This window comes from Equus przewalskii, chromosome 5, assembly GCF_037783145.1.
Source record: "Equus przewalskii isolate Varuska chromosome 5, EquPr2, whole genome shotgun sequence".
Taxonomy (NCBI): Eukaryota; Metazoa; Chordata; class Mammalia; order Perissodactyla; family Equidae; genus Equus; species Equus przewalskii.
Genome location: NC_091835.1, coordinates 79,146,144 through 79,604,908, shown reverse-complemented (window position 1 = coordinate 79,604,908; position 458,765 = coordinate 79,146,144). Strand labels below are relative to the sequence as shown.

At 38.7% G+C, this 458,765-nt stretch overlaps 1 protein-coding gene and 1 pseudogene across 3 annotated transcripts; both read left to right on the top strand.

Annotated features, from left to right (window-relative positions):
* Positions 1-30,592: 30,592 nt before the first annotated feature.
* On the top strand, positions 30,593-448,186 carry TAFA2 (TAFA chemokine like family member 2). Of its 3 annotated transcripts, XM_070621919.1 has the most exons (6): positions 30,654-32,168; positions 147,019-147,120; positions 321,151-321,257; positions 412,224-412,376; positions 413,478-413,602; positions 446,079-448,186. In XM_070621919.1, the coding sequence occupies exons 3-6, from the start codon at positions 321,152-321,154 to the stop codon at positions 446,088-446,090; spliced, it is 396 nt and encodes a 131-aa protein (XP_070478020.1). In that variant the 5' UTR covers positions 30,654-32,168; positions 147,019-147,120; position 321,151; the 3' UTR covers positions 446,091-448,186. The 3 variants fall into 3 exon arrangements, with proteins under 3 accessions (XP_008526367.1, XP_070478020.1, XP_070478019.1); XM_008528145.2 differs by lacking the exon at positions 147,019-147,120 and having other exon boundaries at positions 30,593-32,168; XM_070621918.1 differs by lacking the exons at positions 30,654-32,168; positions 147,019-147,120 and adding an exon at positions 114,301-114,322.
* LOC139083445 (tigger transposable element-derived protein 1-like) lies at positions 107,331-109,100 on the top strand (annotated as a pseudogene).
* Positions 448,187-458,765: the final 10,579 nt, after the last annotated feature.

Sequence of the window (458,765 nt, the reverse complement as noted above, 5' to 3'; positions counted from 1 at the left end):
GGCCTCTGTCCCCAGAGCTGGAACAATGGGCGCAAGAATGGCATAGCCACAGTGGCAGAGACGGTGGCTCTATAAGGGCCCTTCAGCATGGGCTCCTATTTGCCAAGGCTGATCTAGCTGTTACTGCTGCCAAATGTCCAACCTGCCAGGGACAGAGACCAGCTCTGAGCCTGTGATATGGAAGTGTCCCTAGAGGAGAAACAAATGGTGGCAAGTTAAATACATTGGACCTTATACTGGAAGAGGCAATGATTCATCTTGATTGGCATTGACATTACAGGCATGGATTTTCCTTCCCTGCCAAGTGTTCCAGCCATCTCCACCTTCAATGGGCTTACAGAGAATTTGATCTCATGACATAGGATCTTTCATAATATATCAAACAGAGGGCCACCATGCCTAGGTCATGCTCCCTCCCAGGGGACAGCCAGTATGTCATGACTGGTTGATGTGGGTTATAAACGCCTGGCCCTGTTGCCTAAATTTGGAACAACTCTCAGGAGCCATGTAGTTTCAGTGGTTGGTTGAAGTCTTGTTGTGAATGCATTACAGCGCACCTTCTTTCTCTGCCCAATCTTGCTTGCTTCCTTTCTTCCACAGGTGTTGATCCTGAGAGCACTTTGCAGGTGAATCTCCATGTCAGAGGCTGCTTTCCAGGCACTCTGACCTGCAATAGGACCTTTATCTTTCCTGAGGTTTTAACCAGGGGGGTTGCATTACACCCTTGATTTGATCTTTACCCTGAGGTCATGTGTTACTGACAGTAGCCTAGATTTGTTTTTGCTCTGAAGTTGGAATTTGGTGATAAACAGTTTGATTTTTTAGCCCTGCAAATTTCAGAATTTCTGGACTCTATCTTCCTCTTCAACTTTGTCTCAGGCAGTTCTTTCTGAGTTCGCCTCCTTCTTATGCATTTTCAAAGGCATCTAGCGGTAGCCAGGTTGTTAATATTCTGCTTTGAAATCACCTTGCCCAATTTGACAAGTTTATTAAGTACTCGTCTGCCTTATATGTCATTGTAGGTGACAGTTTTCCCAAATGTTTTGCCACTACATAGCATTGCCGCCATTTTCCCACTCTCTTATGACAATTACATCACTTCCTCCTGCCCGTTCCCAAGGCAAATGCCCTTATTTTAGGTTTTTGTTATGGCAGCACTCTACCTTAAATACCAAATTCTGTATCAGTCAAATTTTTCTGCCTTTCAAAACATCCCAAATCCTACTGGCACACAATAATACATATATATTTCTTTACTCATGCATTTAAGGGTTTCCTGGAGTTTGGTTAATCTTAGCAGGACTCAGCTGGTCTCCAAGCTGCAGGTTGGGTCCAAGTCAGCTTCACATATATCTCATTCTCCTCAAGCCAGAAGCTAGTGGAGTCACATCTCATACAAAAAGCAGAAGCTCAAGAGACAAGCCCAACAATGTTGGGCCCAAAATCAGTAACAGAGAAATATATTCTGCTTGTGGGGAGAGGGGAAGGACGTGATCATTTGCTGAAAAATCTGCTAATCTACTATATTATCAGAATGCAGAATAGAGAGATAAAGTAGGGAAAATTGCCATTGTTAGTGCCTTCCAGTTGATTCTGACTCTTGGTGACCCTGTGTATGCCAGAGCAGGACCCTGCCTGGTCTTTTTGTGCCATTCTCTCACCTTCTGGTTTCTGTATTAGACAATGCTCCACTACTATTCATAGGGTTTTCATGGCCAATTTTTTCGGAAGTGTGTGGCCAGATCCTTCTTCTTAGTCTGTCTTAGTCTGGAAACTCTTCTGAAACTTGTCCACTGTGGGTGACCCTGCTGGTATTTGAAATCCCGCTGGCATAGCTTCCAGCATCACAGCAACATAGAGCCACCACAGTGACTGACAGCCAACAGACAGGTGGTGTGGTTTCCTGACTGGGACATGAACCTGGGCTGCAGTGGTGAGAGTGTGGAATCCTAACCACTAGACCACCAGGGATGGCCATGGAAAATGTGAAAGAACAATTAAGACACATGGAGAACGGACAAAACCCAACATATGTCTAATAGGATTTCCAGAATGAAAAATAAGCAATATTTAAAGAGATAATGCCTATGGGTTTTTTCAGAATAAAAAAAAAGTCTTCAGATTTAGAAATTAAAAGGAATTTAATGAAAACAAAACAAAACAACTCTCTCTCTGTATATGTATACACACATACATACCTATGTGTACAGAAATTACGGGTTTGGTCAGAACAATAAAAATAAAAACAGGGCACAGTGGTTAAGTGCACACATTCTGCTTCGACAGCCCAGGGTTTGCCCAGTTGGATCCCGGGTGCAGACAAGGCACCGTTTGGCAAGCCATGCTGTGGGAGGCGTCCCACATAGAAAGTAGAGGAAGATGGGCACGGATGTGAGCTCAGGGCCAGTCTTCCTCAGCAAAAAGAGGAGGATTGGTAGCAGATGTTAGCTCCGGGCTGATCTTCCTAAAATAAATAAATAAATAAATAAAATAAAAAAATAAAAACAAATCCATACATATACATGCATACCTATAAATACTTAGACTCATTTTCATGAACATAAAAATATGACTCTCAGGGAAAATATTAAATACAAAGAGAAAAGCTCCGTTAAAGAAACGCCATTTAGATAGTAAATTTCTCATCGTTTACAGTATATGCAAGAAGACATTGGAATAACATCTTTCAAGTGCCGAGGGGAAAATTACTGTCGACTTAAAATTCTGTACTCAGTTAAATTATTCAAGATGAAGGAGAATAAAGAGATATTTAGGAAAAAATTGAGTTTACAATACACTGACCTTCTGACAGGTTCTCACACAATGTCCTTCAGGAAGATGAAAACTGAACTTAGGGGTGAGTGGAATGTAAGAAGCAATTGTGAGCAAGGAAATAAATACACACAGCCATCGATTAGACTGATTTTGAGGGAGTGGCACTTTAAAAAGAAGTTGTATGAATGAACTTTGAGGACATTATGCCAAGTGAAATAGCCCGTCACAAAAAGACAAATACTGTAGGATTCCGCTTACACAAGGTACGTGGAGTAGTTAAATTCACAGAGACAGAAAATATACTGGCGGTTGCAAAGAGTAGGGGAAAGGAGGGGATGGGGAGCTGTTTAAAGGGTGTAGAGTTTCAGTTTTGCCAGATGAGTTCTGAATATTGGGTGCACAACAAGATGAATGTACTTAACACTGCTGAACTGTGCACTTAAAGATGGTTAAGACATACGTTTTGTTTTATATGGTTTTCTACGGTTAAAAATGAAAAAAAGATTTAAAAGAAATAATTTTAACAAATACACTAAATGTTGGAAATATAGATGTATCAATTAACTTTAGACCTTCTTAAGACAAGTATGCTAAAAATTTAACGGTAATTAATAAAAAAAAAAGAAAAAGAAAAAGAACAACTTCCAAAAGAATAGAAAGGAGAAAAATAATATAGTAAATTAAGCCAATCCAATAGAAGGTAGACAAGGGGAACAGCAATGACAGTAACAGCAATGGAAAACGGCAAAAAAAAAAAAAAAAAGAAAAAGCAATGGAAAGCATAGCAGGCAGAAAGCATAACATACCTACGATGGTAGAAATAAGGCCAAATATGATCACAATAGATATTTGCAGACTAATTTGATTTGTTAAAAACCAGAGGTTCTTATACCTAATTAAACCCACCCCCCCAAGCCTTAAGCTATTTATAAGGTACCTAAAACATAAGGACAAAGAAATGTTGAGTGTAAAAAGATAGAAAATAACATGCCAGGAAAATTCCAAAGAAAGTTAGTTTCACTAGTATATAAAAATCTATTTTGTGTTGTCCTACCATCTATTATCAATCAAAAACGATCAATATAGACTTTGAGGCAAAAAAAAAAAAAAAAACCTTATTAGGAAAAGAGTCACTATTTAATGATAAAAAGGATAGTTTATAAGGAAAATGTAACATCTTGAATCTTTTTGTATCTAAATGCATGACCTTAAAATATAGAAAGCAGAAAGACTAAAGAATTATAAGTAGAATTTGGGAAACTCTTTTGAAAGCTGAGAGATCAAGCAAAAATCAGTAAAGATACAGAAGATTAAGACAACATAATCAACAAGCTTGAGCTAATGATTATACATAGAGTCTTCTGCCCAAGGATTAGAGTACAGATTATTACAATCAAGGATAAAATATTTAAAAAATTGAACAGTACAACACCATAAAGAAAATTTCAAAAAATATCAAGCAATTCATGTCATAAAGATCTCCTATTTTAGACAAAATTAGAAATCTATTAAAAAAGACGGCCCCAAACCACTATGTGTTTGAAAACTAAACTAAATAGTTCATGGCTAAAATTGGAAATTGTATATATAGTACTTATAAAAGAATAACAATGAAAATAGTTTGGTCCTAAAACAGAACCAAGAGTGACATTTAAGGTCTGAACTAAAGTTTCCTGTAAGGATGTTCAAAAAGCATCTTTCAGAATAAGCCACAGAAATTAATAAAATAGAAAACAGAAATAAAAAGAAGGATTAAATAAAGCCCCAAAATCTATCTGGTCCTTTAAAAGGCAGGGATATTTTATTTTACTATTTTATTTTATTTTTTGAGGAAGATCAGCCCTGAGCAAACATCTGCCACCAATCCTCCTCTTTTTGCTGAGGAAGACTGGCCCTGAGCTCACATCCGTGCCCATCTTCCTCTACTTTATATGTGAGATGCCTCCCACAGCATGGCTTGCCAAACGGTGCCTTGTCCGCACCTGGGATCCGAACTGGCGAACCCCAGGCCGCGGAAGCAGAACTTGTGCACTTAACCGCTGCGACACCAGGCCAGCCCCAAGGCAGGGATTTTTTTTTTTTTTTGCTTCAGTTTTTTATTTAAAGAAATGAAACATTACAGACACAACTCCTATGATAAAGAATTTGTAAAAATGGAATCACATTTATATGTATCTTTTTTCCAAGGCAGGGGTATTTTATAAAATGAATAGAATGCCGTCAATGTGCAATGGATGTTAAATAATAGCTGTAATGATTAAGAGAAGGTTGATAGTGAGCCATCATCCCAGTTTTCTGGATTTACACAGAGTAGTTAGCCTTTGCTGGTGCAAGTCTCTGGCATTTAACCACACAATAAAACAGAAAATCACTCCATAAGTGGTAGCCTTGACAAATAATCATAAGTATCTATTGTTGCTTGGTTTAATCAACTGCATAATGTTTTTTAAAAATTACCCCATTTACTGGATAAACTGAAATAGCTATAAGGCTTCATTCCAGCCTAAAGGTACATGATATGCATTTATAAGTATGTAGGTAGGTGGCTCCTAAAGCCGAATGTGCTAGCGCTCCAGTGCAGGTCCAGCATCCTAAAGCATTTGCTGCCATGCTGCCTTTATCAGGGACATTGCTAAGCGGAGCAGCTTGACATTCAATTGTAGTCTCTACGTGAAAATACGTCATGGAAAACTGATATCCTGATAGTCTTTCTTGTTATGTGACTCTTTCATTACTAAGATGTTTTCATTTTCCTAATATCTTAATATTTAAAAATCTTAATAACTTAGCTTAAAATCTTAATAATTTAGCCTATAGTTTTCAACACAATTTTATGTAAAACACATATTTGTTATCTACTTTTCAGGTCACCGACTCATTTAAAAGGACTTTTAAATGAATCTGGCTCTTGGGAAAAAATGTGCTTAATTTTAAACAAAAGATTTTTACAAGTTAGTTAGTTCTTACAGGTTATGTTTATATAGGGTATGTAAATTTCAACCTGTGAACTTTAGTCCAGTCAAAGCACCGTATCTTCTCTGGTGAAGACTGCTTTGTGGATGGAGTCACAAACTAAGTGTGTGTGAAATGAATTTTATAATTTGTGCAATTAAATTTTAAATTGAAATATTTTAAAATTGTAGGAAATTACATACAGCAATAAAACATACACCTGTGAAATGACCACAAAGAATCCTCAATGAGTAACATTTTGTCATATTTGCCTGATCCTTTTAAATATAATGACTAAAACACGAAGGAAAAGTTGGAGTTTTTATCCCTTAGTCGAGTACTATTTCCTTCTTTTCTCGTAAATTTTCTGTGTTCTTACATTCAAATATTATGCTTTTACACACATAAAAACATATTCAGACAAAATATATAGTGTTGTTTCATATTTTAAACTTTGCTTAAATGAATTCATCCTGAAGAATATATTCTCAACTGCTTTTTTCTGACCAGCATTTTCTTTGTGACATATCCATGTGCATATGTAAGTATAAGTATATATTTATAGTTAGTGGCTTGCTTTTGCTTCCTATATGATATTCTGTCATTTAAACATACACATTTTTTTTTTATTCTCTCTCTGATGGACATTTCAGTTTTGGCCAATAGTTTGCTTTCATAAATAATACTGGAATATGCTTATACATATCCCCTTGTAAACATGTGAGAGAGTCTCTCTAGTGTGTGCAACTAGAAGTAGAAATACTGAGTTATCCAGTTTGTTCCTGTTAACCTGCATGTCCTTTATTTACTTTTTGCCAAAGTACTATATCCAAATAGTTAAAAATTGAGTAGGCACTAGAGTCTATCATAAAAAACATAGTCTCTTTTTCTGCCTTCTCTCAGGCTTCCCCCCTGGAAGCCACCACACTCAACTGTTTTAAAAGTTTATTCTGATATTTACCTCCATTAAATATCATATGCATACTGCCATTGCTTGATTATTAACTGTAGATATCTATTGTTTTCCTGTTTGGGGACATAAAGGGATTTCGCTCCTTCATAGGGCCTCATTTTTTTCCTTCTCTTCTATGCAATTTTGTATTTCAATTTTTGCTCATTAAATCTCTATCTGTGTCTGCATCTTTTGACTTTGTACATATGGATCCTTGCTGAGCCAAGTGTTAAACGATGACTTTATTTCCTATCTTGTTCTTTTTTTTCTTTTTCTGAAGTTGATAACTGCTTGACTTTTCATCTTTGCTCATTATTTTTCTTTGAAAATTTGGCTAAAGTTACAAACCTCCATAAAATATATCTCAATATAATTTTCATCAGGCCTAAACTTTAAGACAACTCACCTGTTCCATTTTCCCCTTGGAAACATCCACACTGGACACATTTGACGTCCTGCCAACCTGAATCGATTGCATTCTCTGCTTCCATGTTCGCTGTTTTCTTGGAACATCCCTTTGTCACTATTTGTGGAATTCTCTTTGCTTTCCTTCTCTCTTCTTTCTGGGCTAGACAGAAGAAAGAGGAGGAGAAGGGTCCCACTGCCCAGTGTGAACTTTCCACCACCTTCACCTCTGCCTGGTAACCTTCAAACTGTGCTTCTCTGTATTTCTGGAGAACAAGCACTTGTTTCCCGCAGGGAAGGGGTAGGGCAGTTGCCAGGCTTCTTTGAGGATGAGGACTCGGAGGTCCAGTTACAAGTTGTACAGTCTTACCAACAAGCCCTGTGTTTTTGGCCCCATCTCTGCATCACTGCCTCCGCTTCCTGAGCCATAGGAGGGTTCTGAGGGCTGAGGCAGCTAGCTTCTCTTTCCTCCTCCCAGTAAAGGCAAAGATGTACTTTATGTTTCTGTTTCACATTCTTGTTGTTTGAGGTGATTTTCAAATGGGGAAGCAGTCAGAAATATCTTCCCCTCTTTCTGCCATGATATGTTGCTTCTCCAGAGGACCCAGAAGTTAGACTTCCACATTCTCAATAAGTACTGTGGCAGCAGTTGCTGGAACCAAATTAGGAACTCGACTGAGCCATCACTAAATTGGACTAAAAATACCTGGAAAAAAAAAACTAGTAAAGTTTCCACATCAGGCAGGATAAGGACTTATTGTTGGGAAATTAAATTGAGTATAAAATATAAAGTACCTTTTCCAGATGGCAAAGTTATGTCTGAGTCCTCCTTTTGAAAATCACCTCAAAACAGAGAAGAAAAAGAGAAGAAAAAAATGAAACTCAAACTTTATCATCCATGAGACGGGGAGACACTTGTACCTCCGAACCACAGTAAGTGAAGACAGAAAGGAAGTCGGTCAGATTCAAGTGCTTATGGTGGAAGCGCCCACGTGAGGCAAGTTTGCTGCACAATATGACCCCATTCTAACGTTACGAGATTATCTTTCGTTGTTTTCTTACATGTACCTCATCTTTAAATGAAAATGGATCTTTCAGTTTTCCAGAATCTATCTATATTTCGTATCTTCTTGTTATGGAAAACATATGCTATTCTCTCCATTTAAAATAATAGTTCTCAACCTCGGCTTGTGTGTGTCAGGTGGGAGTGTTGAGAATTAAATATTCTCCTAGTGATCTAGCGTGGACTCATCTGGAATGTTCTCACTACCCCTTTTCTCTCCTGTCTTCAGGCTTCTCTGTAAGAAAATTCTACTCCTTGTTTCTGGTCATCTCAAGGCCAACCTCAAACTCTTCCTGCCCCTTCCCATACTCCATCGGCCTGTCCAGATATTATTTCTTGCTCCACCGATCCTCCATATCTCTTTTTTTAATTTAAAATAAAAAAAAATTTAGATTCATAATAGTTTACATCATTGTGAAATTTCAATTGTACGTTATTTGTTGTCTGTCACCACATAAGTGCTCCCCTTCACCCCCTGTACCCACCCCTCATCCACTTCCCCTGGTAACCACTGAACTATTTTCTTTGTCCATGTGTTTGTTTATATTCTGCATAATTGAAATCGTATGGTGGTTGTCTTTCTCAGTCTGGCTTATTTCGCTTAGCATAATACCCTCCAGGTCCATCCATGTTGTTGCAAATGGGATGATTTTGTCTTTTTTTATGGCTGAGTAGTATTCCATTGTAAATATATGCCACATCTTCTTTATCCAATCATCAGTCAATGGGCACTTGGATAGTTTCCATGTCTTGGCTATTGTGAATAGTGCTGCAATGAACATACGGGTGCATATGTTACTTTCCATTGTTGATTTCAAGTTGTTTGGGTAGGTACCCGGTAGTAGGATAGCTGGGTCATACGGTATTTCTATTTTCAGTTTTTTGAGGAATCTCCCTATTGTTTTCCATAGTGGTTGCACAAGTTTGCATTCCCACCAGCAGTGTATGAGCATTTCCTTTTCTCCACATCCTCTCCAACATTTGTTGTTTTGGGTCTTGGTAATTACAGCCATTCTGACTGGTGTAAGGTGATATCTCATTGTAGTTTTGATTTGCATTTCCCTAATGATTAGTGATGTTGAGCATCTTTTCATATGCCTGTTGGCCATCTGTATATCTTCCTTTGAAAAATGTCTGTTCATGTCCTCTGCCCATTTTTTGATCAGATTGTTTGTTTTTTTGTTGTTGTTCAGTTGTGTGAGTTCTTTACATACTTTGGATATCAATGCCTTGTCTGATAAATGATTTGCAAATATTTTCTCCCTGTTGGGGTTCCATAGCTCTTTATTCGTATGCTTCTTATGGCACGTATTATATTCTTCCACATGGAGGAGTTACACTTATTATTTGTTTTTTGTCATCCTTAGACCGTAAACCCCTGGAAGGATTGAGCCTCTATTTATTCATTTTTACATCTCTCAAAGCATCTAGCACCGGGACTTGCATAGAAGTGGGTACTCAATAGACATTTGTGACAGTGAATAATTCAAAACCCTCTGATGAGGTGCTTGTTTTTAACGGAGAAAACTAAGATTAGAAGTCTATGGGATGTGATAATAAGGGCATATTCAGTGGTAGGTCAGGATTAGTGATTTTTTTCTTCCGTGTTTAAGCATACAGTTGAAAATATAAAAAGTCTGGTTAGCTGTAACATTTCTGACACAAAGATAGGTAGTAAACAAATCTTCAAGGGTTTATGCAAGTCTACAATTTCTAATTCCCTGTTATAAGCAACTCTGAAATGAGAGCCACCTTTAATTATTATAGATCTCCATGCCCAATAATTAGAGAGCCAATTAAGTAGTATTTACTGACTAAAAAATTAAACAACATAGGAAGCAGGAAATTACAGTGCAATATATCAAAGCAGCGGTATTTATAAATTCAAATTGCTTGAGTCAGTCAGCCTTTGCCTGGTGAGTCCACTCAGGCTGAGGGCAAGCTAAAAACTTCCTGAATCTGACAATTACATTTGGCCTCCATGGGGAAATGCCTGGCTGCTATCATAGTCATGCTTTTCTTTGATCAGCAATCAGGAAAAATCAGTTTTACGGCATCCAAAGAAAAACAGGGACAGTTCCAGTCCAAATAACAATGACCAGTATCCGCCATCTCTAGTGCTTCTTTAACTTCTTTTCTTTCTGAGCCCTCAGCTCTCCATCATCATGTGCTACAGACAGAGCACTTGAGTCCAGGGATGAATCCATTCTGCTTTACTGTTTGGTGCTGATGGAGTCCAAAACCGAAATCAGACATACTTCCTCCAGGAGTTTATATAACATGTGGCATAGGTAGACAGAATAAATCTTTATAGGACACGTTCTGTTATGGATGTTGCTTCTCTGGTCCACCCACGCCAGATGCCAAAATTTGAATAAAATGGTCAAATGGGATCTATCTAATTCACTTATCTATTTATCATAACTCCTAAGGGCTTTATTGAATCTCAGGATTCAATGGTTATAAAAATACTACTACTGCTCCTTCTAATAAATTCTAATAATTTAAAAGCTTATGTGAGCATTATCATTCTAACCTGTGGAATAAGCTACATTAAGTTTACTACACAGTAAACTTATACATATATGACTGGAACCTTCTTAATAATCCTTCTCTGTCTTCCATGGAGAGTAGATCTTTAGTGTTGTTGAGACAAGCATTAGATGACTGATTCAGTTATCTTTCCATGTGTAACAAATCACCCCAAATTTAATGGCTTAAAACAACAGCAACCATTTATTTTACTCCTGAATCTGCAGTTTGGGTAGCGCACAGTGGGGACAGCTCATTCTGCTTCATGCGGTATCATCTTGGGTGACTTGGGTAATGCAGTGGCAGGGGACGGGAATTATCTGAAGGTGCACTCAGTCCCATAGGTGACAGTTGATACTGGCTGTCGTCTGGGACCTCAGTTGGGGCTGATGGTCACGTGGATCATTTGCACTTGGCTTCTCCATGTGGCTGTTCGGCTTCTTCACAGTGTGGTGGCTGGGTTTACAGATAGAGTATTCCAAGAGGGCAAGGTGGGAGGGCATACCGAAAGTCACCTAACATCACTCCCTCCATACTCTCTTGGTTGAAGCAGTCACAGTTGTCCACTCAGATTCAAGAGGCTATTATTTGATGAGAGGAGTGTCAGAGTCATTCTGTAGTAAGATTTTTATTACCATGGTTTGCGTAAAAGTCTGAAGATGAAGGTCAGTGCTGGAGATTTGGGGGCCATTGGCATACTGAAGACAGTTAAGTCCCGGAGAGTAGATGGGGTTGCTTGAGAAGAGCATATCAAGAAAAAGATGTGGACCAAGAATGGAATCCTAAACACAGCAGTATTTAAAGGGTGGGCTTGTGGGATGGGCTATATTGTGGTGGCTGTCTTTGGAAAATATAGTCTACCACAGTGAGGATGGAAATTGACGATGTCTAACAAGCTAAATGGCTCTTCACTATAGATTTGATAGACAGGGAGAAGACTCCGGAGGGAGATACGACTGAAATTGGCACAGAGGGAGAAAAAGGAAAGACAGGGCAGCTGCTTTGGAAAGAGAAACTCTGAGAAAAGTTCTGAGGTTTTCAAAGGGAACTTGGAAGAAGTTTTGCTTTTCTCTTTCATAAAAATGTACTTATTTACCAATGCCCCTGGAATTGTACTTTTGTTTGGGAAAGCAAAGAAGTATTCTAATTCACTTAAAGGAAATTAGGGATGGGGCAAGAGAGGCCCAAGGTTATATGTCAATTATATGTCAAAAAAAGAAAAAAAAAAAAAGAGTGGTCTAATGGTACCCAGTCGTATTTAGAATACACATATATATACACCAAAAATACATCTACATGTACAAATACTATGTACTATGGTTCTCCTGATAACTTCCAAATACAGCTCATTATAGATTATATTCAGTGCAAAAAACATTTAACAGTTACTAAGAATGTTCAGAGAATGCTAGTTGCCAAGACTGTAAAGATGAATGAAACATAATTCCTGCTCCAAATCTAGTGGGATGGCTAGATTTATAAATTGGAAGTTTAAATTAAAATCTGTGGGGATTAGGGGTTTTATTGGATTCTAGAGTCAAATGCCTAACTCTGGCTAAGTTACTTCTCTCTCTAAGCCTTGGATTCATCATCTATAAAATGGGAAAGTAATAGTTCCTACCTCAGGGAGCTGTTGGGAGGGTTAAATGAAATAACGCATGTAAAATACTTAGCACAGTACCCAGCACATGGAAAGCGCTCCCAAAAATGAATGATTATTATATAACATAATAAAAATGATAAGCGTTGAGATGTGTACAAGACTCCATGAGGACACAGAGGATGAGGCACTTAAAATGCTGAGCGTGTCCATAAGCAGGACCAGTTCAAGATGAAAATTTTGGGCCATGTTAAAAACTTGTTATGAATTAAAGAAGGTGACATCAGAGCATTGAAGCAAGCATGGGACCCTTCTAAACCCGGGGCCTGTGTGACTGCATAAGCCACATGCCCACAAAGCTGGTTCTGCCCCCATGGTAACTTTGTGGAAATTTGAAAAAGGCACCCCTCTGCCAGGTGGTCATCTGCCCCAACTTGTCCCCTCAGCCAGGCACGTTAGTGAAGTACATAAACTTCACAACTGTACACAGTAGGGCTAGACACATCCCAACCAGGGCCTTCGGAACAGGTTTCTTGGAAGATATGATGAATGACTCCTGTCTTGAAAGATGAATAGGGCTTAGCCAAAAAGAAGAAAAATGGGGAGGATAAGCAGAGAGGACAGAGGTAAGAAACAGTGTGATATGGGGGAGAAACTACCAGAAGTTCTGCACTACCGGAGCACAAATTGCAAGGTAGGGAATAATGCAAAGTGAGGTGAGGGGATGGGTTGTGAGAGCCTTGTGTCATGCCAAGTAGTCCCGGCTTTACCCTGAAGACAGTGGGGATCCATGGGTGGATTTTAAGCAGGGAGTTGACACGTTCAGATCTGGATTTTGGATAGATCATCAAGGCTTTAAAGATCTTAATGGGGGCAAGGCTGGACACAGGAGAACTTCTTTAGCTGGTGCAACATTCCAGGCCACAAAAGATGAGTGAAAAATGAAGAGGAAATTACTGAAGATGATTCCTGTATTTTTTGCCTTAGGTAGCTTAGTGAATAGTGGAGTCACTAATTGATTTTGGAAATATCAGAGGAGGAATGTGTTTGGGGGTAGAGAGTGGGATAAACGTAGTCTTAGATATTCATTGTTTGAAGGGCTTAGTTAACACACAGGTGAATTGATGTAAAGGTCTGAAGATGGGGATCACTATGAAAGATCTGGGGATTTATTAACATACTGATTATTATTATATATATGTTATTAATATATTATTCTTATATGCTACTTATCTGTTCCCCTCATCTGTTGATGGACACTTGGATTGCTTTTATCTTTTGGCTATTGTGAATAATGCTGCTGTGAACATAGGTGTACAGATAACTGTTTGAGTCCCTGCTTTCATCTCTTTTAGGTATATACCCAGGAGCAGACTTGCTGGATCATATGGTAACCATGCTTCATGTTTTGAGGAACCACCCTACTGTTGCCACAGTGGCTGCATCCTTTTACATTTCCTTTCACTCTATTGATAGTGTCCTTTGATACACAAATTTTTAATTTTGATGAAGTCCAATTTATCTATTTCTTCTTTTGTTGTCTGTGCTTTTGGTTGTCATATCCAAGTAATCATTGCCAAATCCAATGTCATGAAGCTTTTCCCCTATGTTTTCTGCCTGTTAACCCCTCCCCCTTCAACCCTTGGCGACCACTGATCATTTTACTGTCTCCATAATTTTGCCTTTTCCAGAATGTCATATAGTTGGAATCATACAGTATTTGGCCATTTCAGATTGGCTTCTTTCACTTGGTAATATGCATTTAAGTTTCCTCCATGTCTTTCCATGGCTTGGTAACTCATTTCTGTTCAGCGCTGACTAATGTTCCATTGTCTAAATGTCCCACAGTTTATTTATCCCTTCCCCTACTGAAGGATCTCTTCGTTCCTTCCAAGTTTTGGCAATTCTGAATAAAGCGGCTATAAACATCTGTGTGCAGGTGTTTGTGTGGACCTAAGTTTTCAATTCATTTGGGTAAATACCGAGGAGCATGATTGCTGGACTGTATGTTAAAAGTATATTTAGGTTTATGAGAAACCACCAAACTGTCTTCCAAAGTGGCTGGACCATTTTGCGTTCTCAGCAGCAATGAGCAAGAGCTGCTCCTGCTTCGCATTCTCACCAGCGTCTGGTGTTGTCAGCGTTCTGTATCGGCCCTTCTAATAGATGTGGAGTGGTACCTCATTTGTTGTTTTAATCAGATATTTTTCAAAAACCTTTTGTCTTGGTTCTTATACTTCCTTTCTCACCTTCTTAATTTGTATTTTCTTCTTTGCATTAAGTGGGCTTAATGTTGCAATTTCTTTTCAGAATAACTGTCAGTGTTTTTCTTTATTGTATTTACTTTTCCTCCTGGTTTATTTCCACTTCTTACTTTCGTATGACTTATACTTTGTTCTAGTTCTAACTTCTGTTTTTTTGTTTTCGGTGGTTTGTTTCTGCCTCTCATTAGATTTTGCCTTTAGTAAAGGCATTCTGAACAGTTTCCTTTTTGGTGACATTTTAATAATTTATCTGTTAAAAAATACTTCATAATTTTATTCTAGAATTTTTACACTTTCCAAAACTTAACAAGTATTTTTAGTTTTCATCTCACACTCTCTCTCATCGCTAGGTTTAAAAAAGTTCCAAATTTGTAGGTTAGCTTGTTGAGTAATTCCTGTAAAAGAATGAGATTTTGTGTTGTGTTTTAAAGTTAATATATTAGAATCATTTGTTTATTTTAATAACTCATTCAAGGAGAAAGAATCGCACATACAGTTCTAATTTAATGGAAGGAGGCACAGTTTTATGTACTGGGTAGGTCATTTATAATAAGAGCGGAGAGGTTGTAGTTAGTGATTTAATTATTACAAGTTCAGTGAGCAACTCCAACCCCTTATGACAAATATTACTTACCACTTTAAGTGAACAAAAGTTTTTGTTAGCAAATAAATGCCTCTTGTAAAAAACATAATCTCAAAGTTTCAAGTCAAAAGTGCTTGGAATTTTACTATCAGAATTAACTTCTGAATATTTTAGAACAAATCTTTTCCTTGGTATATAGAAATTCAGGTTTATATTTGTTTAGACTAGCTTTAATTTATCTTGTGGTTACTGTTTGTAAATATCCTCTTTCTCTTGTATCTACCTCCATTCTCCAAAGCACTTGTGTTAGCAACTACTTCATTTCAAGTTTTTTATTAAATACAAATAAAATTGTGACCTATGGTTTCCCTTCTAGTTTTAACTAAAGCTAATTTTTCATTTTCACACTTCAAATAACCAAATTAATTTCTTTTAGTTCAGTATTTGAATTCTTATAAATCAATCTAGGTTTTTATTTTCAGAGCTGGAGCACATTTTCGTCAATTTACAGAGATATATTATTAATATGAGAGACTTTTAAATTGTGTTTTTTCAAAAATATTTTTCCATTAAATTCTTTTCTTTTGCTATACTCACCTTGACATATTCATTGTCATTAATTAAGTATTATTTTGTCCTCATCTTTTCTCATTTAGTCCACATCATAGTTTTCATATACTGCCATTTTAATCTCATCATCTCAAATCCAAAATGCCAAAATGTTTAGCTACTTTGCAAGTATGATATTATTGAATGTCCTACGTAAATGTGTAACTGCTTGAAAATATGTCCTTCAAAATATCTTTGGTAACTAGAAAACAATTCCAATTTAAATGTCCTTTTGATATCTACTCTGATTATCATTGCTTTATTGACTTTGTGACTTGCAATGAGGAATTAACAAAATGTGAAAGAGAAGGAAAACAAGTGGCTAGGAATAACATTCTATCCAAGAATATTTGAAACATCTATTTGACTCATAGATTTAAGAGTGTTCATAAAAATAGTGTACTATATTATACAATATAGAGCAATTCTTCACATATTACAGTGCTCAATAAATAATTGTTAAGTGAATGAATGAAATTCAGAATTTTCACAGGAAGTAAAAACAAGTGTAGTTTGGGTTGAAATGTTTAGTTTCTTTGTTGAATAGCAAATGGTAGTATTTCTCTGGGTTAATATTATCCTCCATGTGAGTAATTTGGGAAGTGAAAGGCTATGTAACTGAAGACACAGCATTTTGAGCAATGGGGGAGCCATGTCAATCAAGCATGGGGAGGGGAGTCTCTTTTACCTTTCCTTTACTTCCCTCTCTTTCACTCTTTTTCTTTATAAATTCGAAATCAATGCAATTCAAATTTATTATAAAAATCCAGAAGTAAAGCTTCTTTTTTCCCCTCCCTCCATTTTGTCTAGCTCAATAGAATTTTGGTATATATCTCTTAGGTAGGTTTGCTTGAGAAAAAGATTCTCAGATGCAGATTTGTTTGCGAGAGGTTTACTGAAGGATGTCTTTGGGATTACTATCCATGGAGAAGCAAAGGAAGTAAGATTGGCAACAGCGAGGAACTGAACTGTGAGGCAGTTGTGACAATGGCCTCAGCTATCTCAAAGGGAGCTCTGGAACTGGTGTGGCCCTTCAGAGCTGCTCCACTTCGAAGGAAGTTCTGGGTCTTTATACCCTTTGCATCTGGATTAGACACTGGAGGTGGGCTGTCTCCAGGAGAGACACTTGACCTTGGCCAGATGGCTCTCTTGAGCCAACTTGGGGGAGGTCTGGCAGAACCCACCAGTCACTTGATCTTCTATGGTCAAGCTCTCTGTCTCTACCAGGGTCCAATAGCACTCCAGAGAACTTCCCTCCCCCATCCCCCACCCCTCCCCCCACAAATGGTATACAGCTTGCTGCTGCAGATCGCATAGTTTGATCCAGAACCCTAAGGATGTATATTGTGATTTCACTTTGAGAGTTTGCCATAAACTCCGCATGGCATCTTTTCCTATCAATGATACCTTTAATACTGAAGGGGCTGCCAGATAATATGGTCCAAGCACTGCAACCTGGACCTGCTACAAGTCTCTTTCCTGCTTGAGTCCCACTCAAACTTTCATGCCACCTGGTAAGTGCGTCAGAGCAATATTTGCTAGTGTGTAATACATTTCTTCTAGAATCAAAAGAGGAATACAACGTGTTGTGCTTCCTTCTTTGTGTAGGGAGGCGCAAGATGCAATAATTTGTTCTTTAGTTGATAAAGAATGTCATGGCTGTCCCAGACCATTGAACTCCTACTTATTACTTATGTGACATTTCCCTGCATCTTCTTCTGATTTGACCCCCACTCTCTAGAATGCATGTGTTAAACAAAGGCCTGTTATATATACTCTGCTTCCTGGTCATTCAGTCCAATCAGCATGGTACCATCAATAAAGTGAGCCAACACAATGTTTTGCCAAATGATCAACTCAAGTCTCTTTGGACAATATTATGTCAGAGAGCAAAAGAATTAACCTAGCCAGGGTTAAGACTGTACATATATACACATATCTGCTTCAAGTGAATTCAAACACCTTCTGATCTTTCCAGTAGGGATGGAAAAGGACATGTTCATCAGATCAGCGATGGTGTACCCTGTGCTCGAGGCCATGATAATCTGATTTAGCAAAGAGGCCACATCTGGCACCATGGCTGCAATTAGGATCATTTTCTAATTGAGGTTACCTTACTCTGCTGTCATTCTCCACGATATACCGGTTTTTGTAGGGTCCAGACTGGTTAATTAAATGGGCATATGATGAGAACTAGCAACCATGCATCCGTAAGGTCTTTAAGAGTGGTGCTAATCTCTGCCACTCCCCACACTCCCTGTCAAGGGATGAAATACTTTCTTTAAAATTTATAATCTTGGGGGAGGGGAAGTTTCAAAGGCTTTTAATTGGCTTTCTTTACTACCTAGGTCTTATTCCACTGTCCAAGGAACCAATATGTGGATTCTGTTAATTACCAAGTACGTCCACTATAATTATGCATTTAGGGACAGGAGAGGTGAGCACAGGATGGCTCTGTGGACCCACAGTTGGCAGGAACTTGGCCAGGACTCTATTTATTACTTCACCTCCACTTGCTGGTGCTCTAGGAGGGGAAATATGCTGATGCTTCAGTGTCAACTCAAACCCTGTGTCCAAAAGCCCTTGCAATGTTTGGATATTTTCTTAGCTGAGTAAGTGGCTTTAGCTCAGGTCTCTTTGGGAAAGGATTGAGGAAATTGTTAACATTTACTTGCTGTCGTCATACAGGTCCCTGGACTCCCTCTTTCAATAGGTAAGTCTCATTGGTCTTTACAAAGACAGCTCATATCATTTTATTTGATGCTCACCACAATCCTTGTAATTAGAATAGCTGCTAGCGTATAAGTGCCCTCTCTCTACAGATAAGAAACCAAGATGTGGGGAGTTATGTGGCACAAATAGTAAGTTGCAAAACTTATATTTGTACCTGCATCTTTTTTGTTTGTGGAACAACATTCTTTCTTTTAAGCCAAATACTATGCTGGAAAGGCTGTAGCTGCAGTAAAATTGCCCGGGGTAAGGTTGTATTCAGATAATTCTTTGTGTCTGAAAAGCAAAGCTGAAAGGCAAAAGAACAGGTGAAAATGTTAGTGCTTCCCTAGGCTATGGGATGCGCTGGACAATTTTTTATTCTTCTATCCTATGGCCTTTTTCCATTTCAGGGTATTCCCACTGTTAGGGCAACTATTGACAAAGGAAGCTCGAACGATCGAGGTACAGACACACTGGGATTCTTTCGGTGACTGGATATCTGCATGTAACTAATAAAGACTATATGAAAAACTGACTTATCAATAACTCAAAATGTGAACATGTGGATACTGCTTTTTGTTCTCAATTTCAGAAACCCCAGGGTCTGAGTATCTTGGAAACTTTCAGTCTCCTATGTATCCACAAAGACATCTTACGCAAAAATAATGATTCAGCTTGATAGTAATCTCTCTTAGGTGAGAGTTCCATGACTTCCTTCCTTTTCTAGATAAGTCCCTTTTTTTGCTTTGAATCAGGAGAGTGGGTCTCAGTGCAGGTGAAAGGGCATGAGTGGGCATCCTTGTCTTGTTCCCAATCTTAGAGTAAAGGCTTTTAAGTTTTTGCCTTTGAGTATGCTGTTAGTTGTTCGCTTGTCATATACGGCCTGTGTTACACTGAGGTGCATTCCTTCTACACCTAATTTGCTGAGAGTTTTTATCATGAAAGGATGTTAAATTTTGTCGAATGCAGTTTTTTTGCTTCTATTGAGATGAGCATATGATTTTTTTTTTTTTGAGGAAGGTCAGCCCTGAGCTAACATCTGCTGCCAATCCTCCTCTTTTTGCTGAGGAAGACTGGTCCTGAGCTAACATCTGTGCCCATCTACCTCTACTTTATATATGAGATGCCTGCCACAGCATGGCCTGCCAAGTAGTGCCATGTCCGCACGTGGGATCCGAACTGGCAAACCCCGGGCCCCCAAAGTGGATGTGCGAACTTAACCGCTGCGCTACCGGGCCAGCCCCTGAGATGATCACATGACTTTAATCCTCCATTCCGTTATTGTGGTGTATCACATTTATTGATATACTTATATTGTACCATCTTTGCATCCTAAGGATAAATCCACCTTGATTATGGTGTATGATACTTTTAAGGTGCTGTTGAATTCAGTTTGCTTGTACTTGTTGAGGATTGTTTCATCTAAATTCATCAGGGATTTTGGCCTGTACTTTTCTTTTCTTGTAGTGTTCTTGTCTGGCTTTGGTATCAAGGTATCACTGGCCTTGTAAAATGAGTTTAAAGTGTTCTTTTTCTTCAATTTTTAGGAAGAGTTTGGTAAGGATTGGTATTAATTCTTCCTCAGTGTTTGGTAGAATTCACTAGTGAAGCATGTTTTCTTTGCTCTTAACTGCCCCCAGGTGTTTTAACCATGCTGGTTGCCTCAGCGCTCTGAATGAGCTGAGATAAAAGCAGGTCTCTTGGGCAGCACCCTGAAAGGCTGGGGACGCCAGATATGCAGACTTCACTCATTCTTTCCCCTGCGGGAGAAATTGTAGGCTGAGTGGATCTGTCAGCCCTGAGCTAGGTGGCTGGAGGGAAAGGCTGACATGGATAAAGTGAAACTGTATTCTTATTCATTTCAAAGCAAATCTTCTCTGTTTTGTGCTCCTCTGGGGTGTTGCAAATTCTTAACTGGATTCTGGAGGTCTCAAGATGGTATTTTGCCTAAGTATTATTGTTTTATCAATGTCTCTGTTGGGGGACAAGAGCTGGCACCTCTTATTCCACCCTCTTGCTGATGTCACTCAAATGTCTACACCAGCCCTTCTTTACCTGGGACACCTGGATGGCTCAGAGGATTGCTGGACTCCTTGAAGTAGCTCATGAAATTTTAGAAGTATGTGCTTTCGTCAGGTTCTCAATTGTTCCCCCAAAGGTTAAGAGTCCAAATGGTGTTTACATACTGGTAGTGCTGTCAACCGGGAACTTGATTCAGCATCTCTGTGTTTAATAGTTTTTTTCTGATTTGTTTAGCTTGGAACACAGGTCTGGGAACCTAATCACTATTTTAATCATTGTTTTCATGGGTTGGAGACATTCTGAGTTCCAAATAAGATATAAAATCTTGAAAGACAACTCATTTGTAAGTTGAAGCTACCTACAGTTGAGACAAACAATAACTGAGTTTAAAGGATTTCAGTGACTGATAAACATTTTTATTCTTTAGCTTGGATCATAAATTCTAAAAGTCCAGACTATATATATTTACAAAGTACAGTACCACATACAGGAGTACCTAATAGCAACTTGTACTTTTCATAATTATTACACAACTTGAGCTTACTTAAATTGTTCCAGTAATCATCCTGAAAACTAGATTGATTGTCTATAAACAGAGTCTGACCAGGGATTTCTCGTCTGAATTCTAAAGCTTGGCTTTCAGACTATTCTATTCCTCCATCCTACCATTTCTCAGGTGTGCCCCCTACCCAAGTGAGGAGGGATTGAAGGATCTATGGTGTACTAGCAGCTGCCTGGTCTTTATCGGGAGAAGACAGATATTTATAGTGGCTCCTGGATATGAATTAATTCAGAGACAGGGGCCAAAATTTGTGGCCTCAAAACTTTGAGGATTGCTGGTATAAGTTCTACTAACATAGCTATTTCACAACCTTTAATATAATCACCTCCACCAAAGAGAACAGAATACATTACTTGTAGCCTCTGTTTTATGTAATTTCATAGTTGCATGTTTTTAGAACTAGAATACGAGGCAAAGACTTCCAGCAGCAATCATTTGTTTTGGCTCATTTTCAGGCATCTTCGGGCTCTCTAATATTAGGAGTTTTAATCTCCTGTAAATAATTTTACCTTGGAATTTACATCTCTTGGACTCAAGTGGTCAGGTGTACTTTTTATTCTCCTGAAAATAATGCAATAGTTAAGAAACCTATTGTATCAGCACAGTTGCAATTTATTATTTTCCCTCTGGAGCTGAATTACATCTTTGATAGTTTAGAATGCCAAATGAATAAAAAAGAAAGAATTTTCAAATATTTTGTTTTTATAAGTACTTTTTTTGAGGGTAGTGCATATTACAATCTCAACTATCCTAACGGGCTTTTAAAGGAAAGCAATTCTGTCTGCCAAGGAGAGAAAAACAGATGTTTAGAGAATAGTTATTAAGCAGACAGGAGAGAGTGACTTGTCCTCCGTGGACGTCAGAGGACTGTGGTAGGCTCAGCTTTAATGCCTTGTCAACCTGCAAAAGCATCTCGTGGTGACAGAGAGGAGTTTTCCTAGAGAACATCCTTGGAGAATACAAAACCTGATCACAAAGAGATGGAGGTGATCTTATTCAAAACCCACAAAAGAGAAAATCAGAAGAAATAGGCTTACTGTGAAATAGAGCGCTCATCGAAGCACCTCCTTACAAGTGGCTTCTTGGAGAGATGGCTGAATTTCCCTCCCTGAATATTATTAAAATGAGAGAGAGGTTTTGGGTCTGGATAGTTTGAAAGCAAACTTTTAGAATTAAAGGAAAACTTAGTACTTTTGGAAACTTCCTTTCTCGTTCTATGAATTAATGGTAAGTATATACCAAATCTCCTACCTACTTCTTGATTGGCTATATGCCTCTGCACCACAAGGGATGATTAAATCATGATCATGAACACTATTATTGCTTGACTACTGGCTTCACACAATTTGGTAATTATTGTAAAGTTAGTCATTAATAATAAAGCACTGAACTTGGGAAGTATTTACTTGGTAATGTAAACTGGAAAAGTTATCCCTATAATTATGCTTTTCTACTCACTTCTCTTAGCTATGCTGTCATCAGCGGGGGAGAAAGAATTTATAGGAAGGAAGCCAAAAATTTTGAGTAACCCCAGTATGTTTATGAGAATGCTTTCTACCCCATACATGCAAGCTAATCAAATGTTGAGAGCCACTGGTCTAATCTACAGCCTTGTATGCTTGTGCACTGTGTTGGGGCCGACATCCTAATAGAGATAGGATTTCAGGATAGAAGTTGACCAGAGAGCCCAAACACAAACTCTGTGTAATTATAAAAGATGATATATTACCTTTAAAAATCCTTTCCTTATCATACTCAGAGTTCTGTAGCTATTTTTATACTTTTTAAATTTAAAATAAACATAGACTCTATACCCCATCTCTAAAATTTACTTCTCTTTGCCATTCATGTAACTGGATTAATGAGCTAATAGCTTCATTTTGTGGTGATGTCACCATTTTTGCTTTATTAGATTGTGCTTTCCAAAGGGCAGGTGCTATCTACACACGATTAAGTGCGTAGTAAATCCACTTAGATGAGGATGTTCTAACGTTAGTACTAATAGATCTCTTGCTGCACGTTGTTCTCTTGTGTTTGTCATTACAACTTGGTGGGACATGATTTCTCTAGGTTTCCCATCAGTTGTCTATCTGGAGATCTCACTGAATATGTCCAATATTGGCAATTCCACTAATTCTTTCTGTGGCTCATTACACTGTCTAATTAAGCTCTACATTAAAAAATGTGTGAAAAAACTGAATATAATTCCTCTTATTTTGACTGCTCCCTTACATATGATTAAGTTTTATTATCTCATTTCTTTTTGCTCCTTTGTTTTTTTCTAGCGTTTTGGAACAGCTTCTTTACTTAAGCTATTTACATTTTTCATTTTTAAAAATCGGACTCCTCATTTTCACGTGCTTCTTTCTGTCTTGGGAGTATCTTCTATACGTCAATCTTCGCCATTCAAAGACTCCAGAACCTCTGTCATGATTTAGATCACTTGCTGTAGGGGAGACAGTGTATACTATGATGCTTGTCTGTAGAAATGTTAGCGTCTGCCTGCAGTTGCTCTGTGTTGACACTGGATGGCCAAAATGCATACAGAAGTTGAAACTGTCAAACTTCTGCAGGCAATATTTCGATCATGTTGGATGACAGAAATCATCCTCTATCTTACTAAAAACGGGAGGAAATCTTGTGCAGGACTCCAAAGAGAGTTTGAATGGATGAATTTTGGGGTTTGAGCTTGAGCTTTCTGGAAATAATTAAATCAGAACAACATGTGGAGTGAAAAGAGCAATGGACTGGCAACTAGGAGACGTGAGTTCTTGTTTACGCTCTTGAGTGAAAAAAATTTAATTATAATTATGACTGCTTTCACGTTTTAGCTGAATCACGTGCGCCAGGTGCTTAATCTCTGCGCCCTCAGTTTATAAGTCATAAATGAGATCATACCTATCTTATAGAACTATTATAAGATGAAAGAGATGTTAGTTTTCTTTCTTATTTTTCTTTCTCATTTCTTATTAAAAGCTTGTAAACATTGTCCTCTACTTAGTGTCAGTTAAAAATAATCTTTGATTTGTGGTCAATTAGTTCAGTGGGTCTCGCTCTTCTCCCCATTCCAGCTCCATTCAGCAGATGAACAAAACTATGGACTATTAATGTCTATTTAGTTAGCAAATAATACAGGGAAATGGGACTTTGAGCTAAAGGCTAGGAGGATCTGGCCTCTTAAGAATAGTATCGAAAATTCACTTTCATTTCGGTCTGTACCTTCAGAAGTTACCTTGCCGTGTAAAATCTTTGGTTCCCTGCTAAAGTGAGAGTCTGCCTGCTTCCAGGGCCTTGCTTGGGGAAGCAGGGAGAGGAAAAAGGGCAAAAAGGGAGTGAGAGGCCAGAAGTAATCTAATTAATCCAATCAACCAAGCAAGAAGAATGGGGACTAGAAGAAACATTAATTGTCCATGACTACTACAAGCACGAGAAAGTCAAGGGACAGCTAATCCAGAGCTGGGAGTATTGGTAGGAGGCTGTGTATCCCACTTCCAGTGGAGACTGAAGAGGGACCAACTCTGGGGAACTGTTCTGAAAATCTTACGAACAAAGACAGCCTATGAATTAAATGAGGCAAAGTTGTTAAAGGCCCTGGACTTCCTACCACAAGCCAATGGAAATTTTAATTTCTGATGGAGGAAGGGAGTGGTTAGTAAGACAACATCCTCAATCCTGATGACTCTGCCCTCTAATCTATACTGCTGAGGCTGGTATATTCATTATATGGACATTAATTTCTCGTAGATCTGGAGTTTGTCAGTCTCTGCCCAGTCCTAGCCCCATGCTAGCTGTTTATAATGATTCTATAGCTACTTACTTGCTGCCTACCTAGTTCTAGAAATCATGAGATCTCAGCCTACCATGATGTGAGTAGCTTCTTTCTACTAGAAAGTGGTGTTCTGTGAATAGTTTTTTGCTGCCTTATACTGCAGAACTGAAATGTCCAAAAGGCCAATATTCATAGAACTTAATGTTCATCCCATTAATAAATGGGTACAAACTGTTAAATGCAATCAAGAAATAGTTCTATTTTTCTCCCATTACCTTGATGTCTGTGGCCACTATCTTGTGTGATGCCTGCTTGGTTCATGGAACTAACATGTCTTTGGCACGTGGAATGATAGATTTGCCTCTGGGCTATCAGATGATCCATCTTTTTTGGACTCATGTTCTTGGTCCTTTCAGCCAGCCTCCCATCTTTAGAATTTTTCAGACAAAAAGCAGGTACTTCTCTCTAATTTGCCGTTTGCCCCAAAACTACCGGGAAACAAATGTTAGATTCTCTCAAGGACTCTTTTTCTTTTTCTCTCTGGTCTCTGCAAGCATACAGCCAAGGAGTGAGACCAAGATTGCCTGTCTCCCCCCATCCCTACCTGTGGCCAACCTCCATGTTCACAAGGATGAAGATGTCTAGACACTAGAGACTTGGGCTCAACACCAGAATCTAAGTTGTCTCAAAAAGGGGCTCACACTGGTTTCAGCATGAAGCTGATGCTGGGTCTTTTCCTTACCTGGCTTCTCTGGCCACGTGGGCACACCTTGGGGAAAAAGGCTATGTGCTCGTAACTTAAATCATGAGTCGATCATGAAAAGCTGCAGTTTCTGGAGTCCTGGGCTATTTTTCGTTGGATCTTTGACTGAGTATAACATTGTGGAGAAGTGTAACTTCCCCTGTACCCTAGGAACCACTGTGGTTCAGCTGTTGGATCAAACCGGATTTCAGTTACTATTCTAAAATGGGGCTTAGTGCTGAAATGTGCCTGGAAGCAGCTGAAGGTAGGAAATAGAAACAAGCAGGTGGGACTCTGGAGGTCAGCAGGACAAGATAGACCTTAAGGAGTGCATTTGAGCTCCTTTTTTCGTGTGTGTGTGTGTGTGTGTGTGTCGCACAGCAATGAAGAAGGCGAATTTTATAGCCCATGTCAGCATTCTTCAAAATTGCCAGAAGCCACTTGGGAATCTAATATCTAGATGAATGTAATTCCTGTGATTAGCAGGATAGAAGCATCAAGTCATTATTATTAGATATTAAAATAAACATGACCAGACATTGTTCCACAATCTTGTGAACAGAGATACATTGGTTACTCATCCACCCATCCATGTCCACAGCTTTACTAGGCAAAAGAGAGATGTACACTTTCGAAAGGTATACAGTCTAATGTGGTATAATCTATAAAAATGGGTCAATTACAACACACTGTGATAAGTATTAAGATGGAGGGAAGTATCAGGTGTTTGGCAGCACACGGGAGGAAGAGTTAATTCAGTAGATTAAGGGAATTGTGGATGATGTCATAGAGGTCATGACCCTTGTCCTGAGCCTTAATGAACGAGTTGGCGTTAACTAGGTAGAGATTGTTTACAGATGCGGTGTGGTGCGGCCAAGGGTTTCAACCCAGTCCATTTGTGATGCCGTTAAAACAGGTATTATTCATCTCGACAATTTGGAATACGGTAAAAAAATCAGGAAGTAAACAACTAACGTCTCTGAGTAACCAAAATAGATGATGTCAGGTCCATACACCAAAGGTGACATAATCACTGCCATGTAAAAGTTGCTAGTGATTTCTACCTTAACAAGTCAGATTTTTTAAATGCTGTTGATAGATCTGAATTGTAAATTAAAGCCTTGGGATTAATCCAATGGCTAAAGTGGAAAATATAATAAATCTTGGAAAATTTGCACTTTCTAGTGAGACAAAGAATTATAGAGACATGTTCCATTACATTAGTGAAAGCTACTGGACAGACTATATCTTTTAAACTGATAACAGGAGCAAATCCAGAGACTTCATAATCTGGAAAAACTTCTTGTTCTTACCCAAGATAGGTGTCCTTTACTCTATAATGGAAATACTCTGCTTTCCACAGGTCAGGCCACAAGACACCTGGTGGATTAAGCTACTACATAAAATGTTAGCCTTCTGGGAGAGCTATTTTACTAGATTGCAAAAATGAAAACAAATTCTTCCTTTCTATCAAGTTCTGTTTTTTTTTTTTTTTAGGAAGATTGTCCTTGAGCTAACATCTATGCCAGTCTCCCTCTATTTTGTATGTAGGATGCTGCCACAGCATGGCTTAATGAGGTCTGCTCCCAGGATCTGAACTGCAAACCGTGGGCTGCTGAAATGAGGAGAACAAACTTAACGAGTACACCACCGGGCCAACCCTGTACCAAGTTCTTGAATGTGTTTTCGTAGCTGTAAGCATTAAGAGATGGAGTCGTTCTTCATCCTTTGAGTGTGCGCTGGCCTGATGAACGGCTTAGCCAAGGATGCTGTGGCAAGCATGATGCAAGCAGGGACTGGAAAGAGCTTGGGTATTGAGGCTTCTGCTACTGCTACTCTTGGAAGATGTGATTGCCACTATGTTAAACAGTTGGGCTAGTCTGTTAGATAACAAGAGACATGTGGCCTAGTGACTCCCAACACTCCAGCCTACAGACAGCCAATTGTCAGGTTTTGAGTGAGGCCCTGCATTGCCAGCTGACCACAGATACATGAGTAGGCTCAGCTGAGTCCAGAGGAACTGGCCAGCGAGCCTACGTGGGTTCAACCCAAACCGCCAATCCACAGAAATGTGAACTAAATGAATGTCTTTTAAGCCACTAAGTTCTGGCGTGGTTTGTTCCATTTGCCTACCTACTACCTATCGGATAGTTTTCCTGCCTCAGTTCTTTCTCACACCACTCTGGGGAGTAGTTCTCTTGATTTATTCCCATGGCATCTGTCTGCTCACTTAAACTGTTTGGTTTCCTGATTACTGACCACAAAGTATTTATAGAGTATTTGTTGTGCGTTAGGTACTATGCTAGGCGAAGAGGATTCTAGAAGTTAATAACATACACGTGCCAGTTGGGTTATCTGGAATGGATTCCGTGCTTCCTTCTGTTCACCTAATTAAATGAAAACACTGAAAAGGTGAGTGGGAGAGGCATTCTTGAAAAAGATAGAAATAAGGTGGTTAGCCTTAAAGAAACAAAACAAGAGGAGACAAGCGGAATGAGTGGCTTCTGTGCGGCGCTCCTCTTCATATGCCCCAGGAATCAGAATTTTTTGTTCATTTGCATTAATATCCTAGACCCTGGCAGAGTGCTGAGGGGAGCTCATGCTAATTTTTCTTCTCCATCTTTCCCACTCAGAACTTCTTTCTATTCTTATTAATGGACCCAAGTTCCCTGGCTAAGGCTTTTCTACATCCAGGTCCAAATGATTTTTATTTCCCTGGAATATAGGAGATGGCATGTTTTAGTGGTGGTGCTGGAGAGGATAGAAAAAAAAAAAAGCCAAAACCAAACCAAACAAAAAACAATTTAGGATTCAGATAGATCTGGTTTGAATCCCAGCTCTGCCCCTTAATGACAGTGACATTCAATCTCAATGTTTTTCATATGTAAAATGAGGTTATATTATCTGCTTCATGGGATGTTGTGAGGACCTGAGACAAGGATTTGAGAGAACATATAAAGCCTCTAGCAGAAAGCTTCAAGTGTCACTAAGTTACATTTTAGTAAGCCCTCAGAACACTGAGAGCTACACATGGAGTTACAATCAGTGGAGTTCAGCATGCCAAGCAATTATTTTTTACTATCTACGACAGAGGAGGCGGGCAGTTTAAACAAACAGACAACAAGAAGTATCACATCAAGAGTTCTATTAAACAAGGGAGACATTTACGGTTTTGTTTTGGAGGGAAAACAAAAGATTTGGTTTTAAAGTCTAGGAGGTGCTGGAAATAGAAATATCTTGGTCTGAAAATCATTAGAAATTATTTGGATATTTACAAAAAATACAAAGGTTATTACAGAATTTCAGTATCCTATGACGTTAGGTAAGAAATTCTATTGTACTTTGTAATTAATTTTTACACTTGTTCTCTTCACCTTTTTTCACATTTTTGTAGAAGCATAGTGGTTTTAACTAGGAAAATAAGGATGAAAATGTCACACACATTTTAACAATAAAAATAAAGTTTTAACAATATGATAAAATTATAGAGTTTCCTACAACCGCAGAGAGCTAATGAGTCAGAAACTAGAAAGATTATAATGCACGCCTTGTATTTCTTGTGGGAAAGGAAGGCCAACGCTCTAAAGTGATTTTGTAAATGGCTCTTCCTCCCATCAGAGAGCCCAGGTGTCCAGTGTCATTCCTGCTTGGATTCCATCCCACTCCTTAATGTAGCAGACAGACAATTACTGTAAGGTTTGCAAGGAAACAGTGCCAGGTATTTTAAAATGTAAACTTTGCTCCCTGGGGGAATAGGTTGCTAGGTAGGTGAAGGGAAATAAAAATCTTTGATCACACGACATGAATCTTTTGAAAGCGAATCTTGGAGTGTACCTCAAATGATTGCCAAGTGCTAGACTGATTCAAATCTGCTGCAATACAATTCGCTAAAATAGGAAAATCTACACACTCTAGTTTGGGCTCCTTTTTAAAATGGCTTCAATTAGTCTAAATTATTTTCTTGTAAATTCTTTTCTTTAAGCCTATTCTAAGTTAGATTATCAAATTAAAATAGAACTGCTCCAAAAATTCAGAGTAAATGGCGAATGGAAAGGAGTTTAATCTTAACTTTAAGACATATTTTATAATTTTTAAACATACAGAAACATTTTGAAAACAAACCTTCAAATAGTAAGTTCACAAAATCTAAATATTAAAGTTACAGATGGGACCCAGCTTGAACTTGACTGGAGTAACAAAACATTATAAAATCTGTGGCATTATCTTTTGTTAAAACAACCACCCCAACCTAGTTCAATTACTTGATGCCTTTTAGATACAAAATATGGTTGAGTTACAAAGCACGTTAAGATAAAATCACTAACAAGCGAAACATGCATTCAGTATTTCTTTGTGATTACGGTAACTAGTACTACTTTTATTTTATAGCTGGTGGAGAGAACATCGATACCTAGTTTGTCAATGGTTTCTGTGAAACAGAGCTATAAAAGCACAAAACTTTAGGGCTGGAAGGAATTTAGTCACCTTGACAATTATTAGTCTAGTTGAATAAAAGATGTGAATATTGGCTCCAAAATAAGATCTTAGCGATATCCCTGGTTGTAAGGGACTTGTAAGATTTCCTGGATCAGGATCCTATTTCTTTGTTTCAGATTTTCTTTGCTTTTTCTAAATCCATTATTACTACTTATTCATTTTATCATAATCATCTAATTACTAGATTAAAGTTTTGCTTATCCCCAAACTTGATCAAAGTGAGCCTCAGAAGACCTTTCATTTGGGCTCATATACATACAGCTGAAACCAACACCCAATTTGACCAAACCTGTAAGGACACGACCTTCTAGGGTCTTGCTATTAAATTTCTGTAAATATCATGAGGTGCTTTTAGCAAGGACTCTGCTTACATAGGGCTGCAGTGCCAACCCTCTCTCTAAATCCATTAGAGGTTGGAATTTGTAAAAATGTAAAATTCTCTGAAACCAGATATTGTTTTCCTTTTCTTTGTGGAGAAATTGAAGACCTAGTTACATCCAGGAAAGCTTTCTAACCCAGTTCTCCCTCTAGAGGGAGACACAGTCCAGCTTTTAGACCAATTGCCGCCCTCTCATCTTCCGTCGTCTCTTTCTGTATCCGCAGGACCGCAGTTTGCTCTCAGCGGCAGCCGCGGCTGCTAACAGAACTGGCTGTTGCGAGAGAGACGGAGGGAGGCAACGCCGCCTGGCTCTGCTGTCCCATTTTACTGCTTAACTCAACCTGGAGTGTCGGGACGTATTCCCTCTCTGCGTTCTCCTTGCACTCTGCTGGGGGCCAGTCACTCCGTACTCCCTGGACAGGCAGGCCGAGTGGAATGGAATAAGGGGTCTGGGTGGAACAGGGGGCTCTGCCCTTTAAGGTGTAAGGTGACTTTCTGAAAGACACCATCAGCGTCTCTTTGACAGGACAGCGCCTGGAGCGGGAGGCGGAGAGGAGGCTTTGATTACTAAACCGCTTACTTCTTTTTCTTCTGGTGATCTGGGTTTGTTTCCTCGGCCCCCTCCTCCGCCCCTTCCCTCTCCCTCCCGCCTTCAGCGAAGTGACACAGGCAACACCTGCTCGCTCGTGTTTGATGTTGGAACTCGCACCTTCTCGGTGGTGACGGTGCCAGAGTACTAGGGACAGGGGGACGGAGGCCGATTTCCCTTCTTTCCAGCCCACGATGCCTAGAGGGGCAGCGGTGGGGCTGCGTGGGGCTGCGCCCGCAGCACTTGGAGGCGGGATTTCGGGGCTGCAGCTGGACAGGAGTTGCTGCTAAGTGGACTCGGCGCGAAGTCTCCGAGAGGCCATCGGCTGGGACCTGTCTGCGTACAGCGGGAGCAGGGGCACCTGGACCCAGGAACCCGGGCGTCTCGCGGGTGGAGGACGCCGAGCTCAGCGCCTCGTCCTTCCCGCCCCGAACCTCTCCAGCAGCTCCCCGACGTTGGAGACCCGGGACCTGCCAGAACCGGGGACTGGAGAAGTACACGGCTGAGGCTGCTCTCCTGAAGGTGAACCGTTCGGTGCGATTGCCTTTCCCCGGAGAGCAAAAGGGAGCGCGGAGAAGGGGACGGAGGATGTGTGTGTGTGCGTGAGAGGGAGAGCCAACGCGAGGCCAGAGGAAAAGTCTTCACTCGGCGTTAAAAGCCAACAAATCAGAGCCGGAATCCGAGCGGTGATTGCTGCAGGACCGCTTTGAGCCTCGCAGTCGGGGGAGCCGAGCGCCCCGCGCGGATCCGGCGAGGACCGCGGGCGCTGGCGGGGCTGCGGGACCTGGGCTTTTCCTCAGTAAACAAGTCTTTTGATTACTTTGACACCGTGGAATCAAGAGGGGGAACCAGACGAGGCTCGCTCACTCCACCTGCCGCCCGCTTTAACGGGATTCCAGGTCGGATGTCAAGAGATTCCTGAACGCTCTTTGCCATCGGAGGAGGAAACACGCGCGCGCGCACACACACACACACGCACGCTCAGGGCCACACTCACACGCCCTCCACGAGCGCACACCACACTTGGGTTCCCTATGCCCCTGAACGGTGACGGCGGATTGGCATCCGGGAAGCGATGCAAGAGCGATAAGCCTGGCGTAGGCCCGCGGAAGCTGCAGGAGCATCGCTAGGTGTTGCCGCCACCAGGAAGCCGGGCTGCAGGTAGGTAGGCGCGAGCCGCGCCCCCGGCCGCCCGCCGGCGCCGGGCACTCGGGCGGCAGCTGGACGACCGGGGCCCGGAAGCCCTCCCCTCCCCGAGGGTCGGGGGCTGTAGGAGCTCGCCCTGGGGAGGTGAGAGGTGAGAGCAGATGCTAGCTGGGCGGCCAGGGTAGGGGTGGAGGTAGAGGATGCCGAGAGGGGACCCAAGCACACAGAGGTGCCTCCGAGAGCGGCTCCTTCCCTCTCCTCTCTGCCCCGTTTCTCCTGACACAGCGAGCGATCCCGCCGAGGATCGCAGTGGGTTTTAATTCGATCCCTTAACCAAACCAATCCCGGTTGGCAACCATGTTGGACTCCTAATAAGGAGTTGGGGGTCGAGTTCAAGGCAGGATCAATGGGATGTGTCAAGTCGCCTTTCTGAAATCCCTACTTTCTGTCCACTTCTGATTAGTTAGTTCTCGGGCCTGTCTGCAGAGGGTGGGCGTTTCAGTGAGGCTGCTGATTTCTCCACCTCTGTTTTCCTAAAGAATCGTCTTGATAAGTTTGGAGCCTCATCTGTTTAAAGGTTTATTTAGATTTGGGAATGGACGCTTTGTTACTGAACGAAATAAAGCTTTAGCACAGGATACTACAGGAGAGCTTTAGGAAAAGGATCATTTTATGAACAGCGTTCAGAAAAAAGAACAGCTTCGAGAAACTAATGATTTGATTTCCTTCCGGATAGATGTCTCCCAAATGTTGCTAATAGTACACGGTTTATCTGCCCCACTCCTTTGCTCTCCCTTCCCCCTTCTGTTCCAAAAGGCCAGGTTCCCACCAAGAGATGTTTTCTTAAGGCTGCTGATCTTCACTTGTCAGTGGTGAACATGTTATTTCCAGAAACTGCCTTTGCAAAGGAAAGTTTGAGATCCGTCGCCCTATTTCTCCTAGAACTATGTAGTTTCCACTTGAAAAGGACGGACTGCAGGCGCTTGCAGCGTCCGCGGTAGACGCGACGCGTTCCTATTCTGTATTCCACTTCCTGACCGAGTGTTAACAATTGCCTGAAGCTTTCGAATCAAATGTGTAGTTACTACAATGGCTAGCTGGCCTCTCTTCACTCTGTGCTGGCTGAGTTTGTCTCGTGGCAGTAAGACAGAAAAGAAAATATCTTCCTTTTCCGAGTGTTAAATCCTCTGTTGAATTTTTCAAAAATCGTTCTTGAAACACCAAAAGCGAACAAACGTTTATGCCACCTTTACTCTGAAAAGTAGCCCCAAAGCAGTCAATGTATAAGGGGCCTTCACCCAGGACAGGAGGAATTTCAGTGACTCTTGACTGGATAAATATCTGGTTCCCGTCTTCCCAACTAAATTGTTTTAGACGCCAACATTCAGGCTGTTATCAATTACCACTTTGAAACTGCTCTCTTAGGCAATATAAGTTAAGATAAATGAGTAATTAATTTAAGATTTCTGTGTAAAGTGCTAAATGGCAATAACCAGCAAAGCAGGTTAAAAGCACTTCTAAGCCTTTAAAAACGAGAGCATTGAGAATATTTGTATTTCCTCCAGCCTTCCCAGGTTTGTACATGTATCTCAGGCTGGTGAATCTTTTATGGTTTCAAAATTGGCACCTAATATCCTTAAAAATGTTCAGGCACATTTAACTTTTCTCTTTTCCTACTTTATTCTGTTCTGGAGCTCCTCTTGAGCCAATTGTTTGCACAATGACCTCTTTTTAGAGTCCTAATTTTTAAATCCGTAAGTAGCCATTGAAAGGCCATCAGTAACCATACTGGGGCTTCTTTTATTTTCATTTCCTTAATTTTCAATGAAAAAAATTCGGTTGTATTATGTATAGATATACTATGAGAGCAGTGTCACCACTAACTGAGTGCTTAGGCTTAGTGACTCAGGCAGAACACAGTTTTAGTGTGTTGCTTTATTCAATGAGGCATTTTTTGAGACTAAAATCTTGATTCTTTTCTTTTAACAAAGTTTAGTAGTTTATGATGCTTGAGCTTACATATTTATATATAGTGCTATGATGTATGTCTCTTAAAGAAGAACACAAAAATGTTGACATTAAAGCACACACCTATAATGCTACAAGTTGTTCTAGAGGGGAATCTAAGCTTTCTGACCATGTGTGATTTTGAATCTGAAAAATATTAGCTATTTTAACAGAGAAGAGTTGGAGAATGAAGATTCATTGAGATGCCCATGGATCTATGTCAAAAAAGATACATATTGCTTAGAGACTGTGTTATTTACTAACCACCAAGTTATAAAGCATGATGACACAGCTGTAAAAAGATCTGCTTTTAGACATGGCCACTTTTCCTTTTTAAAAATTTATCAAGTGATGAAACTTAGGGGGTGAGAGGAGATTTTATAAAAATTGTTTTGTGTATTATCAGAAAATTTTAGTGGTCCTGGATCCAGTATCTTCAATATAGTATTTTAATGATGATCCTTTTACAATGTGGTTTTGAATATTGAAATGTTGAAAGTGCATTTTAGGGTTGATTTATCACTCACTGCAGGTCATGGATTACCCTGTGCAGGTGGGGTAAGATGTGCCGCTCCAGCGTTTTTCCAGGTGTTTCTCATCATGGCCCCTAATAAGAGACACTGTCAGATTCTGCCCAAGTTCAGCTGTGGCTGCAGGCTGATGAACATTTGTCTCTCTAATGCATGTCCCAAACTAGGAATGTTCCAAAGTGTCATCAGTTATTTCTAATATCTTTGAAAAGATGAAACAAGCAGAGTGCAAACAGTCCAGTGCCCCTGCTTTCACTTCTGCAGCATTTTATTAGGGATGCCTCATTAGGTCGCATTATTCTGCAGCTGTTTTGTTCATTGAAGATTCAAGTAAAAATAAGGAACTTTACTGTGCAGTACAGTTTTGTTTTCTTGGTGAAAAACCATAAGTTGAAGTAAAATAAGCATCCAGCCTAGTCCCCTTTGATCTATGCCTGACATTTACAAATGCAATTCATCAACCTGTTATTAGTAGGGCTCCATCAACACAGAAAGGAACCGCATTAACACAGGCTGCTGCTAGAGATGACGGCAAACCAGCTGAATCAGCCTCATATCTGGTGCACACACTTGCACAGGATTTCACATGATATGTCTTGTTTATGAACCATTGATTTTTTAATACCGTGTCGTATGGTGCATTTGCCATTTTGTTTGAAAATTCCTTGGTTAACTTTATTTTGAATTACGGGGAGCATATTGACCCATACCATTGGAAGAGGAGGAATAATTTCACAGTGAGTTACCATGAGTCTTTTTAGAGAACGGTTTTAGTTTACGTCTGGAGCATAGTCTGAAAGAGGGGAGCTGGAAAGGTGGGCCTAGCAAACAGAGACCTAGAAGTTAGTTTTTGTTTTTTGATTGTCATTGACCACTGATTTATTGGGTCATTTTTAGAACATCTGACTCCATTCAGCACAGTGCTTCAGTGTCCTTGTCAATGAAATAAAACTAACAGTTCTTGTCTTCTGTTTATTCTTAGCAGAAATTTTAAGAGGAATGGTTAAACTTATTGGAACATGAAGAAAAGTAGTATTTAAGTACATTTCTCTGCAATATCTATTTAATCTCAATATCTATGCATATATATGCACATACATACATATGTATATATGCTTTTAATGACTCCCATGTAAAATACTGGTTTGGTGTTAAATGGGGGTAAGAACAACTTTAAAAAATGTCTATATTTTCAAGTACACAGTTTTTCACTATTTTACTTGATTTGACCTACACTGTAGCTGTATCCATGGTTTAACAAGGTCGTTTATAATTGAGTTTTACTGTTTGAGCCTCTGTTACATGCAGTATATTTTTCCCTTTGGTTTTTCTTTTGGAGATGTTTTTATTTGTTAGGCTACAAATGCAAAAAAAAAATAAATTTTGTCCTCTATGTAGGGGCGCTTTGGCATGTGTTTATTGACACTATGATGGGGAATTTCAACACGTTTTTCACATTGACTATTCTGTATGCTGTCTTTATTAAATATGCACATCCGCAGTCAAAACACAAACCATGCGTTACATGAGACCGTACTATTCTGGTTTACAAATGGTCTCTACAGATTTTTCAGAAACATATTGATGTTATACTCCAAATTTATATTGGATTTCCCAAACCCGCCCACTTCCAATGTGTATAGCACGTGTACATGTTGGATTTGATCCTGTGTTGCAATGATAGGCAACTAGTCACTGGAATTAGTGAAAATCTGGCCTATTTAGACAGCTGATCATTATTATTACCGTTGGAAAATAAAAGACTTTCAAGTTACTTAGGACTCAGATGAAAAGTGAATGTATAAGCTGTAAGGAGACTATTCCATTCTGTTCACAGTGATCCATGTGGGGTAATGAGATATAACTAAGGAATCAGAGCTTATATGCTTATATTAGATAAAGTCCTTTTAATCACTTCCTTCAATCTCCTAAATTACTCCATAGTAGCCGTAATTGTTTTATGATTTCCCCTGAATGGCCAGTTAGGGAAGGTACAGCTCCCTTTCCCCTAGCAATAGCGCAAATGTAGTTATTCAATTAAATTTATATTTATATTGCTTCTTTTTATACAGTAGATTTTGGAAATCCTTTACAGAGAGGTTGGATAATGTGATAATGTTGCGTTCTTAGCAATTATGGTGATAGGTTGAATTTAGTGCTTTTTGACAAAATGGGGACAAGTAGCCAGAGAAGTCTCCTTTGCTCTTTTATCTCCTGTGCTATGTAAAGCTAACTGGAAACAGAAAGCCTGGGGAGTGCAAAGTAACTTTTGAGGATGCAAGGTTTGTTTTACTAAATATTTTTGTGGGTTTTTTTTCCTGCTATGAACTAGTCACTGTATAATTGCATGCATGCAAATGGGCAACTGTGTTGACCTTTAAAGGTCATGCAAAGATTCTAGACCTTACAATTTGTGGTGTTAATTGCCTATGGCCTCCTGTCGCCACATATGGGGTTTTCTGTTGAGCTTGATAACACAGAACAACACTTTGGCTTTGTTTGGCAGATTATGCAGCTCTGTAGAAGCAAATTTATGAAGGTATGCATAGTAGGCACTATGAGTGAAGAGTTTTGGAAAAGCGTATTTTTGCTTTGGAATTAAAGTTTTCAGGCCAGAATGGCCTGGGCTATGAGGAGATAGACAAATTCTTTCTGGTACTAAAAACCTGATCATTCAAAATTATTATCTGTATGTAAAAACTGTGCCATGATTTTATTTGATTCTGGCTGAGTTTTTCCTCTTTCTTTTTTAACATCCTTGGAGATTCCAATGAGAATTGTACTTAAATATTGGAGGAAGTAAATGTGCTTGCTGTCTCCTGCTCTATTATGAAAAAGACCACCTGTATGAGAAAAGCAAGATGTGTTATTCATCGCAGTTTGCTTTTCCTGGCTTCCTATTCTTTGTCTTTATGGGTTGGAGTAAGCAAAGGCAGACAACTCAATAAGGGTTAGGCGGTCATAGAACCTTAATCACAAAACTCAACCTAGTAATAGAACATTGAGACTTTGTTAGAATGTATTGTTCTAGAAGGCAGACCCTCTCCAGCCCTGAAACTTAGTCTCTTCAAACAATAGAGCTTTATGTACCGACACGGTGAATCTGTGACTGCTCAGATTAGTCAAGAATTCAGAAATGGACAATTCAGATCACTTGAAGAAAACAACATACTCACTTATATTTTTTTATTTGTATTAGTTTGTGGACAGTTCCAAATTCATGTAAGGTGGGGAAACTTGATCGTGGTGACATTTGCTTTCTTCGTTTAGTTTCACCTTGTTACAGGTGTGAGGTGAAGGGCATACTCAGATTTGTTGGTGCTGGAGAGTTCAGTCACTTCCTCCTTAGAATGGCCATCAGACATATCAGTAGGAGTGACCTGGTCCTGCTTTTGTTTGTACTTTCTTCAGAAAGTTGAGTTGAATTGAGTGAAACAGCTCTGACTTTGGTTTGTCTCTTTCATGGTATGTGAGGTGAAGGGAGGTGGGTGGCTCGCCTTTCAGTCATGCAACACAGAGGCCAAGTGGAGAGCGAAAGGGCATTGAAATCTCATACTCCATAGATCAGAGGCCCCGTTTGGGACAGCTTTAATTTAAGGAAAATTTCTAACCTAATTTTTTTCAGCTTTAACATTTTTTCAGATATAACATTTTGAAATGTTATATCACAGTAGTTTCCTGCTAAGATACATATTTCCCATTATTGCAAACTCCTTTTAGATTGATTGTTGGTGTGTTTATAAATATACCAGAATTGGGTCAAAATTTAGACTTTGCTATTTGAAGATATATTTGCTCATGACATCATTTGTTGAGTGCTTGAAATTCATTGGCTTGCATTTTGGTCAGCAGATATATTTTGAACATGACTGTTATGAAACCAATGTGGTGCAGTGGAGAGAGCTCTAGAGATGCCTTTGTAGCTCTACTGATAAATAACCATGTAACCACGAGAAAATCACTTTATTTCTCTGTGCCTCAGTTTCTCAGCAATGTATTTTTTCAGTCAAGTTTTCAAGACAATTAAAAATGTAATTTTTCCTGTGTCCAGGCCTACTAAGCATCGTAGCATGGGAAGCATAATAATCCTGCAGGACACATCTTTTAGTTAGGAGGGCAAGGGGCATCTAGCACGTACTTCCTGGCACAGCAGTAAGTGTTCCAAAAGTTGTCCAGCTTTATAGGATGATAATGAGGATGATATTAATGATGGTTATGATGATAACTAAAGACTATAGATGTAGGGACATAAAATTGAATCAGACTAAATCTTCTCATTCATTTTAGCCATTTTGCATAGTTTGCATGATACTGTTTGTTGTAAAACAAGTTGTGATAGGCCATGGATCTTAGGTTTGTTAGGGTTACATGTCTTTACTCTACTGCTGGTTTTCATAGTCGCTGAAATAAAAGAGTTTGGCTGATCAACCCAAATAGTACTAGGCTGTGAAGTGAATGACCTTCATATACCTGTTGATAATTAAATACATTCACTCAAAATCTGTGTATGAATTTTTGAGAATATGTAATCCTTGGGAAAGCTCAATCATTTATTCAACAGGTATTTATTGAGCTCTCTCTAGGTGCTTGGGGTATCTCAGTAAACAAAAAAGACCAAGACACCTTCCGTCATAGAATTTACCATTTTAGTATATGACTTGAAGTTTTGAAATGAATCTGGAGAAATTGTTCAACAATGTTTGTTCTGTGTCTGCTCCTGCTATTAATTCTTGTTTATAACTGTGACGTACAGTTGTGAAAAGAAATAGTTAAAATGTCTCAGTTGAAATGAGTTGTGAAGAAAAATATTATAGTATATATTTAAGGTGAGGTAGTATGTATTTCAGTGGATTGATTCCAGCTCACAAGATCTATGATCACACTGAGAGTGACAGGAACAGTAGCTCCTTTTCCTGAATTACATATGTGAAAGAATAAAGTCAGATGGGCTGAGTGACTTGAGATCAATGACATGATGCTTCCTAGAGCCTCTTAAAGGGGCTGCAAATTCACACACCTATAGGGATCAGGGTGGGAATGTGAATGAAGGAAACAGACCAAATGGAAGATGACAAATGGCAGCTGACAGACAGCCTTAGCTTCCATGTTGGGGAAACCATAGGGAGTGGTGGAGATTCTGGCCAACATCTAAGTGGACAGCTGAGCCTTGGCTCCACTTGTTGCCATGCCAGAATGTGGGTCTGGTGTTGCCAGATTTTCTGATTTGTAGAAGTGAACTTAGATATGCAGATTTTTTAATGTGAGAGTTCCAGATTTATAAATGATAGTAATGAATTCAAATTTGAAATACTACGTGGGCCAACAGACATATCTGCAGGCCATATGCAGGCTAAGGGCCATGAGTGTGTCCCTGTTGACAGAGGGATAAGTGAGGACAGCTAGTTAGGGAGATATGTGTTTGCCTGCCCTTCTGCCATCTCTGGCCACAATCCTCCAATCCTGCCTGCATCTGGAGCCAGGGCGGTTACCAGTAAAGGGCTCATCTAGAGGAGCTGACTGATACTGATGAGTGGTTCAATCTCACCCCAGTATTTAGTTTTCTTTCTTCTTAATGACTCGTACAGTTGATGCTGAACTTACCTTGAAGTTGGCGATATTTTGGAGGGTTTAGGAGGTGTGCTTGGAATGTAGAAATTTAAATTTATGCCAAATATTTGGAATGGCTTTATAGTTCCATAATGCCTTATTCTTTTACACCAGTGTTTCTTAAACTTCTGTATGCACACAAATCATCTGGGGGAATTTTGCTAAAAGGCGGGTTCTAGAGTGGGGCCTGAGATTTGGCATTTCTAACAAGCTACCAGGTGAAGCTAACGCTGTTGGCCCATGGTGTACAGTTTGAGTTGCAAGGCTTTAGATAGCTTTTTCTAAAAATGCACTGAATTTCGTTCCATGCATGCAGAAACGTCCCAACCTTCCCTCTCTCACAGGTTTCTCCCTGTAGTAAGCTGACTAAACCTAGCCACGGACTCTAAACTCCTTTCTCAAAGGCTCTGTAATCTGAGCACAGAATTCATAAGTGTTTTGGTTAGTTTTCTGGTCTGCTATTTAGAGAACATATGTTTCCCTGAAAGCATAAATCAGAGATTGTCTTTTCTTCACATATTAATGCAAGTTTGGCTTACTTCCTACAGTTTGAAGAAATGTTTATTTCATACCTAAGGCATTATATTATACATGAATGTTTTCTAGCATACGAGGTCAATTTCAGCTCTGCAAATCATTTTGTAATTTCAACAGTAATTGCTTCCTTTTAGGGCTTAAGTGTCAAAATTTTGGCCACGATGTCTAAATTTTTGTTCTACTTAAGTGGTTATTATGAATAAGTGGGAGGATGGACTTGGAAAAAGATGCTTTTCCTCATTTATTTATTGGGCTTGCAACCTTAAAGTGAATATCTCTTATTTTATTTTTTTGCTCTAATCCTAAATAGCTTCCCAAAGTGGTCTCTTTAGGTTTGAAGACATAATAACTTACTATTTAGGGAGTTTGACTTCTTAATATTATTAATATATATATATATTTTCTAAACCAGTTTTACTAATGCCAGAAGGTGTCATAGCTCAGGTATGTGACTCTATTCTACTGAGGTGTGACCTGAGTCTTATGTCACAAGCTCAGTTTATTGGGTAAAATATTTTGTTGTCAGTTTTATTAATGCATTAGAAATTCTTATGTTTTCTTATTCTAATATATTAATTATAAATTGAGATTAGATTTAAACATATCAGTCTGAGAGTGAAGCAATTTGTTTCCTTGCAAGTTGTATGATTAATATAGTTTGCAATAGTAATGCTATTAAATCCTACTCAATTTCTTTTAAGTGCTTTGAAGTTTCTATTATATAGAATAGCTTTGCTTATAGCTGAGTAATGATGTGAATTCATTTTACTGAGTCTGTTAGACTGTAAGCTTGGTGAGGGAGAACCATGAGTATCTGATTTCTATTGATTCCCAGTGCTTAGCTGGCACATAATAGGTGCTTCATAAATTTAACGGGAAGGCAATCAATGGTCCATTCATGTTGGTGGAATGTCTTTTTGTATGTTTCTTCAATGTGTGAGGAAGTATTCTGTGAAGAATTGTCATTTCTTTGGTCTAATTGAGTGTGTGTTTGTGTAAGTGTGTAGGAGAGAAAAAGGCCATTTATCTTGACCTGCACTTTCCATCTCTAACCTGAAAGGTATTTTAGCATTAAAACATACACATGTTCTAGGCAAAACATCAAGGACAAAAATCAAATCAGCGTACTGACTGATATTCCCATTCTTTCCGCAATTTATTGTAACCTGCAGGTTTAGAGACTACATATGCTTGTGATTCTCCTGTTTTATAAATTAAATAATATTTGTCAATGTCAAATTTAAGTGTTGTTAATCACATATGGAATATATTTTGATTGCTCTTGTCAGTGACTTGACTCATCATTCATTAGGGAATTTAAAGCCATTTATTCTTATCTACATAATTACCATTCTCATAATTTATCATGAACCACATTGGCTTTTTTCACCTTCAGGAATGCTATTGACTGTGATACCATTGTTCTTGGTTTCAATGATATTGAAAATTATTGGTATTCTAATTTTAAATGCTGTTTAGTATGGATGTATGCATTCACATATTTATCGATTTTATTTTGGTCCTTCTGGGTTAAGTAAAGCTTTTAAATGCTTGGTGTCATAGAAGATTTCACAAAATTAAAACTCTTCGTGTATATTTGATTGTTAAGGAAACCCATGTGTATTATAAAACCAAAAAAGTCGACTCACTAGGTCATTAAAAACTTAAAGTTGAATTTTTTGTGTTGCCTTTAAGAGATTGCATTAGACTGTGTATGTTAGCATCCCTATGTACTTAAAAAGTTTCTCAAAACCCTTAAAAATGATATCTTCACTCTTTGAAGTATAAAACATATGTTTGGAAATCTTTAATGAGTCCAAAGACAGGCTTTAAATTGAATGGACCTGTTTTTTCCTATATTGTCCCAAAACACTCAGACTTGTATCATTAAGATCTAAGGCTCTTGAGCCAGGGCTACTGTGGAACTTACTGAAAAAGATCTATTCTTTCCGAACTCAACCTCAAATTTGAGATTAATGAAAAATTTAGGTATTGTGTGGTACTGAAAGATTTTCAAAATCAGTAAGTAGAATTAAAATCAAACTTATTGTACATTGGTCAATTTTACCTTGGAGCAAAGTCTATGTTATACTTCTAAGACTGGGCGAGCTATGGTTTTCCTTACCTGGTATGTTTTCCTAGTGGCTGATTACATCCAGTCTTAAATGTGGACTTCTAATAAGAAGTTAGACAAAGAACAAATTTGTCAAAATCCTTGGAAAACAAAGTAAGTCTTACTTCCTCTCAAGTAAGACTACAGAGGAGAGAAAAATGCATGGTGCCAAACCACATTTTCCGCCTCAGTCTTGTAAAAGCTCTATCTAGAATAAGAAATTTCTGTCGGGGTTTTTTTTTTTTTACCAAACTAAAAGTCAGAAAGAATGGGTCCTAATTCTGACTCTGCTCAGTGGTAAGTGAAATGATTGTATTTAATGATCGCTTAGATCCCTCCAAAGCTCTGTAAGTCAGTCATGACCACAGGCCATGCTTCTGTGCTTCTATTCTGTCATTTGAACGTATCTTAGACACCATTCTGTGTGTCAGTTTCCTCCCTAGACTGTGAGATTCTTGAGATCGTGGAATGTGTCTCCTTCTTCCTCTTCACCTTGTGCCACCTAAGCCTAACCGAGAACATACTCAGGTATTTCATAATTGTTTTATTAATTGATCTTTAATTTTTTAATTCTAAAATTCTAAATTATTTTCCTCTTTCATTTCCATAATGAACAACAAACTGTGTTCCAGAGGCATAAATAGTAACCACGTTTATATCTGCTGTATTGTTTACAAAACACTTTCACGCTTGTGATTCTATCTGATGTTGTAAAATGGCTGTGAGTTAGACATGAGTTCCTCAAGTTCAGGTGAGGAAATCCTGAGAGAGGGGTAAAAAGTCACACAAATAGCAAGTGCCAAGAGGCTGGTTTGAATTCAAAGCCTATCTGTTGGGAAACAATTCTCCATGGGTTTCTCAAGATGCTAACTACTCTTTGTTCCAAATGTCTTTTTAAGGGTGTTTAAAAAGTGGACAGTCTTGGAAGATGATGTTTTCCTCTGAATCACAGGGCAGATTTGCTTACTGTCCAGCGTAATAAAAATAGTGTCTCCCTTCAGGGCTAAGGGCAGATTTTCTTGTAGCCTGTTACAGAAATATTTGGGTTCCCTGAGCTGAAGGTCCAAAAGCTAATAAATGTGAAACATCCACGTGGGCTGTTTTGTATTGCACCCGTGGGACTTGGGGACAAAGGGAATTGACTCAAACGTGATGCTCATGCTGTGTGCTGAGTCCTCTGTCTCTGACCAGGAGTCTTGTGTCATTTGCCAGCATCCATAAAACATGGTAGGCTAACTGTAAGCTTGTGAGTAGGGTAAAAATCTCAGACTCTTCACAGTTCCTGACAGTATATCTTTTTGTCACATCAAAGGACATCTCTTTTTCTTTGTCTCATTTATGTCCACTTTTGTAGCCACTCTAAATAAAGATGTAACAAAAAGGAAAAGCCTATTATAGTGCTTCCGGGATTTTTATACTGTAATCCCTCTTGAGGCTCATCCTCCTCTGATATTTAGAAAGATCCTTTGGTGGCAGTACAGAGAATGGGCTCCACGGGGGGCAGGATAGGAAGCCAGGGACACCAGCTAGAGAGTTATTTCAGTGATTCTGGTGAGAACTGGCAAGAGTTGGAAGAAGAGTTGGAAGAAAGGAGGAAAAGAAGGCACACTTTAGAAGTAGGAGATGGAAGCGTCTGGTCTTGGAGACAGCGTGGGAGAGGGAGAGAGAAGATTGAGAGCAGGTCCTGGCTTAGGTGACTGGTGCTGTTTATACAGTGTGATCCCAAAAGCTGCTAGAGTCTATCTAGATGAAGATAATTGGTTTAATTTTAAGCCTTTTGAGTTTGGGGTGCCCATGGGATCCCCAAGAAGAAATCTAAATAAGTCGTGGCAAATTTGAGTCTGGAGTTGCGGACAGAGTCATGGTTTAGAGACAGAGGTTTAGGAGTCAGCAGTGTACATGTAGCAGTTGAAACCTAACTGATGAGAGCTCCAGGAAGAGTGTTTAAAAAAAACCTAGGAGAGAGCCCTGGGGAACAATAATGTATATAAAAGAATCACAGCTCTTTTTACCGTCGGCAGGCAGAGTCACCTTTCTCTCCGTTGTTCTTTCTCTGGGTTTTTGCGTAGCTTGCAGCAACTTGGCCTCATAGACTGTGGAGTCCACCTTTTCTGGAGTGATCTTCTGCCTAGAGAAGCTGATGAGAGCAGGAAAGGGAGCAATGGCGGGAGGTGGGGAGTGTGCCCAGAGCTCTCTGTTTCCATTTTTCCCTCTACAACCCCCTGAATATCCTCGTGTGTGAAGGCTGTGCCTCCGCATAGCTGTCATGGACAAGAACGCTGTGAGGGGACGAAGACTGCCCCTGTGGTCTTTACTCTCTATGGAGGTCTATAGACATTAAAAAAATTTTAAATGTCAAGCATTTACAGTGTGCCAGCCACTATGCTAAACACTTTATATGAATTATTTCTTTTAATCCACACAGTAATCCCAGAGGAAGGTACTACCGTTATCCCTATTTTATAAACAAGCAGCTTGATCAAGGCCACACAGCTTGTAAGAAACAGAGTTGAGTCCACCTTCAGAGCCGAGTTTTTAACCACACAGTACTGCATCTCAGTCATACTTTCGGAAAATCAGACTCATTCTGCTTAACAGAAGGCTGCTTAGAGAATTGTCTTGGTTCAAATTATTTATATCTAGACATCCTAAGTAGGTCCTATTTCCTCAAGTTTGGAATTGTATCATTAAAATTACACTATAACATCCATAGCATTTTTTTTAATATCTCTCAGATTTCCCATTAGTGACTTTCTATGATTCTCCAATTTCATTTGATGAGAAACTTTAAGTAATGAGATAAAGAACTAACACTTAAGAAAATTTGAAAAGTTCATTTATACACTCAAATGTTTATCCCTTCGAATTGCAAAATCAAAAGTCTAACTCCACACAAATGTGAACTAAAGTATGTCTTTTTCTGGAATTTAAATTCAGGCTGCAATATTCTATTACGTTTATCTTACAAAACTCTCTCCTGAGTCCTTTGCTGTGTGAAAAATGGGTCTCTTGGGGGTCGGGTGGGAACAGCCTATGTAACAGCCCGGCTTGCAGAACTTGGTTGCATCTGTAGAACATCAATATAAGACTAATTAGATGCTAAATGCTCGGCGAGTATTGAACAATGTGATCTGCTAATTTTCTGATTAATGACAAAGCCTCATGGAAACATTAATTATATTGGAAGAATTCAGACAATCCCTTTTTGAGGGAAACAGAACCTATATCTGTAAATGGACTTTTCCCCTAACAATATGATAAGATAGGCAGCAGACATTCTGTGGTAATGTGAGTAGTAGCTTCCTATTCTTGAAGGTTATGAATGTTTTTAATATAATGACAACATCAAAGGAGGAGTACTGTGTTACAAGTTTGTTGAATTTTCTGTTGACTCTGTCTTTAGAGCTTAATGTCGAAAAAGAGTAGGAACATATTGAATTTCTTTTTTTTTTAAATCTTTTTTAAAGATGCTAGTATCATGCAATACTAGCACATATATATTATATATGTATTTTCAGGATATGTATGTTATATACTCTTTGTGTACTTGATTCACTTTCTTGGTCTGAGTTAGGTGCTTACAGAATGGAATAGTAATTGGTGATAATTTCTCTTAATTATCAATAAGTTAAGTATCACTGTAGATTGTGCTCTAAAATTATAAATAGCAATAAAAGTTTCTAGCTGGGGTGAAGAGAAAGTCTCTTGGTGAAAGATAAGATTTAAAATAATAACAAACAGCAATGTAATTCCATTGAAGAAGACAGGGCAGTTTCATTTCAAATGACTGGGGATATGGCAAAGTGAAAATGTGGTATAAAAGGAGCTTATTGTAGGTACACAATAACTTTAAAAAAGAAGAAAAATGTGAAGTTTGAAGAAATGATATAATCAGAGCAATGAACAGGCATTTCAAGTTTTTTTTTTTTTTTTTACAGATTTTATTATAACATTTACACATGATTTTTCTTCCCCTAATCGTATAATTTCAAACCAGGAAAAAACCTTGGAGCATATAGAATCTAAAGACCTCACTTTATAAATGAAGTCCCGAGGCCCGGACAAGTAGCCAGATTTGCTGAGGGGCACGGAAAGGTGGCAGACTCGGGTCTGGAACCCGGTTTTCCCAATTTCCCAATGGGATGTTTCCACTACAAATAATCTTTGTCAGCTCCTCATAGAATCAAATTTTGGAAGGGAGTTTCAGAGCTCACCTAATCTATCTTGCTTTCTTACACTGACTTAGAAAGTTATGTGAACATTGATCCAATTAAGGAAAAAAATCCACAGAGAAAAGAGTGCTAACATTTTATTTAATAATTTATTCTAGAGTTTAAAACCTGCTTGTCAATACATTGTCTTTTAATCGTTGTTTATAGAGCCCTACTATGTGTCAGGCACTGTGCTACATGCTGCAGACACTTGGTGAGTAGAGCAGAGAGTGTCCCTTACTTCTTGGAGTTTATAATCTAGGTGGGGAGATGGCTGATAAACAGGTATTCATACACACATACACAAATATATGTGCAAATTAGGGTGAGTGTTATATTGGAAAATTTATCTTTAAATATTTAGAAAACAGTGTTGTCTCAGTGGACATACAGGAGGAGAGATTTTGATTCAAAAGTAGAAAAAATTGTCATATGTAGAGCTGCGCAAAGATTAAGAGTTTTAGAAAGTGGTAAATTTCTAACTCTGGGAATGTTCATGAAAGTGCCACTGGGCAGCTCCCAGGAGAACATATTTTGGGGGCATTCAAACCTTAGGTGGACCCTTTATTCGGTTTCTTTCTTTGAACTTATTTATGGGTAAATTCAATTCTCTATCCAGAGGATTTTATTTAGGCTTCATTTTGATTTCTCTGATGTTTGATTCAAATGACCAATCCCTTCTTTTTGTCCTCAACTCCCCTCCCCCATAAGCTTGTTAAACCGTATTTGTGATTCTCTTCCTACTTCTGTGATCATTCTTTAGAACCTCTCTTGCTGACTCCTCTTCCTCAGCCTTTCCTTGAAATATTGATGTTCCCAGTGCTCTGTCCTTGGCATGTTTCTCTTATCAACATATTCATATTTCCTTATTGATCCTGTTTACTCTTGTCCCTTAACTAGTGGCAGTGTGTTGATGATTTCCAAATCTGAAGTTCCTGGCAAGAACTTTTCATTCTGAATATCCAGCTGTGTACTAGGCTTCTCCATCTGGATGTCTCAGAGGAATCTCAAACTCAACACATCTTAGATTGAATTCATTCCCTACTCTCTCAAAACTCTTCTCCTTCTGTTTTCCTTTGTCAGCAAATAATATTTAAATCTGTCTGAAGACTAAACGTTGTTTCAGAAAGCGTGAATTTCGGACACTGGAGGTTGTTGTGGCTACTTATCAATCAGGTTGTCTAGATCAGAAACTTGGACACAAGCTTAAAAGACACTGGGTGTGGGACACGATCCATGGCACATGGCAGATACTGAGTAACTGTCAAATGAATGGATGAAGTTGATGCTTGATATAACATTACATAAATTTCGAGTGTACATTATATTTCGACTTCTGTGTAGATTACATCATGTTCACCATGCGAAGGCTAATTACAACCCATCACCATACACGTGTGCCTAGTCACCCGTTTCGCCCTCCTTCCTCCCCTCTTCCCTTCTGGTAACCACCAATCCAATCTCTGTCTCTATGTGTTTATTTGTTGTTGTTTTTATCTTTTATTTATGAATGAGATCATACAGTATTTGACTTTCTCCCTCTGACTTATTTCATTTAACATAATACCCTGAAGGTCCATGCATGTTGTCACAGATGGCCAGATTTCATCGTTTTTTTATGGCTGAGTAGTTTTCCATTGTGTATATACACCAGATCTTCTTCATCCATTCGTCCCTTGATGAGCACTTAGGCTATTGTAAATAATGCTGCAGTGAACATAGGGATGCATATATATTCACACATTCATGTTTTCATGTTCTTTGGATAAATACCCAACAGTGGAATAGCTGGATCGTATGGTAGTTCTATTCTTAATTTTTTGAGGAATCTCCATAGTGTTTTCTATAGTGGCTGCTCCAGTTTGCACTCCACCAGCAGTGGTGTATGAGAGTCTCCTTTCTGCACATCCTCTCCAACACTTGTTATTTCCTGTTTTGTTAATTACAGCCATTCTGATGGGGGTGAGGTGGTATCTCGTAGTTTCGATTTGTATTTCTCTGATAGTTAATAGCGTTGAACATCTTTTCATGTGCCTCTTGGCAATCTGGATATCTTCTTTGGTGAAATGTCTATTCAGATCTTTTCCCCATTTTTTAATTGGGTTGTTAGGTACTTTTTTGTTGAGATGTATGAGTTCTTTATATATTTTGGTATTAACACCTTATCAGATATATGGTTCACAAATATCTCTTCCCCATTGGTAGGTTGTCTTGTCGTTTCCTTGATGGTTTCCTTTGTTGTGCAGAAGCTTTTTAGCTTGATGTAGTCCCATTTGTTTATTTTTTCTATTGTTTCCTTTGCCTGGTCAGACATAGTACTTGATAATATGCTGCTAAGACCAATGTAGATGAGTGTACTGGCTATGTTTTCTTCTAGAAGTTTCATGGTCTTACATTCAAGTCTTTAATCTATTTTGAGTTAATTTTTGTGTATGGTGTAAGATAATTGTCTACTTTCATTCTTTTGCATGTGGCTGTCCAGTTTTCCCAACACCATTTATTGAAGAGACTTTCCTTTTTCCATCGTATGTTCTTGGCTGCCTTGTCACAAATTAGCTGTCCAGAGATGTATGGATTTATTTCTGGGCACTTGATTCTGTTCCATTGATCTGTGTGTCTGTTTTTGTGCCAGTACCATGCTGTTTTGATTACTATAGCTTTGTAACATATTTTGAAGTCAGGGAGTGTGATACCTCCAGCTTTGTTCCTTTTTCTCAGGATTCCTTTGGCTATTCAGGGTCTTTTGTTATTCCCTATAAATTTTAGGATTCTTTGTTCCATTTCTGTGAAAAATATTGTTGGAACTTTGATAGGGATTGCATTGAATCTGTAGATTGCTTTAGGAAGTATGGACATTTTAACTATGTTAATTCTTCCAATCCAAGAGCATGGAATATCTTTCCATTTCTCTGTGTCTTCAATTTCTTTCAACAATGTTTTACAGTTTTCAGTGTACCTATTTTTCACCTCTTTGGTTAAGTTTATTCCTAGGTATTTTATTCTTTTTGTTGCAATTATAAATGGGATTGATTTTTGTATGTTGATTTTGTATCCTGCAACTTGACTGTATTTATTTATTATTTCTAAAAGTTGTTTTGTGGATTCTTTAGGGTTTTCTGTATATAAAAGTCATGTCATCTACAAATAGTGACAGTTTCACTTCTTCCTTTCCAATTTGGATCCCTTTTACTCTTTTTCTTGCCTGATTGCTCTGGCTAAGACTTCCAATACTATGTTAAATAAGAGTGGTGAAAGTGGGCATCCTTGTCTGCTTCCTGTTCTTAGGGGGATAGCTTTCAGTTTTTCTCCATTGAGAATGATATTAGCGGTGGGTTTGTCATATATGGCCTTGATTATATTGAGGTACTTTCCTTCTATACCCATTTTATTCAGAGTTTTGATCATAAATGGATGCTGTATCTTGTCAAATGCTTCCTCTGCATCTATTGAGATGATTATGTGTAAATATTGCTACCCCAGCTTTCTTTTCATTGCCATTTGCATGGAGTATGTTTTTTTCATCCCTTTGCCTTTGGTTTGCAAGTCTCTTGAGTCTGAAGTGTGTCTCTTGTTTGCAGCATATATATGGGTCTTGTTTTTTTATCCAGTGAGTCACCCTACGCCTTTTGATTGGAGCATTTACTCCATTGACATTTAAAGTAGCTATTGTTAAGAATGTACTTATTGCAATTATGTTACTTTTTTCTGGGTGTTTTAGTAGTTCTTCTCTGTTCCTTTCTTCTTCCCTTGCTCTCTTCCCTTGTGGTTTGATGGCTTCTTTGGTATTATGTTTGAGTTCCTTTCTCTTAAGTATTTGTGTATTTATTATAGTTTTCTGGTTTGTGATTACCATGAAGTTCATATATAATAACTTACATATACAGCAATCTTTATTAAGTTGATGATCTCTTTAGTTTGACCTCTTGCTGAAAGCTCTACTCTTTTACTCCCCTCCTCTCACATTTTGTTTTTTATATCATATCTAACCTCTTTTTTTGTGTGTATGTGTATCTGCTACCCTCTTATCATGGAAATATATAATTTTAGTACTTTTGCCTTTTAACCTTCATATTAGCTTCATAGGTGGTTGATTTGCTACCTTTACTGTATATTTGCCTTTACCAGTGATTTTATTGCTTTTTAAAAATAATTTTCTTATTCCTATTTGTGGTCTTCTATTTTCCACTTAAATAAGTCCCTTTTGCATTTCTTGTAAGTTTGGTTTCTTGGTGATAAACTCCTTTAGTTTTTGCTTGTCTGGGAAACTCTTTATCTCTTCTCTGTTCTTAATGATAACCTTGCTGAGTAGAGTATTCTTGGCTGTAGGCTTTTCCTTTCAGCACTTTAAATATATCATGCCACTCCCTTCTAGCTTGTAAGGTTTCTGCTGAGAAGTCAGCTGATAGCCTTATGGGGTTTACTTTGTATGTAACTTGCTGCCTTTCTGTTGTGGCTTTTAGGATTCTCTCTTGTTTAGTTCTTGACATTTTAATTATAATGTGTCCTGGTGTGGGCCTCTTTGGGTTCATCTTATTTGGTGCTCTCTGTGCTTCCTGTATGTGGATGTCTGTTTTCTTCCTTAGGTTAGGAAAATTTTCAGCTATTATTTCTCCAAATAGATTCGTTGCCTCTTTGTCTCTCTCTCACCCTTCTGGGACGTCTATGATGTGGTTGTTCCAGAGGTCCCTTGGACTGTCTTCCTTCTCTTTCATTCTTTTTTCTTCTATCCGTTCAGTTTGGGTGATTTCCTCTAGTCTTTCATCCAGCTCACTGATCCTTTCTTCTGTATCATCTATTCTGCTATCAAGTCCCTTTAGTGAAATTTTCATTTCCAGTATTGTATTCTTCACTTCTGATTGCTTCTCCTTTATATTTTCCAATTCTTTGATGAAGTTCTTGCTGAGTTCATCCATTCTTCTCCCAAGGTCAGTGAGCATTCTTATGACTATTAGTTTGTACTCTTTGTCAGGTAGATTGTTTATCTCTGTTTCATTTAGTTTTTCTTCTGGGGTTTTGCCCTGCTCCCTTACTTGGAACGTATTTCTTTGTCTCCTCATTTTGCCCCTTTCTCTGTGCTTATATCTATGTATGTGGGTCATCTATATCTCCTGATCTTGGAGAGGTGGCCTTATGTAAGAGATGCCTTATGAGGCCCATCAATGTGCTTCCCTCTCATCAAGAGTGTCCGCTGTGTGTCCTTCTGTTGTGGCAGGGCTGCTTTTATGCAGGTGCCTGGGGAGATTAGGTTGTCCCCCTGGCTTGCTAGTTGTAATGCTCAGCTGTGTGGAGCTGCTATGGTCCCTTCAGTCACTTTATCTGGCATGGGGTGCCCCAGCACAGTTGACTGCAAGGTCTAATAGCACATTCCTATTGCAGTTTTTCTTTTAAGTGAGTAGGCCCCCAGCATGGCTGGGTAGTAAGATCAGGGCTTACAATTGCTGTAGGCTTCCAGCCTTCAAGGCTGTTGTTAGCTGTCTAAGGATTGCAGCTGAGCGGGGCCAGCCCCAGGCATGGGAGCACCCAACTGTTTCAGGCTTTGGAAGATGGGGTTGATCTTCTATGTGACTGTTTGAGAAGCATAAGTCTGCTGCAGCTGACAAGCCTTACCACTCACAGGTCCACACACCCCATCAACACAGTCCTGCCCCTTGTACACACCCTGTCCCACAGAGGCAGACCCACTTGCCTGGCTACAGAGGTTCAAGGTACTCTGCCTACTTGGGCCTACCAGTTGTCTGAGGACTTGCTGTTGGGTGGGGCCAGTCCCTAGGGTGGGCTGCCTGCCCTGTCTGAGCTGGATTAAATTGGTGCTCTAGTGGGTGGGACAGACCCCTGTGCTAATAAGCCTGGGGAAGAACTCCAATGGTGTCTTCCAGCGTCTGTGTCAGCATGCCTATACTAGGTCACAAGAATGGCTGCTGCCAATGTCTCAGTTCCTGGGGAGGTCTCACCTCTCACCCAGATGCACCCAGAGTCTATCAAGTGAGTCTCTTTTCACCAAAGGACTGTGCACATTTCTTTCTGGTGATTTTATGTTGCTTTTCAAAAGAGATGAATTTGTGCATGGGCCCTTTAAGAACAGGCTTTTTCCCCCTGACATTTGATAGCTTTTCTGGGAGTATTCCTTGTTGTTGTCAATAGCTGTCAAAGCCAGATATTATGACACTTGTCTTGGTTGTGCTGAGTCAAAAAGCTGCTTATTCTGGTAATGCTGCCCCGCTCAGTTCCCCAACTCCTCCAGGGAAGGCTTCGTACCTTAAGATTCTTCCTGGCTGGCCGTGAAGCACTGCAGGTCAAGGGTGGCTTTTTTTCTCTCTTCTGAAAGGAATTTCTGCCTCTCCCACCTCAGTCAGCCCTGGTCTTTTTTGTGAGGGTTCTTTTTATCCAGTTTTTAGTTCTCTCTCAGGGGTAATCATTCCAAGAGTAGTTATAAATTTGTTGTGTCCGTGGGAGGAGGTGAGTTCAGAGTCTGCCTATACTGCCATCTTGACACCATCCTGCATGTTCTTTTAGCTTTGAGTGTGCAGTTATTATGTGGAAAACCTACTTTGTGTTTATACTGAGCTTTATAGGCAGTAAAAAGAGTGAGGAGTCAGCCTTTGCCTTGAAAGAGCTTTTGACATAGTTGCCCACAGTGTCACTGTGTGTGCTGTCTGGTCCATCGTGATGCTTATAGAAAAACATTTTAAACCTCCCTAGATCCAAGATTAATGCCTGTAACACTTTGTTTTTCCTGCTGAATTTCTGTAGTTTCATGATCTTGGAAACTCTTTTTGGTGTTTTGATGAATATATCATTCAAGTAATGTCAAGAGTCTTCTATTTAGTTGGAGCCACTGGGGCCCTATTTTTGGGTACTTGTACATCTTTGATTTACATCTGTTAATGCATCCACGTATTGTAATGAAATTACTTATTTGTTTGCCTTAGTCACTAGATTCTATGATTCTTGACGGCAGGGAGTGTTCTTTGCCTATTTCCTGGCACATTGTTGTCCCTTAGTAAATGTTCATTGGGGGATGAAGGAAGAAAGAAAGGGAGGAAGACAGGAAGAAAAGCTTCCTTGTCTTCCATCTCCTGAACTTACAATTTTTTCAAATAAGAGACTAATTAGTCTGAAATATCTTTTAAAAGAATGGTTTTACTATATTATCCATAGTGTGTTTCTTTTTGACAGGGAGATTTTGTGGTGATTTGCTTCAGCAGATTCCCAGTTACATTTAAAAAATAGATATGTATAGCGAGATGACATAGTTACACTGTGACCATCTTCCTAATCCTCCATGAATTTTTAAAAATGATAGATGTGGGCCTGTGGCCAATTTCTTTGTATTATAATAGATTTATATCTTTATTCTTACTTGATCTCGGTATTGTCAGTATGCACTGCATGAAAAGGAAAGAAAAGATGTCCTTTAAAGTATCTTGTGAGGGGCCAGCCCTGTGGCCAAGTGGTTAAGTTCATGTGCTCCTCTTAGGCGGCCCAGGGTTTTGCCAGTTCAGATCCTCGGCATGGACCCAGCATCACTCATCAAGCCATGCTGAGATGGCGTCCCATATAGCAGAACTAGAAGGACCTACAACTAGAATATATAACTATGTACTGGGGGGCTTTGGAGGGAAGAAGAAGAAAACAAAAATGTTGGCAACAGATGTTAGCTCAGGGCCAAGCTTAACAACAAAAAAAAGAAAAAAAAGTATCTTGTGAAATTTTTGTCTTTTTCGAGGGTGCCTTTCTCAACTTTTCATTGCAAAGGGAATGTCATGCAGCAGAAGTTTCGTGTTATTGCTCCAACTTTGTTCTAGTCACAGCCGTAGTTTTCCTTCAATACCATCAAAGTACAGGGGCTATGTTTCAGAATTTGGAATTGTTCTGTCCTATAAAATCTTAGCAGAGTGGAGCTCAAAAATTGTGCATGGAAGGTTTGCTTACTTATATTGTCTTAATTCTCTTGTCAAATACTATAGATCATCTGCATGAGTCAGCTATCAGTAGAGAGATAATGATTAATAAAACAATAATAGCAGTGATTAATAGTAAAAAAATAACAAAAATAATACAATATATAATTAGAGAGACCATGTGACACCTTAAATGTTGTGAGTCATAGCAAAGTGAATAATATCATGTTCTTAGGTTGTAAACCACTTATCAGTTCTAAAATATGGATCAATCCAAAAAAATGCTACATCAGCCTAAGTATAAAACTAAGAATAAACATAGTTTTAAAAATCGTTGGTACAAAATGTTCTCGGGTAGAGCCATAATAAAGGGCCAATAGCCAAGGTAGTCTGCTGCCTGATAAAGCCCATATTGCAGTTGGGGTTTATAGCTCTCGGTGGTCCCTATTTAGTAAATGCTACAGAGAAGTAATAAACAAATACATAACTCTGGTGGAGTAAAGGGGGAAATGGAAGAACATAAAAGCAGAGTGATCTATCTTAGGAACCTGGCTGACTTGATGGATAAGTTGGACAAGTTTCAAAACTAGTATTTCTTTCATGTTTTGGCAACGTTTCAGAAGAAGGTGCATCTTTACACTAGCTGCATCACTGGGAGATTTCTTTCCTCAAAGAGATTGTCTGAAGTACTCACCCAGTGTGATGCTAATGACTTAATATCTGATTCTCTTGACTTTAAAAATACTTTTGCTTATAATTATGGTGATGATAACACTGGTCTCTGACATATGGTTTCCTTTGTTCAGCATTTAAAAAAGGGCTAGCAATTATTTTAAGCCTCAAGGGTACTATTAAGTCTTACCCTAGGGTCGTTGGAACAGCAATTTTCTCTGGCTTCCAGAAATCACCATCACAACAAGACAAACAGGAAGACAGTGATGGTGCTTGTAAAGAACTCGGAAAGCTGAACAATATATGCATTGTCTTAGAGTCTTAATTTACTTTGTAGATGTGTGCTTATATTGCAAACTTATTTTTATTATACACCTCAGGCTCATATCTATTATACAGGTGCTATCAGTTATGAATAGAATATATTAACAAAAACACTTATTAGAAAAGACCTGTTATTTATTTAAAAACATCTATTTCTTGTGCTGTTTTACAGGTCTAATTTACCACTCTTCTATTTGGCCCGATTTTTTATTATAATCCCTATAGTCTTACAAAACTCTTACTAAATGCATATTTAAGGCACAGAAACCCTGCAGAGCAAGGTGAAACAGGTGGTCATTATTTTACCAATGGTGTGTGCAGGTGTCTGTGTGGTGCACTTGAGAGGCATCTCAGTGGATCACTTAGATCATAGACTTTGGAATCAGACAGCTAAGATCAGAGTTCTAACTCTATTGCTCACTAGCTGTGTGATATTGGCCAAATCACCCAGCTTCCACAAAAACCAAGTTATGGCCAGTTTTGTTTAATCTATGCCGCGACACACTCGTCTATGCCTAGATTAGAAGGTCCAAGATTAAGACATTATATACTGTGTATAAGACATTATATGCTATATATAAATGTATATATATGTGCATATAAATGTATATATGTATAAATATGTTTATATGCATATATAGGTGTATATGTATATAAAATAAATGTGTATATATGCGTGTGTATATACGCATACATACGCATATGTATATAAAGAACTCCTACAACTCAATAGCAAAAAACCACACCATCCAATTGAAAAATGGGCAAAGGAATTGAGTAGACATTTTTCCAAAGAAGACATACAAATGGCCAACAAAGACACGAAAGGTACTGGATGTCGCTAATTATCGGGGAAATGCGAATGAAAACCACAATGAGATACCACTTCATATTTTAGAATAGTTATCATCAAAAAAGACAAGAAATAACAAGTGTTATCAAGGATGTGGAGAAAAGGGAACTCTTGTGCACTGTTGGTGGGAATGTAAATTTGTGCAGCCCCTGTGGAAAACAGTATGAAGGTTCCTCAACAAAATAAAAATAGAAATAGCATATGATCCAGCAATCCTACTTCTGGGTGTATATCTGAAGGAATCGAAATCACTATCTTGCAGAGATATCTGCACCCCCATGTTCATCGCAACATTATTTACAATGGCCAAGACATGGAAACACTCTAAGTGTCCATCGAGGGATGAATGAATAAAGAAAAGGTGCTATGTATGTATACAATGAAATATTCTTCAACCATAAAAACAAGGAAATCCTGCCATTTGTGACAACATGGATGGACCTTGAGGATATTATGCTAAGTAAAATAAGTCAGACAGAGAAAGCAAGTACTGCATGATTTCACTTATATTTGGAATTGAAAAAAAACGAACTCATAGAAACAGAGAACAGGTTAGTGCTTGCCCGAGGCAGAGGTTTGGGGTGAGGGAAATGGGTGAAGGTGGTCAAAGGTACGAACTTCTAGTTATAAGATAAATAAATTCTGGGGATCTGATATACAGTGTTAACAACACTGTATTGTGAATTTGAAAGTTGGTAAGAGGACAGATCTTAAAAGTTCTCATCACAAGAAAAAAGAATTTGCAACTCTGTGAGGCGATGGATATTAACTAAACTTATTGTGGTAATCATTTCACAATATATACATATATCAAATCATTCTGTTGTATACCTTAAACTAATACAGTGTTATATGTCAAAAATTTATTACAATAATATCGTCACATCTGAAAAATTAATGTTTAATTCCTAAATGTTATCCTAGAGTATTTAGGAAACGATTCCTAAATATTATCAAATACCCAGCAGTCAGTGTTCAAATTTCTTGTGATGAGAACTTTTAAGATCAGGATCTTAAAACAATATATATAGATATTTTGGATCAGGATATATATATATATAGAGTTTATTTGAATCAGGATCCAAAAGAAGTCCATGCATTCATTGGTTGATCTCTCTCTCAAATATTTTTTAACCTGTATTTCTTCTCCATCTTGTTTTTCCTTCTTCCTTGTAGTTTATCAGTGGAAGAAATCAAATCATTTGTCCAGTAGATTTTCTATAGTCTGGATTTTGCTGATTGAATCCTTCCTATGTTTTTAACCCATTTATCTGTTCCCTGTATTTTTGGTAAATTGGTAGTTCAAACTAGAAGCATGGTCATATTCAATTTAGGTTTTTTTTGGCAAGACTACTACATAGATGGTGTCCTATGCTTGCATAACATCTAATTGTCACTCTTTCTTGTTGTTAATAACCATTGATGCTCAGTGCCTAGATCTATTAATTCATGAGGGGTTACAAAATAGTGATATAACATGTTCCTTTTTTTATTTATTGGCTATACTACTCCCATAAAAAGAAATTTCTCCTTGTCAACTATTTGCTTGCACAGAGGTACAGTGTAGGAAAGGCAGGATAAAAGTATAATTTTGTAAAAACTTTACAAATTTTCAAATAATATTAGTTGCATTTTTAGCACCTTTCAAAGGTGACTAATGAGTTTTTTAAAAAGTATGATTATGAACTCTTGGTTCACGTATTTCATATATTTCAATCCGTTGCAGATATTATTCTTATTGATGACTGTCTCTGGTCAGTAAGAACCTTTTCAGGTTGTCTCATGAGTGTTTTTGAACAACGCTATTTTGAGTGTGACAAGATGTCTCAACCTTATCTTATGCTTTTCCTGCCCCAAACCTGGAAGAAACTATTTTCTCAAGAAGCCTTGGTTCCTTTTAGTAGGAGATGGCATTTGGAACTACAATCCGGGAACCAGCGATGGCCATTGCTATCAGGTTGGATGTTGTTTCAAAGCTTTCCAGTGTCCAGTACTAGGAAATATGAACTTTTCAGATAAGTTTTTTATTATAAATTCACAATAATACCTCCAATTAAAGTTTAGGACTATAGAGTTTTTACTTAATTCCTTTGATTTTTATGTCTGTATCTTCTCCCATGCTGGAAGGCCTGGTTACCAATGACACAATATAATTATTCATTTGTTTCATTAGACAATGCACACACAAGTTTCAGGATGACAATACCAAGACTACCACCAACAAATGAGTACTGAAAACATCTAATATTAGTTAATAGTTACTCACTGTGGTCATGCTACATAGAATCATTGGTTTCATATTGCTTTTAGCTTTTAGAGTTTTTTAAAATTAAATTTTTCATTACATAAAATATTTGTATCTAAAAAAACAAGGCATATGCAGAGAAGTCTAGTTTCTATCCCTGTCCCCTTCACCCTCTACCCTCCCTGCCCCTATAGGGAACAGTTAAAAATTTTGGCTTATTTAATTTTTTTTTGGTGAGGAAGATTGGCCCTGAGCTAATGTCTGTGCCAGTCTTCCTCTGTTTTGTATGTGGGACGTCATGACTGCATGGCTTGATGAGCAGTGTGTAGGTGTGTGCCCTGGACCTGAACCCACAAACCCTGGGCCACTGATGTGGGGCATGCAGACTTAACCACTGAGCCACTGGGCCGTCCCTTGGTTTATTTCTTTTCTTAAAAAAAATAAGTAAATACATGTGTATATTTATATCCCCACCTCTTAGATAAATGGTAGCAGGTAGGATATTCTGCATATTTTCTCTCCATTGGTTTTTTTTCACTTACTATTTCTGGAGATCACTCCATTGTAGCAAATAGAGATTCCTAAGCCCTTTTTATAGCTGTGTAGTACTTCATTTGGTGGATGTAACATAGTCTATTTAGTCAGTTCCTATTGATTGCCATTTGGGTTTCTCAAAGAAAAATAATAGTTAACATGATTAAGTAGAGATTAAAGGCTGTATTCAGCTGATGTGCATTGGGAAGCACTGAAGACCAAATAATCCCCTGTGCTGTGTCAGGTCTGGAATTTTACTGTGTGAGGAGAAGCGAGGAGCACGCGTCCTTGAGGAGTGGCCATGATGCTTCACCTCTTACTGTAGTGGAACTTGTGGTTGGAATAGGTGGAAGTGGTTCCGGTTCTTCCTGCCTCTCTTTTTGGACCACAGCTGTGATCTCCTCTGGCCATTGCCAGAGCAGTTCTGGAAAGAGCTATGTTTCCATCCTTGCAGTTTGTTAAGGTCCAGGGGAGCGGGGCAGGAGAAGATAGTAAACGAGGGGGAAAGAGAAAGAGAAGAGAAAAAAGGGGAAGGAAACAAAAGGTGAGTGAGGGAAACCGACCTCATTTTAGTCCATTGATAAGTATTTCCATTCCAATGCTACAAAAATGGCCTTTTGTCTTTTTTGCCAGTATTACTTTCGGATAGATTCCTAGATATGAAATTGCTGAATTATAGGCTAAAAGCACATGTAATTTTGCCAAATTTCCCTACCAAATTTTACCAAATTTCCCATTTTCTGTTAACACCAGCAATATACAAAGTGCATGTTGTTTTACCAAATACCAAAAGAATATGTTGTCAAATTTTTGCATTTATGCCAGGCTGATAGGTTGGAACTGGTGTTTCAGTGTAGCTTTAATTTGCATTAGAGAGACAAATTTTTTTTTTAAATGAAAGATGCATAAAAGAAGATGAAACAAAAGATGAGAAAATCAAAGGATTGCTATTGTAGACATGTTTCTTTGCAGAGGGATTTAGCCAGTATCCTTCCTAGAGGGCATGCGTGATACCAGTCCCTAAACATCCTGCGAAGTCAGAATCCAGATAATTTTTGTTAATAATATGGAAGAAAGAGAAAGAGTGACTTTAGTAAGCTTAAGCAACCACCAATTTAAAAAACCTTAGCCCACTAGGCAAAATGTTAAATTCTGGGTCCCAAAGCGATAATTTTGGGACAGACTTCCTTAATTTTCTGTTAGAGAAAGACAAAACTGACTTCCCGCTTTTCTTTAGTACTATTATCAAGACTGTATTTTAGCCTGAATTATCTGTGGAAGAAAATGACCTTTCTAGAAAGTGAGTATCTTAGTTTGGGAAGTGTTAATAGTGAGCACCATTAACTCTAAAAAAGTATTAGGCTGCTTAGATTTAATTTTTGTTCTCATAGGAAAGAAAAACAATTCCCTTATTTCTGAGCACTGTATGTCTTTTCCCTTTGCCTCAGTAATCTCAAAGAGAAAAATTAAGGAAACATACAAACTTGATCTGTAATGTCCATATTTTGCTGAGAGATTGCATGAGCATAGTGGATAACAGGTCAAGATGGTGGAGAGTTTTGATTACAAAGCCAAAGCATTTAGATGCTTCCTCGTAGGCACAGTGAAGTGGTTGGACAGGTTTGATCTGAGGAAGAATGTGATAGGATGTCACTCAGGAAGATAAATGACCTCAGAGAGTCTGTAAGATGGTGAGCACAAAAGGCAGACCCATTGGTTAAGACACTCTTGGAGTAGTTCTGGCCTTGCTGGTGAGGAACTAAATTAATGTGATGTCAGTGGGAAAGGGAAGGAAGGAGAAAAGAAAAGAAATAATAGAATTTGCAATAGATTACTTATGGAGGGTGAGGAGACTTAAAGATGTCTTCATGGTTTCAAGGCTGGAAGAACGATGGAACCATGAGTATGCTTCAAAAATGAAGAGTGTGAGCTACTCTGGAGGGGGAAGATGATGATTATGATTTCAGACATAATAATTTTGAGATAATATTGGGACCTCCAGGTGGTAACATCCGATAGGAAACTGGAAATTGGCAGCTAGCTTTCAAGAGAGACATCAGGGCTGAAGATAACTGTTTGGAGTTTTCTACACAGAGCAAGTACGTGGGAATATGAGCGATATCTGAAGGAGAGTGCAGAGAGTCAAGGCTCAGCTTTGGGAAGTCTCATGCTTTGGGTACATGAGGAAGGAGGAAGAAAGTAAACACAGAAGGAGCAAATCGTCAGACAGGAGTTGGCTTAGTGTGGTGTCGCTCAGGCTAAAGGACGTGTAGGTGAAGCTCTCAAATGTAGCAGAGAGGTTAAAAGCAGGTGAAGACTGAGAAAAAAGCCATCATATTCTGAAATTACAAATTAATCAGGATAGAAACTGAGAAGGCTTGTCACCTGAAGATAGAAATGAAGCTTAGCCCTTCTCCATAAGGACACTTTATATGACAAAATACCTCGTTATAATTGAAAAAATTATTTCCCCCAAGATATCGGGGAAACAGTATTAGACTCTTGGGGCCCTGCATTCCAATTTCAGCCTTGCCGTTAGCCAGCTTTGTAACCTTGGGCAAATTATTTAATTTCTCTGGGCCTCATCTGGAAAATGAGCTGTTGGAGGAGCACGGGCTTTATGACTAGTACTCTTCCTACCAGCAGTACACTGTGAAATCACCAGCACTTGTTTAGAGAGCCCTTTGTACCAGGCCTTGTACTAATTACTTTATACCTATTCTTTCATTATGTGTTACTTAATATAAAATTTCATGATTTCATCTGAAATGCATCAGAAGCATTAACACTTGGAAACTACTTTGAATTAACCAAGATTATGTCTGAAAATTTTCCCAGTTGATTAACTTTTCCAATTGATTAATTGCTGGGTGGATTTAAAAATGAATAATAATTATCTTAAATTTTGAGTGAATCATGTGTGTATTAATATCTAAGACCTGAACCCCGGCTAGATTTAAAACAGAAATTCCCATGGGAAGGAGACTTGCATTTTTAGGCATATTTCTTCCACTAAAGACAGACGTGCTCATTAAGAAACTAAATGAAAGATTTTTTATAAAAAAACTCAATGCCTCAATCAGGCTGCCTGGCTTTTGTTTGCAAGTTCCAGCGCAATAATGTCCTGAGTTATAAAAATGTATCTTCAGTTCTCTGGGAACAAAATAGATGTTCTCAGGTTTGAGAGCTGGTGAGAAATTAAGTGAAACTTTGGCTGCCCTTCAAATACCTCGTTTACCAAATCGCTGATCAATGGACTCAGCTCTTACTAAAACTTCCAAGGGAGAGCCCTAGACAGAAGGATCCGTGGCATAAACACAGATGTTTTTTGAACCGTACTTGTGAAAAACAAATCAAATACTAGATTTCTTACTCCTCTCTCTTTGATTGCCCGAAATAAGACTATTCATAACATTTTCATTTGCTCTGTTTTCCAAAAATAAATTAGATCTCAGCTCTGATTATAGAAGCATCTGTTGAAGCGAAACTTCTTTTAATGAAGTCATGGGAAAGAGTTAAAACACAACTTTTCCCTGCTTCTCCTTGCCCCCAATCCTTGTGTTTTTAATATACCCCTTGAAAGAAATATGACATGTTAATACAAGTGGTGATTCCTGATGTCCATTTCTCACTTTGCCCAGCTTTTTGAAGATCCATTGCAATGATGATAGGCCAGCAAGAGATTTCCGTTCCTTGGAAAACAAACAGGTCTATTTGCCATACTTAAATAACAGCTTCTCTCTAAAAGCATCTGTCTTTGAATGCAGATTTTACAAATGAAAGAGGACATTCTGTGGGTTCTCACATTTCCGTGACTGCTCATTTGGTTTCAACAAATCGTCTTTAAATAGGTAAGACACCTCCCTGAAAATGAGAAGGAAGGTCAAAGAAAAACTCGAACCACTGTGAGTGATACCATGAGAAAAGTGAGAGCGATGCTTGTGTCTGACCCTGAAGATAAGGAGTTGAGAACAAAGAAATGGTTCTTTTAAACAGCCATGGCATCTTAATAACAGCTCCCCAAACTGCCGTTAGCTGTTCTGGAGATAAACAGATCATTGCGGCCAGATAAAAGACCAGCTCCCAAGAGCAATGGAAAGTTGTGATTCGTGTTTTCTTCTAGTGTTGGGAGGTTTTGTCTGGAATTGTGGCTCTTTTTGACAGAATTTAAATGTAGCCCTGAACATACATCTTCATATTTCTTGTGAAAGATCCTTGCTTCCTCATATGTTGCTCCGTTTGGAGACAAGCTGGGTTACGTTTTGATAGTCAAGTAGAAACTCTTTTCCTGGCATTGAGATCTTTGCATTGTTATCCTAACTTTCACTGGTTCTGTGTTCCAAGCTCCTACGCGCACTCAGCCTGTTAATGTGCTTAGACTTCTCCGCGTTCTCCAAACACTCTATTTGTCTCCTGGATTCTTCGTTCACACTGCATCTTTTACTGCAATGCCTCCTTCCTTCATTTCTGCCTTTGGAGAAATCTCCCCCTTCCTTAGACCTTAAATAAAAGCTGAACTTTTTTTCTTTTCTTTTGGTAGAATGCCATATAGAGACATGCATATAGTAGAAGCAAAATTCTCTTAGTTGACATCTAAATCTTTTCACATCATAAGATGTCGTTACTTTAAGACTTCAAAAGCCAAGGAGGAATCCCAGTGAAGTGGACAAGGCATGTTTGTTGGGACTGGAGAAAGGCTGCGATGGATTGGGCATTTCAGTGCCCGGAGTTCATATAGGATATTGTTGGGGAAATATAACTCAAAACAGCATCTCCTCCCAACTTAGAAACCCTCTCCACAATAACAGAGAGAAAGAAAACGGTTTTGTTATTGAATAAGGATTAAACCAGAATGTGATGTGCATCCCAGGCAATCTAAGAGATTGTAAAGACAGAATGAAATCTCACTCTTTTGTATGGCGAAGCAGATACAAATCATCCTATACGTCTTCTCCAGATAAACAATAACCAGTCCTCAAGGATGGGGGGTTGGCAGTACCGCTTGTCAAGCACAGTTCATCCTGTATTCACTTGGTAATTGGGTGACCTTCTGTGTTAGCTCATTGACTTTGTCCCACCAGAGTTTGGCTCCTCCCCTCCCATAGACACGGGGAAAGAGGGACGCTGTCTCCCTTGAGGTTTACATTTCAGAGGTGGCTCCCAGGTCCTTGAGAAAGACATTCCTGGGTCTGAAAGCCAGCAAGAGGCTTATTTAGCTTTTAAAAAGATTTACGTATATTTCAAAGAGACAGAGAAAGACCTTACAATGACAAGTTTTCTAAGATAAATTCTCTAAGAAGAGGGATGGGCAGGGGAGGGAAGCTGTCTCTTCCCTTATTTTCTTCTTCTTTTTTTTTTTTTACTAGTTCCAATATTTTTAACTTTTCTTAATATGCAGAAGAGTGAGCCTCTCATTCATTGTGCTGTTGTTGTAGATACACGTTTAGACCTTCTCACTCTAAAGCTCTTTTCTTTTCTGGCAGCATTTTATACAACAGATTGTTAATTTTTTTATTCTGTTAAAATACACGTGACATAAAACTTACTATCTTAACCATTTTTAAGTGTACATTTCAGTGGTATTAGGTACATTCTTATTGCTGTGCAGCCATCACCACTATCCATCTCCAGAATGCTTTTTATTCTGCCAAACGGAAACTCTGTCCCCATTAAACAATAACTCCCCTGGCCCTCTCCCCCGGGCCCCTGGCAACCACTAGTCTACGTTCCTTTCCTTTTTTTTAAAAAAAAATCTCTCCTTTTCCCCCTTGCCCCAGGCTCTGGTAACTACTATTCTGCTCTCTGTTACTATAAGTTTGACTTAAAAAAAAAAATTATATCTACACTCACACACACATATTCCACATATAAGTGACATCATGCAATATTTGTCTTTCTGTGTCTGGCTCATTTCATTTAGCATAATGTCCTCAAGTTTCTTCCATGTTGTCACAAATGGCAGGATCTTCTTCCTTTCTAAGCCTGAATAACATTTATACACACACACACACACACCCACCCACCCACCCACCACATTTTCTTTGTTCATCTATTGATGGACATTTAGGTTGTTTCCATATCTTGGCTACTATGAATGATGCCGCAATGACCATGGGAGTCTAGATGTCTCTTTGAGATAGAGATTAACCCTTTCCTTTTGATTTGTATTTGCCTTTACAATACCATCCTGAGAGCAACAAGACTCATTTCAGACCTCTCTCACAGATAAGTAAGAGACACAGAAGTGGTCAGGGCCACACCTGCAGGAGATGGAGCTCCTCGCCGCTCATGAGCACATGCAGCTGATTGTATTGAAGGAGTCAGAAACTGCAGTAAGAGTTTGTACCTTTCTCCTCTGGCACATTCTTTTCTGTCATATATTAGAGTTACTTATGTGCATGCTTCATCTCCTTTGCATGACTTGGAGCCCCTGGATGGCAGGCAAAAAACAATTTCTTATTATTTTCTAGCTCGTTCATGTTTAGCAACGTGTGTTTGGTATTTGCTGTGATGGGTACCGTGCTAAGGCTGGGGAAACAACAATGAGTATGGAGTGATCACAGTTTATTTGGAGATACCAAGTACTTGCAATGCAACTGGATGAGGCCTTTAAGAGAAATATGAACCAAATGCTCTGAGAGCTCAAAGAAGTGAGTAACTACCTGAAAGATTCTGGAAAGATTCTCTTAGAAGGTGTGATGGTTAATTATATATGTCAATTTGAGTGGGCCAGGGGGTGCCCAGATTAAGCATTGTTGCTGGGTGTGTCTGTGAGGGTGTTTCCGGGTGACATTAGCATGTGGGTCAGAGGATTCAGCACACTGCCCTCCCCATTGTGAGTGGACATCGTTGGGGAGCCTCAGTAGAACCAAAGGCCGAGGAAGGAGGAATTCGCCCCTTCTTCTCTGCCTCATCGTCTGAGCTGGAACATCTCTATCATCTTCCGCTGCCCTGGGACTGGGATTTCTGCATCAGCTCCCTGGTTCTCAGGCCTTTGGACTTGGCCTGAGTTACATCACTGGCTTTCCTGATCTCCACCTTGCAGACAACAGATTGTGGGACTTCTCAGCTTCCGTAATCATAAGAGCCAGTTCCTCACAATAAATCTCCTTTTATATCCTATTGGCTCTGTTTGTCTGGAGAACCCAGGCTAATACAGGAGGTGACATTGAGCCCTGGTGGAAATCTCTTCTGTCAACTGCCTACCTGCATACTCATAGACATATCGACTTTTTTTGGGTACCTAATCATCTTCTGGGATCATAGAGCTGTTGGGAAGAGAAGAAAGACCAAGAGAGACATCCTTGGTGGGGGAAAGAGCAGCTGCAAGGCTAGGTTCCCAGGAGGTTTTCGAAAAGGACTTCAGATATAGCCTCAACACCAACCACTTTGCCTCTCTGAGCTCTAAAAACACGGGACTTGTTCCAGACCTGGAACACAGAGGATGTTCAGTACTTATTTCTTGAGCGGAATGACTAGGGTAAGGCTAGAGAGGTGAGAAGAGAAGCTTGAGGACCTGGGGCTCTAGGGGCAGGGCGTCCAAGGACTGCAGGAGCAGGCATATATGGGGAAGCCAAGAGCATCAGCAGTGTCTCCCTCTCCTGCTTTACTTTGCTTGCATGGAGCTTAGTTCAAAAGCTGGGACTTGATAGAAAATGCAAGCGTATTACTCAGATTCTGCCATAAAAAATATTTATTGTGGCTTTCTGTTAAGACAACTTGGAGTTCTGACACTCAAAGGAGCAGACTGTTCCTTTTAGAATATTTCTTTCTGAGTTATAATTCCTAAATGGGGAAAATGCATCCTACAAGACACTTAAGAATTTTATAATGCTCAGTAATTCACCATAGTCTTCTCAGTTTATGGTGGCAGTGCTGCTGGTAATGATAGCATGAATATTTTTATTAATGGCCATTACATTGAATGTTAAGTTTCTTCAGGATTATTAAAATCCTTTGTTTATTTATTTGTTTCTGTTTTATTCTCCCCTGAACCTACCTTTTGGCAAGTGATTGACTATAGAACCACATGAGCCAATTCTTTAAGGAAACAACTTGAGCATTTATAAAATGTCTTTTAGCCACATCTAATGCATTTGCAGAAACAGAAGAGTTCTTCAGGGCTATGTGAGGTTACACTGGGACAGGAAGAAATTATGTTTCTTCTATAATGCGTCTTTTGACAGCCGGAACTCTCATATAATTTTTTTAGAACTCCTTATGGAATTAAGATTTTGGTTGTCATACCTGTATAATACGTAAAGTTATTACCTTTTACTTCTAAACCGACATATTTCAATTAAAGATGAACATTTCCTTTTTCTTGCTGTAAATGAGTTGAAGAAGGAATCGAACGCTTTCTGTCTTCCAGAGTCTTTTCCTTTCCATCTGCACTGGGTCTTTAGATTGGGATTGGATGTACACGAACCTTAAGTGGTGGAAATAATTAAGAGATTAACATTCTGTTCTGATTTAACTAGATATCTTATCTTTACCATCCTGCCTCGGAAACAAAAGTTGAGAGAATAGCCATTTGCTATTAAAAAAAATCCAAAATAAGCCCAGTTACATTTTCACAACTATGTCTTAATAACTGAACTGAGTAGGAAGGAACTGAATCTGAAGAACAGAGACCCGGGTCTAAGATGCACTATGCAGATTTAAGGGGACATAGCAATTTAAGAGTCCTTTGTCTAAGGAGTTTAGCTTATAGATTTGAGACTTACTTCACTCTGTAAATAGGTTCTTGTATGCTAATAAGTTGTGAGGAGCTCACCAGGAGAATGACTGGCTCAGCTCTCTAGTTGTTTTCTTTAGGTACTGGGCATCCTTCCCTCAGTAGACTAATTCTAATAGAATATGTTCTTATGGAATATTATATGAAGAATTACATTTATGGTTTGAGATACTACCTACTATGTACACCTATATACAGCAGCTTGGTCTTTACCAGATATTTTTTGTTACTTTGTCATATTTACAGATGAAATATAAACAAAATTTGAATTAATGCAATTCAACCAATAATTATTGAGACCTACTATGTGTCAGGCTCTGTCTGTTTGGATTATACTAAGTATAGAATGTTGCTAATGGTTTAAAGAACTTATTTGGGGTAAACCATAAACGTATTGATTTTTTTTCAGAAAAGTTTATTGGGAACATGATTTAACCTCCTGGACCATCAGAGCCACTGTACATATATATATATCTTTTTTTCACTCAAGTATTTATGGAGCACTTACTCTGCGACAAATCCTGTTCTAGATGCTGGAGATAGAGCTGTGAACAAGAGAGACAATGCCCATGCTTTTGTGGTGCTTATATTTAGTCTAGTGTGGAGACACAGGATAAACAAATAAACCAAATAAAATATGTCAGATGATTGCAAATGCTTGGAAGAGACAAAAGCAGGGTGCTGGTGAGTGACCCTTTCAGGGCAGGAATGGCTGGAGGGGGTCAGCTATTGGGTCAGCACGTTCAGAGAAGGCATCTCTATGGAGGTGACGTTTGAATCAGCAGCAGAATGATGAGAAGGGGACAACCATGTGGAAACCTGGGGAGGTGACAGCAGGTGCAAGAGCCCTGAGGTGGGAGTGAACTGGTGTGATTGAGGGAGGCAGAGGTGGAATGAGAGAGAGCGGGCTTGACTGTGAAGGTCCTTGGCCATGGGAAGGTGTAGGTTTGAGAGCAGGTGTAGGTAGAGTGTTTTCTGAGGCGTTCCCAACAATCTGCTCCCTAATATCACTAACTGCGTTAACATCATGTGTGTTCAAATTGCATTTTAATGTCTGTCTAGGCTCTGATATTCAATAACAATCAAGGTCCTGTGCCAACTGCTTCTTCACGAGCACTGTAATTATGTTGTCACTGAGACAGAATATTTTCCTAGTTTCTTCTTTCCTGTGTTGACATTTTTTGTTAAAAAAAAAAAATCACCTTTTTCCCAAACCATTTTCTAGGATATGAAAAAATTCATAGACTTCTTGAAAGAAAAAAATGCAATGTCTATTATATGTTCTTGGATACTGAAGATCACTATTTTAAATTTTGTCTTAAAATTTTTTATAATTGTCCTTCCTTTTATTTATTTATTCTTTTGAAGGAGAGCATAGTGCTTCAAGGCATTTTAATTCACAAACTGTGTAATTGCAGTTTAATTTTATCACATGCTAGTGAGGTAAAGGCATATATACCCCATTTTTAGACAAAAAGTGGACTCATCAAAGATAAATAATGTACTTAAGTAAAGAAATATTTTCATATTTCATATTTTACCTTAATATTATAGACCATAACTGAGTCACGTATGTTTTTATATTGTCTCAAATACAGAAGGAGAAGAAATTCATCCTTCCTATTTGCTTTGGCGGGGGTGTGTGTGTGAGACCTAATATACATTAGGTAATATGCCTACATATTAGTTAAAATATAATATATGTTTATATGTATATATGTTAAAATATATATTTATATATAAAATATATTTATAATCTATATTTTGTCTAAAAGCCTTTTTTCATGATAGTGTATATACGTGAAAATAGTATAAAACATTTATTGTGCTTAAGAAACCAACTTTATTTAGCTGTATGGTTAACAAAACACGTTCAAATATGTTATCTCGTATAATCCTTAACACCGCCCTGTAAAGAATACTGTGGCAGGCTTTGCCAGTCACCTATTCCTTCCATTCTCTCCTTCTTTACTATGCAACCCACTCATGACTAGACTGGAAGTGTGTCCAGCTTAAGGAACCTACGCTGCCTAACCTCCCTTGCCGCCAGTGGCATGTGACACAATTCTAGCCAGTGAACTATAGATGGAAGTCTTACTTGGATCTGGAGAGCCTTGTCTCTTCCGATAAAGCGTCTGCCCCATTCCCAGCTTCCCACGGGTCTCCCCTCCTCCTTTTGTCACAGATGCAATTGTTAGAGCTGTCACAGACTTCTTGGGACCAGAGGGAAAGGCCAAGAAACTCTAATGACCTGGCATCCTTGAATCACCAAACTGACTTCAGCAACTCCATACTCCTGGACTGCTTGTTGTGGGAAACCAATAACCCCCACAGTTGTTTATCCACATGCAATCCATCACTAATAAAAATATAGTCTTTGTGTTCTCATGATAGGGTCTCAGAGATTTGACTGAGAGCACACAGCACATGAGTGGCGGTCTTTGGGACTTGAATGTAAGTCTTTTACTCTGTCTCCTCTATTCTTTTTCACAATGCTATGTTGCTTTATTTGCATCACACAGTTGATTTAGTATTTTGTTTGTATATTCCTGTTATTGTTCTCAGAAATCTTTTCTAATTAGATTGGAATATTTTCCAGAGCAGGGACTAACATTCTTCTTTACCAGATACAATAATGAGATGTGATCCGTCAGGGGTCAGGATGCTAAATATATGCCAGAAGTAGTAGATAAAACACTTTCGGTTGTAGCCATCGCTCTGCCTTGGACAGCCACCACAGCCACCTCTCAGAAGAACCATAGCTGCTCCTTCTACCCTCAAACCTCCAATTTCTAAATTCAACTGTAGAAATTAGAAGTTGTATTCGTTCATTAAAAACAAAATTATTGAAGGCCAAGCACTGGGCAAGATTGTGGGACTAGAATTGGTAATAGATTGGTGCTATCGTTATGCAGTTAGTGTCCTTCCTCTGTTTGTCATGCTAGACATCAACAGTTCACAACACTTCGGTATTCTTTGCCCTGTAGCAAGGGTTCAACGCATTCTTGGAGCTTGATTAAAATGAAAACATGAATATTTTCTGGAGAACTGGCTCTATTGTTGTAATATAATTTGACACTTCAATGGCTTTTAAATCAATGTCTTTAGAGCCACAATTATGCTGGTGATTTGGGCAAAAGCAATTACCCATGCAAGTAGCTACAGCTGTGTACAAATAGCCTGAAATTATTCACTGCCCCCTTCAGAGCTCTGTGCCTCCCTTCTAGGGGAGAGTGACCCTGAATTTCAGAATAGCATAACACAAATCTTTAAACAGGAGATGCATTATCATGCAAAGGAGAACCTTGTCAGGATGTCCATATCTATCCTTCAGATCTGGATGAGACAATTTTGAGTTCCAAGTTTCCAGAGAACTTGGGACCTCTTTATGCCACAGGAAATCAACAAATAAATCAGTAAAATCTCTAAGCAGTGAATGAGTAGCCACATTTTAGTGCTATCATTTGGGTCAAGAGTGAATTCCTGTTTGAGGAGTGTCAGGTACCTCGTCTTCTTATGGGTTTTCTTACTCCTAAGCTGCTTTATCTGTATAAGGAACTGACACAAGTTCACATTTTTCCTAGTAGTTTGCAGCAAATCACATTCAGTTTAAGTTTTTTCTCTACATTGTTCACTGTGCATACAAATCAGTAATCTGAGAATGTAAATATAATTAAAAAATGCTCTCTAATGAGTGTGGCAGGAAGAACCTTCCAGACATCATCTTTTTTCCCCTCTAGATACAGTTGACTGCAGTGTAAGGTGTTTGTACATTTTCCAAAGCAATATCATTCTGCTGTGTATTTTACAGATAAGCCTGCTGGTCCAAAAGAATATACTAAATCAGCAATGTCTGCTTTGTTGAAAATATTTTTCATGGCACCCTTGCAGTGTGCTTCCTATTCCTCCTTAGAACCATAAACATCTAAAGGCTAATAGCACTTTGTTTCACTAGTTCACTGGGTAACTCTATCTGATAACTAAATGAAACATAACCAAATTTATTTCTTGAGTCTTGTTAGTATTCCTATCCCCATAAATATACTTCTCTAAATAATAGAGTCTATTCTAATGTATGGCATAGAAGCCCCGTTGGGCTCAAGGGCATGTAAAAATAGAGATTTCTGTTCTATGTACAAGATACACAAATCTGGAGGAGAAAGAAATTAGCTTACTAATGCTTTTCTGGCTAGAAAAGTAGAAAAATTACAGTTGAAATCACAGTAAGCTGGCTTAAAGGATCTTCCTCTCTATGACAATATATAATTGTGTTACAAAATTGCTGCTAAGGTCTTATCATAAGATATCAGATCTTTTCTATATGACACTAAATAACTATACGCACATCAGATATTGCAAATGGGCCCTATATGTTGTCATTCTGGGTAATCTGCATTTAAAGTAGGGAAGACCATCCTTTTTACAGAGAACACGTCTTAGGTTTCTCTAACAAAATCTAGGAACACTGTCTTTCTCTATGGTGACTTTTAACTAAGGACCAAACTGCGAGAGGTTGGTGAGAGGAGTGCGCTGATGGACAGTGGGCAGTCACTGTGGGCTGCTTTCAGCACTGGCTCAGGGGTCTGTGTTCTGCTTCACAGAGGCACCATGGGAAGAGGCTGATACCAGCAGGATAGGTGCAGATTGGCTGGGTGACCTTGGACCTTGGTTTGCTAAAGTTGTTGAACTTGTAAAGGATAAAAAGAATGCCTTTATTGTTAGAAAAATGCAAATCAAAACTGCAATGAGATATCACCTTACACATTAGAATGGCTATAATTACCAAGGCAAAAAGTAACAAATGTTGGAGAGGATGTGGAGAAATGGGAACCCTCATACACTGCTGGTAGGAAGGCAAACTGGTACAGCCACTATGGAAAACAGTATGGAGATTTCTCAAAAAGTTAAAAATAGAAATACCATATGATCCAGCTATCCCACTACTGGGTGTTTATCCAAAGAACTTGAAATCACCAATTCAAAGAGACTTATGTACCCCTATGTTCATTGCAGCATTATTCACAATAGCCAAGACATGGAAGCAACCTAAGGGCCCATCAACTGATGACTGGATAAAGAAGATGTGGTGTATATATATACAATGGAATACTACTCAGCCATAAAAAAGACAAAATGGTTCCATTGGCAACATGCCCTTTGTGTCTACCACAGTGCTTGGCACCTAGGTACTGAATTAATGTTGGCTGAATTAATGGAGAGCTGGGTGATAATTGATAATTGGGTCAGAAAACACAGCATCTTGAGTATGGGTCCTCCCCCAGACCCTGTGCCTTTAAACACTATGTTTAACTTTCAGCTTACTAGCAGCTAAAGGCAAACCTAAATTAAAAGTTCCTCAATATCTTAAAAAAAAGGAAACATAGAAGATTTTCCCACCCTGAGCTCTAAGGGGAGTTCATTTCATGTGTCTTGATATAAGGGACACAGGCAATATCTTCAACAGTAATTTCACAAACAAGGCAGAAATGTTTGTCATATTGCAGGTCCTAATATCGACCCCTAATAAAGGCCAGGGCATAATATTAAATTATAGTTCTGTGAAGGCATTTTCTGGGGCCACGTGTGAGTTGAAGGGGGTTATTTTGGGTAGCTGGATACTGAACAGAGAATCTCAAAAATGATGATTGCATGTTGACACGGTTCTTAACACACCATTTTTTATGATAGTGATTGGTAAACAAATTCGGTTGCTCCTTCAGGCAACTTTTTTTCTTATTTGATAAGGCAAGAGGCTATGTATGTAGTTCATCTAAAGAAATGCATATGGAAAATGTTAGTTTTTTGGCAGCAAAACCATTTTTTCCCATACAAAATCTTAAGCCTAATGTACAAAGCAGATGAAATCTGATCTACTTTGGCAGACAGTGAGCGAGTGAGGGAGAGTGGGAGAGCCTGAAGCCTGAATTTTCCGCCACCGTGAGGGCTGCTGCGATGCCTGTGTGGAATCCCAGGGCATGGTAAACCGGGTTTTAAACCCTCTTTCTAAAAGCTTTTGAAAGTTGCCTAGATCTTTGTCTTATCCCTTGTTCTTCACCATTTATAGAGCTTGAATTTTATCTCTCGAGAGCCAATTCCTATTCATGCTGATTCTTAAGAAATTACAATAAAGAACCTGAAGGAACATTGGTATCAAGAACACATAACAGGTTCATGAATGTTTTTGTCTTGGAGTCAAACGCAGATGATACATTAACAGATGCTGTGAGTCTATGCTCAGGCTTAGCTCAGAATCAGGCTGAGGGTGTGTCCACTCCAGCTGAAGTCCATCAAGTAGACACAGTCCAAAAAGAATTCTAAGCGATCCTAAGATTATAATGTCAGATAATGGGATCACAGAAAACAAGTTTTGGAAGACTATCAGGTTGAGATATCTGAAATATCCATGAACGCCTTAACGAGGAGAGCCCAGCGTGTACACTAAGACATACTTGATCTTCTGTCATAGGGGAGGGGGTCGTATTGGCATTGGAAGGAATGATTTCTAAGTGGTTATATCAGGTCGCTGAGAAAAGTCCTTCTTGCTGTTAATCAAGATCAGTGAGGCAAAGCCCCCTTGTCTCTACATTGCCTAGTGGTCACACCCTCATAAAGGACCCAAACTCCAGCAAGAGGGAGTCACTCTCTAGATCTCAGGATTTGTATGAACAAATAGTTTTAAAACCCCCAAAGGAAGATTATCAGGTCAGAGTCTGTATTTGATTTTTTTATCTTGTCACATCTTAAAAATCTTTAGTCCTTATCAGATACATTCCAGAGAACTCTCAGGATCATGGAAAAGGCAGCCTTTTACCTCCTAAAGCCTTGGACCACATTCCTACATGTAACTGGATGTTGAGTGGCACTTTTCCTGTTGCCTGGTATATAGGGACTAGATCTCAAAGCTAGAGACAGAGAGTCGAACCTCTCATTCTTTTTCTTCTTTTTTTTAGTGACGAAGATTGGCCCTGAGCTAACATCTGTTGCCAGTCTTCCTCTTTTTGCTTGAGGAAGATTGTTGCTGAGCTAACATCTGTGGTAATCTTCCTCTATTTTGTATGTGGGATGCTGCCTCAGCATGGCTTGATGAGTGGTGTGTAGGTCCCCACCTGGGATCTGAACCCACGAGCCCTGGGCCATCGAAGTGAAGCACATGAACATAACCACTATGCCACCGGGCTGGTCCCCTGAACCTCCCGTTCTTAAGAGAACCACCATAATCGGGATCCACACACTTCACTCAGGGCTAAGAGGCAGAAGCCTCTTATCGTTACTCCAATTGTTACTCCAACCTACCGGCCCCTACTTCAAGTGGATGAGAGAAGATGGGATGATGGGAGGGGGAGCTTTGATGCACACGGCGCAGCAGCCTTTGGAGGGCAGTACTGTCGTGGTGGGTGGGAAAATGATGCCAGCAGTAGGAAGATGCTTCAGCTTCTCAAGATGGAACAAGAGGGGCTCTAAGGAAACTCCTCTTAGAGACTGAGGGTGCCTGCAAGAAGGGGAAACTGTCCCTCCAGGATGAATGTTAGATTTGGCAAAGGACAAAGGAGGCAGAGGGGGCATAGCCTATATTCCCACTATTTGGCACGGCGAGGAAGGAAGCATGAATTTCTCATTGGTCACATAGATACCAAAAAGTAGCTGGGTGTAAGCTGTTTCCTCCACCCCGCCAGAGTATGAAGGGCATCCCCACAGCAGAGGGCTTTGGGGTCTACCACTCGTGGTAGGACTTGAGAGTGGGCCAGCAATGAGGTCAGGCTGCAATGAGGTTTCACACACTGAGGACACCTTGCAGAGTCAGCTAAAGAATCGCATATGTGCCTCACGAGAGAGTGAGCAGTTGAACATTTTCTCGAGGCAACCAGTGGTAGCTAGTAATGCCATCTAAGAAAGAGACCCTTGTCCCTCTTATCTGAAGGGGAAGAGTCTCCGTCGGGGAGGGGGGCTCCCAGAGGGACACCACTGATGTTCACCCTCACGTAAAGGAAGACGGTGAGTTAAAGCATTTATTTTCCTCCACTCCCTTTAGGTCCCTTCTGCAACTGCAAACTGAGCAGTGATGGGGGCGGGAAAAGCTCTGAATTTGATATGAGATTGGAAATCAGACTAGACAAACCATTAAAAACAGAAGGAGATTAGGAAGTTATGGAGCCTGCCCAGGATACTGTTAGGTGATCTGCTACATTGGGGGAGGGAGGGGCCGTTTAGGAGGCTTTGGAGAGAGAGGAAAAATCCTTTTATGCTTATACCCACGGAGAAGAGGCTTTTAAATAGATTGGTATGAGTAGTTGATTTACTGACGCTTCCAGGTTGGACATCAAGACCAAGTCCACCTGGCTGAGGCATAGCTATCTGACCAATTTCTTCTGAAACGAGAATGCAGCTTCCTTGACCAGTCCCCCGTGAGAGGGCAGTGACTAATGAAAAAACTGCCCGCCACGGGATGATGATGTCCTGTGGCCTTGGATGTAGGTGGGGTTCCACTTAGGGGTCTAGAATATTGCTTTAAGTTATGCCAAATATTAGAGGCATCTCCTTTTGGGCTACTTTAAAGTAAGAAAAAGAAACAAATCCAGAACACCGAGAGAGAGAAATCAGTAAAGGGCCGTTTTCGGCTTCTTTGTTCTATATCTAAAACAATATCACACAGCATTTATATATGACCACATTGTCATCAGTTCTCTCTGTGGGTTCTTTTTCTTAATTTTCTCTACAAATGTCCAACCAGATCTGTACCTTTTCTTGTTTTGGTGGGGAACGGATAGGGCCATCCTTCCTCTGGCCTCGGCGATCTTACTGCCTCTTTGATGAGCTCTCCTGAACAGAAGTGATTGGCAGGAATGACTGCACGCCTCCAGAGAGGAGGTTCCAGAGAAGGCCTCTTCCTGCCTTTTAGTAGCAAAAATTAAACACGAAGCTGGTGTGATCTTGGACAGAGATGTTTCTTACAGGAATTTGGTGAACATCTCATTCTCTCTGTGTTGAAATGTGTCTTCTAGAGAAGGACACACACGTTACATAAGAACAATAGACAGCAGTCACAATTTGCCAGTTCCATTTGTTTCCCGCAGGGAAGAAAAAACTATCAATTCTGTGATAAACATAAGGGAGCGTTAGAACTTTAAAGGATGATTTGACTAAGGGTCTCCAAGAAGCAGATACCATCAAGAGGAGAGTAGGTGAATAAGACTGTGGGGGAAGGCGGAGAAAACTTATTAGACTGCCATTAGATGTGTCAGGGTTTCTGTTCACAGCTGCTCAGGTTGTGCACTGCACGATCCAGCCAGTTCCCTTCCTGTGGATCACATGAGTGGCATGTGCCAGAGTTGTGCAGTTGTGGTGGCTCTGGGGATGCTACCCTGCACAGATGAAAAGAGTTCCTCGTCAGGTAGTCTTTGGGCAGGTCAGATTCTTTGTGAAGTTCAGCAGATGAAAAAATTCCCTTATGTGGTTAGTTCGGAGCTCTAAACTCTGTTTACTGCTCACTTGGCTTTTAGAGGTCCAGTATACCTGTTACAAAACCTGGTCCTTTCCTAAGTAAGTTTGCAAATGCAATTAGGTGACTTTCTTCAGATGACTAGTCACGTATGGGAGATTCTTCTGCAAAGGGGCTCAGTGTTTTCAGGGAGGCAAAGAAGGGGATTATGGGATTATGCCAGGGGAGGGTGTAACCTAATGTTGTAGCCATCTCTCTGTTGAAAAGCCTTGTTAGGCACAATTTTAAACTTAGCCACTACTTAGGTTTCTTTAAGAGCAAAGGCATCTGGAAAGGCAGGTGTAGAAGGATTGTATAGCATAGTGGTCTCTGGCGCTGGATTGCCTGGGGTTAAATCTCGGCGAAGCCCTCATTCAAGGAATAACTTTGAGCATGTCCCTCGACGTCTGTGAGCTTCACTTTTCTCCACTGGAAAATGGGGCTCCTAGTAGTTCTTACATAATGGGGTTGTCGTAAGGATTAAAGATGCTAATCCACACGACATGTTTGAAACACTGCCTGGAAAATAGTTGCAATTCAATAAATATTAACCATTTAAAAAGTGATTTCAGACACTCTGCCTTGACAAAAGGTGGATCTGTCTAATTGGATTTCTTGGAGAATCCACCTAAATTTAAAGGGGATTCTGATAATTTAATTATAGATTGTTATGCCTTCTTCCAGCAAATGTCCTGGGGAACTGTGCTTGAGGTAGAGCTGAGGAATCTTATTGAAAGGTCTGATTTGGGTCGAACTTTTCTCCTGCTTTCTTCTCGGCTGCTGCTCTGGAATATTGATCAACATTGTGTAGTCACGCATGGGAGACGCTACGAATTTTTGTTGTGGTGTGTCTTTGGTTAAGATTCAAATTGTTCTGGAAACATAAAAGTGGCGTGATCTGAGATGACACTGTGTAGTGAAAGGAACTTAGGCATTTGCAGACTGAGAGACGAAGTTGGAATTCCTGGCCTGCTACTCACCAACATGTAACTCTGGATAACAATGAAAGAGCCACCATTCACCACAAAGGTCCTAGTCAGTCTTCCTATAGAATTTCTAATTCTCATCCCATTTAGCCCTTGTGACTTTCGTTTACTCAACAAACGCTCATGGAGGGGGCCCTGGCAGAGCAATGGAGGAGTAGGCATGGTAGCAGGCGCTGGTGGTTCTTATTTTTCTCCTTTTGTATGTGCCAGGACTGGCTTGGAGGGGGTAAATAGCTTTTCTAAAGTTACAAGCTCATAAAGTGGCAAGTTACTTAACCCTGATGAGCCCTAGTTTCTTCTTTATAAAACAGAGGAAGGAGTACCTACCAATGGCTAGCACATGCGGAGATGAAAACACCTCCCTTGCTGGGTGGTGAGGATAATGTGCACAGCCTGGCATTCCCGGGCAGTCAGTAAGTGGTCGATCATAACACAGGAAACAACGATAATCTCATGTGCAGGCCAGTTTTGATGCATTTCTATAGGAAAATTTAGTTTGCGCGTCTCCCAAATTACCCGGATCAGTGATGAGCGTGGCTCTGTCAGTCTTTCTTAGTCGACTGAGTTTACTGTTCACTGAGGCTTGGTAAGGAGTCCCCCTAGGGATACAGGAAAGGCCTGTGCAGAACTAACGACAGAAAATAAGCATCCAGCTTCCTGGATCTGGGGCATGGCTCTCCTCATAATTTTTTGTTTGCATTGTCTCTTAATATTTACAGTTTAAAAATTTTTTCAAAAAAGCAGATAACAATTATAAAACCAAATCAAAAGATTACTCACTGCAAACTACAAGCCATTCAACTGCAACAGACATTAAAATGTAAGTGTTGAAACAGCAGTGAAAGGCCAGGCAAGCTCTTTGTTTGCATGCTGCGAGCAGCGAGTCTGTGGTTTCTCCTCAAAACAGGGAGCAGAGCTGTGGAAAACTTCAGGAAAGCTTCTGAAGGTTGAGGCTACAGGGGAGCCCATCCCACAGTGCCCGGACCTGGACCCTCTTTGGAGAAGAGCATACCTCCTAGCTAAGGGGAGCGCCGTGCCTGCGATCTTCCTGGTCGGGCTACACAGATGCGCAGGCCCCAGACCCAGTCATCATTCTCTCCGAACGTTCCATCTCCAGAGATGCTTAGGGGCTTTACATCCGCCCTCTGGGCATGGAATGAAGACCTTTGTTCATTGTTAAAGGAATGTCAGACATCTTGATCAGGTTGGTGACCTTGAACCATTTATTTAGCCTCTCTGAGACTATTTCCAAAACTGTAAACTGGGGATAATAAAATTTACCCCAGAGCAGAGGATGATTGTGAGAATTTAAAGGAACAACGTATGTAAGGCACCCAGCACAGTGCCTGGCCCGGAGAAGCTGATGATGATAAAACATTGAGCAGAGGGGCCTTCCCTGGTACCCTGCCCACCAGGGGCCCTCTGTTCTCTCTACAGTCAAGGCTGATTTCGCTCAGCCCCATGGGCTGACTTTTTGATCTGATGTGAGCAGTGCCTGGAGTCTTTGATCAGCTAGTCTCTCACATTTCCCTGCTCCCACAGGAAATAACCTATTTCTGATAGCATCAATACATAATCAGCACTGGGGAAGTCGGTTACAGGATGAACTGGGCACCACCCTAGGCTGGCTGAAAGCCTGTGGTTAGGGCATCTGTCTGAGAAACAGCGTTAACATATGTTGTAGGTTGGATTGAGTGGAAGCAGACATGGGGACAGATCTGGGGATGCAAGATATTTACTTGGGATCAACACCAGTGAAGGGAAAGGGGAGGAAGCAGGGTTGGGTGGACAGAGAAGCAGAACTGTGATATAGGGTTCACAAAGACTTATTTCCCCTGCCTGTGAGCTCCGGAGTAAGTATTGTCCCTCAGAGTTGTCCTGCATTGGCCAGACTGTCTAGGGTTATTCTCTCACCTGGGACACCAGACTTGGGCGGTCCCTGAGGGCTTCAGCTCCGCGGAGGCAGTTTTCTGCAGCTGATGGGAAGTGGAAGGAGCTGATAGCTGGGGCTGCTCTGTCTTGCTGGGCAGGAGGAAGTTCTTCCTTGAATGTCTACCACAACATTCTTTAATGAAGCAAGCCATCATTCCTGTGACAGGCACTCCCTTAAAAAACCGCTTATAATCTGCAGACATCGGTCTGGGGAGGCTGGGATAAAAATTTAATCCCGCAACTAAATAATAGGAAACTGCTAAAATATTTACAGTAAAATCTGCCAAGTTCCCAGGACAAATCTCTTCATAAAACACATTTACCCAAGAGCACATCATGCTCTGGGGAAATAAAATACACATTGCTGCCCTGACATTGCCTTTCTAAAGTCTGTATGTTTAAAAATACAAATAAACAATAATAAATGACAATGTCCTTTCTTTCTCTGTCTTCCCTCCCGCTGCTTAAAAGAAAGGAAAACCAGTATTTATCGAGTGCCCACAATGTAGTAAAAACATGATTGGATTGGGGGGTAGGAGACTTTATTTCAGTCCTGGCTTAGTCACTGTGTGACCTTGGGCAAGTCACTTCTCAAATCCAAACCTCAATGATCTTGTCTGTATAATGAGGAAATTGGGAGAGATCCCTTCCAGCTCTGATGTGTTATGTCTTTGGAATAATAAGGAAGTCTCTCCCCAGAGTGTAGGCTCCTTCGTCTCTTTATCACATGCTATGGTTTCAAGCAAAGCATGTTACTGAGATATATGTCACTGGTCACACAGCCTACTAACTGGAGAAAATGTTTCTCTTGAATAGACATTGGGTAACAAACATATCCTTCTTCCCATTCCCAACCAGGAGAAGACATATTAACAAATTCTTTGAATTGCTATGTTTAATTTTGTCTTAAATCAATGTGCATACTATAAAATAGTAGGTGTAATTTTCATATTCTATCATAAAATTTTGTATTTTGCTTTTCAGTAAGAACACTTGTAATGCTGATACTCCATGGTAGAATGTTTGAGTTTACCATACTTCGTTGTAAATTACAATCCCTAAATAGGGGGAATGAATCCTACAAAATATTTAAGAATGTAGGACACTCAGTCGTTCGGTAGAGAGCCCTCCTTTTCCAGTGTTGGGTGCACTGGTTGTGCCAGCATCACGTAATTATAATAATGACTATCTTGCTGGCTATTAGTTTCTTCAGGAGTATTAAAATGCATTGTCTTACTTGTATTTATTTTATTTTCCCCAAACTCAGCTTTTAGCAAGTGATGGACAGGACCTCTGCCTAGGTTGATGTTCAAAATAACCAGCTTTGGGAGAGTTTCCCCTTCCATACTCCCCACCATTTAACCACGTCTAATCATTTCATAAAATCGCATGATTTCTTCATTTATATATCTAGTTACTCCACAAGAAAGGGCAGATTTTTTTTTTTTTTTTTTTTTTTTTTTTTTACCCTATTGGCTGGTCTTTGGGTGGCATGAAGTCTATTAATTCTTGTGACACTCATTATTGAATTAAGGATTCAGTTGGCAAGCCTGTTTAAAATGGAGAGCTCATACTTCTTTTGAAAAAGGTTATTTTAAATTAAAATGAACGTTTCTGTTTCCATTGTTTTAGATGTCTTAAATGGTGCACTGAACTGGAAAGAGGACGTGAAGCAGACATTTGGTTGTACCAGGGGAAGCCAAACTTTGCTGAGCGCTTCATACGTGCTCTTAGGCTGCATTTAATTGGCCTGCAGTGGCGCATAGCAAGGCAGCCCTCCTGTTAGAACAACCATCATCCAAGTAGGTGCTAGAAGACTGCACAGTTCAATGCCTTCTGTTGATCTGTCAGCTGAGACTTGACGTGCCAGCGACCATTTATTTACTTATTCATCCATCCGATGTTGATCGTGTACCTGCTGTGTGCCTGGCATTGTTCTAGAAACTGGAGCTACAGCAGTAGCTCCAGGCAAAAAATTGCTGATCAGGCAAAAATTGCTGCTCCTGGGAAACTTATATTCTCCAGGGGGCAGAAAACAGAACATAGTGGACAAGTAGTATAAATGATACGTCAAATGATAATAAGTGCTGTGGGGGAAAACGAAGGGTAGGGGGATAAGGCAGTCGAGGTAGGAGCTGGTATGCAATTTTAAGTAGTGTGGGCAAGAAAGACCACACAGTGGAGGCGGCATTTGAGACAAAGTCTTAAAAGATGCGTGGGAGTTTGTAATGGGGAATCTGGGGGAGGAACATTCCAGGCACAGGGAACAAGCGGTACAAACGTCAAGAGGTACATCAAGGAGGCCCGTGTGGCTGGATTGCAGAGATCTGTAGGGAGAGATTTCAAAGATCCGAGGTGAGGTCAGAGAGGTAGGGATGGGGCCTGATGGAGTTGGACTCTGTAGGCTTGTGTAAGGCCTGCGCTTTTTATTCTGGTTATGTTGGGGCGCCACTGTAGGATCTGAGCAGAGGAGTGATGCTACAATATAACTTATTCTGTAAAAGGATCACTTTGGCTGCTGTGCTGAGAATTGAATGTATGGAGTCGAGAATGGGAGCCGGGAGACTGGTGAGGAGGCTATTACAGTAATCCGTATGGAGGTGATGATGGCTTATACCAGGATGGTTGCAGGAGAGGTGGTGAGAAAGAGGTGGGATTCTTTTGACTGGATTAGGTATGTGCTCCAAGAAAGAGGACCTGGCCTCTGACTGTATTCCAAGCACTGTGAGTAACCATGTCATAAGTTTAGCTGGGGGGAAGTAGAATATAATAGAGAGAATGTAGGCCTTAGAATTAGAGAAATCTGGGTTAGAATCCAATTTCCATCATCTACGAGCAGTGTGACCTTGGGCAGAGCCACTGCTTTTGAATGGGAATGCTGTGGTCTCAATGTTTGTATTCTCCTAAAATTCATCTGTTGAAGTTTAACCTCCAAGGTGATGGGATTAGGAGGTGGGGCCTTTGGGAGTTGATTAGGTCATGAAGGTGGAGCCCTCATGGGTGGTGGGATTAGTGCCCTTGTAAAAGAGGCTCCAGAGAGATCCCTCACCTCTTCCAGCACAGTGAGAAGGTGCTGGCTGAGAACCAGGAAGAGAGTCCTCACCACAGCACGTCCATCCTTGCTGTCTTGACTTGACATCTGAAGACTTGACATGTCTTGACTTGAATGTCTCATAGTTCTGATGCCTTGATCTTGGACTTGCAGCCTCCGGAACTGTGAGAAATAAACTTTTGTTGTTTATAAACTATCCAGTCAGTGGTATTTTGTTAGAGCAGCTCGAGCAGACTAAGACAAGGCATAATAACTAACTCCCAGCGTTCTTATGAAGGTTTAATGTGATAATATGCTGACAACAACTTGTAGAGGGTTCAGCACACCTATGTGCTTCATGAGTTTTGGTTTTCTTCGATTCTCCATCAGCTTAGATGTGGTTATTTACAACGTAAACTCAATAGATCATGGCTTATTTGCCCATAAGCTGTAAATATGTTTCTTTGGCTCTTTGAGCAGAATCTGTGCAGGGTGTCTCCCTGTACATCTGTCCTTGAGGTGGTAGGGGTGAGAAATGGGAGCTTTTCTGGCTGAATAGCTGCAAGTGTATTGGAGACAAATTCCTAATACATACAACCCTTTTTTCTTTAGGTTTCAGTCCCGTGTTTAAGGTGAGGTTCCTTTCCAAAGCAGAGGCTTCTCCTGGGGGATGGAGGAAAGTTTTCAAGGTTAGACTTAAGGGGCTGAAAATTTTTTCTAGGAATAAGAAATTGAAAATTATAATATTCTCAAAGAGGCCCATGAACCCCCGGACATTACCAACCACTGTTCTAGAAAGTTTTACTTAGCCAATAGCTGTGTTCTAAATGTGACCCTCCCCCTACCCAAGAGAAATTGTTGCCTACTCTTGCTAATTCTCTTAACAAATATTTCACCACAAAACACTTTGTGGTTAGAAGATGTTTTCCTGGCTTCTTATATTTCCTAGTCTGTCAATATCTTCTGTCTTACACTCCCCAACCACTGCTAATTATAAACTTCTCTGCCTGTATACTGTTTATAGAAAAAGCTTAGGAAGACTTTATACCTTATACTTATTGTCGTGAATTACGAAGATAGCTTATTTTTTCTGTGCAGTGTTCGCTCAAAACCTGAGCTAGGGGAATCATATTCTGAAAAGATTTGTTGAATATTGGAATGATATAGTTTCATAGAGAGGAAAAGCAGATATCTTCTTTGAAAATTATCAGAGTTGACAGAAGAATCACAAAGGAGACGAAAGCTGCCACATTCTGTCTGATTCTGGATTTATATCTATCTAACCCATCCGTATCCATATTTCCATGAAATGATTCATTACAATTGTGGATCACTGTATTAAATAAAATAACTGTTAAGATTCTTGGATCTTCTAAATTGATGAATGGAAATATACTTTTTCTCCCAATAAAAATCTCTATAATTTAAAAACAAAAACCTGTCCATTTGTTTACTAGGAATCATACCCCAAACATTGCTGTGTGTGCAAGCCCATGAATTTACAATGTTGAAAAATTACATGCAAAAGGAGTGTCTAGGCGGTGATGAGTCAAATACTGTCTCATCAGCATTCATCATGACGCCTCTGGCATGAAAAAGAGCTTTCTTCTCCTGAGACACATGGACAGCAGAGAAAAGTCAATCCGGGTGAAGAAGCTATGTATTTCTTCTATACGTATATGATGTCTCCTGAGAGTTACATTGTTTATCAGTTCACAACACAGAATAAGTAAATCCTCATTCTTTAACTAGCTACTGACCAGTCAAAAGATAAGCTTTTCTAATAGCACTTTATATGATTTTCCACTTTATTGCATAGTGCAAGCTTTGTTACTAACTTAATTGAGCTGATGGTATCCACTCGTGGAATAACTCAGAGGCGGTAAATCAACCTCTAAATTTGCTCTCTAAAAGGAAAGCTGATTTTCTTGATTAATTTGGTTGTTTTAACGTGATATATAAAATCTATTTTTCATTACATGTTTTTTTTCTTTCTAATGTTTATTTTCACTTCAAATAACCCTTTGCTTTGTATCTGTAATGAATTTCCTAAATCTTCTCCCCTCATAGTAGGAGCAGTCTGCTGGCTCTATAACCTTGTGATGAAGGGATTTTTACTTTTGTTGAGTAGTTGAGTTTCAAAATCATAAATCTGATGGCAATCTTGTGATGCCTGTCACTGGAATGCTGAGAAATTTATGGAACTATTCAGTCCTTCAGAACTGGCATTTTGCTTGATATCAAGTTGGAGGAGTCAGATTTTGCTAAGAATGTGGCTTTGCTTGGGTCATTTGGAAAAAACCTGAAACAATTGGCTCTTTTTTTGCAATATGCTCTTGCTCACAACCTCAGATCTGGGTACTAGTCTTACTGGAAGAGGGAAGGGAACAGGTTCTGTTGAGGACCTACTATGTGGCTGCAGCTGTGACCAAGATACAGTCCTTACCTCCACAGAGCTTACAGTTTACTAGGGAAAAGAGATAAAGAAATAGTTATTATAGTAATGGGATTAGTATTATAATATGGTATTATTGCAGTGGACAATAAGGGGTCTTAACTTAATATTTGGGGCCAGAGAAGGCCTTCTGGAAAGGAGTGATGTTAATATAAGACCTAAAGAACAGTAGAAATAGACAGGGGAAGGGTGATGGGATCAGGAGGGGGGTAGGTCGTATTGCAATGCTGGGATGGAAGAAGAAGACTCATAGCAGGAGAAATAGCGTGTGCAAAAGCGTGTGGAAGGGATTAAAAAAAGCCAAGCTAGCTATACACTATGGAGTTTGAGTGGTATGAGGTGAGCTGGAGAAGTAGGGGCCATTCATTTGACAATCTTATATTGACAATATGTGCTAGCTGCTAGTGATAGAGTAACTAGACAGACATACTTCCTGTCCTCATCAAGTTTACTTTCTAGTGAAAGAGACACTAGATAAATAAGCAAACAAATCAAAACCAAAATTAGTGTAGATTGTAATAGGTGAAAGGAAAGCAATTAACGGTATGTGATAGCACTGTGGGCGCAGCTGCAGGGTTGTCAAGGATGACCTGGTGGAGGAAGTGACACCTTGAATCATGAAGGACCAGGAAAAGCCAGCTCTAAGAAGGGGAAGAGAAAGAGCGTTCCAAGAGAGGAAATAACCTTTGTATAGGCTGTGACTCAGGAAAGAGAATGGGATGTTTCAGGGTTTGCAAGTAGGCTAGTGTGGCTAAAGCATGATAATCTAAGAGTAAAGTGTGGTGAAATGAAGACGGAGAGGGGAGCACGTAGAGCTCTGTCCCAGTTTTACAGGGAAGGAATCTGAGAGGCTGCTTGTTTACCCAGGTTTATCCCAGGTAGTACATGACAAAGCTATGAAGATGTTACAAGCCTACAGACTCCATGTTTGTTTGTTTTATTCATTCAATTAATATTTATTGGCAGTCAGGCACCATGCTATGCTCCAGGGACACAATATTATATCAGATATTCAAGATCCTTGTCTTCCTGGAGCTATGTCTTTCTCTTTTCCCTGAGTCATGTTGCATCCTTGGAGGTCAAGGGGAAGACAAGAGAACTTCCATCTGTAAATAATGGAAAAACAAAGATTAATATGGCTTATGTATTGAAGGGGAATTGTTTGCTTATGTAATTGAAATAAGGCTTCCAGGATGACTGAGTCCATCTCTCTCTCTATTTTTTTTTCTCCCCTTGCCTTAGTTCTTTCCTCTTCTATGATTCGGTTTTGCCCAATTCCAGATGTCATATCCACATACCACACTGTTCAAAAGGAGAAAGGGTTCCAGAATTTCCATTATAAGTCCTGAGCTTTGTACAGATTGAATGGACCTTGATAGAACCAGAAGAATATTCCTACTGACTGGCTTAGTCGTGAGTTCCACATTCATTCCTGAACTAATTGTTGTAGGAAGGATGTTCCCAGTGATCCTAGTGAGGAGTGATATTGATTCTCGTGTGTGTGTGTGCATGGAAACTTAGGAAAAGGTATACCTAGAAACTTAGGAGGAGTGTTGCATTGTCACAATGAAGGGACGGGCGTCAAAGCTGACATTTAGCGGGCGAGGGGCAGGCATGTTTAATGCATAGGACAGGCCTGCACCCCAAAGAATTGTTCCACATTCTGCATATCTTGTGGATGTACTTCTGGACGATATATGGCTGAAAAATTCTACGTAATCATCTGAACTTAGAACTTAGTTGTTTCACATTTAAACACAAAGTGGGGTGTGTGAGGAGGAACTACTTTAATATATACTGAATTGTCCAGAAATGTAGTTATTGGGTGTATTGTAAGAATATTGTACTTTGTTTTGTTCAGAATGTTTCCAAGATTTGTTCACCCATCTGAGAAAATCACATCACATTGGGATGACGCTCTGGCATCTGAGTAGTCTGTGCAATATACCTTATCACTTGTGTTTGTAGGTGTCTCATTTCACAGTGATTCCACGGAAAGGTGTAGGCATTTGACTACATTATCATGCCTGAATATTTACATATTGAGACAGTTTTTTTAATAAACTACTTTTATTTCTATTTTATGTTTCATTTTGAGCATTATATTGATTTTTGAAATGATGTATGGAGATAATTATATTTGTTCATGAATTTCAATGTAGTATAGAAAGGAGGCATCACACAATATTTATTATATAATGGAGCTGTTGGGTCTGATGGGGTTGAAATCACTGGTTTAGACCCATCAGAGCCCAGCCCTGGAGTTGGGGGTGGGGTCAACACCTGCACAGCCTGGTTACTGTACACTGGGGCAAACATGGAACGGATGCGGGGAGACTCCCAAAATGTCCCCTGGATGCACATTTTATTGTTAAACGTGGGCCTTAATCAAGAAAAAGTGATCAGAATGTAGTATTTTTAATGTCAAATGTTCTCTGAGGGAAAGTCCAGATTAAGGTAACCTCTTGTGAATATGGGCTCAAATCGTTTATTTTAAAAACCAAGTAAATCCGGGATGAAATGTGATACAAATTTTATTTCATGTTGAAAATTTTATCAATGTAGATTTCAGTTTCTCTTTTTTTGTACAATTCAGTTTTGTGTAGGGATCTCTCCTTCAGTCATTGCTTTAAACACCATTTCCTGTTTTAGTCTTGTGAACTAAACACGTACTTCCAGCATCTACAAGAGTTCTTCAATGAAAAACCTCACCTGGGCATGAAGCTGGGAAGGGCACTGACTAAAACACTAATTCCCAGCAGACAACCATCATCATCGAAACCATGAAAGGATGGAAACGGAACATAGCAAGTACAAAAACTGGAGCTTAGTGGCTTGGTTTGTTTAATAGGCTAAACCGTTGAGATAATAACTCAGACTGGAGTTATGCAAACATATCTGGTTCCTTTAAAGCAGGATTTAAAAAAGATAGGACATTGGAAAATGGCCATTTTAGATAGTGGAAATAGATTTTTTTTCCTACTGCTACAAAATTCACACCCAAGTGAACGCCTTATCTGTTGCCTTGAATTAAATTTAAAACCAAAAGGTGTTCCTATTGCTCTGGTCATAATGTATCTGGTGCAGCACACGTTTGGCCTTTGGGTGCTCCAGGAGCTCAATTGAGAGTCATCTGAGTTTTGCAGAGTTTTGTGGAGTGCCACTAAGTAACACTCCCAAAGCGCTTCACTTCTAGGACTTACTAAGCTTGTATAAAATAATTGATTTACAGACCAAACTTCCTCTAAATATGTAGGAGCTAAATACTTACTGTTGGAAAAGCTTAAGCGCTTAGAGAAAATCCGTACGGTACTTCTTTTTTCTTTCTCCCTGTGTAGATGTCACCCAAAGAGTCTTTACAATGTAAGGGGTGATAGGTGATCTATTTATTATTAGCAGGAACTGACTCTGACATTTTGCTTTGGTGCTCTCAATTCCTCACTCCTCTGGTGAACTGCGGTACATATTTTTGCATGGCTTCTTATGTGACATTCTTTCCACAAAAGCCAATGAGTTGCACAGTGTTGTCCCTTTTCATTAGGTTTTCGGTTTTAACATGGTGTTTTATGTCAGCTGGCTTTTTTTGGGTTTGCATCAACATTGTAATCAGTAGCTAACGTTTTGTTAGGCAATTTGTTGATGCTCATCACTTGTCAGGTTTTCAGTTTGCTAACCGCTGACATTTTCCCTTTCTTGTTCAGGAAAGGATTTTTATAGTTTAATAATATAATGTTCCCAAAGATACCATTTTCTCTGCCCTCTCTTTTCCCTTACTTGACCCTTGCTTATAAATAGGTACATCCCTCTCAAAGGAAACATAAGTGTTGGAAATTCTGAACAATGAAAACATAGCAAATATAGGTCAGTGTATTTCAAGTGCCACCTAGAGAAGATCATGGTGTGGAGCATGTCATGCTTCTATGTGGGGAAATGCTCTCGCCTCTGTCAACGTCTCTAGCTCAGGGCCTGTCACTTGGTGGGTGCTTGGGAAATTTCAGATGAGACAAAATGAGGAACACAGGCAAATAATCACTTCCTAAGTTTGTACAATAAGGAACCCTAATTTTCATTCATTTTCCTATCACCATATATCCTGGGGAGTGAATTAGCCAGGAAAAACATCACGGACTGGTCTAACTTTATTTGCAATATTAGTTTATATATTCACTTATTCCTTCCCCTGTTGAATTGTGTATTTCATTTTCATCACTTTAATTTTGAACGGAAATGTAAGGTTATTTCTCCTTCACTTGTTTGAGCAACAGCAAGAGAAACTCTGAAGGCTTCCTGATAGCAGTTGAAAGGACATGAATTACCTTGTTTACGGAGAGTAAAAGAAAAAGCGAAGGGGGACGTTATGTATCAGGTACAGCTATGGCTGTAACGTCCCTCAGGCCCCCGAGTCACTTGGGACAATGAAGACAATTTACCAGAAGAACTCCCCCTAGTCTTGTAATTTACTGTTAAAAATACCTGCTAAAATGTAAGAGAGTTGAATTCATGAATAGAATGAATACTTTGGATTTATGTTATCGTCTGTTACAAGAAGGAAATGGGATTTATGGGTTAATCTAACATGCTGGTTAATGGAGTGTTACCAGAGCACAAGATAGAGACTTCTCGTTTATCAGGAATGGTGGGGAAAGGGAATATTATAGTATTTTGGAGCTTCAAGAATCTCCACACACTATACCTTCTATAGCAGTGGTTCTCAGCAGGAGCAGTTTTGCCACCTAGGGGACGTTTGGCAATGCCTGAAGACCTTTTTGAGTGTCGGGGTGGTGGGAGGAAAGGGTGCTACTAGCATTCCATGAGTACAGTCTAAGGATGTTGCTAAGAATCCTACAAGGCACAGGACAGTTCTCACAACAAAGAATTATCTGGTCCAAAAATGTCTATCGTTCTGAGTTTGAGAAACTCTGCTCTGCAGGTTAGCACTTTTTATCAAATTAGAATTCAGCAAAATTCAGTTAACAACAAGATGACAAGCGAACATTTTTGGTGATTTGGATGATAATTTAGCAACTTACAGAGGTGCTTCAGTGTCTTTACCAACATCAATTACCGCTGTATTGGTGAAGTGTAGAAAGATAGATAAAGATGTTATGCTGTGACACAGTTATCCAAAGAGGCTCAATTAATTCTTATGTCATAACAGTTATTTGAGTTAGAATCGCTACTTACTTTTTCTTATAGAGAAGATTATTTACTTTTCATGTTACAACAGAATTGAAATATAACTTGATCTTTGAGTTTTAAATGTACTTTAAACATACTAAGTGACATGGTCTTGGAAGAATACTTTGGTTAACGCAGCTGTTGTTACAAATACCCTATGCTTTTATTTTAAACCTACTGAGGGAATGAAAGAAAGAAGAAAATTTTTCCTCTACCATTTGGACAAAGTTTATTTGTGTGCACAATCCAAGAAAATGGAAAAGAAAAATATGTGCTTCTGTGTAGAAAAAACAAAGGAATCTGTTAGTCAATGAATTAAATATTTATTGAGGACTGTCTCATTCACATTCTGGGGCTAGTGCAGTAAAAAAGTAGAGCTTTTTATGATGTCATTTATTGAATTATTTGGAAAATAATAAAAGTATAAAGCATGAGACTGAAATTAATTTTATGTGTCTGTAGTAACTTCCTGCACACATGGATTCAGATACAACGTATGGTATTTACAACTATGGAAACTTAAATAATAGACCACCCATTGCGTGACCCTAATCTTATCCCCCTGAACTGCTCTTTGAGTTACGGGTGAGTCAGTGGCTTAGCATTAGGAAGTGGGTTTATGCATCAACGATTCTTTTTTTACTAAGCACATATTAGACGCCTAATATATGCTATGCTATTCTGGGAAGAAGGGACATAAACATCAGTTGGGAATAGTCCCTGCCCTTCTGTGCAGCTGCAGGCGGAGGTGGTGGGCAGGGAAGAGAGAGCTGGAGAGGGGAGTGTTGAGAATGGTGAGTGGGACAGGAACAGTGGGGAGATAGTTCTGTGAATGGTGATGTGTTATAAGTGGTAAAAGAGGATAAAGAAAGCATGAAAGGAAGAAATGTGTCACTTAGACCTGTGTTGACCTCCTGTTCTTTACCGGGATATGTTTGTCTTTAACCCTTTCTGTTAGACACTTGTAACTCTCGTGTGTGTTGAATAATTGGCCTTGCGGAGGGCAGGGTAGACACCAGCTAATTTGTTTGCTTCAGAAACTCCCAGTTTCCCAGGAAATGAATTATCTGAGCTCAAAGCAGTGCATTGATTTTGTCACACTTAACAATAACCAGCGTGTGACTTTTAGGGCCATTTCTCTGAATAGATTAACACTGAATAAACAATAAAAATTCCTGAGCCTATAAATTCTGCAGTTTCTATTTCAAAGTGTAATCCTATTTTAACTTTTAAATATTTTTTGTTTTGTCCTAGAAGAGAGTGAGAAAATTGATCTGAACAAACTGCTGAGATAGAAGAAAAAAGAATGTAACTCCAGCATCTTCATCTCAACAGGTCCAAGATGGAATGTGTTATTGTCCATCACACACTTGCTTCTTACTCTCTGCTTAGTTTTTCTTGCCTAGATTGAGCCTCCAATGGGTTTCTCTCTTGCCCATCTTGATACCAAAATCTGTTCTCCATGTTGCTGTCAGAGTGATCTGCAGAAGCCACAAATGTGAAGGGAATAATAATAATAGCAGATAACATTGAATTGAATACTTACTAGGTAGTAGGTGTTCTAAGTGCGCAATATAGAGTATCTTTCAATCTTCACAACAGTATGATATCAGAACTATTATTCCCTTCATTGTACAGAGAAGAAAGCTAAAGCGCAAGAAACTACGTGCTCTAGGTGACGGATCTGGTAAGTGGCAGAGCCAGGGTTTAACCCCAGTCTCCCGACTTGAGAGCACTGGGTCATAACTGCTGTCCTATGCTCTTTTGCTGAAGATGGTCCTTGTCTCCTCAGAGCATACCAGAAAATGCAAAGGACACTTATCTCTCGTTTAAGTGACTTGTTCATTTTTGAAAAACCTGTTGCTGAAAGAAAAACTGAAAGTTAAAGAAATCTTTTAATTTTCATGAGAAAATTATGAGTTCCATCTCAACTTAAGACACCTAAACAATTGTCACACGTAGAAAAAGCAATGCAACAATGAAAACAGATTTATGTAAATAATAAACAACAATTTGAAAGTAAGTAATCCCAATTACTACATAAAATGAAGGTTTATTATACTTAGCAAAGGAGGGAGAAAAGACTTGGGAGTGGGTCGTGAATGTTAAAGGAAGAATGCATTGGAATCATTCTTTGGAAGGTGCGATCTTCTTTCTGCCCCATTTTCTTCACCAATTCTTCAACTTTTTTGGATTCATCGTTATCTTGTACTCAAGCTTCACTTTAGAAGTGACTGTGTAGGAAAACATCTTTAGGGCAAAACAAACCCAAGAACACGTATGTGTGACACCATGATGATGTAGCACGTGTGTGAACACAACAGACTGATGCTTTCTCTTTCCCCATCTCAAAGAAAATTTTTGAGTTCATTCAAATATGGTACTTAATTCAAATGTATTCTGTAAGATACTCTCTGACTGAAAACTGGTAAGTCAAGTAAATTGGGGATTGTGTCTCCGTAAGACAGTAATATCAGTATATCATCTCTTATACTTATGTAGTAGATTTTGGGGGAAAAAAGTTGCTCTAGTGAAAAAGGATTATCTCAAAAAATAGTGTACTTTTTCAGGAGCCATAATGGTGAAAAATCATTAGCAAAACAATCATTATGAAATAAGTTTATACTTGGCTCATAACCCCCCCCAAGTTTCTGCTCTTGTGTTGTTCTCCAGCCTCATCTGTCCCCACGTCCTATCTCATACTTTCCTTGTTGGTATTACTGCGTTGTTCATACTTATGCATCCATTTGATGCTGTTTCATGCCTCCGTTCCCTCTGCATGGAATATCCACCTTTTCCTTCCATATGCACACAGTAGGTTTGTGGCACAATTGAGGAATTCCAAACTTTAGAAACCTCAGTCTTTTAAAGGGAGCTGCTAGCAAACCTGCCTAAACTTTGCCCTGGAAGGACACGTTATCTTTATTATTCTGGCGGAAAACAAATCTGGCCACTGTATCTTTCAAGGATGTTTGGTATACAAATATTCCTGAAGAGCCAGTCTGGAACAAAATATCTGTTAATGCCTTTGCTCAGAAAGTGCAGAAACAGGAGAGATCCTTGGAGAATTGTCTCCCAATAGTCGTTGCACTCGACACGCTGTATTAAAATTATCCATTTAAGTGTCTGGTTGGTGAGCTCATTTAGAGCAGAAATTTAATCTTGTCAGTCTTTACATCCCTAATATCCAGCCTAGTGCTTATTACAGAGTAAAGAATTGATATATGTTTATAAAATAAATGAGGAAATGAAGACCTTTAAGAATCTGGAGAACACGGGGGCTATACCAAAAGTTATTTTATATAAGACAATCCATTAAACCACACTAAGCACAACCGAATTTTAAATACCAGGCAGCTCATAGACGGCCAGCTGGTTTTCCGTGATCCAGATTCTAATACATTCGAAAAATTTTTTTATTATATAATGATGATACCAAATCCATTGTTTATTATGTGCTAAGCCCTGAGTTAAACTCTTTATAAATAATGCCTCATATATCCTGGTAAGCAACCCTATGAAGCAGTACTATTATGATTTGTTTTTGGAAACAGAGATTCAGAGAAGTTATACAACTTGTTCAAAGACACACAGATGGTCAGTGGTGGAGATGGACTTTGAATGGTGGAGGTGGGATTCCAGGCGGTTTGACTCTGGACGATGTGTTTTTAACCACGTAAATTATACAGCCCCTCACTGGAAGGGAAAGAAGAAACTCTGCATGACTTATCTTAGGTTCTCTCAACAGAGGCTCTGTCTCCAAAACCAAACTTAGGTAGACAGAACAAAAAATGCACTATTAACAGGTGCTGGTGTGCATTTGGGGACCTAAACCGAGCCACGTTTGGTTTAGTAAAGATGCCTCTCTTGCAGAGGACATTCTTTGAGGATGGTAAGACGAGGTTAGCGTCTTTGGCTATGAGAGTTTGGGGTGATGGGCCCATGAAGACATTATTATTGTTGCTAACCTCCAACTAACCTAGGGCTAGAGCAGGGCCAGCTTCGTGGGTGCGCACCTACGGAGTCACGGAGGGCCCTCCTGCGCCTAGAAGGGCTTCGTGGGTGTGCACCTACAGAGTCACGTAGGGCCCTCCTGCACCTAGAAGGGCTGTGCTTAGAAAGGTTTCTGTGGTTGGTTCTCTGCTCTGCTGTCATCGTCTTGAAATTCTTCATTCTTTTTGAATAAGGGGCTCTGCTTTTTCGTGTTGCACTGGGCACTGCAAATTTTGTAGCTAGTCATGGCTGGAGTCTTGGTTAACACTTTATGGCAGCTAAGTATTTGACAGTGGAGAAGGGAGATGGACTGGCAAGACCAGAGAGCTGCCAGCACAGTCTTTAGTAACCTAAGCTTCTGCCTTATCCCTGCTGGACTCTGGAGAGAAAAGCTCAGGGCCTGGATTTCGAGGCCCTGAAATATCCAATTCCTTGAGTATTTGATGATTCTACAAAATCACTCTGGGACTGATTTAAGATATTTATTGCAGAATACTAGTTTATTTTAAGGAAAAAGAATTATATTATGGCCAGTGTTTCCCAGATTTTTAGAGGTCTTAGATCTATTTTCATTCTTTTTGCTGGTCTGATAGTTTGTTTTAGGTCAATTTAACCGTTCTCATTTATAATAAGCACGAAATCAATTAGATGAGAAATAATATTTCCTTTTAACAGGAATCAATATCTACCATTTCCATTTTGATGTATGTTATATTTCCATTATCTTTAGTAAACGGGAATGCACCTTGTGATTTTCTTGGTTTGCGTTTGACTGTGTAGGCTCAATACACTTGATATCATCAGGTTTGCTAGGATATTTCAGTGATGTTATCAACAGCTTTGATTTGTAAAACCTCAGTAATACTACCTAAGCTGCTGCTTTTTCTTCTCTTCCTCACAAACCTTACTTAGAGTCTTTGCATGGCCTTCGGTCATATTCATCTGCATTTGCTTCTAACAAACACATATGTAATCCAGATCTGATTTCACGTGATATTTTCTTCTCTACAGTTTTATGTCATTATCTCTGCAGTCTCTGAGATCCCTTGCTGAGTTCCACCATTCTTCTACAAATGAAAATAAGCAGGGGCAAAAAACACTGAGGTGTAGCAGTTTCTTAAAAACCCCTTGTCTTGATTTATTGTTACTAATTTACCCAAGTCCTAAATCTTTTCTGCTTTCGTATGGTTACATTTTGTTGGATAGTAAGTTTCATTTTGGCTAAAACAGGAGAAATTCTGCCGGGAATGAGTTCTATAACCTCCAATTCTACAGAGTTGTATGTTTTACTGCTGCAGACCCAGCAGAGGGAGCCCAAGTTAATGAACGAATCTTTCTCTGGCTCTGTTTCGATGACTCAGAGCTAGTATTCCATAGTCAAAAGGTGATTTTCTTTTGGAGGGGGTGAGAAGTCAGGAAATATGGTGTGTGTGTGGGTGTGTGTGTGAGAGAGAGAGCAGAAGGAAGAAGTAAAATGGAAGGAGCAAGCCGTGCGAATTTGAAGATGCACTTGAAATGTGGGAGGTGTATTACATCTTCTGAAGGAAAATGACAGAATTGATGGAGAGAAGCTTTTGATTTTTCAGATCCTGAAAAGGTGCTTTAATGCTAAATACATAAAACTACTTCTTTTCCTTACTTTTCCAGTTAGCCAGTTCTCCCTTTAAACTTTTCAGATTGAATCCTTATCCATTTCCATTTCGTGTGATTTTTATATTTAGAGTAATCTCCCAGTGAAAGCGTTTTTTTATCCCCTTCTTCAGTCCATTATCTCACTGGGTCACACGTGGTTTGTGCATCTACGTCTGAGTGTGGAAAATCTTGGAGGCTATTTAAGTTTAGGCGAATATTTATTCAATAGATTAATCAATCAGTCCACCAACTGTCCAAACAGTATTTATTGAGCTTTTAGTACTATATGAGGTGCGGATTGTGTGTGTGTCTGTGTGTATTGGGGGCGAGTGGTGCAGCCAGGAGGGAGAATCGAAACTATTGTCTCTTCTCAATGAACTTCCATGGAGCTGAGGAAATAAATGTGTTTGGTAAAACACAAAATGTTATGTAAGCAAATGCTAAGCAGTAGTTCAAAGTGCCCACAATGTAAACTGAACATAAAGTAGGTGTTCAAAGAAGAGACAGAAGATGCTTGAGGTAGTTGGAAGAACCCAGAAAGGCTTCAAAGAGGATATGGCTGGGCCTGAATGATGAGTGGTTTTGTGCATGGTGACAGGAGAAGAGGGGAGGGACAGGGCCTTCCTTGGTGGAGAAGCAACACCAGAAAGGCTGTAAGAAGCAGTGTGGTTAATGATGGTGATACGGGTCACTGTGAGGGATTATGCTGTTTGTGTACAGCGTACTCCTGGGGTGGGGTAGGGGAGCCTTTCTCATCAAGCCTATGTAGATGGTACTCCTTGAAGTACCCAGTGCTTCCAATGAGTTCAAGGGTGGCTGTGATTATGTTGAACAGTGGTTTCTCATCCTTTGTGTGTTATAACCATCAATCAATCTATTGAGAGGAATCTATAAAGAGGCAGTGGAGCACAGTGGATACAGATTGGACTGTACAATCAGACAGCCTAGATCGCATCAAAAAATACATGTGATAAGGATAAGTTTCTTAACCTCTCTTTGCCTTATTTCCCTCATCTATAAAATGGCAGGATAATAGTACCTACTACATGGAGTTGTAATGGTTAAATGAGACAGGATATCATCTGCTTAAAACAGCGTCGAGAGCCTAGTGAGCCCAAGTGTCAGCTGTTATTATCAGGGAGCTGATGTGTCACTCGAACAGAAAGCAGATACTCTACTTTTTCAAGTGTAGAAATATTCCAGAGGCTTTCCGTTATGAAAATCTCAAGTCTCATCTAGACTCCTTTGTCTTTTACTGGTTGAGAATGATGAAACAGATCATATGGTTTAAGATTATGCTGGTTTCACAGACTGGTTTATGAAGTAAATCAGATAGCATGACCTCCCTTGTTTAAGCAAAAAACAAAGATGACACCCATCTCACTAAGTGTGATCTCACCTGGGAATTTGGTGGTCCTGCTTGTGCTTGCACTGTCTCCACATTTTCTAGCTATTTCGACCATGGAAAGAATATAAGCCCATGAGGGCAGGAACCATCTCTACCTTGGTCACCATTGTATCTCCTGTGCCTCTTGTTCACTCTTTTTTTCTGAATGAATGAGTCAATGATTGAACAAAGGCATGAGTTTGAAAATTGTCCCTGCCCTCTCCCACAAATTTGTCAGCAGTCCTCTTCCTAGCATGGGTGAAGTAGGCGTTACTACAGAATGTCTTGATGGATGTCTAATGAAATACCTTCCCTGGTGGTTTCTCATTGCCATGAAATGAAAATCACTTATATTTTAGATCACTTTATCATTTGCAAATACTATCTTATACTTCACATAATTTTCTGTGGCATTCATGTGAATTCATTATTATTTCTTCTATTTAGTAGATTAAATAACTGAGTCTCGATAGACTTGAATGACTGGCTCAATCTCACACACAGATGATTGTGGACTTTAGACTTGATCTGAGGTCCCTTGACTATAAGTGCAGCGGATTTTTTTAGATTTTTGTGACACCATACTTTTTTTCCTACCCGAATTGAAAGCCTCATGATTATATTCACCACCCCCGCTCCCCTGGGGAGGATGGGGCCTCTCTGAATTTCTCATATTGGTGTACATTGTTTGTGAGATTAAGTTGGCATTACCTTGGAAGACATCCTGAAGCTCACAGGGGATGTGATACTGAGTAGAACCTTGAGGTGGGAGGAGTAGTGGGCAGAGTTAGAATTTACCTTGGGTAGTTCATAGAAATCATGATGCCTCCATTGGAACTGGAAGAGCTGGATGGGCTGCTCCCCTAGATGTTCTGAATAACGGCCATGGGAATGTGGGAAACAGATAAGGCAGGAAAATAGAAGACCTAAGGAAGGCATTACAGATATTCATAGTTTTATGTAGAGCTGGTCCTGCTGTTGCTTCAGATGGAAACCTAAAGCCTAGTAACTGAGGAGTTACCACGAAGACCTGGATAGAACTGCCTGACTATATATACTTCAGGAGGGGAGAGTTTGGAAAGACCCTGTTCTTGAGTTCTTCCTCTTCTCTCTCAGGTTTGGAGAAAAGCCTTCATCCAGTATGTTGGCGACATTCATCATCTTTTATGCTAGCATATACATTATGGTCTGAGGCACACATGGAAATGGATTTTGCCTAACAAGTTTTACTGCTGTTGACTGTTCTGTTCTAAGTCAATGTTCTAATTTCAACATCATGAAATTATTAAATGGACTCTTTAAAAAGAAAGACAAAAATGCCTGCTTAATGAGACCATTGGAATGTACAAGACCATATCCTCTTAGGTGCTTAGTAATTATGAATATAATTGAACTCAATCAACATTTGTGGATACTTCTATTATATAACTTATCATAGTTGGTCCCATTTTAAATTTATTTATGGCCCCCTGATTATATTATGGAGCAAATTTGTGTTCTTTGTATTATCTTTGCCTATAGTAGATGCTTAATAGATGTTTGTTAAATGGATTGGAAGTTAAACACTTTTACAGAGTAAGATGGTGGAGAAACAAGAGCTCTTCTGAGTTAGTGGATATTTGGCAATTAATTTACTTTTTGGTTTGCCATTTCTTTATTTGTGACCTAGTTATATATAAGGTAGAGGTTAACTCAATTTCATTTAGAGCAGAATTCAAAATAACTAATATTTATGACTATAAAACAAATTAAATCATAGTAGGCATGCAAAAATGGACATGGAAGTTGATAAGTGGAACAATGATTGTACTCTGCCTTTTCTGCATTGCCGTTCTTTTCTGTATCTGGTGTGAGTATGCGTGAGTTAGTGTGTTTCAGTCAAAATAGTCAAAATAGATTTTTAAATATGCCTTGGTGAGGGGCTTGGGCATGCTTAGTTGTCAGAAAAATTACCTTCATGTTTCTCTCCTTTTTATGATCATTCTCATTGTGTATGATGGAATTAGCAACTTCAGTTCCTACTGTGCAAGATTTTCTTTCATTTAGGAAAGCATTATGTGAGTAATCAATATCAGAACTTAGGGATAATTTATTTTAGAATCATGTAATAATTTCTTATAACTAGAGATTGATGCCTAAAGAGTAAATGGTTCATTAAGTGTCAAAAAAAAAAATGAAATTAGATCCTTACCTCACACTATATAAAAAAACCAACTCCAGATGGATTAAGAATTTAAATGTTAAAAGCAAATCTTTAAACAGTTAGTAGAAAATCTAGATGAATATATTTTAGACCTAGAAGTAGGAAAATATTCCTTAAATAAGGCATAAAACATGTTGACTACGAAAGAAAAGACGTAAGTTTGACTACATTAAAATTAAGAATTTTAGTTCACCCATAGGCCACCTAGAGAAAATGAAAGGTCTTATCACAAACTAGGGGAAGATATTCACAACAGACACAGCTGACAGACGATTGGTGTCAAGAGCCCAAAAGCATCTATGAATCAGTAAGAAAAATGAGCAAAAGTCCTTAATAGACATTTCACAGAAGAGAAACTCATATGACCAACAAACATGTGAAGAGATGTTTATTCCATCACATCACATCCATTAGTGACCATGGAAATGCAAATAAAGACCATAGTACAGTATCGTTTTATACTCTTCTTTTGGCAAAAGAGTTAGAAGTCTGATAATATCCATTGTTGGAGAGGATGCAGATCCACTGGATGTTCATTGCTGGTCAGCATGCAAATTGGTGCGATCATTTTAAAACATTGAAAATTTTGGAAAAAATTGCACATTCATATATCCTATGACCTAGAAATTCCACTGCTAGGTATCCAATAAACTCAGTTACATGAACAAAAGAAAACACATACAAGATGTTCATATTAGTGCTATTTCAGGAATAATCTGGAAACCATCCAAATGCATATCAGCAGGAGAGTGGATGAGCAAACTGTGATATATTCACAATAAAATATGGCACAGTGGTTGAGTGAAGTACGGCATTTACAAATATCGTTGAATCTTACCAATATAATAATAAGTATAAAAAAGCAAGTTCTAAAAAATTATATACAATATACCATTTTATAAAGTTAAAAACTCAAGTATCTCTTTAAATACAGATAAATGTAATATTTCTATATAACAAGGAAATGAAGGGAATCATGGATATGGGATGCAGTATGGTGGTTGCCTCGGGTCCGGGAATCAAAGGGGTGTCGTGTGAAGTGACCACATGGATTGCAATCAGAGTCCTCTTATTCCTTTCGGATGGGGAAATTCATCGTTCCTTATTACATTATTAAAAATTGCTGATAAATGAATGAATAAAAGTGAGTGAAAGAGTTACCAATGATAAGAGTATGCTCTGAGCCAGGGATTATGATTAATCCAACTTTGTGTACCTGAGGTACAAAGAGAAAAAATAAAGATGAAATAGTTCCCCAAATATATGAATATTAAGGAAATTCAGTATTTAACCGTATTTTAAGAGTTGACATGGCAGGCTATACCGTGTTACTGTTTTTATATTATCAATACACTTTTAGATTATATGTTACATGAAAAACATTTTTTAAGCTCATTCCCAGATTATCTGTGCCTATCATATAAAAAAGGAAATGTGAGAATCATTCTACTCCATTTTCATGCCATCATTTTAATTATATTTCATCTATTTTTGTTTTCATGAGGAAGATTGGCCCTGAGCTAACATCCGTTGCCAATCCTCCTCTTTTTGCCTGAGGAAGATTGTTGCTTAGCTAACATTCAGGCCAATCTTTCTCTATTTTGTATGTGGGATGCCACCACAGTGTGGCTTGATGAGTGGTGCTAGGTCCACGCCTGGGATCCGAACCTATGAACTCTGAGCCCCCAAAGTGGAGTGCATGGACTTAACCACTATGCCACCAGGCTGGCCCCTCATCTATTTTTCAAAGAAAAAAAAAAGACAACATCTGAAACCAATTTTTTCTGTAAAAGTATTTAAACCTTATAAAGATTAGATATTTGAAACATTTGAATTGCTAAGCATTTTGATAATCAGCCTAAAATCTGTTAGAAATATGTGGGTTCTTGGGGTCAGTATGTGGAATTTCAGATCTAAATATCTTATTTCCTTAAACACATTTCCCAAAATACAGTTTGTTATATTTAGAAGACAAAATTGGAATGTTAGGATAGCAAAATTAAAGCTATTGTGAATTGTTGTAAACATCGTACAATACCAATATAATGTGGCATGTATAAGATGCAAACAAACCAAGAACTAATCAATAAAAGGGATCGGATTTTCAGCTTACAAAAATAACTGGCAGTTTTTAGAATTTGGAAATACTATTTTGTAATGAAACACAGATATTTATTCGCATCTGCATTGGTTTGCTAGGGCTACTGTAACAAAATATCACGGACCGGGGTCTTAAACAACAGAAATTTCTTTTTTCACTGTTCTGGGGGCTAGAAGTCCAAGATCAAGGTGTCAGCAGGTTTGGTTTCTTTTGAGACCTTTCTTCTTGGCTTGCAGAGGTCACCTTCTTGCTGTGTCCTTGTGTGGTCTTTCCTCTGTGCATACACATTCCTGGTGTCTCTTTTTCTTCTTCTTCTTTTTTTTTTTGTGTGTGAGGAAGATTGGCCCTGAGCTAACATCTGTGCCAGTCTTCCTCTATTTTGTATGTGGGATGCTGCCACAGCATGGATTGATGAGCCATGTATAGCTCCCCGCCCGGGATCTGAACCTGCAAACCCTGGGCCTGAAGCAAAGCTCGTGAACTTAACTATGCCACCGGGCCAGCCCCTCTTCTTATGAGGTCACCAATCACACTGGATTAGAACCCCACCCCATCGACCACTTTTTAACTTAATCAACACTTCAAAAAACTTATCTCCATATGGTTATTTTCTGAGGGACTGGAGGTTGGGATTTCAACAGATGAATTTTGGGGGAAAACAATTCAGTCCATAACAACGTCCTTTTCTGTGACTGATTCTCCTAGAGAGTGCCTGCTGTTTTCCAGACTCTGCTCTAGGTGTTGGGGTACAGCAGCAAAGCTTACAGTCTGTGTCTCACCATGGACCAAAGAAAGGGGCAAGGACTCAAAATTAGAGGAAAAGTTTTATGACATTAAATTTGCAAATGCCATTATTCCCAAATCCCTGTCATTTTCACAGATAAATGTTTGGAAGAATTAACCACTGTTAAAGAAAGAAAGAAATCCCTGGTCCTACTCACCCCAGAGTCTAGAGCATATTGTCTGGAGTCGAGCACACGAGAGCAGCTTAATTCCAAAAGAACACCCATCATTAGAAGTGTCTGTCATTGTGACGGTTGGTTGTGGACTTGTATTTAGAACCACTGTGTTTCCTCTGACCACAAGGTCTTGTTTCATGCCTGAGATGTGTCGCCTCTAATTGTGCTCAGGTGGGCCTCCTGACCCTTGCTGTTTGCTGCTCTAGAAGACGGCTGCCTGTCTCTTTTGAGGTATTCCTCCATCCTTCAAAGGGAAATTTGGGTAAACTACACAGCACACATTTGAAATCAAAGACTTCCAAACATATCCTCCAAATTTTTTTTTTTCAGATTGGCACCTGAGCTAACTTCTGTTGCCAATCTTTTTTTCTTTCCTCCTTCTTTTCCCCAAAGCCCTCCAGTACATGGTTGTATATTCTGGTTGTAGGTCCTTCTGACTCTGCCGTGTGGGACACCACCTCAAGATGGCCTGATGAGCGGTGCTAGGTCCGTCGCCAGGATCCGAACTGGTGAGACCCTGGGCCGCTGAAGCAGAGCATGTGAGCTCAACCTCTTGGCCACGGGGCCGGCTCCCCCATCTTTTTTCTAGACTAACTTTAGTATTATCGTGTCACGTTCGAAGGACTAACACCTTACTGTTCTTGTTTCACAACACAGGCCACTTACAGGCAGGAAAGAGATGATGTCATGGAAACGGAGACAAGCAGTTTAGACAGGGTAGAAGTTGTTCTCACATCTAATAGTCCAGTGCAAGCAGTCTAGGGCTGGCAAGGTGTCTCTAGTGAAGGGGCACTGAGGCTGTCTTCGCCCTTCACCCCCAACTCCCTCACCTCCAAACCAAGAGAACGGTTTTAAGCATCATAGAAGCCTGGGTATAAATGCCATCTCTGGCCAATGTGGTCAGTAGGGCTCACTTGTGGCTGCAAGTCTTTGATTAAAATGGCCCAAGCAGGTCAGCAAAACACTTCCTTCATTTCACTAAGAGCGTGCAGAGTTGGGGTGGCACATCTCTGAGGTCATGAAGAATCCCAGCTCTTTCCTCCTCTCTGCTCTGCCTTCTTCATCACGTCAACGTTTGGTCCTTGAGCTTGTCACTTTATGTTTGAGAAATGGCCCCTTAGATCATATCCTCATGCCAGTGCCCCAAACAGGGAGGGAAGGAGCTTTTCCTTATGTGTCTTCTTTCTCTTTTTGATGAGGAAGATTGGCCCTGGGTTAATGTCTGTTGCCAGTCTTCTTTTTGCTTGAGGAAGATAGGCACTGAGCTAACATCTCTGCCAATCTTCCTCTATTTTGTTTGTGGGACACTGCCACAGCATGGCTTGATGCGCAGTGTGTAAGCCTGCACTCGGGATCTGAACCTGCGAACCCCAGGCTGCCAAAGCATGTGAACTTAGCCACTATGCCACCAGGCTGGTCCCTCCTTTTTTTTTTTTAAATCAGGGGAGCAAAAATTTCCCAGAACCCCTTTAGAAAGTCCCTGCTTACATCATTTTTTAAAAAAGTTATTGTTTTTATTTTCTTTGGATAAATACCCAGAAGTGAAATTGCTGGATCATAAAGTGGTTCTATTTTTAAGTTTTTTGAGGAACTTCCATACTGTTTTCCTAGTATGGAGGAATTCCTGCACCAATTTCTATTCCTACCATCAGTGCACAAGGGTTCCATTTTCTCCATATCCTCATAACACTTGCTATTTCTATCTTTTTGATAATAGCCATTCTAACAGATGTGGGGTAAAATCTTATTGTGGTTTTGATTTGCATTTTTCTGATGATTAATGATGTAGAGCATCTTTTCATATACCTATTGGCCATTTGTATGTCTTCTTTGGAAAAATGTCTATTCAGATCTTCTACCCATTTTTTATTCCACTTATTTGTTTTTTTTGCTCTTGAGTTGTGTGAGTTCTTTATATATTTTGGATATTAGCCCCTTATCAGTTATATAATTTGAAAATATTTTCTCCCATTCACTGGTTGCTTTTTCATTTTTTGATGGTTTTCTTTGCTGTGCAGAAGCTTTTTAGTTTGATGTAGTTCCACGTGTTTATTTTTGCTTGTTGCCTTTGCTTTTCATGCTAGATTAAAAAAAATCATTGCCAAGACCTATGTCAAGGAGTTTACTGCCTATATTTTCTTCTAAAAGTTTTATGGTTTCAAGTCTATATTGAAATTTTTAATCCATTTTGAGTTAATTTTTGTGTATGATGTAAGATAGTGGTCCAGTTTCATTCTTTTGCATGTGGCTATCCAGTTTTCCCAGCACCGTTTTTTGAAGAGACTGTCTTTCCCCATTGTGTATTGTTGGCTCCTTTGTCATAAATTAGTTGACCATATATATATATATGTATAAGTTGACACATATATATATGTTTATTTCTGTGTTTTGTATTCTGATCCATTGATCTATGTGTCTGTTTTTATGCCAATACCATGCTCTTTTGATTGCTATAGCTTTACAATATATTTGAAATCAGGAAGTGTGGTGCCTCCAGCTTTGTTCTTCTGTGTTGATTGCTTTGGCTACTTGAGGTCTTTTGTACTTCCTTACAACTTTTAGGATTGTTTGTTCTGTTTCTATGAACAATGCCATTGGAATATCCTCTAAATTTTGTGAAAGTCTGATCAATTATTTTCATTTTTTTTTCAGACACAGACAAAAGAACTAACATCTAATTTTATTTAAAAATGTGATTGATGTTGTTTTCCTACATTGGCTATTGCATCCTTCCCCCCTCCATGCTGTTTTCTGTTATTCCCTTGACTTGAGTTTATCTGGGAGGCTAGGTGAGAGGAGGTTGCAGAGAACAACAGAGTCAAATGATTATACTGAAGCTGAGGCATCTGAAAGTGGTGGGGCTATTGTGGATGAGCACGGAGGAACACTCTGTCCTTGGGCCGCTGATCAAGGACAAGAAAGGAAGCTGGATGTCTGAGTAGATACCATTGCAGATAAATGGCTTTTGAGGGTCAGATTCACTCCCTACTCTCTGGGTTGTGGTACAATTAAGCTCCCTCCACAGGGCAGAAACCAGATATAACCTTGGGAAACAAGGACTATGGGGAGGGCAGGTGAAGGTAGATGAGAGGATGCATCCTTAAATTAACTGAGATGACGTTTCCATCATACGGTTATGGAAACATCAATACAGACACACCTGGTTTTCTTACGCTTCACTTTATTGCACTTTGCAGATATTATTATGTTTTTCTACAAATTGAGTGTTTGTGGCAATCCTGCATCGAGCAAGTCTATAGGTGCCATTTTTCTAACAGCACTTGCTCACTTTGTGTCTCTGTGTCACAGATTGGTAATTCTGTCAATATTTCACACTTTTTCATTATTATTATATTTGTTATGGTGATCTGTGATTAGTGACCTTTGATGTTACTGTTGTAGTGTTTTGGGGTGCCACACACCATGCTCATATAAGACGGTGAACTTAATAAATGCTGTGTGTGTTCTGACTGCTCCACTGACTGGCTGCTCCCCTGTCTCTGTCTGTCTCTTGGGGCCTCCCTATTCCCTGAGACCCAACAATATTGAAATTAGGCCAGTTCATAACCCTATAATGGCCTCTAAGTGTTCAAGTAAAAGGAAGAATTGCAAGTCTCATTTTAAATCAAAAGTTAGAAGTGATTAAGCTTAGTGAGGAAGGCATGTCAAAAGCTGAGACAGGCCCAAAGCTAGGCCTCTTACACCAAACAGCTAGCCGAGTTGTGAATGCAAAGGAAAAGTTGTTGAAGGACGTTAACAGTGCTACTCCCGTGAACACACAAATGATAAGAAAGTGAAACAGGCTTACTGCTGATATGGAGAGAGTTTTAGGGTCTGGACAGAAGATCAAACCAGCAACAACATTCCCTTAAGCCAAAACCTAATCCAGAACCAGGCCCTAATTCTCTTCAATTCTATGAAGGCTGGGAGAGGTGAGGAAGCTGCAGAAGAAAAGTTTGAAGCCAGCAGAGGTAGGTTCATGAGATTTAAGGAAAGAAGCCATCTCCATGACATAAAAGTGCAAGGTGAAGAAGCAAGCACTGATGAAGAAGCTTCAGCAAGTTCTCCAGAAGATCTAGCTAAGATAACCAATGAAGGCGGCCACAGTGAAGAACAGATTTTCATTGTACACAAAACAGCCTTATGCATGAAGAAGATGCCACCTAGGACTTTCATAGCAAGAAAGGAGAAGTCGATGCCCGGCTTCAAGGCTTCAAAGGACAGGCTGACTCTCTTATTAGGGGCTATTGCAGCTGGTGACTTTCAGTTGAAGCCAATGCTCATTTACCATTCCAAAAATCCTAGGGCCCTCTAGAATTATGCTAATTCTGCTCTGCCTGTGCTCTATAAATGGAAAAACAAAGCCTAGATGACAGCAGATCTGTTTACAACATGGTTTACTAAGTATTTTAAGCCTACTGTTGAGACCTAGTGCTCAGAAAAAAAGATTCCTTTGAAAGTATGACTGTTCATTCACAGTGCACCTGGTCACCCGAGAGCTCTGGTGGAGATGTACAATGAGATTACTGTTGTTTTCATGCCTGTTAACACAACATCCCTTCTGCAGTCCATGGATCAAGGAGTCATTTCGACTTTTAAGTCTTCTTATTTAAGAAATACATTTCATAAGGCTATAGCTGCCATAGATAGTGATTTCCCTGTTGGATCTGGGCAAAGTAAATTGAAAATCTTCTGGAAAGATATTCTAGATGTCTTTAAGAACATTCATGATTCATAGGAAGTGGTTAGAATAGCAACATTAACAGGAGTTTGGAAGAAGTTGATTCCAATCCTCATGGATGACTCTGAGGGGTTCAAGACTTCAGTGAGGAAGGAACTGCAGATGTGGTGGAAACAGCAAGAGAACTGGAATTAGAAGTGCAGGCTGAAGATGTGACTGAATTGCTGCAGTCTCGCGATCAAACTGTAATAGAGGAGGAGCTGCCCCTTATGGATGAGCACAGACAGTGGTTTCTTGAGGGGAAATCTACTCCTGGTGAAGACGCTATTAAGATTGTTTAAAGGACAACAAAGGATTTAGAATATTACATAAACTGGGTTGATAAAGCAACTGCAGAGTTTGAGAGGATTGACTCCAATTTTGAAAGAAGTTCAACTGGGTAAAATGCCATCAAACAGCATCATGTGCTACAGAGAAATCGTTCCTGAAGAGAAGAGTCAATCGATGTGACAAACGTCATTGTTGTCATATTTTAAGAAATTGCCACAGCCACCCCAGGCTTCAGCAACCACCACCCTGATCAGTCAGCAGCCATCAACATTGAGGCAGGACCCTCCACCAGCAGAAAGGTTACGACTCATTGAAGGCTCAGATGATGGTTAGCATGTTTTAGTAATACAGTATTTTTTAATTAAAGTATGTACATTTTTTTTACACATAATGCTATTGCACACTTAATAGACTACAGTATAGTATAAATGTAGCTTTTGTATGCACTGGGAAACCAAAAAGTTCATGTGACTCACTTTACTGTGAGACTCACTTTATTGTGGTGGTCTGGAACCCAACCTGCAGTATCTCTGAGGTATGCAAAAAGTGGTATTTCTTGCCCTCCTGAGTTTATGATCTGCTATCTGGATCTGGCACTGTACATTTCATATATTCGGTTTAGTTACAACAGCCCCTGCTAACAAGAACTGAAAAAGATTCAGCAGCAGCCTGGCTTGATCCAAGGCTAGAGACTCATGAACTGTAAAAATCTTACCATAGCTCTTGTAATATGCTGTCATAAACTGAAAAAAAAAACCCAGTACAGTGTGAAATACTGGCCTTCTGCAGCAGCGTGAGGATGATCTGGTATATAAACTGGAAAACAGGGGCCTGAGGAGGGGGGCATACACAGTCTGGGTGCAAATGGGAAGATAACTGGGTAGCCTTCAATTTGATGATGTTCTGATCAGGATGAATTTATTAGTTTCTCTTCTCTTTTATTTGAGAATAAAATAAAAATGGAAAATAGCCAAATTATAGGAGAGGAGTGACTCAAAGGAGGTCAGTATTTCAAGAAAATATTTAAAAAGAAAAGTGTTGTGTTAGTTTCAGAAATCAGCCTTGGTCTTAATGACCAAAATCACACTGCATTTCGACTAATCCATAATTCGATCAGCTCCTGTTCAATTAAATGATGTCCTTGAATTAGAATGATGTCCCTTTTAAGAACTGGGACCAAAATCACAAATGAAAATGAAGTTTTTGGAGGACTCTTCAGAGAGTCTTAGAGTTATGAATCATACCAAGAAAAACAACCTGTGCAATTCAAATAGTGACAATTGATATAAATATGCCTGGTAACGTTAAGTTGTGGTTAAAATCCTGGACTTTGGGTTTGGGTAGACATTGGTTCAAAGGCTGGCTCTGCTATTTAGAATCTGAGCAATCCATGTTGCCTTTCTGTAAAATAGGAAGACAAGCGCCACTGCATAGCATTGCTGTGGACATTAAATCTGATCACACATTTAATGTTCCTGGCCATGGTAATAATTTATGTTATTATTAAAAGTTTTACTAATTGGAGGTTTTTAGCAGCCTGACTCATGATACAAAATTTTCTTTGTTGGTTTAACAAAATATCTTTAATTGTTGAGCGCTATGATTTTTGCGTTTCCTAAACAATTTAATTTTTGTTACACATTAGAAAGCATTGAAACATGCTAAAAGCTTTTGTATAGCTTTTCAAAATATGGCAAAAAACAAGCCATGAAAAGACAGTGAATGAAAGAGTGAATTCTTTAGGCAATACTCTTTATGATTTCTTGAGCAAAATAGGAAAAAGAAAAGATAATTTTATTGGCCTCTGGCAGGTACTAATGATAACATTAATGTAATAAATACTGCAGTAATTTCCGTTCTATTTAGTAGTGTTTTTTGTTCAGTCCTCCATGAGATTTTAACAAATGAACTGGTGAGCTTTTCCATGCTAAGTGAGGAGAGAGGAGGTGGTTGTTATGAGTTTGTTCTCAGGAAAATCCCAATGCAGAAGAGTTACGAAGTCCGGTCGTCCTAATGAAAACACTCGCCTTCCAGGCCTCCTGTTCCAGTCTCCTCTCTGAATGCCAACCTTACGTAGGAAAATGACGTTAGTTCGTTAAGCCAGAGTCCTGAAAACATTGAGGTCCCTAGACTAAAATTAAGAAAATATAGCTTTAAAAATTCTTCAGCATTTGCTACTTTATTTTCATTTTTGAATCCGAATTTGGTTTATTTGGAAAAGTAAAGTGCCAGCCAAACTTAGGACTCTGGGAACACTTATTTGATGCTCCCTTTGGTAATTCTTTCTTTTTTGCCTTTTGCCATTTTGAACAAATGATGTCCAGCTTTTTTCTAGTAGCTTTATTCACTCTGATTGGTCCCTATTCTTAATATTTTTCAGAAAATACTGGAGATATTTTACACTTTTGCCCAAAGTGGAGAGTGACCTAAATTTTTGTTTTGCTTTCAACTTTTTATTAGTTACTTTTATCACCAGTGATGGATAGAGGATAAGTCTTAACAGTATAAGACTCTGAAAGAAAAATCAACGCATGGGGAGCATTAAGAAAGCAGAATCTTTGCTGTTAGGGATTTGGTCTTGACCTTGGCCAGTGAGGGAGCGGCAGAGAGTGTGGTGGTGAGTGAGTAAAGGAAGGGGAGCATTTCTTGAGAGATTCTTTGTTGGAGTCAAACGGCAGCTGGGATCCTTTGGAAGTCGAATGCTCTACTGCAGTAAAATGAAGCTCTTTTACAAGTCTCTCCATTGCTGCTGCTACTCCTGACGGTGAAGCTATTTTAACTTTTAATTTGCTGAAAGGCAAATGAGGCAGCTGTCTGCACAGTGGGAAGTTCAGGGTGAGTGTTGGAGAAATAGCTTCTCTTTTCATGTAAATTAAAGGCGAATATACTAAAGAAAAGTTCACTGTTTCTCTCCAGACACTCAGCAAGCAGGCCAGAGTGTCATCTTTGCTGATTCTCCTGTGCTTTCATTTAATTTCGCAAACACGTCAGATCTGAGGCAGATTTTAGATCTGACAGCATTGAAGCATCCCTTGCCTTTTGCCTCTTCCTCCACCTTCCCAAACACCAAACGCCAGAAAACTCTTTGGATGATGTCTGAATTTAGGACTCGACTTAGTGTTTTCATTAAACCTTTATTCTTTTCTTTATGATATTTCTTTGTATTGAAGCATTTTCCTAGAAGAACTGAAGCACATGCAGCAAGAAGTAAGATTGTGCCTATTTTTCATTAAATAGGAGCTGTGCTAGCAACTTCGTCAATGTTGCACGGGATCTACTAATGGCAACAGCCTCTGGATGATTCCTTTTGATGTTGCCCTCTAAAGGTCTCATCAGAAAGCATTACTCTCTGCATTATCCCCTTCTGACTTCTGGTGGTTTTGTTTTATTTGGCTATTGATTGGTGTTACACATCCTTCTTAATGCTAACATTAGATGCTGCTTTATAAGAGCACTTAGTGGAAAATAACCATACACAGGTAGAAAGTTTATTAAAGAGTTTGAACTACGCATCTAGGATGCATCATCAGCCCAATATATGTTCTAACTATGGGACTGCTTGGGAATTTTGGTAAGTTGACTCATTTAACTTGGCTCTGCTATACTCTTTGTCTTTTGTAGGGTAACATGCATTATTTAGATGAATGGAAAACTGCCTTTTGTACTCAGTATAATACATTTTTAATGGCAAATGATTGTATAGATAATCTCATCCAGGGGAACAAAAATGTTTCCCTTTGTTTATCATGATAAATTTACTTCTGAACAAATTGAGAATGAAGTCATCATCCCTGTCAGAAATGGGCAGGGAAACAAAGGGTTATTAAGAATTGACTTTTCCCTTGGTGAAGTAATTATCAGTAATCATTGCAGTCCATAATGCGTGTGGTTTGGCATGACATATTAATTTGTGTTGATTTAATGGTTTAGAAACCATTTTTGTTTTGCTCTTTTGGTTTTTGATTTTCTCTTCTGGGGAGTTGCAGTGGTTACATATCTTCTGTGAAGGAGTTTGCATTATGGTGATCACAGTGAACCTGTGTGGGATAAGGACAAACACAAATTCAGAGGCTTAATTCTCCCTGTTGAAAATAAGGGAAGAGACTTTTCCTCCCTTCCTTTTCTTAGAACATTTACTTTAGCAAACTTGTAATTGTAGGTACTTTCTCCTCTCTTTGAAATGTATATAAATCCTTCTGAAAACTGGATCGGCCTTTCCTCAGCTTTATCACGTGGGAATATCTTCCTCAGGACCTGGGAGTTATCTCTTTGAAATGGAAACATCAAGGAAGATATCGCACCGCAGGCCCCCCAACCCCATCCCCATCTCCCAGGGCTTGTGGGAGGGGAGGGGCCTAACCTTGGTGGGAGCCTTGCACTAAGTTGCAAAACTACCTCCTGTCATAGATATGAGAAGTTTGTTTCTCCTCTGGATAAAGCCAATTACCTAACACAAATGGTCAGCCCAAGTACCAGGTAAATTTAGGATGAACTATGTGACAAATGGTGCTGTCATGACCTCTTACTTGAGCAGAGTTATTGTTTACCTTGAAAATATGTATGTAATGATTTGTGTCTGCTTGGCTCTATGAAAGGATGAGATTTCCTTCCATCTCTGAGATCTCTTAGTGGATGGCCTGTGATGCACATTACATTCGGCTTTAGTATTTCTTCAAAAACAAAAGTGATTTTTTCTCTCCTACCTTTGGGGAGAGGATTTGAGTTGGGAGAAAATGTTCTTTTTAATTATTTCCCCCTCAATGTCCACAGACTATTATAAAAAGTAACACTTTGACCAACTTGTGCCTTTAGTTGGGCTGTGTCTTTCTTCTTTAATCAGATGTTCAATTCGGAGAGAACCCTCTTGGCTAAAATCACTGAGGATTAATCAGTATTATGCAAAAAGAAAACAACGCTGTTTCATTAGCATTTTTCACAGAAGAACAGCGTTCTGAATTCAACTGTGAAAGCTATTGTGAAGATAGAATTAGCTAAGTGGCATGTTTGTCACTTTTTCTTTTAATTATTACTTAATAAATTCTCTCAAACAATCTATTTTTAGGCTAATTTTATTCTATCAAAGTTATCACTATTCATTTTAAATATCACTTGCTTTCAATTATATTGTTTGTAAGAGCCTGCAAAATGTTAAAGTTGGCATTGCTAACTCCAAGGTGCCTTGCAGCGCAGGAATGATTTATGCCCGTGGATTGCAGAGGTCTAAAAATAGGGCCTGAAGTTGCATTAATATGTACTGCGGTACACAGGCTCAATAGGGTTTGAGGGGGATGGAGTTCCATCCCTAACTCTCAGTTGTCTTGCTTTTGTCTCCGAGTCTGAGCAGCCATGGAATAATTAGACATTGCTCATTTGTCGTTTGTATCATTTCCCATCAGCGCATACCATCCTGTCCCACCAGCTCCCAGGAGTTTACAAGGAAACATGTAGTCTGTAAAGAGCCATCCTGCACACTTCTAGTTTCTGTCTTAATTTGAAGATATCCTCCATGTATTGGACTGGACAATAACGGACCATTGCTGCTAGGTTCTGATGGGGTAAGTGTGTGACTTTGACGTTAGGATGAGATCAGAAATGGAAGTGTCCAGCGAGACAGACAGCAGATCTTACAGATTCCGAGAAGGTGTTTCTTTTAGTAAAGTGAATGCCAGCTGTGCTGGACAAGCAGCATTTCTGAATGAATGGCAAACATTTTGGTCAATGCTTCCTCTGGGTTGATGCTTCTGATTCCAGCTGTAATGAGTGTGAGATGGTGGTGCTGAGAGATACCTTTCTTCAACCATTCCGAGTATGAGCTCTGATCAGATGAGTGGAAATCATATAATTGAATTTATGCATCTCTTGTCGACAGGGCTAGAGGTTGCAAACGCATAAACATGTGCTGTGGAAAGAGAAATCAAGGCTCTCGTACTGTCCAGAATACAAATGGGCGATGTAGGAATTGGGTAGTTTCTCTCCTCGTTGGATGGACTGGAGTAGACTGTTGATAAGACAGATGAAAAGATGATGGAGCCACTATACTCAGGAAGGGACAGCCCCAGAGCCTTCTGTAATGAAATGTATGAAGATCAAACATGATAGCTACAGGTTTACCTAAATATCGTGAGTTGCTAGCTTAGCTTATTTCTACCACAATATATTTGATAATCTTTATCTCGCTTTAAGCTGATGAGGCAGTTGGGTCCAGGGTACATTAGTGTTCTATAATAAAGGAATAGTTTAGGTTTTGCAGGTAGCTCTGGAGTTTCGTAAAGACATGCTAATTTAGAACTGTTCTGACGCTGTAGTTTAGTAGTAGCTTGTCTCTTGGTGTTTACTGGACAAGATCTCAGGGACCAGCATCTCAGCAATAGTTGTACCTCTGTGTGATGGCTTCCATGTTGCTGTGGCGTAACAATATGGGACAGGTTGTATCAGTCACCAGCTGCCAATTTAAGTACACACTGGGGAGAGTAATCTAATTTTCAGGGAGTATTAACTTAATTTTAATAAATGATGATGTTTAATTGTGACCTTTAAGTTATACTTTTTGGTGAAAAGCGTCTCATGTTTTTGCAACATGAATTGTTGAAAAGTCAAGATACTTTGGCTGATTTTTTTTTTTTTTTTTTTTTGATGAGAAAGATTGTCCCTGGGCTAACATCTGTTACCAATCTTCCTCTATTTGTGGAAGACTGTCCCTGAGCTAAACTCTATGCTAATCTTCGTCTGTTTTGTATGTGGGACTCCACCACAGCATGGCTTGATGAGCAGTCCATAGGTCAGCACTCAGGATCCAAACCTGTGAACCTCAGGCTGCTGAAGTGGAGTGAGCAAACCCAACCACTATGCCACCTGGCTGGCCCCCTAGGAAAATATTTTTAATGTAGTAGTAGTTTCTACCTGAATCCAGCTCATTCCATTTTAATCCAAACAGCAACCTAGTGAATCTCCCCTGATTACCTCCTTTATTTATTTATTTATTTATTTATTTTAAAGATTTTATTTTTTTCCTTTTTCTCCCCAAAGCCTCCCGGTACATATTTGTGTATTCATCATTCTGGGTCCTTCTAGTTGTGGCATGTGGGATGCTGCCTCAGCGTGGTTTGATGAGCAGTGCCATGTCCGTGCCCAGGATTTGAACCAACGAAACACTGGGCCGCCTGCAGCGGAGCATGTGAACTTAACCACTCGGCCACGGGGCCAGCCCCCTGATTACCTCCTTTAAACTCAATGAAAATGTAATCAAGGGAGGACAAAGCACAGTATGATGACAGTAGGAAGAAAATGTTCCTCTTACACATTTACAGTTAATTATACAGCAAGAAGAAGTTTGTGCCCACCAGCCCTACCTCAGCTTCTTAACCAGGCAAACTTCTACTTGTCCTTCACTACCCATTTGTAATGTTGCTTTTTTTCCTATGATCTTTTCCCAGCCTCCTGTATTACCTACAGGCAGAGCTGAGTGCTCTCTCAGCGCTTTGTCCATATTTTGTTAGCATTGCTATGTGTTTTAGAATTTATTTTTATATTTTCCTCCTTCCTGACTGTGAGTTCCTTGTGAACAGGGACTGTTCCTTATTCATTTCAGTATACCATTGTCTAATGAGAAACTTAGTATTAGACCTAGAGTAGGTACTCAATAAATATTTAATGAAAAATGAGAATGATGAATGGGCACGCAAACAGACTCCAGAGATGGTCCATCCTCACTGTGTTGAAGTACCACTTTCTGCGTAGGGTGGTGATGGTCCATGTCCTCTGTGGATTGTCCTGTAGGTGCTGCACCTGGGGTCCTGCAGTCCATTAGCTGCAGATCTCTTTGGGGACCTGCTTGTCCTCTACAGTGCTTTGTCTTTCAGGATAAGAGCCATGTCTGGGCTTATGGAAGAACTAACTCTCCATCTAAGGAAACTCGATAACCAAGTATTGTATGATAAGTGTACATCTCCAGGTAAATGCAAAATACCTTCAATGTAGGTGCAAATTCATGATAAGCATTATGGGTCAGAGATGTGTCAGTTCTTTGCACTTTTAGACTTATTTAGGAGATACTCTAAGAATTTGGTGTCAGCCGTGGCACTCTGAGGGTCAAGTCCACTAGTCAAGTATGTATTGGCTCTTGGGGACCTAGGTGATCAGGGGTTATTGGTCAAGGAACCTAGTCTGTGAAGTGCTGGCCCCTCCAGCTACTCTTATGTTTGAGAGTCTCTTAGAGTCCTCAGGACTTTCCTGGGTCTTGGTTTATTCTGGAGCACTCCTGAAAAACAGACTCTGATTCCCTGTTGTTGTTGGATAATCTGCTACTAAGCCAGGCCATTTCTGTGTTGTGAGTGTTTGTGCATATTTATCTGACTGTCTGAGTGTATGGGTGTTGTCTAGTCCATCTGGGCTGCCATAACAAAATGCCGTAGACCTCCTGGCTTCAACAACAGACGCTTACATCTCACAGTTCTGGAGCCTGGAAATCTAGGATCAGGTTGCCAGCATGGTCCAATTCTTGGTAAAGATTTTTCTTCTGGTTCAGTCTTCTGGTGAGATATCCTCACATGGCAGACAACAGAGAGAGGGCAGGTACTGTGTTTTTTCTTAAAAGGGCACTAATCCCATTCATGAGGGCTCCACCTTTGTGTCCTAATTACTTCTTAAAGGCCCCACCTCCTAATACCATCATGTTGGGGGTTAGGATTTCAACATATGAATTTTGGGGAGACATAAATATTCAGCCCGTAAAAGGTCAGTCTTAAAGTTTCCCAATTAAACAGTATTCTATAGGAAACTACAGGGTGCAGCTCATCATAGTGATTAAGACCTCTTTTTCTGATGTAGCTATACCATTTACATAACTTTCTAAGCCTCATTTTGCTCAGTTTCTGTGATATGGGGATCAAAATAGTACTTACCTTTAGGTCACTGCATGAGTTGGGCATTGCCCATCCCCAAGGAGCGTCATCCGTATTGTAGTCTCTGTGACGGGCACCCCGGAGTTTGAAGGGCATAATGTGTGCAGCCACTGCCAGAAGCCCTGCTTGGTTATGAGAATTAGTGAGTCCCTGCACAAAGAATGCTTAGCATGGGGTTGGCATTCCGGATGTGCACGACAAATGGTGGCACTCATTGTTATAGGGAGGGGCACGCTGTTTGTTTAAGAAGGCTGGATAGGATAAGAGTATGATATGGGCTAGAACAAATAGTATTTTAAAGTGCTGCTAATGGGTGAGTAAAGGATCGAAAATACAATCTATTCCATGAATCGTTGCTAGAGTCTGTGTTTAGAAGTCATCTTGTTTGTAGCAATCCCGGACCAGGCTGTATAAATGTATAATTGCAGCCACAGTTCATGTATTTGGAGGTGATTTTCCATCTCCAATCCTGCTTTCTGAAACATCAATCTTTTAGGATATAACTTTTACTAGAAGTAAGGAAATAAACTGTGGAGGCCTCTGAGATGGTGGTTTCAAAGACTTTATTATGAAGACACGGAATTGACTTTCTGGGTTCTTCTAGAGTTTTAATGACTCTTAATAAACTTATAGTTCTTAAACAGCGTGGTCATCTTATTTCCTCATCCAAAACAGATTGGAGGAGCAAACTTGAAAGTGTGTGTGTGTGGAAAGCTACTGTTATGAAGAGGCAGCGTGTGTGACACAGAGAATACACAGCGACAGCAAGTGGAATGATCAAAAGCTTGATGTGGAGGGGTGAAAAAGGAAAATGAAAAAAAACCCTCCATACTGATGATTATTTCTGAGCCACTAAGAAATTATGTTCAATATTTTCTAGTTTAAAAGGAATTCTAAAATTCCCTCTCATTTTATGACCATTTATTGACTAAACATGATTTAAATAAAAAAAAAATTGTAGCTAAGAGGAGGCAGCATGGTAAGATGAAAATGTGGGGCTTGGCACTAGAGTGGATTTACTTTCTGGAGTCACCTCTTACGCTGAAGTCTTGGGGGCAGGTGACTTTTGCTGTGAGCTTTGTTTTTCTTACCTTTCTTATCTATAAAGCAGGGGTGAAGCTTCCCACCCTGCAGGGCTGCTGTGAGGCTGGGATGACATCATCTGTGTAAAGTGCAGCCGGCAAGGGCCTGGCACCTTGTTGCCTCTCAATATATTACTTGACTCCTTAGCTGTTTTGTGAAATTTGTTAATCTAAAACACCTCATTCTCAATGAGGTTTCAGTACCTTGTTGTTTCTGTCATTGAAAATTAAATTGGTAATGCACATCTCAGACAATATCTGGTCATTGAACTCAGTAGTTATAAACTTTGAATGCTCCAGATACTGCTAAAAGCCTACAGGTGTGAGCCTGTAGTAAAGAGCTGGGGTGGTCTAAGAGTCTCAGAACTAATTGTTTTGTAGTTTTGTGAGGTTTCTGGAATGTTATGGCTCTCTAATATGAAGAAGGAAAGATAAATTTTATTTATTGCCAGTGCTACCGAAGTTAAGAAGACTGATCACATTCTTGTGTTAAATGCACTTTTAATATAGTTGAGATAATGGTTCTGGGCTCTGTTACAATTCACGTTTTTTTTCATTTACTCTTAGGTGCTTCTTGTCATCATTATATATCTTATTGATTTGGAGGATGTTCTAGAGACTTACACTATTGATTAGGCAGAGTGTTTCTATATTTTGTGATTTACCAGTTTTTGCTCCTTATATCATCATTACCACTAGGATCAAATTGAAAAGACCCACAGATCCTTTTCTATCATGGAATTTTTAGAGTCTTTTATGCCACGTACTGGATTAAAGAATTTTATGTGAGCTGCCTAATTCCTTTGAATTTATCTAAAATACGCCATCTGCTTTGTAACCTCAAGTGATCTTATGGTTTATTAGAGGTATTAAGCAAACATTTAATGTATAAATATAATTTAATGAGCTTCCCACAGGTGTCTAATTAGGCTTTAATTTCTGCCACTAGAATTAAATCCAGTAAAATGTGTATAGGTCTCTAAGTCATGGTAATCTCTCTCAATGTTAACCGGTCAAATGTGAATTTGTATTTTGGTTCAATATCAATTTTAATATCATTAAGTCTCTAATGGATTCTGATATCAGATCATTACACTGAAGAGATGATTCTTAAGCTTTTGGGGGTTATTTTATAAGCCAGAACTAAATCTGTTGTAAGTGCCAGAACTCCAGCTCAAACTACCTTAAAAAGAATTGATCAGCTCAAATAGCTTGGAAGAATATAGTGGGGTAGATCCCAGAATTGGAGCAAGAGATGCAAGAACTAGGGCCTTAATGAGTAGAACCAGGGACTCAATGATGGCGAAAATCTATCTCTGCTTATTTTTTTACCCTTGTTTCTGTTTCTTTACATATTTGTTCTATTTTGGAAGGATTTTTCCATATGGCAGGGAAGAGCCATTGCAGCCCAAGCTTAGCAACTCCAGTGGAAAAACAGCTTCTTTCTCTTCACGTTCGTTTGTGAGTGCCAGAGAAGACTCTCAATGGCCAGGCCTCAGTCATGTGTCCATGGGGATGATGGGAAGTCTTGCTAGGCACAGGTAGGTTAACCTCAGTCACTCACTCTTGAATCCTACTGAAAAGTCGATGAGTGTTTTACACCTCTGCAGGAAAATCTCTGGGCACAAATGGATCTAAGTATTTGCATGTTATCTCAGGGAGTTAATTCAAGGTCTCTCCTTAGTGGTTTATGGACTTCAAGTTAAGGGTCCCTGTAATAAAATGTTAAGGCAACACAATTCATCACTGAAATCAAATTTTGGCAAAAATGTTTTCACTTTCAAAATAGTAAACTGTTGTTATTTAGAAAAAGTGTGTGTGTGTGCGTGTGGATATATAGGTGTGTGGATGTGTCTACATTCATCCAATAGAATTCAAGGAAATAGCTCCTTGTAATGCAAGAGAATGTAAAGACTTTAGTTATTTTGAGATCAACTTCACAAGCTTAAAATATCTTTAAGCTGTAATGACAAAGCAGCTTCCAAGAACAGTAAACAGAGCTGATATCGGATGATTCCAAATATTACACTGATTATTCGATCTGCCACAAAGAAGACAAGAAGGCACTCTTGAGGGATCCTGATGTCTCTAATAAGTCAAGCTTTTCCATGAAAAATCAGAGCAGGATATAAGTGACTGGAGGAGACAGAAGAAAGTCGCTGAAAAGAAATGAGTCCCCCTGGACCACTGCAATGCCCCTGTAATTAGCTCATATCTTCCACTCTTGCCTTCTTTGTAGTTCTTTCCCATGGAACAGACAGAGCAATCATTTAAACTACAATCAAGCAGATCATGTCAGTACAATTCATTGGCCAGGCCTTGTGCTAGAAATCTTTACCAGGACCTATGAGCCATGATCTGGCTCCTACTTCTTTCTCTACCTCATCATAGGCCGGTTTCCCCTTTGCCATTGGCTGGCCTTCTCTCCATTCCCCACCTGTGCCGAGCTCTCAGTGTTCTTAGGCCTCTGCCCACATTGTGCCTTATTCCTTGAATGTCTTCTCTCCCTTTTTTTTCCTAGCTCTCTCCTACTTATCCTTTAGGCCTTGGTTTGATGATCACTTCCTCAGAAAGGCCTTCTGGGCCTACGTCTCAATGAACTCCTTGTGTTCTTTCCCTGACAGCATTGTATGACCGCACATCGTGAGGATGGATCTATTCGTTTGCTTAACCTGTCTCTCCCTTGTGCATTGTAAGCGCTTTGCCGTCAGCGATCATGTCTGTTTTATTCACTTGGTGCCTAATACAGTGCTTCAGACATAATTCTTACTCAAGAAATGCTTTTGAGTAATCAGTGAAGAAAGGGAAAGAAGAGAGGAGATTGGAAACAGCAAGCGCTGACGACAAAGCTTGGAAATAGAGAGGGGGCAGTAAACACCAGCAGACGTACTGATGGTGGAGTCAGAGAGAGAGACATGCAGAAGCCATGGAACAGCACTGCAACCTGGTGCCCAGGCTGTGTGACTTCAGGCCCGTGTACCTCCTGCTCAGCATCCCCTGAGCGAGTCCGTGTGACATCCAGGAGGCCTGGCAATCGGCACAGCTTGGCAGCCTGGGGACCGGTTTGCACACTGCCTGTGAGTGACGAGCTAAGCCATTTGTGCCTGTGTTTCAACACTAGCTCCACTGGCAGCTGTGGCTTCATTTGTAACACTGAGTTATCATTGTTGAAATATTGGAAATTGCGTTGTACACTTTAGAAATATTTTCATTAAAAATAATTTAAAGGCAAAATCTGACCGTTTGCCTTCTTTTGGGAATATGTATAAAAAGGAGACTCGGTTGTAATTGGGATTTATAATCCTGGATACCCAATTTAGTAAACCTTTTTTAATAAATTTCATTCCCCTGGCTTTTCAGCTAATATTTTGTGTTTCCTTATTTATGAATAGGATCACATTGTAATATGCTACATGTCTTTTTATCTTAGCTTTCTTTTTTTCTTTTTATAATCGGTGTGCTCTTGATTCAGGTATAGTTAGAGCAGAGCTCCTTCCCCTGTCCTGTTTTTTCTGTAGTGCTTATGTGATTTTAGTATTTGTATTATCAGTGATGTGTGAATGCTTGACTTTTGAAACAGCATGTCTCCATCTAAGCAACATCTTTGGCGTCAAGATAGGAGTCCCCGGCTGCATCTGGGGCATTGGGCTGTGCTTAAAGATATTAAGAGCCCCCCAGCGGATAAGATCCCCCAATAAGAGAACCCAAAGTCACCACTCTCCTTCTCGGGTAATGGCTTCCACATCTTCTCACAGGATGCTGGTGTCACCGTAGTGGGAAATGGTCAAGTAAAAAGGTATGAAGAAAGATACGGCAATACAGAGAGGTGTTTTCCTAATATCAGTCTTTGTAGAAGTTTGCTCTGTGAACCAGATCTGTAGTGCTCTTTTTCTTGGAGCTTTGTGTAACTGGCTCCTTCTCATCTTTTAGATTTCAGTCTAAATATCAGCTCCTCAGAGAGGCTTTCTGGGGTAGGCCAGTTCACAAAGACTGGTTCAAACTTGAGACTGTCAAAAAAGGATTCTTCATCTTTGAGCAATGTTAGTTTTCTTTTGTACTGCTATGAATCAGAAAATAAGCAATGCAAGGATGCACGTGAGTTTAACAATACAATGAATGGTGAGGACGGAGGCTGATCCCTGCCACCTCCTGTGTCCGCCCCAAGTTTAGTAGATTCTGCTGTGAAGGACCCTTCAGGTAAGAGGGACTTTTGCCTTTCAGTCCTTTTTAGTCTAGTGTGAGAGTGGGGCATATCAACTTGTGGGGTCTGCCTTATTAAAAGAATTTCATTTGAGCTGTGCCGCTCAGATATGGATACTGGTTCATGATGTCTTGCTGTGGCATTTTGACATTTTATTCGCTGCAGTGCCATCTGACCTTACAGGGTTTCAGTGTGTTGGGCCTGACCGTGATCTTCTAGACTTTTCCTAACCATGCCTTTATTCTCTACCACAGTGCCGTGTAATTTCCCTCATAACTCAAATAACACTCATTTATTTAATTTGTTTACTTGTTTCCTGACTGTCTTCCCTCCAGATGTTAACTCCAGCCAGGTGGCAATTATAGCCCTTCTCTCAGGTGCAGCCTCAGTGCTGAGCAGAGTGACTGACACTTAAACACCTTGCGTTTCCTACTCCCATAGTACCATGCTGACGATGCTCTCGTGGTTGGATGTATCATGATGTAGGATAGTTTTCTACATCACTCAGATGCCTTAGCAAGGCCTTATCCATGAGGTCTGGGGCCTGGGATCTGGGGTTAGGGAAGCTGGTATAAGGATACTATTACAAACATCCTTAGCATTTGGAAAACTGGGCACTTAAGAAGAACTTGTCAATGGCGGATGTCTTGTTATTTTTCCTCATTCCTGCAAATTTTATTACCTTTGAAATATACATTTTCCTGATTTGTGGTGATAATTTGGCTGATATTCTGAGCAATATAGCACTGTGTTCAGAGCACAGGCTCTGGAGTGAACTGCCTGTGATCCCGTCCTGGCTCAATCTCTTTTGAGCTATGTGATTTTTGGTGATTTCTTAATATCTGATTACAGTTTCTTCATTTTTAAAATGAAGCTAATAATAGAATGTATTTTAAACGGTTCTAGGAAAGATGAAATGAATTAATATAGTCAATGCATTTAGAACAGTATCTGGAAGAGAGTAAGCATTCAATGTTAGTCAAAGTAAATAAACAAATGAATATATTAGATAATTTGGGGGTAAAATTAAAGTTTACATTTGTTCTGTTTTTCCTTATGTATCCACTTGAAATTTTAAAAGATAAACTAATTTATTTGTAAAATTCTTTCTTAATAAAGCCAAGAGCTACCTCAGTCAATGATACAGATATTTTTAAAGTTGGGAGACATAACCCTGAGAAGGATGAAAAAGCTTGGCTCCTAGGTGTCTAAATTTACAAACGTCCACAGGAAGGAATTTTTAAAACACAGAAGTTCCTGAATGTACATCAGAGTGAGTGATATCTTTTAAAGTGTCCCCCCTTGGAGACTGCACACATTTTAATCCTGCTGCAATTGCCTAATACATGTTAGCATCTCCTGCTCTTTCAGACTCACCTTCAGAGCAAATTTACTATCTTTACAAGGACATCTGCCTTTTTATTTTGTAGTTAAATCTTGTTTTAGATTCAAGATAATATTACTCAATTTTATCATTCAGCTGATTTATTGGACTTGTCACCAAATAATTTTGGTTCTTTAAAAAAAAAATCCACCCTCAAAGTATGAACATGTGGCCGTCTGAGAACAATCAAAAGAGTGTGATGTGTGCTTTGCTGATATTTTCGAAGGTGGAATTCCAAAAATGTTCTGAGCATATGGCACCATCATTGGAATAAGGTGCAGCCTTGCAGGGTTATCACTTTGAGGAGAGCAACACCTATTTGAATGTATAAGTTCTACCAGTTATTATCTTTACAGCCAAAATTTAGACTCCCTAGGGGGTCTTGTTGATTCCTTGCTTTTAAGATACATAACAACTTTGAAGCCAAAATTCATTTGAATGTGTGAATTTTATTAGTTAAAAAAAACTCTAGCAATGCCAATGTACAATCTATTTTTGTCATCGCTGTGTCTTACCATTAAACGTTTATCATTCTAATCACACATATTTGAAATCTTCATTTCCATCATTAATGCTACCTTGATAAACCCACAACATGCACACAAGAGTGGCTTATGTTAAAAACATATAAATGCATTAAGTCATTGCTTTCCATCACAATGCATTCCTGAAAATGGTTCTATAAAGCAGATAATATTTTCCCCTAGGAACAATGTTTTTGAAGGTGGTGCTCCTAACCAATGACAGAAAATCGAATAAATCAGTGATGTAGCAATAACGCATTATAAATGCAAGCATATAACAGCCAAGCCCTTTGTAATAGTCTAAAATAATAAAAGTTGTATACTGAGTCTTATAAAATATCCATAAATATACTGGACGTATTGATTATAGGGAGATATGAATGGACTATAAAATTTTCATATTGTGAAGAAAATCTCTATTGATGAGTAAATTTGACTGAAAACTAATGTCTGACCAATAATAAATGGTAATTATTCATTTAATTATAATGGTCTTAAAAATTATATGGGATTTGGAGGGAGATGATTTGAGGGGCTCGTGTCTCTGAAACTGTCTAAGGGAATTTAAACATTATGCCTTTTCTCCCTTGATAGAAAAATGTATTGACCTTGCAGCCATCTCCTAACCTACTGTAGTAGGTTTTCAATACATTTGTTAATGAGCTTGACTGATTGATTGATTGATTCCTTCAAGAGATATATATTGGGTGTCTACTAGTTTCCAGGACCTGTTCTAGAGATTGGGCTATTAGAAGTCAGAAGTTAAGCAGGAATCAGTGAAGGAGGCTGAGAAGGAGTGGAAAGGAAAACCAGCTGAGTGTGGTGCTTTGGAAGTAAGTGAGGAAGATATTTCAAGGAAATCGGGCTGATTATTTGTGTCAGGTGATAGGAGGACTAAAAACTGACCATGAAATTTATCAAGTCGGAGGGGCTTTTGTGACCTTGATAGGAGAACTTTGGAGGGAAGGAAAGCCTTATGGAGAGAACGGGAGGCTACACATGGAGACAGGAGTTTAAACAACCTCTTTAAGGGGGTTTGCTCTAAGGGGTTGGAGAGAAACGAGATGACAGGAGATGAAGGTACCGGAGAATGGGTCAAGAAGGTTATTTTATTTTTTATAAAATGGGAGAAATCACAACATGTTTGTGAGTCTATGATAGTGATCTAGCAGAGGGGCAATATGCTCCTGTAAGAGTGAGGGGAGGAGAACTGGATTGATGTTCCTGAGTAGGTGTGAGGGGGTGGGATCTAGTGCACGGAGGGTTGATCTCAGCTGGGAGCACAGACGGTTCCATGTTATCAAGAAGGAAAGCAGAGTATGTATGTGGGCATAGATGCCAATAGGTAAGATGTAGCAGTGGGTATTATTATCCTTTTAAAAATAATTTTATGTGTTTGAAGGATTCAGTGTTGCTGCCCAGTATCGCAGCAGATAATGATCAGCTGAAAACAATATGTCACTCAACTCGGTGCTCTGTTGACAGTCATTAGAATGCTTCACTCTTCGTTGGAAACTTGTTAAAAGCACTTGAGAGCCACTCTTCAGGAGGTGCTTCAAGGTCTCTTTCCTGGAGCAGGTGTGGGGCAGTTATGGGACAGCTGCGTGACTGAACTTGCCCTTCGCCTTCAATTTGACAAATCACTGAATGAATATATATGGACTGGGATCTGCTGGGTGTGGCTGTTAATTTGGGACCTTCAAATGCTCTCATGGGAGATGTGAGTATTGAGAAAAGGTGGCAAATGGCTGTATGAGATCCAAGTTCCTGGGCAGCTGACCAGGTCCTCTATCAGTTCTTCACGGCAGGTTGGTGATCCCCCTCTTTGCCACCCCCGAGTGACAGGAAGATTGTAGAGTACACGCATAAAAATGTAAGGCCTGTCTCTGGAGAGACGTTACATATTGGGTTTCCATATGCTTATGTAAGTATATGCATTATGTTAAAGTATATACAAATGTTAAATATTTAGCATACATCTACTGTATGCTAGGCAGGTGCCAAGCTCTGTAGTGATGTTACTTAATGTCAGATGGACATTCACTGCCTTGAATTAAAATGAGAAATAGAGACATAAATGCTATGTTGCTTAGAAAAAGAAAAAAATCCCTGTGGACTGGAATAGATGCCGAGAACTCGGATGAGAAGTGTACGCTTTGCACTGGGACTTCAAGCCAAGCCTTTGTCTTGGCACCTGAGATCAGAATGGGATGTATCTGCACCTTGCGAAATGTTTGGCACAAATTAAGCATTTAATAATGCCTGTTTAAGTTTGCTATATTATGTGTGTGAATATTCAAATCATTTCTTCACATTTCCTGAAAGTGGCAGAACAATGGAGAATCGGCATAAATATCTCTATATATGTAGTGAAGAATCCAGCTTTGCCAGCGTTATCCAGTCTTAATTGTTGGAAATCTAAATTTAGGCCCGAACTGGGTATCCTTTGAAGGATTTATGTTTTAGCAAAAGTGGCAGATTTCTGGAAAGGACTAAACAACCAAAGAAGAGATACTTTTGCTCATTCATCTTGATCTAAGTGGGAATATTTTCCCTGGAAAATCAAGGTTGCAATTGGGATTAACTATTCTTTAGAAAAAACAGTTGTCATGTTCAACAAGAAAGAAAAGGGAATACTTAAATGATTGTGGAAGAGAGGTAGAGAATAGACTAGTTTTTCAGTTGACCTTGAGGCCCTAGCACAAGGGTTGATAGTGGCTCCGTTTCAGCTTCCAATTATTCCTCAATTGCCAAAGGAAAATGTCTTACACGGGCTTGAGGCAAGCTCGCTCTTTCTTTTTCTAAATCAGCAGATTGCTCAAAGTGATGCCAACTGTTTTGTTTAGAAACTTCACTGTTCTTCAAATTGTAAAAGTATGCTTCTATTTTCCGAAGTAGAAACATATTTTATTTTCTATTTCATTTGATTTTGCAGTACAATTTTGATAACTTTGTGGCGGAGTTTGAAAATTTTGTGTTAGATTGTGATGTGTAAATGCCAGGAGATTTTGTTCAGAGTCCAATTTCCTGTAGCTCATCACTTATTTGTAGAAAAAGCTTTCAATTCAGTCCATTAATTGAAATTCTTGAATAAATTCCCCAAGAGTTTACTCTACTGGACAAGAGGTTAGAGACTATTTTGAAATTGTGTTGAAATTTTATCCACTGAAAAAGCTAAGATTTGAATGTGAGCTGAAACCAAGGGAGACTGTAATGTGAAGTGAAATGAGCAGTCACGGCAAGGCCTGCACGTCAGTATGTTTGGAGCACAATAGTCAGGCAGCCTTGTGAGAACTGATAATATTTAGGTAGCACATAACTCATAAAAGATAACATCTAAATGACATCAGCTTAATTTAGAGTACAGGATGCAACGATGAGGGAGGTTTGTTGGATCTGTAGAAATATCTGTGGTTAAAGAACTCTGTTTAGGGAATAAAGCAAATGATGGTGGCAAGATGAATGATATTTGCATAAGCAAAAGCCTAATCAAATACATTATCTGCAGCTGTTGATCTCGAAAACCTGAAAATGTAGTGGACTTCACCTAACCTTCGATTTCAGTGACTCTTTGGCAATTACTTGTGTCTGCTCTGGGGTTTTAAAAGATCATTTAGATGCTTCTGTGAACCATATATGTTTAAAAGACTGGACCAGGTTAACAAGAATACAGAGTAGATTCAATTGGCCTAAAGGAACTCATATCCGCCCCCCCTACCCTACTTCAACCCCCCCAGGAGGTTACAGCTGAATTTAGACTCTAGTTAAGTCCTGCTGGTCTTCATATCCTGTTTGGCTCAACCTGAGGCTATCAATTGACAAAGTCAATTACCAAAATTAAAAAATCAGCATCGAGTCCTTGAACACTGTGAGGGTTTTTCCGTTTGGGGTAATGCTGGAAATCATAGTAGGTAGATGGTTCACAAAACTGAGGCTTAAAATAGCCTGGAAATTATGGGTAGCAGGTGAAGGGCAGCAATTCCCTTTGAAGCAACTAATCTTTCTATTTGCTTCTTTACTCAGATTACATTGGCTGTTGGTCCCCGGTCAATTATCAACCAGTTTTTTAAAAAGTGTATCTGTTCACTTTGTAGTAAGAGAATTTAATCTCAGCCATCTGGCCTTCAGATATTAATAAAGGGGAATAGTTCTAGTGCTAAGCTTTGGTGTTAATTTGGTTTAACAGTTCTTAGGGTTGGTTTGAAATCCTATTTTGGCCTTGAGGAAATCTGTTGAACTTCAGATTTAAGAAGAAAACTTTAGAGGATTTTTTATTGCTACTGCTTCTCTTTTGGGTAAAGGGAAAGAAAAAGCAACAGTGATTTGTAAGAGTTTTTTTTTTTTTTTTTTGACAAGAATAGATAACAGGTGTTTCTTCAGGCCACATCAGTCTTTTTTTTTTTTTTCTCGGAATGCAAAATAATAATAAATCTGACATTCCTTGAGAGTATCTTAGGAAATAACTTCCAGATATCCAAAGGTATTTTTTGACTTCTAATTTTACACAAGGCTCTCTCCATCACTTCTAATTATTTACATGCAAGGTATTCCTGTGCCACTATCCTCCTCCGGAGGGAGAATTCTTACGGACCTTGAGTTCCTCACTTTTGACATGTTTTCTAACCCACTGCCGATGCCATTTTCTGTGGAGCAAGCAGTCTCTCTTTAGGGCTCTTTTCCCTGAGAGTCTTTCCTTCTACTCCTTTAGTGATATAGACCCATCGCAGGCTCCTGGCTCCAAGGTGTAGCTCATTCTGCCACAGCCTTGCCAGACCAGAGATCCAGGATCTTTGTCCTTGCTGGAGCAGAAGGACTGGGGGCACCATGAGAGGTGCTCCTGTACATGCTGCTCCCTCCTGGAAATTGCTCTTTTTAAATTTTCTGGCCAGTTACTTGAACTATTGTTTAGCTGGCTAATTCAATTTGCCTTATTTTTTTCCCTATTAAAGTTTTGAGATGTGTACGTATTTACTGAATTGGGATGAAAAGAGGAACATGGAACTGTTGAATGATCATGAACAAAAAGGACTCATGAATAAAACAAATGGAATCTGGAGTTCGAACTATGTTCTTTCCTTCCTTAATGATACTATTAATGGACTGTCTTTGAAACATCAATACTATCAACTTCTAGTTGCTCAAGTTGAAGAGTCATTCTTTTTTTTTTTTTCGTATGAGGAAGATTAGCCCTGAGCTCACATGTGTTCCAGTCTTCCTCTACTTTGTATGCCGCAGCATGGCTGGTGAGTGGTGTAGGTCTGCGCCTGGGATCCGAACCCATGAACCCAGGCCGCCGAAGTGCAGCATGTTTCACTTAAGCACTGTGCTGCAGGGCCGGCCCTGAAGAGTCATTCTTGATTCTTCTTTTTCCTTTATTCCCCACAGCTAGGGCGACTATGTGATTTATTGTCCAAACTGGGATAATGTTGAGAGTAAAAGAGACACTAACTATACAGGACATTGGGACAATAGAGAAATCAGTTCTGTCCCAGGCAAACAGGGAACGTATGATCACCCTATCCGTAGGTAAATCAGCAAGATTTGTTGGCTTTATCTTCAAAACATATGTTGAATATATTCATTTGTCTCCATCTCTACTGCCATCATCCATTCCAAGCGATCACCGTGTCTACTGTGTACTGTTGTAACAGCTCCTAATGGATCTGCTTTGATTCTTGTCCTCCTGTGATTCATTTTCTACACAGCGGCCAAAGTGATCTTTTATAAACAAATTGGATCACATAATTCCCTTGCTTCAAAATCTCCCAAGATTTCGCTGTGACCTTGGAAGAAAATTCTCCTAAACGCCTTACCTGTCTTGTGTAGGTCACCGCTTATCAGTATTCCTAGGACTCACTCTACTGGGCCTTCTTTCCAGCTCTTCAAATGCAGGGCTCAGGCCTGCTTCCGGGACTTTGCAACCGCTCTTCTCTCTGCCTGGAACGCTTGCCCCTCAGGTCTCACCTTTCTGACTCTTTCTTGTCATTGAGATCTCGGAAAATTGTTGCCTCCTCTAACTCATTCTAATGCTGTCTTCCCCCTTTCTCCAGTCACTCTGTCATATTATGTTTCTTGATAGTGCTTCTCAATATCTGAAATTATCATATGCTATTTTTTAAAGTTGTAAATTATGCATAACATAAAATTTACCATGTTAACCATTTTTAATTGTACAGTTCCATGACACTAAATACAGTCATATTGTACAATCATCACCACCATCCATCTCCAGAACTTCTTTCATCTTGCCAAACTGGAACTCTGTACCCATTAAACAATAACTCCCAATCCTCTCTTCCCCCAATCTCTGGCACCCACCATTCTACTTTCTGTCTCTGTGAGTTTGACTACTCGAAGTACCTATATAAGTGGAATCATACAGTACTTTGTGACTGGCTTATTTCACTTAGCATAATGTTTTCAAGGTTCACCTGTGTTGTAGCATAGTCAGAAATACTTTCCTTTTTAAAGGCTGAATAATATCCCATTGCATGTGTTTATTCCACATTTTGTTTATCCTTTGTTTGTTGATGGACTCTTGGGCTACTTTCGCCTTTTACCTACTGTGAAGAACATTTCTATGGACTGTATGTATGTAGATATCTGTTCAAGTCTCTGCTTTCAAAGCTCTTGGGTATGTACTCAGAAATGGAATTGCTGGATCATATGGTAATTCCATGTTTAATTTTTCAGGAACCTCCATACTGTTTCCCATAGTAGCTGCACCATTTTATATTCCCACCAGCAGTGAACAGGGTTTTAATTTCTGCACTTCCTCACCAACACTTATCTTCTGTGTGGGTTTTTTTTTTTTTTCTTTAACAATCATGCTAATGGATGTGAAGTGATATCTCATTGTAGTTTTGATTTGCATTTCCCTAATAATTAGTAATGTTGAGGATCTTTTTGTGTGCTTATTGTCAATTTGTATATCTATTTTGGAGAAGGGTCTATTTGGGTCCTTGGCCCATTTTTTAATCCATTGTTTGGGTTTTTTTGTTGTTGAGTTATTGGAGTTCTTTATATATTCTGGATATATTCCTTATCAGATATAAGGTTTGCAAATATTTTCTCCCATTCTATGAGTTGCCTTTTTACTCTGCTTTGATGCACAAAAGTTTTTAATTTTGAGGAAGTCTAAATGATCTATTTTTCCTTTTGTTGCCTGTGCTTTTGATATTGTATCCAAGAAATAATTGCCAAACGCAATATCATGAAACTTCTCCCTATGTTTTCTTCCAAGAGTTTTATAGTTTTAGCTCTTAGGTTTTAGACCTTTGATCAGTTTTAAGTTAATTTTTGTATATGGTGTATGGTACCTGTTCTAATTTTAATTTCTGTCACTCTAATAAAACATAAGCTCAGTGAGATCATGGATCACACCTGTCTTGCTCTGCACTGTATCCCCCGTCTTTCCATCAGGGCTTGGCACATAGTAATATGTGGAATGAAGGAACAGAAGGAGACATTCAAATGAAGTTTCTAAGGCAAATAAATGTTTAATTCTCAGACTCGTAAAATCTTGTGCCAGCATGAGAGTTTATTTGTTTAATTTGTGTTGGTCACCTTCTCGGTCGACTTTCTTTTGCTGCTCTTGCTTCTCTGGTGACCATACAACCTAGAAGTTATACTCCTGGAAGTATGGTTAATCAGACTTAATTTGTCCCAGTCCACTGAGACTAGGTTAAAACATAAAGTAAGTGACGTAACGTAGCAAACATAACATTGAAAAGTCTTCTTTCATCTGAAGAAGAAACAGGGGCAGTGAGCTTCAGAATAGACCTAAGTTTTAGATTCTTTAATTTTCATTTAAGGTATCTTTTCACTTTAACTTTGGCTAGTTTCCTTATTTCACCTGGGGAAATCCAGTCCTATTTATGATTCTTAATATATCGTATGACCAATAATTGAGGAAATGGGCCTAGAAACTTCAGTGTTTCTCTTCTTAATAATTAGTTGAAAGGTAGAGAAGACTCTTTTTCCATTATCCCTCCTCTTACCTCCAGGAAGTGTGCATATACTATTTGTGAAAGAATCTGCTGATGGAGGTAGCGAGATCTGGTAAAAGGAAGAAAAATCATAGTTTCTTTGATGATAGGCGTTGGAGGGACTGAGGCTGGATCTAGGGATGGGTCGCCTGGGATAGCGGAAGACAGCTTCTTCTCAGTCTGGTGTGGGGCGATCACTCCGGTTGGCTGTGCAGTTGGGGCACAGAGACCTGAACAGATGGCAAAGAGGGATTTGTCTTGGAGAAGGCTGATGAAAGAGGGGTCTGACAAGACCAATGACACTTGGATTTTTTAGTTCCAAGTGGGAGCAGCAACTGAGGAATTCCTTATGGATCCTAAAGCTTGAGGTCATGTGTGATGAATGCAGTGACTTCTGAGGCACCTCAAACAGGTTATATGTCTCTTTTTGAGGAAAGAAAGAGACTTGGATATTCATTTAATTCAAATCACTGGAAGAACTGAATTTTGAGAATACCCTCTGGTTCATGCGGCATGGGAACAACTACGGAATCAGGAAAGCCTTAATAAATGTTTTAATTGATGTCAACATGTCTTGACTATAACTTTTCTCTCTCACTGTTTTTTTTTTTAAACATGAGATTTGTTTTCTCAACTCTACAGATTATGGGTAAAAGAAAATGAAATAAATTCCCTGGGTGGGTTTTAGAGTGTTTCTCCAAGCTTATGTCATTGAGACATATGTCTGCCATCTCGGCTGCCTCTTCGTCCAGTCTTCACCTCTAGGCATGAGTGTTTATGATGGTCTAAGCATGAGGCCTGCTCATTAGGAAGGAAAAATTCAACAGAAGAAAGTGAACCACTGGTGGGAGAAACTTGCCTTTGACTATTCTCTTTTTTCCCTTTTTTTGGGAGCAGAATTTCTCCTCTCATAAAAATTATTGCAGATTCATGTCCAAACGTTGCTCTCAGGTTTTGGCAAACATTTTCAACTGTGCATTAGTAAATATGCCAAGAGGCCTTTCCCACTTCTGGATCTGACTATGCACTGCTCTATTCTGGATCATTTGGGTTACGTCTCTACTTTTGTACTGTACTATGATAATTAGAGAAGAGCAAATGGAAAAATGCTAATGATTGTCATAATTGGATTCATTATTTAAACAAGTATTAGGTAAGCTGTTAGGTATTTAAGTATTAAGCATATAATTGGGAAGTGGTTCTGTGCCCTTGAAAAGCTTTCCTGTAAACTTGTATTTAAAAATTGTAGAAGGGAAAGAAATATAAAAAGGTGAGAGAAAATATTAGAAAAATGTAGTGCCGTTGCTAGATGATTTTGTCTCTTTGCGTACTTAGTACAGATTTTGATGAAAGGTTGGCCTTTTTGAAAATGTACTGTGTACTCATACTTAAGCCATAAATCTCTTGAATTTGGAGTTCAGCTTAAAAACACCCTGGGAATACTGATGCATCTCTTTTTGTACGTACCTTTTGAAACACACACACTCAAGCACACACACAATGAGAATAAAACATTCTCCAAGTAACAGTTAGCAGTGTGGGAAGAATTCAAATTAGATGATAAAAAATTTAAAAAGTCACATAAATGCTAAGGCTACTAATGTAATTTAAATGTTCTAGATATTTTAATGACAGAGAAAATCTGTTGAAACTCCAGTACACTAAAGACACTCCTACACTAGTTCCTCTGCGATCTCCTGGCCATTGCTACATAAAAACTATGTTTAAAATGTATAGGACATATTTCTCTGTCTTATGCTAAAATTTTGAGAGACAAATCAAAGTTCTTAATGGCAGAATAAATTTTTTTTTGTAGACGACGTACAAGTCTTTGTAGTCAACTGTGATTTGGATTTGCAGCTATAAAAATATTGTTCAGACTCAGATTAACAAAAATTCACCCCTATTTAATTGTATGTTGCTTTGATGGTAGGGAGGAGAGAGGCATTATTAAAAGATATACGTATTTCAAAAGATAAAACCTGCTGTTTTTGGCATGTACCCCAGAGAAATGTTTAATTGGACTTTGACTGGGGGGTGTCCAGTAGGCATTTTTCTACCTTCTGAAACTCCTTTACACCTGCAAGCTCTCTTCTGAGAACAGAAAGGTAGAAGGAAGAAGTGGCCACTGGCGTTGGGAAAGTTGTAGAAACCATAACAGTTCATTGTCTACCCAAAGTGACAATTCAGATCAGATCATATCATAGTCATATCAGATCATAACAGATAGCTGTGCCTGTTTATAATCTACGTTAATTAAAAAAACCCATAAAGAATAAATTCCTGGTGCCTGGAATTTAGAAAACAGTCAACAAATATTTACTGAGGCAACAGAGCCGACTAGTTAAGAGCCTCGATTCTGGAACCAGATTGTGAGAGTTTAAATTTCAGCTCTACCACTTACTGTGTATGATTTGAGGCAAGTTTCTTCTTTTGCTTTAGTTTTCTCATCTGTAAAATGAGGATAATAATAGCACCTACTCTCAGAGGGTTGTTGCACGGATTAAATGGAAAAAAGAATCACTGTAGAACATGGTGGACCCATAGTTGCTGTTATGTGTTAACTGTTCTTTTTCGTAAGTAAATGACACAGATTATTCTTAGAGGTTATATTTTAAAATTATATTGGATATTCTTAGGAATTCAATTGAAATGTTCTACTGTGGTGAGTTTGTGACTGGTTATTATTTTGATACATGATGTAATTGCTGTCTTTGCTTGATTTCATAGCCCACATCAAAAGACTCTGTGTGCTTAGGCATTTGGTTGCTCCCTGGAGACTGAGTCAGAAATCACTCTCCTTGGGAAATAATGTCTGAGCTTGATGAGCTTTGTGAAGGCAGGTCTGTGTCTTGTGTTGGGGCAGCCCCGGCAGCGCAGGCTGGAACCACATTTGGCACACAGCTTCAACAAGCGCTGACCACGTGCTATGCCCTGTGCAACGAGAGAGAAACAAGATGTGATGTTTGTACAGTTTTGAAAAGAAGAGTTGTTTGCTGATAAAGATGACAGGCAGCAGCGTGGAAGAGGAAGTGCCTCAGGCCAGAGGAGAAAATTGGAATCTCCTCTTGCTTCTCTTCCTAACTTGTTGAGGAAAAATCCTTTAACCTTTCATAGACTCAGGTTTGTTTCCACCCATGAAATGAGAAAAGTAACGCGTGCTCTGCCTATATTACATGAATTTTTTAGATTATAAAATTAACGTGACAATCATTGTGAAGGTAACTTGAAAAGTTAACATGATTAAATAATTGCAAAGATATTATTATAATTCTGTAAATAGCGGTAATACTTAGAGGGAGGTTTAGTGCTCAGAGCACATAGGGCTTTTGTCAAAGCCTTGGAGGCTGCCTTCTCCTGAACGGGTGTATAGACTGTTCTTCATGGACAGTAAGATAAAGTTGAGACCATTTTTTTCTCTTCTGTCACCTTTTACGGTTTATAATAAAATATATGATGTGTGAATGTATGGTCATACAAAGTAGGAATCATTGTTTTATGAATTATGAAGCTGAAGGCCAGAGAAACTCAGAGATTTAATAGATCCACATTGAATAATGCATAGACTTTAGAATTTTGTAAAGTTCACATATGTAGCAAATCAAAGAAGCCATAACGGTAGCACGCATTCTCCACCCCTGTGTCTATTATTCCTTTTTCTACTTTTTCCTTCCCCTTCCTGCCTAGGGGCTAATTCAATCTAGTGCATGGTTATGTGGGATAGGAAAGAACTATTATAAGTAGGAAGGGTAGAATTTTGAGAAGGCCCAGAAGATTTCTACACTCTGGTGTACGTCCTTAAATAATTCCCTCCCTTCAAATGTGGGCCTCGACTGTGAATATAAGGGGCTTTAGGAAAGGGAGATTATCTTTGGTGAGCCTGACCTCATCAGATGAATCTTTAAAAGGGACTACACTCTTCTTGGAGAATGAAATTCAGAGTGAGTGGGAATTTTTTTGACCCAAGGGAGAATCTCTGTTGCTTGCTTTGAAGAGGGAGAGGGCCCCATGGCAAAGAATGTGACTGGCCTCTGGGAGCTGAGAGCAACCTCCAGCTGATAGCCACGGAGGAATTACGGACCACGGTTGTTCAGCTGCTGGGGACTGAATTCTGAGACACCTACGTGGCCTGGGAGGAGGAGCTGAGCTCCAGATGAGAACTCAGCCTGGCTGCCACCTTGATTTTAGCTTGTGAGACCTGAGCAGTGAAACCAGAGTCCATGTGCTTGGATTTCTGACCTATCAAAGTAGGAGCTAATAAATTGGTATTGTTTTGAGCTGCCAAGTTTTTGGTAATTTGTAAGGCAGCAGTAGAAAATTAATGCAGGGAGATTAAGGGATTGGCTTTGCCATTAGCATGCTACTTGATACACTTTCTGTGAGCAGCTTCTTCTGAAAAAAGTGAGTAGATTGGACCATATTAACATGAATAGCCTAGATTTATTTTCAGACAGGAATACTGATTTTAGCTCCTAGATTTAGCAACAACATGCTGCTTAACCTTTGCCAAGCCACACGGCTGACACCAACCCCATAAACCTATCAGAAATAATACATAATTTAAAATTAATTGATAAGGTATATTTTTACAAGCTTTGGCATTTTAAATTCATGCTCTTTTTTTCTTATGCCAGTTTACTTCCAGCTCGTGTGACGAGGATGAAGGTGAGTGGTAGGTGGTGAGAAATGCAGACTCTTGAGTTTGCAGATTTGGGGACATGCGTATGCGTGTGTGTGACAGTTGAGATTAAACAGATTCAAATGTGTCTGGGTGGGTGAGATCAGCAATTCACCTAGGCTTCTCTTTGCGTGGATAGACTTGTTTGGAGGAAAGGGGCTTGCCAAGGAGATGTTACTGTATGGTTCCTGGAGAGCTGAGGATGGAGAGAGGGGCAGTTGCACATGATGACATGGCATTGGGAATACAGTCTGACTCGATGGACTGTGTATGACCCTACAGAGAGAAAGGCTACAGTTAGAACTTAAGGAATTGTTCTCAAGAGAGTTTTTTTTGTTTTTTAAAGATTGGCACCTGAGCTAACAACTATTGCCAATCTTCTTCTTCTTTTTTTTTCCTGCTTTATCTTCCCAAACCCCCCGGACATAGTTGTATATCTTACTTGCAGGTCCTTCTAGTTGTGGGATGTGGGATACCGCCTCAATGTGGCCTGACGAGCAGTGCCATGTCCACACCCAGGATCTGAACCCTGGGCCGCCGCAGTGGAGCGCGCGAACTTAACCACTTGGCCACGGAGCCAGCCCCCATCAAGAGAAATTTTTGAAACAGGCATATAAGCTGAACTGCATGGATCGCCAGGGGCCAAAGTGAACCAGAGTGGAGGATTTTAGTGTTCTCCCATCCTCCTTGTGAAGCATGGCATTGCTCTGGCAATATGAAGGCCAGGTGTACCCAGAGGAACACTGAAAAAGCACTGAGGGAGAAGACTGAAACCATTCATCAAGAGAAGGGATGTAGGAGGGCTAACAGAATGTTGGAGGTAGAGAGTAGAGATAGCAAACTTGGAACATGTCTATTTTCAGGTTCCTGTGATATAGAAGTAGAGGTTTTAAAATATGGATTGGGGACTTAGAATGAGGTGTGTTCAAGGTGTGGATTTTGACAGTCAGCATATTGGTGCCAACTGAGTTCATGGATGTGGATGAGATCATCTTAGGGGAGGATGTGGGATAATAAGACAAAGCCTTGGAGACAGACAGGCAATACTGGAAAATATTGGTAAGTTGTCAAAGTTTGGAAGAGAGTTGGAACAAAGTGATATGTTGGCTGCTAAAGGAGAAATGAGCTTTTATATCTTTGTAAAGCTTGTTCCGTGCTGTATAATACCTGTTGCATAGCTTTAGAAGGGTTTAATGATCTAGTCATTAAAATAAATTTCTTCTCGGAAATCAGCCACTCTTGATGCTGATCCTCTTTTCTTCACCAACAATGCTACTTTCCTTTTAACAATCCGGAAAGAAGTTACCAAGCATTTCCTCTTGTGTAATTAAACAATCATTACTTGCTAATTTAAGAAAGAACTTTAATTCTTAATTTACTCTTATGTAAAAGATAGCTTATGCAATGGCTTTGAGCCAAAATATCAGTGAATATTTCTTTGTCAATTAATGAAAATAGAACACAGAATAAAAGCATCTCATTAAACCATGTTCATATGTTTTGCAGCTTCTGAAATCACAAATGTCAAATTAATTGAAAGAAGTGTCTTTAAGCTGTTGGTTTTAAGCAGAGACCTAATCAAGTCAGCCAACAATAATTCTCTAGGCTGGTAATTAATGAATTTAATATTTTATGTAGTGTTGAATAATTCCTTTTATGCTTGATGGATCCATAAATAATTATCTAGGATTTGAAAAATATGCAATATTTTCAAATATCTCTAGAAGTTAATCACCTGAATCTAGACTAATATACTGGAGGAATCTAAAATTCATTAAGGAGAAATCATTTCTATCAGAACTCCACTTTTGAGCTCTTTTCTCCTCTTCAGAGGTCCATAGTATTTTTTCCCAGAGACTTTGGTGCTGCCCTGAGCAGCTATTTACATCTTCAGGGTCTTCAGAAGAACCATCTTATCTGAACAGTAGCCCGTGAGGACACTTATGGGGATAAGAAATAAATTATGTCTTTATTCCTTCTGCTTTGTAGAACTGCTCGTTAAATCTATTGATAAAAGAATTAGAAGTTGTTTTACTGTCTTCTTTTGGGAGGTAAGAGACATATTGTTTAAATATGACATGAGGTTGGGTGAGGAATGCTTCTGGAAGGTTCCTGGCAAATACACACAGATTTATGTGTGACATCTAATGTTAGCAAAAGAAGAATTTGGAAGAGTTGTGAGGAGAATATTAGATTTTATTGAGAAAGATACCTGGAACACTCTAAGCAGAGCTTAGGAAGCACAAAAAATAGAACTATCCCAACTGTCATGTGAATAATACTTTGCTGAAATCCAGGACAGAAAAGTGATTTTCAAAAAAGTTATATGGATTTTGCACTGGAAATATTTATTTATTTTAAAAAAGTGAATTTCTGATTCTAATGCCTTAAATCTTACTGAGTGACCCTGCTAACTAAACCTAAAGATCATTTGGAGGCTTTTTCCTAAGAGAATTTAAACTTTAAAATTCTTCAGTTTACTTTTCCTGTTTCTCCACAAAGGTCCATTGGATTTTTCAGAATAATACAGATTATACCAAACATGCTCAAACATATAGAAGTAGGAAAGTCTGATCTTAGATAATTTTTAAAATAAAAACAGCAGGCAAAATTCCCTTACCTTTTGAAATGTATAGTTCAAATTGGCTGAATTTACCAAGTCCAACATCAGAGGTATCCTCACAGAGAGGCAGCATAAGGTAGACTAAAGAGCACAGATTCCCGTTTCGTGCCTCCTCTGCCCGTTGACAGCTGTGCACTCTTTGACAAGTCACTTAACTGCTCTGAATTTTAGTTTGGAATCTATGAAATAAAAGGAGTGTAATGAGGATCAAGAGAGAATGTTTTGGGAATGTTTTGTAAACTATAAAATTTAAGTTCAAAGCTATACAGTTGAAATGTTTGTTATCATTAGCAATATAGTCAGAAAACAATAGTTTCATTTATAGCTCATGTGGATATTCTTAGTGTTGTGGTCTGTGCTTACTCTCAAAGAACTTAATGGATTAATAAACTTGCAAAAGTGAAAACAAAACCCCTGTTGGTTATTGGCTATAAAACAGATGTGTATATGTGTGTGAATGTATATGCATGCAGACATACGTACATACATATATATGTGTGTGTGTGTGCGTATATGTGTATGATCTGTTAATTACAGTAGGCTAAGCTGCTGTACAAACAAACATCACAACAGTGGTTAAATAGCAGTCCTAAGTAAAGTGTTTCATTTAGCTCCTTCCAGTCAATCAGGAACGGAGCTGACAAGGCCACTGTAGCTGTAAGGAAAAGAGCATCTAATCCGAGTCTACTGATTTCCACTCAACCAAGTGAGGTGGAATTTGCAGACGTTGCTTCCACCCATACTCCACAAGCAAGAGCTTGGACACGTGGCCACATAGAACTGCAGGGGAGCCTGGGGATACACAAAGTCTAGCTTGACCTCTGCGTCCCCCTAGAACTTTATTACCATCAGAGGAACAACTGACTTTGGTGGACAGCTAGCATGTTCACCATGGTGGGCACTACTTTTTCCTTATTTCTCTTTCAATGGAATACCTAGTACATTGAATGACTTACATATTTAATAAGATACCATGTAAATAGTACATTTGTGTCTGGCACATAGTGAATACTCAAGTGCTAGCTGCTATTATTACACAAATATTTCATTTAATAATAACAACCAAGAATATTGTATTCTTGGTACAAGGCTTAGTATGTGAGAATATAAGAACACATTCCTGTCTTTGATATGTGACAAGTTTCCTGTAGTCATTAAACATTTAAAAATCATGTAGATAAAAGGGTTCTGGATGTACTAGATGTGAATACTGCATATATAAGCTGGCTTAATGCTGTGTGTTATGAAAACAAATTGATGATGTAAGGATGCGGCTTCAGAAATAAGAGGGAAATAGAACTTCTTGTTTTCAAAGCATTCTATCTCTATGGATTTGTTAGTCATGAGAAAACTTTGACATATATAATGTTTTATGGCAAATGCTCCCAAATTAACAAATTCATCATCATCTAATAAGTTTTGTGAATTATGAATTAGCTCATAAGACATTTCACTCCCCCCAAATTAAATTGCACTGGAGACTAGAATTTGAAGGGTTTAAAAAAATCCTTCCTTTTAAATGAGCCCTTCAATTTCAAGATTAAGCAAGATTAAGTATGAGGATTTTTGTAATGCACAAAATGTACTTAATGACATATCCTGGGAAAACCCTGCCTGTGCTGCCCTGTGGCCTGGAATGTTATGGAGCCTGGTGCTCTATATACTGCCTGGGCTCAGAAATCTAAAGCTAGTCTTGGCTTTGCCATACATTGTATTTCCCTTAGGGTATGTGTGTGTGTGGGGGGGTGTGTGTGTGTGTGTGTGTGTGTGTGTGTGTGTGTGTGTTCTAACTCTAGGAAGTAAAGGGAAAATAACACATCAACTTAAATCACTATTGCATCCATTAACGATTGTACATTTAGTGAAAAATAGATTTCACTACTATATGCTCTACTACTAGCCAAGTCAATCAAATGAAAGCAAATTTGCACCCCCAACCCAACCTCAAATTCAGCTCACGTACTTTAGAAATGTTTCTATCATAAACATATAGCACAGGCAAGATAGAAAGAGATCTAACGTGCTTTAGTAATGTGCAAACATGAGGGCTGGTTCATCTCATAAGAACAGCTTTCTCACCATGCTATAGAAGGATCCCTTCTTGTCTGTCATGGCATAGGGAGAGCTCAGTGCCACCTGAGTCTACCTGTCGCTTTATAATGGTGTGTAACTGAAAATGTGCTGTGTACCTACTGTGTCATCATAAATGTATCTAGTAAACTATAAAAAAAATAGAGTGACACTAACATGAGTTTTGAAGTTAAACAGACCCAAAGTCAAATCTGGCTCTATCACTTAGTAACTATACAATACTACATGTTACCTTCTCTGAACACAAGTTTTCTCATCTATATAATAATTCCTACCTCATAGGGCTGATGTTAAGATGAAAGGGAAGAAGACAAACTATGAAAAACATCTAGTACACAGAAGAGAACAGTACTAGAGTAATAGTGAAATCTTCAGGCAGGAATTTAGGATAAGGTATTTATAGTATTTTTTTTCAGATTCCAGCCTCTATTTTTTGATTACTTCTATTGATCTATGTTGCTTATTTTTGTTTTCCATAATACTATAAACGGAAAGTGGCAGCACTTCCTGGTATCAGAAGCAATGTCCTGGATTAGTCTGTTTTAGCCCTTGTCCTGTCCTCTGTGCTGTTCTGGTGGGAGGGATTTTAAAGGCTCTGGTTTCAGGGGAGAACAAGAACATGCAATAACTAAATTCTCACACCGATTTCTCTTTCTAACTAAACAGTCTCATTGCACAAGAATGGCCTGCCCTAGGATGAAAGTCAGCTTTGTCAGCTGATCAGGGAATCTGTTCTCCTTTTTTACTTTGCCCCATCATTTTGATCACTCAGTACTGTAACCCATTTGTCACATGGAGGGTGCAAGATATTGTTGCCCAAGGATGTTGGTCCTCACACCCGTGTTACATGTCAGCTTCCATGCATCAGAGATGCAACTCTGTCTAAGCCAGGACACTTGGAGGACAAGTGTGACAAAATACTGTCTAAAATGTAGTATTAGAAGTTCAGTTTCCCTGCCTATCATGCTACTATTAATTTTTATAAAATTATGGTAGAGAAATATATTGTTTGATAAAACACCTAGAACTGGTGTGCCTGGGCATCTCAAATAGAATGTGGGCAGAAGAAAACTGTATTTCCCCACCCACCACAAGTTTACTTCTTCTAGACTTCCCCATTTCCATACTGGCGTTATCATCCACCCAATACAGTCTCACGCCACATAACGAGAGTTCCGTCAATGATGGACTGCATATGTGGTGGCGGTCCCACAAAATTAGAACCATACAGCCTAGGTGTGTAGGAGGTGATACCATCTAGGTTTGACTAAGTATATGCTATGATGTTCGCATAATTACAAAATTGCCTAAGGACACATTTCTCAGAACGTATCCCCACCATTAAGCAATGCATGACTGTAGTTGTTCAAGCCAAATATCTAGGAGTTAGCCTTGCTCCCCACATTTGCTCCGTCAGCCAGTTACGATTCACGCTGTGTTCGAAACATATACCAAATCTGTCTTTTCTCTTTCTCCTCACATCTTAGTCCAAGCCAGCAGCACCTCTCTTTGGAATCCTTCCTTGGGTGGTTTCTTCCCAAGAACTCACCCTCTATGGAGCAGCTAGAGCAATGTCTTAAAAATGTAAACAGGTTCATGGTGTTCTCCTGCTTAAAAACTCCTCAAAGCTCCCCGTCTCACTTAGAAGAACCCACTCTCCTTCCGGGGGCCTACACAGTCCTGCATGACCAACCTGCTTCTCCGCGCTCATCATCCCCTGACCTGTTCCCACTCCAGCTCACTGCGCTCCAGCCTCAGGCCAAACCTGTTTGCATCGGAAGCCTGTGCACTGAGCATTCCCTCTGCCCGCAGACCTCTTCCTCCTGACTTCATTATATCATTTCTTTCTTGACATCCCAGTTTCAGCCTAAACGTCACCTCAGAGAGGCCTTCCTGGGGCTTTCTTTCACAGACTTTCCAGAGCATTCATCACCCTCTATCCCATCAGTCTCTAAGCTCCTTGAAAGGGACTCCACAAGTCCTCTCCATCCCGTGTTCACAGTCTCAGGACGGTGCCTGTCTACAATAGCTTTCACAAATATTTATTAAAAGACTTTTTTTTTTTGCCTTTTAATTGAGTGGCACTCTTTGCAGTTTGCATCTTAAACATGACAAATTCACATTAGTTGTATGAGGGCACTAAGCCATGATTGGTTGTGTCAATTTATTTCATGCGTTCAGATTTGATTACTTTATTTGAAGTTTGGTATAGCTGAAACATTCATGTTTTATAACCAAGAAGTAGATGAGGAGCCTGTAATAAACTATACACTGGCCCCTGCAAGCATGGACATGAAAAACAAAAAGATCAAAAATAAACAAGAAAGAGGGTACTGACACCTCATGCTGCACTAAAATGATATTCATGGTTATTTGAACTTTAGGTGAGGTATTCAGAGTCCAAGATAATTAGGGATTTTTCTATGGGTAGCTGGGATGCTATTTCTTTTGAACTACAAAGAATTTCGGAATTGTTATCAGATCACCCTTATCCCATTGGTTACTACAGGTGTAGCCCTAACTACTGCAGGTAGGAATAGTCATAACTACTAGCAGAGGCAAAAGAATTGAGCTATGCCACTTTCTCGATCAGTAAGGGAGCCCTCGACATAAACCTTCTAGCCAAAGAACTACCACTAGAAGTCTTTGGGTTTCAATTAAATCAAGCGAAAGATCAGATTGTCGACTGTATTTGCTTTTACGGTTATTGGTCCTATTTTTCGATATGTATTTGCTGAGTTTTGTAGCATATTCTCTCTGCCTCTCTCTTCTCTTCCCGCTTTTCCTCTCCTCCTCCCCCATCTCCTTGCTCTCTCTCTCTCCTCCTCCTTTTTCTTCTTCTTCTCTCCCCTCTCTCTCTGTGTCTCTGTCTCTCTCTCTCTCTCTCACACACACACACACATTCTTGTCCTTACGGAAAGAATTATATCCTTTGAGGTTTGCTTAAAAAAACTTGTCAGTTGTATCCGTATTAGAAAGAGATTAACAAAGTCTCTGCGGTCCGTTGCTGTTATTATACCTCACTCAATACACCTTTTAAACTCAAATTCCCCAATAATGTTCTAAAAATAAAACAGCACAAGCAATACATATCTTAGAAAGGAAGCTGACTTCGGTACCTTTGGAATTTCCTCACTTCCTTGCTGGGAGCTGGTCTCAGACAGCTCATGAAAGAATGAGTAAACGGATGAATCAGCATCACTCCTAGGACCAGCGAGCAAGTGTATAAATGTCTTCGGGGAGGCAGGCCATTGCAACATTAAAAATATTAGAAAAAACTCAACATATATGCGTTGGCAGTAACAAGAGTCATAGTTAATCCAGATAAAATTATTTTATTTTAAAATGTGGTAGCAAATCTTTACAATGTTAACGAAGAATACAAGGGACATGCACACTGAAGCTGAAACAACATGCGTGGTCACTATTGTGTTGTTTTTGTCATATGGAAGAACTAAAATTCAGACATTTAAAAATGTCTGGCAATTGAGTTCTGAGTAGTGATATATTACTTTCTTTTTTCAAGTAAAAGAAACAAGCACTTGGACCTAGCATACATATGTAAGGAGCTTATTTACACGTTTACCTGGCACTTAGGAACTACTCACACGCATTAGCTAGTGTCATTATATGGTTTAAGGCATTTCTTGTCTATTGTTCACGTTTCCCTGGCGCTTGTTCATGCTATTAAAATACAATTTGGGTGAGCTCCTGGGGCATGCAGCTTCTGAAGGTGGCTATCTATCCAGGAGATAGCTTAAGCTCTGGCAAACTGTAGTTCAGCATGCTCTTAATTTCGGTAATGTACTAGGTGTGTATAGAATAAAGGATTAGATGCTGTCCCTGTGCCCTTGGACTCCCAATAGGAGCACCAGATCAGTGATTTACAGAAAATAAACAGCACAAACCTTTAGAGAAATCTTTTTTGATTCTTTGCTGCCCCTGTGCCGTTAGGGATGTTCTGTTATGGTCAGAGATAAACTGAAAAGGGTACCAGTCTGTCATGGAGCAATGAGAAAGGAGTCGGCCTGGAGAGCAGGCCAGTGTGGAGCCCAGAAGCCATTGATTGGTGGCTTCCACAGATTGCATGAGCTAATCCTCTCTGTGGAAGTGGTGATACAAACTCTGCTTCTTTTGTGACTGAGGTTTTCAAGCTGGCTTCATTCACTTCTAGAGAGGACATGCTTTGTGCTGTCCCTACATGAGAAAGTTTTAAGACATGGAGAAAATCAGTGACTTTCAGACTCGCAGTTTCTGAGTAGCATCCTTCTATTTGTGTGGGCATTGATGTTGCTAACACTGACGCATTCAATCGGTAGGAACTCATCGTTTCTATTTTTAAGTGATTACCCGTGATCATCAATATTTCTGATGGATGCAATCATGCAGACTGCAGGTTCATGATTCTCAGTGATTGTTAACACTGGCCGAGTAGTACAAAACATCTGAAATCCCCTATATGAAGCCAAAGATAACATCAGTCTTGGTGAGGGAGAAATCCTTTAAGTTGAATTTTTAAAATATTTGGAGTCTGTGAATTTTTCCGTTCCCATATTCGAACAGAAAGTGAGCCCATCTGATAATTCGACTGGCGTGATATATGAGCCCCTTGCTTAACTATTGTAAGACCTATCCCAAGGAGGCAGGTGAAAGATGAGATAATTACTCTTAGGGTGCCAACAGAAAAAAATAGCTTACCTTTGATATTTTTCAGCTTTTCAAAAGAGAACAGAGGTGAGGTTATAAAAAGAGAATCCCATCTCATCTCTTTCTCCCTCAGCCTCCATCCTACAACTGTGTTAGTGCCAAGATGCCTCTGGTGGATTTGCACAGCTAACTGAGGATGTGACATTGGACTGAAGAGAGGCCCCCAGGAGTTCAGGTCAGCTCATGTAGGGGTATTTGTAATTAAAATTTCTCAAAGGTTTACTTTGTAGTTCTAGTTTCCCCCTTTCAATTGTATTTATAAGGATGTTCATCACAATGTTTCCTGTATTGAAAAAAAAAATATAGAGATTTGTTCTGAGTTGCATTGGTGTTTGTATTTTCAAAGTGAGGGAGGTAAATAAACCTTATTATTTCTGTTTTGATAGAAGCCGAGGGAAAAGGAATTATAGTCCAGTGGCTATAGCATTGAGCCACTGTGGAATGAAGTTTGCAGAACTGAAAAGCTGTTGCTAATAATCTTCCTTTCTACTCAGAAGAACCTGAACAAATGAAAAAGCAAAACCGAAAATTATTAAAAAGGAAAAAAAAGAAAGTAATAGAGACACATAGTCAAGTTAAAATAAGTCATTTAAGTAATATAAAAATGCACATCTAATTGTGAAGTCTGTTTTATTTGCCTTTTCAATGACACCTGGATATTTAGAAGACACTTGAATGTTTCTTGAAAGTTCCTTTTGATATTCTGAGGAGAGTAAAATTTTGTCTGCTATTTCACCATTAAAAAAAATTGGAGGGCCAGCCCGGTGGTGCAGTGGTTAAGTTCGCACGTTCCACTTCAGTGGCCGGGGGTTCACTGGTTCGGATCCTGGGTGTGGACTTATGCACTGCTGATCAAGCCATACTGTGGTAGGCGTCCCACATATAAAGTAGAGGAAGATGGGCTTGGATGTTAGCTCAGGGCCAGTCTTCCTCAGCAAAAAGGGGAGAGTTGGCGGCAGATGTTAGCTCAGGGCTAATCTTCTTCTTTTTCAAAAAATCTATAAAAAAAAATTGAGCTGTTTCAGGGAATGAAAGGGTTATCAGCCTTTTATTTGTGTGGGGAATTCTTCTTTTTTACTTTCCAGTTACTAATTTGCAGTATGTTTTGTGAAAAATTACTGTTCCTAGTCACTTAGAAATGACAGGGCTCGTCTCAAGACTTCCTCCATGCATTGCGCTCTCTATGTTACACTGACATTAATAATTGTGGCCATGTGTTTTATTAAGTGGTGTGGTTCTGGAGGCTCTTGGTGTGTTTGTAACTGACATGCAAGAAAAAACTGGTTTTTCTTTATCATTTTGTGGATGATAAGGCTGAGCACAGGTGTAAATATTATTTTTGAGGCAAAATATTGTATGTGCAGAACTTGGAGTTCTAATCCCACCTCCATTAATCACTAGCGCACTCACATACACGCAAAGTCAGATTTTTATCAGCATGCGTAATGCTTCTTGGTTAGTCAAACCGTATGGTTTTAAAAATTGCCACACCTGATGATCTTTTACATGATACAGAGGCCAACTAAGACTAAATACAAAAGAGCTTATAATATATTGGACTCTGGGCCTGTACCCAGATGCTATGACACGTTCTTCAGTCTGATTAATGATTTTGCAAATATGGGTATGATTTGGAGTTTTCAACTGCACACTTTTTCAATGTTGTTGTGTAATTGTCACTGGTAAGACTGGGCGGGAAAATAAGAGCCTCTTACTTTATGATCAGTGATTGTTTCTTCACAGAACTTTAGCTTGCAATAGGTTGCTGAATATTTAATTTTTATAATTTGAAAATTCCGATTCCTGTTTACTCTCCATACAAATATTGTAGACATTTTGACTGCTTTGTGGTTTTTCCTGGAAGTGAGGTCTATCACCTCGATGAGCCCTTTCTTAATAAAGTACATATGTTGTGTATTACCTTTTTATTTCATGCAAAGCTTGGACTGGTTATGAAAATCACTTGCAGAAAACGCTTGCTCCATGACTGGGTTTTGCAATTAAATTCCTTGGAGGAAAAAGCAAGGCCACGTGATTTACTAATCTTGAGGAATCCTTTTAGGCAGTGTTAAAATAGAGCAAAAACAGCCATCTAAAGTAAATTGTATGTAGCATTCAACTATGTATGTGCAAGACTTCATATTGTTAATTAAAGTAGTAAAATTGATGATTTAGAGAAATATAGGCAACAGAAACTGGACTCGTAGTTCATAAAATGGTGCAAATTGAATAGGAGACTTGCAATGAGGATTGTCAGTGGTCTCCCACAGAGATAGTTGGTGGAAATTCTGTGAATTCTATGGAAACCATGCATACTTGAAAGGTGTAATTTTCCACCATTTTGTTTCAGGTTTGCAGATGGATTAATATTTAGTGAACTAATATGTATCTTAATATCACTTATTAAGGTATACAATTCAGGTATATGTCAGTTTTTTCCTAAAATTATACTGTATGTGAAACAAATGGAAAACTTAATGATTACATTGAACAGAAACAGAAAATTTATTTGGATAATTATTTTAGGGTTTTTCATTCTCTCTGCTGAATCCACCAGAGGCAAATTTGAAAACCAAAGTCCAACAGATTTGGGTGATGTATATTTTCCCTTTTATTCTCCTTTTATTGTTTTTGGCTCCTGAGCTAGCCCTGGGTTCCCTCTTAATGTTGTATTTGGAATTTGTTGCTAAGAAAGCATAGGTAAGTTTATTGTCTGACAACTACAGTTCTTTAAGTTGACACACAATTTTTTTTTTTTGTCTGTGTACAATGATACAGCATGGCAACATGATCTCTGTCTCTGTGTTCCAAAAGCCCACAGAATAAAAGTATCTTAAAATTTAAGGTTTAATTTAAAAAATAATAGTGTTTTCAACTGTTAGGTAAAGTTTTTAGTAAATTTTAAAAAGATCATGAACTTTGAGCTCAGCCTCAGATTCAAAAACCCCAACTCTGACACTGTATTAGCTGTTTGACTTTTGGCAAGTTTAAAAAATTGTCTCTGAGCTTCAGTTTCCTGATCTCTGCAATGGTCATGCCACATAAATCACACAGCTGTTGGAAGGAGTGTGTTAATGTGTGTGAAGCACCTCACACTCTTTCAGGAACAGAGGAAGGTGAGCAACAAATACTCGCTCTCATTATTGTTTGTCTGCTGAGTAGCTTCTCTTGCCCTTAAACGTGAGGATCATCTGATCTATTTCCTGCGTGTGTCCAGCCACCTTTCCTAGGTGTGACAACCAAACACTACTGGCTTTCTTTGTATTTGGATTCATTTCTGGGAATATCTATATCATTAACGATGATTAAATTTTGTTCTTAAAGTTTTTGATGACAGGAAATCTACGTTTTGTCTATCTCTATTAACTTTAATATTTAAGATATCAAAACACTTTATTTCTATTTGAATAATGAAGAATTTACTATATGAAAAACATTCATTGGTCAAATAGAGAGACAGAAATATATGACTTGGTTAACCATTAAGATGAGCACTTCGTTTACTCTGTATCTGCCTTTCTATCAAAGGTGCCTTTCCTTCCTAGCTGCCTCCTGAATGGATTTCATTGTTGTAGAGAGATCCAAGAACATTGACTAAGGGCTAACCCAAACTATATTTGGAATACGTAGTTCTGTTTCCTCACATAAACTTTTGCAGATAAGCAAATCAGAATTTTATGGTAAAGTTTGGCTCCTGAATTTATTCATAACACAAAATAAACACATAGCCCAATTATTATATCTGTTGGCTTAGATTAGCACTAGATATCGCACGACTATTTCATGTTACGATTTTTGGAAAGCTTTAACAGTAAAAGATTATAACCAATTTTACCTTCTACAAAGCAGCTATCATTTACAAGAAGGCTAAAATGACTAAATAATACTAAAAAAGAAACTAATCTTCTAACAGGAACAGATAAATGTACTCTGAAATCACAAAGAACAGTTTTAAATTTTCCATGTCAGGTTGAATTATTGGAAAACACTTACATCATGAAAAAAGACAATTATCCTAAAGTGATAAAGTACCACAAACATAAACTTGGAGAAAGGAAAAAACCGAACGCATTGTCATTATTAAAGTTTTTATGGAAACGAATATTTCCCTATTGTGACATGGTTTGGTGTTATAGATTTGGATTATTATTTCATAAAGCATCTAAAGGGTATGTAATGGGAACTTAGCACATAGCTTGCAAAGTTATTATTAGTTCTGTATCACAAAATAAGTGCACCCCAATAAAAAGTTCTATTCTTTATTAGAAAAAAGTTCTATTACTTTATTTAGGAAGTTTATTTCCTCTTGGAAATTTTCTAAAATCATTTTTATATAATAGTAACTTAATTATAGCAGTTATTTGAAGCCTCCCATTTCGTTCTGTGCATGACGAAAAGAGGCTGTTAATAAAATCCTTCCCTTCTTCCCAACCCAGCCTCTCGTTGTAGGCAGCACAATTTTTCTGCTTAAGGACCATCATGGATCCAACTCTTTAGGGCTGTGTGCTAGGCAGAGTAATGGCCCGCCAAAGATGTCTGTGTCCTGATACTCAGAACCTGTGAATATGCTATCTTATGTGGCTGTCTTAGTCAGTATGGGCTGCTATTACAGAATATCATATACTAGGGGACTTCTAAGCAACAGAAATTTATTTCTCACAGTTCTTGAGGCTGGAAGTCTGAGACCAGGTCGGGTTCTGGTGAGCATCCTATTCTGAGTTGCAGATGGCCATTTTCTCGTTATATCTGTACATGGTGGGCAGGGTGAGAGTGAGGTTTCTGGGGCCTCTTTTATAAGACACTAATCCCATCCATGAGGGCTCTACTCTCACGATCTCATTCCCTCTCAAAGGTCTCACCTCCTAATGCCATCACATTGCGGGGTAGGATTTCAACATATAAATTTGAGGAGGGCACAAACAGTCAAAAACAATAGCAAAAAGTGGTTGTGAAGGTATGATCGGGGTAAGGACATTAAGAGGGGGGATTTTACTGGATTATCTTGGTGGGCCCAACCTAATGACATGAGTCCATAAGAGTGGCCCACCTTTCTCTGCTGGGTGGGAGAGATGAAACGGAAGAAGGAGGAGGAACCATTTGAAGTGTGAGAGGGGCTCGACCTGCTGTTGCTGGCTTTGAAGATAGAGGAAGGCATGTAGTGCCTTTAAAGGGATGTAGAAGCCTTTGAAAGCCAGGAAAGACCTTTAGCTTTCCCAGAAGGAAGATGGAGACCTTGGTTTTACAACTGTAAGGAACTGAATTTTGTCAACCAGCAAGAAATGATTTTCCCCTAGACCTCCAGAAAAGAATACTGCCTGCTAACACCTTGATTTCATTCTGGTGAGCTCCAGAAGTGTAAGATGATAAATTTCTGTTGTCGTAAGCCACTATGTTTGTGGTAATTTGTTGTGCCAACAACAGAAAACTAGTACAGGTGAGCTCACCTCTCCCCATCATTCCAAGCACATCAAGACAAGGGGGCAGTGGGGTTGGACCTGACTAGATTTAACTTCAGGATGGAAAGGGGCGAGTCAGCCTGGGACCTGCACTGCTGAATCCTTGACCAGCTCTCCACCACAATTGCAGGGGCATGAGAAAAACTTGCAGATGCGACACTTCGATGTAATAATTTTTTTTGTCATTGTAAGTTTTGGCTCCAAACCCCTGGCCCTTGTAAGTTAGATTGGACTATGCATGGACTTCCAGTGTACTTTGTCTTTCTGATGCAAGGCCTAGGTTAAAAACAGTCCCATCATACTTGGCCCTTGTCCCCAGGCCTACAGTTTGAACTTGACCCTTGAGCTCTTACTCCTCAGATGGTAAGATGAGGAGGGAAAGATGAACCCAAGGAAAAAGGCATCACATTTTGTCCTGAGACTTAGAGCAGAGATGGCCTAGCTGCTCACTCACAGGTGTCCTCAGAGTGGGAGAGAGACTCCCTAGCTAGGCTGTCCAGGGACTGACTGTCTATCCACACCAACCATGTGGTAGCAAACATTTCAAAATAAGGCTGAGAGTCAAGAGGGCAATATTCTAAAAGAAGAAATTCCAAGTGTTCAAAGGATACTCCATGCACAGAAGAAAAAACCTTTAACTTCTTGTCAGGTCATACTGAAAAATCCTCTCCTATGCCAATATTATTTTTAATCTTATCTCTATCAATGCTCCCCATCCGGACGCAAGAAGCTTGAGTTCCTCCTACAGGGCAAAGCGTGTTATTATCAGACTTAGCAAGCATTTTAAGATGAAGATTTGATCTTGAAAATAAGGATATGACTGATTCTAAATAAAGTGGCCAACTAGGACAGTTTTATGGTCTATATCTCTTTTTTTCTGAGCTTCCCTTGGACAACTCTGGGCCACGTGTTTTCTACCCTTAAAATAAATAGCTTAATGTCATCATACTTACTAGAACGTAAGTTCCCTGTGGGCAAGGAGTTTTGTCACTTGTATCCAGTGATGTCTCCAAAAGCCAGAAAACTGTCTCATCTGATAGCTTGTAGGTGCTCAGTAAATATTTGCCAAATGGATAAATGATGCCTTCTTACTTTCTTGGGGCACCTTGTAGCTTTCCCTAGTCCTATGGTGCCTCCAGTTTCCAAAGTTAATTCTTGTACCTCATGACGTGAGTAACCTCATAGTGACAATCTGATTTAATTATATTAAAAGGTTATGCTAAAAATGTAACATTTTTTTCTCCCTCACATCTTGTGACTGCCCTTCCCTCACCCCACTGTAGGATGTATTTAGTACTTATAACATCCCTAGAGGCATCTGCCTAAAGGAACTTTTATTGGAGGGCTGCTCAGGGCAGAAGGCTGAGGACCAAACCGAAGGCCCACCCAAAGTGGACAGTTTAGACCAAAGGGCTGCGCCTTCAGTGAATGAGTAAACCAGTGAGAACGCATCGTGCAGAGAGACCAGGCAAGAAAATATGCTTCGCTTGACATTATTGTTGGGTTTAGGAAAGAAAAGCACTCTTGAGAATTTGTAAGAACAATATGGCTCTCACATGAGTTTGAAATTTGTGTTCTTGCTGTTTCTGTGGTCCCTAAAAAACCTTAAACCAGAAGTTGATTTCAACAAGTCCTTCATTTCCTTTTTCCTGATGCTACTGGTAGAAGCAAAGCTAAATCTTCTCTAGAGGAAGCTTTCTTCTATCTGTGCCTCCAGGAATTTCCTTAGACAAGGTAACAAAGAAAACGACCTCAGTTGAAACAAGGCCCCATGTGAGAGAACCAGCTGAAACAACGGGCAAGAGAATCAGGCCCAGCGGCAGGTGTGCACTGCAATGGCCCCGTGATCCCTGCTTCCTGACAGTCACGCCCTTGTGTGGCCTCCTCACCGTGAGCGTGAGTGGGACCTGTGACTCCTAACCAGTGACTATGGCAAAGGTGATGGAGTGTCATTCCTGCGATTACGGTACATAATGTCATACTGCACATCTTGTTAGGAGATTCTCTTCCTTGATGACTTTGAAGAACCAAGCGACTATGTTGTGAGATGTCCTGAGGAGAAGACCGTGAGGCAAGAAGCTGAGGGCAGCCTCCAGTCAACCACCAGCCAGAAAGTGAGACCCTCAGTCTGGAGACTGAGGGAACTGGGTGCTGCCAACAACCTGTGAGCTTGGAAGTGGAACCTTCCCCAGGTGGAGTCTCAGATGAGATAGTGGCCCTGGCTTGATTGCAGCTCTGTGAGACTCTGAGCCAAGGACCCAGCTGAGCCATGCCCAGACTCCTAAGCCACAGAAACTGTGAGATGATAAACGGGCGTTGTTTTAAGTTTCTAAGTTTGTGGTAATATTATTATGCAACAATAAATTACTAATCCTCAAAGACTTCGGATATTAGAATTATCAGACACAAAAAATATATAAAAAGTATATTTAACATAGTTTGAAGAAATGAAAAATGAGATTAAAATATGAGCAAGAAACAAGACACTATGAAACTGATCAAACAGCTTTGAAAAGTAAATAGAACTTCTAAATGAAAAAGACAAAAATTGATGCTGAGAACTCAAGGGACAGCCTAAGCAATACACATAGCTGAAAATGGAATTGGTGGCCTATAAGCCAGAGCTGAAGAAATTACTCAGAATGAACTTACCTTGGCTCTTGCTGTTTGTGCCTCCTGGAATACTGTACTTCAGATGGTCACGTGGCTTGCTCCTTCACTTCTTTCAGGTTTCTCTTCAAATGACACCTTATCTGGGAGGGCTTCCCTGACCATCCACAATAAAAGAGCGCCTCCTGCACTTCCCCTATCTCTCACCATGCTTTCTTTGTCTTTGTAGTATTCATTACCCAGTGACATACTATTTTTTTAACGTTATTGCTTGTCTCCCTCTACCCCCGCACTGGACTGTTCTTCGTGTTTAGTGCAGCCAAACCGGAGCCTAAAATAATGCTTATCCCATAGTAGAAGCTCAGAAATTAATTCTTTTTTTTCCTTAAAGATTGCCACCTGAGTTAACGACTATTGCCAATCTTTTTTTTTTTTTTATTTTTTTATTATTCTCCCCAAAGCCTCCCAGTACATAGTTTTAGATTCTAGTTGTGAGTGCCTCTGGTTGTGCTATGTGGGACGCCACGTCAGCGTGGCCTGATGAGTGATGCCGTGTCTGCTCCCGGAATCCGAACTGGCCAAACCCTGGGCTGCCGAAGCAGAGCAGGCGAACTTAACCACTTGGCCTCCGGCTGGCACCTCAGTAAGTAATTCTGGAATGAATGAATGAAAGGGGCACAGAGAAGAAGAGATGAGCACACATGGAAGGGAGGCCAGGAGATGAACACTTACGTCTATCGGACACACTGTTACTGCAGTTTCTTCCTTCCTTCCATCTGCTTTGCCTCCCTAGTGCCTCCCTAGTGTGTAGGCCTCCAGGGAGAGGCTTTGCCAGCATTACTCACCACTGCACTCCCGGTGGGTGCCTGAGTCAGTGTCTGCACCTAGTGAGCACTTTCTGTATGTTGAGGAATAAAATCATAAATGAAAGGTTTAACATCTACCTAATCAGAGTTGTGGGAGGAGAGAGGAGAGAGAATGCGGGAGAGGTAAATTTTGACGAGCTAATGGCTTGGGATTTTTCAAAATTGATGAAAAAGATACTAATTCTTAGGTTTAGGAAAACCCAAGGAATCCCCAAGTAAGCAAAAGGAAATCTATGCCTGAGGCCCATCCCAGTGAGGGTGCTAAGATCTTACAATTGGCCCAACGAGGAGACAGATACTCTACAAAGGGAGGACACACAGGGTGGGATTTTCAGCTGCAAGAGTGGAATTCGGAGGACAGTGGAAGGATATCTTAATTTATTAAAAGCAAGCAATTGTCTAACTCTAATTTTATATTCAGCAAATCAGTCTTTCAAGAATAAGGGCAGAACAAAGATATTTTCAGATGAAGAGAGAGCTTGTCATCAACAGATCCTTCACTAAGTGGAATTCTAAAGGATGTACTTAAGAGCGATTCCTTAAAGGAGATCTGAATGCAAGAAGGAATGGTGAACAAAGAAAATCAGAAACTTGTGGGTACAGCTAAACTGATACCCACTGCATGAATCAGTAACAATATTGTCTAATTAGTGTGGTTAAAATGAGAGAACTGAAATATTTGGCAACAGCACGTAATTGAGGGTGGAGTATGACAAGAGTTAAAGTATCCTGAATTCCTTATATTTTGTGAAAGGAGGGTAATAATACTAATTAATTTCAGACGTTACCTTTTAAGCATACATAGTAAAATTTCAAGGGTAAGACTCAAAGAAAAGGGATGGAGTACATAATTTCTAAATTAGTAAAGTAAAAAATGGAATGAGAAAGAAACAATAATTTAAGATAAGGCAAGAAAGGAAGAAAAAAGCATAGAAAATGAGAAAAAACAATATAATAGAAAAAACAATATAATATAGTAGAAATAAACCTGGATATAAATATACAATTTAGAAAGAGAACATGATTTTAAGAGAGAGGATCAACAAAGTTAAAATTTGTTTCTTTGAAAAGACTAACACAGTTAGCAAATATCTAGTAAGATGGATCAAAAAAAAGGCAAGAATAAAAAATTATTAAGAATAAAGTGGACACAATTGAGAAATTAACAAGATCAGAAAGATATTGTACATAACTTAATGGCAGTAAATTTGAAAACAGGCAAAAGTGGAATAAAATCTTTATAAAATCACTTTTCACCAACACTCAAAAAGAAATAGAAAACCTGAAAAAAATTTAAAAGTACTGGAGAAATTAAAATCTTCCTTCAAATAAAACACCAGGCTGCGATGGTATTGTAGGTAAGTTGATCCCAACATTCAAGGAAGAAGTAATTCCAGTATTCCACCACACGCTTTTCCAGAGATTAGCAATGGAGCATATAGCACACTTTTGACACCAAAATCAGAAAGGACAGCATGAGAAGGAAAACTAAAGGAAAACTAAAGGCCTTTCTCTCAGGAACAGAAATGGAAAAGCTCTAAACAAAATGCTAGCTCGTTTATCTTGACAAAGGGTTAGAGACCACCTCTTCTCCCGCCTCCTCTACCTCCCTTCCCTGTTCCCTCACCCCCCCTCCTGGGAAGTGGGCTTTGTTTTTCCTGTTTTGCTTTATTATTTTGGAGGCAGGCTGCACCTGTTTAGCTTGCTGGAGAGCACAGGAGTCACTGTCTCTGAGGGAGTTCTTGATTATCATTTTCCCTCGATGGTCAAACGTTTGTGACCTCAGTGCTTCTGGGAGATCCCGGCTAAAGGGTTCGTTTGTCCCCAGGTATGAAGATCTATATCGGAGCAGACAAAAGTGCCCAGTGGTTGCCTAAAATCAGCCCAAGAGAGTTGCAGATTGCCGAGATGGAACTCCAGGAGAGTGGGTATGTTGTGAGGGAAGTCAGGGAAGCCTATGGACCACAAACTCCCAGCTCCCTGAAAGTTCTAGAACAATTTTTTTCTGCTAGTACACCAGTGACTGGTTAGACTAGATACTGCTGCTACTTCTCATAATAATAATTATTATTATTTATTAATTGTTATATGCCACACTAGTAGTTATAGACATCAAGTTAACTTCTCTAAGTTATGTTCAGACATTCTGGTTAGTTACTTTTATAGCATGATACTCTATACACGTTTTTGAAAATTAGAGGGAGTATTGGTTACTGCAATAGCATATTGCTGAACCGAGGATGGGATTGGTTTAAACTTCTAGGAAACTAGTGAGCTAGCCAATGTGTGAGTTGCCTTGTGCTACTCAACTTCAAATATCCCCTTCTGCCAACAAGAAAAAGAAGTTAGAGGAGGTGGATAGAGCGATAGAAGGAGAAAATTTTTATTTCCAGTTTTCAAAAACGTAAGTCGTAACCTCAGAAATGAAAATTTGGACTTTAATGCAGAGAATCATTTTTCTTTGTTGGATAGAACTTTAGATATTGTGGAAGTGTATTCAATTCTTGGATTTGTGTGGGAAGTGAACTACATACATAAATTGTAAGAGAGAGTTAAGTTTTACATTTACTTTTATGCTTATGTTTATGCATAATGGTTCTCTATTGACTTTCAAAGGTTTTTGGCAGTTACCTATAATAAGAGATAGATTTTAATTGCAGTCCAATAGGTACACAAATACATAACTGAAAAAGATGTTTTATGAAAAGATACCCTTATTATACATGTGATATACTTTAATATTTCTATTCTTTTCCATTTCATTCTATCATTTAACTGAAAAAACATTATGTTGTAAACCACTAAATTGATTTTGGGACACACTGATAGATCACAACCTGCTGTTTGAAAAATACTAGCTAACATGTAATTATACTGCTAATATCTCTTTAGATAACTGTTGCTCTCTATTATTGAAAATTATTCAGTTACAGACACTTGAAATAATTTTTTTCAGTCTTTCTAGTTTGTCATTGAAATGGTGGCAGAATAGCAACTGTGATCTGCATAACACATAATCACCTTTGATAAATTTAATTCTGCTCAAGGTTGAAATTAATGCCACTGGTAACTGAATGTGGAAATATCTATACTTACTGTATAGTGATGAGTTGATTAAATGGTATGTGGAAAATCAGATGGAGAGGAGGCAGGCATTTTTTTAAATCATTCTGGAATATATGGGTTAGATATTAATTGCTCTAGTGATCCATGAAAACCTATTATGAGAATACCTTTTATTCCTTAATTACATTTAGGAAATAAAAATACTATTTAAAAAATCAGAATCTGTGTTGAAATCATAATGCTTCCACTCCTTAAATTGTGACACTGTGTTATAATTCTTTGGATCTGACACCACCAATAAATACAAGTTCAGAAAACAATGCATTTAAAAAATGCCATGAAATTTACCCAAGTGTTATATATTTAGAACAAAGCTTTGTAGAATAGAATGTTGTTTTATGTAAAGTAGCAGCTTTCACACTTCAAGTATCTGGAAGAGCTTTATAAAACAAAGCATTAAGTGGGAACCGCTCCATTTTTATTCAAAGTTTATGAGATTCCAGAAGTACCATTATATTGCCCTTGCTTTAAAACGCAATTCAGAGTAAAATATACCTTCCATTTCTTTTTTAATAAGTTTCAGTGGGTAAAGCTTAAAGCGTCTTGTACCTTGTATCCATTTCCTTCAGCTGAAGACATTGAAGGAACTCAGATTTTGCACATCGGAGACTTAGATTTAAGCGTTTTAGAACTTTATTTTTGAAATGTTGCTTTGTTGGCAACACAATGGGCAAGTCTTCACATTAAATCTAAGGCACTAATGGCGAAAAGGGCTGAAAAGGCAAAGTAGAAACCTTTTCATATTATGCCATACTTGAGTTTGTGCACATGCAGACACGCTCTCCTATTTGAGTTCTAGTTGTTAACCATAGAGTCTGTCACTGTATATACTTTTGTCTTTTGGTTTTCTGGTCTGCTTGATGTTGCTGGCCAAAAACATTGCTTTGGCATCCTGCCTGCAGGGCAGTAGCCCCACCTGCAGCCTTTACCGGTCACCGGGAGTACACGGCTGTGTCATAGCTATTGAGCTGTGCTCTCATGTGTCTCCTGTTCAAACTGCTTGACCCCAATTCTCCTTTCTATGCAGCTCTAGTCTCGTTTCTCATTTGTGAGGTCAAATTGTAGTAAATGAAATGACACAGAACCAACAAAAACAAACATGTTACTAATGGCTAACATTTATTCAACATTTTCTATATATTAAGCTCTGTTTATAGTGGATTCCAAATATCTCACATAAGTCTCACATCAACCCTATGAGATTGGTTCTAATATTATTCCCATTTTGCAGTGGAGCAAACTGAGACCCAGAGAGGGGTTAAGTAATGTGGCCAAAGTCACTCAGGTACTAAGTGACAGAGCTAGCATTCACCATAGGGAATCTCATGCCACTGTGTGGTACAGCTTTTCAACTTGCAAAGGACAGTTCCCCTCAACATTTTTCTAATAAATTGAGTTATTGAAACATCTTTTATTGACATTGTGGATGCTTTGCTTTATTTTAGGATAATTTTTTTAGTAAACAATAAATATTTCAGGTAGAATCAGATTAAGTAGCTTAAGTTACAAAATTTTTAGCTTATTGATTCATTTCATTTCAAGGTTAGTAAATTATCCACTTATTATATTTATATGACATCCTCATATACTCTGCATGTTAATTTCTCTATACAGGGCCTTTCATTTTCCGTGTGTGTAAAGCTACTCTTTCAAACTCACAATGAAAGGATAAGTAAAAATATTTGAAAAATATACCAGAAGATTAAATCTGCATATGCAGAGCAGCATTGTATTCTGACCAAACAAATAAAAATCAACTACTGAGAAAGCATTAATCTGGGTTGTGGTAATGTACATGAAACTTGGAGAAAGAAAAACTAGTGCTTGTGGAAAATCTATGTTTGCTTTTTATATGCTTTCATGATTTTGATTTGGATGATAATGAATTAAATTAACTCTGATTTTAGAAGTCTTTATGGTACCATCAGTTATTGGTTTAGTGGTCCTAGGAGATTAAAGTTTGGATCTTTGCAATGTTTCACCTTATTGCTCAATTCAGATATTTCTGTGCAATAGACGGAAGCGGTAACATTTCAGACATTTCTCCCCATCGCCTTTACTTCTTCAAAGCTGATGCTAATTTACCTAATTTATGAAAAAAATCAGAATGACCTCAGTAACCTTTCTTGGTAAACTTCCAAATAATACTTACCCAAATAATTTACCCTAAAGAAATTACCTTATCAATTTTAAACCTGTACTCCCTATTTAGCAAACAATAAACAGTAGTGCTTGGATACAATCTTCATTTGTGACTAATAGCTCCACAAAATCTGCCAGTTCTCTTAAATCCTACTTTTGCATTTATGTCCTGGGTCAGACCCTGAAGTTCTAGAACAATCAGAATTTAGACAGAGCAGCTTTCATTATTTTAATGGAATTGATAGAACTAGTTTTTTATACTGAGGACCTGCTATGTGCTTCTTCATTGCCAGGTGCCAGGAGGACTGACAAAATGTGAGTAGGCAGAGGACTGTTTAAAATAAAATGTTAAGATACGAAAACTATTCGATCATGAGTTGCGTAGAGCACACATATTAAGACAGTCTTCCCAGAATGAAGAGAAGGTGAAATGAGAAGGAGGTGTTGGTAAATGTCAGGGGCACCTGTGGAGATGTTTGGAATTTTTAAAAGTGAAATTGGCATTGGGCAACTATGGCCTGTGGGCCACTTTCAGCCCACTGCCTGCTTTTGTAGATAAAGTTTTATTGGAGTTTGGCATGCTCATTAGCTTGTGTTTGTCTCTGGCTGCTTCGTACTACAAAGGCAGAGTCAGTAGTTGTAACAGAGACCATATGGACTGTAAAGCCTAAAATGTTTACTATCTGGCCCTTTTTGGAAATATTTGCTGACTCCTGGTCTAAATTATGTATGAAAATTATTTGCAAGTTCCCTTCAAGATATTGTATGTAAACATATAAATTGACACAAGATCATGCAGCTTGAGTATTGTAATTTGGAATGAAATTTTTAAAAAATGCCACACTGAATATATGAAAAGATGTGTTCGAGAGTTGTCTTTGGAAAAATGTATTTTTTATTACTGTAATTCAACTGTTTTAAGAACAGATTGCCATATATTCCTTCGGGTGAAATGAACTTTTGTATGGAGATTTAATTCTTATCCGTTGGATATTTTGGTTATGTCTTAATGAAAATTGGGATACTAACAGTTTCTTTCTATTTTACTTACTGTACCTGATATTATTTTGTTAATGGGAGTTGGTATATATTAATTTTCTCATTTACAGAAGATCTTAGTCGATAAATTGCTAGAATATTGCTTCGACTTGGTAGCGATCTATGACATTCATGTGTGATGTATGTAAGCTTCATGTTATATGACAACCATTAACATTATAAAATGCATCTGGTGCTTGAAAGAGACGTGACCTATTAGCATAATTGGTTCATTTTTTTGGAGAGGAGCAGATCGTTATTTTTGAAAGAGTGCCAGCTTGTATATGTTTTGGTTTTCTTTAATCCATTTGAACATTTTTTTTCTGGCCATATATGGTATAGTTCTAAGGGCTGAAGTGTATCTTACAGTGATGGCATCTTGCATGTAGTCTAACTTCACTAATTGTACTTTACTTCTCTCACTAAGTTTCTATCTCCTCATGGGCAAGTGACAGGTATGCATAGTGCCTGGCTCACTGTGGTCACTCAGAAAATAAACTGCAGTGAAGTATTCATGTAGTGAATTGTACGTTTCTGAAATTCTTTTGGAATTCCAAAATATTCTTGCTGTTTCTACTCTTACTTAAAATACAGTGAGGAAGCTGTTGTTTAGATGTCTGTTGCCACACTTGATTTCTGTAAGGAGGGACTGTGCACGATTCATCTTTCTCTTCTCAGTGCCTGGCACAGAGTATGGAGTATATACTTGAAAGTAATTAGTAATATGATTGGCATTCCTTATCACAAAAAAATGAGTGTTTGTTTCTGAATCTAGACGAAGTCCTTTCACACACAGCAGGTAAGAAGAGGAGTAAGGAGGAATCTGTGTGCCTCACTGGGTTGAAGGTCTGACTAGTCAAGGATTGCTGAACGGATGAATGGGAGTGTGGTAATTAGACTCCTAGCTGTCAAGAACTGAAATATGAGAGCCATACGAAAAGCTGATTTAGCAAAAAATTATTTTTTTCCTCTGGTATAATTTAGCAACACTAAGGATGCTGTTAAGGTGTATTCTCTTGCAGAGAGTGAACTTTCAGACTCGAAAATGTTGGCATTTTGGAAATCCTGGAGAACTTTCCAGACTGAGAGATGGGAAGGGATCCAGTTCTGCTTTTTCGATGAAAAGGATGCTTCAGGAAACATCCTTTCCCTTCCGGGAAAGGTTTAACTATGGCCTCCGGAAGGGACAAAAACTCTGATTTGTAGTGTTTTCCAGTTTCCCTGGTGTAAATACTCGCACCATGGCGATTTAAGCTACTGCCTTGACCTCACTGAACATGGAGTAGGAAAGAAATACACCAAATTCACTCTCGGGAGCCAGTGCTAGCCGGCTCCAGCACACGGCTCCTTTATAGTAACTTTCGCTCTTGGTTGTAGGGGTTTACTACCAGGTTACTAGGAACTATATGGACGTGTTTCATGTTATTAACTAATAAGTGTGGACGTGACCATTTGTAGTATATACACGGGTGAATGTGGAATTGTGAAAAGTTCGCAATAAAGTTTTTCTTTTTATCTTTTTGACGTCTTGGCGAGACAAGCAATTGTAATTTTCAAATTTTGTGTCTGGAAGGCTAGAGGGCATGGTCTCAGGCATTGCCCTCTCCCTTCAGTCGTGGTAACAGTAAAGGCATTTCATAATTCTCTGTCTCAAAGAATGGGCTACCTCTGAGCTACAAGGAATAGATGGCTCTGGGAATCTTTGCTGGACGCCCAAAGGAGCTGGCACAGTGCGATCGCTCTAGCCAGCGTTAGTCTGGTTTTACACTGTGAATGTACACATTTTCTGAGGGTGGGTCACACTTAACTAAATTATTCATTTTTCACATTCAGGCAGCAGCTTGAAGCTTTTCAAAGCCACTTTCTCTTACAGGCAGGTGGTAATGATGTTCCCCTGCAGCACCCTGTCAATCCTGTCTGTGTGCTAGGAACGGGGTGCGGGGGGGGGGTGGGGGGGCGGGGGTGCCTTCATTCTGCAATTTCTTGGTAAGATTCTGACTTACTCTTTCTGTTGCTAATATGTCACTCAGTAAACTTAATAGCCTGTATACATAATGAGGATAAATTGACTTCACGTTGGAAACCTGGTTTTCACACGCTTTCTGTTTTTCCTATGTATGTTAACTTTCTTTTAAGGCTATTTATGGCATTTAAGATGACTTAAAACATCCTTCATAGTCAGTCATCATGGAAAAAGGGTTTCCATTAATCTCTTCTTCATATTCTCCCACTTCTTCCTGAACTCAGTGTTGTTTGGCTTCTTTCCCCATTTTTCAACTGAAAATGTTTTATGGGGACACTGCTCTCCTCATTGTCTGCTTGTTCCCTGTAAGACCTCATCCAAACTCCTATGAACGGAGCTGCTTCCTTTACATTCTCATTCCCGCTGATCGAGGTGGGTGCTAGGTGCTTCCTGCCTGGGTGATTGCAATTGTCTGCTGATCTTTCTCTGTGATGTTAAGTGTCTCCCCTCCAGTCCATAGTGCTGCTGGAGTGCACCATCTAAAATGAAAATCTGGTCATGTTGGGTGACACCTGGTGGCCATAGTAGGGCAATAATTTGATGACCCTTCTAGAAAATTGTTTATTTCTATATTCAACATGGATTTGGAGGACTGCCATGGAGGGTGTGCTGAGTGGCGGAGGGCTGCTGGTACCTCACTCTGAATCCCCTCCTGCTGCCCTAGAAGGCTCATTGCCAGAGCTTCTTGGACACCTGCACTGGAGGAGATGCTCCATCCCATGAGACCTATTGAAGTATTCTTTCACATGGCCTCTCTTGAGAGGACGTTGTGTAAATACAATTTTCTCCATCCTGTTACATTTCTCGTGATAGTTTCTTAGTAACATGAGCAACTGCATGACTAGTCAGCCTCTTCATGTGTCTCTGCTTACAGATCTTTTGTCTGTACTACAAAATCTTTGGGTCATTTACTTCTCTCCTTTCACATGTGTGTGTTCAGTGTGTATGTAGTACCCAGCCAAAATAGTCACACATCACCGGTGGCTGTTGTCCTGTATTATGAAATAACTCAATTATGAGAAGGTTTAGGCCTTGGGTTACGCAAATTCATTTAGTTCCCTGTTTTATTCTATTACTTGGACAGTTTTTATATTGAGTTTGCTCATAATGTTTATTTGTAATAATAATAATGAGACTAGTGGAGGCAAAGGTAATAATGCATTTGATATAACAGCATTATGGTGTGAAGGTGAGCAGTAAATAAAGGGGTAACCGATGACAAGTGAAGATTCAGAAATTTGGGAAATATAACCAGGAAAAAGTGAACAACTAAGTCAGGATTTTAGTTTCCAGAATCCCATGGGTGTTCTTACTGTTTTATATCTGCTTTTACCCCCAAGATTCAATGCAGATATTTGAGAGAGAATTTCCCTGATTGGAAGCAATCTCTATCTTAAGGTGATCACCCAAGAAAGAATTATTTGAAAAAATTTGTTTCAGAGATCACTTTATTGTAACACACTGTTTTCTTTAAAGCAGGAATGTGTGTGGCTGTGGTTTTTTCCCTGTGGTAGTTTGAAGACCCTCACATGAAGGACTTGCCAGGGTTTCCTTCAGGAACCTTCAGGCTGAGAAAGCAGTGGTGGGGTCTCCACTGTAACCTCTGTGTGGACACATCCTAGCATTCCAGGGAGTCCAGAGCTGGGCTGTTCCTGAAGGCCAATAGACTAAAGTGGGACTAATAGGTCATTATTTATTGATTAAAAAAAATCTCACTTAGGTAGTAAAAGGACAATTCGTTTACATTTGTGGCTATGTGTACCTCAAGAAAAGAAAATTATTTATTAATTATCTGGTTAAATTAAGTTTTTCTGTTTAACAGGTATTTATAAAATATACCAACTAGCACTTTGGATAAGTAAGTTGGAAAATCTACATTGGAAACTGAATTAATGAAACATAACAGTATTCTGTGATCAAATAAACTCAGCACCTAATCAAATTTATTCTTCATTATTTCTTATTATTTCCTTTGTTGAGCTGAATGTTTGTAGTAGTAATGAATTTATATTATTTATATAGGGCTTTGTCATTTATAAAATAATGTCACCTACACCGTCTAATTTAATCATCATGATGATCCTGGGGCCTAAGTTGAGCTGATATAATAAGGGAAAATTGAGGTTTAGAGAGGTTATGCCAAATATCAGGCAGCCTGTCAATGGAGGATCTAAGATCCAGGCATTCTGACACCTGACCTTACTTCTTTCCTTCTTTCCTCCCTCCCTCCATCCCCGCCTTATTTCTGTCTTATAGATCTTGCTACCACTGAGATGCTAAATAGCCATCAGAATTGATCAAAATCTCCTGCTGAAAAAATATGCATCACTGATTAATAAATCAGCACATTTCTTGATGCTACAGTTCCTGACCCAGTTATTATTACTATTTTACTTTCCTAATTTTAAGATGATGTTAATTTTATTACATGCATTTTCCCTGTGTTATTAGCCTAAGGAATAAAAAAAGTATAATTTAAAATTCGTGGGATTTTTCAAATAATATGTTGATGTATTACCATCCTCTAATGAACAGAACAGTAATCTATTAAATAACCATTAGACCAAGACAAATCCCTCAATCCACATGGTGTTAGTTATTGATGTATTGATCCTGGCCGGTGTTTTTGCTGATTTAGTAAGGCAGAGGCAATGAGAGTGAAGAGGGCCAAATAACAGTTATAGTAACAATATTTACTCAAACCTGGATAGTGTTCTGTACTTTCATAAATATTTTTCCTTTGCAAAGTAACTTTTTATATTGGATATGTTTGCTTTGTGTAGACAGTCAAAATAAGGGCTTTTTTAGCTTCCTTTAAAAATATTTTTCTTGGTTAGATAACAATGCATCAAAATTCAGAAGGAACATTCTTAAATGTTAAAATCGGTCTTTTTTTTTCTTTAACACTCGCGGTGATTTATAACCCGTACTAAATTAGATTCTGCATATCCTTTTGTGTAGTCGGTTGAGGTAGGAGATTGCAGAAGTTTTAGCCTTTTTAGTATCTTTTTTTCCTCTAATCTTTGTTTCTGATCAGTGAGCCGAGAGCTTCCTAATTGGAGAGCAATAAATCAGCACAGGAACTGACTTATCTGGACTCATTTTTCCAGCTCTGATATACAACAAACATGGGAGCAGGTTGAATTTTGGGGTCAAATATTATCAGAAAGACACTTTAATCTTTTGGATGCACTCTTCGTTTTTAAGGAGTAAATTACAGAAGGATTGTTTTCTGAATCCATCACAATGGCCGTGGGCTACTTTGGCCTTCGCATCCCTGTCTGTTTGGGGCCCCTTATTTCTCCAGCTTGTTTTTCTCCTTTCCAATTTCACCATTCATCTTGTTTTCCCTCAGATTTTCTTTGGATCACAGCTCTTATTCTTCAGTTCTCTGTTAGCTCTTCGATCCCTCGCTCTGCTCTTCTAACCACAGGCAGTTCCTATTCTTCTGTGTCTTTTGTTGACTCTCTGCATGCAGGACTGGTTTGGGAAGCTCCTTGCTGTTTACTATATCCGTGTAGTGAACGGTGAGGTTTCTCTCATCCTGTTCTGGTGGCCATTGTAATTTGATTGTTTTTGAAAAGGGGAGAGGAAAAAAGAAAAATGTCATGTTAGCTTCTCCCATATATTAAACAGGATCATTAAAGTAGTCCCAGGTTAATATCTGGCACCTCAGCCTTAGGTTGATGCTTTCTGATAGAAGACATGGCAAAAGTTTGTAGAGCATGATTTTGAAAGCATAACATCTTTATCCATAAATATTTTGTGGTTTTTGAATGTTTTATTTTTGGCTGAAATTTTCAGAATCCACATTACTTTGCCTTGAGAGACAGGAATAAGAAGCGTTTTAATAGTAGCATCTCTCTGGGGAGTACACCATGTGCACTGTATGAGGAAACCTGGATTGTCTCCTATAAGTTATTCCTAGGAGAGTGTGAAACTTTTTTTTTATTACTTGGTCAGATTCCAACCAAAAGCACATAGTATTTGATGAATAACTAACACAGATAATTAATAGATTAAGAGAATGTGCGAGCCCAAGCATGAACAGAGAAGCTGGGAAGGAGGTTATCAGCGTAAAAAACATTGAAAATGAACAGGGCAACTGGAGCATGAAAGAAATCAATTTAATTTGTGGGAACTTATATTTCCTTACAATTATATTCTTCTTACTCTGTACGACTTAGGCTGTGTCCAAGTTAAGTAGGGAGTGTCTGTGCCTCAGATGTCTGCCAGATGGGCTAGTTAAGTTTCTCCATAAAAAAACCCATTTCTGTATTGGATGTATGGTTCAGTCTGTTCTTCCCTCTAAAAGGAGTGTTGTCTCTGGTACTCAGGGCCTTAAAATGTCAGACACAGTGATTTTTCAAAGGGCTCAAGGAACACAGATGGAGACCCTTTACTGCCAAATGTGAGAAGAAGCAGACATCAGCCTGACCATCCTAGGTCTTGTTCTGTTCTCACAGCGTTTGGAAATTTGAAGGAGGCTGATTGCTTTCTTTTTCCATTATACCTGGGAGAGATTTTAAGCCCAGCTGTTCAACCAGCGTTTGGATAGTGGTACCTCAAAGGGATGAAAGATGAAGATAAAAGGCTCCCATTCTCATGGACCTTTCCAAAACCAATTGGTCCCCAAGATGTTTGGCACATAGACTAATGTCTGCTAGACGCTATTGACTCACCAACAGATAGGAAACAGTAGAGGCAGATAAAAGGCGGATGAGTCTTATCTGAAAGTCACTCACCACCTCCATGTTTATTGATGGTCTGTTGGCCTGTGCCATGAGCTTTAACGTGTTTAAAATTCCCAGATTATTGCCAGTTATATTAGTATTAAGAACTTAAACTAAAAGGCTTTGATGAATTCAAACAGCAGGAAATACGTGAGGACAGAGGAGATTTTTGGAATCTGAGTTTTCCTGGTACCTCAAAAAAAGAAAAGAGAACACCACAGCTGCCTAAAACCTACTGCCCGCTCTCCTTCACAGAAGGAAGATATGTTACTCCAGGATCATACTGTTCCTGGGTTCTCAAGTACCTCTGTATCTGAAAGCATGCGTTTCAAAGATGAAAAAGGTTTGGAAATTGTGTAGAACAGTTACAAGTCTCTTGAGGAATTAATAGAAGATTTTGGAATTGAAGAGGATTATATTTGCTTTAGAATGTTAGAACAAGTGCCACTTGTTACTTTCCTTTGTTTATTCTATTTTCCAAAGTGATTATCATAATTGTTAATACAGCATTCATTCCGATGGCGGCAAAGCTTTTATAAATCTTAATAAAATGTCCCTGCATGTGGTTTTAACCAATGTGTAGGGATTTATGGATTTAATGCTGGATGGAACTACCACATATTCTGTGCAAGACGCCATAGCCCTTTCCTTTGAAGAACTTAGACTCCTTGCAAGGTACCTAATACGTGACATAGTTCCAAAATTATTTGAAGCAAAACATAACGCTAACAAGTAAAATTTAAAGATGTATGAAATTAATTCTTGAGATTCAATACCATAATAATCTTAAGTTCAAAATTTATCCTGAAATAAGGCAGGATGTAAAACATACATTGAGATATTATTATTTAAAATGACATATTTTAATTCTCTGTCTTAGGAATGAGAAACATGCTACTTATAGATATTTCTTCTGCCTTCATCATTGATGACTGACATCACTAGCTCATTTTTCTTTGAAGGTTAAAATTTTATTTTGTAAAACCATTGAGATGAGTAGAAATTATGAAGTTCTGATGATGAAGACCCTGAAGGAGGGGAGGAAGACAGGGTGCTGACAGTTCTGCCTTGGGCAGATCCAGGAAGTGCTCACCACTGTAGCTTGTGCACAGGACTGGGCTGGTTATAGCATAGTTAACCTTGGCAGGATAGAGTATATTTAAAGGCTACTCCACTGGAATGGGACAAGTATTGAGATGATTTGTGTGGTTCAACACAGTTGATGAGGTGCAGAGCCCATTATTGAAAGGGATAGCGACAAACAAATATGGGCTCATCGTGGAGATATGTGTTTTGCTAGGTAAGATGAAGTAATATAATGCAAGTACTTAAGAGTCCAGGCAGACATGTAGCCTGGTAGGACCAGAGAAACCATTCAGCTAGTTGTAACTTTTCAGCCACTATGCCAGAATTCAGGGCAAGACTATTCCAGCAGAGAGACTGGCCGGATGAAGACAAAGTCTCAGTTCTGGAGGAATATATGCACTATGCATGTTACTGAAAGAAAGACGCGAGTGCAGAAACTAGAACTAAATCCAGCGGATCAGAATTGGGGTCCAAGCACCTGAACTGGGCCAGCAGCCAAGGAGACTTACGCAGATTCCTTTTGGCCCTAGGTTTTGGGCTGTGCTGTTCATTGTGTTCCTCCCCAAGATCAGGATTGGCCTAAACACTGGGGCACTGTTGAGCCTTCAGTGCTTTTGTGGGAAGAAGAGAACTTGGGGACAGATGGAGCACTCCATGAAGGAGTCCCCTGTGTCCTGGGAATTCCCTTCAAATATGGCACAGATGCCAGAGTGGAGGCAGCCCTCTTAGAGGCTTTCCTTCATGATCATTATTGAAAATACAGTTATATAATCGTATTAAGACTACGTAGATAAATTAAATGCCTCTTGGACATCCTTTATAATATTGTGCTTCCAAAAATAAACATTTAATAATAGAAAGAATGCTATATCATTTATTCTTCTGGATTCTTGGATTTTAAGCAATATTGGAGTCTTCTTTCAGAACTTAAAGGTGAAGGAAAATTGCCTTAAAATGAAGTAGGATAGTCTTTGGAAAAAAACCTTATAGATCCTGTGAGAAATCTTTATTAAACTACAAAGCTTTATTTAGTCTTCAGTGTGGTAAGAAAACATGATGTTATTAAAAATGCTTACATTTTATGTTGTAATGTACCATATGATTTGTGTCTTGCGCTGATTTTCCACTCTTTATCAAGGAGAAGAATAAGTAGGTATACACATGATTCTGATACTAACCTCCAAATTCTACCTTGAGACTTCCTAACCACATAGCCAGTTATTGTTGGTCACCTGACCAGAAAGACCATTTTCCTAATACACACTGGTGGGAAATATATTTTATTTTGGCAGCAATAAACTAATTATTTATATATGAATGGTTTCTTCAGCTACTTCATGCATAAGTTCTCTCAGATAAGAGAAACGTCTTTTAACTATTTCTATGAAGTTAGGAATCTATAGTTTCATAAATCTACTTTCAGTACGTATCTTATTTGAATAATTATGTCATGGAGTTCAGCAGTCCATGTGGAGGCCAGTCATGGTGTAGTGGAAAGAACATGAGTTTTGGAACAGCAGATATGAGTTTGAATACCTTTTTTTTTTTTAACCTCTTACCAGCAATCTGATCTTGGATGATTTGCTTAACATTTCTATGTTCCTGACCTGTGAAAGGTGGACAGGACAGCTCCCTCAGAGAGTTGCTGTCAGTGTTAAATAAGGAAACAGTTAACACAATGCCTGCACATTTTATAATTTTACTTAAAGTTTAGCTGTTTCTCAGCTTCAGTTTCCTGTTCAAACTGTGGAGAGAATGCCTGCCTCATCAGATAATTTTGAGAATCACTGATAAAAACATTTTGAATAGTAAGGTCCTATAGTTTGTAAGGATTCATTATTATTCTTTCCTGCTCACAGCTGATGTCTCAAAAATGTTCTGAGACTTCCTAATCATGTGGCCAGTTAAGGTTGTTCCCCTAACGAGAAAGGTCATTTTAGAGGGAAAACGATTGGTTAGGTAATTTTTGTGAAATTCTTACATGTCTCTTTCAAATCTAAACTCAATTTGACCTCTTTCCCCTCTAAGCATGACCTCTTAGCCTCCTTTGCTGGCCTTTCCTTTTGTTCCTGTCAATATTGGCATGTTAGTTTTCTAGGGCTGCTGTAAAAAAGTACCAAAAACTGGGTGGTTTCAAACAACAGAAATTTATTGTCTCACAATTCTGTTTGCTAGAATCTGGACTCAAGACGTCTGCACAGCATGCTGCCTCTGAAGGCTTCGGAGAATCCTTCCTCGCCTTTTCTAGCTTCCAGCAATCTTTGGTGTTTCTGGCTTGCAGATGCATCATTCCAGTCACATGGCCATCTTTTCCCTGTGTGTCTTTACATCATTTTCCCTTTGGACATGTCTGTCTCTGTGTCCAAATTTCCCTTTTTAGTAAGGATACCGTCCATAGTGGATTATGGCCCATCCTAATGATCTCATTTTACCTTGATCAGCTTTGTACAGAATCTATTTCCAAATAAATTCACATTCTGAGTTACTGGGGGTTAGGACTTCAAAATACCTTTTTTTGGGGAGGGGTACAACTCAACCCATAACATGTAGTAGTCCCAAAGTTTCTGACCACAGCCTCTTTTAGGTCCTCTCTTTCTCTGTAAGTTATCTCATGTCTTTAGTGACAACTGTGGTGAAATGGGATGAACAGGGTCTTTGGAATCAGAGTGTCTTACATTGGATCCTGGCTATTTCACTTTCTAGTGAGTTTAGCAATCTAAACCTCATAGTTACAGGGGTATGTTGAGTGGTGTTCTCCTGTTCTGGGTCCTTCTTGGGGAAATGTGGGGCCTCGACTGGGATAATACAGGCCAAATCTGCCAGTTTTTGCCTTCAGCCTGCTCCATTTACCAGGTTATTATAGGAACCCCAGAAACAACCCTGAAGTGTAAAAGGAGTCACAAAAAACCATTTAGAAGAATGTCACTCAAAATGTGGCTCACAGGCCAGCAGCATCTGCATCACCGGGGAAGATTTTTGGAAGTGCCAATGTCTAGACCCCACCTCATCCTACTGACTCAGAATCTCCAGGGGTGGGGCTCATTTATTTGCTTTAAGAAGTTCTCCAGGTGATTCTTATACACTTTGCAGGTTAAGAAGTACTGAATTCAGTTGGGTATGCAGAGGACACTGTGGGTATTGGCTGTGGTGACAATGGTGGGATTTACGGGTTGATTGCACGAGTGTATATGCCTCTCAGGACGGTTTAAGGACAAGGTGGTTGGGCCAGCCCTCCCCTTTAACTTCGCCTTCCTTGTGTTCTTAGCAGCACTCCTAGACATACTAATGGCAAAGATGGCATTGGTATTGAAGCAAAGTAACATTCATTTCATCTGAGTTACTTTTAAAAGTCCTATTCTAAGCTCCATTTGGCAACTGATCTCTCTCAACGTTGCTTAATGCCCTGCTCTCAACTATCAAGTTTCTGCTTTACAACTACTTGTCCAGAGTAAAATCTAGGGGAAGGTGTTTCTTTTTTTTTTTTTTTTAAGGAAATCTGTTATGCACATCAGCCTCTGATTATCCTTTCCAAGGGGATGTTGCAACATGAATTACAGTAATTTATTAGGAATGAAGAACCTATTCCAGGGCCCTTACTCAGCGGTTTTCATGGAGGGCTCTGTAAGTGGGAAAAACATTTGTCATTTTTGGACAGACTCAGAATAAATAAAATAGAGACCTAGTGAAAGGTGCATAAAGTTTAGCATATCAAATGAATTTGTATGTGATTACAATCCAATGCACCTGTTGCGTTTTGTACCTGCACATTGGTAATTCTGGTTCTGCATTTGAGCCTCTGATGTCTCAAATCAGATGTGGGATCTAGAATTTTCTTTGTGGATCACTTGTGGCAAGGACAGAAAGTATTACACTGTTTTTGAAAAGATGCAGACGTTCTGAGGCAGGTGTTGCAGAAGAATAATGCACTGATGAGCAGTCAGGCCAGCAAACGGGGTGTATGGGAGATGGCTGGGTGAGGGTGTGGGGGTCATCTAATTTCTTCCTGGGAGTTTTGTGAGTATTGTGTAACCTGGCTTATTTTCATTTCTTTTGATAATTGAGACTTAAAATGAGCTCATGCTGGAAAAGATGCGTGAGAGGAACAAGCATTTCCTTCCTGGGACCCCGATATGTTTACTTTCTTGCACAGCATTTCCAAGTAATAAAGTGAAGTGAAGGTTTTGCCATTTCACTTTTTTCTCTTCCTTTAGGTATGTTTGGAGTTTTTATTGTATGCAAAGTAAATGAGAAAACTAATTAAAGTAGATATTCGTGTATGTAGATATGTTTGTATTTATTTGTTTATCTAAAATCTTTTGAGCATCTGCTGTATAATGGATCCGGGGTACAAAGTTGGTGAAGACATTTTGTTTCCTCCAAAGAGATTTCAGTCTAGTAGAGGAGACTGTCAAGTCATCTGGGGTAAAAGAATTTATATTGTCAATTATATTTACTTATCCCTGACCAATTAACAATGAATTGCATGCCTATTATTAATTATTACTCTCGTCTATAAAGTAGCTATTCTTGACTTTTGGTGTTCATTAGAATTGGCGTTCAGGTTCTCTTGATTTGTTCAAAGTATGGATGGTCTGCCCCTATCTCTGACTAGTCTGTAGTGGGGCCCAGGCACATGTATTTGTAAAGGGCAGTGCAGTTAATTCTGATGTCTACCGAAGCTCATGAACCTCTGCTGCAAGTAATCACAAGCAGGCAGGATACACATTATTTGCTTGTGGTGTGAGTGAATTAAGAATCACGTGGTTTTATAAAAATCAGGAATTTGCTTGGACCGTTGAGCGAGAACTCAGGTGAGAGCTATTTAATGGCGGCTTTGGCTGTTGGAGTCTTGACCTGGCTCCTGGGTCAGAGGGATTCCGTCGGCAGTGTTTTCCCATTCCAGCATGCTGAGAGACATTGGCTCCTGCTTCTTGGCTACTGGTTTGCATGAAACTCATCCTGCACAGATGGGCCAGGGTTTGTGAGGACAGATGGAGAAGGAACAGCAAGTTCACTGGCAGAGCACACACATGGGAAAGAGCAAGAGAGAGAAAGGCTGGAGGTAGAAGCAGCTGAACAAAATTTACATTCACCTGTACATTATAGAAAATGCTCCCTTCGCTTTTGTTTCCTAATAAGGGTGTGCATAAAAAGTCTTTGAGAAGCTCATCCAGATTTACCTTATTTGGTGCCTTTAAATTACATAATAAATACCTTCCACGCATTTGTTAAAATAAAAATAACTAAGAAACTTCTGTGATAAATTATATGCTTTTCCTAAACAGCAGAGGGAACTGAGTTAACAAGGATGGAAACAGTTGACTTTCTGTTCTAACCAATAAAAGTCTTGCATTAGTACAGCCATGAGACTTCTAAAGAAAAAGAGTTACTGCTCTGGTGGCACAGCTTCTTCATTTTTAGTATATGATATTTGCTTTGGTTTTGGTATTTGATCTTTTTAGTTTTGTACTAAAAATATGTATAAAGATATACTCAAAGGAGCATAAAATATAATCATTGCTACATAGTCTATGTTTTTATAATCTCCACCTATGATTTATTCTCCCTACTGTTTTTAAGTCCCACTCCCTCCCAGTATGTGTGTTGGAATTCCAACAATTCATCAACAAATACCACATAGAGCATTACTGCCGGGCTGCATGGTGAACACGGGCTCCTGAAGTCTCAATGATCAAGATACCTGAGTGGACAATGGGGAGGGACACAACTAGTGGCCTTGTTCCCACTTCCAGTGAGGCAGCCCACCTAATTCAGAGCATTTGGGGAGTGGTTGACCTACTGACTCCACTATTCTGTAGGCTTGGGGAGCTGTCATTTATTTCTCTGGCAGCTAGAGAATTTCACTCTTTTAGTTAATTTCCTCTTACCCTATGCAGATTGTTTGATAAATCACTCATTTGCTTAACGTATTCAGTGTTTTCTCATTGTTTTTAGGATGAAGGTCAAACTTATTAACATCACCTATGAGGGCCCTGTGACAATGGTTCCTAACTGGGGGCAATTTTGTCTCCAAGGGGACATTCAGCAAAGTCTGGAGACAGTTTTGGTTTTCATGGGGGTTGGGGAAGGAAGTGCTACTGGTATCTAGTGTGTAGAGGCCAGAGATGTTGCTAAATATCCTACAATATGTGGGACAGGTCCCCATGACATACAGTTATTCATGCCAATAGCACTGAGTTTCAGAAACCTTGCCCTGTGGCATCTGGCCTCTGCCTGCTTCACCAGCCTCATCTTGGTGCCTCCTCTTGCTATCTCCACTCTAGACACATTGGCTTTCTTTCAGTTCTTTGAATAGCCTCTGTTGCTTTTTTTTTGTGAAGCCCCCGAACTAACATCTGTTGCCAGTCTTCCTCTTTTTGCATGAGGAAGATTGTCTCTGAGCTAACATCTGTGCCAGTCTTCCTCTATTTTATGTGGGATGCTGCCACAGCATGGCTTGATGAGGGGTGCCAGGTCTGTGCTGGGATCTGAACCCAGGAACGCCATGCCACTGAAGTGGAGCATGCAAACTCAACCACTATGCCACTGGGCAGGCCCCTCTGTTGCTTTTTTAGTTTTAGGGATTTTGTGTTTGTGGCTCTCTGAACATGGATGCTCTTCCCACTTCTTTCATTTGTCTAGTAGGAAATAACTCTGAATCCTTCAGAGATCAGCTACTAGCACTCCTCAAAGAGCCTTCCATACCTCTCCCACTAGGTTAGATCCCTTCTGCTCTCAGAGCACCATGTATTCTTGTGCCTCGGACCTTATTAACACTCTAATTAAATAATTTATTTTATCATTGGTTGTTCATGTTTTCCCTCCCCTGTTAGAATATAATCTTCAGGAAGGCAAGACCTATTCACTTCCATATCCCCAGTGCCTAGCAGAATGGTTTATACTTGGTAGTCACTCAACAAATCTCTAGTGAACGAATGAGTCCTCAATAAGATAATGTACCTGACATGACTTGTAAAGAATTAGACCGATTACTATTTTTGACACATTAGCTCAACGTGACCTCTCTTCTCTAAATCTATAAGGCATTTTAATTTAAACCAATATCAGGTATTAATCATATATGGTTTTATATTGTAGTTATAGGCAAAGTAGAGTGTGTTATGTTGTGGCTTTTTGGATGTGGCTGTTATGATACAAGAAGTGCAAAGTCACTCTCTTTTTTATCACCATCCCTTGCTCTCTTTATTCTGTCTCTCTCACTCCAATTATAGCTGACTTTCAATTTCTACTTTATTTTTGCTTTGTTTGATTTTTAAAAAATTAATGAATATTAATTTTATATTCAGAAACATGATTAAAATTTTAAAATTCTGTTGGAACTGGACTGGATTCTAAGATTATGTCATCTGGTTCCCCAAACTATAATTTTGTAGGGCTTTAATAATATTAATGTAACACATGCATACTATTGACTATGGGGAAATTGGTGAGAAATTTAATTGAAGATTAACTATGCAATTTGGAATTGAACATAAGGGATCATATTGTGATCCAAACATCCTGCTTGGCTCACTGTCTAATATATACTCAGTCAAATATAGTTAGCCTAATTAGGCAGCCTACACAAAGCAGAGGTGTTTAACCTCTAGGTTTTTCAAATGGAAAACAGACTGAATATCCTTACTAAATTGATTAATCTATTTATTACATGAAACAAATTTGAACACTATAACTAAAGAGAGTAATAAGAAAATTTGAATTATAGACCATTATATATGAATAAATTCATGGAGAATGAGCTGACTCTGGCCTTTGCTGATGTAGGCAAGTTAGTAAACGTCTGACTCCCATTTATGTGGTTTGTCTGCTGAGTGATGCCATCCTGTCTCTACTCAGGATGTAGGGTTGGCAAAGGGGGTTTGGCTCAGAGTTGAAGAGTCTGCTGCTTACACTGCTTGGTAATAAAAAAATGTGGTCTGTTTTTAGCTATCCTTTACTCAAAATGCATCAAATTGCTGCTCATGATGTCATGTACCCATGATACAAATTTGCGTGTTAACTGGATGTGATGACCTGTCAATACAAGGACTTTGACTTACAAATCTTTGTTCCTAACCTCCTCCTATCTCATGCTATTCAGTTAATTTTTCTTGAATGAATGTATCAGGTTGAACCATAGAAAGTTGTCAATATTCAACTGTTTTTGACCTACAAAAATGACATTTTCATATGGTTCAGCCTAACATAAGTAAATGAGTGGACGAACTTTGAATTCATTTTTTCATAGAAACAATGTTCCAATTAATAGTGAAACAAATTAGAAATAGTACTATTTGTACTTTGTTTAGGTACATAATAGATTTAAATAGATTTTTATAGGCTACCCAGGGAACCTAGCCATAATTTAAACCATTGATTCTGTAGGAAAATGCATGTCAACTACAAAATTCAACTTACATGTAAATGTTTGGTACACAACCTATTCATAGGTTGGTGATATAATTGATGAGGCCAGCAAGAATTTTCTTCATATTCTGACAAGATCATTGGTAGAATCTTCTTTGCTAGTTGTTTAGTTTAGGACTAGTAATCAGGGATGAGTAGAGAATTAGGTGATAATGTCAGTGTTGTTGGAGTCTGTGTGCTCTTCTCAAGACGTAAACTCATCATGGAAACCTTTGTCCCTAGGGACTAGGCTCTTGGGGATGTGATGAAATGTAGGGAAAACGTGCAGAGTTATAAATGGCAAACCTCTTACCTAGGGGCTAGTATGTTCTGTGTCAGTGATCTGCAAAGAATGAAGGTCATTTTTGGTCATTATCTATTTCCTGATCTTAGGTTTTTGCGAATTCCTTAGCTCATGGACTTTTAGCTCTCCAGACACACAGAAATAGATGTGTTTTCATGAAAAACCTCATGATGTGCGTGGGCATCTGGTGGTGTTTCATTAAGGGTCACAGGGAGGGTGATCTTTCTGCCAAAGGGTGATGTAACCCACAATAATTTCAGCCTTTGGAAAGCAAGGGTAACAGCTTGAGCTCAGTCCTGTTCCATGGACAGGTTGGAATAACTTTCCAGGTGCCAGTCTGACATGGCTGTAGGCCTGGGCTGGCAGTCCACATGCGTGTTGCCTTGCAGGGTAGATCCTTAGCTGGGGGAGAGGAAGAAAGGGTGGTTTGGATCATAAATTTTTATTTACTCTTTAAATCCCTTGAGACTGTAATAATAATAACGATAATGGTAATAAATAAAATCCATGAAGAAATGGAAATCCTGGCTGAGGGGGAGGATATTCTAGGTGAGAATGCTGCTTTCTTTTCTGATCTTATTTTTTAGATAAATAGGGGGATGTAGGAAGTTCCACATGCTCGTTTCTGTTTGTCCGATTAACACAGAGCAAGTGAAACTAAAGATGCTCTTGATGCTTGTAAATATAGGAAGCTCCAAGCAGGTTTGTTGTTTTGCTTTGTTAAAAAAGAGACCTCAAGATTTTTTATAATGCATCAAGAAGTCTTATATGAGAGTTTTTGAAAAAAATTATTACTATGAAACAATTTAAAAAAGTCAGACTGATGATATAATTTCCATTGCTTATCATGTCAGGGGGTCCTGAGGCTGTAAATACTTCATATCGGTCAGACTAGAAATAATACTAAAATTATTATTATGGATACAATTATTAAATCAAACATAATTATTTCTACTCCTTTTAACCCTTTCACATACATTTGATCTGCAAAACAGTTCTCAGAACTGTTGTCAGATGTTGGCAAAGTCTGGTTAAATCTTAGTGTGCATGTTTATCACTGCCCATGTATAGTACTGGATTCCAGCAGAGAAATTTGGGTTGAAAGAAATAGAGAAGGATCAAATTACTGAATGAAGTTCTGTCCTGTACCCTCTTTCAGGTGCGGTTTTCCCTTATCATATCTATATCCTCCTGCTTCGTATGTTCAATGTTATTTCATTTGTTAGAATTACCAACAGATATGTTTATAATTCTTCATTCACCACTCATCTCTTGGATGAACACTGGCTTTGCATTTCCAGGTTGGTATTATGCCATCAATAACTGCTTTTTAAGTACACTTTCCAGCCAACTTTTCAATGTTATTTACATTATCGACCATATTTTCCCAATCTGGCAGTGAAGGCAAGCAGGGCCTAATTAAAATCTTTGCTAATGTTAAGAATTCTTTTTGTTTCCTCATAATATTTTATATACTAGATCAGCTATATTTTTCTTATCAGATAAGAAATTAAACTGGCCTGGAAAATTTATGCTGAAAATATTAGAATGCACTAAAAAATATAAGACTAACAATAAAGTAGGTCACCATAAATATTTGAATTATGCTTCAAATGCTACGTAATATGTATCACCAGAAGTGACGCCATTCTGAAACATGGAGATCTTTGTGCTTTTGTTGAAAGAGAGAAATTTATGGTGTAGATGACTACTAAATGTGTATTCCCCAAGTTCTCAAAGTGTATATGCCCAGGTGAATTGTGCATTTATTATAATTTTCTGTAGATTTGTCTGACCTCAAGGACCTTCTTGGGAGTCAAGAAGGTCTTGGCTCCTTCACGCAGGGCCTACCTCTTGGTCTTAATCCTCTGCAACTTCTCTTTCTCCTCAGGTACAGAGCCCTTCTCCATAAAGCAGAGATGCCCCAGCTCTTAGAGTCCACGACTCCTTTGCCCTGGAACTTTAAGTACAGAGTAGAGTTAGTTGTATTCCTCATAAGTAGAATGCGAATAATAACAGTACCTATTGCACAGAGTCATGCTGAGGACTGGATGTGCACTGAGACTAAGCCGCCTCCCTGTAACTTTAATCTGCATCATTGAGGGCGAACAGGCAGCCCCAGAAACCCGTCCCTCCTACCTCCAACCCTCATGGCCTCCCCTTCTTCACCTGCCTGGACTCTATTGGGACAAATCTCATGTAAGTCAGTCCCCATGAGCACTTTCAGTCTCCCAGGTCACACCCCTCCATGTCCCATACTCTAACTGTTTCAGCCTCTGTCCATCCTCTGTCCTGTCCTCTTATAACACCTCTCCCTGACTCCTAATCCCTTCCTTGTGCTTTCTAGAGCCCTTGGATTGTTAGGAGCAAATATATATGATAGTTTCAGACTTTTCTCTAAACATTCCTTTTACTTTCTTTTGACCACCGACTCTCCCTGAGGTTTCACTGCAGCAAGAGGTGACTGTTTCTCTCCTATATCTCTGCTTCATACCACCAGGCTGGGGCTGGGGTAGATGTCATCCTTGCTCCTCATTGCCTTTTTCAGACCACGCTTCTGCTCTCCTCTTAAGCTCTTTTAAATTGCTCTTACTTGTTTCTCTTGCTTACCATCCCTTGGGTCCTCTCTCCTCATTTCTCAGCAATTTCCTCTCATGGCTCACTCATTTTCTCCCATACTACTAATCTTGATTCTTGGCCATTGAAATGTACATGTAGATGGTCCTTCCAATATCCTTGCTTCTCAGTTCCTAGGAGTCTACTTATCCATGATCTTATCTTCCAACCTCAGTCAACCACTTCCTCACTAATTTCTCAGACCTTGTTGTTGCCGATAATTTCAACCCTTCCTTAGTCTCAGTTTCAGGGATCCTTCTCTGACCGCCATCTTTAGGGTTCCCAAGAATTCTAGTGTATATTTTTTTTATTGAGGTATAATTGACGTAAAACATTATATTAGTTTCAGGTGTACAACATAATGATTCAATATTTGTATATATTACAAAATGATCACCACAATAAGTCTAGTAGCATCTGTCATCGTACATAGTTACAAATTTTTTTGTGTGTGATGAAAACTTTTAAGATTTACCCTCTTAGCAACTTTCAAATATGCAGTAGGGTATCATTAACTCTAGTTGCCAAGCTGTACATTGGATCTCCTCTGGTGTATCTTTGATTCAATCTGAGCTGCTTCTCCTTTGCAGTGGAATGATGAAAATGAAGGGATGGTGGGAATGGGCATCGTGAATTCTCCCTATGGGTTAAGTTGTGTGCGTTTATTTTCCTAAAATACTCCTAGGTGACATCATGGAAGAATGGCTGTGATTGTTCCTTCTTTACGTGAGGGAACAGATGAGACCTCAATGGGAGGTAAACATAGCTCTAAAAGCAGTGCCCTGTGTTAATTCTGAGGTCATTTTTTTCAGATGCTGCTATGAGGCTGCTGCTATATTTATCCTAATGCTCTAGAAACTTCTCTAGAGTCCTGTGCGGGGCGGGGGGAGGGGTCTGGAGAGAGAGACTCACTCCTATGTAGGATCATCTATGTGGCCATGATCGTGAGGACACTAGCCAACTTTCCTCACCTGGGTTCATTGTTATTCTATGGAAACCTTGACTTATACTTAGTTGATGAGGTGATAGAGAAGTACAGGGTCACTGCACTTTCTCTTGCCTGTATAGTCCACATTTTTGTGTTTTGGCTTTTTCTTTGGCAGGGCAGGGTCGGGTAAAGGGGAAGAACAGTTTGTCCTGTCAATTCAGGATGTTCTGCCATGTTGTTTGATACTTAGCCATCTTCTTCTATGAGTTTAAGTTCTCCAGGCATAGGACATAGAAACTGTACATGGCATAGTTTACTGGAATCAGCAGCTTTGCAAGCAGAAGACCTGCTAATTATTAGCTGTATGACCTTAGATAAGTTCTCTAACCTCCAGAGATAAAATTTTCTTATCTGTAAAATGGCTATGATAATACCTCCCTCACAAGCATAAGATAACTGTTAAAAAGATACCATACAGGTGAACCTGTCCAGTGCATCAGACACATGCTAGGTCTTCAATAATTGATGGTTTTCCTCCTTCCTGTCATCTCAACTGACTACAACCCTGCTGCCACTGGGTGTTTTCCTTACAGATTATAAATCCTAACTGAATGGTTTGAGGTAACTGGTCTGCTTTCATTTGGAATCAAGATATAAAAGGATTTTTAAAAACTGATTAATGGAGGTTAAAATGTTACCGAATTTTTAATTAAAGAATTGAATACATTGACAACATTTTCTATTTTCAATATTAAACATATTATTCAGTGTTTTAAAACATCCATCTTTGTATATTTTTGAATGCATATCTACTAATTACACATTAAATGCACATATTTTAAAGGATGCTTTGGTAGCGTGTTATTATTATCACAGTACAGATAATAGATGGCAGAGGCTCCTGTATTAGATGTGAAGGAGGTGCAAACAGGAACTGGGAAGTAGTTCGGTCTATAGTTTGTCCTTTGGGGTGGTTGTCCTGCCTGTTGTGGCAGATGTCCCTTTTCCTGCCTATAAATAAAGTTGATTTTACTCATATTTGTTCTTGGCTCCTACTTCACAACAGGTGGCCAGTCAGCTTGTAGTTGACTCTGCAACTCCTGGCTGTCAGGAACTTTGAGAACCTTCTGTTATGATTAAAACAATCGTTTAGAGGAAACTTAGGAAAATTAACTGAGTTTACACAATTTGTGTAAACTTGTGAGCTGAGATGGATTCTAGCTACTCAAATGATGCTTTTCCTTTATGCTATGTTGACATGTTTGGCAAGAGAGGACTCTAGCATTAGCCATGTAGTAAGCATCTAATAGCTGGCAGCTGAGAATTATTTCATAAATCTCTCTGCTTTGAGCCTTAGGTAGTAGAATTCCTTTTCCAAGACCTCTGACTGTCTTTTCTTGCAGAGAGATAAGGTTGAGAGATTAAAGATGGAGAGAAAAAGAGGACACTCAGTGTGAAGGAGCCAATGAACCATCTGTCTTCCTGCCCCTTCCTGGTCCAGCTCTCAGTAGATAGACTAGGTCCTTGAGCCCAGCCCAGCTTGCTATTGTAGAAGGCCAGACTAAATCCATAGAAAACAAGTATGAACGTTTGCCTTTGTATACATTTCTTGAGAACTTGATATGGTACGAGATTAGTAGAGAAATACTTTGTGGATTTTCTCTCTTATGAAAACGAAAACACCAGGATGTTGTTTTCTATGACATGGCCTCATGGGATTGAACCCAACCAGTCTGACAATAGAGCCTGCCTCTATAGCAGAAGAGTTAGGAAGTGAACACTTAGACTGGAGGTTCCAAGTTCTTCATATAGTAGTCTAATAGTAGGCTATTCTTAGCCTACTGCCCTCCGAACTCTTGAGCTAGTCTTGTGGTTCTCCAGAGGAGCTTAGTGATGGAAAAGCATTAAAGCATGGTGATTCAGCCCATGAATTCTACAGCCAGAGACCTGGATTAGAGTCTCTGCTTTACCATTTTCTGCCTCTGACAAATGGGCAAATTAATTCGCCCTTGTGTACTTCAGCTTCTTAATCTCTAAAATAGGAATAGTATCTGCTGCATAGAGACTTAGAATACAAAAATACGCTTTGAACTGAGGCTGGCATATGGCAAAGTTCCACATATGAGGTTCTGTTTTGGGGGGGCGGGGGGCAAAATTTACTCTCTATAAAGTAAGATATTGATTTTCTATGCAAGAAAAATTATTAGACTGTTTTTGGATTCTTATATGAAAAGTGCTACACAAATATAAATATTATCAATCATAACACTAGCAAAAAGAAACTATAAATATTTTCTTGCTTTGCATGTTGTAATAAATTTTACTTTCTTAGAGATTTTAACTTTCTATCACTTCTCTTGCGGATAATTAAATTCTCTCTAGTAGCTTTTTTCATCCCTCTGTTGCCCCATGAACAACACTCTCGTTTATTAATTTGTTTGAGTGTAAATATTATTCTCTTAGTTCCTATCCTGTGTCTAAGGCCATGCCAAAAGGCTATAGGCTGTGTGTTAATTCTTTATCTTGGAATTACACAAAATGCAATTCACAATAGTAACCTATATGCAAGTCCTTGGTCTAGCCTAGAAAATGTTCATTTACTTATTTTAAATTAGTTTGCTCACAGTTCAATGATTTTGTCTAATTTTACAATTATAAATATGTAGCAGATGTTGTTTAACTAAATTTAAAAATTAGGGATAATTGTTGTAGAAATAATGCTTTTTTATATATGTCATTCTCTGCACCATGGGAGAGCTATTATTCAAAAAGAGAACAGAATTCCCTGGAAAAAATGTAAGTCTTTGAGCTATTGGATTTTGAAGGAAAGACCCTAAAATTATTATGAAATCAGATAAGTTAGGACTATAATTTCAAGCTGAGTTCTGATTTATCTCATGCTGTTTGATATTGCCCCATAAGTGATGCCAGCATGGTCAAACGTTTAAATGCAAATTTATAATTCTAAATGCTTTCCTTTGTCGAAGGCATTTTGTTTAAGCCTGAAATCCCCAAAAGATTTCTGACGATTTTGAGTACTTTCTGAAATGGAAACCTTTCGTAAAAATAGAAGATGCAGAGAATAAACCGAATAATGACATTATTCAGCAAATTCAAAACATAGACCGTCTCCCAGACTCTGCGAACCAAAGCAAGGTTAGACGAAGTGACCACTGTCTGCCAGCTGATAGAGGAATCGGAGCTGTTGTGAGACAAATGAGGAAGCGTGCAACATGAAAGGTCAAGTCAAGCTGGAGCTGGAAGAGAGAGAAAATCAGATCAATAAGCACGTCAACCTGTGCTGGTGACGAGGGATGTTTCCAGGCTTTGCCAAGAGACTGGAAATTCACATTAGCAAGAAGGAAGGAAGTCTGTCACAGGTTCACCTCGGTGCACACTGTGGGGAGGCCTGGCAGGGGGCTTTCGGGGCAGACCTCAAACGAGCTCATGTGTTCCTTTCTCTCTTCTTTGTGTGCCTTCCCTGCCTGGCTGTGCCCATCTACTCAGGTACACCTTCTCGAAACAAGTGAGCAATGAAAACCACATAAGTGGGATGCCTTAGCAACCTTTCCACTTCACCAGAGATTTATCAGAGGGTCAGAGAAAGGCAGTAGGCTGATTTTAGTGAATCTTTTTCATGGTTAGTGTTTATGTTTATCTAAAAAGGATGATGTGAAAGTCTCTTCCAATTATTACGTTGTTAGTAGGTGTTTTTTACCCCTTGGAGTATAAATTATAAGTGATCCTCGTTGATTGGCTTCCTGCATGTACTGAAATATATATGGTATAAAAAATGAAGCAAGATTGACTGTTTGCCATGTTGCATGTATTACCAGTTAATTTGGAGTCTTGACTAGACGACTTATGTATCTGAGTTCTTCTGCAGGACACATAGTGGGTGTTCAATAATTTTTGTTAGAGTTTTTCTTTAGATAAAAACTCCAGTTTGCATTGTAATTAAGATGGAACAACCAATTCATAAAACTCAGAGCTAGAATATAAAATTTGAATTAGGTTACAATTTTTCTCATAAAAACATATTTTTCGTTATTAGATACCTTTAAAAAACAATGTTTACGAGGCTTTACTAAGTGTGACACAAAGAAAGTTAAAACAGATATTTTTTTACCATAGCAATAGCAAAATAAGAGCAATAAACTGTTCTGGCTGTGTTTTACCTGCTCTGTTTGAGTATGGGTGATAAATTTTACGTAGAAGCTATTTGCTATAAGCCAAAACAGTCCACAATAACATCTTTTGGATCTATGTCATACTGAGAGAAGGCTGGTGAATATTAGTTTGTCATTATGTAGAAATTCAAATGGTTTCTCAAATGGGACATTAACTTCATCTAACTGTAAAGTGAAAACAGTCTTCAAAGGTTGTGCTCTCATCAAGCAGTAGGCGCTTCGAATGTTATCACAGAGTCATTTTAGAAGAAGTTATGCGTGGCGAGATCTGTCTCTCTATCCAGACCACTATTCATCTAACTCTCTGTGGCTACTCATTTTCTATCAATGTAATACAGTCAGCTTACTTAGGCTGTGGGTTTTGGAGGGTTGGATTTCCAGTTGTATATGCCAAGGCTGTGGGGAAAGGTAAGGAGAATGAATACTAAGATCATAAAGCTGTTGATTGACTTTCCTAGTGTAGCCAAGGATGATATACCAAATTATGGTGTGGTGGGAGGGGAAGGGGGGATCTCCACGATGCAGAAAATGTCTCCAAATCGGAGGTGGGCAAGAGCAATAGGAACAAAGAGTCTCCAAGCAATAGAGGGAAGACAGCTGACCTTGATATTGAAAACTTTTAATCAAATCCGACTCAAAAAGACACTTTAGAACTATCACTACTCTGACTTTTCACAATCTCAACAAACGTCTACTTCACTCTACTGTAAACCTAATTAGGTAACTGAAGTTAGCTACTCTCTGGCAATGAAGATGATAATGTACAGTGAAGAAGAAAAATTGAGTGAGAGGTACATGTAGGCGGGAAGCTTTGGGGAGAGACCTGTAGTTTTCCCTACCCCCATTTTTTCTTTTTGCCTTTTTTTCTCCTATTTGGCAACAGGTCAAGTTTAGACTGTAAGGAGTGGGTGTGGTAGTAAAGCCATCCATCTCAGGTGATCTGAAAAAGTACAGAGTACAAAATGCTGCCATTGCCTCTCAATGTTGCTTTCTAGTGAATCTCAAAGGTACGTTGCTGCCAGAGGAAATTGAGAGGAAATTCCAGACACACTCTTCCCGCACCTTTTTAGTTACAAAATCATGGTTTCTAACTTGTGTTCTGTAAGTCTTCGTTTGAAAATCTTGTCCTGTGTGGGCAGTGCTCCAATAAAATGGTAATGTCCTTGTTTGTCATCTGATTTTATCTAAGTTTCCAATAAACTTGTTAAGCCTATAAAATATACTATATCCTTTATCCTAGATATATGTATAACTACCAAATTTAGATTAGAACTCAAAAGCAAATTGATTTAATATAGGCAAAATATTTAGAGGTATGAAACATTTTCTGCACCCTGTATAGTATAAATGAAGGCAAATGCTACATATCCAGAGGGAGCTCCACCTCTTGTTTCCCCCATAGCGGGTCCCCCCCTCCTCCTCTGTGCCTTTTTCCCTCTATTGCTAAGCTAGTCACCCCAGGTAACAACCCCTTGTTATTTCATCAGTTTTGCTGTTGGGAAACAGGCCAAAAATACCATGTATGAAGCATTGGTTGCTGTCTCCCTGGCTTCATTCTCATCACCAATGCTCGTTAATGCTCTCTCTCACTCATCTCTTTCTCCCTTAGCAGAATGTTTACCCACAAAACTACTTAGAAGGTGGATGCTTTAGTAAGAAGAACTTCCAGCATTAGGTGTATCCAGCAGTATAATCCTGGGTTGGTGGAATGAGTAATGACTGTTTCAGGCCTGAGATTGGTGGTGTGTGCTTTCCTCACTCAGCCTGGGAATGAGAGCTGCTTGCTGCTGTGTGCCGCTGCCTCCCCAGCACAGTTTCAGATCCACGAGAGACCCTTAGTACATAGTTGTGGTGGATGGATGAGTGATTACTCAACTACCTGTTTTGCTTGACAAAAGGAGTTAAAGTTATGCTACGCTTGTTCAACATATTCACCTAGGAATAGAAAAAAATATGTGGTTTGAACCCTAGAAATGTTTTCACCGAGAAAAGGGTTAAATCTGATTACATTATTTTATGTATCCGGTTCACCAAGAATTACCTGCGCAGGTCATATGAGTGAGGATTGAATGAGTTAATATATTTAAAGCACTTAGCAAGTGCCTGGTACATAGTAATATTCAATAAGTACCAGCCATTAGTGTTATTATTATTATTAAGAGAGAGAAAATGAGTGAGAATGATGGTTGCCTGATAAGAATGCTTATCAGTTCTTCCTGGAGCAAATTTTCCTTACATTCCAATGTTGGGTTTGCTGTGCCAGAAAAAGGCATTAAGTATAATTAGATAAATTGCCATCAGGACGGCTGTTGCAAAATACGAGAGTGATCATGTCACAGGCCTTAAAACCCTGCAAAGGCTTGCCATTGCCTTCAAGATGAAATTTGAAGTCTTTAGGATGACATGTACGGCTCCTCATGTCTGATCTCTTAGTTTGATCTAACCCAAGTTCAGAAGCCTGTCCTTATTCACAGGCCCTTGACACAATTTAGGCTATGTATCCCAACGATGTGCTCCTTTAATATTCCGAGATTTTTTGTACCCCAGTACTTGCCATACTGAGTGTGTAGGTCAGCTTCCTTGTTCATTTCCACAGGTAGAACTTGTTTAGTTTCTGCATTTTCTAGCACAGGGATCAGCAAATGTTTTCCAGTTTAGTAAATGCTTTAGGGTTCGTGGGCCGTTCTGTCTCTGTCGTGACTACTCAGTTCTTCCACTGTAGCACAAAAGTAGCCATAGACAATATGCAAAGGCAGGAACATGACTGTGTTCCAGTAAGACTTTATCCATGGACACTAAAACTTGAATGTCATATAATTTTCATGTATCATGAAATAGTCTTCTTCTTTTGATTTTCTCATCCATTTAAAAATGTAAAAATTATTCTTTTTTTGTGGGCCATGCAAAAACAGGCAGTGGGAAAAGTTTGGCCTGTGCAATATTTGCTGATCCCTGGTCTAGCAAGAGGCCTGACATAGCAATGATGCTCACTCAGTACATTTGAGCAAATGAGTAAGTGAGAAATGGGGTATGTTTTCATTGAAATCATTTTCAGAGGGAACATAAGGGGAAAATTTCCATGACCAATGGTACGTGTATTCCAGAGTATTCTAGAGTCTAGAATCCTGTGTAAACTAGAGCCTAAACTCTTTAGCATGGCATGGAAGAATCTTTACAATCTGGTTTGTAGGTAGGTAACTCCACTTTCATCTTCTTTATCTGCCTGTCCCTCATACCGTCTTTCCAATGTCATCGCTACTGCAACTCATTGACACCGCTGATTGACATTCTCTGAAAACACTATGTCCATTCCTACCTCTGTGCCTTGTGTCTTGCTTTTTTCTTTACTGGGAATGTCCTTTGCTAGTCTTTTTGTTTTTTGTTTTTTAAATTTTCTGCTTAGTGAGCTATTATTTGTCCTTCAAGATTCAGTTCTTCTCCAGGTAGAAATGAAGGGATGGGGACACTGGTCAAGGACATCTCCTCTGTTTCTATGGGGCTTTGTATACATCGCAAGTGTAGCACTTTTCACATTATATTTTAATTCTTATCTTTGTGTGTGTTGCTCTTTCCAACTATGTTCTGAAGTCATATTGTATGCCTAGTGCCAGGGTAGTAATTTAGTAGCAACTTAATGAAGTGAAATATTTTCATATAAAGGTAAACTCACAATATCTTTTTGAGAATGTTTGGCATCAGTTTAATCTACAATGATGAGACTATCTTTCAATACTTATAATGAGGTAGCCTCAGTGTTGGACATTGAAATGAATACAATTAAAATTGAATAAAAATGTGTTATCAAGAAATTGAAAATAATTAAATTGGAACTCAAGAACTAAAAGCGTTACGTGTGGTATAAAACATTAGTTTTATAACTTAATTTCAAGCTTAGTTGAATTGAAATCTGTAGATATATTAAAAAACTACTGTCTTTTAAGCCTTTGCCTGGTTTTCTGTGGATAAATGGTGATATCATTTAACCATATACATGTGTTGCTCTTATTTCCTGGAAAGATGGAGGACAGTGATGTACTGGAGATTTCATGGTGATATGTAGTGGATTTTGATTAGCAATTATGTATTTAAGCAAGTTAACTGATTTTAAAACTTGACTTTGATGGAGTTTACCTGGAAGAGATAGGAGGCATTTTGTAACGTACGTTAATTGCAGTGTCAGATATTCTATTATAAATTCTCTCAGACATTTTATACATGCTCAATACTTATTTTCTGTGGGAATACCGAGTACCTTCTATCATCTCTCTCCCTATTTCCCTGGGGAAATTTCCTGCATTCCCCCAAACTATAAGATTTCCAATTGAGATCAGTGTTCTGGGTAAATTTCACCATAAATATCTTGGGAAATCTCACTAAGAATTGAAAGCACATTGCCATGTGAGATGAATAAGAAGTTTTCCTTTTTTTTTTTTTTTTTTGATGGGGAATATTGGCCCTGAGCTAACATCTGTTGCCAATCTTCCTCTTTTTTTTTTTTTTCTCCCCAAAGCCCCAGTACCTAGTTGTATATCCTAGGTGTAAGTCATTCTAGTTCTTCTGTGTGGCATGCCACCACAGCGTGGCTTAATGAGTGATGTGTAGGTCCACACCTAGGATCCAAACCAGTGAGCCCCGGGCCACCGAAGCAGAGTGTGTGAGCTTAACCACTCAGCCACAGGGCCGGCTGGCCATGGTTTTCCATTATGGATAATTTATTTTCATTCATTCTGAGAACAGCTAGTAGTGAGTTTGATGGTAGTTCGTAGTGTCATTGTACAGAATGTCTAAATGCTGGCTGCTTGTTTTCTTTTCTTGAGAGAATTGCATGCCAATGATTGGAAATCAGCATATGTTCAGTTGGTACAGGTATCTATAAAATATGTGCCTTATTAATGTGAAAAACAAGAGCAACCATGCTTGGGAAAACTTACCTGCTATTTAACTTGTAGAAAGTCACATGTTGTAGGGGGGAGATGTCATCTTGCAGTTATGAGATAAAACAGTGGTGGAGAATGTAACAGAATACACTCCAGAGTAGGGACATTTCCCACCAAGCCCCAACTCTTAGGCTATTGGTTAGCTGCCTAATTAATTGAAGGTACAATATCTTAAATATTAATTTTAAAATAGAATATATTTTCTTATAGATTCCCTGGATTAAAACACCTTAATGATAGAAATTGCGTTATATATCTTTGTGCACGTTGCAGTGCCTGGCACAGTGTCTCGTATGTAACAAGAACAGAAACATTTGCTGAATTAAATTGTATTTATAAGCAGTTCATTCAATATGTATAGAAAAAGTAGTGCTCTCTAAAATGTTCCTTAGAATAACTTTTCCAAATGTGTGCTATTTCTATAAACATATAATAATCAAATGATGGTCTCAGCGTTCGTTCATTGAGAGCCTACAATATCTTAGTTATTTTTTTAGACGTTAACTCATTTAACTTTGAAAAGACTGATACGAGGTTGGTCTTAATCCCTCCTCCCCTCAAGGAAACTGAGGCTCAGGGAAGTTAAATAACTTGAGTTTATGTGTAAAATAATAATAGTATTTGCTTTATAGGGTTCGTGAGGATTAACTGGGATGGATTATAGACCAAACTTCCTGGTGCGTGGTAAGACCTCAGTAATTTAGCTGCTATTATTAAGGTCATGCTGCTAAAAAGTTGTAGAACCGGGACTATATTAGTGATCAGTTTCGCTCCAGAGCCCATGCTCATTTCATCATTATATTCCAACTCCCTTGGCCAAAATATATGGTACAAATCATTATCCTTCCTATTATGAGCTCCTGAAGGGCAAAAATTGAGACTTTTTTCTTTTGAGTCATTTACTGGTACCCTGTACACACAATAATGAATGCTGCTGACAGTTTGACTGGGTTGCGGTGATGCTGTTCCTCGTTTTGCTTTCCCTATGAATGATCGGTAGGATGGTTGCTTCTGAGAAGGACTTGGAGGAACGTTGTTACAGTATACCTTACATTTTATATTTAAAAAGTTTTCTTTTCCCCAGTAATATGCTACCTGCGTCTTGATTCTGAGTTTGTTTCCCTGGTGCTTCTGTGAAGGGACCGCGCACATTCTGAGTACTCAGGCGGAGTTAACGTTTTCCAATTAGCTTTGCCGGTGTTTCTCAATTTCATCCTCAAGTCGCTTCTGGTAGTCGTGTCTTGGGGTTTTTCAAAGTAAGGTTTTTTCACTTGAGGAGTAAAAACTTCTTTATGTTTTGGAAGTGAGAGAATGAAAAAAAAATCATTGAGTCTTGTAGCCCTGGAGAGCTTTTCTGAAAGGGAATTTGAGTAAAAAATGAGCTGTCATTGTCCTTGAGGTTCCTTGCTAGTCACATAATGATGCGTCACTTGTCAAATGTAGATGCCTTTCTTTACCAGGAGCCCCCGCTCTTGGTGCTGTCTCTCCATACTTGTGCCTGGGGAACTCAGTAACGAACTCAGGGCCAGCAGTTCTGTCCGTGGGGGTGCTGAAAGACGACTACTCCGTTAGAAGGTATAACTGCCTTACATAACTCTGGGGGTTTTTTGGTAGGTTTTTTTTTATTGTGGTAAAATATGCATCACATAAAATTTACCGCTTTAGCCATTTTTAAGTGTACAGTTCAGTAGCATGAAGTACGTTCACGTTGTTGTGCAACCATCACCGCCATTCATCTTCAGAACTTTTTCATCCTCCCAAACTGAAATTCTGTCCCCATCAAACACTAACCCCCCGCTCCCTCTCCCCTCAGCCCTGGCAGCCGCCCTTCTGCTTTCTGTCTCTATGAGTTTGACTGCTTATGTTTCAGTTTTGTATCTCCATGATTTATTGGTTTAAGTGGAGGCCTCCCATCGTCTGATTTTCCTCGTTGCGGTTGTTATCCGGTTACTGGGACTGAGGTCTCACTGGGAGATCTATGCGAGGATGTGCACTTAACCCAATTCCCTTGCAGTATTCTGCTTTGCTTCTCTATATAGTAACCCCTTAAATTTCATTATTACGTCGTGAGGGCAAGTATTGTATCTATTCTGCTCACCGCTATGTCACCAGTGTCTGGTACATTGTACACTAGAAAAACGATAAATATTTATAGAATAAACAAATGCTGCTGATCTTCATTGTCATCACTGAAAAAAATCTGTTTACTTAAAAAACCATTTAAAAATCTTTTACTGAGATTTTCTACAATATAGGAGACCAGCTAAATCAGGAACTGTTACTCTTCTTATGAGACTGACTGTCTTTCTTTTTACTTATTTATTTATTTTGAGGAAGACTGGCCCTGAGCTAACATCTGTGCCCATCCTCCTCCACTTCATATGTGGGACGCCTGGCACAGCATGGCTTGACAAGCGGTGCCGTATTCGCACCTGGGATCTGAACCAGCGAACCCCGGGCCGCTGAAGCAGAACGTGCGCACTTAACCACTGCGCCACCGGGCTGGCCGTGTGACTGACTGTCTTTCTAAAACTAAGTGTGCTTGTCCTAATCAAATGACCTTGGGCTATGCCCCCTAAATCATTTGTTTATTCTTTAATTTATTCATCCATCAAATATTTATTGAGTACCTGTTATATCTGCTATGTTTTAGGTGCCGGCTGTGCAGTGGTACACAAAATGACCATGATCCTTGAACCCATCGAGAGAGTCCCAGTGGAGAGCTCAGGCTTAAAAAGATTAGTAAATTTTTTTTAAGTTGTAAATTACCAGGAAGATCAATGATGGGCGGAAAACTGTAAATTGAGGGAAGTAGAGAAATTATAACTGTTGTCACATTTGTGAAGAGCTGTGCTCTCATGTAAGAGAAGAAGAGGGCTTGTGTGAAAGACTCAAAGAGGTGGAAGGATAGACATTCTTAGAACACAGATTTTGGATAATTATGGAAGAATTTGCTCACGGAGCTCTTCAAAGATGAGATGTGTGGCCTTTTTCATGTTGTCTTTTCTATCACCAGAGCTAGTCAGGTTGGTCTCCTGCTTGGTTGGCCATCAGAATCACCAATTTATGTGGAAAGGCCCAGCCCAGTGCTTGGGATTTAATAGTTCTACTTAATGAATGCTGGTTGAATCTGACTTTGCATTGCTTTTTGGTATATTTAATTATGGCAGCCAAGATAAAAAGTATCTGAAAACTGAAAATGGGGTTGAATTATTTCCAGCTCACAAACACAAAATTAATTACTCAACAGCATTGGTGAATATACTGTCTGATTGGTTTTGAAAGTTGCTATCTTGCTGCCAAATTTGGCCCACTAAAGTGCACAGTAACCTTGAGGGTGTAGCTTTCTAACTACATAGTGCTTAACGTAGAATCCAGATTTGTGATACCGGTAGGGACTTTCAACTTAATATGTGTTTATAGAACTCAGTGAAGTAATAGCTATTTTAAAGCCTTGGTTAGTTTCACAGTAGCTCACTAAGGTATCAGTCAACAATCAGCTATCAAGTATTTAAGGAACATCGACTGTGTCCAGGCACTGTTCGTGAAAAGTGGATCTGCGATTGCTAATTTACACTCTGCACATATTGATGAGAACAACTGAGTAGGCTTTGTAACATAGAACCTGTTGCCATCATATCAATTATTGTGAAAGTGTAATGGTATTTTGACTTTTTTTAATTTAATTTTTAATTTTTTTTATTGAGTTAATGCTGGGTTACAATCTTGTGAAATTTCAGTTGTACATTAATGTTTGTCATTCGTGTTGTAGGTGCACCACTTCACCCTTTGTGCCCACCCGCCACCCCACCTTTCCCCTGGTAGCCACATCCATGTTATTGCAAATGGAATGATTTTGTTCTGTTTTGCAGCTGAATAGTATTCCATTGTATATATGTACCACATCTTCTTTATCCATTCATCTGTTGATGGGCACTTAGGTTGCTTCCATGTCTTGGCTATTGTAAATAATGCTGTGATGAACATTGGGGTGCATAGGACTTTTGGAATTGCTGACTTCAAGCTCTTTGGATAGATACCCAGTAGTGGAATGGCTGGATCGTATGGTAGTTCTATTTTTAATTTTTTGAGGAATCTCCATACTGTTTTCCATAGTGGCTGCACCAGTTTGCATTCCCACCAGCAGTGTATGAGGGTTCCTTTTTCTCCACAACCTCTCCAACATTTGTTACTATTAGTTTTAGATATTTTTGTCATTCTAATGGGTGTAAGGTGATATCTTAGTGTAGTTGTGATTTGCATTTCCCTGATGATCAGCGATGATGAGCATCTTTTCATGTGCCTATTGACCATCCCTATATCTTCTTTGGAGAAATGTCTGTTCATGTCTCCAGCCCATTTTTTGATCGGGTTGTTTGATTTTTTGTTGTTGAGTTGTGAGAGTTCTTTATATATTATGGCTATTAAGCCTTTGTCAGATATATGACTTGCAAATATTTTTTCCCGGTTAGTGGGTTGTTTTTTTGTTTCAATCCTGTTTTCATTTGCCTTGAAGAAGCTTTTTAGTCTGATGAAGTCCCATTTGTTTATTCTTTCTATTGTTTCCCTTCTCTGAGAAGACATGGTGTCTGAAAAGATCCTTTTAATACTGATGTCAAAGAGTGTACTGCCTAAGTTTTCTTCTAGAAGCCTTATGGTTTCAGGTCTCACCTTTAGGTCTTTGATCCATTTTGAGTTTATTTTGGTGAATGGTGAAAAAGAATGGTTGATTTTCATTCTTTTACATGTGGCTTTCCAGTTTTCCCAGCACCATTTGTTGAAAATACTTTCTTTTCTCCATTGTATGCCCTCAGCTCCTTTGTCAAAGATAAGCTGTCCACAGATGTGTGGTTTTATTTCTGGGCTTTCAATTCTGTTCCATTGATCTGTGCACCTGTTTTGTACCAGTACCATGCTGTTTTGATTACTGTAGATTTGTAGTATGCTTTGAAGTCAGGGATTGTGATGCCTCCCGTTTTGTTCTTTTGTCTCAGGATTGCTTTAGCAATTCGGGGCCTTTTGTTGCCCCATATGAATTTTAGGATTCTTTGTTCTAATTCTGTAAAGAATGTCATTGGGATTCTGATTGGGATGGCATTGAATCTGTAGATTGCTTTAGGTAGAATAGACATTTTAACTATGTTTATTCTTCCAATCCATGTACATGGAATGTCTTTCCATCTCCTCATGTCGTCATCCAATTCTCTCAGAAAGGCCTTGTAATTTTCATTATATAGGTCCTTCACTTCCTTAGTTGAATTTACTCCGAGGTATTGTATTCTTTTTGTTGCGATTGTGAATGGCATTGTGTTCTTGAGTTCTTTTTCTGTTAGTTCGTTATTAGAATATAGAAATGCTACTGATTTATGCAAAGTGATTTTATACCCTGCAACTTTGCTGTAGTTGTTGATTACTTCTAACAGTTTTCCAATTGATTCTTTGAGGTTTTCTATATATAAGATCATGTCATCTGCAAACACGAGAGTTTCACTTCTTCCCTCCCTATTTGGATTCCTTTTATTCCTTTTTCTTGCCTGATTGCTCTGGCCAGGACCTCCAGTACTATGTTAAATAAGAGTGGTGATAGAGGGCATCCTTGTCTCATTCCTGTTTTCAGGGGGATGGGGTTCAGTTTTTGCCCATTGAGTATGATGTTGGCTGTGGGTTTGTCATATATGGCCTTTGTTATGTTGAGGTAGTTCCCTTCTATGCCCATTTTGTTCAGAGTTTTTATCATAAATGGCTGTTGGATCTTGTCAAATGCTTTCTCTGCATGTGGTTTTTATTCCTCAGTTTGTTGATGTGGTGTATCATGTTGATTGATTTGTGGATGTTGAACCAACCCTGTGTCCCTGGTATGAATCCCACCTGATCATGATGTATGATCCTTTTGATGAATTGCTGAATTCTGGTGGCCAAAATTTTGTTTAGAATTTTTGCATCTATGTTCATCAGTGATATTGGCCTGTAGTTCTCTTTATTTTCGTGGTGTCCTTGTCAGGCTTTGGTATCAGTGTGATGTTGGCCTCATAGAATGTGTTAGGAAGTGTTCCATCCTCCCTAATTTTTTGGAATAGCTTGAAAAGGATAGGTATTAAATCCTCTCTGAAAGTTTGGTAGAATTCCCCAGGAAAGCCATCTGGTCCTGGGGTTTTCTTCTTTGGGATGTTTTTGATTGCTGTTTCAATCCCTTTCCTTGTGATTGGTCTGTTCAAATTGTCTGCTTCTTCTTGAGTGAGCTTTGGGAGATTGTAGGAGTCCAAGAATTTATCCATTTCCTCTAGGTTATCCATTCTGTTGGCATATAGTTTTTCGTAGTATTCTCTTATAATCTGTTGTATTTCTGCAGAGTCTGTTGTTATTTCTCCTCTTTCATTTCTGATTTTGTCTATGTGAGCTTTCTCCCTTCTTTTCTTTGTAAGTCTGGCTAGGGGTTTTTCAATTTTATCTATCTTCTCAAAGAACCAGCTCTTTGTTTCATTGATCCTTCCTACTGCCTTTTCGTTTCAATAGTATTTATTTCTGCTCTGATTCTTATTATTTCTCTCCTTCGGCTGACTTTGGGCTTTATTTGTTCTTTTCTCTCTAGTTCAGTTAGGTGTAGTTTAAGATTGTTTATTTGGGATTTTTCTTGTTTGTTAAGATGTGCCTGTATTGCGATGAATTTTCCTCTTAACACAGCTTTTGCTGTATCCCATATGAGTTCGTATGGCATGTTATAATTTTCATTTGTTTCCAGGTATTTTTTGATTTCTTCTTTAATTTCTTCAATGATCCATTGCTTGTTCAGTAGTGTATTGTTTAGTCTCCACATCTTTGTGCCTTTCTCAGCTTTTTTCTTATAACTAATTTCTAGCCTTCTAGCATTATGATCAGAGAAGATGCTTGTTATTTCACTTTTTTAAAATTTGTAGAGGCTTGCCTTGTTTCCCAACATATGATCTATCCTTGAGAATGTTCCATGTGCAGTTGAGAAGAATGTGTATTCTGCTGTTTTAGGATGAAGTGATCTATATATGTCTATTAAGTCCAATTGTTTTAGTTTTTCATTCAGCTCCACTATTTCCTTGTTGATTTTCTGTCTGGATGATCTGTCCATTGATGTGAGTGGGGTGTTGAGGTCCCCTACTATTATTATGTTGTTTTTAACATCTTCCTTTAAGTCTGTTAATAGTTGCTTTATGAACCTTGGTGCTCCTATGTTGGGTGCATAGATATTTATAAGTGTTATTTCTTCTTGATGAAATGTCCCTTTGGTCATTATATATTGTCCCTCTGTGTCTCTCTTTACCTGTCTTATTTTGAAATCTGCTTTGTCTGATATAAAAATCGCAACACCTGCTTTTTTTTGGCTTGCTATTAGCTTGAAGTATTGTCCTCCACCCCTTCACTCTGAGCCTGTGTTTGTCCTTGGGGCTGAGGTGTGTTTCCTGGAGGCAACAAATTGTTGGATCTTGTTCTTTAATCCATTTTGCCACTCTGTGTCTTTTTATTGGAGAGTTCAGTCCGTTTACATTGAGAGTGACTATTGATGCATGTGGACTTAATGCTGTCAATCTGTCGCTCATTATCTTCTTTTCCTGTGTTTCTTTTCCTGTGTGCTTTAGCCTACCCATTTAATACTGCAATTTCTTATGCTGGGTTTCTTAGATTTTTCCTTATTTATGTTTTGTGTCTCTGTTCTGTTTTTTAGTTTAGTGGCTACCCTGAAGTTTGTATTTAGAATCTCGTGTATAATATAGTCTATTTTCTGGTGGTCTCTTACTTACTTGGCCTAGACTGATTTAGTCCCTTTGCTCTTCCCCTCCTAAATTATTATTTTCATTTCTTATTCCAACTCATGTTATGAGTTTGTAGTTAGAGTGATAAGATCGTCTTTGCTTTGGTAGTTTCCTTACCTTTATCCTAATGCTATAGTTGAATATTTGCTATCCTGTTCTGGTTCTATCCATCTGTCTCCCTACTCTGTGGTTTGTGACCCCTTTCTCCCTTTTTTCTTTTTTCAGGTATGAGAGCCTTCTTGAGGATTTCTTGTAGTGGAGGACTTTTGGTTACAAATTCCCTTAACTTTTGTTTGTCTGGAAAAGATTTAATTTCTCCCTCATATCTGAAGGATATTCTTGCTGGATAGAGTATTCTTGGCTGAAGATTTTTATCTTTTAAAGTTTTGAATATGTCACTCCATTCTCTCCTAGCTTATAAGGTTTCCGTAGAGAAATCCGCTGAAAGTCTGATAGGAGTTCCTTTGTAGATTATTCTCTTCTGTCTTTCTGCCCTGAATATTCTTTCTCTGTCTTTCATTTTTGCCATTTGCACTACTATATGCCTTGCAGTAGGTCTTTTTACATTGACAAATCTAGGACATCTGAAAGTTTCCTCTACACACATTTCTCCCTCAATCTGTAGATTTGGGAAGTTCTCTTCTATAATTTCATTAAGCACAGTTTCTGCTCCATTTTCCTTTTCCACGTTCTTGGGAATTCCTATGATCCTTAAATTGTTTCTCCTCATTGAATCCGCTATCTCTCAGAGATTTTCCTCATTTTTTAAAATTCTTAGTTCTCTTTCTTCCTCTGTCTGGAGCCATTCAGCCTGTCTATCTTTGATTATGCTAATTTTCTCTTCTATGGTGTCTACACGGGCATTCAGGGAATCCGTATTCTGTTTTATCTGGTCCATTGTGTTTTTCATCTCTAGTAATTCTGTTTGATTCTTCTTTATGATTTCAATCTCTTTTGTGAAGTAACTCCAGAACTCTTTGGCTTGTTTATCTTTCTCTCTACCTCATTGAGTTTTTTGATTATAGCTACTCTGAACTCATTGTCACTTAGTTTACCTAATTCCAAGTCCTCAGGACTTAATTCTTTGTCTTTATTATTTTCCTTCTGGTCTGGAGCTTTTATAAATTGCTGGATTGTAGAGGAGCAGTTTTTTCACATGGTGGTAGAATTCGGTTGCAGTTACAGCCTGTCGCCACTAGATGGGGGTCGAGAGCCGGGTGTTCTGAGCTCTCTGCCTTCGGGCAAGATGGCGGTGCCCAGCACGGTTTGCGGGGGGAGGGGCGGTTTCTCTTGCGTGCCAATCTGGATTCGGATCCGTTCTGTTCTCTGGTCTCTTGGGGCCCTGGGTTTATGGGGTCCCCGTGCACGGAAGCTTTCCCCCATCAGCGGGTTTCCACTGTACTGGCAGCAGGAGCCCTGGATGACCCCCTGGTCACGCAGCCCCTCCCCTGCTCCTTCCTGCACCCCCGACAGTGATCCCGGTCTCTAGGGGAGGGAGCGAAGTTCTCTCCTACCCGTTCCAGCTCCCCCGAGGCCTGCTGCAAGGTCTCCGTCCTCCGTCTTTTTGGTACTGTAGGTCTCTGACGTCCTGGCATTAGGTTTATTAGCTGAAATTCAGTTTTTCCAATCCTTTGTTGTAGTTTGGAGGGGAGAGAGTCCTGGGTCAGCTCACCCCACCATTTTGCTCCGCCCACCTCTCTCCAATGGTATTTTGACTTTTGATTATGCTATATTTGAAGGTGACTTTACATTATTGCTTAACTTACAAGTAACTTATCATAGTTCCATATGAATCTCCCACAGTGCCTAACTGTAGATGGTCAAGATTTGAAGACTGAATAGTTGAGTGAATAAGATAGGTTATTAAATGGAACAACCTGCTTCTACACATTCCACTGAAAAGCAATTTCCTATTATTGTGGTTCATTAAGTGATCCTATACAAGTTACAATGCAGTTCATTACTCACACTGTGATATGGGGCTAGTAATAAGGGTGATTTTTTATAATAGAGCTAATCCAACAGAGCTGGCATGCTGTGTGATGATGACGTGTGTGGTGTTAAATAGCTGGGTGTAGTGTTTGCCTGAAGAATTAGATGTTCGAATTTCGGACTTACTATGAATTTAAGTCTCAAATGGTACCCATTAGCAACAGGAAGTCTTCTTTCCTTTTTCTTGTCGTGTGTTTATTAACACACTTACTTTTAAAATATATTAACCAGGAAAATTGTGTTCAACTTGATCCTACTTTAGTTCAAACCTGTTAATATGCTAGGATTAGAGATTTGTGGGTGGGGAGGGGCAGACATTGATTTCTGCTGTGCCACACTTACTGTAAATACCACACATTTATATGCTACAAAGCTTGAACTTATCTCACCGATTTCCATGTAGTAAAATTCTTCCTCGTTTACAGTCTGATAACCTAATCCTTCTCAAACAGCCTATCCTGAATTTACTCATCTTTTGTCCATAAACTGCAAATGCTCAATAATAGGCTAAATTCGCATGACAGCATCTGCAGATAATCTAAAAGTTCCCCTTATGAACCTGCATGATTTTAAGTGTAGGACCGTGAATGCCTCTTGGGCAAGGAATGAATTTCCCGTATCTTAATCAGGAGGGTGTGTAAGTGTGTGTTGAGGCTCTGAACTCTTTTGTTAACTGGGCAAATTTCAGGGTGCTGTTTGTCTGCAGTGTGAGTGCACTTACATGGTTTTCTGCAAACTACTTTTCCCTTTAGTATTTAGATTTAAGTGACTTTTTTTTTCTAATCTTGCAATAATTGGGAAAAGAGGGTTTTATTTTTTCTCTTCTGAGTGCATTTTATTGTGGAATATTTAGCAGTGTTATAGTATCAAAAACATACTCATTCTCTTTATTATTGGTAAGATTAAATTTCAAGTACTGTGTTTTAGATTGGATTGTTATTTCCCATTAAATTTTAAATTTTGTTTCTGTAGAATAATCTTAGGAATAAGACAAAGTCTGAGATGAAATAATTCCAGAACTGTTTCACTCCTGTGGAGATTTTCTTTTGTGCTTTGAGAACCTTCATTAAGGAAGTAAGCGATGGAAGTTTGAAGGTGCTTATAAAAATGAGAAATATCTTCTTTCTGACCATAGGCACATTTGCACCTTCACAAAGCATCTACAGAAGCTAAAACAACATTTTATTATAAACCAATAGTCTGTTTTGTTGGAAATGCTGAGCTATGAGAAAGATGATTTGTATGCCTCCCATGATTTCAATATGGTACATTCACCTAAAGGAAAAAAAAAGTAATAAAAATAAGAGTTTTATTATAGATGAAATGTTTTGTTTTTTTGTATTTGCCTTAGGAGAAGTACAGACTTACCAACTTTTAATAATGTGAAGTCAGATAATTAACATTTATTGGTGGTTCCCCATGCACTGATGTATATCAGGTGATCTGCATTCTTATCATCACTGCTAAGGCACTTTTGTTTAATGTCTATTGGATATGACCAAAAAAAAGTACGCCTTAGAAATTCTAGATTTCTACAGATTCTAGCTGTAATGTTGAGCGTGCCCTGTGAAATGACTTGAGGACTGTTGAAAATTGTACCCAAATGTATGCTTTATTTAGTATTCATGTGCTGAGAGCTTGACCAAGCATGGTATGAGTGTGGTACTTGGTACTAACTCTATTTCACAGATGAGGCAAACCGAGGTTTAGAGGAGAGCTTAGTGGAGTTGCTGGGGTTTTAACCCTGGTCTGCCTAATACAAGCCCAGGAGCTCATTGGCTATCTTACACTACAGTTTCACATTAATGTTATTGCATAGACATTTTGAATGCTGGAGAAATATAGTAAGAAAATATGCAAATTAATGGAGAATGGTGTTTCTTAGCCACGTGTAAATGTGTTATGATGAGGCTACCTCAATTGGCCAGTTTCCTTCATGTTTTTATGGCCCCAGAAGTGCTTTTTGGGGGCAGTTTTCAAAGTACGTTGAATAATGTTAACATACGCTGCTTTATCACTGAGGCATGCCCATCAGTGTCTGAAGGAAATGGGACGAAGATGAGTTTATTCTATATGATCAGAGAAATTATTCTAATAGGAAATCCATGGACTAGGAGCTAGCAGACAAGAGTTCCGATCTAAGATCTCATTTTTTAACCCTGTACATGTCACAACGTTTTCAGAATATTGGTTTCCTAATCTGCCAAACAAGGACTATAATTCTCTTATTACTTCCTAGGGCTGATAAGTGGGTGGAATCACATAATGTATCACTTCTGATGGCTTAGTCATTTGAAATAATGTCAGACTTTCACATGAATGTAGTTTTTGTATATCTGGAATGGCCAAATGAGTGTGTCTGAATGCCTCCATATCTAGTGCTTAGTCTCTTTCTGACTTTGCTTTGAGAGCTTTTCGTGATGGTAATGTTATCCCCCAAATCCAAAGTCCTCTCTGCCACGTTATTGCTTCTGTCAGCCCTAAAGGGGTTGGGACTAGATATAATTTTTGTATTCCCAGCAGCTATTAGTTCCTGAAATATAGTAGCTCTCAAGAAACGCTTATTAAATGAATAAGTGACGAACCATATCTAAGGAACGTGAGGGTTCTCCTTTGCTTTTTGATACCTCTCTAAGAAGGGTGGGTACCAGGGAACATGATGATTTCGTGATTAAGGGGACCTGCATCTCCTAAAATTCACTTAATTGATTTTTCAATAATTTATTACTTTGCAAAATATTATGAAGTTCTGAAATTATGCATTCAATATAATTACTCTACATATGACTAGACACTGAAGTTCCCATAGCTTTGCCTTTGTTTTTTTGGTGAGGAAGAGTGTCCCTGAGCTAACATCTGTGCCAGTCTTCCTCTGTTTTGTATGTGGGATGCTGCCACAGCATGGCTTGATGAGCAGCATGTAGGTCCGCACCTGGGATTCAGCCCCGTGAACCTGTGAACCCCACACCACCAAAGTGGAGCGTGTAAACTTAACCACCATGCCACTGGACCAGCCCCACGGCTTTGCCTTTTTTGAAAAGCTAATTATATGTGCTACAGGATTTCCTTCCACGTAATACATACTTGGATGGGAGATTTTCATTGATAAGCATGATTAAATAACAAATATTTACTGGTCTGATAAGTTGGTCATTTAAGAAGAAGATCCAAATATGATTGCGACAACAATCCTTTCTATGAATTTCTGTCATTTTATTCTTCTGTATTCAACCCCATAATTTTCCTTCAAAGGTCGGTTCTCTCCTCACGTGCAATATGGGGCCTAAAATGCCAGCAGTAAAGTGGAGAGTGTCAGGCATTTTTCAAAACACCAAATGACTGCGATCATTTTCTTACGTGTGATCCTGATGCATCTAGACAGACAGCATTGCCAGAAAGTCTGTGAGGAACACTTGGACATGTTAATGATTTCATCATTTTGCTAATTCCTTAGTGATTATAAGGAATTTAAAATGTGTTCCTCCTGAAGGTGGACTTTTATAGTAGCATATTTTTACTAGAGTATAATATTTCTTTCAGATAAATTGTAGGCGTATCATCTTTGGATCAGACTTAGAAGATGTTATAATGTGTCATAGTGTGTTAAAATACGTCTATTTTAATGAGGTTTGGCAGTGTCATCATAAAAAAACCCAGTAGGTACTAGCATATGCTCACACATTTAAAATTTGCATTTTTTCTCTGTTATTGCTTTTCCTTTTTTGTGCTTGAGAAGCATTATTCTATTATAAGCTTAATTTAAAAAAGAGTAGAAACTATGTGGAATATTGATTATTTAATGACTTAACCATTTCTCAGAATGTGGTATTTTGTAGCTATTTTTGGTTGCTGTACTTTGTCTTAAAATGCTTGGTCCAAAAGAAAAGACAGGAATCCAGAAGAAAAATATTTTGCATGGCCGTGCACTGAATTACTTAAACGTCTGATCAAGCTTTTTTCGTAGGGTCCTCAAAATTCGTTTAATTGATTTATTTATAATTTGTTCTTTCGCAAATAGTTATGAGGCCTTCTAAAACTGCTCTTTCAGTAACCAATAGGAAGAGGATGGGGTCTGTTTATTCAAGCTGACCTTTCTTTATAAAATTACAGGATGCATTGGGCCAGCCTGGTGGTGTAGTGGTTAAGTTTGTGCACTCTGTTTTGGTGGCTGTGGTTCACAAGTTTGGATCCAGGGTGTGGACCTAGCACCACTCGTCAAACCATGCTGTGGTGGCATCCCACATAAAATAGAGGAAGATTGGCACAGATGTTAGCTCAGCGATTATCTTCCTCAAACAAAAAGAGGAAGATTGGTCATAGATGTTAGCTCAGGGCCAATCTTCCTCACGTAAAAAAAAAATTAGGATAGGGTCTAGAAGTCATTAGACTGCTCTCTCATTCAATGCAGAAAAGATCTCTGTAATATCCCTGATAAGTTCACTTATTTATTCATTCAACAAATGTTAATAGATTGCCTGCCATGAACCGGTTACTCTTCCAGTCTCTGTGAACAGAGCAGTGAACCAGGTAAGTAACATCCCTGCCTCACAGAGCTTGCCTCATAGTGGAAAGACATGGACCATAAACAAAACAAAGTCACTGTAATAATAGGAAGTGACAGATGCTAGGAAGGAAAGCCAGGTAAAGGGATGTCTGACTTTGTATAGGGTGATCCGGGAAGACCTCTTTGATCTGGTGACAGTTGTGCAGAGAGCTGAATGAGCTGTAGGAACAGGCTGTGGGGCTATCTGTATAAAGAACAGAACAATCGTAGGGGTCAGCAATGCAAAGCCCCAGGGCCATGGTGTGCTTACCAAGGGGTCAGTGTGGCCAGAGCAGAGGGGCCAGGTGACAGGTCACGTAGGACAGATCTTTGTCAGCCTTCCCTGAGTTTCCTTCAATGTCTATCATGCTTCGCGGGCAAGACCTGTTTCTCAGCTCCCCATAATAAAGAATATGGATTGTCCATTTAGTCCACAGAACCACCTTATGGGGTAAGAAATATTATCATAAGTCTATAGTTGACAGCTTGAGTAACTTGCCCAAGTCCAAAGCACACACTTGTAGTGAACGTTGGTGGTGAGCTGGGGATCTCTCTCTCTCTTTTCACCTTGCAAGCAGAAATTAAAAAGGTTGATGGGAAGTTATGAAGAATGGTGGTAGGAAATGGGTGGGGAGAAGATATGCTGGTCACCGAATTTGGTGACTTTCATTCAAACGGCAGTGTCAGAGCTTGCAATTGCTGTTTTGCAACTGATATAAATATGGTGAGAAATAGAAGTGGCTCCATCTATGTGAGGATGGTTTCCCTTTCTCTTCCCAGCTGTGGTCTCTGTTAGACTTCAGTTAGCAGAAAAGCAAACATAAAAGGCTGAAATAAATACAAATTCTGTTGTTCAACTTCAGTTTCTACGCCTTGTAAATCTATTTTATTTCCAATTTTAAAAGCCTATATTATAACATGATGGGTATTTTAAAATCAACCATTTCTAGCCTAGTATATTTCAGATCTTTACATAATACTGTGTAGTCACAAAATTCATAGGCTCTCCTTGGTTTGAAGTATGAAAAATTTCCCTTTTTTACCAGCAGAGGGCATCCTTCACAGCTCTGTTGGCTTTTGTCAACAAAAAGCACGGATAAATTAGAAAGGAAGGTTTAAAAGAAAACTTTCAAAAGACACTAATTTTCACATTCTCTGTACATAGTTTATAAAACAGAAACATCATCAGATGGGAGGGAATTTAGAATTTAGTCACTATACCTATCATAAGAGTAGATTTTATACTGTTCTGTCATCCAAGAGAGCTTAAAAATTGTTTTTATAAATTGAGAGAAGAAAAAATACAATAATAGATCCTTGCTATGAGTCTTAATAGTATTAAAAAAGAGAAAATGGTTTTATTTTCCTGAATAGAGCTTGATAAAAAAAATAGTGAAATGCCCATTTTAATAGATAGATGATTTGGGGATGGATTACCCAACTTGGTTTGTGCTTGTTTCTTTTCCAGACACAGTTTTCTGCTGGCAGGTTTGCATGTTAGAAAGAGCATCAGACTTCATCTGGGCTGCTTACCCTTTGTGCAGCTTAGGGCAGATGACCTGTCTACACCTCCCTTTCCTTATTTGTAAAATGCATGTGGCAGTGCCTGCCTGACTTATTTGTGTGGATTACTGGAAAGAAAGCAGGATGGACAGAGAGGGAACCTGCATTCTAGGCCAGCTGTGTGACCTTAGACAAGTCATTGGCCGTCTCTGGACCTATTTTCCTGCTCTCAAAATGAACACTTTGGACTAGATTATCTATAGTCTATGGTATGTGATCCCTAAAAACACTTTTATGTGAAAATTTCATGTTAAAATGGCTAGTAAACTGGAAAGTGCTGTACAACTGAATAATAAGGCATGCATTCCCTCATATTTTAAAATTCAATTATTTTGTATGTGAATTTCTAGGAAGATACCTGTATTCTGAAGCCACAGTGATCTGTATTTAAGATCTGATTGGAAAGAGAGAAAGAAGCAAGGCTAACGTAGAGACAGTATGAATCAAAGTAGAACCATTAGAAGGCAGCCAGTATGACTGACCATCAGGGAAATGTAACTCTTCTTCCAAGCACCTTCCTTCCCAGAGTGAAGGCAGCCCTTGAGGTATAAACTCACGACGTGAATTCATTCACTTACTCATTGAGTCACTAAGTGAACAGGTACCTTGCTCATCCTGCTTATCTTAAAGCCAATTTATACGCTATCACATTTCCCACCAGACTAGATTACATTGTTTTTTCTTCCTCTCTACTTATGTCTGAGCAGACACGAGATGCTCCCTTCTCGTTTACGATACAGCTATTTTCAGCTCAAGTAATTTTTCTCCTTTTTAACATCTTTTTGCTTCTCCCTTCCAGCTGTTGCCTGGTAATATCAGAAACACCTGCTCTCCTTCACCCTCTCGAGCTCTCTTCTTATTTCATTTAAATGAGTTGAATCTGTGGACTAGAGGTGTCAGAGCATGCTGGTGGTGATCCACTTGTAACAGGGATACGGGAGACCATGCTTTGAAATGAAAATAGATGCAACAAAGACTCCATTTCTAATAGCATTGAAAGGGCCTTGAAGTGCCCCCCAGAATCAGCATAAAAGTTTCCATCTTTCTTCTCACTTTCTTTAATTAAATATGGCTGCTCTTAAATGTTGATATTCAAGATAAAATAATATTTTTATTACTTATTTGTTTTGCCTTTTAAAAAACAGCTTTATGGCGGTGTAATTGATATACAAAAACCTGCACACATTTAATGTATACACTTTGATGAGTTTGGACCTGTGCATACACCTGTGATACCATTGCCACAATGAAGGTAATAGACATAGTCATCACCTCCAAAAGTTTCCTTGTGTTTTGCATTCCTGCTTAATTAATTGATATTGAGATGGTTTAATTCATTGTTATCCATTTATAATAGATAGTATTTTGGCTAACTATAAATTAAATATGCTTTTATAGACTGACTTGTTGGTCTACAATTGGGACACGTTACCTATGGGGGGAAAATGTAGAAATCAACTTTTAGACTATAACATATGGGTCAATTAAGAACTTTCTGTTCTTTTTGAGCTCACTTCCTGTAGAAAGATGGCAAATAAGGAATCTGAAAGTTTTTACTTCAATCTGGTCTGGTTCTATTGAAATCCAGCAAGTTACACATATAGACATATGTATGTGTAATTTATTTAAATGTATTTATTGTGTATCGACTATGTACTAGGCATTGCTCTAGGGACTTGGGATATATAAGTGAACAAAAAAGATCAAAATCTTTGTCCCTCATGCAGTCTAAATTCTAGTGGTGGGAGGGCAAGGGGAAGGGAACAGATATAATAAATAAACAAATTATTTAGTATAGTGGACAGTTAAAGGTGCAATGGTAAAAAGAAAAATAGAGCAGGGTGTGAAGGGTCAGAAGTGTTGGGCTGGGGTGGCTGAATTGCAATTTTAAGTAGAGTTTCAGGATGAGCTTTGTTCAAAAGCTGAAATTTGAGCAAAACTTGAAGAAGGCAAAGGAGGAAGTCCTGGGGGTATATCTAGGATAAGAGCATTCTAGGCAGAGGAGATAGTCAGTGCAAAGGCCCTGAGGCAGGGGCATGTCTGATGGGTTTGAGGAACAGTGAGGGGAGCAATGTTTCTGGCCTGGAGTGAATGAACAGAAGAGTAGGAAGGAAAGTCAGAGGTAAGGGGCACAGGTCATGGCCAGGCTTGTAAGCCATCGCTTGGACTTTAGATTTTCCTCTGAGTGAGATGGAAGCCACTGAGAGTATTGAATGGAAGAATGACATGGTCCAATTCACATTTTTAAAGGATCCGTCTGGCTGCTCTGTTGAGAACAGACTGTATATGGATAAACATAGAAGCCAGGGGAGCTGTCAGGAGACAAATGCAGTAATCAAGGTGAGGGATGGTGGTGATGAGAGAGAAAAGGAGTCAAGGATAGGAGCAAGGAAGTGATTTTAATGATTTGCCATGCAATTTTAATTGAGTAAGGAGAGTGGGGAGACATCAGAAGGGTGAAGGACAGTGAAAAACTAGCGGGATCAATGCCCTGCAAGTTTCTATGGGGTTTAAGCATTGCTAGAGAGAAATGAGAAACTAGAAGGGATGAGCCTGAAGATAGAAAGTAGTCAGGAAGTGGGATGCATGAAATTTAGACTTTGGAGGTTTGTAGGTAATTACAAGGTGAAGGATGTAACTTGGGAGGGTGGCTAGGATAGGGCGTAGGACATGATTATTGGAGGATAGAAAGTCAGGAAGAGGCCAGGGTGTTGGAAGGCCTGTCTACGTATGAATTCAAATGGCTAAGAATTAAGATAGCAGTTGTGTTTTAGAAAGTCACAGTGAACTAGGAGCTAAAAGTTTCAAGCAGTGAGTGGGAATGACTCAGGTATCAGTAGATGACGTCAACAATGAGGGCTCGGGGATGATAGAATCTGATGAGAGTCTAAGCTGGGAAATTTCATGGAGGAGAGAGGGAGAGTATAATGAGGAGGAGATAGTATAATATAATGAGAATGTAAGGAGAGAGGGAACCTGCAATGAGAAGCCAAGAGGATACCTACCCCACTTGTAGGCCCAGTTGTGTAAAGGTTGCGAGAGAAAGCCAACCCTTGAGAGAGATGGAAGAGAAGCAGGTGTTCAGGGAGGAGCCAGGATTTCTGTTAGAGGAAGAGGTGAAGATTACAAGAGGGCTACTTTTCCGTTGAAAGGAGAAACCAGGAAATATCTTTTATGATTGCTTCCCCTTCTTTTATCCCAAGGAATCGAATCTATATATACTTACTGAATACCTGCCGTATATAAAGTACTATATCTTATGCTCTGTGCAAACACATTGAAGCATAATCCACTACAAGACTTAATGGCAGTCATCTGCCCGATCATATTATTCCCAGTCCCTGAGGATTTTTTTCCATCGGCTGGACAGAGGGGACAAGTGATGTGATTTCTACAGAAGAAGGAGAGGGTGGAGGTTTGAGGGTCCTCAGGCTGATGATAAAAACATCTGGCGCTTATTTTTCTGGTAACTCTCTTCTGTTGATACCACGATGGGATCCTTTGATTCCAAGTTCTATTTGTATTAATACCTCTTTACAACATCATCACTTAAAAGCAGCTCATTATAGCTCCCCATAGTTTCTTTTGATGTTTACATAGTTTTTAATCAGTTCTAACCATAATGTGGTTTTGTTTTACTTTTTTTTTTTTTAAAGATTGGCACCTGAGCTAACATCTGCTGCCAATTTTTTTTTTTTCTTTCTCTCCAAAGTCCCCCAGTACATAGTTGTATATTCCAGTTCTAGGTCTTTCTGGTTGTTCCATGCGGGACGACACCTCAGCACGGCTGGTGCTATGTCTGCGCCCAGGATCTGAACTGACTAAACAGCCGGCCACTGGAGGGGAGTGCGCGAACTTAACCACTGGGCCATGGGGCCGGCCCCCCCTTACTTTTTACATATAATGTGAATCATTATATGTTCTGTTGCCCAGGGGATAAAAGAGGTCAGTCCAATCCATTTATTTTCCAGATGAGGGAGCACAAGAAGTTTAGCAACTTGACTAACTTGTGGAGCCAGTTCAAGGAAGCAAGAGAACCTCAAAGGTCTTATAGGCCAGTGTTTTTGCTGTGATGTTCTTTCCCCTGCCTTTTATAATTCCTATGGCATATTCATAAGTTACGTGATATCAATAAGTGGAGGAGAGAGAGAAGCAGAGTACACTGATGTTGATCCTGAGGCTTTTATTTACATAAGTACTTTTAGTTCCCAGTACTCCAGAAGTCCCTTCTGTGTCCCTCTCCCAAAGGCTATCACTCTTCGGACTTCTGTCTTCATGGATTCATTCCACCTGTTTTTGACCTTTATATAAATTGGATCATAGAAAATAAACCTCTTTGGGCCTGGTTTCTTTTGCTTAACATTATGATTGTGAGAGTCACCACTGCTGATATGAGGGAATAGTTAATTTTCATTGCTGCACAGTTTCCATAATATGAATATACCATAATTCACTTATTTATTCTATCTTGGAAGAACATTTATATTGTTTCAGTTTGGGGCTATTCCATAGAATACTGCTTTGAACATCTTTGTACATTTTTTTGGGTGCACTTATTTATGTATATCTGCTGAATATATACCAGTAGTGGAATTCCTGGATCATAGGGTATGTGGATGTTCCGTTTTTGTAAATACTGCCAAAACTTTTTTCAAAGTGGTTGTACCCATTTTGACCTCCTCCTGTAATGCATGAGAGTTCCGTGTGCTCCACATCCTCACCAACGCTTGACGTGGAATCCAGTTCACAACTACTGTGGCCTTGTCAAGGGACTGACCTGTGTACTGGAAACTATGGTAAGCGTTGCAAAGAATCAGACAGAATGTATTTGATGTGGTCTCTGTCTTTGAGCTTCTCATCTAGTTGGATGGCTAAAACCTATGAAGAGGCTAAAGGATGACACAGGCAGGATATAATAGAATGCTAAATTATAGGATTAAGCTAATGACAGTTACATCTACTAACTTTTTGTAATTTAGTTTTGGTTCCTATATTTGATTTTCTTTTTAAAAAGTATAAGCAACAGGAAATGACAGTAATCTTAATGGAAAGATAAATGAGTTGGTTAATACAAATATTTGATCAAATTTATCTTGGTGTGTCTCTGAAAGTCATGTTAATTTTTCGTTTGTAAGATTTTTTGGGTCAATCTATGAAAATTTCTGAGGAAGTTCCGTATATCAGCAAATAGAGGTAAGAAGAATTTCTATTAGTCAAGATGCTGTCTCTTTGCATAATTTCATGCTTTGGGAAAGGCTTCATCCATCATTTCTGATATACGCCATCCAGGCCACCTCTCCACCCTTTGGGGAGAGGAGCTCAATCATTATTAGGTAGCTCTAATTGCAAAGTTTTTCTTTGTATTTATGAAGATCCTTTGTGCTAGGCACTGTGCTCAATGCTGGCATATGCGACCTCATTTAATCTTCTCAGTAATTCTAGGATTTTGGTACTATATTAGCTTCATTATATAGATCAGGAAGTGGGTGCAGGGAGGTTAAGTAATTTGCTTGGGAGTTTCAAATGATTCTCTATGGAACTCTATTGATGAGCACGGGACTGGGCACACAACAGGCTTCCAGTAAGCCAGCTGAGTGAGTGATTCACCTTCAATGGATGATTAAATGGTCCAGTCTTCACTTTTAAGGAGCCATAGCCACATATGTTCTCCATACTTCACTTACCTGTGTGATCCCATGCAAGACATTTAGGCTCTCTGTCCTTTAGCTTCTTTATCTAGCAAATGCAGATACTAAATCTGATAAATCTTCTTAGTTGGACTTTTATGAGGTCAAGTTTGGGTACTACAAAATGAAAGCCATTGTTTATAACAAAGTCAGCTAATTGTATTTCTGTGTTAAGACTCTGGCGTGAATTGTATGGGAGTATCTGGGAAAATTTCTTAAGATGAGAATCTTGAGACCATCTTTAAAGAAAGGGACATGCTTTGGTTGAATGGTGTTTTGAATTTGTCGTTCAGTTAGGTTGGAGGACAAATAACCTTGGAATTAAATAGAATTGTTTCCTTTCGTATTAAAACCTTCTATGGCAAGGATATTTTTCAGTCTTAAATGAAATCTCTAGAATAAGATGAATGGAAGCCTAGTATTTGAAACTAGACCTTGTTCATGCAGCAGAGTAAACACCCAGCTTCTTTGGCCCGATGCCCCGGATGATTACAGGGCAGGTTGGCACCTCACTGCTACCGCTAGAAGAGAATCCTCGGGATGTGAGAAGCTGCTACGATCTGGAAGGTGAGTCGCTCACACTTGCAGGTGAGATGTTTGGCAGGATTAGAAAATGTCACTTGCATCTTCCCTGGTGTTGTAGCATTAGCTATGGAGGAGAGATGTGTATTCCCAGTGCCTCCCTCATTTTTCTACGATTAGATCCTCCTGGTGCTGCTTTGTTTTTTTCTTCTAAACCAAGCTACCATCTGCACAGGACAGTAAGAAGAGGTAGTATGTGTGGTGGTTGAGAGCACAGAGCCAGACTGCCTGGGTGTGAATTCTGGCTTCCAGCTGTGAGGTCTTGGTCAAGATATTTAACTTCTTGGGGCCTCAGTTTCTTAATCTGTAAAATGGGACAAATAATAGTACATGCCTGATATAGTTATGAGAATTAAATGCTTTTATATATGCAAGCACTTAGAACATCCCCAGGGTTCATTCATCTTATACCTGGAAATTTGTACCTTTTGGAGCACTGTCTTTTTAAAGATGTGAGTAAGGGGAGGAGATGAGATAAATGAACAAGCAAAGGATGTTTTTTTAAATAAGGTTTTCTGGAAATAATTTAAAAATATTATACTATATTACATTTATTTAAAACTCTGTGCATCTGAAGTCTAATCATTTCCATTGAAACCTAAGATTTCTTCTCATACTGACATCCTAAATGACAGGAATTGGCAATTGTAGTTTGAAGGAAAATTTCTAGTCTCCTTTATACTGGCTTATTCCTTAAATTCCCTCATTAAATTTATTCCTTAAATTCCTTTTAATATTTTAACCTTTTGAACAGTGAGCCTAGGGTTTTCTTTTCCCTCCTGACTTGTATAATTTACATCTGATTTGCGATTTCTTCTAGACTATGACTGAGGGGGCTGACCTCCGCTCTCTCCTTAAAAGAGGTGCTTAAAAATAAAACTTTGCTTTTCTTTGTAAACACTGTGAACACTGTGTCATATTCCAGAACAGTTTTATATTTTCTTATTTAAAAATTCATTAAAAATTTTTTTGGTTAGATGTGAATAGCTTTTTGTCAAAATGTTCATTTGCAAGAAAAACAGCGCTTGAGCAGAACTAATGTGTTCACATTTCTTTTAGATGCTGAAGTTATTTGACTGATTCCTCCCTCCTTTCTCCCTCCCTCCCCCTCTACTCTCCTCTCTCTCCTGGACCACCGTCAAAGCTTCTCACTGGTCCCTCTGCTTCCACCTCTTACCTCCTACAGGGAATTTACCACACAACAGCCAGAACGGTCTTATAGAAAGGTAAACTCAATCACCTCATTCCTCTGTGCAAAAGTCTCTGATGGCTTCCTCTAAATTTGGTCCCTTGTCCTTCAGGAGCCACCCTGGCTCTTTCCTGCCATCTCCTCCGTGCTCGTCCACTCCAGCTGCCCTGCCTTCTTGTCTTCCTTGAACATATCGGGTTCATTCCTAACTGCAGTCTGTTGTCCTCACTGTTCCATTTGCCTGGAACAGCGTCCTCTAGCTGTGTTCAGGACTCACGCCTTCTCTTCATTCAAATCTCTGCTCAAATATCACTTTTTCAGAGATTCCTTCTCTGGTCACTGCCTCTCCCTGTCACTTGTTATCACATTACTGTTTTATTTTTTATTATACCACTCATCACCACCTGGCATATTATGTATTTACTTCTTTATTATTTTTTTTTCCACTAGACTATAACCTCTGGAGAGTGGATTTTGTTATGTGCAATGCTTATTTCCGGAACTTAGAAGAGAACCTGGTTTATAGTGGATAATCAATATTTGATGAATGAATGAATGAATGAATTGTTGAATGAATTTAGCTTGGCAAGTCTATAGAACTAAGCAGAATTTATGGCTATCTTTTCAGATTGACATTATGCCATGCATCAGATTCAGAATATTTGGTTCCTCCGCTAAAGTGGTGAGAATAGGGAAGTGGACTTTGGAGAATGTCTGAAACTCCTCCCCGCCCAGAACAGAGCCTGGGACAAGGGCTGTCATGCAGGTGGTTTACTTTGGGAAGTGATCCCAGGATACAGAAGTGGAGCATTTGGAAAAGAGAAAGAGAGCAGGAGTAATAGCCTATCCATGGTGCATTTTTGAGCTGTTTACTGCTGTGACAACTATGATTCAATCCCACTGGGCAAACTTTGAGAAGTGGCATACAGTACACTTGAGAATGGTGTACCTGAAACTCAGAAGAGTGGAGTATTTACTCATCAGCTCCCATATGGTCACAGTTTGTACCAGTTGTTAACTCCTCCCTACTCCAGGTTTGCACATATGTTGGAATGGCTGACCAGTTCTGCAAGGTCCCACGTAGCTGCAGTGGAAGCCCCATGTAGAAAGCTGGGGGGAAGGGTTTTTAGGTTACACCAGCACACTGTTAGTTGCTGAGGCACCAGCTGGAGTAGAGTAGACGCGGGTGGGAGATGGCTCAGGAGAGGTTTCTGACCCAGTGATCCTCACTGTTATCCTCTTAATCATCTTCATCTGGGTTAAATTGGTTCTTCAAACTCTTTAGGGGCAGGATTGAGGCATTTTTCTTTTTGGTCACATCCAATACCTTGTGAGGTAAATAGTAGGTGTTGAATAAATACTTCTTTACTATTTGACTGCCTTGGTAGCCCTATCTCATATTTGTTTACTTTTGCTGGTACCCTTGAGTAAAACAAATAAAGAATAAAAAAAATGAAAAAAGGCTAGCATAAATCTTTTATTAATAAAATGTAAAAAAAACCCTCAATCCACCCATGGATTAATAAATGTTCTCTTTTTTGGGGTGAGGGGAACAGTATTATTGGGATATGATTTACATACTATACGAGTCACCCATATCAAAGTGTACAATTTAATGATTTTCATATATTTGAAGAGTTCTGCAACCATCATCACAATCCATTATAGAACATTTTTATCACCCCAGAAAGAAGTCCCCTACCCTTTAGCAGTGGTCACCTCCTTTCCTCTCATCTACCCCAAGCCCTAGCAACTACTCTTCTATTTTCTGTTTCTGTTGATTTACCCATTCTGGATATTTCGTATAAATGGATCACATAATATATAATCAAATGTACTCTTAAATCTTGCACATATTCATTGACTCATTCAACATGCATTTCCTGAGTACCCACTTGAACCAGGCACTATGCTGGGCATGGGGAGACACAATGTTGAAACAGGCACACCTGGTCCCAGGCTGTATTCTAATAGAGAATGCAGACCGAAACAAATAAAGCCTAAACAAACACATAAAATAGTTGCTGAGATAAGTGCTATGATGAAAACAGTATAAAAATATAGAAAACTGATGGTGGGGAAAACACTCTGATTGAATTGTGAGGTCATGAGAAAAACCTCTCTGAGCATCGGTGACATTTATGCTGAACTTGAAGGAACTGGCCATATGAAGATGGGAGAAAGGTGTCCTATGGAGAGGGAACAGCGTGTGTAAAGGCTCTGATATGGGAAAGAACTTAGCTTATTTGAAGAACTAAAGGTAGACCATGTGGCTGAAGCAGAGTGAGTTGACTGTGGTAGGCACACAAGATTACTCGAGTCCATTTGGGGCAGGAGGGCAGATGATGCAAATCCTTACAGATCATTATGAGAGGCTGGATTTTATTCGCCGTGTGTGGGAAGCCTCTGAGGGTGTTAAATGGGAGACTGAAGTGGTTTATGTTTAACAGGAGCGCCCTTGTTGAGTGGCTAATGGAACAGTCACAAGACAGAGGAAGCAGTTAGGAGGCAGTTTCAGTGGAGTAGGCTAGCAAGGATGATAGCCTGGAAAGGGATGAGTTCAATGGAGATGCAGAGAAGTGACTATGTTCAAGATATATTGTAGAGCACAGAGAGAGAAGATGGCCCAGGCCCAAGTCTTCGAGCATTTAGAGTTGAGATAACAGAGAGGGAGCCAGACAGGGAGACTGAGAAAAGGCAAGTAGGGAAAAAGCTGGGAGAATAAAGATATGGAAACAAGGAGAATGGAGTGGGCAACTGTGTCAAAATCTATGAGGATGTCAGAAAAGATAAGGACAAAGAAGAGTCCATTAAATTTGGCAAATAGGGATCATGGGCAACTTTGACCAGATCAATATAGTTGGAAATATCAATCAAGCTGGGTAGACATTTGGTTAGAATGGCCTGAAATGGGAGTGGGTGTGAAAAGATGAAGGCAGACTGTGTGGACTGTCGGGGGGTAGAGAAGCAGGTGGGAGGGTAAGTGGGGGTGAAGCGTTTGCTCCCCGCTCCAGGTGGGATGTGTTGAAACATATATGGATATTAGTGAGAATTACTCGGGAGACGGTGAGAGGCAGAGACTGAAGTTTCTGGAGGGAGGTCTTGAGAAGGCAGTAGGGTAGGGGATCCTGAGCATGGCCGGAGACGTTGGTCTTTAGTCAAAGTACTCATGTTTTCTCCATTGTAGTCAGAGGCAGGAAGAAAAAGCAGGCACAAACAGATAGGTTTGTCTGTTTGAGGTTGTGATGATGACAGAGCTCCACTTTGCTGGCTTCCTTTTTCTCAGTGGAGATGTCTGGACTCGGAGGGATGGTGAGAATGTTCATCTTAAAGAGGGAGGTGGCAAGGTACACTGTACCGGTGAACTTACCTGGGCAAGGGGACAAAGTACAGAGTAAATGTATTATGTGAATATAATATCTAATTGAATTACTTAAAAATGAGCAAGCTCATTGGCCTGGAGTGGTAGTTACAAAGTTGTGGGCCAGTTTGTCGAGAGTGAGATCGGATTGTGAGAAATTTTCAGCATCAGAGAAGTCCAACCTTGATTCTATAGGTAGTAGAGCGCTGTGCTGAGTTTCACAGGAGAGCCAGCGATGTGAGGGAAGTGGTGTTTAAGGTACACGAATCTTTCATCTGCCTTCAGTGTAGATTAGAGGGGAACAAAATGGAAGCACTGAAGAGGCAAATAGAGATCCTCTTAATACACGCTAGTTAGTCTCCGTGTTAGAAAATTATTTAACATCTCTTTCAGTATCTGTACCTAACTGACCATTTGTGGAGTGTTCTCAACTTGCAAATGGGGAGACTGAGGGTTAGCAAGACTAGAAAGGAAAATTCTGATCTATGAGACTTTCATTAGTCTGAGAAAATGGGCATCTACTCTCTGTGCTCTTATGTCCAATGCCAGGAATTTCTGAATGGCAACAATGAGGTGTGTGGCTTCTGACATGCAGGTACTTCATATTCTCTTATATATGTGTGTGTCTTCAGGGTAAGCCATCATTTAACACTCGTTAGGCTTGTTAGGAACATTCTCAGTGACCAATATATGAGGCAGACAAACATTTTAATGAAACAGAATCCAGCATAAAGCCCTGAATTGTATTTGTTTGGGCAAATAAGACTAATACAAACATACAAATTAGAAAACTATGGAAAAGCATGCATACTTGAGAACATTTTAGTACTTCACAAACTTTAAGTGATTTAATCTTTAGAATGGAAACGCTGATACAAATCAGAATGATTCATGTGGATGGGTGGAATGTCGGAAAAGGAAATTACTAAGAGAAGCATTGATTTGTAGTAGAAATCTGAGATTTAGGGTTGAGATTTCAGTGTCAGGGTTGGAAGAGGGCATTCCAGATATGATAAGACCAGTTTAAGGAATAAAAATGAGTGTGGAATATTTAGTGAGCTGAAAGTCCTAGTGAAAAAAGCACAGACTCTAGTTAAAATCTCAGTGCTGGCACTTTCCAGCTGTGTGACCTGGAACATGACATATAACCCTGTGGGATTCAGCTTCCTCATCTGCATAATAGGGATAATAATGCTTGTCTTCAGAGTTTTCATGAAGGTTTGACATGGAGTAGATGTTGGGCTTGGCACTCAATGTGTAGGAACTATTATTTATGGAAGAGGAGAGAGATTCATCATTCATTCAGTCGATTCTTTCAGTGAATGCATGAATGTGCTAGGCACTGTTCTTGCTTCAGAGGGTATAGCAGTTTATAAAATACCCAGGTTTCCACTTTCATGGAGCTTATATTCCTGTGGAGGGATGTGTGTTGGAAGAAAAGGAAGAGCAGTGTAGCTGAAGCAGAAACAGAAGGTTGGAGGAGGTGGTGAGGAGTCACGGATGAGGTCAGAGAGGGAGCGACGGCCACATCATACAGGGCTTTAGTGAAGGCACCATGTGGGCTATGGTGAAGATACTGGATTTGACTGAGTGAACTGGGAAACCATTTGGATATTTTGCAGGGAGCAGTGACATAGTTTGATTTATGTTAAAGGCTTATCTGGCTGCTGTGTAGGAACAGACTATAGGGAGACAAGGGCAAAAGCACAGAGAAAGGCTTTTGCAATAAGTCCAGTTGAGAGGCAAAGGGACCTTTGGGTTAGGTAGTGGTAGAAGCTGTGAGGTCTGGTGGGCTGTTGGATATATTTCCAACAAGGAGTTGACAGGACGTGCTGATGAATTGAATGTAGAGTGTGAGAGAAAGAGGGTAATCAAGAAGATTTCTTCTGAAAAGAGCCTCCATTTACTGGAATTAGGGAGATGGGGTGGTAGCAGCTATGGGAGGAATAATCAAGAGTTCTGCAGGACATATTAACTTTGAGATTTTTTAGGCTTCCAGATGGAACCAACTAGGAGAAGTTAGATGTGTGTCTGGATTTCAGGAGATAGGAAGAACCTGAAAATATAAATTTGAGAGAAATCTACACTTGGGTAATTTTTTAAAGCTATGTGACTGGATGAGACGAATGAGGGAGTTAGTGGAGAGAGATGAGAGATCTGAGGATTGAGTCCTGAGTTATATCAGTGTTGAGGTCGGGAAGATGAGACGGAACCAGCAAAGAAGACTGAGTGGTGATGCAGGAAAAGAACTGAAGGAGTAGTGTCTAGGGGCCAAAATGAAGGAAGTGTTTCCAATGAGCAGGAGGTGATTGGTGAAGTCAACTTTTGCTGAATAGCTGAGTAAGAGGAGCCCTGAGAAATGACACTTGGGTTTGACAACGTTCAGATTATTGGTGACCTTAATAGGAGCTGTTTTAGGGGGACCAGCAGGGAATAAAACCCAATTAGAATAGGTTCAAAAGAGACTTCAATAGGAAATTCAGACTGCAAGGATAGACAATTTCTTTAAGAAGTTTTGCTGTAAAAGGGAGCAAAGAAATGAAACAAGGAAGATCAACAGATTTTTTTTTCAAAGAGGAGAGATATATGTTTATTTATGCTAATAGAAAAGAGCCAATAGAGGGGAAAATTGATGTACTTGAACTGTAGAATTCATGGTCAAAGTTGTGAGAAATGTTTGGATACTGGATGATAATAACAGGGCTTTAAAAGTCAATGAGTGACTTTAGACGTATATGGTAGGCAACACGAAGACTTTGTAGATATTTGACTAGAGAAATGACATAAAAACCTACATACAGGCCTTTCGTAAAATTCACTGAATTAATTTATAAGCATCTTTATCTCTGATAACCCCCCTTAGATATAAAAGATGGAAAAGTCCCTGCATTGTAGACAGCTCATCCTTAGGTAGACTTACAATGTGCTGTATAACGCGCACTTTATGATGTCGGCCAGTTTAATCCTCCCAACAATTCCAGAAGGTGGAGACTATCATGGACCACATTTTATAGATGAGGGAACTGAGCACAGAGATTAGGCAGCTTTTCCTGGGCAACAGCGGTAAGTGATGGAGTCAATAATTGAACCCAGACAACCTGTTTCCAGAGGACAGCGTAAAGCACCAGGTTCTGTTGCCTCTCTTCTTCTTCTAAATTTGTCTTCAAAACTGTAAATTTCTCTTGGCCCAATTTACAGTTATTTTATGAGTATCTAAAAAAGTTCACTATTTTCCCCACCTAAATATTCTGCCTCTCCATTTCTAATTCTACAAATTCTATTTTGTTTGTTAGAGCTCACATATAATATATATGTCATTGTGCATAATTTACACATCATGTACAAGTTGCAATATACATATATATGTGTATATATATATCCCCTTGATGTGGTGATCAGATGCAGATTCAAACAGATTAGAAGTTTTTGATAATAGTTGCTTCTTAATTGCATAGTGCTTTATTGTTTACTAAGCACTCCCACATAAACAATTTTAATTCTCAGAACAACCCTGTGTGTTAATCAGAATAGATATAAATATTGCCCTTTAAACAAATGAAAAATCAGAGTCTGATGGAAACTGGCACAGTGCTAGGTCAGAGTAGATACTTAATAAATAGTTGAGTAAAAGAATAAATGAGCAAATGGTTCATAGTCATAGGTTGGAAGAACAGAGCAATAATAGAAAGCTGGGACTCCTGATGGCTAATTCAGGGCTTTTTTCGTTATACTGCAGCTGTGTTGAATTTTATTAAGCCTTATTTTTAAATAAAATCCTTTGGCTTCCAAGCACTAGCAGAATATAATCAAAGTGGTGAGATGGAATTCTTTACTTGTAGCTCGAATTTAGAGCTGGCTTTTGAGTGGAGAGTTGTGACGCCACAGGTAGCAGACATTTCTCTGGGTCAATATGTAATTAATGTCTCAGTAGATTGCTAATAGAGACTGAATTGTGGGGAGTGCTGTTTTGAAGGTGAAATGGCTGAAGAAATAGACGATTCTCAATTACTGAAATCGTTAAAATATGGAGGGTGGTTGTTTACACATTTAGGGTTGTCTTAGTTGTTCGGACGTGGGCACACTCCAGCCTGGATAATTGGTATATTTTCCTGAGCGTAGCCCTCCCTCCATTTATTTTCTATGAGGGCAATGTGCTTTCTGGCATCCTATTTTGGAGCACTTCTGCAACTTCACTTCAAAAGATTAGATCTACCAGATTCCACTCTTGAACTTTGTCTATTCTGGGGGCGGGTAAAGAAGTGCAGCTTCTCACATCCATCTTCTGACGCAGGCTGGGAGCCGCTCTGGCTTCCACTCTCTGAGGAGGTGGGCAGTTTGAACACTCTTTCTGGACCAGGAAGGCAGTCACAGTGGTGGTGCTGAGGGGTTTGGTAAGGAGTCAGAGAGTGGCGAACACATATTTTTATGCTCTTGGTTACCAAGGAGTGATTTCACATTGCCCAGTGACTGTCGGAACGTGACAGGCATTTGTCAAAGTCAATATCGTGCAATTGTCAAGGTTTGCTCTGTGGGAAAAAGTTAAAGGGAGGATCCAGATTTTCAATATGTCTTAGGCATGAGCCTTTTTTAGGGGGATGAGGGGTAACAGTTCATTTTTGTATGGGGGACATGTTATTGTCTTTCTCCTCTGCGGATGGCCAGGCATTCTTCCACATCCTGAGGAGAGGATACATGCCATCTATCTTAGAGTTCCGTGTGGCTGCACCAAACCAGCGAGTGTACACCTGAGGACCCACTTCCAGCTAACTCATCTCAGTGGGGAGCATAAGATGCAATGCAACTTTAAATTTGGCATCTTAAAGCGGTATGATCAATACAGCATGCTGCTAACAAATATCCGCCGTAAAGTTTTTTTCTGGTCAAAGGCATCTATATCATGTAAGAAGCATTTGAGCAGCTGACAATACCCTTGTTTTTGAGAAACGTATTGTTCCTGTTCACAGACACCTCTGTACCTGCCTGTATACCAAGGTGGGATTGTTTCCATCGAAAGAAAGATGAAAGTTGTATTCTTAAGTGTCAAAATAGAATGTCAGCTCTGCTTGTCTGGCATCAATTGAAAACTTCGACTCCCACAGGCTGCAGCACTCAGCACAGAGCCAGGCTGGCAGAGACAGCCTCCTGCTGAAGTGGGTTTGAAATAGTATTTGGAGATACAGTTCAGTTCAAGAGAAACACTAACTATTCAAGAAGGACTGAATAGTCTAAACTCTGCTGCTGGGGCCGAGTGACATCACTAGAATACGACATGTCTTAGCTAAAACCTTAGTTTTCTGGTAGAATGTATTTGTTGAGTGATTTTTTGTTATTTGAGTTTTTTAATTTGTTTGAGTTTATTTGATTTGTTGAGTATAATTAAACGTTATGTCCTTGGCTTTGATCAGAGGTAAAGTTAAACAGCTATTTAAAGAATATTTCTTAAGCGAAATTGCAGTGCACATGGCAGGTGCTTTCAATAAACAGTTGTTGAATGAATGAATGACTTGAAGGCATTGTGTGCTCTGCTTCTTAAGGTCTCCCACAGGAAGCATCATGTGGAAAACTCCTCCAAGAGTTTATTACCGGCAGAGTTTGTCTTTCCATATGGATTTGCTTACTTCTTTCGACTTCATTACTTCCTAAAAGCTTTCTGATCCATTGTAACTTTTAACTCAGCTGTTTTATGTATTTTAATATTATAAAAAATTCTCAAGACTGAATCTTGGAGCGCTTTAGAATACATTTAGTCTATTTCACTATCTGCTGCTTGAAATGCTTCAAGTCCTGTTGGGGAATGAAGCAGGCATATATGATATATGAAAAAAAAAACAACAATGACAAAATAATTTCCCCCAAAGAGCTCTCAGTGGAAAGGCACCCCATTGAGACGTGTGAGGGAGGGTGCTTAGTTTGGTCTGAAGCTCAGGACTCAGCCATGGTGACACTCCCATATCCAACCCCCCAAATTTGGGCACTGCCAGAGCAACCCTGCAACCTGGCCATAACCCACTGTGCCCATCAGAAGCACCAATTCAACCACCACGGAGGAACACTCATGGGAAGAAGAGTTTCGTTGTGGTGATGATTTACAATCTTTGGCTAATTGTATGTGACTCAAACCTTAGGAAAATTTATTGATTTTAATTTGGTTCAGCAAACATTTGTTGAGCGCCTCAATTTAAGTTGGGCAATTCATAAGAACAGTGGATTTCCCTCCTGAGCTTTCCACGTACACCCTGTTGTGGGGTGACATTTCAGGGTCTATTCATTTCCTTCTACCAAGGAAGCCATTTGTAAGACTTTACATTGTTATATTATTTACAGATTTTGATAATTTACCTTAGTTGGAGGAACAGCCTGGATAATTTACATGCTTTTCGGTTAGCCTATTTGGGGTTTAGATATTATCATCTTCTCAGAAGTAACAGCTTTACAGCTTTCCACAGGTCAACTGTCCTTCAAGAAGGTGCGGACTTTGTTGGACTCTCTGCAGTTCAGCGACTTGCAGGGGATAATATTTCCTATCAGTTTCTAACAAGGGCAATCTGCATTTCGAACAAGGCAAACACAAATTGTGCATGATACTGAGGCTGTGCAATAATGGCGCCTGACCCAGAGAGAAGTACATTTGTGCATTTGCTTAATGACGAGTTGACCAGGACTATTTGTTCCTTTGTCCTGGGTCTTGATGGATTACTAGCTTGAAATGCAGGCAGAGATCTGTAGATATAGCCCTCATTCTAACAGGCACCAGCAGTACTATTGCTCACCCCTTACTGCTTTTTTAATTCAGCTACATGTAAAGAGGATGCTGCAAAGAAGCACGTTATGATTTACGAGTTGTGGAGCCTACTGAACTGAGAGTCTTAAAACCATGCACAAGCTTGTTTTCTTTGAATTTTGAAAAGAAGAAAAAGATATTTTCTCTCCTTATTTACGAAGTTGGATGCTTAAAAATTACAGCAAAATTATGATTTTAATGACTTTGTTTATATTTGGAGGAGGGAATTCAGCTACATAACATGAGTTTCTGAAAGGAAATAATTGGCCTGTTCGGTTTTAAATAATTCCCTAAGATGTGGGCCTGCTGGGGTTCGTTTTCTTGACTAAGAGAATGACTTTGCAGCAGATGATGGCTTCAGTGCCGAGGAATGGGAGCCTCTGACCTGGACGGTCTGCTCGTCTTCGTGCTGGTTCTGCTCCGTCAAGGCCTGTTTATATAATGTCATATTTTTCTGTAATTACTCAAAATTTGAATAATTTTCGTTTTCAAACATATAAAAAAGTTGGTATGCTTTCGACTTTTATACATTTGTATATATACTTCCTTGGATTAAAAGACATTTTTAAAATTTCTCTTGTACATATCCTGATCCTGGAAGTCTGAGAGAAGGAGCTGTGGAGAGGAGGGAGGTGAAAATTAGCAATATGTGTGTACTGAGTTGTTTCACCGAGGAGCTCTCTTTTTGTAAGGACTGTATTTTATTTCTGCTTGAATGAATACCTCATACTGAAGATCTAAGTACATTTGTGATTTCATTATTATTGACCAACTATCCACCCCCCCACACTTTTTTTCATACTATATAATAACACCTTTTATTATTTTTTTTGATGCAATTAACCCTTTTAGGAAGGCAGGGTGAGTTTTACCATTGAAGATGTTAATTGATTTTTCCCAGATCTCAGGGCAAGTAAGTGATAGACCTTATTGTAGAACTTAGATCATTTGACTTGGGTCCTGTCACTCACTTAGGAAATATGCTGAACACGATATAAAAGATGGTGTGGCACAGAGCCGCTTTGTATGCGCTATTTATTTAGTAGCTGCCAGGGGAGGCCATTAGATACCATGAGACAAATGGTACCCAAGGGTGATGGATGTGGGCTGCATCAGGTGAGAAGGTTGGGGAATACACAGAGTGGTCCACTGCTGTGATTTCTAATGAATGCCCCATTAAAAAACCAAGCATGACCAAGAACCAGGCAGACTGGAATTTCACATCTCAATATAGTAATCAGAAAATCATGTTATATGTAATAACTTTTTAATCTGAGAAAGAAAAAAATCTCATTTGGTAGTTCTGAATATCACAATTCAGTGGAAATAAGTGCAGTTTAAATAACCCATAATAACCATACAGCATACTCATAACAATCAATGTATTTCACAATAATAGACAGTACAGAATAAACCAGCATTGTTTTCCTCCCCTCAAGAGCTTAGGATCGGAAGATTGCTGCTTAACACTGTGCCCTTTGTGGCCCCCAGGAGTGAAAGTACATTCAGGACAAAATAAACTTCTAGTGAAGATTTGCAAACTGTTTCTATGTTCCTTTATTCACCCATATTTAGGCATATTATACAAGACAAAATAAACCCAATATTGCCCCCTCCCCCAGCCCAGTCTTTGGGTATGGGTCTCTAAGCTCTCAGTGCAGGAACTAGTCTGTGTGATTGGACTTCTCTTGTGTCAGACAGCGTTGTCTGTCAACGGGAATGAAATGTGGCTTCTAGGGAGTAAATTGCATGATCAGCCCAACTTCGCATTCAAAGCACCTTTCACCCTCTCCATCTCCATTAAATTCTAGGACAGCATTTAAAACTTCAGTTCCTTTCACTTTCCTCAAGTTTAGCCAAGGAGAGTCTGGCTTAAAATATAAAATAGGATGTTTATTCCTAACCCAGTGCACGTGGACAGAAGCCTTATGTTCTGACTTGCTCGCTGGTAGAACACTACCACAATTCTAATAAAGCTTGGTAGATATTGCTTGCGTTCTTTCAGAAAATAAGCATCATGACTTAATGAGGACAAGTTACATAAGCATGGAAACGTTTCCGAATTGTCAGTTCCTCTACCCATTGTTAAACTACGCATGCGGTTATGTGTATGTGTACATTTATGCACATTGATTAAGTTACTACTGTGATAATTTATTTAAAACCTAAATACTATTTCACATATATAAAAATATAACTGACAATGCTCTTTAGAATAATAAAAGTCTGTAAAGAGCATGGCTACTTCCTCTTTGGTGGCCTCTAATCTGAATGGGTCTTTAAAAAGTCACAAAGGCTTTAAAGATACATGAGGGAAGAGGGCTTCTAACTCAGCCTCTGCAGCTTTCTTTTCTCACGCTTTCTAAGGTCTCCCTTAGCTACTGTTAAATAATCCAACACCATCTTTGGTACCTTGTTCAGCGTGGCAAAGTGAAAGGAGCCACATGAGTCAGAAGACCTGAGTTCTGCCACAAATCCTACAGCCCGCCAGTCTGTATCTCCCACAAGAGTGGAAGCTCCTATGCTGGGCAAGGACTGGTCTCTCTTGTTCCTTATTGGATCATCAGCGTCCATCATTATCTAAATTGATGTGTTCCACAAGTATCTGAGTACCTTCTCTAGGCCAGGCTGGTTGTAGATGCTGGTGATAGCACAATGAAAGAAACAGACAAAATCCTTGCTTTTATGGTGTTTACACTCCAGTGGGAAGATGTATGTGCTAAGTGCTTTGAAGGATAATGGAGCAGAGTGAGTGAGGTGGGAGGCACAGTGCTCCAAAGGGTGGAAGGGAAAGCTTCTTTGCTGAATTGCCACTTGGGCAAAGCCAGGCATGAACCATGTGGATATGTGAGGATGGAGAGTTCAGGGCAGAGTAAATAGCAAGAGACCCTGGGGTGCATGCTGTGTTCAGAGAATTGCAATAATAATAAACACAAACAAAAATGAGTAAGCCTGAGATCATAGAGGTGTTAGGATAAGGACTCAAGGTTATTAGCTTTGTCTGTGGAATAGCAGCTTTTAAGCTTGTCTTCAGCCTCTGAGCAGGATATCGCACTGGCTTCACTGATTCTTAAAGAGCAGGGGCTTCAGATTGGCTTCTGGAGTGCTGATTAATGATCCTAGGGACCTGGGACCTGGAAGTCCACCCCTTCCCAGTGTTTATGACTTGCTTATTGTAGAAGAAATTTTCCCAGGCTGAGTCAGTGGTCATCCAAATGGGAGCTTTGGTTTGTTTTCTGCCCCAAGGGCATCATTTTGATCATAGAGGGTAGAAATGAGAGAGTGGATTTATGGGAGATGTAGTTTATTGTAAAGGAAAATAGGATGTCCTATAGAAAATGCAGCATATCCCAGCATTGTAGAGCTTTTTAGCTTCCCGATTGTCTCGTCCATGGCTGAGCCTCTTTAAACGACAGCGTGTTTTATATCCTGCTCTACCCAAGTCACATTCCAGCTGCTAGCTGTGCTTTCTGAAATAAGCCTTCTTTCTTCTCCTCTTTTTTTTAAAAACTAAATTTGAATGGACTGTGGATCCAGAGGGAGGGAAAGAGATTTAAAGAACTTTTAAATATATGAAAAGCACCTGGGACAGAATTTTCTAAAAAAATACGCTTTTTTTCCTCACCCAGTTGCTGGTGGGAATATAGTCATTCTGGAAAGCAATCTGGTAGCACTTGGTGAATTGTCAGCATATACTCCATGACAACCCACCCAGGCCTAGGTATACTCTCTAGAAAATTCTAACAAAGGCGAAGGAATATGTTTGAGGATTATCTTTCTCTCCATCTATTTTGGTGATGTTGGGAGTGGTACTTGAGAGTTAGAGGCAACAGTGATATCCATAGCTAAGGAACTGAGGAAGTGAGATGCGGAAGATGCATGCTTGACAAGGGCGCTTCGAGGCAGCGAACTAGGTATAAAGAGAGCAACATGGATAGATATTAAGAATCCGGTATGAGTTAAGAAAAAAGAAACAATAAAAAAAATGTGGTGCATAGTCTAATACTACTTCTGTAAATTAAACCCATTCATATGAACTTGCTATTTCTGTAAAGATATGGGCATGTTTAAGGACGTAGAGCAGTTTAGGAAAGGGGGGCTATGAGGCAAGGGAGGATTCGGAATAAATTGGAAATTGAACTAAAACAAGAATGATAGCGTGCTGTGAACTGAGGCAGATGATTAACTCACCTCTTTGTGCCTGAGGTTCAAAAGACAAAGGAAAGTCATGCTCTACTATTTAGAAATTAATCTTTTCTGATTCTCTCACATTGTGATTCCAGGGATATAGTCCTATGGGAGAAAGAGTATCTGGAAGTAATTCTAAACAATTCATGAGCGTGCAATGCACTTTAAGGATAACTTATGTAAAAGGAATCGTTTTCTAAATAAGCATTAGCAATCAGGCTTCTAGTCAGTGTGGCATTTCAAGTATTCTTTGATGGAGCGCAAGGTTGGTAAGGCTGCCTAGGGGAGATGGATGGGCAATGAAATTAGAGGGCTGTTGATGTTTCCTTTTTATTTCTATATCTCCACAATGCCTCCTTTGTGAGACTTCTCTTCCAGTGCAGTTCCATGTCTGCACCTTTCTCTAACTGGTCTCCTTCTAGGCACCTTTCCTGAAGCAATGGGGCTGCCCAGGGCGGGGAGGGGAGGGGAGCGATACTATGTGCTTACTTTGTGGCAATAATGCTTTTCTCTCTGAGATTGGTTTTTCTTTCTTTTTTCATATCATTTTCACTGTTCTTAACTTCCTCCTTATGAACTCTGCTTCCTTTTCTGACTCTGATAACTCTTTATCCAACTCAGGACTTTTTATGGGCAGTACTTCAGTGAATTGCTACACCATCTATTACCTCGCTCCGTCGCACTCTCCCTGCACCCTGGCTATATAGATGCACTTGGATTTTAGCATTTTGAAAGTGGAAAGGGTGAACTTATGCTGCCAGCTTTAAGTTGTGAAAGATGATACCGTAGAAGGATCACCATTTCACTAACTTTTCTCTGTCTGACTCTGTACCTTTTTTATTTAGGTGACATAATCTAAAAACCATGACTTTTGAGATGTTCTTTGGTGGCTTAATTTTAAGACCTTCATTGAAGATCTCCTTCCCTTGCTTATGCAGTAAGGCAGTGATTCCTGTTGCTGTACACCAACTCCACTTAGTTATTGGTTCCTCAAAGGATAATTACTATTTATCTAATTATGCGGTAAGTGCTATGTGGTGGCAGGTAATTAACAATGTACTCCACAATTACAAGGGAACTGTGGTATTTGGGGGAGTTTGTTTGGCCAGAATACATTTTAATGGTAATTCATTTTATACCGAAAGAGAATAGCATCAAGTTATTTGTAGGAAAATGGCAAATGTCATTTAGTTTCACATTATAACCTATTATAGTTTAGCACTGAAGAAGCAAAGTGTATTCTCCCGTGAAAATGAATTTCACACACTTTCCTGATTCCTGGAGAACCAGGCTCTTGGTTTCTCTGATTGGGAGGCAGTTGCAAGTGTTCATTTAGGAAATATTGATTATTTCCATGTGTCCCTGGCTTGGAAAGCCATGCAAATGTAGGCAAGAACAGGCCAGAATCAGCAAGCATAGCTGCCCTTCCCTCGGGACTTGAGTTCTGTGGGTTTTGTAAAGTATGGTACATGGACTAATGGCCTCACAGTCGCTGGGGGGAACTGAGCCTCAGAGGGGGTTCTTGGGTCCCACGTCCCACCCCCCACCCCTGAGGTTCTAATTCAGTAGATTTAGGTGGAGGCCCTGAAATCTGCATTTTATCAAGATAGACTCAAATGCCCCCCAGGTGAATCCAAGGCATCTTCAACTTTGAGAGCCACTAAGCACTGCGAGGACACCTGGGTCTACCGCGTGTGAGTGCCGGTGACCTATGGGCTGTTTCTTCTTCGTTCCTCCGGTACTTCTGTCTGACATACGTGTATCCCAATCCTCCTCTCTTTCTCCTGTAGGCACCTTTCTCCTTTCTTTTCAATTTCAAAATACGTTTTCAATTTGGAAATTATTAAGTCCCCGTTAGAGAATTTGTCACAACATACTGTGACATTAATAGGTATCTATCTTGGAATGTAGGGTGTGATGTATATGTTAAATGCAGATAAGCGTATTGAATTCACCACATTCGTTTTAGAAGATGTTTATAGAGGATGCCAACCTTTTGGAGATCTTCAATAAATTCTATTTTCAAAATAAGTGTTAATGTTTTCCAAATAAGCGTTAATTTAATTGGGAAATTACTCAGGTGGGTGAAGTATTTTATATACTGAAGGGGCAGAAAAATGTTCCCTTCCTCCCCTCTAGGTTCTTTGGCTGGTCTAATAATTAAATTGATATAAGACAGATTTACAGGAGAAGAACAAATTTCACACGTACAGGAGCCCCATAAAAATGTGAGACCCAAAGGGCAGCCAGGTGATTGAGGCTCATAGACCATCCTGAGCTAAGGAAAGGGTAGGGGCCTTGGGGACAATGAGGAGAAAGGCCATTCACAGGACGTGAGGAGATGTTTGGAAAGCAAAAGTTGCCTGGTTACGCAGATAAGTTTCTTAGGCTAAAAGATATCTCTGGTGATTGCTCTCTTTCTGGTACAGGCACCCTTTCTGACGTAAATATAGGCAGTTGAGGGGGGAGGTAAAGAACTTTTCTTGAATATGCTGACTTTTGATGGCCTTTAGCTCAAAATATCCTCAAGCCAAAGTGGCATATCTTGGGGTAACAAATTCTGCTCCCCTTCAATATGTTATCCCTCTTAATCCAACAATCTCCTGTTGAAAGAAGATTATTGTACTCATTTTCACATGGGAAAACGTGGCACAGAGAAGCTAAGTAACTTGCCCAAAGTCACATGGCTCAATAAATTTTCATTGCTAAACAAAATCTGGGTAATGCTGCTGTGAAGGAGGAAGAAGAATTTTCCCTCTACCCTTCTAGGTTCTTGGCTGAGACCCCTCTCTGTAATAAAAGACAAATTAACAGGAGAAAAACAAATAGAAGTTTAATAACATGTATACCTACTGTAGACATGGGAGAAACCCAGAAAACTGAGTAACCTAGAAATGGCCCATCCACCACCTTAAATGCATCTGCAGCTGGAGACAGAAGATATTGGAGGGTGGGGCCCGTTATGGGAGGTTTTCAGGCAAAGCCCAGTAATCAAAGCTATGATTACTATGCAGGTTTCAGTCCCTGCCTTCTCACTGATAAGAGTTTCTAGAGATTCAGTCATCCTCCTCTTCCTGGTACAGAAAGGAGACACCCTTACAAATGGAGATTTGCCTTACAAATGCAAATGTTTCTTACAAAAGTGTGACTTCTACTCAGTTTTTAGACTTTTTCTATGTCTGCTGTTTCTTAAAAATAATCAGCCTAAAATAGTCCTTATGCTAAAGAGACATAGTTTGGGGGCAAATTCTGCTCCCCTTCACTGCTTCTGAGCACCTTCATCATGGACAACATTGCAGGGATGTTTTGATGATTCTTATAAAAGGAATTCTTAGCTGAAAAGAAGCCAATCCGTGATCTGCTGAAATCTGTGTTATGATTTCCTTCTTTGCATCTTTCTCCCATCCCTCCCAATCAAAGGATGCTGAGAACTGACCAGAAGAATGAGGACACTGCTACGTTTGCATTATAAGAGTCTGGCTAGAAGAAAGACTGATGTTCACAAAAGTGGCTGTTTTGCATTGATTTATCTTACAGTGAGAGAGACAAAAGGAAAGAAGGGCCACACACTCTAGGAAAAGACAAAGACCTGTGGAATTAAATGAATGCAACCTAGAGGAAGCTAGGCTTTTAAAAAGAGTGACAATTTTGCTTCACTGGTCTACCAATTCTAAGACATACAAATACAATTTTATCCTTTTTAGAAGCCAGGTACAGGATTACTGAATGAGTTTCACAAAAGAAGAGGTTACCGTCAGACAGCGCTTGCTGACAGCAGCACATCCATTGTCTGGGCTTAGCACTGGAAGCCATGACATTCAGCGCCCAGCTGGTGAACAAAGCTGAATAGGAAAATCAAACAATAAGGCATTTTTGTTTCATAATTTGCTAGAGCTATTTATAATATTTATAGTGTGGAGGCGAAAAGCGTAGACCATCTTTCAGGGAAGGAGGTAATATTAAAAATGCTTATTTAATATTAGCAACTTGGAACCACTTTAAAATTTGGAGACAAAATATTTCATTTATCCAAAGATCTTGCTAAGAAGACAGTTGAAATGCTGATTACATCAACCATTTAATAGGATTTAGGCAGAAAACTTTACTTGAGTCTTTCATTTGGGATTAAAGTATATGCAGTTTATAATACAAATTCATATGAAAAATTGCAAAATATTTTGTGTTTAGAAAGAATGATTTTTAAGCTATCTCATTTTCTTTATAATGTTTGGGTCATAATAAACATTGCTGAACACATTTGAAGTAAAAGCTGATTCAGATGATTCATGTGTGTTTCTTTTTACTTGCTAGGAGTGATGCCAGATCTCTTAATCTCAAGCTTGTGTGGTCATGTGCAATAAGCCAATCCCTGAGACATGGTGCTTGGGGATGGAGGGAGGTTTACTTGAATTGGCCAAAATGAGAAGGTGGGAGGATAGGTTCTCTCAGATCCGCCTTAACAAAAGAAGAAAGCAGAGGGTCTTTATAGAGCTGAGGGGCTTGGAAGGAAGAGTTTGGGAGAAACAAAGGGGAAATCCGTGTTTCTTTCATTTCAGATAAGCCCTTGGGCAATCAGACTTCTGGGCTCAACAGCAGCTGGGGGCTGGTTATCTAGTGATCGAAACTTCCTTAAAGACATTCTTTTTCAGGGCCAGTTGGTGGTGCAGCGGTTAAGTGATCCCGGGTGCGGACATGGCACTGCTTGGCACGCCATGCTGTGGTAGGCATCCCACATATAAAGGAGAGGAAGATGGGCATGGATGTTAGCTCAGAGCCAGTCTTCCTCAGCAAAAAGAGGATGATTGGCAGTAGTTAGCTAATCATCCTCAAAAAAAAAAAGACATTCTTTTTCTTCTGCAAAACAAGCTCATGAATCCTTGTGACCCTTGAGTCACCTCTCAGGTTAAACAAGAAAACAGCAAATTAACAAGATTAACTTCTTTTTCTCTGTGTCTGTTTTGGCAACAAGGTCAAAGGGTAATCATGCCCTTATTGAATATTTACAGTAACCCTCAGGTACCTGGCTTCAGAAGGGTCCACTTTAAAATTGTTATGATTTTTATTTTCAGAGTTGTGTATGTTAAAAGATAAACTGAAGCATGTTAAGAATTTATTTGGGCAAAAATAGATTCAAATCTGGCAGCACCAGACTGGAAGTAGTTAGGAACATTCTACATACAGGAGCCAGGGAGAAAGACTTCTATAGAGAAGGTGTGGAAACAAAGAAAGGAAATCATTTAATTGGCTGCAGCTTAATGCCCAGCTGGCTGTGTTGGTTGTCCTTAGGTTTCGATTTCATAACCTTGAGGCATTTATAGGCTTAGATTTTGGTTTGTTTACATAGGTCATCATTGCATAGAGCCATCTCAGTCTAATGGCTTCGTTGTTTAATTATTAATATCAACTGAGATTGTTGGGAAAAGCGTATTGCCTTTTGATTGGGTAACTAGTGTGTCCAATAGTGGCTCAGTGAAGAAGGTAAAAAGGCAAATCATGTTATCTCTGACTTTTTCATCTATAAAGATTCTTCCAAGCCAATGAAGAAGGAAAAGTGATTTTTTAAAAGTTTGCTTCTTCATTCCCTTTTTATGTTTTAGGTGAAACTTTGTGGGGGACTGGAATTGGCCACCCCGAGATATGTCTCTTTGGCATGAGGATTATTTTGGGCTGGTTACTTTTAAAAACCGCAGACGTGAGAGAAACTCTGAAAAGTAGAAGTTATGGTTTGTAAGAGATATTTATATTTGTAAGGGAAATCTCCATCTGTAAACGTGTCTCCCTCTCTGTACCAGGAAGAAGGTAGATGACCTTATCTCTAAAAACTCTTATTCTTAGTTGCTAGCAAGGACTTAAATCTGCATAATAACCTTCCTCTTGTTTACTGTACTTTTCTGGGAATCTCCCATAACTAACTCCCCCTACCCTCAACGTCTTCCTTTGTAGCTGAAGATGCTATTTAAGATGAGAACCTCTGCCATTTTGGTGAGTTGCTCAGTTTTCCTGGGTCTCTCCCGTATATACATGTTATAAAGCTTTGTTTAATTTTCTCCTGTTATTCTGTTTTATGTCAATTTAATTCATAGCCTGGCCAGAAGGACCTATAGTGGGTAGAGGAAATATCTTCCTCCCAATAGCTTCTAATATCTAGAGTTGCACCTACCCTCTACATTAGAAACTTGTGTAGATAATTTACAAATCTATTGGTTCATATGGCTTCAGCCCAGGGATTTGCATTTATAACAATTACTAAATCCTCCCAAAATGATTGGCTGTATAGATGTTTGCACATCATGTAACCACAGGACTGGGAATAGAATTTGCCACCCCAAAATATGCCTCTTTGGCATGAGGGCTACTTTGAGCTGATGATTATTAAAAAACAACAGACACAGGAAAAACTCTGAAAACCTAGCAGAAGTTACCCTTTTGTAAGGGAAATTTACATTTATAACAGAAATCTCCATTTGTAAGGGTGTGTCTCTCCCTGTGCCAGGAAGGGAAGGATGACTAAATCCATATAAACTCTTATTAATGGCGAAGGCAATGACTTAAATCTGCATTACAATCCTTACCCTTGTCTACTGTGCTTTTCCTGGTAACCTCCCTCCCATAACTGACCCCATCTTAACTATGTTAAAGCTATTTTTCAGGGGGAGCAAGCCAGCCAGGAGCATGCACAGAAGAGAAAATTTTGATCAGCCAATCGAAACTCATCCTGCCAGTGCTTCCACATGCAGCCAGCCCTCCCTCAACCCTTAAACCTTACCCCATACCTTGGATGGAGGAGACAGATTTGAGAGCGTGTCCTTCTGTCTCCTTGCCAATCGATTTCACAATAAACGGTTTCTTCTTTTAAAGATGGGGTGCCAGGGTGTCAGCTTCTGTGCACATCCAGTGGTGGGTCCTTGCTCAGTAACAATAACTTTGTTTCAAGCATATATGCACAGCCAGTTGGTAATGCATACCTAGCTGTTCCTTAAATGAACTGATGATAACTGAAGCTTTTTACCTGGCAGTCAATTTGCAAAAGTGAAATAGAAAAAGATCCTTCCTCCATTTACGTAATATGCAGGGTTTTTTCACCAAAGGAAACTGCATTGATTAATAATTTAAATGCTAGTAACCCTTCTGGTCTATAATCACGTGCACTATAGAGACTGGATTACTTTCTGCTGTGCGCATTGTGCCAAGATCAGCTGGTCCTGGGTGGCATTGTTGCTGTAACAGTGTGAATTGCACTTTTAATTTGTCTTCCCATCTGACAGCACATCTAATTATACTTTATAAAATCTGTTTTAAATGATACTTAAACCTTCCTTTGAAAGATATTTACATAAAAGCAAAGATTAAATAAACACTTAAAATTATATCATCAAATCATCTTAATTCAACCTCCCCTCCTGTTGCATTTCAAGTGTAATATACATTTTGTTCTTACTGAGCTAGTTTTCAATAGAAGCGAAGAGTGGCCAGGAACTACTGATGAGAACGAGAGTGAGAGATGAGAGGCGACCTTCTCTTGCTTTGAAATTATTCAATCACTTAGTTTACATATCTGAGTATTTGGAAACCATTTTCTACCTTTCTTTTAAATTTTCTTTTCTAATTCTGTTTTTTCTTTTTAATTTTCTTAGACTTACACATTTGGCAAGAGTAGTGAATAGGACAGAAGCATGTCTTGTTAATTATCCAGAGATGGAAAGATTCAGTCACACATCTTTAAATGACAATAGGTTACATTGCTTTTTTTCCCTTTGTCTTGCTTAGTCTTTTTCTGTCTCTGGCCTAATTTTCAATATTGTTAACATAATAGCTGGTCTACTTACTAGAGCATCAATATCTTTACATAGCATAATATGCATTCTTGTTCTTTTCTTCCTTTTTTTTTGTTTTGATAAGAATTTTTTATTGTATCAATGAAGTTCTTTTTCCAGACATCTAATTTTTTAAATTTATTTATTTTATTTTTTTTAGGAAGTTTACTGAGCTAACTGCTGCCAATCCTCCTCTTTTTGCTGAGGAAGACTGGCCCTGAGCTAACATCTGTGCCCATCTTCCTCTATTTTACGTGTGGGACACCTACCACAGCATGGCTTTCCAAGTGGTGCCATGTCCGCACCTGGGATCCCAACCGGCGAACTCCGGGCCGTCAAAGCAGAATGTGCAAACTTAGATGCTGTGCGACCAGGCCGGCCCCTCTAGAAACCTAATGATTTTGATTAGTATTACAAACCATCCTCTAGTTTAAAGCATTGGTTCTCAAACTTGGCTGTACATTTGCGGCTTTAAGAATGCAGTGGGGGGCCTGCCTGCTGGCCCAGCAGTTAAGTACACATGCTCCACTTCAGCGGCCTGGGTTCTTGGGTTTGGATCCTGGGTGCAGACATGGCACGGCTTAGCCTGCCATGCTGTGGTAGGCGTTCCACATATAAAGTAGAGGAATATGGGCATGGATGTTAGCTCAGGGCCAGTCTTCCTCAGTGAAAAGAGGAGGATAGGCAGCAGATGTTAGCTCAGGGCTAATCTTCTTCAAAAAAAAAAAAAAAAAAGAATGCAGGGGAACAGAATTTCCCATACCAAAATGTGTCTCTTTAGCTAGAGGATTATTTTGGGCTGATTATTTTTAAGAACAAAAGAGACTCAGGAAGAGACTTTGACCTTTCCCCTAACTGCTTAAAATAATTTAAGATAGAACGCCTGTCTGAGGAAGGAGCTATCAGCATAGGCACTGTGATAGTAGGAACCATGTGTGGTAGACAGGAGGGACCTAGCAAGGCCTCTGATCAAAGTTCTCTCTGTGTCGCATTGTCTCTAGATGGCCTAACAAATATTTTTCTACCAAACATTAACTTTTTTCATCTTCCTATAAATTGCCTCCTTTCCCTTATTCCACCAGCCATAAGAACCAAGAGGGCAAGGGGGTAGTTTTCCCCTCCCCCATAAAAAACAACTGATGGCTGGTTCCCACCCCCAAAGATTAGAATTTAATTAGTTTGGGATGCAGCTGGGGTCTAGGGATTTTAGAGCTCCCCACGAGTCTGAGGTACAGCAAAGTCTGAGAAGCGCTACTCTCAAGGGCTAATCAGGTTTCCTTTAAGGAGTTCTATATTAATACGCTAGTTTCCAATTTGTCTGCATGTTGCAATCATCTGGGGAGCTTCAAAAAATAATGGTGCCTGAGCTCCAGCCCCCAGGCTGTGATTTAACTGCTCTGAAGGGCACACTGGGATTGAGAATTTGTGGAAGTCTCCATGTGATTTCTGACACGAAGACGAGTTTGGGAACCACCGTGTTAACCTATAATTTAAAAAAATCTTCAGGGTATTTTCTAAGGAAATCAGAACTTACATATGTGTGCAACATGTCGTCATCCATGGAGGATATGTACTTGATAAAAATGAGATATGAAATGTCCTTTCCTCTCGACTGTTAACGTTATAGAAGTGAGAGGGTTAGAGACGCTTGGACTCCTAACATTTTTGTAGTGCACTTGTAATTTGCACTTATATGTATTCTCCTGGGCAGAAGAAATAACCCAAATGAGCTTTACTGACAGTATCTGTAATCTATCTTTGACAGATGTATAAAAACATGCATTTATTTTAATGGGTGTTATATGTTTGGAAGGGAAAAACGAACTATTCTTTTATACGATTCATGTGACTATTTTTATCTGGGCTGGCAGGACAGTAAGTGTTCTATTTTCTGGTCCTAGTATTTGAGTGGGGTATTGAGGTAGGCGGGAAAATCGTTTCTAAAGTATGTGCACTTGGTTCGGGCCGCTAGATTTTTCTGTAAAATAGATCCTCTACTTCCCAATCACGGATTTGAGCTATCTGCGATCCAGTTGACCCCAGTTTAATGGTTCCCTTCCGCTCTCCCTCCGCTATTCCTTGGATGCGTCTTTCCTTTGGCAGCTCATCCCCCGCTGCCCAGCTGCTCCTCCAGATGGGTCACTGCTGCCAATAATCTCTATTTCCAATGCGGAGTTTGTTCTTAGATACAAGTCGTTTGATCTTTTTAAAAAGTCATTTTACTTTTTGTTCTCCTTCCATTACAGATTCTTCATTCTGTCCAGTTTTTTACTGCTCAGTCCTTTTCCCACTTCTAGTCTCCTTCCGTTATCCAGAGCTGGTACCCTTATACCATGCCCAGCAGTCAGGATTTGGCTGAGAAAACAGAATCTACTCTGAATTCTAAGTGGGAAGGTTTAACACAGGGATTTAGGATTCATACAACTTTGGAAGGCCTGGGACGATGAAGTTATCACCACTTGGGTGTATCTCCCAACTAAACTAATTTGAGGTCCTCCCTTCTCAACTTTTCCTTCTCTGTAGGCATTGCTGGTGTCCTAGCCCAGCTGCTTGATCTTTTATTGAATATAACTTCTATTCCTGTATTAATTTCTCTCACTGTGAGAACAATAGCAAGTCTTTGGGTAGATTCAGGAGTATTGTCTCATTTACCGCTTTCTCCCTGTCTGGCTCTTACTCATCATTCAAGACCTGGATATAGCTTTCCATTTTGTTTTCAGGACATCTTCCCCGATCCCCGTTTCTCATGTGATATTTGGACGAGTTCTCTCTATCCACGGTCTTGGTGTCTTTAATTTCCACTCAGTCCTTATTTTGCTCTCCTTCACACACCCTCCCAGTTTCTTTTCATTTCTTCTTTTAAGTTCAGTAATGATATATTTTATTGTATCCAGTGAGTTTTTTCAGTCTTCATTCATCTAGAGCTGATCAGTCACTAGACATCGTGGGCTACCCTCTCCTTTTTGAAATTCCTACAGTAAAATGTAGATGTGCCAGAAGAAGTATTATTTAGTCTGCTAGTTTTTTGTTTGTTTGTTTTAACTATGTAGAATGAATCCCTGAGGACTGTCTTTTTAATTTCTTAAAATGCTTTTTGAATTTTTTCTTCTCCTTTCCCATTGTGACCCTTCTAGTGTGGGTGTCCATGATGATTTTTGCAGGAGCTTGCTAACTGGTGACTTGTTTCTGTAGCCACTTCTCAATGACTCCTTCCTACTGGTTAGTGGTAGGGACTTAACGCTTGTTTGTTAACTAATTAATTATCTAAATAGACTGCTTCTGGTATGTCATTTTCTTGCAGAAGACCTTAGTTTTTGTTATCACCAAACTCCTGGACTGTTGTAAAGTCTTCAGTCTCCGGGCTCGATCTGCCATTTAACTCAACACTATAACTTCTGAAGAAAAGAAAATTCTTTTGGCTAAATTGGTTTATTTCCTATATTCCATATGTGTTATTCCTCTTTTGTTTATTTAAATCTTTCCTAACCTTTACAGCCATTTTCATTCGTATCGCATTTCACAAATTATAGCTTCTGAAATTGTGTTTCTTTTTTTTGTGGCCATTATTTCTTTTGAGTCCAATATTTGGGGAACAAAAAAAATTCAGATATAAATTTTATTAAGAAAATTTGATCTGTCCATCAACTTTTAGTTGCTAGCAAGTTTTATCATGTGCAATTTTAGCCATTGTCAGTTCTATTCTGATTTGATGATATCTACCAGTAATTTCCATTATCAGTTGGATAGTTGATTCATTTTTAATTTCTTATTTATTCCTTTTTATTCTTAGTAGCAAGAATAAAAAACAAGGATATTCCATACAATATTCTTTTTTAAAGGACAAAAACACAGGTATTCGCTGTACAACTGGGTTAAAATGGCAGAGTAAAAACATTCACTGGGTTGAAATGGTGGAGCCCAGACTTCTGGTTTGAGTCTGTGCTTCTTAGCATGGCTGTCAGGGTCTTTCACAGTGTGACTGTATGTCCGTTCCCATCCTATATATGACCATACACCTTTATTTGCCCTTTGCTTTAGACATACTGGATTTCTTGACATTCTCTGAACATATTGCCACCTAATCTTTTCATGCATCTGTGCTTTTGTTCTCACAATTCTGTCCGTGTGGAATCTCCCTTTGTCTCCATCTTTGTGTTGTGAATTTGTACTCTTCAACAAGGCCAGGTTCAAATGTATGTTCTCTGATCCTTCAAGCTTAGTGATTATCTCCTTCTATTGTGTTGTTATAGCATTATTTTTGTACCCTTGAAAAAGTCTTTACCATGTTATGTTACAATGTTTACTCCATTAGACTCTGAGTTCATTGGAGATCGGGCATATGTCTTCCTCTATCTTTCACTCTGTACCTTGTAGGTCTTCCGGGAGAGAGGCTCGCAGATGCTGCCTCTCATGCAGTGCCCCCTTACACAATGCACAAGATAAGACTTGAGCAAGCAGAGCAGGTCCTGTATTTAAAAAATAATCTAATAGCCTTGAGCTGGGTTAGGATTCTCCTCTTCAGTCTTGAATATGTCTGCAGACAGCCTGTGTGAAATCGTCGCTTTCACATCCCCTGTTTAGTCTCTCTCATGAAGAATGGACTCCAAAGTTAGGGGGGAAAAAGTTTCAAGTAGATTTTTAAAAAGGATCATTTTTTAACCTTAAAATTGGTTAGTATATGAAAAACTGTTTTCCTTAATAGTAATAAATGTGTATTTTTCAGTCATAAAGCATTTATTCATTACTTTTGATAGTGTTATTATAGTGGAAACCAGTGTCATAAAGATGTTTCTTGACTTGAAGAGTATCTAATTTATTTAGAAGGAAAAGGGAAAAAGAAATAACACCTACTAAGTATTTCCTGTATGGTAGTCGCTTTTATTTGTATTTCATGTATATAATTCTTGTTAATACTCATGATCACATTGTTTCATTAAGAAATGTGCCTCAAAGTGGCTAAGGAAGTCACTCAGGATAACCTGGCTTGTGAGGGGCAGAGAGAGTTTGAATTTGGTCAGTTTCTGTGTCCCTAAAGTCAACACTTTGGTTCTTCCTTTTACTAGAGATCTCTAGTAAATGTGAGCATTCACAGAGATAGGAATTCTGGGGCAAATTCCTTAACTTTAACTTCTTTTCTCTATCAGTTTCCTAAAATAGTTAATTTAAATAATTGTCTTCATAGCAACTGAACTGCATAGCATTGGTTCAGTAATTGACTAAGATAATATGTGAAAAATGATTAGCACAGTGACTGGAATAGAGTAAGCTCTCAAAAACTGAAGCCATTGTGATTGTTATCATGATTTACTCATTCTACCTCTGAAAAAACAAACAAGCAAACTAGACTTGTATATATCTAAATAAACACAGAAAGCTCAAAATGCTGAATGCGGAGCTTGAAGCAATGACTCTGAGGCTGAGGCTCGTGCTGTGTGCCTCATATTTTTGTATAGTGGTTTAAAATAAGTGAGCAGTTTTAATGTGCATTATTAAGGCATGTAAAATGTAAGGGGGTGAAGCACAAGGTTATTATAGTATAATATTTGTGTAAAGTACTAAGGGAGCTCAAAGAAACTGGTGTTTGGCTTAGAGAATGGAGTGAGTTAGGGAAAATTAAGAATACTGACAGAGTGGTGATGGAAGCGCTGGTAGAGGGGTTGCAGCAGATTTACTGTGTAGGTAAAATAAGACGTGAAAGGCCCCGAAATTGGATTAAACAAGTTGTATGTGGAAAAAGAAAATGAGGTCAGTCCGGCAGGAATAAAGTTTTTTAAATTTCAATTTCTAAATATCTAGCCATCTCTACTGCCACCTAGAAGAGTAGCTAATGTGGGAAGGAGATAGGAAACGTGAACCAACAAGGAGATCCCATTAAACAATGGTCACCACTGTGACATTACCGGGCCAGGGCTGAGATTGCAGAAATGCGGGACTGCAGACCTGTATATGGGGCTCATTGCTTGTGTGTGTAATACATGGACTATTATCTTCTTAATTGGAGAATGGCTGACAATGATGATTAGATCTTCATCTTTTCTTCCCACTCATGTAAGACTCTGCAGAAGCAGGAACTCCGTAATCCTGACTGTAACATCAGTTTGCTTTCTTCTGATATGTTTTCACTCCTCCTGCCACTATGGTTGATTGCTTTTCACGTCCTGAACTGAAATATTTGGTATTCCAGTGGAGGACATCCCTGTGAACATTATTTTGAATGGTTCAAGGAGTTGGTTCAAACTTTACTTCAATTTCCAGCACCTTGCCTTATTATAGATTGAAAAAACAGTGTCAGCCTGCCAGTGCTTTTTGATATAATGTATGTGGTGTTCTGGACATTTTCATTCAAACCGATAGAAAGAACAATGGGGGCGTAGTGTGTTCTTTAGACTCAAATCATTTCAGTAGCTGCATAATGGATGGCTATTAGATTCTCTGTAACTTGTCCTTTGCATTTAAATTATTGCATTTGAGGACTTTGAACTTCCTCTGGTGTAGGACTTCTGTGGAGCATGGATTGTTATTCCCAGTCTGTTTGTCACTTCTTGGGAGAATGTCAAGTCCTTGGGTTCTTCTTTGTAACCCCACTGGGTCTAGCACAGTGTTCGTATTTAGCAGATGATTAATTAATGTCTCTTGATTGAATTAACTATTGCCCAATTACAGAAAAGTACATATGCTGCCTTGAATACTTGAAACAATAAAATATAAACATAGAAAAAGATACACTCAAGCGTCACCTCCTCGCTGAATCTCGACCCTCAAGAAAAGATCAAGATCCCTTGTGATGTAGTCCCTCGGTGCTTCTCATTTTTAATTTGGAGAATTTAAAATTTGTTTGCATTAATATATGCATTTTGCCCCCAGGTCAACTTGGGTGTTCTTCTTCTACACATCTACTGCTCATTTGTACACTTACTTAATACACTGGAGTATACACAGAGAAACTGTGGCATGGACTGGCAAAACATAAGGAATTTCATATATAGTCTTGAAATCTCCCACTCTAGTGTTGTAAATGTGTCCAGATAGTTTAAAATACCTCACAGGAGAAAGTAGAAAGATAGAAGTTGTGTTAGCATAGCTGCAAGTGGGAACAAAATGGGCTCTACCCCCTTCACCCTGGAGACGGGATTCCCCTGTGTCATGTGCCTCTGCTTCCCGTGGATGCTCCCGAGCTGAGTTCTTTTCCAGTTTAATTCCATAAATATTTATTGAACATTTACTATATACTCAGCCATGGACTTAATGATGTGGATGATTTAAAAGATAATTAATATCAACTCACACCCATAAGAGTAAAAGAAAAAAACCAGAAAATGACAAGTGTTGGCGAGGATGAGGAGAAATTGGAACCCTCATGCACGGTTGGTGGCACTGTAAAATGGTGAAGCTGCTATGGAAAACGGTATGATGGTTTCTCAAAAAGTTGAAAATAGAATTACCATGTGATCCAGCAATTACACTTCTTGGGATATATCCAAAATAATTGAAAGCAGGGTCTGGAGATTTTGTACACCCCTGTTTATAGCAGCATTATTCATAATAGCCAGAAGATGGAAACAACCCAAGTATCCATCCGTAGATGAATAGATAAACAAAATGTGGTATACGTCTATAACGGAGTATGATTCAGCTTAAAGAAGGAAGGGAATTTTGACATGAGCTATAGCATGGTGCACCTGGAGCACATTATGGTAAGTAAAATAAGGCAGTCGCAAAAGACGAATACTGTGATTCCACTTAAATGAGGTACCTACAATTTTCAAATTCATGGAGACAGGAAGTAGAATGGTTGTTGTCAGAGGCTGGGGGCAGGGGAATGGGGAGCTGTTGTTTCACAGGGACAGAGTTTCAGTTTTGTGAGATGGAAAGAGTTCTGGAGACGGATGGCGGTGATGGGTGCACAGCAATGTGAATGTACTCAACACTGCTGAACTGTGCGCTTAAAAATAACTAAGATAGTAAAATGTACGTTCTGTGTATCACACCACACACACAAACGTAAATGATTCAAACTGTTGAGGATGGAGGAATTCCCCCCTTCTACCCTTCTTGTGTACTTACAGCTGGACTAATAATAAAATTGAAACGAGACGGGATTAACAGGAGGAAAACCCAGTTTAATACGTACATATTGGAGATCATAAAGAAATGATGCTGGGAGAATGAACAAAGCAGGCAGTATATTTATCTTTTACACAAAGAAACAATACATTTGTGAAGAATTGACAGGACAAGGAAACTTAGGTTTGAGGTATGAAATTAGTGAGGAATTTCAGCAGAGTTTAGGACTGAGGTCATACATTAGCCGGGTTTGATTAGATGAGCTTCTGGGCCCTGAGTCCCCAGCTCTGGGGATAAGGACGCAGGGAGAGCACTTCACCTGGGAGATTATTCCCTGCTTTCAGGGGGACAGAGAGAAGAGGGTCAGAATGCTCTTTTTGATTCTCAAGGAACTTTAATTCAAAATAATCAATATGCTATTGTGGGGGTATTTTGGGGTGGCCTGTCCTGGCCCCTACAAGACACAGTTCCTGCTCTTAAGTGCTTTACAACTTCTTTGTGGTAGTGAGGTTATACTTATTTGAGTGGAAAACTAAAGACAAAGTAGGAGCTAGCTAGATGTAGAAAGGAGAAGGAAAAAAGCCAGAGGGCTCTGGGAGAGGCACATGAAGAGACCAGAGGCTAGGATGGCTGGAGCTCGGAGGACGTGCCAGGGAAACAGCGGTATCAGATGAGCCTGGATATTACCAAGCAGTGGGCTCTCTCTGCTCACTGCGATATCAGCCAATTAATCATGAGTTAGGGATCGAGAAAGGAAGTTTTAATTCAATTAGCAAGCAAAATTGGGAAGACGGCAGACTAACATCTCAAAAAAACCATCTTTAAAAATTACAGAATCTTGAGATAGTTATACAGGGAAAATGGGCAGTGAGGTGGGGGTTTCCTTCAGGCATGATGGACGCTGGGGTCTTTTGTTGTTCCATTCTTCTGTCAGCTGTGATGGATACCTTGTAGGTGTGTTTCCTGCCTATGGTCAGCCTGTTCTGGAGAGAAACTCATAGAACAAAGCTTTAATTTATCAAGATATCTGGAAGTACATATTAAGTGGAGGCCATAAATCAGGAGAGCATGTGAATTTCTTAGAGCACGTGCAGGGCGGTGAGCAGTCCCAGAGAGGAGGGGCCGAAGCCATTTAGCGTAACAAGATGGGCTCACTTTTGCTCACCTACAAGGAGAGGGAGGCAGGGTCCATATTTCTCAGAAATTCTTAGGTCATGTTACAGATTTTAGCCTTTAACCCAAAGGCTTATATTTACTGAATGCAATTGAATGTATCCCTGATTAGGTGTTTCAGGCGTTGCACAATTCCATATTATTCTTAGCTTCCCAGAGTTGAGGGCCACTGATCGGCTTGCAATCTCAGATTTGTTCCTGCTTTACAGAGCCGTTTATCACAGGTTAAGGAATAATAATTCCATGATGTTGTCAAAGTACTCTTGGAAGTAGTCTATCCACGGTAATTGGATTTCTTACTTGTTGGTCCTGAGAATCAGTCCCCTCCTGAACTCTAGTGTTTAATATTGTCCCAGTTTTATTGAGGCATAATGGACAAGTGAAACGGTAAAATATTTAAAGTGTACAGTGTGATGATTCGATCCACATACATTGGGAAAGGATTCCCCCTGTCACGTTAACAAGTCCATCCCCTCACAGATTTACTTTGTTTTTTTTTTTGGTGGGAGCATTTAAGTTCCATTCTCTTAGCAAATTTCAAGGATAAAATACAGCATTATCAATTATAGTCACTATATTATACCTTAGATCTTCAGACCTTATTCATCTTATAGCTGAAAGTTTATATGCACATAAGCGACACCCTGTGGTATTTGTCTCTCTCTCTCTGACTTCATTCAGTTAGCCTGATGCCCTCTAGGTTTATCCACGTTGTAGCAAATGACAGGATTCTTTTCTTTTTTAAGGCTGAATAGTATTCTATTGTGTGTGTGTGTGTGTATCACATTTTCAGTATCCATTCATCTACTGACAGACATTTAGGTTGTCTCCATACCTTGGCTATTATGAATAACGCTGGTGTGAACATGGGAGTACCGATATCTCATTGAGATCTCGATTTCAGTTTTTTGGGTATGTACCCAGAAGTGGGGTTCCTTGATCATAGGGTAGCTCTATTTTTAATTTCTCAAGGAACCTCCTATACTATTTTCCATAGTGTCTGTACTAACTTACATTCACACCAATAGTGTACAAAGTTTTCATTTTTTCCACATTCTCACCTGTATTTGTTATTTCTCTCTCTTTTTTTGATAAGAGCCATCCTAACAGATTTGAGGTGATATCTCATTGTGGTTTTGATTTGCATTTCCCTCATCTTTAGTTGAGCACGTTTTCACAGACCTGTTGGCCATTTGTATGCTTTCTTTCGAAAAATATCTATTCAGCTCCTTGGTCCATTTTTCAACTAGGTTATTTGGTTTTTTTTGCTATTGAGTTGTATGAGATCCTCGTCTAGTTTGGATAATAACCCTTATTGGATATGTGACTTGAAAATATTTTCTCCCATTATGTAGATTGCATTTTCATTTTGTTGATGGTTTCCTTTGCTGTGCAGAGGCTTTTTAATTTGATGTAGTCCTACTTGTTTATCTTTGCTTGGACTCTAGTGTTTAAAATAAACCTGTTGCCTTGCACCCTGATTGAGTCCTTGCTTGGTTACCTGCCCAGTACATCACTTTTCTCCTAGGACAGGGACCTCTTCTTGTCAGTTACCTTCTCCCAAGTGATTGCTTGCTTGCATGGATTCTTAAGTATGACCTTTCCCTAAATATTGTGTTTCTGTGCTCTTGTAACCTTTTGGATTTTTGGGTTATGTTGGTAATTAACCTTTGAACCTCTTTGCTAAGTTCTTGATGGGAACCTGGAGATCTGTAAAGCATTTTATTCTTCTCCAGGCACCTATAATCTTGTGGAGGAGTACAGATAACTTTCTAATTCATATCAAACTTCAATGAGTGTTGTGATAGTAGTGTATAAATTAAAAATTCTTCGGACACATAATAAAACCATTCTTCTGGGGGAAGGTGGGGAGTAATTAGAGCAGGCTTCATATAGGAAATGCAAGTGTCATTTGAATTGGGTCCTGAAGGATGAATAGAATTTTGACATGTGGAGAAGAGAGGTGGTAGAGAAAGTAAAATCTGGCAAAAAGAACAAAGTGAGTAGTACCTAACGCTGTTCCAGATGCGTATTCAGAGTGCCTTAAATATTTGTTCAGTGAATGGATGAATGACTGAAGATAAGTATAAGGTGAGGAAGGAGGAGTAATCAGAGATGAGTCAATGTTGCTAACTTGGTAATGTCAAGACTTGGAAGCCTGGAGCAGTGGTAGATCCAATGGGGTGGGGAAGAGAGGGCTATTTAGCAGATGGCGAGTTTGAGGTGCTTGGGCACATCTCGTAGAGGTTAAAGCATTCTGATAGCTCAGCGTTAGCCGAACTCAGCAGCTCATGGAAGGGAGATTTCTCACAGAAAAAGGTGGGAGGGAGATAACTTGGGGGACTTTTACAAAGATCTAGGTTAACGTTTAAATTAGGCTGTTGGGAATATGTAGTAAGGAAGGAGTGATAAGATTTTCTAATGAAGAATTTCTATGAGGATGTAATCTGGAAACAAAGACATCTGAATATAAGCTATATATGTTGATTACAAAAAGTTAAAAACCAAAGAAGCAACAAGGAAAATCTTATGACTCAAGTCCCCATCCACTCATGACTGCGTTTTTCAGAATTGTAAGCTTAGCTATTTAATTATTTACTTTTGAGCTTCATGGTGACTAACTAGAACACTAGTTTAAGGAAAATATGACCAGATCAAGCCTTATGTGTATATTATAAGAACTATTTCAGGGACGTAACTTATTCTACGTGAGTTCTGCTTTGAATTAAGCTGTGAAGCAGATACTTAAATTACTTGTCAGGGGTTTTGGTTAAAACATGAAGATAAACAGGAATTCCTGGAAGTTGCATATTAACGACAAGGCACATGATCTTTAACAATAACCAATGAATGAATGAAGAATGAGCATGGCATTTGGTTCATTTTAATGTAAATCAATGTAAGTAGTGAAAGTATTATTGTAACTGTAATCAGCAAAATTCAAATTATTGCATTCCAGTGAGAGAAAAAACCAATACGTAGTTAAGCTTTCTGCCTATTAGAAGGATCACGTATTCTGAAATCAAAATGGAGTTGAATGCTGTCTCTTGTTTGTTTGTGGAGAAAATAGCTTAGCTACTTATCTCAAGTAGATAACAAGATAGAACCAAATAAATTTGGGGAATCTTTCTAAGCAAAGCACTTTATATTATGGAAGAGATTGAAACAAACATGGAAGGTGACTAGTACATTGTCCTAAACAAACAAACAAAACAAGCGATCACATGGAGGACTTGAAATATACCCTGTTACATACAGGAGGAGAGGAAGGAACAGCTCCCTGAACTTGCTGTCATAGGACCTGGTGTGCGTCCCTGCTCTGCCGTTCGGCGTTTTGTGACCCTGGATGAGATGCTTAACTGCCTTAGGGCATAATTTCTTAACCTGTAAAATAAGGGCAGCGGGTTGGGGGAGCTGCCCCATTGATGTTAAATTTATATAAAAATGCTAAGGAATATGAGCCTTTTGTCAAGCTGAAAGCTCCCAGAAAGCAAACATGAAGGTTTAACTCTGAGTAAAATTTTGATTAGAGATCATATAGTTTCCTCAGCCAAAACGACCACCGCTACACAACATGAAGATTTGGACAGAGTATATGTCCAAGTGAAAATTATAGGCCCAAGTTGATAGCAGATACAGAAGGGACAAAAAGAAGAGTTCCAGTTTCTCTGTTTTCATCAGATTGTACATGCTTGTGAGATGTTGTAAATGTTTAGTTTAGCAAGGCAAGTTTGAGATTGGAAGGTTTTTTCCAGTGAAACAGGACTAAGTGGCTGTAATTTAACAAAAGGCACAAGAATTTAAAAAATATGTGGGGCCAGCCCCAGTGGCCTAGTGGTTAAGTTCGATGTGCTCTGCTTCAGCAGCCTGGGTTTGGATCCTGGGTATGGCCCTCCCTACACCACTTGTCGGTTAGCAGCCATGCTGTGGTGGGGACCCACATAAAAAAGAAAAATGAGGAAGATTGGTAACAGATGTTAGCTCAGGGTGAATCTTCCTCAGCAAAAAAATAAAATAAGCTAAAAAGTGTGTGGAAAGGTAGTGTAATTGACTGAATCACACAATTGGTTAAAGAGCTAATCACTGATTTGTAATTAGTGGGTGTACTACTTACAGTTGTGTTACCTACAGGAACAGCAGTGAGTATGTGGGTAGGGGAAGCCAAGAGACCAGATTGCAGTCCTTGTACATCTCTGAGAAATGAGATTAATAGTAAAGCATTTCTCACAGGGTAGTTGTGAAAGTAAAATGAATCAATGTAAATTTAGTGAACCATAAAACTCTACTCAACAAACATATTTAGCACCAAAAAATATGCCCAGCAGTGTGTTAGATATTGGGGCTACAAGCGTAATCAGACCTAGCTTGTTGCCTTGAAGGATACGCAATGTAATGGGCTGGGTACCTTATTATGCTGTCTTATTGCCACTTAGAGATGTGTGTAGAGGGACCTTGGAACACAGAGGAAGGAGCACTGAACTCAGGGATATTTTCTAGAGAAAGATTTTGAAGATGGAATCATAGCATAAAACACCATACTGATTTTAGTTATTAAGATTTACACTCATAGACTTAAACTGGTGAATAATGAGGAAATTATCAAGTTATTTAAATATGAAATTTAAAATGTTAAAAATAAAAATATTAAATTAGAAATGAAATCAACAAATTCCTGCACACAAACCCGCTATGTTTATTATTGGATAAAAAGTAATGCAATGAAACTTTTGATGAACTGTTAATTTATGAAAGCATTCCAAATGTTTAAAGCAAAACTAGAAGTGTTTAATTCTGGCTGAAAGAGAAATGTGGAAACTGAGTAATAACACATAAAATCAATTTAATCAATCTATATATTTATTAGGTATCTCAGAGTAGATGTTGTCTCTGTTTTTCCAGCTCCACTCAGAGGCATAATGGTTAATGTTAATGTGATGGACATGATCTCAGGGTCAATTCTGGGGCCAATACTGTTACTCCACACCTTTGTTCCTGCTTGATAAAGCATATATCTAAGATATATATTTATGTTGAATAAAAACAACCTTTAGAATTAATGATGGAATTTGGTGAGTTGGCCAGATATGCACCACATGAAAGTAATCAGTTGATTTTATTCTAGCAAGAAAAACCTAAAACACTATCTGTATAATAGTGAAAAAACTATAAAACACTAAGAAGTAAATTTAACCAGAAGAGTAGCAGACCTAAGCAAACAAAATAATGACATTAATTAAAACCATAAAACAAAATTTGAATAAAGGGATAGACATATCCTGGTGTTGCATAGGGGAGGCAATTATGAAAATGTCAACTTTCCCAAAATTAAAATATATATTTCATGCAACTCAATGAGAATCCCAACAGATTAATTATTTTAACTGGATAAAATGATCTTATAGTTCATATGGAAGAATAAATGTCTGAGAACAGCCAACAAAAATGTGAAAGAGAAGAAGAGCCAGGAGGCATTTTTCATTTCAGGTATCAGAGCATATGACAGAACCTCTGTAGTCAAACCATTATAGGAATAGATGCACAGACGAGCAGGAAACAGTAAAACAGTACAGAATGATGAATAAGGGAAATATAAGGAATGAACATTGACAAACATGGTGTCCTCAATTTCTTCTGGAAGAGAATAAAAACAGATCCTCATCTTATGGCCGTATATAAAAATAAACTTCAGACGGATTAAAATGTGAAAAGTTAAAAAAAAGTATAAATTACAAAAAAATATGGGAGTTAGAGAAACCCTTAATCAAGGCTAATTACTCATTATCTACAAAGAAAAATAGAAAGGTTTTATTTAACCACTTAAAAACCAAAAAACTATGTATGGAAACCAAAACACAGTTGATAAACACACAATAGATCTGGAAAATACACATGGACATGATGGTTAATATTTATATAGATCAGAAAATTGCAAGACAAAGGCAAACAGCCCAAGAAATATGGGCATATATTATGAATATATGATTCACAGAAGAGCAAATACAGTGGTCAACAAACATATGAAAGGATGCTCAAATTTATATGTAGAGAAATGCAAATGAAAGTAAAAATGAGATATATCTTATTTATATATGTTTATCTTCATACATAGTAGAATGGCAGAAATTAAAAAGACTAGTAACACAAACTATTGGTAGGAATATAGAAAATAGATTATTCATATATTGCTGATGGAAATAGCTTCTTTCAAAGGTCTTTGGAAAAATTTAGAATTGCAGTGTTAGGAATTGATATCATAGTGGTTAAAGTATCTACATATAAGTAAATATTTATTATGGCATTTTGTTCTGTCAAAAATCAGAAAATAAACCACCCATCAGTAGGGTGTAAATCCATACTTTGGAATACTATGCAGCCATTAAAAAGGAAAATAGTAGAGTCATACTCGATAACACAGAGCGATTTTCATGAGATATTATTGTGTGAGAAAAGAAAAGTTTAATAAAACGACTCAATTTTAATAAAACAAAAGCAAATTGGATATATGTGTCTGTACATCTATTTCTGTGCACGTGTAGGTCTGTATAGGATTATATGAGCAAATAGGAAAGGACACACACCAGGTTGCTAATGTGGGTTAGCTGAGGAGCAAGGGTGGACTGCTGTTGTGGAAGGAGGCTGGAGGAGCCGGGCAAAGGATGAAGGGACACAGGAAGCTAAGTAAAAAGGGAAGTGAGAAGGAGACTGTCCTTCCCGAAGTGTGAACCCTATCTTTGCATTTATATGTGTGACATGATTTAAATTAGAAGCATTAACAGACTAAAGAAGGAATTATCAAAATGTGAGTGAGAGAAATAGTATTAAGGGGTAAAGATGAATTTGTCTACATTTGCAAAAGAAGTCATTTGTAAATTTTAATATTTTATTTTTGTAACGAATTATTTGTGACCCGCCTCAAAACTCAAGCCACACTTATGAATCACTATTCAGAGCAGGGTTTCCCATATTTCTCATCTCATAGCACACGTAGGAAATGATAATGTTTCCTTGGGACCCTGGGGTAGTGGGGGAGGCTGCAGCAGTGCAGACGTGCTGAGGGTCTCCGCACTCCTGTGAGCTCCGCAGCCGGGGGAGAGCTCTGCTCAAAGAACCAGAGGGTTAAAATGTCTGTGTGGCTCTTCAGAATGCTGTAATTTCAACTTTAATGATAAATTACCTTTTCCTTTACTTAACCGGGGATCCTATTGTTACCCATGGATTATATTAGCTCATGTTAAGTTTTTAAAAAATAGGTAACAAATCCTTATATCCCACAGCCCAAATTTCTCCTCTGTGTGGAATATTCTCAAAACAAGCATTGAAGGAATGCTGAAGAAAGAGATGTCTATAGTTCATTCATTCCTAATATTTAATTTTTCTAGAATTATCTTTTGAATTTTATCTTTCCAGCTAAACGTATGATAATTTTGTGCTGAACACTCTATTAGAATAGGGGAATCATATTTGCCAAATGTCTCAGCGAAGATTGCCTTCTACTGTGAATTACGGAAAACCTGACTATAGTGGCTTAATTTCTCTTGCATAACAAGAAGTCTGGTGGAAGCAGGCTGGAGTTGCATCAACAGTTCCCCATTTTCATCAGTATCCTAGGCTGCTGCTTTCTGTTCCACCATCTTTGGCATGTCGCTTTAATTCTCATGGTCATAACTGGGATTCATTGTCTTCAGGGAGGAAGTGAGGGAGGGACAGTGCCTACGTCAGAAAAGTGACAACGTCATGTGGTGGTATGCAGAACCAGTTAACATGTCACACCCAGCTGCAAGGGAGATGTGAATTTTTAGCTGGATATGTAGTGAAAAAGACTCTGACCAAACTTTAGGTAGGCTGCTCTGAGCTCTGTTTTTCTTTTTCTTTTGAGGAAGATTAGCCCTGAGCTAACATCTGCTGCCAATTCTCCTCTTTTTTGCTGAGGAAGACTTACCCTGAGCTAACATCCATGCCTATCTTCCTCCACTTTATATGTGGGACGCCTACCACAGCATGGCTTGCCAAGTGGTGCCATGTCTGCACCCAGGATCTGAACCTGTGAACCCCAGGCCGCCAAAGTGGAATGCGTGCACTTAACTGCTGCACCACTGGGCCTGCCTTAAGAGCTCTCTCTTTCAACTAGGCCTCAACCGTGGCCCCATCTGTCTTTGGCCTGCCCAGCCCAGTGTTAGCAAAGAATCCTGCTGACTCAGTTTAGGGAGAATGCCTCCACCCTTGATATCTGATCGAGTTCCTCGTCTCCCAGCTTTGATATATAAGTCCTTGGCTTGTCTTTAGCAAGAATGCTGTTAGGTCAGTTCAGCAAGAATTCTGTTACCCTTGATGGCTCCTCTCTGTAACGCTCTATCCTCTGACCCCCTCTCTCTGTTACTTGGCTATAAATCCCCAGCTGTCTTTGCTATATTTGGAATCGAGTCCAATCTCTGTCCCCTGTTACAATATCCTGACGGTGATTGTCTTGGATAAAGTCTTCTTTATCATTTTAGAAGGCGTCAGAATAATTTTTTCTTTAACAATAGCCAGTCTGAACAGAAGTAAGATTCTGTTAGCAAGAAGAAGAGAAGAATGGATAACTAACAGTGCCTGGGACACCAAAGTTCTCCTTTTTCTAAAAACTAGTCCCTTTGATTTGTGGAGCAAATGTGACACAGAGCATGAATTTTTGTGAGGTTGGGCTGTAGGTTTAATTTCCATCTCTGTCAGTGATGTGTCTGGGAATTCAGTAAAGCAAAGCTTATAAAACTTTCTACCTACATATTTTGCAGAAGTATTGTGAAGTTTAATTAGCTAATGATTTGAAGAAATGTTACTCCCAGGACATAATGCTTTGCTAGATAATGTGTGAGTCATTTCACAAAATCTGGATAACTCTCAAGTAATTAAAGGCAAATGCACTGTAGATGTTGTTATGTGACTTCCATTAGTGCTCGTCAGAGGCTGACACACCCATTGAGGAAAGAGCAGATCCCATACTGTTCTGAAATGGTTTTTGAAAAATCCTTACTTCTCTTTTAAAGTCACTTTCACCATCTGCTGGTAAAGGAATTGAGATGGCTGCCTGTGAATTTAGCAATTAAATGTGCTCATACAGTAGCAGGAGAAAATGATTGTCACACCTGTTTTTTCAAAACAACAACAGCAAACTAAACAAAATTCCTCTACCACCCCCAAACCAAAAACAACATCTGGTTTCCTGTGAAAACAGAACTTCAGATTCTTTAAAAAAAAAAGAGAATCCAATTAAATTTTCAGGTATCATGTATACTGAAAATCCAGTTGTTTTACCCTGAATTCTTAGAAAAATTGAAGTTTCAAGGCAAAGAATCATCAAACCAATATGACTGTGTGTTTTCCTTCCTCCTTTTGGAGTTCGAGAAGATGGAGGAGGGGAAGAAACTGAAAGAATTGTTTCATTTTACTTTGCAGTGAAATCCTTAGTCCATCTACAAAAGACAAGGATTATTTATTTGTCTTTATTTATGAAGTGTTAGTGGATGAAAAGAAACATCTATAAAGCCAGTAAAAGGATACATTTACAGAAGAATCTACTGAGACAGAATGCAATAAAATATAGTCCTTTGACCCTGATATAGCTTCCCTGAAAATCTTTAGCAAACGCAAGACAAAATTATTTTTAAAAAATCTAATTAGCTAGCGTTCATAAATTAGTAGGTTACTAGAACCTAGCTTTCTGGTCACTGTTAGTCATGTTTTATGAGCTGCCGCTAAATCTCATTCTTGCATCTTAACAGAAATCATAATTGAGATTGAATTAACAAATTTGTATATCTTATTGAGCTATTAAATTTTAATATCACTAAAATTATATCATGAAATTTGAAACATTAGGGGAGCTTCTTGGCACCAGGAAAATTGATATAAATAAAATCACCATGTGTGCTTGATTCATGATTGGATCGTATCCACCACTCCAATGTCTAGTATGAGAACCAGCAACACTGTAAATTAAGCAATTTGTGAGATCCATGGCTTTCCAGTTTCATAGTCCCTTCCAGAAAACTCAACCTTCCTCTTGACTATGCATTAAATTTAAAAGTAACTTGATACACAACATTTTGATTAAACTTAATTTTTCTAGAAACGTCTATTGTATAAAGGTAAACATAGGATAATACTGTACTTGGTTTTCATCTAAATGACACAGTTAACATCGTGTGCCCAACCAATCTATGTTAACCCTTTCTCTAAATTAAGCAATAGGTATCAGCTAGCAAGTTTATAATGCAGATATTATGTTATTACTCTAATAACATGGGGAATTGAAGACACTATTTTTAGTAAAACATTATTTCCATATACCAGCATCTACTACACCAAGATACTCAATATGTTCTTTACTGGGATGATGATATGTGTGTATTCAGGAAGGGTTATATTTCTTACCACTTGGTAAGCTTCTAAGAGTTATAAAATAAATGAAGACTTCAGGTTAATAAATCTTTTCTGTGGTTTAATGATTTCACGTAGGTCAACAAACCCTGAAATAAGGCTTGCTGTGAGAAAAAGTTCCTGAAGTCAAAATATCTGTAATGTAATAATTAGAGATTTTTTCGGTCTTAGTTTCAAATACGAAAAGTTGCCTAGTATCATTCATGTATGTGAGTTTCCCTTTTTGCACCAAATTGAAATTACGTTTAATAGTGTAATACAGAATTAAGCACCATTTAGATAAAAAGGATGCTTATTATCTGCTCTGTCCACTTTATTCACCAAATCATATTGTCCTGTCAGCTCAGTCCACCCCACCTGTATACCTAAGTAGTAATACCAAAGATATTTTTCCTGTGTGTATAGAGTTCTCCCACCGCAGGGTGAGCAGAGATGGGCTGGGTCAGAAAGGGAGAGCAATGCCCTGAGGCTGCTCCTCAGGGGAAAGGCTCCAGGAATAGGCAGCATGGTCTCCTGGGACAAATTTTAGACACCTTGCAGCTGCTGGGAGGAAAAACTGGCCTCGAGGACGTGCAGTGGAGCAGGGCATTCGAGTTGCTGCAACCTTGAACCTTGGCGGACATCTAACTAGGACCCCAGGGTTCCCCACCAGGAGCCCAAGTTGCTACTCTGGGCCATTCGGGTTCCTGGAAGGCTATGGATATGCAGCTGGTGCATGCTCAGTTCACGCCCCTGGTCTGGCCTTGAGCCCTGCTGCCCCTGCACAGCATTTGGGCCACAGACTTTCTCCCCATACCTGGCTGGTCCTCTGGGGTGAGACGCCACCAAACTGTGATTTTGATTGGGGTGGGGGCATGGCATCTTTGTAGCTGAAGCCAACGGTTTATTAACCATACACATTTTAAACAATTCTTATTAAATTTTATTTTGCTTTTGTAATCTCATGTGCATCTATTTTTTATGATTGGAGTATAAGTGACATACAATATCCTATTAGTTTCAGGTGGACATTACAGTGATCGATATTTATAGGTAATAATCACACACAAGTCTAATTACCATCTGTCAGCATACAAAGTTATTACAATATTATTGACTATGTTCCCTATGATGTGCTTTTCATTCCTGTGACATATTTTATAAGTGGAAGTTTGTACCCCTTAATCTCCTTCACCTATTTTGCTCCCCCTCCCATATGCATTTTTTTGTGTGTGTTTGTAGGCTAAAGCTCTACAGAGATGTAACAAATAAACCATGATGGAAGCTGTAAGAAATGTGAATTTCTCAGCGAGCGATTGGCAATAGTTATTAGTCTCAAAGAAAAGCTGAATCATAGCTGCATTTCATTTGTTCTTAACCTACAATGTAACTTCACTGAAATTACACCTTTTTTGAGTTACTGTTACTCAACCATTTTCCTGGCTTGAAAGCTGGTGCTGACTTATACCTATTTTGCAATGGATTAGTATCTTTTGCATTTAACTTCTTGTTACAAAGACCTATCATTCAACTGAAATAACTACCTGAAAAATACAGACTAGGTGATGATGTTATATAATAGAAAGTTATGGGGCTTTTCTTAGGGGAGTGTCATTTTTTCTTTGGAAAGTGCAAACAATGCCTTTGCATAATGCCTTTAGTTGGAGGGCATGGGTTCTCGGGACACTGGGCTGGCTAAATCTTTATTTACTGCCTCAACCTCCAGAAGAGCCTTATTGGTTCATGGAGGAAATGAGAAACACAAGGAGGAGATGGGATGGAGAGACACTTTATAGATTTGCTTTGGGTAGATTTTTCTGACTTCCTATTGACTCCTAAGTTAAGTATAAATCTAGCCAGACATTGGCCTTGTCTTGCACAGTCCCCTGCACTATATGCTCCAGCCAAGCTGCTTCCCTCAGCCCGCCCCACGCTCAGTTCTTCCAATACACGTAACTCTACTTTGCAGTTGTATACTGTCTCTAGCAGAGAATGTTATTCCTACTGTTTCCATTGTCACAATTCTTTTCCTTCAAGGTCCATTTTAAATATCACCTCCTACATGAATTCCCTTCTTATCTTCATTGGATATGAAAAAATAATTTGTTTGTACCACTTGTGAACATGTATATTATTCCAAATCTACTATTTATTTCTATTCCTATCTCATTCTTCCCCGTGAAATACTGTGAAGTTCCTAAAAACAGATTATTATTCTTCATGTTTAAGTACTCACTCAACAAGAACTTAAGGCTTGGTCACTTAATTGGAGATTGTGTATAGATCCATACATGTAATGGCTTGAGGAGATTCCTGATGTATTAACCATTTTTTCAAAATTCATGTTCACTTAAGTAAAGTTACTGGTGAAAGACATGGCCTTGTGCTATTCAGGATAAAATGACCTATTTAAAAATTGGTCTTTGTGCTCTGGAGTATTTTGACAGATCATATCTTTCTACTTTACAAAATATAAAAGAGGAGAAATGATCTAAAAAAGTTCACCTTGGGTGCAAAAACAGGTCTGTTTTTTGGTTTGTTTTTTGGTCTGTTTTTGGTCTGTTTTTTGGTCTGTGTATTGGAAGAACTGAGCGTGGGGCGGGCTGAGGGAAGCAGCTTGGCTGGAGCATATAGTGCAGGGGACTGTGCAAGACAAGGCCAATGTCTGGCTAGATTTATACTTAACTTAGGAGTCAATAGGAAGTCAGAAACATATATAGTCACGATACATATATAATCGTGTATATATAATCACATATTTAGTCAGGGGGCACACCTGATGCTGAGACACGTAAATGACTTCTCTTAACTTTCATCCATCTCGTTAATTTTCTGTAGCTTTAGATATGCAATTTTTAAGGCAATAAAAGGAGTCCTAAAGATTAACAAATTGGAAAACCATGGCATAGACACATGAAGTTTGTCTATGTAGAGATAAAAAGGTCAGTTGCTTTTTTCTTTCCTATAAATAGCAGAGTGCAAGTATTGTGTTTCTGAAAGGCTTTCTGCTTCCAATGGGCTAGTCTTTGTCAGTTCTTGAAAGTTTTGTATTGATCCTAGGAAGACAGGTATTTAACTACTGGAAATCTAGGGAAGAATAAGTTAATTTTAGTTAATTAAGAAAAACTCAAACACATGAACAAGAAATGAAAATATAAAACCTCTGAAAGGGGTATGCAAAGCAAATTCAGGATGGAAAAAAATTGATATAAACCTTCTGTTTTTAATATTTTACTTTTTCATAGTCTTTTAATTTTTTTTCACCAAAAGTCTTACAGCTTTTTCATCATTACCTAATAGACAGAGAAAAGCAATTATCTAATGAAAGCACTGAAATATTGACTGACAGCTGGACAGTTTTGCCTTAGAGCATCTGTGGTGGAAAATGGACAGCACAGATACCTGTCTTGGCTCTGTCTGCCTGCCTTCCTGTCAATCATCACCCAGGTAGATGGTAGCGTTTGCAGAGACTTGGGGCCAGGCATATATGCACAAGAAAAGAAGCAGAAAATCATGTTGGGGTAGAGATGAGAAACATTTTCTTCAGCAATCTGTTTTCCTTGCCATTTAGTCATCAGTAACACCAGGAAGAAGTCAAATTTCTACTCTGGGCTTGGTCATCTTTGGTTATTACATTGCTTAAAGTGCCTTGCATTTTTTTTTCAAGTAGGTTTTAGTTAAGCTATATTTAACTCTTTTTTTTTATTATGAAGTGACTATTGCAGCTTAAATAATTCTCAGACTGAAGCTTTAAACATTAAGACCAGCCAATTTCCATAATAGGTACAAATAGTGATTAGTTTGGCAGAGGTATGCCTTGCTTGATACTTCTAGCATTTTGACACTGGGATGGCGATTCTGTAATCAGGATCCTAGAGTTGCGGCATATTTGAAGCAGGAGAATTGTGGAAAGACTGGTTAGAGGTGGTGATGGATGACAAAATTAAGACAGCAGCAACAGGGCAGGGGTATAATCCTGAAGACGACAAACTGGCTGCGCCAGGGTGGTATGGAGGAGAGTGGCTGGACATGACTCTGGCCAATACTGTTGCGTGACTTTGAGCAAGTAGCTTAAGTACTCTGGGTTTCAGTTTCTTTCTTTGTAACGTGAGGGAGGTGTAAATGGTTGCTGGGACCCCCTTTATTTCTAACACTCTCTGAGTCAGGAACCTGGGAGTTCAGCCTGCAGTAACAGGGTGAATTTGGGGAGGCAGACAGCCTAAGATACTGGGGAGTTCTTTTTATCCCTTAGCTGCACAAGCGAAGGTTAGTCCAGCATCCTGTTTAAGGCAGATTTCCTGATTTCCTTTGGACAGTTTTTGACCACACACAGAGCCTAGCTTTTATTAACCATTGAGAATGCCAGTGGTTTATTTTAACCCCTACAGTTGTAGCTTCAGCTAAATTTTGCTTGTTCATCTGAAAAACAGTCTTAGAATCTCTTTCTGATGTTCAGATTTATTTTCACTGTCTTCAGCTTTCAAAGCTAAAGCCAAGCAGACAGCACCTCGATGTAACTCTCTAGTTTGTGTCCTGCCTTCTCTCCCCATTGCTTCTCAGCCTTCCAGGCACTTAAACAACAGAGTAGCAAAGTTAAAATCGCTTTATTGCAACAGTCACTTAGCCCAGAGATTCCTCTACTTGTTTCCAAAATAAGAACAGCCAACGGGCCAAACTCTAAAGATTCATTGAAGTTGGAATATCCTTGTCAAACAAAATATTTTATCCTATTGTAAAACCATAAAGTCTCTGACAGGGAAATGGTAATAACTAAGCAGCATTTTGTCAGAACTTTGCTGCCCATTTTCAAACACGTATTTCTTTTGAATAATAGCCAATATTCTGAGAAAAGTAAACGAAATGTGTATATAATACATGCACACATTTGCATATTTTGTTTTCTTATTTAACGTATACTTTCCATATGTCAGACACTGTCCTAAGTACCTTATAAAAGCTAACTTATTTCACATTTATTTCAGATGTGGAAACCCTGTGCCAATGCACTTGTACATGAATTTACCAGTTAAGTGATTTCGTGAAATATTTTTATTTTTAGCTACTATTCCCCTCCTAGCTGACCTGAGTGCTTACAGGCACTCAATATAAATGATCTGAATAGATACTTCATTCAGAGGAAATAAGGTGTAATAAACATTGACATGATTACATATTACTGCCAAGATTCCCTGGGGCACCAAATCCTATTCAGTGGGTGTCCTCATCTCATATAAGCCTAAAGGGAGAACATCTGATTGTGATCATCATTCAAAGGGTGCCAAAGGTGGATTACTGACAGTCCTTCCAGAACCCATGAGTGAGACTATGGAACATTTTTAGCTGTGTGTATTGATTTCCTGACTTATTTTGAAATTTGTAGTATATACCTCAGTGTCATCTGGATGGAAAAAAGGATAAACTGCATTTCCTTTGTGACATCGTTTTTACTTTTTTCTTTCTCTCAATGCCCTTCATCTCCCTTCTCTCTGTAGCCTTTGTTTTCCGACAGAAAGTCGCCAAGCTTTCCCATGTGGTTCTGACCCTCCCCCGTCCTCTCTCTGGATTGTTTAATCTTCATCTCACATCCAACAGTCAGTTGTCTAGCTGGACCACCAGACTTACACACACCTGTGCACATTTATTGCAGATGTGCACACTGATTCTTTGTTCATTTGTTATTTTCATTCTGTAAGTTTTTATGGGTGGGGAATAGTTCATGTTGCTGATATTTCTTCTTTCTGAAACATCAGACTTCTTTTATTCTAACCATTTGTTAAAAGAATCTTTCTAAAATATATTATATATTTGCCTGTAAAAAACATGTAATTTAACCTCTTCTTGATAAGATCATTTTTATAAGCATCCCTCTTCCTCCTGTGCCCTGAGGAGCCTGGGGGAACACCTGTGTTTGTGAGGCTGCCTTTTCCTGCACCAGATCGCTTCAGTGTGTCGCTGAGTCGATTCTTCTCGCTTGTTCTTTTTGTTGCTTCTCACCTCACCAAGTCTTATTCTCTAGCAGCATCCGTTTCTCAATTTTTACCTTTTAGCCTCTAATTTACAGTCCTGGCCATTTAGGGCAAAACTCTCATCTAGGAAAAGCCAGATGAGCATGTTTGCTAACTTGTACAGGCAGTAAGTCGTCAGTAGGCTCCAGTCCAAGCAAGGCTCCCCCCTTTCCTACGGAATAAGAGGGGTGATGGTAGGGGGCTGGTTCAAAGCGGGTGTCCACTCTCCCAGCCTTATGGCGTGTATTCATTCTTTGCTTTTCAATCCCCATTCGCTGGATGCCTACTATCAACTGGTCATTGTAATAGGTTCTGGGTGTATAGCAGAGAAGAAACAGACATGGTACTTCATGGAGCTCCCCACCTAGTAGGAGAAAAACATACAGAAACAATTAAGTTATTATTCTTAAAACAAATACAAAACAAATCACTTATCTAATAAAGGATTCACATTCAGAATATAAAAGAACTCCTACAACTCAACAACAAAAAAATCAAATAACCTGAATAAAAAAGCAAAGGACTTGAATAGATGCTTCTCCAAAGATGATATACAAATGGCCAACAAACATATGAAAAGATGCTCAACTTTACTAACCATCAGAGAAATGCAAATCAAAGCCACAGTGAGATATCACCTCACACTCAATGGGATTATCATTAGGCTACTATCAATAAACCGGGAAATAAGTGTTGCTGAGGATGTAGAGAAATTGGAAACTTCGTGCACTATTAGTGGGATTGTAAAATGGTGCAGCTGCTTTGGAAAACAGTATGGAGGTTCCTCAAAAAATTAAAAACAGGACTACCATACGATCCAGCAGTACCATTTCTGGGTTTGTACCGAAAACAATTGAAAGCAGGGTCTCAAAGAGATATTTACACATTCATGTTCATAGCAGCACCGTTCACAAATGCCAAGAGGTGGAAGCAACCCAAATGTCCATCAACAGATGAATGGATAAACAAAATATGGCATATACATACCATGGAAAATTGCTCAGCTTTGAAAAGGAAGAAAATCCTATTTCATGCTGCAACATGAATGAACCTCAAGGACATTATACTAAGTGAAATAAGCCAGTCACAAAAAGACGAGTACTGTATGATTCTACTTATATGAGGTATCTACAGTAGTCACGCTCATAGGAGCAGAGGGTAGAATGATGCGGTTACCAGGGGCTGGGGGGTGGAGACAGGCACTTGTTATTTAACGGGTACAGAGTTTCAGTTTTACAAGATGACACACTTCTGAAGATCTGTTTTACAACAATGTGAATGTACTTAACACGACTGAAGTGTGCGCTTAAAGCTGGAGCCCCAGGATTGCTGGTGGTGTGGTTCCAGTCTGAGTCCGAGGCCCTGGAGGCCAGGACGGCTGCTGGTATAAGTTCCATCGAAACTGGCAAGCTAGACAACCCAGGAAGAGCTGATCTTTCAGTTTGATTCTGAAGGCGGAAAAAGACCAATATCCCGGCTCGAACCATCAGGCAGGAGGAGGCTCCCTCCTTCTCGAGGGAGGGTCAGCCTTTTTGTCTTATTCAGGCCTTCAACTGATAGGATGAGGCCCACTCACATGAGGGAGGATCATCTGCTTTACTTGGTCTACTGCTTCAAATTTAATCTTATCTGAAAATGCTCTCACAGACACACGCAGAATAATATTTGACCAAATATCTGGGCTCCTGTGGCCCAGTCAAGTTCACACAAAATTAACCATCACAAATGCTAAGCAGTAAATGATGGTAAAAAGATAGGGAGGACCTCCTTGAGCAGGAGAGTTAGGGAGTCTTGAGTGGGAGATGATATTTGAAGTGAGACAGGAGTGATGAGCAGGACTCAGCTATGGAGAGAGGCAGTTACCAACTTCTGCTCACCTCTTCCTATGGGTCTAACAGAGTGCGGGCTGTAGAGCTAAGATGCTAAGGTGTCATTATGGTTGCTGCATTTGCATAAAATATATATAGAGTTTAAGAATTATAATGCAAACAACAAAATATGTACCACCCTGGTCAATAAGCACATCACTTACAACATCCCCGAAGCTCCACATGGTTACAATAAATTCTCCCTTCCCAAGGGGAAACCAGTATCCTGTCTTCGTGACAATCATTTGTTGGATTTTTATATTTTTTAAATTTAAGTATACATGATGAAACAATATAGCTTTGCTTTGCTGGGTTTTGTGCTTTATATGAATGGAACTGTTCTGAATATAATAGTCAGCCTTTAAAGTGACCATCCATGTTTCTGATCATCTTTATTGACCTTATTTGCGATGACTCTTGGGGTGTCTCAGCATTGCCCCCATATGCTTCTTTGGACGACATTTACCTCTAGTTGATTTCTCTTGGCTTCCAGTTTTGTAAATATTTGTATTAGAAGTCCTTTGCATTAAGGTTATGCTTACTTCAGATTTCAAATATTAGGGACTGCCTGGGTTTTAATTTTGGCTTTGACACTTATTAGCAGTGTAATCTTGTGAAAGTTAGTTAACTTCTTTGCTCTGTGGAATGGAGATAATAATAGAATCCATACCATGGAGTTGTGAAGATGGAAAAAGTTAATATATATAAAGTGCTTACCACAGTGTCTGGCGAATAATAACAATCAATGACCGTTAAAGGTTATTACAACGATGAAGGGTTCTTGTGTAGATTAAATGAAAACAACTTGTCAGAGTGCCTGTCTGGCACGTAATAGGTACTCAGTCCTTCTTAGCATCATTTCTCTACTTGTTTTCCGATTTTGTGGCTGCTTTTCAGCTGTTCAAGGTTTCTATAAGTCTGACAGCTGGATAAATGAGTTTCCTTAAAGAATGGCTATATATATCTTTATGTATCTGTGCTACATCACACCCTCTTCACACTTCTTTATTCCACAGGCATTTTTGAGACTTACCATGTGTCAAGACTTGTGCTAAGCTCGTGAGATCCAAAAATGAATGACACATCTTTGCTTCGAAGTGGGGAAGTCTTGTAGGGCACACAGACACGTAAAGCATAATTCCCTAGTGCTAGCATCTGTACCCCAAGGTAATGGGGAGAACCTTGACTTTCAGGGGTTAGGAAATTCACCTTCTTGGAGTGTATATGGCTGGAGCAGAATTTGAAGGATTGGTGGAAAAAGGTGGGGCTTCCAGTGAGTGGACAGAATGGAAGGAGTCCAAGTAAGTTTCCAGATAGGAAGCATCATGTGGTCCTCAGCACATCACCACTTTTCAGTTGTTGTAGAGAAGCTTGTGATTAAACAGGTGACCAAGTTCTTAATTTTGGCAAGACCTAACTGTCTACAACATTAATCCATCAGACCAATACTGTCCAATAAAATATATTGCAAGCCAATATGTTATTTAAATTTTCTAGCAGTCACGTTAAAAAAAAGTAAAAAGAAGTAGTTGAAATTAATTTTAATGATATATTTTTTTACCCAACATATCTAAAATATTATCATTTAACCTACTCTACTCATTGGGCCATGCTGTGGAAGCATCCCACATACAAAACAGAGGAAGATTGGCACAGATGTTAGCTCAGGGTGAATCTTCTTTACCAAAAAAAAAAAAAAAAGAAAAAAAATTCATGTACACAAGTTCTTCAAAACGTGCATAACTGAGTCAGGTATAAGTCTTAGAATTAAAATTTAAATTAATTACATTTTAATAAAAATTAAAATTAAAAATTCATTTCCTAACTCACGTGAGTCATATTTCAAATATTTAATAGCCACATATGACTAGTGGCTCCTGTACTGGACAACCTGGTATTAAAGTATATTTCCTTTAAATAAATGGATACCATTTCCCCTAATACGGCTAAATGATAAACGTACAACTATAGTATCCTACTGGTTTCGTGAAGTAGTTTATGGATGTGACCAGTTTTTCACACTTCTTTTCTTCTAAAGTTACCATAATAGCTGTCATTTACTGAGGATCTACTCTTGCTTCCATATATCTATATCCAGAGATCACTTCTTGGTGATCCTCTTACTTGACCTCTAAGCATACTGTGACGCAGCGATGTTCTTCTTCTACTGGACGCATTTTCCTGGATCCATGCCATCACGCTCTCCTTGTTTTCCTTTAACCTCACTGGCTGGTCCTTTTCAGTTTCCTTTGCTGCTTCCTCTTTATTTCACTGACCTCTAAATGCTGAAAGGCTTCAGCTCTCAGTCTTTGGATCTTTTCATCACTCATTCTTTGGTAATCCTATCCAGTCTCATAACTTTAAATATCATCAACATGTCGATGACTCCCACATTTGAATCTCTAGCCCAGACCCTTCCCTGAACTCTGGACTCATATGTCTACTCTGCTGACTAGTGAGATGTCTAATACACATCTCCAATATAGTGTATCTCAAATTCACTTCCTGATTTCCCATCAACAAGTTCTGCCAGTCTTCCCCATCTTGGTTAATGGCAATTCTATCCTTCCAGTTCCTCTGGGCAAGAAACTTGGAGTCATGTTTGCATCCCCTCTTTCTTTTACACCCTCTAACAAATCCATCAGCAAATCCTGTTGGCCTTACTTTCAAACCCACATCCAAAATCTAACCACTTCTCATACCTTTTTTCTGCTACTGTCCTGGTTCTTAGCCACCATCATCCTCATCTGAATAGTTATGACAGCCTCCTGCCTGCATTCCCACTCTTGCCCAGTTCAGTCTATTCTCAGTCCAGAACCCTAACCTGGTACTTTGTGCAAAACTCAAATGGCTTCCCGTGTCTGAATGGGAGCCAAAGTTCAGATAGTGGTCTCACAGTTCTTCTCGGGCCTGATTTCCTCTTGGACTTGATTTCCTTCCACCTTTAGGGCTTATTGGCCTCTGGGCTGTTCAAGGAACGTGAGCTCCTGTGTCAAGGCTCCCACGTCAAGGCCTCTGCACTCACTCTTCCCTTGGCCTAATTCCCTCTTCCTCCCTTCTGCACAACTCATTTGCTCACCTCTTCAGAGCTTTATTCAAAGGTTACCCTTTCAGGGAGGCCTTCTCTGACCAGCAGGCCCATTCCTAGCTTACTTGGCGCCTCCATGTACAGAAAAAGTGGTGCCCACTCTGGAGCCATGGCTCTGTGGTTCGCAGATAGACAAGCAGGCTGCTGGACTATCTCATCGAAAGATACTGAGGCACGCTGTAATCTGTGTGATTGTCAACTCTGGAGAAAGCTGCCTGGAGTCAGTTTTGTGCTCATAAAAGGAGCCCCTTCTTCAGCCCCCACTAGCTCTCTCACCTAGGTCTCTTTGTGGCGTGTTCAGCATGTACACTGTCATGCTGAGGCCCTGGTGACTACTCCCGCCTCCCACCATGCATCTTCCTATCCCACTTCTTGCTTTATTTTTTTCCATAGCATCTGCCACCATCCACTGCAATTGTGGGGCCCCTAGTTTAAAAAATATTAAGAATTTTAAGACTGCAACAGCAGAGCATTAAACAAAACACCTAAAAGACTGTATATTTTATTCATTCATTCTGTTTAGTCTGTCTTCCCATACTTGAATATAAGCTAATGGGGCCCGGGATTTTTCTCTTCCATTCTCTGTTATGTCTGTAGCACCTAGAACAGATTATGTGTTGAATAAACGAATGCTAAGCGCCAGGCTATAGGCTTTAAATGTAGATCTTTAAAGCCAATTTTACAGATGAGAAAGCTGAGTACCGGAACACTGTTAGATCTGTTGTCACATGTCCGCATCGGTGGGAGCAGGTAGGCTGTTCCCTTTAGAAAGGAAGAGACATAAGGCTCAGGGAAGTTTGTTGGCTGCCCCAGAGGTGAACATTTCAGTGCCAGGGTGCTATGCTTTTTCTCTGGATTCTAATTCAGGCAACAACTTATGTTTGGCTATTCTGCTTTGAGTGGGCGAAGAGAACAGTCATATGAGGAGAGGGGCCACGGAATGTATTTCACTGTTTCTCTCCTTTCACTTGAAAATGCCCTTGATAATAACACTGTATACTTTTATACATCTCATAAATTATCCCATTTGCTCCACAAAAAAGATCTATGAAGTAGACAGAAATTGTACTTTTTCCTCCTTTATAGATGTGGAGTTTGAAATTCAAATTGGCTGAGATCATGGAACTAGTGTGGAGCAGGAACGGGGCTGCTGGACCCCAAATTTTAAAGTCTCTGTTTCTCTTTGTGTTTTGTTCAAAGGCTCATGTGTCTTTTTTTTTTTTTTTGAAAGATAATTCCTCTAATTTATTGAAAATTTCTTTTTTTGATAAATATTTACCATTCTCTATTTGTATGTAATGAATATGCTGAAGAATCTCATATTGTTTTTCTTAAAGCTGTGGTTTTTGTTAAGCTTGTATAAATCCCATCATGAAAGTAAGTGCATATCAAGAATTAGAATTTCTGATACATTGGATGGAGTTTAAAATTGGTATGGCATAGCACATCAAGTACTTGATAAGGTGTTTATAAACTTATAAATAGCTAGATGAATTATTTCATTGGATTCAGAGATTAAATGGCAATTCAGTCTGCTGGCCTTTGATGGAGCAGAGCATGATGAAGTTTTCTGGAGAACTATGATAGAGGCAATTGCCTATGATGAATTTCTATCAATTGAGAAACAGATTGTATTTCTGGGAAAGGTAGCTTGAAATATTTCTTATCAGTTTGGTTCTTGGGTTTCTTGGCATTCACTATTGAATAATTATTTCTGGATAATGTTGTCAGAAACCAGGCGTTCTAAAAATAAAACACACTCTCATAGAATTAACATTTCTTTGGGGTAAGGCATGTTAGTAAAACTTAGCACTTTGCAGTTCTATTTTTCATCCTGATTTAGCTGATGATGCTACACAGTCAATAATTAGTTATTTCATATACTCATGCCAGGCTTGGTTGATGTGTATGAATTCAGCCAGATGGGCTCATTGTTTCTTAAATCTTATCTGATCTGAGACACATAGGTGTTCTTCACTTTATAAATTAAATATATTTTCCCCAAAGTGCTAAGTATGTAAATAGAATCACACAAATGTGTTAGAGAAGTGGTTATTTAAAGAAATCCCTTCAAGAAGTGGAGAATCGTGCAAAGTCAATCTATTTTATTTATTTAGATTTTGGTCTAGGTACTTCTTCTTACTTTCTCCAGTTGGTCTAGGTACCTCTTCTTACTTTCTCCAGTTAGCCATTGAATTCACTATGTGATCAGTGTCACCAGTGATGGTGTGAAAGCTTCTCTCCAGAGAAACTCTCACTGAACTCCAATGTTTCAAACAGCTTCTGAGATACGGTAAGTATCTCTATCAAGTGTCAGAAACAGCATGAAGACGCGTCTGGAGAAGTCGAGGTCCACTTACCTCTGCTTTGAGGCAGGGTTTTCCCAGGCAGGTGAGCATCTAGTCGGAATATATTTGGTGGTCCCATCTTATCACATCTCAGAGTTCAGTTTAGCGTGATAAAAAAGTATAGGAAGGGGTTTATCATCCTCACGTAACAATTTCCATCCCCTCTGAAGCATGAATGTGATTTTGGTTGGTGTTTGGACTCAACATTAATTCCTGATGAGACAGTTGCTTTCCTCCAGTATTTACTTTATTTAGTGTCATTAGTGGTGGTGAGGGTTTTATTCCTCAGTTCTGAGTCCCTGAGCTCTTCTGGACAGGAGTTTGGTGACATGGGGTCACTCTCAGCCCACCTCTTGAGGACTTCCTGGTCTGCCTAGAGGTGCTGGCCTCACTTCTCTGCTAGGTATGGTATTCCTCAAGCCCACTCCATGGGTTCTGGTTAGGACAGTTCTGGGGAATAGTGTTTATCTGACAGTCTTGGTCTGGGCAGCAGTAGGACTTACGGGGATGAGTTTGTACGCATTTACTTGGGCCCCAAGGATCTCTTTTACTTTTTGGTTCTGAGATATGTTGCATCAACTATGGAAAACTATTACATTTAGAATATATAATGAAAATGAGCAGTGGACAGTTCTCAGCTGTATGACCTTGGAGAAGTTACTTAACTTTCCCAAAGTCAAATTAGATGCTAATTTGTTTGGCATAATTTTGACTCAAAGCACAGGATGGAGTCTCCTTTACCTGTCCAGTTTCTTCTTGCTGTTTTAATACTTAACAGAGACACTTTTCTGTTAAACGACATCCATGTTGTAGGGTTTTTATGAGATTTATAAATACCGTGTGCATATGCTTAGCACAGTGCCTAGCCTATGAGGAGTTCAATAAAAGCTCATTGTTATTGTTTTTACTATATCTGCTACTATTACAACAGCTGTAACTATTAAGTTATTTTGAACAGTTTTAGACCAATAAATAGTTAACATATTTTTAAGCCCCTGGGTTAAAGTTCTGTACCAGGAACTTTCTATGCATTATTTTATTTCATCCACATGACAAACTAATGAGGCCGATATTACCTACCCATTACATAAATGTGGAAACTACAGCTCAGAGCTATTAAGAATATTTATCTTAAGAATCCTTAAGAGATTAAACTGGGATTTGAGCTCAATCTGTTTGATCCCAAGTTCTGTGTTCCTTCCTTGATGCCATGAAGGATGAGAGATAAATCTAGAAATGAAACAAATTCTAGCTAGCACACACAGGTTCCTTCCTGAGTCAGCACGAGTATCTCCTTTGCTTTGACCTCCATAAGTCTTTCACTATGTTGAAGTAGTCTGGGGAACTTGACAATAAGCTCAGCTGGGGAAACGCAATTTCCTGTTAACCTCCATGGTTGCCTTTGACCCGGTCCAGCTCTCGTAGTTCCCTCGTCCCAGGAGACAGCAGCCGTGGCCCAGGGAAGCCTGCTTGTGTCTAACATTTGACTTGGTGGCTCCATAATGCAACAAAAAGTCTACCACACAGGATAATTTCCAATGGACTCTCATGAAATATTAAAAAATCAACTCTCTGCCAGGAAGGGGAGGATATGAGAAGGTTAACAGAGCCACTTGGGTGCAGAAAATCTAGAGCCTTTTTGAATAGGAAAGAAGTGCTTTGGGGGCCTATTCTGAGGCATTAAGAGTTACTTCCTCTCCTTGCTGTACCGTTATTTTTCACTTTTTGCCTCTCCAGCTACTTCATTTCCTAGCCTCGGAAAGCATCTGTTATTACTGCTCTCACTAAAGGGTCACCACCTTCCAGTTTCTTTTCAAAATGTGAACACAAATAGAAAAGGAAAATAGCATCTCATCATGTTATATCACGGTCCCTTGTCTTTTGCTGTAAAGGGCACCAGCCCTGATGGAATCGGTGGACTATTTGTGGCGGTCCTTCAGAGACCATGCCCCAAGTAGGAAAATCTATCCACTGTTTTTCTCCTTTAAAATAGCATTTGGGTGCTTTTTGTTTTCGTGCACTAACAATGTACATTATTTTACTACTTTGGATAAGGAAATTAGTTTTCTGGTGCAAAATTTAATTTAAGATGAGTCAGTGATTTATAATGTTATTCGATGTAGCTGAGTTGAAGAAAAGTATGAAGTAAAGGTGGAAATTTATGCTCAGGTATAATATTTGCGAGGAGTGAGAACACTGGTAAGGCAGAATTATCTTCAAATACCTTTTCGTAGGCAATCAAGAGCCCTACATACAGAATTTTGATTATCTATAGAAATTTCCTGGCACAAACCTGATATAAAAATTGGTTTGCTGTATGTTACTGTTTTGTGTTCCAGAAGATTTCTCAAAGAAGATAATTTGTCTGATAAAGTTGCTATATAAGCCCACCGTACATTTTATAATGAAAGCCCTTGTAATATTACAAAATGACAATGACCACCAGGGACACTGGCAGCTAGAGTTAAAAAGAACCTTCCATACTGAAGATTAAAATAGCTTATTTCTCCTTAGTTTTTGAAACTGCTGGGAGAAGCAGGACAGAACCATGTTTTTGTGTGTTGTATAGAGATTCACAAAAGGCTATAAGTAAGCTGCAAGGAAAAGTACATGATGGGAGTATAGAGTCCTCATTTATGGTATTTGTATAACGTGTCTTTTGCAGAAAGGTATTAAAAGGTATCCAATTTCACAGCAGCTGGCCAGTGCTGGGTGCTCACCCAGCGTAAGATCAGATCAGCATCGTGCCCTGTTTATTACACTGATTTGAACTGGAGGACTGCAAGATTTGCATCTAAAACGAAAGTATTTTTATGCATCAGGTGAATCAAAGTATCGGAGAGTTCCACTCTAATACAGGCATGCCGCGTGAGGGCTAAGTTTGCTGTGCTTATAGCAGGGGTTCATTATGAGTGCTGAAAGCCAACGCATGGAATGGGTCAGAGTTTTCAGGAATCCTAAAATTGAAAAAAAATGATAATACGCTTTTGTCACAGAATGCCTTATGAAAAACTATAGTTATTTATGATAATGATTAAACTGCTGGTGGCATGAGGAGCAAGAATATGGCGAACAGCATAATTTCTTTAGCTATTTTGACATAGTAGAAGGAAATAAATGGTCTCTCATCTGTCTGTCTAGTCATTTATTTTATCAAACCAAGTAACTATCACTAGGCTTAAGTGGGAGACAGGTTCGCACTGTATTCATTGCGATGTTGGCACCCAATCACTTCTGCTATGGAATGCTCTTAGGATTTAACATCAGGGATCACAAAGGAAGCGCTGCTCCCATGTAGACCACTGTGCCTCATGGCACCTGACAATCATGGTTAGAGACATTGCTCTTGAAGGCCATTAATTACTCAAGCAGAGTACTATAAGGGGAAACTAAAAATTCTGAAAATATGTCCCTGGGTCTTAAGGAACTTTAATCTGGTGGGAAAATAAGAATTTTGGAGATATCCACTGAATCTAATGCCCTAAAGTGAAGCAATGTCCTAAAATAGTGAATGTATAAATGGCTTGCTCTACTGGACGGAGGTGGTACAGAGCATCGTGACGAGGGTCTGGGGCCTTGTATCCAGCAGTTGGAATCTTGGTTTTGTCCCTGAGCAGGTATGAGATTTCAGCTTTCTTGTCAGCAAAATAGACTGACTGATAGTATTTACTTATGGGGTGAAGAGGACAGTGATAACCCATATCACCCGTTTAGCATAAAGCCTGCCACAGACTAAGGGCTCAGTGCATGTTCCTACTATTGTTGAAGTGGCTTCTTAGCATTCAGAGAGTACAAAGATGTAAACTTCTGTGTCTTCCTTTATCTGAACTTAGCTCTCGAGGCTTCATTTTTACTGAGGGAAAAGGGAGTTAATCTTGCCGGTTTAAGGTTATACAATCACTTCTGGTTTAAAACTTAAGTCTATTTTAGGTGAATAGTCAGATTCAAGGATCTTCTACTTCCCTCTCCCCAAGGCTGACCCTAAACTCCAAGGGTCTTTTGGATTATTTTGGCATCAAGGAAGTATCAAATGGTCTATGCTGCTGTTCATTCTCCATCGGCTGCTGTTGCATTGATGCACTCCTTTTCTTTCTATGTGGAAATTGTAAGGCGATTGATCTGGGAGATTGGTGGACTTCCTCAGATAACTTGGCCCCACCTTGGCTCTTGGTACTGAATTGCCCGTCCAGTTCTATTGGCCTGTTGACCCCAGAGCCCTTGCAAACTGTGCTTAATGAGATTATGTTTATCATTATGATATTAGTGATTGTAACTCTTCCAAAAGAGTATGCTAGAGACTAGGATAACACAAACTGAGTCAGGTGCTAAGGGACAGCTTGTGTGACCATAAATCTCTTTAGGGCCATGATGGCCAATGGGCAGCTGGTGATGAAATCTGTAAAAACAATTTGTTTGGTTACCAATGGCTATAGCTGAAATTTAACCTCAAGTGTTCTGTTTCCAAGTCCCATGTTCATTTCACTGTTGCCATCACCATCTCAATTTTTAAAAAGATATACTTTTCTTACTAAATTTGACTCTAAATTTTAAAGGGAGAACTTACATTCCACCAACTGGAGTGCTAAGAACATTCTGTTTCTGCAGACCTCCTTGATTCCACCTGAGAGGTCAAGAGAGAACCGTAAGTTCTTTTTTTCCAAACACTCCTAGCCTCACTGTCACATTCCACCTTGAGCCCTTTGGGACAAGCTTCATTTACCCTTTATGCCTTTAAAGTTATTCTCCACAAAAAACTGCCAACTTTCCCCACATGCTAATTCCCATTAGGTTTGCCTGTCCTCTTCTATTACCCTTCCTCCTCTCCCAAATGTTTGGTCCTAACTTTGCGCCTTCCCTCCCAGACTGCCCCCCTGCCCAACCCCCACCACCACCCCGGGTCACTCTGGGTCCTGCTTGGTTCTTTGGCTGACCAGATTCTTCATGATAGACCAAATGTCCTCTCCTTCTGGTCGTCTCTTCCTTGGCTATCTTTCAGTCACTCCTATCTCTCTGCGTCATGAGCCATCATGTTCCTGGACCAGCTGCCCAAAGCCATCCTACAATCCAATCTGCTCCTGCTGAAGTTGCACATCTCCCAGCGACTCTTACACAGAAGCATCAGCTGCACCCTGGAAGCAAAGCCTCATTGCCTCAGGAAGGGTCTTCAAACACACCTGATCATCTCCCAAAACTTTCCCAGTTGGCTCTTCAAGGTCCATCATAAGAAAAATCCCCATGTTCTCAACCTCTTCTCTGAACAATTCCTTTCCCTTCTTGTACCAGTAATAACCTGTCTCTTCAGAGCATCTTGCTGTTATTTATCCAATATTTGTTATATATCAAATATAACAAAGTTCTTTTTACCACATTTCCCCCCAGTTCCATTATTTTACATCCCTTTGCAGCAAATCTTGCTCTTCTTCCATTCTCTCTTACAACAAAGGTATTCTGGTCTTTGTGTCACACTCCTCTTGTGGCACCTGCTCTTATTAAGATAACCAAAGACTGCCACATGGTTAAATCTGATGTTCAGTTCTTAGTCCTCATCTTTCTTGATCTATTAACAGCATTTGACATAGCTGATCAGACACTTCCCCTTGATAAACTCTCTTTGGCTCACAGGACACCACACTGTTGACTTTCATGCCTCATTTTCTCTCAGTCTCCCTAACTGCTTGCTTCTCTTTTCCCTGCCCTCTCAGTGTTGGTGAGACCTCAGGCTCGGTCTTTATTCCTCTTCTCTTTCCTGTATACACTCACCCATTGTCATACCATCGAGTTCTATGTCTTTAAATAATGTCAATATATTATTGGCTCCCAAACTAGTATTTGTATCCAGATCTATACCCTTAATTCTTCACTTATGTATTGAATTGCTTATTCCAACAGTTCCATGGAGAGCTGACAGATAGCTGATAGCCTTTTCCATTTCAGGTGGTGTCAATTCTATTCTTCCATTACTCAACCCCAAAACCTCGGAGACATCCTTGAGAATGCTTTTTCTTATGCTCACATTCAATCTATCAATAATTCTCCTTACTGTACCTTCCACTTATGCCCAGTATCTGGCCATTTCTCACCACCTCCCCTGTTAACCCTCTGGCCTAAGTCATCATTATTTTGACCTGAATTAGTACATGCTCTCCTAACTGGTCCCCCTGCTCTCTCCTCTCACTCACAGCATATCTCAGTCAAGCAGCTGGAGTGATTAACACCTAAGTCAGATCTTGTCATTCCTCTCCTCAAGCACTGTGGCTCTCCTTGCCACTCAGAGTAATAGCCAATTCCTCCTAATGGTTAATCAATCCCATTATGACATGACCCACCATTTTCTTTCTGATGTTCGCTCTTGGTGCTTTCCCTCTCTCCTCTTTTGCTTCAGCCACACTGGCCTCTAAACACACCAGTCACACTCCTGCCTCTTGGCCTTTGCACAGGCACTTCCAGAGGGAATTTTTGCCCCAAATATTCACTTGGCTACTCCCTCATCTTCTTTAAGTCTGTGTCCTCTCAGTGAGGGCTTCCCTGGCAACTCTTCACTTGTCTTTTTTTCATGGCATCTTAACGTTACTACCTAATATTCTATATAGTTTACTTATTATTATTATACTATCATATTATTAGAATATTGCACTATTCTATATAGTATAGTTATTAATTATTTATTTAATTGTCAATTGGAAGAATGAATATTCTTTCACAATTCACTGTCTCATTTAGTGTCTAACTTAGTGATTTATTACATCAATTATACATTATATTGACACTATAGATATTTTAATTTCAGTGCTTGATAATGCTTCAAGTATGTCAAAAATTGCCTTTGCCATCCTTATTTTTAAATTTTGCATATAACAATTTCATATTGGTAATGAACTAATGAGACTGAGACATTTTAGCATGAGTCAACATCAAGAAAGTGAAGTGGAAAATTGAGGATATTATACTGATAAGCTAAGCCAAAAATGCGTTTGCCTGAATGAAGCAGTTGAAGCAGCCCTTACTGTTTGGGTTGAGTGATTAACTATCATTCATGGCCCCATTTCCTCCTACTTTCCTACTCTTACTACAATTTAGACTCAATGATCAAATGAGATAAATGAAGAAATTGACCATCATACAGTTACAATTAGAAAACAAAATATAATGATCAGAAAGATTGCTTTGGGGAGGGGATGGTTGATCTGAGTGTTTCACAGATGGAAAATATTTAGCTATTCAAAAAAGGCAGTTAGAAGGGCTTTCCAGGCAAAAAGTGCCACAGACTGGAGAGCTTGTTTGAGAGAAATGGCAGTGAGGATGCAGAAGGTTGTGTCTGCAGAGGGGACCTGGAAGGGGGAAAGGTTGGATAGGAAAGATATAGTGAATATTAAATTAACAGGTCTTCTGGTTGCTTCCTCTACTCCCTATTTCCAAAGATGTCTTCTGAATTTCAAAAAGAACTTCAGAAATAAGGACGCCAAGAGGGAAATGTGGTCTTGATGGTGCAAATGATTCCTTGAGGGGAAGTTGAAGTCGATGCATTGTAATAGTGAATAATAAACTTAATATTTGCTCCAAATTATTTAATGAACCACTATGGGCAGTGTGCTATATGCTTTACACCTGTTTTCTTATTTAATTCTTGTAATGACCCAAAGAGATTAGAACTATGATTATCATTCCTGTTTTGCTGAGGAGGAAATATGGTCGGGGCTGGCAAAGCACAGGTATTAACTCATATCTTTCTGACTCCAGAGTTCTTAACTACGGCACCATTATTTCTCAAAGAGCCTGCCCTTGCTACATATGAAGACTCCTGGGCCCCACACTGAAGAACTGAGTTAGAATCTCCAAGGATGGAGCCCAGTAGTCTGCATTTTAAGTATGCACAGTTCTTATCCCCAGTAGAATTTGAGAATCCCTGAACCACCCTGCATCACTTCTCTAGAATTGCATATGTTCATAAGATTCACGAAGCTCCTGAGCAAAGTGTTGTCCTTTGTTTCCAAAACTTAGTTATTAATTCTTTTTCATAGGGCTGGGCTCTGCCTGCCTGTTGGCCAAGGTATTTTTTTTTTTTTTTTTTTTTTTACCACGTGGCTTATTGGGACTTTGGATCCATGCCTGATTTAGGAGTTGTGTGACTTTGATAGACCTATGCTCAGGTAACAGACAAACATTCTCAACCTGTCTTTCTCGGGCCCTTACTAGGACTTGTCCTCTAGTAGGAATAAGTGGCCTGGCCTGCTTTAACAGGCAACAAGGAAAAATGCGCTGTCCACAGATACCCACCAGCTCCTTCCCTTCAGTTATCCCACCTGCTGAGCTTCCTGCTATGTCACTCTAGAGAGCACAGGCCAATTATAAGGGAGAGTGATGGAGGGTATAGAGTTTCAGTCGAATAAAAGGAAGCAATGTCTAACCAAAAGAGATCTTCATCAGTGGAATGCTGTGGCTTGTGAGGTAGTGAGCTCCTCACCAGTGGACATAATCAAGCAGAGCCTGGATGCCATATTATCAGGGACACCACACAAAGAACTAGATATAACTTTGACCTTATTATTAAATAAAACAAAATGCTTAATTTCTGACAGGAGAAAATTATGAAACAAAAATATGCATTCCTTTCAAAGTGTTGTCTAGGCTTGGATTTGTAGGGGCAATTTTATGCTTTTTCTTACTGTTTTATTATTTGATGAATGCTTTCCTTGTCAAAAGGAGGCTTCCATGTCCAACGACTTCAGATCTATTCTATTGAGCAGTCCTGCCAGGTTCTCTGCCAGTTATCCTCTTGGTCTTGAACACTCATCTTCGTTTCCCTCTCCTATCTTCTCATGTTCCAGTGGCAGGGCTGGGGGCTGGGAGAGCCATGCGACTCACTCTCCTTGTCTTGTGCAAGTTCTTACTACTCCCAGTTGGGCATTTAGGTTAATTAGACATGAATGACAATGATGCGAGTGAACTTATCATAGTTAATGTGGCTATTAAGAATACATTTCCATGCAGCATCTGTACATAATTTGGATAAGGAAGCATAAAACCTGAAATATATCCTTCTTCAATTATTTTTCAAGCAAAAATGGAGAGCGTCTTAGATTCATTTGGAGTTTTCACTGTGATTCTGTCAATTGGGAATAAGAGATTTGCCGGGAACTCACACTCCAGATTTACTGACAAATGGCTCAGGTGTTCTCACTCAGAAATTTTTTCTAAATAAAAGTGGGATGAAAGCAAAAGCCAGAGGTAGGTGAGTTACCAAGCCAAGAAATCAGAGAATAGAAAAGCAAAAATATAGGATTTCCACCAAAAGGTGAAAAATGGAAACAGGTAACAGAAAGTCTTCAAGTAAATTTTAAACAACTTTAAGGATGATGACAGTCATGCGAGTCAGATTACAGTAGGACAGTAAAACAATTACAATATAAAAACAACTACCATTTATCAAACCTTTGCTACATATCAGATACCACACTATCATACTACATCACATTTATGTATTATACCACATTTTATGTTACATATTATACTATGTTACGTTTAATCCTCACAATCAACCCTTGAGGAATGTAATGAAAGAGTCTAATACCTATTATGTGGGAGTCTGATGAGGAAACAGACTCAGAGAGGTCAATTAACTTGCTGAAGATCAAACGGTTGTCGATTTTAGAGCTGAGGTTAACACAAATCTATTAGACCCCAAGGCCTTCTTTTTAAAACTATTATGATATATATTTTCCCTTTATGATGTTTAGTTCTGGATCTCATCTTACAAGAGGGATATAGATAACCTGGAACCTGTTCAGAAGAGAGTGACCTCAGTGACCAAGGGTTTCATGCTATTTCATGTAACGGGGGCTGAGGGCCGAGGGGATGGCTTAGATCAGTCAGGGAAAAGGTGATGACTGGCCTCTAGTATTTAAGCATATCCTTATGGATGGGGACTCTGACTTGATTTGCAAGGTGTAGGACCAGGGTCTACTGGGGAGATGACTTTGTCCTAATAGATTGGCAGGAGTGAGTGCCTCTTCATGGGGGATTGCTAGAATATGTGGGACAGTCTCTGAGTGGGGATCTTGTAGAGAGGATTGCGTGGATGATTGGACTACATACATTTATGATCCCCTCTAAACCTTAAACTATATTAATCTAGGACATAGAATTCTAGAGCAAGTTGCAAATCACATCCAGCCTATGATACATCATTTTCTTATACTACACATATGAGAGAAGTTTCTGTTATAGCCTGTCTTTCCAACTAGAAAGCAGCTATTTAGAGAATAAAAGCCTTGTCTAATTCTTTGTCAACTCTAGATCCCTTGCCTGGCACACAACACACACTGAAATGCTTGTTGAAAGAATCAATGAATGGATCAATGAATGGTGTACGATAATTTTAGAGGGAAATCTTGAGAACATAATGGCAGATCCTGCAATCTAACAATGAGAATATTACTCAGAAATCTCTTTTGAAGTCAAGTCTCCTGTGTCTAATGTTTTCTGTTAAGTAGACTTTTCTTATTGATGGGCCAAGAGTCTTTAACTGGAATAGCACTAATCATTCTCATGGGGCTTAGAGTGACTTGTAGTTTCAAGTAACTAAGCTTTCTAAATAATACATCTCCAAACTTATGGACACTCAAGACGATTGCCCAAATTCCCACACTTTTGGATCTCTGAGCAAGCTATGTGGGGCAGTGTGGTGAGTGTGACACCTATATTCTGGGTCTTCCACTTACTTATGGTGTGAGGCTAGCTTTAGCCCTTTATAGAAATTTATTATTAGATTCTAAGATAAGGGTGGCCCATGGCAAAATTATGAAGTAAACACACTTTGACTTTAATGCCTTCCAGGTAACTTTTAACACTGTTCTTTCCTTATATTGCCTGAAATTCTACCCATAAGTCTTCATCCTTAAAGTTAAGGCATTGGGGACAGCTATGGGGACAGAGAGTAGACATTAGAGTAGATTTCCTGGTGTCCCCAGATCTCACCACTCTTTTTGCCTGTAGTAAAGATTGGTATGGTCCTACATGGCATTATTATAGGGAACATCTTTACCTTGATCCTGATCATGGTAGGAAAGCATCTAGTGTTATTGTGTATTTTTTTTTTGGTGAGGAACATTGGTCCTTAGCTAACATCTGTTGCCAATCTTCCTGTTTTCGCTTGAGGAAGATTATCACTGAGCTAATGTCTGTGCCAATCTTCCTCTATTTTGTATGTGGGATTCCACCACAGCATGGCTTGATGAGTGGTGTGTACGTCTGTGCCCAGGATCTGAACCTGCGAACCCCAGGCTCCCGAAGCAGAGCATGCGAACTTAACCACTGCACCAGTGGGCTGGCCCCACATGGCCGGCCCCACATGGCCTTACTATAATTACGTGAAGAGATGTAGGGAAACCAATCTCTCCATCACAGAACGCTTGAATGTTAGTGCTGTTAGGAGGTTGAAAGGCTCCCTAGTCTAACTCCAGTGAGGTGAAGTGTGTCCTGCCTCAGGGCCATCGAGATGGCCCTGTAGTTGAGTCTTCCTCTCTCAGTGCTGGGCTTGTATCACTACACCATCCAAAGTTTCTTATTTGAATAGTTGTTTCTGTTGTCATCTCTATTCTGAATACAATGAAGCCATAGCCTTCAGGACTCAGATGCTGGGTTTGTCGAAACGTTGGAAGGTACCCCGTCCAGCTTCTCCTGCCATCTAACTGTCCTGAAGTTTTCTTTCAGGCTGGGCATAGCTCCCTTAGAGTCATGGTCTTCGCTGACCGTGTTGTGGCTTTCTTGCGTGAAGGACATTGTCTCCTGTTATTGCTGACCCCATTCATTTGCTTAAGAATTAAGTTACCGAGAAAGCAAAGTCGTTCAACAAATATTAGTAAGGAGTATTACAGATACTTGGAAATCAGGCTCATGATCCCTGTCCACTTGCTTCCTGTAATTCACATCCTTCTGACTTCTATCCTAGAAAACAGAGAGGAATGTGACCCGTAGACTGAGGCCAGAATCGTAGTCAGTCTTTCAAAGTGCTGTCTTAAATAATGCACCGTTGAGTCAACTTCTTCTCCAATATCTCCCAGTTTTTTTCTTTGATAACAAAGCTGATGAATTAGACTTACCTCCAGGAATTATTGTGTATAATAATCAGCACATGTCCATAAAGTCTTTTGAGCAATGTTAGAGGCTTTATATTATTAATGTCTGTTGATGATGCTGCGTTCTTGGGTCCTATAGGGACAGGCACCTTGTTTAGTAATCAGGACCATCTTATCTTTCGTTTCCTTTCTGAGCACCTTCTTTGTCCACCTATTTTCTTTCCTGGTTCTTTCTTTCTTAAATTGGTTTTCATTGTGGTGCACTACAGCCTACTGCCTCAAAACTAGGAGAGAAGATCATTTGTGGTTACCTCCTTAGCAATTATTGCAGAGTGTTTTTAAAAATTTCAAATTTGATCCTTTAGACAGATATACATCACCTATTAACAACACTCACCACCATGTCGTATAGGACTACACCAGAACTCCTCTCTTTTAAGACCAGTATAGATTCTATAAGTTTTTAGGTCTGTGACTATGTGTGGCTAGTGGCAACTATATTGGACAGCACAGTTCTAGAATGAGAGCTACTTGCATTTTGCTAAGCATAAACCGGCATAAATAATATATTATAGAGAAATCAGCACTTTGAATCCCAGGTTTGGCTCTTGTTTTCTCACTGACCTTAAAGAAGTTGCTTAACCTTTCTAAGCCTTGAATTTCTCATGTGTAAAATAGAGAACTGATAAATGCCTAGAGTGTTATTTTGAGGTTTAAATGAGATAATGTATGTTAAGTGCTTGGCATCCAGGCACTTGACAAATTGCAACTGTCCGTATCATTAGGTTCCACTGGTGAGTTTGGCTAAAATTTTTAAAATTCCTCCTCAATAAGGGCTGGATGAGAACTATTAGCCCATGGGGATGAGGCACTAGCCTCTGTTTGGCATGGGTTTGGTTCTTCTTTGGGGTTCTCTACATCCTTTGCTGTGGCCTTTGATGTTGCGTTTTGATGGCTCCCTACCCTCATCAGAGCCTTGCTTGTTTCCTGGCTGTTATTCTGATGTTTCACTTTCTCAAGTTCTCGACATTTCTCATTCAGACTCATTGTAATCCATCCTGGTTTCCCCCCCAATTCTATTTATGACTTACTGTCTAGGCCTCATGCTTGCTTTCTGCTTCTCTGGCGCCAGCCCTTGTTTCGTTCTTGCTCTGTCCCAGAAAACAAACTGGGACAGGTGACCCTGCTCAATGAATGCACAAGAATGAGGGCTTTCTAAAGATTTGGGGTGCTCTTCAGTACCTGTACCGCAGCTTGATGATGAATTCCTTACGGGATTTGATTGGTGGCTGAAGCAAACTAATTTAAAGTACTATATAAGTGCAAAATGTCATGGTTTAACTCAGATCTGCAGCGCAAAACACAGCTTAGCCTGGTGGTACTTGGAACTTGCTCGATTTGGGCATAATGAGAGTAAGAGAAATGGTGGGGTTGTTGATGTTTAGAGTTTTTGAAGGATTGGGCCAGTCCCAACGCCTCTCTGCTTGAAATGTTGCCCAGAGTCTGGGCGAAGGTGGGAGTACACAGTAAAGAATCTGGAAGGGAACTTCCTGCTGCTGAATGATTTGAGTGCTAATTATGGTAAATTGCTGTGGTTTTTTTTTGTTTGTTTTTAAATGCAAAAATCTAAACTCAAAGAAGCTTTCCAATCCAGTCTTAAATGAATGGCCTAGAAAGTACAACATAAAGTAAATGTGACTATTTTCTTCTGAAAATTGTGAGAACAGCATATGGATAAATACAACCTTCGTGAACATCTGTGTGTGATCGACCTCCTCAGCCACGCGGGGAACTTGTAGGCAAATTACTTGTCTTATTTTTACAAGTCCTAAAGACAAAGAAACAGTCAAAGATCTGATCTTTGAGACAAATGCCTCCTAAAATAGAGTTGTCCAGATCCTTGGCAGCTTTGGGGCTGATGTTACTCGCTGAGAAGAAACACAGATGGTTCAGAGATGCACAGGGTGAGTTTCTCAGCCATGATGGCAAAGGGGGTGCAGTCATGAGGGGACAGGCGGACTTTGCTGTGCTGCCTGGGGTCTCCACCTTGACCTGGTTTCAAGACCCAGCACAATTCCTGCCTCTTTGACAGCTTTCCCTTAAATGCATTCTTTCTTCTTTTGATACGTTGCAGTCTATAGCACGGATTTGGTAAGAATTACGCATAACCTTGGGCTAGCTCCTCTCTAGTTGTCTTGATCAGCCTACAAGATCGTAATGTTGTTCAAGGTTTCTCATGGTTATGTTTTATTTTCCAGTTAAATCAGGAGCTCCTTGAGGACAGGGGCCATTATTTATATCACTTTTATCCCTAGCCCTGCCCAGCGGGTGATTATTGATTGTGTTTATCCCGGAGTCAACACCTGGGGAGCATCCACTGAGTTGAGGGTCACAGCCCCTCAGCCAGCTCAGCTTCTTCAGTTCTTGGTTGTCCTCAGCTGTGTTTGTGGGAGTCAGGAGAGAGTGACACTTTCCAGCATTCTCTAGTTAGTTGTATAAGTTACATTCCTGACACTCAAATTGTAGTATCAATGAATAAAAAAGAACATTTCTTTCCATACTGTGGATCATACCCCTAAATTCCATGAATCATCTTATTAGTGCATACCTTGTGTCTAGGGAACTGGAAGAGAAAAGAGTATGGATGGATCAGCATAACCACCAGCCCCAAAACACACACACACACACACACACACAAGAATGCTTGTGATTTTGGGGAAGGGTCTTGTTTTGCATGGTATTGGAAATTACTTACACAGTTGAATTTTTTAGGTCAGAGGTTTATGTTATGTATCCTTGTCCTTTCCCGTGACCTCCTTTAATAATGGTTTATTGAATAAATGCGTTATCTTTACACATTTAAAAGGCAGTAAGTATATCATTTGTTCCTTTCAGTAGCCTAGGAAATTTTTACTCAAGTATATTCCTCTCAGTGAGTATTCCAAACTTTCACCATTCTCTTCAAGACTGTACTCAAATTTTCTACTTTGATTTTCCACATTTACTGCACCTTTTAATTTATGGAAAATTAGAAGCCTTTAGATGTGACCATTCTTAATTCCCTGCCTTCTATGCTATCAACTTCTAGTGAGTGGTTTCCAATCTTGTTATTATCCTTTGCTGCATTTGCCCCTGCTATTTAATTCCTTCCCAGCTGACTCTGTCCCCACTGGCTGCCTAACCCTCACCCCCTCCTGGCACTTCTCATGCCTCCGTATCTTTGGTAGGCATCTTTTCCTTTGCTTCTCATTAAATATTGGTGTTTCTTTAGGGATTTATCTTCTACTAATGCCAAACTCATTGCTGGTTTATCTCATTGTGCCTCTCTGTCCTAAGACCCCTCCTATAAGCTGTGACTCCCCAATGTGTATGTCCTGCTGGTCAGCTATGCCCGCCAGGAGAGTCTGTACCTCACTTCTCCTTCAACCCCAGGCGTTATTAGGATGCTCTGAAATTGCATGACTTTTCTTATTCTTTGGTAACTCACCCCCATTTTTACAAACAAGAAAAATAGAACCTTGGAAATGTCGTGACTTCAAGGTCAAAGTGCCTGTTAGAGTTTACGAATCTCTGACTGGCTGCTCGTCCTGTGCAGGGCCTCGGATATCCTTCTCTCCAGATTTCCTGAGATGTGAACATCCTTCATGGTGTCCCTGGGATTACAAACTGTCATCTCTGGAAACTCTCTGACAGTGAAATGCAGGCTCCTTCACGCAAAACTTGCTTCCTGAAATTGCACTATTGGACCACTCTGGGATTGAAAATTAAACTGCAGGCCAGGGAATAAACTGACTTTGGGGAAAAGTTAATAGCAGTTTGGTCTAGGTTTGCAGAGAATACAACATTCTGATCATACAGTGAAGGATAGGGATGGGAGAGACCATGAGATGCTATCTAGTTCATCCCCTCATTCTCAGATAAAGGCAAAACTGTGTTTATGTTGCTATGCAAAGAGATTTCCCTAAATTTACATGGAATAGGTTCATGTTCTTTAATGACATTATATTCAGTGGATCATCATTTGGTGTCATATTTTGGGTGTCTGGGCCAATGGTTCTTGGCCAACAAAGTTCTGGGACATCCTAGCACCACTGGGCTTGACACTTTAAAAATCCATATTCTTTGTATTTTCCAGAGCCTTGCTGGAATCCACATCCTTGTAGTAGGGTTTATGACATCCTCGTAACCTGCAGATGGTGATGTTCTACAATGTGGCAGAATATAGGTGACTCTTCTGTATTTCCAAGTTGACATTCAAAGTTATACTTTTTCCTGATAACCCGTCAAGGACCAATTTCATGTCTCTGCAGTTACTCTGAATCGGGCAGTATACTTTCATTGTTAAAAGGGAGATTAAAAGAGGAAAAGATGTGTGTTAACCACTTGATTAGGCATTGAACAAGAAAGAGGTTTGGGGCCTGTGTATGAGAGAGAGAGTGTGTCTGCTTGCCAGCTAGCAATAGATAGATGTCAGAGGCATTTTGTTTAGAGACTTAATAAAATGAGTATTTGCCTTTTGGTAATTTTCAAAAAGCTGTTATCCCCTGAGTATGAAAAAGGAATCCTGCATTAAGCTTTGCTTTCATAACTGAGGAGGACAAGAAGCCTTTTTCCTAATTAAAATCTCATTTTATACTAATTTGATATGAGAAAGTTTTTCCTGGAGATCTCCACAGTCTTTAATATATGTAAAAATGATCTGCCTGGTGATGCTAATTCTGTACATTTATTTAGCACTTTATAGTTTATGTATTCATTTATGTACAATATCAAACTTGATCCTCAATGTTAATGAAGTAATATCAGGAGCATCTTACCTTTGGAGAGGTTAAGCTAATGACGTATTTTCTTTAATTTGGATCATCATTATTATAGCTGTTTATAAGTCTGTAAATTAGTATCTTGATGTTAAGGTAATATTAATGTTGGGTTATTGAACCCTAGTTTCAAAAGAACTGACAATTTATTGCTCTTTCATTTGTGATACTTCTCATGTCATTTCAAGTAATTAGCACACTTATTAGAAGGCCTGGTAATGACTTAGGCTTTTGAACAATAATATAATCTCTTACTCTATGAGAAGATAAGAGATTATCTTTTTAAGATAGTCATAAAATGGTTCTATTACGCTGTAGGAGTCTCATGTACTGCTGAGTTAGGTACAGTAATTCTCTGTGAAACAGAATAATACTTCTTGGCTATATTCCTAGATTTAATCAATTAACTGTTATGAAATGGAGAACCAGAAAATGAAAAAAAACCCAAAAAAACAAAAATGCACAAACTTGAATCTCCATTGGATACTGAATGTATATTTTCCTCTGATTTCTTTTTAGCATCTAATTTTAAATGGCAACCTGCTGAAAATATTACATTAAAAAATTTCTTGGTTGGCAAATAAAATCCACATGGTGGATTTTTGTATTTTTTCATTGAATCAAAAAATTGCGGCCCGTGAAACACTTATTTAATAAACCTTTAGGCACACTGAAAATTTGTAAGTACAACTGTGTCTTTATCGGTGTTGTTCATTTTATGCTCAGGCCAATAGTTACAGTGTGATTTTTGCCAATGCAATGGAATGAGTCTACATTTTCATTTCAGATGTATACTATAAATTGCTGGAAGAAATCAGATACCCCATGGGTTAGTGTAACCTGGTTGAAACTCATAAAAATAGTAAGTTATTTATTGAAGTGTTTGGTGCTCAGTATGTTGCCTACTTTATCTTGGTTGATCATCAGTGAGTTTAGTATTATTCCAGTTTTATCTAGGAGAAGACTAAGGCTCTAAACCAAGTCTCTAAAATACTTCAGTGGCTTATTTTAAAGCCCTGGTATGGCCCCTGACAGAGCAGGTGCTCAGTGAATAATTGATGAAGGAAAGATATGTCATATGCTCGAGTACAAACTAGTAAGGCAGAACCAAATTGTGAACTTATATCTCAAATCTCTCTATGCTCTCACTCTTGTACTCTGCCTCTTAAATACCAGAGTTTTTGAGGGGATTTGTCCCACCAGAAAAAATCTGTGGTATTTTTCCTCCAAATATCCGAACTTTTATATTGAAGATGTTTATCTTCAACCTGGTATGATGACTGCGAAGCCAGGCGGCTCTTTGCGTGTGTGTTATATCTTTAGAACACCACCATTAATTGCCAGAGTGTATTGATGCTGATCAAATTTATATTTTTCTTTACCTTATTAATAATATAGTTGATATAGAAGGATGCTTTGAGGTTTCCACTTCTAACTTTTATGATGTTGTGTCAGTTTTTTAGTGTCCCAAGAGAATGGCTTTGAAGATACAGAAGTCTTTAGTAATTTCTGATAATGGATCTTGAAAAGAATAGCAGGACTGGCCAAAAGCCAGGCGTTTTTCTCAAATCACTTAGACTATTATTATTCCATTGTCTGAAAGGCAGATAATTTAATGAGTGTAAATTGCAGTCGACTTTGTAAAGAAGAGTTTTTGCACTTGAAGTTCCTCAGAACTAAAAATAAAATTTTTGACTTCATGAGTGTAATTGCATTTTTGACTCAATGTAATAGTTGACATACAGAGAAACTGTAGAGATTTTACTTATTTTTTTTTTTTTTTGAGGAAGATTAGCCCTGAGCTAATATCTGTGCCCATCTTCCTCTACTTTATATGTGGGACGCCTACTACAGCATGGCTTGACAAGTGGTGCTATGTCTGCACCCGGGACCCAAACCGGCGAACCCCAGGCTGCCGAAGCGGAATGTGCACACTTAACCCCTGCACCACTGGGCCGGCCCTAGAAACTGTAGCGATTTTAAATGACTGTTTCTTCAGAGTACCACACAAATCAAGCAATTTCTCCAAGACTGTGAAATTTGACATGAAAACAAAAAGAATTCAGGGCCTTCTTTGGGCATGACTATTGTATATTCAGGGGAAGGGCTTTATAAAATTTATTTCTTTAGTAACTATTTATCAAGTGCCTACTATGAGCCAGCCACTGTTCTAGGCCTACTAGCTTGGAACACAGTGGTGAACAAGATAGAAAATGTTCCTCCCATGCTTAGATGCTAGTAATAGGAGTCATGAAATATACAAACACACAAATACATTATTATTGATGGTGATGTTCATTGGATGGAAATAAATTGGGTGTTAAGCTATATGTGATAGTCAGGGAAGTCCCTCTGAAGAGGTTAAGCTTGAAAAGAAATCTGAAGAATGAGGGGAACTTCCAGGCAGAGGAACTAGGCAGCATAAGGACTTGAGGACTTGAGTTTGGCATTTTTAGAAAGGAGGTGAGAGTGAGGGAGAAGGATAAGTGATTAAATGGGAGAGGCAGAATGGGCCAGGTCTCTAATAGCCTACCTATGTCATGGTAAGGAGTTGGGATTTTATTCTAAGTAATAGTATGCTAGATATATTTAAATGGGACAGTTTTAAGATTTGCATGTAAAAAAGAAAGTGATGGCTCTGTATGTTATTAGGAGAAAAAATTGAGGTGGAAGAGTGGAAGCAGAGAAATCAGATAGGGGTCATTGCAGTAGTGAAGACCAGATTCAGACAAGAATACAGGTGGAAAAAAGTGGATGGATTTAATGTACATTTAGGGTGTTGAGCATAGGATGTGCTGAAAGGTTGCAAGTGGGAGTGAGGGGAAAGGAGGAGTCACCAGTAACTTCTGAAATTTTCTCTTGGCTGGACAGTGGTGCAGTGAAGAATGGGAGAGGAATAGTTGGTTGGGGAAAAGGATGGAAATGTATAACTCTACTTTTTAAGTTTGAGATGTCTATTAGCCATCTAATTGGAGATGCTGAACTCCCAGTTGAATATGAAAGTCTGGCTCAGGTAAGGGTCAGGGTTGGAGGAAGATTTTGTGATTGAACAGTGAGGAGATCATATTAAAATATGCGACTGGATGAGATCATCTGGGGAGAAATTGTAGACAGAGAAGAAGGCTCTGAAAGAGCCCTGAGGCACCACAATAACCATTCAGAGGTGGGCCAGAAGAGCAAATATCAGCCAAGCACTCTGAGAATGAGAGGCCAGGAAGGTAGGAGGAGAACCAAGAGCAGGAGGGTGTCGAGTCCTCATTCCCAGAAGAGAGAAAAGTGTTTCCAAAAGAAGAGTGTACTCAACTGTGTTTATGCTACACAGAGATGAGGACAGTGGGGTTAACTCTAGCACAGGAGGTGGTTTCTGTGCTATTTTTGAACAAGTATTGATAAGTATGCCATCTTCAGCTTTGAACTGGATGATCATATAGGAAGTAGCCATGGTATTGATTCCTTATTTTAAAGGTAGTGATAATTGGTCATTTTTTAAAATATAAAGCTGTTAATGGTAATATATATTTCCCTGCTTCTATAATTTGGCTAGAATTCTTAGCTTTCCTTATTTTGTAGGCAGCATGGACTTAATAGGTTACCAAGAGGCTGAATTCCTATAGTACTGTACCAGAAAAATATTGGTTCTTTAATGTTAGTGCCCCATGGTTCAATCAATAGGTTGCAATGAAAAAGTTTATCTGGCCAAGAGGCAGAGCTGGAAGCCCCATCTACAGCCATAGCCAGAAGCTGTGAATGTCATAAAACTGTATTTGCTAGAAGCTGTGCTGCTATCCTAGTCATGTTCAGTAGAACAGTAAAATTTGATGCCTATGCATGAAAATATTCAAAGAAACAGACCCCATTCTCAGAAATGGTATCATGGCAGATCTGTGGTAGGATATATAGCTATATAATTATCATCATCAACTGACATGGTTTAACAACCTAAAATCATGTCTCCATTGCTGTGGGAGACATAATGTAACAAAGCAATGTGGCTCCAAAATGCTTTATCAGAATGGTTCCTTCAATTCAACTTTAAATCCCATTGTATTTCTTCTGATCTTACCTGAGAAAAAGCATTAATTTTTACAGGCCAAGTACAATTCTTCAAATGGCCTCTGAGAAAATCAATGTTTTGTGCTATAATTACACTGTTTATGTGTCTTTTCTGCTATAGGAGTTCTATATAGTTGTTTTGCCACAGTTAGCAAGTGCCAATAAAATTTGGGGAATGTTTTTTGACTATAGAGTTGAAAGTCAGAATTACAAACTATTTTAAAAAGTGAAATTGAAGAGTTAAAACTTCGAAAACAAATCAAGTTTGGCAACATCAGAATAATTCTAGTTAGAAAATATACAAAACACTATTGGGAAAAGATTATCAGTCAAATAGATATATGTAGGCATTTATTTTATGAGGATCGTGGAAAAGTGACTAGCAGATTCTTAAAAGAAAACCTAAAATATTTCTTGTAAAGTAGACCAGAAACTGGTAATCACAATCACAACTCAAAATTCAATACTGCTTGGCTAATTTAATGAAAAAATTTGATGTGCTTTTGGTGCCTCAGTGATGGAAACGAAGGAATGATACTGACTGCTTACTTGAAAATCCATTACTTGTTCAGAAATTAATGGATACCAATAAAAGTCGTGAAGTTAAAAAAATAAGCACCATATAAAGATATTGGCTAATGTGGCATTATATGTCAATTATATCTCAATTAAAAAAAAAGACATCTGTCTTCAGGTACAGTCAGGGAAATGCAAATTAAGGCCAAAAATGGAAACCATTTTATACCCACTAGAATGCCAAAAATGTAGAAGACTTTCTATATCAGATCTTGGCAAGTATGTGGAATAATGGAAATTCACACACTGTTGCTAATGGGGGTGTAAATTAGGACAGCCACTTTTGTTACCTGCTCGCCACCAGACAAAAGCCAATCAGTAGAGCGGCAAGGCGGTGGTAGAGAAAGAACTTCAGGGAGCGATGAGCTAGCTGATTGGAAAATGGCAGACTATCATCCTGAAAAAAACATCTTAAAGGGGAACTAATTTAGAAGTGACTTATATAAGGAGTTGAGGAGGGCACTCAGGAATGTCACGTGATGGATGACTGCAGACCGTTGGGTACCTTTCTGTGGACAAAGAGTTCTGGGTCTGCTGACAGATGGGGAAGGTCTGACCTTCCTGACGTTTCCTTATCTGCGATGAAGGAACAGTTTCAGATAGGGGTCATAAATTTCCTGCTAACAAGCTATCCTTTCTACAGGCTACTGATTAGCTTGTATACGTGTAGTTCTAAGCATTTCTAAAAAGTACATTATGCAAGTAAGACGGAGGTCAGGTAAAGTTCAAACCATGGAATCTTGAGTGATAATATGGAGATGGTCTCACTTTGGAAAACAATTTAGTGTTATCTTGTAAAGTTAAACACATGCATTCCTTAGATTTACAGTTCCTTTCTCAGGTATAAATCTTAGAGAAGCTCTTAACACGTATGAACCAGGAGATACGTAGAAGATTTCTAGTTGTATTATTTACAATGGCAAACAAGCTAGAAACAGGCCAAATGTCCATTGACAAGAAATAGATGAGTATATTTTGCTAAAATCACACAAGGGATTATACAACTGTGAAAATGAATGAACTACAGTTGGATGCAACAGCACAAACACATCTTTGAAACATAAAGTTGAGTGAGGAAAGCAAATTTCGGGAGATTACACACAGTGAGATACCATATTTATAAAACTCAAACCAAGTAAATTGAAATAATACATTGATTAAGGATACATATATATGTGTGCTAAAATTATTTTTCAAAAAAGAAAGTTAGTGATTACTTTTGCATGAGGAGAAGCAGGAGGAGAGCTGGGAAGGAGCACAACATAGCTAGCTTCAAGAGCAGTGAAAATGTTTTTGTTCTTAAACTGGGGATGGGTTTAGTGGGTGGTGGTTCACATTTATTTAATTAATATGCTTTCTAACTATGCATACATTACTGTTTTTACCCAAATCAAATGGTATAGAAAAGTAGTATCCAGTGAGATCAGTTACTATTGAGATCATCTTGACTGACAATCGAGAGAAGGTACTGCCTGGGTTACCATGTTCTCAGATAACTATATCCTCCATTTGCTATTTATATCAGAAATAGCTTGATGGCAAGCCAAAGAAAAGAATGCAGATAATACGAACAGTTACATCTCTCTTTGCAAGCTTAGCCTGGGTTCTGGGGTCTTTCAGAAATCGGAATGTATATTGAGCATTTTGGTTGACAATAAGACATGTTAATGCTGAGCCCTCTCTTCTGCCTTCGTTCAATTTTAGAAGTGCTGGTAAGATAAGAATAAAGAACATCGGATAAATCCTCTGCCGAGGCTCACCTGTAAGGTGTAGGCAAATAGTGCAGGAGTACTGATTAAAACAAGCAGATTGAAGCCTGATGACCTAAATCTCTCTAAGCACAGAGATTGGCAAGGGAAGAGCTTCCCGCTTTGGAAGGGGCCCCATAAGATCAGGAACAGTGAAGTGACTGTGAATCTAAGCACTCGTCGAGTGCTGGGTATTTAACTGAAGAGCTAATTGTATGCAAGTCTATGGAATCCCTGGGCAGGTGAAAAACCTGGAGTTTGGTAGATGATTAAATATTTCATAATGTTTTTTACATTCATGAAAGGATAATATAATTAAATCTTGGCTTAGTTTGTGCTTTTGACTGCCGTTGTTAATTTTTCTCCTTCTAGAATTTTATTAACTCTCAACCCCAGAGTCATTACTTTCCTTGTGCACTTCATACTTGGCTTTGGCTAAGTTTAAGGCTTTAATTACTATAAAAAGAAAGAAATGAAAGGTAAGATAAAGAACTGGCTTTCTGTTGCCTCATTTATGAGCATAGATTTTTGGTACCATCCTCTTGACCCACCAACATTTGATAGTTGTATTCATTCGCTCCTCCCTTTGGGTCTTCTCTACCCTCCCATTCTCTCTGCTCCCCTTCCTTCTCTCTCTCTAATTGCTACATGAACTTGTGGTCTTATGTCTTAAACAACCAATCCTTTTTGGGGAGGAAGGGTAACTTCTATATAAAATCAAACACTTGAGGAATTTGCATAATCTGTTTTTTAATACATTAGATTAGGGTATTAGATACCAGGTTGCATTCTACTTCTTACTAGAGTACCTAGGCATGCATGCTTTCACTCTTTCTTTCCCTTCATTCAACCAATAAACATACGCATGAGTACTTATTATATGCCAGTGCTGTGGGGGACTTCCAGGTTAGAAAGTTGAGGATGACACAGTCTCAGCCTCTGAAAAGTTCGGTTTACGAAGAGATTGCCCTAATTTATGATTTATGGGTGTGAGCTGCCAAATATCTGAACTGATGAGGTTATTTAAAATAAGTTGGGTGTTATTCTGGAGATATTGGCCTTTGTAAATTCTTGTCTAACCTTCTACTGTACTATATTTGTGATGGCTTTGAAACCCTTGAAAGAATCCCAGGTATCAGGTCTTAAATTTATTGTAGCATTATTTACAATAGCCAAGATGTGGAAACAGCCTACATGTCTGTCGATGGATGAGTGAATAAAGAGGCATTGTATATAATGGATATATAGACAATGGAATATTATTCAGCCGTAAAAAGAAGGCAATCCTGCCTTTTGCAACAACATGGATGAACCTTGAGGGGATTATGCTAAGTGAAATGAGCTAGACAGAGAAAGACAAATACTGTATGATCTCACTTATATGTGGAATCTAAAAAAGCAGAACTCATAAAAACAGAGAGTAGATTGGTGGTCCAGAGGCTGAGGGGTGGAGGAAATGAAGAGATGGATAAAAGGATAAAAACTTCCAGTCACAAGGTAAATAAGTTCTGGAGATCTAATGTACAGCATAGTGACTATAGTTAACAATACTGTACTGTATGCTTGAAGGATGCTAAGAGAGGAAATCTGAAATGTTCTCACCACAAAAAAAAGGTAAATAAAAAAATATGGATGTGTTAACTAACCTTGTTGTTGTAGTCATTTCTCACTACATACATATATCAAATCATCACATTGTACACTTTAAACCTACACAATGTTATATATTCAATTATATCTCAGTAAAGCTGGGGGAAGAAATCTAGCCACAAGAGCCTGGAGTGTCATTGGGTTAATTGTTGTGAGATCTGTTTTACTTTTTGAGTGTATGGGTGGGTAGGTTGGGAGAAGGAGAGTGTATTCTTTGTGGAGTATGGAAGGATGTAGGACTGGGTTTTTAAAATAGAATTAAAATATTTGTACCTAACTTGTGGCTTTGGCGATGGTAGCAAGTTGTTGAAAATCTTTGATACATCTTATTTTTGTTACCTGATTAAAGACAGGATGTTTATGGACTCTTTTCACTGTCTGACTAAATTTCATAGCTTCCTCTCCACATAGTCCTCTGGCCATCCATCCCTCTCTCCATTCATCTATCCATCCCTCCATCCATCCATTCATCCATCCATCCATCCATCCATCCATCCATCCATCCATCCATCCATCTATAGTAATTGACCTCTTTTTGGGTACTAGACACTCTGCAATGCATATAAGGCCTCTGTCTATATAGAGCTTAGAGTTTGCTTTGTTTTATGTTCCTTGTGTTCATATAGGTAAACTAAGATAAATACTATCCAAAGATAGTGAAAGTGGAAATTTTAAATTGTAGTAAACATGCTGAGAAAGAGGCCTGTTTATTCTGTAGTGGTATTGATAGATAACTGCATGTTAGTTGGTTTAATAATCAGGATTTTTTCTGCACCTGTGTTTTATCAGTTCTAAAAGCAGTATTAGTTTGACTTCAAATACATGGTGCAGATAGGAGACATATTTCTTTAAATATTCAAAAGAATACGAGATTGTTTTAGCTGTGAGGTTTGTGTTAAAAATAACAAGAACCATGCAGACACTCCTTCCTCTGAAGTTTTAGTAAACCAGGGAATTTTGTTTACCAGACTATCACTCTTTTGTTAATAAGAACATGAAATATTATGGAGCAAATAATTGTGTTCATTTGCAAATATCATCAAGACCTCAGGTAACTGACAAATGACTGCGTGATACGTAGAGAAATTTTCTAAAGGTATTATATCTATTTTTTAAATGTTTTTACTATTTCTCTCTGTGCTCCCAAAATGCAGCACTGTCTCTTTGCTGCTGAGCTGCATTTATAGCTGTACCACTGAATACCTGATTTTTATTTTGGAGTAGATCCAATGCAAATACCCACATTAATGCAACACATGCAAAGGTCAGGAGGTCCAAAGTGTGGTTCCCACAGCAACTGACCTTTGTTTCTCTGGAGCTCGGCAGTATTTGCTTTCACTTAGTAGCAAAACTTTTCTATTTAATGATGTATGGTATGGTGCAGTTATTATGGGAAATGTTATTTAGAAATTTCTGATTTCCAATTAGGAAAACTTCAATTTTGATGTTCTAACAGTTTAGAGGCTATTTTATACCTCCCATACTCATGAAAAGTAAAGACAACCATGGGAAAGTAAAATTGAACACTTTTTTCCTAAACAATTATCTAACTATAATTCATTTAGCAAAACATCTTGAAATAAGAAATTAATTTTGAATATGTCTATATTTGTTTATACAATAGCTGAGTAATTTTGAACAAAGTAAGAGGTAGGAAAAATACCTTATTATAAATGGTTTTTTTTTGTGTCCATGTTTATAAACGTAGTCATTTATAAAATTTGAAGCCAACAGAAATCACACCTATATTTGCTATCTTTTTCCATTACGGTCAAAAGTCAACCCGTTCATCATGGTTTGGATCTCATTTCCTCTCAAGGGCTTTGGTTCTGCTATTTTCCCCTCTCACTCCTGAACTGTCCACTTCTCCCTCTGTACCACATCATTCCCATCAACGTACATACATCCTCCTGTATCTCCCGCACCCTATGACCTCCATAGCTACCACCCTATTTTCTGTATTCATTGTCTACACTTCTTCATCTGTTTATCTCACTCCAGTGGGTCTTCTGTTCCTCCACTTCACTGTAGCTGCTTTCTTCAAGGTCACCAAGGCTTACTTCCGTCCTGCCAAATGTCACGGTTACTTGTTGAGCTCATCTTATTTAACCCTCAAGCAAAAGTCCAAACTTTTGTCTCAATCGAGCATCTCTTTCTTCTTGGGCCACCACATTCTCCCTACTGGTTCCTCCTTCTAAGTCTCCTTGTAAACTCTTCATAAATTCTTTGTCCTCTGATCCTCCTCTGAAGTTTGAAGTACATCAGGTCTTGGTATTCTATTTACAATCTCACCCTGAGTTAGGGTCGCCAGATTTAGCAAATAAAAATATAGGATGCCAAGTTAAATTTGAATTTCAGATAACTTTTTTTAGTGATATATCCCATGTAATACACACACATCTATCCATCTAGCATCTATCTATCATCTATCTTTCTTTCTATCTATCTATCTGTCTGTCTGTCTGTCTGTCTGTCTGTCTATCTATCTATCTATTCATCCATACCTCCTTCCATCCATCCCGTAAACTGTTGGGATGTACTTTAAGATAACCATGTTCCATGCAATGTTTGGGACATACTAATACTAAAACATTATTCATTGTAACTGAAATTTAATTAACTAGTGTCCTGTATTTTATCGTAATCTTATGCTGGGTGAGCTCATTTGTTTGCCTGATGTTAAACACCATCTGTATGCTCCAGAATTTACCTCTCCCTGAGCTCCAGTTTTGTGCTCCCAACTTTGTAAGTAACACCTTCTTCTCAAAAGTAGTATGTCTAAAAGAGATTTATTCATTTCTACTCCCTCTGCACCTTTCTAATGACACCAGTATTCTTTTTGCCATCCTCTCATCAATCTTTGGATGAGTCCCAAGGTATATAAGTCCAAAACATATCACAAGTGTGTGCACTTCTCTTTGTCTTCACTGAAACCTTGGCAGGTAAGCGCTCGTGATAACTTGCCTGGACTACGGCCCCGGCTTCCTAACTGTTCCTCCTGCTTCTATTATATCTGCCCCCTACACAACTCTTTATCCGTGCAAAAACACTTTCTAAAATAATCTTCAAAAAATGTCAATGAGATCATGCCATTTGCCCTGTTGTTTCAAAGCTCCCTCTCCGTGCACTTTCCAGTGGCTTCTTATTGCACTCTGAATAAACCCAAATTCTTTATCATACCCAACACGGCCTCCAGGGTCTGGCTCTTGCCACCTCCACTCTTCTGACTCATGCTTACCACCTCCAGCCACACTGCCTTCTCTCTATCTCACTACTTCTCTATTTTTTTCCCTCCCCGCCCCCCCAGAATACACTTTCCCTTCTTTTTTTCTCATGGCTGATTCCTTTGACTAGTATCTTCCTCACTCCTATCTAATGTTGCTTTATAACATCCACCCCTCCAGTACTGTCACATGACTCTTTTTTTTCCCCCAGCACTGATCAATACTTGAAATGGTCACATTGGTGTATTTAGGTATTCATTTATTTTCTCTCTCCTGGAACATAAATTCCATGAGAGGGACCTTCTTTCTTTTGTTAATTAATTTATCTACAGCTCCCAGAATAGAACATAGTAGGTACTCAATAACTATTTGTTGACATTTGAATTAGTGATTTTCTAAAATAGATTTGTGCCACAACATATCATAAAAATTCCAGCTTATTATCCTTCCTTGGATTTGAAGATAGGTATGGCATGAAAATATTTCCACTGTTTTTTTCCCCGTTGGCACTTAGGCTATGATGTTGAGTCAGATATGTTGGTGAAAAAACCCTAGCCATCAGCACCAATGAAAGCATTGAAAATGGTTTCATCTGTTCGTATGAGCTGGCTCTGTCCCTGGGGAGAAGGCTGACATATGAGAGTCAGTCAGGATCCTGCCACAGATTGTCTTTCAAAGTCAAATTTCAGCCTGTCAAGAGATGGAGAAAATGATGTGTGACCCGAAGAGATGGTAGATTAATATTTCTGAAAAACTGTGAACAAAACCCCCTGGAGCTACTTGTTTGTTGCACCCTTAAGACCATCCTTCCTCTGGTATGGGAAATGCTTTGCACAAAACAGCGTTTTTGCTTTGTATATAGACATTGTCCCTGCCCCAAGATGGGGTTTCCCAGCAAGCTGTAGCGTTCATTAGCCCCTTTGGACAATGCAGTTGCTGAAACAGACTTGTGTCTTTATCTCGCAGCTTCATTTCACAGTCAGAATGCACTGGACGTCTAGGGGAAGCTGTGATGTATGAAGCAGAGAGAAGATTGATTTTCCACAAGGTCCCTGGTACCTGGAGTAATGAGAGTGGCAAATTACTTGCTTGCTGAGCAAACATGACAGGAATGTCATAGAGTGAACTTATATTTATGCAAAAACACTGGGGTCACATGGGTGGGAATTCCACAAAGTGACCTTATCTCTGGAAGATATCCCTCACAATCGCCACCTTGCACTGGGAAGCCTACGCTCAGCATGAGGTTCATAACAGCTGCTTAAAAAACAAATGCTTCTAATGAATAATGTAATGCTCATGGTACAGTAAGAAATCAGATAAATTGTGGTGCCATTTTAAAATGAGAGTCCTCCACTCACAGGCTATTTCTGATGTTCAACTTGGATCTTGTGGTAGTGGAACATAAAATATCTACTTTAATAGAGTAAAAGAAATGGAGTGATTTATCCTAGTCATTGTGGGCCTTTAGAACTCTCATTTGGTAATGAAAAAAATCCATGATTGATGGGGAAGTAGATAATTTTTCCATGTTTAGGCAGTCTGGTGCATAAAGAACACACACGCTTCTCAGAATGTGTCAGGCAGACAAAAATATTTAAAAAGTCAGTAAGTGGAAGAGGGAAGTGGTGGTAATATTCCTCTAAAACATTTCAAGATTTCCAACATAATGGTTTACACAAGTCACTTTAAAAAGCGCTGCTGGTGCTTTTAGCTGTAAACTATTAAAAGAACATTAAAATGATAACTTTCTTTTGTTAGTAAGTTTAAAAGTCTGCTGATTTTAGCAAGTTGTCCTGGATTTAGAAGAATTTTTTCTTATTTGATGTTCGTTTGTTGATCATTCGTCATTTATTTTTTATTTTTTTGAGAAAGATTAGCCCTGAGCTAACATCTGTGCCCATCTTCGTCTATTTTATATGTGGGACGCCTGCCACAGCCTGGCTGGATAAGTGGTGGGTAGGTCCATGCCCAGGATCTGAACCACCAAACCCTGGGCGGAGGAAGCGGAGTGCACAAACTTTACTGCTATGCCACCAGCCGGCCCTTGTCATTTATTTTTGAGACCCTGGTTTGTGCCTGGCACTATGTTAAATGTAAGGTACTCAGAGATCACAGGAACCATTCAAATTCTCAAGCGGCTCATTCTTAGTAACTGAGATTGTAATGTAAAATAAATTCAAGAGAAATGAAACTGTTAAGCCTCGTTGTGGGGACTGAGCCCACGAGGCAGAACAGAACATTCTAAGAGAGGTGTTATTTATCTGCTTTTGCCCCCTCTGGTCCCCAGAGTATGGATTGGAATACTCAGTGAGGTCCAGTTAGTCTAGATATTCGTAAGCAACAAATGGTGACATCCTTTAACTGGGTACCTGTGGGACAACAGAATGTATATATGTTTTCTATGGGTCATGGGCCATCCTAAGTGTCTCATTTATGTTAGCTAATTTAATCATCATGTGCTTCTATTAGGTGGATTCCAACATTAGCTCCACTTGGCAGACAATGAGACGAATGGAGAGTGGGATGAAATGACTGCAAGGTCACACAGGCAGTTAGCAGCCAAGGCCTCCGTGCTGTAGACACCTCTGCTGTGCAGCCTCTGATGACCCCAGGGGAGTTTAACTTCTATTGGTGGGGGAGGATCAGAGGAGCTTTGGTTGAACATAACCGAATCTACATTTTGGAATAAGAAATATACTCTAGAATTTGCTATGTGACTAACACAGCATGTTTACGTGCAACTCAAACAGTGTAGAGTGGAACTCGGGTGTTCATTTCTAGGACAAGTCACTAAGAACCTGGAATATCCACACCTCAGTCTGCTCTGAGATTCCCTTCCTTTAGGTTCTTTGATCCTCCTTGTGTCTACAGTGTCCTTGCCTCATACCAGCGTGTGTTGGATTGTTGCATTCTTGCTTGGGGCCCCTAATTTTTATTCTGAGTCTTTTTATCCACTTGGTCTTTTAAAGTGCAGTCTCTCACTGAATTTCTAAGAAAGACTGCATCCTTTAAAAGCCTTGCAAAATATGAGTTGTTACATGTGCCTGCTCTGCTCACTTTGCCTGCTTTCACTGTTTGTAGGAGGATGTGGCTATGATTGCTTCCTTCTGAACTGAGTGATCTTTTCCATGTGGTATGTTCCTCTTTGGGCTGCAATTAAGATTTGAATTTACTTTTGGTGGGAAGAGGCCTGATTGGGGCTGGAGCTAATGAAAAACTGCCCATTAGTCAGAAACATGGACACCTCCTGGCTTGAATCGCTTAGGGGCATTCTGGTTTCATCATTTCATCTCCCTGACTGTTGTGTGGGCTACACTAAGAACAGAAATTAGCTAACACTTAGATATTTTATATATGTCTGGCACCATTCTAAGTGCTTTATATGTCTTAATTAATTTAACAGTAAGGCTAACCCTATTATTTTCTACATTTAACAGATAAAGGACTTTCACGCAGGTGGTGTGAGACCTAGTGTTAAATGGTTACCAATGTATAAGATCGAATTCAGCTTGTTCTGCGGAGGGTCAGAGAAGTCTTCTTGGAAGAGTTAATGGCTGATTTCAACATGGCACTGATTTTTCTATTTTATCTTCTCTATGACTCTTCTAGTTATTTGTTAGATATGGCAGCCCACCCAGATAATGCATATCTACTTGTTGAGTATTTATTATGAGTGAGACGCTACTGCACACTTCATGTGTGTTAACATGTTTAATCCTCACAAGTCTTTGAGAAAGGCACCAGCATTTCCCCCCATTTCCTAGTTGAAGAAATTGAGGCATTTGTTAATTTTGTCCTGTGGCCCAAAGTTTGCAAATGTCAAAGCTAAGGTTTGAAACCAGGACATGTTGGTCCTGAGTTACCTCCCCACTATTCAGTGCTGCCATTACACTGTCAGTGTCAAATAAGGTGGTCATAATTGTAGCTGAATAATGCCCAATAGCATACCAATTCATGAACCAAACTGTCTTATCCTTTGATATTTTAAATGCCCGTAAGAGCTAACAATATCAACCAACAAGAGTCAAGAACCGATGTTTTTTTATGTACATCTCTTTCAATTAGACTCTGAGCCCCGAGTGGTCAATACCAGCAGGTTGACACAGATGGGGACAGTTGGGACCCAGAATAGACCTTTCTGCTATGAGGGCCTGATGATGGGATCAGGCCCAGCGAAGCATGGTATCTAGGCAATGAGGCAAGAAAAACATAAATCCAGAGCACTGTTTTGGAGGGCAGGAGAGGTGGGCAGTCAGTGTGAGGGAAGACTGTCAGGAGGTAGCAAAAACTAGCCCTGAGTTTCAGGGACAGCACTCCAGGCAGGTGGCAAGAACAAAGCAAGGTCTTGTGCAGGTGCCTGAGAGAAGGAGTCAGGCCTGGGAAAATGACAGGAGCTCAGTTCCCAGAATGGGGGCACCAGAAGAGAGCCAGACTGACAACTGTGATGTGAGGCCCATGGTACCAGGCCAGATCTCCTTAAATTTCTATTCCAGCTGCCAGGGCTCATCCTAACTACTGGAGGGAGGTCTGAGCCTGAAGGAGGGGGACACAGGTTCTGGCTTTGGAAAAAATGCTTTCTCCTTTATCAAAGGGAGGCCTTACCCCTATCCTTTGTAAAACAGTAACCAATTATTTCTCAGAACTATGAGGGTTATTTCCAGATTTAGGTGCATTCGTCCTTTCTGATTGGTGCTTGAGTTGGAGTGAAGACAGTATCCTTAGACATACTGCCTGCCTTACACAGGAGTAAACACTCTGAAGGGAGAGAAGAATCGTTTATATCAATAGTGTTATCCTTTGTGAGAAGGTGGGAGTTAAGCCTATTTAGACATGGCACAACATCAAAGGTCAACTCACTGGCATGGGTGGAGGAGAGGAGTGACGCCAGTCCAAAATTATTGCTATTTACCGTTAGGGACCATTATGTAGTTTTCTGGTATACAATTACCTTCTTAAATACATTTTAATAGAGTGGTCCATTTTTATCCTTCATACCTTAAGATGGAAGGAGTTAATCCAGAATCAGCTAGACAGCAAAGGTGAACTGAGGTGGAGGACACATACTCCCCAGATAATTCACAAATTGGGTAACATCTCCAAGCAGACCAACTCTTAATAGTATTATCATCTACATTTGATGTTTGCGCAGTGTGTTGTCAGCAGATGGTGTCAAGTTCTGTGAACTTGATGATTTTTATACGATTCTCAGTGAGGAAGGCATGGAACTAAAGAAGAGAAATAAAGGAAAAATGCCCCCCTGAGCCCTGACGTTATGTCCTCCTCCTTCCTTTGTGCAAAATGGCAACTAATGTGAAAGCCAAGAGCTCCTCCTCACTGTTCTTCGGGTGCATAATGTGTCCACTCATATTGCTGCAGGATGCTATGGAGGAAGGAACAGGAATTTGTAGTCAGAGGACCTGGATATGGGTCCTAAAGCTATCATGTATGGATGTGACCCTATTGGGCAACTCACTTCACCTCTCTGAGCCTCAGTTTTCTTATTCTTGAAATACACTGCTCCAGACTTAGCTCTTCTTACTCCGTCCCGTAGACTTGAGGGTGAAGCAAACGAGACTGCCTGCCTTTCCACTCCTGCGTGTCCCTCGCTCCATGTCTTTCCCCAGACTGTTCCCTTGACTGGCATGCCTTTCTCATCATCTCTGCTTATTAAAATCTTACCCATACTTCAAAGTTTAGTTCGATTATTTCGTACTTCAGACCCAGGCTTAACACTTATGGAAGACGTTCTTAGTGTCAGAAGTAGCGAGAGTGCTCACATATATCATCTAATGCAACTGCCGAAATTGTGGAGTAACTGATATTCAGGTAAATCTGTTTGTTCTATCTTGAGTTTCTTTCAAAAGCATTTGAGAAGGCCAGAAGGTTGGTAACGTTTTGTTTTTTTTTTACCTTATAGATAGGAAAACTGGGCTGAAACGATTTGCTTTTGTTCGTGTATCCGGACTTCGGTGAAGTCATGACTAGAATCTATCTCAGAATTTTGCCTACTGGTCTGGCACTTTGTCTATTTGTCAAAATCTTGTGAAGGTACATTTGACTCCCTAGATTTGGTCTGTCTCTCTAAGCCACTGCAATCCTTTATTTAGTACTCCATGAGTCATTCTCTTACTTACACGATCTGACAAATCTTACTTCATTCCTCTGTTATGAGTCCTTCAAAGGAAGGAACGAACTGGGGCTTGCTGATCTTGGTATCATTTAACAATGTCCACCATAGGGCCTTGTGTGAAATAAGCGCTGAACAATAGCTGTTTTGGATGAATACATGGGATTTCCCCAAGCCAAACTTTGAGTAAGCAGCTGCATCTCCCTTAAGTTTGCCTGACAGCAAGTGTATCTGTGCTGTTTAACAATTATGTACCGATGACGCATGTATAGTAAACAGTACTTTGACTATGTGATTTCAGGCTAAGTATCTGTCTGAATTTAATTAAGATATGCTATTATATTCTTTTCTTTATGAAAACTAATGGAAAACAAGCAATAGATTATCACAAGCTTATTTATAATCCATTTATTAGCTGAAAGATGAATTATTTTGTTTACTATGCGATCGTCAAATCTTAAAATAAGAACATACAAGTTTAATCAGAACGTAGGCTCCCCGTGTGCGGGCATCTTGCCTGTCATTTTCGCAGCGACATCACCAGTATTTAGAGTAACAGTAGATGTTCAGTAATAATTGTTGAATGATGGGTGAGGCTATAGTTTTCATTCAGTGATGAAGCTTGGGCTCTTTAGATAAGATATTATTAGGATTAAAACTTGTAAGACACTTTCATATAGGGTGTCTCTTTTGATCATCACAACAACCCTGTGAGGTACTTAAGACTAGTATTATGACCTTCGTTTTACAAAAAAATCAGCTGAGGCTCCAAGAGATTAAATGACTGTAGAAATCATCTCCCTAGGCAGTAGCAGGTGACCAAGACTTGAATTCAAGTGTTCTCACTGCCAGTCCTGTGTTCCCTCTGTTTTCATGGAGTCCATACAGGATATAAAAATAGAAGAGGATGTTGGCCAAGGCCATCATATTAGACCCCCTTTAAAGTGCTTTCTGGAAAGTTATATGTGATAAATTGAAGTGACTTTGGCATCTGAAACATGGTACCATCAGGGAAGCAAAGTTACTGGGTTTGGTGAAAGAATGATTTTGAGACACCTCTGAATTGTCTTTGAGCCTCACACTAGGAGAAGGATGAACTACAGCCATTTTATTCTGCAGTTACTTTCTTTGCCTCTTACTTTTTGGCTTGTCTGAACCATAAGCTTATTTAAGGCTTCAGATTTTTACCAAAGTCTAAATATTCTTTTGTACTCTGCAGTTTTTGCTGCTACCAGTTGTAAAGAACCAGCGGACTCCTTTGGTATTTTTATACGTTATGCTTTATTGTTTTGCTCCAGTGTTTTCCACCCAACACCAAAGTGCAGATGCTGTGATTGCTCCTTCTAGCTCAAGACCTCTGCTTTTCAGTCGGTCCTTTTCTTTCTTTTGTTCCCAGTTATAATCTTTATGTGCCTCTGCGAAAATATAGGGTCGGACCTTGTCCTTGCAGGCTCTGGATTCTTCCACGGAAGGCAAACTGAGTTTTAAGCTGCATTTGTCTACTAAACATCTTCAAATCTGAGGACCCTAAATACTCCTAGAAGCACAGTCATTTGGTATAAAAGCACTCATGTGAAACCGGTAAATCTAGGCACAATTTTCAATTGGGGTAAATAAGAAGCACAGAGAAAATAACTAATTTATTTAAGACAATTTTTGTCTTTTTATCCTCCTTTCTTCCTTTGTTTTTTTCTGATTCAAGTCAGAGTTTACACAGCCTGTGACTAGAAAGCGCTGTCTATTCTAAAACTTACCCAGAAAAATGATGGCTTAGGTCAGATGCCGCACACTGGCTGCCCACAGGCTGTATTTGGCATACTGAATGTTCTTAAAAGTTGTATTAATTGAGAACATTTAATTGAGAGATTTCAGATATGATTCTGGATTTTTGGATTTTTGTGAGAAATGAGAGAGTATGGTAGAGCAAAGCTGATATTTCCATTTTTCATCAAGGGGCTGGAGCTGAAGGGTTTCTGAAGGTGAATTGGAGGGTAAGATCGAGCCCTCTTTCACTGACTTACCGGACTTCTCCTATTGGCCCCATCATAGATCTATAAACAGCTTCCTTCCGTCCATCCTTCCTTCCTGCCTACCTACCTTCCTACCTTCTTCTCTTCCTTCCTCCCTCCCTCCTCTTCCTCCTTCCTTCCTTTCTTCCCTCTTCCTTTCTCTCTCTCTCATTTTTCTTTTTCTCTCTCTCTATTATCTCTTTCTCTGTTTTTCTCTCTCTCCTTCCCTCCCTTTTCCTCTTTCTCCCTCTGTCTCTCTCTTTCCCCCTCCTTCTCTCCTCCTCCCTCCCTTCATTTGTCCCTTTAATATGATATCGGCAAATAGTTACTAAATTTATTTCCAGACATATATAATTTGCCTCTTTTTAAGCATTTAAAAAAATCCATAGTCAAGGTATCTTTTTTTATAAGCCCAGAAAAGAAATATAGTATGAATTATTTTAAAGTGTTCTATTTTAAAGTATGAAAAATATGGCGTTAGCATCATTGTTTTCATTATCAAACTTTTAATGGAAAGAATTTTGTATCTGGAGCTAGACAACCTGGTTTTGAGTTCTGGCTCTACCACTTACTTTGATCTTAAACAAGTCAGTTAACTTCTCTGAGCTTGTCTCCTCATCTTTGCAAGGGGGCTAATTATATCTGCCAGCCTCTTGGTCATGCGTATCAGATATGATCATGGGTGTGAAAGTTCTTAGTACACCATATGGCGCTATGCAACGGTAAGCTACTTTATGAAGAAGCAGAGCTATAGCATCTGGTTTCTCAAGGAACTTGGAATCTGGTTACAGAGACAGGACTTACATATAAGTATCACAGTTGAAAGTATCCTGCCTACAAGGGATGGAGGCATTAAATGTTATCAGACATAAGAAAAAGTGCATGATCACATAGTATAACCAAACTCAAAATTAAAAGGACATATGTAGTGCTTCTTCCATTTATTAATTCATTTATTCCACAAATATTTGTTTTGCATTGACTCTGTGACAAGAAGCATTATAATAAGTGCTGGGGATAAAGTCGTGGAATAGAGAGCCTGGGTTCTTGCACTAGGTTCTAGTAGGGGCACGGAGGGGCAGTAAACAAGGAAACAAAGAGATCAACCTTGTAATTTCAAATAAAGTACCATGAAGAAAATACATATAGGTTATATGACAGAGCTGATGAGCAGGGCTGTTCCCAATATGTCCCATTATGATATACTACTTTTTTCTTTATTTTTATCATAAAATGCATATATAAAATTTATCATTTCAACCATTTCAAGTGTACAGTTCAGTGGAAAAGTACATTCACAATATTGTGTAATCACAACTACTATTCATTTTCAGAACTTTTTCATCATCTCAAACAGAAACTCTACACCCATTAAACAACAGCTCTTCATTTCTCCCACCCCTCAGCTCCTGGTAACCTCTAGTCTATTTTCTGTCTATGAATTTGCCTATTCTAGGTATCTAATGTAAGTGGAATATTTTTACTATTGTGTCTGACTTATTCCACGTAGCATGTTTTCAAGGTTCATCCCTGTAGCATGTATTAGAATTTCATTCCTTTTTAAGGCTGAATAATATGCCACTGTATATACACACGACCATGTTTATCCATTGAGAATATTGCCTACTTTAACGTGATTTGGTAGTAAGTCTAACTGGTAGAATACTTTACAACGCACCTTATTATCCGTTGTAGATGGCAAGAAGAGTGTTAACACAGGGATTACTGGCTAAATTGTCACAAAACTGTAGTATTATCTGACACAGTCATTTTATGTAATCTTCTGACTGATGTGTCTTGAATCCTTGTTCTCAACAATGAGGCAAGAGGGTATAAATTGGCAGGAAATAAGGTCAGGAGGTTTTCAGCAAGTATGAAATGATAATGGCTATGGTTTGGACCAGTCCTACCTACGCCCCACATGTAGGACTTTCCTCTACTCGGATGTTTTTGGAGCATTTTTCTAAAATAGATTCAGGTAATAGCCTTCCACTACCACCTTGGGACATGATTTCACAATCTAATAAATCCCACCGTTGGGAAAATTTCCCAACATTGCACATTTAACTGCTCAACTGCTGCTTTGCGGTGATTGCTTACTGTTGGAACGTCTCTGCTCTGTGACTGAGGAAACCAGGTTCATCCATAAGGAAAATGTGAGGAGTGGAAAGAAACAGCTGACGGCAAAGAGAAGGTAGGGTTAGTGTATATAATGTGATTGATTTTATTCAGAAATGGAAGTCCCAGATATTGGGAAGGATAAAAAAAGTGAGGTTTAAAAAGGAGCTGTAATCTTGTTGTAAAAGGGGCAAGCCAGAAAGCAATCTATTCCAGAGGCTTCCTGTGGACTGAGGTGTATAGCCCATAGAGGTTGCTGCTTTCATTCTTAATCAGTTGAATTCTCTCTTCCTTAAGCTATTAACTGAAAGCTGAGTATAGTACTTTGCTATATTAAAATCTGATAATGTTCCCTCTTCCCTCAAAAGCAGCTCATTAGGATGTATGAAGTTATGTACAAATATCGAACACACACAAGGAGTGTGTATAAAGTATAGTTATAAAAATGCATGTGCCCCAGCGTCACTGTCTCTTTGATTGTGTATTGTGAAGTTGTTGTGCTTGGAGTTTAATGCTGGTATACACGGTTGTCCAAAAATCTTGCTTAAACTATTATTCTTAGCAAAGTGCGGACTCTAGTGAACTTGATTAAGTAGCTTGTTCTCGAATCTCTTTTTATTGGTTTCTTTTGAGGATGTAGAATGGCATGCCTTTCAGCATGTAGCTGTCACTGTCTTTCTCATGGTTTATTTGCTTTTATAATATTTGATGGTAAGGTTGAATTTGTTAATGTTGGTGCCTTTTGGGGGATGGTTATATGAGGGGAGCCTTCAGATATACAACTTCAGCCTTTCAGTTCACTTACCTCTGAGAAGGTTCTGTGTTGAGGGGAGGGTCTGTGTGGCAATCGTTTATTAGTAAAGTTGTCTTTGTCTCCTAAATGTATGCTGTTAACTAGCTAGTGTTTGATAACATATTGGTCTTACGGGATCACTGAATTCACAGAGAGAAGGATCCCTCATACTCATAGCCGTAGCCACAGTGAGAATACATGTCCTTCTTGGACCACAAATTTTATCCTAACAAAGAATGCTTAAAAGATTAATTCTTTTAATCATTCTTGCTTTTTCTTTTGCTCCTTTGCTAGCATGAAGGAGAAGGAGCTGGTGTGGAGTGGATTTCTTCTGTGGCCTCATTTCCCAAGAGAACAGGCACACTAGAGTAAAAGGAATAAAAGTATTTAACTAGTCCCAGTGGTAATAGAGGAGACAAATAGTTAGAGGTGATTTCATGACAGTAAACTATTTGCTTTAATAACTATAAAAGTTTTATTAAAAAAAGAAAAAATATCTTGTTATGAACTCTGTACATGGACCTTAGACGTTGCATGCAGAGCTGGCTCTGTTTTTACCATGCATAATCACAGAGTCAAATGCTAGGTTTGCGATTTAGCCACCAATAAAAGGGTACATGTGATTGGAAGTTTTCTTTCCTCTTGTGTTTGGTGATACTTCACCCGGCAGTTATGAAGTGTAGCCATGGCCATGCCGTTCAGGAGTGGATGCTTTGTGGGCTGTCTGCATACTGCCTGTCTCCTGCCTCCTATTTCCAGCCATATTATGACATAGCATAGTCATTGCTGTGAGAGGGTGGGAGGAGGTAAATCCAAATTTTTTTCAGTTGTTGACGTTTTTGCCTGAAGTTTTTATAGGAGAGGAGATTGAATATAAGATAAGGTTTTGTGTTGTCTGCATTTCAGTTATCCAGCCCTCTCCTTTATAAACATCATCAATGTCCCATCATTTGGTGATGCACATACATTTTCTATTAAACTGTCTAAGCTAGGTTTGTTTCCAAGTAAATAACTTTATTACATTTTAAAGTTTAGCTCGGTTACATTCAAATTTGCTTATGGCTTATTGTTTGACGTTGTATTTTGCTTGTTACAAGCGGTTCAGTATGAAATCTCACTTTGATCATACTCTATAATCATACTGCCTTGGGTTTATTCTTTTCTTTGGGAAGAACAGATTTAGGTCCTGGAAATGATAGTAAATAATTTTTAAAAAATCAGTAAACAAATGCTAAAGGTTAGGGGCACTGAATACAAAGCAGAAATGCAGGGAAAGAATGTAATTTAATTTTATGAAGTGCAAAGAGATATGAAATTTAAATCTGATGGATAAACTATCCTCAAACTATCTAGAGCTTCTGGGAAAGGAGTAAAATGCCTCAACAGGGCACATAAGAATGAAGGGTGTGTGTTTAGTACTGTCTTCTTGATGCCTTGTGGTGTTTATGAGACAGATGTGGAGAGCAGTTAACTGGTTATTCCTTATTGAATGAAGAAATTAATCGCAGGAGAATTTTAAACGACTACTGTATCATAGCTAGCATTTATAGATTGCTTACTATGTGTCAGGATCTGTGTTTAGTACCTTATATAAATTAACTCATTTACCATCCCAACAGCTCTTTGAGGCAGGTATCGTTATTATCCACATATTATAGAAGAAGAAACCGATGCTTTGGGAAATGAAATAACAGGTCTCTAACAGCTGGTACATAGCTGAATCTCAACACTACATATCTGACTTCAAATCTCATGCTCTTAATTGCCACATTAGACTAAATTTGCTGCAGTTTTAACTAGAATAAACAATTCAAGTTCATGTCAATTGGCCAGCAGAACTGCAGCCAAATTGAAGAAGTAGTTTCTAGCCATTCCTTCTTGGGTATGTGTGCAGAAAATAGTCAATCAAAACACAAGTGAAGATTTCAATATTTTAGTCTCTACCATCCTCTGTGAAATTCTCAGCTTCTTTTTCTTTAGACAAGCATGCTAGCATATAGAAGTCAATGTTAGTTTCTTGCTTAAAATATTACTGTTGAAAACTAGAGTAGAGTTAGCAGATTTGGCAATTAAAATTGTAGGACATCCAGTTAAATGTGAATTGCAGATAAATCTGATAAGAGATTAATTTCCAAAATATATAAGGAACTTCTATAACCCAACAGCACACACACACAAAAGGAGTGAAAAATGGGCAGAGGACCTGAATAGACATTTTTTTGAAAGAAGAAATACAAGTGGCCAACAGGTATATGAAAACGTGCTCATCTCTAATTATCAGGGAAGTGCAAATCAAAACCGCAATGAAATCTCACCTCACACCTCTTAGGATGGCTATTATCAAAAAACCAAAACATAAGTGTTGATGAGGATGTGGAGAAATTGGAATCTTTGTGCACTGTTAGTGGGAATGTAAAATGGTCCAACCACTATGGAAGAAAGTATGGAGGTCCCTCAAAAAATTAAAAATAGCACTATCATACAATCCAGGAATCCCACTCCTGGGTATGTGTTCAAAATAATTGAAATCAGGATCTTGAAGAGATATGTTCATTCTAGCATTATTCATGATAGTCAAGATACGAAAACCACCCAGATGTCCATCGACAGATGAATGAATAAAGAAAATGTGCTATACGCATGCAATAGAATATTATTCATCCTTAAGAAAGAGGGAAATCCTGCCATTTGTGACATGAATGGACCTGGAAGACGTTATGCTAAGTGAAATAAGACGGTCACAGAAGGACAAATATTGCATAGTTTCAGTTATATGAAGTATCTAAAATAGTCAAATTTATAGAAGCAGAAAATAGAATGGTGGTTGCCAGGGGATAGCGGGAAGAGGAAATGGAGGGTTGTTGTTCAAGGAGTATAAAGTTACAATTATAGGAGACGAATAAGTTCTAGAGATCTGCGGTACAACATAGTGCATATAGTTAACAATAAGGTGTTGTCTATTTCAAATTTCTTAAGAGAATAGATCTCACACATACACACAGCAAAGGGACACAAGGAAACTTTTGGAGGTGATGGATATGTGTATACCTTGATTATGGTGATAGTGTCATAGGTGTTTGCATGTTCAAATGCATCAAATTGTATACATTAAATATGTGCAGTATATTGTATATCAGTTATGTCTCAATAAACTTGTAAGAAAAAGATAAATTCCAATTTAAATTGGCATCCTGTATTTTATCTGACAATCCTAACTAAGGTTGCCACTTCTGGTGTAGTAATTTAGTTGGGTCTACTCTCAGTAGACTGGTGTCTGGTAGACATCGGACACTTAATTCTGAAAGTTTTAACTCACCTTTCAACAAACCACGCAGTGTGTATAAATGGTAAAACGTGCATCACTTAAAGATTGATCATTTTGTAGCCATAGGGTACAGTAACAGGATACAATAGGATTTCCTTTATCCAATGTCATGGCAATGAGGTGATTTTCTTTTAATAATTTTCTAGATAACTGAGAGCTAGGACTTGATTTCAGTTTGTCCCAGTGAGCACCGGTCGAAAATGCCCCATGCACTTTTGGGACTCATTACAGAGTATGTGGAGCATTGTTTAACCATTGTTGTGATGAGGATTGAGCCAGTGGGCAGAAGATCCACATTCAAGACTCTCCTCTGCCATTTAGTATTTGTCTTCAAATTATTCTTTCAGAGTCTCTATGTAATCTGAGAATATTAGTACATGCAGAGCTTAGTTCAAAGAGTTATCATGGGGATTCAATGATATTTTGAACAAGCCAGTACATTTTAAGTCGGTACATTTAAAACTATAGAAACATACATACTAATGTTAATAACTTCAGTTAGCATGCTGTGCTCTATGTATTTCTAGAGGCATTTGAGGAGTATTTGTCCTTATATCTAATTATCCTAGAATTCTGTACATTTATAGATTTGATAGGTCTTCTCTGAGATCCCAATATCAATATTCATTTTGCAGAGCCATCAGAAGACTCTGTTAATTAGCCTGCTTCCATCTTTAGCCTGTTGCTTCATATTCTTACCTTTTAATTCTGTAGACTGAGGATAAATTCCTAAAAGTAGGTTCATTTCTCGCCTGTGATTAAAACACATGAGCTCTTTTATTTGTTGCTCAAAGACTTTTTATTTCCCACTCATTTCTAGCCAGGAGGCTGTGTTCCAGATATTATTAATAATATATAATAATAGCTACAGATCTAGTGTTTACTCTGTGCTGGCTTTGTGTTAGATGCTTTATATACATTGTATTTATTCCTTATGACGATCCTACCAATATATAATAGTATTCACGCATTCCATATGTGGGCATTGAGACTTAAAGTTGTTGAGTAAAGTTGACAAATTCATTTAACTAATGTGCATTGGAACGAGGCTCACACTCAGGCAGGTATTTCTGACTCACCAGCCCATGCCCTGAGAGAAGGACCTTTGAAGAGATAGTAATACCTCTGATTTATTATGCATCTTTCTTTTACTAAATTCAACCTGTCACATGATTTCTTGTTTATTACAATAGCATTCCTGTTTGGGAAAATAGATGACGTTCCCGTTGTATAGACAGAAAAGGAGGGAAAGTGGCTTAGGTATAATACTAGATGCATGGCCATGTGGTTTAGGCTAGCCCTCATCATTTCAGGTGTCTTTCTGGTGCTTTCATGAATCTTCAACGATTGCTTTATTTTGCCTCATAGCATTTTTGTCTGTTTTGGATATTAGAGCTTGGAGTCCTAGAATATTGTATGTTTCAGGAGAAATCATTTAAATGATAATACGTTTCTAGCTTGTATCATTATGTTCCGTAGATGGCAAAGGCATTTGTACAAAATCAACACTTTGGCTATACATTGCTAGGCATAAAGCAAATGCACTCCTAGGTTTTTTGTACCCACTAAAATTGCAGTATTGTGGGAAAATGAATGGAAGTATAAAATTTGGGTGAAGGAAGGAGGTAATTGTGATTCTTAACTGAGGCTTATATTTGCTGCCAGGCAATCCTCAGAAACCAATGGAGTTTTCTTGATTAAATCTCCACGGTTGACCTCTTAACTGAATGGAATCCATAAGGTAGATTTGTCATGAAACACTGATGTGTCAAAAAAAAAATGAGGATTTTAAAAGCAATTGTTTCAATTCAGAAAGAGTTGAGAAACTGATTTAGGTTCCAAAGTCTTTGTTTTGAAGTTACCTAGGAAAATGTCTGCTAATTGGGCTAATCATATGGCTGCCATATGAAAAATGCAACTCCATGAAGTTTTGATGATAATTTACAAGATGGGAGGTCCAGATTCTAGTTGTTCAACAGGGAGATTCTAATTCAAATAATGTACTTGGTAGGTGTGGCTTGAAATACTATAATGCGATGATACTGGATATGTGATGTAAAATGAAAACAAAATGAAGAGCAATAATAAAAATGACTAGGATCATCCACCTCAGCTTCTGGCTGAGACAACACACAACGTACGATTATTGGAAGAGTCACGTGATTATCTCTTAAATTTGTTACTATTTATTCTTATATATACAAAATACATACGTGAGTCCCTTACACTTTAATACACATCTATATCTACTTTATCTATCTATCTACCTACCTACCTACCTACCTATCTATCCATCCATCCATCCTAAATATTGATATCACCATCTACCTCAAAGATAATTGCTATTTCACTAAATAACTTGGATATACTAAATACAGTTATAGTATTTATCATAAGATGCTGGTCACGTTGGACATTCTTATTGGATAAAACTATCAATGAAGTGAAACTTGTGGCTCTAGATGTCCTACTTAGTGGATTTATTCCAATAACCTACCAGCAAACAAAGTTGATTTAGTTTTGGGAGACACATTTGTTTCTATATAAAATATGGAAATTAAAAGTAATAATAATAATAACATAATAATATTGTATAATAACTTATACTTGTAGAACATAAAAGTTTACAAAAACTCTAATCTTCATAGTCTACCTTCACTTTGGTATCTTTAGCTTCTCTCATCCTTCTGCCTCTTTCCCATCGCCTTCAAGTCTCTCAAGCTAGCATTCTGTCTTTACTTCCCTTCTCTTCATGTTTCTTCAAAGAGTAATCTAGTCTGTTTGCATCTTCTCATCTCTCACTCATTCCTCTCCTCACTTCATCTGTGTCACTCCACCAATATGTACACTCTTTTCGCCTTTGGCATTCCTAACTGCTGAATATTTAACTGTTTAAATTAAAAGAAGTAATAAAACTTCTCCATAAAAAAGGATTCATCGCTTTTTCTGATTATAAAATCAATACACTCATTCTTTCATTGACATATATTGATAGTCTATGATGTAGGTATTGTTCTATATACTGGAGTGGTGATTAATAGATAGGATATGTCCTCATGGAAATTACATTTTAGTGGGAGAAAGAAAAAAATGAACTAATGTATAAATAAGAGAATAAGATAATTTCAAATTGTAATAAATGGAGAAAATGCTTCAGGTTATTGGGAGCAAGGAGGACTGTGGGGTGGGTTTCCCTGGACTCTGGAGGAGCAGCCAGGCAGGGTGGCCAGGAGCGCTCTCTGTGGAGGTGACCCTAACAAGAAGCTCACCACGCAAAGACAGGAGGGAGAGCCTTCAAGGCGGAGCAAACGTGTGGTGTAAGGTCTAGAATGAGCGTGGCACAAGGGACAGGGGGACGGCCAATGTGGCTGAAGTGTAGGGAAGGAGGGAAACAGGGATGTGAAGTGAGGTTGGGGAGGTCAAGGGGGAGATGATGTTGAGTCTTCTCTCCAGTAAGAAATTCAGATTTACTCTCATTTCCATGGGTAGGTAAATTCTGGGATTTTAAACAAGGGGTGGGTGGAGTAATGTGTTTGACTTACATTTTATAAAGATCGTTCAGATCCCTATAAGGAGGAAAGGAACTAGCCGTATCCATCGGAGCGTCTACCTCTAGGGTGGACTCCTGCGCTAGATTTGGTGGTTAAAGTCCATGCCATTGTACTTCGTTAACACCGGGTTAGTATGTATATTAGATCAACGTAGAGAAATGTCCTAAGACTACTTGTGTACAATTTGCCTGATATATAGCCTTCATTTCTGCGGAAGTGCCGGAAGCTCCGGAGGAGGCTGGGTGGTTGGATTCTAGGCCCCAGTTTTTATTTCCATTGTACCTGCGACTCCCTCCTTTCCCCCTTCCATCTTCTCTTCTTTAAACCTGTTAAACTTACTTTCTGTTTTTGTGGGGAAATGATTTTTCTAGGAGCATAATAGTTTTCAATTCTTGCTTATTTACAATTAAATGCACTTTTAACATTAGTAGGGAGGCGAAGGGTTTCGAAATCATCCAAAAGTCTCAATCTCAGTGAAGATAGCTGAAATTTGTAATCTGGAAGAGAAGAGTGGGAGACAGGCTGAAGATTTAATTGTCAGTCTTCTACTTTGACAACTTTTCACTTCAATATCCTGCCTGCCAAGGTGACCATTTCTCGATGATCCTGTTTCACTTGTGCTCCTTGCAGGCTGCTGCTGCTGCCGGGGGAGCAATTTCCAGGTCTTATCCTCTGTGTGTATTTATCTTTCAGTTTCCAGTTTCTTCTTCCCTCTGCTTTTGCTGTTAGAAAATTCACTTAAATTTTGCTGCTTTTACAGATGAGTGTGACGATTCTGAAAGTGTGTTCAGCCCTTGACTGTGGTGGAAATTTCTAAACTGAAACCTGGTGGTTGGCACATTGAATAAGTGAGTGCCCCTCCACCCGTGCTCTCATGCAAGCTCAAGAAGAAATGGATCATTCAGCTTTTTTCACCTGGGTTTTCTTCTTTATTATCGCCCCTTTGTGGAAAATCCTCCATCACTCCATTACACTTCATTTTGCTCAAACTTGATTGTTACTTAAAAATCAGTTAGAATAGAACACATTACAGATTGGGTTTCTTCCACCTCTTTGTCTCCTTTTCCAGTTTGCCCTTTCTTTTCTCCCCTCCATCACCCCTTTCTCACTTTCTTCTTCCTGTTTGTCCTTTTCTGATTTCATCCTAAAGTAATGACGCATACTCCCTTCCCCCTCACATTGACAACTACACAATACATTTGGCTCTAAAGCACCACCCTGGATACTCATTTACCAGTTAGTAAGCTGAATCTTGGGCTAGGCCTTAGATATTCTCAAGTGTATGGAGCACAGCCCCTATACTTAGGAATCTTATCTGAGAGTTAGGGTTGGAGATAAGTAAATGGAAAATTATAATACAGTGTGGCGAGTGGCCGGTCCACACAAAGAAGGGATTGCTCAATGTGGCCTTGAGCAAACCCTATAGAAGGAATTCTAAACTGCTCCCTGGCCAAGGACTAGAAATTAGCGTTTTGAAGAGTGGGTGGGGGATGGGGTGGGTGACTGATAGCTTTCAGGTGCCATGGAAGTGAGATTTAGCTGGAAGCCACTGAGGAGATTTAGCAGAGTTAAAATATTGACTGTGAGTGTGTGTGGAGAGAGAGATGGGAGGGATGGCATAAAACAAGATTAGGGACACAAAAAGTCAAAGTCGTTGTTTTTTTAACGCTAATACAAACTTTTAATACCCTGCTAAGGGTTATGGCCTTTTTTTCGCTGAATGTTCAGGGAAATCATGTGAAGGTTTTAATCATACTAAGAGTGTCTTAAGGTCATAGCTGTATGTTTGGCTACAGTATACAGACTGCATTACATTCAGTCAATGGTATTCATCAGGCACTTACCGAGGACTAAATACTGCAAATATAGTCATGAAAAGGCAGACATAGACTCTGCCTTCAGTTCCAGGGGACAGCAATCTTGGCGGCAGGAAGTCTAGTTAGTAGGCTTTGGCCTGTGAGAAATGTTGGTGGTCTGAACTGTGGTATTGCAATAGGGATGGAAATAAGTGTGTACATTTAAGAGAGATTCAGGAAGTCATATGGACAGAAGACGGTTACTGGCTGGATGGCGCTGAGGATGGTATGAGAGGGAGAAGGCAGGGGTCTTTACAGACTTTGAAATGTTGACCTGTATTCTCCTTCCTTTCTTGGTTTGACAGCCTGGTGACTTTGTGGGTGTTTCTGTTTCCATATGTCTTAGCTATCAGTTTGACCAGCTGTCAGCTCTGTCATCTCATTTGGTGGGTGCACACTGGTATGGAAAATACAATGGGTCATTGACCTTGTAGCAGAGGCCATTTGCTAAGGGAAATCTATTACTAAGAATTATGCTAAGCAGCTCTTCTTGTCAGATGAATTTTGCTAAACTGTTCATTCTGTTATAGGATATGCAGTACAGTATGTTTGCAGGGATTGGATGTAGAAGGGGAGGCAGGATGGTTGAAAAAATGTGAGAAAAAGTAGAATCTCATAACAAAACTAGTAGTAAGTGCAGGGAGAAAATAAAGGCAATAGAACGGAAGATTTAAAACAGGTATTTGGTTTACTGAGAGAAAACATTAAACTAGATTATTTCTCTAAGTGGCTTCCTGAGGATATTAATATCCTGTGTTCCTCTATAGAGGAAGGTTTCTGGAAAATGCCTCTTGTTAAAAAGAATCTGGTTAAATTTGTTGAACCAAGTATTTTACAAATATACTTGCCCCCTAAGTTTTTCACTAACACTGTATTAACATTCTGTGGAAGTGATGCCTCACAGAATTCACCTAGCGGAATGCTGGTCTAACCAAGTAATGATCATAGTAAAGGTTAACATTTATTATCTTCTATGCGTAGTTTTGAACTCTTTACGTGGACTGTCTCATTTGGTCTTCATATCAACAACAGTATGAGGTAGTTATTCTTATTCTCATTGTTTGTTTATTTTTTTGGTTAGGAAAATTGGCCCTGAGCTAACATCTGCTGCCAATCCTCCCCTTTTTGCTTAAGGAAGATTGTCCCTGAGCTAACATCTGTGCCACTTTTCCTCTATTTTGTATGTGGGATGCCTCCACAGCATGGCTTGATGAGCAGTGTGTAGGTCCACACCCAGGATCTGAACCAGCGAACCCCCGGCCACTGAAGCAGAGGGTTCAAATCCAACCACTATGTCATGGTGCTGACCCTGGTAGTTATTATGATTACCCTCATTTTACTGACAATGAAAATACTCTGAGTTATTAAGTAATTTGTCCAAAGTCATATAACCAGTAGGTAGGAAGCCAGATTTTAAACCAAACAATCTAAAAGGTCAAATACCTACCCTTTTGTACATTATTTTGACCCGTGACAAGACTAAGGTCCATGGAGGGATTGCAGCTTTTGGTGCCACTGAAATCCCTTCAATCATCTCATGAATGGGACTAGCCTCTCATGCACCGAAAGACTCAACGTAACGTCCAAATGACTGATGTTCTTTATCTCATTGTCATTGAGCCCCTCTACATGCTAACCAGTGGGCCAGGCATTTCACATTCCTCATCCCATATTACAGAAGCAGAACCTGAAACGGGAGAGCCAGAAACTTGTACAAGATCACAGAATTAGAAGCCGGTAGAGTCTGGACTCAAATCCAGACAGTCTGACCCAGAAGTGAGTCCATGTTCTTAATCATACAGTGCTGCCTCCTCAACGTCTGAATTAGTGTGCCCAGCTGCTCCGGGCCAAGACATATTAACATTTATCCATATTAAAATATATAATATATTAATTAACTTTGTCACGCATTTATCCATGTAAAAGACTCCTCTTCAAAATCGGACAGTCATCGTCGCTACCTCTGAGTCATGTTTTTGGAGATGAAATGTTCTGGAAGTAAAGGTGTAAGGAAAAAAGTAACTTAGAGCCTTCAAGAGGAAGAGGAATCAGGCTAAGTCAGGAAGTGACCTCATGAACTTGCACTAGGGCGAGAACCTGTGGGTCAGACAAGAATGGAATGACGAAAGGATGTGAATGGGAGAAGGCACCGGGTGATGGGCATATGGCTTATCTCCCTCAAAAGTACATGCAGGTGGATGTTGTATACTCATTTCGCTTGCTCTTTAGCAATGTACTGTAGTAGTTAATGTAAGGATTTTAGAATTAGACAATTCTGGGTTTGAATTTTTACTCTATCATTAAACACAACCTCAGGCAAATTTCCAAATTTCATCATCTGGGAAATGGGGAGAGACCTACCAACACCCCAAATTTGTTCTGAAGAACAGTTGAAATAATGTATAAAGTGCTAGAGAAAGTAGATGTTGAACTTTTGTTATAGGTAGCTATTATTTTATTATAACAATTCTTTGCTTTCCTGAGTTTTGTGTGCTCAACTTGAAAATGTGAACTTGCTGTTTTTTTGTTTTTTTTTAAAGATTTTATTTTTTTCCTTTTTCTCCCCAAAGCCCCCCGGTACATAGTTGTATATTCTTCGTTGTGGGTCCTTCTAGTTGTGGCATGTGGGACGCTGCCTCAGCGTGGTTTGATGAGCAGTGCCATGTCCGCGCCCAGGATTCAAACTGAGGAAACACTGAGCCGCCTGCAGCGGAGCGCACGAAACTAACCACTCGGCCACGGGGCCAGCCCCATGAACTTGCTGTTTTTCATTCTGCTTTTCCGTTTTCCTCCTACTTCTGATAAAGTAGAGCACAGTGGGTTTCAACAATATTAAAATACTGATGTATCTCCAGTAGTAGTGTTGTTCAGTAAGGAAGCTCTTGTATCAGGTGACTTTTGTAAAAAGCATATTAGAAATAATAGATTTGGAGTGACTTTATTCTGTGCAGGAATTCATGTAACATATTTTATCTAGACTGTTTACCCTGACCATTTGACTTGGCATTGAAGAAGGAATCTTCAACAAAAAAAAAGTAAAATAAGTCACTTATTTAAAAATTATTCAAACATTTGTGCCTTGGATTTTGTGAATAAGTTAAATCTATATTTATACGGAGAGAAAAATGGTAATGTTTCTCAATTGATTTAGGCTATTGTTAAGTGAATGAAGCCTGCCTGAGTTGGGCCTGTCTTATCTCTTACATCATATCAAGGTACTTTGATCAGAAAACTTTATATTTTTTCTGTTCAGGTTTACATGAGCGAACAGCATTTTAAATATAAGAAATGCAATTTTAGGGTGTTAAGGTGTCGTGGAAAACTTTAAGTGTAGCACAATTATCATGGAAAAGCAATGCTTTCACATACTCAGGATTTTTATTATATTTTATTTGCAGGATGAGTAAGAGAGACTTACAGAAAGCAACAAAAGGAAAGCTTCTGATAATCATATTTATTGTAACCTTGTGGGGGAAAGTGGTCTCCAGTGCAAACCATCATAAAGGTAAGCTCTTCCGTTTTCTCTCTCGGCTCCCTGTGGAGGGTGACTCCCTCTAACAGACTATAGTTTTCTGTTTTCACTGGTCTGTTAATTTTATTAGATATGGGTCCCTAGTGGCAATTCTCTTTAAGTAAAAATGCTGAGAGAGTTATCCTTAATATGGCTTTGATAGGGGGAGCATGATTATTTAAATGTCTCCAGGATTATTGCCGCTTCTGCAAATGGTGTTCAAAGAGTATGGGATCCCCGCTCTGCCTTTCCCTTGTCATTTCCATTTCAAGACAGTGATGTTAAAATGTGGAGTTGACGTGTAGTGAAGATGAGTTTCAGAGTGCAGTCGTCCTTGTAATGAAAGCACCTTTAACGATATGTACCTTAATAATATGCATATATGCAAATTTCCCTTCAGTGCTTTCTGTGGATCATATTTCTCCATGCCAGGGTATACGTCTTTGACCAGCATATGGACTCTACCCCTAGAATGATATTTAGCAAGCTCAACTCTGCCATGGAACAGAGAGAGAATATTTGTTTCATACGTAGTGTTAAGCTTGATAGCTCAAAACTAAGCCCTTTCTGTTCTCTTTCCTGAGCATAACTCGGTATAATGAATAACTACCTTTTCGAAATGAATTAAAATAAGGCTGTTTCTGAACTGTCTCTACCATAATCAAGTATTCATAACCTGAGGAGTCATTTTAGATTCTTCTGTGGAATATGATTTTACAATTTAATTCTGACTCCTCCGTAGAGTCTAGACTGGCATCTTACCTTCTTATTTTACTTCTGGGTGAAGAGGGACTTAAGCCTTCAATTCTGTAACACTTAAATTAGTTACACACGTGCATTTAATGAGCAGTACTTGGAACATTACCACCAGGGAGAGGAAAGATGTGGTGTGAGGGAGTGATGCCTATAAGACAAAATCTTTTCCCCTGTGTTTAAAACCAAAAAGTTATATTTTGAAATATGAATTTTATGAAGAGGTCTTTCGTATTTAATAGTCCTGTTTTTGCCCCACATTGTGTGTGTGTATATATATGTATATTTTAGAGTTTTCTTCTTTTCATTGATACAGCATACTAATCCACAAATCAAACTTTAAATTCTCTTTAATAATTGTTATTAGCGTAAAATTAAAACATTGTTGAGGAGGACATTATTTTCTGTGCCTTCAAATTGGCAACAATGAACCCAATTTAAGGACAAAGAAGTGTAAAATAATCACCTTTTAAAAAGAGTTGCAAAGCACTAGGGCCAGGCGCCCTGCCTTGGGCTTAACAAGAGAAGACACGTCATCTGTACCCTCCAGATGGATGGTCACCCCAGTGCCCCTTCCCAGCCTGTAAGAGAAGAATTGAGAGAAGTGGGGGAGATTCATAGGACTGTGGGTATCAGCCTGGCGAAGCAAGGGTTCATGATAAAGATGCTTTCTCATCTCCGAAGCCAAGTGATGGCGTCTCTAAGAGAATCACTTAAGACTGCCCCACAGTGAATATTGCATGCAACTTTTAAAGCTACTTTTAAGAATTTTTAAGTTGTGTTATGGTCTATGCTAACTCCAAAACTAAGATCTTTTCTTACCTTTGGGCCAAGAAAATACTTCTTGAAAAATAGCAGATTACATATGGTCTGAGAAAACCCCATTGTTTTGCTGTTTCATTTCTACCCTGCCACTGATATTTCGGGTGTAGATTTTAGGAAAGATTTCTCCACTTCTCCCTCTTCCCTTCCTCCCCTCTTTTCCTTTATGTTTTCCATACAAAATGCCTCTTTTGTTTAAACTATTTTACACTTAAAATAATGTCTAATGTATACGTGTACTTTAGGACATGTTCATAAAATGAACATCAGTGTGCTCACCACTCAACTGAGAAATGTACGATTTTTCATACTCTTGAAACTGGCTGTGTCTGCCACTCTGATTTCCTTCCTCTGCCTCCTTATCCAAGATAATCACTATTCTAAATTTTGTGATTATAAATCCTTTGCTTATATTTATTTATTTATATTTTATTTATATTTCATCATATAGTTATATATCTTCAAATAGAATATTGCTTAATTTTGATTGCTATTGAATTTACCTAATAGTATTATACTGTATTTTCTGTAATTTGGTATCTTGCCCAAGAATATATTTGTGACATTTGTTATAGCTGATGGTATGTAGCTATAGTTTATTCATTTTTTTTGCTATTGTTCCATATTGTATTGTATGAAGTCACCGCAATTTATGTGTTTATTCTCTTGTATGTGAACATTTGGAGTTCTATTTTCTTGTCATTATGACCAACGCTTCTAGGAACATTCTTGTACTTCTCTCCTGGTGCACATGTGCAAGAGTTTCTCTCGAGCACATTCTGAGGAGGAAAATTGCTGGATCACAGGGCATGCATATCTTGTCTTACTAGATTGTGCCAAATGGTTTTCCACAGTGGTAGTACTAATGCAGTTTTCCAGGATATTTTCTTACTGTCTTTGTAATCTCTGCCGTATCTGTAGTTACGTCTCCTCTTTCTGTCTGAGTATTGATCATTTGTGTCATATCTCTTCTTTTCTGGATTAGTCTGTGCAGATTGCTGTGTATGTTACCACATTACAATTATCCACTTGATTAATCTGCACAGCTGATAAAATGGATCTTGCTGATGAACCAACAGCTATATTCCACTGCATTCCACTCCTCCCACCCCTCAGATCTGCTTGCTTCTCATTAAGTTCATGCCATCGAGACAATGCTTATCAAAGATCCTGGCTGATTACAATTTCCAAGAAAGTGTACTTGAGGGGGAACAGTGGGGCTCCCACTAATGCAGTTGGCACCAAGGCCATCATTGATACTCATCGCCTGCCCACCTCCCTAGCCATTTTAGAATCCTCTCTCCTTCAGCTAGCACCTCTGCTCTTCTAGAAGGCCTGATGTTTTAGCCAAACCTCAGACCTGAGGGTTCTGAGCCCTGGATTATGATGTCTTAATGCTGTGTTGTTGTAATTACAAATTGAAAGTTATAATTGGGCATACGGATGCCAAAAAATGCCCCAGTGGGTCTTCTGAGATCCTAACATATTCTTCCGTGCCACTGCACACAGCAGCTACCCTCTCGCTCATGGTCCTCAGGGTCATTTACCCATCGGTATTTAACTCGTTTCTCTTCTCGCTGGCCTCTGGGGCCGACCAGGCAGCAGCCGTAGCTTTATGTTTAACAGGACTCTCCCTGTTCCCTGGTGGAAGAACCCCCCTTCTGAGAACCAGTACTCCCAGACTCACAGAGCCTCTTGGTAGTTTTCACAGGAATATTTTGTATTGGATAATTCTGATGGGAAATTTGTTTTACTCAATAATTTTTGAGTACCTATAATAAAAGCTGAAAATATAGCATTACATAAAAGAAGCAAAAACCTTTGTCTTCATGGAGTTTTTGTCCTCGAGGTGGAAAAATAGGTAATAAAAAGAAAAATAAACTGTTTTATTGTATAAATGCTATGGAAAAAAATGCAGAAAGAGGTATAAGAAGTGTTCAAGAGGGATTGTAACTTTAAATAAGGCCTTTCGGTAAGGCCAAAAGTTTTCGATGGAGCCAGCCATGGAAATACCTGGGGGAGGGATATTTCTGGCAGAATGGCAATAAGTATGCATGCTTTCACGTGGGAGCATGCCTGGAGACGATGAGGAGCGGCAAGAAGGCTGATGAGCATAGAGCAGAGTATGTAAGAAAGACAGGGGTGGGAGAGCAGGCCATTACAGAACAGGTAAATGGTAAATGTAGAAAATGAAAGAACAGAATAAATAACTCTCCAAAATATCAGTGCAATAGCATCGTGCTCTACCGAACAACCAAAAGGAGAATTGTGTTACTCTGTTTTCTGAACACGATGTAGAAACACTGTAGAAATCCAGAGTATTTGGATTTGAAAAATGAGATATCGAAAAATCAGAAGATGCCATCTGCTTAATAAAATCTTCTGAGCTTTGGGAACTAAAAGTCCCTCACACGCAGATGAATAAGTTTACTGCTTAAACTGCCACAGAGATTCTGTCCTGAATTCTCACGATTGTATGGAGCTGGGCATTTTGGGAGGGGGTGGTGATTAACTTAGAGCACAGTGACAGCCAGTCAGAAGGTATAAGCAGTATTTCCTCCTTGGAAGCAATTACATTAGGTCCAGCTTCATATATTGGGGATCAGAGAGGAAACATTCAGTTTAGGACTCCAGGTTCCCAGCAGAAAAATATAGTCATTAATCTTAGAAGGCTAATATGTTTTCTTGCCTTTTCTTCCTCTACCCATCGCATCCAAACTAAATCTAAAGGGAATGAGTCATCATTCAATATTTGGCTTGGAAAAGGATCTGTATTTTGTGTGAAAGACATACACACAGGCAAGGGCTACACACACAAAAGAAAACCATAAAAGTTCATTTGATTAGGCAAGATTGAAAAATGTTATCCTCATTGTCATACAAAGTAATTACTAATCTGAATCGGAACTTTTGGTTGAATGGAATTTTTTCAAAGAAAAACAAATTTTAAAGTAAAGATGATTTTTAGTTCAAAGCCTAGATGAGTGAGCAGCCATTTAATTTTTTTTTAATTTTGATACCTCTTCATTTGTTTATTCATTTATCCAACCAACTTCCCAGTAAACAAAATCTATATTAGTGACATTTAAGTCTTGGGCTTTAGGTCAAGTTCGGAAGTTATAAAAGTGAGCAGAACAGACATGATCGATGCCCTATGAACTTACTGGAGAGTTGTGAGGAAAAACATTAATCTAATAGGCAAATAAATGTTTAACTACAAATGGTATTAAAGTGCTGTAAAGACAGAATTTCAGGATAAGAGTATCTAAGCTGTGAAATGCTTGGAGGGGGGTCAGGGGCCTCCTTTCTAGAGCAGAGACCTCTGAAGTGAGATCTGAATGGGGAGTGGGGGTTAAGTAGACAGCGGGTGGGGCATCCAGGCAGGAGCAGTACTATGTGCAAGCTGCAGACATGAAGGGATAGGCTGCTCTGTAGCTAAGAGAAGTTGACTGCCTGGTGGGCACAAAGCGAGGAGGATGGGAATGCACAATTAGGCAGGAGAGGGAGCTGGGGCAGATCCTTTGGGGCTATATTCCAAATGCTGGTTTTCTTACAGTTAAAATTGTTTGATCCAATTCAGCTAGGAGATTACTGGGTTCTCTTGGGCCGGTTTGCAGCGATTATGATGTGTACACCAAAGTTTAAGACCCCTGATTTATAATTCATAGTGTTTTAATGGCCTTGTTTATGAAAACAATTGGATTAATGTCCTAAGAGAAAGAAAAATGGCCATTACATAAAATGACCCTATTCTGGACTTTTAACAACACATTCTATTATTCATTTTATTGAATTTTCAAAGTAATGTGTGTTTATTTGAGAACCCTTGGTAAGAAAGAAAAATGTCAAGAAGAGAAATCGAGTTACCCATAGTTCTTCCACAATACAAATTTTTACATGGCATTTGAGAATATTTTCATCTGGTTTAATTTATGAACATATGAAATATACTTGAGAGCTCAGTGTTTATTCATTTATTTAATTATTCATCCATTTATTGATGTGGACTAGGTATGTGAGAGACTATGCTGATCGGAGCTGATGAGTCTGCTTTAAATTATGCAGATAAAGTTGCTGTTTTCCTGGAGTTTATGCTTCCATATCCTGATTTTTTTCTTCTCTTTTTTATTTTAAGATATCTCATGCTTGCAGAGTAGTGCCTAAAACACATATGCACACTCAAAAGAAAAATTATAAAGCAAACAACTGTGCAACCACCAACCAGGACAAGAAATAGAATGTTGTCAGCCCCTCCAAGCTCCTTCTGCCTCTCCCTGAGCACAACCGCCCCTCCACAGACGTGCCCCTTTCGTGACTTCCTACTGCGAAACAATGGAGTATTATTTTATTAATTGGGTTTTAATTGTGCAAAAATGGAATCCTACCAGGGGCAATTTTTTTTTTTTTTTTTAGGAAGACTAGCCCTGAGCTAACATCTGCCAATCCTCCTCTTTTTGGTGAGGAAGACTGGCCCTGAGCTAACATCCATGCCCATCTTCCTCTGCTTTATATGTGGGACAGCTGGCACAGCATGGCTTGACAAGCAGTGCCATGTCGGCACCCGGGATCCGAACCAGCAACCGCGGGCTGCCGAAGTGGAACATGCGCACTTAACCACTGCAGTACTGGGCCAGCCCCTGGGGCAACTTTTTAGTGTTGAGTGATTTGCTTCTTCCCCTCAAAAGAATATTTTCTCTTGAGACTCATCCATGATGTGATATAGGATTCCACTGTATGAATATACTGAGACACATTTCTCTCTTTTGTGGTTGATGGACGTTTGGGTCTTTCCAGTTGTTGGTTGTTATTGACAGTGCTGGTGTGGGCATTATCACACACATGTTTTGGCTCACATGTGCAGAATTTCCCCAGGGTATGTTTCTTATTACTAATGGGCTTTTATGGGTCATATATTAAGCACATATTCAACTTTACTTTTTGTCCCGATTTAGCAGTTTAATTAGCAGTAACTGATGTGTATTTACTTGTATATTTTAAAACTATCCATAAACACAAATTTTAATTAGGGCATGGAAAAACATTATAATAATGTACCCTAAATTATTCAACAAAATCTTTGCTATTAGGTTTCATTGAGTTTTTTGTTTAATACTAATATAAAAATTTTGTGCGATAATTTTTTTCATATTTGATACTAATTTCTCTACGTAGTTAACGCAATGTGAATTTTTTTAACACAATGTGAATTTTTTTTTTTTTTTAGCACAAGGTGAATTTTTGAGGTCAAAAAGAATGAAATGGGGGCTGGCCTGTTGGCGTAGTGGTTAAGTGATGGCATATGGCCTATTCACCTCTGCTTTGTGGCCTGGGGTTTGCGGGTTTGGATCTTGGGTGTGGACCTACACATTGCTCATCAAGCCATGCTGTGGCAGCATCCCACCTACAAAGTGGAGGAAGACTGGCACAGATGTTAGCTCAGCGACAATCTTCCTCAGGCAAAAAGAGGAAGATTGCCACAGATGTCAGCTCAGGGCCAATCTTCCTCACCAAAAAAGAGAATGAATTGGTTAAGTTTGTATCATTCAACATTCAGTCAGGAAAAAGGGTAGTTTAAAATAGGGAATTGGTTGCAAAAGTGTTGAAAGGGCTGGAGAAGGAAGTAGGGAGTGGTGGTACTGCTACCCAGACGTTGGTAACTGTAGAGAGCTGTTACTGCCCTGAGAGATGGAAGAGCAAAAACAAAAGCAGTGTTCCCCAAAGCTCTGAGTGTGTTTGCTGCTGAGATTGCTGAAGCCCTGCTGCTGCTTTACAAATCACTTCCGCTGCCACCGAGAGGGAAGCCTGGAACCAGTTCCTCACAATATTGCAAGACCCGGGATGCTGAATGCTGCCAATGCTGCTCGCCTCTGCGCCAATGCTGCTGAGCCCACAGGCATCCACATTATCCTCCCTTAGCACTTCTGAAGCCAGAAACAGGAAAAAAATAGATGATTCCTTCCTTCCTTCAGTTGTCCTCTCTCCAAGAAGACTCCAAGATGGAATTCACTATGCAAGAAATTTATTGGGGGAAACACTGGTGGGAGGGAGCAGGAGAAGCTGGGGGTGAGCCCTCAGATCATGAGGAAAGGCTGACACCTGTGAAGGAAGAGAAGGCAGGAAGGAGGACTGAAAGGAAGAACCTCAAACTTCAGCCCAGTTTTAAAAAATCTTGACCCGGCCAGTTTGGAGTCCCTGAGCAAGGGTTGCCCTTAGAGGGAGCCCCATAATGGGCAAAGAGGCCAGGCTGCAGTGTTCCTGTGTGTTCCGTCACTGACTGATGGCAGCTCCCATAAAGTGTGGTTTTGGCAGGATCCTGCGATGGATCCACAGGTGGGGCAGCTGGAGGCCAGCAGTCAACTCTGCTCTTCGCAGTGGGTTCTTTGGAGGGAGTTCCCAGCGCACATCTTTGTAGCCGCCACGCTTCCACGGGCAGAGTCCAACCACAAACCAGCCAGCAAGGGAGTCTGGGAAATCTAGTATCTAAGCTTCCAGATCCTTTCAAAACAGAGAGGAATACAGAATGGTAGATGTTGGGGAAGAAAATGACAAATGTCTGCCACAGGAATATTTATACTTATTGTCAAATTTCTTTTTATTCCCTCACAGAGATGTATAAAACTTCCCATCTCACCACCTGAAAATGTTGGCTACTAATTTTTAAAAAATATCTTTATCAAGTTAGAAGGTCCTGAAATGGTCTCTTATTCATATTTTAATCTATATTTTTGAATATAAATGAATCAATAGTTAATTTTTAAACTATTTTCATTTTCTATTATTTGAATTATTCAGTTACTTTGCCGAGTCAATGTTTCTGTTATGGGTCGTTTTGAAAACCTTACAAAACTCTTAAAGCTTGGGCACATTCATTGTATATTTTCAATTTATGTGCTTTTCAAATTTAATGTTGCTTTAAAATAATTTTTATATTTTTCAAAACATAAAATGTCCTATACTGTTGTTGGAGAAAATTTGGAAAACATAAAAATATAAAGAAGAAACTTTAAAACACCTATAATCCTTCTACACATATATCGCTGTTAACTCTCAAATATTATTCATATAATAATATTAAGAATATACTGTATCCATAGGTTTGTTTTTTCCTTTCTCACTTATGATATTGCGAGCATTTCTTCATGTTTCCTGTGAAACTATTTATTCCGCCATACAGTATTTTTGGGTATTTGAGCTTTTTGTTATTTTGCTCTGGTAAAAATAATGCTATACTGAACAATCGGATGTGAAGTTGTTTTTCCTCATATCTGTTTATTAGGCTAGATTTGGAGTGATGCAATTGCTAGGTCAAATGACTTAAATTTTAAAATGCTTTTATATTTTGACAATATATTTTTAACTATAAAAATAATTTGTGTTCATTTTAGAATATTTGGAAAGTATAGAAGAAGCACTAATGAAATAAATATAATCTAGTGTACTCATAGAATGTTCATTAATATTTATGCATATTAAAACATCTGCATTTTGCTACATACTATCAAGTTGCAAACATCCCAATTTATGTTCCCATCAGCAAGGAATGAGAATGCCTGTATTTACACACTTCTGTCGGCACTGAGATTTATCATCCTATTTAATCTTTGCCAATTTCATCCTGTTTCAATTTCCAATTTTTAATTTCTAAAGATGATAAACATTTTTTTGACTTATTGATCATTAATACTTTTATTAATTGCCTTTTCATGTATTTTATCATTGTTTTCATTAGATTACTCTGTTTTTCTTTGTGGCTTTATAAGAGCTCTTTATTGAGGATTAACATTTTGTGTTGTATTACCAGCAGTTTAAATTTCACGTAATCAGTCTGTTAGCATTTTCTGTAAGAGTCCAGCTTTAGAGCCCCAGACAGTCTGAGTTTAACCCGGGCTTGTTCCTTTACCAGCTCTAGGTAATCTTTTTTCATTGTTGGGTGGGGGGGGGGGTGGGGGGTGGGTCTCTGGATGCTTTTAAAGATGGTTTCTTTAACTTTGAGTTAAAAAAAATTATTGCCAATGTGTGTCTAGGTTTTGTCGCTTTTAATTATTGGGTGAATCTTTTCAAGCTTAGATTTCAGTTTTCAGAGAAAATCTTACTTTCATTTTGCCTTTAATTAATAATTCTTGTCCTCCCCTTTGGTTTCCGGATCTCCTATTGTTTGGCTGCTTGACCTCCTAAACTTGTCTTCTAATGGTTTTATGTTTTCTCTCCTATCTTCCTTCTCTGTCCTTTTGCTCTATTTTTCTTTTTGGTGGGGAGGTATTTCTTCACCTTTGTTGTCCAAACCTGTGCAAAATTTTGATCTTCTTTTATAATTTAATTTCTTTTTTTTTTTTTAAAGATTGGCATCTGAGCTAACATCTGTTGCCAATCCTTTTTTTGTTCTTCTTCTTCTTCTTTTCCCCAAAGGCCCCCAGTACACAGTTGAGTATTATAGTGGTAGGTCCTTCTGGCTGTGCTATGTGGGACACTGCCTCAGCATGGCTTGCTGAGTGGTGCTAGGTCCACACCCAGGATCCAAACTGGGGAAACCCTGGGCCACTGAAGCGGAGCACACAAACTTAACCACTGGGCCACCAGGCTGGCCTATATACTGTAATTTCTGGTTGCTCCCTCTTTTTGCTTTCTGGATGTTCTCCTGTCCCCATTTTTAAGTCTTTCTTCTTGCATGGTCTCTCTTTCTTCTAGGATTTTGTCCACACTTTGTTGTTTTGGTTTCCATCGTCCATGCTAGAAGCTTTCTTTAGAGAGCTGGTAATCCCACATCGTCTGCCCGCGGAGCTCTGAGCATGTCAGCGGGGTTTGTGGAATTTGAGATTCAGGGTAGGATGTTGTGGCAGGACTTTAATTGGAGAACCACCAGTGTCAGTATGTTTAGGTTTTCCTTTTTAGACTGGCCAGATTCCTGAGATAAGAATCCTTTAATGTCATGGCTAAGAATGTCAGAGGGTTGAGGGTGAAGGTGGCTAAGGAGGGTGGTCGGGGCTTATGTCTCACCTCTCCGTTCTGCAGTTCATTGAGTTCCTTGTCTTCAGTGTGGTGCCTACAGCCTCTGCTCTGTCTTGTGTTCCCTAGTCCAGAGACCACCTCTGTCTTTCTCTCCAAAAGAAGAAACCTCTAGGCTTTTGCCCTGGTGACAGGTGGGGCAGCTGCACAGCAACACGGAATGATGAAGAGTAACTAGAGAGTTAATTGCTTCTGAGACAGCTTTCCCCAGTGCTCCCAATTATAGCCCTCAATTTACCCCTTCCAGACCTATCTGCTGCTTCCAGTCCCTCATCCTTCTGCTGATTGTGCACAGCCAACCTATAGATCCTCTTTCTTGAGTCCAATGCCAGTTCCAAAATTTTCTTGCTATTGCCTCCTACTTAAACACGTCTTTTTCAATCCACCATCTTATGTCAGAATACTAACGAAGTTTTTAATTTTGCTATTTTCATTTTAGTTTGTTTATGCTCTTCCTTATCTTCTTAAGCTCTTTTTTATTTCCATGTATCTCTTTTCCAGTTCTAAAATTTTTCTGCACAGTCTGATTGTTGTAGTTCATTTTCCATCCCTGCTTTGATCAAGTCCATCTTTCCTGAATTATATGGAAGTACAAAGCAGGAGCTTCAGAAATTTTATTTTTCTTTCTTGTGGTATATTTTTAAATGATGCTATGACATTGCTTTTAGTGTACTATAATGTCTTTCTTTCATTTAAAAAATAACATTCTGTAGGCCTTGTTTGTTCTTCCTATTTTCTCGTCCATTCCTATTACTTGTCCGAGTCTGGGTGAATGGGTCTTGAACTTTCCTTCCTCATGAGTGTTCTGTTCTCAGAATGTAGGTAGGACATTCTGAGGATGTGTCTAGTTCTGTTAGTCCCTGACTGCTTTCTTCTTAGTGTTTGTGGAGGCTGCTTCCATAGGCACCACATATGTGCATCTAATTTTGGACTTGGTAGGGCTTTTTTCTAGGTACCCAAGACATTCTTATCTTCTTCCGGAACCTGCTGCCAGTGAAGTCAAGAAGAATACCATTATCCGTCTGGTTTTCTGGTTGGACTCACAGAGCAGCTGCTGTTTAATTCTGAAACTCAGAAAGCGTTCTTAATGGCATCCTCCCCATCCCACAGCTTGCTCTAGCTTCTGTCCCCAGTTGTTCAAACCAGAGTCTTTGGAATCATCCTTGACACCTTTCTTGCCATCTCTACCCATATCCAATGAATTGTAAAATACCATTAGTTTTAATTCCTAATTGTCTTTCGAGTCTGAATATGTTCTCCATCTCCATGGCCATTATCTTCTCTGTGCTATTGCAATTCTCTTATCATCCAAAATTTCCTATCTCTAAATCGGTTCTCCACACAGCTGCTGAAGTGAAGTTTTTAAAAATAACTATTTGATCATTTTACTTCTCAACTTAGAACTCTCAAGACAAAGTTCAGAACTTCTAACATGGTTGACAAAGCCCCGTGGGCTTCGTCTCTCATCCTCTTCTTTAGGTGCCTTCCCTCATACTCAGTATGATCCACACATATTCTCTCTTGTAGTTGCTTGAAGGTGCTGTGCCCCATATGCCGCCGTCCCTCTGGGTGTTTGTCTTCTCTCATTTCATTGCTTTTTGTCTAGCTAACTGCAAGCCATCATTCCCATCTATTGTCTTGCCCAGAAAGTTTCTCTTATCCCTCCAGCTGGGTTTCCCTGTCATATGGTCACATAGCACTTTGCACACTTTACATCTCTTATCATGATTCTCACTAATTAATTACCTGTATAATTATTGGTTCATGCTTATCTTTTCCACTTAGCTGTCGGCTGTATGAGGGTAGACTCACATATTACATGCTTGACATCTCCTGTTCCTACCAGTATCTAGCATAAAGAAAATCAGGACATGTCTCTTCCCTTAAGTATGCTCTTAATTTAGATTTCATATTTCAGCACATTGAACAGAAGTTACAAAGAGTTTGAGAAATTAATGGTATCCTTGTTTTCTCTTCCTGTTTTAATGGTGGAAGGTCTATTGTTCCAGAACTAAGTATAATGTTGACTTTTAAAAAATAGTTTAAAAGTTACATTTAGGAAATCTTTTTCTCTCTATTTTTCTCTATTTAAAGGGGTTAGGTTTTCTTTTCAGTTTAGGATGTATTTGGAGGTATAGAATTAGGGAAATTCTGAGTATTTAAAGTTAAAATAAATGAAGTAATCCTTATTATTTCTTTGCCTTCATATACATACTTTACTTTTATGTATAAGTACATATGAAAGGGTTATGAAAAGAATATTCTTTCACTGTAGTTTCTCTCTCTTGCAGTCAAGAAGTTTTTTTTTTTTTTTCAAATAATAAACTCTAAGCAGAACAAGTGTACTCTGAGGAGAGTGAATCTTAGTATTTTCAGAAAATATAGTATAGTTTTTCTGGTATTTGTGGGTTTGATGGTCGCTAAATGAAGTTATATCATCACATAGTTTTGGACTTAAAAAAAGAGAAGAAAATCGTAAAGACTTTGTTCTCTTTTGAGTGTGAACAATTCCTTAATTGAAAAATATTTCGTTATTTCCAGGCATGTACTGGATGCTGTGTGGCTATCAACAAGCATCCATAACTGATTTGGAGGAATTTATTTAATGTATTCCTATGAGTGATCCTCATCACTTGGCAATGATTAAAGGAAGTCAAAGAGGTCTTGAGTTTATTTAACTTAGAGTAGACTATGCTAATACTTGATTACCTAGAGCAGTATTTCTCAATTGTTTTTCATTTTTGCTCTCTAAGGAGCTTTTAGATTTTATCTTTCCTTCTTTTTTTTTTTTTTGGTGAGGAAGATTCGCCCTGAGCTAACATTTGTGCCAACCTTCCTCTATTTTGTATGTGGGAAGCTGCCGCAGCATGGCTGATGAGTGGAATAGGTCTGCACTCGGGATCCAGACCCACAAAACAGGCTGCCGAAGTGGAGTGCATGGAACTTTAACCACTCGGCTATGGGACCAGCCCCTTAGATATTTTTTTCCTAATTGAGCTCCACTCCCTTGAAATTCTAATAGATATATGGTATATCTGTTTATGTGCTGTTTGTGTATCTATGCATTATAGACAAAGAGAGTAAGATTTTTTCACTTTCCATGAACCAATTTTCACCCTCTGGGGAGATGGATGATATCACCCCTGTTGAAAAGGCGTGACCCAGATTTGGTCAGTTTTCGTTGCTATGATACCTCTTGCATAGTATCGTTCTTTTCCTGTCATTATAAGAGTCTTTAATAGCATGTCAATATAACAGATCTTCAGGATGTGAAGGAGCTAATATAACCTACTAGATCAATAATCTACATTTTAAAGAGTTCATATGACAAAATATTTGAGGGAAAAAGTTCTTTCATATATCTTACAGTTTATTTTATTTATATCTTTTTCACGAGTGTCATAGAAAAAGAAGATGGCCTATTGTGGTACTTAAATTTTGTTCACCCACACCAGGCTTCTGTCTTGGGCCTGTGAACACCTTTCTTACCAAGTCACCAAACCATGTTGTTCTATAATTTTTGTAATAATGCAAGTTATCAGGCCACTGGAAAATGCTTTTAATATCTTCTATAGTTTATACTTTTTCATATTGTGAGTTCCATTTCTGTATCACTAATGTATTGGATGTCTGTATAGTAGGAAATTATTTACTTAGGAATTCAAATCTAGTTATATTTGGATGGTGATAAAATAAAATAAATAGAACAGAAGACTAGATAATTAAATTACCAAACAAAATGACTGCTTAGCTAATCACTCATGATGAACATGTCTCCTTCACAAATAAATTGTTTATAAGTTCACAGTGAGTATGGGAGACTGCATTTGTAAGATAAACAGATTGAAAGACTAATATGAAATGGTGCTTAAGATATTTATTTGATCAGAGTGGTGAAAAGAGAAGAAAATTTGGAGTCGGGAGAATTTCGGTTTTGAGCTGAATACCCTTGGGTGAAACGGATTATCACTGAGATTTTAGTTTCTTTATCTGTAAAATAGGCATAATAGGTGCTCATTTTCCTACACTGGATTGGTATAGATTTTTATGACAGTGCATACAAAATGTCTTTTAAAGTGCCATAAAATGTGTTATTATAGTTTCTTCTATATAAAAAAATTTAAATTTTACTTTTATAAATATTGACGGTTTTGAGAGGCATTCCTTGGGAAATAAAATTTAAGTGTGAGTCCTATGGGGAATGTTTTCTTGCTCTTTTGAAATATTATATAATACATATAATAATCAGCCCATTAGTTCTTTTCCCATACGTGAAATTCATATACTTTTGCAAATATGTAACTGTGGGAGTATTTTGAGGAAACTGAGCATTATCTGTTAGTAGAAAAAAATTAAGCTGTTTTATAATGTATTTTTGAGTTATAACTAGTTCACTGGAAAGTTAATGTAGAGAAAATCAATCAACTGAGTAAACAATTTTCCTGATTTGAAACAAATTGCATTGGAGTTATAAAGAGAAATGAAAATCAATGGTAGATAAAAGTGACAGCCCCACTTTTAGTAGAGGATTCAGGGAGAAAACATGTTCGCATAACTCACATGGCAAGTTATTAGGTTATTTGTGGTGTAATTACAAGACTCTGCAAATGACTCATCTCCAAACAGATATTACTTAAGTAAAATCACCCTGTTGTTCTTGTTCCCTAACAAAGATATGCTGCTTCACATCGTTATGAAATACTAGCAAATTCGCCTTCAGAATGTAAGTCCCCGGCAGACATTTCAGTTAAAGGCAGGTGAAGCCGCATCCCTTGTTTTTGCAACTTATATATTCCTAAAATGTATATTTAATGAACTTTATAAATGAGCTCATTTTAGAAAACATTGGAGAAAATTCACTCTTTGTAGGTCAATGACGGGAAAAATTATATCTGAACTCATGTTTTTTTATACATTTTATATACAATGGGTTTTTTCAAAGTAATTTTTACATATCAAATATTGAAGACAATTAACTTTCAGAAATAATATCAAATTCTCATTGGTTTCTTTCCTTCCAAACGTTTTGTTCCCCCGTAATTTATTTATCATTCATTCATTCAACAAATATGTATTGAGCATTCATTACGTGCCAGATACTATTTAGGCACCAAGAGACCATCAAAATGAATTACACCATTATCTCTCAAGGAACTCATCAACTAAAAGAAAAAGAAAAACACAGTTGTGTAATAAAAGTATGAACACAATGAGTATTTAATAAAATCTTACCTTTTCACAGATAAGGACAAAGCATGTGCATATGCATATAATAACAACAGCAGGAGATATGATAGAGACAGGTCCATCTTAACGTTGGGAAAAAAGTAAAATTACTAGAAAGTGCATAAGTATGTGGCAGCCTAAGAGGGTCAGTGAAGGCAGGAGATGGCTGATGTGTAATGGATGCGTAAAGGACATGTGTGGGAGGGAAAGTGTAGGGGGTTGGAAGGCAGCTAAGAGAAGAATGAGAAATCTTTGTGGCAAGTAAGAAGCCTATGATCACAAACTAGGATCGCAAAATAACTTGTTTGATGAAATAGCTCTGGGAGATGAACTCAAGTCTTCTGTTTTGCTAGAGTGACAGCTTGGATTTTGAAATTGTAGAAGTTGGACCACTTTTACTTAACAGTTGTTGAAATCTGTTTGTATCTTTACGGAGGAAATTAAATATCTCTATCAAAATGTGACTGTCATTCTCAGAGCTGCCTTTGGTCAGGTGTTGTTTTAGGTTGTAATTAGAATTCTCATTAATCACAAATCAAGTTCTTATTTTAATTGAAGTAATATTCAAGTTACGTAAATAAAGACAATAGCCCTAATTGTTGACTTTTATATCATGGAAACATTTAAAAATGGTTATCCTTTATGGTTTTTCTTACCTGAGTTAGTTTTGGGGTTGTGATCTTATTTTATCCGAGTACAGAATTCTCAAATAAGTCATAAACTTTAAAAAAATTGTCTAATTAATGAAAATACTATATCACCTTGATAGAAGTACTAGAATGATTCCCACTCACCTTTCAGAGGTATTTTTGAACTTGAATCTAATCATTTAGAGAACACTATTGGAAGTGAAGAAGTGTATTTGTTTCATTGAAAGAAAAATTGAGCTCCAAATCTTAAACTTGAAGAAAGTATGCTAAGGAATATGGGATGTCCAGCCACACTAATATTTGTAATGCACTAGTAAGTATAGAAGAAAAGTCTATCCATCTGGCCTATCAGATAGCACCTGAGAAGATATGCTGGGATATTATTATTGGACGGTCTTAGAATTGCCATTTTCCAGACTGAATTTGTTGCTTTTTAGCTAAAGTTTCATATTTTAAAAAGGGTCTGGACTCCCAATCTGGGCTCTAAATATATTGTGTTTATTTCAAAATGTAGAATGATAGTACTTTCAATCTCATCACGTAAAGTGGAACAAAAGCTTACTTTATATAATGAATTCTGTGGTTAGTTCAATACAACCATTCTATCGTAGTGTTAGTGAAGGAATTATGGTCTGTAAAAAGGGATTAGGCAACCATTTATCTATTTTATTAATAGGAAAATCCTGGGGGCTGGCCCGGTGGCATAATGGTTAAATTTGGCACACTCTTCTTTGGTGGTCCGGGTTCATGGGTTCAGATCCCTGGCGTGGACCTATGCTATTCATCAGCCATGCTGTGGTGGTGACCCACATACGAAATAGAGGAAGATTGGCACAGATGTTCGCTGAGGGCAAATCTTCCTCAAGCAACAAAATAGGAAGATTGGCAACAGATGTTAGCTCAGAGCCAATCTTCCTCATCAAAAAAAAAAAAAAAAAAAGAGGAACATCCTAGACTCTTTCCATATGGTATATTGTATGTTTTGTAATTTTGTAGAACCCTGTTCTGTGGATCGTTACATGAATGCTGTTGACAAAGTTCTTTAGAGTTATCAAATGATTGCGTATGCCTCTGGACACACTGGGGAACTTTTAAAATATGGCGTTGTAATTTCAAGTGCTTAGATATTCTCTTTGGAAAATGGGTAATCTTCCGAGAAGGATACTAAACTCTCACATCCCTCTAGGGGATTTTCTTTAATGTCTCCCATCTGGCTTCTTTCAACACCCTAATCCCAACTCCTCATAGGGAAAGTTTCTGTGCCAAAGATCCTGTTTTTGTTAATAAAGCAAAGGTTGATCGTGGAGCCGCAGTGGTTCATGATGCAATGTTTCAAGGTTTCTGAGTCACTTGTCCTGGCCCTACAAGGCAACGAGAAGCTTTGGGCTTGGGATATTGGTAGCCAGAAGCTGGGGGTGACCAAGCCCTGGCTTATTTGCAGTCTCCATATGCTTTTCCTTTTTCTAGAGATAGTGTCTCTGACTGAGTAAACAAGAGAATCTAGTTAAAAACTATTCAAAATAATGTAAATTAAAATTTAAATATATTTGCATGTTATTGAGACATTCAGTTTTACCGAATGTCATGTGTCACAGTAAAGAAACTCCTATATTTTTATCAGTGCTACAACTGCTGTGGACACGATCAGGCTGGAGCTCTCTTAGACAGCAGAGATTTAAAATACCACCTCAACTAATAGCTTGGAAACTTCTCAGTTTATCATTTGACTTTCTTCTCTTTATGAAATATCTTTGTTTGTTCTCTGCTACCTGATTTCCCAGGAGCCCTTAGCTACCATGTCAAACAGAACATTTCATCATGCTTAATTCCTTATGACAGACTCATTTCTGTAGCTGGTCCTGAGCTCAACACAATGGCAACTTTCTCTGAATTTGGATAGTCTATGTGGCTGATATTAACACACAAATATACACAGTATGTATGCTGCTAAGTTTGTGATACTGTCAGATGAGGTTGCTTCGTGGAGTGTTTTCAATACAATATATCATCTAGGGATGAGAAAACAGCCAGTTATCCTTCATAGACAAAGATGATTTTTTATGCACTAATAATGGATTCTCACAAAGCTGATAATTGTTCATGAGTTGTGATTTTTAGCCAATTTGTTACTTCTCTGTAACTGTGTTTTGTGATGTTTTACTGAAGCTCAGTGACTGCTTATTTTAGCAGAACAAAATTATTATTTCTGTTTATTTTCACTTCAAATTAAATCATAATGGAAATCTTGGGATATAATGAGCTTTAAAACCTACTTCCTGTAAAAATGATCTATTTTAACCTAATAAAGACCTTAATCTCAGTAATATAAATTTCTGTATCTCAAAAAAATAATAACCATTTGAAAATATGTAGAAAATGCTGCTTTCTTTTGTGCTATTGTAACAATAAAGTAAACTTCTCCTTCTGTTTTGACAAACAAATGAGTCCATATATAGGATTCAGTTCTGAATACTGAAACAATGAATCTATACTTGACCAGATTTCAGTCTCGCTGAAAATGCCTTGAAATATTTTTCAGAAAACCACTTAGATAAGAATTTTTTTCAAATTGGAGATGCTTTCCACTCAGTGTCAGTCTTAAGCTCAAGGCTAAAGTATTTCTTTATTGGCTAAAAGGTAGAAACGATTTAAAGTGAAATTCTCATGGAATCTCATTTGGCTGTTCCAGGGAAGAAATTATTCAATGAATAATGAGAAAGTAAGTGTTTATAAAACTGACATCTTTTAAAGTACCACCTGCCCCAGTAATCTACATTTCTGCATAAATTATTAAACGTTTTTAGAACTAACTCTTATAAGCCAGGTATGTGTTATTTTTCCAGTATTATTATTAACATGGAATCTGAGACCAGTGTGTTTCAATATCAAGTGAAATTTCCTTAGCGAGATGCCTCACTGAGTAAATGTGGCTTAAGTTTAAATAGGACTTGCATAGGGCATTTCGAAGCGAAAGAATGTCCACTTCAATGTGGAATAGCTCTTTGGTTTGCCCCAATGTTTCAGCGTAATTAAAATGTCATCAAATATTTAGGGCTCCTCATGCTTTGAGGTGTTTGAAAAATTGAATATCAGCTGAATTTTCCTGACATAGAATGTATGTTTTAGTTTGATTTCTAGGAAGTATTTCACTGACTTCATTGGGAGAATCCTTTAAATGGGCTCATTGTAAAAATCTCACAAACCTAAATAAACTCAGGTTCTCAACTTGGCTTCTTATTCTTCACACAGATTTATGCAGCACATTGTTTGGAAACTGAAAATGTCAGATATTTCAGAGGATTTGTGCCTGACATTTCCAAGAACAACAGAGTTCAACTTAAAAAAAAAAAAAAGGCAAGAACACCCTGTGCTGAAATGGCATCTGCTTGTAGAAGGAAGGCACTTAGTTGCTCTTGATATTCGCCATTTGACCTCCCAAAATACAGAGCAAGCTCCCCCACATGGGAGAAACTCTGAACAAACTAGACCACATTTTGTTTTCTTTTCTGCTTCCTATCATTTGTCACTATGTGCTTAGTAAACCCATGCTGGTGGCTGAGAAGATTCATGATCTAGCGTTGTGTAATTATTTTCTATATACCTTTGAACCATGAGCAAAAAACAAAAAGGGTGTCGGGCCGGCCCAGTGGCATACCAATTAAGTTCATGCGCTCCGCTTTGGTGGCCCAGGGTTCGCCAGTTCACGTGACAGGCCAGACCTACCACCACTTATCAAGCCATGCTGTGGCAGGTGTCCCACATAGAAAGTAGAGGAAGATGGGCACGGATGTTAGCTCAGGGCCAGTCTTCCTCAAAAAACAAACACAAAAAGGCTTCCCAGTGAAGACTGTGCCATTAAAATCCCCTGGTGCTTTTCTTACAGCTTAAGCTTTCTCTGGCACTGACCAGTCTCTAAGTTGAGAGTAAGGAACTCATCATGGCTTGGTTTATGTGGGCTCTATTTGGTCTTCCACCTTTCTTTATCATCTTACTTGACGAATTTGGATACCCTATTTATCAGCCAGATGGCTTTTTGACTTTCTAATTTCCCACTCTTTGAAACAGCCTTGTTCTTAAGATGTATACTGGTTTGAGCCAGGTTCTTGTACAATACCTTTCTTTTGGGAAAAAGAGTCTTATTTTGACTATTCAAATTTTGAGTAAAGGCAGAGAGCCTTTGACATGATGTAGTGCGGCTGTTCGGCCAGGGTCTGCTGTTGCTCTGGTTGCACACTGTCCATGGCAGACATGGTGCTCATGGACCGCATTTATGCTGGGACTCACCTACTGGTACCAGCAGACTGTGGCCTGACCTCTTGCTAATATTGCCCCTTGCTCCAGCAGGAAAGAGGAATATGCATAGTGCCCTGTGTGAATTAGGGACTCCATCAGGCTTTGTTGAATTAAGTTGAAGAGGCTTTGTGCCACGATAAGATCCTTTTGTAACTGGAATCTTGACTCTTTCCTGCTGATGGTTGCCTGTCCTTAACCTTGATTACTGGCACCTCTATAATTTTTGGCTTCTGAGAGCTGGCCTTGACCTTCCTTAAATTTTAAATTTCCCTCAAGACTCCTGCTCCTGGTCTCTCAAATGTCTATCTGTCTGCCGCCATCTTCCCTTTCCCACTCTCTTGGTATGACATTCTCAGAAGAGAAATTAAGTTAAAATCCCAAAGAAAAGAAACAGATCATTGTTTTCCTTTGCTCCTTGACTAGACAGCTGGTCGTGAAAATAGTACATTTTTTGTTTAGCTAGAGATCTTTAATATTTAAAAGAATGAAAGACTTTTAAGAAAAGAAAAAAGCCTGAGAATTTTCCAAAGTATAATAGACACTGAATACAACAAGCTGTGTTGGGAGTTACCTTAGAAACACACATAATTCCCTGCTAACTGGTATCAAATGGCTTTCTCTATACCTGAGAGTTTTTGGCTGGCTCATTCGTTCTGTCATATCTCAACCAGTCCCTTTAGTAAGGCTTCTATTCCTAGAATCTGTGCACTTATTGTCTGTTCTTTGGTTGAAGGGTGTATATTGCAAATTAATACAAATATAAAGTTAAAGGAAGGTTTGTCAAGGAACGATGGAGGTGGATGTTTAAAATATGCAGCCTTATAACCAAAGTAAACTTAAGAAGTTTTAAAATATGCGAGGTTGATTCCTTGTGTCAGTCAAACTGACTGGTTGTGAAACATGCCAAATACCATTATCACTGATTTATCACACTCTCGATAAAAATATCCAGGCACAGTGAAATACAGAACTGAGGCACTTCAGGCGTATACATAAAAATAGACTTGAAGCATATTAAGTCAGAATTAACCTAAAAATGCCACTGCTTCCCACTTTACAATGCACCAAGTCACCACTCTGCTTTGTTAAGGGGACGACCTCAGCGTAGCGTCCAGTTTGGATTACTGCCCCTCGTCCAGTTTGGATTACTGCCCCTCTGAGGACAGCAAGGACTGAACCCTCTGGCATTATCTGCGGATTTGCCCCTTCCTGGGCTCTCTGCCTCTGACATCCTGAGCACCTGAGCCCCGTGGACATTCCGTACACTCTCATGGCTCCAGATCTTTGCATATAAGATTCCTTCTACCTGAAATCTTTTCCCTGTGTTGATGCGAACTTTGCCTGGCTAATTTCTTTTCATCCTTCTGATACTGATTCTGATCCTTCTTTTACCTTCTTAGGCAGAAACTAAGAGATCTATCCCCTAGAAAGTGTTCCTTGCTCTCCCTAGACTAGTTAGATATTCACTTCATTGTTCTACAGGACCATATGCTCATCGATATGTTAGTATTTACAGCCTTGCTCTATTCATATCTTTCTGGTCTATCTCCCCAGTTAGGCTATAAGTTCCTGGAGGCCAAAAGATGGCATGCTTCAGTGCCTAGAGCCGTAGGCAAGTTTTCACACCTGGGAGAACGAGCTTGAGTGGTTTCTACCCTTTGACTGTGTTCTCTTCATGTCTAATAGTCTTGATATCACCTCATTCCCTTGAAGGCAGGGTTTCTCAACCTTGGCACTATTGATATTTGGGGATGGATCATTCTTTGTTGTGGGGGCCTGTCCTGTGCATTGTAGGATTTTAGCAGCATCCCTGATCTCAACCCATTAGATGTCGGCAGCCACCCATCCCAGTTGTGACAACCACAAATATATGCGGACATGTCAAATGTCCCTGAGGGGTGGGGACAGGGTTTTATCCAGCTGAGAATCACTGCTCTAAGGTTATTCATCATAATCTTTACAAATGTTATATTTCTTCAAAATTATTGAAAAAATATACCTTTTAAGTAATATTTTCTAGGAAATCAAATGCTTATCCTTCCCCCGCTGTCCCACCCCTGGCTACACTTCTGTAGCACCTGGCATCTAAGAGGTGCTCAAACATGGTTGCTGAAAGTACTGAAAACCGCCTGGGAAGAACATATTTTCAATCATTGAATTGCCCTTTTTTGTTTGTTTCTCTTTCTGCTTCAGTAGGAACAATGTGAAAATTGCTCATAGGCTACACCCCAATCCTGTACGTGGCCCAAAGACCCCACATGATTCCAGCTCTTCCTACTTGACTAGTCTTATCTCAGATGATCTTTCGTTCCACCTTGAAGGATTCTTTCAATGTGTCAATCTTTAGTCTGCTCTGAGCCGTGGCATATGTTGTCTTCTCTATCTGGAATATACTTCCCTCCTTTACCTGCTTATGTGAATTAGCATGGGTTGGGTTGAAGGTTATAGAAATTCACATTCAACGAGCTTTGAGAGAAGAGGGATTTGTTGGAAGCGCACGATAGAATCTCACATAACTGTATGAAGGCCGGAGTGATCCAGGCCTGGGGGACAATTGGCACAAGAAACTTAAATGCTGCCTGATCCCCTTCTGTCTCTGCCCCTCATGTCTGTACTTCTCTGATATAAACTTCATTTTTTACTCCTACAACTTCTTTCTTTCACATGCAGAGAACAGAGCCAGAGCAGTGTGCTGAGTCTCTCTCCTGTGTTGACTATTCTACCACCAGAGACGCATCGATTCTCTTCTCTTAGCTTCAGTCCCCAGAATTGGCTCACCTTGGATCAAATGTCCAGGCCTACTTAATCAGCTCTGGCTGGGGGCTAAGCTCATGTACAACAGACGTGACAATGCAGGGTTCTTTCTGAATTTTGCAAGCCACCCAGCCAACTTAAATGCTGTCTACTCTACTGGCTGATTATTTCCAATCCTTCACTGCTCATCTCTAATATCACGTCCTCAAATAACCCTAATTTCAAGCTCTTATAGCATTTTTCACTTCTTCATAACACTTATTCAACTTATAATTACTTTTTATTGGTATAATTTGTTTGCCATCTCTCTTCCCCCTAGAATGCAAGCTTCAGGAATGCAGAGACCACAGCTATCTTGTTCTATGTTATCTTCAGCAATTAGCACAGACTCTTGCTAAGAGTATGTATCGGATTAGTAGTTGTTGAAGGCAAGAATGAATTCCTGGATTCAGTCACCAAATTTCAAACCCAGCGATTCAGACATGTAAGTCATGATTTAGAGAGGAAGTGTTCAAAGATTCCAAATTAGTTTCACTTAGAGGAATATTAGCGGATTTCATGTGGTATAATACTGTCTGCACCAAGAGTATGAGTCATATTTAAATACTATTACTCAGATGGTTATATGTCAGAAGTGCTTTGCAATTTACGTAACTGTAAGCCGGCAGCAGTGGATTAGGGTTATGAGGTGAGTAAAGAGCACACTCAGTTTATCCCTGGGAGGAGAGTTGTTAGAGTGGAGGAGGCATCGCATATGGAGACATCAGGATGTGCTATGTAACGTTCGATTGTTACAAACTCAAAGAAACAGTAATAAAATGAGAAGAAAAATAAAAATAAATTAAAATGGCTCTGAGATAGACTATCGATTGCAATCCCTCTCAATTCTGTTGCTTGTTCTATCATTCACAAGATATACATAGGTGTAGAGATGAAAGACGTGGGTTGATGGATGTGACTATATGAAAACTAAAAACTTTGGTCTGTTAAAAAACACCACAAATAAAATTAAAATACAAGAAACAGACTTCAAAAATGTCTTTGATACATAAAGGGGTAATGGCTTAAATACATTAAGAATCTTTTACCAATCAATAAGGAAAAAACCCACAAACACTTTTATAGATTAGCAGGAAGTTCACAAAGGAAGGAGTACAAATTCCCAAGAAACATAAACATACAAAAATAGGTTCCATTTCACTATTAATTTGCTGAAAGCATAGCAGTGATTCTAAACACTAAGTGCTAGCTAATTTATGGCAAAAGACTTATGTACTTGTTTTGAGGAAAATATTAGACGAACTTTCAAAGAAGCAGCTTGCCGCTGTTTTGTAAAAGCTTTGCTTTAGTTAAGGAATAGTTTGTTTCTTCAGTGTCATTGAGACTAATAGTGGTTAGTTAGTCTAACAGCTGGCTTAACGAGGAAATTGTAAAATTTGAAACCGGCAAAAATATATGTTAATTTACCCAACTGTTAGGAAGGGTGAAGGCATTTTCTTTGAGATAAGTTCTCTGCATAGGGTTTTGCTTTATCTTCCCTGTAAGAACAACACTTATAATGTATCATCTAAATTTCCAGGTTGGGATTCAAGAATCTAAGACACTTGCAGAATAATCTGTGTGCAGAATCTTTCCAGACATCGTCTCTAATCCTTGATATTTTTTCACTCACACTTAATTCTTCAAAAATATATTTTTACCTACTTGTCTTTTTTGAATCTTACCAAAGCTTTTCACATTCAAATAGCATCAGTTTTTATAATAGTTAATTAAATTATGTAAGTGCAGTAACAAGTACAACTGATATAAACACTTTTGCTGACACATAAGCTGATTCGTGGTAAGTACCCAATTTAACCAGTAGGAGCAAGTAGCCAATAACCAAGATTATTCAGTATTGAGGAAATTCATTAACCAAAGGCTAGGAATGGAGGACATCAGTTAATCTAGAGTTGTCTAAGTGCAAGTTGGTCATGGAACATCTACTGTACTTACCATTATTTCAGTACTGAAGATGCTCAGTGCAATTGCACAATTACTGTATCTCTTGCTGAACTGTAGGCCCCTTAAGGGTGGGTGCTGCATCTTGTCCATGACTGTATTTCTAGAGCCTGTGATAGGGTCTGGAACAAAATAGCTGTTAGACAACTGATTTTTTTAGATTGAATGAAGGAAGGAACAGAATGTATGCTCTTTCATTCAGTAGTATTTCACTTCTATAAATCTATGTTAGGAAAAATTCGGACCTACGTCAAAGGTCTATGTTGAAGGATGTTTATTCTTTCTGATAGTTTGAGAATAGCTATAGGTTGCTCAATGAAGCATTGTTTGTAATAGTAAAAGATAGAAAATATCCTAAATGTTCAATGGTATGAAAATAATTAAATTAATCATGGTAGCATCTTGTAAAATATTATATAGTCATTAAAAATAAATTATTTTTCAAATATTAAAAGTTTCCTTTTTCAAAGACCATGGAAAGTCCTCAAAATTTGATATTATTTTTACAAAATACAGTAAAAACTATATATTGCATACCTTGATTTTCTAATAAATATAGTTATTTATATCCAAGTATGTCAAAGCCTGGAGGGAAAACACATTAACAGGGGCTCAGGCTGGTTGTGTGGAATTTTTATTTTCTTCTTGATACCTGTTCAAGGTTTTGTGTATTATTTTAAAACATAAAATAATAGTTACAGTCAGAAGAAGAAAGTAAAGTTTGGGGTCAAACTGATTTTTTCCTCAGGCAATGAGAGGAAATGGATTAGCATTTAGTTAGAAATGCAGAAAACATTTAAGACAGAGCAGCTGAGACAACAAAAGCAATTACTGAGGATCATAGTCACAGAGGAAGAAAAATTTAGAAAATGACAGGAAAAAAAAAGATTGTGTTCCAAGAGTTAAGTTTGGAGTGACTAGAACCATGAAAAAAATAAATTACGTGATTTGATGTAAAGAATAATTGCTGTGGATTCAATAAAGTTATACAGTATTATTGATTTTATTGAATAGGGAGTGATAATAAAGAGAAGTGGCTGTCATTTAATTCAGAAGGAATAAGAATCCAGTCAAAGGATAAAATCAACTGTTTGTAGGATTTTAAAGCTGCTTGTTTCTTGCAGTATTTTTCCACTTATTTTCATCTGCAAGGTTTGTTCCCTGTTTGAAGTTATCTAATTAGGATTAGTCCCCCATGAGTTGATGTCTTCCCCAAGAAGGGACTTGGAAAAACGTGTAGTGACCTCATAACAGAACATCGCACAAAGCTCTGTATGCCAGGTCAGTACACACTGTACAGGGACTTGGAACCTGCAGGTGTGCTCTATTGCAAATGGAGCTGTGGATTGGCCTGAAGGCACTGTCAGTCTGCCAGATTTGACTCTGCAGAAGCCAAAGTCACTGGGTCAGTCTAAGGTCAACATTGTGAATCAGAGCCGTTATTCATAGCAGAAATAAGAGATAATGTGCAGGTAAGGAATCCAGCAGCAACACCAGGCAGCCCTGCTATTGATCTTACTGTCTTCCTGCTCATGCTGCCAAGTTCTCATTTCTCTTGAGTGTGAGGAAGCAGGAGATCTCTCTAAGCTGGACACATGGCCACAGCTGGGCCCAGGAGCAGAACAATGAGAGTAGCACAGAAGCCATATCTAAGTTATGTTGATTCATGGTGCTTGTGAGGATTAAGTGAGCTGATGTGTGTGAAAGCATTTAGATCCGTCCCAGTCATATGGAATAAACACAGTATAAGTGAGAAAACAGAGTAATGAATTTCAGTGAGAAGGAATAATGGTAAAGAGATATTCCCTCCATCTTCAAGGATGAAAAGAATTTTAAGGGGTTCAGTAGGTGCAGTGATTTCCATTCTTGGTTTAGGGACCAAGTTTGGCTGTATAAGAATCACGTGGGAAATTTACTAATAATAGAGCATCTCTAGGCTCTACCCCAGATCTTGCGATGGGGCTATATAATGTGTATTGTTGACCTCCCCCAATTCTTCTGAGGCACAGCCGGGTTTGAGATCACTAAAGTTGGACCTGTAGGTGGAGTACAACAGCAGAGTGAAAAGCAAGGAGGTGTGGAGGTTTGTGAGATGTTTGGAGTCGTGAGTCCCCCCAGTGACTGGCCAAGATCCATTGAAGACTGAGGAGGGATTAAGAGTGATGTTCTTGGTCCTGAGAATCAGGAATATCAATTTGAACATGTCTGGAGTGGGTGCGGCAAGAACTGTGCTGCCTTATCTCACTTCAAATTCATGGTTATCAAATTAATCGAGATCTAGTTGCAATTAATAATGTCATATGTAGCTCTTGAACGATAACTGTGCCCTGGTCCCAATTCCAGGAGATCTGATTTCATTGTTCTGGGGCAGAGTATGGGCATCGATAGCAAGTAAAGATCCCCCAGGTGATTCCAAAATGCAGCCAGGCGTGAGGACCTCTGCGCTGCTCAATTCACTTGTATGCTGATGAAACGATTTTACATTTTCTCTTGCTCTCTGAATGCTCTTCATCTTCTTACCTCATGATTTTCAGTTGTTGAATTTGTTCTCATTTTTTTTTGAGAAAATAAAAACAAGCAGACGAGAACTTCGACATTCTCGTACAACGCAAACCTACAAACTCATCTTCTCACTCAATACTCTCCCTTCTCTTCTGTGAGAGAAGATGCACCGGCTATCTGTGAGAGAAGATGCACCGGCTATGCCCCTGTTCCCTGCTTAAGGCAAATGCTCTATGTTTACGCTGATAAATCCTCTCTTACCAGCTCAAGGCCTTCACTTCTTCGATTGTTCCTTTTTCTCCTCTGCATCACTTATTCCCTCTCGTGTGGATCATTGTTATTAACATAAAAACACACTTATAGCTCATATCTTAAAACAAAAATTTTTCTTGACCTCACATTCACTTCCTACTTCATTTATTTGCTCCAAATTAGAGCAAAATTTCTTGAAGGAGTTGTCTATGCTGTCTCTACTTTATCTTTCCCTTTTCTCTTTTAACCTCCTGAGTCAGGCTTTGGTTCCCAGCAGTCTTCTCAAGCTGCTCTTGTTAAGGTCACCAATGATCTTCACGTTGCCAAAACCAACGGTGCACTCCCTTCACTCACTGTACTTGGCATCTGAGCAGATACTGACACAGAGCATACTTTCTACAGAGATACTTTCTTCCCTTATTTTTCTTGGAGATCCTCTCTTTCCTGGTTCTCTTCTAACTTCATTTGCCGTCCTTCCTCAGTCTCCTTGAAGGATCCTTCTCATCTTCCTGGCTCAGTCCTTGGACCTCTTCTTTTCTCTATTTAGACTTCCATGGTTTGGTCAGCCAGTCACGTGTCTTTTAATAATATGTACACACTCATGACTTCTCAGTTCTTTTTTTTTTTATCTCCATCCCCAACTTTCTCCCTTATTTACATAGTCATATATCCACCTCCTTCCTTAACATCTCCGCTTTATATCTAACATGCATTTCAAACCTAACTTTCCTAATATCGTATTTTGACTTCCTACTTCCTGCCCCAAATCTACTCTTTTCTCAGTCTTCCCCAGCTCCATTCTCCAGTCTCTAAGGTAAAACCTTGGAATCATCCTTGACACTTTGCTTTCTCTCACATTCAACATCCAATCCGTCAGCATGTCTTGTTGATATCTTCAAAATATATTCTTGTACTGTAAGTTTTACCACCTGTACAGCTACCATTTGATTTTCCCAAGGCAGTCCTAGTTCACGGCTATTAATAACATTCTCTTTTACTCTCATAGGTGTCCTTATTTGGACACTGGTCCTCTTGTTACCACCTTTATCCATTTCACTGTCATCTTTCAATCCTTTCGCTCCTGAACTAAGGCTGTTGACTCTCACTGGTCTCCCTGATATTTTCCTAGTCTATTCTCCACACAATAGTCAATATGAGCTTTTCAAAATATAAGTTAGCAAGTCACTTTTCTGCCCAAACCTTCCAGTAGCTTCCATCCTTAGGGTGGGTTAGATTATACCATAGAAATACATCCCAGTGGTGAACCCTCCAAGTTCTCACTCATACAACATGTTCGTTATGTGTCTAAGGAAAGGAATAGTGATCTCTGTTCCCCATAGTCCCTCAGGGAGCTGAGCTAATATAAGCTCTACCTTGTTATAGCTCACCCAGCTGGAACATGCAGCCTTCTTGGTTATTCAGGCAGGTAAAGAGAGACTGAAGGATCCTGTGTAACGTCTTTACTGCCTCAACTCAAAAGTAACATGTTACTCCCACTCATACTTCATTGGCCCCATCTAGTTGAAAGGTCTTGCCTAACTGAGAAGTGCATCTTTCTATGGCCCCAAATGAGAGGAGAACTAGAGGTTTATGAATATATATAATGTTTCCCACATCATCTTACTCAGAATAAAACTCAAGGTCTTTGTGATTGCCAAAAGATCACGTATAGTCTGCTTCCTGGATAACTCTCTGGCTGCATCTTCTACCACTGTCCTATTTCCTCACTCTACTCCAGCTATTCTTGTCTCCTTGTTGTTTTTGAACCCTCTGATTACATACCTCTTTCTGGAATGATTTCTCTGCATATGTAAGACTAGATCCCTCATTTTATATAGGTCTCTGATCAACTATATCTTAGTAAAAATGTCTTCCATTACCACTCTCTATAAAATAGCACCCCTCAGTCCTTTTCACCCTTCTTTATATTTCTTCATTGTACTTATTTCTAATTGGGCTATTATATTATTATATGCTAATTTGTTTATTTTTTTTTATCTATTCTTACTAGAATGTATGTACTATCAGAGGAAGGATGTTGTCTCTTTGGTGCACAGCTGTATATACATATATATCTAGTTCCTAGAACAGTGTTTGGCACATTGTAAGTGCTCAATAAATATTTATTGAGTGAATTCATGAATAAATGAAGTGATACTTTAAATCCTAGCAGTGGATGAGGTAGTCAAGAGGACGTAGTAGTAAAGAGAGGTGAAGAAATGACCTCCTGGAAAGCTTTCTTTTGAGAGTTTGCTAGAGGAAGTAAATCCTCTGGAAAAGATTGAGGTAGTGAGAGAATCAGAATGTGCTGTGACATGAATGTAAAAGTAAGATGGAAATTTAAAGACTGAGTGCTAGCAAGGTTGAAGAGGATGAAAAATGAGTAGAGGACATTGGATTTAGTAAGTAATAAAGCTATGATTGTTCTGGTTATCTATTGCATAATCAGCAACCCCAAACTTAGTGGCAAAAAGATAATCATTTTGTTATGACCAGGAATTTGGACAAGGCCTAGTGGGGATGGCTTATTTGAGATTGCAGCTGGGAACACTTGATTGGCTTGGAGTGACTTGAAGACTGGGGCTGGAATCATCTGGAGGCTTTGTGTACATGTCTGGTACCTGGTCTGGCACAACTTGAAGATGGGTTTCAGCTGGGACTGTTGGCCAGTGCACCTATAGGTGACCTCTCCTCTGCCTTGGGCTTATCACAACTTGGTGCCAGGATTGCTTCTGAGTGGGAGTGTCCAGAGAGGGAACACCTGGTAGGTGAGCTTTCTGAGGGAAGCAGATGTAAGTTGCATGGCCTTTTCTGATCTAGCTTAAGAAATCGTACAATGTCATTCTGCTGCTGCATGGTATTGGTATGAGTAAGTAACTCAGGTCAACCCGGATAAAGGAGGATAATTAGACTCAAGAGGATGGGATTTAGCCTCCATCTCTTGACTGGCAAGTGGCAAGATCACACTGCAAAAGAGCATGAGGGAAGGGAGATTTCATTGTTACTACCCTTGAAAGTGTAATTTACCACAGTTGGTAACTTTTGATAAAACTTTATGTATATAGATGTCTCTTTAAGAAGTTGGGTGGTAAAAGAAAGATAAAAGATGGACTAGATTAGACTTATATGGAATATTTCAAACTAGTCATTTTCAAATCAACAAAACTGAAGAGTTTAACCAAAGAGGTTAAGTGACCGGCACAAGGGCACACAGTTTGGGGGAAAACCAGTTTCTAGAAAGCAGTACTCCTAAGGCCTCATGCTTTCTGCTTTCCATTCCATTACAACATCCTGGAACTCTGTGGGAGTGAGGTGATCAAGAACCCGCTGTGCTCAGAGTAGAGAGGAAGGGAACAGATGGATTCAGTGCTCTCCGTCTCTCCTTCAACCAGAGCAGCTCCAAGTTGATCAGTCTTATATTGGGGTTCCATGTAGGATCTTATTTTGAAAAAGGATTTTGCTGCTAAAAAAATTGAAAACAATAATGTGGATGTTCTCAAAGTTTCCTTCCATTTCCAACTCTCTGTTTCTATTTTGCTAATTTCCTGTATGGTCCATACACTGACAATGACAGCAATTCCATACATTAAAGACATAGGCAAGTGGAACAAGAAAGTGAAAAGTACCAATTGCTGAAGGTCTCTACGTACCGAGCACTGAGCTAGGGTCCTTACATATGTGATCCCATTCGATCCTTTCACCACTGCAAAGTTGGTCTTGTTATCCATAACTTATAGGAAACCAACACTCAAAGGATTCAAATAACTTGTCTAGGGTCATCCAGTGATTCAAAACTAAATTGGTTAGTCTACGAAGACAGTGTTCTAACAAAAAGGGAGTTCAAAAACTTAAGAGCAAAATTTGGATAAAACATGTATGTGTTGGAACTGATTGGTGTGAATAAAATCCTTGTTTAGATGTGAGAATTCTTATCTATTTGGTAGAGGTGCACTGGACACATATTTGGCTGACTGAAGCCAAGGCCAAAGTCAAATGTCACAAGTGTAGAATTAAATTCTGAGGTGTGATCATAAATCTAAAGTTTTATAAATTTTAAAATTACTATTAAGTTTTATTATTAAAGTGTCAAGCACTCAGAGTTCAAACGTTTGACGTTATAGTGCATCTTTTAGAGTGCTCCTGCAGACATTCTACCACACTATTTGTGATATAAAATAGGTGCTTGCTGTCTGCTGAATCATGTGGAGGAGGAGGAGATTTTGGGGCACTATTTTTTCTCTCAAACCACTTTCCTTTTTGTACTTTGTGTTCTTTGTATTTGCACTAGAGATGATTTGAAGTAATTAAAGATTTTTTAATGTTGTCAATCCTTATAAACTAAATAAGTCTAGAGAGATTAGAATCATGTTATAATCACTACTGTTCTACCTAATTATTTACATTATTATTACTTGCATTTCATAAAAAACTTTTGGATCAAAAAGATGTATGTTTTTCCTAAATTTACCTAGCTAATGTGTTTTTTCCTAATATTTATTAAGTACGTGTACTTCCCTATTTGTTTAACCCTTTGAATGTTTTAAATTATTTTTTGACATAGAATTAGCAGCTTTCACTATTAAATATAAATTATTACAGCATTTTACTCTTAGAAAGATAAATTTGCATTAGTGACTGAAATAATTATTTAATATATAAATTACATAAGCAGATTTCCTCCAAGTTACATATTCATATATTAACAATGGATCCAAATTTTTAAGATCAATTTTTGTTAATATTGTGATTAGAAATGATAGTAATCTACCAATTACATGATCACTGATCACACATAATTTTCATGAGTCCAAAAATGGTGTTGAAGTAGGCTTTTGACTATTTGACCTTCTCAAGGCCATGTCTGAAGCCAAGCATAATAGCACATTTGGGCTTAGTACCAAGTCTGAAGCCGACTTCTAGTCCATCCCTATTAAATGCCCATGTCCTTGTAAACACATGAGTGTCCAACAAACAGCTCCGGAGCCAAATGTATCCTGAGACCTTTTCAGTTTTAAATAGAATTAATTAATACCCACAAATATCTTACCAATGTGACAAGACATTTGAATAAGTTTAATTTGAAATTGTAATTGGGAAAAGAAACAAAAACATTTTTAATTTATTCAAGAATATATTTGTATTCAGAATCACACTGTCTATGTGGAGTCATTAGACGGCTATTCCAAAGTTTACATATTACTCAGAGCTCAGTGGATTCACTATTAATTCTCTTTAATTAAACTTGTGACATTTAATATTGAGAGCTATCATTAGTGAGGTCCAAGAGATTTCACTGAAATCAATTTGATTAGTTAAACTTATTGAATGCAGCTTAAAAAAAAAATTCTTGAGAACTATCTATTTGGTTAATTCATGAAAGGGTATCACAGGATCTGATTGAAAGCAACTTGGTCACAAACAAATTGGCCAAGACAACAATTCTATTAAAAAATTGGTCAAAACAAATAATTTAGATACTATTTTTCCAAACATTGGTTATCTTGGTAAAACAATTTTTAATTTTATAGTTAATCAATTACTACTACTATGCATATTACTATGTACATTTACACAAATAAAGTTAGTTATACTGTAAATTTTGTCATTTTGGTTGATTCATGTTCATTTTGAATTTTAAGAAAGTATACTTTATTATCGTGACTGGTGAAAAATTAATGCGGGCCATACACATATGGATTTACGACCATGTTGTGAGGCAACGATTATTGATTAGGAGAATGAATGTGGAGCACTAAATGTGTATTTTAGTTATATAATTCTTTGGCTTTGCAATTCTTAAGTTTCTAGTCAAATGACAAGTAATGAACTTGATCATGTTGATTATCAGAAAATAATTGGCTTTCTTGCAGTGATATCTGCTATGTTATCAGATGATTGAGTGAAAGCAAGACTTACTCAGTTTACACCTTCCTCTCCGACACGTAGAATGCTTGTGAAACTGAAATGAAGTGATCAAACATGGCTGAAGGGGGAATGAAACACCAGGTGGATTGAGTATGCAGGTTGTTTCCAATGAGTTCACTGAACTTTTGGATGTCATCACTAAAGTGGTAAATAATCCTTAATATGTTGTGGCAAATGGGACTGAGGTAAAAAAGGTGGACATGGACACATTTAATAGGCCTAGTTACTGTCTGTCTTAATTAACGTCTTCGTTTTCAAAAGTAAGAAGTGGATGAAATAGACCATCTTTTGAAGCAGCGAGTTTTCTGTTATTGGAGGGTATCTGAGCAAGAATTGAAGAACCGTTTGTTGAACACATGATGAGGAGTTATGCATTATCTAGTGATTCAAAATTCTCCAAAAAATGTTCCACAGAAGAGTAGTTACAAAGTATGTTAATATATATTGGGTTTAAAATGTTTCTGTGTTCCATTGCTAGAAGGAAAAAAGTTTAACATGTTCCTTTATTTCAGGAATACTGATATTTTTGATATGCTAATATGCCTTGTAAATCTTAAAAAAGAGAATTCATTTTAGGTGTTTTCCAAACTCTTTTGACTTTGATGTCCTTTATTCATCTCTCACAAGACTGCTGCCTATCCAATTAAAGACACATCAGGAAAAGCCAGAGTACGTGTTACATAAAGCTCCTTACAGCTCTGAGATTACTTGAATATAATCATTTTTTCAAAGTGGAGATACAAATTTGAAAGGAAAATAAAACAAGCACGATGTGTAAGAACAAGTGATGGTGGAGAGCCTATTTCCTCAATAATATAGTGAGCCTTTTGGAATCACAAGGATGTAAATTCAGCAACATGACAAGGTCCAAAATAAAACTGCTTTAAACAAGATAGAAGGTTGTTTTTCTCTGATAAAATTCTGAAATGGTATTGGAGCTCCGCAGCACAAATTCATCAAGATTGAGGATTCTTCTCCCTTGTTGCTCCAGCCTCCTAGTGTGATCCTTTCATCTCCATAGTCCAAGATGGCAGAGAAGCGGAAGGAGCGGACAAACTACTTTCTTTTATGAGCACAACTTATAAATTGCACATACTACTTCTACTGGCATGCTTTTGGCCAAAATGTCATCATATACCTAGCTACCTTCAACTGCAATGGACTAGGCTTTGTTGATTCTGAATGGTTAGACGCCCAGCTGAAGTTGGGAAGTTGTCTTACTATAAAAGAAGAAGATCATGGATATTGGAGAACAACCCGCAGGCTCTGCTGTATGAGCCATATTGCCAGTACAGTTTCTTCTGATGACATAACATTTGTAAGGAAACATTGCCTCTAGAAATTAAGACTGGATTTCTTTACAGATCTTCCGTCATTCCTTTAAGACCCAAGAAAATCTAGCAGAGTATAAAATGTTAATAATAGAGCTAAATGAGGGAGAGAGAGAGAGAATGAGAGAGGGAGGGAGGGAGGAAGGGGGGAGGGAAAGAGGAGAGAAGACAGAAAATGAATGAATGAGGAGGTGAGTACAGGCAAGACCATGAATAATGCATCTTGCTGTGAGTCAAAGCTGAGGGTGATGCTTTGCATCGAGGTGAGATTCCCCAGCCACTGGGAAATTAATATGTAGGGTGTCAAAAGGCCACACAGATTGCCTGACTCAGAGCCAATCAAATATTCATAAATTATTTGCTTTACGATGGTGTTAACACTTCATATTTTTACATAACATAGATTCTAAGCTTAGAACTATTTCCTAATTTTCTTTTTTTATTTCAAGATGTTTCTGTCATTCAGTATTTCTGATTGCATGTTTCTTTTAAGTATTTAATGAATAATCACTTTGCCAGCTATTTTACATCCATTTTCTCACTTAACACACAATTTTCAATTTACATGTATATATGTATCAATTAGTACATAGTTATGAGCACCTTCTCTGCATAGAACTGTGCTAAATGTTACAGAAGATGTGAAAAAGGGTAGCATTTGGTTACTGCCAGGTTGTGTGTGACACATATTCTAAAAATAGAAACTGTAGGAAACAAGAAAATTTTCTAAAGCAAAATGCAAATTATAGGACTAGTGGGCATGGTGTTATTTGCTTGTCTGGACCTAACACTCATCATGAAGAAATAACTTGCTTTTCGTAGCTGAAAACATAGGTGTTATAATCCTGCATCTAGCTGTCATTGCTTCAACACAGGGTGCTGTATTAAGAAATGGAAAGCATGTCAGAAAATTGCCCAAAGAATACATATAAAATAACTTCAGATCTCTCTGAACTTTCGTCCGCCCTTCCACACTCACCACAGCTATGCATATGTTCCATATTTATGGATCCAATGGCTTACTCACTCTCTATTCAAAAGATGAATGGAAGGACTTTTTTTTCCTTTAATTTTTTCTAACATAAAAGGGAGTTGCTATGTCCAAAGGGCATGTGTGCCAAAAATAACAATTATATTTTTAATGTGTGCTTTATGTATTTCTATGGAGTCTTTTAATAAAATATTTCTTTTCATATTTTGAAAATACTCAGATCAGAGCTATCCTTTCGAGTTGTTGTAGTAAGACATGCTCTGAAAAGCATTTGAGTAACTCCAATCTTCTAATTTATTCCATCTTCTTATTCAAGATCCTTGTTGCTTTGCCACATTAAAAAGATGTTATACGTAGTGACTATAACCATTTTCTCTCTACCAACTTACTTCTTTACTCGTTGTAAACCCAACATTCGACTGAAACTACAGTTTTAGAGGTTTCTTCATTCTTTGACCTCCTTCTCCTCACGGTTCTTCTCAAACCTCCCCTCTCTCTAGCCCTTTAAATCCAACAGGTACCAAATCCAACTATTTCCTCCACACAAAGCAGTGCTGCCTCTTAACTTTAATTCTGCTATTGATGCTTCTCTTCCTGCTCATCCAGGTTTGAAACTTCAGAGTCATTTTCAATTTGTCTTTCTCTATCATCTGTCTCATGCAATCAGTGGTCCTGCTTATTCTAGGGTCTGTGTCTGCAGTGTCTTTCTTTTCTCTCTGGATCCTCTGTTCATTCCAGCCTAGTTCAGGCCCTCATTATTTTTTAATTGATGCTCTATCCTATGCCTTTGCTTTTTCCAATAAACCATGATGCCTTCAAACCAAAATCGCTTGTTCTCTGAACATACCCCTCATTCTTACTTCTAAGTATCTCATTCACTGTTTTCTCCCATAGAACATTCTCCTCCACATATCTAGTTATTGAAATATTACCCATACGTAAGACTCTTGGTCATTTATCTGAAACTATTGTTTTTTTAAAAGATGTTATATATGGGTTCATACAAGCAATTTTACTTTGCTGTAATGCATTTATTTTCCTCTGTTCTGAAACTGTGATCCTGTAAGACATACAGTATTATAAACAACTTAAACTCTTTTGCATTGACAAGACATTCTCAAAACTTAGTGCAACAAAGTTGTAATTTCTCTCAGGGCACAGTCATGTCTTATTCATATCTATATTCCCCAGAGCACTTGTCACAGTTTCCATTTTTCACAAAACAGAAGTGCTGTAAATATTTGATGAGTGAATGAGTGAATGAGTTTAAGACTTGTTATCATCAGTGTTGGGTTCCAAATGTAAAGAAAGATCTAGTCAGTTGCTTTGAGAATGAGTTCTTTATTCATTTTCTAAGGTGTGCTTTATTTCAATTTTATGAGAGAATAAAATGTTATGACTTTTTTGGAAATAAAATAGCTATATCTATTTTTTTGGTAAGGGAGATAAACTGGGTCAATATACTTTTTGTGTGGCCCTAATGTATACCCTACACAAAAAACAGACATGGAAAGACTGAGCTGACCCTCCAGGTGTATTAGTTCTCTATTGCTGTGTAACAAATTATCGCAAATTTAGCAGCTTCAAAACACGCATTTATTATCTCATGGTTTCTGTGAGTCAGGAGACCAGACATGGTATAACTGGGTTCAGTGCTTCAGGATCTGGCCAGGCTGCAATGCAGGCGTTGGTTGGGTCTGCAGTCTCATCAGAGGCTCAACTGAGTAAGAATTTGTTTCCAATCTCACTCAGGTTATTGGCAAATCGTTTCCTTGCAGCCTAGGACTGAGGCTGCCCTCTGCTCCTAGAGATTGCTAGCAGTTCCCTGAGCAAGTTTTCACTTCATGGCAGCTTGCTTCTTCACAGCCACTCTGCTCCAGCTTCTCGAGGCACTCTGCTAGTGAGACAGTCTTATATAACAGAATAAGGAAGAGACATCCATCACTTTTGCCATCTTTTACTGGTTAAAAGCAAATGACAGGTCTCACCCACACTCGACAGGGGCGTGAACACCAGTAGTTGGGTATCTTAGGGGCCAACTGAGAGTCTCACACCATGATGATAGCTTTTGGTATGTGGTTGCTGTTTGTTCATGCGTTAAGTCCTGCCTCAGGTTCTGCTGTAAGTACTATTCTAGGAATCATCCCCTACCTCTTTTTTTAAAAAAATTTCATGCTTAGATTCCCACTGATAGGATATAAATATTGAAAGACCTGGCAGGCTTGGAGGGGGCGGGAAGACTCTTTTTATTTGCTGGTTGCTTCAAGGACTGAAACCTCTGCGGAGTTTATACTGAAATTCCTGAAGAGGAGTTATACCAATACAGAATGCTGCGAGCAGGACAGAGCCTGTGAGGTCGTCTGGTACAACTACTCATTTTAGTGACTTGCAACCCTAGTGCTCTGAGGTTGAGTGGTTTGTCCAGGACTGAAGCTGAGTTTGTGACCTGCCTGGAGACCCTGAGCTCTTAGACAGCAAAGTTAATGAGTACCTATGCTGAAAGGAATTCAGCTAAATATAGTTTACGGAGATTGGCTTTCACCCAAAGAAGCTGGTTTGGAACATTTTTTATAAACATTTAAAAATTGGCACAACAGAGTGAAAATTATACAGATACTGTGCTTATTTTGGTACACAAAGAATAAAATTAAAAGAGTCTTTTATACAATTATTAAATGAGATTTTTAATGCATATGTTAGCTGTTAGCTTATTTATAGAGTAAAAAATAAGTACCATCGTATTTCCTAAGAGTTAGATATAACTGTAGAGAAAACACATATGGAATGAATGGTCAAAATTACCAATCCAGAATACATGAACTGCCTTGATGTGAACGCTGGCTATGGTGCTGGCTCTTTTTCTGATGCTGGTTAGGCTTACTCCTCAGAGAATGTATTTGTGTTTCCCTCAGTGTGACTCATTCATTCATTTACTTAGGTGCATATTGATGCAGCTTAGTATATACTGCATACTAGACATTATACTGGCCCTAGGAATACAAAGGTCAAGACTTAGTCCTTAAAGTATTTCATAGTCTAGTGGGGAACAAGGAAGCCTAAGCAAAATTATCATACGATGTGCTAAGAGTGTAGTGATATGAACTAATCCTGGAGTGGATCCACAGGAAGGGACAGTTCCTGTGTCTGAAGTTTGGAGAGACCTTCAGAGAGGTGACATTTAACACCAGGAAAGGGCACAGTGAACAAATGTGTTGACCTACCCACTGGTTTCTTAGTTTTCTAGCAATTTTAACTTATCTGCATTTTGACTGTTCACAGTTGCATTTTTATTCTGATTTGGAATATTTAGGTGGCTTTGAAATTCTAATAGATTGGAGCTGGGGGGCCGGGATGAAAGCAACATCATTCATTTCCTTTACTATTCCATACTGCTTCTGATTTAATGCTATTCACGACCTCATGGCAAATGGGCACATGCATTGAAAAGTGTCTAATAAATAGGTGATTTATTTTACATCTGCGGTACTCAAGTTATAAGACTTAAGAGGTGAGAGAACCACTTCTCAATATCTTGAATTCATGTTTTCTCATCATCAGTGAAGAATAAGATGGACATTTTTGCTGATAGTAGCCACAGATTGAATTAGTACACAAATTAATTTTATCTTTTAGTGCAGATGACCCCTTCAAAATGAATGAGAAATTATCACTTGCAAAATATATTCATGAGAACTTTTTCATAAAATCTATCATAAAATTTCTTGCATTTCTTGCTTTATATTATAATTTATTTTCCGTTCTAGCTAATTTTTAAATTAATTCATTTGATCATGTGTAATAGTGATCATCGGTAAAATGGGGCTAAGAATTCCAATTTACACTATAGGTGGATTGTGAAACTCAAAGGAGATAATGGCTAGGAAAATTTCCTGTAAATTAAAAGCTCTACAGACAATTGAACATCATTCAAAATTTGGAAAACTGAATTCAGAATTTTCATTTTTTAAGTTTGGGAACAAGTTTTGAGGGATGGCAGAAAATGAGTTAATGTTTTTTTATTTTCTCTGAATTTGAATTGCATAAAGTCAGTTATGCATTGTTATAATTAACATTCTTTTGGAGAGGTGTTGGTGGAATTTAAAGGATGAAGGATAAATATGTTCTTATTAGAGTTCTTACTTGCAAATTTATGTTAATATGAGTCACAGTCCAAATGACACACAGTTTCCTAGAACAGCTCTGAAGTAGCACTTGTTTCCGAGGGTCTCTCTCTTTCTTTCCCCTTCTTTCCCTGTCCCTACCTCCCTTCCTTCTTCCTTTGTTTTCCTCTTCCCTTTCTTCCTTGCAATCCAGTTTCCTGTAGAATTTAACAGTGACTGTTCAGACTTGTGCAAACCTTTTCTTTCATGTTTTGTGGATAGGTTAGAGTGGGTCTTTTCAAGATCACCTAAACTGTAACAAAATTTGGAAAGTAAATGAAATTTTATTATTATTGCATAAATTTATCCGTGGTTTTTGAAAAGAATAATATACAATCATTTTGAAACTTAAAACTTTTTGGCTGAAAGTTTTTTCCTCTCAGATGTTTGTGCATTTATGAAATTTAATGAAATTTCATGAAAATGTGCACTGAAAAATGCCTTCCGGGCCATTTGTTGTATTCTCAGTATCGATTCATGAAATGGAAACCAGAGGCTGTTCTGAGCTGTTGTCGTTATGTAATAGATAGTAAACATGTGTTTTTGACAAGTGAATAGTTAGCAAATTAGGCATCTGGATGAAGTGGAATTTTAGCTTCTAAATTGCATAATTCACCCCTGAACATCTGCCAGAGAAAAAAGAGCAAAGATAGCATCGAATCAGAGGAAAGATATAAGCTGATAAACAGGGAATGATAATGCAGTGTCTAACAAGTTTTTGAGTTCAGATCCCTAGTATGTTCCCCACAACTATACTATTTCTGTAATTATCCAGAGATATTTGCATTTGCATAAGAGGTATTCTAAGGATATGGAATTCAGCTGATTAAATGAGAAGAAATCTGCTTATCTTTACATTTTACCATTGGAAAGATTTTACAAGTGCTAGAAATCCAATGTATAATGTATGCTATGGACTTGATTCTTGGATGGGTTAAGAGGAATTAAATATATATTCTTTGAAGTAATATTTTTAGGTAGTCACAATTTATCTAGTACATTTAAAAGTCTCAGGTTTGAAAACTTTTAACTTTATAAATTTGCCAATACCATCTTCTCCATTTCTCTCTTAAGTCAAAAGTATTATTTTTAGTGCTCTACACAAAACTATTCCTTCCTATTCTTCTATTTTTCACTAGGATAAGAAAATACCAACATGCACCATGGGTCAGATATGCTAAACACCTTCACACTACAATACGTAAGGGAATGTAATTAATCAGTGATAATGGCTGCATGAGGACTAGGTTAGGAAGAGGTGATCTGGTTTAGAAGTAATTGACAATAATGGAAGAAGCAAGAGTTTGAATCCCATCCCAGGCTCTTACAAAAATATGTAAACTTAAAGAAGTTACAGTCTCTGAGCCTTTGTCTTTTCACTGGCAAAAATGCTAGCATTATTGGGGGAAGTTGAATGAGACACCACTTATGGGGCATTTCAATGAAATAAAAGTTGGTACTCAACAATATAGTTTTCTTGCCACTCAGTCTTTCTTACTATAATACTGTGTTGAATAGAATCTGTAGACATTAGAGCTATAAAGAGACTTATTGACCTAGTTCAAAGATTGTCATGAATTCCTTGGAGTCTCTTGAGTTGAAAATATCTCAGGAGCTACCATAAGAAAGGGTGATGATGCACCAAGGAGGAAGGGCTCTGGAATCCCATTCCAGCTTGCGTCAGATGGGGCTCTACATTAGGCAATCTGTTCTATAATATTGGTATATAATAGCATTTGAAGAAAGAATCTAACTATTTAATAAAAGCTTGAAATCCACTAAATTTAGTCCACTCCACTCCAATTTTACTGATGAGAAGGTTAAGACCGAGGGAGGTTACATTACTTACCCAAAGTGAATAATGCACCAAGGAGGAAGGGCTCTGGAATCCCATTCCAGCTTGCGTCAGATGGGGCTCTACATTAGACAATCTGTTCTATAATACTGGTATATAATAGCATTTGAAGAAAGAATCTAACTATTTAATAAAAGCTTGAAATCCACTAAATTTAGTCCACTCCACTCCAATTTTACTGATGAGAAGGTTAAGACCGAGGGAGGTTACATTACTTACCCAAAGTGAATAATTGTTTTGGTGCATTACCTGTTAAACATGAGTGAAAGAATATGAGCACTGAAATGCACCATTTTTATGGAATGCCGTTTGGCAAATTGTGTTTGGTAAAGGAAAAGAGAGACGTGACAAGATAGAACAGGAAGAATGAGTCGAAGATTTAATGACAGGTAAGAAGGAGGGAGAGGAAGTTAGGGCTTCAGAAAAATGATCAGAATCAATTGGCTGAAAGTCCCAATGGAGGAAGATGTGGATTCCATTTTCATGGTGAGGGTGGCAGGCATCCTGCTGCTGAATTATGAGGAAAAATTATGCAGTTGATGTGGGACGCTTGGGAGAGCCTATTTTGGCTGGTTAGCAGCCTTGGGTGTTGCTGAAGGATGATGGAACCCAGAAGTGAAGGTAAGTGAACAGCAGAGGCTCCCCAGAGCCATCACTGTGATTTAAAGTTTCTGAGAATGAAGTTTGGAGCACCTGGGGGAAAAAATGCCTCGAGGAAGGTAGAGGTTGGTTGAGTAGACCACAGAATTGTGTCAATATGTCATTTTGAGGTGGCTGATTTATGTTTATTTTGGTGATTTTTATATATCACTATTATTGCTTTTTGCTAAAATTCCCTCATCGTGGCCTTTTTATGGCTGCTCTGTGCGGCACTCATCTGCATCAGAAGTGGGAAGAGTCACGGCATTGGTTCTTAAAGACCCAGGACATACCTCGTTGCCACTTAACACAGAGAACATCTGTAAACACTAACTTTAAGATGACCTTTGGAGTAGGAAAAATAAAAAGCTCTCTCAGGGGAAAAAATTATTGTCTAGGAATTGATTGTGTATGTTTAAGATTTCTGGTAAGTCAAAACCATATAATATAAATTCTTCATCATATATTCTCTATCTCTAGAGCATATTTTGGCACTTCAGTTTCTTAATAATGTTATCCTAATAATAATTAGGATATATTATCCCAATATGCATTATGTTTTACTATTATAATTATAATTATTTTGTTATTTTCACTTTGTGACTAACTTGGCTCTGTCATATGCAGGTAAGGAAAGAAAAATATGTTTATTCCCATTTACAGAGTAGGAAACCAAGCCTCAGAAGTTAAATTACTTGTCAAAGTCCTCAATCTTATTATGTGCAAGGTCAGGTTTAAGCATCTTGTCTTCTTAATATAAGTCCACTTTTCTTTCTCTTTATCAGGATGTCTTCATGTAGCGTATAATGGAACAGCGCACATCATGCTGCCTGACATACTGTCATCTCAATCACTGTATTTATGTACAGTCTGTTCACATAGATTATGAGCTATTGGAAACAGCAACAAAATCTTTCTATTTCTTCAGTCTCCCAAACTTGGTAGGCAGTAACAACTTATTATTTGCTCATAATTTTTCAAAGGCATGCATATTATAATACATATCGTAATAATAGCTATCTCAGTGCCAGACTCTGTGCATACCAAAAAGTCAGGCATTATGTTTATTCTCCACGTGCTCAATCAGATGGGAGAAAACAGGCAGTAAGTCCAACAATAAGTATGGCTGCTTCCTTGTCATTCAAGTCGCAGCTTAAATGCTTCCTCAATAAAGACTTCCCTGACCCCAATCTAAGGATGCTCCCCTCTCCTAAACTCTAATACATCTTGTCAAGTCCTGAGGAAGACCTTTTCCAACTGCTTCATGTAAAATAGTCCTGAGACCCATACCATCTTGTTTTATTTTCATTATTACGCTTATTCCTACTTATATGTTTATTTGTTCATTTGGTTTATTATCTCCTTTCACTAGAATGAAAGCTCCATGACAGCAGGGACAATTTTGTCTTGTTTGCTGCTGTGTGTGTCCTAATCTTAAAAAAAGCAGATGCTTAGTAAATATTTAGTGCATGAAGGAGTAATTTTATCTCACCTCATGGCTTTAAATACCATCTAAATACTAATGACTCCCAAAACCTAAGTAAAATTTCTATCTCCAGCTCTTGCCTTTTGACCGAGCCCCAGATGAATATATTCAATTGCCTGCTTCATATCCCCTCTTGAAAGTCTAATAGACATATGAAACTTAACACTTTCAGAATAAAACTCTATTTTTCCTTCTTGCTTCCTTGCCCAACATTTTCTTTCTACAATCTTCTCAACCCAATACATGTCTTCATTATCTGTCTACTTGTTCGAGTCAAAACTCATAGGACCTATCCAATACCTATCCTATCAGATCTGCCTAGAAAATATATATCAGGTTTATCCGTGTCTCTACTGTTTCTGCCACTACCACTCTACTCCGGGACACTATCATCTCCCACATTAATTACTTAATGCAAAAGTCTTATGTATTAGTTTCCTATTGCTGCTGTAGTGAATGACCAAACACTTAGTGACTTAGAACAATGAAAATTAATTATCTTATAATCCCGGGGGTCAGAAGTCCAAAATGAGTCTCACTGGGCTAAAATGAAGGTGTTGGCAGGGCTTTGTTCCTTCAGGAGGCTCGAGGGGGAAATCCATTTTCTTGCCTTTTCTAGCTTCTAGAAGTATCCGTATTTCTTGCTTGGTGAGCCCATCTTTCACCTTTAAAGCCAGCAGTATAGCATCTTCTAATCTCTTTCTCTCTATTTCCATTATCATATTGCTTCTTCTGACTCTGACCCTCCTATCTCCTTCTTGAAAGGACTCTTGTGATTGGGCCAAACTAAATAATTCAGAATAATCTTCCCATCTGAAGATCCTTAACTTAATCATATTTTCAAAGTCCCGTTTGCCATGTCAGGTAACATATTCACAGGTCCTGGAGATTAGGCTGTGGACATCTTTGCAGGAGAGAGGTATTACTCTGCCATTCATCACAGTTATTAATGATGGTCGATAATAAGTACAAACTAATTTTCTAATAATTGGGTGTTGCTTAATACATTATGATCTAGTCAACTGATGGAATGCTATACAACTCTTATGATGATGAAGTTTTAAAAGTAGGTTACACAACAGTAAGTGTTGTTTGGTGCTGTTTTCTGCAAAACATTTTTCTCTGTATATTTTCAAGGAAAAATTAAGGAGATATAGCAAACAAGTTAGGAGGTTATTTTTCTGTTTTTTATTCATCTGTATTTTCAGAATTGTCTTCAGTAAATATTTATTAAAAATAAAGGTAAACCACAAAACTAAATAGCCATTACACTAAGGCAGGGAGAAAAAGATGAGCGTCTTCAGATTCTGGGTTTCTAGCTCAGTCCATACTCAAGCATTAGATTTATCGCGCTAGTATAGAACTCGGCTAATGGCTTCTGTTGTGTGCTTAATAAAGTCAAAACTTAGCTTGGTATTCAAGATCCACTGTAAACTGATCTCAGTTTGTCTTTCTAGCCCTTTGCTCGTCCGTGTCCTATTTTCCATTATGCCATATTTTTGTCCACTTGAAAGTTTTCTTTTCCTACCTCCGCCTATTGAATTCTACCCATTCATGAAGGGCCAGATTAAGTACTATTTTCTACAAAGAGAGTGCTCTGACTCCCTCTAAAAGTGATCTTTCTCATCTAAACCCTCATAATATTCTGCAATATTATTATGACATTTCCATATACTGCATTTTATTGTAGTTAATTTTTGTATGTGGTTTATATACCCAACTAGTTTTTAACATGCTTCACGTCATGGTTCATGTCCTTTAATATTCTTATTTCCCACAGTCCTTGAATATCATCACGCCCTGTACATAAATACTTCCTAATTGAATGGACAATGAACTTACAAATTTGCTTTATTCTTATTGGATTGAGTTTCTTAAGATTCTCTTTATTACCTAGCCACATGATTATCTTCCAGTTCATGGGTATTTTAAATACCCTCTCTACCGACTAAGACCAATATAATCTTGGGTAAATCACTTAACCTCTCTATGCTTTATATTTTTCAATGGTAGGGTTTTTCAGAATTAAATGTGATAATGTATGTAGAATGGTACATTGTAAGCAATCAATAAATGTTAAACAAATTATAAAAGTAATAATTTTCATTATGTGTTATTAATAGTAATAATTATGTCTTAATCTATTGACATTACCATTTAGAAATCTCCCTTTGAGAAAAATGTTTGTTTTTTCTTGTATGTAAGTTATATAGCATTAATATTGTTTTCCTTTACTGTGTAGTAATTTCACTACATGGACTAGTTAAGGATACTCTAGTGCTGTAAAAAATAAACCACCAAATCTCAATAGGTTAATACAATAGAAGTAGATTCCCACTCACTTGACAGTGGTAGGAAAGGTGGTGGGTTGGTCTTAATCCTCATTCAATCCTTCAGAAATTCAGGCTGACTAAACTCTGCCTTCTTCAACACCTGGATTACGAGGTCACCTTAGGTAAATACTTCCAGCTGGCTGATGGGAGAAGAGAGAAAGATTATTGAGAATTGTATGGGAAAGTCTTGTGCCCCAGGACTGGAAGTGGCAAATCTCACTTTTACCCTGATTCCATTGACTACAATTTAGTCTCATCTCCCAACAAGAGACAAGGGAAGCTAGGAAGTGTAGTTTCCAGTCAGGCAGTTACTTTCCATCTACAACTCTGAAATAAGAAAAGGAGTACAAGGGACATGACTAGCTTCTTAGATAACTGGCTGTTTCTGTCATATTATTTAAATTTTATTAAGCTTAAATGATATTAGAGCAGTCGCCTTAAAGTAATAGGAATCATATTATGTGAGACAATAATTCTAATCTGTTCCCAATTACCAGCGCTGCCCTCTTAATCAACTAATCTTTATCTGAGGCTGGCTTTAACCTCCTTAAATGTCCTTAAGTGTAAGTGGAAATATCAACATTTAAACACACACGAGTCGTGATCTAAAGTTACATATGTTTTTGGAAAAAGAAGCTCAAAGTAATGGTTATGCCTCCTTTAAAACACTTGTTCCCCATTAGAGAAGGAGCAGAACTCATTTTTGGAAGCTATATTTAAGTTCGATGCGCTGAAAATCAGAGGCAGAATTTCTTAAAACATTGGCCAGGGCTTATTTTGAGGAAGTATATTATGGTGTTCATTTACCAATATTTGGGTAAACATTAAGTGATAAAAGAATAGGAACAAGAAATCTGTATTTATTTTTTATAGAAGGGGAGTTTTTGAGCCGATGGCAAAGATGATGGGAGAGAAACTGTGGTTCCTAAGATGACTCTGATACTCTTGTATGCTTGCCTTGCAGATGTGGTGGGGGCCTGTTACGTCTGCAGAGAGCACTGTGGGATAGGGAAACTGTATAGAAATTGCTACCTGGAAATGGGGGAACTTATCAGACTTAGGTCCCCTGTGCTTCCAGGGATTGCGAGCGCCTTTCCATGGCAGGGGTGACTTAAGCTGACGAGGGCTTGGTACTTTGTGCTGATGACAATAGGGTGAAGCAGGTTCACAAGCTTACCCCAATACACTTTTCTACTCTCAACCACAGGAAACAAGTTAGATTTCCCTGAGGGTAAAAAAATAAGATACAAAACTAGGAAGAAAATCCACTAATATTGTCAGTTGAAATGTTGTAGGGGTAACGCTTTTTTTTAATTTAAAAATATCCTCCAATCATGATTCTTGTTAGTAACATGGGTTAGATAATAATCAGTGCCTGGGCTGTTCTTTTAATAAAGAGCTGTGTGTAGTGTAATTTTGTTATGACAAATGACCTGAGACTCAGTCACCTATACTTGAACCACCTTGGAAAGAACAACCTCCGTCTGCCTGGAGCTCTGTGAAAAAGAAAATAACCTTAGAATAGTGACTAACATTTACTGATGCTCACTATGTGTAAGACAATTTGCCAAGTGCTTTATTTTGTTGTCCCAGCTAATCTTATAAGTACTGTTCTAATGCCATTTTAAAGATAAGGAAGGGGCTATCACCAGCAGTATTTTAAATAGGAGAAAACTGAGGCTCCCGCTGATTCCATCACTTGCCCAAGGTTAGCTAACAAGTCTCAGGGTTCCATGTGAAGCAGGCAGCCTGACTGTGGAGGTTGCTCACTGAGCCCTGTGCTCTCTGCCTCTGGTAGGTGTGGTCTTGCACACGCGCTTTCAAACAAGGTGCTTTCACATAGCTGCAAACTTGGGCGTCACCTGTGATTCATCTATTTTCTGTAAACACCGTTTCTAGATGTCTTTACCAGACTCCCTTTCCGTTCTGATGTCATAGTTCGTTATTTAGGCCTTCATTCAGTGAACATTCACTGATTGCATATTGTGCTACAGGCACTGTGCGAGGATGTGAGGCTACTGTGAAGAACACTGGTACACCGAGTCCGCTCTTTCCTTCCCATCAGCCATCCTGCGTTGCTCCTTCCAGACCCACAGTCCTTCAGTGTTGCTTTCATCCGGGAAATCGAAGCTATTCTGCTTAAACTTAAAGGCTTTTTAAAACATCTATCCAATCTTAATTTCCTTTCCGCCTCCTTGCTTTGCTCCTCAACTTATCTAAGTCCTAATTATCTTTTCAGGTTAGTATTCCCATGGAGTTACTATTTCTCATTCAGTGGGGGAGTGCACACACATACACACATGCAATTATACACCATTCTTCTGATTGGCATACATTTACACAAAAGTATAAAATACAAAAATAAAAGTCAACTGTGTTCCTTGCAAAAACACAACGTGATGTGGGGGGAACCAGCCATCGTCTTCACCCTCCCCTCCCTCCCGCCTCAGGAACCAATGTTCGTAGTTTGTTACCTTCCTTCCTTTTCTCTCTGAGTTTTGATTGTAGGGACTATATCTTAAGTATGTTTGTAGTTAGCACTGTATATTTCTGAGTACATAATAATAAATAGTTTAATCTATTAATTTGTATATTTCTGAGTACATAATAATAAATAGTTTAATCTATTAATTTGTTCACTCATCAAGATGAAACCATCAGAAATTTAGGGTAAAATCCTATCATGGCTTTGGGGTCCATGAATAGATTGTCATATTAAATTAATTAGTTCTGCTTATTGGTATCTCTGTACTTTTAAAAGGTAAAATTAAATAAGTTGTTGTTTCCACATTCTAGTGAATGTAATTCCTTACTTCTGCAGACATGTATTCATTCTGGAAATTAAACCAGCATTGCTTAGGGCATTTGATGGACATATGCTGCACAAAGGAATTACTCAATATGGTCATCACGTTGCCACGATCGTCTCTACCACAGTATTAAATATTAAACAGTGTCTAACATTTGGGCTATAAACAAAGGATCTTTTAAAGAATATTTATTGGCAAAAATTCAAAATGCACTTTAGGTGCATTTTTGTTTAAAAAATAATATGTTATTCTAAATCTAGTGATATCTAATCTTAATATCCATTGAAGTTTGAGCTTTTGAGTTAAAATTGGATGTTTCCACCTGTAAACATGAATGAGGTAAGGTAGAGAATCTTACTGGTGTGTGCTTGGGTCTCAGTTACTGTAAGCTACCAGTTCTTAGAAATGCCAACTGCTAATGTGTTTGGACAAATTAAAATTTATGTAGTGGCTAAATATTGTGGCCAAATGTTATATTTTAGAGAGTATTTGCCTTTATTCTATCCATTTTATTTCTTCAGACACTGTTTATTTTAAATTAAATTACTAAATCATCTTTAAAGTAAGATTTTGGTCATAATATATATTATCTCTCTCACCTATAAATATAAGCTTTATACCCTTTAATGGGTAGATAAAAAGAGAGTTGTTAATTTAGTACAAGGAATAGGTCTTTCATGCTATATGCTAATTGTGTTTTTAGGCTTACTTGTCACGTGTAAATGTGAATAGTAAGGCTCATCCTGCTTTCTGGTTTATAGTGTCAGATCATTTTTATGTAGAAATGGGAATGCTATAGGAATAGTATAGGTACTTTTCCAAACACCATGGGAATTTTGAAATTTTGTTAATTTGGGTCCTGGTTCTTCCAATTATGAGCTCTGTGATCTTAGGTAAGTTACTTAATTTCTATGTGCCTCAATTTCCTCATTTGAAAAGTGGGAATAATAATAGCTATGGGTGCTGAGGGTTAATGTAAGGTTTCAATGGGATAATGCGTATAAAGCCCTTCAAGGAATGGGACCTCTAAAGTACTTTAATGGTGTTAGAGTTTATTAGTTTTTAAAAGACTTCCAGGAATAATGATTCCACGAGGTACTTATTGTAGTAGCTTGTTTCATAGAAACATAACTTGACTCAACAACCTTGGCCCAAATATATTACATAAATGGCACCCAGAATTGTTGTAACACAAAATGCAGTTCCTGACTCGATTCTCTGCTTCTGACTTGACCTAATCCATTTCCTGGGCAGCATTAGCACAAGTTTATAAGTGGGAGCTAGATAGTTGAAGAACCCTTCTCCTGTCTCTCTCTCTCGGAGAAGATCAAGGAGACTGTGCCTGCTGAGCAAAGTTGAGTCTCCCAGAACTTGATGTGGTGTGAAGGGGGCAGCATAAACCATATGGCTTTGTTTATAGCAAGTTCTTGACAGATATGCTTGTGAATGTTTATAATCAGTGACAGATGTATTTGAAGACGGGCATAATATCTCATGTGTTAGCAACATTAATAGTGAATCGGACACTTGCATCAACTGCTTGTTAAATATTGAAGGCTCATAAAAGAGAAATATGAGTCATAAGTCTTTAAATTTAAAGTATGCAAACCCGTTATATTCTAGTCTTGAATTGGATGGAAGCTGTGGACTGGTGCTCCAGGTCTCAGCAGAATTCTCCTCATCATTTGCAGATGTTGAGTCTTTTGAGTAGGAAACTGAATACATGCACTGAGTCCAGTACTATCTTTCCTCCTCAGTTTGCTGAATGAATAATAGTGGGTTTAATAATAATACTTTTTTGCAAGTTTATTATGAGTATTGAAAGAGTTAATATATGTAAGATGCATAAAATTACAATTGGCACATAGGGAGTGAAATATAAAGCTTAGCTATTGTTATTATTATTCTTACGGATTTTTGTTATTTCAGTGATTTATAGTAGCAAATCTCTTGAGAACTCATTTAACTAGTCATGAAGGAAGAAGTTATTCTTCAAATTTGAAAAATTAATGAAAATATCAATTTAAATAAATTGATGAACTATATTTATGTATTAGAAAATTGAGCAAAAGCTTAGAAAAAATAATTGTGTTTATGTTGCATTCAAGTATTTATGCCAGTATAGGGGTGACTGATACAACATATGTGTAAGGGGCTTCAGACTAATTTTCTTACCCATAAGATGTGCAAATACTGATGTAGTTTGTTGCTTTTAATCCTGGAAAATTCTTATTTTGTGTATGTAGATGGAACAGAACATCAGTGCTTAAAGCTGGCCACAAATTTTGTTGCAGAATCTGAATGAAATCCACCTGTTATGAAGTCAGACATTGCTTTGTGTTACTTGAGGGTTAATTTTATAAGCTTTACCATTGGTGATTCCTCTTTGATACTTTCTATTCTATTGCACAGTAGAATCACAACTCCAAGCTAACTTCCCCCTAGTCAGAGACTTTGAGCTAACAGAAATTTGGGCTAAAGAGCTGAAACAACAGGCTTACAGACTAGTAAGTTTTGCCTATCATTTGATATATCTTTTATTCTTAACAATTTGTCTTATTTATCATTTATACTCCATGGATAAAAGTATTGGTCAGATATATATTCCACAAGAAGAAAAATATTAAATGGTTAGTTTATTTATGCCATTTATTCTTTAAAAATGGAGTGTATATTTTCTTCAAATTTTAAAAACTGCTCTTAAGGGCTGCTGGAAGTTTCAGGTTACAGGGCTTGCAGTAGAGAACAATGCACATGTGGAGCTCTCTGACACTGAAAATATCCAACCCAGGGGAGTCCTTTGAGGCATTCTTCATAACTGACATGTACTACAGTGATCCTGGCTGCTTCCACAGTGTCTTGCACTAGGAGGATGATAAATGACATCTCATTAACTTTTGTCTCTTTTGCTCCATGTGGAGACTATTTCTGACCCTGTGACTTGTAAGTGTCCTCTGGAAGGTCAGCAAAGAACTTTTCTCCACAAGGGTCCTCCTTAGCCTTTCAGAAGCACCTGACAGTTGCCCACGACCTCCTTGAATCTGTCTTCTGTTTCTGTCTCTACATGGCATTATCTTGTTTCTCCTGTCTCTGAACATTCCTTCTCTTTTTCTGCTTCTCCTCCTCCCTTTCCAGATTTCTGCCTTCTGAGCCCTTGTCATTGCTGAGGTCCTCCAGATCCTTCACACCTCACAGATTTCACCATCGTAGCAAACGACTTCCTGACTGTTTCTCAGGCCAACCGAGTTCCTGAACATGTGCCCCACATTTCCAGGGGCTTCATGAATTTCCCCCCTGATACTGCGCTGTTACCACTAGTTAAACACGTCCGAATAAAATCCTCTATGCTTTCCTGGTTTCAGTTATTGAATCAAGGTTTCTCACCTGCAGCTTCCTCCTAACAAATATAAATTGCATAAAGCTGTGAACTTGATCTTCTGAAAGCAAGGTTCCAATTATGCAGTTTCTTTCTTCAGCAAGTTGTGAACTTGAATACAGAGTTCCCAGCCAAGAAAAGTCCCAACTTCTTAGGGCTGTGGTGAAAACAGACTTCATAGGTAAAGGTGACTAACATTACATCTGGCACATAGAAAGAAACTCAATGTATTATTCATCAATATGGCTAATTATATTATCTTCTGATCACTAATTTTATTACTTCAAATATCTTTTGCTTTTTAAGTCCCATTTAAATTAATTCTATGATATCTTAGCTATCATTTATATAAAAATATCCATTAGTTGCTTACCATTTCAAATGATAGTGTTTATTTGTAAGCAATGTGATTTACTTGATTTTATGCAGTCTTAAACTAGAAGGAATAGAAAGATTAATACTTTCCCAGAGAGAAAGAGAACGTACTTGGACCCCCAAACCTCTGTATCTGTGCAGATTGCACAACTTGGGGAAATCATTTTACCTTCTGGATCCTTAGTTTTGCACCTCTAAATTGGAGATAGGAATATATTTTCTGACTGTCTACCTTATAGAGTTATGGTGAGCCTTGTATTGTGGTCCAACCCCAAGAGGGCCTTGGTTCCTCTGCCCTCTTGGAAGGGCTCTATCCTTTGCCTCAGTTCTCACACAAGCCCCTCTCCTCATACTTATCAAAACCTGATCCCAGGATAGGACCAACATCTTTAATGACACTTATTGTGAGACTTCTTCCCAAAATAAAATAATAACAATAATAGTATACTATAAACAGCAGTGAACTACTAACAGCATATTATTATTTTGTTACAAGAAGAAAATGAGGGACAAACACATGCAGTCAGAGTCACAAATGGACTCTCTGATACTGTTCCCCATCCACAAAGTGATATTATCTATCCCATGAGTTTAAAAGTGAAAAGTGCATTTTACACGTTTGGTAATAAAGCACATGTGCAAATCTGGTAAAGCCGTATAGAGACCTGGTGGAGTTGAGAATGAAGGATGCTGTGTTTTCTATTTGTTTTTATTTCTTGGCTGAAAGCTGTTCTAGGATATGCTGCTTCTTGCTGCGTTCAAACTATTGGCACTTGGCCCTATGAAGGAAAAATGGAGAATAAAAATTGTTAGTGCTGAGTGTTTCTCCTGAAAGATCAAATAATCAGTTATCCTAGATAACATGCTATAGAACAGTTTAAATATCTCATGTTTCCTAGTAGATCTCTGTATCACTGATCTTTTATATCTTTTTGTAAGACATTTAACAATATAATATGTAAGTATGAGAGGACTTTGCATTTTGATGGTGATTCTGTTATTTGCTCATTCCTTGTCCAGTTTCACCTTTCCCTCATGATACGTATTTTCTTATTGTCCTATTTCATAGAAACATTACACCTTAAAAATGAACCACAGGTACCTAGAAGAGTCAAGTTCATAGGCACAGAAAGTAGAATGGTGGGTTGCCAGGGCTTGAGGGGAGAGGGAACAGGGAGTTATTGTTTAATGGGTACAGAGTTTCAGTTTGGGAAGATGAAAAAGTGCTGGAGATGGATGGTGGTGATGGTTGCACAACAATGTGAATGCCCTTGATGCTACTGAACGGTATTCTTAAAAATAGTTAAAATGGGGGCCAGCCTGGGGGTGTAGCAGTTAAGTTCATGCACTCTGCTTTGGCGGCCCGGGGTTTGCTGGTTTGGATCCCGGGTGCAGACCTGTGCACCACTTATCAAACCATGCTGTGGCAGGTGTCCCACGTATAAAATAGAGGAAGATGGGCACAGATGTTAGCTCAGGGCCAATCTTCCTCAGCAACAAGAGGAAGATTGGCAGTGGATGTGAGCTCAGGGCTAATCTTCCTCAAAAAAAAAAGGAGTTAAAATGGTAAATTTCATGTTATATATATTTTACCACAATAAAAATTAAACAAGTCAAATTGTCAAGGACAGTGTTTCTCAAACTGTAAACCTTGATGCATTAGTTGATCATGAAAGCAAATTAGGTCATGATCAACATTTATACAAACAAAAGAAAGAGAATAGGACAAAAAAAACATGAATGCATTGCTCAGAGTAAGTATTGTTCCAACTTCTGTTTCATGATAATTTAGTCAGTTGGCTTCAGTATGGTGATAATAAGCTGTATATGTCTGGTGTTTTGGTCTCTTTGGTTAATGTCCTGTTCTGATAGATTGATGCCTGTGACACCTTGGTTATTAAATATTTGGAAATCACCTCCGTATGTATGGTGGACTGGATCATGATATAAAATACATATTTCTTACTGTAGTTGAGAGTAAAAAAGTTGAAAGACAAAAAGTTCGCATGGGAGAAAGTCTAATTGGCAGCAAACTCTTGTATCACTAAGTCCAGGGAACCGCTGTCCAGCAAGTGCCTGCACCTTAATTTAACTGCAGAATTGGCAATAAAACTTTATCTGTCCCTGTAGCCGTGGAGGGGTCTTGACTTTGTGGAAGAGGAGATCACCTATTCAAGAAACAAGCCTTCCCCAGTGCCGAAGCACTGATGGAATAAAAGGAGTCCCTATAAACCCAGGAGGCTGAAGTCAGACGGCTGAAAACTAGCCAGGTCCTAGAGTTTCTACATAGAGGACTCCATCTGTGGTTTTTATTGTTTGTTTGTTTTTTTAACCGATTTTTGTGCCCAGCTGAGTCTAGGTCAATTTGCCATGTAATTTGTATAAAGCTTTTCCTGACTCAGCAGCTACAAATCCATCTAACTGTCCATTACAGCTCATGGGCAGTGTCTTGGGACTATGTGGGGCTTAATTTCACTGGGTCATTTGTGCTTATCTCCTTAGAGAATGCTTACATTTTAGTTTTCCTTGATCTTTTTCCAAAGAGGAAAAGTCCTCCTTAACAGATGGCTGTTACTGGTGTCTGGCAGGCAAGCTGATGGATGAGAACTTTTCTCTTTGGCGCTGTGCGGTGGAGCATGCTTGGCAGTGTGGCTGTGCCAAACCATTTATTAGCCTTACTTTTAAAGGCTACTGGAGATGCTGTTGGTGTGCGATGCTGTGTGAACTCCGCTCACCACTGTACATCCACCTGGACTAAATAGGTTCACTGCTCAGTGGAATCAGCTCTTCTAATGTAACTGGCCTAATATCTGTGTAGTAAACACTTACCAAGAATTACTCTTGTGAATTCACAGCTGCTGTCTCTGGAACTAGTACTCTGATTGAGAGAGTTCTGTAACAGCTGATTGAAAAATGTTTGAGGAACCGTGTCCTCTCTGCTGTACTGCTTGCTAGTTGTTAGATGTGTTTCTGCATTTATATCTATGTTAAACTGTGGACTCAGTCAATTTGAGTCACAAAGACTCCCTGCCATTTCCCATAATCTAGGAATAAGGGGATATTTCACGAAATTGTTCAGTGCTAAATTTAGGACAAGTTGAATGAAGCCACTATTTTCTCATCTATTTATCACAAAGACAAATAGCTGGGCTGAAAACTGCTAAACACTCATGACTTTCTAAGTCAAAGCACAATTTTAATAATAAAAACTATCAAATCTCATTTCTTGATTTGTTTTTTCCATTTAAGTAAGAAATTTCTTTCTTAGATTATGAGAATAATGTTATAATTTTTTCCTTGTTTTCTCCTTTTATAAAATTTCTCCTTCCTGCCCCTCCTTACCTCGCCCTAGCTCCCAATTCCCAGACAACTACTGAGCTGCTTGTTGTCATTCTAAATTAGTTTGAATTTTTCTAGAATTTATATAAATGGAATTATATCCTATGTACTCTTTAAATCTGGCTTCTTTCACTCAGCATAATTGTTTGAGTGGCATCCGTGTTGTTGTTTCTATCAATAGTTAATTCCTTTTTTATTATTCAGTAGCAGTATACTGTATGATTACACTACACTTTGTTTATCCATTTGCCTGTTGATAGCCATTTGGATTATTTCCAGTTTTGGATTAGTGTGTGTATATGTATGTGTATGTGTGTGTGTCTCTCTCTGCCGTAAACATTTATTTACAAGTGTTTATATAGATGCATGCTTTCATTTCTTTGGGGAAAATACTAAGAGTAGAATGACTAGGTCATCTGGTATGTGTAGCCCTTTAAGAAATTGCCAAAACTACTTTTCAAAGTGATTGTTTCAATTTACATTCCCACTAGGGGTGTATGAAACTTCTAGTTCTTCCATTTCCTTGACATTATCACCAACACTTGGTTTAGTGACTCTTTTTAATTTTAGCAACTCTAATAGTTGTAATGATATTTCATTGTGCTTTTGTTTGCATTGTCCTAATGACTATGATGTTGAACATCCTTTCGTATGCATATTTGCCACCCATCTTATGTTTTTTGTTATTGAGTTGTCCATTTTGCATTTGGATAGCCAATTTTTCCAGCACCGTTTATTGAAAAGACTGTCTTTTCTCTGCTGAATTGCCTTTGCATTTTTGTTGGAAACCGATTGTTCTCACATGTGTAAGTCTATCTCTGGACTCTTTATTTTGTTCTACTCATCTATTTGTCTGTCTTGATGTCAGTACTATACTGTCTTGATTAATCTAGTTCTGTAATAAATCTCGATATCAGGAAGTGTTAGTTCTCCAACTTTGTTTTTCGTTTTCAAAGTTGTTTTCGATATTCTAGGTCCTTTTCATTTCTGTAGTCATTTTAGAAGCTGCCTGTAAGTGTCTACAAAATCTCCCGATAGGCTTTTAGTATTAATTAGGATTGCAATGAATCTAAGGATCAACATGGGGAGAATTGACATTTTAACAATATTATGTGTTCTGACCCTTGAACAAGATATCTCTCTCCATTGGTTTAGGTCTTTCTTACTTTCTTTAGCAATGTTTTATAATATTCAGTGTATAGGTCTTGCAAATCTTTTCTCAGGTTTATCCCTAAAGTATTTCATAATGCTACTTAAAACATTTTCAATTTCTAATTGTTTGTTGCTCATGTATAGAAATACAACTTATTTCCGTATATTAATGTTGTATCCTGCAACCTTGCTAAACTCAGTTCTAGTATCTTTTTTGCAGATTTCACAGGGTTTTCTACATAGCTAATCATGTTGGCAGCAAACACAGTTTTATTTATTCCTTTCCTTCTGGGTGGTTTTCATTTCTTTATCTTGCCTGATTGAACTATCCAGAACATCCAGTAAAATGTTGAATAGAAGTGGTAAGAGTGGACGTCTTTGTCTTGCTCCTAATTTTAGGAAGAAAACTTTCAGTCTCTCACAATTATGTATGGTAGTTGTAGGTTTTCCATAAATATCCTTTATGAAGTTTAGGAAGTTGTCTTCTATTCCTAATTTGCTATGAGTTTTTATCGTGAATAGATGTTAGATTTTGTCAAATGCTTGTTTATATTTATTGAAATCATTTTTCAGTTTATTAATATGGCAGATTACACTGATTGATTTTGAATTATTAAACAAACCCTGCATTCCTAAGATAAGCCCCACTTGGTCACTCTGTATTATCATTTTTATATATTGTTGGATTTGTTTTGCTCAAATTTTGTTTAAAAGTCTTGCATCTATGCTTATGAGAGAGAGTTTTCTATAGTTTTCTTATAATGTGTGTCCTGATTTTGTCATCAGGGTAACGAGGCCTTATAGAATAAGTTTGAGAAGTAGTCTCTCCTCTTCTATTTTCTTAAAGAGTTATGGTAGAATTCATCATATTTTTCCCTTAAATGTTTCGTAGAATTAACAAACGATACCATCTAGGTCTAGAGTTCTCATTGTGGGGAGATTGTTAACTGAAAAATTAATTTCTTTGATAGATATGCACTTTTTGCTATCGAATTATTCTTGAGTGAGGTTCGATAGTTTATGTTTTTCAAGGAATTTATCCACATTATGTAAATTGTTAAAATTATTGGCACACGGTTATCTTTATTTTTTTCCCTTTTTAATATTTATAAAATCTCTAGTGATGTCACATCTCTCATTCTTGTTATGTGTGAATTTCTTCCCCTCTCATTTCTTTCTGATAACCCAGGCTAGAAGTTTATGAATTTCGTTAAACTTTTCAAAGAATCACCTCTTGGCTTTATTGATATTCTCTGTTGTTTTTCTATTTTCTATTTTATTAATTTTAATTCTAATCATTATTATTTCCTCTCTTTTGCTTACTTTGGGTTTAATTTCCCTTTCTTTTTATAGTTTCTTAAGATAGAAGCTGAGGCCATTGATTTGAGATCCTTATTCTTTTATAATATAGGTGCTTAGTGCTATAAGTTTACCTGCATCTCACAAATTTTGATAGATTATATTTTCATTTTAATTTAAAATTTTAGTTAAAAACAAGTTTTATTTTCCCTTTTGATATCTCCTTTGACCCATGAGTTATTTAGAAGTATGTTATTTTCTTTCCAAATATTTGGGCAATTTCTAGGTATCTCTAATGTCGACTTCTAATTTAATTTAATTATGGCCAGAATATAAGCTTTGTATGACTTGAGTTTTTTTGAAGCCTTTATTTTTTAAGAGCAGTTTCAGGTTTATAACAAATTGAGAGAGAGTTACAGAGATTTCCATATATCCCTGGTCCCACACATGCATAGCCTTTCCAATTATCAACATCACTCCCCAGAACGGTACATTTTTACCAAGGATGAACCTACATTGACACATCATAATCACCCAAAGTCCATAGTTTACCTTAGGGTTCACTCTTGGTGTTGTATGTTCTATGAGTTTTGAAAAATGTATAATGACATATATTTTTTATTGTAATTTTAGTTAAAAACAAGTTTTATTTTCCCTTTTGATATCTTCTTTGATCCATGAATTATTAAGAAGTGTGTAATTTTACTTCCAAATATCTGGGCAATTTTTAGATATCTCTCTATTGTTGACTTCTAACTTAATTCCATGTGGCCAGAAAACATGCTCTGTGTAACTTGCTTGTTATATCGTCTTGATGAGCTGACCTCTTTATCCTCGTCAGTATTTTTTTTTATCCCTGTGAGTATTCTTTGCACTGAAATCAGCTTTGTCTGAAATGAATACTCACATCAGCTCTTTTGACTAGTGTTTACATGGTATATCTTTTTCCATCCTTTTATTTTGATATATTTGCATCTTCGTATTTATAGTTGATTTCTTATGGGCAGAAAATAGTTGCATCTTGCAGTTTCATCTAATCTGATCATCTCTCCCTTTGAATTGGAGTACTTAGACGATTTCATTTAATGTGATTATTTATATGGCTAAGTTTAAATCACTCACCTTTCTATTTGTTTTCTATTTTTCCTGTTTATCATTCATTTATTTTATCTTTTTTTTCTTTCCTGACTTCTCTTGAATTAATCGAGTAATTTTTATGATTCCATTGTATCTCAGTCGGCTTGTTAGTGATGACTTTTTGGCTGCTATTGTAGTATATGCTTTCGAGTGTACCGTCCACATCTTTAAGTTGGGGTAACAGTCTACCTCCCAGCGATATTATGGTGCTTCACGTTTAGCGTTAAAATCTTACAATAGTGTACCCATTTCTCCTTCCTGGCCTGTCTGCTATTGGTGTCATACATTTTACCTCTACCTTTGTTATAAACCTCAAACTACCTTGTTATTATTTTTGTTTAAAAAATCAATTAGCTTTTAAAGAAAATTAAATTATCAGAAAAGTCTGATATATTTTTTCACATAATACCACATCCAGTACTCTTCATTCCTTTGTACAATCCATAGTTCCATTTGGTATCATTTTCCTTATGTAAAGGACTTCCTTTAACATTTCTTGTAGTGCATCTCTGCTGGTGATGAATTATTTCAGTTACTGCTATGTCTGAAGGTGTCTTTATTTTGCCTTCAGTTTTAAAAGATATTTTTGTTGGGTATAGAATTATGGTTACGGTTTTTATCTTCCAGCTTGAAAAGATATTGTTTCACTACTTCTCACTTGCATGGTTTCCAATGAGAAGCTGCTGTCATCCTCATCTTTGTTCCTTTGTGCCTAACAGGTCTTTTTCCTCTGGCAGCTATTAAGATTTTCTATTTCTCAGAGTAATATTATAATATTCCTTGATGCAGTTTTCTTCATGTTTCTTGTGCTTGGAGTTTGGTGAGCTTGTTGGATCCATGGGTTTATGTTTTTTTTTTTTTTTATCAACTTTGGGGAATTTTTATCCATTAGTTCTTCAAATACTTTTTCTATCCTCCAACCTGTCTCCTTTCCTTTAGAATCTCCAATCACACATATTTCAGGCCCACGACTCACTGACTCTCTGTTAATATTTTAATATTTTTAGCCTTTTTTCTCTGTATGTTTTATTTTGGTTGGTTTCCATTACTATGTATTCATGTTTACTAATATTTTCTTCTACGATGCCTAAATCATCATTATTCCTATCCAGTGCATTGTTTCAACTGAGACATTCTAGTTTTCATATCTCAGAGTTCAATTTGGATTACTTTTCTATTTTACTTTTCTCTACTTAAAATGTTCAATTATTTTTTCTAACCTCTTGAAAAAATGGAATACAGGTACAATAATTGATTTAATATTTGCTAATTCTGACATCTGTGTCAATTCTGGATCAGTTTCAATGGTTTTATTATTATTTTTCTTTGTTATAGGTCGTATTTTCCTGCTGCTTTGCATGTCTGGTAATTTTTGCCTGTATGAAAGATTGTGAATTTTACCTTTTTGGGTGCCGAATTTTTTTATTATTATTATTATAAATATTGTTAAGCTTTGTTCTGGGACACAGTTAAGTTACTTGGAAATAGTTCTATGCTTTCTGGGTTTTGATTTTAAGATTAGTAAGGCAAGACCAGGCCACCATTTAATCTGGAACCTACGTATCCCCCACTACTGAGGCAAGACCCTTCTGAGTCCTCTGTATAATACTTCGGGAATTATGAGGTTTTCCAGTCTGGCTGTTGAAACAAGGCACTGTGCCCAGTCGTCTGTGATCTCTGGCTATTGTTTGTTGTAATCCTTTTGGGTGTTTTGTTCCCTTGCCTCAGGTAGTTTCCTTGTAAGCATGTGCTGATCAGTATTCTGCTGAATACTCAAGTTCTCTCTCTGTACAGCTTCTCCTCTTTAGTAAACTGCTCTGGGAACTTTAGCTGCTTTTCTCTCCCCAGACTCACAACTGTGTTTTAACTCAGGGACTCAGCCAGGCTCCATCTGGGTTCCTCCTCTTTTTAAAAAAATTGAGGTATAATTGACACAGCCAGCCCTGGTGGTCTAGTGGTTAAGATTTGGAGCTGTTACTGCTGCGGCCCAGGTTCGTGTCCCCATCAGGAAACCACACCACTTGTCTGTCAGTTGTCGTACTGTGGTGGTGCATTTTGTTGTGATGCTGAAAGCTATGCCACCAGGATTTCAAATACCACGTGGGTCACCCATGGTACAAGTTTCAGCGGAGCTTCCAGACGAAGACAGACTAGGAAGAAGGACCTGGCCTCCCACTTCCAAAAAAATTTGCCATGAAATCCCTGTGAATAGCAGTGAAGCATTGTTTGATACAGAGCCAGAAGGTGAGAGGATGGCACAGAAAGACCAGGCTGGGTTCTGCTCTGCTATACACGGTCTCTAGGAGTCAGGAATTAACAGCCTTAACAGCAAAAAATAATTGACATATAACAATATATTAGTTTCAAGTGTACAACATAATAACTCGATATTTGTATATATTGTGAAGTGATCACCACAATGAATCTAGTTAACATCCATCACCAAACATAATTACAAGTAATTTTTTTCTTGTGATGAAGACTTTTAAAGTCCACTCTCTTAGCAACTTTCAAATATGCATTACAACATTATTAACTATAGTCACCATGCTATACGTTAGGTCCCCAGGACTTATTTTATAACTAGAAGTTTGTCCCTTTTGACCTCCTTCACTCATTTCACCTGCCCCCAAACCCCTCTTCTGGCAACTACCAATCTGTTCTCTGTATCTGTGAATTTGAGGTTTTGGTTTTGATTTTGTTATATTCCACATAAAAATGAGATCATACAGTATTTGTCTTTGTCTGTCTGACTTATTTCACTTAGTACAATGTCTTCAAAGTCCACCCATGTTGTCGCAAATGGCAAGATTTCATTCTTTTTTATGACTGAATAATATTCCTTTATATATAGACCACATTTTCTTTATCCATTCATCCATCAATGGACACTTAGGTTGTTTCCATATCTTAGCTATTGTAAATAAAGCTGCCATGAACATGAGGGTGCAGATGTCTTTTCAAGTTAGTGTTTTCATTTTCTTCAGATAAATTCTCAGAGGTGGAATTGCTGGATCATACGATATTTCTATCTATAATTTTTTGAGGAACCTCCATGCTATTTTCCATATTGGCTGTACAAATTTACATTCTCACTGACAGTACACAAGGGTTCCCTTTTTTCCACATCCTTGCCAACATGTGTTATTTCTTGTCTTTTTGATAATAGCCATACTAACAGATGTGAGGTGGTATCTCGTTGTGGTTTTGATTTGTATTTCCCTGATGATTAGTGATGTTGAGCATCTTTTCGTACACCTGTTGGCTTTCCATATATCTTCTATGGAAAAATATGTCTATTCATATCTTCTGCTCACTTTTTAATTGGATTGTTTGTTTTTTGGTTTTGAGGTGTATTAGTTCCTTATATATTTTGGATGTTCACTTCTTGACAGATATATGATTTGCAAATATTTTCTCCCATTTAGTAGGTTTCCTCTTTATTTTGTTGATGGCTTCCTGTGCTGTGCAGAAGCTTTTCATTTTGATGTAGTCTCACTTGTTATTTTTGCTTTTGGAGTCAGATCCAAAAAATCACCACTAAGACCAACGTCAAGGAGTTTACCGCTTATGTTTTCTTCTAGAAGTTGAATGGTTTCAGATCTTACATTCAAATCTTTATTCCATTTTGAGTTGATTTTTGTGTATGGTGTAAGATAGGGGTCCAGTTTCATTCTTTTGCCTGTGACTGTCCAGTTTTCCTAACACCGTTTATTGAAGAGACTGTCCTTTCCCCATTGTATATTCTTGGCTCCTTGGTCATAAATTAATTGACTACATATGCATGAGGTTATTTCTGGGCTCTCTATTTTGTTGTATTGATCTATGTGTCTATTTTTATACCAATACCATACTGTTTTGATTACTATAGCTTTGTAATGTAGTTTGAAATCAGGGAGTGTGATGCCTCCAGCTTCGTTCTTCTGTGTCAAGGTTGCTTTGGATATTCAAGGTCTTTGTGGTTCCATACAAATTTTAGGATTGTTTGTTTTATTTCTCTGAAAAATGCCATTGGAATACCCTCTAAATTTTGTGAAAGTCTGGTCAATTATTTTCATTTTTTTCCAGACACAGACAAAAGAACTGATCTCTAATTTTATTTTAAAAATATGATTGTTATTTTCCTAGATTAGCTAATGCATCTTTCCTGTCTCTGCACTATTTTCTCTTATTCTCTTGACTTGACTTTGTTTGGGAGGCTAAACCACAGAATGACGCAGAGAACAACAGAGTCAAATGATTTTACTGAAGTTGTGGCATCTAGCAGTGATGGGCTATTGAGGATGAGCATGAAAGAACAGCGGGCAATAACTCCTTGGGCCAGTGATGAAGGACAAGAAGGAAGCTGGATGTCTGAGAAGACACCATTGCAGATAAAAGGCATTTGAGGGTTAGATTCACTCCCTACTCCATGGGTTGTGGTACAATTAAGCTCACTCCACAGGGTAAAAATCAGATATAACTTTGGGAAACAAGGACTGGGAGGGCAGGCAGGTGAGGATAGATGAAGTGATGCATACTTAAATTAACTGAGATGATGTCTCCATCACACAGTTACAGAAACATCTGTACAGGAGTACCTCATTTTATTATGCTTCCCTTTATTGTGCTTTGCAGATACTGTATTTTTTACAAATTGAAGGTTTGTGGCAACTGTACATTGAGCAAGTCTCTTGATGCCAACAGCATTTGCTCACTTCATCTCTCTGTGTAACACATCGGTGATTCTCTTGATATTTCACACTTTCTCATTATTACTACATTTCTTGTTGTGATCTGTGATCAGTGATCTCTGATGTTACTATTGTAATTATCTTGGGGTACCACAAATCACACCCATATAAGACGGTGAACGTAATTGATAAATGGTGTGTGTGTTCTGACTGCTCCACCCACTGGCTGTTCCCTGTGTCTCTCCCTCTCCTCAGGCCTCCCCATTCCCTGAGACGCAACAATATTGAAATTAGGTCAATTAATAACCCTACAATGGCCTCTAAGTGTGCAAGTGAAAGGAAGAGTCTTATGTCTCTCACTTTAAATCAAAAGCTAGAAATGATTAATTTAGTGAGGAAGGCGTGTTAAAAGCTGAGATAGACTGAAAGCTAGGCCTCTTACACCAAATAGTTAGCCAAGGTGTGAATGCAAAGGAAAAGTTCTTGAAGGAATTTAACAGTGCTACTCCTGTGAACACACAAATGATAAGAAATCAAAACAGCCTAATTGCTGATGTGTTAGTGGTCTGGATAGAAGATCAAACCAGCCACAACATTCCCTTAAGCTGAACCGTAACCCAGAGCAACGCTCTAACTCTCTTCAATTCTGTGAAGGCTGAGAGAGGCGAGGAAGCTGCAGAAGACAAGTTTGAGGCCAGCAGAGGTTGGTTCATGAAGTTTAAGGAGAGAAGCCGTCTCCATAACATAAAAGTGCAAGGTGAAGTAGCAAGAGCTGATGTAGAAGCTTCAGCAAGTTCTCCAGAAGATCTAGCTAAGATAATCAGTGAAGTTGGCCACACTAAACAACAGATTTTCATTGTGGACAAACCAGTCTTATTTTGGAAGAAGATGCCATCTAGGACTTTCACAGCTAGAGAGAGATGTCGATGCCTGGCTTCAAACCTTCAAAGGACAGGCTGACTCTCTTGTTAGGAGCTAATGCAGCTGGTGACTTTAAGTTGAAGCCAATGCTCACTTACCATTCTGAAAATCCTAGGGCCTGTAAGAGTTATGCTAACTCTACTCTGCCTGTGCTCTATAAATGGAACAACACAGCCTGGATGATAGCACATCTGTTTACAACATGGTTTACTAAAAATTTTAAGCTCACTGTTATGACCTACTGCTCAGAAAAAAAGATTCCTTTCAAAATATGACTGCTCATTCACAGTGCACCTGGTCACCCAAGAGCTCTGATGGGGATGTACAATGAGATTAATGTTGTTTTCATGCCTACTAACACAACATCCATGCTGCAGTCCATGGATCAAGGAGTCATTTTGACTTGAACACAAGCACTGCAATACAGGATAGTTGATCTGAAAATGGAGGATAATGGAGATGGCTACTAAGTGACTAACGGTTGGGTAACATCTACAGTGTGGGTCTGCTGGATAAACGGATGAGTCCCATCCCATGTGGCATGGAACGGGAAGGCATTTGGTACTATCTGTAGTTTCAGGAATCCACTGGGGTCTTAGAACTTACCCACCATAGATAAGTGGGAACTACTATATAATAGGCATTTGCTCGTATACTAAAAGTGTGGAGCTGTTATACTCCAAATCCTTACAGAAAGTTCAAGGCATGATGGCACTCCATGGACTGCAGAAAGGCATAAGAGGTGCAGCTTCCATATTTAGAGTTATTATTTCATTGCCAACAAGTAGAAATAATCTGAGTGTTGGTTCCATGGAAAACACACAAATGATAAGAAATCAAAACATTTAAAAATTTACTACGCTATAGTAAAATGTAATAACATGTTCATTTCCTGTAATTTATTCCTTAAGAGTCAGAAAATGAAATTAAAAAAGAAAAAAGCAAATAATTTAAAATGAGGGAATTTAAGAAAGATTAAATATATACAACTTTCCTTATTTGTGATGTAAATTTGCAATATAATTTTTTGAAAAATGGGAGGGAGATATTACAAAACATGTTGAACTTTCCATTTCATTTAATTAGAATTAGTGATGAACTCCCATCTAACTTTGCTGTCTTTTGATAAAAAAAAAAAATTCTTGAACACTCCAAATTTATCTCTAAAATATTCTCTCCCCCTATACTGGGCTGTGAAAAATTCTCTCTCCAAAGTCTCTTTTCCCAAACTGCGGATTAGAACCCCTTTCAGGGAGATAATATTGTGCCAGTGGAGGGGAATGAAGACACTCAACTCTAAAGCCCTGAAGCAGGAGAGTTGTTCTCACTTCTGCTCTGAGCCACTCTGAGGACCAGGGATGAATCGTGTCTCACACCTTTCTGAGGGCACTTCTTTCACGTCACTTCTCTTGACGTGCTTGGCAGTTCTTTGCTATGCTGATCCCAGCTACTGGACAATGCTTTTAGAAAGAAAAACAACTTCTCAGACCCTCCTCAGTTGCCCAAACCTCAAACGATTTCAAGTGGGAGGCAGTCCTTGCTATGGACTGAATGCTTGTGTCCTCCCTGCTCCCCCAAATTCACATATGGCAGCTCCTAGACCCCAATGTGATGGCATTTGGAGATGAGGCATTTGGGAGGAAATTAGGTCAGGAGGGTGGGGCCCCGATGAATGGAATTACTGCTCTTATTAAAAGAGATGGGAAAGAGAGGACCTCTGTCTCCCAGCCGGGTGAGGATACGGTGAGAAGGCAGCTGTCTACAAGCCAGAAAGCAGCTCTCACCAAACACAGGATCTGCCGGTGCCTTCATCTTGGACTTCCCAGCCTCCTCCATGGCTGTGAGAAATAAACGTTTGTTGTTTAAGCCACTCAGTGCATCATATTTTTGTATAGCAGCCCAAATAGACTAAGAGAGTCTTCCAGTTCTCTTACTCAACACCCTTTCCCTCTCCACTTTCCTATCTTTCTGTATAGGGTGGGCTTATTTCCAAACTATCCATAATAATTAGATTATAATCTCTCCTCTCTGACTTTCCCTCCTTTTTCCAGAGAAGTCTCACAGGAGAAAGCATGACCACCCAAACCTTGGTGACAAAAGTATAGGACATGCTGTTTTCACAAAGTAGCTGTGCTATTCTAACGCCTCTGATTTCCATTTAATCTTCCACTTATACATGATCTAAAGTTGATTATCTTGGGTTACTTAAGTAAAGATGCCAATATATTAATCTCCTCTCACTAAATGAGCTATTAGTGAAAACCTTGAAATGGAACATTAAGCTACATAAATATTTAAAGGACGTGCTTCTTTCCCTCTTAATGACGTTAAATTTTCTTTAAAAAATGTAAATATAGGGTGCTGAATTGTGCAGTTTTTAGTGGGGTCGTGATTTTTGTCTTGGGACTTATGAATCCCAACAAGTTCAATTTAAAATAATTTAAAATGCTAACCACGCCTTGCTTTACTAGTCTAAAGAGCAGCTCCTCTCGCCCACTTCCCTCTTCTGAAGTAATTTTCTATTCATGAAGTAAGTAATATCATGTCTGGGATATGAAGTGAAGAATACTTTATTAGCTTCCTGTCTGTCACATCTTTAGTGTTCCTTCATTTCAATTTAATAAATGTTTATTGAACATCTACTCTGTGCCGAGTTCAAGAAATCCCTTTCTTAGTGGAAGAAGGCAATTCTTACAATAGAGTTTGATAGCTGCCTAAGTACACTTAGTGGGACAAGAGGGGAACTCTCACAAGCTCTTAATTTTATTGTCAGAAATAAACTGGATTCTGTCGTGTGTAATTAGACACGTGAAATCAAAGCCTATTCACATGAACTTATCTTTACCCAAATAGGGAGGTCTTATACAACAATTCTATTAACAATGAATACTAATTTCTGAATTCCTTCCAATATCCCTTTATAGCTTTGTTTTCATATTTCTGATTGATCTTCTGTGGGCTCCAAGCACTTCAAATTTCCTTGCCTGGGGCTGTCCATCAGGTACTTAATGATCTGTTAACAGTGTTTTATGTAAGGAGTTTTCAAACAACTTATTGACTCTTTGATGCAGAAGTACATTGAAATCTAAATATGTAAAGTATTTTAGCATAAATTATCCAGGAATAAATGTTTTCCTCAAGCTTTAAGATTAAATTCTGAAACCTCCTGGAAAAAAATTATTAATATCAGCTCTGCTCTTCATTACCGGGAAACAAAAAAGCTCTTTGCAATGTTCCTAGGGGAAATAGGTCTCAAGTCTTTGTTAAATATCTTAAATAAATAGGAAATAGATTTGCTTCACCTAAGCTCATAAATACTGCACTACATATGATGTCAACTTTAGTTAAAACCTCTTCTAAACAGTCTCTGAATTACAGAGGACCTTGAAACTTGATTAACTAACAAAAGAATGGAAAAAATCTTTGCAAGCTTACTTTTTTAGTCCTAGAATTTAACCTTATACCTTTCGGTTTAAATGTTCACATGGAAATGTATGCCTTTTTTAGCAGTCATTTATGCCACCGTGTATAACACACAATCCCTCCTGGCCCCAAACTGCACTGTTTCCTAAGGAGACCCCAGTTGAGGAGGCACAAGAAAAGAATCCAAACATATCGAAGAGTTTCATGAACTTTATTGGTTGGTGAATGGCATGAAATCTCATAAATTTCCAGTTTAACCTCTTTTTTTTTTCTTTTTGTGAGGAAGATTAGCCCTGAGCTAACTGCTGCCAATCCTCCTCTTTTTGCTGAGGAAGGCTGGCCCTGAGCTAACATCCATGCCCATCTTCCTCCACTTTATATGTGGGACGCCTACCACAGCATGGCATGCTAAGCGGTGCCATGTCTGCACCCGGGATCCAAACCGGCGAAACCCAGGCCACCGAGAAATGGAACATGCGTGCTTAACCGCTGCGCCACCGGGACTGCCCCATAGTTTTACCTCTTTTCTTAGCAACTATCCTTAAGCAAAAGTAAAAATTGCTGCTCTTCTTGATTTTTCATTGTAATTATTGTTATTTTAGCTCAATTACTTTGTTGATTGTAGGTTATTTAGTAAAATCTATTGATTTTTTGTAGCAATATATAATTATTCCATTTTTCCTATAACATTCATTAACTACTTTAAGATATTTATTTATGGTTTATTTCTGACATCCTTATTGCTGAGGGTTTTTGTTTTCCAAAACAGCAATATCTGTAGTGGAGAGGATTGGTAATTTTTGCTTTGCTTGAGACTATGGTACACAATCACGCACACACACACACACACACACACACTAATTTGATGCATGCCATAGAAAGAACGTCAGATTTCAAGTCTGGTGATGTTCTAAACTCTAAGCTACTTTACAAGAAGTCAGAGTGTTTAATAAAACAAACCCTGAACGCATCGTTAATCAAGCCGAGTGCGGCTGCCTGTGTTTGCAGCTGCATGACAAAAATACCTCAGTCCCCAACTTCTTTTTATCTTAGCCCAGTTGGAGGTAGATGAAGCAGACTCTAGGCAAAGCTATAAATCCTGTGAAATTTGTCTTTCCCCTCGTTTTTCTGCCTTTTTTCCTCCTCTGCATCCCCCCTTCTTGTCCTTCTCTTCTTCTCATGCTTCCTGCTCCTCAATCCAAACAGGAAAGGATCTTAAAAGGGCCCATTTCCACCTATTTATACCTATTGATTGACTGATTACACACCACTCTGAAGTGCCTTCACACTGAAGCATTACCTTAACCAGCCCTTTGTCTCTGATTGTAGGAGAGGCTTAGTCCTTGTTTGGAAGGCTTTGCTTCGTCTGCAAGCTGGTGAGGAGATTGTTTTTGGAGAGTGAGGTAGGAGGAGGCCCTTTGGAGCTTCTGAAATCACAGTTCCCCTAGTCAAGCAAATTTAATTTAGACTTTATGATGTTTTCAGCTATCCAAGCAGATGCTTGAAGGGGAACAAAATTTGCCACCCCAAAATGTGTCTCTTTAACATGAGGATTATTTTAGGCTGATTATTTTTAAGAAACAAAAGGCTCAGAAAGTTTTTTTTTGTTACTTCCCTCTTAACTGCCTGAAAGATTTCAGATTAAAAAAACCTGTCTCAGGAAGCGAGCCATCACCTTAGCATCCCATGAACTAGGTGGTAGATGGGGAGGAACCTAGAAAAGCCTGTTCATTGGGCTTCCCTCTGTGTTCTTCTGTTTCTGTGTGGCCAAACGCTTATTTTCCAAACATTTTCCCCTTTTCACCTACATGTGAGTTGCCTTCCCTCCCTTTGAAGTCCCTGACTCTCCCTACAACCAGCATCCTCCTTTGTCTTTAGCTGAGGATGATGTTTAAGGTGATGGCTTCAGCTATTTTGGTGAGGTACTAAGTTTTCCTGAGTTTCTCACATGTTCTTAAACTTTATTTGCTTTTCTCCTATTAATTTGTCTCATGTCAATTTAATTTTTAGACCAGCCAGAAGATCCTAGAAGGGTAGAGGAAAATGTCTTCCTCCCCTACAGCTGATGACTCTGGTGAGAGAAATTTAACTAGCTGGGTGCTGCTCACTCTGGGGCTACCGCAGCTTAAAAGATCTTGGACCTCTGACATGAGCCAGGAAGAGGTAAATGTTCTTACCATATCATTCTCCTGGATCTCTGCCTGCAGTGTCCAACAGAAGCAAGAGTGGTGAGCTTTTTCCTTTTCAAAATTTAGATTAGCAGGAGAAAATATTTGTGGAATTAGTTTCTTGGACTCAGTGCCTCTAGTAAATTTGGTAGAGTGCTCTTGACTTTATTGACTCTTCCTCCCAGAGAGGGTGACTGTTTTCTTTGTCTCGGCTGTTGTGTCATTTGTCTTAATTTTATGTCTTGAGGGCTTGGCTTTATGACCAGTGAGAATATTCTCTCTGGTCTCTGCCAGCTGGAGGATGCATGTACTGGCATGCATCCTCATGGCCAAAGGGGGTTCTGAGATGCACTCTCGTTCTCTGGCGCTGTCAGATCTCAGGGGAATTTCTCATAATGTCTCCCTGTCCATAAGGGTCCTTTGTCTTCTTAACCTTTGTTGCTTTGTTCATTCCAGTAGCATCCAAGTTCCTGTGGGAGACCAGAGAAATGATTTTCACTACACCATCCTTACTGCCTATGCCACAAAGGCCTTTGCTTTCTTAGACTATTTTTGGGAATTAACCTTCTGGATCTTGTGAGGGCTGTTTCTTTTGCACTCTCCTTTGGGGATGCCTCTTATGTCCATGGTTAAGCCATGAAAGGCTTATGGTTTTGAGTCACTATTAAGATCCTACTCATCAATGGCCAGATGAGGGATCCTTTAAATTGGTTGTTTTTCTCCTGTTAATCTGTATCATGTCAGTTTAATTCTTAGACAAGCCAGAAGAACCTAGATGGGTAAAAGAAAATTTCTTCCTCTCCTACGTACCCTACAGTCAGCCCCTATAAAAGAAAAATTGTACTAGACACTTGTTAAAAATGGCAAGGAAGATTTTATTCGAGACTACTGTAAAAGGGGAGAGAGATTAAACTCAACTTCACTGAAATAAAAGGCAGGAGGAATTTTAAACAATGGGTGAGTTGGTGGAAAAGTCCTGGAGGACACTGGGGGCAATCGGTCAGTGTGACTAGGCCGTCTGTGCTAATTGGTGCATATCAAAGTTAGACTCCTACCTTTCAGAGACTGGGAGGCAGAGGCTCCATCCTCCTTGAGGATGACATTTCAAAGGGATGGCTTCAGGGTCCTTGAGGAAGACATTCCTGGGTTGTAAAACTGGTGAGAGCCTGAAAGAAGATTACATCCCAAAGGGGCAGAGAAAGAACTTACAATGGCACATTTTCTAAAGTAAATACTCTACAAAAAGGAAGTCAGGGGCCTACAGTCTGGAAAACACCTGTCTCAAGTTTCCTCACTCTGAGGAGAACGTTATGGCCCTCTTGCCCATACACTTTCCACACTCTTCCCTTTTCTAATCCCACCTCCAAGCTCAGCAGTTCGTTGAAGAACATTGAAGGTTTCTGGTTCTTACTGAATTTGGTTGAAGTTGACCTGATGTCCCTGATTACTAGCTCCTCCCATCTGTGACACACATCCTGTCCTCACCCAGGTGTGCCTGTTGGGGTTTATCCTTTCTCAATACCTGCGAGCCCTCTTCTTGATTTAATCTCATCTTTGCCATCTCTTCCATATGCCCTGTGGCTTGGAATCACATACGCTATGTTCTGGGATATTTGACATTGTTTTCATTTACATTTAATGATTTTTCACATTGTAACTCTCTATCTGATGTCCACAAACACACCTCTAAGCACAATATTATTTATATCTCTGGTTATAGGATTTTGCCTAAAATTAATCTAGTTTGGGCTGTATTATTTTCATTAATAGAGGTGTTATCGCATTGAGGATTAATATTTATAGTCACAAAACAAAGGGAAAGAACAGATCCGGTACAAAGATGCCATTGTTGCAGCAGCTTTGCTCTCTGAGAGCAAGAGGAACCACTGGATAGTAGCTGGGCAAGCCTCCAGCCCAGCATATACTCTCTAGGCTTTTCAGAGAAAGAGAATGTCACTGATTTTTCAGAGTGCAAAATCTCTATTCCCCCCCAAAGGAAAATCTGCTTCCTACCAATCGATTTTAATTTCTCCTAGGATTTTAGTTTCCCCTCAACCCTACCAGAAGAGTTCATAGGACATAATTTATAGCAGCACATTTTCAAAAGCCTGGGCATTTAGCCTAAAATAAGACCGTAGTTAGTAAGGGCAGGCTTTAGCAGAACAGTTCGGGGTGAGCATTGGTGGTGATTATATGTTCCAGTTTGCATCCAGAACAGTTAACCCCTGTTATTCCAGCATAATCCTTAAGAGCAAACCATTTTACTCTCGAATGGGTCCTGATTTGGATAACAAATTATACAGTCACTTGAGCTTTGTTACTCCAAGTTTTGATCTCTTCTGAGGGTCTTCTACCAGTGTGTCCTGAAGGTGCACCTCCTTGGGCCATCTAGCTTTCAGATGTTAATTATCAGATTAAACTCTTCCATTCTCATTCTCTCTCTCTCTCTCTTTCTCTCATATTCTTATCCTTTCTTCTTCTCTTATTTTCTCTCTCTCTTTCTCTCTCTCACATGCGCACGCGCGCGCGCGCGCACACACACACACACACACACACACACACACACACACACACACACTACTACTGCCAAGGAAAAAGTGTAGTTCTCAGACTGACTGCCTTTGAAGCATAATTTAAGAAGAAAAACATTGCCTTAAATGCAACATAACATGCAAAGATATCTGCCCATCGTGAACACAGAATTTTATGTTGTAATGCTAAGCACGGTTCATTCCCCAGTGGGGCCACCTACCTTGTGTTTGCAAAAAACAGAGATAGGATGATGACATTTTATTTACAGAAAGATTAGCCAAAGCTTTGAAAACATAACTTTTCTTTTTCCTTTGTAGCAGATCACATTTTAAAGCAAGTTATGCTCTCCCACTAGTTTCTGTAAGCAAAGGGTAACTGGTAAAATGATTTATTTTCCTTTCTTGGTCTAGAGAAAATCCCAGAGGCAGGTAGGGGGTAGATGGCGATGGAGAAAGGGTTATTCTTCTCGTTACAAGTGGACATTAATGTTCATGGTTCCCAAAAGCAGAAATTGAAGCTTAGAGCAATTATATAATTAATTCCAGACACAGCTTACAAGCGGGAGGACTGGGCTGGTCTAACTATCTAGCCTGAGTCCTGAATCAGTCCCCAGTACTGCCTGCCAGCTATGTCGTAGTTTGTTCGATGTTTGTCTTCTCTGTGAAGGCAGGGACTTTGGCTTCTCTGTGTTTAGCGTACCACAGGTGTTTAATAAATATTAAATGAATGAATGATTGAAGTCATGCATGAGAGGAAGAGTAAATAGGAATGAGAGCTAGAGTGAGAGGAGGTACCGTGTTGGATCTGAAAGGCGAAGTCAGGATGGTGGCGAGTGTCCATCAGTAAATGTTCAAGGGAACCTTTAGGACCCTCACTAAGAGTCCTAGGGGCGAGGTCTGTTCAGCATTGAACTGCGGGGTGGATATGATTGATGAGGAAATAAGGTTCCAGAGTGGGCTTTGGTGGCAGAACAGTTTGACAGTTTTTCTGAGCATCTGCCTTGTCCCTTGGGCTAAAGAGACAGTGCAGGGCAGTGGTCAAGCTGTGGACTTTGAATTCAGTTAACCCTTAGGTTAAGCTCTTAAAATAGTCCCCCAAAGATAGGGGTAATCAACCACTTTACATTCCGGATTCCATTTCATCCTCACAACAGTTTTATGAGGTGGATACTGTTATTCCCACTTTATGACTGAGCCACTTGAAACTTTGGAGTGAAATAACTTGAGCAAGGTCGTGCACAATAGGTTAGCTTTCTAATTCGAGTCTATCTGACCCTGGAGAATGAGCTCTCGGTTGTCCTTTTCCTCAGGAGGGCTTTATGAGAATGCCGTTACCACCAACCCCACCTTCCCCCTCACTTGCCATTGATGACACTGCCTCCTACTTCTCCAAAAGTGTTAAGCAACGTGTAATTTCTTTTAATAGAAACATTTACAGCATACTTACTCTGGCCAGACACTGTTGCAAGTGCTTTATGAATATTAATTAAATCCTTACAACAATGCTATGAGGCAAATACTATAACTTTTCTTCTTACCACAGATGAGGAAACTGAAACGTAGAGAGGTTAAGCAACTTGTCAAAGGTCATGCAGCACTTGGAGCTGAAATTTGAATTCAAGTAGCCTGGCTCTAGAATTTGCGTTCTTGACAACTATGCAGCTATTTATGTTACCTACTGACTCTTAGATAAGAAGGTAGCTTGCTGAGGACTAGATCCATAAGTTAGTTTCACTGGAAACCATTGCCACCTGTCATACCTCTCATCCTGAAGAGGGTTCTCACAAGGAGAATAGGATTACAAAACCCTGGACTTGTAATAATGATGATAATAATAGCCAATAATCAGTGAGCGCTGTCTACATGCTGGACACGGTGCCAGGAGCTTCACCTGCTTTCTCTTTAATCTTCCCAACAATATGATGAAGTAGGTTTATTATTCTTTTTTTGCAGATGAGGAAACTGCAGCTTGAGGGTAACTTCCTCAACGTCACAGCTGGTAACAGCTGTGTAAAAGCCAGCATCTGTCTGATTTCCCCTTGAAACCACCAGATGCTCTGCTGTCTCCCACCGGAAGGCTATTTTAGCCTTTGATTGATTAATTAGTTTTGCAGGATGGTGTCCACTTTATCCTGCCCAGGAGGGCATGTTACTTTACATGCTCACTTCACTTGCTGGAGAAAAGGAAAATTACCAAAAGAACAAACTAACGCCAGGGACTTTTTCAAGAAAATAAATTCCTGGGGTGCCACTTGGTCAGTATCCACTTAACTGCCGCATTTCACACTAGGTCTTGTGTTTTTCTGCATCTGTATAAAGCTACACTTCCAACACACTCGAGGACTGGATGCTTATAATCATGGTCAAGATTAATATGGAAAGATTAAATGTTTAGGAGATACTGTTTCAAGAAGCAAGATAAGTGTTTTAGAAAGTTTTATGTTAGAAATATTTCAATGTAGGGTTTTGGATAGGATATGCACTATGGTTAAATATACAAATATATAAACAAAACAGAAATACATACCTTTCTATATTGTTATTAAAGATGTACATAAAATTATAGGAATTTAAAACCAGAAGGAGCTTAGACATCATCTAGTCCAGATCAGGAAACTAAGTGAGGTCCCTGTTGCTGATTTGACATGGCAAGCTTTCAGACATCTTGCAAAATTCAGATTAAGCATCGTCTTTACGAATTATTTCCTGATCTCCCTTCTCACACTTGGCCCTCACTGGGTGGAGTTGACTTTTTTATCTCAGTACATTCTGTGGCTATTTGCATCATGGCCCCTTTATCACTTTATTTTACTTTTTGTGTACATGGCTCTCTCTTTCTACTGCCTTCTAAGCTCCTTGAAAGCAGGAAAGGTTTTCCCTTTGGGTTTGTATTCTCAGGAGATAGCACAACGCCTGGCATTAATCAGTGCTGGCTGAATCTTCAGTGTGTGAATGAGTTGGCAGAGATCTTACGGTTAGTTAGTGGTGGAGTGCAAATGAGGGCACGGATTTTCTGACTCACCAACCAATGATCCTTCTACTACATTTTGCTACTTCTCTATTCTAATTTGAATTTCACATCATAAATGAATTCTGAAGTCATTTTTTATGAGGACATTTTCAGAAACTATCAACAACAAAAAGCTTAATTGATGTGACAGTGTACAATCCTTACCCAGTGAATGGGTCGTACAGAATATAATCTCTCAAAGAGCTACCAGCATCTTTCTTCTAAAAACTAAAACAGCCTCATCCAGTCTTCCTTCCTAATTTGACTGAGGATTTATATCCTTTTGATCTAGACTGACACTCAGAACGTGGATGTTCCATGCTGAAATAGTGTAGGGGAAAGATAACCTAAGTTGGCTTTTCATGGTAATCACTGGGAACGAAGCAAACCTTCCATGTGTGAGAAAAGATTTTGTTGGAAGGCAAAGATTTTGTTCATCCTTGAATAACACTGATTTCTTCTGTTTGTAGGTGTCTTGCTGGCTTCAAAGAATACCCCAGATATAGAAAACCTCTCAGTATTCAGAAGGGTACAGCATTATGAACCTGCAAAATTAGTATGGGAAATAGAAGTTTGTCCTTCTCTCGGGATAATCATTTCCTAAAATGAAATGTTTAGTTCTTCTATCCATCTAGGTTTGTACATAGCATACCATATAATACATTTTTTAGAGAGGAAAAGAAACTTAGAGATCCTTTTCATTTTGTGGTTGAGGAAACTGAAATCCAAATGAGTAAAGTGATTTTTCAAAGAATTGTTTTAATCGATTTGGGACCAAAATCAAGATCTCCTGGGTCAGAGTACAATGTCACACTGCTTCTCTGATGAACAGGCTTTCAAAGATTATGTTGGAAGTTTCTTCTTTATGTACAAATGTTAGTGGTTGAAATACTTTTAGCTAACATCATATTTTTTTCTTTACTACATTTTATTAAATATTCTACTATCATATATGGCCAGCTTCCTTATTTTACAGATGATAAATTTTGACTTAGAGGGATTAACTGATTTAGCAAAGATTAAATAGTTTATAGTAGTACTAGAAATAGACCCTAGGGCTTCTGAACTCCCAATCCAGGATTCATTGAGGGTACCTCTCTTCCTGAAACCCTACCTGGCTCTCCAATAGAAAAAATGAAGCACACATACCCACCCACAAAATACCAAGGTCACATGTTTTTACAATTTCTAATAAATTCACGTAAGCCTGGGGACTTGAAAAATGATTAAATTTACCAGTTTCTTTTCTCTTTTGAAGACTCTTGTAGTAAACCATTTCTTTATTCATTTATTCATCAAGCATATTGATTTTTCTATTATGGATCTCAAACTGCCTCAAGCTGCAGATTCATAGATGAATAATCTTGAATTTGGGCCTCACAGTTTAGTAGAGGAAAACAGAGATATAAAAAGTAAATATAGAAAACTGCTAGAGGTGTTGCAGAATAAGTAAGAAAATGTTAATCAGGGGAGGATGTCGTCCACTCTACCTGAGGTGTTAACAGCTTCATAGAGTAAATGTTGTGATGTTCTGAACTTGAAAGATGGGGTAGGTATTCCCTGGGAGTAAAAAATGGAGTAAACATTCAAGAAAGAGTGAGAGGTGGCCTGAGAAAAGATGTAATAAGGTTCTAAAAATAGTTTATATGACTTCAGTGTAGGGTACAACAACAGTGCCAAGGAAAATGAAGCTGGAAAAGTTAGGGATAAGCTGATGGAAGGATGCTTACGCTATGCCCAAGAGTTTGCATTAACCCTGTGAAAAAGGAAAAGCCAAGAATGGTTTTGTACCCTGGACTTAATTTTAGAAAGATACACCATGGTAGAATGTGTGTATTTATGTGTGTGCAAAAGAACAAGCTAGCAAATAGGGAGATCAGTCAGGGGCCCCTCAAGGTTATGCAGGGAAAAGATACTAAGGATGCCTAAGCTAAGTGAGTAGAAGTAAAGTTGTAGCTGAGGAAGGGAAATTAAGAAAGTGTACAGGTGGTAAAATGAGAGGAATCTGGTGAGCAAAGAGATGGGGAGGAGTAGGTAATAGAAGTGACATTGAACTGGAAATTAAGAAAGCTTTCTAATTATGAATCTTCCACTCTCTAGCTCTGTAATCTTGAACTAGTGAATATTCTTGATGATTTCTAACCGTCAATTTCCTTTTTGTAAAATGGGAAGGCAGGACTTTATCTCTATTGTTCTTTAAGTTTCTAAAAATCAATGATTCTCTCTTAGATATCTGCATTATATAAATAGATTCAAGGGGCGAAGTAAGGTCTTCTTAGGCTCCATAATAATTATAGCTAACATTTACTCTTTATCAACTATAAGCATCATTATGAGTGTTGACTCAATTGATCCTCATCACATCCCTTTATGGTAGATGATATTATAATTCTCATTTTGCAGATGAGTAGCTGAAGCATAGAGAGGTGAAATAATCTTTTCAAATCACATCTTTTTGTTCTCTGTGTGTCTTAGTCCATTTGGGCTGCTATAACAAAATGCCAGAGACTAGGTGGCCTATAAACTACAGAAATTTATTGCTCACAGTTCTGGAGGCTGGAAGTCCAAGATCAAGGCGCCAGCACGGTCTCTGGGTTGCAGACTTGAAGTTGTGTCCTCATGTCGTGGAAGGGATGAACCAGCGCTTAGGGACCTCTTTCATAAGAGCACGCAGGCTGATCACCTTCTAAAGGTCCTACCTCTTAGTACCATCATCTTGGGCATTAGGTTTTCAACATATGAATTTTGGAGGAACACATTCAGACATTATCACTTCTCTTTTTACTCACCGTGTACTTTCCCTTAAGAAGCACTTGGACCCTACCCAACTCCTTCCTAGGTCCATTAATAGGAATATTATTACATATTAGTTAATATTTGCTATTGTAACAGATATGCTTCTAATATACCTCATTGACTTAACATAGCCTAAGTTTATTTCTTGTGCACATGAAACCAGTTAGTGTCAGGGAGTGGATCTCTCCTATATGCCGTCATTCAGGGACCCAGGCTGATGGCGGCTCTTCAAGGTCACCTTTGGCACTGACATCTATCTGAAAGGGGAAGAGAGAGAATGTCTGATAGAGTGGGAAGTTTTTATAGCCCTGGCCTTGAAGAAGTGTACCTCACTTCTGCCCACGTTCCATGTGTCACACACAAAGAGGAAAATGTAGTCTAGTTGTGTGCCCAGGAGGAAAGAAAAGGGAAGCTTCATGAACAGGTGGGCTCTCCTTTTTTAAAATTTGAAAAAATTTTTTAGGCACTCTTTTTTAAAGCTGGGATTTGAACCTAGACCAATCCTCACCCAAATCACTGTGCTATAACACCTTTTAGACTTGATTGCGCTCGTGGAATCCAGAGTAATCAAACTGTTTTGTACATAAAGCAATATGAGGATGACCTTGACTTTACAGTGAATATTATACTGTGTAGCTAAGATTTGTGACTTTATACAGATAAGAAACATATCCAAAATATGAATGTCATAAACTCCCTTCTCAGGTTCTCAATAAGTTCAGTGACTTAATGAAGTTAATTTACGTTAGTCTGAAGCAATTTAAAAAATCTGTTTTACCTCGACATTCATTTTCTGATCACTCTAATATATCGTACCCATTATAATGAAACCTAATCATTTCATAAACTCATAGAGTTTTAGAATTGAAAACCTTTAACTCTAAAACTAGCCTGATTTCTTCAATTTGCAGATGAGGAAAGACACACAAAGACCTAAATAACTTCCTCAACATTGCATTCTTCAGGGACAGAGAACTGTGCACGAGACCCCAAATAGTCCACCTTTCTTTTCACTGCTCTTTCTGCTCATTGTGTCGTTTTCCTCAAGAAGCGCTTGGGCTGCACTGCCCTCCAACCTAGGAACACTTAGACGAATATCATTAATCATAAAAGAACAGCACAACTCTTACAGTGTACAGGAATTGGGGATGTTCTGATTCTTCACATTTTTTGTGTAATTTTGGAATAAGCAGGAAATCTGCTTTTAAACCTTTGCCATTAGAAACATTAAAGAAATATAATGGACTATTTTCCCTTCTTAGTAATTTGTGATGGGGTTAGGGTCGTCGTTTGAAATGTCAGTTTTCACTCTGAGGTAAATGTAGACAGCGTGACTGTTGCATTGTGAACTTCCTGGATCCCACCTTGAAGGTGGGAACTTGTCTCTTGCTCTTAAAAGTGGGTGTAGAGAGTACTTCTGGCTGACAATTAGCTTTAGTTAATTATAATTTTAGTTTTAAAAAGAGAAATATGCTAGTCAGCACATTTTGGGGTCAAAGAACAGAGACATCCTTAAGTTACCTTAGGAAAAAAGGGGGCTCCTTGAAACCGTTTCTGTAAAATATTTCGGGAATTGAGGAAGAATTTCAGGAGGACCTCAGGGGGCAAATCGTGGGGCTACCTACTCTCCCAGCTCTTAGCTCTCCACGCCTGTGCTGAGTTCCCTCTCCTGTCTTCCTCCTCTGAGTCCTCGTCTCTCATCACTGTGAGGCATGCACAGATGTCTCCATGGGTCACCTGGCTCCTCATGCCAGATGACCTTTGGCTTAAGTGCCTCTTTCCATGTGGCAGCTCTGTGACTTTTAGTTCAAATTTCCAGAGAGATGGATTCGATTGGTCTAGTTCCTATTTTTCAGAGCAAACCTCAGAAGCAGAAGTTGCTGGACAGTATAAAGAGACCACTATTCCTTGAGGTCACCTCCCTCAACATCAGTTCTCACTGAAAATATGGAGGTAGGGGATGCTCATGCTTGAACTGAGGGGCAGTGAATCTAAAATTCTTCCAAGAGTGAATCTTCTTGTGTTATGCGTCTTTCTCTTAAACCAGACTGGAGGACATCCTCTGGTTCAGAGTTTGCTTTGTTAATAGACACTGTACTGTGATTAGATTTATTATCCTTTAGTGGTGATCTGGTTTTCCCCAATAAGTTTATTTTTTCCCTGTAAAAATGGAACAGTTTTAGAACGCAGGCTTTGTAAAAATGTCATTGGCACTTGGCTATTTCCTCCCTGATCATCCTGACTTCATAAATTATGTGAACTTTTGAAATTTCATTGAGCTATTTAAACGACCATTTCTTTAATTAGATTGCTTCAGCATAAAAGTCTAAAAATGTGCCCTATTTTCTTATTCTAATGAATTAAAGTGAGAAATTAGCTGTCTCCAAAAGTTTTTGTTTCAGCACATTTTTTACACTCAAAGTGATTTACAGCAACCTGAATCCACTAACTAGCTTGCATTTCAGATGCCTGTTGGTGCATGGAGGTGATGCTTTCTTTCTGCTTAGAAGGTGTAATGCAGACTCTCTGGGGAGCTAGTCAAGCTGGGGAAAACTATTAAATGGGAGTGTATGGAGACAAACAGAATTTCAGAATCAATGAGACAAATCAGAATACAAATAAGAACTGAAGTCTAATGGAGAGGAAACCAAGTAGGAACAAATTCACAACTTGATGCTAAATTTACTCTCTTCTGTAGCTTAAGTGTCAGATTAATTTTTTTTACATGCATCTCATGTCAACACATTTAAGTATATATATAGATTTTTTGAAATATGAAATTAGAACTTTTGTAAAATGTGGATAACTTTCCTTAACAGCCACATTTGTGTAGTTTATATATATGTGTTGCCTCATTTTGATATTCATTGAGTTAAAATAAAGAAAATTAACATTTAAGTAATGCTATACAATTTCAAAGCAGTTTCACATACATTATCTCATCCAGTCTTTGTAAGGACTCCATGGGCCGTTTTAGAGATGAGCAGGCTAATTTTTTGAAAGGGGAATGGACTCACTCAAGGGTTCACTCAAGCATAGAGTAGTTCAAGCTGGGCACGGACTGAGGTATTTCAGCTCCAAAGCTCATGTGCTTTTGAGGCTGCCAGGCATGACATGTGGGGACAGTGATGTACTTCCTGCATTCCTCTGCATCGCCTGGAATTGTTGTGTGTTGCATGTGTTTGGAGCGGCACAGAAGAGGCCTATGGGATAGTGTTTAAGATCGTGGTTTCTGGAAGCAAACAGCCTGGATTCTCAGCTCTGATTTTGTCTTTTACCAGCTAGTTTACCTTACGCAAGTCACTTATTGTTTCTCTGGCTCAGTTTCTTCATCCACAAATTGGGGATAATTATAGTTTCCTCTTCGGTGGTTGCTGTGATGATAAAATGGAATAATGCTTGGCGTACCGTGAATATTAATAAATTTTAGCAATTACTTTTATTCTATAAAGTTTTTCCAGAGTTTTCACATATAGAATGTGATATGCATAGCTTTGTGCTCTTATTAACCTAAGGTCAGCAACCACTACTCAAAGTGAGTGATTTGCATAAATATTATTCTGTGAACCCATTTTTCATACCTATATATTCATACTTGATTCACAGGTGATGAATAAAATGTGACCATGTGAACATATATAAAAACATATATGTATATCTATATTATATGTAATTATATGTATTTCTATATATATAAAATTTTAAAAAATCTATGTATGTATACAAATCTATGCATTAAATGCTATTTAATTTTCCCTTGCTATGAAGAAATTCCTTTCAGTAGTTAAAAAAGGAGTTGGAAACAAAGGTTTTGCTAAAATGCCTTACAGGACTTCATGCCGGAATATACCAGTCATAATAGCTTTGCAAAGCGTTTGGGAATCTTAAGATATGATTTAAGTGGCAATCTCTTAAGGCCGTGTTTCTGGAGCATTATAGGGCAATGATCCTATTGTTGAAACAAGAGTAATAAGCTTGGAACGCAACAATCAGAGTTGGGTGAGCTTTGGTATCCCTGTTTTCATAAGAATTAAATCTCTGTGCCTCCAGTGTCATCTCACAAAAATGTAGGAGACAACACTTTGGGTTTATGCATCACATCCAGGGAGGGAAAAAACAGCAGAATAGCAGAAAGGTGTTTTTTGTGTGTGCATGTAACTGGGGAATTGTGACATGAAGAAAATTGTTTATTTGTTCTTTTTCCATTTAAATCTTCTCCAGTTGGTCTTGAATCATTTCAGTATGATGATAACTGATTGTCTGTGAAGCCTATTTTGTTAATTTTGAAAGGCCTAATATGTGATTAGGTTAGTTTATCATGAGCTCTGTCTGAATCTGTGTAGAGAATTCCAGTAACTGCTTGCATTTTCTACAGTCTCATTAACCTTTTAAAGGAAAACTACAGGAATTAGTTTTACCTCCTTAAATTGTTTGTTTACCATTTATTAAACACATACCACATACTGAGCAGTTGACGTGAAAAATCAGTCTTTATAAGAATTTGGTTATCATAGGAAGTTAAGATACATAGCAGACAAGTAAGAAAAGTATACATATGTATACATATGCCATGCCTGAGTGAACTAAATTCTTCTAGAAGATTTGTTTCCCTGTTTTGAGGTATAGCTCACTTCACTTGGCATATTTACTAACGTATAAAAAAATTACTGAACAGTCGATATTCTGCTACCCCTGCCTTCAAACTCTGTTACCTATCCATCCATCCACTTACGTACCTATCATCTACTCTGTTTTAAAAAATTTAATTATTCCTCTCTCATTCTCCCACAAAAAGCTTTACAACTTCAGTTTTAATGAAACGAACAAAGACTGAGCATGATTTTTCATAAAAATCCCTTTCTCACCAGGAAACTCAACCTGAGTGTCTGTGTATTTTATTCATAGGCGATGAAGAGAAAGCTGGGTACAGAAGAGCCTTGTGTCTACCAGGCTTGCTCTTCCAGGGCACCTTTGTTATTTAACTCTTAACATTTACCACCATGTTCTCTGAAGGGGGACATGCTTCTCTGTCTTCCCAGTGCATCTCCCACCTTATCCTTCTCTTCATTGTACCGTATGGGCATCATTTCACCTCCTTTCTCCTCAACAAAGGAAGAAGCATACTTTCTTCACCAGATCGCTGACATACTGAACTTGGACAATGTAATTATCCAATTGTGGGATAATTCTTTATATTCTTTTGAACTATATAAATATCTAAACAACACTTTCTTTTTCACATTTATTCTGAATTGACTTAAATAAGCTAGAATGGTCCAGGTTTTGAGATATCATACTCCATGACTTATCCTCCAACTAATTCATTTGGAAAAAGACACCCTACCCAACAGTCTAGGAAGCAGTGGAAAGCACTACTGTGTGGTAGTAAAAAACAACCTCCAAATTTTAGAGGTTTGTAACAACTTAGGTTTATTTCCCACTCATAGGTCCATCGTGGTTGGTGGGGACTCTTTTCCATGTCTTTTCACTTGGGGACACAGGTGGAGGTAGTCTCTACTATTAAGAAGATAATTGGGGGATCGGCCCGGTGGCGCAGCGGTTAAGTTCGCACGTTCCGCTTCTCGGCGGCCTGGGGTTCGCTGGTTCGGATCCCGGGTGCGGACATGGCACTGCTTGGCAGCCATGCTGTGGTAGGCGTCCCACGTATAAACTAGAGGAAGATAGGCACGGATGTTAGCTCAGAGCCAGGCTTCCTCAGCAAAAAGAGGAGGACTGGCAGTAGTTAGCTAAGGGCTAATCTTCCTCCAAAAAAAAAAAGCAAAAAAAAAAAAAAAACAAAAAACAAAAACCAAAAAAGAAGATAATTGGTTGCTCCAGCTGGCGGGGAAAAATGTGGTGACATACACACTAGCTCCTAAAGTGTCCATCAGGCTGATATCCTTTGCTTCATCTCATAAGTGACTCATATTACTTTAGCTTTCATTTCATGGGCCAAAGCAAGCCACATCACCACATCTAAATCTAATGGGGTGAAGTACATACTACCATGTGTCCAGAAGGGAGAGAACCAGAAATATTTGGTGAACAGCACTACTGACAACCACAAGACTTTGTCCTCTTATTTTTCTTGTCAGGCAAAGTAGAAATGAATTTTGATATTGGCAGTGGGAAGGGGAAATCAGATGAGCATCTTCACCTGTCCATTCTTTTCCAACGTATGAAGAAATCTCCTTATAATAAAGATGGTCAAATGGCCTTCGTGCTGAAATGATGCCTCTTTTCTCAAGGGAGAGGCCAGTGGACACTCACTGTGTGCTCCTGGCTGCCTTGTACTGTGGAAGAGAACAGAGCCACCGTGAAGTTCTCCCTGAAGCTGCCTCAGCTCAGTGCTGTGCCTCACGGCATCACCATCTGAATAAGCCCTAAAAATCTCTTGTCTGTAACCTGGCTTCCACTCAAAGACTTGCAGGACTAATCTCGTCATAGCTTACATCTCTGTTTCCCTGAATCACCATCAGAAGTCCAAGCATCCTACAACATCTCTCCTCGCAGAGATGTTCATCCCCGTCCTGCTCTGTAACCCCACCTCTTCTCCTACCTCACCTCCATCCTCTGCCGTTTCCAGCCGTTGTCAGCCAACTCCCCACAGACGCTCCCACTACTCCTTCCCAGTAAACTTACTTTTCCCCTTTCTGAGATATCTACTTCATATACTCACTCTTTTTTATTCTCAAACATCACTCACATTTCAAAGAAAAGTTAGAAGAAATCAGATGAGAAACTGCCCATCTTTTCACCACCTAGTCCACTCACACCCACCTGCCTCTGTATCTACATGTCTCACCTTCACTCTTGTTAAAATGGATTAAGTGTCCACACATCAATCTGATGCCAACCCCAGGTGCCCTGAATCTCAATTCCTTTTTCCTCCTCAAGAACATTGTTTTAATTACCCATTTTCTGTCCTATATTGACAATCTCTGTCTCTACCAGACTGTTCCAGCAAGTAAGCATGCTTTTATGGCATCCATTAAAAAAACTTCCCTTGAGGGGCTGGCCCAGTGGCCAGCAGTTAAGTTTGCATGTTCCACTTTGGCAGCCCGGGGTTTGCCTGTTCGCATCCCGGGTGCAGACATATGCACCGCTCGTCAAGCCATGCTGTGGCAGGCGTCCCACATATAAATTAGAGGAAGATGGGCACGGATGTTAGCTCAGGGCCAGTCTTCCTCAGCAAAAAGAGGAGGATTGGTGGCAGATGTTAGCTCAGGGTTAATCTTCTTTCCCCCCAAAAAAACATCCCTTGACCCCATGCTTCATTCTAGCTGTTGTTCCATTTCCTTCTCTTCACTGCAAAACTCTGTGAAAGAAAGTTTTATAATTGTCTGCAGTTTTACATCCCATTCTCTATGTAACTTATTTCAATCATGCTTTTATTTTCATCATGCCACTAAAATGATTTTTACAAAGGCAAATGCTAACAATAATAATAGCTGACACCTACAGGGTGCCTACTATGAGGCAGGCAGTGTTTAGAAAGTATGTTTAACACATACTTTATATGTGCTAACACATTTAATCCCCTAACAACCCTATGAAGACGGTGCTGTTAATATCTCTCTTTTAGACATGAAAACTGCTACTCAGAGATATTAGGTAACTCGCCCAAGGTCATACAGCTGTTAGGAGGAGCTTGTATTTAAATCCAGCTACTGTGGTTTTAGCTAGCCCAAGCTTCTGTGCTCTCACTGCCATAACCCTGGTTCTTTTCCTGGTCAGGGAATCATACCACTTGTCTGTTGATTGTCATACTGTGGCAGCTGCATGTTGCTGTGATGCTGGAAGCTATGCCACCGCTATTTCAAACACCAGCAGGGTCACCCATGATGGACAGGTTTCAGCAGAGCTTCTAGACCAAGACAGACTAGGAAGAAGGACCTGGCCACACACTTGCAAAACACTTGGCCTTGAACGGCAGCAGAGCATTGTCTGATATAGCACCAGAAGGAGGGAAGATGGCATAAAAAGACCAGGCAGGGTACTGCTCTGCTGTGTACAGGGTCGCTTGGAGTCAGAATCGACTTCACGGCACCAAGAACAAACTGGTTTTGGAGTCCATGCTCTTAACCACTACGTCATATTGTCCTTTTAACTATCCTTGTCCTATTTCTGAGACAGTTATTTCTCCTCATTTATTGAAACTCTCGGCAGCCTGTGACTTAGCTGATTAATCCCTCCCTCTTGAAACATCTTCTTTCGTTTTCCATGCCTTCATCTCGTGTGCTTTTTGTCTTACCTCACTTAGTGCTGCTCATCAGTCTTTTTTCCTATTTCCTCTGCTCCAGATCTAGGTTTTGAACTGTTCTTTCTCTTCTTCTCTTCTCTACTGGCAACCTTTCCATGGTAATTTGGTTCAGTCTGTGGCTTTAAATATCACCTCTCAGCTGTGTGTATCTGCAGCCCAGATTTCTTCCCTAAGCTCTACTTCATAAATGTTGCTGCCTGATTTATATCTCCACTCCAGTGTCACATAAGGATCTCAAACTTAGCAGAGATAAAACACAACTACAGATATTCTAACCCAATTCTCCCTTTACCAAACTCTCCCAGACCTACCATGTCTACCTAAGCCATCAACTTCTAATTGCTCAGGACAAATTGAGGAGTAACCTTAATTCCCTTTTCCCTTGTAGCTCGCACTCAATCCATTAGCGAGTCAAATCAACTCTACGTGGAAATATCCCTAACCTGCTACTTCTCCCCAACTCTGCTGCTGTTGGTCTAGTCTAGGTTTCATCTTTTATCACCTGGACTCCTGCAACCTCTTCATAATTGGTCTCCCTGACTGCACTCTTGCTTTCTTCCGTCCATTCTCCAGACTAGCTTGAGTAACCTTCTAAAGCATCAATGAGGCGATACCATTTCCACCCAAAGGCTTTCCCTTGCGATGAGAATAAAATCCAGTCTCCTCACTGTGGCATACCAGCCCCTCACGATCCTCCTATATTTCTGACACATCTCCCTCGGCCTCTCAATTGTTCAACCACACTCTAGCCACACTGGCCATCTTGCTGTCTTGAGAACACACCACGCTTTTCCCCATTCCAGCATCTCATCATTTGCTGCCCCTTCTCTTTGGAACGTTCTTCTCTTCTTAGATCTTCATAATGGATGCTTCCTTCTTATCCTTCATATCATAATTCAAGTTACCTCCTCAGAGAGGTCTTCTCTGAGACTCTTGCTAAAATATGTATTCTCTCCCTGCTTAATTACTGTCAATCACATTACGCTACTGTATTTCTTTCAAGGAGCTTAAAAATCTAATATTGTCTTACTTGATCATTACTTAAGTATTTATTATTTGTTTTCCCCACAGGAATATGAGCCCTTTGAGAGCAGGGTCTATGTCCCTCTTACTCACTGTTGCATCCCCAGGGCTCAGAACCACACCTGATGTGTTGGATTGACTCAAAAGGTGGCTAAATACAGGAGAAAGCAGTATATTGACTTGAATAATATAACAAAGCATTCAATGAAATAAAACAAACCGAATCATCTTTAGCTAAGAAAATATTTTCCAGAGCACGAGAGGATAGGAATATAAGTCTGGATCTCGAGTTCTCAGCTTTTGTAGAGACAGCTTTATGTTTGAATCTAACACAGGGAAATCTCCATTTGTATCCAAAATGGCAGAAAAATCTTTGTGATTTTGGACGTGGTATTTGCTACTTGAAAGTCCTTTTGAGGATTACAAATCAAAGCTGTATGTCACACCTGAGTTTCTTGGTCTTACATGGAGGGATGAGATGGACAATATGTGTTATCTTCTCTCTCCTACAAGAAAAATCTAGACAAGATATAACTAAGTGTTACTACACAGTGGTGCCTCATCTCCAAGGGGAAGATGAATATAAACCCATGGTGTGCTGATCTCATTTATGACGGGTCGCAATATGTTTATAACATTAACTTCAGATATCCTACTTTTTCTATTTAAATTTCTGTTTTTATGTCAACTTTTATGTCAATCACATTTTAAAAATTTCTTAAAGCATAGTATTTCAGCATGTTTGATTTTTAAGCTGTTTTTATTTTTAGCAGTTGATACTTTTGCTTTATCATTTCACAGTAGGGTTAATATTTTGAAGAAGAAATGCTGAAAAAAAATAATGATGAAGGCAAACCAGAACTCTCTCATAATGTGATAAGTGAGGTCCAAAAATTTCAATCAACCAAAAAGCTCACCCTCGAGGTTCACTTACTGGGGGTTAACGAAGTGGGCAGGAGAGGCGCACAGCTTCTTAGACTGAGTTTCTAGGCTGGATATAAATCCATCCAAGTTCTGGCTGCAGTTGGGGCCATTTACTGGCAGTTGTCCCCTGAGGCAAGATCGGAAGGAATGATTTTTGGATCCTGAGATTGGCTAGAACTTTTGGGAAAATGGCGGCAACTTTGAGAATCATCCAGTTAGTTCGTTTCCAGGGAAATGGTGCAGAAGAATTCCTGAGGGGGTGTATTCCTCCCTTCTGCATTCTCACGTCCTGAAAAGAGGTTCCCTAACTGACCTTCCACTCACCCCGAGAGGAACATGACCTTTATCGAGCTCCACCCACTTTGAGACTTGGGCTCGTCTCGGCCCCTTTGCAGGGCACCTTGTCCAGGGCTTTACCTTAATTTGATTAATATTTTGAACAAAAATGTGTAAAAAATCATATGCAAATAAATATGTTTTTGATGGCACCACGTATTGCCTCTACATTTCAGAGGGTTCTAACAGCTCATTCTAATCTAGTCAGTAATTGTTCCTGCATCACCAAGCATTTACTGACAGAAATGGTCCTACCACATTTAGAAAAGAAATCAAATCTGCATTATGGAGTCAGCATCATTATACTTCTAGTTTCATGCATGGTGGATCTCTTATAGAGCTATATTTAATGTACTTCTAATTAAAAAGAGGGGCAAGTGTCCAAAGCTTTCTCAATGTTGTCTCATCTTTTGTTTTTGTTTGTGCAGCTCACCATGTTAAAACGGGCACTTGCGAGGTGGTGGCACTCCACAGATGCTGTAATAAGAACAAGATAGAAGAACGGTCACAAACAGTCAAGTGCTCCTGCTTCCCTGGGCAGGTGGCAGGCACCACACGAGCTGCTCCATCTTGTGTGGATGGTGCGACTTCTTCCATTGCTCATTACCATGGTGTGGCTGGGACTGCTTGGAACTGGAACCCCACTATAATGCTGGTGACTGGGGTCAATACTGGGAAAGCACCCTACAAATCGTGTGGTTGAGATGAGGTTATTTGGGAGGCATTTTGAAGTCTAAAATCCTTTGGAAGGAGGTCTAAGATCTTACGCAGTTTTGTTACAAAAGACATTATAATGAGGTTCCAACAAGTCCATGTGCTTCTTACTTTGATACCATGAAATATTGATTTGCCAGCTGGGGGCGGGTGTGTGTGTGGTGTAAGTTAACTGGGAGAGGAAAGATAAAAATAGAGGATTAAATAGTATGGGTTTCCAAGCCTATGGATGGTTCTTAAGAATAAAAAAATAAACATCATACATATGAGCGAATGTTTGGTCGTGGATAGAATTTACATGAAATAGTGATTATATGCATCAAAATAAATTATTCGAGGGTGCATCTAATTACAATGGGATATTAATCTTTATATGAGTTTATTTAAGTGATGTTACTATAAGTAACAATTTGTTATGCTCATATTAGCATGGTGCATGCCTTGTGATAATGGTTACTGCCCACAGTAAGAGAAAACAGTGTTAATTCTAATTCCCTCCTGATTTTCAGCCTACTTATGGGAAATATAACATTTATTCTACAATATTGAATCTAAACTGGTCATGGGCTCATTTTCTTATATGTTGATGTAAATCAGTGCATGCACCTGTCCTCATAGTTTCTTTCTAATATATTAGTTTTAATGAAGCCTATATGTTCACATGAAAAATCCTTCAATGGTACCCTATAGTTAACAATACTGTATTGTACATTTAAAAATTGGTCAAGAGAGCAGATCTCTTATTAAGTATTCTTACCATAATAAAGTAAAATTTGAAATAAAAGAAAATCCTTTAGTCAGAAAATCTAGAAAGATTCAGCTCCTTTGGACAAAAAAGGAAGCATGCCTCAAAACTCAGTCTACCCCTGGTGGGAAGAATTGGTGGCATTTTTTCCTCTTTAATTGTGGACCAGAGAATTATCAAGCCCAAATGGAAAACATTGAATTGATTTTTCTGTCTCCTGTAGCTTCAATAGTGGAACAGAAATGGTGGTGCCATATGCAGCCGTGTCTTGAGGGAGAGGAATGTAAAGTTCTTCCGGATAGGAAAGGATGGAGCTGTTCCTCTGGGAATAAAGTGAAAACAACCAGGGTAAGTGGACAGCCGTCTTGTGAAAGCAAAGCGTCTCTGAATTAACAGAGCATAGGGCCTGTGCAGTGACATCTCTAAGTGGGGATTGTGCAATGAGATAGTATAATTTTCCATAGTCCATTTTTTTCCCATCTCATTTTTTTATAGCGCATTCTTATTTCACTCAGAATAACGTCTTCTATGGATTGCCATCAACTGTCATGTTATCTAATAAACACTGTTTATTCCTTCATGAGATACTAACAGAAATGTGAAGCCCCTCAACAATGTGTATCAAATGCTGGGAAGGTGATCTCAGCCCTTATTCTTCTGATGAGTAGTAATCTGAATAAATTCTCAAAAAAAGATTTTGTGTTATATACGACTATCAAATTTTCCAACTAAAATTCTCCCATTTTTCTGGAAGTAATTATTTTGATCTCCCTGATTTCTGGAGCAATAAATAGTTTTCTAATGGTTAAGTTTGCGGTCATTGCAATGGGTCACTCAGAGGAGTTTCTGAATCTTGGGGTCAATATGAAGAGAGTCCTCTTAAGACAATGATATATTTCAGCTTGCAATGACTGACTTCCAGGGAAGCAAAAAATAGTTAGCTTTATTTTTTGATTTCCTAACTAGCTCAATGGATATTCTGGACTGGCAGAATTTAAATACTTTTCTTTGTAGAATCAGCAAATGAAAGCTTGTTTTGTTTTGCTTTTTCTCTGAGGGGAAAGCAGATTATTGACTAGAAGTGGATAATTGGGGACTAGAACAGAATATTGGTATATGGGGATTTTTACAAAAAGGCAACGAACTAGAGATGGGTTAATTTATGATATTGTTTGATAATAGGAGGTTTCTTTTAAACCTTGTCTGGACACATTCAAGAGGATTATTTTATAATTCCATCAGATATATAATTTATTCTACTGAGTAATAACTGTTCAAACATACACAGAAGTAACCAGGTTTCTAATAGCACAAATAATAACTTTACATTTTTGTCAAATGATTCATGACTTTAACTTGTTAGCTAAATGCCGGCACACCTTTCTAAAATCCACAGCGTACCTGATTAGTTAATTAGAATAGTGCTATTATTCAGTTAGTTAGCACATGATATAATCCATATTGATTTCTTAAAAACATCTTGGCAATATAAAACTTCCTTATAAACTACTTATAGCATGAAATATTTTTTTCCTAACACTATTACTTCTTAGTCCAAAATAGCATTCAAGGAAATTCACTGCAGATTTGAGATTCTAAAACAATTTTTTAAAAAATAGTGAGCTCTCTAAAACAAAATTCTATGTTTTTATTACTTCAGTGGACATGAGGAAGCTAACATTTATTGGATACTTAAAACATATGTCCTATACTGAAGAAAGCATTTCATGTGAATTAGCTCATTTAATCCTTTTCATAGTCCAGTGAAGAAGATAATATTATTATGTCGTTTTTACAGATGAGTAAACCAAAGCTTCAGAATGTTAAGTGACTTCCCAAGGTCATATAGCTAGTTATTGGGGAAGTCAGGGTTCAAACCACACAGTCTCATTCCAGAACCTAATCTCTTAACCTCTAGTTTATACTAGATAATTTCACTTATTCTTAAGTAATGGTGATGGAAGTTTCTTATAGTACTGTTCATACGAGGTAGACCTTTAAAAATATCTTTAACTTTTTGGCTCATTGAAATGAAGAGGTCACGAGCATGATCTAAATTCTCATACTAAATTGTTTTGTAAGTGTTGCTTCACTCCTTGTTGGCCTTGTTGGGTCATGTTCTCAATGGTCCAACCTTAAAATTGAGTCTCTGCTTCATAAGTTCTTTGTAATGTAATGAAACAAGCTGGATGGAGACTGAGAGCTTTGAGTAGGGAAGACCACATCCGGATCCTCTAGTTTTAGTTACAAGGTGCCATGCGACATAGAGTGGAATGCACACCCTATTGTTTTTTCATCTCTTTTGTTCTGAGAACAGCTGTTAACAGAGGACCTCAGTGACGATTATTGTAGAGAGGATTCATGCAACAGTAGGTGTTTGGATTAAATTACTTTTAAGATTCCTTCCAACTCTGAGAGTCTATAGTTCTCGTTTAAAAAGGGAAAATCATCATCATCATATATAAGAGAAGACAAGGGGGCTTAAAAGAAGGAGCTTCTTGAGTATAATCAAAGTAAATTTTTTTTTTCCTTCACAAGAGAAAATATTGCTGGTGAAAATGAAACAACTTAGACATTTTCAACTAAAGGACCATCATGGCATTCCAAAGGGCTAGGCAAAAAGATGTGCAATTATGGATGTTAGTTTGACTCACAAAACAATCTAGGTAAATTTCTCCAAGGCCATAAAAAAGCAAAGTCTCCAAATTCATCAGGTCATTATTGTTCTGCCATCTCCATGGAAATAGTGCAAAAAGTATAGGAAATAAGAAAACTTCTTGAAATAGCTCTGGCACAATGTTACTTTGCCCACAGTGGAAGTGTTGGACAGAGGTGCTTTCTGCCATAAGAAATAGCAGCAATATTATTGAGAGAAACCTGATCATTATTTTAATCACTGGTAGTATTTTCTACTTGCCAGTCTTGAATAAGCTAGCCGTGGCCCTGGGGACCTCAGCTGCCACTGAAGCCCTGATTTGGTGGGGCCCAGCCACAAACTAGAGAATCCAGAAGTTAAGCAGGAATAGGTTACAAAGTAACTGAAGAGCTGCTCTCAGCCAAAAGCCCTTTGTGTTTCTTATGCAAGATATGTTGGTCTTACGGGATTATCACTGCAAGCAAAATGGCCCGAGAAATGATTAAAATTTGCAATAATGTACATCCTCCCTTATAATTGCCCATATCCAATCTGGAGTGCTCTGGTAAGTCTAATGTTAGAAAAAAAGCAGTCAGCCAAAAACAGCAATGAGGCTTGCCTGGCCTCAGCAGAGATGTGTGGTACCTTCCAGAATTGACTACAGAGCAGGGGCTGGGTCAAGTCCTCATTTAAGACTAATTTGGAACTTACATAGTCCTTCCTACTATAAATGTGCATTATATCCTCTTCTGTCTGTGTACTAGATTCAGGAAGCTTATTGTTCTGACCCATTCCTTTTTTGTCCTACCAAGGGGAAAAGGCAAAGAGTAGAGAGTCCTTGTTGGAACATCAATATTTTACATACGTGTTCTGCAAAACCCCAAACATTTAATCTGGAGAGAAAGGATGATGCAACATTTGTTTCCGGAACTCTATTTCTCACTCTAAAGATGGAAACCTATGACTGTTTGTGACATCCATAACCACCTATTGTATTACTTTTAAGAACTCCTAAGTTAAAAAGAAAGGAAAAGTCATGAAAGCCTTTGATTTCAAACTCACTTTCAAAGATAAATAGCAAAGAATTTTTCAAAGAGTCGTTAATAAAATCATAGTCTTTCCAGTGTGAAAGAACACATAATTATATGCTAATTATCTAACACAAAAGTAGCAAGGGGAAAGGTGCTGTAAGGCTTGTAAGATTTGAGAAAAAAAATCTTTGATAACATAGTTGGAATCCTCAGAAAAAATAGACTGTGATTCATTTCTTTTAATGTTTTGATGTTCTCTCTCTGAGGAACAACTCCTAAGGGAAGTCACATTCTGCTTTTAGGATTTACAGCCCCTGGCCAATGGTATGGACTCCAACGGACATTGCAGCCCTCATGTCTTACCTAAGGAAAAATGAACTTAACTTCGTATTATACAAGATTTTATATTTTTATTAGATGCATTATCTTTAGGAATCATGAATCCCAGGTCTATTTACTTTTTATATGCTTAAGAAGAAATTTTCTGGGCAGTTTTTAACTAATTGGAATTCTTTCATCTTGGCTTATTTACTTAAAGTGTCTTACGCAGATAAGAACTCTGTAATTTTTTAATGTCCTTTCATATATAAAGGGATTTTAAGGGTAGGAATATTTTATTTCAGTGTACAATGCAATGTAAATCAACAAATATTAAGAATATCTTGTGCATAAACATTCTATAATAATGAAACTCATATTACAATCAAAGCAACAAAAGCAAATATGAAAGCATTTACTTAGCTCTTACAGTGTATTGGGTGCTCTGCTAAGAGCATTGCAGGTATTATCTTATTTAATTTCCCCAACCACATTAGGCACTAACAAAGGTACAAAGATGTATGGCATGATCCCCGCCCACCAGGAGTGTGCCCTTGAGTGGGGAAATGAATAGTTACAGCATTATTCTTTTCTTTATCCATATGTAGTCCATTGACAATAAACATTGGCATTACTGGTATATATAAGCCAAGAGCAACTTTGTTGTAATACTGGAGATGGCATAAGCCTTTAGGTCAGCTTCCTCATCCGCAAATAAATGAGAATGCTGAGCTACATTCAATTTCAAGTTCCTCTAACCAATATTTATTCTTTGGTTCCCTGTGCCAAGGACATTTCTAACTTCCTTTCCAGCTAAATTTAAATGACATTAATAACTGGCTAATCTCAGAAGATAGATAAGGATTAGGTCTTTAATCCTTTCCCGGCAAGGGAGAAAAGAAATAGCATCTTATGATGCTTTGCTGACTAAAGCCTCAAGTCATCCCCTTCCAGATGTGGATTTTATACCAAAACTCAGTGACTGTACTCTGTTGGTGGGTCTGAACGGTGTCCAGGGGTGCTATTTCAGGGCCAAGGCAGAGGAAGAACACAGCAAGAGGAAAAAGGTTCATTTCCTCCCCTTAAGGTGCTGCAATTTGTGTGAGTTCTTCAATCACCGTGCTCTCTCTTGCCTTGCAAATTTAATCTCAGACTCAGGATACTGTAGTCCTCCTTGACCAGCCATTCTTCACAGACACATTCCACATTCATTTGTCTTCATTTCACCTCAGGTCAGGCCCTAAATTGTACCCTGGTCCACAGCACAGAGTATGATGATCTTTAGGGCTGTGGTTTTCAAGTTATTTTGATGGTACCTAGAGTAAGAAATACATCTTACATTGTGATCCAGCATACACGCAACACACACACACACTCATATGCCCTTCACTAAAACTAAAGTCCTGACTTTTTGGTTTTATTAATCTCAACCTCATAAATTGATTGTATGACTGGCCAGTGTGTTACAATATGCGGTTTGAAAACCACTACTTTAGGAGGCAGTATTTGACTACTTCCTATGTCTGCTCCGTGGAAGTGATAGCCACTGCTAACTTTACAAAGATACAAACTACTGAACAGACAATTTTCAAATCAATTCCTCTGTTATATTTTAATTTTAAATATCTTTTTCAATATTTTGGGGTAAACATTTCATAAGATCTTGTAAACTATAGATTTCATGGGAAAGAATGTGTATACTGTGTATTCATTCATTCAGTAAGCATTTGCATGTCTACTATTCTCAGGTGCTGTTCTAGGTTCCACAGAGGGGGAAAAACCCAGATGGGAATTCCTGGCCTCATAGGGTCTATATTCTGATAGCGTGTACTAGTTTCCTATTGCTGCCTTACAAAATTTAATGACCTACCAGAAATTTAGTGACTTAATATAACATCCGTGAATGATCTGTAGGTCAGACAACCAGGCACAGTCGGCTGTTTCTCTGCTCTGGGCTTCACACGCCTGAAATCAAGGGGTGTGTTGCACCTTTTCACAACAGGGCTGTGTTCCTTTCTGGAGGTCCTCGGGGAGAATCTGCTTCCGATTGCACTCAGGTTATTGGTGGAATTCGCTTCCTTGTGATGTAGGAATGAGCTTCCCTCCGGTGGCTGTCCTCAGGAAGACTCTCTTACCTCCTTCAGAATGCCTGCTTTCCTTCTCACAGTGCCACCTTCGTCTTCAAACCAGGATGGCATGTAGAGTCTTTCTCATGGTTTCAATCTCCGTGCCCTGTCCCTTCCCCCATCTCTCCTCCGCTTTTAAGGGCTCAGGTGATTGCATTGGTTCCACTCAGATAATCCAAGGTGAACTCCCTATGGTGAAGGTCAGCTGATGAGCAACTTTAATGACATTGGAAAGTCCCTATACAGCAGTACTTAGAGGAGGGTGTGTATGAATAATCAGGGGACAGAAATCTTGGGGGTGCATCTTTAGGGTTCTACCTACCACCCAGGAGGAGACATAAAATAAAATAAAGGAGTAAAGTACACAGGATGTTAGATGGCGATAGGTGCGGTGGAAGACAGGAAAGCAGGGAAGAGAAAAGCAGAGTGCTGAGCAGGGGAGTTTGCATATTTGATGGAGGTCTTGACGGAGGGGAGTGGATGAGCCCCATGGCTATCTGGAGGACAAGCTTTCCAGGTAAAGTGAGGAAGAAGTGCTAAGTACCTGCGATGGGAGCTGCCCTGGGAATATCGTATTCAAGGGACTGCAACGATGCTAGTGTGGCTGGAGTGGAGTGAGCAAAGCCAGTGGGTAAATTTAGGGTTAGAAAGGTTATATGAGGCATATCATGACTGACTTAAATTTTTGGCCTGGAGGATGAGGAAGTCGCCATTAGGTGAGACAGACAGAATTGTGGAAAGAGCATGTTTTATGTTTTACATTAATATCCACTATTTGTAGGTCATTTAACTTAATGAAAAATTAAATATGGTATAACACCTTGAATTGAATATTTATGAAGAAGAGCAGGTGAAAATTTTTTACCATAGTAACAAGAAATGCAGACATTGAGTGAAATTCATATTAGAAAAGATTTTAAATCTCAACTGATATGGACATTTGGGAAAAAAAAAAGACTTAAAGAACTGTATAATTACTATAATAATAAGTGTTTTACAAAAAGATATGGACAGAAATGGATTAGTATATTGAAGGTATGCTTTTCCTCGATTCTATATTGAGCCCAAAGGTAGGTAGGACACCAAGCTATGTGTCTGGGAAGTAGCATTAATAAAAGTAACATTTTAAACCTAGTGTTTTAAATTTAAAAGCTGCTTACTGAATTAACAATAATTTAATAGGGCCAAGAGAATCTGCTTTGGAATTTGTTCAGAATTATTGGAAATTCATGCAAAGACTTTTAACAAATATGTTATCAGGGCTATATTTCCAAAACCTGGCCTGTATTTCTATAATTAAAATGAAAAATGGGCAACATCTCAATGCTTTGACATTCCTGTAAGATTTAAATGTGCCTATAGTATTTGAGCCAGGTGTTTATTTGTAGGTGTTACTCTGAATATTGTGCTTATAATCTTATAATTAATTGTGTTTGCACATTGTAATACAATATAGTTTGGACATAACAGAATTTTGTTAGGAACTGTGAGGTACATTCTTAGGCTGCTCCTTACATCCTGTGAATTAAGGGGTGAAGGCAATTTCCCTCTTGCCTGAGGTCCGAGGGCTAAAATTCTGTCAGAGATTTATTTTTAATGTTGGAGAGCTTGATATCTGTTCAGAGGGAAGTATTTCTGGGAGAGGCAACACTTGCATCCTTTTTTGGTTGTCTAGACTACCTTATTAAAAGTGGAAGAGACCTCACCAGACTTGAAGAATGGAAGGGCAAGTTCAAGGAACCCTAGCTAGTGGGGCTTCCAGGCCTTTTCCTTTTTCTGTGGTGGGTTACAGCCACGGTTAAAACATCCAGGTAATCTCCCCTGTATTCATCCCCCCATGACTCTTTCCCCCCTCTACTCCTCACACATTTTCTGTGGAATTTAAATCCCTTAATCGTTGCTTTAAAATCCAAGTTAATTTAATTTCTTTCTTTGGAGAGCAGGGTGAAGGTACAGCTGAGAAATAAAAGGTAATTTTTCCCACAGGCTCAGCATTCCAAATGCTTTATAATTGACCCTGAGCTTGTGGAGGAAAACGCAGCTGTGGCCTAATTCCCCACTCTCTCTAGGAGGAGAGTGAATCCCAGCTCCCTGCTGGACAACCCACCTCTGAAGAGTGGAGAGTTGGTGAGGTGTGCCTAATACCAAGGGCAGAGCTGAGCTTACTGTATAATGGTCAGACCTTGTCTGGGGTATTCAATAAAGATCTGGACGCCATCTTTGAGTGGGCTGGAAAAAAGAGGCTTATGTAAAGGACTGTGTGGATATTTACCTCAGAGAATAGAAGCACTGGGAGTAACGTGTTTTAAAGTATTTGAAGATATATCATGTGAAAGAATAAGACTTGTTCTGTGACTACGAGGAATACAGTTAAGGCCAAAGAATAACTATCTCGGGGTCAGCTCTAGATAAAGAGAGGTGGACAGAAATGGATTAGTATATTGAAGGTATTTTTTCCTCACTTAGATATTGAATGGGCTGTCTTGGGAAATAGGAAGTTCCTCGTTTCTGAAGGTCATCGTATTTGACTTAAAGGATGAGCAGAAGTTCAGAGTCAATTAGTTCAATTTACTACAAGCAATAAAAACCAGCTTATGCAAAGGCGTGGAGGTAGAGAAGATCCTAGCTTGCTCATGGAATTGAAGTCAGTTCATAGGGTAATTTCATGTGTGTGAGGGGGTGGGGTATCCCTGGGAGGGGAATCATGGCAGGCTGAGTTACCTCATGATGGCCTTTTAAATGCCGTGATAAAACATTTGGATGTTATTGCTAAGCAATGGTGAGCCATTGAAGAACCTCTAAGAAGGAGAGGAGAAGGGTCTGATTTACACTTTAGAAAGTCTCTTTGGCTACGATTTGTCAATTGCGGGGAATTGAAGGAAGTAGGAGGGAATGGACCTGAACTAGGATAGCAGAGTGATATAGTGGGGACATAGAGGGCTGGGAAGTAGAATCAACAGAGCTTGGTAATGAATTGAATATAAGAAGTGAGTGAAGGGGAAAATCTCGGGAAGACTCATATATTTCTGGTTTGACATATTTGATGATTTTAATTGATAAAGACATGACGAGGTGGAGATATCAAGTGGATAGGTTGATATTTAGTCCCAAAGATCAAGATAGTATCCCTGAAATAGCGTTGAAATAATTAATTAAGGAGTCTCTCTCAGAAGGAACGTGTTGAAAGAAAAGAACATTAAAGACATTTTAGCAGCTAGTGTAGAAGAAGGTACCTGCTAAGGAACATGATGTGTAGACTTCCAGGGAACCAGGGACATAAATTGATACAAGAATATGGACTTTACAGACAGATTATGTGACCTCGAAGTCTCTTTCTGAACATTGTATTTGCAAGAAATACTGGAAGTTCATGATCCATTAGCTGGATATTATTTACTCTTTCATAATCTTAAAACTTGCCTCCTAGTTGGATGATGTCATTGGTAACACATTGTAAACACTGCATAATATGCATCTATTGAAAATAGAATGCAGTGTTAGAAACATAAAAATAAGAATAAATATGAATCTCTTCAGCAGAATTAATAAATATCATTCAAGGGAATCTTGTCCATTCATTCGTTCGTTTACTCTGTAAAGATAAATTGAATGTCTGCTTTGTGGCTATGTGCCTGATACTGTGGTAGGCTTAAGGGATTCAAATTTTGAAAAATCACAACTCTTTGCTGTCAAGGAGTTCACAGTCAATTGGATAGAAAATCGGTAAATCACTGTCAGGTATAGAAATAGAAGGACAGAGGTTTGCACAGGTGCCATAGGAGCATATTGGTGGTTTAATATTGCATGGCCCATAACCCACCTAAACTCAGGCATAACAGATTTTTATGGCATCCATAGGAAAGTTATTCACTAATTTGTCTCCTTAGTATATAGTGACTAAACACAATCAAAGTATTATGTTCTGTGATGCTGAGATGGAACTGAACATTTTTCTACCTTTGCATCAGGTATTATATTAACATAAGAAAACAAAAATCCAGTAAAATGCTTTATCAACTAGACTACATTCCTGTCGATGAACTATTCAAAGAGAAAAAATCCAACACTGAATACATGTTTTTTGGATAGACTTTTAAATCATTTAAAAATTTTCTGCCAGATATAAAATAGAAGAGAACAGAGGAAAGGGTTTTGCCTCTGGGGCCATAGTAATAACTCTAAATTGAAAATAATTTAAGACTACTACCAGCAAGTGAGAATATTGGAACTTTATAACATTGAACATATTTATTAGTGCTCTAAGCTTATAGAACACTTTAAAAATCTTTAAGTAACGTATATTGCTTACAGCAAAATCCGCCATTCAATTGAAATGTGATCTAAGGTAAGACTCAAGTTGCCAAATTGAAACAAACAAAAATCTTGGTAGTTTATACTAAGCCAGGTAATTTCATTTATTAAGATGTTTAATATTGAACTTATTCACTATGAGAGTTATTTAGCTGTTGAAGGTACCTTTAGCTCCTGTGGGTCATCGTTATGATATTGGATTCCCGTGATCTGTGGTGGGATTAGCCCAGAGTCAATGAAGGGCCGTTCTGTTGAGGTTCTGCTTACTGTTGATGATTTTACCTTTTATTGCTTCCTCTTTTCTGGTGGGAAACATATTTTACCTTTTACCTTGCATCTCCTGTGCTCTTCCCAGTCCTGTTAAAAGAAAACTAGGATTGAGAGAGAGAGAGGGGCAGACTACGTAATACCAGGCAGTATAAATTCATTTTCAAAGGATGTTTGCACATAATTGAATGTAATCTCTGCTTTGCAACTTTGAAACACCCTATTCTTCAGTAGGGTGAGTAATGCTTGAGTAATTGTGAGGAGAGTTGATCTGCTCAGACTGTTTGTAGCATTCATATCCTGAGATGCTTTTATTCTATCTTGAAAGAAATAAAATTGAATATTCTCAACAGACACTTTGGCTAACAGTCAGATAAATTTAAACAGGTATCATGATTAGAAATCTCAACTTCCATCTTCAATTACAACATATGATTGATTTGTGAGGTTACTGAAGGCAAATGCCTCGCCAGACAGTCAACCATTGTTTGAGATGAAATTTCACCAATGAAATCAACTTGTTGAGAGCACCCCTGCATCTATAATATAGATGTGAACTATCTGCTTCCGCATTATAACTTTCAGGGTTTCTTATTTCAGCTGTAATGGAATTCCCTTATAAGTAAAGTTTATGATAAAAGTTGTTAACAGTAGCTTTTGACAAATTCACATTTCACCCATGTAACGGTCTAAAGAGACCCTATTCAGTGAAATTGTGTCATATCATTATATAATACCAAAGATAAAAGTCAATATTCATAACATGAAAGAAAAGTGTTCATATCAGTGGATTAAAAAAGTCTAGGGTAGGTGTATTTTCAGTAGTGCCAGAAACTTCTCACTAGGGGTTCAGCCTCTCTGAGGTTACTGCAATTACAGAAAGAGGGAGAAATTATCAGAAGGGATCAGGTAATTTTTACTTCTCCATTTCATCCAGCATGGTTCCTCGTGGTTGCCATACAATGATGTTGTCCACCCAACTTGTCAAGGTCCCACTAGAATTTATCAACCTAATATCATCCTCCCATTTCTTCTGCACTGTAGTTCTCTCAGCCTCATCCTTGCAAATGTATACCAGCTCCATCTCAGGGTTGAATGCTTATATAGGATGCTCAGCTCTTCCAGAGTACTACTGGGTGAATTTTGCTAAGATGATGATGGAATATTAGTAATGCCACCCTGGGTTATGCGTAATTAGGTGCATGTCACTGGGTTGAATCTGCTGATGAGTTATGGACACTTTTTTCTTCTTTTCTTCACTCTTCTATGATTTCACATATCTTTGGCTTTGGATAGACGCACTTGATTCTCCAGGGCCGTCCTCTTCTTTTCTCCTTTTATCTAGTACAAAATGGGAGCTCCATAAACCAATCATAAACACTAATCCCTGTTCAAAATGCAGATGCCAATTCCTTCTTTATAGGTTTTACAAGAGGAATGGTCCCATTGAGAGACTGTCTCTTTCAAGCTTTGATAGAAAGAAGTTCAAGAAGTATTGTAGCTGTTGCTCAGTCATCAGGTGACCTTGTTTATTCATGAGGCAGTTAAGTATAGGAATTGTATGTTCAGAAAGTCAAGGGCAAGGTATTACTGGTGTGATGATTAACTAATGTGACCTTAGCTGGGCCACGTGCCCAATATTTGATCAAACATTACTCTGGGTATTTCTGGGAGAATGTATTTGGATGATACTTACATTTAAATTCGGGGACTTTGAGAAAAGAAAATTGCCGTCTGTAAGGTGGGTGGGCTTCATCCAATCAGTTGAAGGCCTAAATTGAATAAAAGTCTGACCTCCCCAGCCCTGTCTATTTCTCTAGAGAACCCTGACTAATACACATGGATATTTTAATATTTTCAGCAATATTCAAAAATGGATAAAAGATCAAGCGAGCAATATAATAATGTTGATAATATTACTAATAGCTTTCTTTTGCTTAGTGACAACTCTTGCCAAGTTCTGTGCTAAACAAGCTAAAGAAATTACATCTAATAGTTACTATAACTGGCATGCTGTCTTATTATTCTTTAGTACAGATGAGAAAAAGAGGCTCAAAGAGATTAAGTAACTTTTCTAAACCTACATAATTAGCAAGTGGCAGAGGTCAAACACAGATCTGTCTGATTCCAAACTTTATACTCTTTCCAATTAAATATATTGTTTCTTAAGAATCATAACCATTGCAATGTAAATATATCTTCCAAATATTTTCTCAGAAAGTTTTGACTACTATGGACATGACCATCATATGTTCTTTAAATGTTGTAACTACATAGGTGGTATTCTTAGAAGTGCTCTGAATCTTCAAAACAGCGTGCGTGCGTGTGTGTGTGTGAGATCTTCCATATACAATTGTGAGTGTCAAAGAACTAGATCTACCAATGGAAGTGAAGGCATTTTTACAAATAAAAGACTGTACAGTTACAGATGAAAGACTGGTAGCAGTTTTCACAAGGTATTATGTGAGGAATTGGCAGCTTTCATTGGGAAAATGTCCATCGAGATCCATCCCTTATACCCATCCAAAGGAAAGTACTTTTTGTACTAAGAAAACAAGGAAAAAAGTCTTATGTATCTGATGAAGCAAGGTGCTCTTGAAGCAGGCATGGGCATGCAGAGTTATGCCCATTTCACCAATGTTAAAGTAAAGTGAGAATTATGGAGGCTAGAAATGCACAGTAAGTCACCTAAGTAAACTTTTCTCTAGGATTTTCAATTGCCAACTGTTGTTTTTGCCTAGTGGAAGGTCTGTACAAAATTTGTCTATAATTTCAATTCAGTGACTCCATTGTAGGCACCCACATCATAACTCCTTTTTATCAGGTTTCTAAGTTAGGCATTTTGATTTGGAGTTTCTGTGAATTCTGAAAATTTCCAATGCTGTTTGTAGACATTCTGTTTCCTAAGATTTTAGGTATTGTACTTCATTTTGATGATATTCTGATACAGATTAAACATATTTTTTCAGTTGTTAAAATAACGTTGAATACCTACTATAGCAGGCTTTGTGCTAAACTCTGGGGATACACTTATAAGTAAGACAGTCTTTGCCCAGGAGAAGTTCCCATTCATGATCCAACGGGATGGACTCTGTATTAGTCAGACTAGGCAAAACAGAAAAAAAAAAACCCCAAAACAAGAATAACAACCTTCAAATCTCAATAGTTTAAAATAATAAAGGTTTATGTCTTACTTAGGCTATATCACCTTCATAGGTGGCCTTGGAGTGTCAATTCTGGATCTTCCTCATTCTAAACTAAGGCTGAAGTGCAGACGTGATTTGCTATATTGTTGGTTGCCATGGTGGAGGGAAAGATAATTCTGGAGGGTTTTGCTCTAGCAATTGCAAAATCAGTTCTCAAGCAACAAATTTGACCACAATTCTTGCTCAAAACTATTATGGATACACCCAAGGCAGGAGATTCAAGAAGTAGAGTCTTTCTATATGCCTAGGGGATGTTCTTTATGTGTGCAAATTTGGAACTATATGTGCATATTTGGAGATTACTTTATTCTGTATGTTGTACCTGTCAATGGACGTGGTAGAACAAAATCATATCTGAATCATTAATTTGCTAAGCATTTATCGAACATATATAAAATGCCAGTCACTGTGTCAGGAACTGGATATCCACAGACAAATACAGTCACAATCTTTCTGCAAGGTGGAGATGCCACTTCAGATTACAGTTTTTCTTGTCCCACCTACAGTGGAAATTTTGAAGTTTTTTTTTTTTTTCACCTACTTCTTTTGGTTGCATACTTCTTGTTATGTCTTAGATATAACTATCTGGTATTAGATACCAGATTAGTTTGGAAAGGGCAATCTTTTGAGAAGATATGCTAGGCACACAAGTGGTTAAAAAAGCTGTCATTCTAAATCACCTATGCCAAAAGGATGGATTTCGTAAGAAAAAAAACCCCTGTTATTACACCAAAGAAAAAATCTTATTCTTTAGTCATACCACATACAGCAGAGGTAAGAACTGTAGTCATAAATACATTCTGGAGCTCTGTGACTAGCTATTTAATATGTAAGCAAGGAAGTCTTGTTCCTTGGGAAGGGAGTAATAATCTATGTTAATTTAACAGGACTTTTGCATTAAAAACAAAAACAAAAACCTCTAAAATGCTGAAGACTCCAGAATGGCTCCAAGAATTCTATTTAGCTTTGCCTTAATCACTCACACGGGTACATTACTGGGAGCTTTCTATCTATCTATCTATCTATCTAACTATCTACCTACCTACCTACCTGTCTATTTTTACAATGGATCCCATTTGCTCAGTGAGAAATGGCTGCTGTGTTCTGTTGAGCATGTCTTCAAGGATAGTGTAATGACTAAGAAGCCAGTCTCTGGAGTCAAATTACTTGGATTACGTCTCAACTGAGCCATTTATTAGCTGGTGGCCTTTGGCAAGTGGCTTTACATCCATGCTCCTCAGTTTGCACGTTTGTGAGATTGGGACAATAATATGCCTACCACATCATTTCCTTATGTGGATTAAGTGAGTTAATATCTGTAAAGTGCTATACGGAAATCAAGTAAGTTGTTAAATAGGCTCATAATGTGGGTCCACTCTCTCAAAACTCCAGCATGAACGTTGTTATCCTATAGTTGTCAGTCTTGTTAAATACACACTGATATAAAGATATGTCAGTACTTCCTTTACTCCCTCTATTCATATTTAAATGAGAGCTTTAAAGAGAAAGCACAGATTTTTTGAAGGTTGGTTTGTCTGCAACTATTTCCTTTTGGATTAGCTACAAAAAATTCATCCTAGACAGAAACCAGAGAGATGGAATACATGGATTCCAGGGTCTGTAATGGTCACAGGCTCTGGGTCATTGCAGTTACGTATCAGGTGGGCCAGGTAGGAACTGTTGTATTAATCAATTGTAAAAGCACTTTTCCTAGGCTTATGCCACAGCAGCAGAAACACTTTCTCCTTTACAACCACCAGACATTGGCTTTTTGGCAACATCTCTGAGGACTTACCAGAGATACAAAGTGAATGAGGCAATTCCGCCCCCCCCCCCCCCCCCCCGCCCTCACCATTGCAGTTGTTGACATTTACTCAACAGGTATTTCTTTCTCTCTTTTTTTTTTTTTGAAGAAGATTAGCCCTGAGCTAACATCTGCAGCCAATCCTCCTCCTTTTGCTGAGGAACATCCATGCCCATACCCCTCTGCTCTATGTGTGGGATGCCTACTACAGCATGGCTTGACAAGTGGTGCGTAGGTCTGCACCCGGGATCCGAACCGGCACACCCCGGGCTTCTGAAGCGGAACATGCACACTTAACCACTGTGCCACCGGGCAGGCCCCTCAACTGGTATTTCTGTATTCACTGGTACTGTTCAAAGACAGCCTCACAAAAAGTATCCCTTATGGTTAAACTGTTTTGTTGACTTGAGAGGGAGGGATGTTATGCTGGCATCTATGTGCTAGGGCTTGTGGGGGTTTTTTGGTTTTTTTTCATTTTAAGTTTTTTGTAGTTTGCCGGTAGCAATTTAAGATGAGGTTAGCTTGGAGTAGTCAGTGCAGCAGTAAAGACTGATTGAGTGCTGAGCTGCCCCTGCGCAGTTTGCTATTACTAATACAACACTAATGTTCTTACTAAATCACAAAAATACCAAGTAGAAACTGATGCTGAAAGTGTTTATAGATATTCAGCAATTATCAGAGGCCAATAATTCCTGTTTATGGAATAATAAACAAAATCTAAGTGGTATTTTTTAACCTTAGTACATTTCGAACAAATGTGTTATATGTAAGTTTTGTTCTTAAGAGATTTAAAAAAATTGTGTTATGCCTTATGTGCATAACATACCTTCTTTATAATTTGTCCTGACTCTAGAGTTCATATTTTAGATTAACAATGGAATAATGAGAATAATCTTAAGTAGATAAACTTATGTTTTTGAAAATATGTATTTCAAATTTCTGTTTGCAAGTGTTTAAGAATCACCATTTGTTGTATTCTTAATGTTACAGGCATTATTGCATTTAACCTTCACAGTATGTGATATGCTAAGGCTTAGCTCCATGTATAAGGAAGGAAACTGAGGTCTTTGCAGTGAACTAACAAGGTCACATAGTTAATAAATAGCCAAGTCAGGATAAGCCCATGATGGATGTTCTTAACCTCATGCTCTTTGGCTTTACTTAATAATTTCTTAACATCTTAAATTCATCTTTTTCTTCATCAATGTCATCAGTAGATGAACATTCAATGTACTTAGGACACGTTATCTCTTAGCCAAATTTTAATTATTTATGGTAAGGAAAAAAGAAAGGGAAAATTGAAATTCACAGACAATTCTCATTTTTCAATTTTTGGCAAAATTGGGAAAATTCCATTAGAAGAGAATTTTTCATTAGAATAGAAATAACAACAACAACAAAATTCAGTAAATGAACCCTATACTTGAGAGTATTAGTGTTTTTAAATGGATCTAGATTTTGTAAGAAGCCTATTTGACCTCTTTGTTATAACAAATCTTTTATCTCAAAGATAAGAGTGCATGCCATGGCTTTAATTTGATTGTCAGAGTTCATGACCTTGGACTACACTACTAACTGATAATATTATAGTCAGTCTTTCACATTCCAACCTCCATCTCTCAACTTTATGATGGAAAAGTTGAAGTTAGTACAGAGCTGCGTCTAGGAACTCCTCCTCAATGCCAACCTTAAAATATTAGCAACTTGATGTGATTTAATGGGTTTCAGAAATGTTTTATGCTTCAAGAAGTGCTCCTTTTTGTCTATCCCAGTGGCTGAAGTTTCTTGTATTAGAAAGTCTTGCATTCATAGCTTGATGATTTCAACATTCAGGAGTTATTTACTGAAATTCAAATTTCCACGATAAGGGTAATTACTCTCTGTGGGTCGTGATATTATTTATTGTCCATCCTGGGACATATTTCCCAGATAAACCCAACAGGAAGTCAGGACAATAGGTGTGAATCAGGACTATCCTAGGCAAACTGAAAATACAGTCACCCCAAGTATAACTACTAACTAACTTCTGTTTTGAGCATTAGATGAAAGTTAAGTTTGGAGAGAAGATTCAGTCTAAACAAGATTTTAATACAGAGGTTCTATGTGGGTAGAATGCCAAACTTATATTTCAAATATTACATAATTTGGTGGATGACTAATCAACACTAAGTTCATGAGTAAAATTGAACCTGTATAACTTGACTTTCACTTTTAGTCAGGGATATTGACAGTAATATCATCAAAGTACCTCCTTCTCACCCTCCTGCAAAAGGAGACTGAAGAGTTGAATGGAATGTAGGGTGGTATACTTGGAGGCACTGGAAAGCCGACAAGAAAGTGAGGAATCCTGGTTCAGGATCTAGGGGAGGATGAAGACCAAGAGACGTTAGTCCAGTTTGGGGAGTTAGCCAACCCACGGAGGCAATTGTCAGTGTTAGAGGGAGTACAAAAAACGGCAAAAGAGAGGAGGAAGGAATCTAGAATGAGTGGGATAAATAGAAAGTACTTGGTAGATTTTAACCCAAATTTCTATCAAATGCAAATGACCTAAATGATCCAATTAAAAGACAAAGGCAAGGATTGTTGATCTGGATCAAAAGATCAAAACACAAGCATATATTGTTTAACAGATGTGCATCTAAAGAATAAATAAAAATAAAAATTAAAAAGTAACAGGAAAGATGCACTACACGAACACTAACCTAAAGAAAGCCGATAGAATGATATTAATACTAGTGAATTTGTGGCGACAATTATTGCTAAGGACAGACGTTTCCTAATGATGAAAGGTTTAATTCTTCAGGAAGAAACCACATGGTAAGTGGCTTTCTGTTTACATTAGTGCTTGCATACTACCATTTTTACTAGAATTAGTAAAAATAACATTGTTATTACTGTGGTCAAGCAGTATTATAAGCAATTAAAATAAATTACTTCACTGAATCCTCATAGTCACCCCATGAGATAGGCTTGAGTATTACCCTCATTTTACACCTAAGGAGACTGGAAATGAAGAGGCTGCCCAAAGTTACGGAGCCAGTAAGCAGTGGAGCTGGGACTAAACCCAGGCCGTCTAGCCTCCAAGTTATGAGAATAAACAGTAGAGTAGGAAAAGCCTAAGTGGACCAGATAACTTTTGGCTTCCCCTCTGCTACACATTTCAGACCACTTTGCCCTGGATGGGGTAGCACCTGAGATATTTTCTTCCCTCTGCTTCAGATATTAGTTTAGAGTCCTCTCCATCTTTTCCTTTCAGAACCCCCTAAAAGCAGAGAGATTTTCTCATGACTGAACTCACATTTCTCTTGACCATCATTATCCCAAGAACCACTGAATAGTTTGAGCAGGGGACATCCCTTCAAAGCTTTTCTCATAGACTCATAGACGGGGAAAGCTAAGTGCCACAGTGGATGTGTGGCCTTCGTCTTCTAGACTGGTTTTCTGTACTAGGGGATGTCTCAGTCTAGTGGGATTATAAGTGAATATAAGTCATGCATTCAGGAATTCTTTGCCACGGTCAGATGAAAACATTTGCCAGGAAAAATCGGTTGCTTTTCCCATACACACACATATACACACATACACTCATACTCACACTCTCGCTTGCTCACTCCCCTCTCCTGCCCTAAACCTTTGCAAGCCTTCATTGTCTAAACAGAAAGCACAGTGGCTTCAGGGCTTAGAAAAAGAAGTCGCTGTGGTCTTTCGTGTCCATTCAGGCTCTATCCACTTGCAATTTCCAGGAATGGGGCTTTTGGAGGGAGGAGGGTATGAAGCCATGTGTGTTTCTGGGAACTTTAATGTAGTTCTTTTTATGTGCCCCAGTGAGAACGACCATATCTGCTTTTGCCCACTGTCTATCCTAGGTAACATAGGGGCAACAATTGCATTTGTTGAATAAACAAAGAAATAGATGAACAAATGAGCAAATGTCTGTGACCTCATCTTCTACTACTTCTATCCCCCTTACTTACTCATCTCCTACTACTACAGTCCATCTCACTTACTCACCTCCTACTACTCTTCCCCCTTACTTACTCATCTCCTACTACTATCCCCCTTACTTACTCATCTCCTGCTACTTTCATTTACTCATCTGTACTACTCTCTTCCTTACTCATCTGCTGCCACTGTCCCCCTTACTTACTCATCTCCTACTACTGTCCTCTTTACTTACTACATTGCCACCATGCTCCTCTGCTTATTTTTCTTGTCTCACATCATTTGCACATGCTGTTCTCTCCACCTGAAATGCTCTTCCCTCAGCTATCAGCTTGATTGGCTCTTTTATTATTCTCTAGGCTTTCACTAAAGTCTCACTTTTTCAGCAAGTCTTTCCTGTCTCTGCTAACTAAAATTGTACATCCCTGCCTCAAAAATCCTTCTCTTCCTCTTGACTTGTTCTCTTGGCATGGCCTTACATGCTTTAAAATTTTGCTTATTGTGTCTGTCGTTTGCCTCTCTAGATCGTCAGTTTCAAGGGGCAGGGGTTTTTGTCTTTTTTTCGTTCCTAGGACAGAGCCTGCCACTTAGTATGTGCTCACAATGTTAAATCAAACAAATGAATGGAAGAACTGGATATGCAGGACCTGTTTCACTGGTTTGAAGCCCCCAAAATAGGAATCTCAGTCCCTAGACTGTCACTTACTCCTTGTATGCATCTCTGAGAAGCTTCATTTAATTTATCTGAACTTCACTTTCTTCAACTGGAAATGGGGATAATATAGTAACAAGGACTAATAACAGTAAATAGGAAACAGAGACTGTCTCACAGAATAATTCTGAGGGTTTCAAGAGAAAATGGATGTGTGCTAATTAGTCTCCAGATGCCAGCAATTCTGATCTTTGAGGTGGAAGCCAAGGAAGGTGAGGAGGGTTCCATGTTTCCCTGAGGAGCAGACGGATCGGCTGTCTTTGGCATTCTCGTCCTGACCAGAAAATGCAGCAGACTGCATTTAGCTAAGCAAAAATTAACTTCGCTTTGGCTTTCAAAATACCAGCTTCCATTTTGGAGAATAAAGCAGGGAGAGATCAGGCATCCTGAACTTAAATAGAGAGAGAGCGCGCGTGCGTGCGTGTGTGTGATTGCACGCACAATATTGCCGGGGGAGGGTGCTGAATAAATCATTGTGGTATTTGTTTACTTTGTTGTGTTATAGGGAATCTGAGGATATTTCATCTGCACCGCCATAGCTGATATCAAGTGAGCATGTAATACCTAGGTGTACGATAATTGTCACCACGAAATATTTCATGAGAAAATTTTCCTGACAGTGTCAAGCAGCAGTATGGAAATTACACAAGAGAGGAGAAGTGCATTTTTTTAAAAATTAGGATAATTTCTAACTGAAATATTAACTGTAATGAGTATGGCAGAATCAACCCTGATGTATCTGTTTGGACATTTTCCACATCCCCAGTGGTTAGTCTAATACCAATTAAAGCATCACAGATTGCTATTATCTTCTTGCATTATTATTTTCATGAATTAATTTTGCTTTAAAAATCAGACCTTTTCCAAATGAGAATAAATTTAAATATCCACAGTGCGAATGTGAAGCTGATGTCAGGACCCGTGCATATCTATAATTTCAAATTCTGTAACCACAGACTCATGGGAATAATCCTAAAAAAATAAAAAAGGAAGGAACTGACCTTTTGGGTTAGTTAATCATTCCCCTTGCTATTCACAGAGAATCTTAGCAGTAGCTCTTGTTTTCCTTCTTCTAAAATTACTTATCACTTTCCCCTTAATTCATTCATTTATTAATTTGTTCATTTATCCATCCATCCACCCACCCATCCATCATTTCAACCTTTCATAAAAAATTTGGCATCGTTTATGTCCCTGGAATGCTGCTTAGCACTGAGGAAACAAATTGTATGCTAATATCCTTTTTTTCAATATTTAGTGGAAGAAATAAACAGCATAGGAAATAATCATAATATGAGATATGTCTTAGAAGTATGGACAAAGTGTTGACTCAATGAATCACAAAGGCTTCTGAATTATAAGTGGTAACATTTCTCCTGAGGTTTGAAAGAAGAGTATTTCAGGCAAAAGTAAAGTGTACACAGAGATAAGGAGACACAAATGGGCAAACCAAGCTCTGTGAGGATCTGGTAGTTAGGTGTGATGGGAGTTGAGCCTGTGTGTCTCTGGGGGGGGGGGGGGTGGGAAGGTGGAGAGTTGAAGCTGGGTGGGTTGAGGTCTAATTATGAAGGACCTTCTATATCATCACAAGAATTTAGATTTCTTTTCATAATAGGACACTATTATAGATTTTTCTTTTCAGGATGGAGGTGGCAAACAGGAGGAGGACCTGCAAAGGACAAAACAAACCAGGGAGACAAATTAGGAGGTTATTGCAACTCTGTAAACCAGATGGAATAAAGGCCTCAGTTAAGATAGTGATAGTGGGACAGACAGTAGGGAACAGATTAAAAAGAGGACTGAGTCTAGAAGTTGATTAGATAAAAACATATGAGAAAATTTATGTTATCATTCTAAAAATATTCAGTGGGGCTATATGAAATTGAGGAACATTCTCCGAAAGACTTACTTTCCGTGTTTTTGGACAATGTGAAGAAAATGGCGGACTGGAAGTGTTAAGTGCTATATTTCTCCATCTGCTCTTTGCTTTTTCTAAAGGATATGAAGCTCCTCTAAATTTTCTCCAGCTTTATCCTTTGTCTTCAGTCACACGTGTCCATGGCAAGACATGGCACTGCTCCACTTCATGACTGTGTTGGCTCTGATGTATCTGGAAAAAGTCAAGTAATTACAGTGACCAGAAGTCAAAAGTTCTTCTCTTCCTCCGCCCATCATTTTAGTCTTAGGTTTTCTGGTTAGGTACAGAGAGGCCAAGGTTAGCAGTGTTATAGAAAAACGGTCTGTTCTTATTGCTCAAAGACAAAATTCTCTTCAAAATTGGGAAATATCTTTTTATATTATGATTAGGGGTTTTTCTGCTATTGGTTTTAATGATCCTGAGCTCTCAAATTTATGTAAGACATGTTTTACTTTACTTTTGATTCATGTTACCAAGGCCCTGTTATCTGATTCTAAATTCCTAGCGACTCCTCCATATGATTATTATTATTATAAATATGTTATACTCTGAAATATTAAATTATTTAAATATTTGGAACTCAAATAGGACATATTTTATTTTTCTGGAGTACTTTGGGAAAGAGAGATTATAAAGAAAACTTTTGAAAAGTCTACGTCTATAAAATGTCATAAATGACAACTGAAAAATGTCATGGATCCCATTCAGACTGTTAGTAAGGATTGCACAATTGATGAGTAGGGAACAACAAAGCTGGCTTGAGAAGGGAATACCCATGGAGGCCGGACTCGTACATTGGTTAAATGACTGGCCCCATTTATCAGCATTAAAGTATGTATAATTCAGGTTCATGCTTCAGCAAATTACTGTAGACATGGAGGTTCAGACAAGCCTATGAATGGTTAAGACTGCAAATATAAATCTTTTAATTCTAGTTGAATATTACTAAAATAATATTATTTCTACAGTTCTTTTACCTTTTTATGTTAAAATGATTGATTGTTGATTTCTGTGTACTTTCTCCCTCGATTTTAATGAACTTTTTTCTTAAGTTTGTGCAGAATGATTCCCAAAATATTCACAAGAAATGCTTACTATCCTTGTATCAATTTCTTGTAAAAGCTGTTTATTTTAGGTGCCCTTTATGGGTATGTGCTTCTCTGAAATAAAAAAACATTCTAAGAATTTATAATCCTCTAGGAGAGAGGTAAAACTGTCCCCATTGTGAGCCTTTATGGAGGTGAAGGAAGTTATACACTTGTCGAAATGCTCCCTTTCTCCCAGGTTTGCTCTCGGTAATAATCTCTTGAGCAGTGGAGTACCTCACGTGTGTTTGTTCCTTAGGTAAACGTGTAAAACTCTTCAAGTTCGAATGGAGAAGTAGAAAGAGGTTTCTGCTGTGCCTGATGACAATTGTTGATTTTTCCACATTCAAAAAATATTCTGGCTCCACGCTGGAGCACTAGTGTGGCGAATCCTAGCGTTGGTCGGATTCTAAGGAAGGGACAGAAGTTTCGTTGAGGAGTAAAGATTCAAAACAACTCCAGAAATGAGCTCTCGTCTCGGTTTGTTTCTCACAGAGCAGCAGGTGTGTACTTGGTGTTACAGGATTGACTGTAGCCTACTCTTTCTTATAGTTACCATTAGCATTCCAGGTGCCCCTGATTTCAGGCGGAAAGATGCGCTTGGTCCAGCTTTAGGGATCAGAAGGCAAAGAATTTCCTCATTGGTCAGTAAAGAAAGGCGTTGAATTATCTTTTATAAAAAAGGGGAAGCATCATTCTCTGAACAGATATGAGGCCCACAAATTGGCCACAGATAGCCAATATGTCATTATTGGTGAACCTAACATTGTCACCTACAATGGCCCTGCAGTTGACATATTGTTTTCCCAAGAACAGGAAATGGATAATTCAAAACCCTGGGTGTATTAGTGAACCTCTGTCAGTGTTCAGCCTGCCTATTAATTTGGAAATTAGCATGGAAAGTACTGAGCCATCAGGCTTTCACTTAATCTCCATAAACCAAATGAAGATTGTGTTCTTACCTAATGGTCCATTCTTTATGTATTTAAATTGCCCCATAATTGAATCAGCTGTCTCATACCAGCATTGAAGCATTTAGCAATAACTACAGTTAAAGATTCATATTTCGATCAACTTTGGGAATTTGAGACTACTGAATGGTAACTATTATTAAAAAAACAAAACAAAACACCCAGAAAAGAATGTGTCTGGGAAGGAGAAGGAAAAAAAGCAAAGCACCCCACATACTAAACATCCCTGACTATGTTGCCCTGTCCTTCAGAAAACGGATTCTAGTTTTGCAACTTACAGGTAGGGAATTTTTTTTCAAAGATCTACCACATATGGAATGATCATCTCTAAACTTTCTTTTATGGAAAAAGATAGGGATGGAGAAGAGAGAGCATGTGCTACTTCAGGCATGGTACTGGCTTTGTCCTCCCATAAGTCACCCCAAGTTCTTTTCAAAGTGACAGCAACATACTCTTCCTTCAGACAGGTGTCTCAAGGAAAGGTGGTTACTAAGAGCCATTTGTATTTGTAACTCAAACCAACCAGGAAGCTAAGAGAAAATGTTGCTTTCTTAGTAATCTCCAGGCTACTAACGTGACTTTCTTCCAACTCTCAGCCCTTCTTCTCCCAAAACTCCACTTACGTTAAATTCATCTTTTAAGCACAATTTTTACTGCTTGCTCTGCTAGCCTTTATATGTAGTGAGGCTGAAATTCTTGAGGAGTGTGATACTTTACCAGACTTAAACTTTTAAAGTAAGTCTTTATGATAGAAAGTGGATAGAATCTATCAGTTCAAATTACTCCTTTACCCATGAGAGATGAGTCTAAAAAAATGAACCTAATATCAAATTTAGCAAGTAAAGTACCTTCCAATTGAGTTCAAAATCTCAACTGTCTCTAAAACTATGTGAACTATGCTGGTATATAGAATAATATCTTAAAAATCTATTCAGGTTTTGTCAAAGCGTTCAAAATTAGTCTTTCTGGGAGGAACATAACTGAGTCTCATTATGCTGTTGTCTTTCAAAATTATCTTAATGTTTTGGTCATTTTCCACCTGGAATAAACAGAAGGTGTGTGTGGAAGGGGCCAGGAGCAGGATAAGGAAAGTCTTAAATTTTGTTAATGTCCCAAAGGAATTTACTAACAACCCAAAGAGAGATCAGGGAATATTTTGTTTTACTAACAGTGAACGTCATTCAGAGAGAATCAGTCAGTCTGCTCTGAGTGATGGATATGCGTAGATGGCAATGCGAACTGTCAGCTGCTCTCCTGAGTCACACAGAGGAGTCCATGGCAGGCGCACTGTACAGCTTTCAAACTTCCAAGAAATAGTGCAGGCCCATCTGTTCAAAAGATTCATTTCCAGTCGAGATCTTCATTTGTGCAGCACAGCAAGCTGAAAGCCATAGACAGATGTTGTATTTGTGGTAAAAGCTCACTAGTTCTGCATTCTAATATAATGAGTAGGCTTTTTAGAAAAACGAAGTCTACGCAGTGGTTATACCGCTGATGAATTTAGGTAATCGGGACGAAGTTTTATCCTAGTTGGAATTAGTGCTTAATAACAGTCATAGTAGTTTGGGGATAGAAGGGAATTAGAAGCTCACTGAGTCCCACCCGACTCGCTTAGCAGATACCAACCCTGGAGATTCAGAGATTTTTAAGTGACTTGTTCAAAGTTCGAAAACCAGCAGGTAGTAACACTGGTATAAAACTCGATCAGAATAAGGCCACCTCTCCTCAGTCATGGCTGGTGCTTTGGTTCTCTCTAGAAGTCCAGGAAGCTCACATGCCATTTTCTGCTTCCACCCTGGGCCCCCCTGAGTTACGCCTAAATATAATCAATGACCTACAGAAACGCTCTGTCATTTGAAATGACTATGTTTCCAATCACCCAAGGCTGTTAAATTTTTTGGGAATTCGTAAAACAGATAACAAGGTCGTTTAGTGGAGACGTTGACCTGAGTCGAAGTATGAAACAGATGGGCTTAGGTGTCTCAAATGTTAAAATAAACATTCAGGACAATCCATCACCAGCCGTTCTTAGGAAGGAAAAAATTAAACTGGGGTATGAAAAGCCAACAGTTTCCAGGGCTAGAGGAATCACCTCCATTGCCATGAAAGTAAAATAATAGGCTGAAATTTTTATGTAGGTGGGTATGTTGATGAAGGCGCTTCCTATGTCAGTGCGCTTATCTAGACTTAGAGCTGTCTGGGCAGCTTGCTCCTCCATGATTATCTCAGACTGACAGGTGTCTTTCATTTTGTGACACGTCATTGTAGGAGGCACTTTAAGACAGGACAAGTGCATTCATGTACAGTTACGACCAACTCAATGGCAGCTTTTCTCTAGCTTAAATGAGAAAATCTGCTCCTGCTGAGTAATGATGTTTTAATTGCACATTTAGTACACAAAAAGGGAAGCAAGATCTTAATTCGTGTACTTGTAAGAGCTACATTAAAAAAAGTACATTTGCAGTGAAGCAGCAATTATATTCTAAGCAAGGAAAAGTTCACTCAAATCAGCATTTAAGATTATTAAGATATTCTATTCTTCCTTTTACCTTTATTGTATAAGTTAAGTTTCTTTATTAGGATGTTAGTTTGAAATGGCACTCATTTGTGATGTTTTTAAGCAGGTGTATTATAAGGAGCGGCCAGGGGCTGCATTTAAACCTGCCACCTCCTTTCGGAAATATTGCCTCAGCTTCCTTGCCTTCCGATTGTCTAAATAAAGAATATTTATCAGTCCAAAAATAAATGTTTCTATAATAACTGGGTATTTTAGTGAAAATTTAACTCTTTTTGTAAAAAAAGAAATTGGTTTGTCGTGTTCATAATGCATTGTCTCTTCTATCGTGTGTGACTCATTTTATATTCACGAGAATATAAACATTGTTCAGTAGCTCCTCATCACGAGATTTTAATGACCACGCTGGAGAAGAGAATATGCTGTTTTGTGAATTAAGCTAATATGATATAAGATTCACTTTGATGCTCTGGAAACTTGGCAGTGACTTTGCAAATTTATGCGTACCGGCCAACTGAACAACTGAGATTCAAAAAAATAATCTGGGATAGAGAATGGAACTCAAAAACAACATCAGAGGAACCATCAGTAATGAATAAGGAAATTTACCAATCTACATTTTGTTTTGGCATATTTATACCACATTTATTTTTCAAGCCTAGATGGTTAAAGTATGGTGCTACTTTCCTAAATATTTGTTCTGCATGCAAAGTCTGATGGCGGCTGGTCCATTAGAAAGACAAAGAATTAAAAGGGACAGAATTATGTGCCTGTGAAGACTATGAAGATTATGTGAAGTAATGTATGCTCGGAAATAATCAGGGGCAAAACCTAGGAATTCAACGCATCCAGATGCCTAGAAATGTGCACATATCTGAATAACCATAGTTACCGCTTGCATGGGGTTCATGATGTTTCTGACACTGTTCGAAGCACTGGACTCTTACTTATCTGCTCCTCAGCTCATACAGCCTGTGGTCTAGGTACTGACATTGTGCCTGCTTTCCTCAAGGTCACACACTGAGTCAGCAGCAGCACTGAGCCTTGAATCTGCTAGGCAGCCTGACTGCAGGGTCCATCCTTTTAAACCACTACTCCCTATCACCTCGTCTGAAAAGACAACCTCTCTCCCAAAGTTGGCTGAGCCACTGGTGCTCCATTCTTGAGATATGATTTTTGTGATTAACAAGAATATGAAAAGAGGGACCAGGCTGGTGGTGTAGTGGTTAAGTTTGTGCGCTCTGCCTCTGTGGCCTGGGGTTTGCAGGTTCAGATCTTGGGCGAGGACCTAGCACCGCTCGTCAAGCCATGCTGTGGCAGCATCCCACATAAAACAGAGGGAGATTGGCACAGATATTAGCTCAGGGCCAATCTTCTCTAAGCAAAAAGAGGAAGACTGGCAACAGATGTTAGCTCAGGACCAATCTTCCTCACCAAAAAAAAAAGAATATGGAAAGAAACAGTTGCAAAATCAGTTATTATAAGACAGGAAATTACCTTTGAGTAAGTCAATAGAAGTAGTAAGTAGAGAAATAAGCAGTAATGCCCCCTCCAGTAGATATCCTGTGTATCCCCTTTTGTGTCTTGTTTGGGAATTACTATTGCTATCACACGCTAAAATTTAAAAAGCATCTTCCCGGACAGATGCTTTGCAAGGATTATCTGATTTAATCACAATAGGAAACATATGGAAGCTGATAATAAGACCATTCTCATATTACACGGGGGACACTAAGGCTCAGGGGGTTTAAATAATTCATCCAACCCCACAGTGGTAGGAAGTGATAAGGCAGAGATTTGAACCCAGGAAGTCTGCCTACAGAGCCCACACTATTTGTCATTATTCTTCTCACCATAATATATTGTCTCCCACTGATAACCCCGTCAGCATGACTTGAAGAGGGAGAAGAGAAATTATAGACTCTACGAAGATAACGATTTTAAGAACTTTATAAAAGCACCTTTTACACTTGGGGACAGAATAGATTCTTGCATTTCCTTCCTTTTGAGCCCAATTTATGTTAACTTGAAGATAGGCAGAGGATTTTCATAATGCTAAAATACAAAATGAGAAGTGTATAAAGTAGTTGACTTCACTTAATTTAACTATGTTATATATGTCATTTACCTGGTTTTATTTTCTCAATTTAATTTGGCGGACAGACTTAAAAGACATGATTTTAGCATAAATTTTTGAGAAATCTAATCAGGGTCCTATAATAGATTTGTTGGACTGGGAGAAATAAAGGATGCTCTCATCTTAAAGAATTAGCGCTTTTTGTTGAATGTTAGCAGGTTAGCGTCTTCATCCTGGTGGATTGTTACCAAGATGGCTTTGTGCTGGAGACTAGAAAAACTTTTATTATTATTATCATTATTATGATTATTACATTTTGCTTGTGTTCAACAGCCCAGTAGTTTCATGAACCGAATTGACTGGTGTGCAACACACACACAAATAAAATTTACATGATAACAGCTTTGGAAAGTCAAATTTACTGAGACAGTGATTATTGCGTATGAAGCTCAAGGCAGAACCATAATTGTAGGACCATTTCTCTCCCTCACGTAGTATTTTATATCTGTTGCCCTCAGAACCAGAAGACAGTGCATTCATGGTAGCAAATGCTATTTCCTATCCTGTAAAATTGGTTTTATTGCAAACTCCTGCTTTTAGTTACTGAAAACTTGCTGAAAAATCCATCTTAGAAGGTAAAACTTTTACTATTTGGCGTCTTTGAAAAGATACGGCTTAAGTGAAAAGAGAGTAATATTCAAGTTCTAAAATTAAAGCAGTGTTTAATTTGGTGTATTAAAGATTATTTTTAAATGAGAGCAAAATTTTTAAATGTTGGCTTGTGTAAATATTGCTTAAGCAACTTTTGCTTGTTGGGAAGTTCCAGTTTATAGTCGACAAAGGGCAAAATGGCATTTCTTTTCCCCCTACCAGCATGCCAGGATTTAAGCTGGAGTCACTTGGCCTTATTTAATGTGCATACAAATCATAAAAGGTTGTTTTTTTATATTACGTTTTAGACAATTTTATTTTAAAATGTTACTTGGATCTTATATATTAGAGGACTAAAATTAGTTATAATGTACTGTATTCAGCGTCATCATCGATGTATTTTTAAGTCTTTGGTTTTGCCCTTTCATTTGGTACAAACCTGGAGGTTGTCGGGGGGGGGGCGGTGTGCTGATACAGATTCATATTTATACTTCATTGAAAAGGGCAAGTGATTCCTTAGTCTTTGTGTGAATTCCTTAAGCGTAATCCTCTAACTTGACTGAATATTAGTGTGATCCTTTTGTTCTACTTTTAGTGGCTCTCTTGTTAAGATTTATACATTTAAAAAAAGCCCTAAAACTTTTATTTTTATAGTCCTTCAGAGTTGACGAAGCTCAGTGTTTTCATAGACACTGTAATATTTGATCCTCACGGTGATGCTGTGAGGCCAACAGGACAGGATTATCCCCATTTCCCATGTGGGAGAACTGAGGGTCCCAGAGATTGCATGACCCATCCAGTGTGAGCAGTATTACTCCCACCTTGACCTAAATCCAGAACTTTACATGCCGAACCACTGTGGCCCCCGATCAGATCAGGTAATTTACAAAAATCAAATCTAAAATAATTTGTCCACTTTCATCTGACTTTAGAAATAACTTATGCCCTACTCTTCACCTCATAAAATGTGCTAGGATATTTTTAAGATTAATAAACTAGAATATTGTGTAAAATTGGAGAAAAAGTCATTTTAATTGCATTTCAATCCATGCTTATTTAGACAATTACTTCTTTTAGCCATGTTTAAGTTTTGGTTTTCTAGCAATTATTTTAGCTTATAAATAGAAACTTAGTCTGGTAAATGTACGTTTATGATATTCCTGAGGATATGGATTGTATAATTATATTAAAATGTTTTTATTGTTTATGTGAATACGTATATGTTTTCTCTACTGAGATGGAGAAAAAATTTGTTCTAGGTACATAAGCCTTTGGTATTGCACTGTCAATTTGGATGTCTACTTTTAAAATTATTTGAAAACAAAGCTTTAATATATAAATAGTTGAGAGAATTATTCCTCAGCTTTACACAAACTGGCATGGAAATACCTAGCTTGGAATGAAGATACAAGAATGCAGCCACTATTCCCTCCAACAGGTTACTTAGGACCTGGGCTTCATATGACTCAAGAGGACACGCCACTTGCTTTCCCGGAGTCATTGCGCCATGTCCCTCCAGTGGCCTAGGCTGAATGCCTGCTGAGTGAGGCTCAACCATTTGTTCTCTCTCAATGTCTCTCTTTTCTGTCATTTCAAGCACTAGTTTTGGAAATATGGTCCCATTTGATGCTTCATACTTTTTTCCTAGTAAGAAGAATTTTCAGGAAAGGCAGGTGGATCTTTTTCAGCCAATGGAAGTCAAAGATTGTGTTAAATCAATGTTTATCAAGAAAGTTTATCATAAAATAAAGTTCCTGCATTTTTCACAATGATCAGCTATCTCCCTTAGCAATCTGTGACTTAACATTTATAGAAATATTTGCCTTTCCCCCTTATGTTCTTCTTACACCGACGCTCAAACTGGGAGCCGTTCACAGAGCTTGTGTGAAGTCTGACCATTGAACAGCAGACAGGTTGATAAGGACATTGCTGCCATGCCAAGATACCCACTGCTCCCAGAATCTCGAGCAGTCAGCAGGCCCTTCCTGTGTTTGCATTCTTCCATCCTCAGTTCAATTCCTTCCAAAGTTCCTCTGTGCGTGGGAGAAAGATGCTTCAAATAGACAGCAGAGTCTCTTTCTTTGGGAAGGATAGCTGACCAGAGACACAAATGAGGTGGTTGCTTCCGTGCAGAAAATGCATTTTTGAATTTTACATCTTCCTTTTGTAGTATAATTTGAGACTAGCTGTGGCAAAGCCTTGAGCTGGCTTTATTATTTTGGTTAATGTTTCTTTTTTTCATAGTTCATCAAACAACAACAGACAAAACAAAGCCAACAAAAAGCAGCCTTTTTGTAAATGTTTGATGAAAGAACAAGTAACTACATGATTTAATGGAATAAAAACTTAGTATCCACAATAATTTTTAAAATTCACCTTTTGTAATAACCATAGCTGGAAAAGAACTGTAAGGCAACTCTAAGAACCATGATGTTAGCGTATAACTAGAAATTCATTGACATAGCAGAAATCTGTCTTTCTCTCTTATCTGTCCTCCACATGTCTGCATATAGCGGTATATATATATATACCAAGTATGCCAGCTATCTGTGTGTCATTCTTTTTCCTGTGCACAAACATTCTTTGGACTTGAGTAGGTATGAAAATCCAGTGTAAATCTGCCTTAATATTTATGATAGTATTAATAATAATGCTCTAATCAATTTTATGAGAAATTTTGGGCATCTTTAAGATTTGGTAATACATTGTATTATCCTTGTTTTCCTCCCCAAATATTTTTTGTTCTTAGGAATAATTCTTCTGAAATATAATTGAGTCAAATATTCACTAAATTTTTAAACTATTTCAAGAATGGATTTTATGGAGTCAATTCCCAAGGGCTTTTGTGAAGATGTGGTCTGATTGCATTCCTGCAAGCAAAGCCTTTTCTTCACTGAGGCCTGGCATGATGTGTTTATGATCTCTGGGTTATGTTCATCATGGCTGTGCAAAGAACAGGGATTCCAGAATCATTCCTTGGGTCTGGACGGGTAGCATCACTGGTTAAGATCTTCCTGGGCAGTGTTGGAGTCATTTGGCTAGTTAGGCAAGTGGATTCAAAAATATTGTAAAGAGAAAAAAATTGATATATGTTAATAAGATGAAAACACCTGATTATGATATTCTTTAAAATTCAGTAATTTGTGAGATATAGCAAATGTCAGCATTTTGAGTTATCCTAATGCCAAATTGTGTTTGGAGTTTAAAGATTATAGCTATGATATGAAATGGTTATATTTTCTTCTTCCTTTATAGGTCACCCATTAACCAAGGATAAACCAAGTGATCCTCGAGGCTGATTACGTTGTGCATATGCACAGGAACTCAACTCCTGAGGTGATCTTGAAGGAAGATTTTTATACCACTCCGAAGAGGCACACCAGAGTCTGTTGTTTCCAAGGGATTTCATGGCTCATAATCAGCCCCTTCTGAAAATCAAGACTTTTAAAAAGTCAGACATGAACTTCTACGTCATGAAGATTTCATCAGATTTGAACTGTGTTCAACTTGTAAAACTGCATTTGCTAAAAGAGTTTGAAGTTGCTGTCTGATTGGTGTTTATGGAAGATGTCAGAGACGCTCACGTTTTGGGCTCTTGGCTCCAGATGTGACTGCTTTTCTTGTTTCTGAAAATCTCCAAAGTGCCCTGGCCTTCTGTCATGGGCGTGTTCCTGGGTCCTGTGTTCCTTGGCTAGTGGGACTGCACACGGCTTAGTGACATTTCCTTTGCAAACTTCTCCTCTGGCATGGTGTAGACTGAGAATTTTATTTGTACCTAATCTTGGAGCTCTGAAAGCCTACATGTTTTAACATCTTCAAGTTGCTTTTGTTAAAGGAATGGAAATATATACCATTGATAATAATTATTGTTGGCAAGTAATAGTTACCTGAATACATCAATCATATAAGAATGTATAGACAAGCTGACATGTTTCCCCAAGGCTAAAACACCACTGCAGCTCTCTGTCAGTTACATAGGTAGTAGTTAGAACTGAATTGCCATTTTCATTATATACTATTTTGTACCTCTAGAGCACTCTTTCTTTCAAAGTGGGCTTTTTCTTTCATTTTTCTGTTTACTTTTTCCCTTCACAGAAATCAGCACTGAGCAGTCAAGTCTTTGGGTTGCCTTCAGTTTCCAAAAATTGCCAGGGATGCATGTGGGTTTCTGACTTCTTAACCTGAAAAAGTTATTCACTTAGATTTCTTCTAGTATTTTCTTTTAACTGTCCTTTTTATCTCATTTTAAAAGACCATCTCTTGCTCGATCTCAATGACTGTTTGAATGCTTATATGTTTGTTCAGTCTGTTGATAGAGTGTTCATTATTCTTGGTCTGAAATTTATAAATATTTGCTTATAGTTGTCCCATTCAAAGAATTTCTTAGGTCAGTTTTTGTCCACATTTTTGTAGTCATTTTAACATTTGTGGTTTTCAGTTCTACAGGAAAGTCTTATAAATATTTAAAGGCCTTAAACATGTATCTACTTTTTTTTCTAAGTTATTACAGAATGTATAATTTTATACTACATTTTGTTTTGTTTGTGGAGGGAGAGAAGAATGGCAATTGCATAGCCATTCTGTAATAATATCGTGTAACATATAGTTTGAGGGCGTGTAAAGAGAGAGATTTCTGTGTTTTACTCATCTTAGACTAACGAGAAGATAACTTCAGAAACTGTCCTATTAGAAGTTCCATTATGTTAGAGAAAGTGTAGACATCTGTTGTCTTTTTAAAACTCACTGACTTGGTCAATTAGGTATATGTTGATTGCATGATGGAGGCTGACATACCCTGAAGAGCTTCTGTCTGTAAGCTGGTAACAACTTTCGAAGACCAATACATTACCCAGAATCTTTTCTGGGCAGAACAAATAAAAGTGTAAAATTTGTTAAAAATTAAATTTATAAAGTATACTTTTGACGTCGAACTAAACTATATTCCCCACAAGTCCATGGAATGACATGACATCTTCCCTTCATTTTATGCATTTATTAGGCATAAAATTAGATGGCTCTGAGTGGATTTTGCAATGATTTCGACTGTATGAACTTAAAAACAGTTGTGCTGAAGTTTCTGCATCAATTATAATATCAATTTCTTTGGAACAAAGTGGAAAACTATATTGTTTTGGAAATTATGAATTTGTCTTAGGTTTGTTTGAAATTATAGATCATGCTTCTCATTTTTTAAATGATATCCTTTAAAACAACACTGGAAATTCTGTATTATATACAAGTGTAATACATGCATATCAATAGAAAAAATAAATGGAATTTCAAATATACTAACTAGATTATCCCCAGTAGATTAATGTTGTGACTATTCAGAAAAGGTGAATAAAATTGGGATATAAAATGGACTTTCTTTCATGAGTTACATTTGGGGAATCTGTTTTCCAGGGTTTAATTTTAAAAGCACTTTAGTTACTATCCAGGAAAACTGCTGAATTCGTGGGGAAGCTGACATACATTCTTCAATCTTCTTTTAATAAAACTCCATGGCAAATCTTGCCATTTACACAAGGTTCCAATATTTGATTTACTTCTTTGCTAGGCAACAATTGAAATAGATATATTTACACTTGTGCTACTTGCGCACATCTTGGCTATGAGCACAACTGGCATAATTTTGCTAGAAATCTGCAGAATTTACTTTATTATGAAAATTGTTAAATGTAGTGCACTGTTCATCCTTTGAAATTCATTATATATAAAAATATGAATCAAATAGCAAACATGGCTGTGAATTAGTATTTGCAAATGTTTTATATAGTTTTTATTTTGAGATTGTTTAAGATTCACAAGAAGCTATGAGAATGGCACAGGGGATTTCTGTGTATCCTTTGCTCTGTCATCCCCCGGTGATAACATCTTACAACACCAATAACTGGACATTGCTACAATACTATTAACTCAAATACAGACCTTCTTTGGATTTCACCAGTTTCACATACACTTTGTGTGTGTGTGATCTTATCCTTTTTCATTAACTTGGCAAACATTCAGTGCAGTATGTTGTAACGTAGATTAGAGTCTGAGAGCATGAGTCAATGGGTGACTGATTTGTGATAACTTTTTTGACGTTCTCTATTTCTGGAATAACATCCTATAGCTTTACTTTTATACACTCTTATTGCCTTAACACAATGGAAACTTCCAGTTTTAACAGACTACTGAGAATCTGCATATATGGTTGAAATAAAAAGGGAGCGTTACCTGTTATTTCCCTCAGCAAGTCCTGTGCTACAACACAATGATGTACAACTGGGTTGTGATTTTTGATAATACACAATAGCTAATAACACAGTCATTAAATGGGACTTGATCTTTTGAAAATTTTTTATTTTCGTTCTTTTGAGGAAAATTAGACCTGAGATAACATCTGCTGCCAATCCTCCTCTTTTTTCTGAGGAAGACTGGCCCTGAGCTAACATCTGTGCCCATCTTTCTCTACTTTATATGTGGGACTCCTGCCACAGCATGCCTTGACAAGTGGCGTGTAGCTCCACACCCGGGATCTAGACCAACAAACTCCAGGCTGCTGAAGTGGAGCGTGCAAACTTAACCGCTGTGCCACTAGGTTGGCCCTGATCCTTTGAAAATTTTGATCATTTTCTCGGTTCATAGATAAGAGCAATATATACAAAGATATCAAATAGTATTTTTCATCATCAAGTCCTGTCTCATTTTGACTCCTTTACTTAATTGGAGAGAATTAGAATGAGGCAGACACTCCGCTTGGAGAAACTGAAAAGTTGGGGGGATGTATACTGGGCATCTCCTGCTCCCCTTACCCACATAGAGAACTCAGAGTAGAACATTACTATTTTCATTAAGATAAGGGTTTGTCTGTCTGCCTGCCTGCCTTCCTTTCCTTCTCTTTTGTTTTGTATATAGAATGCTTTGAGAAAAAGTAGACGTAGCAGATTTCTTCTTCATTGCCTTGACTTATACTGAGTGAGACGTGAAAAGTAGTGTAGACGTTACAGTTAATTATCTGGCACTTAACTAGCAGTTATTAAATTCCTACTAGGCACAAGCATATTTAGCTACATTGAATTTTGGGGTTAGTGGAAGCTTACCCTTAAAAATGGCCTTTAAAATCAGTTCAACAGATATTTTTCCAGTGCCCTATGTGTGCATGGCACTATACTAACCAATGGCAAGTGGGTACACAAAAGACTTATAAGTGTCTATTTGTTTTGATTTTTTCCATATGTTTCCTCATTATATGGCAAATTACTAAATAGTATGCACTACGTCTTAAACATTTTTCTGGAAGGTCCTAATCCACTATACAAAGTGACTGAACTTTATTCTTTGAGTTATGTAAGCAGGGCAGTGCATGTCCAAAGTTGCGTTTTACAGATTTTAGCAAAAATGTGGTTGAAAGTCTTAAAGAAGAGAGATTGTGGGTTTAAAGAAAAATTAGAGAAACTAAAGTAATACAGGGGAATGTTAATGAGGGCCTGAGCTTGTACTATTATGCTGAGGAGAATGTGAAGCAATGGATATCAATCCTAGTTGCAATTGAAATTAATATCCTAAAAATTATCCATGTCTGACCTTGCTCTCTGAGATTCTCTTAATTGGTCTCAGATTAGAGTCTAGGCGCGAATATTTTTTAAGAAGCTCCCGGGGTAATTCTAGTGCACGTCCAGGGTTAAGAATCACTCATTTTTAGTTAATTTTTGTGTATGATATAAGATAATGGTCTACTTTCATTCTTTTGCATGTGGCTGTCCAGTTTTCCCAACACCATTTATTGAAGAGACTCTCCTTTCTCCATTGTATGTTCTTGGCTCCTTTGTCGAGGATTAACTGTCCACAGATGGGTTTATTTCTGGGCTTTCATTTCTGTTCCATTGAACTGTGGGCCTGTTTTTCTGTCAGCATCATGCTGTTTTGATTATTATAGCTTTATAGTATATTTTGAATTCAAGGAGTATGATACCTCCAACGTTTTTCTTTTTTCTCAGGATTGCTTTGGCAATTTGGGGTCTTCTGTTGTTCCGTATAAATTTTAGGAGTCTTTATTCAATTGCCATGAGGAATGGATTAAAGACTTGAATGTAAGATCTGAAACCATAAAACTGCTAAAAGAAAACATAGGCAAGACACTCTGTGACAATAGTCTTAGCACTATCTTTTAGAATACCATATCTATTCAGGCAAGGGAAAGAAAGGAAAAAATAAACAAATGGAACTGCATTTGTACTTCTAAAAAGCTTCTGCACAGCAAAGGAAACCATCAACAAAACAAAAGGACAACCCACCAACTGGGAGAAACTATTTGCAAACATATATCCAACAAGGGATTAATTTCCAAAATATATAAAGAACTCATAGCACTCAACAACAAAAACAAACACTCTGATCAAAAAGTGGGCAGACAATATGAACAGACATTTTTCCAAAGAAGATATACAGATGACCAACAGGCATAAGAAAAGATGTTCAACATCACTAATTATTAGGGAAATGCAAATAAAAACTACAATAAGATATCATGTCACACTTGTCAGAATGGCTACAATAAACAAGACAAGAAATAACAAGTATTGGAGAGGATGTAGAGAAAAGGGAACCCTCATACCCTGCTGGTGGGAGTGCAAACTCGTGCAAGCACTATGGAAAACAGTATGGAGATTTCTCAAAATATTAAAAATAGAAATACCATATGATCCAGCCATTCCACTACTGGATATTTATCCAAAGAACATGAAACCACTAATTCATAAAGCTATATGCACCCCTATGTTCATCGTGGCATTATTCACTATCACCAAGAAGTGGAAGCAACTCAAGTGCCCGTCAATGGATGAATGGATAAAGAAGACATGAGATATCTGTATGTCTATCTATCTATCTATATACAATGGAATACTACTCAGTCATAAAGAAGACAAAATTGTGCCATTTGAAACAACATGGATGGACCTTGAGAGTATTATGCTAAGTAAAGTAAGTCAGAGGGAGAAGGACAAACATCATATGATTTCATTCATATGGAAGATAAACAAACACATAGATAAGGAGAACAGATTGGTGGTTACCAGAAGGGAAGGAGGGTGGGGAGAGGGCAAAAGGGATAAAGGGGCGTGTATGTATGGTGATGAATAAAATCTAGACCATTGGTGACGAACACAATGCAGTCTATGCAGAAGCTGAAATATACTAACATATACCTGAAGTTTACACAATGTTATAAGCTAATATGACCTCAATAAAATAATTTTTTTAAAAAGAGAAGGATTTTGCCAAGGTGGAAATGATGAGTTGGGTGAAATGATTGGATGAGTGAAAGAGAGACGTGGAAGAGAACTCCAGAAGGCCCTGAGCCTTCTAAAATGGGATAATTGAGATTCAGTCAAACATAAGAGAAAAAGCTGGAGGAGAAGCAAGCTGAGTGGCAGTTGGAGACAATGAGTTAATTTTTTAAGCCTATTGAGTTTAAAGTGCCAATGAAACATTCAGAAAGGTCATGTCAGATAAGAACTGAACAGGTTTTATTGGATTTGTAATTAGAGATTATTGTCGGGCTTGGAAAGAGCAGTTTCAGTGAAGTGCTTATTGTAGAATTGAGATTTCAGTGGGCTGGAGAATGAATGAGAGATTTGAAATGGAAATAGCACGTGTAGACTTCTCTTTCAATGGGAAATGAAAAAGAAAATAAGGTAGTGCTTATGCAGGGGACACAGGATTAAAAGAAGGTACAGTTGTCTTAATATGGGAGAAATAAGAGTATGTTTACATATACTGCAAGGGAGAGGGGAAGAGGTGTGCTAAGAGTCTAGGAGTGAAAATAAAAAAAGAATTGATGAAGGCAGGGGGGTCTACACGGAAAGACATAACATAGGAGGAATAAGCAGAACCAAATCCCACAGAAAAATCAAATGGGGAGTGAACAGTGAAGGCGTAAGTGGGGTTTAGGTCTTCGGTGGCCTTCAACAGAGCAGTGTTGGTAGCATGGTAGCATGGTAGCCTCGAGTCAAAGAGCAATCACTGAGGTTGATTAGCACACCGGTGAGCGTCAGCTTCTACCTGGGCACTGAGACTTAGAAAGTTCATGACTCCAAGATCAAAAACAGATAAATGAGAGAGAAGTTAGCTAAGTCTCAGTATCTTTATTTGTAAAATGAAAATACTTCATTTACCTCACAGGATTGTTGTGAAGATTCAATAAGTTAATATATGTAAAGTGCTTAGCACACTATCTGTGAATCGTCAATATTTACTGAACGGTGGTTCTTTCATTGGGAAAGATGTCACAGTTCTGTTTGCTTTGCATTTGTGTAAAAACCATGTTGATAGAAAATAATGTAATCATATCATTTGTGATATAACAGAGTTTGGGGCCTGCTGGTCTATATACCAAATAGAAGAGGAAATGTGGAGGCACTACATTGAAATCACTGTTTTTCTGGAATTAAGAGGCTGCAAGGAAGGTAAGAGAGTAACCTTAGTGGCGGACTAAGTGAAGATATTTTTTCCAACAGCCGAGGCCAGAAAGGTTTACAGGCTGAGTGCAAGGAGTCAGTGGAGAAGGAGCAAGTGATAAAAGAAGAGAGAGATTAATATCACAAAGGAGAAAGACGTAGGCGGGGTGGGGAATGTTAAGTGGAAGGGTTAGTGTGAGAGGAATAAATGCTTCTTCTGTTGGATAAATGAACAAAGATGGGTGAAGCTAGAGAGAAATTTAAAAGTGAGGCCAAGGGAAACTACGCTCTGGGCCTCTGGCTGAAGGAATGGCACACACCCGTCATAAGCAGATAGGATCCATTGCTGAGCATACAAGGGATGGAGTTCAGTTTGGAATCTCCAAGGACAGCAGAAACTATTTGAAGTAAATGTAGATATTTCTGGATACTGAGAGCTCAAAAGAGAATGAAGCCACAAATAGGACATTTAATTGGTAGAGACATGAGACTTTTCCATGTGTGAACTGCAGCCCGGACAGAAGAGGGGTGAAAATGAACTGTTGGGATCATCCTTGGATGAAGATAAGCAGGCTAAAAAAATGGCTAGCATCTCTTGAGTACTTACTCTGTGCCAAGAGTTCTTTCTAAGCACTTTAAGTGCATAAATATATTTACTATTATTGTAAAAATTTAATTTATAATAATATACATATTATTGTTATTACCAGTTTGTAATAAGAAAACTGGGGCACAGAGAGGTTAAGCAATTTTCCCAGTGTCACATAATAATACGTGGCAGGATTTTAACCTCTGTAGGAGTAAATAGTAGGGTGTTAGTTTGTACACCATGGAAAGAGAGTATTATGGGCCTATAGAAAGACTCACAAGGCAAGCCAAGTAAAGGAGAATGATGTTTATACATTTAGGGAGGGGCATAGAGACTAGAAACAGATTTGAAAGTGGAGAGCAGTTTTATCAGAGAGGAGAACGAGAGGTCCACTAATTTACTAAAAAAAATTTTCTGCTCCTACTGTGTGCCAAGAACTGTGTTCCATGCAGTGAATAAAATATAAGTGGTAAGCTTTACCATCTTTTCAAATGATATCCCTCCTGGGAGGGGTAATAAACTGAATTTTTAGCAACTTAGCTTAAGAATCTTCAGACAGATTCCACGAAGCACTGAGGTTACACAGCAGCACTTCAGAGGGAGCCCGCTGAAAGTAAAAAGGGGAAAGAGCTGGACGAGACAATGCTCCAAAAAGAAGCCTATCGTCTTGATGAGGGTAGGCCGTAGTGATAATTAGGACCCCCAGTAATGCCTGAACATGTTACAGAAGGAAGACTTTAACAAAAAGTTTGTATCTTGTATTAAAGTTGATTTTCAATTGGAAGTGAGGTTTCCTGTTATTGTGTCCAGTGGTAACGCATCAAGGGAAGATTTGTTAGAGTGACATGTCAGTTACCCACTGCTGTGTAATACACAACCCCCAAACACAGCAGCATAAAGCATTACGCCTCAATTAGTGCTCCAAGTCTGTGGGTCAGCTGGGAGATTCTGCTTGTCTTGACCGGGCTCACACCTCTGTCTGCTGGCAGCTGTGGTTAGGCAGGCAGTGTTGACTTTGGGGTTTCTCATATGTGTTGCGGGGATCTGGTTCTAAGCTGATCTAAGATGATCTTAGCTAAAACAACTGGGCTTCTTCTACATGGTGTCTCATCCCTCACAAGCTGGGCTTGTTCTCAGGGCAGAAAAGGCAGTTCTGAGAGAATGGAGATAGACAGGCTCAGGCTCAGAACCGGCACATGCTCACTTTGGCCACAGAATGTCACAGAGCTAGCTCGTATTCTGGGAGTGGAGAAAGAGACTTTGTCTCTTGATGAAAGTTGCTGCAAAGCCACACTGCAAGGATAGAGACAGGAAAGGATGAAGAATTGGGGCCATGTTTTCTATCACTTACCACTAGTGACTTCATGCTAATCCTACTCCTCTTCAATACAAACTTTGCCTGCTTATCTGAGTAATCTTTTCAGTCTTAATGTGCTCTTAATAGACATCAACTCTAAATTCTTCAATAGGTCTCCTTTAACCTGATATGAAACCTATACTTTTTTTTTGGTATGCTTTTTGGTGAGGAACATTGGCTCTGAGCTGACATCTGTTGCCAATCTTCCTTTTTATTTTTTTCTCCCCAAACCCCCGTGCATAGTTGTATATCCTCGTCGTAGGTCTTTCTAGTTCTTCCATGTGGGTCACCACCTCGGCATGGCTTGACGAGCAGTGCTAGTTCTGTGCCCAGGATCCGGACCAGCGAAACCCGGGCTGCTGAATTTAACAATTACTACCACTGGGCTGGTCCCGAAACCTATACTGTTTATCAAACATGACATTCCATTATCCGGCCCAGCCTACTTCTTCATACCCCCATGCCTATACCACTAATCCTGTCACACCCAAGTCCTCGTATGCAGCTCTTAGAATACACTCTGCTCCGACAAACACTTTTTCATCTCTGAAGCTGGACTATCCCTCCATTTCCCCCCAGCTTTTCCCAATAAGCTCTTTCTCTTATATGCAAGTTTAAATTATCAAATTCTGTTCATTAATTAGTATCCCTACCACAAAATTAAGTGGGCGAATATTGATATGTCATCACAAGATTACCATGGTAAGATGGTTTTGAAACAGTCTTCCTAGAACCAGACTCTCAACAAGGACTGAATTCAGGGTTCTACAAAGGTTAGGTTGTATTAAATATCTCATCTTTGTTGTATATTGTTGATATTTTACAGTTTTAATTGAAAGCATTTTACATAGATTTTTTAAAAGTTGCTTGTGAGGAAATTATCTGTAATCCATTCTCAAGTCTTCCTTTTCTTTTTTCGGTAAAATGATATGAGACAGAAAAAATACCTTAGAGCATGCCTTCCCAGCATGCACCTCTGCCAAGCCTCCCGTGAGCCCCACAAGTCGACTTCAGAGCCTTTTCAACATGCTCCCACGGCTTTCCTTTGTCATGTCTGTTTGTTTGCTGTGTAGCTAACTTCTGCAGTCCTGGTCTTTTCCTCTCAGTAATCTCATTGTTTAACAACGCCTGGTCTGGAGCAGGCAGCCGAGACATTGCTTATTAAATGAATCATTGCATGCTTTAATAGACACTACATGGGCACACTTAGTAGTAACTGAGTTTGCTTCTTATTGATTGACTAACTTATTCCTTACTCAGAAATGCTGAGTATCAGCCGTTAGGGAAGATTCTGGCAAATGGAGCATGATAGTGATTTGCAGTACAAATGTCATGTTAATCTTTTTTGTCTTCTGGCTGATAGTTAAATCTCTTGTACTATGCATCAAAAATGTCAGAGTTAAACAATCTGAGGGATTAAATGGCTCCTTGTAATTTCCATGCTGCTAAATGGCAGAAAGATATTATCTAATCATTGTTGTCAGCCTTTTCTGGTGACTTCTCATGGAAAATATTTCCTTTTCTTTACTTTGAAGGCACTAGGAAACACATTCAAATTACCATTTAAAAGGTGTTTGTTCTGGAGTACACAAACAATTTACTGCTATTTCATTGTCAGTTATTTCAAATATTTAACTAAAAATGTCACCAACATTGGTCACCTTTGATTTTCACCTTCAACGCTTTTTTCGTGAATTTCTTCTATGCTTTTACAAAGATGATTTTAGAAACTTTTGAATTCTATAGTGTTTCCTCATGACAGCTAATGATGTATATTGCCAACATCTCTAATTCCAATAGAAGCTTAAGTATTTTTGCTGGCTTTGTTATTTCTGGTAGCACTTCTAACGATATTTTGTGAAACTCATTTGACCCTCCTCATTTTACCTCCTGCTAAACGTTAGGCACCTTTTCTTGTCTTATGATTCCTATTTAGTTTTCAAAAGTTAAAATGGCCCATTTTCTCTTTTAAAGGACTCATTATTGGAACCAGTTTCAAAGAGGACCGTGTGGCAGTTGTGGAAGGGAAATTATGACATCTCTCTTTGCATCTCTTACAGGGTTACTGAGAAAGAATACTTGGGAACGGATTACAGATAATTACTTCATGAGGAGGTTTTGAAAATCCAATTATAAGATTTCTAATTTAAGTGAGAAAATGTTTAAAAATAAGTTCCAGGCTCCCTTAAGTGCAATGGGCTATTCTGCAGAATTTCGAGTCCATCTTGGGAGTTTAACTGTGGGAGGACTTTGTAATAGCAGGATTCTACAGAGAGTATTATGATGAATCTCCTGTATGTGTTCATTTAATTTCAGGGCTGCTGCACTAAACAATAAACCAAATTTGAGAGCCTGAATCCGGATGCGTCTTGTCACTTTCTTTCCCAGTCAGTTCAATCAAATGCCATTCCATTCAATTGAATACAGACAGGGTGAATTTCAAGCAAGAGAAAATTCAGCCTGAGTGACAGATTTTTCTCTTAAAGTTACTTTTGTTTGATTTCATCTTTTTTTCCTTTGCTGTGAAACCACACAATGAAATGGAAATCAGGGTGTCAATTCTACAGTGGCATGCTGCTTCTGACTTAGGCTTTTGGATTAGTGAATCTAGTTGTTTCATATGTGCTTCATGTGGTCATACGGGTTGGACACTGCACAAACCCACGGAGCACCGTTTACACGCACCATTATGTGAATGTCAGTCCCTAGAGTTGTGCAGTGTCCATCTTGCACAACTATAAGCAGAAGCTCTGCTGAGTTTCTCCACTGTAAAAGAGGCATCTGTCTCTTGCTTTGTTTCAAAGGAATGTAGAGAATAAGAGTGACAGAAGTTTTTGATTTGTGATTTAGGCACTATTGCAGGACACTGCAGGGAATCTGGGCCATGAAATGATAAGCTGTGACCCTGGACAAGCAAATTACTTAACCTCTTTGAACCTCAATTTTCCTACTTGTGAAAGATAAATAACAATATCTGTTCTCTTGGCTGCCCTGGACTATTGTGAAGATTAACTGAAAGATTGGTTAATTCTCCTCAAAGCTAAAAGTGCTGGACAAAGGTGTTCTGATATCATTATTATTATTCGAATGTGCCAGAGAAGACACAGAACACTTGATGCTCTTGCTGAAACCTGGATAACATCTACCAGTGAGAGCTCTAACATTACCCTGTTAATGAAAACAAGGTCATAGTACAGTGTTCTTATAAGTTTTTAATACTGTAACAATTAGAAGCACATTATCTTTTAAACATTCATAGATTTGAGTAAATATTATGTGTGGATGGCATTCTTATGCCACTCTAAGCATAGTAATCATATTGTATTTGATCTTCTCACTCCTAATTAAAAATGAGATTATTTTTCTTCAAAAGGCCATCTCTAAGTCAGTCAGCAGTCTCACTTTAAAGATGTAATTAAAACAATAACTTATTTTAAGTATTTACTTCACAAACATTTGTTGGGAGGTGACCATGTGTTATGTCTAGCTTTAAACCCTCTACAAATTTTAACTCGTCTAGTCCTCATGGCCCCTTCGTGAACTACGTAAATTCT

Bases quoted from the DNA above. Each gene is read 5' to 3' on its own strand.
- TAFA2 (XM_070621918.1), top strand. The intron at 321,258-412,223 runs GTAAGCTCTTCC...TTGTTTGTGCAG, and splicing joins CAGTGCAAACCATCATAAAG to CTCACCATGTTAAAACGGGC. The intron at 412,377-413,477 runs GTGCGACTTCTT...TGTCTCCTGTAG, and splicing joins TGCTCCATCTTGTGTGGATG to CTTCAATAGTGGAACAGAAA.